The sequence below is a fragment of the Vidua chalybeata genome, chromosome 14 (assembly GCF_026979565.1).
Source record: "Vidua chalybeata isolate OUT-0048 chromosome 14, bVidCha1 merged haplotype, whole genome shotgun sequence".
Lineage (NCBI taxonomy): Eukaryota > Metazoa > Chordata > Aves > Passeriformes > Viduidae > Vidua > Vidua chalybeata.
In genome coordinates this window covers 6,933,152-7,481,471 of record NC_071543.1, presented here as the reverse complement: position 1 = coordinate 7,481,471, position 548,320 = coordinate 6,933,152, and the positions used below count along the sequence as shown (strand labels likewise).

The 548,320-nt window shown below is 42.0% G+C and overlaps 8 protein-coding genes across 22 annotated transcripts; 3 read left to right on the top strand and 5 right to left on the bottom strand.

Moving 5' to 3' along the window:
- Positions 1-22,936: 22,936 nt before the first annotated feature.
- On the bottom strand, positions 22,937-29,221 carry HMGB3 (high mobility group box 3). The gene is made up of 5 exons (XM_053956099.1): positions 29,113-29,221; positions 26,225-26,381; positions 25,594-25,733; positions 24,930-25,104; positions 22,937-24,428 (listed from the first exon to the last, which is right to left on the bottom strand). The coding sequence occupies exons 2-5, from the start codon at positions 26,372-26,374 to the stop codon at positions 24,285-24,287; spliced, it is 609 nt and encodes a 202-aa protein (XP_053812074.1). The 5' UTR covers positions 26,375-26,381; positions 29,113-29,221; the 3' UTR covers positions 22,937-24,284.
- A 36,094-nt stretch (positions 29,222-65,315) lies between these two features.
- Positions 65,316-96,242, top strand: CD99L2 (CD99 molecule like 2). Its single transcript, XM_053955515.1, has 11 exons — positions 65,316-65,406; positions 81,497-81,562; positions 83,575-83,613; positions 85,041-85,136; positions 85,356-85,436; positions 86,364-86,456; positions 88,092-88,154; positions 89,160-89,195; positions 89,271-89,384; positions 91,855-91,920; positions 92,356-96,242. The coding sequence occupies exons 1-11, from the start codon at positions 65,331-65,333 to the stop codon at positions 92,418-92,420; spliced, it is 795 nt and encodes a 264-aa protein (XP_053811490.1). The 5' UTR covers positions 65,316-65,330; the 3' UTR covers positions 92,421-96,242.
- Positions 96,243-96,476: 234 nt separating this feature from the next.
- Positions 96,477-136,849, bottom strand: MTMR1 (myotubularin related protein 1). Of its 3 annotated transcripts, XM_053955513.1 has the most exons (17): positions 136,752-136,849; positions 133,930-134,035; positions 129,129-129,179; positions 127,689-127,764; positions 126,779-126,873; positions 126,465-126,572; positions 125,974-126,075; positions 125,207-125,290; positions 124,459-124,608; positions 123,532-123,720; positions 122,862-123,047; positions 119,628-119,834; positions 118,759-118,851; positions 113,770-113,883; positions 112,186-112,362; positions 99,853-100,053; positions 96,477-97,451 (listed from the first exon to the last, which is right to left on the bottom strand). In XM_053955513.1, the coding sequence occupies exons 4-16, from the start codon at positions 127,732-127,734 to the stop codon at positions 99,889-99,891; spliced, it is 1,716 nt and encodes a 571-aa protein (XP_053811488.1). In that variant the 5' UTR covers positions 127,735-127,764; positions 129,129-129,179; positions 133,930-134,035; positions 136,752-136,849; the 3' UTR covers positions 96,477-97,451; positions 99,853-99,888. The 3 variants fall into 3 exon arrangements, with proteins under 3 accessions (XP_053811488.1, XP_053811487.1, XP_053811489.1); XM_053955512.1 differs by lacking the exon at positions 96,477-97,451 and having other exon boundaries at positions 98,153-100,053; XM_053955514.1 differs by lacking the exons at positions 96,477-97,451; positions 129,129-129,179 and having other exon boundaries at positions 98,153-100,053.
- Positions 136,850-137,161: 312 nt separating this feature from the next.
- Positions 137,162-179,674, bottom strand: MTM1 (myotubularin 1). 7 transcript variants are annotated; one of them, XR_008433463.1, is made up of 17 exons: positions 179,211-179,221; positions 177,565-177,711; positions 169,518-169,589; positions 168,549-168,621; positions 166,998-167,092; positions 165,889-165,999; positions 164,888-164,989; positions 155,308-155,391; positions 154,008-154,157; positions 152,020-152,208; positions 148,762-148,947; positions 147,540-147,746; positions 144,005-144,097; positions 143,055-143,168; positions 142,559-142,735; positions 139,880-140,293; positions 137,342-137,394 (listed from the first exon to the last, which is right to left on the bottom strand). XR_008433463.1 is itself a non-coding variant. In XM_053955911.1 (16 exons), exons 3-16 carry the CDS (start codon positions 169,578-169,580, stop codon positions 137,350-137,352), a joined length of 1,689 nt encoding a protein of 562 aa, XP_053811886.1. In that variant the 5' UTR covers positions 169,581-169,589; positions 177,565-177,711; positions 179,211-179,221; the 3' UTR covers positions 137,162-137,349. The 7 variants fall into 7 exon arrangements, 6 of the variants coding, with proteins under 6 accessions (XP_053811886.1, XP_053811882.1, XP_053811883.1 ...); XM_053955911.1 differs by lacking the exon at positions 139,880-140,293 and having other exon boundaries at positions 137,162-137,394; XM_053955907.1 differs by lacking the exons at positions 137,342-137,394; positions 179,211-179,221 and adding an exon at positions 179,628-179,674.
- Positions 179,675-193,230: 13,556 nt separating this feature from the next.
- On the bottom strand, positions 193,231-444,779 carry MAMLD1 (mastermind like domain containing 1). 4 transcript variants are annotated; one of them, XM_053955906.1, is made up of 6 exons: positions 275,129-275,331; positions 226,866-228,135; positions 226,426-226,619; positions 197,065-197,211; positions 195,723-195,804; positions 193,231-195,438 (listed from the first exon to the last, which is right to left on the bottom strand). In XM_053955906.1, exons 1-6 carry the CDS (start codon positions 275,180-275,182, stop codon positions 194,423-194,425), a joined length of 2,763 nt encoding a protein of 920 aa, XP_053811881.1. In that variant the 5' UTR covers positions 275,183-275,331; the 3' UTR covers positions 193,231-194,422. The 4 variants fall into 4 exon arrangements, 2 of the variants coding, with proteins under 2 accessions (XP_053811881.1, XP_053811880.1); XM_053955905.1 differs by having other exon boundaries at positions 226,426-228,135; XR_008433462.1 differs by lacking the exons at positions 193,231-195,438; positions 195,723-195,804; positions 197,065-197,211; ... (1 more) ...; positions 226,866-228,135; positions 275,129-275,331 and adding exons at positions 305,625-305,799; positions 320,437-320,513; positions 369,167-369,294; positions 443,781-443,884; positions 444,691-444,779.
- Positions 444,684-448,480, top strand: LOC128795272 (protein EOLA1-like). 3 transcript variants are annotated; one of them, XM_053955917.1, is made up of 3 exons: positions 444,684-444,700; positions 445,592-445,875; positions 446,938-448,480. In XM_053955917.1, exons 2-3 carry the CDS (start codon positions 445,623-445,625, stop codon positions 447,153-447,155), a joined length of 471 nt encoding a protein of 156 aa, XP_053811892.1. In that variant the 5' UTR covers positions 444,684-444,700; positions 445,592-445,622; the 3' UTR covers positions 447,156-448,480. The 3 variants fall into 3 exon arrangements, with proteins under 3 accessions (XP_053811892.1, XP_053811891.1, XP_053811890.1); XM_053955916.1 differs by lacking the exon at positions 444,684-444,700 and adding an exon at positions 445,033-445,108; XM_053955915.1 differs by lacking the exon at positions 444,684-444,700 and adding an exon at positions 445,144-445,234.
- Positions 448,481-448,879: 399 nt separating this feature from the next.
- Positions 448,880-458,311, bottom strand: TMEM185A (transmembrane protein 185A). Its single transcript, XM_053955914.1, has 7 exons — positions 458,157-458,311; positions 455,699-455,875; positions 454,724-454,931; positions 451,963-452,046; positions 450,918-451,094; positions 450,457-450,580; positions 448,880-449,956 (listed from the first exon to the last, which is right to left on the bottom strand). Exons 1-7 carry the CDS (start codon positions 458,192-458,194, stop codon positions 449,712-449,714), a joined length of 1,053 nt encoding a protein of 350 aa, XP_053811889.1. The 5' UTR covers positions 458,195-458,311; the 3' UTR covers positions 448,880-449,711.
- Positions 458,312-472,575: 14,264 nt separating this feature from the next.
- Positions 472,576-483,221, top strand: IDS (iduronate 2-sulfatase). Of its 2 annotated transcripts, XM_053956084.1 has the most exons (10): positions 472,576-472,867; positions 473,786-473,888; positions 475,144-475,280; positions 476,671-476,848; positions 477,720-477,808; positions 478,900-479,100; positions 479,701-479,871; positions 480,450-480,576; positions 482,085-482,258; positions 482,604-483,221. In XM_053956084.1, exons 2-10 carry the CDS (start codon positions 473,822-473,824, stop codon positions 483,104-483,106), a joined length of 1,647 nt encoding a protein of 548 aa, XP_053812059.1. In that variant the 5' UTR covers positions 472,576-472,867; positions 473,786-473,821; the 3' UTR covers positions 483,107-483,221. The 2 variants fall into 2 exon arrangements, with proteins under 2 accessions (XP_053812059.1, XP_053812058.1); XM_053956083.1 differs by lacking the exons at positions 472,576-472,867; positions 473,786-473,888 and adding an exon at positions 474,232-474,470.
- Positions 483,222-548,320: the final 65,099 nt, after the last annotated feature.

Below are 548,320 nucleotides of genomic sequence, written 5' to 3'. Positions count from 1 at the left end.
GTTTTATACTTTGTACCGATTGTAACGTGTGCACTGCAGAATCCCCGGCAGTAATGTAAGCTCAGCAGCCCCCTCACTCAGCGGCTTCTCAGCCGCAGGAAAACAGCGCTCAGTCAGGATACCCAGCTCCTGTAGCGGGGATACCCAGCTCCCTCAGTCGGGATACGCAGCTCCTGTAGCCGGGATACCCAGCTCCCTCAGTCAGGATACCCAGCTCCCTCAGTCAGGATACCCAGCTCCCTCAGTCGGGATACGCAGCTCCTGTAGCGGGGATACCCAGCTCCCTCAGTCGGGATACGCAGCTCCTGTAGCCGGGATACCCAGCTCCCTCAGTCGGGATACGCAGCTCCTGTAGCCAGGATACCCAGCTCCCTCAGTCGGGATACCCAGCTCCTGTAGCGGGGATACCCAGCTCCCACAGCCCAGCCCCGTGGCTGGGGCTTCCAGGCACCTTCTGTGCTTTATTCCACACCAACATGAGCAAGAAGACACCAAACCACTTGTGGTCAGGCTGTGGCTGCAATACTGCAACCACATGAGCTCTCAGCTTTGTTTAGAAAACAAAATCAGAAAAGGGAAAATAGAGATACTACAGAACCATAGAATGGTTTGAGTTGGAAAGGACCTTAAAGATCATTCTGTTCCAATTCCCCGTGCCTTGGCAGGGACGCCATCAGGAGCACCAGGGTGCTGAGAGCCCCATCCAGCCTGGCCTGCAACATTTCAAGTGATGGGGCATCCACAGCTGCTCTGGGCAGCCTGTGCCTCATCATCCTCAACAGGCAAAAATTTCTTCCTTATATCTAATCTAAACCCATCCTCTGTCAGTTTAAAGTCATTCCCTCTTGTTCTATCACTTCATGCCCTTGTCTAAAGTCCTTCTCCAGCTCTCTTGCAGTCCCTTTAGGGACTGGAAGGTGCTATAAGGTGTCCCTGAAACTTTTTCTTCTCCATGTTGAACAACCCCAGCTCTCTCAGCCTGTGTTCATAGCAGAAGCACTCAGCATCAGCCATGGGCAGGACAGAGGGCAGGTCCACACTTAGGCTGTCCAGCACCACCTCCTCTGGCTCCTGCCCAAAGCCACCCCTCTGTGTGCAGGTCAAAGTGTCCAAGCAAACATTAAGGTTGTGTCACAACCCATCGTGGGGGTTTTACAACTGCCTGGTCGAGTAAGTCAATAACAAAGCAGAAAGCAAAGCCTTTGATGGCTCATACCCTGCCAGCAGAGTACAAGCAGCAGCAAGGCACTGCAGAGGCCAGCAGCAAACAGGATCTGCCCTGGCCTGGTGGCCCAGGGTCAGAGCCAGCCCCACATCTGCATTCCTAACCTTGCTGAGCCAATCCACCTGAAATGTCTTCTTACCTTTTCCCCATGACTGAAGAGCATTCAATTAAAAAAACAAAACAAAACAAAACAAAACAAAACAAAACAAAACAGGGTTTTAAACAAAATTATCAAAATCCTGCATTCTTGAATTGTTAAAGACAGCATTTTGGATTTGATATGATCTTTTGGCTTCCTTTTGACGCTCTGCACTGAATTCTGCATAGTTTTCAAAATATTTTCTCTGTGTAAACCAAATAATTTTGTTCATGGACTTTCAGCTGCTCTGTTCAGGACATACCTGCAGGCAGGAGTAAGGTCAACTCTCATGGACATATCCTTTCAGCACCTTTCACCTTCACTCTCCTCATCTCTGTCAGTCTTGCACCATTTATAAGATGCTCTCAGGAGTGTTTCAGCTGTGGAGAACGAGGATGTGCCTTCAAAGGACCTGAACTTTACATAAAAATGTCTTGACAAGAGCACCAAAGCTACCCAAAAAAGATTTTGGCCTCACACTTAACAAAACCTTGCTCACAGAACAGCGCGAGGTAAAGAGGGTGTAACATTTCATTAAATGAATGCAACTGGGAAAATATAAAAAGGGCTTTTTATCTGACCACTCTTTTGGGTGTGTAATTTGTACCTGCAAAAAGCAGTCTTTTTCCCCAGCCTGGAGTGACTGCCCTAGACAGGAAGGTCTGCAAAGCTCTACCAGGCATGTGTGCATCTGCATAGCTGCAGCAACTAATCTTCCCTAAGAAACTTAGAAGAAATTATGATAGATGTAGTGAGCAACTGTTTTCATCACTGGAATGATTTAGATGAATGATCTTCAGGCTGTTTCCTCCCACCTTCCTGCTAAATGGACTCTTCACTGGTTCAATTAAGACAAGGCAAGCACTCTAGGAAGCAGTGGCAAGGGAAAAAAAATTAAGGTAGAGATATCAATGAGACCTTTTTAATTACACTTTACCAGAACTGCTGACATAAATCACACTGAAATAAGAGTATCCTCCATGTGTTAGAAGAATTTAGGCTCATTTGATTGTGCAAGGATTATGAACGTGATCGCAGGAGAAGGCATCTGAATTAGGGTCAGAACCCTTCAGTACCTGAACTACACCAGGGAGAGTAGGTACATGCATGCAAACAGGAAGACCAAGTAGAATGTAAACAGTGCAAAATATTCAAGAACCATAAATGCACAGTCCTTGTGCAAAATTGTCACAGCTTTGCCAACAGGGAGGCTGAGAGGGGCAGTGCCTGGCACCCTCCTGCCATGCCCATCACAGCAGCCCGGTGCACAGCATCTCTCATCCCTTGCTGACCATGTCCAGTGGTATAAAACAACCCCGTTTCCCAACCCTACCTATCAGGGCACACAGCTTAGTAAGAGTTAATCCAGGTATACTGTAATAAATGGAAGCTTACATAATTGAAAAATAGCTGAGGCATTAATCTTTCTTCTCACTACCTTGAGTCCCCTTTAAAAAGATTATTTTGTCTTCAGAGACAGCTTTAATGCTACTTAATGAATCGCTTATAAATGAAGAATTTTTTCTCCTCCTATACAGGGACAGGCTGACTACTACCCTGATTGTCACAGAGACAATTAACTTTTGTCAAATATACAAAGATAATAGCTGTTCTCTACAAATACTACTATACTGAATTTGGCATATTTAAGGCAAATTTTTCTTGCTGTTTTGACTAAGCATGCTTAGTGACAGTGACATATTCATTCCCTTTAGCCAGACCTGGGGAACTCCTCATGCTTACCAAAATAATTAGTGGCCCCCTGGGCACATGCTGGAATAGGTAGGTTACACTGGATAAGGATTACCAGGTTGGAAATTTCAGAATTCCAACATGAGCTCATTCAAAGGTGTCTTGGCATCCCACTTCAAAGGAGGGAGGAGACATGAAAAGAAATGAGAGAGATACAAAATCGGAGCCTCAACTTCCCTGCTGCCTGTCTCAGTTGCAGACAGGGTGCAGGCAAGCCATCTTTGATCTGTAACTCCCTCCTTGCACAAGCAGGCACCAGAACCACAGGCACCACCAGGACCACAGGCACCAGCAGGACCATGGGGCAGGTTAGTGGTTTCCTCATTAAAAATAACTCCCAGTGAGCTGCAAGGGCAATTTTATAGTCACTCCTGACACTGAGGAGTAACACTCAGTTGTCTCCCTTGCCCATGTCCCACCAAACACCTGCTCTGTTCCCCAGATCCACACATGCAGGGCAAAGGTGCTGAATGAAGCTGAACCCCTCTTCTCCCACTACACCAGCCTGGCCAAGTACTTGTATTTATTTCTAACAGAAACAGCAGGCAATGAAAGTTGTAGTTTCTCAACACGTGGGCATTTTAACTCAAGCAATGGCCTTTGGGAGACACACTAAGCAGAAGCAGAAATGAGGCTGATAAATCCTTTGCCACATGGACTATTTCCACACTCTATCCCCTGCATGGCTGTTCCTGGTGATGGGCAGAGCAGGTTTCCTCCACCCCTGAACAGAGTGGGTGAGAGTGTAGAGGTCTCTGCTGCCTCCCATATTGGTACCAGCAGCCTACGGGTGTTGAATGCCACAAGGATGCAGTGCTCAGCCAGTGGATAGCTTCAGCACGTGCTTTTCCAGTACAGTCTGTTTTATTTGTTTAAGATTCTGATCTAGAGCCCAGACAATGGAGGTTCATTCCTTGGTGCAGTCTAAGACTCACTGAGCCCATGAACACAGCTAAAATAAGTCATTTAGTCCTGCCATGCATCATGACTATTAGCATAAAAATAAGGGCAAACACCTTCCCCCAACACCCCTTATCTCAATTCTGCCCTTAAATCCAGCACGTGGCCAGGAGGCAGAGTTATTTCCAAACCATTACCTACAGGGGAATCACTATTGCCCACCTGCAGCTCTCTAGGCAAACATACAGCAGTCGTTCCTCTCTCCCAAACTTTTCTCTCGTCCAGTTGGACTGTGCAGCTACGTGCAGAGGCGACACAGCTGTACTGTGCACGGCGTAAGAGAATCCCAGTCCTGGGAAAAACAGCACTGGCTGCTTCAGCAGTAAATAGATGAATGCAGCAGCTTGCCCTGAGCTGCCATCGCAGAGGAGATCAACAAACAAGCAGCTCTATTTATGCTGTCGTGCTTGCCTAGAAACTCCAGACAAACGAACAACCTTGTGTTCAGCCACTTCCCCTCTTTGTCCCCGAGCAGCAGCCTGACGCAGCGCGCACAGCCCGCTGGCCCAGAACAGGCCTTTTTGTTAATCGCTGCGAGAGCCAACACAGCCTTTTCATCCAGCCCAACTGCTTAATGCTGCAATCTAAACAAAAAGGGAAAGAAGGAAAACTCTGTATTCCTTTTGCAACCCTGAATAATAAATGATACCATCAATGTTGCCTTGGGAAGCAACATCAAACCACTTCCTTTGCTCCAAGATGAGATTTAAGAAGAATGATTTTTAGGCTGACTTGCCTTTTCCAATATTCCATTTTTTTCTCCCATCTCAAACTCGAGGATGCAACATGAATGAAATCAGAATTAGCCTCGTTACAAACAAGCAAGGGTGGGGGGGCTGACCTAGATTCACTCTACCTCTCGGAAGGAAGTGATGGCAAAAGTTTAAAACCTGTCATACGGGGCTGCAGCACATTTAGGTCAAAGTTTGTTGCAATCAAATCGTGCTTTCTGAAAAGGCTTTTACTGGTGGGATGATTTATATGGCAGCAGCTGAATTATGCATGGGATTTGTACAGTCTCTGCTGGCAAATAAATATGTGTGAAGAAACTCAGGCTTCTTCCTGCAGCATCATCAGTGCCTCAAACCCAGCTCTGCGTCCCTGGGGACACTCGTGCTGGGTTTTGTGGTAGCTCTCACCACCAACTACATCGGCAGCATCCCATGGCTGGAACCAGTCTTGCTGCACGTCTCAAGATGCTAGGACAGAACATGGGATTTTTCATTGACTTTACTTAATGCTGACCAAAAAAAGCCAAATTAGAGGGCCTGCTCCCAGCAAAGACAGCCTGGTTGCTGTGTAGGCTGCTCAGGGAGGATGTTCAGATGACAATTGAGAGGTAGCATGGAACTCTCCCAGGTAACAATCATGGCTGAAGGAAAGATATGGAAATGGTCCAGCTGGTGGGGTTTGTTGGGGGGAAAAACCCTCAGGGAAGGATTTAATTGATATATTTATTAGCTAACAAAACCTAAAGAATTAAGTGTTTTAGTATCCAAGTAAGAAACTTCTGCAAGTCAATATAAGGCAAAGAGAGGAAAGCTTGTTCATGACAGACCAGTCCCCCCACCCCATTTGTGTTCAAGATCTGCCTTTGACTCAAGCAGAAGAAAGACCACTCATTCTCCTCACACCATCCCCCAAATGTGTGTGCTCAAGTGAGGTTGGGGGAGATTTTTCCCTTCCACAGAAACCTCTTGGGATGGTAGGATAAAAAGACGGAGTAAAAAAGGAGCACTTCATACTTTTTCTCATTGAGATTCCTCATCCAGTCTGTTTTCCTACCATTAGAAACCAAAGCCAAACCCATTCCTGCTCCTTACAGGTCTCCTTCCACCATTCCCTTTCCTTTTGCCCCAACACGCTGTGCACACAAAAATCTTGCTGTTCTCACAGTTTCCCACATCAGCACCTAGAGGGACACTGGCTGAGTTGCTCTCGGTTTTCCTAATGCAGCTCTCGCAGCCTCTCTCATTTCACTTTGTCTCCCCTTACTTCCCCCTCCTCCAGCCTGGGGTTCTTCCCAGTTAGAGATCAGCTGGAGGTATCAGGCCAAACTTTTGGAAACATCAGGGTACTACGCAGTTCACCACCACCTGTATGTGGAGAAGAGACCTAAGTTTATCCTCTGACTGTTCAGGGGCAACAGTGTGAGAGGAAAACTGCTGAGATGCTCTGGGGACTCTCCCCTTCATATTCCCTGCCTCCCCAGCCTCCATGTGCATTCAGATCCACACCCACCTGCAAACATTCTGCCCACACCACATCCAAGCTACTTTTCCAGCTGGGGATGGCACAAGGCATTGCCATTAGCAGTTGCTTTCCAATGCTAAGGCTGAAATTCCCATGGTTGTCCTCTGCCAGGAGAGAAACAACTGTCTTAAGAAAGAAGACAAGGAGCTTTCCCTCTCCTGGAGCAGCCCCTCCTGCAGCCTGGATTGTGACTTGAGCAAACTTCAGGAGCACTTGGCACTAAGCATCTTGCTATGAGGCAGCAGTGTAGGAAGGACAGTGCGACACTTTCTTAATTATGTCCCAAGCAGCACCTCTGCGCCTGCAGTAATGAGGGCTCAGCTACATCCATGGCTGTTAGTGAGATCCTGTTTTACTTCATCCTCATTATAGGAAATAGCCTGCTCAGATCCAGCAGCCGTGGAGATGTTTCCTCTCATGAAGCAGATTGCCTTCCCCTGTCAATTAGGAGCAGAGAGCTCGACAGCCCTGTGCAAATTGCTGGGTGAGAGCATAAATAGGAGGACATGAGAACCGATTACAGCCTTGGTGGCAGGCTTGCTTAAAAACACCTGATGGGAACAGGAAGGTCAAGAGTAATAAAAAGCAGAGAGGTGATGGTGATGGTGGCTTGCACAGCGGTGCTGTGGAGCCAAGGGGGATGTGTGGTACCTACCTGCCCCTGCAGAAGTGCAGCCATCGGCAGTGGCAGTGTGGTGGGAGTTAACAGAGGGGCTGCAGCCAGCTGACTCCACAACCAAAGCTTTTTCTGCAATGGAGATTCCCTTTCCTCAGCCTATCACTTTGGTACATAGCAGCAATGTGCAGCCCGTAGATGGGAAATCCGTGTCCTTTGTGGAAACGGAAATGATTGTCTTCTCTTGCTGTACTCCCACTAAAAGGTCTGATTTCACTGGACAATCCAGCACACCTGCAAGGCTCTGCAGCATTTCCAAGAGGCGAGCAATCAGTTCTCTGGGCTGAGGTTGCACACAAACCTCAACGCAGTGCACAGCACTGGTGCTCACACAGCCCTCAGCAGCTGCTCTTAACTGGGGAAGCCCAGTGTTAACTTCCATCATAAACAGATTCTTGTCCTGCTGGGTGCCCATTCCAGAGAACAGGATGAGAAAGTGTGTGTGGATTTTAACCAGTGGTCTTGAAGATGGTTTGTTCAGCCATACAGACATTGCTGACTCCTCCTGGGCATGCTTCCCAGCCCCGTTGCCCTGCTGGACCCCTGGAGCCTGCCTTTACTCCTTCCTTTGGGCAAGGAGGTGGCAATGTCTCTTCTGCCTACGGGTCAGCTCAGGGTCAGGGACAATTAAGTAAAGGAACAACTTTCCTGCAGCAAATAGCTGAGTGCCCATCTCACAGAAATCACTTTGCTCTGCCCTACAATACATCATTGCTCATGAACTTCCACTGGTCTTCAACCCACCCCCCCATTGCCTGGTCTGATCTTCAGCTGCCCCCATATCTTCAGCCTGCCACTGTAAGGTCCACACCAACACCCAATGCACATGTGAAGTACCACTCATGTTTGCTCTGTCCCACCCATCCCTTCAATAACTGCATCCAGAAACCTCTGGGACTCAGCTCTGCACACTGACACCTGTCAGTGTTTTTGCAGGCTCTGCAGGAGGGCATTGATTCCTGCTCATAGAGCAGTTCTGTCTGAAGGAAAGCTATTGTGTTTGCCTGAGTAGGCTTTGAAAGTGGGCCTCTCTGTGCCCTGCAGATCCATTCTTCACCTTTCCACTCCTGCCATCCCCACAGACGCACTGGGGTTGTTCACCCTCCTCACCCCAGCCCCTTTGCTTTCCTTCTAGACCCTTCAGGCAAAGCTGCCTGTGATTTATTTCCTTGTATTTAATTCTGCTAAGTCATAGGCACCAGAAATCTGCAGCTGGCAACTCCAGGCTGCTTTCCAGCTTCTCCATCCAGACCTGCCAGCAGACGTTTTCAGTTTTGGTTCTCAGATCTCCAAAACAGTGTCTGGTCTCAAAACAGTAGATCCACCAACCCTCCAACTGTGCACGTTCAACTCCACAGCCTTAAAGCTGCTACAAATGAGCTGCAAGTTCCTCCTGCTCCTCGAGAGAAGAGGGTATCACTCCAGTGCATATTTCTTTGGCAGAGAGTGGTATCCTTCAGATCTCCTTAGCGCAGTTTGGTGCCTGGTTTTCTCCTCCTCCCCAGTTATAGGCTCATAAGCAAAGACAGCTCTCTTCAGATCTTAAAGCTCTTCTTTATCAGTAACTCCACTTACCTCTGCAACAAGGTGAAAACAGTGCTTGAATTTCTGCTGCTTTCCTAGAGCATTTAAGTGACACTGGGCTGTAGGAGCACCCATCCTCCTGCTGCCTTTCCCTCAGCTCCTCACTCCTGGTCGTGCTCTGCCCTTCCCTCAGGCATTTCTTAATAAAACCGGGGTCCAGGTTTTATTCACTCATGGGGAAGAAATGAGAGCTTCGGTTTATACCTCATAGGAAATTTATTGAAAGTTGAACGAATAACTTCAGAGAAGAGAAATGGAAAGAAAAAGGAAGGATTTGCATGTCTCAAGTTCACCCCACTTTCCTAAAATCTGATTGAAGAAAGCAAATTTGGAGATGTTAAGTCAGTTATAGGGTTTAAGAGGGTTGTATACAGTTAAAATGAAACCCCCAGTAGATGGGATTACCTCCCCCAGTCAGAGTTTGTCCCTGCTCCCAGGCAGTGTGCACTCCAGCCTGCATGCAGTGTGCACAAAAGAGCCTGAAGGAAAAGGCAAGACTGCTGAAGGAAAGCTGGATGCAAATTAGATCTGTAATACAGAGAGCTTGAAATTAAATATAAATTCGACTATAGAAAAGGTTGCCAGAGATATTTAGGATTTGTATGTGTACATTACATATATATATACATACACACACTCATATATATTTATAAAGACCAACAAATCCTATCTTTGTTCAATGTGGGCAAGATGTTGCTATAGCAATCTTAATTTTACATTCCTTACATTAAAAAGAAGATTGCAAGTTGTTTGGCACTCAGACTGTCTTTTTGTTATAACATGTGCTGCATTTAACCCAGTGGGACTCTCTTCTCTACCTCTTGGAACTATGGAAATAGAAAGAACTACTAACAATAATGTCATCATTACATGGCAGCCTTGGATTCAGTTTCCTTTAAAAAAGGGGGAAAAGAAAAAAAAAGGGGCAGACAGATAAAGAAACAGCCTGTGCATGTTAGCACTGAATTTAGGCTTGGACATGAACATGTCCTTGAGGACAGGCAGAGACCCAGGGAGACACTGGGAGCTGCAGGGGAAACAGGGGAGTCCTGGGTGGGAGCGGGGCAGAAGGAGAGCACCTGCTTCAGATTTCATGTGACACCACCTGTAAATCAGAAGTGACTCCACCAAAGCCAGGAAAGGCACCAAAGGGAGGTAAAAAAAACCAAGTGAGGTACCTGTGCTGCAAACACACTGCCTGTGATGAGATGGGGAGCTTCTCCAAAAGCTGCCGTGGGACAAGGGGCTCTCTGCCCACACTGGGGGTCTCTACCTGTAAGTGGGGAACTAAAAATAAAACTTTAACACCTCTCCCAAACCAGCCTCCCTCTCTGGTAGGAGCCCTGCAGGTTGGAGGGTGGCACAGGGCAGCTGGCAGGAATGGGGCTGCACCCCAGCAGCTGCACACAGCCACATGGCCAGCCTCAAGGCCACCCCCAAAGTCTCTACCCCACAGCAGCTAACTCCTACCTTGGTCCCCTTCTGCAAGGAGCTGGGGGCTGCATGAGGCACTACAGCCTCCAAAATCTGGGGACCCAAGCCCTCCCAGGGAAGAGGACAGACAGCACTTTTTCTCCCTGGATTTGCTGGAGCTTCAGGTGGTGCCAGACATGGGGAGGTGTGAGGTGGGGATCCATGCAGCCCACGTGCACATCCTGTGCTCTGCAGAGACAAGCGCTGACTTCGAACATCCCCATCTGACATCAGCTCCCAGGAGTGTTTGTTTTCTCCAGATTGATGGTGTTTACGACTCCAGGCATCTTCTCAGTCATCTGTGATCTCTGGCCAAGAGTGGGTCTCTTTGGGACGTTGAATGAGAAGTGTTGCTACAGTGCCAAGGAGATGGGACTCCCAACTGCCTGTGGCTGGCAGATCGCTGTGAAGTCATGATTTATCTGGAGTTAGATTAAGTTATGTCTCTCGTTCCTGCCTGCCCTGGCAGTGGCTGCATGCAGGTATGCTGTATTTCTTCCTCTTAAGAGGAGAACGTGGGGCCATTTACCAGCAGCCAGAGGTCAGAGGGTGCCCAAACGTAAACTCCAGGACAAAGCTTGTCTGAGCACATTTGAGGGACAGAGCTGACAAGTGACAAACGGCCAGAGCTGAGTTTGCTCTATTTTGGCATTGCTTGGGGAAATACATGAAGGGAAAACAGGTGAATTATTGTCACCTTCAGACTTAAACAAATGGAGGCTTCAAACAAAATTGCATTGCTTAGACGTTCAGAGGGGGAAATATTTACCTCGCGTGCAGAAATAAATGTTAAAGTTTATGAGTCACATAAAGCCTTTTTATGCTGAAAATCCCTTCTGGATGAGAATGGGGATATTTCTCATTGTGATCTTGATCCATCCAATTTATTTGTGGATCAAAAGGATCAGTGAGGGCCTTATTCTGCAGAAGATCTGGCAATGGGAAAAGTTCTTTCAGTGGGGGCTGGATGCCCACCTGTTTCTCCCCATCCTGACTCACACAGGTACCTTTCCCCACCCCACCTTTGCCCCTGTCAGGAAAAGCTCCAGTTGCCTCTTCACACTGAGGGTTTTTGGCTGCAATAACAGGTCTGCTCTGTCATGTGGTTGCTCCCCAGAGCCAGGGGATGGAGTGAGGCTCCTCCAAAACCCCCTGTTCGCAGGCAAAATCAGGCTTTGGAGGAACACAAGGAGCAGAGCAATTGGAACACAGGAACAGGCAGGCTAGGCAGGAGGAGGGTGCTCTCTCTCTCTGTCACTTCTTGCAGCCCTGAGCACCCACCTTGCTAGGACACAGGATGCCAAACACTGGCATTCAGTCCTCTTCCCTTAGCATGTGAGAGGGAGGTGCATCAATGCATAGAATAATGGATGAGACAAAGAGGGGCAACCCCAGCCCATGGGTGCACTATTCCTGAGCTGCTGGCACCACATTCCAGGGAGACAGACAGCAGCAGATCCTAGGAGAGGCAAAGGCAGAAAAAATTCATTCATATGCAAAGGATTTAGATCTTGGGGAGACTGGCAGTGAGCTCATGCAGCACAGAATGAGCCTGCCCAGAGTTCTCTGCCTTTTGGAAAAAGACATTGCTACTGCAGGAGCCTCAGGCCTTGTGGAAAAACCACCATTTCCTTCATTGGTGATGATTTATTGGGAGAAGCCTCATTTTTCACTGATTGTATTAGAAGCACAGAATGGATTACAGCATGGAGTAACCCTGATAGCTGAGAAATTCAGTGTATGCAAATGTGAGCCTTAAACAGCTCATTCTGTGAAAGATTGCCTCTAGCTGGGTGGGACTTGTTGGAGATGTGGCACCAATGAATAGGCCGGTATTTAAAAGCAGAGGCTCTGCCACAAGGTCTGCTGACATTTACAAATGCAGCTGCTCCCTGTGAGCACAACTTGCATCTCTGCTCTGTAAACCTGCTCCTTTTGCTGCAGAACCCTGTGCCCGGTACACACGCACACGTGCACCAAAAGACTGCTAAAAACAAACACTAAGTCATCTGCAGCGTCCATGAGCTCCCAAGGTCTCCCATGCTGTTCCCTTGTACCTAAACTGCAGCCCAGAAGTGGCCAAGAGGCATCACCAAGGCCCTAGGGCTGTTTCATCCTCTCCCACCTCCTCCAGCCCCTCAAAGCTCAGGCATTAGAGGGGAAGAAGGCAAGAAGTTCAGGTGGGAAGAGGGATGAGGTGAAACTTGTGTTTTGCCTGGACTGATGCTGCCTTTGCCTGGGTCACCTGCTGCATCTTCCCTTGGGTATCCCTTGTGGACCCAGGCTGGACCCACCACCTCCAAGCAGCACAGGGATGGACAAGGATGCACAGGGATGCTGTGCAGTGTGTGGCAGCTGCCTGAAGATGGCAAGCCAGCACTGCAGTTTATAATACATGCAAATAACCCTGCTGGAGGAAGAAGGGGGCTCCCTACAAATAAGAGGGCTATATTTTCTTGGCAGCCCATGTAATGCCAGAACAGAATTTAAATTGCGGTGTTTATCAGACAAGCCTGAGCCTTTTTTTCTTTCCTCTTCTTTGTTAAATGCTGCCCATCTTGCAGAATTTTGAGCAGTACTCCTGGTACTGCATCAGTCCTCAAGCCCAAATGCAAAGTCTGAGGAAGAAATTGCAATGCATCCTTTGGCACCAGGGAGCCATAGAGCTGGTGTGTGCATGCAATAATTTATCCTAAGCCTTCTAGTGGCATTTTATGTCTTTTTGCTGTAGTGCTATTACAGCTTTGATTACTCCATTTTTATGTTTGTCAGCACAGCATATGGGCAAGATAATTTGTATTCAAAGTATTAAACTGGTAATGTAAATTATTAAAGACCCAATTCATAAACGCATTACACACCATATGCAGATTTCTTCCCCTTAACTCCCCCCTTCTCCTCCTCCTCCCCATTTTGCAGACCTGGATTCACACAGCTGGAGCAGGAGCGGGACCACTGCCAGCTCCCACCCCATGGGCACCAGGTTCATCAGGTGCAGTGAGTGTCAAGTGAAGACCCAGCCTCTTCTTTTTCCTGCTGCCCCCTGCACAACTCATTCATCCCCAGGTACCTGTTGCCCATCAGCTTATCTCATTTTGGCACCTCCAAAGACAAGAGAAGAAGCTTTTCCCCATTTTTACTCCAACCCCTATTTGCAGCAGACTACCCTCCAAAATATGTACATCTCCCAGTGCAGCCATTGCAAGGAGGCATTGGAGTGGGCACAGGAGGAGGAGCAGACAATCACTGTGGCACTCCCATCTCATGCCCATCTCCAGTTCCACACGTGCAGGACAATGGCAATTTAGCTCTGGTTTTGTGGCAGGGGCTGCTGCACCTGTGGCAAGCACTCTGCCTCATGGGCAACAGGTCATCTCTGCCCCTGCTCGGCCCCAGCAGGATTCCAGCAGCGGCTCTGAAGGGCTGGGGGCAGTGAAACCCTCCAATCCTGCATGGAAATTGGGCTGTTCAGCTGTAACCCCTCTGATAACAGGCATCTCCTTTCAATAGCTGTTTACCAGACCATACACAGCGCCATTGTGTTGAGCAGATGCCGTCTTCTGTTTTTCTCATTACCAAGATTTACTGTCTTATAAGCTTATTATTGACCCAGGCTTTAGGCTTCCTTCAGGGCTGAGGCCGAGGGAAATGCAAACTCCCAGCACTCCTGTTTGCAGGAGCATTCCCCACTGAACCCAGGGAACTGACACGGGGCTCAGGGCTGCCTCCTCCAAACCCTGGATTCCTCCATCTCACAGCAAAGGCTTTGACAGCCCAGAAAAGTATCAGGGAGCTGCCCTGTCTCTGCCCTGGGAAATGCCAAAGCCCCTGGACAGCCCCTCAGACTTTCTCCTTGGTATAGAGCAGTTCCAATGTTTTGTGCTGCCAGCACTTCTGAAAGTTACATTACAGTGTAGGAAGAATTGGGACTGCGATGCTTAACTGCATTTTGTGTATGTAAAATCAGGCAGGTCTCCTAACCTGGAATCCCCCCTAGCATACAAAAAAACCTTTCTGGCCCTGCTTTTCAGGCAAAATACATGCCTCCTCCCACCCTGGGACAAAAAGGAGTATTTTGAATCCAGCTTTCCAGAGGTTTGGCTTCCAGGGTGCCCAGGGGTGACCACAGCAGTTGCTCTACTTTTCCAGACCTGCATTTCCCCAGCCTAAAGGTGCTGTTGGCACAGACCAAGAGGCAGGATCCCTGGTACACTGGCCCTAGCAAAGAAGCTGTTTTACCTGTGTGCCCACACTCCACACAGTGCTAAGAAATCACCCTTGGCAGAAACTCCCTAAGCTTCTACCCAGAAAAAAACCATACAACTACATTTCAACCCAGTAGGACACAGAAGTACACAAAAAGTAAAAATGCTGCCAGTGACAACTGGGACTCAGCTCTGCTCCCCCAAGCAAAAAAAAACAGTTTTGCCAGAAACAGATGAGAAAACAAGGCAGCACAGCAGGAGCCACTGGCCATTGGTGCTGTACCCAGAGCCTCAGGGGTCAGATTAGTGTGTGTGTAGCTGACAGGTAAAACAAGAACATCCCCCACAAATTATGAATTTTGCAGGGCTTTCACACAACCTGGCCACATATTGCTGAGTCAGAACTTTCAGCGACGCTGCCACACGGCTGCATCCGGCTCCCTCCTCAGCCCTGCTTTAATTCCCTGGGAGATCACGTCCAGCAGCAGTGGCATTGCCAGAAACAGAGCCGGGTGGGAATCACGCTGCTCCCTGAACAAGAAACCTCTCCGTGCTGGCTGGAGCAGTGTGACGCTTCCCACCTGTGGCAGGCACAATGCTGCTCCAGCAGCAGTGGATGTGTGCTGGGAGCACTGCGAGGCTCCAGCTGTGAACAGCTACGTTTGGGTACGTCACAGCTGTGGCCAAAATTGAAGCTGCCAAGGCAGGGCATGCAGGAAAAGGATGGAAACATGAGCAAGGAGCTGGAGATAGAAGAGCAGAAAGGGAGCACATGCGGAGAGGCTGGGAAAGAAATTACTTTTTGGGAAAAAACAAACCAAACCACTATTCTGTTATTTCTGTTCACAACATATTTGCAATTCCTTCTCCAATACTGTTTTAAAAAAAGCAGAAGGATTTTTCAACTCCTACTTCATCATCAAAAGAAGAAGACCCTGATCCATCCACACTCTGATGACCAAGCCATGAACCTTGGGCCTGCAGGGATGAGGGTGAGGGGCTGGGAATGAAAGAGGGATGGAGCAAGTGGAGCTGGCCCCGGGCAGACAGTGCTCCAGAGCAGATGCTGCTGGTGGCAGAGGCAGCCCTGCACTGTAACAATGGGCTCAACTTTGGGAGAACTGGGCTCTGCACATGGGGAGGGTTCAGAAGCCCCAAGCTAGGTTTTCTCCTCCTCCCCCATACATCTGCTTTTCTGGTGGGCTCTGCAGAGCTGCCCCTGCCCAAAACCACAGGGGGCACTGTGCAAGCAAGGGTCTGAGCATCTGCTGTGTATCACCAGCCACGGGGATGCATGAGGTTTCCCCCCAAAACCTCGGAGCAGCGGGCAGAGGTGGGGCATGCAAACAGTGCCATCAGACCAGAGCATGTCCCTCCAGCGTCAGAGGGGGAGCTTGAACGCACGGAGCTCTGCTGGGGAGGGTGGGGTCCTCTGCAAATAACAACAGTGATTGTTATTTTGGAATATATCCACAGAGAGCCACCGTGATCCCAGCGTGCTGCTCATTTTCGGCGCCTATAACCCACATTACAAAGACACAACCCACCCCAGCAGACGAGCTCAACAGCAGGCTTCCAGATGTCCACCCGCTCGCCCATCTCAGACTCCTAATCCCCTACTTTGTCTGAGCTCTAGCTCATTTCTGATGCATTCAGATTATCCAGCGAGCATAACTGCTAGTGAACATCTGAATATTTCCCCCTCCATCTCACATTTCACCTTGGAGGAGAAGCACTCCACAGAGCCCAGGCCCTTCTTTATCAAGCCAATTAGTGCAACACAAAAGCAGTGAATAGGACCAGGCAAAGCTCAATGGCCTGTAAAATCCACAATATTTCAAGATGGGCTTAGGCCAAATATGACTGTTTTTAAAAAAAAAGGGAAAGCCTAGGGTGAGTAAACCAGAGTGCTGGCCTTTCCAACCACATTAAAAAGAAAACCCAGCAAATCAGCGCAATGTACAAGGCAGTGCATGGATCATAACTAAAAGTTTACAAACAGAGCAGCTATAATTCCTTCTATAACATCGGAGGACCCAAGTTTGCAAGGAACAAAAGGAAATGATTAACAGGGGAAATATGCATGGTACAAAAAGACTTTTTAGTCCAAAAAAGGATGTCCATATTTAGAAACACTTGATTCCTGTTGTCAGGGCCCTGCTTTTCCTGAATGTGTTTCTCTCCTGTGAAAGAAAGAAGTCACAAAGAGAGTTTGTGAGCAGCCATGTCACATGCACACAGGGCACTGCTGATTTTTCTCTGGGATTACGGGAAAAATGCAAAGGATTCCAGCACTAGCAAATAAAAAAAATTAAATAATCATGTCCATATTTAGGAGAAGGCTTCTAGCAAACCAGCAGCTCCTCTGGCAGGATCCCCTTTCCCACAATGGGCACCCTGAGCCCTTGTCAGGGTGGGCTGCCCCCACAGAACCTTCCATGGGGGGCTGCTCAAGCACCCATGGCAAGAAAGTGGTTCTTGCTCCGCTGGGGCTACGGGGCCTGAGGCAATCCTGCTCCGGATCACAGGGATCTGCAGCTCTGCTCTGGGAAACCCTCCTGATACAGGGTTCTGCCACCTGCTCTGGCACAGCCCCACCAAGCAAGCATGGCCTGGAAGGGGGAAAAGAGACCCTAGCAGAGCACCTCTGATGGACAGGAACCTTGTGTTTGGCAGGATGAGAATATATATGAAAGTGCTTCCCACCTACACATTCACTAACGCCTTATCTCCCCCTTAGCAGCCTGTTCGTGTCCCTGCCACGAGGTGTGCCCAGCACAGCCTAACATTGACAATAAGCACCTCCACGAGAGACCTGAGCAGAAACAGCAGCAAAGATTTCTGAGCCCAGCCCTTGCCTTTCATCCACAGTCACTGCTGAAGCTCGTGGCTCAGGCCGGCTGTGAAATACAGCACCATATGGTCCCCGGCACGGGCAGAGACCCTGTGGGCTGGATGCCGTCTGCTCCAGACCTGGGGACCCGCATCCCTCAGCTGCCTCCTGCTCCTGTTTCCCACCTCCATCACAACTGTTCTCCCCACATGGGTTGGCTGGGAGAGCACGTCCCAGTCAGCAGTAGCTCCTGCATCTCCGTCACCTCCATCCTCATCCTGTGAGCACAGAAATCTCAGGGGAATGGCAACAGTGGGTGTCTGAGCTGGCACAGAGCAACAGCCCATGACAGTGGAAGGTCTTCCCTAAAGCACCTGACTACTGGGAAAACACAGTCCAGGCTGCTCCCAAAACTTAAATGCAAATCACACCGCCTCAAGTAAGCCTTTGGGTCAGATGTGCTGACCACAGCAGCTGCACTGGACTGAGAGAGCTAGGCAGAGAACAGGAGAGGGTGGGGCACCCACAGCTTCTCATGGGCAACCTGTGCCAGTGCCTCACCACTTCTTCCTAACTTCTAATTGAAACCTACTCTCTTTAGTTTAAAATAATTTCCTCCTTGTCCTATCACTATCTGCTGGTGTAAAATGTCACTCTCCCTCTTTTTCATAGGCCCCCTTTAAGCATGGGTAATGGAAAAGTCAAAGGGCTGAGCTTTACATTCTCCCCAAGCAGAGTGCTAAAAGGAGACAGGCCCATTTGTTCCCTCTTAGCAGCAATGCATAGGGAAGAGTAGAAAACTAAGAAGGCTAAGTCCTTCTATGTTCAAAACCACTGAAAGCCTTTTGGGACTCACCCTCAAGGTTCAAAATATGTGGTCTAGTGGATTTTTTTGCTAGACAGCTCAGGTGGGAATCACCAACAAATGGAACACAAGTGACAGTAAGCAATTAGACAGTCTAATGCTAGCCTTGTCTAGGGGGAGGTGCCCCTGCCTATGGAATTCAAAGATTCTATGATTCTGTTTGGTCAGGTTCTATTCCACTTTCAGACACGTCCTTTGAAGAAAGGGCTCTCTTTAAGAGTTTTACTGACATCTTGATCTTGGAGCTTGACTTGAAAAACCTCCCAGCAGCTTGCAAAAATTAAGTTAATATATGAAGCAACAGGAGACCCAGCATGTTTCCTTCTGCTCTCCCTGCTACTGGGCAGAAATCCTAGCCAGGACCTACAGGTAGTAATGCCTTAAACAACTGCAGAAGCCAAGCCCAAGGAAGACCCCCAGTCTAATGTCTAAAGAGAACAAAACTCTACCAACATATTTTGTAAAAAGTGGGAGACCAAATTGACCCTGTTTATACCTTTCTCAAGCTTCTTTTCAGGGCCATGTATTACTGCTGGCACAGCCAGGTAACACACAGTAAAAGAACAATCACACACTCATTAGCAGCAGAAAAGAGGCATTTATCTCAAGCAATCCCTCAAATCACTTCATCCTACTATGGGTATTAATTTTCTAAACTAAATAAAGCAAATTTTAAGCTTCACAAAGAAGCGGTTAAAAACACTTACAAGGTATAAGCTCTTACAACAACAAAGCCAGACCATGTTTGATTAATATTTTTAAAAAGAGCATTTTACTTACTTTAAATACCTGAGGGAGCTTTACAAGTGGAAGGGCTGGGAAGAAAAAGCAACTCTGTCACTCACAGCATCCTACGTGACCCCCTCCTCACACAGGTTTGGCTACAGTGGTGTGTGACACTAGTGCAGAAGGGCTATTTTGGCTCCCCAGGTGTCCCACAGAGAGCACTGAGCCAGAGGAGGTGGCAGGTAAGGAGGCAGAGCAGCACCACTCTGCACTCACGGGCTCAAAAGTCAACCACAAACACCATCAAAACCCCCAGCCCCACATCAAGGCTGGGCTCCCAGCTGTGGTTTGCCCGGTCTCTGAATTCAGCCAGAGACACGAAGTCAGCTGTGTCAGGGGACACACTTACAGGACAGGCATCCCTTTACCAGAGTACGCGCATTTTCATCTCAACAAAACAAATGTCTGCTTTTACACATCCCAGCCTCCAAGGGTCTTAGCCCCACCAGAACAGCAGTTTGCTCCTCCACACAACGTCCAGGCTCCCCACTCCTGGGGAAGTCACCTGCCACCCCTGCTCTAGCTTACCATGAAGCCCTGGCTCAGCCACTTCACAGGTGTTTCTGTGAGGCCGTGCCACATCCAGGAATAAGAGGAGGAGTTACCACCCAGGATACAGAGCTGTCAGCTCCAGTATGGCTGTGCTGCTTCTCCTGCCTAATTTAGGGATCCAGGTGCAGGAGGGCACTCAGGGAAGAGCTCTTAGCAGCAGACAACTCCAATCAAGAGCATTAGCACATGCAAGGAGATATTCCCCCCCATTCACATATTGCTTTAGCACATAGAGATCAGATCTACTGGAAGGATGAGATGTTTGCAGAGTGCTTTGAACACAGGTTATCAAATGCTGCCCAAGCAGGGGCAGGCACGTACCAGAGCCCAGCCTGCAAAAGGGGATGAAGACACTTCATAGGGCACAAAACCCCCTGTCAGGCATGCTGGTTATTCAGTCCCTTCCCCACTGCAAGCTGACACATTTAGAGAGCAACTGCTTGGTAACAGGGTCCCCAGCACACTTTGTTTGCAGCACTGCTGTGATTTGCAATTCAGTTTATTGCCTTAAAATGTGGTGCAGCCGTAGCCCTAGAAGGAAATAAACATGCCACTTGTCACAGTTCCTCCTGTTATCTTTTAGAGGAAAGTGAGCTTGGGTGAACATTCATAGAGGGGAGTCTGGGGCTTGTCAGAAAGCACTGCCAGAAATGCAGCATCCTGCTCTTGCCCCACTGGGAACATCCTATCTCCTCATCCAAGCTCCCCAAAATCTGCAGCAGGAGACAGCTTACTTGGGAGATGTTCCTCTGCTTGTGGAACAAGAGCCTGAGCAATCAGAGGGAAAACAAACTCAAGGTGGCTGTCAGGACTGTGCTGGAGGCTAGAAGTAAAAAGCCATTCACCTGCTGATCCAGGACCAAGAGAACCTTGCAGCACCTTGCTGCTGCTCCTGCAGGGTTTATTAGGAGTGAGTAAAACTACCTAAAAAAGAGCTGTTCAAAGCGAGAAGGTATGATAGATGCTTTGACTGTGTTTGTATCCTCAGTCCCATCCCCAAAGAAGGCTCTCTCTGTCCTAGGAAGATATGCATTTGTACTAGGATTTTTAATTAATTTTATTATATAAAATTAATACACTCCTTCCCCACAGATGTGTTAGGATCCTGACACAGCAGTAGGAAGCTGCTACATCCTGCAATGTAGTTTTCCTTGTGCCTGCTTGTGAGGAGTGACTGCCACACCCATGGTGGGACTCCCCTGATTCAGCCCCTTCCTCCCAATCTAAGTGCTCAGATTTGGCTCACACCAAGTATTTACCATATCTCAACTGAATTTTGGAATATATAGGCTACAGAGCAGTGGGTCTGTAGCCTCTGACTCTCTGGGTCATGCTAAGACTCCCAGGCTTCTTTTCAGGGGCAGATTCTGCCCTGCACAGAGCAGCTCAGCAGCCCCAGAGGGTTTGATTCCAGAGCAATGTGATGCACTTTGGTAACAACTGTGTTCTCAAGAGTCTGGACAATCCTGAGTGCAAACCAAACAGCACTAACCACGGGAAATGACCTGCATGACATGGGTCAGTGCTGTCTCTGCCCCACATCACCATCAGATGCTTTCTCTTGAGCAAAAGTTCTCAGACCTCTGACACCTGTTTTGGCATCCAGAGAGACCATGCCACACAGTCAAGCCTTCCTCTGCCTGCCCCCAGCAGTAAGTGGGTTTTAACGGCTGCAGAACCAGCACCATCCCTTTTTCTTAGCCGAGCCCTGGTCCCTCACCCCAACTTCAGCAGGGAGAGGGGCATCAACACATCACATTTTGGAAACATAAGCAGTCTCACAGTCAGTTCTGTCAAATTCATGCAAGGAAAGTCTCTTCATCCATCCCCTCCCTTTGCCCAATCTATTTTATCTTTACTCTTCTCTACATATCATGGAGTTATTAAGAGACATATTTACTTTGCCTGGCTTGGGACTAAAGTTGAACTAGAAGTTAGAGTTGTGCTGCACCACAAAGCAGAAATGTCTTCTCTGAAACACCACAAGCATTTCAAAGCAGAGACAAAAAAAGAGCATTTAAAGGGTGTTCTATGAAAATAATGGAGCTGGGTGAAATCAAGCAGTTCCCAGTATTTGAGATGACATGTCAGAACACAAAACAGTGGGGGGGGGGGGGATTTTGTGTTATTTATATGCATTCACACTATGGCATTTATCAACAGCAGAGTATTCAGGGAAGAAACGTCACCACTACATCTGCAATATCCAAATGTGAGTCCCTGGAATCCCACACTAGTGCGGTATTGAACAGCATCCCCAAGGAATGCCATATTTTAGGTGTGTGCAGAGCAGCAATAGTTAGTGCACTGTAAGGTACCTTGATCAAGCTCTGCAACTTAAATGGATTTCCAATACAATGAAAACAAAGAGGTGTCAGCTCTAGTCCTCCTTTGCTGATACTATCAATAGGGGCTCAGCTCACTAGCAGTTAATTCACAGCCAAGCTCGATTTGCACAACAGTGATCTACACCAATTCCCATATGTGGCTAAGGGGAGATTTTGCCAATGAGACAATAGAAACAGCATTAGAGCTCCTGAACTAATGCCATCACTTTTTTTTTTTTCTGCTCCACCACTTCCCCATCTAATTTCCACAGCCTGGGATATCCAGCTGCCTACTCTCTTGCATTAGAAGACAAGCAGAAAGGGTAGCAAATACAGAAGTACCTATTTCTTTTCCAGATGCAGTTTATTGAGGCTTTTAAAATGCAACTGCCCATAAAATAAGGGCAAATACCACTTTTCTGTGCATTAAAGATACTAAAAATGACCATAATTAAGCAACTATGAAAGTATTTCTGAGTGATTCAACGGTCACTTAGCCTTAAAAACGAAAGTTGCTACGTTTTGCTATGTTTCATGAAAGTTTTCTAGCTTGCTCCATTCTGAAAATTTTGCTTTCAGGTTTTAGCCCACCTCAACACTAGACCAGACTGTTTTGCCAAGCTGCTGTTGGTGAGAAGTTGTCACATTGTTGAAAAGACAGAGGAAGCCAGAAGTGCTACCCAATTAGGCAACTAAGTAGTTTTACCCACTTTCTAATGTTACTGCCTGTAAGCCTGGACCCCATTAATCTCAAACTCGGCTCAAAAGCAGAGGGGGCAGCAGCCCATGCCCAGTGTTTGCACCTGCGAGTTACTGTGTCTTCTGAAATCAGCTGGACACAACAGCCCACAGGTTTGAGGCTGTTAATGCAAGTACCCTCACCTCCCCATCTACTCTCCACCAAGCAAGCACCAACCACTAGAGCCAGCACAGGGAAGGAATTCAGGGGTAGTGTGGGGTTCTAGAGTTTCCCCAACTCATGCTGTTCCCATGCTAAGGAAAAACAAGGTGATAGTCACCAGTTAGAGACCCAATTACCTTTCAAGTGCCACAAAAACATCCCCAGCTTGGATTTGGAAAGAAGGCAAGACTTTGACACAACCAGCTGGTGACCACGGGGGAAAGAGACCTGTCACTCCCCCAACCCACCCTCAAAGCCCCCAGTTCCTACTGAAACTTGTGTCATTAGAGAAAGGACAGAGACCAAGTACCTGCGCCACGCTCCTACTTCAGCAGGGAGTTAGACATAGGCGCCTGGCTCCTGCCACGAAACAAGAGGCTAGAAAAAACCACAAGTCTGAAACAGTTTAACACAGGACAAAAAAGGCACATTTTAATATGTACAGCAATGCATTTGGGCTATAAATTTACCCAACACAACTGAAAAAAATCCAAACTATGCTTTTATACTTATTCCATGGTGTCAGCCTCATTCCTAGCCACCTACCTTTCTCTGCATCTCTGAATGCTGCTATATACACACACAAACAAACAATTACGTCATGAATGTTCATTTAGGCTCCCAAGTTCAAGTAATAAAGTTCAAACTTGCATAGCATCTTATGCCACTCAGCCATAAACAGTTACGATTGCATATTAGCTGGAGCAGCCATCTCTTTCAATTCAGCCAGTTTTGGCTGGCCACCATTTTTTTAATTTTTTTTTTTTTTTTTAATCCTTGAGTCAGAATGTTTCCTAAGTCACCAGCCCTGAGGGATGCCACAGACTTCAAAATGAACCTCTTGCTGTTGTTAAGATCCTCTTAAACCAGAAATTTAGAGTGTTGTCAAGAACAGTTTTAAAAATGTAATACTGTTTATTTTGCTTCAAAAACATTTCAGCATTCTAAACATACAAAAAAAACAGAACGTTGCAAATTTGTTTAAGTACAGAGTGTTTTTGAACTTCAGTTGCTGCACTGGCTCTTCACTTAGTTGACGATGAAGAGATGTCTACAGTTTCAGTTTAAAAACTACCGCACTTAACTAAAAAAACCCATACACTTCTCATGCCAGCTGAACCCCCTTCCACAACTAAGAATGGCAGCAGAATGCTATTTCACTATATACAGAAAGACAACTTTAAGCTAAATGGACGCCCACTGTAGTGTAAATAGATCTACCCTCACAGTGCATGCTTTGGGCCATGGCACCTCGGGGAACGTACAGCCTTTCCAAGTAATCACTGCTCCTCTAAGGCATCATCACTCTAAGCATGTACCACAAGAATCTGTCTAGTTTTTACAAACTATAGATATGTACAGTTTATAACCCAGGATTTTCTAGCCAATAACCATATAGTAACACCACCTTACAAATTAAAAAAATGCTTGAAACATTTTTAAATGCTTTGTTACACCAACAGCAAAGTGCACAGAGTTAGGAGAACACTAGAGCGCCTTTTCATTTTAAAAATGTTTGGAAATATGTACAACTTTGATACAGTTTCAGGGTGCTCACTACACCCATGGCCACTTCATGTAAACCAGTTACAATTTCTAGAGCACTTTTAGAAACTACAACGCGATCGGAATCCAATTTTTTTTTTAATTAAGCCTAATAAGGGCAAGAGACACCATCTCAAATAAGAGGTGCTTCATTTATGGTGTTTCCCCTACTCTATGGTATTCACATGGAGACAAGTATTGTACAGTTTTATTCATCATCATCATCTTCATCCTCCTCTTCTTCATCCTCCTCCTCCTCTTCGTCTTCTTCCTCTACCTTTTTCCGAGCAGCTTTGGTTGCTGCTCCCTTTGCGCCATCAAACTTTCCTTTAGACTTGTAGTCTGCAACATCCTGCAAAGTCAAGGGGATGTCTTAATTTGCTCTAAGCAGCAAACACACACAGCATTTGTACAGCAGCGGGCGTTAAGGTAAAGGGACTGGCCTTCCCTGGCTGCACCCCCAAGGGGACACAGCCAGCACGGGAGCACACAGCTGTGCAGACACCTCAGCATGCCCATGAGTCATGGAGGTCTGGAACCCTGCATTCATGGCTATTTCTTTGAGGAGGAGAAGAGAACCCAGCCTCTCAAAGTTTCCTGATAATGGGACAGAGCTCCAGTAACAGCACTGCAGACCCTTTTTGAAGCAACACGAGCAGCCCCTGCTGCACATCACTGGGCAAAGCTCTCCCTCCTTGCTGAAATCTGCCTGTGGATCTCTATCCTGCTCTGCACCAACCTGAGCAAAGCTTGGCTCTAACTATGCTGGGGCCAACTGAGCTGGGCCTATGTTACAAAAGCACATCAACAAAAGAGCTGGTACAGAGGAGGCACGAGTGACAACTCTCCTTACCTTCTCGTACTTCTCCTTCAGTTTAGCTGCCTTATTATTGTAAGGCTGCTTTTCACCATCACTGAGGTTGTTCCACATTTCGCCCAATTTCTTCGCTACATCCCCAATAGATATGCCAGGGTTTGTGGACTTGATCTTGGGACGAAACTCTGAACAGAAGAGGAAGAAGCCAGACCTCGGGAAGAAATACCAGAGGACAGTCAGCATTTGCAGCAGCACACGCAGGGAGCACCCCTTCCTCCCCCACAACACTGACACATGCATGAGCACAAAGAGAAGAAACTTTTTTTTAATTTACAAATTCAAACACAAGCTTAAACGTGTTTTGATTTTACTGAGGCCCAGACCTGCAGCCTCCTTCACTCAATGCTCTTTTTTAATTAAGCATTCTGCATCCCCTCACCCAAGTCCATCTTAGATACGCAAGTCTCACTGTGACTCAGCCACTTGTGTTTTCCATCACTATGAGTTTGAGTACCAAGTATTGACAATTTGTGTCAGCGGCCCACATGCTGCCTAGAAGGTTTATGAGACAGTATCACTACCAGTCCTGCTACACCAACACTGTGTCCCCCATCTACCTCCTTCCTGGAAACCCATGTTACATACAGGGTGTGAAAATGAACCAGAACACTTATGCATTTAATGTCTCAAAGTTACTTACGGTGGTCGTTTTGGAGCATTGGGGTCCTTCTTCTTCTTGCCACCCTTAGCTGGTCCATAGTCCTTCATTTCTCTATCATATCGTACCTTATCAGCCTTTGCCATTTCATCAAATTTAGCCTTTTCCTTGCTTGACATGGTCTAAAAAACCAAAACATGAGACACCAAACTTGTGATTACCCAACTGTTCAATAGCTGGCAAACTTTATGTAAACAAGCCAACACATATCAACTCAATACGAGAGTTTCAGAATTTGTTTGTTTTCTAACTGGACTGTCCTGTACGGGAAATCACAGCCACCACCGATATACTCAGCAACAGAAATGAGACAAGCATAGTCAGAGTCCTCCTTTGGACACACACTTGGAAAGAAGTAGCTGCTGAAGGGCATTACTTGGGAATCAAAAAATGCCAGACTCCAGGAGAAGTGTCTAAATGCACAGATACACAAGGCTAAAACGTTCAGTATTGCTACTGGCTTCAGCAGCACCTGACCAATGGCCAGGTCAGCTTGCCAAGAACAGCACATAGACCAAAACAGCACCGGCTCCCTTCATGTTCAGACACACACACATCATCCTAGCAGATACTATAAGAGGTTATCCCTTCAGGAAGTCACAAATTAAGGTACCTTCCACCTCTCTGAGCACTTCTTGGAAAACTCTGCAAAGTTGACTGGAACCTCTGGGTTCTTTTTCTTATGTTCCTCACGGCACGTCTGCACAAAGAAGGCATAGGCAGACATCTTGCCCTTGGGCTTCTTCGGATCACCTTTAGCCATCTTGACTCTGTAGGGACAGAGGAAAAAATAACAAATGAATGATATATAGATGAATGCACACACATATGGTAGGCATATATTTATATACACATACACCCCCTCATCCTCTTCTGACATGATGTCCCATCAGAAACACACCCCTTTCTTTCCCCCGACACCTCTTACCATCCCCAATACAGAGACTTAAATTATTCTCCCTTGATACTTGGGTTGCAGACAAGCCAAGAGAAACCAGTCACTGGATTTAAGTGTTACATTAATATATATTTACATCATGTCCAAAGACTGGAGACAGACTATTAAATATACATACTTCTGCCTATTAAGCGTTATATATGAACTAATATAAAGTATCTGTTTTAGTTGGCTACCACACTGGGGCTGGAGCGGCATGCACAGTGCCAGGCAGCGACTTATCCCTTCAGGAGCTGGAGTCTATGTCTTAGCAGCTGCTGCCCAGGTAAGCAGGCAGGACAAATTAGTTGCCCCGAAAAAGTGCAATAACCTTTTATATATAAAAAGGGCACAAATACAGGCTGACTTTAACCACAATAAGACCCGTGGAGCTCTGCGAGGTGAGTTGTGCTTGCTCTTGCTCCACCAAGTGACACATGTTTGAGGCATAGTGGTCAGTGCAAAGATGCAATCGGCAAGTTACCGAAACCATGGTGCTAACTTTTGGGCTCCATTTATTTTCCTGCTTCCGTATGAAATTTTCCCCGCTTAATTAAAAAAAAAAAAATCATAAGCCCGCAACAGTATTTTCTATTTACAGCTTCTAAGTCCCTTGAAAATTTAATTTTTATTAGCACAGCGTTAATATTTAATTGTGCCCATTAACCCGCCAGGTGCAGCAAAAGTGGCCGTGAGCCGCCCTGCCCGGTCCGGCCGCTGCCGGGACAGCGCTGCCCCCGCGGGGGCGGAAAACGCGCGGTACCGGGGGTCGGGGCACGGAGCCGGCCCCGCTCCGAAGTTGGGGGCGAGCGGCCCGCGGCGGCCGGTCCGGTCCAGCCCAGCCCGGTCCCGCTCCAGCCCAGCCCGGTCCCGCTCCGCGCCCCTCCCGCATCTGCGCCCCCCCAAGGTCACAGCGGCGGCCGCGCTCCGCGGCGCGGGCACCTGCGGCGGGGCCGGGGCCGGCGGGGGCAGCGGCGGCTCCGCCAGACGCCAATAATTCATCTTCCATTTTGTGAAACGCCTCCTGATGAAAGAAAGTGCCCCTGAAATGCGGCGGGGCGGCGGGCGGGGGGCGCCGGGGGGCCGGGCGGCGGCCGGGGGCGCGGGGCGCCGGGCCGGCCCCGGGCGGCCGGGGCAAGCGGCAGCGGGAGCGGCGGCGGCCGCGCTCCGCGCCCAGGGCCGGCCCCGCTCGCTAAGATGGCTTCTCCCGGCGCCGCCGCCGCCGCGCCGCCGAACAAAGCCGCGTTCCCCCTCCGCCGCGCTCGGCCCCCCGCGCCCGCCGCCCCCGGCAGCCAGCCCCGCCAAAACGCCGCCCCCGCCGCCAAGGGGCTCCCCGCTGGCCCCCCGGCGGGCGGCGGGGGCGTCGGGGCCGGGGCGCGGGCGGGAGCCCCCCCCCCCGGCCCCTGCCTAGCGCAGCGCTCTCTAACAAAGGCTCCCGTGCAGCCATTACCGCCGCCGCTACGCTCCTCCGCGCTGCCAGAAAAAGAGTGCGGGGAGCCCCGGGGCGGGCCCCCAGCGCCCGTCCGAGGACACGGGAAGGTGGGGGGAGAGGAGCCGGGGCGAAAGCGAAAGGTTTGAGCCCCCGACGGGGCACCGGGAAAGAGATTTTCCTCGCCGCGATCCCCCTCCCCATCCCTGTGCCGCTCACACGTCTTTCTTCCCTTCGCCGGGGCTCTCCAGCGCCAGCCATATTAATGCCCACAGCACGGGCGGCGCGGCGCGGGGAAAAGGCGATGCGGGGCCCCGCCGCGGGCGCAGCCCCACCAGAGACACCTTCTCGGGCAGGGGAAGAGCGGCGGAGGCAGAAGCGAAGGGATCGGGGGAGTTTGGAGGTGACGGCGGCGAGAAAAAAACTGCTTGGCCGGGACCGCCGGGCGCAGCGCGCAGGGTTTATCCCTGTCAGATGCTAAAGCGACAGCCATATTAATGCAGAATAAACAGCGGGCACGGCACTGCGCACGGCCGACAACTTTCCCACCGCCACCAGCCCCACCGAGCCCACCCTGGGAAAGGGGTACATAAAAGCCGAGGGCGCCGCGCGTTTTGCCGTGCGACATTAGGAGGCGGCAGAGAAAAATCCCTGCCCATGCGGGGGAGAAGAGGAGTTAGTCCCGGTGTAGTTGCTGCACCAGCCATATTACTCTCGGCGGCACGGGAGCCCAGCGCGGAGCTACGGGGCTGCACCGGGGGCAGGTGGTCCCTCGGCGGCGGGGGGAGCTCCCGGCGGGGCAGGGCAGGACGACGGGGGACAAACGCTGCGCCTCGCCCGCTGCCCACCGCCCCGCCAGCTGCGCACAGCATCTGCCCTGGCACCGCCGATCCCCGCGAGAGGGGCGAAACAAAGTTTTGGGTGAATTTCCTGATTTTTTTCTAATTAAAAAAAAAAAAATCAAAAACTCAGAGGAAGGAAGAAACGGAACGCAACGTTAAAAAAAAAAAAAAAAAAAGCGGAAAAAAAAAAAAAAAAGCATGCCGGGGCAAGCAGGACAGAGGGACGAAGGCGCGGGGGCAGAGCGGGGAGGGGGCAGCCGCCCCCCGAAAAGTTGCGGCGGGGCTGCACGTACCTGTATTGTTCGCGGTAGTGTGGACAGGAGCGGAGCGCAGGGCACGACGCGGGGCTCGGCGCGGCTCAGCCTCGCGTTGGCTGCCTACGAGAGCGGCCTGATTGGCTGCGGGGCTCTGCCGTTTAAAACAACCTCCTCGCCCGCTCATTGGCGCGGCGCCTCATGAATATTAAGCGCGGCCGCGCGGCGGTTGGCCGGCGCGGGTGAGGTCATTCATTCAAAAAGAGCGCCCGCCGGGGGGACCGGGCAGCGCGGCGGGCGCGCGCCCCGCGGAGCCCCCGCCACGTGCGGCGGAGCGGGACCCGCGGGAGCGGGCACCGAGCGGCACCGAGCGGCACCGGCCCCGCCGCAGAGCCGGCCCCGCCGCAGAGCCGGCCCCGCTGCCAGCGCCGCGGGACGAGGGGCAGCCCCGGCAGCGTTCCGGGAGGGGCGGGCGGGACCCCCCGGCCGACAATAGCCCGTTATTGCTGCTTTCTGCCCTAAAACCGTAAGGGGCGGTTCCAGTTGCAGTGCACTGTTTGAGAAGCCGGCTACTACTGCGCGTAGTGGAACCGAGCCCAAAATAAACTCTGCTGACAGTCCCAACACACAAGGGGTGGAGAAGGAACTACAGAGCAAGAAACTGCGTGTTTGTGTGGGGAGGAACAGAGCTTTACCCACTCGTTCATCCATAAAGAATCCATTTGAATTACTAGTTCTTACACACTTCTACAGTTTGTTTGGTATTAACTTTCCAGGATTTGCTTGTTATTAAAGAGGCTGTTTGCATACAAGGAAATCTGTTAAGTGTGTACTGCTGACTGAAACCAGCTCAGTGTGACTCTAGGGCTCCTTTGGCTCTCTGGAAAGAGCTGTTTCCTATAGGGCAGCTGCCAAATGGTTAAACTGGTATTCGTGGCTGACCACAATTGTTGGTTGGCTCGGAAAAAAGAGCTGTTATTTTTAAGGATGGAGCAGTAAGACTCAGAAACCACCCCATACTGTTATGGGTTGTTCATAACTGCCACCCTGTTATGATAGGCAGAAGAAACAGTTGCCCTCTTTAAGGAACAGATAGTGAAAAGAAGCCTCCACCCTGGGTTGAGGCGCTGTCAGGCAGCAGGGTTTACCAGATACCGCCCTGTGGAAGCGCTTGTGGCTATAACAACATATGGTCACAGGTTGCCTTTGCCGGAAGAGATCAAAACAACACGACTGATGAGAACAGAAGAGTGCCAGCCTCCTGCTGACAGATCCATTGGGAAGCATGCAGAATTTCACCCAGGACTTTAGCCAAAGTCCTGCCTGGATTTCTCCCTTAGGGTACGTCTCTAGCAAGCACCCAATCCAATTGTTGGCCCGTGTACATTATATGCTTATAGAAACCTTACAGCCACATCCTTGGGCTTTTCAAAGCACATATGATAAAATCAGTCTTACTAGCCTCTTGCCCTATTTCTACTTTCTCAAACCAAAAGTATAAAACAAGGGGTTCGTTTATAAACATTAATGAGGTTACCTGAGGGACTGTATTCTGTAGCATCATCATAAAATAAGACAAGCAATACTACTGCAGGATAATCTCTTTGTAGCTGACAAACATCCCTTTCACCTATTTTTAGGGATACTTTCAAGTGTTCCAAACTAGTTGAATAATTAAGGCTTTTTTCTTGGCTCTTGAATTGCACAATTTTTTATTCTGGATCGCTTTCTTCCTCAAACCACAATCTCACCCTCAAGAGCACACCAAGCACAGAGCATTACTAAGGGGATGGACAGGCTGTTCAGAGGATGCAGCTGGCTTAGGAGAGACACCTGGCATGGCACTGAACATGCTGTCCCATAGTCATCTCTAGAGCATCCCCCCGAGTTCTCATGAGCCAAAGGAAACATCCCCTAAGACACTTGTTCTAGGAAGGCCAGGAAAGTTTTGACAGCTGGCCAAGGGGCAAAGGAGATATTTTGGTAGCTGAGAGACAGCTGGCTTGGAGGTTTTATCCTAGCACTTGCACCGTGCTTTTGAAAGCAGAGGAGGGCTGAGTAGCAAATGGGTGAACATAACCCCCAGAGGGAAAGCTTCTACTCACCACTGCTGCAATTCTCCTATGGCGCCCTCAGCTCCACACATTGCACCTGGCCCCTGTGTCTGGGACCTTTCCTGCCATGCACCAAGAAAATCACCCAGAAAGCTGGCTGAGCAAATCTAACCCTTCACTGCAACCTCCTCCAGTCCGTACAGTCCCCCTTCCTCATGCAGCTCACTTCTCTCCCAGCCCCGTTTGGAGACAAGGCAGCTCACTAACCCAGAAAAAAGTAAACAAAGCCCAAAATTCCACCTCCTTTTATGCTGGCTTAGCTTTCTGCTGGATTAGTGGACCGAACCAGTGTACCGAGGAGTGAGGTGACTACTGGAGCCAAGGCAAAGAAAGGAGTGTGCAGAAGGATACAGCCAGCAGCAGAGACACTCCCAAGTGTGGGTTTGGTAAATTTTAGGGAGTTTGGGGGTTCTTTTGGTGAGGTTTTTTTTTAATATTATGTATTACTATGTATTTAACGATAGGAAGCATGAGAAAAAAATCACAACTTAAAGAAACTTTAGGATGCCTGGCTTTTGGCACAGCAGGCAGCAGTGTTTGCACTGATGCTAGGAGAGCTCAATACATAGTTCTGCACCTTCCCATTAGAAAGTCCTGACCTGATCCCCACCAGGCAAGATTTATTTTGCAAACACATATTACATTTTTAAGCAGCTGTCAGCCATAGCCTACATCCCACAGCAGGGACTCAGGTCAGTCAGTACCTGAATGTAAGGACTGAGGCCTAAAATGTTGGCCAAGGTCCCCTAGCAAGCAGACAACTCCCAATACTTGCAGTAGCTTGTTGCTGAGAAGATGGATGGCAAAGACCTGTCCCAGGCAGAGTCACCAAACACTGAAGGCCTCTGGCCCATGTACATCATGTTGGTGCTGTCCACGAAACAGCAGAGATACAAGCAGCTGAGTCCATGCTGTTACCTGCCAAGATGAAGCACTATCTTCTCTTCCACTAGAGATGATGGAACAGGGAGGCAGCTGTGAAAAAATCTGCAGTTGCTGAGGCCCCTCCAACAAATAAAAAGACTACATAAACATACTTTAAATTCAGTAAAGTCATCCACAACTGAAATTGCCTTTTTCTGCCCCATGTAACTGCCTGAAGTCTAGAGTAAGTTCACATATTACCCAGCCAACAGCCACATCTCATGTGAACATCAGTGACAGCTTGGTGGGACTGGCCTTCTTACAGCTCTGTCCGTCTTCTGTTGTGCCAGAGGGCAGCAAATTAAGGCCCACTGTGTTCTTAAGCTATTCAGAAATACAAGTGCTAAAAAGGACCAGAGCTATAAGTGAACTTTGTGGAACATTGATCACTACTGATCAGCTCCACAGCTCATCCAGCCATTCTCACAATGTTCCTCCACCATCTCATTCTCATTGGTGAGACCATGAATGCCTTGGAAGGCTCATGGAGGACAACAACTGTATGTTAAAGACCTTTAACAAGCTTCCCAGTGTGAATCCAGGTTGTGCACTGCGCCACACCTGGGATGATTTCAGCCGAAGAGCTGATGTGATGTCTTTACTGGGCTTGTCCAATATTGATCAGAGCATGTTGTGCTTGCTATGTTGGATATCTTCCTCACAGGCAGCATCACCTACTAGTAGCTAGAAAGAGGCTGCTGTGATTTCACACATTGAAATTGTAAAGCATCTTAGTGAATTAGAAGTACACCAGTCACAGAAAAATTATTTGGGCCTGTAATACAATGATATCCCCAAAATGAGCTATTGTGCTGAAAAGCTTCCCAAACATGCACCATAATTTCCAGGAGGAATAAAATTTACCTGGTTCCTGTTTTGGAGGGGCAGCTCAAATACACAGTGCATTGTCAAAGCAGTTCCCTTACTGACGGGTATCTTGGGCTCAGATTTGGCAACATTTCTGGGAATAGCCACATAAGCTCCTCTGGTCTGTAGCATACATGCTTGGATATGTGCTATTTCAGCCCACCAACCTTCATTTTTCAGTGCTGATACCTGAATTTCCACCTTTTTTATCTATCAGCTGATGCAGGTATCAGAAAGCCAAGAAAATTTGCAGAGGCAAATAACTGCAATGAGGCATTGGATACCAATATCAGTCCATTTGCTCTTTGCCTACCTTTGGAATATGTTGAGCCCATGATTGTGATGTTAAATCGGAAGCATCTATGCTGTTGTGCTCCTGACCATAGCACTGGGGAGCTTATTCAAGGCAAGGAGTAGAGGAGCCTTCAAGAAACCTCACAGGAAAGCTGTCTGCAGTCCCCCTGAGATAAGAACTAATTTTCTGAGGTCTTCTAGGCCACAGAATACCATGGGTCACAGAAAATAAACAGAAGTGTCCCAAGAATAAACACGGTTGCTGTTCACAGAGTGAGGAAGTTCTGGAAAACATTTGAGAAAAATATTCAGTTCTCTCAGGTATGCAGCTTGGTTCCCATGAGATGCTGCTTCAAGCAACCTGGACATCCAGCATCAGCACACTAAAGGTGTGTTAGCAGCCCTGGCAGAAACACCACATCAGGGACATCCCCTCTGTCCTGAGGGTGTAGCTACCAGGCAGGTGCCAGCACAAGGCACCCTCCACTAGCCCCACTCACGGCCCTTCGCGGGGCTGGGAGCGCAGCGCACTCGGATGGTCACAGACAGCTGAGCTCCCTCTCAGCAGCCCTGTGAACCTGTCCCAGCCTGGGCACAGCAATCCCAGCACATCATCGGAGTTATCAAACCATCCTGCCCTCAGCCAGTCGTTCCATTATGGTCACTGAGCTGCAGCTCCAGCAGGATAATTGTAACTGCACTTGGCGCTTCCACTTCTATCTTCATTGCATCTCTTCAACACTCGGGCAAAATTCTCTAGTGGAGACTTGACCCGAATGAAAAGGCTGATATAAATACATCCGTAGGGTTCTGCCAGCAATTAGGAGTAAGGATGGGGGGAAATCCCTCCTAGGAATCTAACAAAGCCAGGAAACCTTTTTAAGCAGAACCAGCCTATCAGAGTGACAGAGTTGACATTTAAGGTTGGATGGACAATAGCGACATGAAAAGTGTTAAATGACCTGTTTATCTCACCAGCATATTCATTAGGCTAGTTAGGGGGCTGTTTCAAAAGCCTTCAGTGTGGACCTGGCTTCTCCCACCGCTGACCTTCTGTGCTAACATGCAATGGAGATGAAGAGGCTCAATTAACCCTTCTCTAACTGGTATAGTCAAAAGCTGATTGAAGAGGTTTCATTTGCAAGTCCAAGATTTTTATTTTATTTTTAAACTAAAGTTTAACTTTAGTAAAATGAGAAGGAATCCCTCCACACACAACCCTCCCAGTTTTACAACACTTGGGATTTCCACACGTGGATTTTCTGATGCCCACAGCCTGAGGCTGAATTCCAAGTCCTGTAACTATAATAAAATATTTGTAATTGCTCACTGGGATCTCAGCCAGTTAGAATATTTCCTCTTTAACCTATGAAATGAAAAGAATTATCTTAAATACACGCTGAAAGTAGAAAATAAAATTAGCAATGGTGTTTAAGGAGCTTGGCAGCATGCAAGTTCAGAGACACAGAGGTTAATCTGTTCCCAATTCAACTATGAGAAACCTTATGTTCCAACAATTAAAATATTAGTCTAAATGACCAGGTGACCCCCCAAATTCCCTAATGGGGTGGCACAGTCTGTTATCCCCTGTAGCCATATCCCATTAAGCTGACACCTCTGCAGGAGTAGGATACACTCTCAGTTGCACACACAAAATTAATTATTGTCAAATGCACTTCATGGGGACTGAGGTGAGAAATACAAGTTAAAATAATTGACAGTCATAACTAGGCAGCAGTTCAAAACCTCCTTGCAGTATAAGCACAGGCAAGATAAACAGAAACTCATGGTTACCTTCACAGGTGGCTCCCCCCATGTCTTGTCATATTGTCCACATTCCTCTTGGGACTTTTTCCTTCCTTTCCCCCCCCCCCCCCCTCTCTGCTTTTGCTTCTCTTCACACCTTGGCCCTGCTCCTTCCCAGCACATGCTGCCAGGATGCCCAGGGGGTGGCAGGCAGGCGATTTGCCCCTGCACACCTGCTCCACAAGATTTGCCACTGCAGTACAGCACCTCCTACGCTTCCAGACTGCTGGAAATTGTGTGCCCCCTGCATACTGCCTCCTTACATTCCTGGCTCGTCTCTGCTCCCTCATCTAACACATCCCTCCTGCCACAACACACTTTCTTCAGGCGTCTCCTTCCATGCTCAGCTACCACAGGGCCATCTGCTTTCATGTATTTCCTTTTTAAAGATGCACTGTCACAAACCTTGTAAACTCTAAGCAACCTGGCATGAGAGCAATGAACAACACTCAGCTTCAGAGGGGTCTTTCTGCTTCTGCTTCACATGCACAGAACTACACCAAAAAAAATGTATTTAATGAATGAAAACAAAAAACAAACAAACAAAACAAAAAAAAAAAAAAAAAACAAAAAAAAAAAAAAAAAAAAAAAACAAAAAAACCACACACACACACAAAAAAAAGGCACATTTATTAACCTACCCCACCAAGCCAAAAACTAAAAGTAGAAAGACAGGACAACTGGAAACAAACTCTGCAAGTTTCCCATAGCCTTCAGAGAAGGTGGAATTGAGGCACAATTTTAAAGGAGAAGATTGTAAGTGTTTCCCTTGCACTTTAATTGGCAAGTAATCAAGACCACATTCAATGCAACACAAGTTCTTGCAATCATGCTGTGACAGCAGACCAAGAAACTCTATTAAGAATCCCATGCAATTACAACCCAACAGTAGTCCAGCAAAGGGCTGGATATAAAGGGAGGCATGACCCCACATTAGAAAGAAGTTGGTGATGATACAGCTAAGGTGTAGTTCAGACACCACTGATGTGACACTAAATGAAGCAATCAGAACGTCTGGCACTGGAACAAGTAAGCTGCACTGGATACTTATTTCACAGTCCTGAAATGTTGCTAGAAGGAGAGCTGCTTTCAGATCACTAACTGTTCCCAAAGCCAGGAATACCTGCTCCCACCCCACACCCAGCACCTGCACTCAGCAATATCTGCACTCCAGTGTGCATCCTTTCCTCTTTGGCCATCCTGCCACTGTCCACACTTCCAAACAGGACCATGGCAGCACACAGCACACTGACAACATGATGCACCAAAACCACTCGCATTCAGATGAATGAAAGAGGAGAATGTTCTCCAACAAGCATAATCTTGGTGCTACTCTATCTCACAACACACATCTGAATGAAGCTTTGAGTCTGGCTATGGTTTTCAACTTATCAAGATAGGCTCCTGTCTCCAGTGTCACTGTGAGAACAGGGAGTGACGTACAAAATCCTTGGCTAGAGAGAAGGAAAGATGAGTTCTCTCCACAGGAGCTGTGAACTGAGTGCTTGGTCTCTTCCCCACCCAGTCAGGCTGCCCAGAAATCAGCTGCAGGGCTGCTTTGCACAGTCCAGCTTCTCTAGCTAGCATCTTAAGTAGTCTGAAGGTCCAGGTGTAGGAAAACACAGAGAACACTGGGTGATTCCAGCCGGGTGGGGAAACACACTGCTAGCACAACAGGCCTTTAGGAAGGGTTAAAAATCTAATTCTCAGAAAAGACATTAACAGCACAGATGCTGCAAAGGTGGAGAGGAAAGCAGCTTTTCTTGATCTATCACCTGCACTACACTGCTGGGACTTAAGATCTCCAAAACTGACTGTAAAGCTATGAAAAGAATACATTGCTCATATGCATGTAGATGCAGGAGAAGCAAAGGAAAAAAAATGTGGATTGAAGTTATAAGTGTTTACAGTTTAGGGGAATATTTAATTGTTTGTTAAAAAACTCATTGGGGTGACACTGCACAGGATGAGTCTTGCCTTCAAAGGGTCAAGTTAAAAAAGGAAGGCAAAAAACTGGCTCAGGAAAGTGCTTAAAGCCCCTTAAGCTTTCCCCACTCTTCCCCATGACCTCTCTGTCCCTACACCTTTTTTTTCTCTTCTTATAAATCTGTTCAGAAAATATTGTTTCCTTTTTGGTATCAGTTTTGTGCCATCACTTCACCATAGCAACAGATAGCAAACAGCAGTTCGAACAACTGAAGTTGTTGGCTTACTCAGGTAGGCTCTCCTGCTGCAGCAGCCATGAGTGACTCCCTGCTTTTGGAAAAACAATCAGTTGCATAATTGCAGGTTTATTTCCACTAAAAGAGAACACACACAATTAATTAAATGCCACCAATTAAACTATCAATAAGGCAGGGATATTTTCAGTACTGCCCTTGTACACAGCTACACTGATTTTAGAGTACACCAGCAGCACACCAGGCTGATTTTAGAGTAACTACCTCAAGTTCTGGGGACAGACATGGGCCACAAACCCCCGAGGGCAGCTGGGTCCATCCTGGGCAGTTCCCCTGCACACACCTCTGTGCTGGCACAGGCCAGGCTGCCAGCAAGGCCTGAGGTACCAGACTCTGGGGGTGAGGTTTTGTGAAAGATCAAAAGTCCAGCTGCCTCCCAAGCAGTGCCCAGCGGTGAGAATGGATCTGAGCTAAGACACTGGAGCAAAAACTGAAGCACATGAGGCTCAAACTCGATACTGGACCATGCAGGTGTTTTAGCAGATCAGCAGGAAGATAAAGAGGTCAACAGGATGATGAAGGAGAGGAAGGGAAGTTGGAACTTACATGAATATCTTTACATCACTGAAAAGCACGGGAAAGTCATAAACTGTGACAAGGTACCTAACTCAGGTTGCTACCAACAAGTGCTTACACTGATCCTTGATGATGTTGAAGGAACAATTGTTCTGGGGAGAAATTTAATAATAAAGGGTGTAGATTTCTGCCAAGTGCTCCCGAGTTATTCTTGCTTTACATTCATTGGACATCGTGTTTTGTTAACATATTTGATTCCTGTTTTGCTTAGGAGTGTAGGAACATTACAGTGAATGAATAAAAATATATTTACAGTGAAAATGTTTTTTAAATTGTTTCATTTATGCACATTCCTTTTAGAGACATACATATGTATACAAGATACATTAAGAATCACTTTAAAGGAATATGAACTTCCCCACAAAAATTGTGCTATTTAAATTTTCTTTTAGGTTTGTTAACCCATTTTCGGTTTAAAATACATTGTCTATGAGATTGGGGAGTGTATTGTATATCTATAATTAACTTTTTTATTAACTACAACTTCTCATATCAAGACAAGTGTTTGATAAAATTTCTCCAAATATCTCAGCTGTCTGCTTTTCCCCATCTAAAATTAAATGTTTTTCAAAGAAAAATAGCTTCAATGACAAAACAAAGACAAACATACTGAAAATATTAAAGCAAAATAAAAATAAATCTGCCAAACTTCCTTCCCGGTATCATCAGTGACAACATACTTTCAGGATATCAGCAGCAGCCTAGTGTGGCATTTAAGAATATCCAAATAGCTTAGACCCTGCACAGCCCCTGATGTTCTTTGATTTATAGACTTGATTTTATTGTCCAAATCCTGACCTCTGGTTACAAAACCCCACTGAATTCACTAGAATTTCACAGATGAAGTTCAGGACAGAATTCAGCTTTGAGCTGCTTAATTTTAATTAACCCATAGTATGTTTGTTGTTGGGGGATGTTTTTTTCCCACCACTACACAAACTGGGAAGATAAAAATTTAGTAAGTAAAAATGTTTTCCAGAATCCTACTTTCCTAAGGAAAAAAAAATATATATAATTACATGTAAATGGCAGAGTTGTTTGATCTTACTGTGAACATGGTAACTGTAGTGTCTGGGTTGTCTTGTGATCTTTCTGTCCTTCCATCAGCTAACTTGTTTTCCATGTGGCTGCTTGTGTACTCACAATTGTGTCTGGTTATCATATGCTGAACATGATTGTTTTTCCACTCAGACTTATTCCCAGCATGAAAATTATTTGAAAACAGGCAGAAGGAAGAAACACTGCCATCATTTGAGAAACTCACACAGTAGAGTGCTCAAGGGCTTCCTTTCAGATTTACTTTCCATACCAAGAAAAGGCATTGTTACAGTGACAAGTGTGTTACAACAGGAAAATCATATACATGCAAAATTAAAATCTCAGTCACAGGTGAAGAATCAAGGTAGTAGAGGAGAGCATACACAGAACTTCTCTTTTCTCCCTGCCTCCCAGGAAAATTTGGCAATGCCTTGTGCCTGCAGAGGTGATGCTGTGAGATGTCCAATGCCCACGGCAGGGTAGTGAAGCACCCTCCCAGCACCGTGTCCTTCCTTGGCTCTGCTCAGAGCAGTGACTCCCCAGCCACCAGTCAGCGTCAGTGCCTCCAGTTCCCCCAGCCTGGGTCCTGCTCCTCTCTAGCCAAGCTATCTCCATCTGACCCTCTGCTCCTCTCCCAGCTCCTGGAATTGCTCAGGAGGGGACACTGCGCCCACGGCAGGGGCAGCAAGTGGGACAGGTCACCCCTCCCGCCAAGCCCACAGCCCTTCCAGCCCCAGCTCAAAGCTCTGCCAGCACGGCCAGGCCTGTGGAGCCCATCAAAGGAAGAGGTGACTTTCTGATACCCCGAGCCAGCGTGGCCACCCTGGCAGGATTCTGCAGCACAGCCCGAGTGTCAGTGGGACTCCCACGCTGTGTTAGGGTTTCTTCAGGGGAGCACAGGCTGGCACCTACGCTCAGCCAACGATTTGAATCACCCCTGGTGACAATTTAAGTCACACTCATCAAGCCAGTGCAGATCCAGACAGAAATCAGGTGCGATTTCTCCACGCACGGAGCACTGTATTTCTGAATGGCAGATTATGCTCCTCAAGTTCCTCTACTTTCAGCTACTAAGCATTTCTTCCCTCTTGTAGCAATTCTGGCCAACAACCCCCACTACTACTTACCCTCTTTGAATAATCACACCCTTACAGTACCTCTCACAGCCTAACGTTTTACAATGAAATCTGAGAAGCTCTGAATAATCCTAATAGCAGTTAGGCAGCGGCAGTCACACAATTATGATATAAAAGGTAAGTGTGCTCCCACCAGCTCTCTATTTAAATTTATAGTGATTGGTTCCATACAGTAACATGGTAAATGAAAAACATCCCCCAGCCTTCATTTAAGAGGTTTATAGTAAATAAAAAAATGCTGAGGGTTGTGTGCTGGCATCCAGCCTGGCAGCTCTGTGTGCAGGAAGGGGATTCAGGCTCCTTTTCCTAGGCACACATAAAATGCTGGGTGATACATGCTCTGCTCCACCAGGAGTGTGGCTGCAGCAAAAGCCTGAGGCTGCTGGTCCTAAGGAAACCTTCTCTGCAAGCCTAGGCTGGGAGGGTTAAGGTAGAAATCACCTGTGTTGTCCTGCGACCTGCTTTCCAGAGAGACTCCAGCATCTCTCCAGGGTTTGGTGATTGTACTGTTTCCCGGCTACGAGGCAGAATGGAGTTCCCTCATTAATTCAGTACACACTGCCCTGATCACATTGAACAAGGGCTGGCAACTGTCAGATGTGTCAAGTGCTGACTAAATTTTTTTTTACAAGGAACACAGACCTGGAAGATTTTTAAACCTTCTCCAGAGACTAAAGACTGCTCTGTTGTTCTGAGCTTAGACTGCAGGGAAAACAGGTCTTCACTCACGAGAATTTAATTTCAGTACCTTCACTAGTACCTTTAGAAAATGCAATGGGGGACTGACCCTGACTCTTACACTTAACTTGCACAAGATCCTGTGAAAGTTAATTAGAAGAAAGGTGTAATTCTGCTACATAAAGCCAAGCATCTGGGGGATACTCAACCCTATCTTGCTACAAAGTACATCACTCCTGGGTGAAAACACCAAGGTACCTGCTCCTCTGTGCTCCTTCTGTCTGAGGCCACCCTGGCAGCTTGCAGGTCCCCTCTGCCCCTCAGCACCAGACCCCACACCACAGCTTTAGAGTAAGAACAGCCAATACAGCCACACAGCGAGAAGTGCCCATGGCTGCTCTCCTCAGACCAGCTCCAAGACTGGTCCTGCAGCCCAGTCAACCAGTACAGCAGGCACCAGAGAGGCTTTCATCATCTTTACACTCCCAACATCACCTGTGCATTGATTCTATGGTGCCCAAAACTTCCTTCCTTACCATAAGCCTGCATTGCTTCTCCTGGTGTGAAAGGGCAGATCCTTCAGGCTTTCACGCCTTCATCAAGCTGCTTCTACAACAGTGCTCAACACCCTTGCACTGCTGCAGTGTCCTGACACTGCTTTTCCCTCATGTTCCTCTCCATCCATTTCATCCTTAAAATAAAGAAATGAAAGAAGGCATTTCTGGCTGAGCCTCAACCCTACACAGCCCACACTACCAACAAGCCTTTGCTGTGAGACTCCTCTCCCCCAGAGCTGCCGGACACAGCACACCCCAACCTGCCTCTGTCACCCTGGTTCAGCCTTCCCCACTGCACACCCACACAAGGGATGTTGCCTGCCTCTAATTTGCTGGGATTTCACAGCAAGAAATGAATGCCAATGTTCATGTGAAGGGTGAAAGTCACCAGTCGTGCAACATCCATTGTCAGATTGCAGCTCCTGGCCTAGCTGGTTGTGACTGGCATCTATCTACCTTGCAATCCCTTCACTGTTATATCCCAAGGCTCACCCTATACTTAAGGAAATTCTCCCCTCCCTACAAGAGGACACAAAGCAGAATGGACCAGTTTGTGTTTCTCAAGGCACACTGGGAAGTCAGTGGTGAAGGAAGGGTTGTGCAAAACTGCCTTAGTAAATCCCTCAGGAGGAGAAGTTACGCTGCCCCCTCCCCCAGCTCCGAGGCTTCACACTCCAGCAGCGTGTTCCCAGTCTGCCTTGCACATCTGCTGAACTAGGGTAAAACCAGACACTGCAGAGCTGTGATTGATGTCACCAGGGTAAGGCACTGCTGGAGAGGTCCCTCTCTGCTGCAGGAGAAATACTCCTGCACACTTCTCTCCCTCTGCTCACACATCCTGCCCCTGTGATCACGGCACAGTTAGAGGCGAAGCCTGTTACGAGATTGTCACCTCCTCTCCTCGGACTCTTGCAGTGTCCAGAAGTCCCAAGGCTTGTGGCTACTGTGCCACCCTAAAAATGCAGAGGAAGGGCTTGGGCATCCCTGATAGAGTTCCTTCACACAGTACCCCGCAGTCACCGTGCTTTGGAGCAGCATAGGCAGCTTTACCTTTCACAAGCACTAAGTGAAGAGCTCCAGCAGAGCTGGCAGCCAGCTTAGCTTCAAGAAGAGTTAACTCGGTGGAAGGAGGCAGAGGAATAAAAGGCCTTCCTTTCTCCGTTTGTCAGGCAACAGGTCACACATGCTTGCAGACAGATCCCAAAGCCTGTCTCTACTCTCACATTTCCTCTCTTCCTTTCTCTGACGCTTTCCTGACATATCTTCTTGTGCACTTTGCTCAGCTTTTGAAGTAACACTCCTCCCTGCTTGTTCTCCTTCCCACTCCTTGTCACTGAAGTCCTGCTGCTGTCATCACACTCCCATCAGACTTCTCCTTTCAACTGTGCGTTTCCACGCTGTCTCTCCCAACTGTCACACACGCTTCTGGTTCAAACATCTGTTCCTCCCCCTCCCAGGGAAGTTTCTCCAAAACAAGCTGCTTTCTGTCTGAATGGCAGGGAGGATAGATTTGGTTGTACATGTGGCACCACACGACCATCATGCTGCCAAGTGAAAGGCTCCTCTTCTGTGATTTGGTCACATCAATTTCCAGGGCTACAGGCTTAGGACCTCCTTATTCTGCCGGGAAGAAGAGTGAGAAGCCTGTTTCTTGCACCTTACAGCCTGGTTACTCAGGGCTCAGCCTCTGCTCTGCGGGAAAGCAAAGGAAGGGGATACTTGCTGCCCTGCACAGAGGGAAGGTCTGCATGATCATTCTCGTAACATCTAAAGGGATGCCCCCGCAAGAATGGCTCAGCCCAGTGAAGTACCAAGAGGCCAGCAAGGAACTGGCAAATTACAGGAGCACTGTGGCTACCCAGTGCCCAATAGCTGGTGTTGCCTGGTGATCTCAAAGGTCTTGTGTCCTTGCAGGTGAGTCTCAGGCCAGTTCCAAACTCAAAGTGGGGTTAACCCAGGCAGCATGGCCAGCAAGGTGTTCTGCACAGCCTCCCAGTACCATGGGGCTCAGAGGCAGAGCACATCTCCAGGTCTGTGCAGAGGTCACAGCAGCCCCACTGCCTGCATGCCCAGCTCTGCTGGCAGCCTTGGACTGCCCAGCCTCACTGACACCATCAGGAAAGAGAACAAGTGGTCTCTGGCCTGCTACTTGCTCTGTCCCATGTGCTGGCTGGAGGCAAGGCCCCAAAACAGGTGTCAGAAATTAGAGAAGAAGGTTCAGAGAGGTTTTATCAGCATTGCCAAGTTGTGCCCATTGTGAAGAAACAGAAATGTAGTTTCTATTCTATTCCCTTTTCAGCTGCTTATAAGTTTTTCAAACAGATTCCTATTCAGGGTGAAATGTTCAGTGCTTGGTCCCAGATCAGAGATGATTTCTTTTATTTTTCCCTACAGGAACTGTGAGCAAAATACTAAATTGAGTAGATTTGGAGTTTGGGGAGCATGAGCAATCAGATATTTCCCCCTTGTTCCCTCTGATACCATATGTTCCAGTTGGAAATTTTACACTTGCAGACCGGTAACTCGTAAGTGGTGGAGATGATAGACTTCAAATGTTCTCATTGAGAGGCAGAAAACAAACCCAGATTTAACAAAATAATTGGTTCAATACTGTTAAGATGAGTTTAAAGAATTCTGATAATGTCCCAAGAGAGACAACTACACACATTTTATTTCAATCTCTGTGCTATTATTTTAAGGATAGCTGACAAGAGGTGGTCTTTGTTAAGATGTATCTATTTGCTTTGAAATCCAAAGAAGTTCAGCACTTGCAGGCTGCCAGAAATCACAGACTTATTATTTAAGGAACTTTTGAGCTGTGCTGTCAAACCCATCAGAAGTCTGTACACTGAACAGCTTCCATTCAATGCATTTCTGTGCTCATTTACAAACTCTGCAGTGGAATTGCTTGAAGCTTTATTCTTCTCAACTTGAAACTCACTTAAAACTAAAGCCAGAGAACCCCAGCGTTCTTGTAAAGGCATATTTGGAAACCCAGCCTTACAGAAGGCTATATTGACACCTATATTGTCAGCTAGGTCACTTAAAACATCACAGGCTATATTGACACCTATATTGTCAGCTAGGTCACTTAAAACATCACAGACCAGCTGATTTTTTTACTTCAAAGTGAATCCTGCAAACCCCAGGCAAGCTTTGGATAACCTGTTAATACCCTGCATGTTGGTATAAATGCAGAAGTTGCCAGACAGACAATGAGCTTTAAGTTCTGACAGTTCCTGATCACAAGTGCTCCGTCAGGATCAGATTCATGTATGCACCATACCCAAAGATGGTTATATACATTATCTTTTCCAGGAGCCAGGTTTACTAAGGGAGACAATACCCCTGTTTCCCTCTCCCATTCCCACTGCACAGCACAGATGTCCTTTTGTATGTGACTGGGGAGACACTGAGCAGCTGCCCAGCCCATCCTGCTTCCCCCACTCTATCCGTGGTCCCACTCACAGCCGAGAGAGGCACTAGTGACAGCTCACATGTATTTAACAACTTGGGCAGCAGGTGATTACCAAAACAGCCCAGCACACTGTGGCATAGTAAAACAGCATACAAAAATCACCTTGTTTGTGCAAAGAAGTCTCCTGAGCTGGAACTCGCCACACACCAGGGCTGGCAGACCATCCAGGAGGCAGGTGATGGCTCTCTTCCAATCCCACTGACCAAAGTGACCCAGCAGCCACCTGGAACACAGCAAGAGATGAAATCTCTGGCAAGCAGCTCCCAGCCTGTTCTCTGCCTCCACAGCATCTGGCACAAGCTACTTTCACCTCAAGCTCCTGATCTCTGTGATCTCCCAGATAGTTATGTACCTTAATGATTCATGATTGTTATTTGAGTCCCACCTGCAAGCAGGAGAGCCTCCCCACCGGCCTACAAAGGTTATGGGATAGCTGTGGGCTCACTTCCCCAACCCCTCCTGGGAGCTACTTCCTTACACCAGTCTCACAGCATGGTAATTCTATTAAGTGCTATGGAATTAATAATGATTTATGCCACTTGAAAGGAGAGAATAACCAAGTCCTGTATCCTCACCTCCTGTACTACTGGTACTGCTCTAATCTTCTTCATACTTTGAAGTGCTTTATTCCAGCCGGGTTGTTAGAATTACTTTGTGCCTGTACCCTTAAGCTCTGGTCATTCTTTGCTGTAATTCCTTGCTGTGGCTTCTGGAAAGGTGTTTTTCTGGCTCCACTCCCCACAATAAATGAGTTTGTCACTTGAAATATACTGCCAATGTGTTACATGTCCCACAGTGTTTGTGGTTATATCAGAAGTGTTTGTTTATAGCACCATAATTCAGCAATATCTTGATTACAGGAGAGATGGTGTTGTAACTCACTGTGGCTTGAGAGAATATTATTTTTCTTTTCCCTTAATATAAAATGTTGATTTTCAGTCAATACACTGAAAGAAAAAGGTGCAGTTGTTGCCCTAGTAACCAGCTGCCTTGTAAACCATAAGATGGTAGGAGCACAAGGTGTTAATTGTTCCAAGTGCTGCTTGTGGTCAAGGGTAAAAGCTAGAATGGGAGAGATCCTAAGAAACATCTGGGAAGATAAAGTCAGCTGGTGTGTGATTGGAGAAAGCCTAGCAGGTAGAGCTAAAGTGAGAAGTACCACTGCCACCAGAGGTTACAGGATGAGTGGAATTGTGGCCACATATGAAAGAGTCCCTGAGTGAAGCCTGCAAGAGCACAGCACACCCTGGGAGCTTGATGGGTTTTTACCAGGCACACTGAGGGTTCAGCACTCCATCACCACAGGCAGTAGCCCTTCCTGACAATGCTCATCCCCTTCTCCTGACCAAACCCATCTCCATTTACCCTTCTGCTCTGTGTCCTGGTGTCATGGTATGCTCCGCTCCAAAAGGTTCCTTCCTTCAGCATGAATTTAGGCTTGTCCTTCCCATCACACACCTACCTGGGCTGCAACACACCTTCACTGCCCTGCTGAGCAGGTCCTGCTGCCGGGCTCTTTGCATGGCACAGCTTGGCACAGCACAGTACCAACATCTTCCTGGATGATCCTGCTGTGCTCATCCTGGCTCTGCTGACTGTGGATGGCCAGGAGGGCAGACTGAACTCAAAGCATCTGTGCCTCTGCCCCATGCCCTCTATGAGGCACAGCCCCCCAAATCCAGTGGGTTTCGTGCTGGGGCTGGAAGGCAGAACCAGGAGGACTCTGCAAGGGGCCTCGGAGGGAGAAAGGCTGCAGGAGGGCTTCTTTCCCATGTCTCCTCCCTCAGACGAAAGCAAGCTGGCAAGACAGCAGCCTCATGCTCCACAGCATCTGCCGCCTCTCCCCTCTCTCCCCCTGCCCAGCCCTTGCCACCTGGAGGACAAACAGGAATACTGTTAGGTCTGGGGGAAGGTTTTCTGCTTTGTAGCAATTTACCGTATCTGAATGCCCACTGAACCTGCCAGCACGTGCATTCCCTTAGGAAATAAAGGCAAAGAGCACAGAACGGACAGTATATTTGCAAGATAAGCCCCTCCCAGGGGCAGGGATATGCTAAGCAGGAGCCTCTGCCTCAGCATGGGACATGGATTACATCTACACGACAGTAACATATGGAGAGGAGGGCTCATGTCCTGCAGAGAAGAAGGATGGGACACCAGTATTTTTCCCCCTTAGACTCCATTGTCCAAGGATGTATTCCTGATGTCTCATTAACTTCTGGGGGGCAGCTTTTCCCCCTGTTGTTTTTATTTACTAACTCTTAGTGTTTATACTTTGCAATAAAGACATTGCAGTGAGCCATGCCACAAAGCCCTGAGTGCAATCTAATGACATGTCACACTGGGGATGAAGCCTACATTTAAGCAGAGGCTTATTTTCTTTCTCCTGGTACAGCTGCCCATGACAACGCAGACACCTTTCTCTCAGCACAGCCTGATGTAGACCTCTACTGCTGAGCAGGGCTGGGATTTCTGCCATTCATCCTTTACACTAAGAAAACACAGTGTGAGTGAATAAAGCTGAGAAACCATGAATTTTTCCAAGCAGAGAGTGCCTGGGCAGCACTTCAGATAGCAAAGCTGCATTTTAACTGGGATCTGTGGGAAAGGCTAAAAAATAAAGATGAATGAGTTTTGTCGGGTAATGAGATAATAAAATTGAAGGCTCTGGAGTTTAGCCCAGAAATATAACCCAGTATATGTGGCTGGCTAGCCTGCTCACTCTCCTACTGCTGGCAGCACCATCTTAACCCAGCGAGGACATCCGTCCTTCAGAGTCCAAGCACAGAAATGCATTTGTGTAGCACAGGATCAGTGGCACAGGATCAATCCTGCCCTCTGCCAGACTCCCAGCAGCTGGATTTACTCCCCACAGGTGAGGCAGGGCTGCAGAGAGGTGCTGCAGGATTCAAAGTGGGCTTCCCAAACCCAGAGGGGAGTTGGGCACTGGAACAGGCTCCCCAGGGATATGGTCACAGCACCAAGCCTGACAGAGTTTAAGAAGCATTTGAATAATGCTCTCAGGAACACAGTGTGATTCTGGGGCTGTCCTGTACAGGATCAGTGGCTGGACTTGATAATCCTTGTGGTTCTCTTCCAATGCAAGAGATTCTATGAACTCCCATGCATACCTTGTGCCAGTAAATACTACTGTGGCTCTGTAGAGGGTGGTGTTTCAGGGTAAAAAGGGCAGCAGAGCCAGTCTGAAAGGAAAACTGGGAGTGATTTTGCTTTCTTGAGTGACTGTTTTCCTAGATTCAGTTTCCAAATTGCTGCAGAGCTGGAAAGCAAAGCAAAGGCAAGTTCTCTTTGACTTGGGAAATATTTCAAAAATAAAGCAAACTCATTTTGAAAGGCACTTTGTCAGCTGCCCTATTTTTAGGATTGACTCCTACAGGTCCTTCCTTCAATGATAACAGTTTTGCCTGAGCAATGACTAGGGACTGCAGGATTTAGGCTTTTAATAAAGCAATTGTGTAATTAAAAATAAATGGGTCTCTAGTGTCACTATTTAAAAGAAAAGAAAACTTAGATCAAATAAGGCATTTCTTTCTTTTTGGTTTAGTCTGCTTGGATCATGCAGAGCTTTAATGACGCAGTCACAAATGTTGTATTTAAAAGGCCTCTTAGTTGCTGAGAGGAGCCCCAGGAGAGGGCTATTAACTGGCCAAATTAGGCTATTTATTTTTGTGAGTTTTGCAAGTTTGAAAAAGAGAGGCACATTTTCACTTAGGAGAGTGATATTTCAAATAGGTCACAGGAAACTCTGGCAGGCGGGGAGCAAAGCAGAGCGTCAGTAGGAAAACATTAACCAGAGACATTTTGCAAGTGTAAGTCGACATTTGGGTTCCTAATGGCTTCTGAAGTCCATTCAAAAATCTTTCAGTGAACATAAAATAGGAGCAAGGCACCGCAGCTGTGCAGGAGCCCCAGCCTGATCCTGAATCCCTTAAAAATGGCAGAGTCATGCCTGGGGTGCTGCTGTGAGAGAGGCCAGGGCTGCCAGCACAGCCAGTGGGACATGTTTGGAGGAGATGGACTCTGTCTTTGGTCAGGAGAGAGCTGGGGCTCACAGTCAGTCCCAAAACCCCACTGCACCTTTCCTGCCTTTAGCTGTGATTTTGATTCTTAGGACAAACCATGAACTTCATTTTCCTCTCACATAATCACAGTCTGGAGCAAATCGGGAGTGACTTCAGTAAATCCTGTAAAGCAAGCTGCATGTACAACTTCAGCATCAGGCACAACATATTTTCAATACAGGTTGGAAAAGGTGCCTCCACCTCTGCAGGCACAGCACATGCTCACCAATAGTACACCTTTTTCTCCTTTTCACCTTTGCAAATAGAATCAATTACCTTAAAGCCCACTCAGGAATGATTCAGGTGTAATTACTTTGAAGAACTGATCCACCTCCCATTCCCTTCAGCAGCTGAGGATGAAGTTACCCAGGAGTTAAGAAGCCTCTGGAGCAATGTCAAGCTGTCACTGGGTCCTGTCCTGCTCCAGCAGGGCTGGGGTCCCTTGAGCTGCTGCCACACAAGCAACAAGAGCACCACAGCATCTGGATATAAAAGTTTTGCAGGATCAGGATGAGAAAAGAAATTATATAGTAAGATAATAAAAAGCAGTGCTCCTAGAAAGTGAGGTCTAATGGGTTCCTCTTGGTGGATTATAAATCCAGCAGCCATACATGTCATGAGACAAAACCAAAGTTAAGTAACCACATGCCTATTAGAGCAATATTCCTCAAGTTCTTTCCCTACATAAACTGGGTAATTGAGGACTCAAAGTACTGGCATATCTGAGGCTGTGACTGTCGCATCAGTGCTTCCATCAGTGAATAATAAATCTCTATAAAACCACCTTTCTGTGACTGTGGTGGGACAGGCTCCCAGTCACATTCTCCTCCTCTGTCTGGGTGACCAGGAGGAGCTGCAGCTGCTTTGTGCCCAGCGTTTTCACAGGACTTCAGGTTTTTTATTACTCAGACAAACCACTGGTTCACTGGATCAGAATTACTGGTGTAAAGGGAGCTGAAAGAGAAATTTGGAGCTTCACCAAAAACCTTGTCAGCTGATATACAAAATGTCAGACAGACCTGACCCACAGCTTTATTTTTCTCATAATCATTGTACTCTGTCATACTAACATAAAACAGCCCATCCCACCCTGAACCAACCCAACCAAAACCAGGAGGGGTTTCTGGCATGGCCTTGTTCTGCACTGTAAACAACACTGCACACTCAGCAAGAGGAAACCAGGGGTAGAGTCCCTCCAGCTGTGGCGTAGAAGAAATCCCTGCTTTGACCCACGTGGCACGCGACAGGGTGGGCATATTTTTCAGAGGTGGGGAGGGAATTTATAGGTAGAGGGACAGCACAAACATATTGCTTGTCTGTTTGGCATGAAAGAAGCTATAAATAGTGTAACAATTGTCTCGAGAAACCCAGGACAACCTCTGCCCTCATTAGCAACCACATACTGTCCCTTTGGACTTTACTGATGCCATGCAGGTTGCAGTCACCAGCTCAGCTGGCTCACTTGTCTGTTATTGCCTTTAAAACTGCCCTAGCAAAAGCTTCCTTTTCCAAGGAGAGACAGAGGCTGGTTCTCTGCTTCAGACAAACCTGCTGTAGCTCCAGTGTTGATTATCATCCAGTTGAACAGTAGAGTTCTCCAGCTGGACCCTGTGCCTGCTTCATGGTTGTAATTTTTCCAGACCCCCTCTGTATATTAGCTTAGCCCAGCAATATTTATTTAGCAGATAAAACTTTGATGCTGCTCCTGTAGAAATAGTTTGCAATATATTAACGAGGCCCTAATATTAGTCAAAAGCATTTTTCATGTGCCCCCAAATGTTTGGTATAAAAGAACCAGCAGATGCCAAAGATGACAAGTTAACCAATAGGTAAAACAAAAGGATGAGGGTGATCAGGGGTGCCATAAACCACTCCCTCCCCCAAGTCCTTGCAGCTCACAGCATGCTGTGTATAATCCATGCAAGGTTATTGCTTAAAACAATTCAATATGATCCAAGTCCACCCAGACACAAAGAAAGAATTCATCCTTTTCCCATGGTTCAACAAACCATGCCGTAGTGCCATCCAGGGACAAATAGGTGATTCTTGTTCAATGCATCTGTATTAACTCACGCTGCCTGCCTGGCTGAAGTGGAGCTTTTAGGAAGGCCTGCAAAGATTTGGGTCACTCTTGCTTTCCCTAAACCACCCCATCCCATTGCTCCCTTCCCAGGCACAGCCACGGTGATCAGAGTCCATCACAAAACAGCTCCTCCTGGCCCCATGCTGGGGACAAGGGGGGCCTCTCCAGCAGCAGGGCCACGTACCCCAGGGAAGGGCAAAGACATTCCTCATGGTGATGGGGGACTGGCAGTGCCCACTGCACAAACCTCCCCCTGGCCTGTTTTCTTTCTTTCTCTGTTTCCCCATTCAGGAAAAAGCTTCTGTCACAACAGCTGCTGATTCATTTTCTGACTTGGTGCCGAGCATGCCAGACATAACATTTGTTTGCTGCCAAAGTGGTAAAAACAATGACTTACCAGCTCATTTTTCATCAGTTGATTATGTGGTGGGGGGAGATAGGAGCTTTAATTAAAATTAGATAAGGAGGAGAATAAATCCACTGAGATGCAAAGAGCAATGCTCTGGAAGGCAGGAAAGGGGAGAGCATCTGAGGAGGTGCAGGAATAACCATCATTAAACAAAGGAAAACAAGGGAGCCCATAGTCAGTGGTGAGGGACTCTGTGGTCCCTTGCTGCCCTTCACTAGCTTCTCGTCTCTACACTTTCCACCCTCCTGATGTCAACAGCTTCCCAGACCAGGAACTCTCAGATCCAATACTTTGCCTTCCAGATTGAGAGGAGAGAAGCCACCTAAAGATGGCTCCAGTGAGGGCAGGCAGGTATACTGCTCTTTGATCCTTTCAATTTTTCTTCCCTGATTTGTCTTCTGTGATGGAGGAGTCCCACCATCAACATTTATTTGCTTCTTAATACACTGACTAATAATTTGCTCAGTAGAGAGAATCTACATCCAAGTCACATTTTGGAAGTGTTCAGGGCAGAGTGACTGGACTGAGATTTTGGCTTGCCTCTTATGCACTAGAGCCAAGTCTGGCTCCAGTGAGTGAAAAGTAATGGTCACCAATGTGAGGGTGAGGACCTGCTGTGGATGAACCATCCAAAGCCATTATCCCAACACAACCATTATCATTTCATCTGATGATAAAGAAAAGGCTAAATCATTCAGAGGCTACAAGAGAGATTTTCAAGGGAGATGGGGAACAATCCTTCCACCGGTGGAATGTGGCTGTGTGGTCAGATGCTACAATTCAAACCAAGGACTTATCAAGGACTACTTATCTAATGCCTGCTAACCTCTCCAAACACATGAGGAGGAAAAGCTCACTTTTATACTTTGCAAGCTCTTGCATTCTTTGCTTTAAATAGTTGTTTGCTCTCTTCATCTGAGGGGAATACAAAGAATGGCTATTTGCAAATGCAAAACCCAAGATCAAGGAGTCATTCTTGTTCACCAGAGAAAATAAAAAAGACACTAGAGAAGCTCTTTAGAAGGAAGGAAGGATTTTCAAGAATACCAAATGAGGCACCTAGATACCACCAACAAGCCACAGAAAAAGCTGTACACCTTCTTGGAATATTTTTGGAAAATCACCTCATTATGTCAACTTGTATTCAGAACCTGAAAGGAATATCTTCACCACCATACTTTCACAGAATGGGAAGAGGGGATTTAAGAGGTATCTTATGTTCTCCACTCTTATCTCTGCTACACAACTGAACTATTCTTTCCTTGACTTGATCTACCTCCATCACTTCACAGGTCTTTTATACACTGTCTCCTTGGATGGCATTGCTAAATTACTTCACCATAGCAAAATATAAGTGTTTAAGAAAATCACAAGTTGCTCTCTCAACCAAGCATGTTACAAGAATACCACCAAGAAAGGTTTCTCCCTTCCATGACCTTTTGTTGATTCAGATCCTACAGAAAGCAATGCTGCACTGCAGAGCAATGCTCAAGCTGTGGATTGACATACCTGACCATCCAGAGACACCCTGACCTTCTTGGCTTCAGTTGGACCTGTGGTTTCTCAGCACCTTTGCAAATTAAGTCTAGAAACTAAAACATGAAATTATATTGCTGCATAAGGACCTTCATTTCCAGTCTTTTATCAGCAGGAATGATATTGCCATTCTATGCACTAGACCTGTTTTTGAAATACTATGGTTCATCAGAAGTTTTTATGTTAATACCAAATCAGAAATAATACACATGTGATTCATAATAATCTAACTGAATGGCTGCACTGAATGTATTGTAATAAATTCTGGTTAGGCAACAAACTCATTAAAGAAATAGTGACTACTATTATCCCACAGCATATATTGTTCTACTGGAAAGTTTCCTTGAGTAGTTTCTTTAATTAGCAGTTTGATATTTTGAAATAGTGTGATCTCCACAACACACAATTTGTAACAGACTTGGCTGGCAAAACAAAGGAAAACAAGCAATCTTTTCAGAGTTTGCATCTCTAGGGCATATCTTGTCATTTGCTGCTGTATATATGTGTATAACATGGTGACACTGTTCTTGTGGGATTTTGATTCTTAAAAGTTACTTAGATAAAGAGCTTTTTTATTGGAACATTATATATTGTCTTTCTTTTCCTTTTTTAGAAAATCCACATAAAATATTTGCATAACTTTGGGCTATTCAAATAGAAGACATTGACCCCAGCTGTGTTCTAGTGAATGAATCATTTATGTAGGAGCTCATTGCACAGAACGTATGGTATTTTATCTTTGCTGGGTTTCTGCCAGATACAGTCTGTAACAATTTTTCCCCTTTGCCGCATTTACTGTTTGATATCCTTTAAAATACCAGCTCCAAGTGTGAGAAAGCAAAAGAGATTCTGGCCAGCTCCGGCTGAGAGCTGTTTGTATGGATACCCCCGTGCTGGCACCGAGGTGCCCTTGTTTTTGGAGAACATCCATTCCAGATCTGAGGCTCTCCTTGCACTGACTGCTTTTAATAAACATTGAATCAAAGATAATTTAAACCTGCAGGGAATTGCAAAAGCCCAGGAGCAAGGGAAAACAGGGATCCTCTTCATAAGCATAGGAACTGCCCCAGTGAGAGAGACAAACTTCCACTGCCTTGAACATGCCAAGCTCTGAACCTGCAGGGAAAGCCCGCAGGGAGTAAGGGAGGATGTTTCTACCACAGCTCTGCTTAGTTACAGCTATCCTCCAGGTATCACTTAAGTGGAATTTGGGCAAGACATATTTCTGCCCAGAAGGGCAGGGAAAAAGATTATTTCATTAAGTGGCTGAGGCATTGCATGACCAAAGCCACTATTACAGCAGGTTTGATTTGAAACGGTAAGCAAGAGGTCAGACTCACTCAACACTGATCTCCCAGGGGAGAGGAGATAAGGCAGAGTGCTAAGGTTTCCACGCTCCCACATGAATAGATAAGGTCTGAATGAGCAGCTCATCTGTAGGCTGCTTCCCTAAGTGTTTTTCATAGCTTTCACTGGAAACCCTCATACCTTTCTACACTGAATCACATAATTATGGTTTCCACAAGAAATTCAGAGCAGGATCTCCTCCCACAAAATTTCCTCTTACCTGTACTCCTTTCATCACCAAAGATGACTATTTGTCAGCACTATCTCTACTGCTGAGAGGGTTCACAAGCAGCTCAATTTAGCAGCCAGAGTCAAGAATATTTCCCCATGTGCAAGCTTCTAAAAGGTGTTTGTGTGTGGCATGAGCATCTCCATGAGGAATCACTCATTCAGGACACACTTGCAGTCTCGACGTGTTCTCCCTGCTAAGCAAGGAGCTTCTTTTACAACAGACAACCTCCACCATCAGGAGGTTACCTTCCAGTTTCCCAGAAAAGCCTTGCTGAGATGGAGATATTGCTAGCATGATGCAGCCCCATTAATCTCTGCCATCCCAGTTCCTTCTGCCTGAGCTGTTCCCTGTCACAGGAGGCTACCTCTTCATCACACCCTCCCACGTGCAACAGGAACATAATAGTCTGGTTAAACCTGACCCTGGGTAAACTCCAAATACAGACAAGACAGTGCTCTGAAGGTCACCAGTTAATTCATCTTTCAGCAGCAGATTATTTCTGATGTGAAATGTTTGCTCCTATTCCCTCAAAAAAGCAAGCCAGAGTTTATCACAGCTCTGCAAGTCCTTCCTGAGAGAGTCACCCAAGAACCTGCACTGACACCGGTGCCAGTGTCCCAGAGTTGAAAGTGCTGCTGTAATTACACGTGACTATTGTACAAACTCCAGTTTTGGTTGCTCATAACTTCATCTATAATAATTGTTTAGGCTGAAAATTTCTCCAGCTGGATTCAGCCTCAGGCTAAACTCTCATTTTGGCTGAAATGGCTTGTGTCTCTCCCAAGAATATATTTAAGGAAAAAGACTCTCTTTTGCCCCTGTTAAAAGGGTCTTTTTGTAATTTACTGAAATGTTCTCACAACTCCATGCTTCTAAAAGCAGCACTTTGAAATACTGGCAGACTTGACTGTTGTGAAACACATTTCTTCATATTGTCATGGGGAGAGAAGGATCACAATTTGGCCGTTTTCAGCCTCAGACTTAAATAAACATGTACAGGTATGTATATACATACACACACAGACACACATATATTTAACTCTGACTACCCTCAGTGCTGAGCAAGCTTGGTGCCCCACTGTGCCAGACACACCAGTGAGGGGACACACACAGAATCCAGCAGAGACCAAGGACACTTCTGCAGCCACAGGGCCTATAGATCTCTCACTGCAGATGTGCCCTTTGGTTGCAGGTTCTCTGAGGTACCAGGCCAGAAGAGAGCTGGGGGCAGGTCAAGCTGAACAGGACACAGACACGACATCTCAGTGAACACAGGAGAAGCAGCTACTAAAAAGAGCCCGTGATGAGCCTGGCCACAGAGCAAGGTCTGACCTGTAGGCAGTGAAGATAACCCTGGGTGCACATGGAGCAGCAAAGACAAGTCAAAATGTTCAAAAGCAGTTCAGTAATCAGCTTCTCTCTACTCTGAAAACAGAGGTGTCTCTACAGAGATCTGTTCTACAATGAGACAGAAGTGGAGAAAATGAGTATGTGATCACTCATGATAAAGAGCACAGCACAAGGCAAGGGGGCTGAATGCAACCTGCATGAACCTAAAGTTTTCTTCTTCAGGAAGATCTGAAGTTGAAACCTTATGACAGACTAAAGATGTTGTTCCCACTTCCAGAGGGGGTGCACACCAGTGATTTATGGCCATGCAGAAAACACATCTGGCTGCAGAGGACAAACCCTAGAAAGTCTTGAAAAATCTGAACAGAAAAGTGGAAATTACTTTGTTAAAATTTTACCAATGCAATAGAGTCCAGAGATATCATTAGGAAAAAGAAACCCCAGCATACATCTGCCTCCGAGTGTTGTATGCCGCATCTGAGCTAACCAAGAAAGCAAAATGGCCCCACTCTAACTAAGAAATTAAAACACTTATAGACAGTTCTTACTACTCTGTGAACATGAGTCAGTACAAGTGAAAATGGTGCACAGATGGGCCAGCACAGAAGCAACAGAAGTGCCGTGATATTTACAAGGGGGAAAAAAAAATCTTCCTTTACAAGTGTAAATATACCAGAGAAATCATCCGCTCACAGCACAAACTGGGCTTTGATGTAGCAAACACTCCCACCAGGGACGGCACCGCTCCGCCGGGAGGAAGAGGCATGGTAGACGCTGCATCTGGAAGACAGTAGGCTCAAAGCACTGAGCTTTTCCAAAGAGTCACAACACACAGGAACATGCCAGACACACAGACCATTTCATAGTCTTCATGCAACCAGCAGCAAGGGGCCAAGCACTGTGCCAGGCCATAGAGAGATGCTGAGAAGGAAAGAATTGCGGTGAGTGCTGGGTCTAACAGCTGGAAAGAGCATTGTGCCAGCCCCACCAGCCTGGGCTCTGGTGCACCGCCCACGACACCAGACATGCAACAGCTTAAACACGTGAATCAAAGCTGGTGGTGTTCTGCACAGAGCCAAGAAAGTGGCACCTGAAGCATTCTGTCCAGCTCTGGCATCCTCAGCACACGAAGGACATGGACCTGCTGGAACAGGACCAGAGGAGGGCCATGAAGGTGACCAGAAGGAAAAGGATCCAGGAAGACCTTAAAACACCTTCCAGTACCTAAAGGGGCTACAAGAAAGACGGAGACAAAAATTTTACCAGGGGCTGTTGTGATAGGACAAGGGATAATGCTTTTAACTAAAAGAGTTGATTTTCACTAGATGCAAGGAAAAGCTTTTTTACAATGAGGGTGGAGAAACACTGGCACAGGTTGCCAGAGAGGGGGTAAATGCCCCATCCCTGGAAACACACAAGGTCAGGTCGGACAGGGCTCTGAACAACCTGATGTTTGGCCTGAACTAGATGACCTTTAAAAGGTACCTTCCAACCCAAATCATTCTATGATTTTTGGGGTCCTCAGCCTCTCACAGAGCAGCAATAACACAGGGGGTCTTTTTCTTCAGCCTCTCTCAGGTCTCTCCCTCAGTGCAAATTGCTCTGAGTTCACAGCAAGAGCATGGGGCTGAGCTCTCCAGACTAATCACATTCCTCCCCACACGTCTTCCCCTCACCTGTAAAACAGCAGTAACAATATTTACACTTCTCCAGTTGGCTCAAGATGTGGAATGAAAATTTAATTATCATCAGTGCTATTCACCTGTGAGGAACAGCTCACAGCCTGACCACAGCAGGAATGAGTCGAGCCTGAGGAGCCCAGAGTGGAGCTGCAGGAGACAGCACAAATCTCATCCCAGTGGTAAAAAGGTGTGGCAGGTTTGAATGGGAGAGAAACAGCTTCCCCATCACTTATGAACTTGTTTATAGCAAATTATCACAGAATTTTGTAATGGGTTTCCAGTTTGCAGGTCAGGCAAACTCCTGGCATTCAGCTGCTCTGCCCACTGACGCTGCAGTGACACACATACTTGTGTTCTATGGAAAAACCAGTTTTGAACAATAAATCCAGCTTTCCAAACCTCTCGCCTCCCCCGGGTCCCTCTAACAACTTTTGTGGGTTTGTGCTACATTGTCTCACTCTTGAAGACCTTTTTTTCCCCAGTGTTGTGTGAAAGACCCAAGCACAGCAGGAGAAATTAATTAACGGAACAGACAGCTATTCTGCCATCAAATGAACAAAATTAAATAGTACCAGAGAATTATAGTCACCTCACCCCTAAGTGTTTCACATGACAACAGCAGGGAAAACACAGTCCAGACTGTTGTTTTAATGTTGATAATATTCCAAAATCCACAGCGCTTACCAATTTCTCAGTGGAAATAAAACCTTTGACACCAGTGGGAATTCTGTCTGGGCATGAAAGCTGGTTGTTATATTATGATCCAGCAATAAGAGTCTGTTTTGATTGTCAGATGTTTAGCACCATTCCCTTCTAAGCCTGCCCAGAGCACCTGGACTGACAAGCAGAGGACAAAACTTCAGTGGAATTGCATTAGACGTGAATACATCTGTGCACTCATGTGCTTTCTGCCAAGGTTTGTGCTGGTGAGGAGTTGATTCTGTTCTCCACTACGGGCAGGGTTTATTTATACTTTGCAATCACCTCCCAGCATCTGGAGGGCTGCCTGATGTGTCAGCCTGCTCTGCTGCAGAGGGTTGGCTTTTTGCATCTCAGCTGCTTTGTTATGCTCAGATGCTGACCAGGACTGGGCTGCTAATTTCTCCCAAAATCATGAAGATGTTAAGGAATATAGGGTGAGGGAAGGGAAGAAGGAAAGTGTTATGAAACAGCAACAGTAAGAGGGAAAAGAGTTAAAATGAAGACAGGAAAAAAATTCAAAGGTGCACGAGTGTAAGACAGCATCACTTCAGGCATATGTCAAAATAGTGTCAGATTTTTCTCTGTTCATTAAGTCAACAGTTAAACACCCACCAGCTCTGCTTTTTACTAGCCCTGGAGTTTTGCTGCACCTGGAGAACCTCTCTATGACACCAGCAGTAGAAAAAACTGGTTTTGTCAGCAGACAAGCTCATTCATGAGTAGGTTGAGTAACCCCTTCCACTCGTGTCACCATGAGGGCCACAAACAGAGGTCAGGTCACAGACTCCATGTGGTGAAGACCAGCCCAAGTACAACAGAAGCAGTGGGAAAATGGCCTGAATTTTAACAATTTTTCCTAGTTTTAAATAACATGCAACAGCACGTAACAACACTAAGTATTTGTCCCCAGAGTTTGATAAAAAGAAAAGTATCCCCATAATACTAAATTAAAAGCATCAAATTAATATCTATCCAGCTAAGGTGGTAGAGATCACCAGCCTGTGGTGAGGAATGGTCCCAGCAAGGGAACATCTGTGCATTCTGGGAAAAAATCTCCCCTCTCCAGCACTTGGTGTTCTTAACTCCCTCTCATTTACAGAAGATTCACAGAGAAAGAACATGAGTGCTTTCCAACAGGACTTTGAACCTGTAACAATATTTGATATAAAATTACTGCCCAATTATAAAATTTTGTGGTGTGGCTAAAGAAAACCCAAACAACCCACATGCAATAACTTCAGAAAAAAATGTTAGTTTCCCTTTTTGTACATAACTTTTATTATACTCATTGGAACTTTTCCATTACAGGTAGAAGGATGAGTAAACAAGCAAACCCTTATTTATAAAAGAGGGCTAACATTGTCCAAGAGAGAGTGCATATTAGATTGAGACTATGGTAATTTCCTAGGACTGCATTTAGATGAAAGAGTCTGGGGTTTTTAGTGGTTTTGGCTTCAAAAGCCTTCCCAAGGGACATGTATAATTTAGCTGTGATAAGTCTCCCTTAAGTTTAGGAGCCAAGAAGACAGACTCATCTCTCTTCTGCAAGAGCCAGCATCCAGAATTTGGCAATAAACACACTTTCCTCCCAGGCAGTGTCAGCCCTGAATCGTACCTGCTCTTTGCCATTATACCAGCCCAGGCACATAAATCACCCCTGTTCAGTCTGAGGGAAAAACCCCACACAGACACCTCAACTGCCCTGACACTACCTGTTCTGCACTCCAATTTCCACATTTCTCAGTCTAAATAAGGCTGCTTTATGCACTCTTTTATTACTTCAGGTAATACTGCACACTCTCAGCAACAGGAACAAAGACTTTGGTGAAAGCAAGCTTGTTTGTCTGAAGGTTTTGGGGTTTTTCCTGTTAAAAAAAAAATTCTCCCCATTTGTAACTATGTACATTCCTCAACAGTCCTCACCTCACTCAGCCAAAAATCACATGAGGTCTTTCTGAAAACTAAGTTCAGTGCAATGAAGTTATTAACTGCTGGGAAAGGCAGAAAAAGCTTTTGTACAGCTGTTCATTGATGCACTGAATGTCACCTTACACTCTATAGCCCTTTTGGATTCTGCAGACTTCTGGAATAGGCTAAGAAAAACCAAAAATCTTGGCCAGAGCAGTTACACTGCTTCTTCAGACGTGTTTTTTTTGGGTTCAGGCCTCAGATTCTCCGCCAGCAATTTCTGTCCCTGGTGGAAATAAAAAAAAAACCAAAACAAAATGCCAAAAAAAAACCCACCAAAAAAACCCAAAATAAAACAAAAAACATTAAAAAAACCCCACCCCCCCAAAAAAAAACCCAAAAAAACAAACAAAAAACCACCACAAACCACCACCAAAAGAAAACAAAAACCACTCACAGAACATAGCATGTTTGTCTGCTTTTTAGGAATCCAGAGAACAAATATGAGTTCCTAAGGCATTTGCAAGGGATGTGAATTGACCCCAAAGCCCCAGCATCCTTCCATGGAAGATCACAGTCATTCTGACAAAAGCCAGCAGTGCCTGGCTCTGGACCAGAGAGCTCCCAGACACACAGTGCTGGGAAGTGGGAGAAGAGCAGCCTGGCCATGCCAGCTCCCATTTGGCACCCTGTGAGCCACGTCCCTGTGCACACTCCAGTCGTGCTCCCACAGAAGGAAGGGGACAGCCTGGTCCACCTGATGCTGAAGTCCCCATCACTGATGCTTGAGCCTGTCCACACAACGGCTTTAATGACTCTCAGAAACTTTTCACACAGGGACCACGGCTTGTGCTGCTCACTTCAGTTTCAGACAGGTGCACAAACCCCTTGGTTTAACCAATTGGCTGTCATCCTGCAGTGAATGAGGACAGAATTAATTTTCTCTGTTTAATTTATGTTTCAACATTTTTATTCTAAAACTGTACAGGGATGCTTGGGTACCAGCAGGTGCATTTATTAGTACAAAAACCATACCCAAGCAGTCCTGTTCTCCTTTCCGCTCCTGTAGGAGTACACCACTCCTCACACCCAGTCTGCTGCTTGGCTTCCTTTCCTCTCTCTTTTTTAAATAGCACAGACAGCAGATGAAGAGCCAGGCACTCACCTTGACCCAGACTTGAATCTCCACCAGACTTTCTCAGCAGGAACAACCAGGTTTGAAATGAGAGGAAATGCTTGGCAGGTGCTCCCAGGGGACTGGCCAAAAATAACTGCACTCTCTAGTTACTGTCCATCTGAGTACTACTAACATTTCTCCTTTAAGAGTGCGGCTGAAGCATTTGATTTACACAAGGTGAGGCATTTGTTTGCAGTTGCCCGGCAGACCCAGCACACAACAGGGAACAGTCAAACCCATTTTAATCACCTATGTAAGGTGCCCGTGCTCTCCATACAGACAAGGGATCTTTTAGGGTGTGATTAACGGTAATTAGGAACCTACCTCTCACCTTTCATTATAGCAGTAGTCTAGACAGCTAGTGTTGGCAGAGAACTGACAGACTTAAAATTACCTCGTACAAATATTCCCCAATGCATCGGTTATGCAAGAAAACAGACCGGAGGCTCTCTGGGAAGAGGGTTATACCGACACTTGGCAGGCAGTGAGGAGCAGGTAAGGCTGTTTACAGGGAGCTCTACTCAGCCGTGACTTCCACGAGGCAGCTCCCTGCATCCAGCACAGAACGCCGCAGGTTGAGCGAAGCGGGTCCCGACGCCCCCGAGCCGCTCCTTTCCGCTCAGCTGCTGGCGCTGGAGGAGAAAAGTCTGCTGGATGTCAGGTCTGGCGCAGGACCAGAGCCAGCAGCATGGCCAGCCGCCAGCCCATTGCTCAGGAAAACCTACTGAAAACCCACTCCTTCCTTCGGCACGGGGATGCAGCTGTGGCTGAGGAGCCCGGCAACATCCTCTAGTCCTGTAGCCGCGGGCTGCTGGGTGGTGCACGCTGCCGGCTGCTTGTAGCTCTCATCTCCTACTACTGCTTGCCTTTTTTTTTTTTTTTTTTTTTTTTTTTTTTTTCTTTTTGTTTTTTCTGCTTTTTCTTTTTTTCTTTTTTTTTTTTTTAAGGAGCCACTTGGATCATAACTTTAATCAAGACTTTAGAAAACAAGGCATTTAGAAAATTTGGCCAAATGCATCCCAGCTTCATTAAAGAATTTAGAAGCTGCCCCCAAATTAGCAAAATTTCTACTTGAAAAAGAATTGTTGTATTTGAAAATACTGCCATAAAACAATACCTCAGACGGAAGATAAGACTAAGGTCAAAACATAGTTCAGCCCCTGAAATTACTCGCTTTAAATTGCGTATTTTCATTTTCCATCTCAGATAACTGTGTGGCAAGGCTGTGCATTGCTACATGACAGCTCGTTCTGCTTTTAAAACAGCAGCACTTCAGTCGTAGCTAAATTGATGCCTTTTATGGGTCCATCACTTCCCGAGGGTAATTGATTAGTGCCTGTGAGGGGCTCTGAGATCTAAGAGATTACATGTTCTGAGCCTGGTAAATTATTTTAATAGATTTAGGAAGAAAAAGATTCAGAATTTTCTGTGATCCAGTATTACCTTTCCCAATCAGCATTTCCCCTTCCCATATATTTGCTAAGTTAGAAAACAAGTGTGCTAAGCCCAGGGAGCAAGAAGAGTTGAGCATGACACCTGTTATAATAGAAAGCGAGTATATTTTTCCACTGAGAATTTCTCTGATGACTGTTTATTCCGCTATTTAAAGATTACAGCTTTAATCTAGCTCAAGAGAAGAAAATGGAAAGGTCACAGCTCCGTCGAGCTCGGAGCGATCCGCCGGGCAGACGGCACTGCAGCCCCAAACAACACGCTATGTTCGAGGCTCCAGCCTCGCAACACATCCTCTGTGGTGCAATTTGGAACCATTTAAGCTCAGCTGCCTTAAACACAGCCCGAACCAAGAATAGCCTCGGCTCCCGGGCACAGGTCAGGCGATGCTGAGTCACTTGCTGGCCGGGGCCCAGGCTTTCCAGCTGCCTTGGGCTCGGCCTCCTTAAAGACACAACTTGTGTCTGCCGCACACAGCCCCAGCTCCAGCTGGCCATGACCAGCCAGGGGTGGCACACTTGGACGCCGGGGGTTTAGCCAGATGATTCCACTATAAATTCCTGGTTCGTACCGCCCTGTTTCCCTCCAGCTTCGGAGCGCAGCAGTACTGCTGCCTTCCTGCTCATTCAAAGCTACACTCATACATCTCTTTGTAATTATGAATCAACTCCCAGGCATCGGTGCAACACCCCAGGCTCACACAGAACGGCAAACAATATACTGTCACGGGTTGCATCAGCTGCACGATGCTCTCTCATGCCTTCAGGCTTGCTAAAGCTGATCCAACGCTAATATAATAATAGCCTTTTTACCCACCTCCTCCCCCAACAATTACCGGAGGCTTGGAAAGCCATTGAAATGCAAATAGCACACGGAGAGGTTATTGGGAACCAGGCTGGGAAGACACAAATGCTGTCCTGCTAGTTTCCTTTAGTTTGACACGAACGGGACTGTAGTCCTGAATTCCTCTCTGTAGAAACAGGGAGAGGGGCAATATCATGGATGTACAGACGGCCAAGTGTAGAAGCTGAAGTGCATCTTTTCCAGCACGGCTTCTCTTGTTTGGGACCACTGTTACTGCCCTTAGCTGCTGCAGTAGCAGAGAACTGCGCAGCACAGAAGTGTCTATAGCTCTGATAATACGAGCATGCCCAACTACACAAACTCACAAAAACGCGTGCAGTGTGGGTTTGAAAGATCTTGCCCTCACGGGCAATGTACTGTGGAGCCTGCAGTTTGCTCTGTGGCCACAGATGGAAGTCAGAAATACAGCATCCCTCTCCCTGTTATCCCACCGCATCCTTCAGCCCAGGCGCTTCTACAGAGGACAGGACCCCCTCCCTCCTTCCCACCCCATCACGGTCTGTTTGCCTACTATATTTTCAGGTAATGTTTCCACCAAGAATAAAAAAGGGCTTTCTGGACCCAAGGCAGTCCTGACACTTGTCTGGAGCAGCCGGGAACAGCAGCGTGTACCAGCTGCTGTGATACGACATGGGACTACGATGACCCAGGCTTCTTCAGCCTCTCAGTCCCCAATAAAGCTTCAGGAATACCTCCTAAAAATAGGCTGCATCCTCATCCCCTTTTCTGTAGCAAAACAACCTATAAATATCACAAAGATGTTTACCCTGTTATTAACAAATTCCTACCCCCGTTCAAAAGAGCCATAGAGAAGAGGGTCCAGCACCCGGTGCACAAGGGGTAACTTCTTTGCTTTGGCGAGAAGGCAGCTGAGGCAAAGCTAACGGCAGTGTACAGCTACTCAAGCACGGTTAGTAACACGGCAGAGCCAACAGAGCTGCGGCAGATGGCTAATGGGTCAGTGGGAAGGGCAGACTGAACCCAGGAGAATCTTCTTGCCAAGGCAGTGAGACACACGGCCACTGGTCATCTCTGGGGAGGTAGGGGAGCTTTCAGGCCTGGACGTTTTCAGACGTGGCTGTGGCCGATGTAACCTGGTGTCCCATGGGTCCCGCTCCGATGGGGCCTTTGGGCTGGAGACCTCCAGAGGTCGCTTCCAGCCAACAATTCCATAGCTCCGTAACCTCCACGTTAAATACTTGGCAGTAAAGGGTGAAACTGCAGCAGCTCCTTCCCCTGTACTTCTGTTCTTTCCCTGGAGCAGGGCACAGCGCCCAGGCCGCACCACCGCCCCACGCCAGCACCTCGGCGGCCTCCCAGCGGGAAGGGGCGGCCGTCCCTGCCCGGGGTGCGGGCACACGGGGCTCCCCCAGCGCCGGGGGTGACGGACGGCGGGGGCCCGGCAGCAGCAGTCCCCACCCCTCCCTCGTTCCCTCGTCTCCCCATCGCTGTTTGCCGCCCGCGTCTCCGCGCTCGGGGCAGCAGATGCGGAACTGACGCCGGCAGAAGGATGCCCGCCGGGGCCACGTTTTCGGCGAGAGGAAAAAGCCGGCAGGCTCCGCCGTCCTCCGGGGGCCGCGGGGCTCCTCGCAGACACCCCCTCGGCTGCGCGGGGCCGGGGCGGGGGCGCGGCCCGGCGGGGAGGGCGGGGGGCGGTGGCGCGGAGCGCCCGCCCCTCACGGCCGCGTCCCGCCCCGGCGGAGACGGGAGCCGAGCCCGCGGCAGATGCAGCCGTGCCGCGCCATGGCCGCCCGTCGCCTCCTGGGGCTGCTGCTGGCCTTCGCCGCATTGCTGGGCGCAGGTAGGGCGGCCCGGGCCGGGCCGGGCCCGGCGGGGCGGCGGCGGCCGGAGGGGGCGGCCCGGGGGAAAGGGGCCCCGGGGGGTGCGGTGTGCTGTGCGGTGTGCTGTGCGCATGATCGCGGCGCCGGGCTCGGCCCAGGAACGGCGGACCCCCGCCCCCGGCCGGGCTCCCCCCGCGGGATGCTCCCCGCGAGGGATGCGGGCCTTGCGGCCCCCTCGCCGTGGGAGCTTCTCGGGCTGGATATTCTCCCGGTAGCACGGAGCCTGCCCCGGGGGCGGGGGGGGAGCTCACGGGGCCGGAGAGATGCGCCCCGAGGAGAGGCCGCAGCTGGGAGGGTGCAGCCCCGGGGGATCGCCTCGGGGAGGGGGCTGCACCCTTCGGGCCCCACCCTGCGCAGAGCACCCCGACTCCGCAGCGGATGGCGGGGTGCCAGCCTGTGCATCAGGGCCGGGCCGCAGACGATCCTTGTCCCCCGTCCTTCTCCCGACCCCCACCCCGCCTCCGTCCCCCTGGCCCTGCTCCCCCGCTGGCGATGGGGCCGGTCCCGCAGCGGTACCCACAGGTAGGGCGGCTCGAGCCCGCCTTAGGTGACAGTGCTGGTGACAGGCGCATCTCGGAGCGCAGCGTCTGCCTTCGGGTGACAGTGTTACAGCGATGCTTAAGAAGCGCGATGCTGCAGGTATAAAGCTCTGGAGCAGCCTGGGGCTCAGTTAATCCTAAAGAGAGGTAGCCATGGAGTCTCCGCGAAAGGAGTTTCGGTTTGTCTCTCTGCTGGCTGAGCTGATGGATTAGCAGATTCTCTGTGTGACCCAAATTTGTCGGGCTGCTGGTTGTATTCTCACTCTTTTTTTGTCCCAGTGTTATTTCTGCAGATCAGAACAGTCTAACCCAGAAATTGTTCCCAGATGAGCAGCAACTAGGAAGGAAAAAATAAAATCCTGGTTTTAAGAGGGTGGGGAGGAAGACATTAAGATCAATGCAAAGTTTACCACAACTCTTTATCTTCTTAAAAAAACCTCACAATACTCTTAAAAAACTGTGTGTTTGAATTGCAAAAGAACGTCCTTCTACAGGTTTTAAAGAGAAAACAGACAACAATTACGTCAAAAGCCTCAGGAAAGTTTTTCGAAACAAAATCTGCTATTAACTAGAAGGCACCTGGCAAGCACAGACTGGTTAGAAGTTATCAGCATCAAAGCAGATAGCGAACTGAAACCCAAGCAGCTCTTGCTGTTGGAATTAGGTTTTCCATGAGTCAGCCTGGAATTAGTTTGTTTTCATTTGGTACCTACCTGTTTGTGCACCTGGAATGGTAACAGCGTGGTACAGAGTTGCTTATGCTGGCCAGTTTAGCGGTGCATTTTTAATTGATGGATATCAGTTTGACAGGCAGAGTGAGATGGTGCATAAAATCTTGATTTTAGGTTAAAAAAAACCTGATTACTCAGTACTAAAGCTATTTGCATTTTGTGTTTTTCGCAATGTGGGTAAACAAAAATGCTGTTCTGTTTAATTCTGGAGCTCTTGGGCTGCAGAGTCCAGTTCTTAAATATCCTTGGCTGTGTTTGTATCAAAATGAATTTCACTGAATCATTCATACATCATTCCTGCCAGCGTGAGGCTTCACAGGTAATTGAACAACATTAAGTTTGTCTCCTCTCCGAACTGCTTTAAATTGCCTCTCCGTGGCAATCACTGTGTCAGGGGAAGCAGGCTCTGCTCTTGCCTTCCCTCCCGTGCAGAGCATTGCCGACACGGGACACAGCGAACCGAGGTGCTGGTGTGCGGCACTGCCTTTCCACGTGGCCTCTGGTTCCTCCCCCGGTGTATTCCGGCAGTGGCTGTCCCATGGGTGGGTGCCTGCTCCTCCCCGCCTTCCTCTCCCAAATGTGTTGGAACAGCTTTGCAGCACCCCGAGAGAGCCTTGGGAGCCCTTCCCCACCTGAGCACTGAACTGGCCTTTTGGATACCAGCACAACCTCCCTGCCATCATCCTGTACCCACAGGAAAAGAACAGGTGATGGCAAGGCAGGGCATTCTATGCCATTTCTTCAGCACAGCAGCAATAGAAATCACACTTCTTCATTGCCTCTATTCCCCGTGGATATTTTTTTTTTTTCCTTCTTCTTGTTCTGAAACAGTTGCTCCGGTAGTGCTGAAGGCAGGCTGTGGACAGCCCAGTCTCTTGGAAGCTCAGAGATTTACAAATTAACAAGAACTAAGAATAACAAATAATAAAATCAGTACCTAGCGTGATTCCTGCTATTGTGGTCCAGCTCCACTACTGACACGACTGAAGTGTGTGTTGTCTGTGATTGTCCAGTAAAGCAGGAGCAAACTTCACTTTTTAATTGGAAAAAATGGCTTTGGGTTTTTCTTTGATCAAATTCTAATGCATTTCCCTTCATTCATGGCTGTGTGCTTCAGTGCCCTATCTGGGCTGTCAGATACAGCTGTGCCACATCTGTCTGTGCCTCCAAGCTGCCTCTGCCCACAGCCCATCTGCCTGTGGCTGCAGTGCTGGAAATAGGCATTGCTTGTAGGGCCCCAACCCATTAGCCAGTGCTGCTAAACTCTGCCCTATTCCCAGTGTGCAGGGGGGCAGAAGCATTAAAGTATTTTGAGATGGTGGAGAAAACCAAACACCCTGCAAAGCCTATTGGCTGTAGCCAGAGGCAAGCATTCCATGTGCCAGCACGTTGCATGGTGCTTTAAATTCACAGATCTGTGACTTTTCCAGAATGCAGTTATGTTTCATGTTTATGAGTCATCCAGGGTTAACCACATGCTTGTGGAAAACAGTAAGAGTCGAGTAAGAAACTTAGCACTCTTGTTGTTTTCCCCTCTCCTGTCCTCAGTCTCATAAGCCAGTACAGAAATGCATTGATGCATTTTCTTTGAAAGCTGGCAAATTTGACATCTGAGGGCTTTTTGGAGGGAGCACAAGGTTTCCTCTCGCAGGCCAGGCAGAAGGGGCACGTACAGTTTTTGTGCTTTACGTTTTGTAAGAAAAGGTTGAAGAAAAGCTTCACTCGCAATCGGCTATAAGAGCAGTTGGGCGTGTCCTCCAAAGCTGCCATGCAGCGCTGGCAAGCTGTGTTGTCACCCGTGTTTTCACAGGCAGCATCTCACAGATCACCTCTCCTCTCGAGTGTGACTACCAGCAGCAATTGCAATAATTACTTCAATGTGAAGGCAGTGTTGGACAGTACAATTAGCTCTATGGAACTGGTGCACAGATGGCTGCAGTCACTGCGGGCGGCTCCCCTGCACTGGCTCCACTCCACAGTGCCCAACGGAGAGCACGGAGAAAGCGGAAAGGAGCCATCTCTTTTCCAGATGTTTTTAAGGTGTCTGGACTGTTTTGCACTGGGCAGGTGTAGATGCAGCTGGCAGAAAAGGGGGTGCCAGTGCCAAGTGACCCTGTGTCTCTGTGTCCCATCACTTGCTAGGGTCACTCGCAATGGATGTTCCAGAAGAGCTGCACAGAGGATTTATTTGGAGTAGAAGAGAAAGGCTGGGTTTGGCATTGTTGTCGAAACTAAAGGGGATAGCAGCATTGTATAAAGCTGCTAAAAATCTTTGTTATAATATATTATTGTGTTATTAAAGTTATAATTACCAGGTATCAGTGGCGAGTCAAAGTAATACATTTAAAGAATAATTTTTACTTAGATAATGTCTTTAGTGTGTATGACAAAGCAGGAGACGCCAAATTGGTTTTCTTACAAATTATCTCTGATCTTTGAGCACATATGCATTAATTAAATGTGCCATGTTCAGATATTTATGTACATAGCTGTGGAAATAATTAATTTCCATGGTTCTGCTTGTATTTAGAATTTTTTTCTTCTACCAGCCTAGTGATAAACATGCTTGGAAATGGCTGTTTAACTCTTGAGTTTTTTTCCCCCTCTACAAAAATGTGATTATTTCCTTACATCTGTTGCAAACATTTCAGCCCTTAAAGCACATAAAACAGAAGTGTCTATTGATCTCCTGATTTGACTAGAATAAACTTTTAAAACTACTTTGTTTAAATCCAAATTTATTTTCTTTTGGAAGAATATCCCCTGGAGATTTAAGGCATTAACTTTACAATTAACTGAAGGAAAAACTAGGGTTTTATTAGACATTGCTTCTGAAGCAACTCACTGAAGCCACTCTAATAACAAAACATATGCTTAATAAACTACATAACCCTGATGGCAAAGAGAAAAGCTTTGCAATAATTCCTTTGTAAGTTGATTGATACAATTCACAATCAGTGGAAGTGCTCAAATAGAGGAAAGTGGGAGAAGATGAACGTGGCACATCAAAATGTAGAACATGAAAGGATTTTGAAAGAGAAACTTCAAAGTTGGGGATCCAGATGCTGGAGTAACTAGCTGTGATTTAGGATGTGATCACGGGAACGTGACTGCTGAGGGAACAACGCTTTTGAGAAGAAAACAGAGTCCTGATACAAGCCCAGTAGCCATGGCAAAGAGAGAGGTGAGTGCTGCCTCTGCACTCAGAGGGATTTCAGTGGAGCTGCTCAGGGTCAGCTTTGGGTTTGATCTTCTTCGAGCTCAGCCTGCTGGTGTGATGGAGGTGAAGTTAATGCTAATACATATTTATGAAACTGCCTTGCAGTCACTCCAAAATCCTTTTCCTTTGCTTTTCAACCTTGTCTAGGAAACCCAGAAACTTATTGTGGGAGGAGAACTGGGGCCACAGGCAGAAAGCTGATGCTGAGTGTTAGCTTTGTTTCCCAACCACATGAGCAGTATCTCCAGGGAAGGAGATGGCCAGGTTACTGTAGGGATCTGGTGTGGTCACTATGTACATGTGTAAAAAAATCAAAGCAAGGAAAACCAGAGGCATTGGCAAGATTTTGGAGATGGTGGCTCAGACAGGGAGAAGGGATGCTGAGAACAGCATCATTCTGCTGTTGCAAGGCTCTGCAGGTTGGTACAGGGTTGTCTCAGCAAACAAGGTGCTGAGGAAAGAGAGCTGCTCAGAATTTTGCTTCTCCTTTGAAATGCTCTCTTTTCCCATGCACAAAGAAGTCTGGGTAAAACGAACTTGTCAAAGTTGGAATTATCTTACTGAAAGCCTGCTTCAGAAGGACATGCTCCAGGTTGGGTGTTCAGGGTAACTGCAGCTCTGGCTCTGGGAGAGTAGAAGGCAAAAGCTAAACAAGCAGAAGACATTTCCAGCCCCAGCTGTGGATGTCAAAATAGGTGCTTGTGCTGCAGAACAGATGTTAGATAGCTGATGAGATTTTGAACAGCACATTAGTCTGTGTCCTTAAAACTTTGTCTGCTGACAAAAGTGTCCTTTTAGGAGTAGGAGCTTGGGAAGTATCTCTATCTTAATGTCTCTCTGTGGGGTGAATTTGAGCAGCTTGGTGGGATGTCTCTGTGGTGACCAGACACCTCCATTCAGGTATTCCTGCTAATGCAGGACTTGGGTCATCTTTCCAGACAGTAAAATCTGAGTGAAAATAATGCCAGGCCAATGTAGACTCATTTAGAGTAAAAACCTCCCCAGGTCCCATCCTGCCATCTGGTACACAGCCTTCCTCTTGGAGCTTTGCTTAGTTTCCACTACAGAGCCTGAAGAGGTAGAAAGACTCAGAATTGGTGTAAGTTCACCTAGACCATTTTCTCACCCTGGAAGTTCTTTTGGCCAGAGAATCACAGTTAGGTCAGAAAAGACCTGTGAGGTCATTGAGCTTAACCTGTGACCAAAAACCACCATGTCAACCACACAATGGCACTGAGTGCCACGTCCAGTCTCTTAAACATCTCCGGGGCAGTGCCTCCACCATGTCCTTGGGCAGTCCATTCCAATGTTTCATCACCCTTTCAAGTGAAGAAATTCCTCCTAAAGTGCAATATAAAATCACCATGCAACCTTATGCCAATGCAGTGCTGGGCAGAAGAGGTTGCATCCCCCCAAATTCAAAGCATCCCATCCAGCATGCTGTTTCTAGCTGATGCAAACCTGCTCTGAGCGCCTGCTTTGTGACCCAGCCACAGGCTGGGTTCTGCCCCAGGTGCTTCCACTGGGATGGGTGTTCAGCCTGGCCCTGCTCGCCAGGCCCCAGCTACAGCTGCTGGTGCCAGACCATCCCTTGCACTGTCAAGAGACAGTGAGCCCATGCCATGCAGTTCTGTGTAGTTATTTGAGGAAACTGGAATGTGTTATTTCCAACCACTGCCCCCCTCACCACCCCAGGACAGCACTGAGCTTTGAGCTCATTATGCTTTGAAAAACACCCACAGATCCCAAACGTGTCTTTCACCTCATGCAGAAAATAGAGCTTTTTAAAGTGAGGTTTAACATATATTTGAAAAGATAGTGTATTCCTTCTTTCTTCTGTGTAATGATGGTCTTAACTGAGTGAATTATTTATACTTTCACAGAGAAAATCTCAGAACCACAACAGCTTACAGACAGTTGGGTTTGTAAGTGTTGGTGCTATTTCCTCTCCAAGTAGGGTCAGAGAGAGCAAGAAACCTGTTGCTGGACTTTTCTTTGAACTCACTGAGCACCTAGTTTTATGTTTAAATTATTTCATGCCACAGTAATAGCACAGAGTGCGCTGTTTATACAGCACCTGGTCCCCTGGTGATGGGAATGCAGCATGTGCTGGGTGTGGGAAGTAGCAGAGGCTGGATGCACACCCCAAACTCCCCTTTTCAGAGACTTCTCCAGACTCCTCTGTGAAAACAAGGAGCCAAACTCACCTTATTGAGAACAAGCTGTTGGAAAAGGCTGAGGGATGTGGCACAGCTTCCCTTGCTGTGGACGAGCCAGGAGGGGTGGTCTCACAGCTGCCGGCTGGGTGGTTAAAAATCACCACCAGTTCCTGCACCACCTGCTCAAAATTATCTCCAGCAGATCTCTCTGTTGCTGCTTCCTACTTGGAGGGTGCAGCCTCCTGCTGTCTCTCCGTGCTGGCTCCTTCCCATGGCAGCTCCACGTGGATCAGGGATGCTCCAGGAGCAGCAGAGCCGAATGACCCAGAGCACAGTGGGAGTGTGGGTGGGCGAGGAGGGTGCAGACAGTGAGCAGCACAGGCTGGAGTCTCAGCCTCTCCCCACCCGACCCGAATAGCCCATGTTTGCACGGGGAGGGGCTGTGGGAAGGCGGGGACAGCAGTGGCCAGGGGCAAGCCCTGGAGTGCAGCTGCGGTGACAGGGCAGACAGATGCTCTCAGCCCGAGGAGCAGGCTGAGCCCCCCATGCTCTCCTAGAGCCCTGCTCCATTTGTCAGCATTACCCGAGTCTTCATTCCCACTACTGCTCTGCTTCTGATTTTAAATAGCACAGTATGACAGGAGCATCACATCCCAAGTGATGAACCAGCATTTTTACTGTGGAATTCCCTATTTACCTACTTTTAACTACAGCACCTCCTCTTGTTCTTTATCTGATGAGAGCAATCTTTTTCCACCGGGAATCAGGTGATAAGCATTTAATCTCCTGCTTCAGTTTTCTTTGGGCTCCTGCATCACTGACATTGTCATCAGTTGTTCCTGCACTCAGTTATGAACAAAATGCTTTCATGCCACAATTTGTTGTCTGGTTGAGGAACAGGCATCTTTGGCAATAGAAAAATTCATAGCCATTACTTAATGTGTAAGTAGAAATCATATGGATAATGTGAATGTACGTTGTAATCTTTCTGTGTGGACAGCAGGCAGGAAAACATGGAAGCAGCTGTTGTGGTGTAATCCCAGCTGGCAACTCAGCCCCACACAGCCATTTGCTCACTCCCCCCACGTCGGGATGGGGGAAAGAATTGGAAGGGTAAAAGCAAGAAAACTGAGTGGGTTGGATAAAGGCAGTTTAACAGGTAAAGCAAAAGCCACGTGCCCAAGCAAGGCAAACCAAGGGACTCATTCCCCACTTCCCATGGCAGGCAGTGCTCAGCCATCCCCAGGACAGCAGGGCTCCAGCACCTGTAACAGTGACTTGGGAAGACAAACACCATCCCTCCAAACGTCCCCCCTTCCTGCTTCTCCCCACATTTATATGCTGAGCGTGGTGCCATATTATGGGATATCCCCTGGGTCAGCTGGGGTCAGCTGTCCTGGCTGTGTCCCCTCCCAGCTCCTTGTGGAGCCTCTTGCTGGTGGGTGAGGAGCAGGAAAGGCCTTGGCTCTGTTAGTGCTGCTCATGATAATGAAAACAGCCTTGAATTATCAACACTGTTCTCAGCACAAATCCAAACCAGAGCCCCATACCAGCTTCTGTGAAGAAGATTGACTCTACCCCCACCCAAACCACCACATCCCCCAATTTTCAGCCCTGCAACCACAGTTACAGGAGGAAAAGGAACTTGCTGTGCTTTTGGACCTTCGCTAGGAGTCACAAACCAAGCGAGCTAGGGTCCATGTCTCCCTCTCTCTGCCTGGTAAGGCTGGGTGAGTGCTGGGGGCAGTACACTTGAGAACAGGGAGCGCCAAGTTTGCCCCTAGAGTGGTTTCAGATCAGATCCTGCTCCTGTCCCCACCAGCCTGCCCCTGACAGGGGCTGGCTCTCAGCAGTGCTGCACCAGGCCGTGTCTGTCTGGGGAAACCAGGCTGGTGCCTGCTGGGCAGTGATCATGGCACCCCCACATCTCCCCTTCCCTTGCTGCCAGGGCAGTAATCCAGTTCTCCAGCAGAGGCCTGGACACAGCATCTGGTGGGGACAAACCTGAGCCCAGGGTGACACTGTTATTTTTTTCCATCACTGAAAAGTCATCTTTAACCATTCTCTGTCCTGTGCAGTTGGTTCAGTGGTAATTTCCCCTTGACCTCTTGCAAAGTGGTTGGGCTGGGAATAAAATAATGGTGCTGTCCACATCCTTTACCTTGTTCTTCCTTAAAAAATTCCCAAACAGCAAGAAAGTGGAAAGGAAAACCAGCTCCCTTTCTTATAAGAAACACCTTTAATTTATTGAGGGCTACACCTGGGGCATTTTCCCATGAACCAGGGAGGATCAGAGATTTGCAGAGCTCCTGTAAGGGCTGAGACAGGCTGAACTCTTCCTGCCCTCCTTAGTCCTTGGTTGCAATGTCTTGGTACCCACTCCAGGCACAGAAAGTTGGGCCCCATCCTCATCACAGGTACAGAGCTGGGCTCAGGCATGCCTCAGAAGGGGAGGAACGTTAAATATTTCTGCTCTAAACCTTTCACCCTTTTCCTCCGGGTGCAATTGATCTGGGACTAATTGAAAGCAGGTTTTGGCAGTGCTGTGGCAGAGCCGTCTTTGACACAAACCTCAAAGAACAGCTATTATATTAAAGTTGCTTAGAAAGCATCACCTGCTCCATGCGCTGAGATGGCAGAGAGCCCTGGAAACCTGGAAAGCTTTGAGTGCTTTGTTTCACATGGGGTCAGAGAGAGGATGCTGCTGTGGAGCCAGAGATGGGGCAGACCTGGTCAACAGCTGCCAGCCCAAGGCATTTCATGGGAAACCCCCATACAAAGCCTTTCCTGGCTTTGGTCCTGCTGGCCTTGATGGGGCTTTGCCTTCCCTCAGAGCTGTTCAGGGTTGCTGCTGGCACCTGGAGGTGTTTGTCTGTCTGTGGTAGGGACCCTCAGCTTTTAAGGGTTCCTTGCAGCCTCTGTGGCACCTCCTGGTAAATAGGGTGGGCTCTGTCCAAGCCAGTTACCAGATGCAGCTGTTGGCAAAGACAAGTCAAGGGCACTTCCCTCTGGGGTTTTAAATCTTGCTGTGGAGGAGTGGAAAGGCTGTTCAAGAGGGCAGCAGATGAAAAACTCCTCCATGGTGTGTTTTTTGTCTGGTGTCTGCAGAAGGACCTCCTGGCAGCTCCCAATATGGCCGTGTCAGCACCAACTGAGTGCCCAGCTGCTCCCCCGGGGCTGTGGGACATGGCAGGGCATGCAGGGTGGTGCTTCTTCTTTAGGTGCTTTGGAGGCAAGCTATAGGTATGTCCTTCCACACCAGGTGGGGAGAAGATGCGTTCAGACCTTCATGCTGCCCTCAGCATGGTGCAGGCTGGATGGGCACTGCATCCCTTGAGCATCCAGTGTGTGGCCAAGCAGGTCCCAGTGAGGGCTCACCTTCTGCTCACCAAGATGCCCTTTTGGCCCTGCCCTACATCATGGTGCCAGTGATGTCTGCTGGGAAGGAGCCTGATGCAGGCTGGTTTTGCCGATCACATTTTCCTCACCAGCTCCGTCACTCCTGCTGGGTGTAGAGCTTATTGGATACCACTGCCAAATAATTTATCTTATTCCTAGTAAGCCTTGAAATCGAACTGCAACAGACACCTGCTGCTCATGCGGCTGCCGTGGCGTACAGAACCACGGTGTTATCATGTGGCTTAGAGCCCAAGTGAGGTGTTGCCCTGAGCTGCAGACTTCAGAGCTTGCACTGGGGCTGTGCTCCCTCTCCTGCCCTGTCCCAGGGCACTGGCTGGAGGAAAGGGCAGAGCTGGGGTTGTCGTGGGGCTGAGGTTCCCAGCAGGGCCTGAGGGCAGCGTGGGTGCTGGAGCTGCACCGGTCAGGACAGCAGTGCCCTGGCTGTAGTGGAGGCTTTTAGGCATTTCCCTTAATAGGTTTCAAACACAACTACCATCAGTCCCTCCACAAAGAGAAAGTCTTCATTATGCAAATTCTCATCTTAAAGCTTTATTCATGTGCTTCCTGGCAGGCTTTCCTTTAATCTCAAGAGCGAGGTTGCTTGGAATTACCATACACCCTTGTTAATTGCATTTAAAAAAAAATTCAGCAGAGGTTGTTTTTGCCATAATCAAGAGTGATTTTTGATTAGTACTTCTGAAAATCAAAATGTTTCTCTGAGAACAGAGAGCAAGGACAGCAGCATTCCCTCATCCCCTGCAAGGAGTAGGGATTATCCCAGCTGGGGGAATGTGTCCCACCGCTCTATACTGGTCATGCCCTGGGCTGGATTGCTGTATCCCCAAAATCATCTGTTGGTCTCACTGCTGTGGTGAATGGAAGGAGCTGTTTCTCCCACACTTTGCTTCCCAGCAGAGCCCTTCCACCCCTTGCCCTGGTGGGCTTCTGACAGCTTGTTTGTGCAGGGCAGCCAGTCTTCCCTGGCAGCAGCTGTGGAGATAAATTGGAAGTTCAAAGTCTGCTTGTCAAGGCAGAGCTACCTTGAGAAGGAGGTCTGTGCTGAGGAGGCAGCCTGGCCTCTCTGCAGGGAGCAGTGCAGCTGCACAGAAGCTGCCTTTAGCCACCTGCTCCACTCTGGTAGCACTGCTGCCAGACACTGTCTGTGACACCCCAGCTCCGAGGAGCACTGCTCTCCCTACACACAGGGAACTGTGCTTTGGCCTTAGCAGTCAGCAAGAATTTGGGATTTGCAAATAAGTTTCCCACCCATTTGGCAGTGGCCGGGGCCAGTGCCCAGACAGCAGTGAAGGCATTGGCGGGTGTTAAGCTCTGCTCTGTCCTGACTGGGATCTGCTCTGCTCTGGCCGGTGGTGTTGTGCTGTCGCCTGCACCAGGAGAGGTCCCTGGGGACACTCGGTGCTGCCCTAGGCACCCCAGCTGCTGCAGGGCAGACCCATGCCCATGGAGGAGCAGCCGTTTACTCCCCACAGACTTCTGGGGCTGTGACTCTGCTGAGATGGCAGAAACCCCACTGCGAGGATGCAGCCCAGAGGTCCAGCAACACGGCTCTGCTCCCAAAGCCCTCCTTCCCCAGTGCCCTGCCCAGAGGTCCCAGCACAGCTGTGAGTGCCCAGCCTCAGGCCCACCCACCCGTGTGTGCCAACATCATAACGTGGAGCCAGAGAGATGAGGTTGGTCACTGGGGATACCCTTTTGGCTACCGCAGTGCTTGCTTTCCTGCTTTCCTCCTGCTCCTCTACCCGCTGTGTTGCTCCTAAGGTGGATGCAGTGCCCATCCAGCCTGCACCATAAAAGTCAGGCTGTTGGAATTACTTTCTGCTGCCCTTGTACCTGCTTTGCATTCTCCCGTAATCTCCCGGGCTGTCAATCTCATACCGTCGCAGGCTCTCTACTCCCAGGGAAGCTAAACACATATATATTGCACAAAGGGATCTGTGGGCTGGCACTAAAAATGGAATACACCTCGCTCTGAGTACTGCAGACAGCCTGGCAATATACTGGGTGTGAATTATGATACTGTAATTCAAGCTTTGTCAAACAGAGGGGCTTAATTAGAATATATATATAATTGTAACAACTAAAAAGCTGACGAGTACAATTGTGTGTTTGAGCTGCCTGCTACAGAAAATAATGAGGAGAGAATACATTAAGGCACAAAAACCTTCTACCTTCAAAGAGCAGCTAGCTCTGATTAAAAATACCCCCAGCAAGGTGAGGGGACTCAGCAAGAGGTGGGGGAGTCTGCAGTGCTGGCTCGGCCATAACTCTCACCCCTGTCCTACAGCTTCTGCTGGACACAGCTGCAGCCTTGAGGTTTCCCCTCCATCCTCCAAAGACTCTGGCTTTGGGGGATTCATATTGGGTGCCATGTGATGTCCCAGCTTGGTCTCTGTGGATTGCCAGATTAAATAAAAATATGGAAAACATATTTCATTTGCCTATTCCCCCCTCACCATAGAGCTGCAGTCCCATGGGTGCTCCACTGCCCTTTTCTGGTGGCCCATGGGGCTGGAATTGCTCCCAGTTGCCCCAGGGAATGTGCGTTTTCTCCCAGCACCCAAAGAGCAGAGTTCTTCCAAAGACCCAGTGCATGGGTGGGGAAAAACTTGACCCGAACTAGCCTAGTCATCAGCCCTGACAAGGATTCCATACTGCTCCCCAGCACTGAGCAACCAGCAAAGGGGGGTTTTGTGTATCACTGCTGTTGTGGCCCTGTAACAGGTTTGTAGGTGGGGATGTCCTATGGGGGAGGTGACATGTCAAGGCATGCACAACCCTGACTCTGCTTCATGGGCACAAAACTCTGCTGCAGCTCAGCAGCTCGTGAGTGCTGATGTGTAAGAATGGGCCTCAAGGTCTCACGAAAAGTATAAACCCTTACTGTGAAGATACTCTGTGCTGTGCATGAGTTCCCATCAGTGGGCTTTGGAAGCTCCACTCCTGCAGTGACTGTGGAACAATGTCAGGGCCCCAGGAGCAAAGGGATTGCACAGGACAGTGCAGGGACAGTGCCTCTGAAAAACTGCATGTGCCCGGTAAACAAAAATACCAAGAGATGGTGGGGTTTTCAGTGTCTGGTCACAAAGTATCAGATTTGTTACCACTTAATAACAGAGTAAAAGAATGAGGAGAGCATTCCATTCTTACCTGTTGAAGGGAGCAGGGGAGTTTGTGTGGCTGTGATGGCAGCACTCGGTTATTGATCTATAAAAGGTCTAATACATCTCTGTAACACCCTTTGCATGAAATACAGATGTTGTCAGCTTCAATTAACTGGCAATCTACTATTAATCCTTGCTAATGCCTGGGGGAATCTGGAAAAGGATGTTGGTTTGCCATGGGCAGCGTTGGGAAAGCCCTGGGTAACGGGCTATGCCAAGCACTGCCGCTCCATGGGAAGGTTTTGCTGGGCAATTCAGTGCATCCACAGTTTTCCCATCCCTCACTTGGGCAACATTGCCTCCTCTCCCGCCAGGCGGGGAAAGCCCCCAGGATGCAGCTCCAGCCCAGGACTCTTCAGCAGTTGTTGTTTACCTCAGCCCTATGAGGACAGAGGGCCCTGAGCACCTTTTGTCCCTCCTTGGCCCCCTCTTGTGCCAGCTGGCTCTTTGGAGAGTGGTTTTGGAAGGGGCATCCTCCTCTCATCCTGCGGGGAAAGTTGCCAAGGGAGCTGTCACCAAACGGACACCAAAGGGAGGTTGTAAGTGCTTCTCAGTTGGCAGGTCCAGTGAGCCCCCCAAAACCAGGTGGAGAGAGCCCATTTTTTGGGACGCTGTGTTCCCTGCCAGGCCCACGTCCCCATTGCGGGGACATCTCTGTGCAGCCCCACATTATACCCCCACAGCCCTTCATTCGAACGTGTGAGCTGCACACACCCTGCAACTGTCCACTCCTCCACTCAGTGTTTGGGCTCCTGCACTGAAGGCGAGCGTGGGGAGGATGCACTAACACAGGGCTCAGCGTGCAGCAAGTCAGTGCCTTAATGTTGACTTAATCGTGGAGAGCAGAGGGAGCGAGGGAGAGGGAAGGGAGGGCTCCTGGCATGTTGATGCGAGTTGGTGCTGCCACCACATCCCTCCTGCCAGCTCACATGGTGATGGAACATTTTCCTTGTTCACGTTGGTAACGCTTCTCATCCCACCAAAGATGCAACATGGGCTTCCCCTTCTGGCTATTTTTAAGCATGCTTTTAAATAGAAAGACAAAAATGGTGGAGTCCTGTTAGTTCCTGGAAATCCAGTAAAGACTGGGGAAAGAGCCATTAAGGGAAGGGAAGACTGCACAAAATTGTTAGACTGACAAGGCTGGGGCAGTTGGCCAGGACAATGATGAGTGTGTTGAGTCTCAGCAGAGATGTTGGTGGTTTGGCAGCCCCCTGTGCAAGCCCTGGAGCTGGGCAGGTGCTTTTCAGCACTGTGGATGGTCTTGCACATTTCTGACTTTGCTCCTTCACACTGACAGAACACTTGTTAACCCTACGGCTTCACCTAGGCTGTCAGAGCAGGAGAGCAATGCCTGTCTCACAGTGCCAGTATTTCACCAGCAATAAGGCCCAAGAGGGAAAGATTTTGGGAAGGGAGGAGGGAGTCTGAGGGTGGCAGACACAGCCCTGCTGTGCTGAGCAAGGGGCTGTTCCGCCTGCGTCTCCCTGTGGATTTCACACGGGTTTTCCCTGCATCGCCTGCTGCTGGCCGTTCCTCCAGGCTCGCAGGGAAGTGTTGGCATCATTCAGCTCGATGAGAAGCACAGCGTGGGCTGGGACACTCATTCTTTACACACCCCCTCTAGCAGGGCCTACTGTCGAGCCTTTGCAGGGGGGAGAAGCCCACAGCGACTTGCCAGCCCCTGCCCCTGCACACAGATCACATCCATCGCCCCCAGGGCTGCTGAGTGTACGTTTCACAGACGGCAGATGAGATGGGAGGTGATGTGTGAGTAAGGAACCGGAACTGCAGCTGTTGCAGTACTTAGTGACCACTCTCAGTGAAGTTTCTCACTGAAACGCTGATACCTGCTTTCTGATGGACTGGTGCCTTCCCATTGTTATTGTCCTTGTCAGTAAAGCTTTAAATTTATTCATGAAGCACGCTGGAGCTCAGGTGGCAATAGCTAAATCCATTTAGCAGTAGGAATAAGAGGAAAGCCATTTTAATGTTCTCTTGCAGTGCTGCAGTACTTAGCAAACCCAAAGGATATTAATTACTCAGCATGCTCCGAGATGTAAAAGCATGAATTTATCAAGACAAATACATTCAGAACTAGGGTAAGTCAACAGTAATTAATGCCATGCAAAAAAGAGTCAGAGAAAGGAAGGATTAGCTGGCCCTGTTGCAGGAGAACATGATTTAGCCCTGAGTTATCCCTGGGATATGGGACTGGAGCTGTAGTGAGGCATCTCTAACAAAAAAAATCTGCCTGTGCCTGTCACGTATATCCCTGGGATGGGGATGGGGGTTTCGTCCTGGTTCACGTTTCCAAGACAGAATGATGCAGGCAGCCTCTGAAATGCTAAGTCGTGCTTGGCAGCCAGCAGCAGCTTTTTAATGCAAAGCCTTTGATGTTGGAAGGCTTGAGAAGAAGAGGGGCATAGGGCTTTTTTGTTTGCCACCGAATTTGTCTGCACTGTCCCAATGTTTTCATGGTGTTTAGCAATCATATAATCATGAGCACAGCCAGAGATGAGTGGCAGCTCAAGAGATGAATTGGTAGGTTGTCCTTGACAAATTTAAGCATAACATGTGTCTTTATACCACATCCATTAGGGCAGACAAATGGAAAATACAGAGATGGCTGCTCTGCATTTAACAGTCACGGCATTTGGAGAGGGCTGATGTCTTCCTTATCACCAGTGTTGGGTCAGGCTTGGAAAAAAACAGCAAAAAATGAAAGCAATTGGAGCAAACAAGTCTAGCCATGCCTTATTTAAAGGTGATTTACTCTGTGTGGAGCAAGTATAGCCAGTGCTGATTCTTTGTCTCCAGGTCATGGGGATAACACAGATGACTTCAACCTAGAAGATGCCCTGTTTGACCCCGTCACCAGGCGACGTAAGTCACATTTATGTATTGTTTTGAAGAGGAGAAAACAAATAGGTGTTAATAGATGCAGTTTGTTCTTTGGGATCTGATGCTGGTGGGAGGGTGGTAGAGGATACAACTGCCTTATCCTCTCTGCCTGGGAGACACAAGGTCTGGGTTGCACACGTGGTGCTGGGGACAGTCCTGGAGAAGCTGCCTGCTGACCAGGTGCCCTTTGCTTGCTGGTTCCTGCTGGAACCACAGAGGCACAGCACACCTGTGCTCTGAGGCAGCAGTGAACTTGCCCTTTTGGCTTCCTTGCCTCCCTCAGTAATGCCTACCAGCAGGCCTGGCCCTGTTGGCCTGGCACCAGTGCATCATGCCATCCCTCCCCCAGCTGGGAGAGCAGCTCGCTGAGCCCGGCCAGGCAGGGGCAGCGCCGGGCCCTTCCCTGCTGCTGCTGCAGTGTGCAGTGCCTGGAAAGCACACGGTGCCTGAGGTCACTGCTCTGCCTCACTGCAATTCAGTGTAGCCCATCAGTCAAAGGAAACTCACTTCCTCAGGGGGTGCCCCACTGCTGGCATGCAGTGTTCAGTATTTTGGTGTTTTACACCCCAAGGACAAAACCTGACTGCCAGCATAGCAGCTGAGGGATGGGAGGAGGCTCATCTCCCTCGCTGGGAAATGTCACATGCCTTACCTCAGTGCCAAGGGCTGAGCTCCAGACCATTGTGCACCCACACACATCTCTGGCTCCATTTGCTACCCAGCCACGGAGATGCTGTGGCAGAGCTGCAAATGCCAGCACCCAGGAGCCCTCACTGCCCAGCATTCCCCATGCAGTTCATGGTGGCTGTCCCCAGACTCAGCACCTGGCAGGGCACCAGTGGGAATTGCTCCACGGGTGATGCCAGGCTCTGGGATCAGGCAGAATATACCCACGTGTATGGAAGGGAAAGCTGTAACAGTGCTTGCAACCTCTTGTTCTATAGTCTAACAACAGACAGACACTTGTGCTGTGTTACTTTGGAGTTTAAGTGGAATAGAGGGTGCTCTCTGCAGCTCTCCTCCATCGGATAGGCCGTGGGGTATCAGGACAGGTCACAGGGCTGATGCAGCTCATCTAGGATTTTGCAAAAGCCCTTTAATACAGCATGTGAGGAGACCTGGTTAGAAATTACTAATGGCCACCTCAAGTGGAGGGAAAGTGGTGTTCTCCAAGCTGGAGTTCCTGCAGTGAGGGAAGGGAGAGGCAGCACTGTCCCCATGGCCTCCCCAAGTGCTGCATCCCACTCTGGATTCATGTCAGCCCCAGAAAAAAGCAAACCAAGGGTCTGGAGTTGGGTCACATCAAACCATACCAACATGCTGGAAATGAAGCCCAGTAACACCACTCCAGTCTAATGGATATTAATGGGAATGGAGCAGCCACAGCTCTTGCTCATAATTTATTCATATACTTGGTAATGCCAGCCACTATTAATAGTTAGTGGTTTCCATATTGCTTCCTCCCCCCACCCAGTGGCTGTCTGTAGCTTGTTTTAGCCCAGGAGCAGCCAGGGGAGGCTGGATTTGGGTATCAGGGTATCACTGAAAGCTGACAGGGAACCTCCTGTGCACAGCACAGCATGGGAAGTTGTCATTGGACTGACTGACCAGGCCAGGGACACCAAAACATTGGCAGCTCACTGCTGTTTTCCACTTTGTTTTGTACAGCATCTGCCCTTCCCTGTGTGCTGCTGGATCCTGGAGCCTTAGAGCAGATTGTTGTGGCTCCCTGCTCTCTACCAGCTGGGGTGGGATGCTGGCTTAGCTCAAGACAACAGTGCCCTGTGGAGCACTGGGCTCCGTATTCACCCCTGCGCTGTCCTGATCCCTGTGGCCACACATTGTGTGCAGGGTGTTTATGACCCTGTGCCCTGAGTTTACAAATGCAGGTGTCAGAAAGCTGTGGTGAAATCTTTGCATTCATTCTCAGTCCAGACGTAACATTTCGTGATGCCTATGACTAACACTTTTCCTCCCCATCTGTTTTGTCACAGCCACTCCCAAGAGTCCCAGAAAGCCAGCAGGTGGGACAGGTGAGACCTTCTTGAATGCACATCATCTCAGCTCAGTGTGGGGTGCACTTCCCGTGGGATTGAACTGTGTGAGCCCCCGTGGGCTGCCCGTGTGTGGCTGAGTGCTGCTGCCTCAGCAGCTGCTTTGGGACCCCTTTACTTGCCCATGGGGAAGCTGGAGCTGGTGTGTGCACCTGCACTGTTCCTGTGCAGCCAAAGAAATGCAATATTGATATTTCTGTCTGTGCTGAAGGTGAGTGGCAGTGGAGCATTTACAACCAAGGCACAATTTTGCACACTTTGCAGTATCCTAATGGAGAAGACACAAATCACTGCTCAGCTACACAAGAGCTTTTGTTCCTGTCTGCATGGCACCTACTAGCTTTCCTTCCAGGAGGAAGTCCAGAGGATATTTTCCTTCCTTTTTTTTTTCCCCAAGATATCCCTAGCCTCCACACAAAGTACCATCTTGGTGACACTTTCCCATCCAGGGGAGAATGGGTCTCTTACTGTTGGTGCACATCAAATGTGCTGTCTGGCCAGCTCCCAGCAGTGCCACAGTTGAGGAAGCTGCCTTAAATTCACATGAGTTTCGTTGCCAGCAGCTCCTCTGGCTCAGTTTTGGCCAAAGAGTCCCTGTTAAATATAGCACGGTCACAGGAGCTGAAGGGTTGCTCAGTTCCGCTGGAGGAGCCTGCAATAAATTGCATCAGAGGAGGGCTCAGAAGTAAATCCACTCATTCCTGCATGAGGATCTTGGCACAAACTTGAGTAAATTCAACTGTCTGGCTCCTTGGCCACCATGGTCTTTGGTAGGGACAAGAAAAGCCAAGTGCCAGAGGCACACGCAGGGCTTCAGTGCTTGGATCACAGCCCAAACGAGAGGTCGTTCCAGCCAGTAAACTCCCCCTGGGAAATGGACACATGTGGAGGCTGAGGCTTTGTCTCAGCCAGTTGCTTCTTCCCCAGGGAGTGTTTTTTGGATGAATGATAGCACTGAGAGGCTCCTGCAGTAGATTCCTGTGTCCTGGCACCTGTCTCTGCATGCCCTGCTCAACTCAAGGTCACTCACAGGCAGCTGGACAGGGAGCAGCGTCCCAGCCACTGGCTTGGTTCCACAGCCCCTTCTCATCTCCCCAGCTCTCAGGAGATGCAGCAGGCACCAGCAGGACTCCCCCAGAAGTGAATTACTTTGGGATTGCTGGGGCTCGGCAGCAGCCACAGCTTGGATGGGGAGACTGAAATGGTGGCCAGGCTTTTCTGAAGCTTTTGTGATAGGTCACGATTGAGCAGCAAAGTGGCTGGACGCCCTTTCCAGCTCCAGCCTGATGTGGGAGGCCCTGGCAATGGTGTAGCACCATTGCACAACACCCACAGAATGGGATGTGTGCCAACAGCCTTGTGCTGTCCCCGCAAACGGGAGTGTAACAATTCCTTCTCTCCTGCAGACTTCGATTTGGCTGATTACTTTGACACGCCCGTGGAGACTACCACCAAACCAGCCAAGCCGACTCCCAAGCCCTTCCCCAGGCCAGGGAAACCAGGTAATGCGGAGTCCTGCAGGCTTGAGCACCTCCAGGGCACCCGGAGTGTTCTCTGGGTGCCCCCAGTATCAGCTGGAACTGTGTGAAGACCAGAGCACTGAGCTGGCCCAGTGCAGCCCCAGACTCCCAGCAGGGTGGGGGTTTCCCCACACAGCACTCACCTGAACCCACCTTTCAGAGGGTAACATCATTTTGGTCTTTTTGTTTTCCTCCCTTCAGACAACGGCTTTTGGGATGTCATTCGCACCACCACGACCAAGCAGCCAAAAACTACAAGAGCTCCTCCTAAGCGTAACCCAGGTGAGAGTCATCTCCACAGCCCCTGCTGCTTCACTCCGGCCCTGCCACTGGCACAGGGGGAGGATTTGGGATGAGCCATGATGGTGGCACTGCCCTCATCCTGGTATTTCCAACCTCTGGTCTGTTTGCTCACCTGAGACACCTCGAGAAAAAAAACTGAGTATCAAAAGCCACAGAGAGGATAGGACATCTGAGCATTACCCTGTGTTTCCCAGGGGACCTTGGTGGTTTCTGGCCCACCTTTTGTTCCCCTGCTTGCTGGAAGGCTGTGAGCTGGTTGTGCTCCCTGTTATGGCACAGGCATGTTGGACTGCACTGGCAGACACCCACAGGCTCAGGGCACCCTGTCAGCCGAGCATTTTGCTGCCTGCCCAGGCAGGGCTTTGGTTTGAATCAGAATAAACTCAGGAGTGCACAGGTGGGACGGCTGAGGAGCTCAGTTGGCTCCATACTGGGTTTTTAGCTGCTGTTTGTCAGAGACAATATCCTCTGTCAGCCAGGCAGCTCGGGGGACCAACTGAGCATTCACAGAGGAAAATAGCTCCCAAGGAATCAAGTCACAGGCCATTCCAGCCAGCAGGTGAGCATGGTACAGCCACTTCCCTCCCTTCCAATGGCTGGGCCCTCGGGGCACAGTTTGGCTCTGACTTTTCCTACTGGCCTCATTTATCTAATTGCCTGGCACTTCAGCCAGGGGGACCCTGTTCCTGCAGGAAGGACATGGTATTTCCACCACAGCAGTGTGGGGGCATGGAACAGGATGGGTTTGGAAGATCTGCCATGAGGCCCCATAGCAGAACTGGGAAATGCTTGTGTCTGGAGCTTCATCTCTTTCAACAGTATTTTTCCCTGATTAATTAATTAATTAATTAATTGCAGAGTTCCTCAGCCTGTCACCACATTGCTAACCCTGGTCTTGTTTTCTAGAAAAGGATCCTATGGATTTCGACTTGGCTGACGCCCTTGATGATAAGAACGATAGGAAAGATACTGGGAGGCCGGACGTAAGGCCAGGTGAAGGTAGGCTGACCTCTCCTCTCTGTCCTGTTTGCTACCAGCCCTGCTGTTCCCTGGGGCCTGCAGGAGATCCTTCCCAGCCTGACACCATTCCCCCCAAGAGATGGGATAAAGAGAAACAGGTGCTGCCAGGTCTAATGTCCTGCCCGCTGCCAGCATCCACTGCCCCTGTCCTGCCTGCTCAGAGTGGGGACATTTCTACAGGCAGCTTGACCGTGGGGAGTGAAGGAGCCTCTTCCTTAATGGTCCCTGGAAGAGGGGAGCTCTTCCAAACAACTTGCTCCATGTGTGTGTGCAGGTTTTTTCCCCCCAGGGTCTCTTCTGATGCATTAAGTTGCAGTGGTTGAGTTCCCCCCATCCCCATACCTGACAGCTCTTTAACCGAGGGCATGAGCTGCTGGGAGTCACACTAACTGCCAAGGTGTAAATCTAGAGCAGGCTCAGGTCCTGGCCTAACACACCCTGTGGGCTGGGAGGCTTCTTTTTCCATCTCTGAAGTACTCCAGTGAATGAATCATTTGTCTGTGAGGATTGTTCCCCTGAGCACTTGAGCTGGGAAACAGACTTTGCACGGCTGGTTTATTGATGTTGAGATGGCTGTATACCCTGCTCACACACATAATTAACAGGCAGGTATTTCATTACATTGTATTAACTAGGTGACTTGTCTGCACTTTGGTATTCTGGGCTTGCTGAGTTTTCAGGCTCCTGCAGGAAAGGTTGAGGTGTTGAACTGCTGGAACGTGGCACTGGCCACAAACCAGCACAAGTTTCCCCCAGCATCGCTGCTCCCTGGACTGCCTGGGACCTCTCCAGGCTCTGGCATAGTCAGGGCTTTCATTCTTTTCACACTCATTACTAAGCCCATAAATCTGTTTTTTGGGGTAAGCTGATGAATAAGGCAGTCTCTTCCAGTTAAGGCAAAGGAAATCCTTCCCAATGCAGGGCATCAGAGGAGGAGCCTTTTGCTGTCTCGCCGTTGGGTCTCTGCTCCCATCACTCACCGTGCTGCACCCCAGGGCTCCTTCTGGGACTGGAGCTGAGACGTTCAACAGCACCACTCATTCAGCTGTTCAGACCGTGTTTCTCTGTACTTACCCTGCATTAATTAGACTTGTCCACTACAAGATAACTTTTTCATGTGTACCAAAACGTGCTGGTGCTCCATTTTTCCCCTGGACTGTTCTGTCCCTCTGAGAAGGATAAGGGTCAGCTCCTGCCAGCAGGACCCCAGGCCCAGCTGGTGCAGGCAGGGGCTCACTGATCCACAGCAGCATGGCCACGGCACACACAAACCACTTCTTCCTGCCTCCTCCACTCTCAGCCAAGGCTGACCACCAAAACATTGAATGAAATCTTAAATTATCAGTTATTTGTGATTATCAGTCATCATCACTCCTAAAAATCACTCATTTCAGTTAAAAAAAATAATACAGTAGCATTTAAACTAGTAAATTATTACCTCTTCTATGACATTAAAGTAATTCAGGGTTACCATCTGGTAATTGTGAGAAGCAGTACTACTTTTTGACCAGTCCCAGTTCCCAAGGGGGGATGCAGCAGCCCATGATCCCAACCTCTGGCCCAGCTGTGGCTCCCTCAGGTGCCAACCATTGCTTGTCCCTGTTCCTTTTAAAGGATTTTCAGACGATGACCTGGCCAGCATTGTGGACGGTGGCTACAGCCCAGACAAGAAGAAGGGTAAGTGGTGACCTACATGTGGTTATTTTCTTTAGCAGCTGTGGCTCGGGGTTACCCCCAGCTCCTAGAAGGAGCCCTGTACAGACAGTGCTCACCTCCATGGCGAGGGCAAAGGGGCCTCAGCCTTGGAGCCAAGGGAAAAGTTCTTGTCTTCTGTGGTCACACCTGGTGCCAACCATTGGAGATGCTTGGTTTTGATTCCATGGAGGCTCTGCAGCTCCAGCTGCCACCAGGGCAGATGGGACGTGTGTCTCCCCATCACCTTGAGAGCACCCTGGTGCCATGCATGGCTACATGCCTTCATTTGCTTTTCACCACATGACCACCGATGTCTGGAACAAGGGGGAAATCCAACAACAATCGGATAAGCCATTCACAAGCATCCACAGCATTAAATATTAAAAGCAGTCACATAAAGAGCTGAACACCATGAGCCTAATCAACATTTAATAAATCCCTGTGCCAAGGACAAGATGCATCAGAGGCATTAATACAATGATGACCTGCTTCCATAAATCAGGATGTAAGTGACTCGGCAAGGACTGCAGTTTCCAGTGGGAGCAGCTTCTCCTCCCAGCCCAGTTTCTCCAGGGAAGGTGATGTCAAAATAGACTTCAAGCCGATTGAGGGTTCCCTGACGTGATGGAGCTCAGCCAGTCACCTCCCTGTGGTGGCACCCATGTGCTGTGTAACACTCTGACAGCCCTTCAGGTGTTCCCTTGACACTAAGCAGAGGGGTGAGGCTAATTGTCAGACACAGGCAGAGGTGTCCCATGCAGAGGATCCCACAAACCCCCCCCCATGCACACACAGAGGGAGAGGAGCAGCTTCAAAGCCCTCAGAAGCAAAACCAAGCAGCCCAGTGGAGTCTGGGGCAGCAGAAATGCTGCAGCCCATGGAGGCACCTGCCCACTCCCAGGCCAGGGCTGCCCTGCCACCCCTCTCCTGTGTGTCCCCTCCCTCGCAGCACAGCAGTGGGGCACTGACAGGATTGTGTCTCTGCAGGTGCCAGTGGCAACACCGACAACGACTACAGCGGAGGTGGGTGTCCCGAGGATGGCGAGAGGGGAGGGGTGGTGTGAGTGCCCGTCACAAAGCTCTCTCTGTGCCCCACAGTGGCAGAGACGGGGACGATCGCCGGCATCGCCAGCGGCCTGGCCATGGCGCTCATCGGGGCCGTCTCCAGCTACATCTCCTACCAGCAGAAGAAGTTCTGCTTCAGCATCCAGCGTAAGTCCTTCCCTGAGCACGCCAGGGCACACAGCAAGCACACACCTGTTTCACCCTGAGCCCCACTGCCATTCTCCACCCAGGGCCCCCATCTGGCAGAACAAAGCCCCAGCCACAGATCCTTGAGCTCCCCCATGTCAGACTTTGCACAGACAGGAACCCACCAGCAGCAGCAGCCCCAGGACACACTGCCACCCCCAGGGCTCACACTGCCCCTCACACCCCACACAAACACAGCCCAAGATCAAACCATCAATACCAAACACAGTAAATATGGAAAAAAAAAAAAACAAACCCAAAATAAACAAACCAACCCCCCCCCCCCCCTCCCAAATCTCAGCAAACAGTAAAAACTGACTGGGCTGAAAGGAAGGAAGCAGAGGCAGTGTCTGCATCTGGGGCTTCAGCCCACTGCACCCTCAGCAGGTATGTGACAATCACTGCAGTAAACTGCAAATTAAGCAGCAAAACTTACCATAAAACACCTTTTGCCTGAGCTGCCCCTTAAAGCTGCTTGGTGCAAGCATTTCAGGAGAGTCCTCTCAGCCTCAGCCCACAACACTCACCTGACTGTGGTGGGCTCCTGCAGCTTTTTATGAGAGGGAAGTTACAAGCAGCTGAGTTACAAGCTCTTTCTTTAAATTAATCAGTTGAAATCTCCTGTGAGTCCCATTTGCTCTAGGGAAAGGGTGTTTGGGGTTGGAAATTTCTGTTGGTATCGTGCTATTTTCCCAGTTGTGCCTGAAACAAACAGCATTTTGGTAAATTAGATCAGCAGGAAAAGTCAAAGGAATGTGATGGAATGAAACACTCTTATATATTCCCCCCCACTTGAATGATATTTTGGCAAGAATAAATAATAAAAAAAATGGAGTAAAGGCTTTGATGAGGAGGAAGATGAGAGACACAAAGCCCCAGAAAGGCAGCAGGAAATTAAAGTTAATTATAAAGGAGGATTAATTTAAGCCATCAGACATGGCATGCTGGGCTAATGTCAGGCCTTAGATGCATTGCAGTGCATGACAGAAATCTAAGAGTTGTCAGACGCTGCTTTTTACTGAAAAACATAAATTGCATTTGGTGTTATTCCAGCAAATGTCTGACCACTCACTTGATGCACGGAGGAACAGGCTCACTTCTTTCTCTGTCCTTCAGCTTTGAGTCTCTTCCGAGGAGCATTTGCTGATGATTCCTCTGAAGGATATGCACAGTGCTGCCTAGAGCTCTTCATCCCACTTTCTTTTCTTACACCTCACCTCATACTCGCCAGCCATGCCCTGGGCTGTGGCTCAGCCTCTTGGTGTGCCTGAGCTCTCGCTGTACCTGGACAGGATGGGAGCTGTACCTCTCCTGCCTCCACAGCTGGGCCAGCTGCTGCTTGCACTGTCCCTGCTGGTGTGAGGGCTTTATGGGGGCTTTCTAAGCCAGTTGCAGAACCCTTTTCTCCTGTGTCTTGGAGGCAGCAGCTGCCCCACTGCTGCCTAAGGCTCCCACCACACTTCTGTGGCTTGGCCCTGGCACCGTTCCCTGTGTCCCTCCTCCGCTGGGAGATTACAATGAGCCCTACCCAGACCTGGTGGTGAGGCACAGCCACACCCTGAGCTATATTTAGATGTGCAAACAAGTTAGAGATGCCTAAAAAGTGTGTGCTGCATGGTCTGATTGCTTCAGGCTTCATTTGCAGACCAGCACCTGAATCCCTTTCCCTGGTCCTTCTCCAATGGATGCAACAGTTGGCACAGCACTCCCACCTCTGCCTTTCCCCACAGTTGTCCCTCAGAGGAGCTGCTGAGGATACCTGAGGTCCATGGCACACCCCAGACTGGCTTAATTCACCTCCAGCTCTGAGGTGGACCACCCCTTTCTGGTGCCCACCCTCCTGCAGCCACCTCTGCTCACCAGTGCCCAGCCTTGCTCCATGGCCTCGGCTCCACTTGTTGATAATGTTGGAAACTTCTTTGCATTTAAAGAAGGGACTTATTTGCGATTTGACATCCCACTGGGACCCTGCTTCATCACCACAGCCCTGCTCTGAACTGCTTCTTGAAGCTCTGCATAACTTAAGGTTTTAATGAGGCTGTGGCACATCTCTGTGCTGAGGTGCAGCCCCCACACACAGCAGTCCTGTCCAGGAAGCCTTCCTCCCTTCCCCTCCCGCACTCCTCAGAGCTCAGCGCCTTAGACAGGAATTAGCTGGGCTGTCTCACGTGGTAAAGATGAAGCAGGAGCCTCAGACAAAAGAGCTGCTGCTGGAGCTCCAGGGGCACTTTGCAACGCAGCAAGTCTCAGCGCTGGCTGTAAGTTACCTTACTGGCTGCAAAAGTCTTCTGTGCTGCTGTCACTGCAGAGGTTTCAGAAAGGCGTCTGGGCTGTTACAGCTCCACGCCCATTATCAGAGTTTTTAAGGCATCAAAGCAAATAATTTTACTTTCTACCCTTCCCATCTCACTCTGTTTATTGTACTTCTCAGAGGGACTCAACGCAGAGTACGTGAAAGGAGAAAACATGGAAGCTGTCGTAAGCGAGGAACCCCAGGGTGAGAGCCTTGTATCCCTTACCCCTGCCTGCATCCCTCCACAAAAACAGCTTTACTGAGGGACTTCTTAAAGTCCCCGGTGCTGCACGCAGCTGCTGTGTCCCTTTGATGATGGCACCGCTTAGGTGATGCTACAGCTTTTGTGAAACACCCACCACCGTGCTTTACCCCTTTACTGCACACAAAGGAAAGCCTGGTAAGAGCCCAAGGAGCTCGTGCTGCAAACGATAGCAGTTAACATTTAGCTTTCATGTATCCAGCCTTTGAGAGTCTTGCACAAGAGAAGCGTGATCCTTCTTTCAGTGACAGACAATCAAAGCTGCTGCAAAGGCTTTTCCAGTGTCACATACAATCAGCCAGTGCTGGGCCCCCGTTGCTTGTGCCCTGGTTCCATCGTGTGCTATTGTACTCATGGGTTTTTTTCTTTCTCCCCAGTTAAATACTCTGTCCTGGAAACGCAGTCAGCAGAACCACCAAAACAAGACAGTGCGAAGATATAAAGCGTGACCCAGGGCTAGAAAATAATCAGTCAGCAGCAACAGAGATCTTACATGCTTGTAATTTAGCTTTTAATTTAATTTGACTCCAAAGCTATTTAATGTGTATTTAGGCTTGAACTGGCTTTTTATTGCTCTAGGCTTTAGGGTTAGACTGGTAGCATGTGTTTATTTTTTGTGAAGAGGTTTATGTTTACATCGAAGTAGTAGTGTAGGATTGGTGTGCAGCTGGATGGAAATCCACAGAGGGTACTTCAGCTGTGGTCAGTTTTCAGGAGCTTACAGGTATGAGGACAGTGAAGTGCCTGTAAATAGCAATCCAAAGCCAAACCCTGCAAAGCCCTCTGCAAAGCGCCTCCAGCCACCTTCTGCCTTCAGCTCCAGGCAGTGTCACTTCCAATGGTGGGGACAAAGCTACACATTTCCTGAGGGTGGATTGCAGTCCTTCGTGTAGCTACACCTAAAATGAAGTGCCTGGTCCTCGTGTGGGGCCTTGGGCTGAGCCAGGTGACTCCCTGCTCCCAAGCCAGGAGTTGAGGATGCTTCACCACCACCACCCAGCGCTCGGCTTCGAACCAAAGGACCTGATTTTCACACCAAGTTACTAATACAGTGGATAGTAGTGTGGGCAGTGTTCACTTTTACCAAAAATTTGAATGCTCCACTGTGCTGCACATCAGAATGGAACTGAAATGATACAATTTGTCTTAAGCTGCGCCAGGGGAAGTTTGGGTTAGACATGAGGAAAAAATTCTTCACTGAGTGATTGGGTACTGGAATTGTCTGCCCAGGGAGGTGGTGAAGTCATTGTCTCTGGACTTGTTTAAAAAAGACTGGACATGGCTTAGTTTGATGAGGTTTAGTTGATGAGGAGGTGTTAGGTCATAGGTTGGACTTAATGATCTCAAAGGTATTCTCCAACCTAGTTCATTCTGTGATTCTGTCATTCTGTCTCTGTGACTTGAGATACCTACGCTGTCACCAAAATTAAAGCTGTGTGCATATGGAGGCTTTCAAGGACAGGTACAGATCTCAGTCACACTAGAACAAGTGACTGATTTAACCCAAAAGAACATAAACAAAGACTGTAATGCTCAGTACAACAGAACTCAAGCTTAACAAGACACAGTCCATTCCTTCGTTTATCAGCAACTATCAGGAATGCTCCCAGAGGCAGAAAAAAGATTTAAGCTTCGCTCTTTGTGTCACTGGCTAACCTTTAAAATAGGCAGTACCTCCTGAGAGGACAAATCCTCCATCACTGTCCTGCATGGGGTTCCTGCAGCTGCCTGGAAGCACTGGGCTGTGAGTGGTGCTCAGCAGGACACTGGGCTGCACTGGGACCGTGCACACGCAGCCCCTGCCACGCTGCTGAACTGCTGCCTGCCTACACCTGACCTTCACCATCTTGCAAGAATTTCTGTTTCAATTTCTAATCCGTCCCCAGCAACCTTTTTGACTGCTGCTAAAATACGGATAACTGCCACTTTCCAGTACGTTTTTCCAAATCAATGATTGCTTAAAAAGCATGCTCTCAAGTGAAGGAAATTTCACTTTACATGGTGTAAGAAGTACTCACGATTTATATACAAACCTGATTGTGAGCATTTTGTACGGGTTTGCAAATTCCGTATTTTATGAGCGTGTATTAAGAAAACCAAGCCTTTCAGTAAGATGTACAAATTCACAGCTTTCAGGTAGACATGACTTCCAGAAGGCCTTGCCAGGAGGTGAATCAGCCCAGGAGCATTGCTGTCTAACAGCTCCATTTGGAATGAAATTGCCTAGTAACTTGGTTAAGTATTTTGCAATAGCTGCACAATTCTTTATGCTCTTTTTAACACTTGCATTTTTAAAGCCTTATACTAGCTCTGGCAAAACAGCTACAGTGGTTTATAAGGTGCCTCACAACTATTCAGAATGCTTAGGCTACAACAATACTGCTCTGAACTAGTGCTGCTTTGTTTTATGAATGTCTGGAATAGGAAAGAAATGTTCATTATTGGCTCAGATAATGGAAGCACAGGAAAGAGATGGGATACACTGTTTGCTTACTCCCAGAGAAGGGTTTTCATGGAGGAAGTGTGCTCTGCAGAATTGGCAGCAGGAGCTCAGATGCTGGCTAAGCCACACAGCTGAGTTTGTGTATCTCCAGTCCCAAGCACCAGCACTTGTTTTTTGTTCTTACCCAAACACATTTGAAAGCTGTAGCATGAAATGTGTTTTCTGTAAGTTATTGTAGATGAAGTGTTACAACAGGGCATTGATGATGACTAGAAGCTGTTTTCCCAGCTTAGATCTAGTGCCCATAATTTCTCCTCTCACTTTTCCAATGATGGTGTCAATAGTCAGTGTGGTTTAAAGAGTACAGCACCTACCCCTCCTCTGGGAACTCTTCCACCAGGGCACAGAGGGAGCACAAGTCTAAATCAAAAAGTCAAAATCCTACAGGTCACAGATTTAACAAGGAAAGCCAACAAGCTGTTTCACTGGAAAACCCACCCCAGTTTTTGGGACTCAGAAGCTGCTGCTTTGCTCAAGGCTCTTCTATAATGTTGGTGACTACTTAAAACTTAGTGTAGTGTGTAGGTATGTGGAAATCCATAAATGCACAGTGAAAGAAGTGTTCCAAAGTGAATAGTGACAGAATTCAAGATTTCTTTCTCTAGGGTTTCAAATAGGAAAATACTTGCAAATTCTGCAGTAGAGAAATTAGGCTTGGCCTTCTCTTCAAAACTGAACAAAAGTCAGAGTCTTAGTGATAAATGTCAGCAAAGGCTCAAATGATTTTTTTATTTGCTGTTTGTCCTCTCTTCCATCTGAACTGCCACCAGTCTCTGAAAAACAGTGAGTTTATATCATCTATATTTTAGGCATTATAGCAACAGAGAGGTTTCGTGTGTATTTTCTTAGTAGTGATCCAAGTTCTGGAACAGGTGACCCAGCGCTGACCTCTACTTTCACTTAATTACTATTTATTCACTTTAAATTGGGATATGGATTTTTAAAAAATCCTGCATTTAAGCTCTGTATACATGGCATGAACTTTCTCGTCCTTTATTAAAAAAGGCAATAAACCACTAGGAAATTGGTTTGCTTTTTTTTTTTTAAATGAGTCCAAAACCTATATATACGGATGTCCTGAGAGTTTTTGTACTATGTATGCTGTGAGCTCTTCTCATGACACCTCACTTCTAAAACTATTTTAAATGGCAATAAAACGATTCAGAAAAGGTTTGTCAAAGGTTTGACAGAGAAAAGAGAGAATTGAAAGAATTCAGCTGGCTCTTTTCATGTTTATTCTTTCAATTACTTGCATTTTACTTTGGCAGTACTTCATTTCAGATTCCTCAGCTGAGAATACTCTGACACAAATTTCAGATCTTTTTGGCACTATAAACTCAGTCATTTTCAAGCAATCCCACTAATGAACCCTTACAAGTGCTCCACTGTCATCCTTAACTACTCATTTGTTGTGATAAAAGTGGAATTAGTCCCTAATACTGTTTCAGATTCTGAAAGAGAATGAGTCGGCAGGCTTAGGCTTTAAAAATTGCTTCTCTAACAGATGAGGTTGAGGAACAAATGAAGTTCAGAAACAACAGGGTTGTGAAACTGGAGAACTCCTTCTTTTGAGTGCTTCTAACTAGAAGCAGGACAGATTCCTTGCTGCTGAAGAAGTGACCTGTACCAAATGAAGGTTGAATGTTACGCTGTAACAAAATACATTTTGTTAATGTGCGTGTAAGGGTCACGGGGGGGATGAAAAACAGAATTTAACTACCTTTGGAAAACACAAAATAAACCAAGTTGACTAGAAAGACATTTTAGACTTGATTTTTTTTGTATGGTTTTTTTGTTTGTTTGTTTGTTTGTTGTTTTTTTTTGGTTTTTTTTTTTTACACTGGAAATTAGCTGCGTTTGGCTATATCCTTATGGTACATCATCTCTAACTACACTGAAGACTTCCTTTAAAAAAAAATCGAAACTGTGAGAAAACAAATACCACTATGAAAACTTTAATGCTAAAAATTGAGTATTTGCATGCACACACATTCTCATTCTCTCCTCAGGTCAGCAGCAGCTAAACTTCAGGCAGTGCCCTAGGTTTCCTGCAGTTTTCTTTACATTTTCACACCCAGTAGGATAAATCTCCTGTGCAGTGCAAACTAGCCTTTGTATAATGATGTGACGCTCAGTCTCAAAGTCAAAAAAGGTGGTTTATATTTCAAACTATTTCTGACTCATGTTTCTTAACTCTTTCCTCCCAGCTGCCCAAGATCTGGCAGTTAAAAGCTATCAATACCCTCTTAGTTCAGCAGATACAGTCTGAGCAAATGGACATTCCTTTTTGCTTTTTACCATAAATGTTTCACCTGGGGAATAGTCTGAATTGCCCATTTTACTGTGTCCTCTGTTGTGAGGCTTAGTGCACATGAATGAGAGCTCTTGATTCCTTGTTTTCAGGTTCCAGAGAACCAGCTTTTCTTGGTGTTACTACATAGAGCCCATGAATTAGTACAGCTTCTCCTGGAAAATGAAAGCAATGAAACACTTCTTGTTTAAAGCTCTAACTCCTTGAGAAGGCTGCCTCTGCAGGGAACAGAACCAGGCAGTTAGGAGTATTTACTGGCTTTTAAAGCCTTCCATTTTAATGAAACAACAAAACAATTACTTATCTACAAAGGGGAAAGGAGTGTAAATTCAGCTCTGAAACAGGACTTAAAATGGCATAGTCTCCGATGCTGATGATTCACTTAACTCACTTTACAAGCAAAAATGTGTCAACTGGTTACCAAGGCTTCATCCCCTTCTGGGACATTGGATTCAGGTTGTACCCCCTCTCATATGCCGCTGACAACAGGAAAATCCTGCAAGCCAAATGTAACTGCTTGCTGTCTTTGCACATTCTCTTTATAGCAGTCAAAACCAAAAACCAAAGCAGAAGATCTAGTGTTTGAACCAGAAGTTAATAGCTCTGTCCAAGGTGCAGACAGGGAACAGGATTCTGCTCGTCCCTTGCCTAGTTCAATACTGTGTTATTGGAAAAAAAAAAAGGACAGAATTAGTTGTTAAATCAATAGGAAAAAAATCTGATTATCAGGAAGCAGACTGAGTAAAAAAACAATCATCCCTTCAGTGTGAAGCTATGCTCTAACTAACCCATATGAGCTACATAATACCTCTGAATATTTCTATGCTAAGTATGTACCAATGCATCCATTGTGCTGACACATGGGACAGCAGGACTCTCCCCCAGAGCTCTCCCAGCACATCAGAGACTCACTGAGCTGTGCTGAAACTGGTGGATATGCAGCCAGTCAGCTGAAATAACTGATATTCTTCTAAGCAAAACCAAATTCTCAGAGTTTAGCTTTAAAAATCCAAGCTTTAAAAATCTCAGAATGCCCAAGCTAATCCAGTCATCGCTTTTGCAATAATTACAGAGAAAATGTTGTGATTATTAGCACAAATATAGAGAAAAACTTCAAAAGATTTTCTTTAGCACTGCATTTTGGAGATAATGTGCTTTACTTTAATATACAGTTGAAATGTCAAGGAAATCTGAAGTATGGAAGAGTTTAATTCAACAGCAGCTCAACATATTTTGGCAATGTAAAATGCACTGCTGGCACACTGTTCAGCAGAACCATTTTTACAAGAAAACATCTTTCATCTATTTATAAAAAGCTTGAGGTTGATTAAGAGATGCAACATAGCAAACCTTCCCAAACTGTGTTTGTACAGGTGAATATTTATTATAAAAAGCATTCACTACAGTAAAAAGGACATGTTGAAATACCCTGCACTGCACAGTAAACGTTTAAGACTGGATACAGTACTTCAGCCTCTCCAGCTGAAGTCAGGAAGGTGCTCAGCAGCTCACTTGACTCATTAACCATGTGCTGGGTAGAGTTAATGCAGAGAACGAGACACAGAAAAGGCCGTCGTGCACTGGGAACAAATGTGCAGTAGCAAATGAATACTCACAGTCAGTAAAACCCACAATCACCATATAGAAACAATTGGCTCTTAAAAATGGGGCTTAATTCCCACCAGCAGAACCCAGAGCAATACAAGCATGAGTCAAAAAGCAGAGCTGCAATATTTAAGTTTCCTAAGGAGAAGAATCAGATTTTCATGAAACACAGCAGGAAAACAATCCAGGGAAAATTTGCAGCATGCACCATTTCTAGGCCTTCCAAGAAGGCCAGTGAGTAATCTTCTAAAAGGAGGAATGTTACAGTAATCAAATCTCTCCAATATGAGTATTTCTGGGGGGAGATGCAAGAAAGTTGGGAATGTATATTTAACATGACAACACAGTTAAATTATTACAGAAAAAATGCTAGGAATTTAAAAAACAAAAAGCCAAGAGACTTTATTTCAAGAAAAACAATTAACATCATATTATTCAAGAAACTTTGTCAAACAAAGTCATTGCAAGTTAAGGTCCTCAGAAGGGTTTGGACAGGCAGGACCCATTTTCTGAATGTACAGCTTAAACCCACGGGAGGATGCGTATGTTTAACATCACATACACATGGGTATAAACGCACACAGCTTTGCATTTTGTGTGTACACTTAGAAACAAAACACACTTCACAATGTGGAGCTATACACACTATACAATTTACACAGCTGGGTGTCATTCCAACCCCAAATATTACCATTTGCTAGAAAACAAACTTTTACTTTGTACAAGACCTTGACATGAGCAAGTGTACCCCTTGCTCAGGAGGCTGAAACTGAACAATAAGCTAAACAGTCAAAAGACTTTACTTCAACTTGTACAAAAGGCATTAAAAAACCTAAACTACATGCTTTACCAAATATATTACATCATACAAGTTCAGTGTGGTGTACTTGATAAACCCAGCTCAACTTCATCCACTTTTAATGGCATATTTAGTTCAAAATGTAAAACTGATTACACTGGAAAACATTTATTTTAAAATCAATTTCCAAGTGCATTACCTAAAAAAAATAAATTGCTCTAGCCAAAAAAAAATAGAAATATATATATATATATATATATATATTACTGAGTGAAATAAGGAGCTCCCATTCAGAAAAACATTTTGTGTTCTGTGTAAGCATCATGTGGCATTTCATCTGATTCTCTCAACCAGGCATAGTACTCTAGACAATGTGTGAGGCATTCTTCTGTCTGCTTGGCAGATGGATTCCTTTTTAGAATGGTTAAATTGTTAGTTGCTCAAAACAAAGTTTAACTTCACGATTGATGGCTTAGCTAGAATGTCAAAACACATGTGGGAACTGCCAACAAGAAAATACATCACATCTATTGAAGCTCTTTTTGGCCTCATAGTGATAGTATCAGACACAGAGTAAGGCATGTAGATCATAGCAATCACAAGTCACTCACAGTCCTTTTGAGATGGGAAAAGCATTTCACCCTCCTCTCTGTTACCTGACACTGATTTTTTCACGTGGCTTTCGTTCCACATCACACAGAGGTGTGCACTGGTGTGGCGGAATGGGAAGGAGACGAGCCTCTGTCAGAGGAGGAGGAAATGGAACGTGTGGCAGCTTCCCGCTGCAAATCCTCAACCTTCTTCTGAAGCTCCGTCCGGATGGCCAGCAGTTCTTTAAGATTTTGGTGGATTGGAACCTGCCAGGAAAAGAAACAAAAGGCTTACTTTGACTCTCATAGTGAGTTATCTTTTCCAGCAATGCATCTGCTGCTGCTTTCAATAACAAGGAATTCAACACTTCTGAATTTCAGTATGTCAATATTTAGGGGAAGTGTTTCCTTATTCATTTGAAATGAAACATTGCAGGAAACTGTCCCTTTCTAACAACACAACTGGCAGAGAACTATTAAAAAGTGTTTGCAAATGGTTTTGATGGGATACCAAATATACTCCAATAAATGTACCTGAATCCCTTATCAATACCACTGTCAACTGAACTTAAAATGCCTTTCCTGGGAATGATTTCTCTGGCCTGTTGGGACAGGATTTACTTTATACATAGAGTAGAGTTTAAAAAGCTGGCTCCATATGGAGCATCTTGTTACTCTTCTACCCAGGCATCTTTCCAGGAGTCTGACCCCTTCCAGTGAGAAAAGTGCAGCAACTAAGTGAATGGTGCCGGGACCTCCCAGAGTCTTGCTCCAATAAATCTTTCACAGAAGTGAATTGTACAGGTTTCTGCTTCTGACATACCCAACAAACATCAGAGATGCACCAGAGCCCTTTCATATTCATCTGAAACATTCAAATATATTGTGGCCAAAGGAAGATTCAAGCCATTCTGGATTTTGCAGCTGGATTTGTTATTTCAGACAAGAAGAGAGAACCCTCCCCCTCTTCCAAATTCCACAACAAGGCCAAAAAAGTTTTACTGTAAGTTGCTTTTAATTTATTTTATCCTGCACAAACTCTAATTGTTTATAGCTTTTGGAAAGAGCAAGATGGGAGAAGAATTTAATTGCACTGACGCAAAAATCATGGGGAAATGCAGCACTGGGAGACCTTTGGATTGCTAAATGAGTAATTTATACCCTGGGCTTCTGGAATGCATTCACCCACTATCAGTTCCTACTGCTCCGCAGTGATTGTTAAGGCTGGGATGCGTTCCTGAGCCTGCCATCTGCACGTGGTGCCATGTGAAGGAAATAGCAAAAACCGGAAAGGGTTTTACTTGCTATCAATACGCAACTGAGTCACAACTGACATTTTTGTGAATTCTCATTTTTTAAAGAACATACATACAAGATCCATGCATTTGATACTGATATTTCCAAAACCTAACACAGAAAAATACAATTTAATTTTTAACTCTTGTTCTAACTTAAAACAATGAGATAGTACGAAAGGTCTTTTTAGGTCTACAATTTTTTTGGCCACATAGTTTTTTCTTGTTTGTGGCTTAGCCCATGAACAGAACTTCAGTGTATTGAGAAAGTGCTGCTCCCAGTACCCTGGGAGTCATCAATTCATCCAGCATGTCATCTACAGCAATTTTAAAAGCCTAACTTTTGGAGTCTTCAGCACAACAACTGCTGCACACCACCAGCTCCCAATGACCCTGGAGCCCTGCCCTCACTATGCAATGAATTCCCTCTCTTTTAGTTTTACCCTCCATCCTCCTCAGCAATTGAGGCCACAAATCTACAGATCTCCCTCAATAATCAAACACAAAGCACACCCTCCAGAAAGCCAATCTCATTTTTCTGAGGTAGACTACAGAAAGTAGAACACCTAGAAACATGGCAAAACTGAGCCTGCTGATGGAGATTGTCCAAGATGCTGTAATACACACTGTGGAAGCTTCAAATTTTAGTAAAGTTTGAGATTTCTGGAATTGGCAACCCCTGTATTTATTTTTCCCCCTCAATAAAAGATCCCTTTCTCACAGATCCCTTCTCTACTTTAGATCTCTTTAGGAACACATTTCCCTGAAACATTTAGGACCCTAACAGAATGATTTACCATTGGAATCATCAGTCACACAATGGCTCCCTGGGTCATGGGAGAGCTGTACACCTGATTTCTGCACAGCCTAACCATGACTCAGTAAACCAGGCCAATTTCTCTCAGTCAGATTTCACATGGCATCAGCTGCTGGGTTCCACTGCAGAGCTCAAACACTCTCAGAAAGCAGCTCCACACAAATGGCTTTCAGGGAACCTATTACAAATCCTTCCAGGATACACCACACAAAAGCTGCAGGACTTGGCTCTGTAAAGTGCTTTGAGGAAGAGAAGTGTGGCTGCACCTCTCAGTCCCTCTGCATGCCCAGAGCCTAATTCAACAGGCACCTGCTCCAACTTTGACGCAAGTGCTGTTCTCCCCACAGGTCCATCCTGAAGAGCAGAGCTGCCTTTCAATAAATTAGCTAAATAACAATAATGACATTTAAAAAGCCTGTGTACATTCAAGTCACACACAAAACTCTTCAACATTAATATTGCAAAATTATGCTCTCAAAGAATTAGGAGGTGTCAGAATGAAGATTACTTCTCCAACCTCAATTCAGCCTTCCTGTACATCTGTATAAAATCATTGGTCAAATAAATATTAAAATACTAGCTTCCCCCTTGTATTCCTCATTTACTTGGTGCACAGGCTGATGCAACTTAATTAACGGGAAGTTATTCAATATTTAGTTTTCTTTGCAATGTCTGACCCCATCTTTTATTTATCATTCTGAATTTAAAATGCTAAAGTTTCCTTTTCTGTACTTTCATCTCATGTCAAGAAACAAATTTATTTCTGCAGCACCCTAATGAGGTATGGGAGTATTAACACTCTACTTTTACAAACAAGGATCTAAAGCCAGCACCTCCTAATTTTGTGTACTTTGGATCTCAAATTGATTTAACAGAGAACTTGGGAATTCTGCAGCTGGGGCACATGGGTATCAAGCAGGGCACCCAGGAAATAAGAAGGACACACAGAGGGACCATTCTGTTCCAGGTGAGCTCCCTTACAACAGAGGAATCCTGTGGCAAAGGCAGGGAGAAACTTCATTTCTCTCAGGGGACAACTCCTTCTCTGCCTGCAGCCGTGTCCCCTCCACCTACTTTCCTAGACTTTGTTCCATGGGTTGAATAGAAACAAAAACACCTCCAGCACCCAGAGGATTATTCACTCCTAGTTCCTATTCCCAACTAGCCACAGCTCTCTCATAGACTCCCTATAAAATCCATCTCTCAGTCCTTTGATTTATTCTCAGTTCTTGAAAATTCATTAAGATTATTTCAGCCTGAGACCTCCACATTGGAGGAATTTTGTTCAGGATATGAGCAGGACAGTTTCTGAAATATAATCTTACTAAAACCTCATGTTTTCCCTAGAGATGGAACATTTATAGAAAAACAGCCCCTTGCCCCCACAGAAGTCCCATAAGTTTCCCAATATTTTCATATGTGAAAACATCTTTCTTAGTCACATTCTCATAAGCAACTGAGCCTTCTTGGATTAAGTTTTACAAAACAATTCTGTCAGACACACAAACTTGGGGACTCAAGGCAAACCATTAGAGCCCAGCTAAGCTGTAAGAAAGGCAGAGTAGGGTCTTATAGCAGGGAAAAAAAGGGGTCACCTTCAAAATATTGGCAATCTCTTAGTAAGGGCATGTTACAGTGCATGTAAACACTGCAAGAGAGTTCCACATAAATATCATCATGCCATTTCATCTGGTAGTGTAAACACAAAGGCTTCTCTGATACAATGCCTTTCTCAGGAAAAGATTCTTTTTGACTGCCATTAACACAGCATCAGGTAGATGCACACAATATTAAACAATAAAATTCCAGAAATAGGTTTTACATATTAAACTTCCAATACACACTTTAATTTCATGAAGTAACACACCAAATTCAGTCTAGAAAAATCTCAAGCAGCTCAATTTTCAAGCAGCTGACAATAGCTGATTTTTTTGTAATAAAGGTTCATGTTCAAATTACATTATCACAGGGCAAGGAAAAGGTGGTATAGGCAGCTGAAGTATCACTGAAGTTCCTACAAAAAGACCTGAAAAGCAGCCTGGCATGAGGAGCCATGTTTTCCTCCAGATGTCTTCAGTTCTGTTACTGTAACTGCCCTTTATTGGAAAAAAAAGCAGCAAATTCAAATGTGAAAGAAGGAAAATATAGAGTGAAAAGCGGGGGAAATGCCCAAAACAAAGCCTCAACCTCAAGTTATGTGTTTTGGGGTCTTTTTTTTTTTAACAAAACCATTAAGAGAACCATGGAATTATGCAGCTTTCTGGAAGCCTCCTTCCATCTTAGATGGAGGAGGAAGAACAAAAAGATGAAACATCACAAATTCAATTCTGTCATGAAAAACATTAAAAAGTCAGTTCATTTCTACACTTCCTAAAGACTTATTCCCATGCAGACCTGTTGCTGTCAGTGCATCCTCAAACCATCCTGTACAAATTCTTACAGATAACCATCTCCATTTTTGTCACTTCACCCTGTTCTATTCCATCATGACATTCCTCTCTCAAATAAAACCTTCAGAAGGAAATGGGTCCAACAACCTTCACAATAACACCTGTAATGGCTTGCTGTGAACAAGGCTCTCCTTCACTTTGCCACTGTTTAGAATGAAAGAAGTAGAAGAGTGACAGATTCTGTAAGGAACAAGAAGTTTGAAGAAGATAGTTTATTACAATATCTTGTTACCACCTTAACCCTAGAACTGTGTACTTGCACAGCACAAGTAGCATCTCCAAGGCAAGCTTCTATTACTGTCTTGTTAAGAAATCATGTAATTGGTTTGCCTGAGATGAATTTGTTGGGAAGCTGACAGCAGCTGTACTGTTTTCTACTCTCAATTCTGCCTCTCAAATTAGGAATGGAAGCTCAAAGGATGACTCTGGACCTATCACCCAGCTGCATTCAACTTATTTTTGCTGCTCTAGTCCACAGATTTTCAGCAGAGTATGCATCCTTTCCTTTGTCACACCAGTGTCCCCACAGTGATGCTGCCAGGCAACACTCAGCTTCTACAGCCATCATTTCTGTCCATAACCCAGCTAAAAGCACAGAACTACTTCTGCTGCATGAGAGAAGCCTACACAGATGAAACTCTACCCAGCAGCACATCTACAGTTTGGCTGGGCTGGAAAAATTCCTGGGCCATTGCTCTTCAGGATGTTTTTCATATGCTATTTAAACTATTATCTCAATGTGCTGAAAAACAGTACATTTCATTTCTGTCATTTAACACAACAGTCCAGAAAAAATGAAGTAGAAACATAAAGGTGAATGTACTACATACCTTTTAATGGTTTTGGAAGAGTGAACTTCATAAAAAAAAATCAGCTATGCACTATTTACAAGGAATAGATTTCTCTAGTCACATAAAATTTACTATGAATAGTTAGAAGCTGATCACCCCAAAACAAAATTGGCACTTGCATCTAATATAGCTAACAACAGACCCAAACAGGGACAAGAATAGGGAGTTTGACAGCAGCACTAAGTAGTGGGGAAAAGGGCCTGGATCCTTGGGAAGCCTGACCTCACTCCAGGCATTAACCAAAAAGCTGGCCCAGTAAAAGCTGCAGAAGAATCTACTTGCAAGACTTTTCAGTGTTGGGGCTTTTTTGTTTTGTTCCCCTCCTCCTTTTTCTTTTTGTTTTGTTTTGTGGGTATTTTTTTTAATTGCTACTGTAATATTGACTCAGAAAGTCAGACTACACGTCACTCCCCTACCTCATAACTTAATTTTTCCCACCACTTACCCAAACCCAATGCCCCAAGTCCTTTTACCTGTCCTGAGCAATACCCTCAGCATTAAATAGAAGCTTTATAGACTTCTCCCTATTGTCCACGATTCTGGCATCTTTCTGTTTGGCTTTAAGCTCTAACCAAATTTTGTACCATCATATTCAAATCCCTAGTTTTATTCCATTACCTCTCTTTCACTGAGTTATGTTAAGGAGCTAACTGGTTTTTTTTTGTAAACAGAAAGTAAAAAGAATATTCAACTCACCAGGTAGATTTTATTTAAGGAAGCTCACATTTTTTCCCATTCCCTTCCCATTCCCTTCCCATTCCCTTCCCTTCCCTTCCCTTCCCTTCCCTTCCCTTCCTTCCCTTCCCTTCCCTTCCCTTCCCTTCCCCCTTCCCTTCCCTTCCCTTCCCTTCCCTTCCCTTCCCTTCCCTTCCCTTCCCTATCCAGGATATTGCCAGTTGCCCCATCACCCCAAAGAGTTTGTCCTGTCTGGAACATGCAGTCTCTTTCCCCTGGCAGCCATGACATGATTCTCACACTGCTAATAATAACCTGCAATATCTGAAACCCCATTCCCAACCAGTGAAAAGCAGTAAAATGCTGCCAAAATTGAGTGAGCCAATTGAGTTCTTCACTAAGGAAGAACTGATTGTAGGTTTCTGCAAAGTAACCAGTTAAAATGGGTGGTGGTTGTTTTCTTCCTTTAGCTTCCTTTGCTGCCTATTTCATTCAAAAGCAGGTACTTTTCCTGCACCTTAACGGCAGGGTACCTACTGCCTACATTGAGCAGAAAAATATTTACAACACTGCTAGAAACAGTCTTTATTACTAAAAGAACCATTGATATGAAACCATTTTTTAAACTGAATTATCCACATATATCAAAAGCAGAACCTGGTACAGTATAATGCTGAGCACATGCCACTCCACAGTTATGATGGATTATTCCTGCTAGGGAAGGATTTGAGGAAAAATCAAGTGTTTTTTTTAAACTATGCCCACTAGAGAAATTATAGTTATGCTATACCATATACTTACTACATCCCAATAAAAACCATCTAGACATAAGACACCTTAATTTCCTCAGAAATTCAAGCCTTCCTCTTCACAGAATTACTACAGTTCACTTTCAGTATTGACTTTCAGGTTTTCATTTCCAAGGAATCCTTCAGGATCCTGAAGTGCTTTTGCATAGCAAAATTTGTCAACACAAGGATAGATATAAGAGAAATTATAATACTCACTTAGAGTACCACCAAGTCTTAATTGGACAGATATGTACCGTGTGTTACTCTACTAGCTCAAGGACAGCCATTCACATGAAAATTGCTCAACAGTGAATGCATTTTGTCTTGTTCAGTGAGCACACTTTATCTATTTTAGCAACAGGGAAGAAAAGCTGCAGAAGAAAATGGTTATTTTAAATTCATTGCTCAACTTAAATTGTCAGTTTTCCAAAAACCTACTCTGTGCATTGGAAAGACAACAATATCTTTCACTTGAGCTTTTTTGTTCCTCTCTGTGAAGAACTGGAACTCTGACAGCCTAGTTAACAGGACACATGTAGCAAAAGGCAATCTCAAATGATGAAGACAGCAATTTTCAATAATAGTCAATATTTCCACACTTCTTGCAGAGGTGTGCTCCTGAGAAATCAAGCAAAAAGTCCCGGCCTCCTGGAAAAGCAAGGACAGAAATTATGGATGCTACCAGGTGGGAAGTGGAACAACTGATAGATTTCCAGACTCAGGAAACAGTACATGCTACAAGCTGATGCCATTGCTTGTTAAAACCTACAACCCACTTAGATTTAGACATCTGAGACATGAGAGAAATGGAGTGCTTATCCTTCAAAATGTGTTAGAAACTCCCCAAAATGAAGATAATTTGCACAGTACTAGCTTCTCCCATTCTCTGCACATTCTGATGCTCACTATAGGATACCAATTTTTTTTTCTTGGGTAACTACAGTTTCTTTCAGCATCCAGGATTAGCAGTGAGTTTCTATTTTATTCTATACTGATTGAATACTGAGACTTCTATCTGTAGATGAAAATTATCTGCAGTAAACTAGACTCTGGAAATCTTTACTTGACACTCAACTAGACAGAAACTGCCAAGTACTGGCCAAAACCTGCCTCATCTCACAAGAAACTTTTTGTTAATTGCAGGGATGAAATCTGCTTTGTTAAGGTAACACCCAGCTGTCTAACCCACAAGGCAATTCCTTCTCCTGACATCTCCTACTTCACTCTTTCATTTGAAGAGAGAACTCAGGGCCAGCAATGCCAAGCAGTTCCAGAGCTGTATGATAGCTCTGTCCTGCCACAAAAAGGTAGTAAATCAAATGTGTGGACTTTCAAAAATATCCCAATATCAACTTGCTTGGAAGGGAACATACCAGGCAATGTGACTGAAGGCAGGGATAAGGACATGAGCACTCCATGTGCCAGACAGTAAGTTCTGTGCAGTAAGTTACACATTATCCTGTTACATGCAGGATAAAGCATTTCAGTAATTATGTTTTTCAGCTTATTGTCAGCAATTTTCCCAGTAACACTGAGGATCTTATTTGTTGTTTTCACTATACAATAGACTGTGTTTATTGACACTGAAGCTCAGCTAACATCTGATTGCTCAACTGTTCAAGACATCAAATCCTTCAGCAATAGCATCAAATAAAAGCAGCAATTGTAAGCTATTTATATACTTTACAGCCATTTCTTTATATACTGAACAAACAGCTTTACTTATTCCTACCTTTCCTTTCATGTCTTTAAGTGAGCTGCTAACCAGCCAACAGAATTTCCCTGACTCTTCCACAGAAGTTTTGAGATTGCCTTTATCAGATGATCCCATCAAAGTAGCTGAATTGAATTTCTAGGTGATGGATGGTGCTAGCCTTTTACTCTGGATGACAGTCCACACACATGAAGAAAAGAATGAATTTGAAAAATTACTGGGATCTCTATGGTATTAACATGAGCACTGTGGCCAAATTTACAGAACAGAGCTTGAAGAAAAATTACCAAGCACAGAAAAATGAAAGAAACCCACATATAACCAAAATTAAACTAAGCCCTGTCTTCAAAGGGTTAAAACATGATTTCCAAGAAAGCATAAAAAGAGCTAAACATATTCTAATGGACTTGCAAAGTTTGGTGACTAAAATGCATTATTTTCCTTGCCTCTCACAGCTTGACTTGAAAGGACTGGAACTTTTACTCATGCTCTGCATGTATGAATGATGGGGTATGTTAGTTCAAACACTGCCTCTGCAGAGAACATATTCATTGTTGTGTCCTCCCCACCTTCCAGAGATGCCCAAGGAGATACCCAATGACATCAGGCAGCTAGAACTTCTCCAATCAGTGTCAAGAAGAGGATGAAATGACTACATAGAAAAGGGAAAATATGTATCAACTGAAAAAAATTCAAAAGCATCATATTATCTAATGTATCCCAGACTAGCAGGGTCATCTGTAAGCCCATACCCAGAGATCCCACACCTCTGTATGACAGAATGGAAGAGCTTCTCTTCCACATGCCACATACAAATACACATTTCTCCAACTCAAAGAAAGGGCAAATCTGAAAAAGGTCTTCTCAGTCAATGAACTCAAGTAAGACAGAACTTAAATCTCTCTAATTTTCTTGGGACAAGAAGCCAATAATGATGTAACGCCTCCAAACTCAAACCAAAGAACATTTTATTTCACTTAAGAATTAGAATGACCTTGTTGAAGCACAATTTAGCAACAAGAAATGTCCACATTTAACATAGAATTACCCACAATGTTCACTTCTCAGATTCCTGAGCTTTGAACCCTATGGAAAGAGGCTGTGTGTCCGTAAGTGCACAAGGTCTATTGCAATACAAAATAAACAGGGCCCTTGATGGAAATAAACACAATCAAAACCACCATCTCAGGCTTCTACAAAGCTTAGACAGAACTGAAGTTGTATCATTCTAAGCAATCTTTATAGAATATAAGAATAATGCTAAACTCTGTATGTCCGAGAGCAATGAAGAATATGCTCAAACCATACCACACTGGCAAAGGTTGAGACACAGATATTTGAAGACAAAGTACAATAACACAAAAACAAATAAATAGTTACATCAAGTTAGCATTCAGCAATTTTCATATTTAAAAAAATTACAGGTCATATATGCTCATTTCCAATAGAAAAGGGTATGAAGTGCAATAAAACTTCTCTCGGTCTGTTTGAAAATCAAGCTCACTAATCAAACGGAAATGAGAAAACCTAAAATATTGCCTCCAACCAAAACCTGCCCTTCTGCTCCTGTGAGATTTATCTCCCATAACATCAAGTTGGTTGAAAACAGGTATCAAGGATCCCTTCTGATTATATTCAAATTACTATTATTCATCTTCCCTTAAATTCACCTATTGGACTTTTTCTCCTTTTTTGTGATCTCCTCAAAAACAATAAACATGGTTTAGTTTTCTAAAGATGTTTTTGCAGCTAATAAAACAGCACAAAGTTGCCTTGAACTAATCATCAGATAACTTATTAATGTTAAATATTTAATTTTCTCTTATATTTACTTGAAAATCAAGATAACACATTAAAAGGTATTCAACAAAATCACCTTTTATCAGTAGGCAGGGATGCCCATTATTTTAATAAATGCACTGATTAAGAAATTTTTTCACTGAAGATAAGTGAAGACCTGCTGGGTGTCACAGGGGTCATTGCTTTTTTTTTCTGTCACTGAATGCATCTAAATGTTACCAAATTGGTTAAGAGGGTGTGACACCAGACAATGCAAGCACAGAGGAAAGCAAACTTAGTATACTCTGGCTGGAGAAACTGTTTATTTACTTGCTTGTATGAGTTTGTGCTTTCGTAATTAGACTGACAAATGCAATTCTACAACAAAATATTGTAATCTCTGCTGCTAATTTATCCAAGTAGATGTGAAATACTCCCAAATGTTGGTCATAAAAATAAATTCAGGCCAGAGACAAGAGGAAAGGGATGATGTATCAAGACAAAACTTACATGGCAGAATTAAGAAGTTCAAACACTTTTTTAAGTACTTCAAGAAAAGCAGGTGGCAGGAAAGTTAAGGCAGTTACCAGGACCATCACCTCCTTCAGCTGCTGATGGAGGGAGCTGCTCTCACACAGTGACTGAGTCTCATGTGCTACAGTGACAGAGGAGCATCTCCCAGAGAAGCAGGCAGAGCACTCAGCAGTGAGCAGAGCTTTCACTAAGAGAGGACAGCTCTGGTATTTCCTCATTATGTCATCTCTTTCCCACCCTCCCTCTTTTGGACCACGACTGGCTTTCATGTGGTTCACAGAGCCTGCTTGCTCTCAGGGCCTGGAGATCTTAATCAAATATAAGTCATAAACCAACACTACTGCAGCTAGTGCAAACACTACCCAAATGGTATTCAGCAAACAGGCTGAAGGAAAGATGGTATTTTGCTAAAAAGCAGCTGAAAATTTCACTTGAAAATTATATAACCTAAAATACATAATCTTTCAAAGTTTTAACAAGTAAGAGAAACAAAGCAGCTCAGAGGAAACACCTCAGTGAGAAGAGCAAACAATTCAGACTTTTCCAGGACCTTAAAAGGTATTTCTCAGAAACCTAGACTTCTATCAGTGTAGTGGCCTTGAAACTTACCTTGGAAAACCATCTTTTACAACAGCCTCTGACTTCTGGATGTCTAATAAATCTGAGACTCATACCTAATTCTAACTGCTAGAAGATGAAAGCAGCTTTTGGGCAACCACTTAATACAGGTAATTTATCATAATATGCTTGGAGGTACCTTGGAATGTTACCTTAATAAAGAGATGGTGTAGCACACTCAGATATATTATGGTTGTGACACAATCTGAATGTTTTTTCCTCAGACTTCTAAGCATGAGAACATATGGAGCATTTGTCTGATGAGATTTAGAGATTTATCTGAATAGCAGACATTACTTATAAGAACAAATACTGGATGAATCAAAGAGCATGTATAGGGAGCGTTTAATCTTTAGTGTGCCAGCTTAAAACTACAAAAGTCAATTGAAAACAAGCATCCATGGGATGCTTAGTTTAGAGAGCCTGAAAAATGAGTTTGTATAGTCCAGTTCTTTCAGAAACTGCTGCTGTATTTTATGTCAGTGCTGAGGAAAACATGATTAAAAACAAAGGTACACAAAAGCTAGGAGAAGGTTAAGGCAATAGAAGTATTAAAAAGTGTCACAAAGTATTAGAAAAGTATTATAGAAGTAATCTTCTGACAAAAAAATACTGTTAATCATTACAAGCCAATACAGTGATACTGTAACTCCCTAGTCTGTAGGTGACTGTAGAAAAAGGAAAACATCCTTTTCCAAGTTTGACCACATCCTGCATTATCTTCACGACAAACACCTTTTTCCCTATCAGCTGAAGTATGTGCAACAGAGGAGCACTTTTGTATTAAATGCTGCATTTGACACTAGGAAAAATAATAATTTCTCTTTAGCTCTGTGACCTTCAGTAAAACACTGAAGACATGTGAGAGCTCATACCTGAGGCCGCATCCTGGGGTTCCACCTGATGTAGTAGTTCACCCACAGCTCCAAATGGTTCAGACTGGCCACAGGATACAGGACATGGTTTTCATAGTTTACATAGAAGGGATTTGTGAATTCCTCTAACTGGCTGTTTATATAGGACCACAGAGATACAGTCTTTGTGCTCACCTCCTGATTGAAAAAAGTTAAAATAAAAAATTAATGATGTGGATTGCAAAATTTTAAAATATGATGTTAATATCTACGTATTACTAATTCTGTCAGAATTTTACCTTATCTACTAGAAAATTACATGCAGTCTGAGAACACTTCCAGTAGCTGATCACTGAAAAGCCTTAAAACTTTAGCAAAACATCTGAACACTTATTTTGGTCCAAGGCCAATAGAGAAAGGAAATTTAGACATATTATCTTCAGAGACACTAAAGTCTAGGTGAGCAAAAGCAACCTGTACTGCTCATAATTTACAGCAATATATACAGCTACTTAAAGACATGATTACACACTGACCAACTAAACTAAAAAGATTAGCTTTAACAAGAATATCAGTGAAGAGACAGGGAGTTTGGAAGAGCCAAAACAGTGTCTGTGAAAAAAAATTTTTTAATCTTCCCACTCATACTATTTGCTCCTATCAAATAATTGATATTATGCTTTAAACTGACTACTTGTACCTTTATTTTATACTTCTGAAAGTTGTATTATTCTAAATTTAATCAGCATAATATTGGTTAGATCAAAGATTGGAAATCTGAACTTACATCAGATTAATCTTGCAAATTTAAACTCCTTCAGTGTTGTAAAGCATGTGTTTCTACTACCGCTGTGTCTTAAATTGCATTTCTCTATTGAGAATTGCATCTGACTATTTATTTATGAAAGAAAGCAGTCTGGAAACCCTGCATTTGCTGAGAACATGTTATTCAGCTCCATCTTGTGGTATTTACATGCAACTTTTCCCCTACAGAAGCAGTGGAGACAGATCAAAAAAAAAAAAAAAAAGCAGAACTAAATATAACAAGGAATTGTAACTTGCTCAAAAAAATGACACAGTAAAAACAACAAAGCCACAAGTAAGCAAAAGTGCACTTGGAATAGCAATGAACTTCTATTTTTTTCTTCACAAACACCTATTTCTTTGAAGCCTAACTTCATTCATTTAGATAATTTTAATTTCTGTACTCCTCAACCACAAGTTCCATCCAGTTACGTCCTACAGTAACCTGCCACATCATCCATAAGAGTTCCTTTGGAAATAGTGAAAGAAATGTGAATATAATTTGATAATTACTATTATTTAAAATTTTGTATTTTGGCTAAAAATACGTGCAAGAGGACTTACTAAAACTCTCAACCCCCCTAAACAGATGATAACTAAAGAAACCTAAGTGCCACCTCACTTAATAGCAGGGCATTCAGTATATATTTCTCATACCATGAAATTTAATGTCTGCACTGTTTTTTAAGACTATGTAACAAATGTATTTAAAAACACAGCTCAGACATTCTTAGGTCGTTTTCTAGGCATTTTAATATAAAAATCAGAAAACCAAGAATGCGCATTATTCTAATTATTTACCTCTTTTAATCTCTCTTTTTCACAGTTGCATAAGAAAGTCCCGAAGAGACAACTATAAAGGTGATCCAGAATGGTAATCAAAAATAGCTCATTGAATTCAAAGGCTGCAGGAAACTGGTATTAAAAAAAAAGGGTAAAATTACTTTAAGTGTTATTTTAAGCAGCATAGAAAGGAAGAAAGTCAGACATAAAAAGTAACCAAATTATCCAGGTAAGATTTTTGTCCTATTTAGGGATTATTTGCAGGAAAACTCAGCAAATTTCAGTAACTCCCACTTCAATAATTAATTTCACCTACATACTTCTCTACAAATACTTCTCAGCTATATTTACATTCATTATCCAAGTATACCAGAATACAAACATTAGCTGATGTGAAACTGGTGATATAAAGCAATCCATTTTAAGAAGCTCTAACAGTGTTCCGTTCTACCCCAAGCCCTCTTAAACATATGCTTTATATCTCTTATTACAGAACAAGAAAACATTTTGAGGAAAAAAGAGAAGAAAAAATAAGATAATGGCATTTAGGAGTTTTATTTCCTATTTCAAACATGCAATGAATTGAATAATAAAGACCAACCACTACACATACATTGTACTTAACATTTAATTAAAACTTTTCTTTTGCTTTCTACTCAACTAAGTTACTTTTCTCCATTTCACCCTGAGTTTACCATCAGCTACATACAATAAGCCTTTAATCCCTCTTCTTCTGTATGGGAAAGTAAATCCTCTACATCTGAAATGAAAGAACTCTTATTCCCCTGAGCACCATTAGGTATTTTATTCACAAGCAGAGGTTACCTGATATATTCTAAGACAAACAGTCAGAAATCTGAAAATGTTTCTCCTAATCTGTAGAGCTCTAAAAATTCATAAAGGAAAAAATTACTGCAAAATGCATGGGCTGCTGCCCATTCAGATGGAAAAAGTCCTTCTTCAATCAAATTTTATGGTAGGACTACATGTGGCAACTGCTTGATGTGCCAAAACAACTTTGTGTCCAGTATGACGAGGGCAGCAAATACAGACATGGAATGATAGACATTTAGAAGAATAAAAAATTGAGAAGACTTAAGGAAAACTTAAGAGGTAGCACTTCTCTCATTAACAATAAAGAGCATGTAATAAGAGAATAATGTTCAGGACAAACAAAACAAACTTTGTGCATTCCCTCTAAAAGAGTACATCTTCACAGAAGTCAAAAGGGCAAAGTTTTAGATTAATAAGGCAGAATTTCCTGCTATATGGAGAAATCTTAAGTCAATATTTCAGATGTGCAGAAAGCAGAGGACTGGTTTCTGTTTTGTGCCACTAAAGAACACTGAATACCTTGGCAAGTGACTCAAGAGCTACTTAAAATAAAGATGACTCCTTTAGTTAGGAGGAATAACAGCAACTAGGACTGCAGGTGAACTAGCTGATCCAGAAATTCCTCTTCAGTGTCAGCTGTGATTTATGAAGGGCAAATGTTTATTCATGTTGAAAGTAAAGAGTTGAATAACATACAATGGGCGTGCTTGTATTAAACCCAGAAATATCTAAGTTTTAAACAATGTTTTATAAAAAAGAAGACTGATCTAAGAGAAACATTGAAAAGCATTCTCTTTCCAAGACTTCTCAAGCTAATACATACCACCTTTCGACTGAAAATTTTGAGTAAGGAGATTATCAGCACCATGACACAGAAAATTAATGGGAGCCTTCTTATGACTCTGCTATAGATTGTGCACGGCTCACCAGCACAGTGTGCTCACACTGGGGCTTCTCTTGCAAATCATGGGTTGTTTTCAACCTCCTCACCATTTGTTTTCATAAGGCATAGAGGAAACTAAGATTATCAAAATCTCTTTTTCAGTCATGTTCATAAGTTAACTACTTTTAAACTTCCTTCTCTCTAGGAAATCATGCCAAAATTTAATTACAAAACAATGATGTTAAAAACACAGCTATTACTTTAAGGAAGTATGAACAGAATTTGACAAGCAGGTGTGCTGAACCAAGTCAGGAGAAAATTCACTTGGGTCTTAGATCTCAGCCTGCTGTGTCCAGCTCAAAGCAGCAATCAGATACAGAGAGCAAAAATAATTTGCAAAGCATCAAAATGATATTTTGAAAAAACTTTAAAGACAAAGTGTCTCCTAAAGGGACTCTCTTTAACTGAAAGCATTTAACGAGCCTTGTCACATCAGGGTTCTGTGTTGTGACAGGTCCCTACTAATCAGAATGATGCCGACATAGCCACTATTCCAATCCAGTGAAGCATATTCAAAATTCCATACATCAGTGGTTGCTCTCCAACTAGTTTATTAATAAGTGATAGCACTTTATTGAAACCTAGTCTTTGGATACAAGAGTTGTACTGTTGGAGCTGATGTATCAAGACTGTAGAGCTTCTTTTACTGCTGCTGAAGAATCACTGACCTAAAAATGCCTTTCTCTGTAGTTCCAAGCCTATTAGCGTCTGCATGAAGATTCAGGTGGAAAAATTCCCCAAATGGAAATTTACTTCTTCTCAAATCCACTAATTACGAGAAAACACACGGGTCATTAAAGTCTCCCACTTGTTGCTGCGGAAGTTATTGAGGGTTTTTGTAAAGTTGCATTTAAAAAAAGAAATTATCTTGTTTGAATCTGATGATGACAAGTGGCATTTGATTCAGAGACATGCAAAATACACTTGCTTTTTAATCAATGAGCTCGTTCTGTACTACAGTAACATCGAAACACTTGGCAGAACAACTGTGCAATGGACAATAATGGTTAACTGAACTCTAGACAGAGGAACAGTGCACTGCTGAATCCAGTGAAAAATGCATCTACAGCAACAGCTGACACCCAGTAACAAAACAGGATGAAACTTTCTGCTGACTTTCTGCAGACCTTCCTTCTGTGAGGGTTCAGTGCATGAAAGGTAGGAAGTTAAACGGCAGTGCTACATGCAAATTTTACAGTTCTGTTTCATTTTTAACCAGGCACCAGTATTTCATCAGCTCACATGTGGCCTTTCCAATTTGACATCTGCTACTCAGTATCACCAGAATTTATTTACTAACAGAGGAGGGAAATCACTTCACCATGAGGTTTTTTATTAAAATCTGATGTCAGTGTACATCTCAGGTTCTCCGTTATTTTATTTGTGTGTCATGAAGACCATAAACCCAAGGGAAAATATAAGGCTATCGAGGCCTAAATTTCATTGCCTGAAGCTATCTGGAAATTTGTATCTTAGTGGGAAGTTAGAGATTCTCTCACTGTTTTAAGGTGACTGTTTTACCAATGTAACTCTTAGACCCCAAAAGAGTCTATTTGCTTGCTTCAGCCAATGCCCAAACCAGAGCCCTTACACCCTCCTCCAGTCACTGAGCTTTGGAACATATGATCTACACAGTGATAAAACAGAATCCTGTTTTTTGAAGGTGTGTGTCAAGGTAATCTCAGTCTTCACATCTATTCTCTAAGTGTTCAAGTCAACTGAAAACTTAAAATAAGTGGGCAAGAACTGTTCAAGAATACGTTTTTCTATTTTTTTTTCCTGTGCAACATTAATGATTTTTCAATGTCACTGCTGTTCATGAATTTCAGAACAATTTCTGGATCCAGGTTTTGAACAGATGTGGTACTGGCAAAATGTTTCACAGATTCCCCTCTGCACCCATCCCTTTCTCTTTTTTAAACTAGAGGCAAGTAACTGTTTATAGCAAGAAATAGGAAGCAGCAAGGGAGATCACAAAAACAGAAGAGGCTGCTCTCAATTAAGGATCTCCCCAGAGGACTTTTGTTCCTACCAGGTGTTTAGAACTGTTCCTCTTTGCTATTGTTATTAGCTTTCCTCTGAAAGAGGGAAAGAATTTTTCATTTATTTTCTCCAGCCACACTAAACAGCACATTAATGCTGAAATAGAGATACACAGAAAATCTACAAGACCCCCTGGACAAGGGCCCAGTATAACAGCAGGGAACTTTCAGAACTTTCATCTTTCACCAAAGATGACTGTTTTGAATACAAGTTTTGGAAACTATGAAGAACCTCAGAACAAGAAGAGTAAGGTAAGATATCTGAGAGCGCTAGGTTCATATGGAACCAGACTGTTACCCTCCTCCCTTCAAAACAAATCACATACTATAGAGATTTCAGTATAACAGTTTTTACCATAAAAGCACAGACCCATGTTAGGCTTCAAGGAGTAAAAAAAAGGAAAGAAGAAAAAAAAGAGGGGAAGGTAAAAACCAAAGGAGTCAAGCACCAAGAACTTCTCAATCACTTGGAAATAAAGCCTTCAGGTGGCCAACCCATTTCAATAACCCCATGAAAAAATGGCAATATAAAACCACCAAAAAAAAAGCTTAGGTTTTTGCTCATGGAGGAACAAATAAGGGAAATGAAGACTAAATCCATTTGATAACTTAACATTTCAGTACAAAAATGAGAATCTGAATATTTTGGTATCTTAAGAAACACTAATTTCAGACATCTCCCCTGATCTAGAGGTAAGAGCAGCGATTAAGTAAGAAAACTTATCAGAGAATAGGCTTGTGTGGTATAAATGCTGTCCTGTATACATAAGGATGAAAATGTTCACATTTGAGACATATAAAAGAACTCTCTACTACCCTCAGTTCACAATCAGCCCAGATTTTTGCTGTTCCTTAAGGACAATATAAATCCATACAAACTTTTACTCCACCAGTGAACATGCAACACAAATAATTTATTTCATCAACAACTCTTATTTATGCAAACCCCTTGTAAGCCTATTTTAAACAGAAAAAAATGCTGGTATTTTGGTTTCAAGACAAAATCTCTACTCTAGCTCCTTGTACCTCACTTTGAACAGAAATTTCCCTCTGTGTACATAGTGCAGCCACAGAGCAACCAACGTCAGCTAAATGTGCTACTACTCTGTAAAGGAATGTGTTCTGCACAAATCATGTTTCCAAGATAAAGACTGATACCTCATAGAAATACACTCTTCAGCATCTTACCTGCTTTGTCATTTGCCAAACACAGTCAATGAACTGCAGGAAGATGGGAGATCTGTCGGCATCTGCATGATCATCATCTCCATGTCCCACTCGCTGGAAGTCAGAGCACAAAACACTGATTTCAGTCTTCATCCCAACATTGCAAACTCAGGAACTCTTATATATGTTCTAGCAGTGAACAAGACAAGTGAGTCTTCCATAATGTTAACCTGTATTTTTCAGCTACTAAAATGCATCCCAGTATTAACTTACGGACATGCCTTCAGTGTTGAGCAGAGCTGGAAAGCTCTACCAGTTGCTTCCCCACCTTCTACTGCACAGCCACTGATTTCTACCAGTGGCTGAAGCTGTTAGGAATTTATTAAGACTGAACTGAAAAAATTGTTATTTCATATCCACCTGTCATAACTACATGCCATTTCTACTAAATCATCTTAAGAGTCAGAGCCCACAGAATGTCATAACAATTTATTCTAATTCCCCACTAGCCCATGTGTTAAATAAACACTTCAACCTTAAATCAGAGTAATAACTCCAGCTATTTTACACTTTAGAAACCTTAACTGTTTTCCTTGGTTCTCCATTCATAAGCTCTATAACATAAGTTACAACCCCTCATTCTCATAAAAAAGCCACATGACTTTTTCTCACCATTGCATTCAAACCACTTCATTTTTATTTACTTTATATTATATGTCACATAGAGGTTTCTTGTTAAAATAAATGGGTCACAGTTCTCTGACACACTCAGACCATTAAAAGGACACCAGAGACAATAACTAAGATCTAGCAGAGTACTGTGAAAAAACATGATATTCAAAGCAAAAGCTCTGAAGGTGACAAACTGCACACCAAAATTTCCAGCTTACCATTGCAAAGCGATGTCCAAAACTTATCCATTCTTTCTCTACAAGAACTTCAAAGCCCTTGATGGTTCTGTAATAGCTGTCCAGCATAAGCATGGCCAGTGCAGTGAGCTGTGCAGTTCGATCCCAGCCATCACTGCAGTGCACCACTACAGAGGTTTTACCAGATTCAATTTTATCTGCAATTCTTACTGCTCCAGCAAGAAGCATCTAAACAAAAATGAAGAAACAAGCATATTAAATACTACCAAAACTCTACCAAAAAAAAGAGGTTAAGATTTTATACTCTTTACGTCATTATGTTTTAAAATTTCAGATTAATTACATGATCATCCTGATGACAATGCTTTAAATCAGAGATTCCCAAACAGTGGTTTCCATGTTCCTAGAGGTACAAAGACTGTGTGCACTCTCTTGTCCAGAGATCTTACCAGCTCTCCATTACTAGCAGCACATAACAAATAAACCTGGGAATCCTTTCTCTAAATTAACTGATATTCTGTATTATGATGAAAAGACACAAATACTGTAAACTATTCCAAAGGCTGAAGTTTCGAGGTTTTCAAAAGTTCATTTCACATTAATCAATCACTCTTTCTTGCTCCATTTTCAAGTTCAACTGAAACTACTGAGTTTAGACAAAGGGACAAATCATACAGCTAGTCTGTACCAAAACACAACCCAAACACAGCCAGAAACCCCTGGCTGGGAGCCAGTTCTGATTTGTGGCTGCATGAAGTGTACATTGTATTCGGCTTCTGAGCTGACCATCAATAGCCTGGATTCCGGAGCAATGCAGGAGAGCACAGGACAGAGATGACACAGGACTGAGGTCACCAGTGTGAACTTGTTACTCTTCTCCCCACTCAAAACCCCACCTCTTTTGTTCCCTGATGTCACCCTCTAATTTTTAAAAAACTTAAATAATCTGTCTCCTGTGAAGACTTGTCTCTAACATGACCTATCATGGCACTGAAAAATATGTGGAAAAAAACCCTACGACTAGAAATGGGACCACAGAAGAATTCCTATTCTACATTCCAACATCAGAAAATGGAATCTTGCAAAATATTTGCACTTTTCCCTTCCCAGGCATGCAAAAACATCTTCTGAGAAGTAGGAAAGCCAGCATTTGCTGGAGAAGCTGTGCACAAGACCAGTCTTCAAACCTATTTCAAGAACCCTGTTTTAGAGACAGTTTCGACTGATTCTCCCTTTCATTGAACATATCTTTTATGGTAGAACTGAAGAATCCCAGAGGGGAAATATCAAGCAATGATACAGAAGTGTCTATGAGAGAACAGAGTTTGTGGTATGAACTAGTTAACTGCCAACCATTTCAGTTAGAAAACTCTATTGCATTAATATTAAAACAGTTTGGTCTTCAATAAAAGCAGAAAATGAATCTGTTTAACATACAGGTATGCACTAGCTTGCTTTAAAGAGAATACAGATGTCTCTGAAGGAAAACAGCTGGAAATAAACAACAGAACAGGTACAGGAAATGACCAGGGAACAGGAGACAGAAAACACATTTACTATTAATTCAGCAGATATCTGTGGAGTATGTGAAGCACTTTATTCCACTTCGGACAACAGCCTTTAGAAAACAGCTTCCTCTAGAAATTTATTATTCTTTACAGATTTTTCAAAACTTGGTAACCATCACAGTATTTCAGTTAGGGCTCCTAACGAATAACTGCCTTTGGACTGGTTTATAAAATGAGAACTGAAAAATAGTTAATAGCACAAGTTCTACCCTCAGACAGAAAATACTCCAGGTTTGCAATGAGCACCAAGTGTCTCTACTCATGTTGTTATCACTGTCTTCACACACAGAGAATTACACTGGTGCCTTCACTCCTAGACCATCTCTGAAGCACTGTGGGTGCCAGGGGCTGGAAGGTGAATTTCCAGTAATGCACTGCATTCAACTGGGACACGTCCACACATTTGAGCCCAGAAAACAACAGATGTGTTTAGAGTAAAGCTGTGGATTGTTAGTGCTACTGCAAGCCAAATCAAAAGGCAAAGAACTCTTGGAAGAAATCTCAGAGAGATACTATCAACACTGTTAACACAATAGTGGCAGCCTTTCAGAAATCAGCCTGCAGTTTCTGCCGTCAGTACCATTAAAGTGAAGTAGCATGTAAGGGACCGATCCATGAAGAATGTCACACATGCATCAACTCTTCAAAATAATCTAAATGAAATTTCCAATTGCTATGCTATTGTCACCTATCTGACAGTGGTATCAAAGTTCACTCCCGACACTGCTTAATCCAGGAACCCCACCAGAGTAAGTGGCAATGAAAGGTGACAACAAACACAAAAAACTACGAATGTATAAGGCCAGGCTGATAAGAAAAGCTTTTGAGATGCTTGGATTCCAAAAGCTGTTTCAAATAGCTCAAACTCAAGCTAACAAGAAAATTAAACTGTTCAAAAAATATCATTAAATTTGGCTCTTAATTTCGTGTTTGCTCCCTCTACTGGCTCTGCTGCACTTGTCAGCAGGCACTGCTTAACGGAGTGTCAAACTAATGAATGATCCCAAACATGTTGTGCATGAGTGACAATTGAGCCAGCTGCTAATCAAACAAATTACACTCCATCCATACTATTCATAAACAGGGGATTGAATGTGGTAATGAAATAATCCACTCTACAATAATTTCAAAGGTTAGTGAAACTGACTGTAAAACTGAGTGTGGTAGTGATTTATTTTAATATTATGTTAAATAATAGGGCAGATGATAGCCTGATAGATCACTGGTTACCAACAGCTCATGAAAATGTAGGTGCCCATCACAAGAACTGTAACATTGTACTGAAGGAGGGAAGGATGAGAAGGACTGTGGAATTCACAGTCAAGTTCTTTTGGCAGTGGCTCAAATATACTCTGAAGTTCCCAGTGCATTCTTCCAAACAAGAGGGATAACCCTGGAAGCCCACATTCCTTCTCAAGAAAACAAAACACTGCAGTAAATATGATACTGTATTATCGGGAATTAACTCACTATCTGCCAGTACATAAAACTAGAAACACTAAATTAGTATAGAATGCTTAAAATGCTGCATTCTAAGTGATTATTTTAAAATGATACTTTTTCACAAGATTATTCTGATTAAAGCAACCTGCTTGAGTTTCAGCATTATTTTAGCAATATTTTCAGAAGTGCAAGTTAACACCATGGTTTAAAAAGTAATTGATTTTCCACATCAAAAGCATTTTACCCTTATATATTCCAGCCAGTGTGTGGAGTCCACGTTTGACAGCCACCGAGTCTCATCAATAGTAGGATAAACAATTTCTTTAAGTTTCCGCAGGGATTCTCTCATGACATGTATGTTATGAATCTCCAGAAAGACCAGCTCTGCATTTGGGTAGGCACTTTCACTTTCATATCCTCCACCTTTAGCCTGTCATTCAAAAGGTAAAAACAGATAATGAGTACACGTACAAGACTTCAGTATAAGGTGGAGAGAGTTATTTTTCTCAAGTTACAGCATTTTTTTCCGATAAGTGATTATTTTAGTGCTGATAAAAACATATTTTTGGCTTCTGTTTTTCAAAAAAGACCTGGATTTTTTTATGTGAAAGAAATTCTAATTGTAACAGGCTACATTTGATAATAGATCCATGTGTCTTCCTCTTTTTATTAATGAAAGTTTTGGTCTTCTGTGAGCTTTACTGCATAATTTCTCAGCTATATCTTCATGATGCCTTTGATTCCTGCCAGCCTTTCCAAAATGCTACAAGCAACTTACCTTCCTTCCCCTGTCCTCTTTAGGCACCTTTTCATATCTCTTTTCAACATCAGATTCTCCACATTCTGATATCTGGCTCAAGCTTCAGCCTTGCAATACAGCTGATGAGCCAATGCCAGTTATGATACAAACCTACCTTGTTTGTATCTGCAACACTATTCTGCCTGGCATCAAAGATGATAAGTTTATGTGACTGAGCATTGGCATCCATAATTGTCTGCAAATATTTTTCATCTTCCTTGCAACGCTTATCATTTGGGCCAACTGATGGCTGGCTGCATCGTGTTATTGTTGCTTGACTCTCAGGATGAATCCAGGATAACACCTGGAATAAGAGAAAACTATTTCATTTACTACACTACTATAAAAGCAGCAGGCCAGAGAACAACTAGACAATCACATTGCCTATCTGGCATTATCTCCTGGCAAATCAACAAATGAAAGTTTAAGGACAGGCTGATGCAAAAGCATATTGACAGCACAATAGCACTGACTGCTCATCCCAAATCTGAGCCTGAAACACAGAGTGATTCTAAACATCTTAGCTTTTATTTCTAACAGCAACTAAGCCTGTATTATTCTATTTGGGAAAAAAAGGGCAATGGAGGAATAAAAACTGCTTCCATGTGAAAAAATATGGACCTATACACTCCCTTGCTAAGCATGAAAACCAACACAGTCTAACATATTTAAAGGAGTTCTAATGCTACCTTGTCTATTCTATTCTCAAGCAAAGCATTATGGCTATGACACATTCTACTCCAAATCAGAACACAAGCTAATACATGCCAGAGCATCAGATACCATTGTGGCCTAGAAGTGCTAATCCAACAAAAAACTTACCACATAGCACAATAATTGTGCAATTAAACTCACGCTGGAGTTGCTCCCTTCAGTTCTAAACCCATTGAGTCTAATTCTTCTTTCTTTGCCCCCCACCCCAATTCAAGAAGGAAGCCATCCCACTGTTGTTTAAAAAACAAACCCTAAAAGAACACTATTAATTTCTTAAAAGCTACAAATTTCTAAAACACTTCTATTCTCTTGTACAAATTTCACTTACAGGAACTCTCCCTTTTGCTCTAAATGCTGCCACTTTTGAGAGGTCATCGTCCTTTACACTGGTTGGCACAACAAGAACAGCAGGGTATGTATCACAGAGCTCATAGCTGCTGTTAATTTTGGATATCTTCCAACTCTCATTGGGCAAGCCCTGCATGGAAACAAAACAATTTTGTATCTTTCAAGTTAAACCTTTACATATCTGAGTTTAGGGCAATGAAAAATTTTACATGCTGCATACTTTTAAAAAAAAGGCATGCCCACATTTTTTTAAAATAAGCTATAAACTTAGGTCTTCATACTGAATCATAATGCAACGGAAGTCTTTCCTACTAAACTGATAAGGAAAATAACCATATGGAGAATGTAGATTTAAAATTACATTTTAAAAATGTAATTTTTGAATTACATTTCTCTTTAGTGATGCTTATTCAAATCAAATTTTTTATAAAACCTGTGTTTTGTAGAAAAAGCACTTGAAAAATGTGGATTTCAGAACCATGTTAAGTTAGACCAATTCGCTCAAGTACTCAGCACCTGTATCTCCACCAACTTTAGCAGGTGCTCAACACACTCAAACTCAGGCCACTTACATTTTATTATCTAAACAAGAGATACAGACAGTCAGTCTATGTAGCAAGAGCTGAAAATGATGAGTTTTCTCATTAACATTTGTGACATTTTTTTCCTTGTTTAAATGGCACTGGGGGAGATGGAGAAAAAAGTTCACCAACTATTCTGTAACTTACCTGCCTCTTATATTCTGCCATTGGATCATACACTTTCCAGCCATTAACAGAAAACTTTTCTTTATAGCTGAATGCAAAAAGAGGCTAAAAAAACAAATCATAAATTACTGCCTAACAGTTTGTAAGCACAATAACTACAAAATAGTCAACACTTCAGTATTTCAAATCTAAAGCAGACATAACACCTTCAGTCAGGACTGGAAAACACTGAGCTAGAAAGAAGATAGTTTTTTCCCTTAAGTATGAGTTCCATTACGTATGAGTTTAAAGTTAAAAAAACCAAGATAGGAAACAGAAAATTGAAGTTACTTGCCTCTGATCACATAATACATAAATGGCAATGCCAAGATGAGAAAATTGGTTTCCCACCTCCCACCAGTTCCTTACTCACACAAGCAAATGAAATAGAATTCTGCAGCAACTAATAACAAGACTAATTGTACCTATTTGTTGTATTAGACAGAACTTCTAGATTTAACGATCTACTGCAGAAAATAAGAGACAATACATACATACTCTTAATCAGCAACATTAGGCAAACCTAGATCTAAAGGGTTACATAGAAATTAACTTCACCAATAGCAGGACACAGCAGTGTTTGATGAATTAATGCAAAAAGCACAAAGGGTCAGAGTGGCCTGCCTGCTCTGCAACAGATTTTATGAATCAACACTTCAAAGTTGGTTATACAGCCTTTGTATTTCCTCCCCTACACTTTCCCAAAAGAGGAGTGCCAGTGACAGCCTCCTCTCCATCTCAAGACTTACCAGCCCATTAGAAACAGGAAATGCACGTGTTACAAGGTTTTCAAAGATCTCCAGTCTGTTCTGCTCTTCCTGTTTATAGGCCAGCCGCAAATTTCTCATATCCTGTCAAAAATAAGTTGCAGTTTTACTCTATGATAAATTAAAAAAAAAAAGCAGTTATAAGACATTTGATTGAATGAAGGCATAGCAACACTAAGTCACTGACATCACCTAACCCCCAATAGCACACAGTTCTGTAATCATTCATATGATATAACTAGGACTGTCATTAGAGATGCTTGATATAAAAACTGCCATTTTTCCTTTGAATTCACTCTTCAGACAAAAGGCAGAAGTGTTTAAGACTGCTAGTATGATAGAGGAATTGAAATAAACGAAGCACGATTCAAAGACGGAACTGATCAGGCAGAAAAACAGCACATGGGCTGGCAGATTCTTCTTACAGAAAAATGAAATGAAAATACTATTAACAAATCTCTACCATGCCTTACCTTGCAAACTATTTCTATACCACATGAATTATCTCCATGGCTCTGTACTCCAATTTTTTCAACCCTACTTATAACTCCAAGGGGAACATCAACAACAAAAGGTGGATCCTGAAATTTGTATATAAAACAAATAGATTTTATTACATTAGAAGAAATACAATTTAATATTATTCATGTGTGTTTCATTAGAGCCAACAGTAATTCCTGTTTAGTAAACTGCTGTGAAACATCACACTTCACCGAATTTGTCACTTTCTGAAATCTACGTCAGCAACATTCCTACCTGAGACAATAGGCAGACAGATAGTGCTTACCCTCTCAACACTTTTGATAAACATTCTGAAGTCCGTCACTGTGAGTGTACCACTGACTGCTCCCATAAATGGACAGATATACATAACATCCTTAGCTGGAAAACAGATCAATTAAAGCTTTGTTTTACTATTATAGACATTTGTTGCATAACAATCTATTTTGACTTGAAACTCACAACATTTTGGCAGGTCTGTAAGACTTTGATGCTTGAGCTCTTTAGGGAAGTCTATTCCTGCAGAGTTGTCTTTATCTCAACAATGAAAGCAATCAAATTCCTCAGCCCCACTGCTGCTCAGCAGCTCCTGGCACTTGGGGCAAGGCTGCAGCAAGGGCAAGCAGGTCCCCAGTATCTGTAGGTACCCCAGGTGCAGGCAGCTCTGCTCTCTGCCCTGAGGTGCAGAGCACCCACACTCACCCTAAAGTGGCAATTACTGATCCACATGCACCCAATCTCCAAGTAATTCAGTTCTATGCCCATATCTTTTTTTTCACTGGTATTCTTTCTTAGCCAAATACTGCACTGCTAGCACAGAGCTTGCTGTCACATGCCAGAGTGAAATAAATCCCACTAAGTACTGGAAGCTAAGTTTACCGTAACTTCATCTTTTTTTCTGTAAGAATTTTGAATCAATGACCTATTCTTGGCGCCCCCAAGCAGAAATACAATACATACACCTCTATGGAACAAAAAATCCTTAGGAAAAGAAGTATTATCTGCATGGAGCAAGTCATCCTCTGGATCTAATTTCTCCTTCCTACACTTGGACTTACAAGACAAAGAAAAGAAATCCACATCTAATATTAAGTGGCATTAAATTAAATAACAAAGGTCATAAGGAAGTAATATTCTGTTTTTAAATAAAGCAGCAATTTAATAGTATTCAGTGCAGCACTCAGTGGTACACTTACCGATAACTTTGATTGATTCTCCAGGAAAAAGTGGAGCCTCTTCCATCTGTGCCAGTTTGTTTCCATCCCGCAGTGCCTGGCAAAAATCCAAAATCATGAGTAAATCTCACTCTCCATCTGTACCACATCGATATATTTCGATGCAAAGTGCTTTTATTACCCGATTACTGGAACACAAATATGTCTTTTTTAAAATCACACAACTGTACTAAACAGTACCACAGTAAAAGAAAAAAACCAAAAAAACAACCAAACACAAAACTAAGAATTATAAATTTAACACAGAAATACATGTTAGTAACATATTAGTAAGAAGCATTCATGCAACAATTAGTTTTACATGCTAGCTATATACAGCATACAAAAATATGAACAGTAAGATCAGCCCAAATTAGTAATTAATAATTTGTTAGTTTTGCTGAATGCAGGTATTATTTGGGGTATTTTATCTATTTGAGAACATTTTAAAGCTCTTTTTTTTTTTTAATTCTAACGCTGCTTATTTAATATTTGAGTATTTTAATTTGAGAGAATTATGTGGCAGAAACTTTATTTATTTAACATTTTAACTTTGTGATTTTGATAGCAGAAAGCACCCCACGAAGCTCTATTTCAATCAATACCTTACTAAGAGTGCCACAGGTTATGGAATAGGGTCACTATAGGAATTTTGGATCCAGATGGTCAGATTAAGAATGAAGTAATAACAAAATATAGAAGAACAATTAGCAATTTTAAAGTAAGAGTTAGTTTAATAAATTTTCATTAAGGTAAATGGCTTCATTGCTGAATGATACACGATGGATTCTTAGGGTCCTTTGTTGGCAGTTGAGATTTACAATGTACTGATGATTGTAATAAAGCATAAAACAGTTTGTGGGCCTGTTAAGGACCATGTAAGAAAGTGATCTGTCTCAGGTCAAAATGATGAGATATTAGGGTCTCAATTTTTTACATCCCGAATAAATATAATGGGGAAACTTGTTGCAACAAACAATTAATCCTCCCCTTCTATTGCAGCTCTGATCCACACAGAAATAATTGGCAGGATCTCTCTGCTTCCACACAGACTACCCCAAGCTCTCACTAATAAATAATTTCTAAAAATATTTCATCTGATCTCTGGCTTCCGATTTCCTTGGAAAATTTTGGAATTTTACATTCATCACCCAATCACAAAAAATAATGTGCAGAGAAATGGCCAGTGCTTACAAACTGAGGGTGGATGTGCTCTGTTAGATGGGGCTTATGTTCAGTATTATATTTTAGACTACATGACCTTACAAGAGAACTCTGCCTGGCACATAGCCAATTACACACTAAATGCTTTCTAGGGCTTCTCTTGAGTGAGAAAAGTAAGATTTGTATGCACTGTATGAGTACTACTTTATAGTACCTTGCTACATAGTTAATGAATGAAAGATGAGTAAAACTTGCCACCTGATCAGGTTCTGCTTCAGAATGATAGCCATTGTGTCCATCCTGAATCTCCTGCTTTGCACGAGGCAGCAGTAGGGCAAGAGAGAAGTAACAGCAAAAAAATTGCAAACAGGTGAAAGGACGGAATCTTATATTTTTTTTTTGTTTCCCTTTTTAAAATTTCCTTTAAAAGACAGCATATACTTTAACTCCAGTTTAGCTTTCCAAAGTCTTCTACTCCTGGCACAAACTACTTTCCCCAGAAGGGAATCCAAGCTATTAGCACTATCCCTTGAATGTTACTTGGCACAACACAAAATGAAAAATTTACTCCCTTTTTCACAAAAGTGTCAGTGCTGGTAGATAAGAACATAAAAGTATGTACTGTCTTTTTAAGACAAATAACCTTACAATGAAGAAAATTAATTTCAGTATGCCACATGCTTATCAATAGAAGAAATTGAGTACAACTTGCAATGGCAGCATTATGGAAAACTCATGCAATCTTTCACATAAAAAAAATAGGTTGTCATCAAATAAAAGTATCTAGACACTTTAAAAAAACTTTGCTGTGTAAAACATGTTGTAATTGAACTCTCAATCTTACAGTTTTACATATTTTTCTAGCAACTTCTATTTTGTTGTTTGAAACTTGGCCAGTAACTTTACAGAATCTAAAATTACTACTCATAGCAAAATATGCAAACAATTCACATTTTCATGGTAATTTATTTTTGCATCATTGGCAGCAAATCCTGAACATTAGTTCAATTTCTTTACTAAACATAAGGTCCTTTTGCACACTAGAGAGAAGCACAAATGTCATCGGGTCAGCTGAAGGAATTATTTTAACATGTTCAGCCAAAAATGTTCTTCCGTCTTCTTTCTTTAACAACTGGAGAGAAGTTGTGCTCATGACAATCTATAACTCCCAGTTCAAATGCAAAGAACTTCTCACTTGGTCAGACTGTAAAACCAGCTTCAGTCTAAATTTACAAGTGTTTGTTAGAAGTCAATTTTTCTTTTTACAGTATTTCCACAGAACCCTCAAGAAACAGCTTAGAAGGAAAACTTCAGATATCTTCAGATAATTTGAACTCTACATGAGTTAAAAAAGTTGTAAGTACTTAAAAAGCCTTTTCAAGTTATAAAGTTATAATGTTACTAACATTTAGGTATGGGTAGAATTCTGTCATCTAGGAATTACTTAAATTTCAGATCATAATTATGTTGTTTCTGAAATTAAAGAAAAGTAGGCATTGTGATCTCTGGAAGAAAACCAGCAGGACAATGAGTGAATACACCAAAAAAAAATTAAATATATGAAAGACAAAAGAGGCAGAGCAGACCATTCAAATATCAAAGCCTTTACACAGAACTGGGAACAACTGAACAAAACCAGTTTCTGTAACTCAACTCAAAGCAATTACTTGAAGTGCTATCTATTCAAAAGAAAAACTAAGATCAATTTGTGGATTTGTATGATTGGACTAAACACATCATTTTAAAATAGGTAAACAACAGATGAGAAAAAGAAACCATTCAGACTTCATCTCTTGGTTTCAGACTGAACAAGAGGTCTTTGTTTGAATAAGTGTTGGACGCATTTCATGAACAATGTCAGAACACCATCCAGATCATTTCTCACTCCATAAATGTTACTAAGAGAGAGGGGCAAGAAAACAAGGCATGCCCTTTTTAATCTTCAATGAACAATGGGCAAGTCCTAGACTCAAAATTATCATTAAAAAGATGTAGGTCATTGCACTAGAGCCTAACTTCAAACCTAACTCTCAATCCTATTACAGCTTGGTTAAAACTAATTTAAAACAAGTACCAACCAAGGCAAGCATGAATTTGGAACTTACTTAAATAGGACAGACACAGACATAATGTTTTTACCACTGGTATTCTTTAGCACAGACATGTTAGAGCTGCTAACACAGTACTTTGCAGTCTGAAGCACGTAAACCTGAATTGCAAGCATCCATTCTGTCAAAACTAATGTAACAAAACTGAAGTTAGTATTGCACATTCATAACATAATTTTAAAATATTGCTCTCTTACATACTGACTTTCATTGCTCATGAAAACATTGTAATATATATAAAGCATTTTTGTGGCAAAGAAGCTGTTGCACTGCATAGCAAAATGGTCCGACTGGTTCATAAAACCCATTAATGAGGTAAAGAACGCTTGACACACCAAGATTTCACACGGCACAAGAGACACACAGGTAGGAGGCTGTTCACTGCTAGCCAAAGGTAATCTTACCCGTTTAACTGGCCTCCTGTACACCTGTTAGTTAAAATATAAAATATATCCAATGAAACACATGGATTTGATTTGTTAAAGATACTATAACTTATTTCACCAGATTTTCAAAAGAACTCGACTCCCAAACATTTTAATTATAGATGGATTTTGAAAGAACAAAACAAAACTATGCAGAACTAGTAGCTCTCATTTGCAGAATTGTTTTGGTCTAAAAAAAAATTTCAGCCACTTCATTTTAGTGATGTAACAAATTCCAAGCTCTTTGGAAACATTCATTCCTCATCACCCTTTTATCCCGCTACACTGTGCTATTGTTAAAAGAGAAGAAAGAGCCTGGTAATCCTTCTAGGTAGAAGACAATAAGCCTGCACTAACAACCATGAAGGAGAGGCACCGGACCTTTCAGAAAAAGACAAGTCTTCTCAACTTCTGAAGGTGTTTGTAGTCAGCAATCTGAGCCATTTTCATTTATATGAGCCCCTCATTCAAGAACACTCTGCAGGCAGAGCATGTGTCAGAGAAGACACACAGAGCAGAACTCAACTCAGACTGAGATCACTGCTGCTGTAGGGCTCAGCAAGCAAGAGCTCCCCCAGTGCTCTCCAGTTCTGACCATTCCATTAGCGGCCCCTTTGCTTCCCCTCCTCCCTGGCAAGGTAAATCACATAAGAGTAACATGAGTAATGCTGTTAGATAGAAGAATCAATATATTTACCTGGTTTTCCAAGCATATTAATTTAAACAATAAAAAAGAAAGAATAAAGTAACGAGTTCCTGGTAAATCCAGCACAAACTAACAGAACTGCCCGACCAGCTCCAGAAGAAAACACACCCATCTGGCCCGATCTCAAGGCTCTGAGTTGTAAGACAGTCTCTAAATGCAGCAATTCGAGGTAACCAAAGGTAATAAAGACCCAGGAAATGCATCAAAAGAGAAAGATGTCTCAAAGAAAAACTGAGCTATCATATGGGCATTGCCTTTTCATGTGTGGATTCCACAATAATAATGAACAAACACAACCTGTTAGTGGTACTGAGTAAGAAACTATAAAAAATTCCATCATGTTATATACATGATGGAATTATTTGAAATATGGGATTTCAAATCACAGCAATGCAATGATGCCAAATACAATTTACCCACAAATATTCTTAATTTAAACCATCAGGCTTAAATCCTTTTCTTTCATTTCTCAGAGATAGAGAATGAAGTAGAATTTTAATTAGGCCTTAAAAGATTTATTCCTGTTAGATAATACCTGAGATGAGTTTGGTATAGAGATGGAAGCTATTCAAAATTAAACAGTGCTCTTCATTCCAGAGGAATGCATTTTACTCAGAGATAAACTGAACACCAAGCTTACACACATGGATTTTACTAAAATGAAATCCTTGGCAAATACATCATCAACAGATGAAATGCAAGGTTTCCCACAGTGTTTTACCAAAAATGATGGCCTTGACCTGAAGGAAGCTTTTGCAATTCAGCTGCTGTAGTATGGGAGAGCTACTCTTTACAAACTGCTGACTGTGCCAACAGTGTGAGGCTCTGTTGAGGTTGAACTTTTAAACACACTACAACCAAAAACCTTTTGTGGACTCATGTCAGACTCAGGCTGAATCTTACCTGCTGTCACTCAATGTAAAATATGCTGTTTCCAGACAACATACTTTGTAATCACAGAACATATGTGAATTAAAATCTAGTTAAAAGAAAACAAGAAAAAGAGATAAAAACCTTCCTGTGGCCACTCTCTATGAAGACAATAAAATTGTTACTAATCTAGGAAGAAAAAGGGATCTAGACAGCAGCAAGTTGGGCTTCTTAAAGGGAATTGAAACATGGGTAACTTTTGTCACGTTGTGAGAGGAGAAAAACTGCCCATGCTCCATTCTTGACAGCTGAGCTGAGTGACTGCATGAAGGGAACAGCCAGTCAGTGTGAAAGAACAGGGGCACAAAAGCACAGTGGAACTCAGAGAAACCATACTGTGCAGTCATTACCTTAGTGACAAAAATGTTGCTGGGAGGGAATGAAAAAGGTGACTTGTTTGTCTGATGTTAAATTCTGTGTCTCTGGAGAAACCCCATAAAAAATTATACTCAGTTATGTTCCCAGCACAGTAGCAAAGACATTCATTTATTTTTTTGTGGAATCTGAGGAGTTCAATTCTGTACTCTGAATAACACACACTAGAAACCATTTCAACCTGTAACTATAATCTACTTTCCTAATTATTTTATATAGTAATCAAAAGAAAAGACAACTCACTTTTGATGTTTTATTCAAAACATTGACTTTTAAAATTTCCATTCACTTTTCTGTTAATTTTTATTCTGTAGACTTCAATGGCACAATTATAAATATGGAGGAAAACAGGAAGCAAATTCAAGAGACTTCTATGCATAACGAGATGTTTCTAGTTCTGAAACACTCAGTGATCGCTCAAGTACTTACCATCAGCTAACCAAGATAGAAAGGACCTTCCCCATCTTCTACTCTTGTATCTTAAAACAAATCAATGCATTCCTCAAGTCACTTACCCTGTAGTCTCTGGACACACCCTCTGAAGGGACAGACCCTGAAATCTGACTCGAAATGGTTGCAGCTATCAGCTGTTTACACCATTCCACGTGGGATCCAGTCGGGCTACAAAACCAGAAATTTCAAATTATTTATCAGTAATTCAAAATGTGTATTTTGAACAGCACAGATCCAGAAAGCAACAATGTAAATGATCACTAACATAATAAAATTTAGTTTACTTTGTGGGCAGAACGCAACCGTTTTATTGATCGAATTACATAAAAGAATTTTACTAGATCATGTCAGAGACACAGAGCTGTCAGGAGGTTAAAAGTGAGGTTAGGGTCCTAAGAACCTAGAAAATGTTCTGTTCCTTCTCCAGTGCAATTTTTACCATTCACATGCTTTTTACTTAAAGCCATCCATGGAATGAGTTTGGCCAAGTAATAGGGAACTCCCTATACTGTCCTTATTAATATGTCCTAATCGTTCTGTAAATCCTTAGAATTGAGTTACTTCATGCTAGTATTAAAAAATTCAAACTATGCTAATATTGTATTCTATATTAAATGTTGAAAATACATGTTTTCTAAAGGGCAACTTCTAGTTAGCTGCAGTTTTTTCCAATTCATGAAATAACCCTGGAAAATCTTCAGGCTGGACTTTCACATGCCACAGCACTGAAATGTACAGCACAGGGTGTTTACAAGAACCCCAAAGCACCTGAAACACACTAAAGCCCAGGTGATGCAATTTCAGAATAGTCCTCTGAACCAGTGCTGCTCACAATTAATGCAGTACAGGGAGGGAGAAGCAATGACAGTCTTAAATGCACTCAACACTCTGCTTCAACACACACTGGTTGGTATCCAAGGAAAAACTGGGAATGCCAGAGGGAACTGTTCCCCGAGTGTTACCGCAGCCTCAGGTGGTATCTTAGATAACTGCCTCTTTCCTTCAAATTCAGCTGTGCTTATCTTGAATGCTTATTCAGACTGAATGCTTATTCAGAAGTCAAATACAGAAAGAATTTTTTTTTTTGTTTTAGTTAATTCATAAAGTAGATTTGGATTCTATGAATGCTCCATGACATTGAAGTGAATATACTTACATATACCCAGCAGGTGCACCACACCTCGGACATTAAGAGGGTGGGATAACAGCCTTGGATGATCAATTCCTACTCAAAAAGAGGTCTTTCCTCACATTAACTCTGCCACTATAGCTAGGTGTAAGGCACAGATCCATGCAACAATGTCACAAGTGAAATGGAAGATCTTTCAAATTTTTTCTGATAAATTTTAATAGCTTTCTCCTCACCTGTACATTCTGCACAAGACTAGATCTCACAATCTTGTTTTGCAAGTAAAACACATCTGTGATAGTCTTGCTTGAACAACAAAGACAACTCCCAGGTTAGTGCTGAACTTCAATGCAGATTTACTTAGAGAACTCCTCACTTAAGTTCTGCAAAAGAGCCCAACACCTAAATCCTACAGAAACCCTTTTCTTACCTCATTTATTTCTCCTTCTCTCACATCTCTTTAATTTCCAGTGTAGCTCTTTAGGGCTTGCCTAAGTTTGTTTTCAAATAAGCACTCACTTGTTAATTAAGAAGGGGATTTATTTTTCTATGGCTTATCTTCACAAGGAATCACTACATCAACAGAGCTAATAACAGCAGGAAAACGAATATGAATGCAGGACCATCCCCTGAGAGCAGTACAGGGGATGTGTCAGTGTTCCACAGAACACTGATCACACCAAAGTGCCTTCTCCCATGCACCAGTGGGACACACAGCAATACTGACTGCCTTTGCATTCCATCTCATCTGCAGTCATGCACATTAGACTGGCCTGGTACAACCATACTGGCAAATAAGTGAACTCTATGACAAATGGACATATAACTGGCCCAGGAAAGAGCAAGATCAGAAGAAGGGAAGATGAAAATTAGGATAAGAAAGTGTATTAATAAGGAATACAAAGGTGTACGTTTTTATGACAGAAAATGGACATTTGAATTCCATCCTCACTAGAACGATGTAAACCCCCAGGTTTCTACTAAGAGAAAAAAGAGAGAATACAGAGACTGGAACCTAGCACTGCTTTTAAATATTCTTTTTTATTTAGTTTTCATCAGGGTGAGATTTCCATTCACTTCTACTCCATGTTAAAGGATTTTTAAGCTCAGTTCTGAGGCCCACCTTCGGCTGGAAACTTCTGAGTGAAGTTGCCAGAGGAGATGTGGTCCCACTTGGCACCGCTCTGGTGAGACGCTGCGGACCCACCGCACACACTTAGAGACACAACCAGGGACACAGCGCACACACAGACAGCATTCCGGCACTCACCGCACAGCGAGGGGGCACAGCGGTGCCTGGGGACAGTCCCCCCTCTGCAGATTAAATACGAGCACGGGAAAAAAAAAAAAAAAAAAACAACCCCAAACCAATCGGCAAGAGACTCAAAACCCGCGGAGCTCAGCTCGCGGTCTCAGCTCAGGTTTGCAGGACGCTGCCCCAACCCCCGGGCCAAAGCCCCGCGGCCGCCTCAGCCCCGGCCAAGCGGGCGGCGGCACTGCCGGCACACGGCAAGCGCAGTAGGAAACTTTGACAACAGCCGGTTCCCGCCGCGGACCATCCGCCGCTGCACAGCAGCCGCCTTCAGATGCAGCTTCTCGGGCCGGAGGGGTGTGGGGAGGCCGCCCTGAGGCCGGGGGACCGCGCTCGGCCGAGGGGCGCCCGCCGCCTCCCCCGGCCGGCCCCACAGGCCGCGGGGCCCCCTCTCCCAGCGCCCGCTCCGCCCGGAGCCGTCCCCGGCCGCCGGCCCCGCTCACCTGTCCAGGGTCTCGGTGCTGGGCTGCCGCGACCCCGCGCCCGCCGCCGCGCCGCCCCCCGCCCGCACGGCTCGCCGGCTCACGCCGCCGCCCTCCACCGCCGGCCCTGCCGCCGCCGCCGCTCGCTCCATGGTTCCGGCCGCGCCGCCGGGATGGCGGGCGGTCTCCCGCCTCTCCGCGGCGCCCCGGCCCGGCCGCCACAGCCCAGCCCGCTGGGGCCCCGGCCGCGCCGAGGGCTGTCACCTGGCGGCGGCGCCTTCCCAGCGGCCTCCGCGCCGCGAGGGTGGGCGGGCGGCAGGGCCAGGCCGGGCCCAGGGAGGGCCGGGCCCAGGGAGGGCAGCTCCCGCCCGCCGCCCATTCCCGCCCCAGCACGGAGACGCGCCAGCAAAAGGGCTGTTGGAGGCAGAGAGTTCAGCACTGACATCTTTATTTTCCCCTCCCCGCACATACACGGCAGACAGATGATGTTCACTGCTCCCCTACCCAAGGCCTGATACGTAGGGCCCGGCTCCAGAGCAGTCCCGCGGCATCCAAGGAGAGCGGCCGACATGGTTAGTGAGGAAGCGGCAGTACTGAGGAGATCCTGCGCTGTTACAGATCATGTTTTCTCATGCATGACAGAATGCTCGCTGCGACACAACACCTGAACTCAAGGCAGAGGTTAACAATACATCAAAAGGAGGTAGCACACAAGTCATGTCTTAGGTACAGCCATAACTGATGCTGGGGGGAAGGGTAAGGCATGAGCAAATAAAGAAGGCATTCAACAAAAATCTTTCTATATAAGTAACAGAAGCCCAGCACAAAACTTAGCTTATTCTTCTCATGTCCGTGGAAGGAAGAATACAAAAACCTAAACTAGCATTCCAAGACTGACATTTCTTACGGGATACAGGGCATTCATTGCTGATGATGCTGACACCCCAGCTCTGCTTTTTCACCCCTCCTAGAAAAGGCACTCAGCGCCTGCAAGTCTCGTCTTCACGATCTCAGAAGCTTCCCCAGGTGTGCTCCTGGCAGGGAAGAGTGTGCACAGAGGACAAGAGATCTGTGCAGAACAACAGCCCAGAGCATCCAGTTAAAGGGGAAGGAGAGAGATGTTCTGCTAGCATTGATAAATTTGTATGCCTACATTCACAAGTAGTATTTTCCAGAAAATACTGGATTAAAATCACCTTTATGTTGGTCTCATAACAAAAAACAACTCAAACATGTATCTTATCTGCTGACTTGAATAATTCCAAGCCCGCATAGAGCCATGTTAGAGAGCTTCAAAGACAAATTCAGCTGAAGAGTAATATGAACAAAGTAATATGTAATGAAGTAAGTGCAAAACGATCCTTTCCATTATACTTTCCCAAATGTAACCGGTTATCATGTAGTGTTTACACAGTAAAAACTATTAAATTTTCAAAACTTTCACACAGCTCAGAGATGTCACCAATATGTTAAACTCAAATACAGACATTTTAAATATTCTAATAAAAATAGCTCTTTTTTCTTTAAATAAACCACAAGTAAGTAGAAGGCAAATATACCAGAGTATGCATAGCTTTCAAAACGTAAAATACATCATGAACAACTGAGTATCCTTCTTCATTTATCTGATGTAATGAATCTTAACAAGTCAAGATTGGGGGACAACATTGTTATTTTGGATACACATACTGGAGGAGCATAGATGGGAGAATGTAATTTAGAGGACAAAAGTCATATAATTCTGCATATTTAGAACACACATGCTGTATGCTCTGAACTTCCCTGAAAACATAGTACAACTCAGTGCATATACTGAATTAAATCCAGAGGCGGTATATTTTTATTCCTTTGAAAAAAATACTGTTTTAAATATTCAATGTCCTCTAAATTTTGACTTATTTTATGCAACTATACCTTTAAATTTAGTTTTCATATACAAAATATTTACACTTTATAAACTTGCAGAATTTCTAATAAACTATATTATATACACTTACACAAAACTTAATTTATATATAATCCTATTATATCTTGCAGATCAAAACTCACGACATGTACAATAATTTACAATGACAGAAACCTCAAGCATCAAAATATCTCCTTTAAAATAACAATATTAAGTCCTTTACAGATTCTGACGTGTAGTATTTCCTGGATTGCTTGAATATCATTAAACTTCTGAGAATATGCAAAATTTTAATTAAATATCAAGAGCAAAGTTTGTTCTGTCATAAGAAATGCTTGCAACTATTTAAAAATTACCCGAAAGGAACAAATTAAAGATTCATAAAAAGCCTCTGAAAGGCAGGCTTGAAACTAGAACTCACTTGAATGTTCAATATAAGTGCACACACTATATGCAAATCTTGGATACTGAAGCCCCTTAAATACTTTAGAATAAATTTGCTGAACAGGAGTTAAATTAAACAGTGAAGTATAAATGTACAAGTTTTCAAAATTATTTATAACTGAGAATTTTTGTCTACTTTGGTATAAAAGCTCCTTTGAACAGGCACATTTATGTTTAGAAGACAAACAAAAGCTTTAATACTATGGCTATTGCTGGATATTTAAGAAATGTCTCTGTGGTTCTGTTTTTCATTTTATAAACCTTCTTTTGGAAACATTTAATTCTGTAATAATCCAAGATAGTGATAATTTGTACTGTATTTTAGTGCTGAACTAGCTAGCCCAAACAGAACTTCTCAGAAACCAGTACAACTTTCATTTGTTTTTAAAAAAACTAAAATCAATTTACAATAAAAAAGTTTCTTTTATTTTGATACCTACTGAGCTATTTGAATTTTTTATTTAGAAGCATATCAGTGAAACGCCTTCCATATTTCTGTTTATTTAAAAAAAGGAAAATTTGGAATTTTTGGGTAATCAGAAAGTTTCAACACTTCTCTCTGACATCTTGCAATAGAATTTATTTTTCTCTCCTGAACTCCATGAATGTATTCCTAATAGGAATACAGACATACCTAATTCTATAGAACATCAGTATTCCTATTGCCATTATTATGTTTATTCATGACACGTAAGACTGAGCACAAATTTCCTTAAAGAAACATGACCTAAAATGTAATAAATTAAAGCATTCTTATGAAAATAATAAATCAATTTCATTTCAATTGTACCAGACCTACCAAAATAGCTCTTAAAGCCCTCCATAGCTATGAGTTGATTAATAATGTTCCCAGTCCACAGGTTCTGAAAGGCACGTAATCGACGAGTTGGGTTTGTTTGTTTTGAAGTCCTCCTCAAATGAAGACAGTCTAAAATAATTTGTGTTAGGACAGTCTAGTGTAAGGCATTAGAATATTCCTCTTTATGCTATAGATTATGTTAAGCACCACTTGCTATTACAGTATAGAAAGAAGCCAGCATTTTCTTCAAAAATGTGTTTGTACTTGGGACACCATTTGTGAGGGAGATGTTGATGAGGCTGATGAATTGGATATCTTAGAATTATTTGTGATCTGAAGCTCTTCAAGTCTCCTGATATAATCATCACGCAACGCAAGGAGCTCCATGTAACGCTGCTCCACGGGGTTTGGCTGCTAGGAAGAGATCCATGTTAGTCTTAGCACTTCACTCCAACTACTTGTACACAGGCTGCTCGAGTATCCAGCGCTTCCTGGCAGGTGTAGCAAGTCAGAGCTAAACAGAAATACTCATTGCTGTAACCTGAGAGCCCTCTGCCTTCCAGCTGTCTCCCCCAAAGTCCATCTTTGCACAAAATTGTTTGTCCTAACTCAGTAAAATCAGCCACCACTTCCTGGAACATATAGAATTTATTTTCTTGTTAGTTAATATTGTAAGATAGTTACTTGTATACCTTGACCAAAGCTTTTTTCTTGACTTACTAAAAGGTTTTAGAGTCCAGGAGCCAAATGTCTCAGTATTTTCCCTAAAACACAGTGTTTAGCCAGAGGATTTTAGCTGCACTGATCAGATTAAGATCCATGTTTTCAGCTTAAATAATTTCTCTCACTAATTAAATTTACTTGAGTTTTCAATAGTAAATTTGCAACTTAGTGTAAATAAACAAGTAAAATAAAAAAATTTATTAGTGAATTCTCTAAGTAAACTTGCATGTGTTTAAAATCAACTGCTCTGGCTTTCAGGAGATTACTCAGAAAGAGCCTTTTAACTGTTTCCACTTTGAGCTTAACTTCCTTTTCAGACTAATGAAACAAATGGAAAAGAACTATTACAGATGTCCAAAGCAGAGAGCCTAAAGTTACCTTCAGCTGAATATACCTGTCTAGAAGTTGTTGCTGTTTCACAGTTAACTGCCTGTAATTCAAAGCTATCAGCAGTGGAGTTTCAGCAGCAAATGGTTGAACACCTCACCAGTTCAAAACCAATTGAACCAGCAGTCTGACATGCACCACTCACTATGCACCCATCTGAAGGTCATGATGAATGCTGAGGCAACTGTGGAAGTTGGATCAATGCTGAATGTAGGTACCAAGATGACTGGCGATGTAGGATTATAGTTTTGCTAGCAGAACATAATTCTAAGGAATGGCACTAAGAAAGGTCATCCAAAAAATGGTTCAGCCCACATGTTCATTATTCAGTTGCTTAATTGAAGATGAAATGGTTTCACGATAAATTTCACATGCAGAAAAAAAAGCTGCATTTTGTGTAAAAAATGGTGAAAATTAGGGACCATTAGTAGCATACTGCTGTAGGAATACTGTCACTCGGGTTTGCATTTCTAAGGAGAAACTTCTGCCAAAAAGCTTTCCTGAATAATGGCAAACTGCATTTTTAAGTAGATCTACAGCTAATTTGCATGTCTTATAATCTTTCACTTTCTAAACTAAATCTTTACATTCACCTTTTACAAATCACTCTTATCTTTCACAACAAGCAAAAGCTTTAAGACCACAACTTTTAATTCCAATAGGCAATGTACTTGTGAAAAGCCATAGCAAACTGCCAGGCTTTCCTGAAGCCTCTGAAGTGCTGTAAATAATACAGGATATCAGCTGTGGAAAAGGAAGTGTATTGCTTGAAAACTACTGACTCATTCCAAGGGCTGGACTGTGAAGACTACTTCTGTCAAACAAATTGCTCCTCTATCTTCTCCTACTCACATCTCCACAAGCTGTTAAAAAGGACAAAAAAGGCTCTATACAAAATCTTTATGTGCCACATGGCTGAGATTTCCAGCAGGACTGTAACAAACACTGAGTGTCCATCCATATGGATTAAAACCACAGAAGTGAGCTATGTGTCATTTGATAAAAGCTTTTCTGGACTTCTAATCTGATCTACTTGTACAATTTTCAATAACAGCTTTCATCCACAGAGTAAACAATGCTGGGTCATCAGTGTTACATAAAAAAATTAAATCTTATCATCAATATATAGAGGTTTGAAAGAGAAAGGCTCAATGACTCAATAGGTCATTTAATTTGTAAATTGTTTCATACCCTCTCTCAGCAAAAGGAGAAAGAACAAGCAAATGCAACTGTGCTTGTGTTGCTAATACCCCAACTCTTCAGGGATCAGCAAGCCCCATTTCTAAGCATTGTCATTCAGGATTTAGTAGCATCAAATGCCCTTAGACATGTGTCTGAGAAAAAGGGCTAAAAAGAACTCAAGGTTGACTTGCTACTAAACAGGGAAGTAAGTTCAATGAGCTAAGAGAGAGCTAAATAATTACTTACACTTTTTTCCTCCATCTTTACAAATATAACATTATAAACCTGAACAGATTACAGGTACTGCTCTACAAGTCAGATATGACACAAAATCCTTATTCCTAATGTCTAACAGCATCTTCTGTATGTTAGAGAGAATTCACTTACTTGTTGCCGAATCCTGGGGTTCCACCTGATGTAGTAATTAACCCAGAGCTCCAAATGCCGCATGCTGGCTACTGGATAGAGTGCTCGATTTAGCTCTTTACTATAAAAAGGATTGGTGTATTTAGATTTTTCACTGTTTATCAAAGACCATAAGGATAAAGTTTTCTCTGTCACTTTCTAAAATGAAATCAAAATAAGAACAGTAAATATTTACATAAAATCAAGAAATCCATCATAGAAATCCATCATTGTTACATTCTAAAATTAGTACACTTTTGGTTTACTTAGAAGCATAATACATTACTGTATTAGAAAAATTCCAAACCCAGTGCTTGACAAGTATTTTAGTGACTGCATGGCACTATTCTGTAAGAAGAAAGCCAGTTCAAAAATCACTGTCTGCAAGGACTATAACCAAGTACAATACAACAAAAAAATTCACAATCACCTAGAGTAAAGACAGCAATGCAATGATACAATCAGTGGTTTGACTAACCTCTTTTTCTCTGAGGAACTCGCTGTTATACAAGAAAGTGCCAAACCGGCAGCTGTACAAGTGATCCAGGATTGTAATCAGGAACTGCTCATTGAACTCAAAGGCCGTAGGAAACTAAAACCAGGAAAGACAAACTTGTTGTTTACATGGAAAATGCAGAGGAATATGCACATGCCCTGGTTAAAAGGCTGAAGGTAACGTTTAGAAGTGTGGATACCTCTACAAATAATTAAGGTAATACTTTCATGTACTTTATAGCAGACTAAGTGTTCCAATGACACAAGGTGTTCAACTTTCTCAAACAAGCCACTGAAAAATCTCTTCTCAAAATGTTCTACCTATCTTTAATTTATAAGAAGAATAAAGTACAGAATGGTTACACATACACTTTTACTATCAAGACAGAATAAGAACTCTTCAGTGCACTCTTACAGTGCAGCACCATACAGGAAAATAAGGTCCTGATCCTTAGCCCTAAGTGGACTAAGTTCACTGCTTTGTTTCATTACTTACTGACATTACAATGTTTAAATCACAGCACTCAAAGCTCCCTAGCTTCCTTTTTAAGCATAGATAAAACAACACGTGTCCTTGCAGTTCAAGGGACAGCTTCACAAAATGGTCAAACAAAACAACAGGCCCCATTAAGACAGCTGGGTGCAATTCCTGTAAAAGCTTTCTGCCGGGTATGAAACATCCCTCAGAATGTGTGTGAGAATCCTGTATCCAGGAACACCAGCCATGCCTGCACAGCCAGTGCCATGTTCAGCAACATAACCACAGCCTGTATATCACTTTCACAAAGGTAAATGCATGCTTTTTTACTACAGTTCAGAGAAGAGAGGTATGCTGTCCTCTTCAAAAACTTTTTTCAAAAAAAAATAAAGATGTAGGGTTTTAGTTCAGTAATCTCTTCACACTGTTACCTTCTGAAGAACAACACCACATACCTGTTTAGACATCTGCCACACACAGTCAATAAACTGGAGAAAGATGGGAGATCTGTCTGTATCAGCATGATTTTTATCACCATGGCCTATTCTCTGAAATGAAGCAAAGCAGCCTCCTGTTAACTGAAACACGCTATTTTATGGCAACAGACATGGCTTCTTATTTTGTACTAGAGCAATAATCCTTTTGCAATAAAGCAATCCACTGTTATAATTTCAAAAGTAGTTACTGCACCAAGGTGGAGAGATTCAGATACAGAAATACTGCAAAACTGTTCCAAAGATATCTCAAAAAAACTCCAAACTGATAACTGGTGCTGTTATAAAAACCTGCTGATTTTTAGACAAGAAGAACTGTTGAAGCATCCATTACTTAAATAATCAAGACATATTCTGAACTACATTTACATGGTAAGTCTGTCAAAAGCCAAGTTGCATACTTTGTCTTCTTTTTTATTTTAAACCACTGCAGGACCTAAATCATCAAATTATTCACACATAATCTTCTCTTTCTCCTCCGTAATTGAACCTTAACATTCACCCTGAGATAGTAGGCAAACATGAACAAGATCAAAAAAATGTTCATGTTCTTGATATAAAATTAACAGATCGTTAAAGTTTGGGTGAGCCCCGTATTCTGAAGTGCCCAAAGTAACAATCAAAGGAATTTGCCCCACTGACAAAAAGTAGATTTGGTAAAAGCTGTTTTACTTCCTTTTTGCATTTGATAGCTGAGAACAGGCAAGAGATTCAGGGAAAAAGAGTTTCTTTTCATTCCATAATTCTGTTTGAATGTACTTGCTGGAGGAGACAAAAGAAAAGCAGGTATGTTGACCTAAGATGTTGTCTGGCTGTAAGATAGCAAGCTTAATGCCTCAAGGACATGAAAAATCGTAACAGCAGTACACTACTCTGTACAGTGGCTTGCAAGATAGTTTAAAATAATAGAATTGAATGGGAGGAAATAGAGGGCAATGAGGAATTGCAGCTGAACTCAGTCAACAGTAACAAATGACTAGAAAAGGGCTATAAAGAAGAAAACCAAATCGGCTTCCTTGGTCTTCAGTTTTCACGGTTTTAAATTCTTGTTATCTATTAAGAGTCATATATGTGTTTAGTAAGGAGTGAAAGTCTGTCCACTTCCACTATAGTTAGCAGTTTCACAATGCCTATTTTCTATCTATAATTATGTCTCATATTTGAATGCATAATTAGAATTAAATTCCACATAAGCAAATTTATCTGGAGAGTGCATAAAATTCAGCACACATAGAAAAGTAGGGTAGGGAATTCCTTTACCATAAGGAAACTTATTGCTCACCTCATTTGATATAAAATATGGAAAGGAACTATTAATAGTCTACTGTTTGTTTATTTGATATTAAATAATCCAAATTGCAACCCTGGTATCATAAAAACATGAGTTGCACCAACCCAGACAATGTAAGTAATGCTCTACTCTTCTACTCTCTACTAAAGGGAAAATTAAACAACAACAGTTTCAGAGATGGGATTCAGGAACTGCTCTAACTGCACTAAGTGTCTAGTTCTCACTATTCAAAGTCACAATTCTGTCACATAATTACCAAGCTAAAAAGGAGTACAAATTATCATAATATTTTCTTCTTGAATTATGATTTTTTAATCACAGAATACTTAAGGTTGGAAAAGACCTTTGAGATCATGGGGTACAACTGTTAATGCAGAATTGACAAGTCCACCACTAACCCATGTCCCCAAGCAACACATCACATGTCTTTTACATCTCCCCAGGGATGGTGACTCCACCACTTCTACAGAACACTCTAGAAAAGACTGACCTTCACTATAAGCTAAATAACCTATCAAATAAAATTTTACAGTACTCTCAGATTACAGCAGATGGCTAAAGAGTGGCTTCAACCATTTCCAAAGATTGCTACTTGACTGAGCAAGTTGGGAAAATAGCAGTTTAAGCAAAAGCAACTACTTAAATCACTCTTATTGCTGCTACATTGTCAGATACGAACCAATGAACTGAGTGAATCATTTGGAGGGGATGCCAAGTCCTGCCTCACTATTTGGAAAAAAAACATCTGTTGAGGCAGAACAAAATCCTTTGATTATCCAACTAAAATGAATGGTTTAACAAAAAGAAACATAGATTATTTGAATTTATTAATAATTATGAAGAACACACAGATCTCTCTTTTTAAGCTCTGTGGTAAGCCATAACACATGTGTTTGACTACAAGTGCCCTAGTTTTACCATCTAATTTTATCTTCATCCTGACTCTGAACTTTTTGAAGTACAAAATAAAACATGAGAATAAAACGTCAAGCCACTGGCTTCACATTTTCCTGTGGCTGTACCAAGACAGAATACTTAAAGGTTTATAAAATACATCACTGCTAAAAGACCACAAGTAAGTACACAAAAAACCAGACTACATCAGCTATCACTCCCAACACCCAAAATACAAACCTCCAAAGCCTCAAAGCACCTTTTGAATGTCAGATCAAAAACTGCCACAGCCTACAAGTACATGGCGATTTATGCTGAGTAGCTATACATGGATTTCCAAATGACTACAACACACTTATATATTTGCAAATGTAAAATGGGCATGAAACACACAGGTAGGTATATTTTCCCATGTCTTGATTTTTTCCAGATTGCTTATTTTCTGAATTTTAGCAATATTAATATCTTTAGAATATTGCACTAATATACATACAAGTAACTTCTACTGAAGTTGTAGGAACTTCTTACTGTGAATTACAGGTTCAGCTCCAACAAGCAACACTGTTGTAATGTTTATAGTAAGTAACAGCACTGTCACCATGGCAACCTAGTCTGCTCCTCCAGGTTCCTCATATAGATTTCCTGGTTAAATGGTTAGCTGCCACATTTAGAAAAAGTTCCACTAAGACTTTGAAAAGTTTTCTAACACAAAAAGGATGAACAGGGTCCCTTCCATCTCAGAATATTCTGTGAATTTTCCGTGAAAATGATTCACATACCTGTGAAATATTAAGGACTTCCTATGCAAGCAACTACTTGAACCTTCTGAGTTTCTAACCTTCTGCCCAGAAAACAACTGAACAGAAGTTGAGCCAGCATTACCAATGACAGCCTCTTGGGAGCTATTCTGAGAAGTTTAGAATACTTGGGAATCAGCATGCAAAATCTCTCTTAGAAGACACTGGCCAGACTCATTCATCTGCTCCTTGTGACAGATGAATGACTCGGTATTTTCTTTGCTCAGTAACCACAGTGACCCTAGCAATTCCATGCTTTTAAAAGGATGCAAAGGACAACATATGAGTTCTCAGAAAAAGAAGAGCAAGAAAAAGGAATAGAAAAAAAGAACAATATCAAACAGGTCCAAACTCTAAAGTTCTGCTCAGTTTACCTGGAAATGTTTTAAACCTAAATTCAAAAATAATGAAAGGAATTATCAAACCTGACGCAAAGGGAGCAGTTTAGCACTGGAAGCTTTCTTTTCAGAAAGGTAATACTGCACAGTCTTTGCAATTATCTTCTAGTTCTTACCGATGCAAACTTGTGTCCAAAGCTTATCCACTCTTTCTGCACCAGAACTTCAAAGCCTTCGATGGTTCTGTAGTAGCTGTCCAGCATGAGCATGGCCAGGGAGGTGAGCTGAGCCGTGCGGTCCCAGCCGTCGCTGCAGTGAACCAGCACTGAGCTCCGGCCTGAGGACACCTTTTCTGCCACCTGAATGGCTCCTGTCAGAACGAGCTGGCCAGGAGCAACACACACCAAACAAACAACACAGCTTATTTCTGCTCAAATTATAACACTAAGTTGATTTCTTTGTATCTCAAATAATGTTGTTTCCATTAAAATACCTGAAAAGAGCAGTGTAGTTAATTGGAAAAGAATTTTCTAGGAGATCAAGTGAATTTCTTGCATAAAAATAGAGAAACAGATTGGTTCCCTAATCCCTTAGTAAGATCAAATTCATCTTACTGCAAATTCTTAAAAAATGGGGCAGAAAACAGTAACCTTGATAAGCCAAAGAACATAAGCTTCTTTTTCAAAGAAAGAGGAGATTTACCATAGGATATACTCTCTAAAAATTCAGTGTTATTTCATTTGACTCCTTTCTTTGAACTAAATGTCTGAATTATCTCAGTTGTTAGAAAAAGGAGCTTACGCCCTTCTAACATACTTATTTTCCAAATATTAAATTAAGATGAAAATTTTATTAAGTAGGATTCATTACATAACACTCTAATTACTTTTGCACAGCTGTACTTGAGGCAAAAGATCCAAAGGTCAACTAGTAACAACACTAGTGAATTACCAGCTTAACTATTTTATTTGTGCTACCAGATGAAAATTACAAAATTGACAAATAAATTTACGAGGTTTATTTACAAAACCATAATTCACAAAATAAAGTCACATACAGACAGCTGAAGTATTTACTAACATCTGCAGGCCTGTATTGCAAGAAACCAAAATAAATCAGTTATCATGCATGTAAAACTAATCAGACTAAGAATGCATTCTTCTACTGAAGACTCTTGAGGCATGCAACAAACATGCAATTTCACCTACTGTTGCTTAGTTATGAGTCTCATAACATACTCTAAGATTAGTTGGCAAATAAAGCCAACACTCAGGGATGTTGTTTTTGTAATCCAAGTAGTTTGATGTGTTCTAGGACTATTTCAAAGCTTAGCAAAGAAAGCAAGTATGATATGAGAGATTTGGACAAACATCTTTCAAACAATCAAGGAGAAGTTACCTTTATATGCTCTAACCAATGGGTTGATTCCAGACTTGACAACCAGTGTGATTCTTCCACATTAGGAAAAACAATGTCCTTCAGCTTCTTCAAAGATTCCCGCATGACATGAATATTATGAATGTCCAAGAAGAAAAGTTCTGCATTGGGATATGCATCTTCACCTTCATATCCTCCCCCAGTTGCCTACAAACAAGAGATCTGAAATTAACTTTAATCATATATACACTCTTTTCAACAGAGCAAGAAAGGAATGAATGCCATTTGACATGGAAATCTACAAAAATGATAAAATGTTTGGCCAAGTAAATTTAAAAGTTCAGTTAAGAATAAGATACCTTTAATTTAAAAATTATGTTCAAGAATCTTAGATTCTGTCTTTAAGAAGTAAATTAGCAACAACATTAAAGCTTACTTCAACTTTTCTGAATCTAAATTTTAGTGCTGAAGACTAAACACATACTTAGACTGTTAAGATATTAAAGAGCCACGTAAGTAAAAATTCTGTTCTGCTGCTACTCTTTCAAAACATTTTACCATCACCACTACAGAGGATGTGCCTGGTCACAAAAGGAAGCAGAAAACCCACACATATTTTAGGGTACAAAGCCACCAATTAGATTTTCTAAAGATAAACATGAAATTGTTTGGGTTGGAAAAGACCTTTAAGATCATTGAGTCCAACCATTAAACCAGCAGTGCCAAGCCCACCACTAAACCACACCCCCAAGTGCCACATCTTTTAAATACTTCCAGGGACAGTGATTCAACCACTTCCCTGGACAGCCTTTCCACAAATAAAATTTTCCTGATATCCAATTTAAACCTCTCCTGGTGCATCTTGAGGCCATTTCCTCTTGCTACTCTGCAGAAGGGACCAACCCCCACCTGGCTACAACCTCTTTCAGGCAGTTGTATCAAGTGATAAGGTCCCCCCTGAGCCTCCTTTTCTCCAGACTAAACATCACCAGCTCCCTCAAGCTCAGAGTGCTGCAAAATTGCCACATTTCCTGAAGACAGCAAAAACATGCCATAAATTTGGATAAATAAATTTTGCCTTTATATGCCATTGCAGCCACCAGCTATACATCAGACAAGAGCCTAAAGCACTGTGTAGCCTTTCCCCATGAGTGCCACAGCTGTACAGCAGCACAGTATCTCTATTCTGTGCTCTCTATCTCTTTTCTCAGATGTGAGGTTATTATCAGAGCTGTCAGGCTCTGCAGTGAAAGAAGCAATGAGTGTATTTTTCTCTTTCTTTTGATTGTTATGAAGTCTTCGTGAGGAATGACTGTAATTTCAGCATCAGGGCTGCTGCAGCTCCTTACTGTCTTGACCTATGTACAAGGAACACACAGTGCATGAGCAGCACAGCCCAAGATTTTGCTTAAACAAATCTTCACAGATGTTCACAAAGTATTTTCAGTGCTGATCAACACTGATTTGCACTTTTTATGTCATTCTTCCTCAGACCCAGAAATGTACGCAACTGTGTCTACTGCACTGATTGAGCATTTCATATTTAGATATATGAAGAGTCAATTAAAACATGTACATATCAAGTTTGTCTATAAGACATTACCTTAAATTTTTATGCAGTTCTTGGACAAACTCAATTTTTTACCCCATTTCTTTCAAAGATGTAACTGACAATCTTGCCACAAAGCAAACAGAAAGATGACATGTTTTGTTCACCCATAAAAATTTAGTGTGCAGAGGATAATGGGATTTCTACAGTCAAATGCAAACAATTGAGGCAGACCCTCAAAATACATACCATCAGGTTAAAACACCCCCTAGGACAGAGTCTCTGAAAGAACGTGTGCTATAAGAATGTGTGCTATACACACAAACAGTAACAAAGCTTAACAAACTACATTCTGTATCATAGAGAAGGCTGTACAGGTAGAAATACCTAACTTGCACAGAGCAAACTGCCAGTATTATTGTCCCCCTTGAATTATTATTGTTATTCTAGAAAGCAACTTAACATTTGTTACACATAAACTTCTTAGATGCAACCAAGTTTTGCCATTTCATATTCCATTCAGCACAAACACTAAAGAGGACTCATTTCACTAAACTGGTGTTTGTTTTGTTCCACAAAACTATTTAGAAGCTAGAATTCCTTCTCTCCAGATAAGCACACTTATCATTTCACTCAGGTCTCAAACCCTCCTGAGCTCAGCTCTCATGCTCTTTGCTGTGCAGACACACACCTTCACTAAAAAGTACTGAAGAGCACCTCCCCTTCATGTATGTTTCAAGTTCCATGACTAAGGGACTATCCCCAGGCGTGGCACATTATGACAAAAGCATTAAACTTGTATCCTTCACCACCACTCCCTAACATGGTTTTTGCATATAAAGATGGAGCACATCCATGTCTACTGTGTTCCACGCTAAAAACAACACTGACACAGTATACTGGCATTATCTGAGCTTGCCTAAATAATCTAATCCTCAAGAGAGCTGAAGGGGAAGCAGAGGAGAAAGTAATCCACAGGCATACCTTTTCTTCCTGAAAGGTTAGAGGAGATGATTTTTCAAGATCTGCTCCAGCCTGGGCTGGTGTACATGATTCTGATCCCATTTAGGTTTCGATCGCGATAACAAAGAAACAGTCACTTTACCCAATGAAAACACTGTTTTTGTACTTGCCAGCTGCAAGCATCTGGGGAAGAACAACGGGTACCACGGTATCCAAGATCATACCTGTGCAGCTGTTTAGACTGCCAGCACTCAAATTAACTTATTTATCACTTTATTTGCTGGATGCCAGGATAGGTCTGAAGTAGTCCATGTAATGGTTAGGAAGACCCAAACAAAGGATGCCTGTTAGTGGGCTGGGCTTTATGCACACATCCTTTCTAGGACAGAATTTTCCTGGAGCATCTGGAGGTTGCCCAGAGGTGGCCTGTCATTCCAACAGGGGCCATGCTCTACAGACCAGCCTACAGCTACCTCCAAGGGCAGAGTGGAGTCATGCCCAACTTCAGTCCCATGCTAAGATCTGTGCTTGGCTGAGAACAGACACGGTAAAGCGTGTCTGGAAATCCACATACGGTCCTGAAACTCTGCTTAGGGACCTACTTTAGAAACTCATGTCCTTTCATGGCCTTGAGGCTCAGTAGTTGATTTTGTAAATTTATTTATATTAAGATTACTACTATTCTCCAAAACCTCCTCACAGAAAACTTCAAAGTAAGTCTCCTCTTCATTCTCTTCAAAACTAAGACATTAGAAGCATCTGTTTACCTTGTTTGCAACTGCATTGACATTGGGCCTTGCATCATAGATAGTCAGTTTGGAGATCTGCCCATTGGCCTCCCTGATGACATCAAGGTATCTTTCATCATCTTTATTCCGCTTGCCACTCATTCCAACCAGGGGCTGACTGCAGCGCATGATTACGGCTTGGGTCTCCGGATGAATCCATGACAGAACCTGGTCACATGGCAAACACACAGCAGAGGAAAATCATAACTTAAAGCTATATTCTTTAAAACACACAGTATGAAAATTAACACCTTCCTTCTTATATCTTCAAAATATAATGCCTTGACATCTCAATTGCTTATAGTCTCATAAGATTTAATAATAATCTTCAAAAGAGCTGTCTTACATATTTAATGCTTACTGAAATCATACTTACCTATATAATCCAATGTATTTTAATATTTTCCTACAAGTCTCAGGTTACATAAATATCCTGAAAAGTAAAGTAGTAACAAACATGGCAATCTCTGCTGAAACTAAAAAACAACTCAGGAGAATGAACTGATGGTGACTAAGACGCTCCAATTCTACAAGAACAACTTTTCCTTTTTTTTTTTAGATAAGGAAGGGAACTTTCCTGCAGTATCTTGAATGTTTTCTCTTCTCTTTAAAGCACATTTTGTTCCTCAGCCGTCTTTACAAAGGGAAGGCACTGAAGCGAAGCACGTGCTGTCTTTGTTGTTCTGAGCCAGAGAGGACTTGCCACAAAAGGCAGTGAGCTGCCCAGGGAACAGATGCAGTGCCAGAGATCAAAGATAAGCAAGAAACCCAAGAAGCAGGCAAAAAATGCAATTTCATTGTTGAAAAATATGAAGGAACACTATTCGCGCCCACTCTATAGGTTGTGGGTTACAGAGTAAAAGAAGATCAGAGTTAAAACAAAAAATCTCCCAAAATCCAATCCTCAGAAAATTTCCGTTCCTGAGGTGTGGATCAGAAACAAGATCTGCCAAGGGGGAAGGGAGGCAGGGGGGTGAGGATGAGTGGCTATTTCTTGACAAGAATGAAATTGCCATTTAAAATTATTATTTTAATAACGTTACTATTAACAAGGAAATTACTCTCACTGTGCAGGCATACCAAAAGGCCTGTCATGAATTTTGAAGTAACAGGGATGACACCGTTAGGTTATTAGAACTATATGCACAGGCTATACATTACACATATGTATTCTATACACATTATATATTACACTATATATTATATGCGTGTGCATATATAGTAAATTTATAATTATAGACCTAGTCTGTCAGTAAATACCATATCTAATAAATATCTGTCATACTGAGCTGTGCATCTGTTTGAAACTGAGATTCAAGGCAGCCTTCCAATACTGTCTAAGAATCCAGCACATCTTCCATGTTTGCCAAAGGGAAATACCAGTTAAAGAAAGTATTGGGATAGAAATTAGTATCTTCTATAATGCTGTATAAAGCTGATACATAAAAATTCTCTTACCTCACAGAATTTTCATTACAGAAACTCAAGAAGTCAAATTGATTTCTCTTATTCTACAGATTAAAAAGCCTAAGAATTCACTGAAGAGACTATGCATGAGGTCTTATTTTAGGACTGACCAGTGGAACTATGTTTAAATGCCATGTCGTTTGCTTGCAGGACAACATCTGTGATTACTTTTACGGGCAGTCAGCAATAGTAACCAGTGCATATGGCGTAAGGCTCATTCCTCATCAAGGGAAACTGCACTGCTGGCCACTGTTACTGGGCAAGTCGAGTTAAAACCAATGACACTGTCATGGGTGATTGTTATGGTGGAAAAACAGAAGTGTGGTTTGTAATCAAGACATCAGTTTCAGGCAGTGAAAACCAACAGCCAATCAAAACTATTTTGCCACAATCATTTCCAAAAAAAAGCATCCTCTGCATTGTGTTCAGCAAGAAGTTGTCTGGATGCAACTTAAGAAACTAGCTACACTATCAGGCAAGTTCCATCACCTAATACTCACCGGGATTCTATTTCGGGACCTAAAGGCAGCAACTTTCTTGAGATCATCATCTGTTGCATTGTACGGCACGACCAAGAGCGATGGGTACGTGTCACACAGCCCGTAATGCTCGTTAATGAAAGTCACTCGCCACCGTTCGTTAGGCAGCCCCTAAAAAATAACTTGAAGTTATTCAATGTATTTTTGGCTGAACAAGTAATAATTCTGCTTCTGAGTTTTACATGACATTATGGCCTCATGGCAACAATTTAACTAAGTACCATTTCAAAGCAATAGAAGTAAAAAAGATTACAAGACCACACAAACCAGCTCATTGTAGATGGATTCACAGCCTTAAACAGCTGCGGAGCCATCTCATACCCTCATGCACACAATTCTAGCCTTATAGTAAGTTTCAAGGCAATGACTGAAACTAGAAGATGTATTCCTAACTGAGGGTTTGTGGAAAGAAAATTACCTTCTCTCCTTCCCTAAAGCTCTGCTTTTCCACCTTCCCTGATGAAGAGAGACTGTGAAGGAGAAAGTCTCACTATAACCTTTCTTCGCTGTAGCCTGGTACTACCATCGGGTCAAAAGTAAGATTCAGTGTAACTTTCTTATAGAAAAAGAACATCTCCTAGTTGCACTCTGACCAGTAAGGCATTTCCAGGAGAAATACTGGTAAGCCCTCCACACATGCACAGTGGGGTTTGTGTGGGTGTTTGTATTTTACCTTTTTTGGGCCTTAGGCTTCTAAACCATGAACCAAAAAAACTACAGCTGGTAAAAAAAAATTAAGGAAGTTCTTATTGTTCGCTATTTAATTTTTTTAATGTCATACTTTAATTACCTAACAGACATTTTAAAATGAAATATCCTTGTTCATTGATTTTTTCCAAGATCACATAAAGAGCAAGGAAGAATACTGATAGATGTGCATAATCTCTGTTTCTAAAGCAATGCTGTTTCTAAAACAAGCTGCTTTTTTTTTCCCCCACTTCAGTTTGGGAAGAAGGACAAATCCAATCTATGTTTAGGACACTACAATTACATATTTGGCACATTCTCCCCACCTGTGCTCACTTAGCAGTGGCACATTGTAAGAGGCATCAATAACTTCCTTCAAAGAGCAAAGATTACCTTCCTGTGACATTCTACGTTTTTTTAAAGGCTGAAGTGTTTTATTTCTTTTCTTTACTTTTCTTCAAGTTGCAATTCCATCCTCTCCCAACAGCTGATAAGAGAAATGTACAAACAGTAATTCCTCTATGCAAGTTGGGAGATGTGAAAGCCCCAGGCAATGGCAACTGTAATAACTCACCTGTCTCCTGTATTCCGACATTGGGTTGTACACCATCCATCCATTCTCAGAAAACTTTTCTTCATTTACAAAGGCAAAAAAAAGCTGTAAGATAGAAAGAAGCTTATTATACCAAACTCTGACTGCAAATGGCAAATATGGCTCATCATGAGTTATACCCTAATGCTCACTCCAAAATAGGGCTGACTTCTCCATGGCAGCCCCACTCGCTCCATTTGTACCTGGTATGTGAAAGACTATGAAGCAAAGAGCAACAAGTAACAAAACATACAGATCTGGTAATGAAAATAATGAAAATATGACAACAGTTACCAGGTAACAAAAAGAACAGAAATTATAAAGATTAACTGGTTGGCTTTTTTCTTTTTTAGCGTCAGGAGATTGAAATGTTTTAGAATGGTTTATTTCCCATATTTCACATTATCACTAAATAAACTACTGCCTTCTCACCAAATTTCTCCAATAGGCACAGCGTCAATTACAACATACAACATTAGATGCTAAATTCAAAGTGGAAAAAGGTTTTAATTGCTTTAATTGTCATTAGGAAGCAGCTGCCTTTCTGCATCCACTTCCCGATACTTACTAAGAGATATCCCAATTACTGTAAAACTCCATCGAAGTGAAAAAGTTGCCATTGAAAATGAAATCGTTAGCTGCTTCCACTATTTACTTTTTACTTGCTTTGTTGCTTGCTCTCACAGTTCATTTATACAGCAGAGCAGCCTTACTGAGCATTCCAGCAAGTTCCTCATACCTTTTATCTTCCTTCTCCTTCCAACAAATTTCAAGTGGGCTGTATTACCTAACTAAGCCCCTTCTCCTCCCTTGGTTTGTTTCTATAGTTTAGGATGAAAGCAAAAGTAATGTTTATGTTAAAAATCTTCCTCATTGAGAAAATTGATTTTGGTGGCCTAAAAACTCCTCAGATACCAAAAGGAGCATGAAACAAAGTTGTTTCAAATAAAAAAAAAAAAAAAAAAAGAGAAAACACAAAAGAGAATGTGTTGTCTTGACCTAACTGAGCAACAGCATACAGAACAGAAACACTCCAGAGCCCATCATAGCTCATCTGTAACAAAACAGCTGAAAGTCCCCTAGCTATTAAAAAACCTTAAAAGGAGAAACTGAATGCTAAACTGAACATCCCACACATGCAGAAAACCCAGTAAGCAAGGAAAAAACTTGTGTCTAAGGTGCCGTGATTCCACCTACAAAAGTCCAGAGAAAAGGCAATTCTTCAAACCTGCACCACCCCCAGGCCTGTGGAGGAGGCTTTGAATCTTAGCAAGGCTCTGGGCAATTCTGCTCAGCCCAATAAGTTACACTGCTTTAAACACTGAACAGCTCGTATCAAAACACAAAACTGAATCCCCTCAGAAGAAGTTTTTTCCTCACATATTTCAAGCAAACGAATATTTTAAAAGGATGTTACTGCTTACTCAAGATGCTTTATGTCACTAGTTTTACAAACTAGAATTTTAAATTAAATCATTATTTTAGAGCAAGTGCACTCATTGGCATGTTTGCAGAAGTAAACAGTGCATTCCCTGGTTTTATTTTCTAAATGCCTTTACCATTTTTAAAGAGGCAGACCTGCAGCGCAAGTAAACATTACAAATTCTTTTTACTAAGTAAACTGCCATCAAGTGGTACAGAGTTAAAAGATGAAGAGGTGACATCTACTCTATCAGAAAAAAAACCCCATTCCATTAAAAGTAGATGCAAGTATCAAAAGTTATTTTAAAACCTGAAAAAGATTGTTTAATTGCAAACAAGGAATACAGCAAAATGGCAATATCACTATCTGAAGAAGTAGATGCAACTGATTTGCTGAACTATTAATAAACAGCTACACACAAGAACCATCCCCTCCTCCCAAAGGAATTTGCTATATCCCAAAGAGCAACTATGCTAAGAATCCACCAAGAACCCAAAGGAGAATCTTAGAACAGTATGAAATAGAAATACTGGAATCCTAACAGGTCATTTAAAAGATGTCTTGAAGGCAGGAATAGGTCTTTTATTTAAGTTCCTACTTACTGCAAGTTTCCTCATCAGAAAGTAAAAATTACCCATCTGAAGCCCTGGTAAGTAAAATGAGTTTATTACAGTGCACTGTGATAGCTGGTACATGGAAAAGGTCTTTGCTGACAAAAATAAAGTGTTGTTCTGAACTAAAATAAATGGCAGTTATGCTGCTCATGTCACCCACAAAAAATCCACAAGACAGAGGGAAAAGTGCATTTTGTTTTCATCTTTTAAAAGCCAGGGTTAAACTTATTATGCATGAGGGGATGGATTGAATCCTTTCTGAAAGAACAATGTCCTACTATGTACAGCATGATTCATTTAAAACGCTTGGCTACAGCAGCTTTACCACATCTGCTACCAAAGCTTACAGTCATACAGTCCTTAACTATTTAAGTGGACAATTATGCTTCATCAGTTTTGTTGATATTTCAGGGAGCAAAAATTCTTCCTATATTGCTCAATAGAAAGAAATTCATTAGTAGAATAGATCAACTAGCAAAAACCTGAAGTCTTAACAAATCACAAAACACTACAATGCAAAGGCATATAGAGCAAAATTTGGACTCAGATTTTTATGTGAACAATCCACAGAAAACTCCTGCGTTATACTACACGAGAACAGTATTTAAAAATTATCAATCTCTAAAATCCTGAAGACTAAAAATTATTTTTCTTCTGCAAGCATTGACTAAATTATAGCAAAAGGTTTACATACACACACATTTGGATGTGCACAATCATGCACAGACTGCACAGTTAATCTGGTGACTACTGAAATTCTTGCTGTACCAAAAGATTGAAGATCTGGATTCCATTCCCACCACCCCAATAGCTTTTCAGATAAGACTTGAAACACTCTGTGAAGACAGCCTGAGTTTAAATCCAGCCTAACTGCTGAAGTTTGAAATACAGTAACATCCCCACCCTACCTTAGGCCCACTTCTCCCAACAAAATACACAATTATTGCTGTGTTATGCTGTCATTAAAACAGAGTAGGAGATACACAAATGCAACCCTCTAAATACAGTTATACTCAATTCATATAGGTCTATTTAATTTCTAACTACAGTTTACCTTACTTGACTGTAACAAGCAACCCACATTTATAACCATTTTTTTAGAATCATAAACTTAACATAAGATATATGCTTAGATACAGTTGCCTTTTCTGACCTGTGTCAGTACAAGCCTTATTTATTTAGCACGTTTGGACATTACTTATTTTTGTTTGAAATAAAATGTGATAATGAGCATTATGAAGTAATTTCTACTGGATAACATTTTTTTGTTGAATTGGGTATTTTATTATTCTAATGCAACCAAACTGATAAATCACATTAGAGTGAACAGGTAAAGGTGATAAATACATATTTAGATCCCAGAAGGGTTTGCTATAGTTCAGGTTAGCTTCATATCTACATTAATGACCCATATTTCTACTTTTGTCCTGAATAATCCAAGATTACAGATTGAATGAGGTAGGTTTGCATATTTATGTCTCGATTAACTCAATACTGCTGAAGCTTTCACCTCATAGTGCACAAAATCGGAATGCAATTCTATAGTGCAGCAGGCAAATGGAACAGAAACAAACAGGAAGGAGAAATTATGCCATTCACAATATAATGTGCATAGGTTCTCTTTATCACCTGATGTAAGATTTGAGAGGTGCTATCTTAGTAAAATTACATGGCTTAGCTTTTTGTGGCTACAAGTTCCTTCACATTAGAGCCCCTGATAGACACACATTTGCATGTGGGGAGGGAAGCAGGGAGGTCTCAGCACTGAGTACAGAGCAGCTGGGTGGGTATTTATAGCCTTCAGATGCAGAGGGCAGAGCAAGGTCGGAGACGAGCGACAGGAGCAGCGCTCGGGATCGCCTGGCCCTGCAAGGCAGAAAAGCCCTGCCAGCCTCTCTCAGTGCACCATTATTCATACAGGAAAGCCTTTCAAATACCATAGCAATAAAAGGTTGGCCAGTTCTATGCTTTCTTCACACATCTTCCCTTCAAATCTATGGTACATCCCTCCTAGATCCTCCTTCTCCCCAAACAATACTTTAGGTACTCAGACTCTCCACCCTGATCTCCAGCCATTTTTTCTTCCCTCCACACACACAAAATTCCATTCCTTTCTCTCATTGTTAATCCTGCCTCTCCAACAAAAAGCTCTTCTCCACATCTCCTGCGGCACACAGTCTATCTTCCCAGGAATTAAATCAACTGCAGCTTCATCAGATATGTCCAGATTTGAGTGGAAATTAAAAAAAATATAAAACCTACATATAAGAGATATTCAGGTTCAGAAGAATATTGCAGTAAAATAAAAGTGTGTTTGACTGTGGATTTTTTGAGATCAAGATTAGGTTTTTCAAAATCAAGAACATATAATCAAAAAGCAGAACTATGGTTTTGCACAGGTGCACCTGAGACAACTCTGCAGTAATTTGGTTGGATACTAAGGACAAGCAGCAGCACAAGTTTGAGGCATACTACCTGCTCAACACATCAGTGTTTCAGGCAGCAAGCCTGAGCTGGCACCCCTCCTCTCAGCACTGAGACTGGCTTGCTGAAAGCTACTTAAATAAAACACAGATTTCCCTCAAGTTATACTGATTATTTATCTCACATCTTGAGTTCAAGGTAGGATAATTGGCAGTCACTTCCAATGCACTAATTATGTCTGTTCTAAGTTTGATGGAGATTAATACTACATGTCTGATGGAAGCCAATCAACTCTGATTAGTCTATTAACTAATTAAAAATAAGTTTCAAATTCTTTTCAGCTACCATGGGAAACAGAAGAAATCAAAGAAAACATTAAACAAGTAAGGAATCATGAAAGCATAGTAAATCACCACTCAAAACACTTTTTGGGTGCAAAGTTTTTGACTTCTTAGTACCTATAGTTGGCAAAACCAAGCAAGACTCACCATGAATCAGCAGAGGTTTTTTCCAAAACCAAATTAAAGCCCCTGCACAAAATGGAAGTAGGGATTGCACTGCAGATCCACAGTCTAAAAGCAGATGACTACTGCTTCACTTGAACCAGAAGGCTAGTACACTTCAAAAAAAAAAATTCTTTCAAATCATCACATTTTTGGTAAGCTTCTTTTTATGCTTCACTGTGCAAATAATAGTTTACTTCCTTGCAGGTGTTAACCAACAATTTCAATAGTCTCTATTTTCAAACCGCCTACAGACAGAGTGCTTGTCTTTAACATTCAATTTCTCATTCCCATTTAGTTCACAAAAATAATATGTAATATGCTGGTTGCTCAAAACACAACATAGCTCTCTGAGGTAAAAAAGAAAGCATCTGCAATCTGACAATTACAGTTTAGCAAGCAGTCTATTTAGCAGTATAAATGCAATGTAAATAAATATCAGTATAAATACAATAGCTACATATTTACTCTTCATGGAATCACAGCACATGAATACATAATGTAGACACAATCTGTGAAATATTTGACCAATCTATGCATTACAAAAGAAGAAAGCAGCAAAACTAGAATAAGAAGGTACCACACACCTGTGAAGAAAATAAGTTGCATTTTCTAACTCACTGATACATGCTTTTTACATATAATAAATTACTAAGTTTTTACTCACTGTAAAGGCTGACAGTTTCTCAGTGTATTTAAAAATAAATATATCATTATCCTTGCCATTATTAATGGCATTTAGTATGCCATTACTACAACCTAGCCAGTTACATCTTACCTGCTGATCTAAAAACTTAAGGTCAGACACTGTAGTGTTGGTATAACTTTGTGAACACGGTCACCTCACACCACTGCTGCCCTGGCTCTGACGTGTCACGGGGAATAAAGCATCAAGCCAAGGGGTTCTTTGCAAATTCAGGTGCTCTGTCAGACAGGCCCCTTTGCCAGCCTTGCTCCATCTGAAGTCATCTCTGCAGATCCAGCAGCAACACAGGTGTGAGCCGACCCTCAGACATTTGAAATGGCCAGGATAAGCAGTGACATCAGGAGCAGTTCCTGTCAGCCAGCACAGCCACCAGAGTCTCATCAAAATGGGCATTCCCACAGACCTACTGGGGTTAGGAACAAATACACACTGGGCAGATACCATGGTGCTGAACAATCATATAAAAATGATGATGTGTACCTTCATGGTAAAATCAGGAAGTGAAGCAGCTGCTACGTAGAAACTAAACTACAGAGACCAAATATAACTCATCTTTTGTGGTGTACTAAAACATCTCATTTGGGGAGGGTTCAGCTATTTTGGTTTTATTTTTTCAAACGTTAAAAAAAAAAAGCAAACACTTTCAGCAACAATTTTCTTTCAATTAGCACAAGTTTGCAAATACAACAGAGGATTAGCAAGAGTAGCTACTTGCTCCCCATCAACTATGCTGTCAGTCAGATGAGCTATCAGATTTTACTTTATGTTACTGATTCAAGGATATCTGAACCCAACCTATGCTCAAACTGGAGACACAAAAGAATTAGTTTCTGCAAGTAAGCACCAAGGACAATGCTGAGGCACATAGGAATAGCTGTGAACAGGCCTGTGATTTATTATAGGCTCTCAAACACTGCTCTTGGGATGGTGATGGAGCCAAATCTTGAAAACAGTAAGTACACTCCACTCAGAACATCTTTGGGTTTTATTTACCATCCATTTGTATGAGAATGGAACAGCATAAAGAAAACAGAAGCAAGGCATCTCTACCAGTTCCTGTTCAGGATCAGCTCTTAGGACATAGTTCTACTACAGCTGAAAATCAATCACATCAAAATCTGATATAAAATATAAAAATACAGATAAATATCAGGACAGTAAAGCATTAGAACTTTATTGTCTCGATGGTATCTTCTTTCTACTGCAAAGCTGTATAAGCATCAGTGCTACTGAACCAGCTAAACATCAAGGATGCAGTTCACAAGATGGTCAAAGCTAAATTAACATTTAACATTTAATCATTGCTAAAAACAAGACATCCCCCTCTTTTCTCTCCTGCCTTCTACCTGCTCCACTCACATATCCACTGGTTCTGATGAATACCGATTTCAAACCAGGTCTCCCCAAATTATTCAAAGCAGCACAGGACTAATCAGAATATTTTGTGCTGGATAAGTGAGTGATGCTGGCTTAGTGATTATACAAATACCAGTTTGGTATTAGAAGAATAATCAACCACACAACTGAAAGGTGGAGAGGAGATCAAAGAACAAGAGCTCAGCATTTGAGTATCAGAGGGCTTCCATCTCCACTCAGCTGCCATGGGGAACTACGTTCTTTGCAGAACATCTCCCTGAGTGAGCTGGCTACACAGCCAGAGTGTTAGAGAGCGCTCCAAAGGGAAGGTAGGCATGCACAGTCCCAACGCACTGCCACATTCACACAGTAAAACCTTGATCTAAACCAGCCACTGAAAGCAGTGCCATCATCCCTCCTCATTCACATCCACCCAGAGATGCTTTGACCCCACTCTCACTTTGGACTAACAAGACAGGAAATAACTCAAGAGTAAAGCTTTTATTTCTATCTCCTTGTTAATTTTAGTTCCTTTGATTTCCCTATCTGGTTCATCATGCAGCCTCAAACTCATGCAGCAAAAATCAAGACAGGAATGGAAAACTAGGCAGAAACACTCACCTTTGGCAGGATCAGTTTAAACTGCTTGTCAAAATACAATGAAAGCACACCAAAAAAATCACACACTTGCTTAGCTCATATTAAAGTTAAGGGCTCATCCACACTGTGACATTAGAAAATACAGACAGCTGCAACTTCAGATGGAATACAGGCTCGCTTTATTTCCCTCCAAAATAATCCTGATTTCTAACAGGCACACCCTGCTTCAGACATAGTTATGAGACAAAGTACAGCCACTCTCCCAGCACATTATCACTATCTCCCCAACTTCTGTGCTTCACTGAATCTAAGGGCCAAATTACTACTGCCTCAACCAAGACTTTTGTTATTAAGCTTTACTTCTGTGGGAAAGTGGCCTTCACACGGGCCATACAGTGATGAGCTTTATTAGGTTCAACAGGTCCAGCAAATAAAGCAGGAAGTGGACAACTCCACATATTACTCACTGCCATCACTAGACAGCATCTCTGGGTCTTTTTGGATGACGAACCTAATACAAGTCCACATCTCATCACCAATGTATTCATGCCCCATAGTTGGATTATCCCACAAGACACTCTAAATCAGTTACAACTTGATTTGCCCATATTCACTACATACAATCCTCAAAAAAAAAAAAAAATTCTTCATCATGATAATGTGGATGAGATTGCATGGGCATGACACAATCTACAATACCGCAAATATTCAACTACACACTTGACTGTGCCCTGGACACCCTCTTGCAACAGAAGCCCATGATGCCTAGAAGACACTTTTGACCTGAACCTCTCCATAACATGGTATTTCTACATACAGGTTCTTCTTTTCCATCATATTTTCATGGTTGACATATCCTGTCATCCTTTCAATCATTCTCTATTTTAAAATGGATAAAATGACAACAGAAGAATTAGATATATTCACTTCTTTAACAACTATCTTATTTGTGATTACAACTCCTCACACCTACCCAAATATAAAAATCTGTTTCATTTCTGAAGGCCTATTCGTTAACAATACAAAATATTCTAAGCAAAAGCATTTATTTTCTCTTATGCTTTCACTCCACAGTTTGTATATAGAATGAAAATTTCTGCAGAAAAGTTTTAAAGAACTAAATGTTTATAAAGTCCACTCCATTGACTGACACATACATTCCTGGAAAGAAGCAAGATTCTTGCTGCAGCCTTGTATACTCAACAATTATTTGAATAAAGTTCTTAAAAATGAGAGCAGAAGCTCCCAATACTTTGTGAACAGTGCTCTTATACAATTATCTCAAAGCACACCAATAAAGTGTAAATTGAATATTACAATGGAGAAAATAAAGCATTTACTAAAGAGATGTCAAATGACTCACAATAAGGACAGTGCACAGATTTCAAAAAAATGGAAGATAGTGATTAGCTTGCATCATTGCTGCTCAATCCCTTCCATAAGGCACTTTTTAACCTGAAATAAAATCTTTGAAAATTCATAAATTAATTCCTGTTATATTTTTCATTTGTTTCATCAATAAAACAAGTGTTGTCTTACCATATCTCCTCCTCCTGAAGTAAAACTCTTGGTGATTTATACTTATCATTGCCTTGGAGACTGCTCGATTAATGAATGTTTTCAAGAAATCAAGTAAGGTATGTATTCCCTATATTCCCAAATTAGGGAGGATAACTTGCAGTTTCTTAGCAATGAAATCTATGGAGCAGAGGTGCTCAGTAGTGTATCTGGAGTACATCCATAATTTTACAAAATATATAGATTTAAGTGTTGTAAATATATAAAATAAAAGCTGCTGTTTAGTTTATGCTGACACCAGATTCTGTGGTTATACTTTTTAAGCAGCCATGATGTAGCCATTACTAGGTCAAATAGGTAGTTAATTGGCAAGAGCTCTGCATTAATACAACTCAGCAATAAAAATGATGTAACTTACCAAGTTATGTGACTGGGGAAAAGCATATTTTGTGAGGACTTCAAATATATCTCTTCTACTGTGCCCTTCTTGTTTTAATGCAAACCGTAAATTCCTCATATCCTAAAACAAAGCCATTATCTGTTAGGTGAACCAAAGCTGTAAGATGCTTCTCTCTGTACAAGTGCTATATTATACACTAAACATGACTTAGAATCTGCTGGTAACACACCTCAAACCCTTGTAATGTTCAGTTTTGTTTCTTATCCCATAAAATAGAATAGAATGTAAGAATTGTACAAATACAGCAGTACCACTCTGCGTGCTGCAAACGGTTCTTTGGCCTGAAGCCATCAGAAATGGCTCTATTTGATTCGCTAAAAAGTCTCACAAGCTATTCAAAGTTTGCAGGATGGGAATTACTCTGTGTTTAAAAGAAAGATTTGCTAATAATCTGTGTAGAATACATTGTTCCTATGTTCTCATCACTGGTGTCAAAAATAAGCAATCTGTGCATTAACTGCTAAGAATCAAATGGGCACATACTCAATGAATCTAGCAAAGGACCCTGAGTTATCCACTGGGAACTCCCCTATGACCATGGTTTTCCATGGTGACAATTTTTTGTAAGACTATAGGTATTTTTTAGATAAACTTTTCACTGGCTTTATAGTTTACAAAGACCCTGTTTGTAGGTTCTTCAAAGATATCAGAATTATTAAAAATATTCCTTTTAGAACAGATGAAATAACAAAGTGGTGCAGGAATAATGCCCTAAAATACAACCGATGTGCAAAACCTTGTCAATTAGTGATTTGGAAAGCAAGACCAATCCCTCTCCTTGCATGCAGGGAGGACAGTTAAAACAGCCCTTTATAGAAAAAGTATTTCCCTGTCCAGTTTCAAAAAAACTCTTTTTAAATTCATCCATAAGCATGTACTTTTCCCTTCCTATAAATAGGTAATCAGTGAGAAAAAAAACTCTAGATTTCATTTCCTACTGAATTATTAGAAAGTCTTACTTTACAGGTTATATCTAATCCATAAGAGTTCTCCCCTCTGCTTGAAGCTCCTCCCATTTTTTCAATCCTTGAAATTACACCCAATGGAACATTCAATATCACAACTGGATCCTGCAAGAAAAGTTTGAGTAAGGAAAAGATTAATGTGAAAAGAATACAAATGTTCTTATACATTCCAGAGTAGAAAGCAGACATGAAATACATACAGGAAATAAAAGCATGTTTCTGCCTTTGAGTCTCCTCTCCCAGCATGTTATGAAGTCTGTACAGTCACTCTACAGCCTTGAGCATCATCCAGTATAACATGCTACAAAAATATTTCATGCCTTGTTCAGTATGCAGAGAAAATTAAGAGATGCCTTCTGGTACATACTGGTTGCCCCTGCTTGCTAACACTGCTTTATTGATATACAGCATAAAGCAGAACTAAATAAAAAGACATTACTAGTACAGTTAGCTACAGCCAGAAAGGCCTTCGTTCAATAGTCCCAAATCCTTATTTAAAAAAAAAAAAAAAAAAACCTATTATGAAAGAGATCACAAGCACATTTTACTCTCTTCCATGTCACTGCTTATCAAACACATTACCACTCCCCTCACCCATATAAGGTTCTACTGATCAAAGTATTTTTCTTTTCTAACAGCAAGGACAATCAAAGTCTTGGTTTACTGACAGCCATTTTAAGAACTATTGCACATCATTAGTTACTGCCCTTGATCTATCACAGATTAAAGGGAACAGCTGTCAAAAAAGCTCTGACTGACAAAAGATAAAGGTATCAGTTCAGTGTAAGTGATTAAACTGTAATTTCACCAGGCAAAAATCACACTTTTACAACACAATTAATTTTAAAGAACTTATATTTTAATACAGATATCTCAGTGGCACAATGGCAATTACTATTTAGTCATTACAGAATTAAGATATGGTTATTACAAACATTACAGACCATTTCAAGCAAAAAGCCTCCCATGCAATCCCACAATCATATGTGTGCCGAAACAAAAACAAATGAACTGGTCACAAAATAAATCAAAGGCAGTGGGGGTGAATGGAAGGGAGTTTAAAGCCAACTCATCCCATGAAGTAATTGTGGCATATTACTCACATTTTCCACACTTCTTAGGTACAGCCTGTAGTTTGTGATGTACACTCTTCCTTTAACGGGGCCATTAAATGGACACATATAAATAACATCTTTGTCTGTAAGAAATGTGGTACTTTAAAGATTGTGAAAAGATAAAATGAGAGCTGAGGACAGTATTACTTAAGTAGCAGCAAAATAAAACAAGAGCTGTACTCAGAGGTGAATTCATTTAGAAAGTAATACATCTAAGTTCTATCTACTTGAATTATAAAGAAAATGTGAAAGACTCGTATACTAAACTTGTCCAAATTAACTGCACAGATTTCAGTAGCCTTCCCTAGTTATATTTGTGTTTTCTTTCACAGCACTACACAGGAGAGGGGAGGACATAGAACAGGGACTACTGTTATTACTGTATCACAGTCTATTCACCATCCCACAACAAATACATTGTTGATACTATTACACCATTGTGTAAACAATTCTCTACTGAAGTAATAATTCAAGTTGAAGAGTGTTTATGGAACTCACCATGCTGCAGAGAAACATTATATTTCAATTTGAGGCAATCAAGCGGAGTAGGGCCATCAGTAGTGTTTCAGAAAGGACAGTAACAGAACAAATACTAACACATACCACTCAAAAATCTTTAAGTGAAGCAATGCAAGCAGAATCACAGAATTGTTAAGACTGAAAAAGATATCTCAAGATTATTGAGTTGAACCATGACATTAAAGACTTCCATTTATTTCTTCCTGTCCACTAATTTCTTTAGCCCAATCTACTTCTCTGTCTTCCACAAAAAGTGCCCTATTCCAGTGCAGTGCCCCAAAGCAGAGACAATTTCCATAAGGATCACATCACACATCCATCTTAGTCCCATACCCTCTCCCTCACACCTTCTTCATTAAAAACAAAACTACTTCCTCTGAATCATCACTTTGTTTTCAACTAAGCCAATCTTGTTTACAAATCACCCAACAAATCTGGGCATAGAGGAGGGAAGTAAAAGACAGACTCCAACACAGACTTCCATTTCAGGAAGAGCCTCCATCAAGAAAGAAAACTACACAGTACATTAATCTCCCTCAGGCTACAGCATTTGTGTATGTAAAAGTCAAAAAGAGAAGCCCTGTTTGTGCCCTCTTGTGTCAAGGAAGCATAAGATGGTACTTTGGGAATTCACATTTAGGCTTAAATTCCACACCACTCTACAAGGTATCAATGCATAGTGGGTGGAACAGAATTCTCTTGAAGAAAGCTTGGAGGAGCTCTCATCACTCACTCAACATGTGCTGTTTAATCTGTAGGTACAATTAGGATGCAACTTGCAACTTCTTTCTATGGGAAGATCTGGCATGTGTAGAAACCAAGATACCCAAGATTTTAAACACTTGAAAGTTATTTGTGATAAGTGATAAAAGGAATCTTTCACAATTACTTTGAAAAACTTATGACATTTCAGCATGACTTACCTTTGCCCCAGCCCAAACTACAAAACAATTCAGTAAGATACAAGTGTCTGCCAGACTGCTGAACATCACTGCATCAGGCACCTATTGAGCTTCATACCTGTAACCCTGGTCTCCCCTGGCAGACGAGGTATTTCTTCATTTTGTTCCCAATTAGTTCCATCTTTTAGAGTCTAAAGAAGAGAAGCACAACACAGTTTATTTACAATTTCAAGTTCTAGATTAAAAATAAAAACAACCAAACTTAAAGGTAATTCCTGCATGGGAAAGAACAGCAGGAAGCAAAACAGGAACACACATCACTATCTTACAATGCAGCTATGAAACGTTTAAAGGTTGAACAGATCTGAAACATAAGCAGGTTTTAATCTTTCTCCTAAAAGAATAGTCAGTTATTTGTATTAAATTGGAATTAAACCTCTGTACTCAAAGTTCTCTGGAAGTTGTGTACATTTATTTTTCCAAGTATGTTGGGCTTGGAAGAACAAATCAACTGCAATTACTTAAGCAATGTACTCACAACTATCACACACAATCTACTGTTTGCATGCACCCCGGTTACATTTTCTTCACACTGCACAGCAGTGTGAAGACTGTGTGTGATGACTGCACAGCAGTCATTTCTAATGCTGCACAGCATTAGAAAGCAGAGGGACATGGCATTTAGATTGTTTCAATATATTTTTCATTCTAGATGAACATCTTAAAAAAGAGCCAGACAAATATAGCAAGGTATAACTTAGCAACTGCAATACAGAATCAAAGGAAACAAAGTGCCAAAAATTTTCAAGAATGTCACAGAATATTTTAAGGTAGAAAGCAAGGGTAAGAGTAAGTTAGAATTGATTTTAAGGAACCTCTCATTAGCTATGATACTGAATACTTTGCCCATCCACTCCAAAAGATATTTAAATCATCTCAGTTAATTGCATTAGAATTTTAGCAATAGAAGTAAGTATATACATTCAAGAAGCCATTTAAATACTTATTTTTCTAACCAAATATGTAAGACAATGCTCTCTGGGAATTCTGATGTAGAAAACCAGAACATGAAAATAGTTACACTTACCTGTTTACTTGAGGAGTTCTCCAAGGAGTTTGAATTATATTTAGGTGTTGATGATGAGGCCATGCCGGGTATCTGACAAGTAAACACAAATTGAAGACTTAAACTACCTCATGAACTACAAGACTATTTCCAGGAGAGATTTTAGACTTTTGAGGTCCACAGGTAGACATCAACAACTTAAAAGAATGTTTTGCAAGGTACTAGTAATTCAAAAGATTACACAATCCCTCGTAATTGAAGGTTACTATTCAAAAACATCCAAATCTTACAATAAATTCATTACTAGCTTTGCAATTGGGTCTTATTATAAGGAATATTCTGACTCAAGCTCTCTAATGGAATTCAGATGTTGGAATAAAAGTATTGGTTCAGTAAACAGACATTAGAGTGCTTGTTTTAAGTCACCGTATACACATATTATGAAATGCTACCTACTTGGAGTGTTATTGCACAGTTCTTGAAGTCACAAGCATGTCAATACACTCAAGTTTAAAAAACACAAGAAAAAGAAGGGCTTCCACAGTACTTCTCTGTTTAAAAGCAATCCCCCATTTCCTAACTGAAGCGTTAGTACACCAAAAGAATGAGTGTCCAGCCTTCTGCTCTGAATAACCTTCACGTATTTAAAGGAAAAGGATGTTCTTTATTTTTTAAATGGTAGTCATTACAGACAGAATCTTGTGTGACAGAGGATTCATCATCCTAATTTCCCAACACTGCACAAAGGGTAAAACTAACACTGGGGAAACACCTCCCTTTCACTACTCACACACCTTTCATCAACTGATCTGACATCACACAGCAGTCTTGAAAAGATTCTGTTTGTTTGTTTGGGGGGGAGGAAAGATGATTACAGACTACACAGTCTTTGTTTCTATTGCACAAATTTGTAGTCTTTAAAAAACACTGTCTCTCCCCTCTCAACACTGGAAAGTTTGGCCAGATCTCTGCACCATGAAAGGCAGCCCATGCTCCTGTGTCACAGGAGGGTTGACAGTGAGTGACACTGCAACAGTCCTGTGACAGCAATACATTAAACTGCAAGAGGTAAAATGCTCTGACATTACTTTAACATTACATGAATGTGTCTGTACAGGAATAAAATGGAAAACCACATTCTGAAGTTCTATAGGGTTGTTACCCAAATCCTTTATCTTTCATTAAGAACACAGGAAACTTGACATTGTGTTTAAAACTGCAATATTCAGTGATACAGTTTATCAGTAAAAAAAAAAAAAAAAAAAAAAAAAAAAAAAAAATCACATCCCTCCACAAAAAAAAAAAAAAACGCAAAAAAAAAAAACAAAACAAAACAACAAAAAACCCCCACAACCAAAAAAACACAACCAAAAAAAATTAAAAAGGAACACACATTCAGTTGAAGAAATGAAGGCAAAAAAAAAGCTTTGAATGCCACAGAGCCTATGTGACCCTGCACATAGAGATTACTGCCTCCCTTCTGGGTGTCCAGCTATCTTAACTTCCTCCAAACACTGCAACTGGGGCCCTGAACTACTTTTAGTGCAATGCCAGCAATTTCAATGAAAAGCTATTTAGCAATCAAAATTTCAAAATTAAATCATTATCCTTTCAAACTACCTTAACACAGAAATACTGTTGCAACACTGGAGTCTAATATTTTGACCACAGAATATTAAAAGAAGATATTTTCACAGCTTTTCCTTCCTTGCAATAAAGGTAGATTCACTTTTGCTATATTGCCATGCCAACTTGTCAACATCCAATACGTGCTCAGGTAAGATTCTTCAATTTATAAAAGTTTAAGATTTTTATAAAGGTAAAAGGCATATTTACTCAGAATATTTTTTTAACATTTATCTATATGAAGTGTCCTTTTTGCATATTTTAAAGGAGAAATGCCAGGTGAGACAAAGGCACAGCAGCCCCAGTTTTTCAATGTCAGCAGAGACTAAGTAACAGTAGCTTTCAACTGGAGCTCACATAAATTTAAATTAAGGCTGCACCAACCACAAGAGACAAGTGAGCGCAAACAAGCCCTAGAAAAGTGACTTTTAAAGGATGTGACAACCCTGAATAGATCTGCACTGCAAAATGGAAATTCTGACTGCAGCAGGTACCAGCACACCCGAGCCGACTGTTGATCTTGCAACCACAGCTACTCCAGCAGCGAAGCCACAGGGAGAGCTCAGCAGAGGCCACAGGAGCCCAGCCAGGAGCCTGGACACTCACCTCAAAGCCAGCCCACTGCCAAAGCTCAGGAAAACAAAAGCTTCTTTGGACACTCCTTCCGCCTTCCAATCGCAGTGTACTCCTGCTGCTCACACAGGGAACAACACCAAGTGTTTCAAAAGGCTTCTGTTTGCCCCTTTGCTTTCTGTATTATTTCTTTCCCTTACTGCACATTCACTAACTTTGGACTGAACTGTAGCATTACATGAGGTGAGTTAAGATTCTGAAATAATCCAGAACACTGACTATAATTCACACTGAGATGTGGAAAAGTTAAAAGAAACAGGCAGAGATCCTGTCAGGTTCTCAGAAAAAAAATTACCTTTGAGGAACTTGACAATACAGCAGGACAGAGCTTCCTTTCCCCCCACGATGCCACCCCACCAGGCCACTTCAAACAAACAAGATGTGTGTGGTCTTGTAGCAGATGTTTATGTTCCTGTGTATGCAAATTTACTTTGTGCAAGATTCCCCCAACTCTCCCTGAGACTCATTTCTTTAAACATACTTTACAGTGAAAATAAATTCATTATCTGACTTCAATTTCTATAGAAAACTTCACTCTAGAATTACAACCAACTACACTGTTTCATTTCCAACACTTCTGTGATTCAAATTAGACTTATTCAGAGCTAATCAAGTTGAATAAATATGTAATGAAGATAAGGTGTTATCTGTGACAGTATTTTTTAAATCCATCAAACATTTTCACTAAAATTAATGTGAGTTAATTTCATCAGTATGCAAGTGGAAGAATACTTCTAATGCTAAAAAATTTTGCTTTGAAATCTAGTCATACCTAAAAATCCCATATACTAATAAGCATATTTATAACCACTCACATTTCCATAAGTAAACTAAGTCCTAGTAATTAATTACAGAGCACTCATTAGACAGCATTTAGAAGAGCGTCCACTTTTGGACCCCAGTACAAGACAGGCATTGATAAATTGCAACAAGTTCAGCGGAGGCTCTCCAAGAGGAGAACACGGAGCACCTGCCCTCCTACAGTGAAGGCTGAAGGAGCTGGGAATTGTTCAGCCTGAAGAAGAGCCAGTTTCAGTAGGACCTCACAGCTGCTCACTGCTGTCTTTGAGGTAGTTGCTGAGAAGGCAGAGCCAGGGTCACCAAAGTGGTGAGTGACAAGATGCAACAGAAATCAAAACAAACTAGATTCCAGCTTGATTTCTGGGAAAAAAAGAACAATAAAGCCCTTCATTTGCACTATAAGGCAGTCAGGCTGTGAAAACAGGCCCCAAGGAAGTTGCAGACTTCATGCTCAGAGGTTTCTAAAACCCAGCTGGATAGAGCTGTGAGCAACTGGTTCTGATCCTGCTTTGAGCGAGAGGTTGAACTGGAGGCCTCCTGAAATTCCTACCAACCTGGATTATGTGTCTGTGACCTTCAGACAACAGACAGGATTCATTAAAAGTATCCATCAAACACGGACACACCCTTAAGGAAGTGGAATTCTCGATATCAAGAGAAAACAGGTTTTCAAAAACCTGTTTTTAAAACAAACATGAAATACATCCTTTTAAAAATATTATTTCTTAATCTAATTGTAGAAGCAGCTTCTGGCAGCCACCCAAAGTAATACTGCCATGAACAATTAAAAAAAAACATACTCCACCACAGTCTTAAAATAGCTACAACTTTTTCATTATCATGGAGCAGCAGCAGTCCTTCCACACAGGGAGAAATCTTTCAAGTAGTTTTCCACTGCAAGCACATTTTATTCCCCAGTATCACTCATGTGTACTTCTAGACGTGCACAAAAATTGATAACCATACAAAGCTCACACTTGTGAGCAGATGAACAGAATTACTCTGCAAATTTAAAACACATCAGACAACTTTGTTTGTGATATTCTGCAGTTAGCCATAGTTGAACATTCATTCCTGAATCTAGAATAGCAAGGAGACAAAGCAATTTTACTGGATTTAACTTGAGCTCATAAACAAAGCTTTGTTAAAGTTATCAGAACTTAATATAGTAACACTATCAAGAAATGGAGGCTCCAGTGATCTTACAATAACAAACTACTTGGAATCTGTGTTTTCATTAAGCATGGTATTTATATTTGTATTTCCTAGGATTCATGGGAATGGAGACACACAGCAATGTTTGAAAGGTATGCTGGTAGAGTTTTCCTTGCTATAGTAATAACATACAGAGCCAGTATGAATATACTGCCCTGTATTTCCCATACAAAATTAAAAACACAAAATACAAAGTCCTAAAGCCAAAGGCATGTCTGTCAGGACCACAACTGCACAGATGAGATAATACATAATATGTAAGATTTCAGAAATAACATACAGAATAGGAATTTCTAAGACAGTATCGAAGTTAAGCTAGGACAACCATGAAGGAAAAAGGCAAAAAAAAAAAAAGTATTTCACTCTAAGTATTAAGCAGAAAAGAACATAAATCCTTTACAAAATATATATGGAAAAGCAGCAGTCCTGAAGTGTCAAGCCAACAGCAGCATCTAAGTTATCAAAGTCACCAAAGTAAGCACCAGCATCTTAACACTAGTAAACACGTATTTAATCTAATGAAGTCAAGAGTAGACATTCATCCTACAAAAGCTAAACAAAATTTTAGGATAAGACATAAGGACATACAGGGGTACAAAATAAGACACAAGAATGATCTAAGGCAGTGAAGGCAATTTTCCAGATATCAGCTGTCCCTAACCAAACAGCACCAACCAAACAAAATGAAACACAGTTAAGACAACAGCGCCACAACCAACTAACCAAGTCCACAGAAATAAATACATCTCTTTCAAACTCACTTAACCAGCTGTATTTTAGCACAAAGGAACTATACTCAGAAGCAAAGATAAGGTAGCAGAAATCTCCAAAGTTACAATGCTACCCAAAAAAAAAAAAGTAGCATAAAGCAGAGCATTCAAATTTCAAAGAAGTTAAAATAAACAAACAATTAAAACCCCACAGAAAACCCACACCAGAGAAATACTTGCTGATAAATATTTCCAAAGGATAGAAACCCAACAACAATTTCTTGCAATAATGAAAGATACCAATGCAGGGGGGATTTAGAAGCAAAACTACTTGGGCTGGAAGGGACCTCTCTAAGTCATCTGGTCCAACCCTCCTGCAATGAGCAGGGGTATCTTTAAATAGATCAGGCCACTCAGAGCCCTGTCCAACCTCACCTCAAATGTTTCCAGGGAGGAGGCATCCTCTCTGAGCAACCTGTGACAGTGTTGCACCACCCTCATGAAAAGCTTTTTCCTTTAACTAGTCTAAATTGACCCTCTTTTACATGAAATCATCACCCTTGTCCTATCAAAATAGGCCCTGATAAAAAGCTTGTGCCCATCTTTAAGTTAGACTCCCTTTAGGTACTGGAAAGTGCTATAAGGTCTGCCTGGAGCCTTCTCCAGGCTGAACATCCCTGACTCTCAGCCTCTCCTCACAGGAGAGATAATTCCAGTCCAACATCATTAACCATAATGATGTTGTTTGTGCTCTCTTATCTCAATTGGTAGATCACAGAATCTCCTATTTCTGCTTTACTATCACCACTACAGGGTCTAAAATCCTTCCAAGCATAACCTCTTAGTAATGGAAGTCACAGCCCTCACCTTTCCTCAAGTGGATCCTCATGATTCTTCTGATCCGAGACTGGATTATGCCACTAGTGGGTCTTTTCCCTTAATGTCTAAATAACAGTCCCTATTCACATCTACTTACTAAATTTGCATTTTCCAGGGAAGCCATATGAGCTTTCAAGTCTCTCGGAAAGCCTTATCAAATCAAGTTGTAACCAGAACACACAAAGCAACCCAGCAGTGCAAGCCTCAATGGAATACTGTCCATGCAGAATCCATCTGCCCTTCTGCACCAAGGTTTCCAAGTCAGTTAAATCAAATTCATCAATAATCACTATATAAAAAAGTCTGTATCCTACAAAAACAGTGTCACAAAACCTCTCTCAATCTGAAGCTGTTTGTTCAGCACCAATTCTACAACAGGCTTCCCATCCCTAAGAAAAATGCACTCCAGAATTGTTGCCAATTCTCTGCTAGACTGTACAGCAGCTGCACAACTCAACACAGACTGCTGAATTTGTTTGTGAACAGCCAGAAACACTCCCTCTCCTAGAAAAAGCATTCTCTTGTTCCCTAATGAGCCCTGCATTTGACAGGTCAAGTCATTGTCCTCAAAGGACTCAACACAAACAAACACAAACAAACAGAATTCACAACAGTCAAGTGACTACTAATTCACCAAACCAATTACAAGTGTGTCAGCTGTCTGCCCACTCAGATTTTACAGGCTCACTATAGTAGGGAGTTTTCAAGCTATTAGAAAGAAGACCTTACACTAACAAAAACTGGTATCTTGACAATGGAAATCTACAAATGGCAGCAAAAGAAAAAATTCAGCAGAAAGTTTGGCAGAAAACTTCTTAGTGCCACCAGATCCTACACACTTCTATGTATAAGTTCTTAAAAAGAAAAACCTCTTGTAGCCTGTACATGGAAGGCAGATATTGAATAAAGAATAGCTGGAGGAAGTGAAAAAAATTCTCAATTCTGTCTTGATTGATATTTGATATCTGCATTTGAAGTTTTCTGTTTTACTGTCTTAATGTGGAATTTAACTCTTACCTTATTTTCAAAGTAAATCACAACTTTCAACAAGACCTAACATAAAGGTCTGTAATGTTACTTTTTCTAATTATCAACCAATTTCTGTCCACTTGTACTCACTTGTATTTGCTCTATGTGTACCACCTTTCCCTTGTCATGATTATCTTTTTTCCTGGACTGCTTCTCAATATTCAGTCTGGTATCAGAGTTCCAAAGTGGAACTTCAGTCCCATGAGTGGATCATGGAAGGAAGCAGTGGTTTTCTCTCTAACAGCTAAATCTATCTAGATTAGGTGGCATGACAGAAGTGAGTAGGTTTTTTAAAGGAACCATTTGTCAGATTACCTCTAGAATCAACATTACATCTGTAGGAAAACTATGCCTGAAGGCTGATCCGTGGCTTTCTAAACCCACCCAGTCTATTTTCACTACTTCACATCCCTGCAGGAATGCATACCTCCCACACTGTCAAAAGCTGATGCAGCTGACAGGAAAGCCTATGGGACAGCAAACACATCTTCCCAGCTTTCTATTAAGAAAGCCTTTAGTTGCTCCCTGCTCATTCTTCTTTAAAGACATCCCCTTAGGCCACTCTAGTTGTGTTGCTAAAGATTTAAGCTTCCACTGGAGAAATGGAAATTGCATCTGTTATGCAATGATATACTGTATTAAAAAATGACACTGTAACACTTAAAACTACATCCCCCTACTCAGACTTTCCTCCCAACTTTCCTTTAAGAACATGTACAACCCATCAAGACTCATCCTCTGACATCTGCTGTTTAGTTCCATTTTCCACTACATGAACAGACATAATGCAAAAGAGAAAGTACCATTCTGAGCTGGTCTGTACTTTAAAAAGTAAACTATGATTTCATAGACTATGACAAAGTCATTTACAAATCATTGCTTGCTTCCATCCCTAAGAAAGGAGACATTGGGACTACCCTGCCTAAGTCATTCACAGGGCAGCACCACACTTCTGGCAGTGTTCTTTTGCAAGGAACAGGCAGGGTGTCTTTGCTGGGCATAGAAACTTGGATACTTTCCACACTGGAGGGTCCAGTCACATCCCAGTCTCTGCTGTACAGCCTTTCCACTCATTACACGCAATAATGTTGCACATGAGTTACTTAGATATGGTTGGGGAAAACCACATTCTATCTTACACAAAAGTGTACTCCAGTCTACTAAAAGGCACTTACTTTTGTTCTCTCTTGCTCAGAAGTCTCCAGATTCAGCCAGTCATTTCAGTTGTATACTACAGATGCCCACTTCAGTGTCAGACGACAGGAAACTTGTGTTCATTCCTTTAACTTTACAACATTTGACTTTTGTGCTGTAGCTGGCCCCTAACAGGGATAGAACAGGTAGGAAGACATTGTTAGCACTGCCAGAAAATTTCAATTGACATTACTTTTGAACGCTTCAGAAAGGAAGCAAAATCCCAGAACAGTCGCCATTAAAAACATCCTGGAGAAAGGAAACAAACAGTACTAGTTCTTTTTATGTTTTACCTTTTGTCAGGAGGTTTGGCACCAAGTAGGTGGAATTGAGAACTTTCTCTTCTAAAATTCTAAGAACTGTTGCTAAGTTGGTTTCTTTTCCCAAACACACTCAGGGATGACTTTCATATGAAAAGCTCTGTAACTTGGCAAAGTCAGAAGCAACATACCATGAAACAAAAAACTTATTTCTATCCGATTCAGGTTCTTAGAGAAACTAGTATTTTGTGTCCTTTGAAACAACTCACGCAGTATCTACAGTTTTACAGTTACTTCTCATTAAATTCAGTCGTGCACTCTAAATTAACTATTGGTAATTAACTCTGTAACTCTACATACAGAAATACAATAGCACAGGGTTTGATCAACCTTGATGATGCTACATGCTCATGTCTTCGGTGAGAGTGTTTTCTGCAAGGTTCCTTCTGACCAAGCACAGAATGATAAACAGTGCAAAAAGGGAGAATCCTACATTTTATTGAAAACAGCTCTATAGTTCATCTCCTGGGACACTTGCCACACAACAACGTCACAAACAGAGCCAGAAATTCCGTGTGTTAAGACTCTGTTAATAACTATACAGCCTAACCTTTTTAACCACCTAAATACAAATCAACTTTACAAAGAAAACTGTAGCAAGGAAGAGGTTCCGGTTTTACATAGTACTATTCCTGTACCATCAGATACCTGGGCCTTTGAATATGACCACTAGCAAGCAATGGGCAAAATTCCTGCCCCAGAAAAGAAGTTGCGCCATTGAGCCAAGCTACTTTTTAAACATCCAGTTTTTGTTAGTGCCTATTGTGGCAAGCCAATCCACAGACCCACGACAAAACAGTCTCACAATTTTAACACTGAGTTTGCCTATGGTGCTTTTGTAGTACTAAGAAAAATAGGGGTTTCTGTGAAAAAAATCTAATACCCTTCTTATGCTCTTAAAACACGCACATCTGAAAAAAGTCCACCCCAACAAAACACTATCCAACAACCACACAAAGTCGAAAACACGCCTTTTGACTGCCACAACACAAAAACCAGCAAGAAGGAGATCTCTTATCTTCAAGAACAATTTCCTGCTTTAAATCAACTAAAAAGTTGATTTAAACACTACAGCGGCTTTAAGGTCTGAAAGCGAGTCAAGAGCACTCGGGATATTTTCACATCACGAAGAGCACTGAACAGGAAAGATAAAAATTACACTTCAGAGGTGTCTTTGCTCAGCCACACTTCAGCAAGATCTCGCTCCCAGATGGATGCTGCGCATCGGGGTGGGAATCAGGAGAAGCCGCAGCCGAGCGGCCACATACAGCCCGGGCAACCGAGCCCCGCCAGCCGCTGGGCCCCACCGACACTCCCCAGACCCACGGACACTGCCGGGGCCTCGCACGGACACTCCCGAGCCCCAATGACACTCCCCGGTCCCACACCGCCACTCACCGACACTCCCCGGCCCCACACCGGCACTCACCGACACTCCCCGGCCCCACACCGGCACTCACCGACACTCCCCGGCCCCAATGACACTCCCCGGCCCCACACCGGCACTCACCGAGACTCCCCGGCCCCACACCGGCACTCACCGACACTCCCCGGCCCCACACCGGCACTCACCGACACTCCCCGGCCCCACACCGGCACTTCCCGGCCCCACACCGGCACTCACCGAGACTCCCCGGCCCCAATGACACTCCCCGGCCCCACACCGCCACTCACCGACACTCCCCGGCCCCAATGACACTCCCCGGCCCCACACCGCCACTCACCGACACTTCCCGTGCCGCCGCCGCCGCCGCCACGGGCCCGAACGCGGCGCTCACGTGACGGGCCCGCGCCCCTCCCACACCGCGGGGGCTGCCGGGAGCTGCGGTCGAGGGGCGGGGCTGACAGCAGCTGGGCGTGGCTCCGGGGAGGGGCGGGTCCGGGACAGATCTGGGGCGGGGCTTCGCCGAGGGGCGGGGCGAGAGCGGCCCCCTCAGGCCGTGAGGGCGGGCGGGGCTCAATGGCGCCCTGAGGCGCTCGGGCCTGAGGCAGCGGCTGTAGCCGCCGCCGTCCCCGCCCCGCAGAGCTGTCCCGAAAGAAACACCCGGGGAACAGGGAGGAGGGGAACGGGACGTGCGGCCAGTGTGAAGTGGATCAAGCTGATGGAGTAATGAGACACCCCAGGCCTTCTGGATACCCACTGGACACCAATGAACACTATAATAAAAGGAGTAAACTATAAAAATGAACACTGTACTAAAAGAAGTAAAAGAATTGGTGATGCAAATGGCAGGTGTATCGTTCATGTAAAATTAAAACGAAATAAAAATTGTCCATAAAATGGCTTCTTGGCCCTGTACAGGGAGCAGCTGTGTGTGTCTGGAGGACAAGGTGGAGATAGGGGCACTCTCAGGGTTTGATCATCTCTGCTCTCAGGGAAAGGGGATTTGTGATATTGTCAAGCCTTTTTGATGTCAAAAAGCATATTTTTGAGCTACAAAACAGCAGTGTCCCGCTTCTCCAGTGGTGTGACCGATGCTAACTTGATCCCCCATCAGTGGAAGGACATTCTTCCCTGCTTGCAGGGCTGGATACCACAGAAGAGCTGATCAAAAAAAACAAAAACAAAAACAAAAACAAAACCATGACACAAAAAATAACTTGGGTTCCTTTGTGAGCAGTTAAGAGCTCCACACTCAGTTTAAGCAGATCTCACAGGGCCAGCACTGGCCCTGGCTCCTCTGGGGGAAGACCATCCCCTGCCAGTCCATGAGCATTGTACCAACAACTACATCAAAGATACCATATCACCTCTGCTTTTCCGTATCTTCTTGGAAAAGTCTTCGTCCAGTTTAATTTTGGCAGTTATTTCTTCTCTATGAAGAAATAGTGACACCATCTGAAGAGCTGACTCTGACCTAAAGGCTCTTTGAAGTGAACCATACATTTGTGCAAGGCAAGAAGTACTTTCAGAAGAAGCCACAAGACAGTAATTTTAACAATAATTTTATGCATTACTTTTAGATGTCACCTTTACTATCAGTAATTTACATCTGGAATTCCAAAAACTTTAGAAAATCAAAACCAGAAAAACACAAGAGAACTGGGCTGGTGCCTCTTATGACAGAAGAAAAATATTTCTGGAGTGAAAAGTATTTTCCTACAATAAGCATGGAACTGTGTGTTTTATATTAATAAGCAGCAAGAGTAAGCAGTGAGCAAAAGGAGGTGAAATGTTCACCTCCCTCACACAAGCAGTCTTGTCTGTTTTCTTCTGGTATGATATGTCTTTGCCTCTGACATTATCCTCTTAGCTAAAAAATCCACTGATGCAGTTTTGAAGCCTTGCTTTGATGTATTCCACTGTGGTGTATATATATATATATACATATATGTACGTATTTATGTATATGCAGGTCTACATACATTTGTGTGTGTACACACAGAGGATCCTTTACTTGATCATTCTTTCAAGGTTTCATTCAAATCACGTTTTAACGTTTTTTCTTTGTCATCATGAGAACTAGAACTCATTTCTGACACTTCATGACTCAGACCACCAAAAGTGCTCTCCCTAAATGTTCTCATAAATTTATTTCCATCAGTTTTGTCCTAGATTTTTTCCAGCCTGGCTTATGCCCTTTGCATTTCTTTCAGAAGACAAAATCTCAAACAGCCTCTTGCTCATATGACCTTTAATGATCACAACTATTATTCCACCTGAATCTGTCAAGTGAAATACTCACCCTTGTTCAGTGACTGACCTGTCCCTTTTTTTCCTCCTACATTTCCAAAACACCTACTGGCACATTTTTGAGGGACTGTTTTTTACATGCCTTCTGGTTTCCAGTCAGTATTAACCAGGCCTTTCTCCTTGGGTCTCTGCTCTAGCCACTCCACACTTTATCCCCAAATAATGTGTACTATGACCACAGCTCAAATGACATTTTCCACTCTTTTTTTTTCCCCAGCTATGCCTCCTCAGTGCAGATTGACTTGCTTTCCTAAAAAAATTTAGCTTGTATCTCTAGTGCCTTCCTATGACTCTTCTGTGTGATTTCATCTTCCACTGCACTCACAACCGTCCTGTGAATCCCACACATGCATGGTCAGGCACCCAAAGGTGACATGAACTGGAAGAAATGTGCTTAGTCCCCTGACTGATGAGTCACCCAATAGCTCCTTGGATCTGCAAGAGCATAAATTATTAACATTATTAACATTTTGTTAATTAACATAATGTGGGACATGAGTGGGGTGTGGGGATGTTTAGGCTCTCTCTATTTCTGAGCCTGGTCCTCGTACTGTTGTACTGCAGGATATGGTGCCTCCCTTGTAATCAGCCCAGACGGCACACAAATACTCCACCCTCCAATCCCTGGACCATCTGGATAAAAACTGGTTAATTGACAATGCTAATGTCATTTTAAGCTCAGTACAGTTAAAATAGTGTCAAGCCTTCTCCCACAAGTACTCTCTACTTTATCTATTAGGCTATTATCTGCCTGTATGTAATCATCTTTGACTCAGACCTTTCCCTAGCCCTTTATGGTCAGACTATGTCTAAATCTGTCCATATAGCTAAAACTCCCATCGTCTCAAATCTCAATTACTGCAACATCCTTTCCTTTGGCCTTGAAAAATATAGCCTTGTCTTGCTTATATTTATTGAGAACACTACTAGAGTGACCATTTTTCTAGTCTGTCATTCTCACCGTGTCATTCTCACTCTTTTCATCCCTGTGCTGGCTCAGCCTACTCCATCATGTGGATCCTCACCTACCTGTCTTTGCTTTGGAAGGCCTTGGCAGCCTGTCTACTTGCCATTTCCATTCCCTGCTCAATATCTAACTGCAGCTCCAATCAGCTCACGATGCCAGTTTTCACAGCCCACTTGTAATACATTTAAACATGTTCTTTTGTGCATTCTTTTCACTGCCTTTTATTTCCAAGGAGCCTATAAACGGCCCAAAAGTTACTGGCAATTTTCCTTGAAACCTCTCCTTAAAACTTTTCCTTCCTGTAGTCTCTACAACAGAGGATCACAGTTCATTATGCTGCCTCTCCTGCCTGTATTTGTCAGTTCTTTAATTTCATAATTTGTAAAGTATAAAAAGTATTGACCCTGATACACACCAGGCTCTTGTAGCACTATGGTAATGCAAATAATAAATACACATGTAGAACTGAGATGCCAGGGGGAACTAAGGTATTATGAGATTGATGATATCAAAGTGCAGTTTGAGAGCACAACAATACCTGATAATATTATTAACTCATTTTCCTCCTATTCTGGAGAAAAAATTAAGTAGAGGTGAGGAGTCTGCATCTTTAAATCAAGCCCATAGGTCAAGTTAAAGATGATTTATGTCCATTTAGCACACAATAATTTTCTCTTGCTGTTTTCAGTTGCTGTCATGACAGATAAAATGGAAATGACAATGCAGTGTTAAACATCAAAAATCCAGAGACGTGTCCGTATGTTCACATGTGTACATTTTTTTTCCTTTTACAAGTTCGATATTAGAAAAGATATGGTATATCAGTGATTCTTTTGCTTTTCTAGCACAGTGCTACTTACACCCTTTGTTTCCTGTCATTGTCCTTTGTTTGCTAACTTGATGTTTATTTTTGTCTCTGCTAAATAAAGACCTCCAGATTTAATTCTTTTAAGCTGTACTTTAAGACCTCTTTAACCTATTTCTGCCTAGCTTTCCCCTCAATTAGCCTAATTGTTTCTTTATCAAGTAACATGTCACCAAATAAAACATATATAGCACCCTAAAAAAAATCTGCCCCTTTCTGCTTGACTCACAATAGCAATAAGGTGAGTTATATAAGAGGTTTCTTGTATTTCTGGATCCTGCAACTCCCAAGGGCTGGAAATAGTAATTGTATTTTGGGAAGCGCTTTCAGAAACACTGACTGAATGCTTGTTATTGTGATTTCAGGCAGCTGATAGCTCGCTTTTGGATACCTGGGCTTGCATACACAGCACTGCTGTCACCAAAGCCTGGCACTTGGCAACTGATGCATACAATATATACCTGTCTCGGTGTATGCACATAAATACACACATCTGCTGTCACCACTAGGTACACACTGATTCCTTGTCTTCAAAGACAAGGAAAATTAGTATCAGGTATTTGTTGATCCTATATTCATGTAGGAACCCCCCTTCCCCCCTTATCTTCTCTATGCAAATATTAGAAGCAGTTAGTATGTTTTATTTGAGAAATAGCTGCATTTCACAGAAAGGCAAACTCATTCTCACATGTGTCATACCTAATTTGCATAGTACATAAAGGTTTTAAGAGAACTGGAGTATTTGGATTAGAAGAACCAAACAAATGGAAGTTAGTAATATCCACTGAATTACCTCATCTGTTAGTGGAATTAATTCTAGTATAACAATGCTACAAATTAAGAGAAAAAGAAGAAAATCTTCTTAAAGCAAATAGCACACAAAAGCATAAGCTTCCAGTACACTTTCTGTTGCAAAATGCAATAGAAAATTATCTGTTAAATGTATAAATATAGCTTGCAAAAGAGAAGGACCCTTTAGACTAATACCTGTTAAGTGCTTTGCTTTTGCTCTGTGCTCTGAAGTTCTATGAAGGGCTGAGGTTTCATTCACATCCTGAAAGAACTCCAGTGACACAACTCAGGCAGCTAAGACTGCAGGAGTGAAGAGGTTGAAGTTAAAACACCTTGTAAAAGCAAAAGCATCTTGGCATCTTGGCATCAAATAGTTTTATCAGCGAAAACTGTTCAAGATGGACCCCCAAACACCCTCCTCCTATTGTCAAGGTCCACACATGCGAAACTTTAACCACAGTAGTGTCTGAAGCACTTACAATTCAGCATGTAAGAATTATTTTAAGCATCCTTTTTAGTATGTGAATGAGCACGACAGAGACAGGCTGTCACAGCAGAGTTAATACATGCTCCATTCAGAAATACTCTTTGTTTTATAGCTCAAGAGTCACAGCAGTTGATAGGGCAGGACAGGAAGCCAGCATTTCCTACTCACAGTAGAATATCTGTGAATTTTGAAAACACAGCACAGCCCCTTTTAGCTGTCATCCCACAACAAAGAGGAGGTAGCTTCAAAATTCAGACAAGCTCCAGACAGCAGATTGCAGTTGCTGAATGGCAAAGAGTCTCAAAGTCACAGACCAGCTAGAGAGCTTGCAGAAAGACCAGCATTTTGAAAGCCTTTTCTCTTTCAAATACTGCATTTAGATCAGATCATATTTTTGTTTGATTTCCATGATAGTATTTGCTGTCATATTGTGAACAGCAGTGAGTGCTTGTGCACCATAGGCAACCAATGAGTGGGCAAGCTGTTTCAGGCACCACCGCTCACCAGAGCTTTACTGATTTCTGTTTCTCTAAAGCCCAGTTGATCCAATAATTTGGAAGAAATTCTTCACTATCAGGTGTTAGTGATGGCCTTCTTGTTGGATTCAAGCCTCTGTCAGCAGAGGCTGCCAGTGCATAGCTCAAGGAACTGAAAGGAGCTTTGAGTTCTCCAAAGTTCATGCTTTATTGATTCTGATTTAATTCAAATTTTCCTTTACCATGTTTTGTAGGCAAAATTGATCCAATCTTGTTATTCTGGGGTGTTAATCGCTATAATGAAAAAGAAAACACACCACCATAGTCAGTTTGCCTAAATATGTCATGATGGGAAGAAGAGAAACTGGGTTTCAAATGCAGTCTTCTTTCCCATTGTTAGAGAAAATTGCCATTTACAGGCAGGATTAAAACCAACTGGCATTCATGGTGTTAGCAGGAACCTTCACTGCAGCTATCAATGAAGACCTTTCAATGAAGTCCTGTGGGACCAAGGATCATTCCTGTGGGACTGAAAGAGCCATACTGCTGTGGATCATTTGGCCTGGCACATCTTTACACTCTGGTGAATAGGAGAAAATAACTTTATTATGAAGCAGAATTTCTTTGGTTGCTCTAATGAGTGAAACAAACCCTCTCTCAGCTCTGCAAAATCACTGAGACAAGGTGGGGTCTCAGCAGCCCTGAATATCACATCAGGTGCTGATATAGGTTCTTCAGACAATTAGCAAATCTTCAAGCAGCCACCTGAAAGAAATAATGGCTTTTATTGGAGCTAATGTAGTCATTTCTTCCATGAAGCTTCTTGTGAATAATTCCTGCTGGAAAAATTGTACACAATTTCTTTTCATTTATATTTTAATGCAATTTATTATACAACAGTGACCCTCATTCAGGATTCAGAAGATCAGAGCACTTACAGTAATCTTCGCAGCACTTTTTATCTCCAGCTACAGCTTACATTCACAGCATGAAAAGAATAAGAAGTTAATGTACCAAATCAGAAGGTCTCTATGTAGCAGTGTTAATCTCAGTGTTGAGCTATTATTTATTAGTAGACTTATGGTAGCATATAGAGACTAGGGCCTCTCTGTTTGAGCACTGCATAAAATACACAAAAATACATAAAAGAATATATTTGCTCTCTAGGATAGCTCAGAGTTTAAGTTTGAGGATGGTTTCAGGATGTGGACAAGAGGTACTACAGCTGTAAATACTGCCACAGCCAGAGGCAAAACTTCTCATGCTTATTGTGGATGCTGACAAGAGGAATAAAATTACAAATTGACAGACAATTAAAATGGAAACATCATTCTGGGATCAGACTTCTAAGTGCAGGAAGATGAAAAGAGTCTCCCTGTCTGATTTCATGCCAGGACAAGCATGGATGCAGATGGTGTCTCACTACATCTTGGGTACATTAACCATCCATTAGAAGCTCAAGAGGTGTCAGGTTTGAGTGTCTGAACCAGCCAGTCATGAAGATGTCTGCAAGCTGAAGCAGGGGGTAGAACGGTAAAGCAGTTTCATATCCCTGTGAATTAGAGTTCTGGAAAAGCATGTTCTTGTGGTGGTAGATCTACACAAGGCTTAGCATGTTAGCTTTTGGCATAGCAGCTAGAAGTGGGGGCATCTTTTCTGGCTTGTACACTGGTAACCATTCCAGGATACAATGACCTTTTTTGCTACCTCTAGTAAATAAGGTTTGTCTCCTCTCTGTTGAATGCTGTATCCCTGTCACAGCTCACTTCCAGCCAGGTCCCTCTGAGAATGAGTCTGATGCAATCAATTCTTGTGTGTCTAAGCACACTCCCACTCATCTTCCACCCCCAAATAGATGACTTTGCACTGTTGGTTAATTGTACCAAATTCAAAATACACTAGGTCTAGTGTAGTTAAACAGCTACCCCTCAAACTATCTGTGGATGAGGGACTATCTGAATTTTATGGGTAGGTAAGCTGAGGCACAGGCACCAGCAGCCCCTTATTTATAGTGACAAGCTCACCATGGCTAGAAAGCCTCCCCAAAGGAAGGAAAGGGCTCTACAGAGCAGCAGAGGAGTATTCCACGGCAATCAGCTGTGCAAACCCACCTCCCACACTCCCGGCTCCGCACTAACAAAGACACACTATTACATTTCTGCAGGCTCCACTCTGAGGGCAGGCTCCAGGGGAGGTGACTGTGCCACAGGATTTGGCGAAAGGTTGTCCCTATTCAGAGGGGTCACTTCAGGCTGCAAGTGAAGCTCTAGCCATGCTGTCTCCAGCACAATTATGCACCCTCTTTCCCTCCCTCCCTTCCTCAGTCCTTCCTTCATTTCAGGTTTGCCCCAGGTGATGTTACAGGCCCAGCAGTCCCACTCTGGCCACAGCCAGCTGGGCACTGGAGGGGGATGCTGCTCCCTGTCAGCCAGAGCAGCAGCCATCTTCCAGCTCGTGCTGAAGGAGGTTTGTGCATCACACTGCACCTTGTGCATCACCACTGTGCTGCACAGAGGCTAAAGCCAGGCTGCTTCCCATCCAAACGTGTCCATCCTCCCCACTGCAAACAGGAACCTCCTGCTTCCTCTGAAGGTGGATCAAAACTTGCCCCTTTTCTCCTGCTGTCTCTCCACAGGTCTTTCCCCTGCCATCTCTCTGGGTACTTGCTGCATTAGTGTTAGCAGTGTACCACAGATCATAGGCCAAAAACCTTAGCCGAGTAAATAACTGCAGGTTTGAAGCAGGAGTAGGACTCTACCTGCCCTTCAAGATGCACAGGTGGCACTTTTGAAGAGTTTGTTGGCAGGAATATTGGCCAAGAAGAGTGACTTGCTCATGTTTTCTGTGTGAGCCCAAGCCCTATGGCAGAGCCAGGTGTGCCACATCACAGAGGTGGGAACAAAGTATTGAGTAAAGCAAAGAACTTGCACAGAGGAGAGGTGGAATCCATGGCTGCTGCCTACCTGCCAGGCTGCATGATATCCCTGCCAGAATTAGCCAACTGCCTAAGGTTGGAAAATTAAGACACCAAGGGGTCTGACTCACAGCCCTCTTTTGCCCACAACAATCCATACAGAAACAACCAGCTTATCCTCCCAGATCTGCACAGCTACTGGTGATAACACACAACCTACTGCCCATGAGATGTGGCTGCTAGTCCTGCTTAACTACACTTGACAAATCCTACTGGTGTCTGTCTGCCTCATTAGGCACCTAAATATCTTTGGGATTCGAGTCTTGAGCCTTTTGTGCCTCATGGTCCCCCACTGCTAATGGACATCATCAACTATCCTGAAAGAGCACAGGAAAACATATATATTTTATTAAGGATTGTAAGGCTCAAACAGGGGGTTAATGGGAACTGCTTAGGCAAATAGTGCAGTCAGCTAATAGGTGAGAGAGAATAGTAATTTATGGACTGAGAAGAGGAAAGGAACAAGGGGCTGTCAGGTAATTCTCTTTTCCTGGCTGCCATTCAAAGCCAGCAGGGTTGACAAGGAGCAGTCTGTAAACTTGAAACAAAACATGTTTTTGCAGCTGGATAGTCAAGCACAACTCTATCAGCAAAACAAAAAAGAGTTTTCACAACTTTGTAGCTTTGGGCTGGTTTCCCCTCAGGGAGTGAAAATCGGCCAGTCTCACTACCCCTGCCACTGCCCTGGGTCTTGTCTGTCCCAGTCATCCATCAAACACAGCACAGCTCCAGGACAGGGAACCCAGCAGGGTCAGCACACGTGTCTTTTCACTCCTTGAAAAGGGATTAAGGCAACATCAGAACAATTTAAACGTCCTTTTTAAAATACAAATGCAACTTTAAGCTTAAAAGGGCATTTCTTTTTTCTTTTCCAGCCAAATTGGTTAAAGACATAAAATTGAAGCATCAAAAATCTTGATAAGGAGAAAAACAATGTGATGCACAAACCTCAGGAGCTTCTCAGTGGTTTTTGGCTTTGACACACATTGAGACTGGCAGCAGGGTTCAGCCATGGGCCCTTTGGGCTGTGGGGACAAATCACTGCTGTGGCAGTGGGTTGTTTTAATCAGCATGTAAGATGTTGTGAGAAATGATACTTACTTTCAAAAAATTTAGAAGGTTTATTATAGCCTTATCAAAAAATACAACAGAAGACTGAATAGAGAAGATAGTACAGCGGCAGGAGCAAAGGATTCTACCACCATATGCTCATCAACACAAGGGATGTTCCGCCCTTTAAACCTTTAGCCCCTCCCAGAGTCTTGTCAATCAATTTCATCTTTGCTGTCCAGTGGTGGAAATCACTTTCTTACATGTTGATTGGAGGTCAGGTGCTGCCACAGCAACAAGTGACCCTCTCAAATACACCGACTACCCAGGCCATCTGTGATAACAATGCAAGGGGGGGGGGAACATAACTATACATCCACAAAACTTCTCTTAACATATACATAATATTTTCCCTTTAATTGTGAGATGCAACTATTGCATTACTCATCTATAACACAACCATGGCTGTGACTAACTACAGCTCCAGTGTTTCAGCCTGACTGCCTTAATAACCTGCTTGTCCCTGGTTTCATGCAGGATACAGGAGGCCTCTTGCCCAGGCAGAGTCTTAAGTTCTCAGGAACTCCTGCATCTGCCGACCGATACTTCTGTTTTAGCTTGCCCAGGAGAGAACCTTATTGGTATTTAAAACATCTCACTTTTTTCTAGGCTTTTTAGTTATTTTTTAAAAATTTGCTATCTATCTATCTATCTATCTATCTATCTATCTATCTATCATCTATCTATCTATCTATCTCTATACCTGTATCGATATAGCTCTATACATCTATATCTATATCTATCTATACCAGGGAATAAAATGAGACGGGCATTAATCTGCAGTTTAGCACCAAAACCTGAGCTCAGCCTGAATAATTGCCTGGGCTGATGTGCCAGTGTCCCTCCAGGAGCATGTGCCACCTGCCTGTCAGTGCAGACGGCAGCAGAGAGGCAGAGCTGGTGCAGTGGCCACTTGCCTCATGCCTCCCCATGTCCTTGCCGCCCTGTAGGGAGCAAGTCCTCCCTTGGGGCCACCCTGCCCATGTGTGGCGCCTCTCCCACCATGAGGGTCATCCAGGCAGGACCATGAGACAAGTGTCAGCTTCTTGCCAGGTGCTTGCTCTGCTCCCAGAGAGGTGTAAATCAGGGGTTACCCTGCGGCAGGCAGTGGAATAGCTCCTGATTTACAACATCCTACACAAGAGGAGAGCTTGACCTTACACTTCAACATCAGTGCAGCTTCCTTTGTTGAAAGCTTAAGACAGACATGTAATCAATCCTGGAGAGCCACTGAGCAGCAGGGCTCAGGTTCTGCATAAGTCAGGGCTATGTTTCCCAGGGAAATTGTCTGATCCAGGCTCCCATGACATCTATTCCTAGGCACTCCCTGCCTACTGTCGAATAGAAGAGAATATGTTTTTCTGTTTTTCCTTTGTTATAAATGGGATGCTTTAGATTAATACAAACCACAAAGAGAATTTTTCCATAGTAAGTCTGGCTTACCTATGCTACTAATCTTTCAGTGAGAGAGGCTTTCAGTGAGCTCAGGTCTTTGGAAATTCTGGACTTTATAGGCATTTGATGTTATTTTAGAATCCAAGAGGAAAAGCTTACTGCCTTGCCTCTGTTTTTTCATGGCCATAATTATGAGGGCAGTCTGGTGACGTAACTTGTATGGAAAATAAATGATGGCATTCAACAGTGAATGCTGTCAGACACTTCGTTCCTTGTAACTATTTTAGAAATCCAAATTCAGTTTGCACTGCCAGAGCACCACATGCTGCTCTTATTTATGTTTGTATAAAACCTGTACTGTACCACTGCCTTTAGGAGATCTGTTGTGTGTTTACACTGCATGGTGGCAGAATTTGGCTCACAGTCTACGTCCATGTACATCTTGTGGGGTGATCTGCTGGTCCAGCAAATACAGCAGGAGAACTGTGCAGATATGTTTAGTCCTACAGCTCACTAGCTGTAACTATTTGCCTTAATGATCAGACTGTGAGAGTGAAAGCAGGATGACACTTTGAACATTTTCACACTTTAAACAGAGAGAAGAAAAGGCAAGGCAAAGGACAGACAAAGTTAGTTTTTCTTTCAGAAAAAACAGACAATTAATTGTCATTAACTGTTACAGCCTGACACCAACCAGGACTGTAGTGCTGGTACTCCAGCTGCTGGAATGTTTGCCTGTGGTCATCATGCCTTTGCCCTGCACTTCCCTGTGCCTGTGCTCCAGCCCAAGCTGCCAGCAGATCCAGGGAGAGGCAGCAGCCTTGTGCTTGGGCCGCAACCCAAGCAGGGCATTGGTCATTGTGGTTATGTGCCAACTCCCCAAAAGACATGTTTACTAAAGAGTAGTTACAAATGCAACCAGCAAGACAATAATAATTATACTTAGTCTGGTTCTTCTTCCAACAACACCTCTGTGGCAAGGAAGGATCATCATTCCCTCTTGAGGCATGAAGAATGGGATACAGAGAATGAAAAACTCTACCAGCTGAAAAGGTAGACAAAAAAACCAGAGTAAAAACAAGTGTGTACATAACAGAGGTACAAGATAAACTGTTTTCCAAAAATTCTGTTGGAAACAGTTGGCTTTTGAAGACATCCTCCCCACAGTGTTTGTAACCCAAATCATGCAGAACTGAAAAGATGACAAACAAAATGAAGAAAGAGGACATTTTTGCTGTTTTTATTAATATCCCAAAGAGGAGCATGCGGGCAGTAGCCTTCTCTGCCATCAGTGGCTGCTGCGCTGCCGGCCTGGAGGGCTTGAGTGCCTCTGGATTCCAGACCTGTGTCAGACCTGCTACTCCCTGAAGCTCCCTGTGCCCTGGCTGGATACAGCTCATGACAGAAAAGCTGCTGAAATGGTGCCAGTTTTCACAGCCAAACAAACTCACCTTTGTCCTCACCACAGACTCACTCATGGGCATTTCTCCCCTCTCTGCTGTCCAGAGGCAAGTCAGCATTTCTGCCTTACTCAGACACTCAGCATATTTTTGGCAATAGTTTGATTTCCTTTGCTGGAAAAACTGACTTTTTTTCTTTGTCACTCTGGTTTCATACAAATACACATCAAACTTGAGATAAAGCTGGTTAGGGGTCATTCCCCTCAAAACCTCTGCCTCCGCAGGATCTGCCTTTGCCATCAGGAAGCCACAAGGATCTCTGACAGGCCTGGAGTGGTTGTACCCAGGGAGGTCTCCTGCCCACCTGTGCAGCAACAGCAGAGCATGTGCCTGGCTGCTTTCAGCCCTGACTGTCCCCTCTCATTTTTGACTTCAGGAGCTGTTTTCTGCCCTTCGGCTCTGGAGAACAGACTCCTAGAAGCACCCACTCCAGGATGGGAACGTCCTTGTCAAACCCCTCCCTCCAGCAAGGAATCCCCCCAGATTTCCTCAGGTTTCAGTGCCCACAGTGTGCCTTGGACAAAGGGCATCAACAACACATCTCCACCAGAAAGCTGGGGCTGTGTGTGGCTCAGTTAAATGGAGGCAATTTTAGCTCCAGATTCTACTTGTGCATTTATTTAACATTGCTAAAGATTTCCTGTTCTTTCCTACCCCTCCTCTCAGCCTGGCCTCCCCCAGGACAGGCACCAGCTCTCCCGTAAGACAATTTCTATGTCAAAGGAGTGACATTCTGTACCCACCACTTTACTTGCAGATGTCACAGAATGAGCAAGGTCCCCTTCTTACTGCCTCACATTTGGCATTTACACACAAGAATTGTCACCTAAATAAACATGGTGCTGTGTAAAAAAAAAACCCAACAGAGATTAATTTCACATTCACCTATAAATTATACTTGAAAAGGACAGTGGGCCTCAGCAATCCCACCTTAAAATAAAATTAAAGCCTGCTTAAACTCTCTGTCTGGCCCACTGCTCCTACCAACAGCACACATGCATTTGTACATGTTATTAGATTGACGTTGTAGCATCCTGGACAAATCAAATTAATTCAAATATCTGCGGGTACAAAACACTGTAGCTGAAAAATGAGCACATGAAGATATGCAATTTTCCCCTGGCAGTTTATTATGGTATGAAGAAAAAAACATTCTGTGCTTGAAGCTGACGTTATATTACAAATGTATTGCGAAGTATGACGTGACTATTAAAATATGATTACACAAAGTATGAACATTTTAAGAAGTTTACAGTACAGCGAATCTTTTATAAACAGACTCTTAAATATACAGAGGACAATAGTAGCTGACAGAGAAACATCAAAAATTAACTATTAATGTTTGTAGACTTTTCCCCTGAAAAAAGTCTTACATTAAAACAGAAATTATGAAAAGCCTTAAAACCAGGAACAAATCACCTGTACACTACAAATATACATGGTAGAGGTGCACAAACCAGAGCTACCTTTTTGCTGAAGGGTTCAATGGCTGGAAACTGGGCAGTGCCTGCCCAGCACCTTCTGTCCAGTGTGGCCACCATGGGCCACACCACGCCGAGCCTGCGACCCCAGGCACACACCCATCAGCACTGGAAGGTCACGAGCACACACACCCTGCAGGACAGCGCTGGCACAGCGACCTACTGGAGTGTATCAAGCTGAGAACATGCCCAGGATCTGGCAAATGGATCTCTGCAAGCAGATCCCTGAATGCACTGGGTGCCTGGATGGGACCTGTGTACCAGGTTTGGTCTGCAAGACTAAGTGACGAGGGAATCAGCAGCTCCTTTTTTTTTTTTTTTTTTTTCTTTTTTTTTTTCCCTTTAATGCAACTTTTCAATATTTCCTCCGGTTATGGGAGAATAGATGCCACATTTGATTTCTGCTTAGTCTGGTTGCAATGACACCCCTAGATCATGTGTTAAGTTATGTCAAAAACATAAGTATTTTATGCTGTAATACACAGTATTACTGAAACTAACAATATTATTTGCATATTTATAACAAGGTATAATGAAATCCCTATAATAAAACCAAAAGTTATGCTATAGATTTATTTACAAAGAGTCCAGCAAAGAAGTATAAATACTTCTACATTTAAGGTTTAGGAAAACATAATTTACAAAATATTCAAATATATACAGTCATCTGAAAAATTGCCAATATTAAACTTTGATGCAGGCAAAGAATTGGCTGAGTCTATTCCCTCTGTATTGAACGAGGCAGTGGCTTTCACAGGTTGTCTGTTCTGTTCAAAGCCATACGTGTGTTATTTACAATGAGGCTGCTTCTCTCCGAGCTAAACGTGTCCAGAGCTTTGAGCATGCTGTCCCAAAATGTCATCTATCATTGTCAGATTGTTCAACCACTCTTCGTCGTTGCTGCTGCTGTTCTTCATGAGGGAGTCGAGGAAGTCAGTGTCGCTGCAGTTGGCAGGCATGATGGAATTGCTGTGCTGGGACACAAAGTCATACTGGGACAGCTCGGCGGCGGCGCTCATCCTGCTGAAGGTGTCGGGCTGGCCAGTGGAAGGGTAGCTTGGTGGGCCGAGGCCCGGGGCAGGATTGAGGTGGTTAAAACTGGACACTCCTTGGGGCAACGATTTCATAACATTCATAGTTGGCAACGGTCCCCTGGTTAAATTGTGTCTCAAGTTCTGATTACTCACTGAGCTCAAGCCCTGGCCAGACTGTCCCATGCTCAGTTTCTGCATCTGCCTGACCTGGATGCCAGGAGCGATCTGGTTCGGTGGCACCACAGCCTGCTGGGAGAATGCCTGACCTGGTGTGCTCGGCCTCACGCTCTGCTTGGAGAACACCGCGTTCCCGGAAAACTGCTGCATGCTGGTATCCATTTGGCTTTGATTTGGCATTCTTGGCACAGTAGTCGGCGTCCACATCTGGGCAGATGAGTTGGGGTAGACGTTGGGGATTCTTGGCACGCTCGGCTGCCTCAAGTGCTGCTGTGTTGCAGAGTGATTTGCTAAGGAGCCAGAACTGAAGCCTCCCATTGGCATTCCCGGCCTCACAGTGGAGTGGCTGTGAACAGTTTGACACCCCGAGTTCATGCCTAGTGAGTTCTGGCTTGGCCGCAGTGGGATGTTAAAGTCAGAATTAGGTGGAAAAATCCCTTGCTGCTTGCCAGGGTTGTGTGGAATCATCACCATCGTCCCGCTGCTCTGGCTAGCGGAGGCTGAGGCCATGCCAGAGCCCAAGGTGCTCTGGAGCATGGCTGGGTTTGATGGCAGCATGCGGTGGTTGGGCGGAGGAGCAGGAATCACCTGGTTGCAGTCAGCAGGAATGGGCTGCTGCACGGCTGTGGACAAAGAGACATGTTAGCTGGTGAGCACAGATTCACCCTGTGGCTAAACCTTTAAAAACTGCTGCTCTTTCTTTCATGTCATGGGGCTTTCTCCTTTATGTTCTTTGTTAACAGAGTTATATGGAGCCATAAGGACACAGGAATCTCACAATATGTGATAAAATGCAAAATGCTTGTAATTCAAGGCAGAGAATCATTAAGTGTCTCTATTTTACCAGACACCAGGCCCTGGCACCTCAAGGATTTTCAGACCATTTTCAGGCCATTTCCTTCCTTACCTTGAAACTGGTTTATCTGCTGAGCCGAAAACAAGCTCCTCTGTTCAGATGTTACTCCTAGCATGTTTTGTCTCTGCTTTTCCTGGAAAACAAGGGGAGTAATAGTGAAGTTGCAGTCTCTTGACAACCAAAAGAGCAGCAGACACTTGAAATGTAGCCACTATCGTAACAACCTCTTCCCATACACCCTCTACCCCCCTCCTCTGATGAGACTCAGCCCAGAGAGCTCATTTCAGACTGAATTTTAATTTCTCACATTCCCCTTCTTGCAAAGGTGTCCTGATGCCAGCCCAGCACTGGGAACTGTGACCGTCAGCAGATGTTATGCAGGCAGCCCAAGTGGAGCGGACAAACATGGAGATTCCTGTGTTCACCAGCTTATGAGTCAAGTGTGCTGCCACTGGAAGCTCTGCCCATGTGCACCATCCCCTTGTGTGCTGGCTGTCACTTCTATCCAGAACACGGGAGCCAGGGACCCACAGCAGGTGCTCCCTGAGCAGGCATTGCTGGGCTAGTCCAGGTGACCTGATTCGAGTCTCCCACCATTTAGCCCCAGAACCCAGCACTGCACTCACATCCCTGCAGTGGGCAGCAGCTGTGACCTGGGGAGCTCTCTGGGGATGGTGGAGCTCCTCCTGTGTTAAAGCAGCCCAGAAAAAGTTGAAGCCAATTGATGTCAGGGAGGCAGAGCTGGGTTTGAAAGGTAATTTGATCAAGGAGCAGCACAGGACTTCACTGAGGGTTTTATTTCCCATCCACAGAAATGAGACTCCTTGACCCAAATCCAGTAGCACATTCAGTCAGTCAGAGGCACGTGGTCAGAGCTGCTTTACCCAATTCATTTGTGGGATTTCTGCATCCCAGCTTCCTCACACAGCCTGTTGCAAACCTCCTACAGGGGCTTCTGTTGCTAGAGAGACCAGGCAAGTCCCGGACAAACTGGAGCCTAACATCTGCTCTGCTAAATCCCCAGGGAACCAGAGAGAAAGGCAAGCATGGAGAACATCCCTCTGGGGCTGATTCACTTTCCAAGCCTCTCTTCTCTGCATCTTCCCTCCCACCTCTGTGGCTGACCAAAAATGACATCAGAGATATGGAGGTGACCAAATCCTTCCCTTGCGTATGAGGGGGCAGATCTGCATTCAACTCTGGTAGAGCAGTACTTGGCCTTGGCCTCTCTTGGCTTCATGCTAGACTCACCACAGCCTTAGTCTGACTCAGCCTAGCAATTCCAGGGTCACTCTTAGTGTTTGCTGACTGATGATTTCCTCATTCCAGTTAGTCCTGTCCTTCCCAGTAAGGTGGAGAGCACAGCAACCCACAGAGGCATTCGGCATCGTACCTGCATCAGCTGCCGTTTCATTATCTGCTGCTTCAGTAAATGGTTCCTCATCGTGTACCCATTGACCGTGGCTGGTGCCGGCACGGAGCCGCCGCCTGGGATGGAGCCTGGCTCCTGCAATCTGGCAACAATTCCAGGGTTTTGATCCTGCCAAGAAAGAGGAAAAAAAGAAAATTAATCTCATCAGGGAGGTAACAACAGAAGCCCTTATCCTCTCTGCTGATGCCTTCTCTCCAGTTTTTAGCTGTCCCAAGGCCAAAACACCTCATGGACTCACGTGGCGCTGTGTGTTACAGTGAGGACAGTGAGAGGTGGGGGAGTGCTCTGATTTCTAAGGATCAGCACAAGAAGATGTGAGAGAAGCTAAAGATTAAACCAAAATTCCTCGTGTGTTGCCCAAGGCCATGGGGACCCATTCACTACCACTGCTGCAGTCACAGGGCTGCCTGGCTGGCAGAATGGGTGGGAGTAAAGCATCACATTTCTCACAACTTCTCCAACTGTTATACTGAAAGACAGAAGGAAAGGAAAGTTGCATTAGGGTAGGATTTGGCATGTGAATGTGGAGGAAAAACCTACCAGGAAAAGAATGAACTAAAGGCAGAGGAATGGAAAAGGTGCCATCAGACCCAGGACCCAGAGAGATAAGGAAGATGTGGGCCTGGGATTAAAGTGGTTCTTTGTGGGTTTCAAGATGGGATGAACAAGAAGAGGCCACTGTGAAAGGAGAAAAGAACATACAAAAATGCAGGGCCAGGTCATGCCTAGGCACAAATCAGCAATAAATGCAGCGAGCCCTGCTCCTGCCTGGCACAAACCACTCTCTTTCTAAGTCCTCAGTGAAAGATCCAAATTGACTTTGACAGCTGAGCTCTTGCCTCCAAAGAAAGAGTACGATGGGGAGGAGAGAAAAAATAATTCACCAGAACACGGTGAAGACAAAACCCAAAATGGAAAAAGAATTTAAAAAATACGGAATTCTAAACATCTTAGGAGCTGGCAGGTATTCAGGGAAACACAAGAGAAAAATGAGGGAAAAAGTCAAGGCCTCGCTGAGTACAAGGTCCTGTGAGTGCTGTACCCAGGAACAGCAGCACCAGCGTATTCCCCGTTCTCTGTTTTCACATCCACCTTCTACATTATTTATGATGTATTGTTATTATTGGAAGGGAGAAGTATGTATATTATATCCAGCATCCTTAGCTGGGCCATGCTTCCTTTGTTTTCAGAGTGGAAGCCTACATCCTTTGTTTGTGAATCAATGTTATCAGGAGATAAGCAAGAAGAAAATGGTTGTTGCCTTCTGACATATGACAATTAGAAGCATGCTCAGATGGAGAAAACAGGATACAAGCCATGTTTCAGAGGGGCCAGAAGGAAGCCTTGAAAGGCATTTGTCACCAGGAAAGCTCCTTGAGCCTGGGGCACCTTTCCACAGAGGCTTCACCATGAGGAATCATCCAACTCCTTCCAACACATCCTTTCTAAGAGGGATTACCAAGAAGGCCACTGAAATTACTCATTTTTATGGTGCCTCCTTTTGTTGTAGCACTTTGGTCTATTATGCAAAAGCACAATTGATGAAATGTAAATGCCTGCTAGATAATTTACTAAAAGACACAAACCTGCAGCTCATCACTGCTCTCATTATCATTCCTATTCATGGGCAGTCTCGTAAGACTAGATTTTATTACTAGTGCTTTGCTTACAATTCTGCTGGACATCTCTCCTCCTCCCCCTTCCCTCCTACCCATTTTACTCCCTCTCTCCCACGGAAAAAGAGGAGGGGAGGAAAAAGTAAATATGATTTACTACAGATGTAAATATGAAAGTTCATTTTAAGCTGGCAGTCTGCTTTCATGTCAGACAGGATTCTGCAACCACAGTTAAGCTTTGAATAATGCAGATTGCCTCTGGGGGAATATTTGAAAGTGGAGAGATTCAGTTTGTGTACTCTGCACATGAAAGACGCTGAAATGTTCATACCACCAAAATCCCTGCCATCTATCCAATTTCCTCCAAACTTGTCTTGTGGCATGCAGAGGGTCTGTGCTTACTGAAGCAAAGGAGTTGTAGTGCAAGGACAATCATTCTGATGTCTTGCTCTGGGCTATTGCATTAACAAGTCATAATATAAAAGTCTCTTTTCCTAATCATGTCCACCTCATTCTAATTTCTCCTAAACATCATCAAGAAAATAATGTTGATGTTTCCATATTATTAATGGTAAAGAAGTGTAAATCACATTACTAATTGCAGCTCTTGTGCTGTGGCAGTACAACTGCTTAATTATATGGGATTTTCTGCAGGCACCCTATAGCAATAATGACAATCAGCAAAGTTCATTTGCAAATACATCGAATAGGTTGCTGAGTTTTTCAGAGCAAAGTTGTATAACACTTAATTAGCCAGTAAAGAAACAATCTAGAGATATGCAGTTTGCTTTTGGGGAAATTAGGACAAAATAGCTGAGAAGCCAGAGCGAATTCAAAATCCTGACTTCTACAAGTTCACATTTAGGTTAAGACAAAAAAGAAAAACAGAAAGGAAAAGGAAAAAGTTCTCTCTTTTCACCACTAGTGGGAACTACTGTATTCCTGTACAATAAAAAATAACCACTCGCACGTCATGACTAAGAATAGCAATGGTGTAGTCTAAAGGACACTGCAATCTGTACCAAAGGTTAATGAACTTTAAACATTTTTCCTTTTCATCACTTCCCAAGAAAAATCACTTTCCTTCCCCTAGTAAAACCAAGCCAAAGCAGCCATAATCTTGTCTGTAGTTTGGATTTATCCCATTATAAATCCAGGAAGACAGCAAAGAGAGGAAGATTCTGGTGCCAAAGCTGGGAATGTTGCAAGTGGATGTTCCCACCCAAGGGTCCATGTGGCTGAGCTGCACTGTCACACTGGACGGTGCAGAGAGCTATGAGAGGTTCTGACTCTTTGACTTAAAAAAAAAACAAAACAAAAAAACCCCAAACATTTGCATGTGGGTATCAGGGCTTTTTCTCCATTCTCCCCTCCCAAAACTCACATTAAAATGGGTAGAATCCCTAACTAAATGGCACACCACACAGACCTGGAACTGGAGAATGAGTTTGAGAACATGTGTTCCTGTTGCCAGGCAAAGTGCCACAGCAGGTCCAGAGCTCCTGCAGCAGTCCCGGGCTCCCTAATGGGGCAATTCCTGCTCAGAAAGGCTTTGGGGAAAACTACACAGCTCTGACTTAGCATCTCATGCACTAGTGCCAAGAGCAGGGAGAAAAGAGTCAGTCTCCAGGCTTGCAGGAATGTGTAATGCTTCTGTTCAGGCCAGCTCAGGACTGACTGCCGCTGTGAAGGCCACGGCACAGCCCAGTGAAACCACTGCCCGCAGCCGCCCCACTGGGCACGATGGGCAAATCCGCGGTCACCGCACCCCGCTGCAGCCAGCGTGAGCCTGCTCCAACAACCACTCAGGCAACTGCTGGATGGAAAGGGTGCACACAGTGCCACTGAGCCCTACTATGTACATTCATTAATTGACATCCTTCCAAAAATCCACTGACAAGCTCGAGCCCCATCATCTGACTATGTAGAAAATGCACAGCTGCAGCAAATAAGTGTGGAGATGAATCGTTCTGTGTGAACACGGTTGATAAACTTCAGCCCTCAATACTTAGTGATACATCCAGTAATCACTTTGTGGCTTCACTTAAAGCAAGAATGAGTAAATTTATGGCCCCTAATTCCTCTGAATCCTTATTAACAAACAGTCCAAAAAGAATTTAAAAGCAAGACTTTCTGAGAAGCTGAACCAGAGCTGTAATCACTCTTTAGTAAGTATGTAAAAAACCCTCTAATCTTTAATAAAGAGCATTCATTGTTTTTAGGACTATGTGAAAATACTAAACTCATTTATCATTATTAAACTTTCCCATCTGCTCTTAACGCTGTAACTCCAAAGAATATAACAAAGAAATTGTACATGTTAAACTGTATTGACTTAAGCCCAGAGCTGTTGGAGATGTACAATTTTTTTCAGTCAGGGCAGGAAGGGGACTGCAGGCTGCCAGACAGTCTCATTTGTCCAATGCTGAAAAGACAGTTATCTGCACCAAAATGGCTCTTGGAAAGGCACACTTGCTTTATAAGAAATAAGCTGCCAGGTAAGATCATTCAGCATTATGTTAAAGGCTCAGACAATAAAACTAAGTCATGAATTTGAATAGTTAACAGATGGACTAATTAGAGACTGAAATTTTCTTGGTTCTAATAGATAACCAGGTCACAGCAAGGTTACTGAGAGAGAGGCAAGCAGCACTGCAAATTTCAGTAGATATTTGCAGAGTTGGGGAAGAGCTGTACTTCCTAACTGAAAGCATTAGCAGTAGTGGAGGAACAGAAAAAGGGCTAATTTAAAATACCTCTAGTACCTGAATTTAAAAGTTTATTCCATTTCAAAAGATGCTGCTGATTTGAGAAATATTCCCTCTACTTCCAATGGGGCATCCAGCTGAATCCAGCAACTTCAGAGCTTAAACCAGAAGGGCTGTTGAGATGAGCCACAGCATAAAAACAAAAGACCAAAGGAAATGAGGCACCCAGGGTGGATGTTTGCTCCAAGTACATGGACGGGACAAACTGCTTTTTCCACCAGGTTTGGGTTTTTTTTTGGCAACCAAAGGTAACTTAGTTTGAAGTGTTTACCATGATATCACATGGTAAATAAGAAACACAAGAAACAACCAGAAAATCATGGCTACAGGACTTGAGCAGAGCCACTCCTGACCTGCTCTAAGGCCCTGGCTCCTGGGCTGGGGACTTGTGGGCAATCTGTGCTCATGGCAGGGACAGCTATTCCCTGGGGGTGAGGTAAAGTTTCACAAACCAAGTTTTGTTCTGTATTTTAAGAACATCTGTTACATACAGGGAGTTCTGTACTCTGCTGAGAAAATGCAAATACTAGTTTCAAACAAATGCCCCTGCATTTCCCTGCACTCCCACCTGCCCCCTGATGCATCCTCTTTCCTCCAGGAGCTGTGCTGCATCTCTTTGGTGGGGACTTCAAGCTTGGGCAGCACTTCATTCTGAAGCCCAGGACTGAGACCCCAGGAACAACCACACCACAAATACTACATACTAAGCAATTAAAACACCAACAGTATTAAAGCTGTCTCACCCAAATTCATGGTTTTAAGTTTCACGTCTTAGAATGACAGAGAAGCCACATGTAGACTCCTGGTGTGTAGTGACTTTGTGCATACCCACAGGAAACCTTGATGCAACCTTTACAAAGAAGGCTCCTGGCCTCCACAGCTGTTAATGCACTTAGATACTAAGATAGTGACCTATGCATACAAATAAAGCAAACAAAATCCAGGGTTAGTTTGTCAAAAAGATCATGTCAGCCCCCTCTAGAGTGTGATGTCTTTGGGATGCCACTGTCATTTGCTTCATGCAGAACTCTGGGGTTACCTGTGCTTCTTGCCTCTGCTTCTTGCCCTTAACAAAACTCTCCATCTGCTCTTTGAAAGTTTTCTGTCTTTTTTTCTCCTCTATTCTGTTCACAATTCAGAGATGCTCTTCAAGATAAAACAGCCTTTCAGTTCAGAAATGCTCCAAAGCTTTCTGTTTGTTTGTGTGTTTGCTTTAGCACAATGTATGAACATTGATAAAACAAACTGTGCAGTTCAGTAGATCTGGGTTTTTTTTACCCATCTTTCAACCATTTACTTGATACACAAGCATATGAAATACTGCCAGACTCAAGTTTCTAAGCTTATCTTGGGGGCTGTCAATCAGGAAAAGGCTTTGTTTGAAGACTGTAAGTGATCCGTGGGTATATGATTTGGTTAAAAAAAATCTTCCAAGATTTTTGTTCTTTTCATACAGCATGATCATGTACAGTTTCCTTGAAAGGTAGTCCTCCTTCCTTGCTAGGAGCAGTGACAAGATCACCACACGTGGCTAGCAATTTTATCAGGATCTTCTTCATGCCTTCAAGCAAAGCAGATGAAACACTGATTTCCCCGTAGTTGTTCTTACACTTCATGCTGTTCAAAACAAAACAAAATTCCTTCAAAGTATCCAAAGTGCTTTTAAAATGAACCCACAATTCTAATACAATGGAAACTGACTCCACTTCCCCTCTTAAAAAAAAAAAAATGAATTAGATAAAGCTTTTGTGCAAAAACTTTACCAGTAGTGTCAGAGCTGGTTTCATCCATCAAAACATGTCCTTAAAGAGCAACAGCAACTAGAGCAACAGAAAGACGGAAAAATCCAGAGTGAATTATTGCAATGGGGATTTTTCTCTTAGACAAAAATGCATCCTTTAGCAGGCATGTGGAAATCAAGCTGTGATGCTGTTACCAGCACCAATTTAGTTATAAGGAACAGCTTTGGGAGCAGCCAAGAGCTTGAGGAATGGAAGAGCTGGTGTGTAAGAGACAGATACAACCTTCCAGGGACTGCAGTGCTTGTAAAGAGGTGTGATCAAGATTCCAGCAACAGCAGCTCCCTTGAAAATAGTTCCTTTGGCCCAGATAAACTCCCAGGCCATGGGTGAAGGTAGCCTGGAGAACTGCTTTGATCCACGACCCCAAATGCAAGACAAACCTTTCAGGAAGACTCTCTGCCAGGTCCCTGAAGGCAGTGGGACCGAGGTGCCTGCAGTGTTCACACACTTTTCTTCCACCTGAGAGCAGCACTCTGGGGTCAGATCATCCAACACCACCATTCTTTAACAGAAACTGTGCCTGTTACTGTTTTTCTGTGTATGCACCCAAAGATGCAGGGATGGGTGGTTTGTACCTCTTTGTATAACATATAGTCATGATCCAAAATTGAATTCTCTGCACAGAACATATATTTATATTGGGTTGTACAGCTGCTGTGAGTCTCCAACCCTTGACACCACTCTCTTGTTCCCACGGAGGGCAGCTTGCCTATAAATTGAATGAGATAATCTAAAACTCTATTTATCTTACCTAATTTCAGCTGGTAGTCCTGCCTGTCTCTACAAGGTTGCGCTAGCTGTGATGACAAACTACAATATCTTGTATCTTATAAAGTGGTTTGACTCGAGCAATCCTTGTGTTATGTCAAGTCATGCTCTCAGAGGTGTCAATGAGATTCCAAAGGAGTCAAGTTAGCTCAACACCCAGCAGAAGCTGTTACAGGGGAGTGCAATGACTGGCTGGTAAATTTATGTATTAGGGAGAGCAGAAGAGATCTGATAAAATAAATACTGATGATTTCACACTAGCAAAATGAAAGTCAGAAAATCTTGAGCTAACGGGATAAATCAGTTCTCTACCTGCCCATTTCTGAAAAGCTCTGTGAACTGCAGTGACGTGTAGATCACTGAGATTTTGAGAATCCCCTGCTTTCTCCAAGTTAACATTTCCATTATTTTCTTTTTTTCCTTGTCATGCAAAGGATCAATTTGCAGAGGCAGATGCCCAAGTCTTCTTCACTTTCAATAGTAGTTGGCTGCCTAACAACTTCTGAGAAGCCCTTTGCATGAAGACCTCCCCACATGCAAAACCCAGCATAATTACTCCTGATTTCTCATGTAAGTGCACAAACAAAACATGCTCTGGCACAAAGATCACATCACTTTTTCAGTATTAAACTTCTCACAACCCTTACTCTTTCCTAACAGATGAAACTAGTCCAACACCTAAAAAGGGTTTCATCAGATCCTCTGCCCAATCAGGTATCAAAAATCACCACCGTAACTTACAAAACAAAATGCAGTGATCAAAAATATACTAAAATAATGGATACAAAGAAGGCTGTGACTAGGTACTCCTCATGATCAAATTTTTAAAACCAAGATATTGACACGTTAAAAATGAAAAATATGTTAAGGTGACCTTGAGTATGGGGAACAAGGAGCAATTCCATTATGTTTTTAATGGAAATTATTATTAAAACACCTGAAGCTGAACTGTTGCAACCAAGTCAACTCAGTATCCCCTTAAAAAATCCCTTTTCTCCTTTTCCATTCAGATTGTATTTACAAACTGTTAGATGTCTCATTTTTTTCTTGTGTCATTTCATTATTACAGAGTTGAGACTAGCCATCTGCAGCTTCATTTCCTAAAGCTCGGATTTGTCCTTGGAGCAAGGTCATCCAGAACAAGAACATAAAATTCTGCTTTCCTCAACTGACAGTTTTTTATATCTTCCTGTAAATACTCCCTACCAATTTTAAATAATATTACCACTTTATACTCCCCCTCATACACACTGAAAGGCTGATATACACACATATTAATAAGGATCTTGTCATTTAACCACTGCATGTCAAATTAGAAGCAATTAATGGTGTTTATTTGCTGATAACACAGGCATTTCGAGCTCCAGCTCAAGAATTCCCGGTAGCTCCATGTGACTTGCAGGATATTAGCTATGGGTCAGAAGTTGGGATCCCCCCATTCACCATTATCATATGCTTGGAGCAACACTGTTTTCTATCAAGCATAAAAAAAAAATGCAGTCAATGCACAAAAATTACCAGCTGCTATAACACCATATGATAGGTGAGTGATAATAAAACATCACTAGGTGTATGTGGGTTCATTAATCGAAATCAACAGACCGGTAAAGAAAGATTTTCAGGCGCATTGAACAATGTTCCAAGCTAAAAACAAAGAAAACTGAACATGGAATTTCTACACAGATCAGATATGACTTGCCATAAATTCTGGAGCATCTTCTCTGAAGCAGATTGCTGTTCTGGATTACAGCAAAAACCAAACCAAGAAAACAAAACAAAACAAAACAAAAAGACAGGGTAAATTAAATTGAGAATCTTCAAAAGAACTACCAAAAAGAAACAAGGAATAACTGAGAATAATCAGCATTAGCTCTGGGGGTCAGTCTCATCCCTGATCTCTGCCTGCAGATGCTGGCAACAGCAGACTGAAGGTCCTGGCTCTAATCTCCAACACAAGGTGCCTATCTTTTGGCACTGGAAAATTCATTACTGAGTGGATGTGGTGGATTCTGAGATACACTGTGCTGTACGCAGCCATCTGCCTCACAAAGAACCACGTGAGAGCTTTTACCTGGGTGTCTCTAATGGCCTCAGCAGTCCTAGTCATGGAGACATGAAGGAACTGGAGGACTGTTTGCAAACACCCCTGGCTCTTTGCTGTGCATGCAAGACTCTGAGGAGTACAGCCACAAAAGCAAGTGTCCCTTTGGACACACAGTGCAGGGTGAGCTCTGAGACAGTAAGCATGTGATTTGTCAGAAGTAGAAGTGGAAGCTGGGATCACTACAGGTGAATTCCCAAGCCTCTAAAGGAGATGATCTTGAACTATGAGTTCGTTTCGTTACTGAGTCACAGGACAAAAGCCATTTGTATGGACTTGGGCTTACTCGATTAGGTCCAGTTTCCAGTTCTGTCATACAGAGATTCTTCATGTGACTATGGGCAAACAACTTCATTGCTCCCTGTCTCAGTTTCCCTCCAAAAGGAATTAAAGATCCTCCCAGAAAGAATGAGGGATATCTCCTGAGGCAATGTGAGGGTTTACATCTGAAACGTGCCTCTCCCTTGCCCTGGGGTCATGACCCCACAGACCTGGCAGAGCTGCTTTCCTTGTTGCTCACCAGTGAGAGGTGGAAGGGCTTTTCCTGCTTCACTCCACATACAAGTCATTGTCATGTTCTCCTCTCTGCACCTCTCCTCCAGGTCTGGCCACAGCTGGTTGCATCTCAGAACAACACTAATGGAGGTGTAATGGTCCCCCAGGGCCTCTAACCCGGCTGCACAGCCCAGTGGAGTGCAGCATGTCCCAGCCACATGCCCCATGATCTAGTGACTTGCCCCTTTAGTCCTCAAAAAACTCTGCTTGCAACAGCTTTGGACATCACAGCACCTGGAGAATCCCTCAGTGCCCAGCTGGAAGCTGTGTGAAGAGAGCTTGGTGCTGGGACAAGTCAGCCCTATGTTTTGTCTTTACAAAAATAAGAAACTGGCTGAGGTAGTTTCCTGTGAAAATCTTGGGATCCTCCTGCAAGTCCTACTTGATATTTTATTATGACAACTTCTACTGCAGGGAGAATGGTCCAGTTTCACTCCGCATCCTCTCACACATCCCTGTCTTCGCCCTGTTCCATCCGCATTATATGTCCTTCTCTGTCATTTGCATTGCAGATGTTTTTCATTCAAAATTTATCCATGATGAGAAAACCTTCCAAGTGCCTTCAAATACCATCTTCTCATGTCAGTCAACATTTCCCTGAAATCTGTGGGATTCTGGTGTCTCTGTCACTTAAGATAATAGGAGTCTAGGAAACACGTGCCTTTGAACATTTGGCCAGCCACACTTTTGCTGTAAGGAAGGAGGGACGGGTACAAAAGAGGCTCGAAGGCTGGAGCTCGGCCACGCTCCCGGCGAGGCAGAGATGTTGCAGAGCACTGCACGTGTCGCTTCTGCGGAGACACCGAGTGTCAACAGTTAACTTCCCTTTGTTCCCATCCAAATGATTAAGCTTAGAAGCTTGCCTGGTGACATCACCAGAGTTTAAACATGCTGGATATGGTCCAGGGAGCCAAAGTTATTGCTGACCCCATGGTTACTGATCCACTCTGCAAGTAGCTGATGTCTGCTCTCACTTTATGAATTATTTAATGGGTTAAAGATTGGTCAGATCTTCTTTATGCAAATACAGCTATACATTGGGCAGGGGGACGTAAACGTGCATTAACAAGGTTAAAGTCATATACTGTAACTACACTGTTTTCAGCTTGCAGCTTTATTGACTTAATCATGCCAGCACCGCAGCCAACAAATCATTAAATCCATTCCATTCTTCTGCTGGTTACCAACCACAAATACAGAGGCAGGCAAACACGGAGCAAATCTGGGAGGGGGTGGGGAGGGCAGTGGGGTGCGGGGCCGAGGAGAACAGTGGGATCACTATGGAGGGACGCTGGCCTGTCACCGCCAGCACAAAGACGCCAAATCTGTCTTTATGGACTAAGTGGTTTCATGGTTTAAAGTGACACACTCATTTGTTCCTGTTTTGCAATGATTATAGAAAAGAAGAAGGGGGGAGTGGGGAGAGGCAATAAAAAGCAAGCTGAGCTTCTTCACACCATAACGGGGGGGTGTGTGTGTGTGTCTGTGTCCATGTGTCTTGTGCATCCTCACAGAGCCACAGACCTCAGCTGCAAACATCCCCCAGGCCAGGGCAGAGGAGATTTGGTGCTTGTGGCACCCGAGGGGTCTCAGGCTCTGTGCTGCACTCACTGCTAAGCTGCCGCCAAATGCAGGCATGATTTAGAGTTCAGCATAAAAGCAAGGAGACATGGAGCATTAAATCAGTCCTTCCACTGCCCTCCAGGAGCAGCTCTGACCAAAGAGAGCCATGGGAGAAGTCTCTGCTCTCAGACTGAACTAACAACTTCACTTTCAGAAAAAGGCTTTCATCTTTGGCCTGGCACTTAACTGTAGCTTTTCAGATCCCTGTTCAGGACCCTCAGAAGCTCCCTGATCGTCAGTAGTGTGCAGAACACAGGTGGTCCACCATAGTCAGCAGATTACTAAAATACTGTTTCTAGGTGGTTAGTTGAAGACATCCAGCTTTGGAAATGGAGCTGTCAGTCTATCAGGTTTGAACGTCTAAGATCTTTATTTGTCACTGCTGTTGCTCCTGTTCATTTTTTGATGGAAATCATCTTTTCTATCACCAATGGCTTGGTGCCTGTGCTAGCAGAGCATCCTGTCAGGACACAGGCATATGTGTTACAAGGAGGCTACAGAGTAAGAATTCAGCATGAGCTCTTGGAAACCTTCAGACATCAGGATGTTTTGCTTCTTTTACTGATGCCTATTTGCCAGCTTTCCTCCAGTGCAAGAACATGAAATAAGATCTCCCTGTTTGGGGAAGACTCAGCTACACCAGGAGAGATTTCTAACATTTAACATTTCTATTTGTTATGAAAAGAAGAAATGGCCCACAAGCTCCCTTTGCTTCGCCTTCTGGGTACAAGCAGCTCAGAGCTCCCTGTGAGAATAACCCAGATTTTAGCATGCTCCCAGTGCAGGGGCTTGGCAGATACATTTGCACCTTGTCCTGACATACACCACTCCAGACCTTTTTGAACACCATCATTATTCGGTTTATAGTTGCTTTCTTTAGACCCAAACAACTCTTCTTACAGTTTGAGTTCCAACCTTGCCTTTTTTTGTTTACTAGTCTCCAGATCCCTATCACCCAGAGACGGCTCCTGGCTCCAAATACTGCAAATAAACATATCATTACTTGGTGCAAGAGTCAGCCAGAATTCCAGCCTCCAAGAAAGAGCCTGTCCCCCTGCTGCTCACCCTCAATGTGGAGGCAGTGGAACACACCATCAAAGGTGCTTCTTTCCAGCCACCACACTGGAATAACAGACAGAAATGAAAATGATTTTTGAAAGTCAGAAAGTAAAAAGTCAGCTATTTAAGGTACCTGCGTGACTTTCAACTTAATTTACTTTTATGTATTGAATCACCACAGCTGCTGTTGCCTCCACAGAGTGGAAATAAAGGCACCTCCAGCAGGCAAGGGCCAAGCCTCCATGTGTTTTCCAGGCTTCCCTCACTGCAGCCTGTCCATCACACCTTGGAGGTGCACCTAATGGTGAGCTGAAATTATTCTCTAAGTATCTTCTCCTCCACTGGCCACAGGAGAGGTCTAAATGATGGGAGCAGAAAGATGTATCCCAGCCAGCCACAGAGGAAGACTGACAACAGTGAGCTCTAAATCCACAGCTCACGAGGCCCAAACCAGCTCTTAACCACACAACTGTTCTGCCTTTCTTCTGGGGTTCAGCAGCCCCAGCTCCAGAGCTTGATCTCTACAGAACCACCTCTGCTGCACTCAGCCAGCACTGCCTCCCTCCACTGAATCCCAGCTCCACAGCTCCCTGCCAGCCTGACCCACCTCCCATTCTTGAATGTGCTTGAAGGCCCCAGCTGGCCATTTGGGGGCTGCTGTGATGGACTCAGCCTGGAGAGCACCTTATCAGTGCTTATCGGGAGAACACGGGAATGCGGAGGAGGCTCCCAGCTGCGGGCATTAGCGACAAGCCGCTTCAAAGGGAAGTGACAGCTGTGCTGATGTTTCAGGACCGACACACCCAGCCAGGAGTAACACACCAGTTGGGCTATTTATAATCCCTGATTCTCGAGTCTTAAAATAGCACTGCTTTTATTTTTACATTTTTAGGCACACTGGTATGTTCAAGCAACTCCATTCGCAGGCTCCACATCAAACACATCACAGTCAGTCTCGGAAATGACACTTGGGACTCTATGCCTCTCCTCGAAAAGCAGAGGTGAATTTCCCTCTCCCCATCACCCCTATCTCCTTGGCAATTGTGACTAGGCCTATTTCCATGTATTTGCATACAGACTGCCTCTTCCAAAAGCACAAAGGAGGGGCCATGCAGGATGTCTCTGCAGACACCCAAGGAAAGCAAACAGCAGAGGTGTTCCAGGCTGCAGTACATGGCCACACGTCTGCTGCTCTCATCAACAGGCACCACAAAGCTTCTGAAGGAGTCAATGGGTCCTATAAGAAAGCTATACTGTTTGTGCTTTTCCTAAAAAACAAAGGTCAATATACAGAACTAGTCAAACAAACCAGGGCTGCAGGTCTGAAAGGAGTACTCCCTCCAGCTGCAGCACAGCCCCAGCTATTTGTTCTCTGCTCCCTGGTGCCACAATGTACCTTGGCTGGCATTTCTTAATGACTGGAGCATCCATGTGCTCTTTGTAGAACAATTATAAAATATTCAGGGCAGGAGAAAAAAATTCCTTGCACAACCAAGGCTCCTACAGCAGACTGCATAGGTGTCAAATGGTAAATCGTTAGGTGTTTTAATTGCAGAGTTATTTATACCCTGGAACTTGTTATTAACATAGGAAAAATAGAACCTATTGTTACCCATAATTAAAGGGATTATTATGGGACTGCAAAAGCATGGATAGCCCCAGCCAGACCATCTCTTTTGTCAGTGGTGACTGTCATGGGGAGGAACATTAAACAGAGGCCCAGTCTTCAGCCAAGAAGTTCAGAGGGGTGGTCCCAACATGTGAAGCCCAGTTTCTTTACTCAGTCTCAACCCATCACCCCTCTGCTGCCTCTGGCCACAGGCCTGGCATTAAGCAGGGGAGCTCTGAGGAGAGGGTACTGCAGGAGTCCAAACCCATCCTTCCCTATCAGCAATGCTTTTCTGACCAAGAGGTGCACAGATAAGACACATCCTGGATTTGGCCTGGAGTTGCATAACTATCCTGTTAAAATTCAGGATTAACAGGTTATATTTTCATTTGCGAGATCATTATCTGCCCCAAGAAAGGTTTCCAATTTCACCAGCACTAATCAGGAGCCACAATGGATTTCCGGTCTCAGCAATGAGGCTCGAGAGCCTTTGTACCTTGTGGAGCCAGTTTCAATTCAAATCTAACTGGAAGAGCTATCATAGCTGCATGTTGAACAGATTAGGGGGGAGAAAAAGTCACTGCTACTTACTACTGTAACTTATTTCTAAATCCATTTCTTACAGACACAAACCAGACTGAAGCATCTTGTAGCTACACTCCCTTTCCAGAAATGACACTCTCAGTCTCCCTGGTGGCACTGAGCAATGACCCCCATTACAGTTCTGTGCCTTAAAAGAAATGTGTCAAAACTCTGCACTGGTGCCCACCTCAAGTTCTGGTTTAGGCTGCTAAGGATATCATAAAAAATAAGCAGCAAACAGGTCCAGAATAAAGAGATTAGTGTGCCACAACAGCCTGTGCCCCCAACAACAAAGAGCTGCGTGCCCTGCACTGGGCTGTGGGCTCAGCAGCATTTCCCACTGGAATGCTTTCACCCAGACAGGGCATCCCAGCACAGGGGGTGCACTGGCATAGGACAGTCAAGTACTACTGGTGCCATATTTATACCTGGGAGGCCAAACAGTCTCACAGGAGGTACTATCTTTGTGGACAGAGAGGTGAAAGGCTTACTGACAACTGGCTCTACCAGATAAGTAAATTAGGCCTGGGTTACAGTCTTCATGTTCTCTCACTGCCTCCACTCCCTGGACTGCATGAGTCAGTAGAACTGGAGGGAAAATATTAAAAAAAATTTACAAGTTCAGGAATTAAAGAGACATCTCCGAAACTTGCCTGTGGCACTCAATACCAGCTGAAAAATTGGGTTAGCTTGACATTGCTGCTGGAGGTGAACTGAGCTGGGAAGGCTGGCTGAGTAGCAGGCGAGCAGAGCCCCTCTCTGCAGAACAGGTGAGCACAGTGCTGCCCACAGCCTCATTGCTCCAGCATGGAAATACCTTTTAAATTTTTAAATCCGGGAGTGAGAGCAATTAAGAAAACAAACTTTGTTTCCTGAACAAACATGAGGTTCAGACAGTTTGGGATTATGAGATACATGCAAATCTGCAAGTCCAGCCTGAGCAGTTTTTGAGGGCTGGAGAGCTCTGTGAGTTCTCCAAGGTTCAAGAGCTTTGCCTGAATAGTCCTGGCAGGACCATTTCACTGTTGAGGCTCTTCTACCATCACCAAACCAGCCCCAGCTGACAGTCACACTGCCTGGCAGGAGTCTGGGAGAGTTCTGTGAAGGGAGCAACAGCAAACCCCAGATGTCTTGTAAATCCTGCTGCAGGAAGTGCCACATCACAGGGGGCTCGTTGGAAGACTCTCCGGGTTTGTCTGCTCAGACGGGATGCCAGGTCCTGCTGGGGATGACATCCTGCTGCCTCTCCTGATACGATGCTACCCAAGCCACCTGCCTGGTGCTGCCCTGTCTTGTCCTAGCAGCTTTCAGAATCAGGGCACCAACTAACCCAGGAAAAAAACAACAAACCACCAGGTTACACCTATTTTTTCCTTAATACTTTACTTTCTGCTCCCATTTGCTGCTGGGCTTGAGGAAAGAGTATAAAGACTGGTAAAAATGAGTCCACAAACCTCTGATACTCTACCCCAAGTTGGGGAGGCTTCCAGGGGCTGGAGCAGGGGCTGCCTCCGGAGTCAGCTGGGAGGAGGGAGAGGAGGCAGGGGAGGGAGAAGGGGAAAAAATGAACAGCTGCAAAGCAATTAAGCCTGCCTCCCTGCCGTACTGTCCAAAGCAGGAGGCAATCTAATTCAGCCTGGTGCCTCTCTTCCTTCAGCCGTCTGGTGCCTGCCTGGGATTCAGGAAAGGGGCTGTCTGACTGCCCACTTTGTCTGACGAGCCAAAGGGGCCCTTCCCAGCCACAATTTCCAGAGGAAAGAGATCTTGGCTGGTGGTGTCTCTTCTCTTCTGAGAAAAAACATGAACCGAATGTAGTGGCAGCAGCTTTATAACCCTCTCCTGCCCTTCCTCAGCAAACAACCAAAGTGGAGCTGGAGCAAGAAAATGACCCCGCCGGCTCCCCGGCTCAGCACTTGTCTCCCAGCACAATGAATCAATTGGCGTCCCATCATTATTGTGGTAACTGTATCTTTCACAAGCAAGATTTTATATAGAGATAGAATAGGATGTTTTCAGCTCATTTCCTTCCTGTCATTCCAATCACGAACTACTGTTAAAAATACAATGCATTTAAAGGCTGCAACATTTGAAAGCCTGTGTTCCAGTTTCCCAGCTGAACGGCTGGGCTTTTTTTTTTCGTGCCCAGTAAAGGTGTGGAGAAACAGTGATGGAGGGGAGCTTGTGGTGCAGCTGGGTTAGAAACTCACATGTACCGAAGGTCATCTCATTTTCATGTTCCTAATATCAGGGATTACTTTAATTCCTTATTCTGGCCAACTGTTTTGGTTTATAATCCACAGCACAGGACTCCTTCCAGCCTGTCTAAGGTGGTACTTGTTCTGCTATTTCTTCAGAAACTGACAAAAAATGTTTTATTTGGAAAATGTTAGTGAGGCAGGGCAATAAAAGCCTTTTAGTAACCAGTCAGAGGAGCAAATAGGGACTGTTAGGAGAACAGAGTACAATTCAACTCTACTTTCAGTTATGTTTGACAGTAATCTAGGCAGCAAGTACATACCTTTCCCCTGTCTTGATCAAGACAGAAATATGCAAAATGTGTATTTTAAATGCAGCTAGACAGCATTTAATCTTATGAAATTTCTCAATACTATTATCGTAAGTCGAAAAAATAAGAAATCATAGCAAAAGCAAGATTTTAGCCCACCATTCTGATAAATGCTTTATAAAGGATGAAGTTTGAGGATTATTATTTAGCTGCTCATAAGCTAAAGCACAGTAACTTCATATATTGTATCAACCTAGAATAGAGCAACACATTGAAAACAGGAGGTCCTTGCTAACCTTGTAACACATAAGGTCCCTCATGAAGGCCACAATTCTTTCTAAAAATATAATTCCTAGACATATAGATATATGCCACCCATCTAGGAAAAAGCTCAGACTCTGGACTGGGCACAAAATAGATCGGTATATATCCCCCCTCAATGCCATTTTTTTTTTCTTATGAAGAAGTTCTTATTAAGTAGTAATATTTAATTATCTTAAAAAAAAGTAAAATGCAACATAAATAAATGTTGGGGATTTTAGTCCAAGTCCTAAACCATGAGGAAACACTGATATGTCTACCTTTTTCAGTTAAACATTTACTCACATTTCAGGACCATCACACAGTCTGTGGTGATGTTATCAGCATTTCTCTGTTCTTCTGACCTTAAGTGCTCTTAAACTATTATATACATAATATTCTCTGATAATAGAATGCTATTCACATTTCAGTAACAATAATTCACTTTAATGAGATAAGAACTCACACGTCAAATGACTCTACCTCTATTTGAGAGATATTAGCACACTTTGGGGAACTGTAGAATCACAAATAATGACATCAAGAGTCTGACACTATTCCTGGAGAGCTTGTACTCCCAGTTACATCAACAGGAATTTGAGATCTGTAAGAATTGCAAAAGCAGATGTTAATCTGCAGCAAACACCACAGGTATGGGCAGTCTGCATTTTTGCCTTAAGCAAACAAGAAAAACAAGACTATTAATGAGAGAAAACAGCACCAGTTTCTAACTGCATGTATAAATAGGCATTAACACCAACTATATTCCTGAAGTGACTCATTACAGTGTAAAGAAAACTTTTACAAGAAACTTAATGTTGTTTACAAATTTCCCGTTTACATTTTGTTTTAATTCTTGCTTTCTCACTTGTATCATGTGCCGCAACCTTAGCAAAGATCTTCAAGGGACGGAAACTCGATGCTTAAACTAAAACCGGAATCATCAAGATTTACTCCTTCAGTGAACTGGTTCTCCACTTTTCCTGTAGCCAAGTAACTAAAGCAATGTAAACACCGACCTTCTTATCAAGCCAAGCCGAGGTTGCCCGGCCGGGCTTGTGCTGGCCCAGGGGATGGTCGCTGCCCTGGCAGGGCTGGCCCCGGGCTGGGCCACTCGGCGGCCGCTCTGCCTTCGGCACTGCGCTAGCGCCGAGCCAAGGACGAAACATACAGCAGGAATAGCCTAATTCCAGCTCTAAATGAGCTCAGCAGGGAATCTAAACAGTCAAGTCAATTGCTAGAATCTGCACTTTTCAACCTCGTTCTGCTCCTTTGATCAGACTGAATTTTGAGCTACGGCGATTAATGGACTAATAAAGGAAGTCACAGGGCATCTCTGGGGAAGGGAGGGAAAGGAGAAAAAAGTATCTCGTACTCATCATGCAGCTATGCTGCTGAACACAATTCCATGTAGAAAACTAAAATGCCACTGCAGAAAGTGTGCTGACTGAGCGGGAAAGGAGGAGAAAAAGGGGGTTGTATGAAACAAGAAAATAACGCTGATGTGATTGCTCATTCATTGCTTAAACACAGCCTTCGGAGCAACGGGGAGAGAAAACAGACTGCCCGAGCACGAGCGTCCTGTAAACCACCCTTCAACCCAGTGCTGCAACTGTTTATTCTTAATGCCACAGAGTAAAGGAAATATTAAACATTTTTATTATGCAAAGAGAAGCTTTCAAAAGCCCTAAGTAATTAAGCACTAAGAGAAATTGATTTGTTTATGACTGGGAAACATACTACTGATATTCCAGAGTAGTATGTCCTCATCTCGCTGGAAAGGGAAGAAACACATTAACATTAGAAGTCTGCTAATCACAAAAGAGAGGGGGAAAGTGTTTTGCCAAGATTTTTTTCCCATTTGCTTTTTTTATTGTTGTGCCTGAGAGGATGGGGCAGCTTCTCTTCCTACAAGGGGCAAATTTTCCTTCTGCAATTGACGAACAAGAGGACTTCAAATAACCCCTGGACTGATTAAAACATTAATTTATCTGAAGCTTGGCAAGTTTGTAAAATGCTGGTACTAACCCCTAGAGAGAAAAAAACCCAGTACCAACAACAACAACAACAACAACAACACCAGAAAAGCCAAAAATAATTCAAATGTAAACTTGAGCTGAGGCAGGAACAAGTGCATCAAAGCTTCCAACTCCCTCTCTTTTTTTGCTGCAGCACTAATATAGCATTGCCAACGACTGCTGGGCCCCTTGCTGCATCCTTCTGCTCCACCTTTGGTCTTTCTTGAGCATACAAAGCCTAGATACATACATGATTCACTCTGCTCTCAGAAATAATCCTGCAGTCATCCTGGAATGACTTCCCACTGCGTAAATTTAGGCATGTATGTTTGAATCTTTACAAGATCAAGCTGTTCATGTAATGTCTTAGGCCAGGATATCACACTATTTTGGCTACATTAAAAGGGCTTACCCTCCTTGTGGGTCTCTCATCAATTCTGTAGTAGGGAAAATAGCTCAGCACAGCTTGTGCATAACCTGCATTCACATCTGTATCTGCCTGACAGTGATCCAAGGAATTGCATTTTCATTAATTCAATGACAAATGTTAAATAATTCTGTTGGTTATACAGAGAATATTATTTATACTGAAGTAATGCATTTACTACCTTCGTCCTTTAACATTCCTATATTCCAAGGGTTAAATTGTAATACAGGATTACTTCTTGTTAATGGTAGTTAATGGTAGCTTTTCAGAATTAGGTACTGATAGTGATGATATTTGCCTTTATATGTGCTCTAAAAAAATTAACTTTAAAACATGTAATAGAGTGATTAGCCTTCAAAGCCCTAAGAAGAGCTCCTGCATTCTGATTGCGAATTTCTATCAATTATTAGTGCTGGCTGCTTGAAATATCCAAAGTGCTCGAGACGGAAATATTACACAGCCAACAGGGCAGACTGATAGGCTTCCTAAATGTACAGTTTTTGAAAACAGCTCATAATAGTGTTTGGCTTTCAAACCTTAATGTTAACAGCTTTGATGGGACTGCTTCTAATTCGTATTTAAGACCCATTACCTCTACCTCTAAGCAATCTTCATGAAACTTCATTTGTTCTGGGGGGATATTTGCCATCCAGCGCAGCTCTGTAATGGCCGTTAATTCACACCATTTTGCTTGCTCCTGTATTAATCAGCAAACTGTGAATCATCCCAGTGTTTCCAGACTCACAGATGTATGAGAGAATCACCGAGGCCAGTTCAGTTTCTCTCCCCATTCAGTCCCACAGACAATATCAGTTCCTGTTTACAGACACGGCTTTGTTTTCCCCCACCCACACACTGAAATTTCTCCAAAATGCCCAAAGGAAAAAAAACCAACAAAAAAACCCCACCGAGTTCATTTTACCAGGAAAGTTATTTCTAGGTATTGCATCTGAATCAAAACACGTTTGTACTTTGAGCTGGTGTGCAGTGTTCGCTGCAGCCGGGCAGGAACGACAGAGGAGCAGAAGAGGAAGGCAAAGGGGCAGCTCCCGTCACCCCGCCCTGCCGGAGCCAGGCACGGCATTAACAGCATCCCAGGGACTCTCCTACACACTTGTCTGCCTTCATCCTATTTGTTAAACTGGACTTTGGTTCTGCACGTATTTTTGCCTTGTGAAGTACTGATATAATTTTAGACTATAACAAGATAATACCAGGTAGAAAGCACCCCAAAAATCAAGGGTAGATACCATGCTCTAACAGTGTCACTGTGGAAAATATTACAATTATTTATTAATTTAGGCATCAAATTTGAGGAAATAAGTAGGGCATGGTTTTAGGGAAGTGAGAACATTTTCCAAAAGCCAGGCTGCTTTTAGTTCAACACAAGCTCCCCAAACTGTAATTTAGTAAGAAAGAGACAGAAAATACAGACAACGTACAACCCTACCTTCCAAAAACATGGGGAAAATGGAATGAAGATGTTCTGATATTAATGGGGATTTACAGCACAGTTGAAATGAGCTGGGTGTACAACAGGGTCATGGAAACCATTTCCTCCTTGCTATTCCTCAGCACGCTGGGCCATGAACACACCTTTGCAATGTAAGAATTATGGGTGTGCTGATTTGTAAGTGAGGATGTACCTTACCCATCACTAACCACTCTACAAGTTGTTATTTTTAAGAATGATACACAGAAGGAAGTTATGGCATTCATCCTGAAGCCAAGCAGTGAGAAGTGCTTGGTCAAGCACTTAGTGAGAAGTTTGTCAAGTCCTTCCCTAGATTCCCAGGATGTTTAAAACATCATTGTATCTAAGAGCACAGTTGAAAAAATATGTATGTTCAAAACCTTTTGCTCAACTGCTTTTAATTAAAGATTTCTGCATATGGATTTTTTCTAATCTGTGATAATAAAGAAAGTAAAATGGGTTATGTGGGAGGAGAAAAACAGGCAAAATCTGCAGATGGGGCCTGATTCAGCTGATGTTTAGCCCAGAACACTTGTGAACTGCTACCAAGCTGTCTGGAAAACCTGAGAGGAACAGTCCACCCTGGCTGGCAGGGTCAGAGGGATTTGGGTACAACAGGTGAATCAGACATTTTTCAGCATGATAGTACCACTTTCCCTACACCTTTGGGAGATGAGGTCGTCTCCCATCCTGCACTGCAGAGCAGAAGGAAGCAATTGTCTCTTGCTTAGAGCTGAAAACCACAGAAGTGAAGGGTTTTCAGGGCTCGCACAGAATCCTGGTGCCATGGCTCCCCCTCCTCTGCTCACCCACGGCTCTGTGGCTGTGCCTGGACTGGGGCAGGGACACAGCCCTGAGAGAGAGCCCTGCCACACATCATGGACACAGAGCATGGACAGACAGCCTGGACAGACAGCATGGACACACAGCACGAACACAGCCTGGACACAGAGCATGGACAGACAGCATGGACACAGAGCATGGACACAGAGCATGGACACACAGGCTGGACACACAGCCCTGTCACACAGCATGGACACACAGCCCTGTCACACAGCCCGGACACACAGCCCTGTCACACAGCCCTGTCACACAGCCCGGACACAGAGCATGGACACACAGCCCTGTCACACAGCATGGACACACAGCCCTGCCACACAGCCCGGACACACAGCATGGACACACAGCCCTGTCACACAGCATGGACACACAGCCCTGTCACACAGCCCTGTCACACAGCATGGACACACAGCCCTGTCACACAGCCCGGACACAGAGCATGGACACACAGCCCTGTCACACAGCATGGACACACAGCCCTGCCACACAGCCCGGACACACAGCATGGACACACAGCCCTGTCACACAGCATGGACACACAGCCCTGTCACACAGCCCTGCCACACAGCATGGACACACAGCCCTGTCACACAGCCCTGTCACACAGCATGGACACACAGCCCTGCCACACAGCCCTGTCACACAGCATGGACACACAGCCCTGTCACACAGCCCGGACACAGAGCATGGACACACAGCCCTGCCACACAGCATGGACACACAGCCCTGTCACACAGCCCTGCCACACAGCATGGACACACAGCCCTGTCACACAGCCCGGACACAGAGCATGGACACACAGCCCTGCCACACAGCATGGACACACAGCCCTGTCACACAGCCCGGACACAGAGCATAGACACACAGCCCTGTCACACAGCCCGGACACACAGCCCCATCCTGAAGCACCTGAACATTGCAAGCAGCCTGCCAGGCTGAAATGCAGCACCTTGCCCTAAATTTCTCTGGGGTAACTCCCATTTCCCTATAGTATTCACAGCACATGAGCACTACTTTCTCCACCCTGGACAGCCCTCCCTCAGCCCTGCAGGCATTGCTTCACTGTCCTGCACATAACGAAGAGAAAGACTTCCCTGAACACCTCCAACACCCCTCACTGGTGTTCACAGTACCTCCTGAGCCTCCTTTTTCTTTCCAATTGGATTTTAATTTGTCCAGTGTGCGATTCCCATAGAGTTGTCTGTGTCCTAAATGCTCAATTGCTGGCTGAACATTTTCCATTTTATTAAACAGGTCATAACCAAGGGAAAGACCCGTCTGGATGAGGAAAGTGCTGCAGCTTTGGTGTAGTGTCCACATTAATTTCAGATCCAAAAGGTGGGTGATGGTGAGAGTGGGGGGGGATGCTCCCCACATGGTCTTTAGAAGGATTTGGTCTATTTACAAGCTTCTTCTCTGCAGATTGCTTCCCCTAATGATGTGCTGTGTGGTGTCCAAAAGTGCTATCAGCACAACAGAGAGCTAAACTGGAAGGAATTATGAGTGCATTAGGCAGAGCTGTTGGAAACATCAGCGCCTGCAAACATCTTAAAATACAAGCCAAAGAAGTGGGAAGGTTAAGACTTGGCCGCAAGGGCTCCACTACAACAGGGGAATGCTTTGAAATACCCAAAATGGAACACAAGAAGACAACACATGCAATTTATAAAAACACTGTGAAAGAGCAATGGGCTCAGAAGATCAGATGTGAATAAGGTTTTTGTATCTTGATTACTGCACTTCTGAAAATGCTGTATTATTGTTGACATGTTGAGGCCAAACATCCCATTTTGTTCCACAAGTTTATTTCTTACTTTCCAAAACTTATCTGACATTATTTATTCACAGGGGAGGGAAGGAAGAAGAAGGCAGTTGATAACTTCAGTCAAGCTCCTCTCAGACTCTTGAGAAGAGAACAGAGAATCTCCAAGTTTGAAGAAAATATCAACTCACTGGCAAATGTACATATAAACATAAATTCAGAAATGACCATTCAAGAAGATATTTTAACATCTGTGGAGATGTCAAACTCCAGGTTCAGCCTTATTGCTCTCTGTAATCCAGATTCATCACCAGCTTCCTTTATTCCCCTATTCAAAGGCACTTAATTAGCTGAAGGGCTTGTTGCTTTGCTTTCAAAAGCTCTCCATCCCTCAAAGGCTTTGCTTTGGTATTGTGCTGCCACTGTCCTTTGAAATCAAATCTGGTTTTCTCTTCACAGCATTGGAAAAAGAAAAAAAAGGTAGATTTTAAAAACTTGGTTCCCAAGGAGAAGAGAAGAGAAGAGAAGAGAAGAGAAGAGAAGAGAAGAGAAGAGAGAAGAGAAGAGAAGAGAAGAGAAGAGAAGAGAAGAGAAGAGAAGAGAAGAGAAGAGACGAGACCAGCAGAACTTCATTCAAAGTGGCTTTAAAAGTAAGTCTGACCCTGAAGAAAAAGGGTAGGGGATTGAAGATGTAGATAAAATCTGGCCAGGACTTTTGGTTTTATTAATAAAGCATGATACTGTAATTGCTTTATGCATTAGGAAGATGCCTTGTGACATCTTGGAAATCCCAAATAAAACATCATTTTCCTTGTACTTGCAAGAAGACTGTATGTACTCAGATGATGCAGGTTGTGTTCTCTGCTTTTCCAAACTCTTTATCAACCCGCATCTGAGCTTATAAAGTGCTGCTGAGTCAGAACAATCTCACCTAACAGTCACAGTGCACTGACTTTTCACAGGCAGAAATAACTTCCCATAATATATGGCACCCAGAAATCAGGCCATGGTATTACCATTTCTTCATATTAATAAAAGCTGTATTCTGTATTCCATTATAGTTATTTAACCTTTGACATCTAACCTCTGGGTCAGTTTGCTCTTCGTAACAGCACATTTCTTCTTCAGTTTTGTTCCTATATTTAGAAAACTTATGCTCTGAAAGAAGATTTTTTTAACTTTTTAAAAAAAGTATATTTAATCTAGCTCAGAAGTTTTGGTGTTTCTCTGCAACCTATAGTTTATTCTTCCAACTCAGATACTGTATTGCTGCTTTTACCACAGTCAAAGAAATACTCTGCTTTTCAAAGGATATTTTAGTCCTCAGCATGTTCTTCACTATCCCATATGTAGTCCATATGTAGTAAAAATACAGCCACTTTTACTGCAAATAATATTAGTTTTCTCTCTGTCTCTTCCCTTGTCATTTTTTCTCTATCAGTATTTTTGGCAATGGAGATGAAACAAATATACCCTTCACTGACAATCCAGTGTACAACTCTCTGGATGTCAGCAGGAATGCAGAGAGCTCTAAGAATAGCACATTTGGTTCCTACGGTGCAAGTGGAGCTCAGAGACACAGTGTGTCCCTCCCAGACAATGGCTGTTTATCACCTACATCCCCCCAACAAAACAACCTTTTCAGCTGTGTTTTGGTTCTCAGCATTTCACACACAGAGCAGTCAGTGGGCAACCCTGCCCTCCTCCCTGAGACTCCCAAGTTTTAACTCAGATCAGCTTGGGTTTGGAAAAGAAATAGCCACCAAAGGGTTTATTGTATTCCAGCCTGACTTCCACTGTGAATATCACCGGCTGGTTTTCCTACCTTCAGGGAGGAGGGGATCCCTCCTTCCCCTGCACAGAGCCCTGTGTCTGCTCTTGCACTGGAGGGACTGACAGAACAGCTTTTCTGCAAGTGGGGCATTGTATCAGCATTGCTGAAGGCAGAATTGGGCCCAGGGTATTGGACATTCCAGAACAGGAAATCTGCAAGTACAAACTCTATTTAGACATGAAAATCAGAGAGATGCCCAACTAGGCAACCTGCCTGGGCAAATGCAGCTTTTTGTGCGCCCAGAAACAGACGATAGAGTCAAGTGGTGAAGCCTTACCCCTGAAAACAGCATGTGATAGTTCTGGAGACTACCCTTGACTCTGGCATTTACTACCATCTTTCTATTAGGATTTACGAGTCCAGACCTTTGAGTATAACTTCACTCACCAGTATCAGCCCTACAGGAATAAAATGAAAACCTGCCCTCAGCCGGAGAGCAGCATTAGTGCCACCAGGCTTTGTGCTACCACACAATGCAAACTGTCAGTGCCTCAATCAATACCCGTCCATGCTCAACAATAAAGACATAGTGTTTCAGATGGGGGGAGATGAGCCTTATCAGATTCAGCAGTTGTCCAGGCAAGACAGGATCTGGGACACATATAGATTACACTTAAAAGATACATCACCACAAAAATGGTAGAGCTGTGAGGCACCAGAAGTAACCCTGCTTTTGGAATGTGGAGTGTTTGCCTTAATACACAGTGAAACAACAGCAAAACTCTGGGTCTACGACTGCTGCTCTGTTCCCCATGTTGCTGTGCCTGCTACAAGGATCAAATTTCATGGTTTATTGTTCTCCCTCCAACTGGCCACCATCCACATTCTTCTTCTGTACAAAGCTGCACCTCTTGCTCCAAAGAAGAAAGAACTGTGCCTTCTTTTTATAAATTTTAGTCACATTTGCAAACACACACACACATAAAGGAGATGACTTTTAAGCACTAAACAACATTTCAGGGAATGCTGTTATTTTTCCCTGAGCAAATTTCTGTGAATGAGGCTAAAAAAGGGCCATTTTCCACCAGAAATTTATTAATTTTTGAGATGCAGAAGTTGTCTCCCCCATCTTCTGAATCTTTAACATTGTTTGTTTTAATGAAACAACTGCTCTAAGTTTGAAAAGTCCTATTTATCACCTGCCTTAGGAGGGAATTGGCACTGAAATTTTGCAAAGCTCAAATTCAGCTCTGGATACACTGCTGGAAATCAAAACCACAGTCACTGGGGCTATTTCACTCTAATGGAGTAAAATTGGTACAAAGCAGGTGGGGTCCACAATTCAGTACTATCTCTCAATGTAAATAAGAAATCTATTGCAGACGAATAACAGATCTCCATGCTAGATTCCATGAAACACAGTATCTCAGACTCAAGGATTCCTACACAGAATAATTTTCCTATGTAATCTTCCTTTTAATTCAGCACTCGGGATCCATTGTCTTCTATGAGATTTGCAGTAAAGTTATCAAAACCTTACAAAATGCTCCACTCCTGAACATCCACCATCTTTCTTCAGCAGCTCAACAGACTGTAAAACTGGAGCACTGTCATCTGGTGTGTAATTATTGGTCTAAGTCTTCCCTGTAAAATGAGGGAGGCACCAAAAGTTACCTAACTAGTCTGAAAATGTAAAATGCTCATCACCTGTAATCATTGTCTTAACTGTCCTTGATCTTTACTGATAGCAGCAAGATTAAAATAACTCTCTTTCTGACAGTGAGAATCAGCTGAAAATGCAGCACAGGCAGCACACCAGGAAAGTTGCTCGAAGAAGGAATATTTCGGCCAATTAGAGAGACTGACTTCAGGAATTATTATTTTTATGTCAAATCAGTGATGCAAGGGGTTCAGAGGTATAAGCCTAAAATGCAAAGCAGGGAAAACTGGGGCATAGAAACCTCAGGAATCCAACAAGGACATTTCTACTTCACAGACTCAGTGGTGAAGCCAAAAAAAAAAAAACAAAAAACCCTCAAAGCTTATGGACGTATGATCAAAAGTGATCATGTCACAGTGGTTAACAACTTATTAGTCCTCATGCAAGATACAGGAAAACACCATAAATGTCTTCTTCACCCACACCTGCCTCCAGAGTAAAACATCTGGTGGGCAGTAATTCGTAGAACTGCTCCCTTTCAATCATATGTCTATCTGCAGGCCTGGATCCCAAGCCAGCAAGACTCTCTACTCTCTGTTTAACCTGGGTCCCACCGAACACAAGCAGGGTCCTCATGTGCTTGAAGCAACAAACTGCTCTAGGTCTTTGTTGAATAAGGGGCCTTTCACTAGTAACCCTTTAAAGAGCACTAGATGTGCCCCCCTGTTACCTGTTCTACACCTGCATAAGCAAATTCAGTGAGTCACCAGTCCTTCCCATCCTGTTTTAGGCTGCTGCATGCAGTAAGGGAGAATGGAGGGAGCACGAGTTGGAAAAGAGTGAGCTGATCCTGAAGAGGCACAGTGGCAATTGACTTATCACTCAGAAGCTGATATTTAGTAACTATGCCACATTTCTCATTGCTATCACAGGACATAATGATATTTAGTTACACCAGCGTTACACCAAGACTGATGAAATCCTCCTCCTTAAGAACCAGTCACTTTGCAGGGAAGAAGGGCAAAGAAGACCTGGCTCTGGAGTGCATTTCACACTTCAGCTCTCACAGCAGATCCCAGCAGAATTTCAGTGATCAGTCTCTGCTTTGCTGGGAGAGAAGTGTCTCAGTCCTTCCCAAGCTGCTGATGGAGTGACTGTGTGCACAGCTAAGCAGCTTGGAGGAGTCTGCTTACAAAGTGCTGGTTCAGCCTAACAAAGCCCTTGGATTGGTGGTGAGGTTTGGTGTTTCCAACTATTCTCCCAATCAGAAAGATGTTTATTCCTCACAGCCAGGCTGCTCTCAGACCCAGTCCCCAAGCCCTTCCCTGCTCCCAGGACCCTGTTCACAGTACACCTCTCTGATCTGGGGTGGTAGCAGATTCACATCTCCCCTGAGTCTCAGGGAGGAGGTCGCTGGACAGAAACCAGGGCTGTGCCTCACTTTTGGCAGCTGCATTTTTGCATTTACCAGCTCGATTGGTATCACAGATCACCATGGGTGGGGAATGGCCCTCATCCAAAGCAGGGAATGGCTTCTGGCAAATGCTAGTAACAGGTATTTCAAGTCTGCCTCTTTGCTATTCAGGAGCTATACTGTTTGACCTGCTATCCATGAAGGACACATTTTAACTTCACTTCTCACCCCACCTGATCTTTTCTAGCCTCAGAAGCATAACACAGAGATGAATTTGTTGAAGGGCACTAAGATAAAAAGAAGATATTCCCTCTGAAAGGATAACATGAAACATGCAACGAGAATATCTCTGGAGATTATAGTATAAGCTAAAAGAGACTATCACCTATACAAATAAAAAAACTATTTTAAAATAGCACAAAATTCTCCACCAGGCTAAAACAGACAATGCATAGTGGAATTATGGTACATTTTTAGTTGAATAAATAAATAAATTTACTATGGTAACACCAGAGGTTGTTATTGCCTTGTCCATGTATACACTGTGCACACCTCAGAAATTACGTGATGCTGCATTTGAAACACAATTGGAAAAGCAAAGATAAGAAAATGAATGACTCAGTATTTTCACATAAGCTATGTAAGACAGAAGAGAGGTTCTCACCTGTCTGCTTTGAGATGGCAGAGTGGCAGCCTGCATCTGTCTCTGCATCCGATGTGGCTGCATGAGCTGTCGGAACTGCTGCTGGAGAAACTGGCTGTTGTTGGTCTGCTGGGACTGCTGCGTGGCTGGAGACTGCTGCTGCTGCTGCTGCTGCTGCTGGAGATAGTGAATGAGGGACTGCTGTCCTTGTCCTGCTGTCAGAGGGGACATTTTTTGAGTAGCTGACTCTGAGGCAAAGTGAGACAGTGGTTTGGTGTTGTTGAAAGAAAACTGGTCTTGGCTAACAGGGCTCTCATTCACCAGACCTGGCTGTAAGCTACTGGATGGCTGTTGCATAATTATGTTCATATTTTTGGTCTGGTTTGTAGTCATTGATTTAAAAAGCGAGTTCTGCATACTTGTGGGATTGCTGGTGGGAGTGATGTTAGAGATTAATGTACCTTGAGGACTGAAGGGCTGCTGATGCAGAGCTGGGCTTGACAGCTTTTCTGGCCTGTATGGTGGAGAAGGTCCAGTATTTGTGGAGGCCATGCTGGCAACCAAGTTGTTCTGTGGGCTTTTAATGCTGCTGGCTGGCAAGCTGGCTGCTGTCAGAGCAGGCAGCATGGAGCTCTGAGGGCTGAAGGGCTGCTGGCTCAGAGCTGGACTGGAGAGCTTCTCAGAGCCATAAGGGGGAGAGGGGCCATTGGATGGGGTGCTGCTGGAAGTCATGCTTGAAAGCAGAGTGTTTTGAGGACTCTGAATGTTGTTTCCCGGTAAATTATTAGCAGGCAAACCAGACACCATAACATTTTGAGGACTAAAAGGTTGATGGTGTGGGGATGATCCTGCCCTGTAAGGTGGAGAGAGACCAGGAGGAGACATAGTTGGCCAGCTGGGAGCCTGTACTTGTTGCTTGGTACCAGACACCTGCTTGCTGGCTGCCAGCTGCTTTAGCTGCTGAGCATGCCAGTTGGAGCCAGGCATGTTGGGCAAGGGTACTGGGAGCATCGGTGGTGGCTGGTTTTTGTTCTGAGCTGCTGTAGAGATGGGTGATGCAGCAGGTTTGTTTGAGGGAGGAACTTGGAAGTTAGCTCCAGCAGATGATGGTCTCATCTGAGGGGATCCTCCACTGGCTGGATTGCAGCCTGGAGAAAAATCTTTGTTAGCAACATGGTTCTCCAAGTGGGAAGTCTGTGGGGAGGACTTTGGAGTGGTACTTATGTTTGGTTGGGAATGACTCAGACCAAGTGGATCTTCAGCCTTGCTGCACAAAATCTTCTCCAGGTCCAGGTCATTGGGAGAAGGATCAGGCATTTTGGTCAGCTCTTCCAATAGATCTTGCAGCTCCTGGTCCACAGACTGTAAGCTGTTTCCTTTCTCATCATAGTGGACAATGTTGTTGGCTTGCCCTCCTATTGACCCCTTCTGGTTCATTTCTGTGTTGGCTGGCACTGAGAACGGGGAGCCAATGCCACCACCATTCATGTGATTGTTTTCGAGGAGCACCGGGTGCCCTGCGACTCCCAGGGAAGAAGTGCTGTGACCGCTGGAGAACGGAGAACTTTGCATCTCTGGGCACGCCATGCTGGGGTTGGCACCTTGGCCCATGGCAAGGTTTACATCGTCAAGACAAAGTCTTTTACTGTCATTTGGGAAAGTGACATCAGGCACACCACTGGAGGCAGGAGAGCTATCATCTTCCAGTTTCCTTTTAATGGATCCCTGTAACTGTGAAAATATAAAAGGAAGAATAAAGGAACCATTATTGATGATATTCTGACATGCGCTGAAGCTCCACACTACAACACTGGGTTGGAGATAAAGAAAATGAAACAATACAGTTAAAAAGCCAATCATGTAAGACAAATTCAATCAGGATTTAAATGTGTGCAACTTCACCAAAATCAAAAGAGTTATAGTCAGAGAAAGGCTAAATCTCATGAATTGGCTTTAAAACAGATGTTAAAGCTACAAAATACTGTCTGTCATGTGACTATAATAGAAGTTTTTTAAATAGTTTCTGGTTGCATTTCAATTAAGACATTATACTCCCTGCATAACAAACATGCCAACATTTTTATGGTAACATTTTTTAGATCTAAATGGCAAATCTGAATGAAACTCTGGACTGAATTTAGTGACCTTCTGCCAGTGACTCGAATTAAATTCAGACCTGAGACAATTAAATTGTTTTACATTCTTTATAGGCCAAACATCTGAAATAACTAACATACTTTCTAAACAAACCAAAACAAACCAAATTCTCAGCTATCTATCTAAACAGACTTTCAAACTTCCTATCACAGATGTTTTAAATTCCAGAAAGAGTAAGTAACAGCTAAACTTCTTAATTTTTGTTTATTCTTCTATGTCTAAGGCATTGTGAGCTTCATTCTTTTGAAGGATTGCCACTCATTCATAAAAATGGACATGTTTTCAAAATACAATTATATAAATATCTTGACCTACAAGAAATGATGGAGCTGTAAATTCACAAATCTTAGGGAAAAGAAACTTGCCTTCTACATATCAAGAAAGTGAAACTGGAAACAATGCTTCTCATACTATTTCAGCATATGGCAATCTCTTCCACATAAAATAATCTATGGCTTTCAATTTTAACAAGCATGATCTGTATGGCACAGGATTAATCAGACCTTAACATTGCTGCTTCAAGTTAAGGGAAATAACCATTACGACCTTGTTTATCAATAGAGGGAAACAGTATATAGAAAAGTAGCTGATCAGCAATGGGAAAGTGAAAGAACACTGGTTCCTCTAAGCCAGCTCCCAGTAAAGCATCTCCCAACTCTGGGCTACAAGTCCAAGTGCTTCCTGTTATGTAGTGCCATAAAAAAAATCCCATCTAATAAAAGCTCATATCAACAGAAAAGTCCCCCCGCCAACCCCAGCATAACCAGATCCACTCTAGGGCTATGCTGCATATGGCCAACTTCTAAATATTACACTGATTTTTAAACACATTGCAGTTATGTGTTATGTGGGCACAGGGTGGGTACACCATGTGCAGCTCCTTCTGCACTGTGCAAACAGCTGATGCCCACCTCTACATTCAGCCTGTCTTCAGGCAATCACCCACAAACGTCTATGGCTCTGACCTGGGAACATGGCAGGGCTGCCCGGTGGCTCACTCAGCTGGTCTCACACCTCTCATCACTTATTTCCAAATTAGTGGGCAGAGGGACAATGGCAGATTTGTGCCTACAGTTGCTGAGGGTGCAGATGCAGTTTGGGATTAGAATCAGACATTGCCATGCTGGTATCCAGTTTACAGAGACATTTGGAAGAGAGGATACAAGCTGGTTGTCCACGATCATCATAGCAGGTCTGCAGATTACAGTGAGCTGCTGAACAGCTTTTAGGAGGTGTTAATCAACCCTCCATCACCAGACACAGCAGCTTTGGCACTGTGGCAAAGAGACCTTTGGGTATTTTCCCTTTACTCCCCAAGAGTTGTCCCTTACAGAGTTATAGTGCTTGTCTCTGGTGCATTGCTTTAACATGGGCTGCACTCAAAAATGACAGGAGGGGAGAACTGAGGAGAGCTGCTTCCAGTGCACATTGTCTGGTTACCTGAGAGCCTCTTTGGGCAGCAGTGTCTGTGCTGGGCCAGGATTGCTGCTCTGTGAGAGACTGTCCCAGTGTCACAACCAGACACTGCTGCACCATCAGACATTTGCTTAGCTTTAGGAAATGGAACCAGGCCTAAATCTTCTCCCAAATGTTAGTCTAATGACGGATGAAATTGTTTTCCTTCATTTTCTCTGCTAAAATTAAGCCAGAGCTGCATGTTTCAACAGATGTTGCCCTGTGTAGGCTGAAACATGTTGGTAGAGCCTATCTACATATATTTAAAACTCAGACATGTATAGAGAGTATTTACAGGGGCTTCACACATCCAAAACAAACAGAATGTGCTCCCAAGCTGCACCCTGGGAACCTTCAGGCAGGAAGTGGTGGGGGATCTCCCACCCTTGGCCAGCTGACATGCTGGCATGCATGTCCTTGCCAGCTCTTCCTCTGCCATAGGACATTCCTATGCTCTGAGTTACTGGGGAAAAATGTGGGCTTTCTAAACACTCTGAAAAACAGTTTTTTAACTGTTGCACTGGGGAATAAGTGTGATGGGAAAACAAAACTTCATTTCCCCTAGACTGTTACTAGATATAAACAGATAAAATAAGGCCATAGCTTTCTGATGGCACAGGTATTCCAAAACTGGGACAGGACTTTTAAATAGGATGCTGTTGTTTAGCCCTCCCGAGAAGATTTGCTGTAAGAGAGGCAGTGAAATTAGCTGGGTGCCATGTTCTCTTGAAAAGCAAGATTCCTGTTTCCCAGGTGAGTATCGCACAGGTACCATAAAATCCAGAAGACCAATTTCTCCCAGTGCAGGCAGGTATAACTCCACAGAATTTAGTAACATTGCTTTTGCTTAAGATATATTTGACTACAGCCCCAAACTTGAGAGAGAAAGATACGCTCCTTAAAGTAACTAAACAAATCACAGAATAATTCTGGTTAAAAGGGGCACTTGGGTGCCATCATCCTTCTGCTTCAAGCACATCACCAATGTAAAAAATAGACGATAGTCACCAGGCACTTAAGTAAGAAGTTTCCATTATAAACAGAAATCCCTCTTTGCTCTGGCTGAGAGGTTGTTTTCAGTGCTCCCCACTGACACCTCAGTGGTTGTTTCTCCCGCACGGCACGCTCTGGGCTGGTGCTGCCTGTGAGGAGCCCCAGCTCCCAGTGACTGCTCTCCATGCACATGCTGCTGCGGAAGCCCTGACCAGTGCACGGGACAGGAGCACAGTTTCATGTTACTGGGACCCTGCCTGGCTCAGACACACCAACCACAGTGGTGGCAGGACAGCACCAACAAGGCACTACAACTTTTAGGATGGGGAGATCCTGGCCTCACTAATTCAAGAAGCTGTTTGTTGCAGAACATTCTTTCATCTGGTTCCAGATTCCCCAGGAAGAACCTGATTTATTCCAACTCTTTCTCCTCCTCTTTTTGTACACAATTTGACAAAATCAACAGAACTGAGAAGGACACTAAAGCACGTTCTTCCCCTTTCTCTGCTGATTAGTATATTTGGCAGCTCTGTTTCAAACTGAATACCTGAGAAGTGAATGAAAATATTTTAGAAATGCATCACACACACATACACACACACACACATACACACACACACACACTCCTAAGCTGGCTGGCGGCTGCCTATGGCTCAGTATGGGAAAGCTTCATTCAGATGTGCAAGCAAGGACGAAGCAGACAAGCAACAAAGGGGCTCTTGTGACATTGTCAAAATGCATTAAAATGCACTGGCATGCACAGGCTAACTTCTGTTTGGGAATACCTGGGAAACAAAGGCAGCTCTCCAATTCAGGGCATATCCGATCATGAGCTCTCCATTATCTCAGGTTTGCTTTTAGCAGTGATCCCAGCACTGCTGTCCTCTCCAAACCAGCAGACTGTCTTTCTGGGAAAGACCCGAGTCATGCAGGAGCAATGCTGCTGGCTCGACATGGCAGCACAACCAGAATAAATAATAACTGTTTACGCTGCTCTGTCCACAGAAGCTGCACAGCTGTGGTTACAAACAGCTAATTTGTCACACGCTCCCTCCCTGCACCAAACTGATTCCCTCCAAGTGGGCAGAGCGCTCCACAGGCTTCTCTTGTGCAAGGAGAGAACGGCAGCCTTGGCAGGAGAAGGCAGTCCTTGGCTGTGCCCTCCTCGAGCTGCTGGGGCTGCCGTGAGGGTGACCTTGGGCATCAGGCACCTTCCAAACTTAGGAGGTGGTGCTGGCCTTGAGGAACTTACTGCTACTCAATGAAGGGACAGAGGGAGGCAGGAAGTGGCAAAAACTGAAGCAGAGTGACCAAATTGTTAATAAATACATACTGTGATGGTTCCATTGGATTTTAAGAACCAACCACATATCGGTATCTCTGGACTGGCTCCCTGTTTTGCCAACACTCACAGCCTTTCTTCTCTTGTAACATGTCAGTTGTCCTCAGCTGCTACTCCAGCTCTCCCTGTGAGCCAGACTGCCCCATGGCCCCCCTGTTAATCCTCCACCTGGAACTCATGCCTTCCTTCACCTGCAAGTGGGAACCTGGGAAGGAGCACCTGCATCCTACACTGGAAAGCCTTGTTTCTCCAGCCTCACAATTGAATACTCCACTAAAAACAAGCCACCTCTAACCAGGTATTTCTATTTAGGCCAACATACTGAAGAAATGGGAGGGGAAAAGCATTAGGCAAGGTATTTCAGTGCCTCTTCCTGTGCCTGCCGCCTGTCAGAGAGTCAAGCCTTGATTTACAACAACCGCAGGGTGCTGATTATTGATCTGCACCATCCCACCCCACGCACTGCCACGGACAGATCCAACCTACAGCAGTGATTCCCACACCTACACAGCCTCTTCGAGGGAGCACTGAGACCAGTGGGATGCTGCCATCCACACCCTCCCTTGGCAGCTGCCCCTGTGTCCAGCAGTATGGCCGGAGACTCTCCTAATTTAATAAACTGATGTTCGTGGATCCATGACTGGGATATAGAGAATTGGACTCAGATAACCTTCTTTCACTAAGAGTCTCAAGACCCTTGTAACCTTGGGAAATTCCATGTGTTAGTTTTTCTGTTTGTTTCACTGAGGAAAAGAAATTATTGTAAAAGGAGCTGGGGCAGGTGGGGAAGACATCAGTCTCACCACAGATCCTGGGATTTGCTAATGTGGTGGCAGCTTTGCACAAAGCCTTTCAGAACAAGACACCTGGGGAATCCAGGTCACTGACAGGCTGCTAAGATCTGGCATATCTGAATTATTTTGACAGATAGAGCATATTTAATTCTTGGTGGAAGGACTGAGCAAGGCAGAAGCCTGAGATAAACAGAAGTATTTTTCCCCCCAGTATTTTCTGAAGGCATACTGCAAACTGTTCCCTCTGCAAAGTATAAAACCTGAGTCTAAGGTTTGCTTAGCTGGACTGACCAGAGAATCTTATCAGTCTCTGTCTCTTTCAAACACTAGACACTGCCAAAACTGGAAGTATGTATTTGCCAGAGGCAAACTGTTTGCAGCATTCAGCGATCAAGACTTCAGCCTCTGTGGCTTCAACAAGCTTCAGCGAGACCTATCTGCCCATCAGCCCAAAATGTTTCTATTTGTTCTGACAAAAACAGTCATGCAATGAGAAAATGGAGCTGGCAATTTTCCATATAAAACAAGAAAACGTCACAATTTTTTTCTCCTGTGCCTTAAATTCACAGTTTGGAAAGTTTTGTGCTCTCTATTGCTCATTTATCCACACTCTAGACAGATTTTACTGTCTTGCTAATATTTAGGGACAGTTGGTGAAAAAGAAGTGAGAATGTGCCTGTGTGTTTAAAGGCTGGAAAGTGGATCTGATATGTAATGTTACCTTTTAAATAGCAGCAGTTACTTGCAGACCCTCTGTGTTGGGTAGTAGGCCTTGCACATGAACAGCAAATCCCAAATGCTCCTGGGCAACAATCCCACTCCAGTACAGCAGGACCTGGCACTGCAGTAAGTGCATTTAGCACATCTGTAGGTTTCTGTGCATGCTGGCTGCAGTTTGGTAAAAGACACTCACATTATATACCTGAATCCAAGAAAAACTGCCTCCTGCTGACCAGTGAGCAGCCAAAGCAGTACCTGACTACAAGAAACATAAACTACATTTTATCAAAGTCATATCTCAGGCTACAAGGAGAACTCAAGGAGGCTCAAGCAATTAAAATGACCACTCACTTTTTCCAGACTAAAATTAAAAATAAGCTAAAATCCCATTATTCCTACTACTTTGGGCTGTTTGACCCCTCTGATTTCAAGCAATTTGAGCATGGATGGACATTAAGTTGTCATTTTACAGTGTCAGGAATGAGATCACAATGCAGTTCCAACATACCAGAGGCATGCACCAATGTGCTTAAAAATTGCAATTCCCCAATTCTTCAGGTAAGGAGTACCAGAGTAAAGTCCACTTTGGGGTCTGTTGGGTACTTGTAGGCTGCAAAGGTGGCAGATCCTTTCGTAATGAGGTGTGGAGGTAGAGAAAAGATTATGAATAGGGAAAATTCACAGGGTGAATTTCCTTCTATTCATCATGCTCATAGATATAGGCAACTGGAAGTGAGGATGTAGGAAGAGGAACTGGGGATGTAAGCAGTCACTTCAACCATGAAAGGATGTTGGTTATTAGCCAGCTTGTATGCATTATGTGGATTGTTTTTACCTGACACTACAGCTTCTCCCAACTCCCATCTTTAAAACAAATGTAGTAACAACAGGTACTGGAAGTTGCTACTTAGGTGTGCACATGTAAATCACCTCCTAAACACTGCTGCTACATGTGGAGAGTTTGATCTCTCAGCACACGAGCATCAGTTGACTTGATGGGCAATCCTTGACTTGTGTGCTGATCCTTTGCCCCATTTCTTGCACCTCTCATGGAGATCTTCCCCAGTTATTCCCTCAGTAAATCAGGGACCACATGCTGTGTTAAAAGAGAAAGAAAAGAACAAGGTGTGTGCTGTCCCTTAATAAATCTGACACTCCTGTTGTGAGTGCAAAGCTGCAGGAAGCGGGGGCTGTGCTCACACACCCGCTGAGTGTGCACTGTCAGAGACCACAAAACACAGAACTCTGCCCTTTAGCTGGTAAGCACAGAAATCCCAAACATCAAACATCATGACTAGACAAAACCAGAATTATGTGATCTTACAATACACTTAAGCCGTGGAAACTAACAGGAAATTCAACCTGGACTACCATGAGCCTAAGCTATTAGCGTTCTTTTTTTCTAAATTTTAACAAAAAAATTAAGGGGAAGAAAATACTACAAATATGATTTTCCCATTCACCGATTTATGTGAATGCAATTACACTTATAATGATAGAAAGATGTGTGATCTGTGTCTTGCTTTCAAAGGGAACAACTTACAGCCTACAGAGCAGCAAGTTTGTGAACAAGATTTTTCCAACTACCCCTGTGAAAAATCACAGGAAACATCACTGATGTCTGAATAAAGGTAACAATGTAGGATGAGTTCCAAGGAGAAAAAAGATGTAGCCAAGAATATACTTATTTTGCTATGCTACACAAGCAAGATGCATGCAAGAGGCCAAATACCATTCACTGTAAAGAAATGAAAAAAATAAAAACAATCAGCAGCTTTGATACTTTTCAGGTCAGACAGAATTACCAGACTCATTTGCTAGGCACCAACAGAGATCTGCCCTATCAAAACAAATGTTCAGAGCCTTCCCATCTTGTCTTTCCTTAGCAATTAATCTGCTTTCGGTATTAATGTCACTGTTAAAATGGAATTTTTTCCAGGAGAAAAATTGCCGTTGACAAATGGATCTGGAAGAACAGGACTACTGCCTGCTCCTGCGTTGTGCTGCTAGCAGGAGATCTCTGTACAGATGCCGTGTAATTAGTCATCTGAAGACTTAAAGCAATCACGTCACGCACATTGTTTGGCTTTAACTTCCACGTTCCATTTAATGACAAGTGTTATTAACTAGACATCTGAAGACAGAACAAGTTCTTTGCCTCTTGGTTTCAAGCTGTAGTACAAGAGCATTTCTTTCATATCTGGCTGTAAATCAAGATCAATCTTAGACTCAATGCCTTTCCATCAGTATTACCTCATCTTAGCTCAGTTTTAATACCAGCAGTATTGTTTTATATCTTTTTTATAGTCCATTAATTTCAAAGTCCTATGGAATACTTTGCAGTAATTTTGTAGACTACATTAATTTCTCACAGCAATGTCTAGGCTGGAGAATTGTAGATCCTCTCCACTGAGCAAGAAGTGATATTTTTGCTACTTAGGTCTCCCAGGATTCATAAGATACTTTTTTCTCTTCTTTTTCAGCCCCTAATACTGGCACAGTTATGCAATGACCACAAGTAGAAGAAACAGGATGTACATGTTCCTAAATTATGAGGTAGGTTTTCCATTTACTAGATAACCAGATAAAACCCAGTCTGACACTTCTTTTCTACTATATATTGTATTATATTTTTAATATCTCAGAAGACTTAGTCCTGTGGTTTTACCAAATTACAGTTGCCATTCTGTCAAAAGGTATAGTTGGGGAATTAATAGCCTGGAGGCAGAGCCTCCAATTAGGTCAAACCTAGGGACAAAAAGCTTTCAAATTCACAGAACAGTACAAAACAATGGGATTTCTGTTTGAAAAAAGGGCATTTTTATTCCAACAGCTGAAGTACTCCCACTTACTCCTCCAAAGAATAACAGCTCCAGCCTCCTGTGTGTAGCTGCCTTGAACACTGAGACCAGCACCCTCACATCTGCCAGCCCAGTGCCCTTCTGCTGACTGCCTGCACTGGAAAATGATCTGTTACTGAATCTAGAGTTCTCCTCTAGGCTTGGGCAGGACTAAACGTTTAAAAATTCAGTTTGAGACTTCTCCTAAGTGGTACCAAAAACTGGAGCACAACTCTTAAGAAGGAGGGAACAAGTGGGCAAGGAAAGAAACATCCTGAACAGCTCCTCTCCTGCTCCTTTGATGTTCTCTCTCTTTCAGAAAATGAAACAATAAACAGGATATTGATTAATACAGATCCAAAAAAACAGGCCTCACTTAGAGAAAAAAGATAATCAATTTAGTCCCACAGAAAGTGGGTGTACAGAGAAGTCTGTAACAGCCAGAAGCAGAAATCTTTTGTAAGGCATGAGGAATGAATATTTAATTTGTTTTTGACTACTTCATGTTATCCCACCACTTTCATCTTTACCAGCCCAGCACCTCTGCTATGCTCAGTGTGCATCAGCTGGAATATGAAAACGATTCATTGGAAAAATGCTGTGTGTACACACCTTTCCTCCTGCAGCAGGGAGATGACCAACTCAGCATATAGCTTTTGCTCCTGTAGTACCTGCTATTTGAACATGGCTCTTGAACTTACCCAGGGATCTTTAAAGGGATTCTGCATGTCAGTGGTACTGTGAACCCTAAACCAAACACAGATTCCAGTCCTGAAGCCTTTGTTCTGTTTAAAGCTGCTGAAATCTTGGCCTCAATTAAATAAATCAGTTGGACTCAATGATCTTAGGTCTTTCTCAACCTTTCTATGAATATTTTGGGATGCTGACTTCATCAGGGATGACATTTCACTCTTTGCTCCTTCATCCTAACTAAAGGAGTGAATTAAAAATACACAGGAGTTGGAGAAATTCTCTCTGCCAGAATATGCAATGCCAAAGTTACTTGGGTTTTAACCAGAGAACCTCTTGACTTGCTCTAGATACCAGCTTCCCTCTGTCCTAGAAGCAATGTTAATCACACATTCATCACTGCAAATTGACAACATAAATGCTGACTTATGCAAACAATGTTAGAGAAAATGGTGTTCTTGCTGCAGAAGTGAATTACACAGCCTTTTAAGCTTTCTACACTTCTCAGTTTTATGTAAACTCTAATTTCTAAGCTTTTGTTCTGCCTTGAAAGGTCACACAGTTGAAAGCCACGAAGCATAGCATGTGTTCCTACTGATATTAAAATACTGTTTACCAAATCATGCATATAAATGTAAAGAAGAAACTGTTTGCAACCTACTGCGTTAATAAGAGATGATTTGTAAGACAACACAATTCCAAGTATCAACATGTGGAATGTAAAGATCTGATCTCAATCACACAACGTGGGTTTTTTTTTTTGGCTGTTTTTTGAAGCAAAGTCTCTGCACTGCAATCACACTAACTTCTGATGACACTGTATTTGACTGATTAAACTCTTAATCGTGCCAATGCTTAACTTCAGGAATACAAGTGGCCTTTTCAGATTTGAGCATATGATTGCAAATTTGCAAGATCAGGGCTTCATTTGCATATTCAAATTGAAAAACTGCATCCTCCCTTTGTCTGTGTAAGGCCAACTATAGCGCTGCAAATGCTAAACAACCACCGTAGAGTTGGACAGTATTTTTAGCATCTCTGTGGTGCACTCCTATCTTTAGCTGCTGTGTTCACAAACAATCCCACAGGACATTGCATAGCTAACATAGCTCAGGCTCTTCACCACATTCCAACTTTTCTCCCAAAACATGGTGAAAGCAGAGTATAAAACAGACCAGTTCAGGACCTGCTACAGTTTCCTAAGATGCATTGTCTTGAGCACAGCAGAAATATTTTCAAGCACAAGAACAATAAAACCTCAGCACATTCTCCTCTGGAGTGGTGATGGAGCTTGCTGTGACTTCCTCGAGGGAAAATACAGCTCTACACTCCGAGTTTGCTCTGTGCAGATAAATCAAGTAGGACAGCGAAGGATTTCTGCATGTTGTTTCCTAGCAGGATGTGCCCATGAGTTCATGGCAAACTTCTGGTCAAAGCTTAACCCTGCAAGAGAAGTTAATAATTGAACTTGCCAAATCATCACAATTTCTAAATCCAACTGCGCCTTGTTTTTACAAAGGGGCATATTAAACCAGTGAGCCATTTTATTAGACTCATGCTCATGTAACAAAAACATGTGTTAGCTCTTGAGTGCCAACTACCATCCTGGAGGGTTACCAATCCCTGATACAGACTTTGTAGCCAGACTGCAGTTATCTGTCATAACAGAGGAGGTAGTTTGGAATACACAGGATAAAGCATGCTGCTCCACTTGGGAATACTTTACATGGATCTGGTCTCTTTGTAAAACCCTAGGGAGATGAACTGCAGTGGGGAAAAAAGAGCTTGAAACTTACTGCTGACTGTAGTGGAACTATCTAACAGAAGTCTCCTGGATGGCTGGAGCTCCCTCCTTCAGGAGGAGTTCCTCCTTCCCTTTAGGAACTTTTGCAATGGGTGCAGCATCAACATGCAGCTGCAGCAGTTGGGTCAACTCTGAGTGCATAGGAAATGCTTTTAGAGTCATCTGCATATGGCATTTCAAAACTACAGCGATACCACAAAGAGAGAACAGACTCATCGGGGGAATGGCAGTATTAATCAGATCATCGACCTTTGAAGCTTTGAATATGAAATGCTTTGCACACTGAGCTGGAGCTGCACATGGAGACAATAGCCTCCAATATCTTGATTTACAGAGGAAGTACTGATGGAATTCCATATATCCTGTTAATGGTGAGAGGAAGGGAATTATGAAAAGGAACTACTTTTTTCATTAAGTGTCTTAGCTAAGCCTTGTAGATGAGCCTAGACACTTGGCTGCAATTTAATTTCAAGGGGACAAGATAACCTGAAAACTCTCAGAAAACCCTAGACCTTGTGAGTGCTTTACAAATAGACTCCTCATTTCCCCATTTCACTTATCTTCTCTCCCAGTACTATGTCTGATCAATCATTCTCATATTAGAACTCTTTAAATGCTAATGGACTTTCAAACAGACTGTGTTCATTTGCTTCCCCAACCCCACTACAGGTGTAGCTGTATGTCTGGGAGGTGAGAACTGAGGAAATAGTACCAAGGCTAAGAGAGTGTCCCTTGGCTCTGCAGCAGCACCAGAGCAAGCAGAAATGCACAGGAGGCAGTGGCCAGGCAGCAACATGTACCGTGCACTATGGCTGCAATACACCATGTCTACAATATACACGTGCTTTTTTTTTGTTCTGGTTAGAGTTATTTTTTCCTTTTAAGCCTAGCAGAAGTTCAAAGTATCACAGTTTCTTGTCTGATGTGTTGACATTACACAACATGAGCATCAGGTTAAAGAGAAAACCAAAAAACCCTGCAGGTACTTTAATTTTTTTCTGAGCCCCTTCCTAAAAGACAAATTTTCAAATGAGTAGAGGCTTTCCCTCCACCCACAGAGAAAGGCTGACATCCTGGGTTATAGTCCTTACCCTAGTAACAGCTCCTTAACTGAGAAATGTGGGTTGCAAGACTTGGCCTTTACTAAGAAACAATGATATTACAGGAAAACTCACTGTATGCTTTTGAACATCAACACTTAATTACCCTTCTATTTTCTAATACAGACACGATGTCTGGAGTTGAACAAACACATTCTTCAAAGGTCAGAACACTTAAACTGTGTGTACCTAGTTTAGGATGACAAACCTGTTGCTTGCCTTTTAGCTATGGTATTTCAGTTTGCCCACAAAAATTACACTACTTCCCCTAAAAGCTAGTGAAGAACAAGCTCAGGAACAGTGTCTGAAAGTGAAGGCAAAACTCTTTTCAACACCAGTCTATCACAACTGCCACTGAATCCTGTGACTTACTGAGAATTCTGCCTTTCCTCTGAAAAGGGCTTGAGCCACCAGCAGACACAGGCACAGGGATGTCCTGTCCACTTTGAGGAGAGGGGCTGGCTTGGCTGGCTGGCAGCCAACAGAGAGCTGCTGCCCAGGCCAGCACACACAACCATTCACCAAACTGTGCAAACCGGAATGAACAACTGTGAATTCTCCCAAACCACACAGCTGGAGGGCAGGTAGCTCTTCATTTTTTTCTGAAAGAAAGGGAGGAACTTCCTCTTTCAGCTGTCGTTACATGGGTTGGTGAGGGTATAACTGCTGCAACCATCAGGAAATGACTGTCCAGATGGCACCATGGAGCATTCCTGGGGAACTGCAAGGACCTTGCAAACTGGGAACTAAACTTTGGATTTCCTGGAAGTGTTCTCATCTGTCACTAAACACTGTGTTGTGCCCACCTTCAAGTTTCAGGGCACTCAAAGAATTGAAGGGGCACCAGTTTAACCCTAATCCAGAGAGGGGAGGTTCACTTAATTTCAACAGAGCTGTTTGAGATTACTTCATCACTTAAGACCATATTCTTTCCCAGGGGCTCAGAGATCCAGAAGACAAGGCCACACTGAGCTAGCTCTGGGATTAATTAGCATGGGTGGACACTGTTTTAATGCAACCCACCTGGCTGGGACATGCTGGGACCTCAGCAGGATATTGCTTGTGCTGTGCTCAGGTAGTCTCAGCAATCTTAACTGGAATTGTCCTGAGAGAAAGTCCCCTTTAAGGACATCTCAGGCACAGTAAGATGACTGTCCTCTATAAGAAATAGCCTCTCAGGTGGAAGTAGCTGAACCGCAGCTGAGAAGCACTGACTGACTGCAAACGCAATGGAGATGGAATAGGTGAGCCACTCCAAAGTGGCTGAGGGTAACCATTTTATCTCACATTGGCACAGAGGCTGTCAGGTACTGCTCTGTAGAAGGAAATGAAACTTCTTCAAATGCACTAACTTGAGTACTTCCAAGTGCTTACCATGGCTGCAACCCCTCACCTCCATCTGTACCTATTCAAAGCTCTGCCAGGCCCCCAGCATTTCCTGCATACGTCATGACCATCAATTCACCAGCCATTTCACCAGCCTCCCATTCCCAAGTTCCTGTAAGAGGGCCTACTTCTCTGCTGAAGCAAATTTCCAGCAGTGTCCCTCCTAGTGCCCACCAGCACCACTGGTTCCTCATCATCCCTGTGAGGCAAGAGATCTCCAGTTCTTCAAAACTAACTTACTTTCTACTGAACTGAAGAGACTGCAAAGAAATTGTACCTGGTTTCCTGTGCTTCACTCACTACATTTACCAGACATGATGTAGGAAATGGGCAGGAAACGCCAACCTTATGTATGGCAGCAATTCTTCCCCCTCCCTCCATGACATGTTTGAGCACTCCAAAACCTGACCTTGCACTTTTTAGTGCAGCCTTTCTTACACAAACATTTGAGTCAGATCTGGAGCCAAAACCAAATAGAAAGCCAAACACATTGCCAAACACATTAATTTTTTTTTATTGAAAAAGGCTGACATCCTGTTTTATACCTATTTGTACTCAAATTTAAAATGTACTGTGTATTTTTAACTGCATGAATTTGGTAATATCAACAAAAATTTCAAAAACTCAACCTATTTTATACTCCTTCCGATACTGATGTAAAAACTGTTAAAGAACTGGTATTTGAGCTCCATACAGACATCAGAGGTGCTGATGAACAAGAAAGGTGTACTATGATTAAGCACATTTGTTAGGAGGTTTCAGCTGTTATATTTCTCCCTTTTACAGTCATCTTCACTTTGCTTCTATTTCAAAATCTAATCAGTAAACCAAGACAGAATTAGTCCTTCACCTTGTTTCTTTGCACAATTGTTTGGACAATGTATTTAAAATAGCACTGTTCTAACCTGGCAGCATTTTATATTTACTTTATCCTGGCATAAATGACAGCCTAAAGAATAAGGAATTGTAATCAGATACAGCATGTCTTTCCCTAGTAAAACTACCTCTTTTTTCCTCTTGAGCACCTAAAGTTGAAATACAATTTCCCTCTTTTGTATCCCCATTCATTATATGAACAGGCACAGATAAATGTCAAGTGTATCTTTAAAGGAAAAATGCACCACAATTTATCTGTTCTCCAATGCAAAAAACCCCTCCTTTTGTTTGAATTTGAAGTACTTTTTCTTTGTATACAACAAGACACCAAAAATAACACATGGGAGAAATGGGGTGACATTGGGGCAGACTGCTGATTTACGGAAGTTTCTGCTCCAGCTGCGCCCTGTGTGTTGCCTTACGCGGCGTTTCCTGGTTTCTGTGAGACAAATCTGCTCTGTAACAAGACAGACAGTAAGTCAGAAGTGTCAATATGAGCAACTCCCTGAAAACAAACTTTGCTCATTTACAATACAGCGTTTCTAGTGTGGGACATGGAACTGCACTGTGGGGAAGGAGCTCGCCTGGCTCCTGGGAGCAAGCTGCGCCCACGGCAAAGCATGAGGCCCCACTCCTCAACTCTGCCAAGAAAAAGGCATTCCTGGGAAAAACAGCGAGCTGGCCCGAAGCTGGGCCACCAGGTTTCCTCACCCAGAACTTGTGCAAGACGAGATTCTGCTTGTCACTAAGTGCCCCCACTCCCAGGGCTCAGGGTGTTGGGGTGCCTCTCGGGATGGGGCCAAAATAGGATGGCACCTTGGGCAGCTCTTGCACAGCAGCTCTGAAAACCACGGGCTCTTCAGGACTGCCCATTTCATGATGCCAAAGTGAAGCTGTTATGGGATTCCTAGATGGCTCTCACGTTGCCATGGTCCGGATCTCTCACTAACCCACATTAGTTTTGGGTTTTCTGAAAGAGGCCAAACGTCTTTTCCCCTTAAAATGTGTAGAAGCTCATGGATTGAATGGGAAGGCAGGAGAATTAACCTCAAATACATTGCCACTATTTTCTAATGATTTGTGCCTAACTCTAAGAACAATCCAAGAACCAGGAGGAACTTCTATTACCCCTTAAAAACATGTGTATCTCCATATAAGAAAACAGTGGCAGCCTTCACCAGCACATAGTAAGCTCCTGGCTTCTAAAGCACATGGCTGTCAAACAACTAAACACTTTTAATAGAAACCTGATCCATTAACAAGCTGAACCATCAAGCAGTCACACAAGAAAAGCAAACAACTCCAGGAAGAGTTGCTGTCTTTCCATGCTGAACAAAAAAACTATTTACAGTAAGCAAAATAATGTCGCTTCTAATAAAGCTTTTTCTCCCTCTCCAATGCATCTACACACAACTGTCCCTTCATTCCTGATGCAAATTTGAAGAAGCAAACCTTGCCCTTGTCTGTGCTCACCTGTTCCTGGAGGTTCCTTTGTGCTGATGTCCTCCCAGCACCCATTTTGCCCCATTTCAGTGCCAGCTGAAGATTTCAGCTGAAGATTGGGTCCAGGCTCTCCACTGCCCCATGCATCAAACACATTTCTGTTTGGGTATCTGTTTGGGTATTGGTCATCCGTAATATTTTTTAAAATAAAAAGCAGAACTTGGGCTTTTCCTCTCTGAAATCTGTCTTTAGGATATTCCATACTCAGAACAATCTGTATTCAGTTTTATAACTGGACCTGAGCTGGTGAAAGAACTGGAAACTTTGCTGCTGATTTCAGTGGGCATTTCTCTGTGTAGCCACTCACAGTTTGCTCTTTTTAGGATGAAATGATCTCCACATCTTTTACAGCAACACCAGCACTCACCCTCACTTTCCGCATACCTGTGCATCTAGACATGAATAGAGATTTTATTGTTTCTGCACTCTCCATATTTGACTTCTTTCAAACCCCACGTGCAATACAAATAACTGCACTACAAGGAAGAGAAAGTACATGTTTAACACAAACATTTATAATTCCAAAGCCTTGGACAACAATTGAGATAAACCCAGCATCAATGGCAGTACAACAGTACAAGCTGCGCTGTGTGATTCACGGGGGTCCTCAAGGTGCAATTTGCATTTAATGCTTCTGCCATTAGCTCAGGCTTTAGGTGAAACAAAACACCCCACCTCATTAGGCAGGTGGAATAAAATGAAGGTGAGGTTTACAACACTCCTACTTGGTGTGGGAAGAACCACACTCACTTGACAGGCAAGGTAATGCTATGTCCTTTGATGAAGATCTAATTTCTGTAATTTTTATTTCTGAAAAAGGATTGACCTCCTCCCCCTCACCGTTTTAAGTATGCTCCCAAAGGCATTCCTAACAACAGCAAATCTGTGTGCAATGCTCTCCTCAAATCTTCTGCCTTTCACATATAGGCCAGCTGCTCTCCAGACACAGCACTGGGCTACAGAATCGGGCTGCTCTGATTTATAACCGAGGTGTTTAAAATAAGGCAATCTAATTATCGACGTGATAGCCCACAATGTCTGCAGTCAGCAAAGTTTAAAAAATGCAAAATATTGACAGGATCAGACAAATACATAATGAGGGAGTTATTAAAATGCAAATTGCCTGCCTTCTGGTACTCCTGAGGTGCATGGCACAGGACCCCAGAGCCTGCATCCCTCTAGCTCTGCGCTGGAGGAAGAAAAGAAACAGAGCTGGGGAAAACAAATGGGTAGAGCTATCATAGGCCAGCTGGATGGGACCCCACACCATGGGGGTGCCCCAAAGAAAGACAATGACTACATGGGAATGGGAGGCATTGCAAAAACAGGCAGCCCTGCACACATTTTCCAGACTTTTCCAGGATTTCAGACAGGTCCTGGAGCAGAGGGAAGCACAACAACTGTTAAGTGCTACGCCTATACATCTATTTTGGGGAAACATCCAGAAATGAAACTTTTTGCAAGTTGGTGAAACTTGATATCAAAATGCATGAAAGGAACCACATTACGACTTATTAAAAAAAAAAAAAAAGTCCAAAGAAAGGATGTAATAGAAATCCTCTGTCCAACCTGCTCTAGGATGCTAACACCTGGCTTTATAGGTTGATATGTTCAGAAGAAAAAGTTCACTGCCCTGATCCAGTTTGAGAAGTCATAACTGGAAGATGAAACAGGGTATTGTTACAAGGCATAGAATTCCTTCCCATCTCATCTCTGTACCCCACTTTTTCTTCTCATTTAAATAGCCTTCTAATCCTGTGGACTGTCTGGTATACACTTATTATTTTACCTTGCAGACACATTCCTTTAAGTCTGAGGGCTGTGTATGTGTCTAGATGTCTATAATAGAACAAGTAAAATAATACCATTCCCAGCTGGGCTGGATGATCTAAGCCCCCACCAGGAGAAAACTTTGATGCATAATATAATTTCATGCAATGCATTTCAGTCATGTTAATATTACTGTAACAACTTCTAAAAATGACTCCAATATAGACAGTGATACCTAATTAACAGGCAAATTCTAAAGGGGAAGTTAAATGCTAATTTTACACTGGCATTTAGCCTAAGAACTTCATTATGCCATCTTCTATTTTAAACTGTAGCCATCCCACCTTGTGCTGTGCTGCCGCCTGTTCTCAGGCAGTATTGCGTGGAGCACAAGAATTTCTTGCAAGACAGACAAGGTCACAATGGTTGGGGCTGGGTCCCTGCCTGAAACCAGGAGAAAAGCTGGTCCCTGCCCCCGGGAACCTTCAGGGATTCTGAAACTAAGCTTTAGCATGCTTCCATGCTTCCCCTTGGAAGGGGAATTTTGCACAGGGCACTAAAGTGATGGTTGGGACAGATGGATGTAGCTGCTCCGGGCTCCTGAAAAGGCATCAAAAGGAAAAGGACACTGCAGCAATACAATCCCCACTGAATATTGGCCCTTTGCAGTACCTGGTTAGAGCAGCCATGGGCAGTGTGGGGTCAGGCAGCCAAAGGTTGCTGAGCCTTCCACACCACTGGTGAGCAGCACTGATACCAGCCAATTCTCCATCTCATCTTTCAGAAAAATAAAATCCTAAATAGATGGTGCTTAAAACACACTGGCAATGGCAAAGGTGCAGAAAAATACTGAAAAATACTACAAAATAGTTGAACTTACAGCCAGGGCTGTGGTAAAGCTGTGTCAGATTTGCATAGAAATTAGATGCCTCGTTAGCTGCAGATAGATGCACAACTGCCCAAATTTAAACTTCCTCCTTCCCCCAGCTCACCACAGTCATTACAAATCATGCGGCTGAATGAAAGCTGAAAAAGCACCAAGAACTTGGCAGTTTTGCTGCAGTGACTCCCATAATAAATGAGGGACAAGGGGTGGCAGCACTGATAATAACAAAAACACATTTTGTGCAAAGCAACCGACTATTGTTCATATGTAAAATAGATCATGTTGCTAAGAGGGAACAAACTGTCCTGCGCTTTATAGATAGCCATTTTATTACAGATTCCCCCTGACTGTGACTCAAAACTCACACAATCCACACACCCTTTTCTTTTTAATAAATGCACAAGATACATAACATGGCTGGATGATGTTATGCTGCTCTAGACAGCGGTTTCAAATGCAGAGTTGGAGGTATATTTCTAATGTGCAGTATCACATATAAATTATTAACAAAAGTTAAGGAATGAAAGCAGAGCAAAGCATCATCTGCCCAGCAAAAGTCAGTTCCTGAAACATGCCAAGCAGCATCCCCCTGTACTCAAATCAAATGGGCTGGAGGCAGCACAGTACCCAGGAGCCTTGCTCCCCACGGCATCTCTTCCTTGCCTCCTCATCTTTCTCCCTGAAGCAATTCAAAAATCCTGACAGCTTCTTGGGAAGCCAATTTTTCTCTCTCCCTCCCTCTGAAGTGACAGTGGCTAGGTGGGGTTTAGTTTTGTGAGCACTAGGCCTTTTTCCTAAAGCTAAAAATGTTTGTGTAGATGTGAACAGCCTTGACCACGTGCAGGAAAATCTAGTGCATTGCTTATCAGTCAATTTGGCTTCACACCAAGAGTAACACACTGCTATAAAGGGCCAACACAGTGTGAAAAAGGAGCTGTTCTACTAGAATACACTCCGTTAATTCTGGTTGAACTGACATTCTCCTAGGACAAGAGCTCAAAACACATTTAGACTGTTGTACTAAGCGTGGCAGGGAATGGAGCAGCAGACTGGTTTCTCTGATGTCACTAAACAACAGGCAGACACCTCCCCACTTTCCACCCCCCCCCCCAAAAAAAAAAAAATCAATCTCTTGAGAAAGCAAATGTGGGACAAACTCTCACAGCACCATCTTCCACCAAAATAATATACCAGGTTTTGAACAAAAATCCCCGCCACCCCAGCAGGGAAAAAAACCCTGAAAAGTCAAAAATTCCAGCCTTGCTAGACTTACTGTAATTGTCCTTTATAAGAAGAGCCCTCTAGTTATGTGAAATGACATTGCCTCAGCGACCCAGGCTCCCCACGCTCCACACAGGAAGGAAGCAGACACACATCTCTTTAAGAGCCGTTTCCTCTCTGCTCTATTAATTTCAGAGATTAAGCAAGCCACTCCTCTGTGGCATAACAGAGCAAGATAGAGCCATTGTGTTCTAGGAGAGTCCAGCTCACTGGCTTCCTACCTTTCAGTGGGGGGGATGCATTAGCACTTTATTCTCAGATGAAACACCAGAAAACTTCCAGCAGCCCCAAAACCCCCCTTATTCTTAAATTACAGGTTCAGCACAGAAGAGGCCACCAGCACCATTCCTCTCCCCCCCACTGATGAGGGTTTCAGTGTCTCACTGACACAGTTCAGGATGCAAAAAAACCAAACTGGTTGCATTCAAGAAGGAATTTTCTTTTCAAGGGCCCTGAAACAACAGGATTTATTTAATCAGGATTATTTTGCCTGGACACACACATCCCACCGCCTGTCCCTCCCTGCCATGTTGAACCTGAAGCACTAAATTTACCATAATTTTTTTCCTCTTCTTTTCTTCCTTTAAAATTTATACACCCTTTTTACTCTTCTGCTTGCACAAAGTCCCTTCAGCTTGTACCAGATGCCTGATGACGTCTTTAATAACAGGGAGGCCATTGCCTCTGCATTTCAAAGACTATCACCACATCTCGTGTTAGAGCCTGGGATTACATGGGCAACCAAAGCAACCACCAGCTGACCAGAGCCTCAGCTGTTCCTAAAGTTTTCTGATGGAAGAAGAGAGAAGCAAGAGAAGATTCAGCCAATGAAGGGTAATTTGGGATCCCCACTCCAAGCCTGGGCTTCCACATTTCCTCCTAAACTGCACTTAGATGCTTTATCCTCAGCTTTCCAGGTTTCTTTCCAGACTGTTAAGCAAGCGAGGCTGGGAACACAGGACACTTTTGGAGTCAGTGGCCATAGGAAATACCACTTTGTGGGGGCGCACAAAGCTGCAGAATCCTTGAGACACGTTCAAATTTCTTACAGCGTCAACATGGCCCTTACTAAACAGAAATGCCATCAGCAGCAAACAGATACCTTCAGGGGGAGGGGGGCAAAGATAACACACGCTCAGGGCTTTTGAGCAGCAGCAGAAGGAGCGATCTGCTGGCTGAAGCAGGAGCGTGTGAGCCAGAATACTGTTTGTACTGTACCTTCCTTTGCAACACAGTCAGGAACACAAAACTCATCCAGATAAAACAATCTGCCTATTCAGCAGCTTTCTTTTCATGAGCTGCTTCATCTTTGCAGGCTGCCCCCCCCCCATTCCCCCTCCCCGCTTCCCAGTCACCAACTGAAAAGTTCAGAAAGAAAAGAAAAGGAGAAAGGAGTTGTTCAGACAAAGGGCCGATTCTCTGCGAGGGGAGGGCACACACACAGAAAACACGGTCACGGTGTTCTGGGCACAGTGCTGGCACGTTGCTCTGCCAGTAGTTGTAGGAGTCTGCTCCCCAGGCTCTGCTTCAGGTTTTGGGACCATGCATTTCAAAAAAGGAGGGAGCTGTAGCTCCAGCACCTCCAGCAGCAGCCTCCTGGATGTGTTCCTGGCCAACACTGCAGCTGGGTATTTGCACCTCTGCACCTTCTCCCAGCAGCTACACGGGGCAGGTCCCTTGCAAGATTTTGCCTGTCTGTTCTCAATAGAAATCTTAACCCCATCCAGAGGTTTTTCCTCTGGGACAGTCTCTTGCAAAAACTAGTTTGGGTGTTTGGGTTTTTTTTTTCCCACTGTTAAACACAGACACTTTTCTGGTGTATGAATGTAAATCACCAGTTCATATTGCAGAGGTGACTCAACAGCTATTTAGATGCCAACATGTAGTTACTTCTGGATGGAGCAGGATGTGATTCAGCAACTACAGGCAAGTAGCAGTGTATTAATTTCATCCTCAAGGCTCCTTTTTTTCCTTAAATTAAAAAAAAAATCAGTTTATTCATTTTTGCTTTGTTGGTTTTTTCTTATTGCAGTCATTACTGGTCTAATATAACTCTTCTCTAGTATTCAGAAAACCTGTGAGGAATTGTAGTATTGCCACACATCAGTAAGGCTAAAAATCCTCTGCTTAGCATCACATTTGGCTTAGCCTCTGGAAAGCTTTCTTCTACATTTTATCAAAATTTCACCCAAAATGCAGCCCCCACTACAAATGTTTGACACTAACAGCTGGAAGCAGCTCCTCTGTTGCTCTGTCCTCTTAGGACAGTGCTGGAGCAGGACACATCAGGTGATGGTCCCTGCTCCCTGGGCAGTTTGGAGGATCACAGTCACCTTCCACCCACATCCAAGCTGCTGGGAACAGCAGAGATGAGGTAATTGCGAAACACAGGTGAGATGTTTATTTTTCACTCTGTTCTTTAGGAGGTACAGGAATGGCTGCACTGAACATATCAACCTATAAAGCTGAGCAGGAGAAGCCCTGGTTAGCAGTGATGATGCAGGACGTGCACAAGGATGCAGGGACAGGCTCAGTGCTTGGAAGTATTCCTTAGCGTTTTCTCCTGAGCAGTTCTGAGCGCCTTCATCAAAAGCAGAAGTGTTTACTTTTATATAGTACTTTGCATCAAGGCTGGCAGGGGGGGAGCAAACTACCTGAGTCCTGGAAGATCTAAAAGGCAGGATTTGTTAGTTTTAATACTAAAAAATTAAAAAATCTACCCTGATAATAAACTCAGGAGCTTTGAGTCACTGAAGAAAGAGACAGGGATTTTTAAAAAAATTGTAATTTTGGAGTTTAGAAGCCCAAAGTGAGTGATAATATTAAAATCATCAGTCACAGCAACCTTGTTTCCAACATACAAACCTTTGCTCACATCTTCTATACAGACAACTCCTGTTCACTTATTGCCTTTATGCCCAACCTGACTAAGGAAACAAACATGCTCTTTGCCACCCACTTTGTGTCTGGCTGTACTTCCCTGTACCACTTCCAGGGATTAAGGGGAATTTGGTGACGGGGTAGGTCTGGACCAGGACTTTGCATTAGCATGCTTATTGACAGGTGTTTTGGTCCCCAAATCTGGAAATCAGCTCCCCATCTACTTAAAGCCTACTGCTAAACAAATCTGCACTGGGTTAGTTAAAACCATGAACTTAAGTGTTTGTATAAGAACCCTTTTTCTGAAGTGCAATAATGGCCTATTAGTTTTCATTTAAATTGGCTCCTAATGGAGGTAAATAAAATGAAAAGGATTGTTTTCACCCTGCCTGCCTAAATCCCAGCACACACCAGCTGATGAGCAGTGTTACTACCTTGCTCAGACAAGACCCGAGTCCTCCTGATTTAAATTCTGCCCTTAACAGTTCACCTTTCCGATGTGTTAAATCTCAGCCCTGCCATGCAATAGTTACCTTAATATAGGCTAAAGCAAAACATAGTAGAAATAAACACAAACAGGGCTCAGCACTCTACAGGCACTTTGAGGAAAAATGGGGGAAAAAAAATTTAAATTAACCATAGGGCATAATTGCTTCAAAATTTGGTTGTTCAGAAAAAATCACCAGTGTTTCTTTGCACAAGGAAATATGCTTCTAATCTTTGCCAGACACAACACCAGGAGCAAGGAATTAAGCAACGAGCTAAAAATGGTTCAACTCTAAAAGCAGATTGTAAAGCGAAGGGGAAAACTCCCAGGGAAAGCCGAGAATAAGGTTTCTTAATCTTACACTGAAGGGTCATAAATGTGCAAGCTCAATACCTCACAACCCTTTTTAAGTAAATAAAGGTTTAAAATGTTCTTTCTTTAGTGAGACTGAATTCCTTTCCAATGTGACCTCAACATGCCATTCCTCTGTCTTTATCTGCCGACACAGCAGAGCTGTTGACCTTTCACCAATGACCTGAGCAATCAATAAACAGCCCACAAACTATCTCCACAGAAATTCTCCACCAACGAGTTCCTCCCTGGCTCTCTGCCGTTCCTGAACTTTTCCTCAGGCCCTCGGCTGTGCGTCACTGTGACTTAACAAACAACACGAGGCTCAGAAATACATTTTCTTGGGCATTTCCTATCCAAACATATTAAACCTGTAAGTGCTTTTGCTGTTGTTTGCAGTGCCACAAGCTGCTTTCATGTTACTGTAGGATCTACAAGATCTCTGCCTCATGCTAAGCACTTTGTGTTGACTTCCAAGGACAGAATCCTAACTCAAAATAACACAAATATGCTCAAACTGTTGGAGAGTAAGAGAAAAAAATCAAGAAAATAAAAAATAAAAAATTAAAGACTTGCCCGAAGAACAACTGACAGAATTTCATGTTAAAGAACATCATTAAAGAAAAAATGAACACAGTCAGTTACAGATGCCTGGAATAAGAAGAGAAATTAAGGCAGGTCAGAAAATACTAGTGGTTACTATGGGTGTCTCTCAGATGAGTTCCAAAGCTATAAATTCTGTTGTACTGTCACATTACATGAAAAAGGATTGAATGCAACTTTTCTGTCAATATGATTTATGAAATCCTGACTCAAACAGAGCCATATTTTAAAGGTGTTACAAAATGGGGAACCAGTCAAGTGGTGCAATATGTGTTACTGGGGTAAAGAAGAGAGAACAACCATTCCCTGCAGAGCTTACAGCAAACACACCAGAGCATTGACCAAGATCTGAGAAGCCAAAAGAATGAAAACTATCAGATATCAGCCATAAGCAGAAATGAAACTAATTAGCCCATAGAGTCTTCATCAAACTGAGTGAATACAAAGGTAAAGCAGACCTGCAAGTACTGAAAAGGGACTTAGATTATTAAAACTGAAAGAATAACAGTTTGAAGAGCTTATTCCCATGACAACTAAAATGCTCAACAGAGATGGAGTTTCTCTACATCTCTACATATACATACACTCATATATATAAACTTTTTAATCTATATATATTTATATATATACAAAATCTAAGGAAGATCTTGCAATGGCTCTTAAAACATTAATAATATTAGCTGATCCAAGATGCCTGAAGTTTCAAAACCCAATAAACCTGCTAAAATTTGCTTGAACTTCTACTTGCTCATATGCTCCACATACACCAGAAGACTGATTTATTGATTGTCTCCACACCATTAAAAAAAAATTGGCAGCATGATTACAACTGTTTTCTGAATTGTTCTCTTACATTAATAATGTAAATCAGTACTAAGTGAAGCATAACATGGTATTCTTTTATATAGATTTTTTTTCAGTCTCTCTAACTTGAAAGTATGTTCACTGGGCATTGTTACAACCCACAAATGACAAAGATTAGGTCTTTAAAGGGCAGTGGCACCAAAATTTTAATAAAAGTGATGAAGTGATTAACCTGCTTATTGCAGAAGTGTTTGCATTATTGTCTGCACTGCAGAGAGCTGCAATGTGTGCAGCAGCTCTGGGTTATTTATTTATCCTTAATATAAACAAGCCAGAGTGGCTCAAATGGCAGTATTCAACAGATTGCATTGATGGATCAATACAATGTTCCACTGAAATTAAACTTCAAGCAGACAAGAGCTATCAAAGCCTTTAAATAAAAAAGACAAAAAACCAAAAAAATACCCCCCCCCAAAAAAAAAAAAAAACCAAAAAAAACAAAAACAAAAAAACCCACAAAAATCCCCCCCAAAAAAACCCAAAACAACAACAAAAAAACCCCAAAAACCCAAAAAAAACCCCAAAACAAAAAAACCCCACTTGGCCTTCTTGTAATTTCTAAGTCCAGATCTTACAGCCTGATCCCTCTAGCAGGATTTCATGGGTAGGAGCCCCTGCATTTCACCTGGGCTGTTTCATGCCTGGCCAGGGTGCCTGTGAGAGCTGCTGAGGCTCTGAGAGATGCACAGGAGCCACCTGCACTAAGCCCCAGGCATTTCTGAGGCATCTGCAAATAACTTGGTGAAGGAAAAGAATTACACTTTGCAGATTTCTACACAGATTTCTACTTCTCAGTGTGAGAGTGGGAGTCAAACATCCTGTTTGGGATAGCTTAAATAAACTGGCACAGATTTCCAGCTGGACATCTCTCTTGCATGGTCTGTGAGTGCAGGATGCTGGGTCAGGAAGGAAGTGGTGTGACTGCTGGACAAGGTATACAGAAAACCAGGAGCCCTTGGCTATCAGCCCTGGTGCTCACCTGACTCACTGTGACTGCATCACCCCACAGTGCTGCACAGCCACACTGCTCTGACAAAGGGGCGAACTGGAAATAATATGGTGGAAGAAAATGCAAGCCCACTTTCCTTTTTTTTTTGCCTCTCAGGATGTACAGAAAAGCCCTTGAGATCTCAGCACTCTTCAGGTCAAAGCTATGTGGGAATACTTGAGCTGTGCTGGGTTTTTTGCTTTAGCTTTTTGTTCTTTTAGTTTTCTTCCTTTTCTTTTTTTTTTTTTTTTCCCTTTTAATCTAGATGGAATTAATTGAAAGTGCTGCTTAAGAAGAAAATAAGAATGTAAAACTGGAGAAGCACGTTAAGTAGGTGTATTAATAAACAGGCTTCTAATTTCTTATCTTTGATGGTATTTAGTACTATTTTAAATATTTTCAAAAGAATCACAAACATACAGAAGGTCATATACAAAATCCCTGATTAAGCAATTTAATGCTAAATTAAAGCTGAAAATAGGTAAGCCCAACTCTTGGGATCTTGGGTATTTTCAAAGACTAAAAAAGAATCAACACTACCCAAAAATACCGTGTGTTTTTCAGATTTTTAAATATTTATTTCCCAAATTAAATAGAGCAGGATTAGCTGGTTCTTACAGCTTAGCAGGAAACAATTTAATTTCCAAGCCAATTGTATATTGACAGTTAGCAACAATGGGTTTGCTTTATAAAAAGAGAATGGGAAAATAGTTGTGCATTTCTGAAACATTTCCAGAGAATTTCCTTTGAGAACACACTGAGTGAAAAGTATACAAACAGGCATTGAACACGAATGTAATTTAATAAATATCCACTCAGCTATATGGTGTGATAAATAGGTAATAAGAACATAATACAGGCATTTACCTTTCAGCTTCTAAAGGAGCTGGAAGCTAAAACAATAATACTTTCATTAGACTCTCCTGCCTGGCATCACGAGCCAATTTCCACCTATTAATATGGATTTCTATTACCTGCCTTGTGAACACTGTTAACCCATTTATCAAGCAAGAAGCCATATTTTGTCACTTATTACAAGCAGAAGGGGAGCAGAAGGATTGCTAAACCATGTCACATTAGAGCATCAGATTAAATCATTTGACCTAGAAGATATTCCACTTACATTTAAAAAGGAAAATAAAAAAAAAACCCACTGCAGCCCTGCTCATCTTACATTCAGTAAGACCTCTTGCAGGACCAAATTTTTCCTTGTGGTGTCAGGAGAAAAAAAAAAAAAAAGGAAAAAAAAATCAGTCTGCAGACTAATTGTAAACTGGGTGTACGTGTAATTAAACATGCCTCATTGGTTCTCTTGATCTGTCAATAGTGGGTAGGAGGAGGTTGATTTAAGTTAAACGATTCAAGCCTTATGAACATTTGTCCCTTTTTGTGTCCTCAAAGCAAAGCATCACTGAACAGAACCACAGCCAAATATGAGGAGCTTGGAATTAAATATTTATTATTCAGATTACAGGGATGCCCAGAACACGCCGGGCAGTTTTCTAAGTGCAGAAGGAGGTGCCGGGACAGGTCCCTTTCTCAGCTCCTGATTCCTGTGCTCTTGCTACCAAGAGCACATGTCCCCCTCACCCTGAGGAGTCCCTCTCCTGCTCCCCTCCTCCACAGCTGTGGAGATGAATGGAGGGATGACAGTGCTATCGCAGAGATGACAGGCACACAGCTATTAATCACATGTTTGGTGCTAAACACACTAAATTCCCACTTTCCCAGAGTGCTGAGGTCTCCTTGTCCTCACACGCGGTTCTCAGCTGCAGTGAGCAGTGCTCAGCAGCTAATGGGTCCAAATGAGCATTTAGCTTTAGCCCCCTCCTATGTCCCTGCTCCACCACTCACCTCTCGCTAGGGTATCACGACTATGAATTTGTCTTGCTACTCACTCTGGAGCAGATTATAAAACATGTGTACTTCCATGCCTGTGATAAAAGCTCCACAATATGCACCTCAGCCACTTTCTCTGGAGCAATGACCCAGGAGCAGTACTTGTGTTCCTCCCACTCTACGCAGCTCAGCTACAGATGCCAAAAATACTTAAGACCTCAATCCACAAGGGATATATACAGGATCCAGTAAAACCGCAGAATGTGAGCAAAGTTTCTGAAGTTATAATACCTCAAATTTTCTGCTCTGTGTTCACTGGAGTCATTGAAGATATTGAAATTCAACTGGGATGTCTCAGCTTTCCTTGCCTCATTCCCTACTGCTGAAAGACCACAAACTTGGTCACTTGACTTCAACCACTTGGTGCTTAGTTACCCCTCTCACCTGGCTATTCTTGTTTCAATTCAATTTTGTCAAGCCACTGAATTCTCCCTCTGTGTATCTTTTTGTAAGACTTCCATACAACTTCCACTCCTGGCACAACAGAAAGCTCTCTCTCTCACTCCAGCATCACGCATTCCAGTGGGGCCAAGGGACCTCCCAAAACTCCCACTGAGAAAAGAACATTTCTCTTTTCCTTCCCTGAAACCTTGCAGTGATCCTTAAGTTAGTGAGTTACTCAGAAATCATTGAGCAATCAGGCTGCTCATTATACTCCTCAATGAAATTATTACCATGAGTAATTCTTAGTGCAGTACTACAGGTTAGCCAATCTTACATCCTCTTCAAAAGACTCAAAGAAGTTCTGCACCTTTGTGAAACAAATTTTTAATTCCTCTCGTACTCTCGGGTAGTAGCTTTATCCCATATTTTATTGTTTCTCACACTGCAAGTTGACGCATACCCATTTATTTCTCAGTGGTCCTTTAATACTTTTCTGTTCATGCTGCAGCTCAGCATAAGGATGAGGGTATCTCCATAAGCCATGTGCTCAGGAGGCTCTATCAATATGCATGCATGGTACAAGGCAGAAACATATTTCTGCTGAAGAAGAATCAGAAGTTGGGGTCAGACATTTCATACTTTAGCCAGATTTTGATAAGACATATTAGGAATTCATAGGGCTTTTATCATTTTCAACAGCAAGAGGATTAGACCCTACACTGACAAGAGCAAGAACATCAGTTGTTAGAAGAAGTATGTGCCACACTGAAATACAGTAAAGTACCTGAAAGACAAAATGTATTGTCTGACAAAAACGCTCTAAGCACTTTCAAATTCAACCCAGTGATGACTTGATGAGTCAGTGCTTCATTTGTCTGGCAGAGTAAAAATTACAATGACTTCTTGTTCCAACACTCAAAAATGCAACAGACGTGCAAAGGGAAGCCAGGATTTAAACCATGGCCTCACACAACAGCAAGGATTGAAACTATGCATAATATACTGATGCTTAGGCCATAGGGAAGAAAGGAACAGTAAGAATCTTTATTTGCATTCTAAGATTTTATGCAGCAAACTTTAAATATTGACAAAAATACCAAAACTTTTTTTTAACTCATGTTCAGGAAAAGGTAAAGATAATTATTCAAAAAGCCCCAATCTCCTTCCAGTCTGAAGAAAGATCCCAAAACCAAAAAGAATCTCAGTTTCATCCTTCTTTTCCTTAAAATATTCAGAGTGCTGCAAATATGTTACAAACGAAATTATTTTTTGTACAGAACTTTTAAAACCCTTGACTTTTAATAAGGTCGTGCATCATTTGATTTTAATTACAGATTTTTTTTATCCCTTAAATTTGACTAAAAATGATGTGATTTACAAAGCAAACAAGCCAGTTAAACAAAGCTAATTAAATTCACTAGAGACAGCCTTGCTTTTCCCCTCAGTGAGTGTTTATTTCAGCTCCCAGTGCTCTGATAGCTCCTGACAGCTTGCTGGGACACAAGAAAGAAGTAGGTCAGGGTAAGCTGGAATCAGCAACAGAGGATCCCATTAGACAGGCTTGTAGGGTAATGCGGAGATCGAGGAAGTGTGTGATGTAGTGACAGTGTTAGAGACACATAACAAACAGCCTGAGGACAGCCTCCAGCAGAACCGGTACATTTATCTTCTCTGTGTTATAATGACCCCGCACACGGCTTATCCAGTCTGTGGTTTCTCGTACAAGAGGTGCTGTATAAACCCAAGGACAAAGCTGCACGCTCGGCCAGGCGGTGCCGAGGCAGCGGCTCCGCTCCCCGGGCAGGGCTGGGCAGGGGCTGGGAATGCAACAGGGAGCTCACTGCGCACAGAGATCAAAGGAGAAGGCTGCTAAAACATACTGATGATGGTGGTTGCAGTGTCTACACTGGATCTGAAAATACAAAGCACCCCAAAGGGGCAAGAAAGGCCACTGTGGTAGCCAGGGAGTGCAGCAAAACCGTGTGATGCGGCACAGAGGATGCCTGCTCCCCACTGAGCTGTTCTCTGGGGGCTCCTGGGGAACCAGCACCCTGGTCCTTTTATGGCACTGGATGGGGCAGGAGGGCTTGGGTCTGTCTCCTCATACCACAACACCTCTGCCTTTGGGAGCAGGGACTGGCAGGGAGGAGAGGCTGAGAAAGCTGTGGCTTCTGCTGGTTTTCCCAGATGGGTTCCTGTGAGATGAAGAAACATCAGCGGAACCAAGGAGGAGAATATAATCAAAAAGACCAAAGTAATCCTTGTAAAATATAAAATACTCTATGCACCACTGTTTTAGATGATTTAAAGTAACGTGTATTTTTACCACATGTGTATATACCCAAATACTTGCTAATGCAACTCCTCCTTCCTGAGGAAAAGTATAAAAGTATTTTGTTTAAATGCCTGAGCACAAGAGCGGAAAACACACCACCGTAAACTCTCCAGTTTTAATATTAAGTCAGAGGCAAATGGAAAAGCAGAGTGATAACTCCCCTTGTTTTTGTGACTACTGCTCACACCATTAAAAGTTCAAAGTGTCCCCACCATCTCTGGTAGTGCTGTACATACACCAAACATTTAAATTATGAGAGTCCCATTTCTCAGGCTCATGCACAGCCAGAGAGATTCTCCCCAAACCCAAACTGTGTGGCTCACATTAAAAGGAGAGAACAAGCGTGTGCTGTCTCAGAAAATAGGTACTTTTGACAGGAACAATTTGAATCGCTATGGGCATAAACAAACACAAATGGAGAATGTTGTTTTGTTTTGTTCAGAGCTCAATACATTCACTCTGCTCAGAGATGTCTCCAGCATCCACTTTACTTGAAGTGCCTGACTTGGTTTGCAGCAGCAATGGGAGGTCATCCTAATAGAACAGGAGTTTCATTTTTCTCACCCCGACTTCATTTCCCCCTTTACTCAGTAAGAGTGCATCATGCTCAGCGTTTATCCCCTCTGTTTCTCATTACAAGCTTTCTGCAGCACAATCCCCATCCGGTGGCAGCCGTGCTTCCTGTTCTTCAGGGGGTCACGCTGTGTGGTCACTCGCACCCACCCATTTTACAACACCACACATCCCTTTCCTGTGATTTTTCCTGATAGTTCCACTGACTTCACAGAGGTTTGGACTGATTGACACCTATTTGCTCCACCCCTGAGCATGGAGGTAAAATCTCCGCCTAGTTCAATGTCCTACAGAAAAACATGCATGCCCTAACAAAAATATGCATTAGGATAAAAGCATTAAAATAAAGGAAGACAAAGAGAATCATCAGAGCAGCATTGCCTACAAGGAAGGAAGGAAGCTTTTAATAGCACTAAAATATAAAATTGATTTGTACACATATTTGATAAAAATCAATACAATTAGCAAGTAACTGAATACTAGAAAGGGAAATTGATTGCTCGAGGGCCCAGAGGACTCAGGGCAATCAGTCCATTCTTCTAGCTCCTCCACTCTTAATAAAAATTTACTTTTTCATAATCCTGCCTGAACTCTTTGCCCATTAATAATGCCACTAAATAGCTCTTCTTTTAGCACTATTATTGCAGACCTGCTTGAATTACATTTGGAGGCAGTTTCAAGTGGCATGTCCTGGCCATTTTGCTATCTGCAGCACAAACCTCCGAGCAAGAGCATAAAAGAATAAGGGCTAATGAATGGCAGCACAGGCACACTTGAGAAGAGCTTATAAATTTAAGTACCAAAGTTTAAATAAACGGATTACCATAGAATTGATTTGCTACATCAATTTGGTCAGCTTTTGCTGATACATCATTCCTGCCTCACAAGAGAAGAGCCACTGGTTTGAAATAACTAATTAAGCATTTTGAACCATGGCCTTACAAGGGGAGTGGGGCTGCACTGCTTTGCTCTCCTGCCTCCCTTCTCTCAGGCAGTGACTCCTCACTGCAGCATTAAAATCATTACTCCACGTGGAACAGGAGGCTCAATTTATAGTCAAATCTAGACAAAATGAAGTGGCTTTTATGGCCACCATCTCCGAGTGGATTTCAGTTTCAGGCAAGGGCATATTCTCTTTCTACTTTAAGATAGGATTGGAGGAACTAAAAGGCAATTGCTTTTCCCCACACAGGAGGAGGGAGGCTCCCAGGGGAGCCTCCCAGGTGACAGTTTCCATTACAGTTAACCAGCTGCACAACCAGATTGAGGATGCACAGAACTCATATGCATCTATCAAGGAGGCTTCTCTTTCAAAAGATCAGATGCCTTCTCAGACAAGAACTTTCTCAGACGTTAAGCTTTGTCCACTGACTCCTCTTAACAGGAAGCTCTTTAAGCCAAAAATTACCTTTGGGCCCTCAACAGATTCCCTGCCAGTCTCCAGTTCAGGGTGACATGGCCTTTGCTGCAAACCAGGGCCCTGATGTGGCAATAAACTTCAGTGTATACTCAAATAGAGCTCTATGAGTAGCCATATCCAAACCAAAGGTAAACAAATATTTTTTCAAGATTAATGAGATCCCTTGCATGCTTAAAATTCAACAATGTGATTTAAGCACTTTCTAATGCAGTAAGCCATTGAATTGATTAAAATAGTATATGCATCTCATCATATTCACTTCAGCAGAGACTCTTATTCCAGAAATCTCAACATACACTTCTCAATGGTCCAACCAGACCAATGACTAAACTGGGCCATTATATAAGCCTAAGGAAAGATCCACAGGTGCTTTGCAACTCAAGTGGCAACCTGTGGGAATGCCTCTATAAGGGAGGAGGAAGGAGAACAGGCTGGCAGGGCACAAGCCTAAGTGATCCCTCACTGAGTTTTTATGATGTTCTTGCTCTGAAGTCTGTCCTGCTGCTTCTTCTTACCAAGAAGAGACATTAGTCTGGACTCAGAAACAGAAATCTGAAATTACACAGTTTCAGTGCTGACCTTCTTTGTAACCATGACCAAACTACTTTAATCTCCTTGCTTCCATTTCCCTGCCTTTATTAATAAAGCCAAGGGAGTAAAACTTACTTCACCTAACTCATACATCTTTTTTGAAGATGAAATGCTTGTTCTGTGTAAAGTACTTGGAAGATGAAAGACATCAAGTAAATATTAATCATAGTCACCACACCTACCAACAGGATCTTCAGTACACTGATTTGGATCTGTGCTTGAAGAGGCTTTCTTTGTGCAATTCAGGAACTATGCTTTCTTGGAGTAGTAGAGCTGAATTAAAGCTAATCAGGAATTCCCATGTTAATCGGCCTTCTAGCATTCACAAGATCATAAGAAGGATGATGCTTCCATTTCAAAAGAAGCACAGTGCCACAAAATAAATTACATCAAACTGGCTGAAGCCCATTTACAGCATGGTCATGGAGGAAACTATTGGAGTTCATCCACCGACATTCATCTCAGGGCATACACACTTGTAAATCAGCTCCTATTCAGTAATGAAATGTCGAGTGACTCATTCTTTCTACATTTGAAAAAGCTCTCAGAGAGAACCAAAGAGTCTTTTACTTTCATGTCTGCTTTTATAAACACTGAATTACATCTCTTTACTTCAGGGAAGCTACAATGCTTCAGAACCAGCTGTAAAAGAGAACATTACCGTCTTTGGTTAACAGAATCCAAGGCCACCTTAAGATCCCAAATTGCTGTTGAAGGAGATTTGAAAAGATGTTTAATTAGCAGCTCAGATGATCTTCTGACCTAGCTTCCCAGTGCACAGCAAGGTGCACTGGTCTCATGCAGATGTGGTGCACTGGTCTCATGCAGACATGCCCCCGAGGCTGTCCCAGGGAAGGCTGGCCCAGGGAAAGCCAGCCTGGGGCAGGCTGGCAATGCTGCTCTGGGCACTTCTGCTGTTCCATGTGTGTCAAGGACCAGATTGTTTACTTAACGTCTTAAGCAACTTCCACAGCTCAAACTCAGCTCACACAGCCATTGCTGTCCTGCTGGCAGTGAACTGCAGTTTGGCCAGGTGAAAGCTGCCCTCACTGTTTCCGCCTTAACCAGCGAATTCACAGAATAAGGACAGCAGGGCAGTCATACCTTGACTTTTGCCTCAGTGTTAGCCCCACCTCACATCCAAGGGGCACATCCTGCAGCTGCACAGGGAACAGCAGCTGTCTTTCAGCCAGCTGTACGATACCTGGGCTGCCCCAGCCCTATGCTCACCCAAAGAAAAATCCTTCTGACAAAATAAACCCAACCAAGCCATGACTGTGATCATGGGGAGTGCTGCTCCCTGCCACAGCTCCACCTGCCTCTGGAGAGGCGACACCAGGTGAGATCCCAGGAGCAGAGCAACCACAACAAAGGTATGAAAGGAAGAGTAGGGAAAAACAAGGGTTGCAAACTTAGACAACAGAAATAAATAAAAGCAGTGCTTGGAAATCAGTGTCCAAGGAGCACAGAGCAAATCTGCACACAGGAAGCACTTACTGCTTGAATGGAAGTTGTAGGAGATGCTGGACCTTGTGGATCAGGCATGTGAGAGATTCCAGCCTTACTGGGGCAGTTCTGGACCTGCTGTGCCTCCATCATCTCCCAGACACCTGCCCAGTTTCCTTAGCTCTCCTGTCTCCTTGGCTTTGCCCTCCCTTTGGTCCCAGCCCATCCCAGCTCTCTCTTCCCTACCATTGCCTCCTTGTACTTGGGACCTCTTCACCTCAAGGTCTCTGGTTCTCCATGTGTGGCCTGCAGCAGCCCCAGCCCGCGCAGCCGGGCCGGCCGGTGCCGCAGAGCGGCTCCGCTGGTGCTGGCAGTGCCGGTCCGTCTCCTCGCCGGGATCCAGCAGGATGAATGCACAAACAAACAAGCTACACTACCAACACAGCTATGCTCCAAAAGGAAATGACCACTGGATGTTATTGCATAACCCTTCTGAATAATGAACATGTATTTCTTGAAAATACACGCCACCTAATTCCCTCGGCATTGCAAACATGTACCACAGGATGGTAATTTAAGTTAATCAAGCCCTAAGCTCCATGCAAAGTTTAACAGTTTGCTTCGCTACAGTTTGAGAAGCAGATGGCAAAGCACTCAGTGGCACATTTTCTGCCATTCTTGTACAAAGGGCTGTACCTGTTTCTGTTCCAGGCATGAACACCAACAAATGGATATTTGCTGGACTAGCCGGCCACTGAATACCCTGAAATAACATACACATAGATGCTCCACAGGGAGATCTTGTGGGCAGCCAGAATTGGTCATTTCCTGGCTAGTTTGCCATTACTGCCATTCTTAGATATGATAAAATTAAAGCTACAGGCTAGCATAAGGCTCTTCGTAACTAATCCAGGTCTTATCTGCAGAAGTACCCACATCCACAGTCAGTTCCATGCAGACAAGTAGTACGGGTTTTCTTACTCAACAACACTTGACACTTGCTATAGCTCACTGTATTTCTATGTACACTGTCTTCCAAATGACTCTGCCTGGCATGTGGGCACCAGAAACCAGTCTGAGGGTGTCATTTGGATTTCAAACCACCTCTGTGGACAGTCACCGAAATGCTCTTTTTCTGGCTAGTTTGTGGGATGCTGGGCTGAGGGAGAGAAGAACTGACAAGGGGAAAATAGAAATTTGTAGGTAATGTGTAAGGCCAAAATGATTTTAAAGAAAGGGCAATTCAGATAGCCTAAGTCAAGCTTTTTCTAGGTATCTAGAGAGAATGGGAAGCGAGGTGGTGAGTAATGAACAGTTTATTCTGAGACATTCAACATCTTCATAATTTATAAACAGCAGAAAAAACCATGCTTCTCTTTCAAAACAGGGAGCTCAGCCCCCAGCATGCAACTAATGGTGGTGTGTACAGGGGATGGACTTACACTAATTGACTGGGCCATGGCCACTGCTGCCCCAAGCATTTCTGGAACTAGCATTTCTACAGCAGCACCGAACAGAAACGCTTCACGTTTATTAACTTGTTTGGTTTTGATTGTTGGATTGGTTCCCCATTCCCAAGGCTCTCAGATTTATTCTTTTAGCTTAACACTACAAAGTAATCAAATCACTCCGTTACAGCTGACAGACTGTGGGAGCCCTGACGGGGAGGGGAGAGCGCCGTCAGAAGAAACAGCTACATTTTCTCTTACATCCTTCGCACTTGCCCTAAACTTCAGATTTGACTCATCTACATTTCTGGAATTCAAGAATATTGAACTTTAACTGACATGGGAAGTTATTTGAAGATGCAGGACTTTCACTTGAAATTAAGTCTGATCTACCTCCTGGGATCAGGGACCAAGATTCACGTCTCGTAAGTACTGAAAAGCCCAAATGCACTCTCATTCTGCTTCAAGTCAAACACAAGTGTTGCTACAACCAAGAAAACATCTTTCCAATGCTATGTAAATTCAAACCAACAAATTCATACCTGAGAAGAGGAGCTGAGATGGAAGATTCAAATACGCCTTTGTGCCCTTCCATCAAATGTGTAGAATAGGTAAGAACAAGAAGACAAAAGAGATGGCTCAGAGAGTCAAGATTAATATGGAAATGGAGAAAAAGGGTTTGCCTTGGGCTGGACTTTGTCTGTCTCTCTTCAGTACAATTTATTTTCAGCTTTACGCTATGCAGTATTAGAAAATGCTTAGCACACAACTCTTGATGTGAAAGACAAAGAAAATTTTTCTGATTTAGATGAATTCCAATGTCCTTGTCTAATGTTACCCAATGCAAAATTAGAAAGAAATTACTGCTTGCTTGGTCATGTGTTTTTAAAAATAATTTGAATGACCCACTGCTGAAAGTATGGACAGGGTCCTCTGTTATTAAAATCCAAACAAAGTCTGTACTCAAACTGACAGGGTAAAGCTTGAAGAAAATCCCCCAATAGGTTTCTTTAATCGAGAAAAACAAACAAAAAACCCATGAAGCCTGTGAACAAACAGTCTTACAGGCTTTGGACTTAATATACCAACAATGTCAGGCATTTCAATGCAGTAGCATCAAAAGTAGATATTTACTGTTTGGTAGTGAGTAACCCTCTGAAAAGGGAGGAACAAAAATTCCTTTTTAATGAGTCACCATTTGACAGTCAGAGATCAAAACTTTTTGCCTGTATTTCTGACTAGAAGATTGAATAAACTTGAGTTTTTCTCTGTGTGAATTTATTTAAATCAACACAATTAATTAAGAAAATAAGTATGGTAACAGAAAAAGTGAGGTCCTTAAAAGTACTTGACCATCAGCAAGATACCTGAAGTATCAAATACATTCAGAAATTATTTCCTTATATAAACTTGGACTTGTGAAAATCCTAGTAAGATTTTAAATAACTAGTCCAAGCAAAGTGAAATTATACTCAGTATCCACCCTGATAACCAAATAAAATGAATGATACATAATTATTCTTAAAACAATGTGAATGTTTACATACTAACACTTGGGGACAAAGCTACTGGTGTGTTTGGAACTGTTACAAATGTCTTTGTAAAATACTGATTTTTTTACGATTGCTGAAAACTTAAACCCATTAAGATCCACGACAGAGAATGAAACATTAAAATACATGCCTGAGGGTATATGCCATTTTTGTCTTTAAATATTTTCTTTACCCCTACATGAAATCCTGAAGTTTCAGCAAAAGGAAAGATACCATAATGTCATATCGGGGGAAAAATTAAAAAAAAAAATCCACCTAAATTAGCATTACACCTAAGCAAAGAAATAAAACTGTTGTTCACAGTGAGGGGGTTTTCCAGGAGGATATACCTGCCTTTATTTTGAATATAATTTCCAACTATTTGAAAGGACTCTAAAGACCTCATCTGGTGACAAACACTGATGATTTATGAACTATTTAACTCGTTAAGGAAACTTAGTGTGAAAGCAAAGGTAAAACACCATCATTTCCATTTTACAAGGGACAAGTAAGAACCTAGGAACTATTTACTCCTAAAATTGCCTCCAGCAATACATACATACAGATATTCAAGCCTTTTGAAAAAAAAATGTTGACAATTTTGAAATTAGAGTAAGTATTACTCAGCCTTGGCTTGTTATATGAAAACTCATATCCACAAAAAATCCCACTTGCTCCACAGAGCTATCAAACTACCCTGTGGAACTTCTGGCCAGCGAGAGCATCTCCAAACCTGACTGTCAGCTCATGGAACCACCCCGTCCTCACATCAGTCGATCTTAATTCATGTTTGATTTACTTGCAGATTGGAAGTAATTAGAGTAAATAATTACAGTAACTGGTTACAGTTTGGAAATTGAGAGAACTGAAGAAAGAATTCAGAGAAATAATCTGATCTACTACTGTAAAGAGAATCAATCATCACTTTCCTCCCATTAGTCTTTTTGGCAATCCTGTGTCACTATTGTCACAAGCCTGGATAATGATGCCACATTAATTCTCCTTTTGAGAAAGGAAATACAAGCTGTGACTCTGTAACTGTGTCCTACCTGACCTTGGGGAATCTTTAAGGGAAGTTTCCCATCAAATACATCTACAGTTTTTACTGAAGGAGAATTACTGAGTTGGGCCCATGCTTTGTAACTCAAATGCATGACACAAAAATATACAACCAATCTTCTGTTTCCGTTTGAAATAAACTATTAGTACGTAACTATGATTTTTCAAGTCCAACCTTACATGAGAAATTACATTTTCAAAGTAATTTTAACAAGCCTGGCTCAGAGTTGATGAACACGGTGCTGGATAACAAAACGGCTACTGCACATTTCTGATTTAACACCAACAACATTTAGCTACATTTTAGCTACATTTACCTGAACTGGAGATAGCCTGCATTTCCCAAACCTAACCTTTCCAAAACAAAAAAAACCAATAACTGACACCTTTGTTGTAAATAGTACACAATTGGAAAAGAAGAAAGTCATCTCGTGTTTTGTAACAGGAGCAGACTCACTCTCTTCCTTTAAGACAGCAGGCTGCTCTCAGTGTGAACTGTGGCACTGCTGATGTCACTGAGAGCAGGGACAAGAGGACATACGGCCTTTTGTACTGTTCCCATGATGCCGCATGTTAAAAAAAATCAAAAATCAAAAATCATTATCCAGGGCTGGAATAAGCCCAAGCCATCAAAAATGTCTGTTTACTGCAATTTGGCAGACCTTTTGAGAAAAAAACAACAAACTACACTTAGATATGCAATCCTAAACCAAAATGTCAGATGGGAATCAAGTAGAAAACATGCCATTACTTTGAGAAAACCATTAATTATTTGGGGGAAACTTTTGCTGAGATGCTTATTTGAGTGTTTCTCTGTTAGTAGATATCACTTCTATTACTGTGGCTATAACTAACGAGTTAACAACACTATTTACACTAGTACTGTTGTATCATTAGAAACAACAAGATTATGTACTTTAATTCTAATGCCAGCACAATTATTTTAACACCAAGTGTGTCAGATCTGACTCTGTACCCCCTAAATTAATTTCAGAGTAGTGGCTAAATAAAATGACATACTTCTTTGTGCTTTTGTTACAACACGCTCATGTGCAGCAAACTGTGAAGAAAATGTAGTAATTAGAGGTTAAATTAATCCCTGACAGACAGGCAGCTTAGTAAAGCTGGGCCCTCTTCAGAAAACAGAGCATAAAGCCTGCCAGTCTTTCAGAATTAGGCACAAAGAACAGGGAAGATTGGCAAGTCCCTCACTGCTGTGATCCAACCAAAGGGATGGAATGCTGAGAAGTCGGTGTAAGTCTTGGAGCAGCCAATACTACCAGGCGGATCTTGTGACAAATGTGATTTAGAGCTCCAAGGGATTGTTGCTGCAGCCGCTCCAACTGCCTGATCAGGATCAACCACTTGAAATTACAGACAGTCTTTTGCCCAGCAGAACAGGCTTCTAACCACTGTGTAATCCACCTCGAGACATTAATAAAAGCTAACAATGACATTGTATTTCACAACATAACTAGAAAGTTACCTCGCTGCTTCAGATTTTAATGCAGGTAATGGGTTTCATTGCCCTCAACAGAGTAAATGTGCTGGGTTACACTGAAAGCAATAAATAGGTAGGTCAGGGGTAGGTCTAACTCCCAAATCTACTAGGAGTTTTGAGGTACTGAATTCTAAAGAAACTTACACAGAAAAGAAAAACCATGCAAGAAGAAAGAGGCAGCCAGGTCATGACGATGATACCCAGGTAAGTATTTCTTTTCTATGTGTGTCAGCAGAGGTAAATGTTTTTTCCAATCTCTCTAGCTGTGGCACATGAAAGTAGCCAGGTTCTAAATCCATGCAAACACAACCTGTTATCAACAGGGGGGTAAACAGAAGGGCACCTGTTCTGTGCTGTGTGAGAAGCTCCTGTACTGGCAAATCCTGGTGCAGGAATCGCAGAGGCACCACTGCCTCCATTCCCACAAGATACTTTCCCTCCAAAGGTGGAAGACACAAGGGACAGGCTTCTCCCTGACTAATGCTGCTGCCACTCCAGAGATTGCCTGACGTGGGGTGACACACCCCCACAGGTAACACCTGGCCCTGCAGAGGGTACCTCGATCCTGCCTGCACCAGGCTGAGTACCCAGCTGTCCCTGACCAAATGGGAAGGCATTACAGGCACCTGCAGTGCAATCACCAAGAAAATAAAAATAACCCCAAAACCAAATGGGAAAAAAGCAAAATGCCTGTATTACAATTAAAGTAAAAGTCAAGCAGGGGGCCAGCAGAGACTGCAGATCTATGTGGAAGTGCTTTAACACCACCAGCATTTCTGTACTACCCAGACCATCAATTATTAACAAATTAGGACATGCCTGATGGGGTACTTATGTAACACTCCTTTATCAATAAAACTGCCAAGTCCCTTCAGGGAAAAGCACTGTGGATCTCAACAAGTCACAATATGACACCTTCCTCTGAACAGGACACTCCGGTGAATTCTGGTCTGCCCCTCCTCAGTCTGGCCACCCATTCCCGAAGAGGAATTCTGGGCATCCTGGCAGCCCCTGCCAGAGGCCCAGGGTGCACCCCAGCCTCCTGTGAGCAGCAGCCCTTTAATCAGGTCAGCGCTTATCAATGGCTCATTGTAGCAAGGAGGCAGCTCCGAGCAAAGGGCCATATGAAATCCTGCATCCCGCTGCATCTCCCACGCCTGGGCCTCACCGACTCCACTGGCCCCACGGATACAGCCTCCAGCCACACACTCCCTGGGCAGTCTAGCTGGCTACTGGGTAGGGAGGGGAGGAAGGAAACCCACAGCTCTTTCCTCTGCTCTTCCCTTTGGGCACAACAGGTTCTCCACAGGAGCCAGGTAAAATTCATCCATCAGAGATAGTACACTGAGCCCTGCTTTGCTTCCATTTAGCTTCCCCCATCAGGCTAGGATGAGCAGGGTGGAGGCACAAAACAATTCCCTGTCTGTACTGAAGGGCCTGATCCTTGAGCCCATAACTCCTGGATCAAATCTGAGCCTCATCCACTACAAAATTAAAAAGGACTGCTAGGCTGGGCCCTGGAAGGAGAAAGCTGGGTGTATTCTCCTACCACCCAACCCAATGAACACCTTGCAGTTAACCCAGGGCGCACACCAAGGGTAACAGCTCTGAAAGACCTACTACAGCTTGGCAAGTAAATGCTGCACAAAATAGGTATTTTCTTTTTAAAGGAAAGCAATGACTTAGTAATACTTGTCCCTCTATTTAATAAAATGAAATGGAGCCCAGTGAGAAGAGCTCCCAAGAGGAATAAGTACTCCTTCCAACTCATTTGCATTTGCAAGTTATCCCACTCTGACTGCACTGCTCTCTGGTAGTGTAACTGGTGACTTCTAAAACCATGAAGTCACATCCTAAGGGCCACAAGCCCTGCTTACACTGTGACCCTGAGATATATTTTCATTGTGAACTGAGCTAACATACTAGTCCATAGCAACTGCAATGAGAAATATCTACCGGAAGACAAGGACGTAAAGTGAAACCTCTAAATGACAGACTTCAATTTTCTGTGGAAAGCACTAGCTGTGATAATGCAGAACAAGGGAAGGAGACCATGATACAAGCACAGACTGTTTTGCAAAGTTTCCCTTCAGCTGCTGGCAGTCCTGAAATGGGTTACAGAAAGTTAAAATTGTGGTACTCATCACCGCCTGTAATTTTTAAAAATTAAACAGCATTTTTCTATTTCTGTTTTCACTTAAAACAATATTCCAGTATCTTCCAAAAGCCAGTCCAATCCTGAAGCAACCCTAATGAGGGCAGTACTATACACCCAACCAGTTTCATAATGTATTTTTTCAGCTATTGCCTTTTCAAGGGTACCCCTTTTATGGGTGCACAACACAAAACTTACTACAAGCATACAGTGGTATTGTGCACATTTGGCATTTTACAGCTGTGCTCTGAATTTCCCCTTCAAAATTACTGGCAAGGAAGGAAGTTCTGTGTAATTTTAGCACTCAACATCTGAAAAAATTAGAAATGTCCCAACTGTTTGATATGTATAAAAGAACAGTTGAAAAACTTACAGTTGACTGGTGCTACCTAGGTTACCCATCAATGGCATTGAGACTGGTATATTATTAAGAGAGGTGTATGATGGGAATTGGTTTATTGTGCTGATCCATAGTAACCAACTCCTGTTCGTCCATCATTTATCTCTCTCACCAGCGACATATGGGTTTGTCTATTCACACTCTCAGCATTCTCTCTGCTCCAACAAACAGTCAGCCTTTTCTGCTGGGATAAGGAGATTTTTTAGTTACATCCATTATGTGCGTATCAACATTTATGGCAGGAAGATAATTGCCAAAGAGCTCAGGGGGATAAAAGATCCCTCTTTATAACACAAACCCCCTTAAAAAATCAATATTGATACAAAACAGTTCAACACAAAGCCTTGGTGTGTCTTTGCTTCCTTCAGCTCAAAATGCTGGTTTTGGGTTTTTTTTTAAACATTGCAAGTCAAACTGGAACATCAGGTAGAAAGCCTTCTTAGTGAGTTACATCACTGCTCTTCCCACAGAGGATAATATAGCAGTGTACAATATTAATTGTTCCTCAAAGAAGTTTGCAGCAAATGTGTCAGATATAAAGAGGACTCCTTGGAGAGGTGCCAGCACCATTTAAACTGATTTAGCTATCTTTATTTGGAGACCATACCAATTACTAATGAATCGTAACTTATAGTCACCTTTGCCTAAACGCTGAAAAACGCTGACACAGCCAGCACCAGGGAACAATGAAAACCTGGGAATTCTGCCCCTCTCCCTATTTCAGGAGCTCAACCTTCTACTACTCCATCCCCCAGTTTGGATAAACCCATTTGTCACAGCTTCTACAAGACTTACTTCACTTTTCCATGGCTATGTACCCATAAAAGTTATTTTAAGGCGACTTTTATCAGAGTAGCAAGTAACATAGAACATTGTTTGATTAAATTACAGGGAACCAGTGAGTTGCACTGTACTTAACCTACAGGACGACTCAGGAATTTTTCTTACTGTTATTCTTGCCCTTGTGTTTCCTTCTGCCTCCCTAACTTTTGTCTCTCTCTCATGAAGCCCATTATTGGGTCAATTCTTGTCCTACAGTCACACCCAGGCAGGTTAGTGACCTCTTTAGTCAGGGCAAGAGTATCACCCTGACACCTGGGATCATGAACTCTTCCAGTAAATCTTCCTGCATATTCAGAAACCATCTAGCACAATAGCTTCCTAATCCCGTTTTAAATCTCCAAATGCTACCACACTGTAACATTTACAACGGGGTCAGTAAAAAACAAAACCAAAACCACTGTATTTATTAAACACTCCTACCTGTGTTAAGAGGAAATAATACAAAAGAATTTTAAAAATATAACTGCTTCCTTTACTTACTAATTCCTCTCCAAACCCTCTAACAACTACCTTAGCGTTAAAAAAATCCAAGACACTTTACAGTTCAAAATACTTAGTTACAAGGGACCAAAAGCAAAGCCCTGTCAATATGTGCTTTTTTGATTTTGAAGTATTACTTAAAAGGAATAAAAATAGAGTTGAAAAACCACATGTAAAAAAGAGAAGAAAACCCTCTGAAAATAAAAAGCTGGATTGAATTTGAGCTGCTCAATTGTGAACATTGAGCAGCTTTTCACTCACTCGAGGGCTGTTAACTGCATGTTACCTGCCTTACAGTACAGACTATTTGTTTTTTATCCCTGAGCAACAGACTATTTCCTGGTTGAGTTTAAAAACTCTGTGACGTTCCAATATCAACCCACACATGTGTGTCACTGTCAACGTCAGTCGCAGGAAAACATTAGAAGTCACCCCTTGCTAATGCTTTCCTAACATGGAATTTCCTTGTACCTCGCCCCCCAGCCCACCTCCTCCTTCAGCTGAGAGCATCCTTCCCAAAGTGCATTTTTTTTTCTCCCTTCTAAACATATGGCAGGGAGAGAGGACTGAAAATGGGCAGTGCCAGCACTAGATCGCTGCTTTTTTAGGTGCTCGCGTGTAACTTACTCAAACTGCTCTCGCTGCCTCGCACCCGGCGAGCGCGGCCGCGGGGAAAAGCCCCCCCCCCTTCCCGTGCGCGGGGGCTTCCCCCCTGTCCCCGGGCCGAGGGCTCCCCCCGGGCACTACCAGTGCCTTCTGCCGCCGCTGTTCTCCCGGCACGCAGCTCCGCCCCGGGAACGGAGGGCACGTCCCGGGCAGCCCGTTTAGGGGGCGGCGGGGCCCCGCTGACCCGGGGATGCCGGTGCGCCAGGGGGAGCCCGGGGCGGGGGAGGCAGCGCCCAGCTGCCGGGACCGGCGGGTTCAAGGCCGTTCCGGCTCCCTGGCTCCCGCAGGCACCATATGGTCCATCTTGCACATCAGCAGCTTTATTTCCCCATCGACTCGGCCCAGAGGGGGAGCTCCGGGAGCAGCAGCCGCCCCGTGCCCCGTAGCCCCCCGGGGCACCGGCATTAGGCATTACCCGGGGATTACGGGGCTAAGCAGGGAAAGACTCGCGTTATATAACCGGGGGAGCGTTCCGCCCTCACGGCGCTCCCACAGCCCGCCCTCCGCCCCAGCCGGGGCGGCTGCACGGCGGCATGGAGGGGGGGAGCCCGGCGCCTCCGCCCCCGGTCCGCGGAAGGGGCCAGACGCAGTTAATCCCCCCGCTGGCGGGGCGGGGGAGGCACCGCGGGGTGCCCCCGCTGCCCGAGGAGGCGGCGGCAGAGGAAGGCTCTTCCAGGAGGTTCCTCGCAAGCGGCCGGCGCTCGCAGCGTTCAGCGGCTTCCGACGGGACGAGGCGAGACGGCCGCGCGTCCCCCGCACGCCGCAGCGGGGACCTGCCCGATCGCGCCAGGCCGCGGCTCCGCGGCGCCTCCCGCCCCGCTGCCCGGCCCCGGGCTCCGCCGCCCCCCCGCCGGGAGCACCGTGGAAAACAAAAGCGGCCTTTTAATTTATTGTTCCGGGGGGAGGCCGGAGGGGGGGGGGGGGGCGGTGTGAAAGGAAATCAAAGCCCGTTTTCTTCCCAGAAACGGCCGTTCTCCCCGGGATCCCTCCGAGTCACCCTGGTGACAACTCCCCTCCAGCCAAAGACGAACAAAAGCCGCGGTGCCCCCGGCACCGGCGCTCCTCCGGGCCGAGCAACAGGCCGAGAGAGGCGGCGGAGGAGGGACCGGGAGGAGGGACCGGCTATTGACTGGGGAGAAGGGCAGCCCCTGCCTTGGGGGGAAACGTGGGACCGAGCCAGCGAGCGCCGTGTTTACCCTGCCATTGCTCTGAACCCCGATCTCAACCACAGCATCAGAAACCAAAACAGTTTAAAGCGTGAGTCAGCACGCGTTTTGTTCACGCGTTCTGTTGCGAACACACGGACGGTCCGGCAGCGAGCGGCGAAGGCGCCGCGCCGGCAGCAGCGCCCGCACTCGGGGCTGTTCCCGCACACGCGCTCCCGCAGCTCGGCTCAGCGCCGCGCTCCACGCTCCCGTCAGAAACAACCCAGGGCTCCTTCGGGGCTCGGACGAGCCTTTTGTTCACAATCCTGCCTATTGAACGTGCGCTTCAGGTTCCCAAAATAACCCGGCACGCGGCTGCCAACGCAAATACCAGGAATTATTTAAAAAATAATACTAGAGGGACCACCGCTAGCCCCTCCACGCGTGACACCCTCCCGGCGGAGTCTCCGGGCGATGACGGGTTTATCCACCCCTGCCTGTCTGATCCAAGTTTAGCTGGAAATCCCCGGACGATGGCTGAGCCGGCCCGGCCGCACTGACACGAGAACCCGCGGGCTGGCGGTGCCGGGCGCACCGGCGGGTCCCCGCTCCCGCTCGCCCCCGACAGCATCCACCGCCTCTTCCCGCAGCCCAGCGCGTCACCATCCGAGCAATGACACGGAAACCCACGGAGCGTCCCCCGCTGCCGCGCACTGGCTGCCCCGCCGCCGTGCCCGGGACGGCACCGCACCGCAAATCACCTTCTTCACCACCATCTTAAAGCCCACGGACCCCCTCCCTCCTGCCCTCCTCTCCGTGGTCCGACTTGAGATCTGACCAGAATGGAGGGCGAAATTCCCCCCTCAGGTTTCTGTCCCCTTCCCTCCGGCGGCCCCGGCACACGGGACCCGCGGGCAGAGCGAGCCCAAGGCGGGCACTTTCTTAAACCACCCCTGCAAACTTTCCAGCCTGGCTGCGACCGTGCCGAGCCCGGTGAGCAACTATTCCGAGGCTGTTTAAGTCCTTTTAAACCAGCTCCTACTTTCCCAGCCCATATCGATTTCAAATGCTACTTACTGGAATATGTGGCTCCATCCGTGGTGCTTCTACCCGCTGGGAAACCAGCAGCATCTTGGACTGGGGATCAACCGGCTTTTAGATCCACTTTGGCTGTATTGAGCAAACCCAGCGCCGCAGAGGACTCGCAGCCTGTTTTCTCCTTTTAGGTTCCAGACAAGTTCATCCTGGCGTTGCAGTTTGCTAATGATTCACTGTCTGTCTCGATCTGCTCACTACATTTCCATCAACCCACAGCTTCCTCACTTAGAAGGTGGAGTTTGTGGGGTTTAAGTTACTGATAGGCATATCTAAGTGCTGTGTCACTCAAAGAGGAGGAGACACACACACACTCACACACACAGCCCGCACACTCACACACACGAACGGCGCCAGGCTTAAAGGGGAAGTAACGCTTTCTTCTCTACAGAAATTGAACACCTCACAGATCCAAGGATTTAATTTTTTTTTTCTCCGTGCATGAAGGCGAAAATTAACCAGCCTATGGTCAAAATTATACACACAAAAAGCTGCTTAGAATGTTTAGCACCTTCCTTGTAGAGTTTCAAATTTATTTAGTACAAAGTCAGATAGGTCAGAAAGCTACTGGCAATTAATAATTTTTTTTCCCCTTCCAAATCAAAGTGCTCAAATCACTGAAAAGAGAGCCCAAAGCATGAAGTGTAAGGGTTTGAGTTACTCTTACAAAGGGTAGTTTCCTGTCCCTTTATGACATACGATATTCAGCACTTCTCACACAAAAGGGTTAAACTCATTTCGCCCAGGTGAACCCAGGTTAGCAAGAGGGAAACAGCAGAGTTCTTTCATTTTCATCTTTTGTGCTATGTACATGTCTTTTTGAAGATAGACACAGTTCCAAATAGAGAGCTCCCATAAAGCCACACTCTTCTCATATGACTATAAATGTGCTTGCTACAAGCTGCAACCTCTGAATACTAATTTTGATAGACCATCAACTGAAAGCTGAGAACCTATTCAGACCTCCTCTTGGACTGTGCAGAAAGAACTGGGAAGATCAAGCTGCAGGCAGCTAGGGGAGCACACTGGGTCCACAAATAATTGCTGGTATAATTTTGTTTTATTACCTTGCTAAATCACTACAATTGTCACTCCTACCCTGATAAATTGGAGATGCTAGAAACCCTGTCCCAGTACATTGACTCAATGGATGAGGTGTGGAAGACTTACTAGCATTTGTAATAAAATGTCTAGTTTCTAAGATCATTCCTGAAATAGTGATATGAGTAAATTATGCTCTGTAAAATTAGGAAGAAAGTTATTTGAATACAACCCCTTTACTGTAACCAAATACATGAAAGTGGAGCCAGAATCTGGCCTTGCTTTCCTTAAAGTTTACCAGGCAGCAATCACCTTCAACTTGCAGTGAACTTAGACCTCCAAACCCACTTTGTACCCTGAGCTAATAAATATTGGCAGTAACAGTTCATCAACAGAGAAACATTGTTTTTTAGCTTTGTTGAAGCCTTTGGCTTGCCTGTGACAGCTAACAATGGGCCCGCTTCCCTGATTCCCTGAGCAGTATTTGTGGTATTTCAGTTTGCATTGTTTGGAAACTTACTGGTTTGCTTTCCTAGTGGTTTTGCCTTTTATATTATTTAAAATTACTTTGATCTATTTTGTCAATTAAAAAAAATAAACACAAAAATAGTAAACTTTTGTGGGTGCAAACACCCTGAATTCTACAGCCTCTGAGGGCCAGATCTCAAAAGGTTTCAGTGACTAAGAGGAGGTGTATTGACATCTGATGTTTGGGTTTGCTGGGCTGCCCAGACCGAATCTACTACCCTGCCTGAGGTGCTGAGGCCCAAAAACAGCATTAGGGCATCAGCATGGGATCTAAAAGAGCCAATATGCTGAGCAGGAGCCACCTAAAATGAGCAGGCTCAGCGAAGATACACATTCATCATGCTTAAATTAAGCTCCACCTGGAAGGAGGTGCCACTGTCTACCCAGTGTGCAATGTCAGAAACCCTCCCCTGAAGATACATGTGTGTAAGGGCTCCCATCTTTCTCCCTGGAGATTTTTGAACTAAAATACATACATATGGAACATGTAGGGCACCCAGGGATTCACACATGCTGTAGCTGGACCTACTGACAACGCCATGATCAGATGATGAACAGTGGGTCCATGTCAGTTTTTTTACATCAGTTATTGTCAAGAAGTTTTGTCATTTATGACTCTTGCCAAACATTTGAAGTTCCTGACAGATGACAATACTTCCTAAGAACTGTCATTTCCTTTGTTCACTTCATAAAACTAGACCAAAGGCCTCCCCCAAAATGAAGATGATGTGGGTAGGGTATATTGGAGTCCTGTCCCTGCTCTGCAGCAGGAATGATGCTGCCGCCTTTAGTTGCCAAGGGCACCTGCTTGCCAGGTAGTGGTTTGTGTTGTCCTCCGTAAGATGGGGTGTGCTCTCAGAGGGAAATCAAATCAAGACACTTTTAGCAGTTAGTCCATGACAGAATTGTGGCAACATTTTCCTTCTGAGCCTGCTGGCTTAAGGCGTGTAGGCTTCAGCAGCTCAGCAGCTCAGTGCCAAGTGTGCCCATGCTGCCAGACCTGGTGCACTGGGCTGATTGACCTGTATGGTATATGCTGGGGTGCTCAACAGTGGCAAGGACAGCTTTGTGTGTGCTCAAAAGTCTCATTTCAGGCAGTAGAAGCATTTAACAAACCCCTTGCAAAGACCACTCATTTTCAGTGATAGGTAATGGCTAAGCAGGGGATTTCAGGGCTCCAATTTTGATCTTTGGTGATTTAATTATGAGCCCTTTCTTTAGGCATATTTACTCTAGTTGACCTGGGGGAATCCTTGGCTGCTCTGGAATCAATAATAAAACTTTCACTGGCTTCTTCAGGGCACTATTTCATTTCTCAGGTTAGGCTCACCCTAAGCATGTTGCAGGCTACCTTATTGCTATGCTTCTGTCCTACTTTGAAAAAGTGACTTGTAGGATTCTGCAGAAAAGATGTGATTCTAATGGCATCAAGGCTGTTATGGCCATGAGGCTTGACAAAACATATTCTAGTACCTCAAATGCTTCTCCCAATGCTGGGCATCAAACCTGGGCCTGACTCGCTGTGATTAATTGCATTCTTTATCAATTTTACAGTAGTTTGCCACATTTCATTTAGCGTCTTTAATAGCCATAGAAAATATAGTTGGTTTTGTTCCTTTGTAAAACTAGTATCATTTCTTTCCACATAGAGATGTCTTATTCAAAAGCCAGAGTCAAGAGAGCTGAGAAATTATAACTTTATCTGAAAAATAACAAAAGGATGAGAAGAGTGCCTTGAACCAAAACAAGAACCCAAAAAACATAACAGACCAAAAATATCCCAAACAAGACCAATGTTTTTCTTTTACTCACTGTTCTGAAAAAGCAGTATCTTTCTACCTAAGGAGAACAGGAAAGGTGCAATATGCTAAATAACTGCCCAAAGTTGTGTTCACCAAACAAAAGGATTGTGCACTCAGACACAGCCTTGATGGGCTGTGTCAGCAACAGGCACTGCCAATGTAAGATGGCCAAGGGCTAGAGAAAAGGTCTGCATCCTCCAGGCTGGTGTGAACTAAAGATGCTACAACTGAGCATCCAGGTAACCATGATGCTGGGGCTCTGTTCTCTCAGGAGAACTGTGCCAGACTTCCAGCTGGCCTCTGGTGTTCCTGACATCAGAAAGGACAACAAGAAGTCTGAGCAGACAAAGGCTGCCCCACAGCACGTCTTGTACACTGAAGGGACTGAGCAGCAGAAGAATTTACCACAGATTCACTGATTCACTGATTTACCACAGATTCACTGAAGGATTCACAAGTTTGTCAGAAACAGATGGATGGCAAGCTTGTGATGCTTTCTACTTACACATTTGCCTGAAATCAGGTGAAATCAATGGCTTGGGCTGGATGAACCTTCAGTTGGACTAATCACTACTGCATTTCTTATGCTAGATCAGATCAGCAATCCAGGTAATTTGGTATCTTGTCTCTGACCACAGGCAATAGCTTCTGATGTCACAGAAGACAGAAAAGAAACTTCTACTGAACAGTTGCAGGACAAATTGCAGATAATGGTGCAAGCCTCTTAGCAAGTTTCTTTTTAAGCAAATCCAGTCTGTAATTGGCTGATGCTCAGAATCAGGAAGGCTCATGTCCTTTGGGTACTTCCCCATAGTACAGTGTAATAAACTAGGGATGAAATTGCTAATGCATGCAAAATTTCAATTCATTTCTGAAAGTCACAATACTATCAGCATCAGCAACAATGTGTTGGGTAAAACAGCATCTCAGGTCATTTCTGAATGTGTTTAATTGCATGTCCTTTTTCATAGAATCAAACCATTCTTTGATGCTATGGTTTGGGTTGGAAGACATCTTAAAGACCATTTACCTCCAGTCCTCTGCCATGGGCAGGGACACCTTCCACCAGACCAGGTGGCTCAGAACCCCATCCAAGCCCACTGTGAACACTTCCAGGGATGGGGTATCCACAGCTTCTCTGAGCAATCTGTGCCAGGGCCTCAACACTCAAAGTAAAGAAATCCTTCCTAATATTTAATCTACATCTACCATCTTTCAGTTTCTCTCTTTTCAGTCCTATCAATATATGATTTTTTTCCTACTAGAAGTATATAGAAAATACCTAAAAATAGATAAAATGCATCAATAAACAATTTAAATTTTCTCAGTAATGCCCGCTGCACTGAGTAATTCTCTAAGTCATATATAAAAATATATGTATATGTGTATAATTGGTAATGTAGCAGTTCAATTCTTTTAAAGAAATATTACTTTTAGGAAAATAAGCTTAAAAAAAAAAGCTTTTGATTGTATGCAGTTAATTAAAGGTTTTCAGCATGATCTTCACTGGACATGAACGAAGAACATGTATGATCAACTTTTTATAAGTCTTTCAACTTCCATAAGGCATTATTTACATGAGTTCCCATGGAAGAATCTATAGGTAAAAATCATCAAAGGATGGATGCCCATACTAACATTTCAGTGGGTACATTAATTACTTTAGAAAATTATATAAATTAAAGTGAATTACAATTTTGTCTTTTATACAGAAAAATAGACACCAATCTAATCTCTGTTAGAAGTTAAGAGATGACAACTCTGTGAGTAACTTCATATTTTCAGAAAAGTACATCACATAAAGTGTCTGTCTTCTACTAAAGTATCACTTAAAATCAAGTTGTTTATGTCTGCTTAGTGGCTAAATGCTTGTTTTAAATTGATATCTTTTGAACTTAATTTTTAAGCTCAGAAATCAATTATTTGCATAGCTCAGAGATCCACTTAGGCACATGCTAACATTATGTATGAGTGTCTCAGAATGGAAGGGATTACCCAAGTGCTGAGGGAAGCACGCAGATGATCAGTGTGGTGAAATGCTGACAGGTTGCTCAGAGGGTTGGGGGATGTCCCATCTCTGGAGACTTTCAAGGTCAGGTCAGACAGGGCTCTGAGCAACCTGATACAGTTGGAAAATGTCCCTGCTCAGTGCAGGGGGTCTGGACCAGATGATCTTTAAAGGTCCCCTCTGACCAAACCATTCTGTGATTCCATGAGCCACTTTTGTAGAAGATGTACGGACATTTCAATTCTGACCATCTTGCAGCTAATAAGATTTTTCATTAAAACCACAGAAGCTGATACAAATGAACACAATATCACATTTAATAGCTCTATTGTCAGCAACAATACATTGAAATGTTTGATAATGCATGACATTTCTCCAATTCTGACTTGTGCATAAAACATTTTCCCTCTTGAATTGTGATGTGTGCTCTCAGCAGGGCTGCTGCTGGCTCTGCCCAGTGAGCACAAACCCTGTGCTGGACTGCAGGTGTGTTGGATGGCAGGTCTGAGGCTGCTGCACATTCCACCTGCAGCCTCTGTCACATCTAAGAATAAAGTGACTGTCATTTGCTGAAGTGAGAGGTACCTGCAAACACTCAGGCATTGTTTAAACAAGCCTCTGTCTCTCCCCAGGAGATGCCTTTTCTCCAAGCATTATATTCAGCAGCCTTGTCACATTTATCAATTGCTCCAGCAGCCAAATGGGCACAGAGCCAGGTCCCAGCACATGGGGGGTATTGGATCAGGAGCAAACAGTGACAGGCATCACTTGCCAAATTTCCAGGTTAACAGTAGGTCTAGGCAATAGGACACACTTATTTGACTCCTGTACCCCACTGCAAGTAAGACACCACTCAGAATATGTAATAACACAAACAAAGCTTAGCGATAATTCTAGCCTTGCTGTTTCTCACTGCTGGATCACACCGTTCATATACAAGTGCAATGATCAGGGACATACAAACCTGCCTCGGTTCCTCTTGAAGTCAACAAAAAGGCAGAATCTGACCCATACCTGCTACAAGATATTCCAAAGTCCTTTAAATATTGAAGCATAAGAAAATGCTTCTACATTCACATAATTTTGCTTTCCTCAGGAAACACACCATATTCCCTTAATTTTCCCTTTCATTTCTAAAGCTGTCCTCTCTTTGCTAAAGCTATTTTTTAAAACATTCTCTATTTCATGACTGTCAAAGTATTCTTTCCATGCCAGATACATGGCAAAGTTACATATTCTTCAACTCAAAACAATTTACATGAATATTCATAAACTACCTGATGGCAGAATTGGCCCTGAGATTTAAACCCGTAAAACTCACAGAAACAAATGTTACCCTCTTTCCTTTGTCAGAGATCCCTTGGATCATGCTTAGAAATTATACTTTTATACAGTTGCCAAGAAAATGCAAAACCAGTGCATGAAACATTGTATGTTCTGTTTATTAAAGAAGAGTGTCTGTGATGATACAGATATTCAGCCAGACTAGGATGCTGCCAATGTCAGTTTGTGATTTACTAGAAATTATTGATTTCAATTCTTGGTTTCCCAGGGCTACTGAGCATATCCTGTCATATAAATATGCATCCGTTTGCTAGAGGCTGCAGCCTTCTGTAGAAATGAGTAGTGTCTCAACTAGTGTCAGATTTCTTGAACCAAAAAAATAAAGCTTTACTTCCCTTCAGTAAAGGAATGAATAAAAACTATTAAGATACATTTCTGTGTCAAATACAGTATCAACAAAACTATGACATCCATCCAGAATTGTACATTTTGTAATTCAAATAAATATGGTGGCATGGTCCAGAGAAATTGTGCTACCACCCTTCCTGTTCCCCAAAGGAAAGTACAAGACCAGTAACATCAGACTTCTCATACAACTCAAGAAACAGCCTGAACTTAACTACTTTTAGGTACATACTTACAAGTCAGTTATACATCATGCAGGTGCAAAAGGATGATGAGTATAGTTACTCTTTGTTCATTAGGGCCAAGAGTGATAGCTGAAGCGCCAGCACTTGTAAAAGGCAGAAAGGAGAATACCACTAGGAGCTCTTGGGAGCTCCAGCATGTGAGTCCTCTCAAACTGTCCCTCTCCCAGGACCCTCTGTTCTGCCCATCTTCTGCTCCTGGTCACCCAATGCATTCCTGCACAGTGTTTCTTTCATTTAGCCCTGCTACTCCTTAAGACCTTCTCTTGGTCCTTGTGCTGTGTTCACATCTCTAATTCCAGCTACCCACTCTGCTGTCTTCCCTTTCCCAAGGGAACTACTCCAGGGTGGAGACAGGTCTCTCATCTACCGCTGGAGCTGCCAGCATGTGCCACAGGGTACAAGGGCGTTTTTAGAATTTGGTGAAAGATGCTGACAATTCTGCTGCACGCAGAATGTGGTCCATACCAATCTCAGTGTTCAGAGAAGGGGTATGGTTCTATATTTTTCTCAAAAAAACCTCCCAGTTTTACCATCACTTTTCTCAAATCAATTGCATGCCCTAATGAATTCTATGTTTACAAAAATACAAAATATTCAAGGCTGACAGTGGTGGCAGAAATGACAGAATAAACAGGATAGCATTTTATTTTGTATTCTCGCTTGTTTATGTGCAGTGCAGAATAGATTAAGTTTGGGAACAAGAGAACAGGGCACAGCCTCACAGGACCAGCCAGTGTAATCTTTGCAAGTAAAGATTATAAGACAAGAATCAGCTTCGCTCCCTCCCTGCTGCTGTGGCTGGTGCAGCTGGGATAGGGAAGGCACTTCCCTTCAGAGAGGTGATGGTGATCATTCCTGCTTCTGCCTTCCAACTATACCCACCACTGTTTGGAGCAGCATCACCTGCAGTTTGCACATTACATTGAGGGAAGTTGGGTTTTGCCATAGCAGGATGGAAAAGGTGGGAAGCAGCTTCCAGCCGTGGGGAATGTTGCCTGGCTGATGCCTGTTTCCCACAAACACAACAGCCCCACAGAACAATGATCACCACACTGTGAAGGAAGGAACCCTCTCGTTTGGGGACAATTTTCAACTGGCTTGGAAATGAACCCCGGAATTCCTTCTGAGCACTCTGGCTCTTCCTAAAGTATTTGAAAACAACTTATTGCCAGATTATGGTGAGATCATCTTGCTCTTGCAGGAAAAAGAAAGGAGAGAGAAAAAGGAAGCACTGCAGCTTCCCAAGCCACTTTAGTACTAACAGCAGTATGATCCCTAATCAATGCAGAGGGGCTGACAGCAACAATAAGTGTTAACTGCTGAGCTGAAGGGGCTGTTTAACCTGGCTAGGAAAAGTTATTTCTGCCACAACTATTTGAAAAAAAACATTGGCAATTAAATTAATTCAAGCACATCCTCTCTTTTCATGGGAAAAATGTGAAAAAAAATCCAGGCAGAGAATAAATGGCACCTAGATTAATGAGAAACTGATCAAGAGAAAAATAATGGTTTTCTAAAGTATATTCATATTACATTCTGTGGTAGCACCATATGCTAGTTTCCTAGATGCTGGTAATCCTGATGTATTTTTATCTTGGCTAGTACCAAGGAGGGAGCGGTACAAGGCCAAGTTCTTCCCACATATCCATGTTGAAAGCAGTTTACCTTCACTCTGCGTTGTGAATGTGAACCAAGACAGCCATGCAACTGCTTCAGAGCATGCCTTTATTTTCTGGCTGTATCTGACTGGCTTTTAAAAATCATCCTAATGCATCTCTTGACTCTTTCATGAAGCCTCTTTTTCAATGATAGAGCCCAGAAATGTTGGACTTAGAAATCACAAGCCTCAACTGCTTCCATTTAAGGGTCAGATTCACTAATTAGATGCAGCAGGAGACTATAAATTGTTCACGTTCCAGACAGAGGAGAACAACAAAAAGCCATTCTGTGTTAGTGGGGATGTATTAACATATATGTAGGACTTCATTCTTCTCTAACTTGAACAAATATTCTTTAATCAGTCCTTAGAAATCACTTCTGAAGGTGGTGGCATTCTTCCATTACTAGACAGGGACAAACGGCTCTGACTGTACTAGAAAAAAGAACCACCACTAATTAACATTGTTTAATTGGATACATTTGAAATATCTATACCACAGGTGACCCTAACTCCAGCCTGCTGCTGAATTACCATACTAGCAGCCATGCTGCTCTGCTCCAGCTGCACCTCTAGACACTTAACCACAGACCTCGATGCAATTTCTGGTGCAGTGATTCTGAGGCTTTTGGGGAGTCAGCGGTCCAAGGACGAAAGTGATCACACATTCAAAATTCACATTATTTTGAACATTTTTGATAGATGCTGGTACAAGCATGTATCATAGTTTCCACAGGGGCCATGGGAAAGGGAAAGGGCTTTTGAGACAGCAGGATTGAAGTCAATGGCAATGAAATGCAGCACAGAGCTCGGAGCAGTTTTCTCAGGTGGGGCTCACCTGATAGAGAGCAGCCTAAAGAGGTGGGGCAAGAGGCAATTGCAACTTTGGGTGTAATGCCTAGGAGGAAAGCAGGCCATGATATGTCCTGGGAAAGCATGGGAGCCAAACAGCAATTCATCCACAAAAAAAAAAAAAAAAAAAAAAAAAAAAAAAAATTGTACATTTGTCTCAGTCAGGGACTTCAGACTTCAGGAGGAAAATCCAAGTGTCCCTGACCGTCTAGTTAGCAATTCATGCTATGCTCATCAGCACGGTATGTGACTCCCTGTGACCACACTGCCTTTTGGTAACTTTTAGCCACTCTAAAGATAGGTGTGGTAGCACCTCGGAGTCACTCTGGAAACCAGGAATACACGTTTGGGAGGCATCTTTTATAATTGGCATGGCTGAGCTGCAGCTCTGCCTCAGGCAGAAGGTAGACTCTGTCTCGCTGGGGGTGGTGAAATGAAATCTCTTAGCACAGAAAGAACACAGAGCAGCTCAGAAGCCTGGAAGAAGGGGCTGGCACCTGGGGTTGCACAGAACCTCCTTGCAAAGCAACTGGAAGGAATTTTTTTCCCCAAGTGAGGGAACTGTGCGGAGGATGTTGTTTCCGAAGTCACCAGTGAAGTAGGGAAATTGAAATACTGAGCTACAGGAATCTTTCTGCATTTTGGCAAGATTTGAATCCACAGCTGTTTATAAGAAAGTAATCAGTGGCCTGTCAAGCACTTTGAAGATGTTCTGAGTGCTAGAAAATTGTGATAAACTTATCTTTCTGTGCCTCTGTGTCTTGTGAGCGATTATTCAATCAGTGGGGTTGTTGACTGGAAGACTCAGCCAAACAGTGATTGGGTTTCTAAACTATTCAATTACCTCTAATGAAGAAGGATCAGAGAAACAACCCTTAAACACCTTAAACAGAGCAGCAATATTAACACACAAAATAACTCTCAGGAGAAACCTCCAGACACTTGCCAAGGTTGGCTTTGGAGCCAACTGTGATACAAATGCATAAAATATTAGTTCCTTAATGGTTGTGAAGTGTTGCTCTTTAAAGGTTACTGTCTTCCTGTCCAGACAAGGCTGCAGTGGAATGATGAATGAAGTGATCCATAAATCTGAGGTTTTCAAGCACCTGCAACTCCCATTGGGGTCAACAGGAATTTTGGATTACTGGGATTTAGCCAGTAAAACCTGATTCTGCATGAGATTAAGAATCCCCAGGGCTATTGGCCTCATCAGCCACAGTGTTTACCTGATGAAGTACTTGGAATGACGGCTCCAAAAATGCTGATTATTTGGACGCATGTTTGTGATGGGAGACTTGATCTCTAAAGCACAGGGACCAGGTCTGTGCCAGAGAGGCTGCCTGGAAGTGAAATTGGGAAGAAATCTCTCTGTGGCTGGCAGAGAAGCATAGTGATCCCTGCAAAAAGTGCAAGACAGGATTCTACTTCTGAGGCAATTTCTCTCTCTTCTCCATTACAAGTCTCACCATATACAAAGAGCTGACTTGTTATTGGAGGTCAAAGGAATGAATGAGCTCAAAAGAATGTGACGAGGAGAGAATGCTACAATTCCACTGGGAAGAGCTGCTTCTTTTTCTTTAACTTTTCCATTCAGTTAATATTTGACTGTGGCCTTGGAGCACAGTATCATCGGAATGCCTCTGCCCTGCTGCAGCACTGGACAGTCGGCTGGAGCATAAACACTGCACCTGCCTGTAGCTGTCTAGAAGCGCTGTGTGTGTCTGCATTTTTGAAAGTGTCTCACGGTTTTGTTTCCTGTGAATGTGCATTCAGCCCTGCACACTCGTGAAATGCTTAGCTGGGCTTGGGAGCGTGTACATAGTGGGCCACAGTGGGGGGATGGGGCAGGGGAAGAAAGAGGGGCTGTAAGGCAGCTTGAGAACTGATACCATGCTAGTGTGAAACTTCTTTGTGAAGGGAACAACACTGCCAGGTTTTGGCTTAAAGATTCTCAAACACTCCAGCAGCTTTAGAAACTTGAACGTGTCCTAGGCTCAGCTGTGTGCAGACACAATGCTGGAGAGGAGCCCCCATTTAAAATGGTGCCAAGGCTCCAACAGCTTCTGAAATTCCAGGATCAGGCCCTAAAAATAACAACACGTTTGACCCAACATAGCCAGCAGAGCAGAGGAGATGACAGGCTGCACAGCATAGTTCTAAGCCAGCTTTCCTAAACTGCAAACCCATTAAATATTTAGGTGGCCATATGCAAATCATTTAAATTCTGTTTCTCAGAAGCACACCATGGTGTACAGATGTGCTTTGTGCTGAGATCCTCATCCTAGGCTTTCAGCAACTGTTTATTTTAAACCGGTAAAGGACTTAAGTAATGGCTAATTGTGAGCTACCTTTTTTTTTTAAGGGTATTTATTTATGAGGGGAGGAGGGGGAGGAAGCAGAAACGCAAAGACCTGAGTTTCTGTCAGAGCAAACTCACATAGAAGAAAACACACTTTTATGACTGTACCAAAACCCCAGGATTACTCAGATATTTTCAACCCCCTCCATGGGTACCAATTTGCTAATTCAACAAATAAACAGCCCTTTATGTAGGAGCTGTCTCGTGGGCACTGTGAACGCTTTAGAGACTAGGGCCCCAGATCTTCTTTTCTTAATGTCACTGTGAATTTGCTTGTGGAAGTGTATGACACCGCACGGAGCCCAGCAGCTGAGCTCATGCTTCAGGCATTCTCCCAGGACCGAGGGGGAGGGGGCTCTCTGCCAGCCCTCGGCCGCCTCTCCCCTCGCATTTACACACACACAAATCATGTTATCATAGTGAAAATATGTAAGAATTCCAGGAAGCAGAGGAAGTTTGTATGTTGACCTTAATTTATTTTTTTCCAGAGGAAGATCACACTGAATGTAAAAAGGACGGTGGACGCTAGCTAAATTCATTTGCAGATATTTTAATTTTCATTGCAACTCTTTCTTTTGCCATATTTTGTCTTTTAGGATTAATGCTGTTTGTATTTTATCCCATGTGGCTACTTTGACTTAAGAGAACTGAAATCACTTGGTGAGAAGTCTATGAGACCTATTTGTATTAAAAAAAAAAAAAAATTGTAAAGGAGGTCCCAGGGCATTCTGGTTCCTATTTTCCATTACAGTACAGTAGAATTGGGTGAGACTGTTTCTGGAGGGAAGGGAAGGAAAGGGTGGATTAAAGAGTGGGCTAACACATTAGGCTTTGGCACATGGAGGCCTGGGTTTTATTTTGTTTTACAGTTCTGGGCTGGAACTCTTAAAATGCTGATCAGTTTGGCCCCAAACTCAATTGCACTTCTAAAAACACACTTAACTTTAAACCTGCAAATGCCTTTGGAAGACTGTGGGACCTTAGAAGCTGCTATTCTGGGAAGTGCAATTACCTGCACTGGCTGGTGCACAGCACCTTGCAACATCCAACCATTCCCAGCAGCTCATCCCTGATTCCTTGCCTCTCTCCCTGCCATCAGCTCATCCCAGCCTCCCTGCTCCTTTCATTAGTACTCACACCTGTGAGGCTTTGCACACATTCCAACACAGCCACTCCACCACCCCTAGCACACTGATGCAGAGCCAGGGAAATAGTACCTGAGTCCTTAAACACTCATCTCTCTCCTTGTACTGTGGACAATGTGGTCACACACTGACTTGTAAAACGGCAAGTAAAGATACCCCATTCCTCTTAACAACAAGGAGCCCAAGCATGGAACATATTTCTGTTTAATTGCAGGGGTCAGTTGTCCCTCATCCTGGCAGCCTCCATGAGGAACACCAGCCATGCCTGGTGGAGCACTGGCTGTGCCCTGTGCCCCCAGCACACCTGAGCCTGGTGGTTATTCCTGAGGAACCTCACGCCCTGTTGTGTGTTAGGGCTCTTCAGGTTTTGTAAAATATTCTTTGGCCAGCATATTTAACTTGTAATATGACTGGGCATTAATCCTGGACACATATTGAAGAGTTTGGTTTGAGAATTTATCAGATTGCTCAGAATTTCTTTGCAAACTATTTCATTCCTTATGTTTCTCTGTTGCAAACTTAAGCTCGAAGCCTGATTCAATTTTAAATGAGCAAGCCTGTTCTTCTAGCTAGCAGGCAGCCTGTGATGTATGTTTGGGCCAGGCATCCCCACCCAACAGCTCTGCTCAAACAAGTAGGGCCATCACAGCAAAATCTCCTGAACAGCTCGGTGTCGGCAGCCTCCCTGAAATCAAGGGATATGTCACTGAAGCTGTCAGTGTAGGACTTGTCCCACAGAATTTATTGCTCTATTCAAGTTTTCCTTTATTCTTTTCTACATGTTTTCTGAATGAACTTTTTTCTCTCTCCCTCTGATTGCCCCCCATTTTATTCTCTTACACATATTTCAAATACACACCTGCCTTCCCTGCCTCAGCTCTGGAGGGCTCAGGCAGAAGGTGGCAGGAAAAGCAGCATTTGAATTATATTTTGGTTTTCAGACTATTCAGACATAGATGTAGGCAATGCAAGCCTGCTACTTTGCATGTTGTGGCACTGAGGCTTTTTTCTTTTTTAAGCATACAACCCCCTACCAGCTGCAGTCTAGATTTACACCACAGGGTAGAATACAGTAGAACCAGATTGGAGATTAATCAAAGCAAATTCTGACCCGCTGTTACATGTGTCTCAAAGATTTAAAAAGTAAAAATAAAAAATGAGGAGGCTTTGCTTTGGTAATAAACATTAAAACAAAAAGGCACAACTTTCCCAAATATGCTGCGAAGAGAAGACAGATGCCTTTCTAAGGCTTCTTGGTGTCTCTAGCCGTTGTTGTGGATTCGTGGCTGTACGCTGCCAGCACGGGGAGCTGCCCCAGCAGGGTCCAGCATTCCTGGCTCCAGCACATGCTGTAAACATCCAGCGCCTTCTGGGGTGTCCGAGGCAGACTACAGAGCCCAGCTCACCTGCCTCCTGGTCACTGGGAAAACTCATGATCCAGAGCTTTTGGTGTAAGTTAACCACACTGCCCAGGAGAGAGCCAAAAAAAACCCCTGGGATCTTTTCTACACAGAAATCCCTTCTAGTCACTTGTTTGTGACTCTAAATTGTATAGCTTGTGAATTATAAAAACAGACGGTCACATACAGTGATGAATTATCAGTTATCCTGAAATGTGACATATTCTTCAGCTTTTAGGGGTATTTTTATTCTGTAGGGATTACAATCAGGTGCAAGTTTGTAGTTAGCAATCACTAGAGTAGCACTGCTAGTCTTCATTAAGAACATCTACTTAAACTTTTGGGCTACCATCCTCAAGTTGCATAAACTAACATAGCTCCATTTAAGTTAATGTAGCTCTACTTAGCTGCAACTTCTGGGGAGCCAGCTTTTGCTTTCTTGGGAAAAGAAAAAAAAACAAAAACCCAAATAATTACTAGGGTGAATATTTTTTATTTTTAAAAAATACATTCACAGGTGGCACAGGTAAATCACTGTGTTTAGATAGAAGAATTGAGAAGATACCAGGACTTGTGAAAACCATCTGTATCTAGAAGAAGGAAATACTCCCATCCTTACTGGCCTGTATGAGATATTTTAAAGACATCACAAATGCTTTTAAGTATCTTTCTCAGCAAATACATGGCTGAATTGGCCCATGTGTGCAATCAGGGCAGGGTTATACACTAAGGCCCCGATTCAGCTAAGTGCTGGAGCACACCTTCAGCTTTTAGTGCATGAGTGGCTTCATTGAAGTCCTTAGTAATTACATGTTTTGCTGAATCAGGACCTGAATTTATTTGGGGCAGGAGGACCTTAATATCTTCCAAAGAATTATACTTATTACAGGGGACAGTCTATAAATTAGTGTTTAAGTTAAAATCAATTTCTAGATAATACATATCCCTAAAAGACAGATTGTTAGTTTGTATGAGCTTTGTAACAAAACTTTAATTAAACCCTTTTTAAATAAAACCTGTCGTACATTATACTGCTAATTGACTTGACCTGGTACAAAGAGGACTCTGCCAGCTAGAGGAGACTAAAGGAGATTATTCTGTCTGGTGCTGCAGTGATTGTGTGTTAATAAAATTTATTTCTGCAGTCTTGCCCAACTCCCTATTGTGTATTCAAGAAATGTGTGGGCTTGAAGCCAGTCATCACAAAGCAAAAAGTAATAAAACCTCAAAAGCTGACTTTTTCTACCTCATTCTGCTGCTTTGCTGTAGCACAAAGTACATGGTACAGTCTGCTGCATGCACATCTCAGAGTTCTCTTTTTAAATTATTTAAATTTATTTTTTCAATTATGTTAAACTCTGCACCTTATTAATGCGAATACAGTAACAAGCAAAGGACAATTAAAGGATTCAAAAAAGCTCAGTGATGAAATAGTCTGGGTGTGGCAATCATATTTTATTGCCACTACACTGATTACGTACAATATAACACATCTAGCAATTAGAGAAACATGTTAATCCTCCTGGCCCAGACCTATTTCACACAGAATTAATTTCAGGGGGCCAAATTCTTCATTTACCCTCATGTAAGTAAATCTGAAATAGCTTCTTGCCAATCAGTAGAATCATTTGGATTGACATTCATGTAAATGACAGCAAAATACGACCCGCTGACTTCACAGAGTTATTCCTGATAGATGCTGGGTGCAATCACAAAAAAGTAATCACAAGAACTTATGCAAGAAATACATGGAATAAACAGGAGGACTTGAAAGTTTTAATACGTGCTCAAAATTATGAATTAATTGGCACAAGAAACTTGTTGGAATAATTCACACGACTAGAATATTAATATATCTAGTGGAGCTTGTTCAGGGAGAAGGACAAAATGCTGTCCACAGACACATTCATCCCACAGTGCAAAACATGGGAAGATATAACCAGCTGAAAATCTCTAGCTAATAATAACAGAGGGAGTGAACACAGGTGCTATCACAGTAGAGGGGGGTGTACAGAGTAAAGCCACAAAGAACAGATGGACAGAACTCCTTTTGGAGGGCAAGAAGATGAATCATACACACATCCAGGCCACTGGGCTTGGAGACAATGGAGGCACAGGCAGGAGGCTGATGGAGATGCCTGCTGGGACACTGGGATCACAGGACAAACTCCACGCTGCCAATGTCTTGTGGGACACAAGGCTGGAGAAGCAACTGAAGGGAACATTCTTTACTCTTCATTTTAAGAGTCAGGAGAAATAGGTTTAAAAATAAGCAAACAGAATGCAATTTGGTGACAGTTATCATGGAATGAGAAAACCCACTGCTCCTGGAAGGGAACATGAATAGCAAATAGAAGCAATAAATTCGAAAAAAAGACAGATTAAATAAACTCAGAGAATTTTAAGTATTATCTCATGGGGAATGCACTCAGAGTAGCTGACACTTCCTTAAAATAGTTCTATTAACAGCATGAGTGCAAATTATCCCAAAGCAGCAAAACTATTTGAAGTGTTTTAAAAAACCACCTTAGCTAAATCATGGACTCCTCCTCTCTGACCTCAAACATGAGGAAGGCATAGAAAGGTAAACCTAGGTCAGATTATTGAAGACCAGGAGGAAAGAAAAGAGAAAGTGTAGGGCCCAAATCACAAAGATCAAATGAAAACACATTGATGCAGAAAGGACAAGAAGAAAACGGGATGTAATCATACTTCATAAAGAGAGGAAGATGAGGAAAATGTGTTGGCCTTCTATTGAACAAGGTAGGGAAAGTTATTGACAGGTGATGCTTGAAGAGGCTGAGGGCTTGAAGGTTTTTTCCTGCAATCTTTACCAAGAAGATCAAATGAGGTTAGGTGGGAAATAGCAATAGTGACAGAGGTAAAAACACAAGTGGAATCAGGAAAAAAACAGATTAAATAGTGCTTAGATAAATAAGATCTTTCAAATTGGCTGGGCCAGATACAATTCATCCTAAAGTACTCTACTGAACTACCTGAAGCAATCTCAGGGCCATGAGTGGTATTCTTGGAGATCTTAGGGGATATGGGTGAATATCCACAAGACAGAAAAACAGCAGATAGTGTGTTGCCTTACAGAGAGGGAAAAGATTGTAATGGGGAATTAAAGAGCAGTGAGTGAAGGTCAGTTTTTGGAAAAATATGGAAACGATCATATTATTTGTAACTGCTCAGGAAATAACAAGGAGATGAGTAACAGCTAGCATGGCTTTGTCAAGAACACAGATTTGTTAAACCAATTTAATTTCCTTCAGTGGGAATGGAGGAGAAGCAACAGATAAATCTCAACTTTATTAAAGCCCTCCAGGATCAGCCTCCTCATGGTCATAAGTGAGCTAGGAAAAATACAGTCTCCCTCTACCTACAAAATTCTCTCTCAAACTGGAAGTATGTTAAATACATTTCTGTAGGTATCTGCCCTGGATTTGCTCCTATGAAATACTTCTACTCCAGTCTTTTATGCTAGATCAGAATGACTTAGTTTCTGCATACAGTAAAAGTGAGAAGGGCTGCACAGGTGATACCAGGCCATTCTGAGGATGTTTGCTTGGAATACAATGTGATTTTTCACAGCTGGGGCAGTGTAGGCAGTTTGTGGCAAGTCCTTTCAGTTTTAAATAAGATACCAAACAGAAAAGATCTAGCAGAGAGCACTGAGAATAGCCAGAGGCCTAGCAAACACAAGCTACAAGGAGAACTGGAAGAAATGCTCTCATATAGTCTGTATGTAACATGCACTTAAAAGAGGAAAGGAGTAAGTAGTCTTCCTTATCCAGTGTGGATAGGGTAAGAAATATTGGGTTAAACAGGGGCCCAGGAAATTTAGGTTAAACATTAGGAAACACTGGGTAATAATATGGCTAGTTAAGCACTGGGAAAGATCGCCTGGGGAGGTCGCAGAGCCGCCCTCCTTGGAAGGTTTCAAGAGTATGCAAGATGTACACTTAACAGAAGTTATGCTTTTAAAGTTGCGGCAGATTTAGATGACCTCTAAAAACCCACTTCCCTTATGGCTACCATTCCCCCATTTGAAAGGATAATTCCCTCTAGGGAAATGGCAGCCGTGCCTGGATGCTGGAATGGCACATCACAGCAACCCCAGCCTGCTCTGGCGTCAGCGGCTCAGCAGGTGCGTCAGCCGGTGCCTCAGCTCCAGCAGAGAGGTGATCCCTCCTGCAGGCACCTCTGTACCTGAACCAACTTCTCAGCTCCTTATTGAACCAGGAGCTCAGCTGGCAGCCTTTCCCCTGCCAAGGTGCAAACACAACTGCCCAAGATTTCACCATCCACTGTTCACACCTGTGGCAGCACTCAGCCGGGAATCGCTGCTGAAGGACACAGAGGGACTTCACTCAATGCTCCATGTTTCCAGAGAAAACTGAACTGCTGGGCAAAAACATAACCTGCACTCCGTGCTCTAGCTAAGAATTCATTTCAGAGGGAAACAAAGTACTGAATACTGAAGTCCAAGTTAGAGTCTCATGCAGCAGATCAGGTCCTACCCACTGCACCTCCTGCACAACAACCTGTGGGTAACACACATGCAGACAGGAGACATCGGATCATTGGCCACTAGCCAAGAATTTATCCCTGCAACAAACGTGTTGCAACCAAGACCTAGCCATGTGTAGAATGCTGAAGTAGTTGTAATTGCTGAAGCTTTCCACTAAAATGGTAACTAGAATATCTATCACTAAGCTCACAGTCACAAAGATATTAATGTTCCTAGCACCCCCAGCAGTCCCAGACATGTCACTCTATCTCTGCCCACTGAAGCCACAGTGCTATAAGAAAGTCACAGCAGTGCTGTAAGAAAGTCACAGCTCCCAGAAAATGAGTAAGTTAGTTTATCTGGACTTACACAGCATGAGATGACATCACTAAAATGATAATAAAATTGGGGAAATCAGAAGAAGATAGAGCTTGTCTGCTGGTTGAAAAGGCAAAGTGTACTAGAATTCTTGCATTCCCCTCCTGTACAAACACTGATCTCTATCTTAGGGTGTCAGTTGTAAAGGAGGTGTGATCTGTTACACAACATATTTCATTCAGTTAACAACACTTAGTTACATGCTAATAAAGCATGTATTAAGAATACATCAAACTAATAATTTAATCACAATTTCTTCTCCCATTCTCCTTAGCCTGGACTGGATTTGAGGCATAAAGAGGATCCATTAACTATTTTGTGTTTCAGTAGGTTTTTCTGGCATAGTGGGCCAGTTTCTTAAATTTGTAGGAGGAAGGAGATAAAGCCACACAACACATGCATACTCACACACACACACAAACACAGAGCAGGGAATGAGGAGATGATGTAGCCACTGGCAGGATGTGTCTGCTCTCGATTTCATAGTGCCACCGAGCCCTTCCCTGGGTTACACAGTGTTTTTTTTTTCCATGTTATTTTGTGTCTCAATGCGAGCACTGATTGTAGTGATTGATTGACTGAGCTGGTGCTGCAGGATTCAAAACAACAACCCTGGTGGCAGCAACGCAGGGGAATGCAGAGAACATTGGGTTAATCCAAGGAGAGAAGAAACAACGCTGGTGATCTGCCAGCTCTGAGCATCCTACAATAAATTAGAAATAGCTATATTCATTGTTTTAAAATGAAAGATGCAAGCAGAACCTGGCAGAAGCATTTTAAACACTCTCTGCTGGGCTTGAGCCTGTGGGCACTCACAGAAGAAGCCCTTTTTCCTTCACATTGAGCTCTTCCTCACACATCTCATCCCACCAGCCTCAGACACGGGCTCACAAAAGCCACTCCCTCCCTCCCACTGGGGCACAGGGGCTTTCTCCCTGCCTGTCCCTGATGTCACCATTTACTGTTGTTCACCTGCACTGAAATGGAAGAGGTGCTCCTCACACAGCAGCTTCTTCTGTGGCAGCAGTGTCCCTTTCCCTGGGGTCTCCCCACTCCTCGCTGAGGATCAATGAAATCCTCTCAGCCTTCACACCTGCACCTCCTACCAGGGTAAAGGAGGTGGAGATTCTTTTCCAGAAGCAATGTTTCTCATTGGGAAAAACCCCTAGAGAATTCAAAGACGATCCTTGAGCTTTTTGCTTTTGTTACTTTTCCCCACCATCCCTTTATCTCCTGTGATCTCCTGTTCCTTCTCACTCCACTGCTGCTGTCTCTTAATTAAACATTTTGACACTGACCCTATTTTCATTTTATCTAACTCCCCTCTCACTCCCTTCAATAGAGGCCCACTGACGTGGTCCCCACTATGTTTCTCCTCCCACTCAGCTTCCACTCAGCTTATAGTAGCAGCTACTTGTTTGTTTTCCTGATAGGAATTCAGCCTTCCCCTGGCTGCATTATGAAGATAAGCTGCTCCTGGTGACAAAGGAATCACTAATGGACGTGCCTGCTTTCCCATCCCAGGGACAGAGGCTGCTGCTGGCAGGAACTTTTCCCCTAGCACAAGTAGTTTTCCAGCATGCCCTGTAAAATAGACCACATTTATGATTGCTGGCATACTCACAGGGTTACCAGGCAGCTTTTTTCAGGACAGACTTTACAACTTGCATATAGATGGACCCAGACATGGCTCTGGTTAGAGACAATGGGAGATTTACTATTGCATGTATTTGCACCATGATTTGGTGGCTTTGTATAAACAAAATAGAAACAGAACATAATTATTTGTTTGCCAACCCACTGAATGTAGGGAAGAAGCACAAAGTTTTATTCATCTGCAAGCTCAGCAGATGTCAGTGTATGAATGGCCTGATTTCAGTCTCGTTTTTGGACTAATGAAGATTTAATATAGCTAACAGAATCATGAGGTAATTCTGGGTTTGAACAAAAAGTGATTCCATATCATCCCATAACTTGTCATGATAAAACATTAACTAACCCCATGAATTTTGTTGGTGGTGTTTTGTTAGAACAGCTTCTGAGGGGAGTGATAGTTCAGTCATTATTTGAATGTCTGCTATAGTGGAGTTTATCACCACTGAAAGCCCAGAATAATGGCCTGTGTTATTCTTTTGCATCTTTTTCTATACAGCTTTTGAGGGAGCTGTAATTGAAGAGAAATGAAAGGGCAGCCAACCAAGAGACAATACTGCAAGGATCAGTACTGGAATGTGAGACAACATACTTTAAAAGCTGAAACTTTAAAACTCCTGCTACGTGTGTACTTTTGAAAAGGATAACATCAATAGCAAAAAAAAAAAAAGAAACCCCAGCTATTTTATCCTGATTAAGAAATAACCAAACTACTTTTTAATTTTTTTTTTTGTTTGTTTATAATCTGGTGGCCTCCTATGAGGGTATGAAAAAAAGGATTAATGCCTTCACTGGGTACCTATTTTTTACTGCTGTTCTCTTTAGAAAATGTGATTAACTAAAAAGGTGAAAAAGAGACACATGGAATAAAGATATGAGAATACCAAGGCAGGGTGTTACGAAGCAGGGACCCTACAGCAATTTCCACAAAGCTTGCAAAATATGAACTGCTACTTAGCATCAAGTCCTGTGTCAGCTGGGTCTCCAGTGATGTCAGTGTTATACCCCCTGCTGAAAGCATTCCTGGTGCTTACAGAGAGCTGAAACACCATAGACAGCATTTTCCATACTTAAGTTTCAAACTCCAGTACTTAGAGGATAGCAAGAGGATCACCACTGCGCACTGACTGATGCACCAAGCTTAAATTTTCCTCCTGTTTCTACAGATATGAGGAGTAGAAGCTCTTTAGCAACCTGGTGTAAAGCTACTGAAGCCATTTAAAAGCCACTGAAGTCAGTGAGAATCTTTACATCTGTCTCTTGTACTCTTGGATTCACCAAATACTTATGTGTGTACTTAATGTTCACATGAACAATCCCATTGGAGAAATTGTTTGTCTTAAGCAGAGCCAAGTTTAAGATGGCTTTAGCTAAATGTGGCCAGGGCAAGCCCAGACATAAGCCTTTCCCTTCTCCAGACAATTCAGCAATACTGTCAATTTCTGAAATTACCTGTGCATCTGAAGATATCTGGATGATGTTTGTGCTCAAGACTTAAAATGATACAGTAAAGGACTGAGCTTGTTCAAAATAAGCTGGATCCCAAACATAGGAGTCACTGGATCATAAACATAAGAATACTGAGGCTATTTCAGGCTGCAATAAGCAATATTTCCTCCAGTGTACACCCCAAAAAGATTAAGTTTATGTTGCTTTTAATGATGAAGAATTTAACAAAGCGTAATTTGGAACTAGTTTTCAGTACTCCTGCCAAACTCTGAGTAAAACATCATTTACCTCCTAAGTGAACATTTTTTTCTGGCAGTTTTGTATGAATTAAACATTTTGGTCATTTAAAGGAAAAATGTTAAAAATCTGGAGTGTTCTTAAAATAGCAGATCAGTATACTTGAAATATCTTTTCTGATTTTAGGGAACTCCCCCGTGCATGTAACATGCTATGAAAACTATTTTGCACAAATTTCAGAGCAAGCTTATGAAAATAGTATAATGAGGCAAAGTGCTCAGCAATGCCAGAGCATGGGGACCACAATGCTGTAGTAGATGATATCAGGATGATGGCAAAATAATGTCACTGCAATCACTGGAGACTACATTACTATGTCAAGATGATGGCAAAATGAATTTGACGCAAGTCTATTGAAACTCTGCTAAAATATCCAGATGATTGCAACATATCAGGCAAATGCCCCAGAGGCAGTGACTGATAAATTTGTGTTAAAGTATTTAAAATACACCATTCTAATCTATGTTACCCCGGCAAGATCCTGGTCTGCTAATGCTTTAGGCTGACACCACCAACACTGGCCAAGGCTCTCAAAAGGAAGCTTTGCCTTTTGGTGGAAAGTTCTGATGATCCCAGGCCATTCCAGGATACAGAGTTCCTTCAGCCTTCTGTGCATGCACAGCTATTAGTTTGAGATTGCCATAGCTGAAAAAACAAGTCCACCTCAAATGTGGCCTCATCTGAGGTGAGCAGTTCTAGGAGTTTAGGCTGTGGAGAGACAAACTGTGCCCTGATGCTCTAGATGTGAAATATCAGGTGATAACTAAGAATCACAGCCAAAACAAGGAGAAAGCTTTCCCTTTGTGGAGAATGGTAAACATGTCACAGGTAACAGAGAGCTAAGGTAGCTTTAGCATCTTCTCCCCATATAAAGTAATGAGTTAATCAGCAAGGGATGCTGTCTTAGATGAACTAATCCTTTACCCAAAGGGGCTATTTTTTTTTTGCAGCAGTAAGAGACTGTTCCTGAGAGTCACAGCAGAGTTCATGGACATTGAAAAAAGTTAGCTGTGGAGAGCTTGATGGAAGCAGCGCAGATTACACTGGAGTTTAGCTGAGCAAATGACACTGAAGAACTGTATCAATAACAAGTAACGATGTCTTCTCCTTTTATGCAAGAAAATCTTGCAGAACATCAGCCAGCATTGCTCCCTGCTCTGCTAGGGCTGACAGTCCCTTAGTTTTAAGAGCAGCATGCTCAGCAGGAATGGTACGTACTGACTGCAGGACTGAGCCCTCGGAAGATTGTTACAGCAATTAGTGCAGAAGCAGCAACATTCCTGCTATCAGAACAAGAAGCTGCAAGAGCTATTTCAACAGAAATAGTCAAAGCTGCTCTAATTATATGTTCTTTGCATAGGCTGGCAAGTACGATGATTTTAGAAACTGGGTTATTCAAGCTTCTGAGGTTACAAATGCTGCTGTGCCAGCTCCACCCACTAAGTAAAAGGTTGCATGCTGCAGTCAGCTCTGGCTGCTTCAGTGCAGCCACAGCCATGGGCAGCTTAGAAGGGGAAATAAGGCTGTTCAAAGGACAGCCAGGTGTGTTTAGGAGGTGGCCTTGCTGGACTTTCGGTTCTACCACAAGTATACTTCAACAGTGGTGAAAAGTGTTTTCTGCCATTTTCTAGTGAGAGGCCTTTACTGCTTGCTTTCTAATCTTGCTGCTCTGACCCACTTGTTCCTCACCTCCAGCTGACAATGCTGGGCTGGCCACCACATTCAGCTGTGCCCTGGATCTTGGGCTCATCATGTCTACTGTGAACAGATGGAGCCTGGGGTTCCTGCAAATCCCATCTGCTCCTGCAGCAGCCAGTATTAGTAGTCTTTAAGAAGAAGCCTAGGTCCCTCCAGAAATCCCAGTCATCTTTCTTGCTCTGCACTGTCACTTACTGGGGCAGATGGACCAGCGAGAGATGGCAGAAGTGTCAGCAGCACCCCCAGAACTGGGGGCACCTCATCTTTCCAAAGAAATATGAGAGGGTCTTTCAGGCCTTGCTCTGCAAATGTGGACTTGTGGCCACCTCTGCCAGAAAGCTGCCTCACCACAGTGCAAATTCAGCTGCAGCAGCCTGTACATTATGGGTTAAATGTGCAAAGGAGGCTGATGAAAATACAGGGTTTTGCACAACACAGTTCACAGCCTTAGTTGACCCTGTATACTTTTTTGGCTCAGATTTAAACACCCAATCCTAATTTACAGAATTTTAATTGTTCCTGGGCTAAGTTATGTGAAGACCTACATTCAGGCACATCTCTCCATGCAGCTACACTCACAAAAGAAACCACATCCAGGAATTCTGTCGCTCCTGAAACTCCAAGAACAGGGAGAACAAGTACCCTGTGGGAGATGAGACTCAGCTGGAACCCAGCCTGCTTCAGCTCAGCTTTTCTGCTCAGAAAAGAGGTGAGAGATGAAGGGAGAGAAGGGGAACACAGACAGCAGGAGTCCCTTTGCATGCAGCTCTTCAGGTGAGAGGTTTGCCCATGTTTATGCCACAGGCTCAGGCTCGGGCTCGGCTGGAAGATACAGGAGCACATTCCCATTTCAGATTCCTGCCTCAGCTGTCTTGCTAGCTCCTGTCAAGGGAGACCCAGCCACCCACCACCATCCCTCCCGATTTCCCAGGAAGGAGCCTGGCTGCCTGGGCACCAGGGAACTTGATTTGCACGCCCAGGATCTTGGACCCACAGGGAACTCTCCCAAACCATTTGGTCTAGATGCAGCCCCATACAGGTGAATTATAAACCCCAGATTAGAATGCCTGGTCCTGTAAAAGTGGCACAAAGGAACAGATATGGCTTTATGTGAACAGAAGAAAGCCCTCCCTCGCTACAGGGATAAAGCCAAGTGGAAGTGATTTCTGTGCCTTTCCAATCTCATTAGGGATTTTAACTGGGAACAAAAGGGTATTTGGTCTTTGCTCCAGTGATCTTCCACTTCGTGTAAACTCCATTCCAGTGGTGGAGAATGGAGTGATCCCGTGATCATTTTTTAAGTCATCCAGAGTCTGTCAGTATAGATTGATCAGCATGTAAGAGGCTATAGTTGCATCTTTGACATCTTCCCCATTCTCTAATGCTGAGCACAATTGTGCTTTTACATCTTTTACATTAGAATCTGGTAGAAATACAGATTGTTTTGTTTCCTATCAAGACAAAATTCTGCTTTCAATAGCACTAGCTGAATACAGAATAATGCCATTAAATTCAGTGTTGATGGCTATTAAATTATTTGGCCCTCAAACATGCTAGTCAGTGGTTGAAATACAGGCATCTCTCCTGGAGTCACCATGACAGTAGCAGCAAGCAACCGGAATGTGAACACTGTTCTTTCAGCATGAAACTAGCTGTTGTAGCTCAATTATTTCCTTTATTTTTCTACTGTCACTAATATAAATCAATACTTTTCCATCTGCTGCCATTTCTAGACTTGAACCATGTATTGCCTTCTGAACCATTATGCAACCTCTTGACAGAAACCCATTATAAACCTTTCAATTTATTCTGCAGCACAGCCCTGCTAGTGATATTTACATCTATAACATACGCATCTCATACTCTTTTCTTTCTTGAAGCCTCTTTTATTGCACCACATTTTCACACTGTACTCACTTCAGCCTCTGGCCAAGGCAAACACAGACAAAAGTATACTTCTTAAACGTATTTCCGTTTCAACTGCAGACTTCAGTATTTCCAGTGAGAGGATCATAAAGAGCTGTCAACAGAAAAGGGAGTTGATTTCAATTTTTAGTGCCTTCACAGTACAGGAGGCTTGTTAAAGATCACAGCACTGTAATGGATGTTGAGCTGTTCCACTCAGTGTATAAAGCTGCCCCTTAGATGTGCAAGACACAGGCACCCACCCCAGCTGCTGTGCCCATCAGACACCCTCTCTTTTCCAACAAACACATCCATACATTAGTTTCACTGCATAGAAGCAGCAGCCTGTCAGGACCTCTGTCTTTGGTGGCAGGACACGACAGGCTTCACTGCTGATCTAACAGGACCGTACTTGTTCAAAGTCACACCTGCCTTCCTGACAGACCTACTCACAGTTTCTGCTGGTCTTGAAGTAAGGCAGGTGGTAACTACAGAAGCAAGACTCTGCTCAAAGTAGAGCATGAAGTAATTTCCCTATTCATATATATATATATATATATATATATATATATATATATATATATATATATATTCCCTCCAGGCCAACTGCTATCTTGCCTGCTTAGCCCACAGCCCAGTCTTCAACAGCAACACACAAGAATGAGAACATTCCTTGCTGGACCAGGCACTGGCTAGTTGGGTGTACCATCAGATCAACAGTCAATCCACAGCAATTTTGGAAATGTTTTTAACAAGGTTACCTGGGAAGGAGCTTAAAATTATGAAAAACAAGTAAGTGGAACCCCCCATACCACCTTGGTGAAACCCCCAAACGGGCTGCACATTGGCAGTAGGCAAGGCTCCAAGAGTACAGGGACTGTCAGGCACAGTTGTTACCTTGCAGGAAGATGGGAGCTGCCACTGTGGATCACACCTGCTGTCCCTGGTACCATGGACCAGAGGAAGTGTACCTGTAATGGCTGATTATAGAAAAGCCTGCCCTGGAGGGAAATATTTCCTTAAGTCTCATCAGTCAGTACTTACATATGCTGTGAATCATAAACATTTAAATCTCTTAAGATTTTTATCCTAGTTAACATCAGTGTAGATAAGCTCACGACCTGTTTCTGAACATTTAATTGTTCTTTCTTGAATACTAGTAAGGTCTCCATGTTTTATTTCTCACAGAGGCAGAAAAACAATACTTTGTTTGTGAGTATGAAGTCTGAGTAACTTTACTCACTGGTGATGTCTTGTGCAAGCAAGACCCAGCTTTGCAGGCAGGCTGCTAAACAGGAACATCATGCAAGAAAATTAGGAAAAAAATCCATATCTTGAAAGAAAATTATCTTTCCATGTCTGGCATGGCTTTTGGCTTTGTTATTATGAAAGATGTCTTGAGAATTCCCTGATGCACCTTTTGTATTAGATTCATTGTTTTACATAACACTATTCTGTCAGACCTAATTTGCCCATTTCCTGAAGTGTTCTAAAAATCAGTTTTCCTCAGATATTGCCATGTGTTCTTAATGAGAGGAAGCTTCATTTTCAAACAAAGTACAGCCCCACTTACTGTGTTCACTGCTGCTCAGTGGTTTAGCCACAGCTACACCCTTAGCTAACTTGTCAGTGTTAGTCAGGTCCTAGCCAAGAACAGCCTTCCCTCCTGTGTGCTCTGCAGCATTGCTCCAGTTGTGATCACTGAATGGCTTAAGAACTTGCTCTGGCACATTTGACCAGTTTATAAGAGGGAAGCTGAATTCACCACTTATTACTGTGTTACTTAGGGGTTTGGGGGTTTTTTGCCTCTTTGATCTCCCTCAATGTTTTAGTCACAACATTTTCTTAGGCCAAATAAATAAATATGACTTTATTTATGTAACAGTATTCTCACTGACTTAGGATTTTTCTGCCTTGTGTTTGCAGCATAGTTCAGTTCACACAAAAATCTAACCTGTACACAAACCCCTGGCTATGGCACTGGTTGCTCTGCTGATGAGCTAGTCTGCTCTTCATATGCACTTTATATACCTTGGCACCATGGCGTGGCATTTGGCCATATTTCAGTGCTGTGTTCACAAAGGAAACAGGACTGTACATAACATGATAGCAGAGCTACCCAAAGAATATTAGGGCTGAGGTATCTGGTTGCAAGCAGGAGCATGACTAAGAAATGAAATAATAATTTTGGTGTATATGTGACTGGGCTGATAATCACACAGAACTACTGAGAGCATCCTGCGTCTACCAAAAAGGTGAAATGCTGGTTCTACTGAAGTAAAACTTCAGAAGTTTCCAAACACCACAGTAAAATCAGCCACAGCTGACTGCTCATGCACTTAATAGGTAGTGTGCCTTCTGTCCTGAAAAACCTGCCTCTTGAGTATTTATAAAGCATTACATGGTGCCAGAAGATATCTTAAGCCAAAGATGGAGCACTTGCTTCCCCCAAGTATACTGGCTTTATGAGGGAAGTGTGCAGAAAAATCATATCAGCTTAGCAACATTTTGAAATACTCTTCTCTGCCATGGGGGCTGCTGGGGAATTAGCTGAACGGCAAGTGATGACACTGCTTGGGGCACGGAGTGCTCAGCAACTCCCTAAGTACATGGTGGGAAGGGAGAAAAATAATTTAACACAGCATTAAGTGCTAAATAAAAACCTTACAGTGATTGGGAAGATCAGTCAGATTAACTTGCACTGTCCCAAAGCAGAAGGATCAACTTCAGAATCAGTGGGATATGCTAGGGTATGCCATCCATACATAAGCACCACAGAAGTACACACAAAGAAGGCAATCACATACACACTAATTTCAAAAATTTAAATCCTCTAATGCCAAAATACAGTGCCAGAGTGGTAAACATATAAAATGAGGTTTTCAGTCACAATCTGGTTTCTTTGTCCCTTTACTCTAGGAAATAGGGGCTATAGCAGCTGGTGTAATCCAATAGGCAGCAGGTTTACCTAGTTCTGCTTTGGGTAGAGCTGAAACGTTTGGCTTCCCCTCCTTCCTTAAGTTTTACTCGTCATATTTGCCTAGCCAAATGCGCCCCACTCGCTCGTGTTGACAGTGACCCCGCAGAGACTCCCAGCTTGGCTGGAGCAGCGATGAACTTTCTGCTTCTCCTCACTGGGTGTGCCCTGTCCTGCTGGGGATAAAGCGGCGCATTCAGCTGGTGCTCACCACAAGGAATAAATAAAGCCAGGAAGGAACTGGAGGCTGGCGGGAGAGCCGTCGGTAGCGGTGACGTCCGCGGTGTTTGGCCCCGCTCGGGGCTGGCCCCGCGCCCGCCGCTCCCCGCGCGTTGTTAGCGCATCAGCCGCGGACGGTCCCATCGCCGCCCCTGCCCGGTGAACACGGCGGCGGCCCCTCGCCGCCCCTGCCCGGTGAACACGGCGGCGGCCCGGCCGGCCGCGGTAACTGCTGGTGGAGCCTCGTGGGAAGAGGGCCCCCAGCTCCCCCCTGCCTGGGTGCCGCTGTGGTGCCACATCGCTGCTGTGCCACCACATAATCCAGATCTGTGGAACCCACAGTAGGAGAGCCCAGAGGATTTTTTTTAATTTTTTTTTTTTTTTTTAATTTTTATTTTTAGGAGGAAAAAACACAGAAGAGAGTTTCCCAGAGCCAGGCCAGCAAGCCAGCACCACACTCCTAAATTAGCACCACTGGAGCAGAGCAATTCCCAGCATCAGCTGGGAAAGGGCAGGAGCAAGTGAGCGAAGCAGGCACAGGGGAAGGTTTAATAGAGAGCCTATCTAAATAAGTACCATGTGCTACTGCCAGGAGCCCCAGCTGTCAGCACCACCTTTCACCTGAGCCCGCCGCCTCCCGAGCCAGCTGGAGGAGGATGTGTGTAGGCAGTTTCTGGTGACATTCAGGGAGCCGAGGACCACGAGCTGCTGCCTCCCACGAAGTGCTCAGTGCCCGGGTGGAACAAAGGATGGGGCTGAAGGAGAAGGGTGCTGGTAACAGGGATCTGCGGTGGCTTTCATGTACACTGCTTCACCTCTGAGCCACCTGAGGTGTCACCTGAGGTAAGGGACAGTGAACACCGAGCTCAGCTTACTGGCCACAGATGCTTTTGATAGCTCAAGGCTGCCCATGCTCGGCCCAGCTGTGCCCTTTACAGGCCCAGCCAGAGGTTCCTCACATTGCTGGGGCACAGCCCAGCAGTGAAGGCACAGAGCAGACAGCCACGAAACCACCCTGGTGAGGCACGTCTATCTCATTTCTTTGAAGCTGGACAGATTTCAGAATGACTCAATAAAAGTTACAATTAACAGTATTGAAAAAGATACTTTAAGGAAGGCAATTTGAGATAATTCAGCCTAAGACCATACACTAGCCTTCTGTGGAAAAAAAAATGAAATCACTATGGAGGAAAATGAATATATTTAAAACACCGCAGAAGTGTTTTGCCACTGAAATTGAGGAAGGAATTGATCACTAATACCTGGATCCAAGACCTGATTTCCTATTTGAAAATTCTAGATTTCATTATGTCCTTAAACAAGTGCCTGATTCAGTATTCTAGTTTGCATTCCAAAAAAACCCGCAAAACAAGATATTGTATGAAACAACTTATGTTTATATGTTCTTCCATGCCTTAAAAAAATTTGGCACACAGTTTTCTATGAGATTGTTCAAAGCAGTGTTTTATATAATCACTGTATTTCAAAGGCATATTAAACTGAAAACTTGATAAGAAAATGAGAAGTGGAATGTTTAACTTCAAAGAGAAATAAAACCTCGCTTCCTACTTCTGCCCCACTGTTCTAGGTTGAAATGTGAAGCTTCATACACAATGCTGTGATTTATCACTAGTCAGCATGTAGAAGCTAGCTTCTACTTTAATAAAGACTGCCCAGCCTGTGGAATTTTGTGATGCCAAACTGTGAATATATTTTACTAATAAGTTACATCCTCTCAAGAAAAAGACCTTCAAGATGAAGGTAAGGACCAGGCATTAAGAAATAGCAGGTTAAAACAGCCCAAGGCTTACATCAAACTTCCATTTTTTTTGTTAATTTCTTAAAATGCTAAGCCAAAGAATAGAAGTACAACTCCAAGGCTAGAGCAAAGGCATCAGTAGGGGAAACCATATCAGTAATCAACAATATAGAAACTATTCTATGGGGTTAAATTAGTATTTTCAGGAATCAACATCCTATCCACTCCTCTGTTTCAAGTTAAACCACAAACAACCAAAACCAAAAAACCCTCACCAAAAAACCCTTATATCAGAAAAATAACCTTTTTTGTCCCTGCTACCTGAGGCCCACCAAGGACCAGAGGGAAGCAGGATGATGCTCAGAGAACTCAGAGAGCTCAGCTAAACCAGACAGGGCTCACCAGGGTCTGTTACCCACCCAGTGGGAATCCCATGGAGGAGTGAGTGGGAGCAGGAGCCCAGCTGGGATCTGGATTTCCTGACTGCTTCAGTGCACACCGCCTTTTATCCAGGGCTTGTGGCAACTCCACAATTAAGAGCTTAATGCACGTAAGATATACTTTGCAAGCAAAACATTATTCATTAACAAATCTGATTAAACTGCTAATGCAGTAAGCGCTAGCACAAGTTCAGAAAGACAAATAGTCTCAGTGGTGCAGTGTTTGTGAGGAACATTACCTGTAAATGGATTTTAACTATTTAAATTGGCTTCTGTTCAGGAACTATGAAAAGACACAATGTAGCACAGAACGCTTCATTTAGTTTACTGGGCTTAATGTGAGGATGAAAAATTCCTAAAAATTAAGGTTTCTGACTTCAGAACAATAATATGTGTAATTCTGCAAGGATATCTGTGTCATAATCTTGGACTAAAACAAAACAAATAAAAATAATAAATAAATTCCCCCAGCAGCACTTCACTGATTATTAAAGATTTGTTGGTAAATGGTTTCTTACTGTGTGTAGAACATTTTAAACCCATTCCATATAGACTAAATCATGTTCATTTCTGGATTCCACAAATGTACACTGTGCTTTGCTGCTGTACTAGTAAAACTGTTCAGCTTTCATCCCTTTATAAGCCTTGTGATATTTCAGATCATGGAGACAGGTTGTTACAGGAGAATTTTAGCTTTTATCTTTTTAGTAAAGGTATATTTTCATCATTTTGGCAGAACTAAAAAAAGTTCCCACTGGCCACAACAGACATTTGATGGCTTTCCCTCCTTTCACACACCAACTTGTCCCAATTTTTTTCAGAAGCCTGATATCAAATCCTGTAAGCAAGTAACTCAGACTGATACATGCAAATAAACTGTAATAGCTACTCCTGCTTGACTGTGGCCCTGCTAAATACAGGTCCATTGTGAGGCCTTTAGAAGAATTATTCCATTGCAGGCAGACACCAAGCCCTTATCTGCAACTGCTGCCAGCGGCTGGGCAGGGTGTGGCAGCCCGAGGTGTGGGATGTCTCGGAAGGATTCCCGGCGCTGTATTTTACTGCCTTCCTTTGATCCCTCTCTTGGAGGTGATAGGTGCACAGCTTTGACCTACTGAACTGAGCTATGCTAATATGGCCAGAACACCACAGTAATTATTTAATCGTATGACCGAGAGTTCCAATTGCTTCTTTACAATACCAGCCTACCAAAATGCATATTTCTGTGTAACCTGAAAAATGAATCGTTAAAAAAACTCTAGGTGGTGGTATTTTTTTTTATTTTTGCTTTTCCCATTGATCTTTTATTTCATTCTCTAAAACTCAAGATAAGCCTCAACTCAAAAGATCTGAGACCAATAGGAGTTTTGACTAAATCAGAGCTCTAAGATTTGGCCCACAGTTTCTAGAACTACTCCTGCAGCCTGAGAAACACTGCTAGTCGAATCTCCCAGTGATAACAAGCTGTGTACACACACTGTTTACAGTGGCCTAATATAAACTTTACATTATAAACTCAGCACCTTTTCCTCTTATAGCAGCCTGTTTCATATGTTCAAATCTTGTTTGATGGCAGTCACAAAACCAAGCAGTTTGCAATTTCTGAAACATCCAGGGAGATAGAAATCAAATGGTGCTCAAGCTAGTTAATTAAAACATTTCAGAATCTTTCACCTGTGAAGTCAAGCTGTTTTTGTTAAGAGAAGAATTGAGAGACTAACAGAGCAGGTGCTGCTGCAAGCACAGATTGCCAGAGAAAATCACTTTATAGAAGCCCATCAGAAGTAGTCTGACTACAGGATCTAATAGAGAGGGCAGTGTATGCTCATTGCTTCTCATTACCTGATTGTGAAATCTTTAGTTTAGGAGAGCTCTTATTGAAGTCAATAGGGATTTTCCCAGAGTCAGACTGCAGGACTGGGACCACACTGTGCCATTATGGTAGATATCACAAAGACCAGGCTGCCTATATTAGAGTTTTCAATGGCAGCATCTGATCTGAAACCAAATGAATTTAATAGAACACTTTCCATTGATTTCCTTGCAGATCAGACCAGGGGAAGAGTCACCTAATGGCTGAAATAGTAGAATGAAGCATCCTTGAAGTTGTTTAACAGGTTGTGAATATATATATATATATATTCTCTCCCTCAAGGAAAAAAAAAAAGACCAGTTATTAAGGACTATGAAATGATAGCACAGAAAGGAAAAACACCTAAACTGCAATCAGCTGGAATGATGTGCATCCTGCTTGTTATTTCAGGGCATCACTTATTGATTTTTAATGGAAAAGAATGTTAAAAGGTCAGAAGCAAACATCTGCACACCACTGCACATCGAGCAGTACCAATGAAGTCAATGATGCTTGATCCATTTGTGCAGAAAGACTAAGGCCAATGCTTACAACACCAATTGTCCAAGACTTGTCCTGCTGGGAGGTCTCTTGAGCCCTGGCTCTGGAGGACCCCCTTGAAATCATTGCCAGTGTATGCAAGTAAGAGTATTTGCCTCAGTCAGCAATTTGCAGGACACAAGCCTTACTCTGTGTGATCCTTGGGGCAGAGGGGGTAATGTATCTGCATTTATATGGATGCCCCAGTTCTACTTAGGATTGCAGCTAACAGCATAAAAGCACACAGCTTCTTTCCAGGAAAAGTAAGAGAAGGGAAACTAGAGGATATTTTAGAGGACTTGTCTGAAAACATTGACTTCAGGAAGAAACCTTCCCAAAACCCTGTCTTCCTACTAGGTTTTTAACATACAATCCCATCTTCCTACTCACCCCAATAAAAGTTGTAACCAAGATAAGGCATTTTTACTGGGTTGAATCTTGATTTTCCCAGTGAACTAATCCCCTTCTGGAAGTTCATCTTTGCTAGGACAGATGTGTTATCTGTGTTTGTGTTAGCAGTTACCTTTGTGTTGTCCCAGAAGACAAGAACATGGACTTTACAGAAAAGAGAGGGATATTCAGAAAGAGCAAGTGGCAGAAAGGTGGATGTGCAGTAATGAAGCTTCTTTTTCCAACTTACCTCTCTGTTCCCTCCCATGAGTGAGCCAAACCAGTAAAGCATTCTCTTAGTCTCAACTGTACTGCTTGGTATACATGTGTGAATCAAAGCAGATAAACTATAGTTCACAAGAGCTGCCTTCTAACATATAGGAGTTTTTTCTTAAAAATATCATGAAAAGATGATTCTATTGTAATACATATTCTATGTTTGCAATTGCACTATTGTTTGATATGTGTTAACTTCCCAGGGTTCCTAGCATGCATTACTGTCAGTAACCAGCCCCCTCAAATGAGCATACCAGTCAAGATGAGATTGTACAGATGAACTTCTTTATTTTTCAGAGGCAATTTGTCCTTCTGGTGCCCCCTCCCCCTCTTAGGTGTTCTTTCAGAGAAGTAAATAGCCTTTTAAGCAGTTGCTTCCTTTCCATCCCTGTTCTTTTCTAATAGGTGACGGCTCAGTTCTAAAAGACTTGAGAAGGGTACTGAACTGGAGTCAAACTTGAGATTCCCCATGCATCTACTTCTTCACTTGCCAGCTACTGTACCACTGAATCATCTTCCAGGCTAAATTCATTACATGGAAGTCCTTTTATGAAAAGTGGTATGTATTATTATGGTATCAATGTCTGATACCATTTTAAGACAAATCTTAGTGCAAGATTTTCTCTTCACTCCTGAAGTGAAGAGGGAATGAGTAAATATAACTACTACTCTTCTAGCTGCATTTTCCTCAGGAAGCAAACCTAGACTTCCTACACCAAAATCCCTAAGCATCACTATCTCATGTGAGAGGACCAAAGCTATGGTGGATGATAAGCCATAGCAGATTGAAGCCTCTGAGCACATATAATTGGGACAAAGAGCCATACGAGTCAGGATTACACATGCGTGCATAATTATATGTTACCCAGCAATTATATGGAGAAAGCACTGCCCATCTAGATCTGCAACAGCTACTGTGCACACACACAAAGCATCTACATGCTGCCTTACTGAGGAACAGGAATGAAACAACTTCAAAAAAAAAAATCACCAAAGAAGACAAAAAAAGCATATGTTAAGGTATGATTGACAGCTGCCATAATGGACTGTCATGTCAAAAGAACTGCCTTGCTAATTCTCTTACATAATGAGCTAGATGCTAGGCTCTCCTTGCAAGTTTGATTGTGCACCCTTCCATCAATCTTACCGACATCTTGGCATCTAAAATACAGCAAAACCACTTAACAAGGGCTCTTTAAACAGGAAAGAGGAGGGATGTCTCTGTGTATTAAATGTGATGTGGAGGTTGCTATGGTAAATTTGAACATGAGAACATTGCAGTGCAAAATTCCATACTGGTGGCAAGAGCTGAGGCTAGCCATGCCTTCAGGTTCTTTAGGAATACTTGGATTGCATTATTCGATCAGTGGAAAAAATATGGTTTTGGTGCCACTTTCATGGTAAGGATAAAGAAAACTGCCTTTGTCTAATTCTTTTCTTTGTGTGTGTCTGTAGATCCCCAGAGTATTGATGAGGAATATCCAAAATTGGTTGTAGTATGTTCTCTCTGCAGCTTTCAAATATGGGGCTCCATCCCCCAGACTCCCTCAGTAACTAGGACTGGAAATATATATGCATTTCTCCCTGTTTTTTTTTTTTTTTTTTCACTTCGTCTGGTTGTCACAGTTACATAATGCTGCCAGTTGTAATCGCAGCTCAGTGGTGTTGTTAGGCAACTCCGTTAGCTTTAGTTATTGAATTGAAAATTGCCATATAGGTGTCGACTATCTGCCCTGCAGTTCTGGTGATTATAGCTTTAACTATTGGCACTTCCCTCATTACCAGTTCTCCAAGTTCCCATTTTGCTTGCCAGATTTATAATCCACAGAGCCCCTTGAGCTGTGAACTGCTCCCACCCAAGCTATTGGAGATTAATTGCCAGCTCTGCTCCAGGGCCCTGTAGCAGAGGGGGTCTGAGCTGCTCATCAGAGTGAAGTTTAGTGTATAAACATTTACTGGGATTTACTGTTCTCAGGGTTATTTCATGTTTCCTTTTTAGAAGAAATTCCATAAAAAACCTACTGATTTCCCAACTCCATCATGACATTTCTTAGAACATTTTTGCTGTTTCTACTCATTTATTATTGCAAATGTACCAAAATAAGTAACACACTACAAGCTCAGTAATATCTCCACCGTGGCCCACAGCACACAGGAGCTGCCACTACCATTATGCCTACTTTATCCGGTGCCTTTGGAGTTATTTATTATTGTTTATGCTTGTTCCATTTCTCTGTTTCTTCCTATTTTTCTTGATCACATTTTAAAGTTTTAATCATCAGTTTAGCCTATATTCCCTTTTTCCTTTTGGTCAAGAAACAATCCTCTCCATAAAATAGCATTTTTTGCATGCACGATTCCATTGTTCTCCCTCTGCAAAAATCAAACTGTCTGGCAGACAAGTCCTGGGCTGACTGAGCACAAATGCTGATCTGACTGTTCAGTATGATCCTCACAACTGGAGTTATTTTCAACGCCCTCAAACTTCCCTCTTTCCAGCACTTGGCTAGTTTCAACTTTCAGGGGTTTTGTGCAATTGCTAACAACATTAGAGCCATCTCTGTGCTTTTGTTTAAACACATTTAACAGGATTCTTGACTTTCTTTAACTCAAAAATACTCTCCTAAGGCACCTCCCTCTCATGGCTCCAGAAATCAACCCCATTCTTTGTACAGCATCTCTGACAACAATAGCACCAATTCTGTCTCACCCAGCCAACTTCCAGAGTTTCACAGTCAAAAATACCAGCCACAAAGAAACAAATTTCATACCTGAAATATAATTTCTCAAGCTCTGTCAGTACAACACTTGTTCAGCTGGGATTTCTTACTCATCTCATGCTCCCATCTCTCCTCATTGTAGTTCCAGGCTCCTCCAGTGCTCTGGATTGCTTTCAGCCCCCCAGTGCTCCTTCTTATTCAGCCTTTCCTCTCACCTCTTTCCCAGCAGCACCCAGGAAGCCTCAAAAGCTTTGTGTCCTTGCAGGACCCTCCCTTATTTGCCACAGCTGTTGCCAAATTACTGTTTTAACTGTTCAATTATTAGAATTGCACCAAGGTATTTAAAAGCTTGTGGCTGTACCTTTTAAATTCATGGGGTTAGAGGTGACTTTCTGAAAGCATGAACAGATATGGGGAAGTTACCAAGTCCATTTTATTAACTTTAAATTTCATTGCTGTCCCTTATTTCTTTAACACTTCTGATAAACTTTCCCCCAGTATTTCTGTGTGTATTTTTCAAAGCTGTATGGCTGTTTTGGCCACATATTTGTTCAATTTGCTTATGAACACTTGCTTATGAATGCTTGGTAACAAATTCATCCTCTGGGTTCCTGAATCCCACTCCCATATACAACAAGTCTTGCCCATTCTGCACATCTCAGTTTAATGTGAGTGAGATATTTGCATAGGCACTGGGAGTGAAATTCGGGGTGGCAAGAATATTTATGTGATGAAAGCACATGTTACAGACTCTGTTCAGCTCTTGATTTCTAGCTCTCACAGGCCTTCTTGGTGATCTCAGATACTGCTTTACTCCTTTATGACTCAAGTTCTTACCTGTAAAATAGTGAGGATAATCTGTTTGGAATGAGTGGTGCTTGTGAGGTTGTAGGGAAAAAGCTACTAGACAGGAAAGTAAATAGAAAGATAAAATGATCTTTTGCACTCATCTGTTGGAGTAAGTTTTTTTTTTTTCCACCTAGCCCTCTTCAGAGTACTTGAAAGTGAAAAAAAGAATTGTGTTTCTCAGTGGGCTAGATAGTCTCAGCAAGAGCATTTCTCCATTTTTAAAAAGTATCTCTCATTTCAGTAGTCATTCAGGGAATCTGTTTTGTTTGGGGTTTTTTTCCTCCACTTGTGTATCTGTTCTACTTCTAGCTTTGTTATCTTGAGTTCAAAAACATTTCCACTCTTACTATTCAGATGGTTTTATGTTCAAAACTCCAGACATCAGCAGTATATGACTTGTAACACGACATTTAATATTTTTTCAAGTGTACGTTTCTCTATAGGGCTTTTGAAATTGCTTTTAGTAAGGGCAATCTTTTAAGAGAAGAAAAAAAAATCATGGATGTCTTGCTTTGCATTACCATGTAAAATCACCTTTCTCCTTTTTGCAGTTTTGTGGTTTCTTCTATGACAGTACAGATTAATGGATGCATTTTTTGTTTCTCAGAAAGATCTAATCATAGCATGGAAAGAGAAGAGAAGCCAGTGAGAAGCCTCTGATCAGCTAACTCTCCCTAGATCAAATGCTCTCTGTTTGGGAACACCTGCCTTAAAACATACCACCTGTTCATAAAAAAATATCAATAATAAAGTGCTCATATGTCAGATACTGCAAGGAATGTTTAAAAGCTTATAATAATCATTCCTTGTAAAGTAACTAGATTATAAATTTAAGCTGAAAATATTGAAGAGCCAAAGCAAGTACATCTGCCTCTGTGCTTGGTATGACAGGATGGTACATGTAGAGCCATGAGCACATTATAACATTTGATATTTTTAATCAAATCCTATTTTAAGATGTGATGTGTGTTACTCCACTAAAGGTCATTTTAGTTACAGTAGCATTAAGGGTTTTCAATAAAACATTTTAAATGCCAGTTATATAACTGCTTTTAAAACATTTAACAGCCACATTGGTTACATGACCTGAGACAAAGGATATTTTCTCAGCACTTTGATATATTGTGGCTAGATTATCCTTATGGGAATGTTCAGTTCCATAATGGCCCCAGGTCATCCTGTAATATGTAGTATAGGATTTTTTTCACCAAAACAATAATTGCTAATGAAGCCAATGGTGATGGAAGTTCAATGACATGGCAGAGGATGAAGACTGCAGTCAATAATAGCAGCAGACACTGGTCAGTACAAGAAGTTCATCAGCACTCTTCAAGGACAAAGAGATGTAGCAATAAGGAATGAACACACACAGATCTGGGTCTTAACACTGCATGGACATTACAGAAAAATAACTCAAGGAAAGAGAAATTCTTTCCTCCTCTGCATTTCCAAGAGTTTTTGCACCATTAAAATATGCTAGAATATGAGATATGTAAGACAGGATGTGTACGATATAGTTTCAGGACTGCATAGCCAGGTGTACCTGGGCACATACAGAGATATACTACTCCATACCTCTCCTGTGAGGTGAACGAGCTCCACGTGATGTACAGGAGACTCATGCCAGATCTTATCATTAGGGTAGACAGCTACTTCCTGTTAGGTTCTCTGCAGAAAGGTATCAGTGGAGCAGCATTTTCAGCTGTGGCATCTCCCCTGCCAACTCCCAGATGCTGGATCTCGCTCCCAGACCCAGCAACTTTTTGACTCACAATCCACGTGGCAGATCATCAGCCAGTCAACAGGACACATTCCTCTCTATTTCTTTAATTTTTTTTTCCTTACTTATCTCTTTGGGTTTTGGGCTCTTGTGGTTAGAGCAACCTATCCACCTATTCCTATGCAATCCTGGACTGTGGAGCATGGATGGGGTTGGCAGAGGGTCCTGGCCATGCCTGTAGACTTCTGCTCCCTCAAAGCAAAGCAAGTGGATTTCTTTTTTTAATAAAAAGAAAATATTTGTTGCAAAAAATGAAATAAAAATATTATATTGTTATTTTCTTCTGCTCTTAGCAGGAGTTATTTGATTACCTTCTGAGGACCTGTCCAGCATGAATTATTCTAAGAAAATGTGTATATTTGTTGAAAAGCAATATAAGAAAAACCAACAGTGGCAATCATTTTTCACTGCTCTTAGGCATCATGTCTTTCTCAGTGACTTCAGGTCATAATGAAATTAAGAAGTTTCTGTGTTTCAGAATAATATCTTTCACAGCCAATTTTATCACAAGCCAATGAAATAAATGTTTCCAAAGTGAACAGCTGGCATCTCTTTTCATAAAAGATTCCCTTTTAGAACACTATTTCCAAACAATATTACAGTGGCTCCATTCACATGGCTATAGTTAAGACTGTGTCAATACTTCTCTTATAAACCTTGTTTTTCAAGGGTTTTTAACTTTACAGCTGAGCCATAATTAGCTGGGATTTGAGTTAAGACACAAGAGTTTAGTCTGCCTGTGACAGCATTTTTGCTAATATTAATAAAATCAGTTTAAAATCATAGAAGACTAAAACACAGTAATTTATATGCATAAAAAGGATTCTTGAACATTCAATGGCTTTGATTTTTAAAAAGGGATTTTGACAAGTGATTAAAATATACTGTGATCTCCATATATTTTGTCTTTTTAAAAGAAAAAGAGCGAAAAAAACCATTTTAGAAACTCATTTTGACAAACATGGAAATTCAAAATCGAAGTAGATGGTCACTCCTTAATTTATGTTGTTATGAAGAATGGGTACAATAGTCTTATTAAAAGGCACAGAATCAAGCTTGTGTTCTGTGGCTTTACTCAGTTCTTGCTGGCATGTAAGCAGAGATTTTAATATCTGATATCATTTTGTTAGAGTATTTTATGACAATACCAATTTGCATCCTGCCTGTTGTTTTATGGGCACTTCAGTCTCAGCCAACAGCCCACCTTTCTGCACCCCCTGTTTCCAAAGCTGCTCTTCATCACAGTGCAAAATGAACACCTCCTGTTTCTCATTCCAGTCATCCTCAGCTGGGCTCCTCTGCCAGCCCAAGTCACCCTTTCAGCACGAGCCCACCCTGGTTTCTGTTGCTGGGCTCTCTTGGCTGCATCAGGATTGCATGGCAAGGAGAGCCAGATTTGGTTCACGCCCTGCATATCTTAATGGCAGCATCTGCTGGCTGTCTCCAGAGAGGGAACAGTGAGGAATGTGGAGTGACACACAGGGTGGGTACAGCCAAGGATCTCACTCACAGACATTCAGAGTGACCTGTGCATTAATACAACCACATGACCCTTTCTTCCCTGTCTTGGCACTGTCCATGTTTTCCTCCTTCTTCCCTTACCAGGCAGTTCTTCATACACCCCGAATTTGGTCACATAATCTTGGCTGAGCTAGGAGACTTTTTTCCTGAACAGAAGGACAATTGGGGTGATTTGGAAATACACCTATTTTAGCCTAGTATGTTATCTCCAGTGATGCTGAACAGAGCAAAAGGGATAGACTTTCACCTCAGCGTTCCAACACTGTGGAAACAAACACAAACCTTTAACGTTAGAGTGCAAACAGCAGCCACAGAGCTCTCCTTGTTACCACTGCTGACTGATCTGTTTGGGAATTGCAGGCTAGGATGACTGTATCCCTCTCAGGCCAGAGTTAACTGTATTTCATAGTCAGAAGCCTTCCTGAACTCTGTGGCCATCACCCTCCACAAAGCATGAAGTTAAAATTGCTTCTTTGAATTCAAATGGAATCAATACTTCCCAGGAGACAGATGGGCTTTTTTTTTCTACACTGAGAAAAGAATCAGTGTCTGGAATCCTGGTTTAAAGTTTTCATCCAGCTACAGGACACCACCACGAAAAACCAGCAGAGACTGGGCATCTGCTTTTTGGCCTTGATCAGCCCTGAATCATAGAATTTGCTATTTTATATAAAGAGAGCTTGCTGTTGCTCTTGCATGCAGCTTTTTATACTATACAGTCTGGCTCAGGCAAGAAGGCCATGCTTATTCTTTTCTGGAGCTTTTTAATTTTTACGTGTAGCTGAATCCTCTAGGTCAATTGTATCTGCAGGGGTGGGAGAGGAATTTAATTGCTTTTACTTCCTACCTTCATCTCAGGGTGACCAGTCCATTAATAATGCACAGGAAGCAACTAGGAAATGCATGGTAGATTAGGGATTAATTGATATTTGGAAAGATTTCAATCCACATTTGAAGGAAAAGGTTATGCACTGTAGTCCAGCTCTAGTTACTATGTGCATTTGATTATTACTTCTTACAGCCCTGCTTCTTCTGGTTTTAGATGTTTTCCCCTTCTTTGGCCAACAAGGCTTTTACAAAAATTTCCTTGCTAGAGGTATTTTCTGTGTTTCTGATACACACCACCCAATATCAAATAAATACATATATTCCTCTGTATTTTCCACTAACTATGAGCTTTTTCTGCACTGACACCACCCACAGTTCCGTTATGAACAATTTGACTTTCCAAAATGTTATTGATTTCTCTGCTTGGAAGGTACAAGATTAATAGCTTTAGAGGCAAAAGTCCTTCAATCCATTCACTGAATAGGTGCTGCAAGCTTGCTTCAATGCCTGCAGATGTGCTTCAGCACATCACTTTTAGTTAGAAACATGAGAGAGACACTTCTCAAATCAACAAGGCACTAAAATACAGGAAACAGATGGGCAATTCCAGTGATGTCAGGGCAGGAAGGTATGATTTAGTTGGTTTGAACAGGACGAGCCTGACAACTCGGCTTGTTTTGCCATAGAAATGATAATGACTTCAGTAACTTCTTTAGCCATTTCAGAGGCTCCAGAACAGCTAATACTGATAAAACCAGTAACTACTGGCAGCAGAACTTGACTCTAGCTGTCATGAATAAGGGATGAGTGCAAAGAATAAAAGACCCCATAGTAAAAGATGTATTAGATTTTTTTTAAGACCTTGAGAAATTCACCATCTTTTCTCAATGCTAGTTACATTAAAAATAGACTAAAATAAGGAATGTAACATAAATGTCCAGTTACAAGCACTTTGATAATGTTAGGTGAATTGGGCAAAGACCTTTTGAGGACCCCTGATGTTACAGCAGCTTTTATGACGGTATTTGAATTTGAGAGTAATGGATTCTCCTAAGCAGCTAAAGCCAGACTATTTGGAAAAGGTTCAGGGCTGCTAAATGCACACTGCAGAGAATGTAAAATTTGAGTGGCCATCTCAATTTAGGACTAAAATGTCAAAGGAGAGGTAGAGCTGTGTTTCATATGTGGTGCCATGAAGAATTTGGAATGCTAATCATGGAAACACTTAAATACTTTTGTAATAAACTGCCCCTTTGGGAGCAGAGCTAGACTAGTTACAAATGTCTGTCAAGATCCAGTAAGTGAGTAAAGAAACAGTGATGATGACTGTCCTTTGCAGTAATCGGTTGGGATTGGAGAAGTTCATCTCCTGAGCTAGTAAAGGTCACATCATAAGTGACTTTCACAGTCTACCAGTGAGTGTTTTGCACTGCCAATGCAGTTCTGGTTTAATTCCCTCTTTGACAGACCAAGAGAAAGGGAAAGTCGTTGAAATATAAGAAGTACCTCAAGAAGATGCCCTGAAGGAATCTTTGCTCACCTCACCACATCGCATGGTCATAACAGCTCTGAAAATGCCACCTTTTTGCCGTTGCATGAAATCTTATTCAAATACCCTCGTTCTAATGAGTATGAACAGTAAACAGCATATCCTATATTACAGTATTAAATTTAAAAATATGCTTTTTACAGCTATTGTTAAGAGCAGTTTTCAAATCCCTTTAGTATTTTTCATCTATAGAGGTATTTGGAGTATTTTGCTAATTCTGGCTTTATTAATGTATTTGGTGAAGGTTATGTGAGTTTTGTCTCTTAATCTAGGAGACTTTGCAAGCACTATTTGCAAGCACTGATTTATCTGCTTTGATTCATTAAATAAATGAAGAAAGAATTGTAAACTGTAGTGGTGCCACAATGGAGTAGTTACGCTTTATTTTAATTAAAATCAGGATCTCAAAAATATTTTATTCAGCAGCTATCTACCTTGCTGTTCTTGGCCTAGTTTCTTCAAGTACCTAGAGATTCTGCTGAAGTCTTCGTTTGCTCAATCTGACAAATCCAGAGCTGCATTCTGTGTACAGCTCAGACTGCAGGCACATTTTCAGCCAAAAGAATCTGAATTCTCTGGTCACAAGCATTTGTGTAAAGCCAATGTTGCTTTTAGACAAATCTGCTCTACTTTCCACAGCTTCCAGGCTTTGCACCTTGCTGTGGTTGCAAACTTCCCCTGTAACATTTGAGGAAAGAAGACTCTTCCATTTCTATTTTACTTTCCACCCTCCATAATCCTTTCCACCCTTTATTTTCCACCCTCTTTCCACTCTCCACAATCTCTACAGGAGCCCAGAGACTGTCACGGGCAAACCACTGGCTCCAGCGAGTTTTCTGACCAAGAATCACAAAAAAATAATAAAACTTGTGCAATCATCACAGCATAAAGCAATACAAGTTCTTTCAAAGGAAGAACTTCCTAACAAGCAAAACATAAAAGGAAGCAAAACATAAAAAGAGTTTTCTTACCTTTGGTGAAACTCCCAGCTATGTAGTTTATGGCTGGGCCTCTGTTTTTAGTCATGCCCAACATATCCTGAGTTCTGCTGAAAAAAGTGATTGTAATTACCAATCAAATAAATATGAGTTTCCATCACAGCTTATTTTTCATGTTAGTTGGCAATGATCTCATCCCTCTCAAAACTAGTTACATATTGCCTTGGAGACCACAGGTTACCTGAATGTTGCTAGGATGCACCATTTGCCTGATTCTCTCTCCTTTTCCTCAGCCACATTGCCCACTCTCTGTGCTGTTAATCCATTTGGATATTGCCATTCTGTACCCCTGTGCTGGGAAGTTCCTAAGTGGCCAGGTTGCTTACCTTCCTTTTCACTGCACTGTGCTTATATTGAAACACTGAACAGATAATATTTGCATGTGCATTTATTCCCTACATGGGCTGTGTCGGCCTTTTGTGGGAAATGTTGCAAACAGACCACAAATTAAGTTCATGTGAAACTGAAAAAAGCAGGTGGACAGTGTTATATATGGATAAATTGAGAGGGGATGTGCAAGACAGAACAATCTACTATCTAAACTTCTATACAATCAGTGCAGTTTATCTGATTGACCTGTATTACCACTGGCAGCAAAAAGCTCAAGTTGGGAAGCCCTTGTTGGTACTGGGAAATGGAGTGGAGAAACCTGAATGAACTGAGCTGAAAAAAATAAGTAGCCCAACTACTTTTTCCTTCCTAATCATCATGTTTTAATACAACAGAATAAAGTGGCATATAAAAGGGTAATGTGCATTTTCTTCAAGGACTTGTTGAAACCCATAATACAGTAGCTTTGTAATTTACTGGTAATATGTACACAATATAAAGGATCAGGAGCAGAGTACTATCACTGTATTTAGAGATAATGCTGCTTTTCTTTCATAGGCTTGATATAAACTTTGATTACATAGCATTCCTTTAATTTGCTGCTATTCAAGAAAACCCTTAGAGCACTGCAGCATGCAATGCCTCTCTTTTACATTTGCATTTTTTAATTTGCATTTTTTAATTTCCCAGACTGCAGCTCCACACCTACACAGGCTTCCCCTGTGGGAAGGAATAGAATATATTTCAGTATGAATGATACTGTTTTTCTTCTCAAATAGCTGTAATTATTAATTCCAGAGATTTACAAAAAAATCACTTTGCTACTGTTTCACTTAAGTGTGTAGGGTTTTTTTCCTAACTAACATCAGATGCCAATCTATTGCTCCACTGGTACCCATTTTAAATAGGGCAGCCAAGCAAAAAGTTCAGACTGCTCAAATGACTGGCTGCTGCTCTCAGCAGCCTGCTCGTGCATTCCTTGCATACCCCAAAATGACACTGAGTGCAAGAGGAGTTTGGTGCTTTTAAAGGAAGAGCCATTATGTCCAAAATATGTTAAGCCCCCTGTGGCACATTAAAGGCAAGAATCTAGACCAGGTTACTCAGCACCACAGACTATTTACTAACCAGCAGGGACCAGTTTAGTCAATACCTTTAAACATGTACTAAACCCTACATTGTAGGAGCTGGGGTACGTGCCTGTGGCCTGGGTGATCCACATTTTAAACCCCACTGTTACTCTCCTGGATGGGGACCTCAACCCAGATCTCTTCCATCTCTTAAAAGTGTCAGGCTCTTCCAAAACATTCAGAAAAGGCTATGACAGGAATATCCTACAAAACAATGGTTGTATCACTCACATGGCAAGTGACAAAGTTGGAACATCTCATCAAGTAATTCAACCACTAGTATTTCACTGCATAAAACACAAATTGTAGCAGTGACACTGGAAGAGGCTAAGAGAGCCCACAGCACTCAAAAATCCTGGTGGGCAGAGCCCTTCTGAGAACTAAATTTAATTCTATATGCCAGATTTAGCAGACATTTAGCTTTCCATTTCCCAGAAGATGTCCAGTTAGCAGAAAAAAAAAATAATTATTTCTTCCTCACTCTGTTTGTAGAGAAGTGTTAGCTTCCTTTGTGTACCAGCCTTCAAGAGAAATTTCAGAATCCCAGATGACACCTATGCACTCAGAAGCCAGAGAGCTGTCCTTCCCTGGGAAATCTGCTCCTGTCTCACCCACTAGTTTCCCTTTCAACAATGCTGGCTCCTGGGACTGTCACTTTAAACTTCCCCACCCGGTCCAGCTTTGCAGGCAGAATCGGTGCCTAAGTTGGATTTCTGTATCTCACACAAACTCTTGCCCCTTAAAAGCCTGGGATGCTAAATTTGAGGCATGACATAAAGAGAGAAGGCAACAAGCAAAATTAGACCTGGAAAAAAGATGGCAGCAGCAGGGCAATGGTTCTGCCCAGGAATTTGGCAAAGTACTAATGCCTGTCTGTTGGAGAGTATGTATTTCCAGAACAACTCCATCCACAGGCTGAGGCAACAAAATTAATTATTTTACTTTATCCAAGACCTTGAAAAAGAAAATTTACAAACACATTGTGTCTTCCCAAGACTGAATGTTTGCTCACATAATAAGTTGGGGGAAAAAATAAGCTTGGAAGACTTTATATAACAGTACCATCTCACGACACCTGCCGTAATAATATTTTATTTGTCAGTCTTTTCTTATCCCATGTCTCTTGAAGCTTGGCTAGGTTACTCCATCAAAGGGCAGGAGTAATAGCATCACTTCAGATAAAAGAAAAAGAGGGAAGTGTGCTGTACACAATTTGCCCATCACATCAGCTCACAGTTACATTAACCAAACAGGAACCACTCTATGAAGAGTTTACAGACATGGCAATCCATGTCAGCTGCAGCTTCTTCTCAGGTATGGGAAAAAATGCTCCACTCTTATGTGGTACCTCTAATTCAAAATGCTGTACACAGATTAATTTATGGAATGTTCTTTATGCACATCAATACACTGAGTCAGAGAAAGATTAAATAAATGACAAAGCCTGAAATTTAACAGACACAGGAAGTAGCAGAGCCATAAGCAACACTGAACTCCTGGATTTCAGAAAAAAAAACCAAAAACCCTACTCTAATGCAACTATATCATTTACCTTTCTTAAAGTATATGTTTCAGACAGCAAATTCTGCTGTACACAGCACTGAGCACATCATCAGCTCTTTGCATGTACTGAACTGAATAAATATTATCTATAATTCCAGTACCATGTTCTAAACCACGAAATCTATTGCAATTTGAAACCTTTGTATTTAACTGATTTTGGTAAAGATAATTCTGAAAGCTGCGCTATCTTGTTACGATTAATTAATATGTAATAATAATGATAATCATGACCAATAATGCTGCTTTTATAAGGATTTAATCCTACATATCATTTTACGAAAGCACTTTTATAATAATGACTGTTTATTCTTACAGTGCGTTTTTCATGTTAGCAACTTCAAGTACCATGATGATTAATAAAGCTAAAGAAATAAAGATATATAAAAAATAACAAGCTTATGAGATGGCTAATATGCTCAGCTTATTTAATAAACTTTACCAAATATAAAACTGTAAAGGACATTCTCTTGGGAGAGGGGAAAAAAACCCCCAAACATAAAGCCCCTTAAGGCTATGTCAGCAGGATTGAATTGACCTGTGTATCACTGTCATTTCCATTGTCACTCTAGAAAACAAAATAACATAATACATAGCATTTAGTGCATTATGGGCTAGGCTGTCAGCTGGTGTAAAGAGGTGCACTGGTATTAATCTAAAGGAGCTGTGCATCTGGTCCAGCATTTTCAACAGCCTGCATAAGCATAAGAAAATACCTAATATGTCTTGTCCATGATGACTTCAACACCCAGCAGAGGAAGGACACGTACTGTCAATGCTCACATCCTCTGGTGACAGTGGATATACTCAGTTACTTAGCTAAGTATTGGGACTGGGCATACTGAGATCTTTCAGGGGCTTTTTGGCTGCAATAGAAGTGTCTCTTGCTTTCCTTCTCTTGTGTTTCCACTCCTGCAGCTACGCCAAAGGCTTTGCTATGACCCAAGTTAGATTTTCATAGATATTCATATCAGGCCAATAGAAAAATTCACCTGGTCCAAAAAATCCTCCATAAGGAGTCCTTTTAGCCTACAAAACATTGCATAGGCAGCATTTTGCCAAATTAGCTTAGAAAGGAAATCACCTGATTTATAGCACAATTTATAGCAGCAAAAGAAATCTTCTGCAGGATGATTTATATAATTAGAGAAGTCTGGTTAGCAGTACAGGCTGTTTTTATACACAGTACTCAATCCTTATCAAGAAGCTTTTACTGGTTTGACTTTCCTGGCAAAGTCTTGGAAGTATAGACCAATTTTAAGAGATCTATTCATCAGCAAAGGTCTCTCCTGGAAGGTGAAATTTCTTGGATTGAGTAACTTTCTACTTTAAAGAATCTCCTGAATTTGTTCCTACCTGGCACAGATTGCTCCACTAGCAATGTGAAACCAGGAAAAAATGGGTTATGGATGCACAAGAGAGGAGAGAAGTCCCATTGAGGAGGTACACTGAGACATGAGATGCAAATGGAAATCATCAACAGTGATTTTGCTCATGGGCTCCAGCAATGTCCACATGTTGGAGCCAGGGAAGTGGAGAAGGGAGTATCAACCTCAGGTGTGAGACAGGGTACAGGAGCAAGTCTTCAGAAGAAAAGCTGAAGACACCATTGCAGGCAAATTCTGCACTTCTTCCTCTTCATAATCATATTTGCTCAGGCAGTGTAAGAAATGATTGCACAGAGAAAGATACAAGAGAACAAAAAGAGATGTCAGGTAAACAGAAGCCCTCTGATAAAAGAGAAGCCCAGCTCATGGTCAGAGAAACTACATGATGGTAAGAAATAGCTGGCGTGTTTTGAATACACACTATATAAACACTGTCTGAAGTTCATGGAAGTACTGAATGGAACCAACTATCTCTTTGTTAAGGGGATGAACAAAATTTCATTCCAAATAACTATCAAGAGTAGCCTCCAGCCACAGAAAGCAAATCTGAACAGGAAGAGATCTTAGCAGATCCAATACCAGCTTTCTACACTACCGGTCGATCCTTCTCCAAACTAATTTGTGAACAAAGAGAATAAAGGGCACATCATATTTTCTAACTGAAGAGTAAATCATTTTGAATGAGAATACAAAGTCATAAAACATATTCAGGCTATTAGCTACATAAGAACTGAGGAGAAGATAAGAGTGCTGCACACTGCATTCCTAGTGTTACATATGATAAGTAGAGACAATAGAAATCAGTGGGAAAAATTGGCGTGCAGTGATTTCCTTCTCTGGGCCTCCTGCAATTTGCAGAACTCTGCAGAATTTCTTGGGCTGCTTGGTCAGCTTTCCCTTTTGCTGAAATATACTTGGATTTCAATGCTAACTACCACTGCTACAAAAGGAGGGTAGTTATAAAAGGTTGATTTGCAAAAATATTTATAAATTCTGCAGCTTTCTATTTTTAGGTGTTCAATTTAAGGCTTCTGGTGGCTGCAGACATCTGTCTTGTCAGAGATTTCTCTGTGGTGCTAACAGAAGTGAAGACTTAGATTCATCATGAAATGGGAACTAAGACTTTGATTCTACAGAAAATAGAACCCAGAGGAGAATCATAAACACACACATACATTTTCTTTGCATATAAATGTTTCTATTATTCTGATGCCAAGATGATTTTTTGCCTTTTCTTTTATATACCTTTATATAACTTTTATGTATCCTCAGTATTCTTAGCATGCATACTTGTAATTCCTTAAGTCTGATAACTTAGCATAGCCCTAGTATTCTGTTAGGCCAGGAGACCAAACATCCTAACTCGTAGTAGGAGGCCAGAAAACCCTACACTATCTTGGGAAACCAAGGTCATCTCTAGAACATAGCCTGTAAACTGGAAATTTGGCCCATTCAGGGGGGAATTCCATGGATGGGGGAATATCACACCATTCATCCAGGCCTCCCATTGAGGCACCCTTGTTAGATCTGCTAATTTGTAAGGTCTATAAATTGTATAGGTGACTTATTGTGTGTGTATATTGCGGTTCATCCCACCTTGGCAAAGTGGTGCACCATAAAGATCTTTATTAAAATACTGAAGTAAAAACCCTTTATCCCTTAACTGCACTGGCTCTTAATTTTCTAAGACCTGGATAAAGCATCAGTTCCCAGGATTGTTCAGCAATTGAAATAAATAGGGATTTTGTTAGGGATTTCCAGTGGGATCAAGATGGAGCCTGGCTGTAGTCAGTAACAACTTTCAGGACAACAGCAAGCCTAGAACTATAGAATCTTTTGTTATGGAAAAGACCTCTAATATCACCAAGTCTAACAGTTAACCCAACACTGACAAGTCTACTACTCAACCATGACCCTAAGTGCCATCTACACATCTTCTAAATGCCTTCAGGGACAGTAACTCAACCACTTTTCTGGGCAGCCTGTTCCAGTGCTTGACAACCCTTTCAGTGAAGGAATTTTTCCTAATCTCAAATCTAAAGCTCCTCTGGCATAACTTGAGGCAAATTCCTCTTGTCCTATTGCTTATTACTTGAGAGAAGAGACTGACCCCCACCTGACTACAACCTCTTTTCAGGCAGTCGTACAGAGTGATAAGGTTCCCCCTGAGCCTCCTTTTCTCCAGGCTAAACAGCTCTCTCACCTGCTTCTCATCACACCTGTGCTCCAGACTCTTCCTTAGCTCTGCTCCCTTCTCTGGACACACTTCAGCCCCTCAATGTCTTTCTAGTCATGAGGGACCCGAAACTGAACACAGGATTTGAGATGTGGCCCGACCAGTTCCCAGTACAAGGGGACGGTCACTGCCTTGGCCCTTCCTCCCACCCAGCTTGATGCCATCCACATCTGAGGATGCCCTCAGTCCCCTTGTTCAGATCATTAATCAAGATGTGATGAGAGAACTGGCCCCAGTACTGAGCCATGGTGCACACCACTGGTGACAGCCCCAGCTGGCTGTAACTCCATTCCCCACCATGCTCTGGGCCTGGCCATCCAGACAGTTTTTACCCAGTGAACAGTGCACCATCCAAGGCACGAGCATCCAGTTTCTCCAGGGAAATGCTGTGGGAAACGGTGTCAAAGCATTGGCCTGTCTAATTTTCTCCCTGCATAATCTCATGACATTTCTGTAGTCTTCCTGAGGAGGAGGAGACCCTCCTCCTTCTGTGTGCCCCTTCTTCCAAAAGTCATAAACTCTCCTTTTGTTCCTGAGTTACAGCCAAATCTCCCTGTGCAGCTGCCTAATCTTTTGATACATGGGGACAGCCTGCTCCTGTGCTTTTACACTTTCCTTCTTAAAATGTGTCCAGCTCTCCTGGACTCCCCCTCAGGACTGCCTCCCAAGGGACTCTGTCAAACAGTCTCCTAAACAGGACAAAGTCTACCCTCTGCATGTCTGTTTGTTGGACTCAGTTCAGCCTGATGTGAGCTCCTAAGGTTTGTGTTCCCTTTCATTCCTAAGGTTTGTGTTTCCCTTCCAGTCTGTGTTTCAGCTACACACAGCTTAATATCTCTGCTTAACCATGTACTCTTGGTTAATGGTTCCCTATGCAGTCTGTCAATGCTCTCCTCAGTAATTTTGTATTTCTGTATAATTTGGAATGTCATCTGAAATAAAATTAAAGTTATCAGAAGCCCATTTGCTCAGTGTTTGTGGTAGGAGACCAAAGTCCAAGACTTGAAAGGGAAACTTTTCCCTTGAAGGATTATCCCATTTTCACGAAGGCTGGAGAGTGTATCATGCACAGAGAAGAGATCATGCAAAATTTCTCCTGGAGTCTCATCAACACCATATTTGAACAACAGAAATGCAAAAGAGAGAGGAAAAACCTGCACGCACGTCCGTGGGATGATCAGCATGGACCATGTGATAGGCATGTGGTGTTGTTAGTTATGAAAATTCTACTAGCTAGGAGAAGGCTTTAGTACGGCAGAGTCTAAAAATGTGATTATTCAGGCTATAAAGAATAAGAGGTGCTGGAATGTTCTGCAGTACATGGAAGGAATATTAAAGCAGAGCAACTAGGGAAAATTTTTGGAAAAATCACCCTGCTTAAGGGACTAAACTCAGGTGTGTTTCACAAGGCAAGCAGTGTGCTTCTGCCATCAGCAAGGTACAGGGCATGGAAGGCAAAATTAAGCTCAAGAATGAGTTGGTAAAAACTGGGAGAACACCTTCTTGTCTCAGATCCAATCATGTGGTTTCTGACACGGTTGGTTTTGATCAATTTGATTTGCATGCTGTAGCTTCTACTACAAAATCCAGCACAGGATATAAAATACTTTGTTTGTTCTTAAGATTTCCATTTTTCCTTTCCTATAAGGTTCAAAAGAATCGTTTGCTTGTGCTATTTTGCTCATACCATACTTGAAAGCAGAAAAATGTGAACTGTTTGTTTATCCTCAGGGCAGGTGCTCTGTAGATTATCACAGTCAAGCTTTGTTGTTCTGCACTACAAAGCCTTCAACCTTGACCTGAGAGGTTGTTTTTTCCCATTTCCCCTCCCTCTGAGAAAAGGAAAATTAAAGTGAAGATGGAGAAATCACTCTGTATTCTAAGCTAGTGCTCTGTCTTGCTTTAGTAAAGCCTTTGTTGTACATAAACATGTACAAGTTTTCGAGTTATCTGTACCTGGTGTTAGTCAACAATGAAGCTGGTCCAGGGCTGGTATCACTGTCTTAGTGTGGGTACAAAGTCAGAAGTGCAGACTCTTGTGGGGAATTCAGCCGTGTTAATTGTATGACTTGGCAATACTCAGGGGAAACCTTCCAGGTGACATGTAAGGAAATAACACACATATATCTTACTTCAATATGAAGGAAATCAGAGTGCTCATCTCCCTGCAGTCTGTTGACAACTTTACCCTTACACTGAATGATGACACACAGGTGGAATTATCTTGTTCCATGAAGGATCTTTCAGAAAAACATATATAACAACAAAAGTCTGCAAAGGTTTTTTCCTCCCAGACAAATATTGGATAAATCCTAAATTCTGGAGTTATTTCAAAAGAGTAAATCTGTAAAAAATACAAAATGTTTTCAATTTATTGGTGTATAGGGAAAAGCAATACAGTAAATTACTGCTCCAATCCCATCCCCCGGTATGATCTGTGAGACAAGATAAAAAAGCAGACTGCAGCTCAAAACAGGAGGTGCAAAGGTGACTTTTGAAATCCCCCAATCCCAACCTAATTGCTAGACAGTCCCAAAGCATAAGTTAGAGCAGCTTCCAGCATCAGCATCTAAACATGCTTTTTGTTCTAGTACAAAGCCCATCAGGCACCGGGCACCAATACCACAGGAGTATTCTCTGGGAAAAGAATTAATAGGTTCCAGAGCCATTTGCTTCATCAGCCTGGAGAAAGCCCTATTTAACTCTTTGCATAACTACAGTATTGACAGTTTTGACCATATCTTCTGAGAATATACCACAGTGGCTGCTATTCATAATTTAACAACGTTTCTACAGTATCTTGTTGAAATATCCTCCTGATAATCCATGAGTGACTCTTTCATTATCTGAGCCTGTGAATGTTTCTGTGTTTTTGTTCTTCTGCAGAAATTTAAAGGCTTTAAACAACCATTAATCTCAGGTCTATAGACCTCAAACTATATCTAATAATCTTAGAAATATTTTCTCAGGCCCAGAGAGACACAGATTTGAAACTTCTGACCAGACTGGTTAAATGGCTAAAGCATGAATATATCCCAGATGTTACCAGGGATGTTTGTCTTGATTAGTTATTAAACTTTGATATGCATAGATACTTGGCATCAAATGACGTTTTCTTAAAATTCCTACCAGTGGAAATTTGACAGTTATGAAATCCCCTTTTTCCTATGAATGCTGAAATGTGACAATTATCAGTACATAGGGCCACTGGGTTTACACAGGACATTCACATATGAACAAGTGAAATAACTATTTACTATGAGAGACAGAAATTTTTCCCTTATTTCCTGCAGTGACAGAAGGGCAGATGGGACAAATGGGTTGGATTCTGATCACGAGGTCAGAGCTTGCAGGAATGAGTACATGGGTATAAAAATTACATAGGTCCAAAAGCAATCTGAAATAGATCTTTTTCTAAAATAAGAATTTTGTTGACTCTTGTATTTTAAAATTAGTCAAAAGATAGTTGGAAACTCTGTTAGTACAAAATGTAGAAGTTAAATTGTTTCATGCTTCTAGGTTCATTTGATAAAAGGAACTTTCCTAGTTGTGATAAGAACCCCTAAACCAACCCTATCTCTATTTATCCTTTGGCTATTCCATCTCCTTCTCCAGGAGGACCAATTCTCCAACACCACATAATCAGGTGGCTGGCAGCTGGGGCACCTCTGTGCTGAACCATTAGATGTGAAAAAAAAAAGAAACTGTCAAGGAAATCTCCATCAGCTATGCCCTGTATCTTAAAACTAGAAGCCCCAAAGTTCTTGCAGGTTTACAGGCCTCCAAAACAATCAGCTCTGCCAATTGTGAAACACCCTAGAGCATGTATTGGAAATAATCACTGTCTTTTAAGGTGACAGATGAAAATCTCTAGTAACAAAGTTCTTCTTTCCTTAACCAATCTGTAAGCAATTCCACTAACTCTTGCAGTGAAGGATTTGGGTGTTCTTCTGAATAGCTTCCAGGAAGCCCCACCAGCCTGCTTCAGATTGATTCTGATCTTGCACCAGCAAAAAAATAAATGTCAGTATACTGTATCAGAGGTACTTTGGTGCACATCCAATATTAGGCTCCAGCTGCAGACCTGTGTATTTTTATGCTAACAAGTCCTAAGTTGGGCATGCAGAAGAGCTGTGCTGGAGGGGCCGAGGAAACACTCCTATTTGGGTACAGTAACTCAGCCACACAATCCAGTTCCTACTGGCTATTCTGACTGATTTATGCCTCCGATGTTTGTCTCAATGCTGTCAGCATGCCAAGGAAGCATTGGGAACACAAAATCAAGGCAAATATCATGTCTCACTAAGCCATTCATGAATGACTGTAGATACCTGCCTCCAAAAAATTTGAAAGCTCTTTAGCTAGAAGTGCCTCTTTGTGTGGTTATGTGGAGTCCTCTGTGTTTAACTGAGGGAAAGGAGCTTTGCTGTAAACAGAGTATGAGACCACACCCAGACACTACTTGAGAGAAGAGTTCCAATTGCATTTAGTACTCTGCAGAAAACACCTTGAAAAATCCTCAGTAGTTGCAGTGGCCACAGGTTCAGCCATGTGCGCACTGTCCTCACCCCAAACAAAAAACATGGCTCATGCCTGTGGTACTGACCCAGCAACAAACTGCTCAAAGAATGGAAGAATAAATCTGGTGGAAATTATTCTTCAGTATAATTTCAGTTGAAAAAAAATATTTCTCAAATTGGGCAAACAGTAACTCACTATCAGGACTTGAAGACAACACGATTAATTCTGTCTTTCTGAGTTTTCAAACAACTGCTCCAGGAAGTACAAATGACTTTTTTATTTGTAATGGACTAACTCTGAAACCTAATGATGGCAGTTAAAAAAGGAAAGTTTAGTAATTCATTACCTGATAGCACTAGCAAAATATTTAGCCCAATATATCTACCCATAAGCCCCATACAATCTCCCTCCGCATGTGAAATCCATGTGTCCTCAATTTGTTCTCCACTGACTTTGTACATGACATTTTGCATGACACAATTAGGCAATTTCAACCTAAAAAAACAGTTAGATTTGCCATACAACACTGCAGATGGAAAATGGAGACAATGGACAAGACATTATGAGATACACTGAATATCATAGTAGAAGAAAACCCATGGTGTGGCCCCTGTTCTGACTACATTATTCATTTTCATATTTAATTAATAAAAAACTTTGTTTAATTTCCACAAGGTTTTCAGCCTCTTGCAATAAAATACAGCCCTGGAATCTTGACATCCTCTTGAAAAATTCTGGTTGAGCTGGGTATTTAAGAGTAAAAATATTAAAGAAAAAGCCCAAAGCCCTGATCACACAAGAGCTTTAATGCTTAAGCTGTTGTAAACAATTTTGGACAACAGTTTTCAAGAAGAAAGCGCCTGTCTTGTCTACCAACATCTTTTGAAAAGCACCAGGTTTTGACCAATATGTAAGACTAATGTAAATCAGAAGCAATCTTCTTGAAGTTAATAGAGATCAGATTCCAGGCTTATAAGCTTTTGCACACTGAATTTATCTGTCATGCCTGTGAGGTTACAGCACAGACCTAAAAGAAGGTATGGTGTAAGATCAATGTTAAGGAAAGAGTTTCATTTAAAAGACCATCTTTTCCCATCAGACATGATAGGAGATTTATTATTCCAATATTATTGTTGAAACTAGAAGAGAGAAAAAAAATAAACAGGAACATATATTTTCATTTTATGACTGTGAACAACATTTCATCCTGTAAACGTATCTTGGTCTATAACATTTACCCACTAAAAAATAATTTCAATACAGTCCTTATTGCTAGCTCGGCAGAGCCTCTCCAGAACATTGTGTTAATGATTAATATGAAGTCAGTGGAATTCCACAGTTGCTGAGAGTCTTGTGCCCAAGAATGAACTGCATTGCTAAATCAGCAAAGACAGTTGTCAAGGTAACCTCTATGTAATCTATTTAACTGGCTCCCAAAACACCAATCAAGGTCAGATAACGCACTCAAGCACCATATGAACACACTCATACGGCATAAAGCTTTGTATCAAGACAGCAGGGAGGAAAAAACCTCATTAGGAAGCAGGGGAAAAAAATTTCAGTTTTGAGAAGTGTTAATTGGGATTGCAGTTAGCTTTGTGGGGAACGCATGCTGCTCATCTGAATATGTTTTATCTATAGTAGAAGTAATTTCACTCCAGTTCAGTTTGAATGGTAATATCCTTCTACTAGTGTTAAAAAAAAAAAAAAGACAAAAACAACCCACCCAAAAAGTAAAACCAGCCACATATAAATTATTAATTTCATTTATTGTTTTATTAATGCATGTCTGGCATCTACACCCTGATACAGAGTTCTCATTTTGTTCTCTCTGCAATAGATTATTGTGTAACTTAACAACAAATAAAATGCCATCAGCATCTCAGGGCTAGGGAAACAGCTCCCTGCACGACACAATTCCACAGGTCCTGCTCCCCTGAGGCCTCTCTCCTCCCGTGAAAACTTTCCAGTCAATTCTGCAAAGGAGAAGGATCTGTTTGCATTACAATCTGATGGGTACCCTGAATTTTCAGTTGTATTTACTTGCTGTGAATTCAGATTTCTCTAGCCATAACAAGGGCTGGCAAGAGTCACTGGGGTTTGAACTGATTTTTATTCCAACAATTGCTGTGCATACAAATCAACATCCTTTGCTTGATATTTACTGCTTTGCTCAACATTTACTGCTTTGCTCATCCTGGAAGCAAAGGACAATAAGCATTATGAGAATTAAACAGGTTGTCTATTTTCCTTGAAGCCTCCATACCCTTGCCTTCTGCTGGGAAGCTACAGTATACCACAGCTTCTTACAGGCTCTACTCCTCAATGAATCTCAACAAATATCCCTATGGTGCTTACAGTAACAGTACATACCAGGAGAGCTATTTCCTTCCTTCAGTTATACACTGTCAGTACCACAGAGTGTGCTAATTCAGGACCCTGCTCCTGTTCCACAAAGATGCCAAAAGGCCTTGCTGTGAAAATGAAGAGCTAAAATTAACAGCTCCAAAACTGCAGAAAGCAATCACAGTAAAGGCTATATAACATCTGTGTGCTTAGACAATATCTCTGGCCAATGCCATTCATACAAAATAAAAATTCTTCTTTAAGGGTAAAAGACTGCATACAACATACGTGTACATCATACATCTCAGATGTGATCCTGAGAATCAAGAGTCACCAGCAACTCTGCATAAGTTCTAGACATTTAGCATTTGTCAGGGTTTCCTCCTTTGTAACAGTGCGTGAGATCTGTATGCCTGTTGGGATCAGTGCAGGATCCAAGGGCAATAAAATCATGTACTAGATTAGGAAACAAGGAAGACAACTGCACATTCTAGTCATCCCCAGTGTGGGAGGGTGTGACAGTGCTACAAGCTGCTGCTTATCATGTTGCTGCTGAAGGCAACCATGTAGGCAGAACTCACAGCCTTCTCAGAAGTACCCCAGGACTGCTCCGGATCCACTAGGCTGGGAATAACAAAGCTGCTAAGCTGCCTCCAGCTTCCTTGAGAAAGTCAGGTGTCAGGAGAAGACAAACTACGTTGCCTGTCACAGCATCTCACTGTACAGATGTAGGGCAGATGTGCACTCACATGGTGCACCCACACATGCCACACATCATGGTTGGGTTGCAACACATGCTCTGAGTTTCCACCTCAGGGAAACAAGACTAAAGGCTGAGAAAGACCTAAATGTTGCCTGGTGTGGAGTCAGGATAGATGAAACATGAACAATTTCATATGAACATCTTAAGAATCCAAATATTATTGATGACATTTTATGTTAAAATAACCATCACCATAAAACCTGAACACATTTCCAATACTCAGGAATTCACCACGGACCTATTAGATACAAAATCTGTGGGCTTCATTTTGAGATGAAGAAGCTAATGAGGATGTGGACTAAGTGACTTGCTCACTGTCAACAGGATGCATGTGGCAGAGTCACAGGTGGATGCCAAGAAACCCCCAAACCCCAGCCCAGATGAAGCACTGTGGGCTCTGTCTTTAAAAAACCGACTTGAGAGCTCTGAGCACCCACAAAATCTGTTGAATTCAGATTTCATCCAGAGGTGAGAGCATTTGGTACTTGTCAGGTGTGTTAGCATAAAAGGAAGGAGCTTGTGTATCTTTTCAAGCTCTAGAGACTGTGGCTGCTTTCAACAAGAAATTAGTAGATTGTCTCTGGGTTTTGACATGTTAGACACAGAGACATTGACAGCTAATGAAGCTTTGAGACAATTACAGTGACTCTCCCATGATGAAGAGAAATCCACCCCTGCATTGCTGGGCACCAGTGTAATGGAAGCTGGACTATTCATAGCATATCCCCTTTTGTGCCACTACAAACACTGATCTGACAATGCAGATAAAGAGGAAAGAGGATGAAAACTGAATGCTCATTCCTTAGACAGACAATGCCAGAGATGCTGTATACAGTCAATCAATGTAAGAGTGTTTCTTGTCCGGGCAAATACATGATAAGCCAAGTTTCAGACTAACATGACTGTAAATATAAATATTTGTTGCCATGCCTAAAGTAATTTGATACTTCAGCTCTCAGAAAGTGGTTCTGGATTCACATCGACTTCAGCTCTTACATGCCTTTGAATGTGGATCTAGGTTACTTTTGAGTTAATTTTGTAACATGAACAGAACTCATTTAATTTCAATCAATACCACTGTACCTTTTGTGTGTCAGCTATGTGTTTTCTTTATTATAATCACAATTAGAATTGTAAACATGGACTGTACCAAAACCATTCTTCTTTGCATCCATAAAATTGCTCTTATATTTCCAGGAAGTTTAATGTAGGCATGGGCAGCAGGTAACAAGACTTTCTCTGTGAGGGTGTAGCACAGCCAGTGTAGGCAATGCTGACAGGACATACCATGCACTTCCTACCCAGAGATAGGATAATATAGTTCTTGTGGACAGCCAAATATAAATATGCATATGGAATATAAAGCAGGATAGTTCTACTATCCAGCCACAGAGGTAATTTTAAAAGCCATGAGTAAATGTATATAAAACCATCACATTTACTGCACCATCTCTATTTTGCAAATTGGTACAGTAAAGTCATGGTTAGAATCATTTCAGTCAGCACTCCCTTTATGGAAGTAATTTCTGGAGGTCACAGCCTGAAAGCATGTTTATATCTGATGAAAAACATCATGCTTGGAGATTTCTGAGACTTAAAAAAACATCATCAAAACCTATCTTGAACAATACTATTTGTTGATTTTATTAAATAAACGAAGTTTTTAAAAGGGGTTTCTTATTTTTTTTTCTATTATCTTTGAAATACTAAATTTAAAGACTTAATTTGCTTATTCCTAATCCCAACATATAAATGAAAAGCTCTGAAGCAGTTAAAAAAAATTGCAGGTGTGGTTTTCATGCATCTCCCACCCACCCATACACTTCAAATGTACTGCTAGAGCTGTGCTTAAAACCCTTGAAAGCTGGAGGGGAAGTGATCCCTACAGACCCAGCCCCATGCATGGCATCAGGATCAGCACTCACATCTCCAAAGGAACATGAGCTAATCCACACAGTAAGACAGGATTTACAAGACAGACTGTAATAGCTCCTAAGATAGCTGTTACCGCCTCTGTGTTGTTAATGTGTTTGCAAGATTAGTATTAATTACCCAATAAGGAATTTATCTGTTTTGAGAGCTTCTAATAAGTCTGTACTTAATATTAAGCAAATCCCATGCAAATGAAATAACATATGATATAAGCAAGAAAGTATTTAATTATTTGTATGTATATTAAGGGTTTATAATAAATAAATCTGTCTTTGCAGGATCTATTGTAGGAATATATTTATGTATCTATGAATAGTGATTGTATAAAAGGATATATTCAATACTGATATTCAAGGTTAAATAAGCAATGGAAAGGTGATATGAACTTATGATTGTCAATGCACTCAGATTCCTTTGACTGTAGCTGTTTATCCTTTGTACAAAGAACGGTGAGTACCTGTCTGCCCATCCACCTCTCCCTTCCTCCAACTTTATCATTCCTGGCTTAGGATCGTGTTCTGAACCTTCTTAAGCATCCTGCTTAATATGAGAATTGCAGCATTTTTCTTATGTAAACAAGAGAGAAAAAATAACTGATAGAAGGAGTATCATTTCACTGCAGCCCACCAAGCAATCCTGACTGCTACCAGATGGGACCCCAGCTAGAGACTCTGACCCCCGAGTCAGGCACTTGATAACAAACTGCAGGAAAGACGCTGCTTCTCCTCCTACTGTTCATCCTGTTTCCCAGCTCCTGTCTGGCAGGGGAGGCGGTGTGGGAGCAGGGGATGCCCGGCTTGGCTCGGCCCGAGCCGGGCGCGGTCCTGGTCGTGGCGCGGGTGCGGAGCGCTGCCAGCCAGCGCTGCTGCCTGTGACTAATCAGCCCCCACAAGGCTCACGCTCGTTTATTCCACTTGGATTCTTCCGCTCCGTATCAAACCACAACAGCCAGTGATACTAATTCATCTTCATTTTCTCAAGTAAAGAAACCAACATGGCAACTCGGGCAAATGTTTATATAAAAATGTGCTTTTTATCTCTTGATACCTCTGTGACTGAATTTTTGTTCAAGAATAACAGATGGCTTAACTGTACCAGGTAAAGACTTTGCATGAGTAGGTGACAAAAAAAAAAGGGTTGTACAGTGGGTTTTTTATAACATAAATCTCCCCCAAACCCACTCCTGTAAACAGTAATAAGAACATGTAGGGCTTTTTAATTGAACATCAAACTCAGAAGTCCCATTACATTCACAGTACAGTGTTCAGTTAATACATCCTTTGGGGTTTTTTTTTCCCTTTGTCCCACCCACAGAGATGTTACAAATTGGATTTAAATTAAATTTCATTCTAAACACATATATTCAATCATAACAAAACAGTGACAAATTAGCTTATTCCATTTAAACTCATTGTATGCTGAGGCTGAGTGCCTCCTGCTCCAACCCAGGGCCTATTTCCCAAAGGTTGGGTATTTAAAGAACTGACGCACAAATGTGTGTGCAGCTGTTAGCAGGGGAATTGGTTTGATTATTACATGAAATACCAGGTTGAACTGCAGTGTGTTTTAAAGTGTGAATATGGAAAAGAGTTGTTTTTATTATTGCATGAGTAAAGGGGTACAAAGGGATGGGCACAGAGTACTGCAGAGGTAGGTGCAGCCGTTCTAGAAATGCCTACATTTACTTTTCCCTATTTCTTAAATATAATCTGATACAAAAAGAAACCTGACTGGCAACTTCCCTTTGTTTGAAACACTGTTCCTCATTAGCTACCTTTCCTGTATAGGAATAACATATAAAGAGATTTTCTTGTTTAGTTGTGGGTTTTTCCCATCACGGCTGGGCCCTTGCTAGTTTTAGTATTTAAAGGAAGGCAGAATGGGTCAGGTGTGGAGAGAAAAGAACAAATTTGATATCACTCCGGAGAGAACTTGGATAGATTCCAAATCAATCTGTCTCAGGGGGTGGAGGGAAGGGCAGAAAATCAACAGGCATGAAAAAAAATCCTGAGTGTTACCATGGCTGAACATCAACTGTGGTTAGATCAAACACTTGTGAAACAGAGGATATTGAAACCGTTATTTGTAAAGAAAAAAGCCATCATTTCAAAATTATGGTGGAATGTGTTTAGAAAATAAACATTCTCAATTTACCCAAAAATTTGTTAGGCGTAAACAAACACTGCTTTTATCAGATTTATGCAGTCTGTATGCACTGAAGATGTTTTGGAGATAATTCAGGACTCATTGTTAGAAATTTCTGTAACAGGTAGGACTTCACTGTCCCTACATGGGGATGTGCTTTAGCTATCTATTGTCCTAGGGTAGTTAGTCACAACTGCTAACAAACAGGAAAAAAAGAAACAATTAAAATTCTAATTGGTTTGAAACTTTAAATCCCATCCCAGCATGCACTCTCATTCCTTTACATATTACCTAAATCCTAGCAAACCTTCTTACCTTCTCTCTGTGGGCCAGCCATGCACAGATTTGCTGCTTCCAAAATTCAAACTCCAAGTTTAACTCTGGATTTAATCCTGCCAGATACCCAGAAGCTATGACCTTCCCTGAACATGCTAACATCCTCACAAGAAGGGCCCAGTACCTAATGGAATTGGCTCTAAAGGAACATTTCACAGAACTGCTTAGGGTGGAAAAACCTCTAATATGAGGAAGTCCAACCATTAACCCAGCACTAGCAAATCACCACAACACCACGTCCCCAAGTGCCACATCTAAACATCTTTTAAATACCTTCAAACACTTCTTTGGGGAGCCTGTTCCATTGTGTGACAACCCTTTCAGTGAAGGAATTTTTCCTAATATCCAACCTAAATCCCCTCTGACACAACTTAAGGCCTCTGGTCCTATTGTCACTTGGAGAAGAGCCCGACCCCCAGGTCACTACATCCTCCTTTCAGGCAGTGTAGGGAGCAATGAGGTCCTTCCGCAGCCTCCTTTTCTCCAGGATAAACACCCCCAGCTCCCTCAGCTGCTCCTCATCAGCCTTTTGCTCCAGACCCTTCCCCAGCTCCATTCCCTTCTCTGGACAAGCTCCAGCCCCTTCTTGTCCTGAGGGGCCCAGAACTGAGCACAGGATTCAAGGTGTGGCCCAGCACGGGTGGGTGGTCACTGCCCTGCTCCTGCTGCCACACTATTGCTGGAACAGGCCAGGTGCCATTGGCCTTCCTGGCCACCTGTGCACATCTGGCTCCTGTTCAGCTGCTCTCTACCAGCACCCCCAAGTCCTTTCCCTCTGGGCACCTTCCAGCCCCTCTGCCCCGACCCTGGAGCACTGCAGGGGGTTGTTGCATGTTTGAAAAATAAATAATCATAAATCAGGACACGATTTATGGTAGCTGTCACATGAATTTCTCCAATTTCATGCCAATGGTGTGAATACTGTGAGGTTCTTCTGTACCTTCACACCTGTACCCAAATCACTGCCCAGGTGTAACAACTCCTGGCACTAGTAGTTTTTCCTTTGCCACAAGAAGGAGAGCTACAGAAGTGCTGATTACACCATCAATAATTTTTTACAGCTACAGGATCTCAAAACACGTTCCCATTTTGCACAAGGTGTACTGAGCAGTGTTTGAGGTTGTACCATCTGCCCAAACAATACTTCCACATTATTGCACCCTATAAATCAAATACAACTGTAGGAAAGCAGGTGGTCATAAACTAACAGAAAAATCAGACCTATAGGGCATATATATTAGACTAGATCCACTCATCATGTTGCCCAGTGGTTGAATGCAGACAACAGGCCAATTTATTTAGTTTATCTGTGGCTGGCAGGGGTGCTGGGAGAGTGTGCACATGTTCTGGATAACAAGACTTGCATGTTCTGACTGGTCTGACAGGGAAATACCTTCCCTCTGTCCTCACTGCTACTTGCCTGCTGGGGTCCCCAGAAAAAAACCATCCAATGCAAGGATACTCTGGAGGAGGAACACTTAGCAAAGAGTGAAGTGGGGCACCTGGGGTAGATAACGATGCTTAGGTAGACGAGCAACTGCAGCCGGAGATAAGAAGGGATGTCTCAAAGAGGTAAAGGAATTGATGTGGGTGGGAATTGCAAGTGGGGCATAAGGGACTTGAGTGGAGTGGAAAAGTTGATTGTAGCATTGATAAGCTGGAATCTTCAGGAGCCTGTCCACTGTTTGACACCAGGTTTGCTGAAGAAATATTAGCCTCAGTGAGAACTCTGCCTGAGCAAGAATCTCAAGCTGAGAACTGTAGTAAACAGTCTGGTTTTTTTAGTTGCTTGGGGGTATTTTTGGGTTTTTTGTTTGTTTGTTTGTTTTTAATAATCGAAGACCTTGAGCACCACCAGCATGATAAGGACAAGAGACAATGGCACATCCCCTGGAATAGGAAATGGTGCCCATAGCACAGGATTATGCTGAGCACCAGGGCACAGTCCCACGGCAAGCAGAGCAGGGCAGTGACTGTAGTGAGTCTTGGTGACAGCTCAGAGAGCCACAAGTGGATAGTAGGCTACACATCAACTTCAAGGTCAATTGAAATCCAAGTGACATTCCAAGACGGGGCTGGAGCCATGCACACCTACACTGCAGGGACTGAAGCCCCAGAGAGGAGCTGCAGAGGGGTTCCTGGGCCATGGACAGGCTGCCAGGGGCTGGGCAGAGCCACTGGATTGTCAGGGCAGGCAGGGACCTGATAACCATCGAGGGGTATCTGTCAAATCTACCAGCACACACAGGGACAGCTCAGTGCAGCAGCAATGCCAACAGCATGTCATATCCTAACGCTGAAATAAGGACAAAGCTTAATAGGCACAAGTGACCCTCATTCCAAACCACTGGAACTGCTCCGGTGAGTGCAGGTTACACCAGTCAGAGCCAGTGAGATCCAGCCTCTCTTGATTCTGAGGTCAGTCCAGGCACATTTTAATTAAAGGACAGAAAAGGAAGCAGAATGGTATGAGTTAAAACCTACTGCCAGCAAAAGCCTCATCTTTTAAATATTTTTTAAGACTACTTAAGTATTCCTGCCCCAAGGAAGCAAACGAGATTATTCACATAAGTAAAAACTACTTACACAAGCTACGGTTTGCAAGACACTTTACCAATTACAGAGATAGATTTCTGCAACAAAGTATTACAAAATATGCAAAGACCACTTTTTTCTACTCTCAAAATGATAAAAACCACTGACTATCCAAAACTGCAAATTGGAGGGAAGAAAGGAAAAACTGCAACAATAACCCCTCTGCCAATGGTGTTGTTTAAAAATTAGTTTCCTTCTAAAAACCCTATATATCCTCTTTACTTTCAGTTATTAGAGTATGATTTCAAATAAAAAGGAGCACTTGAAATAAGCACCAGAAGATGCTTGGACACAGAAATGTGTCTGATCATAAAACTGCTTCCAATGTTAATGATAAAACTGTTCCTGTTTGTCATGGCCACAAAAAACACCCTGTTTTTTGAAAGGATGAGGTCCTTTATGATGCTGATAAAGTACTCCTCTCGCAGAAACATAGGGTACCATCAATCAATAACATTTGTCTCTGGCTTCTTTCGTTGACATCCCAATATTGCAACAGCAAATCATAATCCTAGCAAAGTGAACAGGCTCTGGGGAAAAGCAGCTATAAATTGGGCCTGCTTGGATCAAATGAACTCTATCATGAAGGTCTGTTAAGCATTCAGTGTTTTACTTTCTAGCAGAACATTCAAATAGAAAAGAAATAGGTGAATTGAAAGTAAGAAGCAGAGTTAGAAACCAGACAGCCAAAGTAATTTGGTTCTTCAGTTAATTAGCAGCAGATCACCCTGATAATCACTGTTGTGCGTGTTTTTCTTTAGCAGTTCCTGATTTCAGTTTACCTCAATATTTTCATGTTTTTTCCTCCTCAGACTGGGAGATTTCCTTAGGTGCAAAGCTCAGGCTGGAGCTGAGCAGATATCACTCCGTTGCTTTAAGGAGCACGAAGGGCCTGTGGACGTCAGGAGGCTGCTGCAGATTATAAACAGCCTGTTATGTAAAACAGCTGAGCTGCACGGGTTTAAAGTGAGTTCATCAGGGTTTAGCTCAGGGTGACCACGCACCAGCCTAAATGAAACCCAGAGTTTTCCCTGGCATAGAAAAAGGCAGGCAAAGAGAATCTTGCACCAAAATATGCACGTTCAACTGATGCAACTTTGTCACAAAGATAAGTCTGAGCTCTTTTTGTTGACCCTTTAGTATATAAAGCTCCAATTTTCATAAACAGATTTAATGGTGTCTTGTTATCATAAGAAATTATCATTACAATTATTCCCCTTCAGTACCCTGGAGCATGCTGTGTAGTGCAGTGTCAAAGTTCAGTTTTGATCTGGGTCACACATGCATCAGGCCACGAGAAGGAACAAGCTCAGGTACATTAGTATTGAGCTGTTACTTCCACCTAAGACAAGTGCACAAGCAATCTGTCAATACATGGCAGGCAGTGAGACCTCGAGCCAGGGGCGGAGCTCACCTCAGAGCAGATTTTACTGAGGTTCACTGATGCCAACACTGTGCAAGAGGTCCAGCTGAACTCCAGGATACAATCTAGACCTTGACTGTAGGTAAAATGCAATGATGTAAAGGGAAAAAGTAATTAAAAAGAGCCAGTGCAGCCACACTGACATGCTGCATAGACACTTTGAGAGTGATGTCTCTCCACGGTTCTAGAGTACAAAATTCTGCTGCCTGTGTACTCTAACAGATCCATGCTTGATTTCCATGTGGATTTTGGTGCACACAGGTAGTATATTCAAAATCCAATTTCAATCACAATTATTATTGTCAATTATTATTGTCAATTCCAAGTAAAGTAAAAAGTACTCCTGGGGATTGTGGAGATGTATTTCTGACATGAGGAGCAGGATCTAAAGGCAGATAGCTTACCTTCTGACTCAAGTCTTGACACTATTTATAATTGCTTTCCCAACTGCACAGGTGTCAAAAAAAAAAGCAAACTGTACTGTGCAGAAAAAGTAACTTTGACAGGTCTAATTTACTGAGACTGATTCATGTGACAGCATAAACAAATCATTCTTTTCAAAGTCTATACTGAAAATGGAGTAAATTGATTGTGGAGTCAAGTGCACTAGTAATTTCAGGGAGTATTGTGATTTCATTTGTAAAACTATTGCAAAGAGGAGAAAAACCTGTCTTTCAGAGCTGGCTTCAATTTTTGCACTAGTCAGAGCAGTAGAAGAATATGCTGGTTAAGAGCATACTGCTACTAACAGCACTTTTCCTGTGCAATCCTGCTACTGTGTATGCAGGGAAGTAACATGAGAAATCCCCTGAGAGCTTTTGTACAAATATACAGTGGAGATCAACAAGAAATCCTCAGAGTGAACAAAACATTCTGTATGTGTTTTCTTACTGCTTCTGTAGGGGCAGAATGTCGTGACTGATTAGAACACCAGCGTAACATGCATTTTCTTACTGGAATTGGTTTTTATGCTTAGGAGTAGTTAGAGAAACAACATTATAAGAATGATGTTTTTTAACATGGGTTCAAATTATATAATCTCTGAAGTCATTGTTTTCTTGCTCTGCAGGGGAGAGGGCACGTTCCTGAGAGTATTCGCTAACTGACAGCACCCGAGCTTCTTATCTGGGAATGAAAACGAGGGAGACGTAAACTTTGTGAAGATAAGCAATAGCAAAACTCGTGTGTAATGTATCCAGCGAAGCTAAGGATCCTCCAGGCAGAGAAAGTGAAGCCAATAAGTTATGCTAGACAGGCACTTACAGAGGGCTTCTGGGGTCACGTTTACTAATCTCTCTCTCTCACTCTGTCAGAGTGCAATGAAGGACCACAAAGCATGCAAACTACAAGGCAGATAAATAGTGAATTATTCAAAACGACACCTTCATGCTTTCTATAAAAATAACAGTTAAAAAAAGTTAAATCAAGAATGCATTTAACCAAAGAAAACTTTTTAATAGCCCAGATCCTCAGTATGCCAAGATCACAACAACTGGAATGTGTCTTGCAAGAACAATTTTGTCCATTTTGCAACTAATGGATTTAATAACATGCCCCCGTTTTCTCCAATCCCTTGACTTGGTACAGCCCTTTGGCTTAAGTTCCAGATGATCCCCTCTCCTTCCTTCCTTCCTTTTTTTTTTAATATTTTCCCTTCCATATACAAAAGGTACAAAATCTATTGTTTGTATTTCCAGGGGAAAACCAATTCTGTCTCAAGAATATTCACCTTTGTGTTCATCTTAAAGCTTCATAAGGTCAACACAAAATAGGGAAACAGAGCATTAAATTTCTAAAATCAATAGCATGTACATAAATTGACATTCATTACTTTACAGCGATTTCCAGTTTCTCCTTGATTGATTAAAGCCAGGGGTTGAAAGTAAGTGCTTTTCCCCTGCCTGGAGAAATTCCCAATTGTCCATGCTGTGAACCTTCCATTATGAGACATGAGACAGCGGTAGCAGTACATGGTTCATTTCACACCGCCACAAAATAGACTTGTCATTCCACAATCGAAAGTAAGGAACCTGATGGAAGAGCAATGTGTCAAAAACTTGTCAAAAGCGGCCCGTGCTTAATGACAACTGAGAACAAGGAAACCATATCCTAAGGTTTTCACTGGCCAGATATCACACATGGGGAGCAGAGCAGAAAAATTATCCTGTTAATTTGTTATAAGTTTAAATGTGATATTGAATGGCAAATAATATTTTTCAAACGAATTAATTTTGATTCCACATTAATTTAGGAAGATAAATATTTACAATACAATTATATTAGTTAATTTACAAAAGCAGACGGGCAAAACCATTTAAATAAGGGCTGCCTAAATTAATGCAGAAAAAAGAGATATTTTCTCCACTCTAAAAATGCCGGAAAGCTAATGCTGCATTAAATGTCCTCTTATTAAGGGTTCTCTCTACTAACATGATAAGTATAACAAATTGATATTTTGTATGAATTATGTTAGACCCTGAGAAATGATAATGTCAAATTCTGCGGCACAGTGGAGCTGAACCAATTAGATGGGTAGATAATTTGGCCCTTCATACTAATAACACATCGTTACTTAGAATATCTTCAAAGAAAAACATGTATCTGGGGAATACTTTGCAACTAGGTGATGCTTTTTAAATGTTTATACAATGGGGATGGGGATCTGGTTTCTTAAACCTCAAATACTAAGAAGACAATTCCATAAAGTGGGGATTATAAGTATATAGAGATGACAATATTGCTGGGTTTATTAACAGTTACAGAGCACATGCATGTGCATATGGTGTGTATGTCTAAAATATTTTTTCATGGATGGGCTGATAAATGAATGATGGGCAAAGCTTCAGAGTCACAAGGATTCATGAGGATTTACAAGTTTGGCTGCTTATATCTGAAGTCCTTCAACTAAAAAAGGCTAAAAATGCCACTTTAAAAGGACCTAATGTTAGATTTACAGTACATCTTGGTCTAGCGCAGACCAAGAAAAATTTTGGAGGACTGTCTTTCCTCACAGTGTGTTTTTGCATTTATTCTCCTCTCTGAGCATGTGGAAAACTTTCCAGAAGTTTATATTAGACCCTCAAAAAGGCTTAAGTTCACTTCCTCAAAGCAAAGTTTAGAGGAAATGATACACATGCCAAATCACTTGACCCTGCAGGAACCTGCACAGGCTGCAAGTCAGGCTGCCTTGAGAGACCTCCTCGTGTCACAAATGCCAGAACAGTTTTGTTCAGTGGGGATCCAGGGAGGTTTCCACCTGCGTCCAATTTGGTCATGAACTTCTGAGTGGCTGCAATTTCCCTGAATTACACATGTTACAAGAGCTGTAATGGGATCTAACAGCAAATTCTTCCAGGCAACTCAAGAGAGACTCAAAGGCAGACATTCACTGAGCCATAGGGCATCACAGACATGTAGAGAAGCACCACTGCTGGGGACACAGGGCAGAATTCTCAGTACCCTGAGGATTATTTTGTCCATGCACTTCATGATCCTTCAGTGGCAAAGGAAGGATTAATGGATGAGTACAGTAGATAAAGAACGTCTTGGAGGTCCCTTCACTCCTAGGACTCCCAGGCTATTTGCTTGCCAGTGCAGTCTCATTACCTTCATTTGTCTCCCACGGAGCTTGCCATGGAGTCAGGTTTCCACTGGCCATTTACAACCTGTGGACTTTGCCACACTCTTCTGGAGCTCAGAAGGTGAAATCAATGTTATTCCTGGTGACTCAGTTACTGTTTCTGTGTGGGGGGTGTTCATGAAAGCCTTCAGGAGAGTTTCCTGTGTTCATGGGGAAGTAGAGAGTTCATGTGGAAGGAACATCTTTGGCAGGAAAGGCAGTATATTGTCAATTCTGAAACCAGCCACATCTAAACTTTCAAAAGGGGAAGGATGAATAAGGTTTATATATATACAACTCCTAGTCCACAACAGTTCTTTAGGGGGAAAAAATTAAATAAAATCAATGTTAACATAACAGGTAACCTGAAACTGCTCTCTGAAATTATTTTCTAAGGAATAATTATCATTTCAAGGTGAACTCAATCCAAAACCCAAGGCCAAATGAGGTCTTGGACTAAATCAGGCAAGCACACCATGCTTTGTTGCACTCTCTCCTGGCTTTCCTTCTGGGAAAGATTCTTCCACCTCCCATCTGAGTTAGTTACTATTAGCCTTTCTTAGCAGATCCACTGTGAATACACCACAAGATGGTTGCTGTAGCAGAGCACCATGGAATTTGAAAGGAAAACCCAAGCACAAAGAAAAAACATAAAAAATGTAATGTGGGACTTTAGGAAAGCAGCTGTTTAATTCTGGGCCTTTTCTGCAAACAGAAAATCTCAGAAACACCAAGACTCACAAGAAAATTTGAACTTTGAGGCATAATTATAATTTAATTTTAGTAGTATTAGCAAATACCTTGACTCCTCTACTCCACACTGAAGGAACTGTGGCTGTGGAGTGAAATGTGAGTGTGTGTGTGCCTGGCAGAGGGGAGGGCAGCACTGATATTCCCTCTCAGTCTCACTGTTCCTGTTCTCAGAGCCATCTCTGTCTATTCTCCTCCTGCTACAGACACTAAACAGCATATTTGGTAAAAAAAAAAAATCCTTCCATATTTAAAGGACAATAGGACAATTCGCTAATTGACTAAACTGATTATTTTAAGGGCATTTACAAAACCATTCAAAAACCATTCACCCCATCAAGAAAGAAAATTCCAATTGGTGTCGGGAGCTGTCCTGAGGGATATACCACTCTAAGCCTCTCAGCATTGCACTGCCAGTGTCTTTGTTCTTGACCTGACCTAAAAAAGTGCTCTCTTTATGAGTCACAGAGGATTTATTTTCTGCCTTAGCTTAGCCTCAGCTTCTTTTAGGTAGAAAATGACAGTTTTGCTCCATTGTGGCAAATGACCTGCACTTTTTATGATGTAGATGATTGTCCAACAGGATCTATGCTGAAGCCACCAGTGTAATTGAATTTAGGAGCACAACTGCCTGGAAATGTTTACTAGAAACACCACTCTTGAGGATGGCAGTAGGTTTTGGAATTTTATCCTATTTTCGTAGAGATGTTTAAGCCTAAAAGTGCAATTTATCAGAATGTTTTACAAGATACTCTTTTATTGTCCAATTAAATATTTAAAGTGTGAATTAGATCTGTAGTTCACACAAGTCCCTAAGAAATGTACAGGTTTATTTTAATTTGCACCAACTGAGGGTCTGGTTGTATGAAAACTCTCTCCTTTCCCCAGTTTTATATATTAATTTGTCTCTTGAATCAGCTCAGAACAAAACCCTACAGTCTATATGCTCCGTTCTGTAACTTGTCAGAGATTTTTGTGCATCTGCAGGGAAACCTTTTATAATCTAGGCATTAAAGCTTACTGATATGTGCTTTATGAAGAAAATTCTGAAAATATGTTTCAGGATAGTGTTTATTTGGATTTAAAATAAAACTTGTGCAGAGAGAAGTTATAAACACTATCTACTCCTACAAATTTGAATCAGTTACTTAAGATTTGTCTCTCCCAGATTACCTAAGGGGTAATTTCCTTAAAATGATTCCTCTTTGAAACCTGAGTCTGGGTTCTAGTCCTGCTTTAAGACACGGGAGCTTGGTCAGAGACAGCTCCTTTCAGCAGCTCAGGGGAGGGATGGCCACACGTACAGAGGGCCTGAGCACAGCCCTGCAGTGACACCGGTGTCACTTCACATGGAACACACTTACTGCAGGTGTGAGCACTCTGCTCCAGAGAGACAAAGTCCTTAAGCTGGTCCTAATAACAGACTGGAATTTTCCAAAGCAGAAATATAGCTCAAATTCTTGCACTGGATCAAGACAGGCTGCTGGTCCCTGGGCCAGAACTCTTCATGAAAGTCTCATGGGTCTGAGGCAGTTTATATCACTGAGGAGCTGGGCCTATGTTTTTTCAGGCTTATTGAAGACTGCACTCATCCTTCCATTTGCTGAGTATTTTTATTAATATTTTTTTACTTAATTCCTGCTCTGTAAGTTTTAATTTCCAGATCTCAGGTCTTTGTAATCAAATCAAAACTTCATTATCTAAGTAGTATTGGTAATGCTCAAAATCTGTAACCCTAATCCCACAGTGTTGTAGTAGGTGATTTTAATTATTTTTCCTTTAAAATTCTGATCACATTCAAGAGCTACTAGTGAAAAAAAAAATCTGAAAATAAGACAAAACCATCTCAGAATAATCAAAAGCTAGAAGAATAGAAAATTGAAGTATATTATTTTGAAATCCTCATGAATTTTATGCCAAATTTCAACCTGAGGTGGCTGAGCAATTAATTTTCTAGGTATGCTAATTATTTACATATTTTCCCATAAATAAAAGAGTTTAGACTTCTATCAAGGTTTTACAGCACTGTATTCTGTACATTATGTAAACAATGCAGTGCTAATACTACTTCCCTCTCTTTCAACCTTCCCATTGGTTTTACATCCTGACATTTAAAAAAACGTAAATGTTAAAGGTTACCTACTTCTATAAGGAAGTAATTTACTCTACCATTCAGGGTAAAGACACACCATTACCATCTGAAATATTAAATCACTACCAATTCATACTGTGTGGGAGTTTTGTAGAGCAAATGGATTTCTCACTGATTGCCACTGTTACTTTCAAAAAAAAAGTGCATGTGATGAGTGGAGAACCAGCTTGGGGATCCTGCAGTGCAGTGAGAGGGCTGGCACTTCAGTCCTGCAGATGCACAGTTGTTGTCTGCCACACATGTCCACCAAAAGGGAGAAGATAAAGTTTAGCATGGTGAGACTGGAGCTGTGCACATTGTCCACCCACGTTCCTGGCTAACAGCCCAGCTGTGTCCCACCTTCCCTGTCCTTCAGGATAACTGAGAGCAGGATGTCAGTGCTGCTGGACAGGCTGTGGGTAGTACATGCTGCCCTCTCTGGATCCAACCCATCCTGACAGACCCATGGAGCTTTGTTCTGTGTGGGGAACTGAGCCTGACTGGGCTGCTGCCCTTGGGTGTGCTCTGGAGCTTTGCCTAAATCCACACTTCAGCACAGGCTTGTGCATAAACAACACTGATGATGAACAAGCTGGGACTTGAGAATCAGCTCAGATCTACATTTAAGCAGTGCTGTGGATGCCACATACTCAGCTTGAGCATTCCCTTTCACCTTGTCTGGAGCAAGGGGTGTACACAGCTGCACAAGGGAGTCCAAGGGCTCCAGAACCCACTGAAGTCAACAGAGGCTTTGGATTTTAAGTTGTTTCTGTTCCATAACTGCTGGAGTTTTTGAGATATGCAAACCAGAGAAGCCCACAGACTTTCCATAAACAGTATGAGAAAGCTACAATACTTCTCTAACCACATCTTACACATTCTGTGTATTACTGCAGGACACAGAGTCCCACTGGATGTTTTTTATTTCTAAGAGTATTTCCATAGACTTCCCTGACTTAAGAAGCCTGTATGCCCAGATGCAAAGGCAAACATTGCTCTTTGTGTGTAATGTTTGCTGAACTGGGCTCTAACCAGCTGTCTGCCTCCTTTTTTGTTCCGTTTTGTTCCCTTACAAGTGTACACAGTATCAGATGTCATTTAGTTTTTGTACATATCTACCAAAAACACATAAAATCTCTTACTTGATTAGCTTTGCTTAATATGACATATACCAAAGCCCTACAAAGTCAGCTGTTTGTTAGATTTATCGTCCCTTCAAAAAAAGTTCATCAATACCCGTGAGAGGTTACTTTCATGTGTATTTGTGCATTGAGAAACTGCTGTCTGATAACTTAAGCATAAAGTAAATCTTCCTTAGCTAGCAACATCACAAACAATTTCCAACAAAAGCTTCTAGGAAATATTCAATTCACTGTACAAAGATTCATTTTTATCTCTGTATTATACCACTGATGTGCCAAATGGGAGCAGAATTGTCTGCACTGATAGAACAATATGCTCTCCCCTCCTATGGTAGGCATTTGCTTTATTTTTCTTTCCTGCACTCTGGGCAGATAAAGGCCATGATATTAAACTGTTCTGCCATCTCGTCATACTTTGTTGGTTACTGTTTAAAATATAGCAGATGTAGCTTCAAAGTGATATGAGAATGCAGTCTAGTACCTAAGCACAATACACATCCCTTACTGAAGGCTATTTATTGAGGAGAAAACATTCCACACATTTGTGTGTTATACAGAAGATGCTTTAATAAGGTTATTGTATTTGCCTGTCATATTGTACTAGCTTTGTACTGGAAATAGTCTTATTAAAGAGAAAGACTGTCTTTTCTATGACCAGGGTCTTTGATATTTAGAGAAAGATAAAACAAAAAGAACAAACTGCTCGAGCATTTCTCTGACATTCTGACACACTATTTCCTAAGCTGATGCTCTTGAGGTGAAAGCTAAGAAAAGCAGAGAATGAAATGCTTTGCCTTTTCTACTCCCTAGCCAGTAATAAGCCCTTTCATAATCAGCAATAGTCAAAGATATTCCACTCCATCAAAACCAAACACAAGTCATCCCCTGTGGAGCCAACAAGAATTTTCAATTTTCCACCCTTTTAGTACAGGTGCTTTTTATGAGCAACTTCGAAGAAGACTACTCAGTGCTCAGCCATCTAGTCATATCCAAACCCCCAGATACTTTGTCTCAAAGGCTATTAGAGAATAGTTTTAAGGCAAATGAAAAAAAAACCAAACTAGGTGCAGCATTCTTTATTGTGACCTCTACTGTAACATGCTGCTCTCTCACTAATTCAGGTACATCCCCTCCTGAATTCTGAAGTGAGTTTCATCCAAATCCTTCATTTTCCAGGATGGTGGCCACCAAGGGAATGAAGCAGAAAAAATGTGAGGATCTTCAAGGCACCATTATCAGGCTCCATTTTTGTTCATACACATGCACATACCACCACAGGAAAAGAGATTTTTACTAGGAAATACATTCTTTCTTATACTCAAAATGAAGTCTTTTGCAAAAAGTGGTTGTAGGTGTTCCACCTTGGATTAATGTTCCATTTCCTCCAATATATCTCTGCATTCACTGTTTTTATCTGTCCCCAGTTAATCCCTCTTTCACAGTTTTCTCCTCATTTTCTCTTTTACCACCTTTCTCATTTTTAAAACATTTTTTACTATTGATTTTCAACCCTAATTACAACCACAACTGTGCATTTTATTTTCTCTCACACAGCAGGTGAAATTTCATCACTGACTACAGTGAACTTGCACTGATGACAAACAAAATGGACTACAACTGGCAGCAGCTCATTTATCAGCTGCTGCCATCAACCCATTTGAAATAAATATAAATGCCTGAGTGCAAAACAAGTGAAAAGTTCATAGAGCAGGTGGATAATAACTTCCATCCTGAGCTTCAACCATCTTTCTGCATCTCATTTTCTGTCAGCCAAGAGAAAACACTATGGTATCTCTCATATTTCTGACCAATCATTAGGATTTGAAAGCAAGCACCTGACAGCACCTTTTCTCATGCTTATACTTTTGTCACCTTTCACCTGTGGAGTTGGTTCTAACTTCTGCTTCAAGTTGCCCTTTCTGACGAACTTTGCTTCCAAATAATTCCTTATGTTTTTATAGTTTGTTTTTGTATGTGGGTTGATTTTTGTGCTTGGTTTGTTGTTTGTTTGGGGTTTTTTTAAGTATAGAAAAGGTAACAAGAATGATGGCAACAATACTGCATAAAGGGATAGAATAACCTTTTACACAGAGAGGATTAGGATTTTTCAGAATGGAAGAGTGATAACAATCAATGGATAAGGTGGAAGGCTATAAAACAAAGAACTCAATTATGAAAAATTTTTTTCCTCACATCCCAAGCATTTTTTGGTGTACCCATGAAGTAGCAAGATTAAAACAAGGAACAAAAAGAAGTATTTTTCCACCCAGTACAGAACTGAATTGCAGAGGCTCACTTTCACAGATTGTTGCAGATGCAATATGTAGAGTGACAAAGTCACAGAGTAACTCCAGTGGCTGCTCTAAGCACAATGGTTCAAATCCTACTCTGCTCATGAGAAATGCAAACTGGTGTTTGCAGGTCTGTCTCTCTCTGTCCTCATTCTTACCCTTCCTTAACTATCAGGTACTAACTACTATTCAAGTAAGAATATAAGATTTAGTGTGGCCTGGGTATCTTCTTGTGTTAACAATAAAGCTGCAATGTAAATCTTTTGATTTGACATTGTTTACTGGAGAGTGGGAGGAAGATGTTTTCCCACATTCAGCACTGGCCTTACACGATCCAGATCCACCCCCACTGCTGTACCTGGAGTCACTTGCACATGAATCTGCCTTATGAATCATGCCTAAAAAGCATACACCACTTGCTTTGCACTGAAGCGTACAGATAAAAAATGTCTTTGGGGGATGGAGTTTTTCATTTCTTCTTCTTCTTTTTTCTTTTTTTTCCCCCAAGTCTGTGAGTGGATGCTTCAGTTGCTTGCAGAGATCAGACACACAGCAGAAGTGTTTCCTCTCTTAATGGTCTGCTATCTTTAGAATATGACTAAGTTTCTAATTTTTTTCCCCACCCACTTGCATAGCTCAATACAGCTGAGCAATACTGTAGACATAGCAATGAAGATAAACGACGTACTGAAAATATTTTTTACTTTAAAACTGACAGAAATTACATACAAATGTCTGATCCCAAAGCCAGTATCACAGATCTATTTGCCTTGCCTGCTGAAACCAAACTTCAAGTAACTAAAAAGCATTAATTCCCTTTCTTGAAAACATTTACAATGAGATTTCATGTACACCATGTCAATAAACATAATGTAGTAACAAATTGCACTGTTGTCCAGAATAAACTAATCTATATGCTGCACTGAATGTCTCTGTCAGGCACAGAGACGTGCCCATTCTTTTCAGTAACATTCAGGTTGTTTCAAATTGTGATCCAGTCAAGCCTCATTTCAGCAGCTGTCTCTTGAAACTTCAAATACAGAAACCTTCTTCTAGAGACTCCAGTGTACAAAGAAATTAAATTTAATCATGCTTAAGATACAATGCTTACTCTTTGAGGAGTCTTTTTCTCATACAGAAATAAGTTTAAGTTGAACGCTTATTACTCTGGATTCAACATTTTATAAGCACTGCAAAGTACACTTACAGACATGATGGAAAGATTCTGGAAAGCTGTAAAAGAGTACATGTTATCTCAGATCAGCTCAGCAGAAATATATCCTATTGGCTTAATATGTATACACATATGCACAGAAAAGAGCAGCTTCACAAAACATACATTTTAAGCTGCTCTGCAAGTAACTGTCTATTTAATAATAAGATAGGTTATGCAGTACCCTTATTTTATGATCAACATTTATCCTATGTTTTGCACTGCACACTTGTAGATACATGCTTGAATTAGTGTGAGACAAATGGCATAATTCCAGATCCACTAAACCTTGGAGACCTATATTGTCATGCACACACAGCATGCACTTTACTACTACCTAGGAAGCTGTATCTCTTCACCTCCTCCTCTTTTTCAAAAGAAGCCACTTCTGAATAAATGGGATAAATAGCCCCCAGGCAGATACTTAGAAATCACAGCTAAAACAGGCCCTGGTTTATCTGTAGGCAGCCTCAGCGAAGTGGGTGCAGGGAAAACCTGATCTCACACAGTGCAAGGCAGCTGAACAGAGCTGAACAGAGTGGGCAGAGCTGCCCACTGTGGTGCTCCTGCTAGGGAGAGACTCCCTCTTCCCACAGGTTTATGAGGCAAGGGTGAGAGAGACTTTCTAAACTGATCAATATCAGGCAATATCTAAAACAATCACATCCCTCAGAGATGCTCTGCAGTAACTTGGGAAGCTCCAGGAGCAGCATATTCTGCACAAACTCCATCTTGCCAGGCTTCACTCCAGCCTGGGGATTTTGGGGTTTGTTTTGCATTTTGCTTTTTTCTGGTTGTTTTTGTTGTGTTGGGGTTTTTTTTTTGTTTGTTTGTTTGTTTTTTTTAATGTGCTTATTCCACTTCTGATCTGGAGAGCAAAGTCTCCCCACAGTACAGTCCTACAACATGGGACACTGCCGCTTCTGTGTCCAGCAAATGAGGCCAACTACTCCTTCATCAGGGGAAATTTCTGTACTGTGCTCACTCTAGATCCATGTAGGAACTGCTCTGGAAAAGCAATACATCCCCTTTATCAGTTAAAGGCATGCTGCAGATATCCCCATAGCAGCAGCAGCCCCACTGCAGCGACAGAGCATCCTGTTCACTGTGCCCTCACAAAGAAGAGACAGAACATTTTCTCCAGTCATGCTAAAATCACTTTCAGGCTGCAGTACATTTGACAAGAGTACTTGTGAGGAGCTTAATGGCTGATATATAGGAGTAGCAGCATCCTTAAAAAGAGCTGCAATGGTCAAATGTGAAACCTTCAGGAGCCTCAAGCCACTGACTACTGCATACAGCACAACCCTTCCTCGTACTGCTGGATCTGGGAAGGGGCAGGTACTGCCAGGTATGACAGGAGAACTCTGTGCTGCAGGAAGAACTCACTGCTCCCATGTTAGGGCTACTACACCTAAGCTGACCAAAGAACTCAGCCCTGGACAAAAGAAATATTGAAAAAGTGTAAAGTTTTCAAACATTATCTTTAAAGCTCACTATGATCCTGACATTTACCTCATAAACATTGTAGCATGTGTTTCAATATTAAATTTGCTTGGTAAGATGAAGAAAGAGAACAAAAAAGAGGAATGCTAAATAAATTGATCTCTAGGAGCTGAGCACTGAATAACAGTGTGTTGTCAATTAAGTGGCAGTTTTACAATTAAATTATTTGATTTTCATAAATCTGTTGCAGCATGTCAGAGGAGACTAGGAAGAGAAAGTTTGGGGGTGGGAAGTCACAGAAGGAGGCACAAAATTTTCCCCTGCAGAAGCCTAACATTCATTTTACAATTGATTCATTGAACAGAAGCATCTTGCCACAGCAGCCACCCACCTAACGATGACAGAGCACAGCGAGTGCAGTGATGATGGCACAGCACAGTCAGGCAAGATACCTCACATTAGCCATGGGTGGCTAATGCCACTACCCCAACACCCATACTCTGAGCTTTGCCCACCCTCTTGCTGGGTAAAAACAAGTTACTTCAAACCTCAAGGCAAGGAATACAAGAAATGAATATGCATTCAAACAGGAGGTCTGTGTTCCCTTATGGAGTCCCTTAGGAATATGCTTCCTGACACACTGCAAGGTGTGTTATGCAAAGAGAAAACACTGACATTTCATATAAAATAGTCAATCAAGACTGTATCATAAATATATAATTTCATTTTCTAAAAAAAAACTCTAAAATGACTGACATTATTCCCAGGAATTAATCTTGATGAAATTATTCAGCTTTCTTGTCACTCGTGAAGGATGCAAGTGGTTAGGTTTATTTAGGACAGAGATGGACGTGTCAAGCCGTGGCACAGGGTGAGCTGGAGGGAAACATTAATGCACTAACTCTAACCTGTTTTTATATCATGACTCTCTCTCCTCAGTCCCCTCCCCCAAGTATGTAAATTGGCAGTAAATGACTGGCATTCACAAACGTGCCTCCAAGCAGGTTAGGGATAATTAGTAAAGCATGTAGACACCCTGTCCTAAGAGCCAATTGTGACAAATCCACAAAATAATGAATCTCTATTAATAGTTAATGATGTATGTCAAGAAGAGCCCAGACTTTGGGCTCTTCCCCTTTAAGCCTGTGTGTTATCCCCTTGTGTTTCAGCTGGTCCAGCTGAATGCCTCCCTCCCCGTGTGCCGGCCTGCTTTGAATCCCAGCCAAGATGAAGTAATTGAAAACTGCCAGCCCAAATACTTCAGAAGTCTATCGTGGAACAAGATTCAACAAGCCTCTTCTCAATTTGTAAATATGTTGGAATATAAGTAGTAAAAAGGCTCTGATGTCAAACAAGTTTAAGCATTAGCCGTGTTCCTTTATGAGTGCTACAGCAGTGCTTAATGCTTCATACATTAAACCCTATTAACACTGCAAAGTTATTTCATCCCTATGTTCCTCACACTGTTTTGCTCATAGATTTTTTGACGTATTTTTTTTAAATCATTCAGACCATTCAGTTACTGCAGTGATGCATATGTATTGATAGTTTTAAAGTCACATTTAGAGGTCTAGGTTCGCAAAACATCATATTGGTATGATCTTGCTTGACACAAATGAAAATTAGTTTTAGAAAGAACTTGTGTTTTGTATATTTTGTCTTTAACATGGTAAGTTACATATTTTGGGTATATACATATTCATGACCCACTTTGGGGTTGTTTGAACATACTAAAATACCAAAGTAAAATGTAAACAAAACATAAACCTTTGCCATGTGAAGAGCGACCAAGAGTAACAGTGATAATTGAGACGACATTACAATTTTATGATGAATGTTTTTAAGTCCTCCTGGCTGTTTGCAACTTACTGGCTCTTGATCCCCAACCATTACTGACAGGCCATGTGCTGTTAATTGGACTGAAAAAAGGACTTGCTCCAAAATTCATCACTCTTAATAGCTTAGCCTCTTTGTTGTCTTCACAATTAATCTTCTTATTACCAGAAAAGCCAAAAGAGCTAACTCTACACACAGTGGGTCATCAAATTTGAACCAAAAAATTTTAACCCAAACTTCTGGGATGTGTTGATCCAGATCAGTGTCAGCTTATGTCCCTCCCTAATTATTTAGAAGAATAGCTGGTAGAGTATTTGTAATACTTGATTCCTTGTGGCATATACAGGAATCATGGGTTTTAATTTGATCTCACAGAAAAGGCAGAGTTTTGAAAGAGAATTCAGAATTACAGATTTACTGTAATCAGCGAAAGAACAGTGCAGCCAGCAGTGATAAAGAAGAACTTTCAAATTATCTGATTTTAACATGACAGGGTCCCTCTGAGAAGCTTTTACATCCTCTGTTTAAAAAGAATAAGGAGCCTATAAAACCTAAGCAAATGTTTCTGACTACAGCCCCTACCTTTGTGAGACAAGGTTAGTGAATCCCCATCCTTTATTTGCCTTTCTTTGTTGTCTCTTCAGAGACACATCACTGCAAGTCATCGAACCCTACAGAACCATCAGAGGTAAAGAGCAGCTGAGGGTTTGAAAAGTGCCAGAGCATTAATTAGCTCAGAATTCCTCAATTTCTACTGATACAATGAAACTTACTCAATCACAGAATTATGTGGCAAGCCTAATAGCAGCTTTATAGTTAAAGCACAGGAGTGGGAGGCAAGAAGTGCAGGTTCTATTCTTACTGCCAGCACCTGTGTGCAACCTTCAATAAAACATTCGTTTTCATTGCTCATTTTCTCTGTATGCAAAGTGGGAATAATTGTGCTCACAGGACTCTTCTTAAGCTAACTTCATCTCAATCTGAGAAGCACTTTGGGATCTTCAGGTTAGAGAAACCACTGAACTGTAAAATATAATTTAAAATATGTATTTTACTGGATGCGCTTAAAATAAGTATTCCCTGTGCCAGTGTAAAGAGGAATTTTGAGTGTGGGATACCAAGTCTAGATAATTTAACTGTTACCTTGAAATGTAAAAACGTTGTTTACAAAGGATTTTTCAATTCAGCAGATGACTGTAAAGCGGCACTTCAAAAAGCTTTGCCCAGAATATCTATTATTAGTAAACAACTGTGCCTTACAGGATTATTTGCAAGACTCTGCATTAGGTACACTTGAGGTAGGCTTCTGAAAATAGAGCTTCAAAGGTGTTAAAAGATAATACGTGTGCACGTGGATAAACTTCTACATTTTTTACAAACTTGTATTTCTGTTCAAACAGAAACAAAGTAATTTCAAAAATGACATTCAATATCTGACGCATGTTTATGCTCAGTAAAGGTGCCACACTGCAGAAGAACAAAGCATGGAGCTGGCCTGGCTTTGGCTGTTTCCTGTTTAGTCAGAAAAAATAACAACAATCCTCACTTGCAACAGCATCTTCCTTATCTCATGACTTTTATTAGAGAACTCTCCTGAAGGTTTTCCTCTACGGATAATCTCCTTAAAGGGAGACTGAGCCATGCCAGGGAGTACAACAGGAAAGATATGGCAGCCCTATTTCGATGAACTAAAACCACTGCCTCACAGTTTATCTTTACTACTTTTGCAGGAATGTGATTGTCTGTTACTAGTGCTTGGCACCAAAGGACATCTACTGCCACCAAAATTGCTAGTAATAGATAGAGACACAAATCTACTACGTCAAGGTAAATGTAAGTTTTAAGCAAAGGAAAACAAGTTACATTTTTATCCATAACTACACTTTCCAAGTCTTGCTATATAAAAGCTCTCACACTGCATTTCCACCTGAAATTTCCAGTGTGTTTTAGGATTTCCCTTATTTCTTTTCTTTTTAAGTCAAGGGAGAGACAAATCACTACACAGGACAGACCTGCAGCACTGTTGCAGTGTCAAGAGGTATGGTGACCCACTGTCAGGACTTTCTCCATTTTTGCAGTGCAAAAGTTCCAAATCCCTCTGCCAGCAAACATTAAGAAAGCAGCTGAATCTTTGCCTTTGCAAAAGGAGAATAGCAAAATTACCCAAAGACAGGGTAACAGCTATGCCTCTACTTTACACATAAGCTGACTATGCAGGGACAGCTACCAGCATTCTCCTGTAAGAAACCTCTAGAATAAGCTGTTATTTTCAGCCCAAGAATAGGACACAATTTCCAAGGCTACTTATCTTCTGCAAGTTAGTCTCAGCTCTTCCCAGCACCCTAGAAATCCCTGGCTGTGGAGCCTTTCTCTGCCTTCTCTTCTGCAAAAGCTCCCAGTCCATAACCCCCTCACCCTACCAGGCAGGCAACCTGTTCAGTCTGTCAGCTGGGACTAGACCATAGCTGATTCCCAGCACCTCTGCCATTTTACAGCCTTGGCCAGCTGCTCTTGCAGGGCTTTAAAGACCAGAAAAATGCCATCCTGCTCGCCATATAAAAAGAGGATATGCCCTCACTGTAGGGGAATTACCAGCTTTGCTGTGCTTGGCAGAGCACACAACCCAAACCCCTGTAAAGCATTTGCTTTACACAAAAGCAAGCTGAGACTAGAGAAGTGGAAGCTGTCAGATATGCCTGAATCAGGCACACAGCATTACCTTTATGCAATGTGACTTTGTCTCATACTGAAATAGGGCACAGCTGAATTTGTAAATAGCCTAGTACTCACTCCTCTGTCCTTGTGAAAATTAAACAGGGACCTTTAGAACAACAATTCCGGTGTCCTCTGCTATCTCTTCTGGAGATTCCACGTGGAGCCACCTTGTCAGGTGACTCAGATCTTCCAACTCCCATGCCATGAAACATATCGGAGATGAAGGCAGCTTGTAGCCGGTGGTGAGATATGGTGACATTGAAATATGGAAGCATCTATAGGAAAGATTTTTGTAGATACTGCTGTTACAATTCTATGCATGATTTGGTGGTGATTTAAAAATTAAACTACATGGTGAAGTTTATTTGCATTATTATCTTATAGAAAACTTTCCTTTGAAGTGGAATATTACATTAATCATTTTGGGTTCAACTGTAAAAGAATCTAATCTGGGCATCTGCAGTCCTGACTATTAGCTGCTTTTATGATCTTGTGGATGTTGAGTTGAGCAATAATAAAAAAGTGTTACAGTATAAATATGTATGTATTTCCTGGAAAATGGATACAGTCACCAGTCCTCTTTGTGTTACTGCCCATGAGCCAGCCATGTTCAAGGTCCCACTTGTACTTACACAGCAGAACTTGCATGTCTCTAGCAGCTGCTCAATGAGAGTGGTTTTGTTGCGAAAATGTAGCCCAAGCTTTCCTGCTAAATGTCATTTATTTTATTTTTATTTGATTTTCCCATGTCACTCATGTCCTTGTTTTGCCACCTGCTCTATCTCAGTCAGCAAATAATTTATGAAACTCTGTAAGAAGGATGGAGACAATCTTCCTGTTACTGTTCTGTACAACATGAAGACAAAGCGATCCTGGGTACAGGAACGCAGCCACAGTATGGTTTCAAACTAGATCTGGAAAAAAATTGGAATTATTTGGTAATGCTGAGATTTCTAGGTAGTTTAAAATGTGTCCATTTGTTTTTGCAGTGCAAATAGACACCGCCAAGAACAAATGGTTCCTTGAAGTTAATGAAACAGGGGATCAGAAAGCTGCTGCTCCTGTTTAAGTCATTTGGAATTTTGCCACTGGTACAACAGGGCTGAGATTTCATGCTGGGATGTAAACGTGAATGACTAACTCCATGCCAGAGGGGAAGCCACACATCCTTTTCTGTTTTGGTAGGCTCAATTGCAAAAATAGGTAAAAGCAAGACCATGCAAAAGTCACTCTGCCTCAAAGGTGAGATTTCCCAAGGAAAAAAAATGGTCCTGACTCTCCATTAGCAGTGATGTGTCATGACTGATTTTGGTGCAGATGCAAAAGAGGGCAAAGAAATGGATCTAATACATTTTTCAAAAAAACAGGCCTTCCAGGCTTCCACTCAGATATCGTGAGATGCCAAGTTTCTGCTGACCACGCTTAATAAACATGTTCTCCTTGCATTTGTCTGTGCCAAACCATGAACACTTTAAGTAGCTCTAAACTTTGTCTTGATAATTATTTTTCTTTTTCTCATTCATACTCTGACTTATGTATGATTTATAATGATTCTACTGGGAAAGTTTCACATGCAAGTAAGCTTTCCCTTGTGAGAGTTTGTACATTACCATTTGGAGGCATCTTTTTACTTTTACTATAGTAATATTTCCTACATTGATTTTAAACTTCATCATACTGGAAATTGTCTAGGTAATAATTTTAAAGATGTTAAAGAGCTGCTGGTATTTCATGCAAAAGCCTGACAAACATTCCATTAAAAATTGTACTGGTGATAATTCAATCAAAGGCACACGTTTCTAATCCCCCTCTTTTACTGCAGACTTGGTCACCTGAAGTTACACACTTAATTTCTAAATACATGATTGGCCCCAGCTCCTCTTGTTTGTGTTTTCCCCAGAGGAAGATGCTGAGTCAGACAGAGACAAAGAAAAGAAACTTCTAACACAACTAGTCATTCATCGTGTTCAACCCAAGATAAAGAGGGCTGGGTTGCAACTGTCTTTGAAGCTTTTTTTTTTTAATCAGAATCCTGTAAAAAACTCATATTGAGACTTCACACAAATGGAAAAGAAATAGCAGTTTTATTGGTACCAATGCAAGATCATCAGCCCCAGCACATGTTATGCAATGAGCAAAAATGAGATGGCAAGAAATGAGGAGAATAATTCTCACTCCACTGAAGACCCTTTTTCAGACATTTTCTATTCATAGTTACCCTTATTATTTGTTTTTAGTCACTATTCACACACTGGGGATAAGGCATTCAACTTTTTATCTCTATATATTTTTACCTACCTATTACTTTTATAGGTATAACAAATTAGCTGCGTTTTCATTCCGTTCTTTTGCTAGCATGTTGAATTTAAGCAGACAGTATTCAGATTACATGGATTAATTAGATGTTTTATTAAAAAAAAACCCAGGAAAATTAGTTGCAGAGTATAATATAAAACACAGCAGGCTTTGACTTTCTGCCTGGAAGCTGTTTAAAAAAATAATAATAATTAAGAAGGAAATGAAGAGAACACTGTATTCTGTGCATAAATAAGAAATATTAAAAGCAAATATTTGCTTTTAGATTATGATGAACTCAGATTTGCACCAAAAAATGGACTTGAGATGTTAATTTAGCTAAATATGAGCTCTAATCAGTCATTCCTCTTGCATCATCTTCCATGGCTATGCATAATTATAGTAGAGGTGCTCATACTGTAACACAACCTTTCACTGTAAGCTACAGCCTGAGGATGTTTTCTCCCCTTATCCTTGAATCCCCTTTGCACAGCCCTAAGCCCCATCACACATTTAGAAGGAACAGTTCAAAAACTAGATGGAGTATAATAAATTAATCTGGACTTAGTGGGTGGATAAAAGGTCCAGCAGGGGTTTGTTACAGACCCTGGGGACAAGAAGAGAGAGGAAAATGGAATACTGCACAATGACATTAGTAAGGCAAACAGAGATAATACTCTGTGTGCATGTGTCTGTGTGTGTCTGCAGAGTGCTGGGGGAAGGGTGGCATCAGTATTCTCAGCCTTGAATCATCTTAATGTAATAACAATTGAGTACTGCCAGCCTGCTTCCAGAGAGCCAAGGAAGGAGTGTTTCTATATCCGCCCTTAAATTGTCACACACCACCAAATCACAGCCACAAGAACTCTACAATAAAAAGCAAACAGCGTTAGCAAGCCTCCATTCTGAACACTCCTGGGAATTGGAAACCTTTGTTCTCTGACCAGATCTACCCAGAGAGGGAAAGCGTGCACAGCCTACATCAACTTACTATGGTACAACTTTTTAATAGGAGATGCAAGAATGAATTCTTGTGCTTTTGAACAACAGGTAAACACAAGTGTTAGATACCATAACCAGGTTTGTCCTGATACATACTCTTACATATAGTACTAGTGCCACATCAGTGTTTTGAGCCAAGGTGGCAGCTGCACTGTGTTGGCCAGTGCTGCCACCTTTCCAAATAAAGATTAAACAACAAAAATGCCTCTGTCCTACCCATAACTTGTGAAATGGGCCCTCCTTTTCACACAGACTTGGACTTCCTAATGCTATGAACCATCTTCAGGAAGAACAAGGTAAAAGTGTGTAATTTCATAAAGGAAACATTTCAGAATGCAGAGGCACAGAGCAAAACAGAGTGCAAGGAAAGAAGGAGGGGGCTCAAATGGATTGAGGATTGCATTGTCAGAAGCCTACAAACCAACAGGTTTGGAAAAGTAATTTCTGATGATCCATTTCAAATTTCTACCTAAAATACGAAAGGTATGAAAGAATTCCCATCTTGAATATATATTCATCACAACTCAACATGCAATATGCACTTTGAAATTGAAATGAAACAAAACTAATGTAATTGCAAAACATGCCTAAATAGCAGCTGTTCTTCATCCCCTTTTCCACACCTACTGTAAGCAAGGGCTTGCCATAGTTCATGCAACTTGGGTCATTACACATTATAGCAGAGACTATAGATGCCAGTGCTTCCCATTTTACTCTTCCAGCAGAATTCTGGATGACATCTTTAGGCATACACAAGGAGCGGGAGATAGATATTGTACCTTCTGCTCTACTGATACCTGAGAAAACAAGTTGGAAGTGCCTTCTACCACTGCTTGCACCACTGACCAGATCCTCCTCCCAGCTCTCCTAGAGCTGTTGAGGAAAAGCAGGGACTTGAAGGAGGTCCTCCTGCACGTCACTCATACTCTCCCCATATCTACTCTTTTCTAGAACAATTCTCCCAACACAGCAGACTTATGCTTTTTAAACAGGAGTTTCCAATTTTGAGCCTAGCTTTAGTTTAAAAACATCATTTTTTTTCCTACATTCTCTCAAAAACTGCATCTGCAATGGAATCTTTAAAGTGCAAGAATTATGTGTGGTTACTGGCTTAATCTCTGCTGGATTCCCAATGGTTTATTTTTATCTCATGATCTCAGAACAATTTGGGATGTTGCACAACAACCAACAGCTCTGACGCAAAGAAATGGTAGCAATGCAGTTTTTCATGTTAAAAATCTGGATATGATGCTGGATTTGTAACATTTGACTGGCTGAAGATTGTGAAAGGAAACAGCTGAAGTAAAGGATATTACCCAGAAAAGTACCCAGAAGAGCTAAAAGTTAAAATAAGGCCAAGGTTATCAGGTCTTTAGCAACACCTTACATATAATAAAAAATATGAAGATATGTAATTATCTGTAATTAACTGGACAGTGGAGAACATTTCCAGAATATGCAGAGAGTTCATTTTGAAGTCATAGCAACTTTCTTCATCTGCTGGGGCTGCATCTGTCTGTTGCCAGAACATACTCAATGCTGAGTATCTCTATTCCTGCATAACTCTTATTCACAAAACACAAAAAGAACACAAACAATATTCTTCCTTTAATCTGTTTGTATGTTTTAGATAAAGCTATTCTGATAGTTTAAGACTATTTGTTCAGATTGCACAAGTGCCAGAGTTATTTAAATCCTGGGAAGAGGTACTACAATAGATAGAAATGATGTATGAATAGTACATAAATGATGATAATGGCAGGGCTGATTTAATAAATGGAAACTTTAAGCTGAAAGCATGAATGAGAAGGCCTTGGATCTCCAGCTCCACTGATGTGGAACGTGGGGTCACAAAAAACTGAGGGCAAATGCTGCACATTGCCCTGCCCATATTTATCCCATGCTCTGAAAACTGGACACTATTGGATAAGCTACTAGAGCTGCCACCTTGCAGATGATACTTGAAACTGACAATCTAATAATCTGCAGCACTTTTTGTAAAGAATAAGGAATTAGCTGTAGTGAACTGGCCTCATTTCAGCCTGCATAATTACACCCTGTACACCTATGATTCCTTTGCCTTTTCTTAGGGGAAAAAAAGAATGCGTTCTTCCCTCGCTGTAAGCCTTTTGCCTAGGAAATCTCAGCTATAGCTGTAATCATCTTGTGCTTAACTTGATACCAAACTGTTAAATTTGCAATGTACTTTGAGATCATTTATTCTATATCTTAAGATTATTTTTGCAGATGTCTCAAAGGAGTACACATTCCACCCTGCATGTTCCAATAATGAGGCATGAAGAGTAAACTGAGAGTTTGGTTTCTGATTCCTCCCCCTTTTTTGCCCTGCCCATTTATATGCTTTGAAAACTGAAGTCATAACACTGTCAGAACTTTTTTTTAGTGGTTTAATAAACATGACATGCTTGCACTTGCTTTGCATTTTAATAGCAATGCAGTGGCAATAAGACACTTCAACAAATATAATGCATGCAATTACATAGGGTTTTAAGGGCTAACTTTTTGTCAGGCATATATATACACACATATTTTTAAAATCTTTTGTTCAAAATCTAAAAATCCTCTCTCATTTTTCACTTTCTCATTATGGGTACCTGATTGCCTTTCAGGTGGGATTTGAAGGGCACACACCACTTGGAGTTCTTAAGAGCCAGATCTTTGTGACTGTATCGCTATAGTTAGCTTCAGTGGAAACTTTTCAATGGTACCAGAAAAGTACCTATGGAAGTGGTCACATGGTTGATCTGGCAGTTTTTAATCTTTCTTTTTCTTCCTTGAGGACAGTTGCAACATAAGGAATCTGCTCCCTAATCTGCATATGTATATACAGTTCTACTTGATTGTATTTGTATTCTTCCTCTTCTGCCTTCTTTTAAATACTTCAGTGCTCTCCTATATTTCAGTATACACAGCAAAAATGTAGCTTGACTGTGTCCAGGGTATGCTGCTGCCCTGGTGTGGTGTGTTTCAGTGTGGTGTGTCTGGTGCTTGTGACCAGCAGACAGACATGACAGAACACTCAGGAGCAACCACCGAGAGCATCAGTGCTAAGAGCAACAATGGCCAAGCATTGCTAACACAAGAAGTTTGATTCAGGATTTTCAAGTCCCAAAGTATTGTGATGGCCTGTCCAGGGTTTTGGTTTGACCCATTTTAAATATCTTGTGTCTATTATGCAAGTAGACCTTCATTAACCTGCCCTGAAGTTCCTAAAAATTAAATTAAATCTCACTAGAAAAGATTCAAGTAGTAAAGTGGTAGTTTTAGTTCTAAGGGATATAACTTCTACTGTGTTATGCTTCTGATTTTGGACCATCACCTCTCTCTCCTGCCAGGCTCAGGGTGTCATTTCACTCATTTTCATTCAGAGGTAAATTGGATGACCGGGAATGAAATTAATTCCAGAGTCTGTCTCAAAGTGCATTAAAATAAACAAAAGGACTTATATTAACTTTTGTAGAATACCTACAATGTTTAGCAGAGCACTACAGTTAAGCCAAAATATGCATATAGTTTTAAAGGAAAAGCTTTAATATTCCATGCTATATTGACAATATTTGATCTATGTTTATGCTAAGCAGCATAACTTTCTTTTATGTTTCAGATGTCCACATTCATAAATTTACAGTACAACACTGTATTTTGCTTTTGCATTAGGTTCAGCTAGACTGTTATCCTGACAAACATTTTCAAAGATTTTTTACTTACTAACTCAAGAGACTACAATCAGAATTTTTCTGCTACATACCTTCACTGGTCTAGGGATTATAGGCTTGAGCAACTTACATTGTATAATAAGCTGCCAAATGAGATGAGGTAAAACAGTAACTCCACAAAAGGATCTAATTCCGTGTACTTACTGTGTGCTAGCATTAGTCAGTGATTAGGTTATTAAATCCTCTCTAATTATTATTTGAAGCTTTTCATAAATAGCTTTTTGCAAAATGGATCTTATCTAAAAATTTAATTTATTGGATGTTTACAGGCTTAAAAAAAGTGATTTTATGATATAAACCCAGAATTACTTCCTTTTTAAATAAACTAAATTGGTGCTGTAATTGAGATGAGCATGCTATTTTTTTCACACAATAATCTGATATGGGACTTTCTTCTCTCAAGAGACTTGCTTGATCTGCTCTTTATAGACATTCAGTCTCTGTAAATATGCTTTTGGTTTCTTTATCAGTAATAGTATTAGACCTGAATGCTTCAGTATACAGTATAATGGGATATTAAAGGGCTTTCTGTATATGTTTTAGACAAGCTAGTCTAATAGAAAGCTAGTCTAATAGATAGAAAATCACATTGCTTTCTTTCCCTTTTTTTTCCTCTCTGTCATTGTTTGCCTTTTCTTCCTGCTCGTACTTTGCTACTGAACCATCTGACTATCTGTGTTGCCATGGGAAGGACTGCAATGCCATATATCCAGAGAAAATAAGTTCCTATGTTATTTTTTTTTCCATTTTATTCTTGAACAATCATTAGCACAGGTTAGCTGCTTTCATAAGGGTATTATGGCACTAGAGGAGGATTGTAAAATATTAATTTCTGGAAAAGATACAGCAAAAACATTCTACTTGTTTCACAGAAAGGCACCAACCTACACAGGCAAAAATCCATGCTTCCCAACTTGTAGATACCTGACTGTTTGAGAAGTGAGCCAAATTATGGGCAGTCATCCATCTAGTCTTATGGTAGCTAATGTGAATTCCAGAAATGCTACAAAATTGAGTTAAAAACACGCTGAATCAAAAAAAAAAAAAAAAAAAAAAAAAGTAGTGCTGGATGCCTCAGAGGATTTGTGATGTAATTCAGAGGTTTTCATTTTCAAATCACTGGTAAAACACCCCACAGGCTAAAAGTTGCCACCTTCTAAAATCTTTGAAGTGTAGCCCATCCAGAGGGAGCCCTGTGGCCTCAAACTCAGTTGCCAGTGCCAGCTCTCCTAACTAGTCAAAAGAGCTCCCTTATGCAGGCAGGCTCTCACTCAGTGGACTTGAAAGGCAAAGGTCAGAACACCTTCCAAAGCAGGTCCTCCAAGTACCACTGTAAATAACATACCTGGGTTTGTTCAACAGAAAACTCTTTGAGCCACAAACTAAATGTCTTTGGACAATGGGTTCCTCAAGTCAAATCTACTGAAGGAAAAGGGAATGTACCACCTGGGCATGGCAGAGGCAGAATCACACACTGTAATGGGATCCAACTTCCTCATGTAAAGCCAGACCAAGTGCCTTTACATGTCAGAGTAGGGGCCTGCAAGGGCCACTCTGCATCACCAGGCCATATCCCCACATTACCTGCTTTTCCCATCCCGGATCAAGACTGAGGGCTCGCACTTATTCCCTCTGGATAAGTTCCAAAACTCCAAACAGGCAAAATGAAGACCCTCACTGGTACTTGGCAATGAACACAACCTGGCCCTACTTCTGTCACTGTATTAATCATCAGTGCTGACATGAGGAACAGCTCATTTTGACCAGTAAACAACAGAAATGTGATTCAGAAGATACAGAGAAAGCCGAGCATAGACTCACTGTCCTGTCTGCAGCCACATGCTAATCTCACATTTGGCTGATGGCTGTGTGCTGAGCTGCTCTGTTCAATATTTTGCATGTTGATTGGCTTGTTATTCACTTCTGCCTCTGCTGGAAGCCAGACTAACCTGTGGGGGAAGCGTGGAAAACAATTACAATATATTGAAATGGTCATACAAGTGCAGTACACTGCAACACTTTACATAATTTATTAGGTGTTACTACACGCACTGGCACTCGCATGACAGAGATCTTAACAAGACCAACAAACAGGACAACCCTGCATTTCTGTAAGAACATTTGAGATGAAAATTTAACATTAAACCGAAGCTGCATTTATTGCAGTGCAAACACTGCAATCAAGTGGTCTGCCTTGACTTGCGATGTGTTATGTTAACACGCTATGTTTGCCAGAGAACAACAGAAATGTTCATTACAGCAGCAATTAATTGCCTGCTATTTTTGAAAATTAACAGTTAATATATTTTTCCAAACCAATCCGATTCAGTGCTACTCTGAATTTTCATGCATCATTTCTTTATTTTTGTCCCTATTGTGCACACAAGGTCAATTAACTGGTAAATATAATTATTTTACAAACATAGCAAGCAGCAGCTATTATAAATAACAACTTATTTGCATATTTCATTGTTTCTGAAGAAAACAGTGATGTTACAGGTCGAAAATCTTTGCAACTCTAATATAGTGAGATACTGTTTTTAAGTAAATCTTCTGTTTCCGTAGGTATTCTAGTCAACGTGCTATTTCTTAGATTAAAATCAGCAAGTAGAAGCTGGGTTGCAGATTTCAGAACTTGTCTCATTTGCATCTTCAAAATGGAATGGAACTGAAAGCTTTCAAGTTTTATTGTTCAACGCCACAATTCTGTTGCTCTTTGTAAATTAAACAGAAAGAGATGTATGTGAATATATCACACATTTCAGGGTAAATGAGTTTTTCAAATTGTAAATGAATATCATTGTTTCTAGATACTTTCACGGCACTTCTGAAGTTGAAGCTGTGAGCTGAATTCTGACTGTATTTTATGAAAGATTTGGGAAAACATGACTCACAAGATTTTAATACTGGTAGACAAAGACCCCTTTCTGACTCTATTTTTGATTTCCAGGGTCCCTTTAAATAAAGAAGATATTCAAGACTGAGGGACAATGGAGAACAGCTGCAAGGATGATGTCTTTTAAAAGGAGAAATCAAAGGCCAGCACTCCTCATGTGCACTATAAATGGCAATTTCTTTGGCTGAATATCGAAGGACTGGCTGGTACTCAAATGCTGCACTGAAGCTGTGTGGCTAGGGAGGTTTTCCTAGACATATTTCTTGATGACAACTGCACGCTGTTGGATTTGTTTCAATGACTGTGAATCTGTGAGCCATGCATATTGTGTTCCATTTGCCACTTCACAAGAAAAAAATATTTAGTGAGCTTATGGCAAGCAGGACACCTCATTTGTGCTGATTGGGGTAGATAGGGTGATTTGTAGATTCACGCATGCTGAGCTTCAGGCACTTTGAAAAAATTACATTGGGCAAATTTGAGATTTATGCCCCAGCCTCAGTGCAATTCATGTGTTGGGTGCTCCTACTGAGACCCACCAATGGGAGCTGACAGCTGCATACAGTGCAGTGGAAACATTTTAGAGCTTGCTGTAAAGAAAATAGAGCAGTCTTCGCCTAGCAGGGAGAAAAATCGATGAGTCGGCACTTGGCAGTGGTGACCAGCAGGAGGATGCTTCTGATGAATGCTGAGTCATTGATTTCCCTCCCTGATCAGCAGCAGCTGCTCCATTCACACTGCAGAGCCTTCCTGCCACGACCACACGTGTCAGCAGGCTTTGTTGTCATTAAAGCAAGAGGTATTAGCTGACAAGACACCCAATTATGTATTTTTGGTTTCAATAGCACTACCTTACAATTTCTAAGTAGCTTCTCAGCTAGGGCACCTAAAAAGACATTCATATCAAGGCAGGAGATCCAATAGCACAGGCAGCTCACAGGTACAGGCAGTATTTGCACAACAGATGTGTGAATGTCACCCAAGCCTTTGGTTTCTTTTCTCACCAGGAGGCATAAATTTCACAAACTCAGAGCACAGTCAAGCCAAGAGGTTAAGACATCATCTGAGAAGGTAGACTGCAAGTCAGCACAAAGCATACATGTTTAAAGGCTGACATAGGTGTAAATATGCAGAGGGACTGGGCTCTGCTCATGTGCCATGCCTTCCATGTGTATGGTATAACACGGTACGGCTGAAGACCAAAGCATAATTAAAGTTTGCAATTTTATGACAGTAAAAAAGCAACAGGTAAAACAGGTGAGACTGCAGTGAATGACTACAATGAAAGTATAGTCAGAGCAGGTTATTACAAATCTCAGCATTTGATGAGGATGTATGTATTTCTTAACATGTTCTATCATTTGTTATATTGTTTACATTGCCATAATTGTTACTTAAGAAGTTAATGTGTTTGTATATCTGTTTGAATTGATCTCTAAGGAAGCAGTTTACATAAGGAGAAAAAAGAAGAGAAGGGGCTGTCATGAGATAGATGCTGTTTCTCAGGATTAAAATCGACTGAAATAGACTATTTATAGTTAGGCACTTCACTGCTAGTAGCAATGCTGAGTCTCTACATTTCAGGTTCCATTCATCGCAGAATATGCACGACTTTGCCTCAAAAACACTCACAGAAAAAGTCATAGGTCAGGCTTCTGTGCTTGAACTGGTATTTTACAAAAGCTCACGTGGCCAGCCACAAACCCATTCTCCCTCAACTCTACGGGTGTTTGTCCTCTGAGGAAGAGCCTCTTAACCACAGTGACAAGCCTGGATTCAGGAGAGCCCATCACTGGCAAACTGTAGTTTCCCAGCTAATTCAGCTGCAGATTGAAAATTGATCTTTTATAGTTTGCTCCCTGCGTTCATAAGGCGCAAGTCTACTTAAATTCTTTTGCTTTTTCAAGTGACCTCATCTCCTGGCTTCAGTGAGTTAGAGCTGCAGTGAAATCAGTGGTTTTAGTTTAGATAGATTTTGGAAAGTGTACATCAATTACAACATCCACTCAGGTTGGAGTGTTTTTTGCGTTTATGAACTCTAAAATTTAAGATAAGCATCACTGCCAGCACCTTTCCTTTGCCTTATCTCCCTGCATTTCTGAAAGCCTGCCTTCACTCTGCTGTGCCTGGGGCAGCTGAGCAGGCTCCTCCTCATACCAGTGGTTGCATTAGTGCAGAAGCTTTCAAGGATAACTGCTGCTCCTTGGGGAGCCCCAGAATAGGAGCAGGCAAGAGTGCTCTTATTCTTTTATTCTTTCACACATCTGGGGTCTGAAGTGTCTTAGGCTATGCTAAAAATCTGCTAACTTAAGAAACAAGTCTTTGAAATCAGATTGTCAGCTATATTGCAGGTAATGAGCTGTGCAACTTCTGAAATATCATACACGTATCACTTTCTTTAAAATTGTTGACCATGGGTATGAAAAAGACAAAACAGAAATAGCAAATTAATTCAAAAGTATAATATGACCCTGTCTCATGTCTGAATTTCTTTGGTATGATCCACATGGACAGAAATTACTAGCACATTAGCAGTTGCCACTGACACAAGTAGCAGCATTCTTGTAGTTCTCCATTTAATTTGCCAATGATTTTAGTAAAATACTAATTTTGCAATCTGAAGGCCAGGTTCTGGTACTGACTGATGACCAGGTGACAAGTAATAGAAGAGGAATCAAATGAAAAATAAAGAGCACAACAGATACTAAATAATTTCATTATTGACTGAAAATTAAAAAACACACTATTCAGGACAGAATTCAGAGAGAATAGGATACTTGGTGTGTAAAATGTTTTTAACTCCTATAACCCTGATCAGAAGGGGATATGCTACCCATAAATAATGAATTTCCAATACATATTATGCATATTGGGACACATAGTCCAAGTTTTGGATAACAAGAAGTTTCATTAAATAGATGTTCCAATGAACAAGATACTGCAATGTTTAGATCATATCTGACTAACACAATTAAAGATTTAGACATAATTAATATAGATCCAAACGTTTACCTAATTAAAATGAACAGGGTAGAAAGAATTGATTATACATTTCCTTATGAATGAAAATAAACATACAAATTAGTGTTCTTCTAAAGATAATGTATAACTCTAAGGCTTTGATGATAGGAATCTCACATTATTTTTAATGTAAGATTGCTAGCGATCAGAAAAAATGTATGTTATTACAATTAGTCAGTCAGATTGTCCAAATCAGCAGAGTTGATGGAACAATGACAATTTAGCATATCTGAGAATCTGCTTGTTATCTTCAACCAATGAGGAACACAGAATCAACATTTGTAAAGAGGAACGCTTCCTTAGAGACACTATGAAAAAAAAACTTTTTCAGATGAAAAATGAAAATCAATGATAACACTGCAAAGGCTGTCACCATCACCACTACTCAAACAGCCTCAGTATACGTAAAATAAGAAAATTTATCTGAAAATAAATTCAAAAAAGGCTTCCCATGATGATGTGAAATTCTGAGAAGGGGTTTAAAATTTTTCTTGAGCTCTGAAATCATATAAGATCCTTGAAAAAAGACTTTATCTAGATGGGGTAACATTTGGAGTCATTATAATGTGTGTATCCCTTTCTGTTACATTCCTGAAAATATAATCAGAGTATTCAAGAACAGCCCCAAATAGGCTGCCTTTTGGACACAGAAGACAACCTTAAAATATATTCCAAAAACTCTCAAATGTTCAGAGAAACAGCTGTTCAGTCTTATGTCATATCACTACACCATTCTTGTTGCAAAAGATAGAGACCTTGCATAATCAACATATTTTCCTGGCATGGTCTCCTATCACTCCTGTTCTCACTCTCTAATGTAGCTGCTGCATTAGCAGCACTTCTGTTTGACCACATATGCTGAAGATTATTTTCTAGAATTGACTTCCACAGTTGAAGCTTCATGAATACTGCTGGTCAGAGCTGTCAGGAGCCTTCTTCACAGAAGACATAATTTTACTTCTAAAGACATCTGGTCAATATTTGTTAAAGCTTATAGATTAGTTTAATGATGTGGGACTAGTAACTTTGCTGATATAAAACTGATATAATTGTAATATACTCAGCAGAGATATGCTGAATTAACATCAGTACAAAATATGTCCCTAAAAGCTACAAAATAGGAAGACATTAAGCAAGTATGCATCTTTTCAAAACTGATTTAAATGTAAAATCTTCACTTCCCTAGATGTAACTTGGGAATATTCTAGGCCTTAAGCAAAGCTATTTGAAGGTAATGTCCTAGTGCAGATAAGAACTGAATTTGGCTCAATGTGTGTTCACTGGATATGCTCCACCCTGTAGAAACACCTCTCCTGGACCAGTACGGCAAAAATGTAGGACAGAAAGCAAAGAGTACAAGTTCATTTTTGTTCACTTTTTAAAGCCTTCTTTGCAAGCATCTTTTTTCTCTCTGTGTATGTGCATGTGTCTACCCCTCCCCTTTCATTTCTTTTCTCTGTAGGGCATCGAAAGTGCTTTTCAGGTGGGAGGGCAGCAGTGTAAAATTGACTGCCATTCTAGTCAATTTGCTTCAGCAGCCATTCCATGTGTAAAGCACTTTATACAGAAGGAAGCTTTTTAGACATGAAGACCAAGAAATCTATTCTTTTACATCCACAAAGTCCCTGTGAAATCAGAGGTTTCAAGAACTCATGCGAGGATAGAATTTGGCACGAAACCCACTGAAAAAAAAAGCCCGTTAAGATCTTGCAATCTGTTTCCCCTTGTTTTTCTTATTAGCAGAAGAAAAATAATTTGTTCTAGAGATGAAAGTCCTTACCCAGGAACTTCAAGCAGACTGTACACAGTACCAGTGGAGCACTTATCACTGACTTCTACTGTCTGAAACCAAATTTTAGTTTTATTTTAAAATCAAATAGTGCCTAGAGAAATACAATTATCTGTCTACATCCAGCTCGCGTGTCTCATGCTTGGTTGAGTTGGTATCATCCAGTAATAAGTACCATCCATTTCAGTCTTCCGGTGTTTACTGTTTTTCTATGACCTTACATAACTTTTACTTAACTCAGTATTTAAGCTGTAAAGGCTGTAACCACCTTTAACCACTTTCACTTAATATGTTGAGGGCTGGTATTGAGGACAAACACGATTGCTTTTGTTGCTGTTGATCTGGAAGGAAGGTCATTCTCACTGAAAACATGCGGTTGCTACTTGACATAGGAAAACCCAGCAGCCTTCCACATGGCCAGGACAACATCAGACCGGTCAGATATTTAGTGTAACAAACAAGTCTTTTAAAGACAAACAGTCTCACTGATTCTTTCTCACAAAAGCTTCAAGGCCATAATTTAAGAAAAATCCAAAACAACAACTAATTGCCAAGTCCATCATGTAATCTCAATTAGGGAAAGTCTGCTACTAGTAACCCAGAAATATGGCCAAAGAAACAGTGGGCCAACCTGCATTTTAAAAATATGGATCTGGCCTCAGGAGACTCTTAGAGAGTGATTTAAACCAGTCAGGCCCAGCTGAGAAACAACTCTCCTGGAGAGATTGCTAAAGCCTCTCGTTACAGGTCAGAGAATGCTATGAAACAGGAAGGAACTTCAAGAAGAAATGTGGAGGCTACCCCAAGATGTCCTGAACTATATCCTTCTCATTCCAGACAGGCACTTTTTCTAACCTCAGCTTAACGAAAAAAGGTAACGGCTCTAATTTGTGTTTATTGTCAAAAAAAGCTTTTGCCTAAAGCAACATTTTGTTCTGTGCTTGAATCACTCGCTCTGTCCTGTATGCAAGGTCATTCCCTTTGGCTTTGCACCAGCTTTCTTCTGTATTTGAAGACTGCTATCATGTTTCTACTCAGTCTAACCTCTTAAACTAAACCTCTAGTCTAAACAACCCTCTTTTCTCATAGGTTGCTATAGTTCTCTGTTCTGGTGCACACAAGAATTAAACCTTAACTTAGCTTAGAACTTTTCACAGCAGTAAAAGAGAAGAAATACTTCATTTTGCAGACTGTGCTCCTGTTTCTAGAACTCAAAATTTTTCCCCTCCACTTCTTTTTACACTAGCAGGGCATTCTCCATTCATGTTCAAGCTGTAGACAGCTACAACCCTTAATTCCTTTCCTTTATGACTGTAAATTGGTTGGTTGTTTCTCACTGAGTTGATTCTATGAATGATTCTTCTTGTCTAAGTACATAAACTGGACTTATTTTTAATTGCATCCTGGTTTTTTTTTTTCATACCATCTTTCTAATTTGTAAAGATCCCTTGAAATTCTAATCATGTTCTCCTTTATACCTGGAGTCTTCAAAGCCTCAAATCTGCAAATTTAATATGAACATTCCTTATCCAATCAATGAAGTCACTAATGAATATTTAACAGTATCTGGTTCAGGACAAATGCATGTGAAACCACATTTGATATATACTTTTCTATTTCCAGCAAATCATTGTTAACTATTCTTTGACTTTGTTTTCCCAGCTCATTTTGCTAATACTCCATAGTAGGTCTTCCTATTGACCTTGTTTTTCCAGCTTAAGACAATGTTATGTGAAACAAGAACACTTTTAAGCATCTCTAAGATCCATAGCTTCAAGAGATATGGGATAAAAACGCAGTTCCTAGGCTTTTAGTAGCTTTGCACCTGCAAAGAGCCCTTCCTGAGCAGTTATACACCCAGGGGGTGTTACCCCTTCACTAGCCCAAACTTTCTCCCACTGTAAAGAAATCATGTCCAAGGGAAAAAAAGCCCATTGAACTGATACAGAAATTCATGGAGTTTGGAGTGATATGAAGTATGGAGATCAAGTTATAAAGGTATGCTGTCTCTGAGCATTCCTTCACACCCTGGAAAAACGTTATAACTAAAGATCCCTGTTCCCACCTTCTAATTGTGGAGGGATTCTGCAAGTACATGCAACAAAAGCTATTACCTCCCAACCACTTCACCCAATCTCGCCTGTTCCATCAGTTTTACCTCCTTCACCTCTACCACTGCTGGAGAAAGGGAGTATCCAGACCCAGACTTGTGTCCTAGCTTGGCCCAGCTGGGTGATCAAAGGAAGGAATGTTGGCCTGAATTTCCTCAGTTACGTGCATTACATTAGGCCCTTATCATTACTTTGATGTCAGTTTTTGTGGTTTAATTATATACTAAGAAGTATTCTTAGGTAAGCCAGGAAGAGCTGTCCTTATGACTCAACCAGCTACTTTTTGGCCAGCTGACTGTACATTTAATTAACATCCTGGGCATCAGTTCTGCAGTCCTACCCCAGGCAAATCTCCCATCAAAGTGAATAGGAGTTACCATCTGTGCAGAGCTGAGCAGAGAGTCAACAGAACAGCTCTACAAGTTTGGGCAAACAGTCAATCTTTATGAATTTTTCAGTAAAGCTGTTAAAATTGTTTTTAGATTAAAATATTCCTTTTAGTTTGAAGAGATTTGTTTTTTCCTTAACTAGTGTGTTTGAGTCATTTGTAAGCCAGATATTGGTGAAAACATTAAGAGAGGTCTTTTGTACTCAGTCTTCTAATTTGTATTCCTTCCGTTCCTTCCGTGGTGTGGGGACATTTGAGCATGGTGCATTTCATAGAAGCAGCATATATGTACCACATCAAGTGCACACCAGAAAAGTTACTCCTTTGACATAGATAATTATGCATTTAAAACTCCAGGTTGAAAGATACACTCTGGTCAATGCCCAGAGGAAGCAAACATGAAGGTGTTTAATGTTTGGTAGTAGGCTAACATTTCACCCATTGAGCTTCATGGTCAATCTGCTCTCAATTTCACAAAAAATAAGTCAATTCTCAATACTTCCGAAGCACTGTCCCAAAATTTCAAATTCTGCTACTGGATAACCTTAATCAAAAATACGTACTATAAAATCAAGTAAGTGATGGGTTACAACCATTTGGATCTTTCACAACACTGACTCTAAGAGACAGTATAAGAACACAAATCCATGATGGTATTAAAGACTTTGGAAAAAGCTCAGTGGGATTGAGAAGAGCTGAATCCCATGCTAACCTCTACCCTTCCCAATTCAATCTGATTTTGCTGTTACCAAGGACACAGCTTCCACAGTGGTGCTGGGTCCCTTGTTAACTCTGCTCACCTCAACACAACCTCATCCCTCAAAGATTTATAGACTTCCCATACCAGTCACAGCTCTGCCTCACTTCTGAGTTGTCTTGGAGACAAGAAGGTGCCTCACTGGCTGAGGGACAGAGGAGCAGCACAGCTCGCCTCAAGCACCAAGTCACTGCTCTGGAGCTGCAGCAGAAGGGCTGGAGCAGCAGACAGTACTAATGCTTGAGGGGGACAGAAATGGGTCAAAGCACAGGATATAACACTTCTACTGCAGCATCAGGACAGTCCAACAATGCAGTGTATTCAGCATGTCTAATGCACATGTTGTATGGGGATTGTCTGATGTGCTTCTTTTAAAAAGCAGGTGAAATCCAAGCACACACCCTGCCAAACTCAGAAATGTAATTTGGATTGAAAGAATTTTTCATGCTTTGCCTCAGAAGGCAATAACCTTAATTTGGTCCCCAACCACAGTGGCCACAAGAAGTAGCAGCAAACTGCATCTGTGATTCAGGAAAGAGTAAAAACTGTAAGAAAATCAGTGATGGACCAAAAATATCTGCACTAGAAACATACATACATTGTATCTCACATGTCTCACAGAAAGGCTGTTCTTTGGCAGAAATAGCAGACACTGGTTTGTTTTGTGGAACAGGAGACAGAAGAGATTTCTTTTTTCATACTGAAATGATCAAAGAATAAATTTAGGTTTTCGTTTTCTCTATATTGTGTTTAATTGGGGCAGGGGAAAATGAGGAGGTGGAGGGGGGGCAGGGGGAGGAGAATTTAAGAATCTGGTTGTCCTTAAAGAAGGCTTTCAGCAGTGAACTGTGCTGGGTAGAAATCTATCTTGCACTTGTCACATCTATATTAAATTATCTACTTTTTTCATTTTACAAGGGAAGACGTGAGCAGAACATTACTCAGCTGTCAGGGCACAGGGATGTGCTGCTGAGTAAAGTGAATATATTCTACAATGCTGCAAATCCAGCACAAAGGTACCAGAGGAGGGATTTGTGTCAGTTTTTCCTCCTGTGTTCCTGGAAGGCAGTTTTCAGTAGGCTTTGTTTTGACTGCTTTTTGCTATGATGATATTTAAATGTGATCAATGGCCCTTTCTTCTGTAAAAATAATGTCTCCTGACTACAGAGTTACAGATAAGGACTAGAAAAATATTTTTAGCTTTCATCAAATACAAACTGACCAATGTAAAGCTACTGTGATGACTTATACAGATCCTTGCCTAAATACCAAAGGGTAGTAAAGACCAATCCTTGCAACTCAGTTTTTACTATGTTTTGCATGTATTTTGATATATCAGAAAATTATTAGGTTATAAGAGCATTAAGACACATATTAAGAACATTATAGATATTATATTCATGCTTCCCTAGATTATATATATGATAGAACAGAAAGAAGACCACAGAATATCCTGATAATTCCCCACTTTTATCTTGAAATCAGACCTCATGGGTCTTAGATTTTGCTGTAATCAATTTTCCCACTTACAGGAATAAACATGTAAAAGAGAGACTTCTATTCCTTGCAAAGACAATTTTAAGACCACAGAGTGGTAAGACCTCCATGGTTCAAAAAATGCCAGACAGCTAAACCTGAGTGACTGAACTGTGACCATAGAGGGTAGACAGGGAATATGCTCGGGGACAGTTAGAAGTGACATTATAGAAAAATAAACGCTGAAAACTGAGATAGTTCCTGTGCCTATCACTTCCTTCCAATACATTTGCATGTCAGTAGTGCTTTTTATTACATTTCCCTGACTGTCAAGGTAGTACTGTACTTCTGGGTATGGCAAGAAGTTGAATGATAGCTCTTATGTGAGAAAGTTACGTAAAATAAAAATAGAAAGTCATATTACAGTGTGTTATCAACTTTTCAATGTATGCATGTACTCAGTATTCTGCAGAGTAACCTCCCTTTATGTTTACTACTAGCTGAGAATATCAGAATATAATACTAAGCAGTTAGTGCTGTCCACATTTAAAGCCTAATATATCATACAGTTCATCAGACAGAAAAATTGCAGAAGACAAACAAAAGAAAAGAAGAAAAAGCAAATTTACTCCACTAAATAAACAAGCAACCACAAAGGTAAAAGATCAAATACCAACCCTGAGACATTTTCCACAAAAATACAAACACCCCAACTCTTAACTCTGTTCCTAACTCCTACCCTGGTGAGTCACTGTGCATGAAGAGCTGGACATTATTTGTTTGCCAAGAACATGTTTAATCTAGAATCTGCAGGCTGACACTAGAGATGCAAGAGATGCATACAATGCACTTCCCCAGCTCATTTTCAATAGGGGAAAACACCAAATCAGCTGCCAAAACAAGTGCAAATCTTCAGTGTCATCAGAAAGCGCTGAACTTAGACTATGCCGTCTGTCTCGTCTGCTCAGCTTCGTTTTCCCTCTCACAGATTCCTTTCAGCAGTTGCACTTCATGTGGCATTGGGTTACACAGAAGCCTGCTCAGCTCGTTTGATCTTGTTTGTTTACCTTAGCCATGTTATAAACACTAAATCTATTTTCCAGCTTATGACAAGTGTGTCCATTATTCTTTCTTTCCAGCAGCCTAAGCATCCTTAATGCTGGCCTCAGAAATGCTGCTGTTTTCTAGTTTCCATTTTCTCCTTTGACAGAAACAGCTACAGAGGTTTATGTGCAATTTGACTTCTAAAGTTCACCAAGCTTTTGCAATTTCTTACTAGCATACTGAATATGGAGACAAATATAATTTTTAGCTTTTTTTTTTTTCCAACTACTTTTGTGGAATGAAAAGGCAAATTGACAGTTTGAGCCCAGCGATGTAATTTATCTCAGCTCGGGCTAAGTTGTGGCAAAATACCTTGAGAAAGGGAAGTAGGAGGCAACACATCTCTTCCTCAACCAGAGGTTTTTGCTAGGAAAAAACAAACTTCCATCTTTGAAATTAACTGTAAGTCAGGAGGGTCCAGGCTGATACCCACTCCCTTGAGCTTTTTAATCTGAGGATGCTGCTGAGCCACCCCATGAATGAGTTTCTGGAATGATAGTAACAGTGCATCCCTAGACCACCTCCAGTTTCCACTTGTGCCAGTGGCATATCTCATGGATCTCTGCCTTTCAACATTTCTCATTTAGCTGTATTCCAAAACTGAGGACCAGTATTTTCTCTTAAAACAAAGACAGGACTTACCAGAACACTGTTTGATGAAAAGAACATTCTTCTGTACAGCTGAACATCCTGCACTACTAATAAATTTATAATGAGAATAAAAAGTGTTCAGCTCAGTGGGAAAAAGACACTTCTTATAAATATAGATACATATTTTAGAAAGATCATTTATAAGCCAAACCTAATACCTCTTTGTGTCACAGTTGAGCCAACATGCTATACAGAGTAACACCACACCACTTCAGAAGGCTGCAAGCATCTGCCCTTCTTGTTCTTCAGCCCAACCTTTTATACCCTCATGGTTCATGCAGTGCACCTGTGTGCCCTCTGCTCCCTTTGTGGTTGCTCAGTGCCCCTGGGCACTCCATGGCTCATTGCTGTCAGTGCTGCTCACCTGCTTCTCACAGCTGGACCCACTGGGGATGAGGCTGGGCCAGCCCCACTCCCAATCACCACAAACTGTGTGCCTACATCTTTGCACCTTCTGTAGTAGAATATTGGAGACAATGAAGAGGATGTAATTAGTCCTCATGCCATATGAGGAACCTCCTACTTACGCTCACTGTGAAACTGCTAATAACCAGCATTCTAAGGAAAGCAGAATCTTTATCTGCTTTGGAGTATATTTCTATGTATTTAGGGTATTTCAAAAGCATTTCAAAGTCACGCAGCAAGATCTCATTCCAACACTGACTTCTATGGCAGCAAGAACTGGACTCTAAGATACTGCCCAGTTTGCAGAAGCAGAAAACTTTTTCAAAACCTGTTCTCTGAAACATGTGAGTTCAGGTCTTTCTAGTCCTTTACACCACAGCTTTGCAGAGCCACTGGAAAGCAAGAATGCTATGGATCTTCTTCATTATTAGCCTTTTGCCCAAGATGCTTTCCTTACCGTTTGATTTTTCTTCCTTTCCATGCTTTTCTTTAGCTTAAGAGGTTCTGTATCAGCTGCTAGAATATGGATGCCCAGGAGCCACTGTGGCATTAGGAAGTGTTGTGCTAAAGCTCTGCAGGCTCATGTGACAATAATTCCCCCTCTGCCATGCACAGACACTGTGTATGGTGGATCTGTCTTGACATCCACCCTAAAATTTCCCAGAGCTTCCCTTCAAGACCTCAAGGGAGATATCTCTACAGTTCATGTGCCTTATCACTATTATTTTCAAGCAATGTGGTATGTGGAAGTAAATGCCCTGTCCTCACACAAGGGAGACAGGCAGTAAAACCAGAGTGCCACTGTATGAATTAAGAGAAAGATGAAAAACATTGAGATAATGTTGTTAACCACATCACTTGACAAAACATAGTATTGTCGCTAAAAAAAGCCCTCACCTAGCACCCAATACCTACTGTTTTTATCTCAGTAAACAAAATTCACACATGTAGTTATTAAAATTAAATTATTAATAAAAATGAGATTACATGATACAGCTGAACTACAAATGACAGGACTTTATTCTGTTCTACTGACTTTTTTGCTTGTGGTTTTATATCCCACTGTTATTTTTTATGTCACTTCAGTTGTTTTGGAAAAAGACTGTATTTTTACTCATTTAAATGTCATATATACATACTTATTTACCCAGTAAATAATAGGAAGAGTTTCTGATAATTTGGGAAATCTCGTAACATACTGTTTATGAACTCTACTTGAAGTTGAGGAGGGACCAAGAAAAACACTGAAAAGGACAGTTTTCCTATGAGGAGAAAAGTGGTTTTTAATCCGTAAAACTCCTGACATTGAAAGATGCTGACTGGAAAGGTCAGAGTGTTTGAAGGGCAGGGCCTTAGTTAAAGAGGTACTTAAAGAGAAGGAACTCACAAATCCTGGCAGGACAGATACCCAAATCCTAAAGAATAACTGTAAGCACTTAGGACAGCCACAGAAAAATGTCAGGGGAGAGGTGAGTGTTCTATATGGATATGGCAATTTTTCATGCTGAAGCAAAGAGGATTTACTCTTAAAATCTCTCTGCACGATGTGATGACTTCCTTGTCTGTGTTTGTATGGCTGAAACTGATGCATCAGACAAAGAAAGGAGAAAGAGAGGATGAACCTCAGCAGGTTAAAACTGCTCCTGGAACTTCAGGCAAGGGGGACTGAAAGATCCTCCTTTTAATCAGTGATGTCAGATGGAATATCTCTGCCAGAGAGGATGGCAAAGGTGGTGCCTGGAGCATAGTAAGTGGTCCTGGGGAAGTTTGGAGTGATATAGATTCAGACACAATCCACTGAATGCTGAATTTCAGGAATGTTACCAGAACTGTGCAACAATCCTCGCAAGTAGTGCTGCTTGTGAATGTACACATAAAACTACTGTCCAGACATGGAGCAACACCTTGAAATAGCTGCTTGGTGTCTCCAGAAAGAACTGATTAACTTGAGCAGCTCCATCTTCCTGCAATTACAAAACATTAATGAAATTCAAACCCCACAGAAATGCATGGATCCGAATGTTCAAGAATACTTAGGAAGCGGACAATTACTTGGCCATTTTCTAGAAAGTTTGAATTGTAATCTAAATTAATGGAGTGCACTATGAGTCACACAATTATTTCACAATATATAATCATCAGGCATCCATCCCATTTGTTTAACAAATTTCATAAATTTCCTAGTGAAAGAAAAAACCCTAATCTAACATCAAAAATCCATTGCACTTCCCAGTATTACTGCACAGGTCCTCTACCTGCATAACACTGTTTGTATTTCTCATGGGCCAGCCGCCACATCAGGAGGCTGCAGCCAAAAGAACAGCTGTTATGGATACTCACTGCCACGTCCTACAATTACAAACTTCACCAAATTCAGCCCCAAAGCTTCTTAAACAGAGCTACATTTGGTAGTGCTTGTGCACAGCACGGCTGGTATCGAGACGTTTGATATTGAAACCTCACATATGCCTTTCGTTCTAAAATAATTAGTGATTGTAATTTTGTCCCAGGCTGTGTACTGTCTGCTCAGACACCACACAGAACCCATGGCTGTGCCATCTGCAAATACATTTGAACGAGGAAGTTTTGAGCACCTGCCAGAAAGCAGAATATCAGCAGAAAAATACATTTACTCAAAGAGAATGAAAATTTGCATGGCAGCAAAAAGAAACCAAACATTGCCATCACCATTATGCTGCTGAAGTGCTATTGTAAATGTGCATTGATTGTTTGCTCACCGACAGCAAACAAGAAATGGGCTGCTTGTGTGGGAGCCGGATACAGTCTCTTCAAAAAGAAAAGGATCTTCTAAAATATCAAGTCAAACTGCTAGGAGATAGATCTGTCCATTTTTATTTTTTAAGTAACAAGAATAAGTGGGTTTGGTAATTACAAAACCCCAAACAAATCAAACAAACAACAAAACAAACAAACAAAACACAACAAACAAAACACCAAAATACCAAACAAACAAACAAAAAAAAACACCAAAAAACCAACCAACCAACCAAAAAACCCCAAAAAACCAACCAACCAAAAAAACCCAAAACAAACAGACAAAAAAAACATAACAAAAACCCAAACCAGGCTTTTCCCTGGAAGTTCCTGAGACAAACTGTATTGCCTTTAGAGCTTAATTTTTTTTATTACCATCTATAATTGTTTCCCAGGGTGTAATCACTCATATGTAGCTAGAACAGTACTGAATGGAGAATGTCTCCTATATGGGCTTTACTTATTTTTTCTAGAGAAGGGAGACAGAGGCCTGAAGCCATGATTTTGTCTTCATTCTATGTGCAACATATCTCAAGGACAGAGCACTGGACTGTAAACAAAAGGGACAGCTGTAAGGTCATGAACATTCCTGGAAGCCTATTATACACAAATACAATGTGGAAAGAATATGGAAATCAGACTGAGCTTTAGCAATATTCATTTTATGCAGAGTTTTACATGTTTCTAAGAACCCAAGCTATTTCAAATTCTATTAGATCTTTTGTGTTGTATCATTTAATGTATTACAAAGCAGCTTTAGCTAACAGCAGAGGTGGGGGAGAAGTACAAATCTCACAGCAGAGCATAAAATAACCTTATTGAGTCAAAATGTTGTCTTTTTTGGAACAAAAAGTAACCCTTTATAAAAATGGGAGTTTCAGTGCTAACTACACTACATGGAGACAACTGAGGAAGTATAAACAGGAAAGAGATAAGAAATGTTACCTATGTGTTCTGAAGGTTATATTATTCCTACCATCTTCCATTCTACTAGTAGGCTGATCATTTTACACTTGTCCTTTATATAAATAAATAAATAAATAAGAAAAAGGCCCTAATATTAGCAGCTTCATGACTCCAGGAAAGGACAGAATTCGGGTTTTGTTTTGTTTTGGGTTTTTGGTTTTTTTTTCTCCTGTGCAGGGTAATATTTTCAAGACATGTTTTTCCCTGCATATTGTGCTTACACAGACTTTTTGGTGGTGCTCCAATAGAAAAATGTCTGCATGTGCAGTTCTAAAAAGCTTTTCAGCAATGTAAATTATTAAAGACACAGGGACTCAAAACCATACAAATGCAGTGAAAAGCAAAATCCCTGCTGGCTGCTGTACATGACTGAGTTATGCATTGCTTTCTCCTTATCTTCATTAAAGGTTGCACAGGAAAATCATTCTCTGTGGTCCCTCTTCTGTGTCAAATGCTTAGCCATATTCTATGTCCAAAGCACTCCTCAAGTTAGTATGTGGACTAGAGTAAAGTTAACTGGATACTTCTAAATTCTTCAGCTTTGTATTATCACATGTGGCTCTTGGCACTGCAATTGCAAGAACAATTACCCATTAATTCTTACCCATTATTTTACTGGATAGTATGTGCCAAGAATGACACAATGTCAAGTTTAAAAAATATATAAAATCTCTCACCTGCTCTTAATAACTCCCCCTTCCTACCTAATCCTTTTTTTTTTTTTGCCTGAAAGAAGAGATAGACCTCACAGTGAGCCCTCAAGGTCAACAATCTTGAATTCCACTGGAGCAACAAGAGCAGCAAATTCCACAATTAAGAACTAATATAGGAATGTCAGAGACCCATGTGATTTCAGTGGTTGTAGTTGAGGTTCAACTCCATGCATGAAAGCCCTGCTTGTTAAAAATCAACACAGCAAATTACCCCTACAAACAAACTGGAGGCCAACGCCTCTTACAGATGGCAGAATCATACCCTTGAATATTGAGCTAATATTTATTTATTGCTGCAGCATCAAGTTTGTGTGACAAGCATATGCCAAAGTGCCAAGAACCTCCAAAGACAGCACCTCTTCTGTTCCTCCCCAACTAACAATTGGCAGAAGGAATACAATATTGTTTCTGTAAGAGCTGAACAGTGAGAAGTGACCTGCATAGTCTTCGACAGACGGAAAATCACAAGCAGAAAATTCATTTCTCACTGAAATGCATTTCTCACCACTTTTTTTCCCTTTGATACCATTATAATAAAATATTTTCTATTCTAAGGAGGTCTCCTGAATCCACACATCACAGGCAGAGGCTAAGTATTTTATTGGCACTTTCTCCTTTAGCAGCTACTCAATCCAATGAATCTGTCTATTCTACCTGCTCTGCACTACTCCCAGTAAAATGTGATCAGTAGATAAATGGGAGAGCAAGAGGGAGGAAACAGCATAGATGGTCTCAGTGCCAGCAGCTATCAACTAGGCAGGTTTGTGTGCCATTAGGAGAAAGAGATACAAAGTGCTCTTTCTGTATGCTCTTCTTTGTATTAAAGCAAAAGCTCCAGGGAGTAGCTTAAAATCAAAGGCTGACAGGGCACAGTGAATCTGAACAGTTATAAGACAGCTGGGGAAGGAGAGGCACACAGGTGCAGAGTGGAAGGAGGAGAGGAAGGAGGAGATGTGGATACAGAAATAAAGTTGAGCAGTAAAGTATAAATCCACCTCACCCCTTCATCTTGTTCCAGCAGATTCTGGCAAACAGCTAAGTTTAGTTATTTTTGAGTTTTTCTGAACTCTGTTGAGATGCAAAAGTGCTTTCAGCATGTCAGAGACATGTGTTTTCCCCTTTTATATTTTTCAATTGTTCAAATACATTTAATGAAGCCAACATAACCAAGAATTTGAAACTCCCTGCTAATATACCAAAGTGCTGAGGCAATCTGAGTGGATCTATTTGCAAAATAGTTCCTGTTTTATTTGCTTTCTGTGTTAAGAGTCCAGTGCCACAGAGGACTTGGCAAGCCTATACTGTTCAGTGTTTATCATGAGGAACTGGCTTTTTATTTCTTCCCAGGACACAATGTTGATACAGAGTGAATTCAGTACTGAAACAATGCCTCAGGATGACATTAACAGACACCGCTGTGGCATATGAAATCTTTCAATATTTATTCTGTTCATATTCCCAGCAGTAACACTGTAGTTAATAAATGCACCTGAAGTCTCCACTAGAATATTTCATTTCCCATTCTAAGCTGTTTTAAAGTGCTCCTGTGCACTTTGCAGTAGTTGCTCTCTTTTGTCACAAACATGATTTCTTCTTAAGAGTAGAAGAGTCTGATCCCTGTAGATCCTAGAATTACCATATCCTACATATAAATCAAAGTTTGTGAATCTACTTAAGATTATAAGATTAAAGTAACCTAAAAGTTTAAATTATAAATAAATGTGTATTTATTTTTAAAAAGAGCTGGAACATGTTGGCAGTCTTAGAATTCACACTATTTTCTTGTTGGGTCAATAGAAAAGGATTTTCTCAGCTGATATTTGAAACAGACTGCTGCTAAATCCTATGCAAAGTCTGGAATGCATCATGCCTACATGTGCCTACATTTTTTTATATCACCAAGATAGCTAATTACACAGCATCGCCTATTTATTTATAACTGTATGACTTTGGTGCTCTGATGCCTATGAGATTCCAAAAATCAAGTACAGCTTCAACACAGGTATCTGCTTGTGGATATAAGTACCTGAACAGCAGGGAACTGGACCATCTCAGCTCATTTCAGGAGCTCATTCAAAAGCAGTGTGACCAGCAGGTCCAGGGAGCTGCTGCTCCCCTTCTCTTCTGCCCTTCTGAGACCCTGCCAGGAGTTCTGCATCCAGCTCTGGGACCTCCAGCGTAAGAGAGACATTGGAGTGAGTCTAGAGGAGGCCCCAAAGATGCTCCAAGGGCTGGAGCTCCTCTGCCAGGGACACAAGCTAAGAGAGCTGGAGGTGTTCAGCCTGGAGAAGAGAAGGCTCCTGGCAGACCTCAGTGCCTAAAGGGGCTACAAGAGAGCTGGGGAGGGACTTTCTCAGGGGTATGGAGTGATAGGACAAGGAGGAATGTCTTCAAACTGCAAGAAGGTAGGTTTAGATTAGATATTAGGGAGAAATTCTTCCCTGTGAGGGTGGTGGGGACCTGGTACAGGTTGTCCAGGGAAGCTGTGGATGCCTCATCGCTGCAAGCATTCAAGGCCAGGTTGGATGGGGCTCTGAGCAATCTGGTCTAGGGGAAGGTGCTCCTGTCCATGGCAAAAGGTTCAGAACAAGAGGTCCCTTCCAACCCAAACTATTCTGTGATTCTGTGATGATTCAATGATTTCATGCATGGAATATGGCAGGTCTTACTTTGCATCATACTCCAGGTTATGAGAAAAGTTAAAAGCGCAGACTAAAATCCTCTCCTGTTTTAACTATCATACCTCCACTTGCTTCTGTGAAGCAATGCTAAGTGCTGAAGAACTGGACACATTTTAAAATTCCTAACGAAAATTCACTTCAGGTTTCACCATTGGGATCACTGAATGCTGCATCAGTGTGTGGGCTGTATGTGAACAAGGGTTTTCTTTAATATATGTTGAAAATGGAAACTATCATTAGCGATGATGTTCTGACTGTGAGGCATTTTTTCAGTGACAACTTTTACAGAGAAGTGAAGAGAGCTGGCCTAACACTGAATTCAGGGTTTTTTTTAAGCACATGTCCCATACAGAAATCCAGTGACTGTTACCCAGTGTCCTACCTGCACCTCAAAGAAACATATCCACAAGAGGAGTTCACCTCATGTTTTCTTAGTGCACCTCCTGGAAAAGCACTTAGGGACTTAAGCACACTTATATGTGGTTATTTGTATTTGTATAACATTTACAGGTAAATGTGTGCGGATCACTTCACCCTGACTAAACTAAAATCATCCTTTAAACCGAGCAAAACAAAGGTTTCAGAATAAAATTCCCCTGGGGCTTTAGGAACTGAGGAATACTACAAATTTCAATTACTACTTGGTAAAAGTAAAAAGGAGATGCTTCCTCTAAAAGCAGTTCCTATCTTAAAAAAAAATTGTCATAATCTTTAAAATATATGTACTTACAAATTTAAAAGACCATTTAGTAAGAACTTCATGTGCTCAAATTCTTAATTTACACTGTAAATGAATAAAAAAGGGATATATTGTGAATTTAAGTCAGGACAAAAATCATGTAAACATGAAAGAGCAATTTGAAGAACAGACAACTGTCTGAAAAATTTCTGGCAGTTCTTAGTAATCATATATTATCATACTTCTTCCATTTGTTTTACATCACTGTGAATTTGAGTAGACTCAATATCCCATTTTTACAGACCCTTCATATGGCCAAGCAAAAGACAAAATGTTATTAAGAACGGGTTCAAAACCACCGCAAGATCAAACAGCAACTACAAAACAACTTACATTATTACACTAAACCTCAAAAAACTTAGGCCCTGCTTAGATTTATTGGAAAGATACAGAATAATGTGAAAATATTAAAAAACCTATTCTGACACACGTCTTTAAAAAAAGTTCTGTGGTAAAGGCTGCCTGTTGTAGCAGTTCTTTTAACTGTTCCTATTTAGACCTTTATTACAGGGGCACAGCAAAATGCCAGCTAATGAATGAGAATCCACTTTATTTTCACCAGTTCCCCCATGCTCAATCCTATATAGCTGAAATGTGTTTTCCCAGCCAGGATTTGACTTTCACATAAAAATACCAACTCTGCTATATTCTGGTCATATACTGATCCTGGTCTTTTTACATCTTCTCTTTAACTAGGTACACAAGCTATTGTTTTAATTGAACAAATAAAACTGTTAACTGTAGGCTGCTGTACTCGTTAACCTGTGATCTAAATGCAGGTTTCTTTAGCCAAGTTTCTATATCTATCAACAGGCATGAAATGCATGCAGACTTCACATGTGACTTTCCACTCACTTTCAATTTAATAAAAATAGAATCCCTAAGTGTTTGAATGTACAGTTCCCACTTTGTTTCTAAATTTGGGCCATTACTTTAAATTGTTGTTTGAAGCATCTCTCCCTAAAGGAGATCAGAAGGAAAAAGGACAATGTCTAACTGTAAAGTCGTGATTGTGGGGGAGTTTTCTTTTACTCAGTGCTCTGCAAAAAGCTGTTTTGTGGCATTGCAGAATGCCATGATTTGTTGCATCTTACTGCAAGGTGAAAGGAAACCTCATCATCTGATCACCACTGTATCTTTACAAGCCCTGAAGATAAAGTATGGAAAATCTATATCTGCAATGTTATGTCTGTTGCTGCTGTGCTCTTTATTAATCAATCAATGTCTCTCAACAAAGCTCTTTCAGCCTCCTCCTGTAGCAGTTAGACCTATAATCAGCTAGACGAAAACAGTTCAGAGATGCACCCTTTGTGCTTCTATGTAATTTACATACACTAAAAAAATCCCTCAGCGTGCTATTCATAACATATTATGTAGTATAGAGCACACCACATTATGTGCTATATAACAGCCATTACTTAAATTGGCTAAAACGTTTTTTTGCATTCTGGAGTAAATTTCACTATTAACACCAAATGGATTAGATCATTGTTTCCCTATTTCCTCCGTAAGTAAAACACAATTGTTAAATAAGGCCCTGACCTTCCTGTGCATGTAAGGTAGGATGAAAGTACTGTTACAGAAATGACTGTTGTAACAATTTGTAAACATTTGCACCTGATATACAGACACCTTCTGGCTAACTTTTAATAATGAAAGGGAAATTTCTGTATTTTCTGAAACTGAACCACAGTCATCAGTGGAGCAAAAAGCATCCCATGCTGCATCAATAGGAGCTTCAGCTGCTGCCATTACTGTGCCATTTCAGACACTGCTGTCCTACAGCACAGATCGATTCACTTGCCTTTGCTTCACCATGGTTCTCTAGGGGCCTTCTCACCTGAGTTTAGCCTGGTCATTTTCACCCCCTACTGTTTTAATAAAAAGTCAGATTTGGAAGAGTTAGCACCGCAGCTAGTGTCTGCACACCGGATTTTACTTTGCTTTTTTTTTTTTGTAGGTGAGTAGTCCAGAAGGGAAGGAGCCTTCATTTCACCAGCTTGCCCACCTCGTGCAGCCCCTGCACAGGAGGGTCAGCAGATTTGCAGTGATCAGAGCTCTGGGTCAGCTGCACAGAGGCTTGCAAAGGAAGTCATCTGTTAAGTACTCAAGGAAAGATTTATTTAGAAAGCTTCTGTAGGAGGCCAGTGATGTGGATACAAAGGGTGACAAGTCCCAGGTGCTCTACTTGTTTTCAGGGCAGGAGCAAGGCTTACAGTGAGCTGGGTTGCTCTGGAAAAGAGGTAGGTAGATGCTTGGTTGTAGGTATGTTGTCTGACTTTTACAGAAATGTTGGGAAGCAATGAAGTTTTACTTTTAGTTAAAAACACATATAACACTTCTATAAGCTTTTCTGAAGATGTCAGCACTGTAAGAGATTATTTCTGTCCCACTAAAATCAAACATCTGGCTGTTAGAGAAGATGAGAGTACCTCCAATAAAAAAGAGGATGTTAAAGCATTACAAGAAATGTACATCTTATACAAACCAAACTATAATATGCTGTGGTCACAACGAGCAGTATGAGCTCTTCAAACAGCTGTTTAGGTATTTTGATGAAAAAAATAACACACAAGACTTTCCTAAAATTTAAATCCCCTCCTTGTATAAATATCTTTATTTTCAACTCCTTGAAATAAGTTGTGATGAAATAGAAAGAAAAAAAGCTAGAACAGTACAGAAGTTAAGATCAGAGAAAGTTTCTTCCTCTGTATTTTCATATCCCACTTCCCTTAACAGTACCTGAAAATGTGAATTTGGCTGGTTCCTTTGAGAAATTCATGGTGGAACATACTCTTACCAAGGGTCTGAAATCTTAGAAACCATCACTGGCTACAAGTGGAATAATACACATTCAGTTTGATTTTTTCAGCATGACGCTAAGACCATTAACTATCTGAGTTCAAATCCACACATGCCATGAACAGATAGTAAAAGTGTGAATAACCAAGCTGAAATCTAATTCTCCAGACACCAAACTTCCCTGCATCATTTATTAGCAGATACAAAGCCAACAAAACATTTCACCCTCCAATTCAAGGTTCCAAATGCTATCTATCATCATTTTGATCTTCAGTGATAAGAGACTACTGGAGACCACAGAACATTGCACCTAAGAACAAATTCAGAATGTGGGCAAACTGGGACAACATTCTCTCTAGAATCTTGCTAAGCTTCCCTTCATTACTGTAAGGTCTTAACCTCAGTGTTGATCTGAATAGACCAGAATTTTGTGGAAGTCTGAATCCAGTTCTCTACTTCCTAGTTGAGGTCTGTATTTACTGATGCAAATACAGCACCTGAGTTTTGATTCAACATAATCTATATATCCATGTCACCTTCACAATACAGCACGGGCTGCATGGGGAGGTGTGGCAGTAAGAATGTCCCTGAGGGTGAGCTATATTGGATGTAACATGCTCCAGAGAGCTGTATCCACTAGCATGGCATCAAACACACAACAGGATTAGCAAATCTCATTGGACAAGTCTGGAAACCACAACAGATGCTGGCAATCACAGAGACAGAGCTAAGTGCATCCTCACCCTCAGTACTGTTATGTTGAATTCTGACAGGGACTGACCTTTCAGTCAGAAGATCTTTTCTGTTTGTCTGCTATCAGATAAATACGTCTTAACATGAACAATATTTTAACAAAAATATCTAGCTGTGTCAGTTCTCTATATGAGCAAAAAGCCTTCCACCAAAATAAGGCGACAGAATTAGAAGACTACAATCTCTCTCAGTTATGTGATTACCAAAACTGAGAGAGACTCTACAGCAGAATGTGCTGCAGGCCTCAGAAGTCTGCAATCACTCAAAAGTTAACTGGGAACTTTAAATTAAATTTTTTCTATAATCTTCTTTTGTCAAGTATCGGTACACTTTGCAGTTAATACAGGAATCAGGTTGATTTGACAATTTACCTGAACAAGGCACCACAAATGTGCCTCTTTACAGCTTTTATACTTCTGCAGGTGTTTTTATGATGTCTACAGCTGGAGAGGGAGCTGACTGACTTGTTGGCTTCTAACAACTGACTAACCTAGTTAGCATTCTCCTTCAGGCTTGATGTTTTTAAGAGAAGCTAACATTCTTCCTTTTCCAGTCTTCTCTAACTCCCTGTTCTTTTGTCACCCCCTCCCCAACCCTCACCTTTTCTCTTCCTCTCAGAAGGAATTGCTAACAGAATTTATATTCAGCATTTTGTCACATGGCAGACATCTATTTTTCACTTGTCAGAATGGCCAAAATTAAAGTAAAAGCATGTTAGTATCTAATCAACTAATGCAGATTCTGAGTGAAATTGTAGTCAAAAAAGGGTTCAAAAAATACTTGAAAATTACTGAAGTAAGAATACTCAGGCTTGCATAACAAGGGACGAAATTTCTGCATATCCATTAAGGATTTTTTTTTAATAAACTCAGAAAAGGCAGAGGATGGGGCACAGCTAAAAGCAGACTGGAAAAATCAATAGCCATAAACAGCAGATCCTTTTTAAACAAATCTATCTGTAAAAAGAAAACTGAAAGTGAAAAATTCTTTATCCTCCAATAAACAGCTAAAAATTTACATGTGAGGCCAGTTTGAATAGGACCTACCATGTTGAATGTATTCTGGGTTATATTTTGCCCTAGATGAATCAATTAGAGGCAGCCATTCCCCAAGGTGAAAATATACATTAAGAGGAAAAGACATCAAGCTAAACAACCTTTCATTTATTTAACTAGTAGTAATAATAGCAGTAGTGGTGTTTTCCCTTGCTTGCAATGAATGTAGGTGGATTTTATCTCCAATGAAACATCAGAATGCGATGTAAGAGTTGTAAGGAACCAGGTAACACTCGTTCCTGTTTGATAACACAGAGCTCACTTTTATTGATTCTCCCACATAAGTGACCTGTATGGAACATAACATGCTGGTTGGATTATACTCCACAATGCTTGAGAGAGAGTGAGCCCAGTAAGCAAAAGGTTCCCAGCTGCATAAACAATCATACCCTGCTTACTGCCTGATATAAGAGTGAAACAGCTGTATTAGCCTTGGCAGAGAATTATTTCAGACACAACTGCACTTGATTTATGTAGGAGATCCATGAACATAAAGCCAGACTTGAATTTCTAGGAGCTGATATGGTCAGACTCACTTTATCTACTGCTGTGTACAACCAAGGTAAAGCAGCAGCAGCAGCCAGGACTGGACTGGGACTGGACACCTTTGCCCATGGTATAGTAAAGTCATTTAAGAGAGGATGATTATTTTTCCCTTTTTCCCAAAGGCATGGGGTGCAGTAACATCTTTTCTCAGTGATGAAGAGATCAGAAGGGGCTTTGATATTTGAAGATACAAATCACAGTTGTATCAGTTTTAGTTAGACTGCATTATATTTGGGTGGATGAGTTCTGACAAACTACAGCCCTTTAAGGACCCTGTCCTCTCTATATTCCACCACACCAGCTCCTTGCAGCTCCACCCCTGCCATTCTCCTTTCTGTCCCCACAACTCTACAGTCATCTCGAGATGGCACAGCACTCTTAACTTCAGAAATGGCCAATAAAACCATGAAGCAAAACTTTCTAGCCTGTCTAGCCACCCACTTCAAGTTTATGAAAGCAGGTTCTCAGAGTTGACAGTTCTTTTTGATATTAACAGTGCCCCCAGGAGCACATGGACACATGTGACTACATTCTGAGAACTTTTCTTATCTAACAAGGTAACACTTTCCTAAGGAAGAAAAGTAGTGGTATTTACTCTCTTATAAGGCTATATACTAAAGCTAAAATGACATAGAGTAGTAATTTTAATTTTAGTAACCTCTGTAAAGGCTATAAAAGCAACAGAGCCAGGCATCTTTTCAAATTTTAAATTTTAAATAAACTATAAAGAGAAGTGTTTTAAAGGTCAAAGATTGTAGCAAAACAAAGGAGTTCAACTTCCAAAGCACGTTGCCTAAATGCACAAAACTTATTTATATGTCTAAAACAAAACTGGGTTAACGGGGTGGGGAATTTAAGAAAGGAGGGTTAATTTCTGTATTCCAGTAATTAACTACAAAAAACCACCACAGAGTGAGTGAAGTATTTGGAAGTATTAGCTGCTCCCAGAGAAAATACACTGAACTCAGTGGCTCAGTAAACCTGTCCCACAAGGCAACTTCTTTGTTCCCTCACGCAAAGCACATTTAAGCATGTTTTTACGCAGGATTCAGGATTTGGTTCCGGTATATTAAAAGTGGTAAAATATGTGTACCCTGTTGAATGCCATCCTGAACTCAGGACTTCTATTCCCAGGTAAATTCCCAGTTTCCATGTCATCTCAGGCTGGTCACCCAATCTTGCAGTCTTTCAGTCTACCAGCCTGCAGTATGGGTATAATGGTATTTGTCTGTGTGAATAAGATATTTTAAGACTGAGCATTTATAGCATGGTTTAAGAGTCTCAGATGAAAAGTATTACATAAATCCAAAGGATTTAATGCTTAGGAAGATGAAACATTAAAAATTCTTTTCAGTTATTTTAAACTATTGACAAGAAGAGTTTTTAAAACCCATTTTGTTAAATTTGAACATATATTTATGAAAAAAGGCTTTTGGGGTAAAGTTTCTAATTCTTTTTTGATTACCCATTTTTAACAAGTTTGCTTCATTTGCAGGAATGGGAGAGCAATTGAAATGAAACTGTAAACGAACAAAAGTCAGAATATATTGTAGATGTGTACAAAACCAGTTTACAAGCTGCAAAAGCTTCCATTCAAAAAGGAAGGCAACCTGCCACACACTGCAGAAGCAATCCATTTTGATAAAATGCATGTCTTTGTGAATCATAAGCAGACTTTCCACAAAACTGTCTCTCTTTTTCTCTTGATTCCCTGCAGACGTGTGCAATTTTCACTGCCTGTCAGTTTATCAAAAAGACCAGAGCATCAAATTTCAGCTCTGGATTGTCAGGTCTGATCCCTATTTCCTTTCAAATTCCAAAATACTGACACATTGATTGGAGTTCATAGTGTCAGACAACAGCACTTAAGAGACATTTTTGCTAAAATATAGCTTCTGATCTATCTTTTATGTTGGGTTGGAGTTTTTTTTTGTTGTTGTTGTTGTTTGTTGTTTTTTTGGTTTTTTTTTTTTTTTGGGGGGGGGGGTTGTGGTTTTTTTTTTTTTGTTCCTTTTCCTCAAGAGTATTGATCTGGGACTCATTTATATATGATTTTCACCAAGTAGAAAGCAATTCACTCAAACAAAACAGTTCTTTTGTATAACCTTTTAAATGGGGGCCCATCAGAGGGGATTGATCTAGCTTATTTAGTTTGCCAGGACATCCCCCTCACACTTCCAGGAATTGCCTGGATTTTTAAATTCCCAAATGCAAGCCAGAAAGATCTATAACAAGTGCTCACAGCTACAGAGAGTGCTCGGTGTATTGCAAAGTTCTTGCGTTTTAACAACATGTAAAAGTTGTGACCCCTAGCAACAAACATTTTCATGTGCACACACACAGAGAAAAACCACTGAATATTATCTGTAAGGCATCTTTAGCAAATTCATTATCAGAGCAGATTTTCTCCATCAGATGGTATCTAGGAATAATGTCTCAACACAGTGTATTGATTCTTACACGGGGTCCTCTCTTAAGTGTGGATCTCTGAGGTACTCCAAGAGTCATCCTGTCTCCTCAACTGCCCTTTCCCACTGGAGACTGTGAGACTGCTGGACACTGCCCACACCTGTAATTCTGAGGCAGCAGCAGCACTGGGGTACTGCAGTAGCTCTACAAATTGTGTAACAATGGATTTGAAGCACTCTAATTCACGTGTACGCTGTAATTTAATGTAAATGGTTAATTTGATTCTCCCTCAAGTGTGGAAGTCAGAGAATGCTGCAGTGTTTCTCCAATTACACTAAGTAAGCTCACCTTTTTTCCAAAAGTTCACAGTGAGGGGGAGTTTACTTCCTCCCTCCCCCCCCACCAGTGTATTTAGCGATTTGAGCAGACTGTGTGTATTTGGTTGCGATGCAGACTGAAAGGTTTGTTTCTGTCTTCCCCTTCATAGAACACACTTTCCCTTGTTCTTAAATTTTTCATATTTAAACCAAGAACCCTTTGAGGGCAATCCTTCTATATAAATACACATGTGTGTTTTTTAAAAGTGTGTGTATATGTATACATACACAAATATTTTGATCCAATAATCATCTTTTTCTGGGATGGCCATAGAGGAAGCAGAAAATGAAATACCTGTTCCACCATACTCTCAACTAAGCCTCTCCTTTCAGGGACAAAAATTGTCAGGGCTAACTGTGTTGTTAAACTCTGGTCACACGTGGGAGAAAGATGGACAGGGTAACACTGCTTGTATTCACTGGGTGGAAATTTGCAGAAGCTTCTCAATAACGTTTGAAAGGAATGAAGAGTAAGAGTAAATGGGAAATTTTACAGAGTTTGAATTGGGATTAGAGGCTCAATGAATAAGTAATCCTTACAACTTCCAAAGATGAAATAAAATCTAAAATAATATAAAATAGATCTACTAAATTATTTATGTTAAAGCAAAAATTTGCTTATCTAAAATTCTTTGCAAGATATCTACCCCCTTCAAGAATGGTATATGAAAAGTTACATGGATTTTATCACATTCATTCTTAAACCTTTTCATATCTGAGCCATGATACAAAAAGCTTTTGCATCCTTATAATTAATTTTCTAATCATGTTAATTTCAGAGAGCTTCAAAACATATATGTTATTTAAAAAAAAATACTAGGGAGACATTCAGGGTGGGGGAGGAGAAAACAATACAACATTATATCTGTTCTAACTGGTAAAATCCTAAATTTCCAAAAGCAGAAATGCTTTTGTCAAGCACCTGAACGTAGAATGGAGAAGGATACTCCATAGGCAGCTCAGACACATCAGGCAGCCAAGGGAAAAGATGTATAATTAACTGAAGAGGAGCCTAAGAAGTTGTGCTGGCAGCACACGGAGTTGGTGGGAGCGGGCCCCGCGCGGGCGCACTGCAGCGCGAGCACAGATTTCCTTCTGCGGGAACTGACCTACATTCATTGCACGAGCTGGAGCTCCTCTCAGCAAAAGGGATCTCTGTTCTAAGGCTTCCAGATAGCACTGGTTATATCCAGACAAGCCATGTACAGAACAATGAAACCACAAAAAGCACTTATCTAATTACAAGGATACATTAAACATTTCTTGTTAATACACTGTATTTGTTTATTGTGTACTCATTATAGCACACACATATACAGCTGCATATACTAGCTAAAAGAGCTGGTTTTCATTTTTAGGCATAAAGGAAATTGTAAAACCTATAATGGCTAGAAGAAATCCTATCCTTTTTTTTTTTTTTTTTTTGCTATGCTCTTTGTTTTACAGGATCTAAAATACTTTGCTTCTATGTGAATATGGAATCGAAGAATAAATAGATGAGTGACAATAAAGAATATGTGCTGTGATGTTCTCCCTTTATTACAGAACCCTGTCTTTATGCAAGTAAATGAGTACTTTACCAAAAAGGTAAAAATGCCTTTGGCTAAATGAGGGATTGGTTATGAAGTTTTCAGCATTATTACTTTTGATCCATTAGCACCTGAAGGCCAAGCTAAGATCAGTGTAGAAGTCTTGTTGACAAATCATTTACAATTTAGTTAATTAATACCTAAAGAAAACCAAGGCACTGAGAAGTTGAGCGACTTGCTAAGGGTCATAAAGTAGTTCAACAGCAGAGGCAATAAAAGAGTCCTAGATGACTTTCAGCCCACTTCCCTTCCCACTGTGCCTTTCACCCTGCAACACACAAGGCCTGGTTTTCTCCATGTGATACTTACTCTGTCAGATAAAAGTATAAACTGGTAAAAACAACATGGAATTCTTTCTACTGGAATTGGTATTTCATTTCTGAGAGGATTCCATAATTTATCTTTCATAGAGTGAAAAGGAATTCCTTGCTACTCAACCCACAAAACAAGAACAAAAGCAAATTAAAAACAAAAAACCAAAACCAAACATTTCCAAAGATCTAAAATACTTTCAATGCCTTTTAAAAAGAAATTGAGCAGAAAGCTACCCTTCACAGTTTCTTAATTCTTCATGTCAGTTCTTCTACAATCAGAACCTCATTACTGCTAAGTTTTGAGGGAAGCAGGTATGGGAAAGCTATGAAAACTCTCAAACTATGAATGCCTTCAAACGCAGAAGACTCTTCTGTCAGCATGGATACACATATGTGGGTTGGGATGCGAGATCTTTGCAAAGGCATAAAGCAACTGAGTGTAAACTGGTCAAGAAGTCAGATACTTTTATTTTTAGGGAGATGAATCAACATATGACTCAAATATTGTGCAGAAACAAAACACACAAGTGAAACATGCCCTCAACTCCCCTGGAATCACCATGGTGAGACAGAGCTCTTTCTTTCTTCATCAGCTGTCATGATTTGCTGTTTATGTGCAAGCCTTCTCTGCCATCTATGAAGCACTTACACAGTGAAGTGTTGGACTCAGTATCCACAGGCAGACCCCCTTTTCTTCCCTGTCTGTCCTCCAGTGCAGAGACAATTTTTCACATCTATTTCTAGTCAGGTCATGGTAAGGCTGACCCAGCTTCAATCAGACTCAGGTTTTGCCTATACAACTCTAAGAAGTGCAAGACCAAATCCACCTGCAACACAGGTTTCCCTACAAAGCAAGCCATGCTCAGAGCAGAGCAGGCAGCAGTGCTGTCAGCTGCCCATGGAACCTCACAATCAGCTGGCAGTGATGCCTCACTGGAATGGCCAGTGATCTGGGGAAGTGGGCACAGTGCCACACCAACAGATGGGCAGGGGTCTTAGGCAGCCAAGAGACTGTGTATGTGTGTCAAGTGAGGGTACTTAGGGCAGGATTCCCATGGCTATCCAGCCTAAGCTTGCACTTTGACAATGGAACGCTCCATTGCTAATCCAGCTCAGGGCTGGATTAAGTAGGAAGGAAAAAGAACAGCTTCTATCACCACTTGGGACTGAGGACGGCTGGGTGGCTGGAACAGAGAAAACCCTATTGCTGCATTTTCTTTTGTCTTTGGCTACTACACTCACATGGGAAACTATGTTCTGAGCGGATACAATATGAAAACCAGGAGCTACTGTCTTCAACTGAGAAAGAGTTTTACTTCCTCTTTTTAATATACATACATATAAGGAATATTCCTCTTGCCAACTCCCTTATTCATCGGAGCAAGAATGTGAAGTGCCAGTAATCGTTTTTCTTTTTCTGCTGTACTTTGGTTATGCAATATTGGGAATAACTGCTACGCAAAACATACTCCACACATTCCACTTACATTCCACTTACTCAATTTTTCCAGTCCCTGCATGGAATTAATGTGAGGTATGCAAGGCAGAGGTGTGGAGCAAAATCTCCATTGATGTCAAAACCTAAACTGAGTTAGAAGTGAACATTTTGGGTCCAATTTAAGCTCAAAGTAAATCACAAAACAATCAACAGGATCACAGAGGGTTAAGTAAGGGCTGGATGTGTAGCTTTAGTAACTACAGTACAGAAGTGATTACCTACATTTAATTTGATGATAATGCATGCATAAGCCTTCTGAAAATAATATTGTAAACAACCAAATATTCCATAATCAGGACTAGTTACACTTAGATGACAACATTTAGTACTTCTAGGTCATTCAGGATCATGGACTTTAAATAATTTCCATTACACTTCTAAGAGGCCAGAGGTATTATCACCATACCACATGTAAGAACTGACACCACAAACAGCTTTAAGGAGTTGCTTACTTTGGATGAAACAAGTGGCAATGGTGATGGATTTACAAGGAAGTTTCTGGTTCCTAATTTTGTGGCCAAACCACTAGATTTTAGCAAAGGTTTCAGGGCCAGAAGAAATTATTTTTGTTAGGACTGCTAGGATTGTAGCTAATATAATGTATGCTATAAAGAAAAAGCAGTCATTCTGAAAGTTAAAAAACAACAGGATTTGATTCACAACGGCATTTGCAGGAATGCTGCACAGCGGAATAGGAAGCAGAAGAGAAAGGGACTGCACATCATTTGCAGACCTTTGCAGTCCTTTGGGCTCATTGAATGCATAGAGCCTTGCAACTAAGGTCATTGTGAATAGGTTCGAGTTTGAATTCAAGTATTTAAAATGCCTTTAATACTGATAATCTTCAAAAGACAAAGTTATGTTTTTTTATTATTCTGATCAATAAGGGTTAGAAAAAAATTACATTCATGTTCTCACCAGTATGTAAATCACATTTGTCTGAAGAGTTCCCAGGACTTTTCTGAATTTAGTTGCATGCCCTTAAAAAAGCAGCATACATTTAATGAATGAATGAATGATGTTATACTATATGATATGATTATAAAAAATTGTCCTAAATTTGATATGCTGACCTTTCGCTTACCTCTCCTTCAGTCAGAAAAAACAGAAAGAAAGAAACTTGGTTTTAATGAAAAAGGTGCAGTGTAGGAATCCTCAGATCTATTTAGAAACTCAACAATCAGGCTGTATTTAAGCTGCAATCTTTTTTTGTGAATGATACTGATAGTTCAGTACAGCTACAACTAGACTTTTGTACCTTGGCTCTCATATTCCAATATTTACATCATGGTGATTAGTTACAATTTTCAATGGTATACCAAGGGAATATTTTCTATTTTTATTGCAGCTGAATTTTTTTCATCAGTTCCAGTTGTTCTGCAAAACCACGAAAAATATCATGCAGGAGAAGTACCAGAATGCCAACATTTAACAGAAGAACAACCCCATCCTCTTTAAACATGGGCTCATGAGCTGGGGAATACAGAATGCCTTTGGATTTGCCTGTCTCTAAGTGGTTCTGTGAAGAGAACATAACAACATAAGCTTTGTGAAGCTCCCAAAAATGAGAAAAGCATGTTGTGCTGTATCTCATTTCTATGTAAAATTAATGAAAATAAAGCAATGCACTTCCCATGCATAATGAATAACCATGCCAAACTGTATCAACTTTTTCAGACTTTCCCTCTAGAGGGCTTTTAAATGAGGTCAACAGCAAACATATCTTTACATTTGATCTGAGTGGGAGCAGCACACAGTAACAGTGCTTGGCCATGCAAAGTGCAGTAACAAGCTCTTCTAATTCTGGTCATGTAAAATAGAATACAAAATACTACCCTTGTATTTGTACCAGATATGGATTTCACAGATTCAGTTATGGAGAGAAGACAGGACTGTGAGTAGAGCTACACAGTCCCATTAACAATGCTGAAAAGATCAATGCTAACTAAGCACAAGAATGACAACCCCATATGTCAGATTCAGTAGGACCAACAGCACGTGCCTGCTGAGGGGGAATATTATTCCTTAGAGGAGTTTCAAAGAATCAGGCAAAATGCTCCCGTTGTACCTCAGAAACTGATAATTATGATCCTATCTTAACAGAAAGCAGCACCAGTATGGTCATGATAAGGAAAAGGCAGCACTAATTAAGTAAAACTACCACAAAAGCTCACATTCAGTTTTCCTGGTTGGAAGCTGATCAGATCAGCACAGCTCAATTCAATATTGTACATTTTCTTCCCGGTCCATGCAAAGACACTATTGCTTGTCTATGATAGACCACATTTTGGAAGTACAGTAATATACAGCAAATGTGTTGCATAACTCATACTCTTTCATTCTGTGCTTAAAATAAATCAACTACTTTTTTATTGCTTTTATAAATGTGCTTTTATTATAGAAGAGAAAAATTCCATTAAAGAAATTATTGTTAGTGTTCTGGAGATCTCTCTTAACCCTGGCATCTCCTGCTTGATTTCTCACTAACTCTGTTAATCCCTTTTTTATGCCCAGCAGCCTCACACTGGTATGTCCCAGGGAAGTGACAGGCATAGGAGTATTGGGGATCCTTCCCAGACACTCCTAGGATCTGTCTCGTCTGCACTGCCTTTCCTAGGCTGTTTCACAACCTCCTTCACAACCTAACCACAGTTAGGACTTAACTGTGGCATCTGTGCTCCTGAGAGGCTGCAATGTAGTGGCCATGGATAAAGCAGCACCCCAGCAGCTGCAGGCTTGTCGTGCACGGGTAAGTTTAGAACATGTCACAGTTCCCATCCCCAAAGCAAGATCAAATTGGAGCAGGCAAGGCTGGAGTCCCTAGGCCGAGCAGCTCCCTCTCCTGGAAGGATGCTCTTCTTGGCCAAGAAGTGAGATCTTACCCAGCCACTTGGGAGAGGGCAATTCGTGTGAGAGAGTTGTACATAAGAGTCTGTTGCAGGTGTTTCATTAACATAACTAACCTAATTAAGAACCAGTGGGGCTAGAATTTGAAGATAACATCCTTGCCTAAAATTTTGAATATTAAGGGTTAATTTTTTATTTGGGTTTTTTTTTTTTTTGGGTTTTTTTTTGTGGTTTTTTTTTGTTTTTGTTTTTGTTTTTGTTTTTTGAGAGAGGGGGTTTTGTTTTTATTTTTTAACAACTTGTATTACTATTATTTTAATTATCATTAAATAGATTTTCAGCAAAACTTACAATATCGGATTTCCATTGAAAACACACTGTTCTAGGAACTATACAATATACTCCAAGTCTGTTGTCCTGGAGATCTTGTAGTCTGTAGACCGTTTTGTTCTGCTTTTTAGATGGAGGACATAATCACTGACAGAGTGGTGTCATAGGCAGTCTCACAGAAAATGTCAAGAATCAAATCCACATCTCCATAGTGTTACTCTAATATTTTAAAAGCAAGTCAATTACTTTTATAGATATATTAAAGCATTTTTTGTTATAATTTGAAATATTTCCCTTTTCCAGATCTCTGCCGCTAAAACTTTCTAACTCTGGAGTGGGAATGCTTTCATTTAACTGGCAATTATCCATGATTTTTCATTAATGAGTACATTTTGTGAAGTTCAAAGCAAAAAGGCTACACTTCATGAATTCATTCTTTCTTGCAGAGGCATTGTTAGAGTGTTTCTCTGCAGCCCCTTTTGCACCACTCACAGGACAAATCAAACCAGGCATCAGGATTACAGAGCTAGGCCACCAAAACTTTAAAGACATCTTGATTACAAACGCAGATATTGTTGTTTGCTTCTCAACAGAAGCACCCATAAACCATAAATCACTTCACAGTTGCCTCTTAGCAAATCTCCACTTAAAATGGTAATAAAAAGCAAGAGGCACCATTTCCCCCCTTCCCCCCTGAAATGCTGAACCCTGGGATGGGAGCCTCACAGATCTTGTCAAACTTTTTTTTTTTTTTTTTTTTTTTTTTTTTTTTTTTCATTTGCTCACATAATTTAAGACTTGTTGGGGGAAAATGCCTTATTATGTTTGGAATATGGGGTCTTCCTAAAATTATGAGAAAAAACCTAGTCAGTACAAACATAAAAGAAAGCTTCTTCCTTTAACTCAGCCCTTGTCACACTTCATCTATTCAACCAGACAATTCACAGCCACGATAATGGGAACATAACACTTTTATGTTGATCTTCAAACTGATTATTCAAAATGGGTGTTTCAACTTCCACCTCTTATTGAATAGAGAACTTGGAATGTATTTGTTTCTGGTGTACAACTTGTTAAATACATTTATTTGTATAGTAAATTCTAATGCACTCAGGCCTGCCATTAAAAGCAAAGAGAATCCTCAGAACAATTACAGCTCAGGAATGCGAACTGCAAAGCCATACCCACCCTGCTCTGATATTCTTCTCAGCTGTACGTCAGCATTTCTCCCCAGGATGAGTCAATGCAGTTGATTTTGCCATTTTCTTTATACATGTTATTTTAAAAAAAAGTCACTTAGTTGCACTAAACTGGCCGAAAGGGATTTGGAAGAAAAAAGACATCCTAAAGTTCCTGGAGAAGACGCTGCAACTATTCAAATTGTTCACAATCTCAGCAGTCTGGATGGAATTTAGGGAATTTGGGTTAAGCCCCCAAAGTGAGCAGAACCTACTGGGAAGGTGGAATGGCTAGGCTAAGTGATCACTAATTTGGGCTCTCTAAGGTAATTTACATTGTAGTAATTAAAGTTTAGGTTCCCTTGCTGTTCTATTTACGAACTCCATTAACCTATGACCTTTCTCTGAAGTTTACACCCAACTGTTTTAATTTTTTTTCCTGAAAAAAGAAAAAAACTGCAAAAGAAAAGCAGTTCCTATGGAAGTTATTTCTCATAATAATTAATTGTATTTAGAGCCCGAGAGGTAGATATACACTTTAAGACAATCCAGCTGCAATGTTGTGCTGTGTAATTATACTACAGATCCATCTTTTTGATCCTTCAGATGAACCATTGCTAATATTCTTGGTTTTGTTTGCCTTGATTTTGCTTTAAGTGCAGTCTGCCATATGCTTTTCATTTAGTTGAACTTAAAATGATGGGTAAAATTCTGCTGCAAATTACAGAGACTCAAACAAAGAACATGCTTTGACCCTACATTCTTATTTGCCAGTTGTTAACTCAAATTTAATGACATTTTAATAAGCAAGGGTAATAACTTTTATGCTATGCATAAACACATTACATGGCAAGAAATTAAAAAAAAAAAATAGTCTGTAGCTCTGTATTGCAGCTGAAACAATATGGTATCTGCTTCTCTGAACAGGTATGACTACATATCCTCACATGTTCCAGTCAGGGAGTCACAAACCAGCTCATTCTAATCCACAGCTGAAAGGCTCTGAAATACATGTCAGTTTCTTGCTATGTTTTAATATTTGTCTCACACTCTTCCAGCATGTTATGATTTGGAGAGTGCTGCTTCTCGATGATAGACCTTGAAAGCCGAGGGCAATTGCTCCCATCCAGAGGCTCATCCTGTGCAATACAATGGCTAAAGAACATGGAGTAGAACAAGGAGCCTACTTAGTGTGGGGGAAAATCCTCTCCCAAGGGAAGGGAGTTCATCTGAGACCTTCTGCTTTGGGGGGCTGAAAATGGGCAACATGGATGGAAATTTGTGGAGAAAGGGGCACGTGCTGGGCTACATAAAGAGCGTGCTGCTTCTCCCAAGAGGGGGAAAGACTGCACCGAGAGAATTAATGAGTGTGTTGGGCACCAGCGAATAAAATAGCATCATAAACATCAGTAAACAACAAAGCTCCAGAGTTGGTCTCAATCTGTAGAAGACCAGGCCTCAGGACTCTACTGCCCTTCTACTGGACCAGCCCTTGAGAGGCAGCTGCGTCAGGCATTGACACAGCTTTATCTACAGATTAATACATTTATATGTAGCTAATATGAGGAGCAGAGATATGTGCACATTCACAGAGACACTGCTTTTCTGCTGTGGGAGGTATGAAGGAATATCTTGTGCTTGGCTCCAGAGTTATATTCATATAGATATCGCATAGATTTTTTTTCCAGAAATAACTTATGACAAGTTCTCTATATAAAATAAAGTTTTAATGAAAAAATGGATTTCCCAATACCACAAGCTAACTATCCTTCAAGTTCACATTTTTCCTGAGAACCCAGGTATGTTTTTTTCAATTTACATCACTAAAAATACACAGCATGTTCATTTGTATCATTGATACAAAGACATGACCATCTGCCATCCTCAAGACACCTACAAGAAATTGGTGTTTTTCTAACTAATCTTGGATATGATATAGTCATATCACTTTTAATGTCTCTGGGAAGAGACATCAAGAGCTTAGACACCAGAATTTGAAACAAAAAAGTAGTCTGCACTTATTCCTTTAATAAATTAGAAATTTTGTCTCTTCCAAACTGCAAGTAAATTCTGAGTTAGTGCAATAGATTATGTTAATCAGATCATCAAGTTGTCATGCTGTTAGTCCTGTTCTACCAGCAAAACATTAAAGGATGTAATGCTATTCATAAAGAGAGATACATTTTCAACCAAAAACATGAGTTAATTGAATTCCACCAAAATTACTGTCCCTAGTCAATCTGAATAGTTTCTTATCCATATTTGCTCACCAATATGTAAATAGGGTGAGTGATATCTGAGAGCATCATATTTATATGCTGATTAAATAGTGATCATTCCCAATAATTTCCCAGGATGTAGATGCCACTGCTTGGGATTGGTTTAAGATTATTATCTGTGAAAGTGCAAGAGTTTGTTTAATTAAAGTTAGTTCAAATTATGATTAAAGCACTTCCATTTTGACTAATGTGTATGTATCATAACCCATGATATATGTGGTCTTCTATCTGTTGTTCTAATCTATTAAAGGGTTTGTATTCACAGAGGACAGATACTGTGAATGTTTTGCAGGAAAGATTGAGACAAAATGCACATCCTGAAGTAAGAAGCCAAAGGGATCTTATGTGAAATCCAAAGAGGAAAACATATAACACATGTTCAGAGGTATGGGGAAGAAATGTATTTGTGATAAACTCAATCTACATCAAACAAGCTATATCTTAGGTTAACCTTTTCTCTTGACAAAAGCAAAGGCATTGCTGATAACAGAACAAAAACTGTCTCCAAATAGGATTTGAAACAATACAGAAACTTCCAGTTTTCAAATAACTCTTGCTAATTTACTCACATAAAGATGACAAAATTCATTGGCCAAGAACACTGGACATTCATTGGACACTCCTGTATAACTTTTAAATTCCTGTGTAACTTCCAAACTTGCATATTAGTCTTAGACACATTCCAGAAAAACCCAGAACGATATAACACATAATTTCTAGTTTTCCAGGGTTCTGTTAAAACTAACAAACTAATTGAATTTTTTGCATAAGTTTATTTTTAAAAATTATATTTTTCATACTTCACATGAATAGAAATTACATTTTTAGTGTTGTGCAAGGATTTAACTTTTGATTAGAAAACAGAAGTTGCAAATCCATTAGGTAAATAATCTGTAATCTGTAAATTACTGAACTAGCTTAGTTACCTCTTTATCAAACAACTTCTACACTGGCAATAATTTTGACATTTCACCTGAGAAGAAAAAGAAAACACCAGGGTTTTTTTTGGTTTATTTTTTCACTTTGATCAAAAGCCCACAGAACTTCATTTCCTGGCCCAGGAAAAGATAACATACCAGTAGTCTCCAGCAGTGACAGTACCTATGTCCAGTGTTGGCAGAGCTGAGCCTGTGCCTACTGTGTCCCCTCTTCCCCTCACCTAGGAGCACTATAATAGCTATGTATGTGCAGTACATATATATTGTATATACCTACAACTAGTTCACATGCATTATCACCAAAAAAATACAGCAAAAATTCTTCTGAAAAAGTTTTCTTAAAAGCATTTCAATTGTGTCCCCTCTTCACAAACTGTTATGCCATTTTTCTTTTTATTAATATAATGAAAATCCTCACACTTTTGGGGTTGCAGTTTACAAGGAGCCAAACTTTCAGCAAGAGCAGTGTAAGCTATGTCCCAGTGCTGGCTGAGGCTACAGAAACATTTACTATGTAGATTCTGGAGTATTTTAAAATAATTCCACAATCTGAATCCATTCTTAAAGATGTTTCCAAAATGTGTATAAATCACATCAGTCTCCTTGGGCAGCAGAAAACCTATCTTTTTTCTCTGCTTGGTTTCAGACTGTGCATACTGTATGGTATCATTATTAGATATCAAGAACAAGTGTGATTTTCTTCCTTGGTGTGAAAAGAACATACAATCACTTAGTTTCCAAACCTACAATATAGGCTAGAGCAGGCACCTTTGTGTTAGCGTAGCTTCAAATCTATAATTTTCATTCATTCCCTGCTGGCATTGTTACTTCTTATCTCCTCTCTGCTCCCCCAGAGAGGGTACTAGAAAAATAAATAAATAAGTGGACAGATGAATGGAGCATTCCTCACTTTAAAAAGATACTATCTAAACCCCTAAGCTAAACCTAGTCCCCAGTATTTCAGAAACCACCTGCTAATATCCACTAGAATGTGTTTTTTCACCATACTCAAATCAACAAAGCTTTGTAGTAACTATATCCCTGATCAAGGTTTTAGTGATGACCATTCTGTCAAACATACTACAGAGAGCACAGAAGAGTTACTATTTTCTCTGTTTTTTCATTTACAGTCTTGCTAGTTGCAAGAAAAATTTATGTAAAATGCCACCCTAAATTCATCTCTAGATTTAGCACCACGTTTTTAGCAGAGCTACAGATTGACTCAGAATACTTTAAGGACAAATCTTGTCATAAATATCATATATGAAAACTTCTCCCCCCTCGTTTATCTGCTCTCCTGAGAGAGTAGTTATGATATTTTTATATTCAATGTGAAAACTTTTAACTGATGTCAATCAGTGTGGTTGTTGACATCAGAACAGTTAACGAATCAGTGGGTAGTTACTAATAACATGTACATCTGAACTAGTAGCTGAATCTAAAAGCACACTGCTAATCCCACTGGTTCCAGGATGTTTCCTACCTGCCTGAGCCCCACGTGCAGTGTTCACTGCAGGCTGCTGTGTGTGGCATCTGACCCTTTCCACTGCAGACCAATCCAGACACTGAGGGATAATGAAACAACAGAACTACAAAATGACTCATTCTGCATTCAAACACAGTCCAAGAGATGAGAGCTGGCACAATCTCCTCCTATAATTTTACCAGTTTACCCTTAAAAATGTCTCAAAATCACTTGATGCAGTAAGATCTTGAAATCTGAAGACCAAGTGCCCCATTTCTCTATAGCTAATTAGTCCACACATCCTGCAAAGCAAAAATATAATTGTCTCTGTGTGTAAAGCTATCTGGGGGGAGCCAATGTATTTGAATGCTAATATAAGGGACTGTTCTTAAAGATAGACCCGTCCATTATAAATGGGATATCAGAAAGGTGCCAATTATGAAGAAGGGGTGTACTGCATTATAAACCAACTGCCTTGTGCAACTAACTAATTGCTCTACATGCTGTACAATCCAAAAATATAATTGACCCTGTCTGTAAAGCTATCTCTGGGAACAATAAATCATTAGCATGCCAAAAACAAGTCCCAGTTACAAAGCAGAGAGTATGACCACTGTGACCACCTGCCTCCTAGATAAGTGAGCTACACTTTTTTTTTTTTTTGGGGGGGGGGGGGGGGGCGGAGATAAAAAGACACACACCCCCCCCCCCCCCCCCCCAGTCCTCTCTTTCTTACTGCTGTCCAAAATACAAACAGGGCTTATGGGATTTTATGTACAGGGCATTTGCAGTACGCTGCAGTAGAGGAGTATCTTTCAAAGGAGTCTTCTGTTCAGACTGAAATCCTGATGGGAAGGATCCCTGTCAATGGGAGTACTGTATCTTTGAATACTGTTTTGGGTTGGCAGAGATTATCTCCTAGGGATGTTCCTTATTTCCACCTAGACAATGGGTTCCACTCAAATACGTGCAGAAAGTCCTTTACTCAGGCAACAGACTTAACCTTTTCCATTATTAAGCAATAAACATCAGTGAATTAGAGACATAGGGGAATGGCTCTCTGTGTACTTGGAGTAACAACAATGGGACAGATGCTGCAGCTTATATGATCCCAACCCAATGTGATTAATCAGCTGTGCCAGAAAAATACCCAAGATTTTGATAATACGCTCTTGTGTTCAGAATGCACAAAATGGTTCAAAACCACCTGCATCTTTCATGTATAAAGCACTTATGTATATCCATGATCCAGAAATACTGATGTTTACATTAACTATCTTTGTCCAAATTTCTTATGCATTGAGATATTCATGAGAAGAAGTTTCTTATTCACAACTTTATTATCCTTAATGAAAGCTGCAGAAAAGTTTCCATTAGATTGTACAGCTTTAAGCAGCTCCTGACAAATGCTTCTGTTTATTTTCCTGGTACCATTTTTCTGGTGGTAAAATAATCCAAATGTGTCTTTATAAGTGGACACTGTGAAGAGTCACTAAAAGACACTTGAATTATAAACTGAAATTAACTGGATCATGTTTTTGTAGATTCTGATGGGATCTGGTAAGAACATGAGTTTTCTCCTGCATACATCTTGTATTGGAGCAGGTAAGTGGAACAGAGTTTATGAATTGTGCACCATTACTTCTGTGCTTTCAAGGATTTCCCAACACGCACTGCTCATGTGAAATAAATTCTACAGTCTGCATTCGGGAATTTTGACTCCCTGGCTTTGATCCACAGGCTTCAATTTGTCTTGGGAACATGCCAGAAAATCCCTGGTGAAAAGTACACAAATAAACTTCTTGTAAAAGGGTTTACATGTGTATACAGAGGTGAGTTCCTATCAGTAAATATTATCTCACTAAACCCAAGCATCTGTCCTGCTGTGGAGCGTAAGTTGTTTTGCTGCCTCATATTGCCTGGCCATATTTATTTGCTGTTTGCAACTAAATGTTTTTTACAGACCTGTATTCCAGTTTTAATACATTTTAACTATTTCTTCTAAATTGTCTATAATGACACTGTAGAATGTCTATAATTTACTCATTCTTTAGTAGGCCTTCACTTTAAACATAGAACAGGTTAATTTCATTTCACAGTGTTTCAGAAGAGGCATGTACCTCTGAGCTGTTCTTGGAATGTTTTGTTTACTTGAATTTTCTGCCTAACTAAATGGAAACTGATAGACTGAGTCAGCAGGAAAAACAAACAAAAAAAAAAAAAGTAAAAAGAGAAGAGAAATGCAGTCAACAAAGATTTTCTTCCAAGAATGTTCACAATCTAAAATATTCCAAAGTAATGATTAGCAAACAAAGGCTACCAATCTGGACAGTGTAGCTTTATTTTCTGTCACTATCCCCACTCTCTTCAACATGCTTACATATACTTGCTTGGGTTACTCACATCAGGAGAACAGCATGAAGTCTGCCCTCAAATTGTATTACAATAATTAATTATATTGCAATAACTAAATACTCAACCTGATTTACTAGGATAATTTTCTAGCTTTCCCACACCATACTTTACTAATACACAAAATTGTAACATTTATTTATTAATAAAAATAGATTCTATTAACACAGCAATGTGTATTAATAAAATTAAGCAGAGTTTTACAAATTAGAAGTTTTGCTGAACTTTGTGGTAATTTCTTTTTTCTAAATACACGTTTTCAAGTCTGTTGAGAGGCACTGGAATATAATGGTTTCCTACTGTGTATTTTTTTGAAATGCAATTCCCCATCATTTTTATTCATAACTTTACCAAGCATCCAACTGCAGCAGTAAAGGCAAGCTCATTTGTACAACCACATCTGACCCAGAGTGCAAGCCCTGAGAGCAGGGACTGTGAGCTTCTCCCCCTGAAAACTCAGCAGCTGCAGTGACATAAACAACACTCCCCCTTATGTGGATATTAAGGCACATGACTTTCCTTTTTTTTCTAGTTTCTGTTCTTTTCTAGAAATGTCTTGCCAAAGTCCTGAGGAAAGCCCAGCCTCTTCTGCAGCAGCCCAGGAGAGGCTCCTGGTGATGTAAGAATTATTCATCTGAAAACCCCGCGATCCCTCGCTTGCAGGGGCTGCTTTCTGCCGAGAGCGCTGAACGGAGGAAGTGGCTGGAGCGAATACGGAGAACTCGCTGCTCTTATGCAATAACACATTTTCTGTTTCCTCTAATTGCAATCCTATCTGTATCTGACACAGCCTCACTGTCAATATTTGGTGGTGTCATCAGTTTCAGCTTCCAGAGCTCATAAACATTATCAGAGTTCACATCTCTCATAGACATCATGTTCACAAAAATTATTTGCTCTGATATAAAACTCATCTTAAAATTCATGCTTCCTAACAAGCACTAAAGCCACCTCTAAAATTTAATTTATCAGACTCTAAAATACAACTACTATTTTATAGGCATATTTAAAAAAAGTCGGCAGGAACTGTAATATTTTTAATTAAGTTTCAAACTGAAAAAAGCAAATGTTTATAGTAAGCAATTCCAACTTCAGGCTGAAAAGCTGGTGTGCTCACATTGGTCATAACACATCTATGAGTATTACAGTGCATTCTCAAATTACCTTGAGTAATTCCAAAGAAACTAGCACAGTTTGCAAGACATAAAACATCTGAGCAATTAAAAAAGAACCAAACCAAGAACAAAAGAATAATAGCTGACAAAAAAAAATTCCTTTTTTTCCATGCCTTTAACTCACTGCCCCACTGAGAAAGCACTATTTGACTTCTAACATGCAATTAAAATAATGTTAAAATTCTCTTCAGTGTTACTGCAGCATCTGCTTCATTGATTGGTGTCAGCTGAGGTAAAATTTTAGTCTTTCTTTTGTAGGATTCTGCAGTGACTAGCAGATGCTTAGCTATTGTCTCAAACAAGCAGAATCTAAGCAGTGAAGACAACCATATCACAAACAACTGTTAGAATAATCACATAATATGAGTATTCAATGCACTGCCTTCTGCATTTCTTAGATCTCACAAACTATAAGGAAGACAAGCATTTTGTGATGTAATCCTCCTCCTTCACTTTTACATGGGGAATGTAATCTGTTAGAACTGTAATGATTTAATGCAAATACATCCATCAAACCACACGTGGAAATAGGCTCCCCAAATTTATAGACATTTATTTTATCAAGTATCCTAAGTTTCAAAGCTTAAAAGGACAATTATTTGAGGGTCACACAATGTGCACCCTAACAGTTGTACACAGGCTGCCTGGCAATGAAATGCAGGGAAAGTGTGAATTTCTTGTTAGAAAGTCTTTTTGTTAGTGAGATTCAGTTTGTCACCACTGTTTTGAGGTTATGTAACAGAATAAAAGTCAAAATGTTGGAAAAGGCGGTCACAACTCTCAGCTCTCTTTGGCTGAGACAAAGAAATAGCCCAACATGCTGACTTCAGAGGCATCCAGAACTAGGCAAGAACTGTCCCTTCTCCCTGCAACTCTGCCCAGGCACCTTAGTCCTGGTCCCCAGTATCCCCATGCTTCAGCTACCAAACCTCTCCTGTCAGAACCTGTCAGTTATGGAAAACTGGGCCAGACTCCAGCTTGGGTTTGTAATTTGGATAACAAATGTCTTCTTGGAATCAAATTGAGAGGACCAAGCTCATTAAACCTGTCCTAGACAGCTTCTGAAGCAAGGTCACCAGAGGTGGAATGTTATGAGTTAATATACATATTCCAAAACTTGACTTCTTCCTTCCTTTCTTTTTGTTTTGCTTCTCTCTTTTAAGAGTTACTTATGCTCATTTATCAAAATGTTTGGTAGCGAAACAGGAAAATAAAATAATAAACAATAAATAAAAATAAAGTATTTCTTTTCTTCAAGTTTTAACAGAAATGAAGCCTAATAATGGTACCTTGAATTTATTCTCTTCTTCATAGGATATGAAATATAAAGAAAGAAAAGACAGGAACTGTCATATCTCCTCAATGCAGATCTAAAGAAGATGCAAAGAAAACTTGAACAAATAGCTTTATGATAGCTGATTCAAAAATGATAATATGTAGGTTACCTTTTTGTTAGAGGAAACACTACATATTCTGGATTAACTTGAAAGCATGTGAAATGATGTTGCTGAACTTGTTTCAAGAGTTTCACCAGACCTTCATTGTAATGTTCTGAGATCAGCACTATTTTTCTGATTGGCAAGACCTGCATGTTGATCAGAGACCCGCAGAAAGCACCTGTGCATGTCCAGCTGCTGTGAATGCATCCTGCTGCAGCCAGGCTTTTGTTATTTATGGCCTGGTGGATATGCAGTCACCATACTGCTAAATGTCATCCTGATTCAGGCAGTCCTACTGCAAGGAGATGAACTTTGTTAGTGGTCAGGCTGTCATAGGCATTGTAATAAAGTCCTTCTTTGGCATCCGTCAGGTATTGAAGTTGAAGCCTCTCTCCCCCAAAGCTTTACTCCAATCACTGAATCAGGGTTTTAACTAAAATCTTATAAAATTAGAACTGCCATCACAGTGATCTCACTGTTGCAGTATCTATATATCTATACATTTATATAGCTATAAAATCCTTTCCCTGGCTCCTTTGCATTACTCTGCAGTATTACTATTCAAGGCTTCCTAGTGGGAGCTGCTGCTGAATTGTGTGGTGACAGGGTTTGCTTTCATAATCAATTATGAATTCCACTGAAAAAGGCAATCCAATTATTCCCTAGCTCCCAACTATGCCAAGCACAAGAGCTTATGAGGCCACACATTCAGTCAGACAAGATCCAGCTTAAAACTGACTTACCAAAGAAAATAGTTAGCCCTCATTTGGGTGACCCCATGGCCACATGCCAATGGAAATGGAAAGAATCTTCCTCCAAGAACAAGAAATTACACTGTCTCAATATCATCATTCCAATTCACCTATGGATTTTCCATTTTCACTTCTCAGAACACAGCCCCCATTTTTACATAGATTGTACTGCCTGTTCCTATGCATCCAGCTTTATGAGTCTGCATTTGTCTGTACTAAATGAATAGGTAGATTTGTTTGCACAGTCTGAGGTCACAGAGTAACACATACTACTCTTCATGGGTGCCCTGACCAGGTCATGACCTGCCACCCAAACAATTTTTACATCATCCTTAGGTAGCCATGATGATTTTTTATCTATCATTCACGTGCAGAAATGCAGAGGGTCAGACCTCCTACTATCCCCACACAAACATAGCAAAAAACCTCTCCCATTTACATGATGATTCCCTATTAACAACTGCTTTTTGATAACTGTCAGTTAACCAGCACTTAATCCACTTAAGATGGGCTTTGCTGATATTGTAGTGTTAATTTTTATCAGAACGTCACACAATAGTAAGTCAGATGCTGTACAAAAGCCTAAGTCTATTACATCTACATACATAATAAAGACCACCCTATTATCACCGTAATTTTACAACTTGAGCTTCCAAAGCTGCTGGATTATTTTCCATTTTTTAACATTCCATGTCTAGGTTTTCAACCTTGAACAGTAAGTGAAAAGATGGAAATTAAATAATTTACCAGTTTGAGATTCTAACCAGTAAATTGCTGTGAATTTGTAACCGCACTATCATTTTCATTGTACTACATTGGCCATTTAGGTGAATGATAACCCAGGAGACAGCACCATGCAGGGCTAGCAAACAAGTAAATCATTTAGATTGCACACTGCTTTCAACTGAAAAAGGGGCAGTAAATCTGTCCTGCCATTGCCTTCTCTTTTGTTGAATTTTCAGGATGGTGCAGTCTTTTCATTGAAACAAATAAAAAAAAAAATTCTAGAGATTTAATTTATTGTCTGGGTTTTGCGCATAATGACTGAGGCTGACCAATGCAAGGCAGTGCCCTAGAAGAATAGGCTTGGCCATTTAAGATCGTGCCAGATTTAACACGCAGCTGGCTTTCAGCAGCCGAGAAGAAAATTCTGGTTACACATGGCACCATCTAATGGCTTCGGCTTTAACTGCAAGAACTCAACCAGTGTAAAGTGCTGGCCATACAAATTGCCCTTCTATCATTATTTTGCTCACCCATCTCACTATGTAGCAAAGCAAAAAAATAGGAAATAAGGTAAGTTTAAAATATAAATCTGGGCTGACAACTTACATAGCAGTAACAACTACAACCTCTTTTTAAACCATGACTGAACACTTCAGTCAAGTGTTTTAACAGAAACAAAATTTATGTATACAAATAACACAGTGTTGTCTATACACAGAAATAACAAAACACTGTATTTTCATAGACCCTAAAATGGTTTGGGTTGGAAGGGACCTCAAAGATCATCTAGCTCCAATCCCACTTCCATGGGCAGGGAACGTTTTTCAACGTTCAAAGCTCCCTTCAGCCTGGCCTTGAACATTTTCAGGGATGGTGCATCCACAGCTTCTCTGGGCAACCTGTGCCACGGCCTTGCAATCCTCACAGGGAAGAATTTCTACCTAACATCTAATTCAAAGCTACTGTCTGTTAGTTTGAAGCCATTCCCCCTTGTCCTGTCACTACAGGCACAAAGTCCCTCTCCATCTTTCTTGTGGGCTCCTTTCAGGCACTGCAAGGCCACAATTCAGTCACCCCAAAGCCTTGTCCTTGTCCAGCTGAATGGTCCCAATTCTCTCAGCCTTTCCTCACAGCCAAGATGCTCCATACCTCTATCACCCTGGTAACCTCCTCTGGATTTGCTTCAACACGTTTCTGTGTGGGGGACCCCCAGATTTTTAACTTACTTTTGGATCATTTCTGCTAAGAAAAGGTATGCCTAGATTTTAGGTTATTGGTAGAATTTCACATTTCTTTGAAATTATGCTAAGAACCACATAACTTTGTACAATACTATTTATTGTACTTTTTTGTTTGTCAGCAAGTTCAAGGTAAGAGGTAATCAGGACACTTGGGTTGCATTCCCATCTGCTGGTGACTTCCTATGTTATACTGAGCAGATCAGTATGGCTGCATGAAAATTGTTTTTGTTGCAAGTATGGAAATGCTAATATTAAAATTCCTTCTAAGCATGTCAATTATTGAAGACTATTAGAACAAGAACTAAAAACATGCATTGTCATGAGACAAAAAAATATTGTTATAGCAACTGCCTTGTAGGAGATATATGGCCATCTATGCTCAGAATATCCACAACATAGGCAGAAATCTTCATTTGAATATTAAGTGTTATTTAAGACCATGATTGACATTTAGATGTTAATAAAAACCAAGTGGTACTTGAAAGTGAAAGGCTCCATAACTTTACCATTCCATCAATTCCACTCAAAACCATTAAAACGTAGTTTAAACCTAAGAAAAGGGTGATTGAGCAGAGGAACAGGTTTCCTGGAGAGGCTCTCAGAGGTACTGAAAAGTGAACACAGTTTAGCCCTGGACATCCTGCTCTAGCTGCCCTTGCTCTGAGCAGGGTTGGACTGGCTGTTCTCCAGAGGTGCCTGCCCATTTCGGCCATCTGTGGGGCTGTGATTTTCTAAAACTTCTGTTGCTGCTTCAGAAATAAAACCCAAAACCTCATGCAGAATTAAATTGTGTTCATCTCCAAATCTTGTGATTATCCTTCAAGTCTTCTAAGATTTAGAAAAGCTCCCTCTCTTATAAATATTTAAAATAATATCTCAGGCTAGCCAGGGAGTGTACTACTGGAGAGATTTAATACTGGATCTGGAACTAACTCAATGGCTCCAGAGACAAATGAAACATAATGAAAATGTTACAAATCACTGAAGTGGAATTCGGTCACAGTGGGGATATTCCATAAAATACAGATTTTTTTCATTTAAAAAAATAACCCTTTGAATAAACCAGAAGAAATTTAAAGGCAGATCTATAATGTAATTCAGCTGTTCTCACATATTGAAAATATATTTACAAAAGTTCTAAGAATTGAAATAACAATTTTTGAAAAGGGTGAATAGAAGTACAAAATCTGGTGATAGGGAAATAGAGTTAACACACATACCCCAGACCTCCTCTCTTTTAGTCTTTAAGAGACACAGTCAGAAGATCTCCTTACAGACTTTCCCATGTTCAACATATGCCCAGCTAACCAGCTGTTCTTGTGACCACTGCTGCCTTGGAGCCTGTTCATACCACTACTGCAAAAGCCTCTGCTGGCTCAGCTGTAATTTGGTTGTCCCCTTTTAGGGTTACAGGGAGAAGCTGTGGAAGTGCAGCTGAGTCTGACTCATGTTCCAGGCAGCAGGATGTGTATGGATACACACACTTCAGCAAAGCCTAAAGCACCATGACACTGCATTTCTACGAGATCCCTCAGGTTAAACTGGATCCCAAATACAGCCTTGAGGTCTGTGCTTCAAGGATGCACTAACACCCTGCTCCAGCTCACAGCAAACTGAGATATGAATAGGGAACTGCTGCTTCAAATGCTTTGAACAATTAAAATCATGGTCACTTGGACAGGAGTGCAGCGTATGCCACAACCAGCACAGATAAAAGAGAAGACAGTCTGAAATACACTGTTATTAGCTGTAAGAGTAAATACATTATTCAAACATAAAACATTTTTAAAGAGCAAAAATAAAAAAATTATTTTGTGTACTAGAAGCACCTGCCTGTGGAAAAAAACCCAAACATAAAATAATTACATACTCAGTCACACAATCATATATTATAATTTTGTATTTATGTAATATATTTAGAGGTCTGTTCCAACTACAGATTCTTGCAATTGGAATACAAAAGCCCTCTGGCAAAATTTAAATATAAAACTGTAGACATAGTTCTTGTTTACAGGAATAGTTGTAGAAGCAAGAAAGAGAAACAACAGCCTGAGGCATTGACAACAAATTCTTTCCATCTGGAAAGGCCATGCACATAAGGTAAGCTGCTTTACAAGGTAAGCAGAGGAATAGATTTACCACTGGTTGTACAAACACACAACAAAAGATCACCATAGGATATACATGGGGAAATAAGTAATAAGTGCATAAATGTCTAAGTGTATTTTTTGTATGAGAAGAAATCAGACCATTTGGCAATGGCTAGCATTAAAACCAGGGGAAAAGATTCACCATCTTTCTACACTGAAGAGAAAACAGAACACAGATCCAGACCCAGTGGACTGCCTCCTGTTCACTGGAAATATTTGTAGAGTTGTATCCCTTACACTGACTTTAAAATGTGACTTCAGTGAAATTCTTCCTCTTCCTTTAATACATCATTCAAGCTTGGTAGCAGAGAACAGACATTTCAACAAATAGCACACTTCCCTGTCTGCATAAATTCAGCTCATCTGGCTGGACAATCTTCATCCAGGAGTTGAAAAAACTGGTTTTGTAAATATTCTGCACTCCACTATCAGTCAGAATCTCCACTTTCCCCAGTTCTCTAAAATCATGCCACATCCTATTTAAGTGTTAAGTAGAAAGACAGAAAAATGCAAATCGCTGTTCACATTGAATGACAGTTTAGAGGGCTTGTGTAGCACAATTCAAAAACTCTACATTATTTTACTGCTTGCATGTCTATCCTCTGCTACTGACTGCTCCAACTACAGTGCCACACACTCCTTCTCAGAAAACAACTAAGTCATAATTTGTAACTTGAACATTTTTTTTCTTAGCAGAGTACTTCCACAAATTTCCTCCCAAATAGTTCCTCTAATAAAGAATCTATTTATCTTTTAATGTCCAGCCCTTTGTATTTTATACATACAAATATTACATTATATTCTGTGGTTTTAAAATTAATCATTTGGATACATCAACAAGGAAAAATACAATTTTCTCTTTTGTACAAAAAGAAGCCTTTCTGAAGAATGCCTGTGCAGATCTGATAATGCTCCTAGAACAGAAAATACATCACAGCTACCCAGCAAGAACAAGTTTCTCAGCAGCCACTACCTGTTGTTTCTCCTCTTGCTGTATTTTGCTCAACAGTAATGCCTCGCTGACACTGTTCACTTTCCCTAAATTGCTATCTGTGTTACCAGAACTGGCTTCCCTTTTTTCTGTATGTGCTCCCTCCCCACAAAGCTCTCCCAGTCACCACCTGGTCCCATGAAAATGATGTTATATCGGTAATTCTGTCCTCTACATTCAGTACATTCTCCAGTTTACATTTGCCTATGCTGTTTATCAGACCAAACATCTTGTAATATAAAATGTAATATAAAATGTAACTCAAAGGACTTTCATATGTGATTCTCTGTATTTTCTTGCTGTGATGACTTACCCTGGAACTGCCAAACTAAAGACCAGTTCAGAGTATGTATTCACTACTGACTGAAAACCTTTTCTCTGGATTTTCTTTCTAAGAAACAAAGAACCAGAATAGCATTGAGAATCTGACACTATGCTGCAACAAACATGACTGTGTCAGTTGGCATGAAATGTAGATGAATGGTTTGAAATTGATGTTGAGCTGGGTGTGTATTATACACCAGCTTTAAGCTATATGAACCAATCAAGTAATAATTTTCAGTTATATTTACAGTAGAACTGAGTTTTAGTTCAAGTGCTTCAGATGGCCAGAGGCCCATACACATGCCGAACTGCTACTTTTTTGCTCCAGCTGGATGGCCTTGCAGGGCACTGAGCAGACACTGTCAGTGGCAGCACAGCCATGCTGTACAGTAAGCTTCACAGCACAAGCACTATTTCTTTAGCCTATCTATTTTGACTTATACTGGGCTAATTTAGCTGGATTTATCATTAATTAATACTACAATGAATACAGCAAATTAAAACAAAATTCAATTGACTACAAACAAAATATAAAACAAGGCACTGAGTATATTCACTGCTAACCAACTTCAGGTGCTGAAGATTCATTCCCAGTGTCTATTTTTCAGGCAGTTGAAATAACATTGAAGGAAGTGATTAGATGTAATGAAATAGTTTCAGAGTAGTTTTACATTGTATATCTAGAAAGAACATACCAAGTTTTGTCTTAAAGTCTCAGTAATGAAACAAAAATCTTGGGAGAAGGATTGTCATATATTTGTAAAGAAATAATCTGCCACTGTAAGATGAAAAAAGGCATTTTATAAGAGGAAAGGAAAGCAGCATAAATGCTGAGACCATACTTCTAGATCTTTTTTCAGTAGTGTCCCATGGTATACAAGATATTCTTAACCAAAGAGTGGCTACATTTTAATTTAATTTCTATAGTTCTTAGCAGAATTCTCAAGACAGTGGAATAATCAGAACACAGAAGGGTGAGCAGTCCAGAGCCTCTCCGAATGAGATCCCTCACCCTGCATTTTAATCACTGGGAATGTATGAAGAGGCAATACTATATGAAATACATATATAAAATAACTTGGATACATTACAGTGGTGTCTGCTTAAGATGATTCCACACTTCTTTACCTCCAAATCTCCCTACTAACTCTATTCTGGTGTTATCAGCAAAGCTGTAAGGGGCAAATAAAGCAGGGGGAGAGAAGCATAAAAAAGGCCATACCATTAACTCAGATATAATGAATCGTCACTTATGGCACTTTAAACCATTCCTAAAATTCATGGAAACTGCTTATGTGAAGTTTCTCTCCCACACAGTCTTCTCTGAATTACTCTTTAGTGGGATTTCTTCTGTGATCAGCAGCTCTAATAATCAGGCACTACAGACAGGTTCTGCTCTACTGGTGCTGGGGTGGTCACAGTGATACCTGACAGACTGTACAGATGAGAGGATGTGCAATACTGGAAAGGGGTAGGAGACTATTAGTCTCTTTTCCATAACCTTCCTATCCTTTTGCTCCCAATGGGATGATTTTACAGTGGCATAATGCAGGGTTTGTACACCCCATTATACGAGTCTGGAAGGAGCTCATGGGCTGTTGAGTACCTAACCAGCCTCTCCCAGAGGCAAACAAGAGACTTCAAAGAAGGAACAAAAAAGAAAGAGCTCTGCTTAATTAGTGCTCAGCTAAGAGGAGCAGTCTTGAGGGAAGATACAAGGAGAACTGATTCCTTTCAGAATCCCTTGTTAGAGAGGAAGACCTGGCAAAAGCTGTTCCCTTCTTTGGCTGTCAATGCTCAAGTTCAGCTTCCCTGAGCCAGGGCACCACAGACACTTCCATGAGTCAGCAGTTCAGAGAAAAGAACAAAGAATCTGCTGTCAAAACACCCTAGAAACAAACAAAAATGGAACACTTCTGTATGTCCAGGTCTAATTTTACATACACCAAAAGAAACAGAGGTTGCCCTATCTTAAGAGGTTTACATCCATTCAGTCTTTTGGGTGTCCCACAGCTGCATGGAGCAGCAGAATGAAGCTGCAAAAGGCTTTTAAACATTAATTTTGTATATTTTCATGCCTTATATTATAGAAGACATTAAAAGATTTGATTTTGTAATAACAGGTGGTTTTAGGTCTTTTTCTGTCTTACTTTTCACCAAAGAAATGTCAGTAACTAAATCTGGTCTTCAGTGCCTTGCCCATGAGAGTGGACAGTACCTGAAGAGAGAACAATGTTCTAAGACAAACATATGTTCATAAGGAGCTCATAAATGATACTAAATATAGGAAAAAATGAATCCTGAATTTCTCTTACAGAATTCCTACTTCTCAGAATTGTGAACCATATACATATCTCATCTGACTCTTGGCAGGTTATCAATATATGATTCAAAACAATAAATTAAAAAAAATAGGAAAATTAAAAGGATAACCAAGAAAAGTTTCAATGGATTTTTATACTTGTGCCTTGTCTTTAGCAGAAATAGATTATGAGAAAACACTGTTCCAGAAGAATTTTTTTCTAAAAGATTTCACTATGAAACCAGTTAGATATTTTCTCTTAGCTGTTTTATGTATGCATGTGTATACATGAATATATTTAAATAAAACCGTTTGTCCTTTTCCTTGGTATGATTAATTTTAAATGTTCTTTATCAATTCAATTTTTCTCTCTCCAACTGCACCTTGGATCAAAGTTGGGATAACTAGGTACACAGGTATTAACAGAATATACCATTTGAGTGTAGAGACTTCCAACATGAATATTTTCTCAGAAACATTTTAATTTCTTGCTTGCATCTTGCTGTGTTGGAAACAAAGTAGATTGATTTCTCATAGTACCCAAGAGAATTCAAAGCATTGACAGCTGAGGAAAGGGACACAGAAGCTTTGGAGACATTAAAATAACAGAGACAAGAGTTTAAAAAGAGCATTTATACAAACTGCTTCACATCCTATATTATGAAACCTACTCACGTCTAGAGGATACCACTTTGTTTTCAAAGACCAAATGAAGTGCACAGTCAGATTTATTATATGCTTCAAAAAAAGAGAGATATGTTCTCTGAATAAGGAATCCATGCTCTAATGCACAGCAAAACCAATGTACAATTTTCCTCTTTCACATTCTTCATACTGAGTATCATAGAGGTGCACAAGCATTTCCATGCAGGTTAATTCATAGACAGGGAAATAAAACTCATGTTGATAACAGAAATTTGTAAAAGCTCAGGTTCTCAGAACAGAGGTTTAAAAAGCAAACAGAATTAAGAGTGGCTGTTCACCACAAGGTAACTGAGGGAAAAAACGTTAAGGATGGATAAACTCTGGTGAGAGTGTCTGTTTATTCCTTATCTTAAGACTAACCAAGCAGGACATAATCAAAATATTAAAATGAAGAACATGATATAAAATTAATTCTTAAAATGGAGAGATTAACTGCTGTCTCTCCTTGTATTCACTATAAGCTCTTGACAATCAAGCGCCTTCTGTAAAAATACCTAACACTTAGGTTTTAAAACACAATGAATAAAATCTAATTCAGAAGCACTTGATTTCTGCATTTAAAAAAACAGAAAGCAGAAAAGCATCATGAACTAAAGACGAAAAAAAAAAACCAGCATGAGGAAAATACTTCTAAAAGGGAAGAAATTATCATCTTTTCATTTAATGCAGATCCAAACTCAGCATTAAGATTGCCATTAGAATATTGCCTAAAAGGAAAGGGAAAAGGCAACCTATATTAGCTTCAGCTGTTTCAAAAGAAGGGCTATCTCTATCATTAAGATGTTAACTAGTATCTATTTAGTATTAACTTCTCACCTTAATCATTCCTTTTATTAAATATGTATTAGAGTAAAAGTAGTGATGGTATAAAAAGTAAGGATGTTCATTCCACATCTTATCCTGAAACAGTCATGTGAATAAGTACATGCAATGTAAAGCTCATGTCTCTGAATTAAGAATGTGCTCCTTTTGCCACCTAAACAAAATGAATACAATATCCATAAGGTTATTACAAGACATTTCATTAAACACTAGTGCTGTGCTTTCCTTTTTTCTATTAAGTCACTTTTTGTTGATATCGAGCTAATAAACTAAGGACCTTTACTTTATTGAAAAAAAAAATCCTTCAGGATCCCTTGCAGAGTTTGTAAAACTAGGAATATTAAATGCAGCACCTCAGAAACGTGGCAAGTCTTATTATTATAATTCACTTATCTAAAATCTCAGCACACTTTCAATTTGATACAGACTGGTTCTCAAACTTCTCTTCCACCAAATCACTGTCACACTGGTACTGACATTTTAATCAGAAGCTGATCATCTTCAGGCTTCTCCTCAGTGGCATCACCATAAGCACAGGCCTGTGCACATCCCACTTCCCATCCTGCACTATCTGTACTATCAGTGTAAGGCAAACTTTAGAAATTTGGAAATTTAGCTTTTCTAATCAGCTGATAAACCATTACCAGTTTTTCTTTTACATAAAAATATATTTAAATTTATTCAGAACACCTGAATGAATTCAAAGGTTCAAAGGTTCAGACATGCTGGAACCACATGCCTAAGCATCATGAATAATTATTAAAATGCAACTATAAATAAAACTCTTTATTGGAAAACATCCTTATCATGCAGTTCATTTGATGCCATGGCCTACTTAAAAATAACAAAAGTCCAGTAACTCTTACAGAAGAATCCACTAGAGACACTGCCAATTCACAGCTTTCAACCCCAAATCCTGCCTTTGAAAATCTGGGACAATGATTACTGCAGGAGGCCCTTAAAAAGAAGAAATGCAGTCTCTAGTTCCAGAGGTAGAATCTTCAGCCATAGCACAGTTCAACAAGTGTCCCCTCATACAAATAACTGCTGCCTAGGGAAACTCAATCTTCCAGGTATTGAGTTCAAAATACTCAGAATATTTCGTTTGAGAGCTCACCAGGTGATATTTCACTAAAAGTTACAGAGAACAAAGGGAACAAAAGGTATCCTTGGCCTCCTGTTGCTGCATAAATGTAATCTTACATTACTAAGTGCAACCCAGTAACAAACTGGCATCCCCACAACATTTTTTTTCAGAGGAAATTAATATTCAGCTGATTCTTTTGGTTGCTTTCTTCACACAATGTGTATTTCTTCAGGCTTCTCTGGGTTGAAGTTCAATTAGCTCCCCTCCAAATCGCATTAAAAGTCATAGAACTGTTAATTTTTTAGGTTGGTTACCATGAAAACATGTGAACAACATTTTACTGGGGATATTTTAACACTTATTCTCTCATTTCTCTTACTACTAATCTATGACTATGGAAAGGAGAGGGTGTTAGAGGTGGGTTTATGTTATTATACATGTAGGTTTTGGGAACAGGTCTGTAGAATTCTGTGTGATTGCCCAGAGAAAAAGAAGCGAGCCACTCCAAAACAATTTTCCTGACTCTTTCAAAGGAACAGCAGCACCAGTGGCAGGTGACAGCAGTAAGGGTACAAGGGCAGTAATAAATTCTCAGTATCTACAGGAATTGACTCCTGTGCAATGCTTCAAACCATGCCTACATGATGTATGAGCTGATTGGGATGAAAGAAATATGAAGATTCCAGGCATTTCTATCTACTCACAAAATCCTAACTTTACTCCCATGCATGCCACTTCCACAGAGACAATAATCACATAAATCCTTCATTACCAACCAGTCGGGGAAAGCCCTATGGGATTCCTCACCCCTGTATAGCAGCACAGGTATCTGTCACCACTTTCCTCCACATATTCCTTTTTGCTTTTACTCCATTGCAAATCTTAATGCAATGTCTTCAACAGACTTCTCAGATTCTAGCAACCATGCTCCATATGCTTTACAATATTCAACAGCCTATTGTGACTTCACTTCCCTATTACCCTACATTTACTGAAAAGTCCAGAAAATTAATTGAAATACAACTTTCCAAGTGACAAAAATTAGGAAGGCAACCAGGGAACTCATTCTGTGCCACTGCAATTGCTCCTGGAGCTGGGTGAACACAAAACAAAAATGGGCTGTAGAGGGACATGATATATAATGTAACAACTGAAGGAGCAGTCCAAAGTGTGCAAGATGACAGGTTTCCTCCTCTAGGAAAGTACATGGCTTGAAGGCATGCACATTGGCCCTGACATCTGAGCACAAATAACTTTGTGTGCCTCAATTTCCACTGCTGCAAAACTAACAGCATTTAAGTGCTGGTTTTGGTTGGGATTGTTAAAATGCTATTGTTCCACAATATGGTTTAGTGGGCACGGTGGTACTGGGTTGAACACCAGACTTGATTATCTTGGAGGTTTTTTCTAACCTTAGTGATTCTATGATTCTATGGAGTAAATTTTCTTTATAGAAAACCACTATATATGTGGTTTGGATTTGTCTGAGAACAGTGTTGATAATTCAGGGCTGTTTTTTGTTATCATGAGCAGCACTAACACAGAGTCAAGGTCCTTTCTGCTCCTCACCCACCAGCAAGAAGCTCCACAGGGAGCTGGGAGGAGACACAGCTAGGACAGCTGACCCCAGCTGACCCAGGGGATATCCCATAATATGGCACCACGCTCAGCATATAAATGTGGGGAGAAGCAGGAAGGGGGGACGTTTGGAGGGATGGTGTTTGTCTTCCCAAGTCACTGTTACAGGTGCTGGAGCCCTGCTGTCCTGGGGATGGCTGAGCACTGCCTGCCATGGGAAGTGGGGAATGAGTCCCTTGGTTTGCCTTGCTTGGGCACGTGGCTTTTGCTTTACCTGTTAAACTGCCTTTATCCAACCCACTCAGTTTTCTCACTTTTATCCTTTTGATTCTCTCCTCCAGTGAGTGGCCCTGTGGGGCTGAGTTGCAAGCTGGGTTTAAACCATGGCAACTTATAAACTTACCTAGCAGAGGGCCCTGAGAATTTGGTGGTGATATTATAAGACAACACTGGTAGAGACATAAGATGCGTCATTTACTATTACTGTACATTTACTGTTACTATTTACTTAAGACATGTGACACAGATCAATAAGCAAAGATGTGAAATGTTACTGCAATACTTTCTCATTATTTACTAGAAGACATCCCTCCTTCACATTCAAAGTAATCCATATTTCTCAAGGATAACAGTAATTCTTAATTACAAAATGATGATTTAGGCAGTGCACCTGCCTTTTAAGCATAAAATATATTCTTTACAAAGTATGTGCCTCTTTTGTGATTTCAAAGAACACCGCAAATATAGAAGAGTGTGAAGATCAGCAGCCAGCAAACAGTCTAAAAGCTTTCTGATGATGAATAACCCCCTTTGAAGTGGTCTACTTCAATATTGTTATTTCTGGAATTTCAAGCATGAACTCTATGAGCAGCCAGACTACACATTTCTATTCAGTGGCAATAAAAGTCAGCTAATTTGGTACCAACTACAACAGGAAATTATCATTTATGTACGGTTTTTATCTCATAGTTAAGGACAAATCTGCCAAATTCCACAAGATATTTCCTTATTAAAGGGAAGTTTAGAAATGGAGGAGCCACAGTGTTAGAGTGCAGATCTCTAATTTTTTTCCATTGAAATGAAAATGTCACCCTTGGAAAACATGTTTCAGTACTGAATATATTCCTTAGCTTTTTTTGCATTTGATCTTAATTAAAAGGATGTCATATTATAGTAAATGCAGTTTTGACAGTGGGTTCACTTATTCATTGTACTAAGTCAGAAAAAAGTCTTGTATTAAAACAGCTTAAAATTTTCAAAGAATCATCTGAAAAGGTGATTAATTTACATGTTAGCTTAAGGAAAAAGTCCTGTCACATTAATTTTCTTTTTTTTTCCTTAAAAAGTAGTCAAAACATATTTGCACATTGCAACAGCATTGAGTACCCCCCTGAAAAATGACAGTGCATAAATTACAAAGCAGGCTTTAGCACAAGTTAGAATAACATTTTCTTAATCCCTAAAGCAGAGCAGCGATAAATGCATCTTTAATATGTTCAAAAGCTGTTACTTTTTCCTTTTTTTTTTTAGCCAAACTGCAGTGCTATGAGCTTAAACCTCTCTCATGGCATTGCTCCAGGCAGTGGATCTCTGAGCATACACGCTTTCATCCTGTGAATATAGGTGAGAGAATAAACCAACGCCTCTTTGCCTGTCTTCAGCATAAAGGCATTCGTAGCTAGACAAGAACCTGTGAGATATCAATCATGCTAATGAAACCTGACTGCTCTAAAAGGGACTGGCTGAGAGCTTGGCTTTCGTTTGATAAATAAACATCTGAAGTTGTTATCTGCTGCAAATGCTTTCACTTGGGGTCCAACAGTAACTTTCTTGTTGTAACACTAATATTTAAAGTAACACCAGAATGCACTGTATGTTAACTGACTCGTAGTATTTGTCTGTCATAACTATATTAATATTAATTTCAGAAACTTCGAGGCATCGAAAATATAAGCTTCTATAAATTTGACAGAAAAATATAGAAATTTTATTCAATTCCTGAATAAAATTTCCCAATAGTTGTTTCAATTTTCTACCACAGAGTCAAACTAGAAACATATTATCATCAATAAGAAATCTTACATCTCTTCATATAATGTGTACCTATCTTTTGGTGAAAATGTGGTTAGATTACAAAACAGTAAAATAACAAAGTGATATTAGTGAGAAAAATACTAATTCACTATATCCCTTGTACCTACTCAATATGCTGTATTTATATGGCAGTCAGCTCCCAAATAGATGGCACCAGAAGATAAAAATAGTTGCTTGTCACAGCATGCAAAGAAAAGGGAATTTTCTTTATCTACACACACAGTTCTTTGAAGTTGTCCTGATCCCGAGGTATCTCTCAATTAAATATCACTATTTCCCCTCTCTTCCCACCAAAAAAAAAACGATTGCAAACCCTTTTATTATGCCTAGAGGGATGGATGAAAAATTATAAACATTGCCAAGCGTGTAACTAGGAAAACTTCCTAGAAGTGGAAGATCTTGTGTTTAGATCTTGGCAGCTGCTGTGTAACCAAAAGCTTTTACAAAAGCTGAAGTAATTTAAGTCTTTTCAGAGAGGCTCACTGATTCTGGTAGTTATTTTCCTGCAGACACCATAAGTTGATCAGCTTTTCACACAGCATTCACTGGGCTGTCATCCAGACTGAGTGCTCTGTCTGTCCCCTCAACAGGACCAATCCACAAAAGGACAAGATTTTAGAAACAATGCAGAATACATCCTTTAGCAAGCATGAAATGTAGCTAAGAACTGAAACTCTGGCTATTTGTTTGCTAATTTAAGTCCTGTTAACCAAAGACATCAGTAAGGTCTAGAAAGGTACCTTCCGTGGCTGACAAGGATACTCAGTACATCTTTACTCATATTTCTAAGGGAAGCCAAAGGCATTGCACACACTAAGATTTATTTTTAACTGTCTTTTGCTTAGAAAGTTGAGCTTTCATCTAAACTCCTCACTTTCTCAGTTTTGAGATCCTTGAGATCCAGCCTTGAGATCCAAGATGGTGCCCTCACGATTATGCCTCAGGTCATACAACAATGGCTGGGAAAAGTCCTCAACACTCATGAGAGCATCAGCATATGCAGACAGCAAGAGCAAAGTTGCACGGTAGAATGGGATTTTGACATTTTCTGGTTTTAACCTATAAATCAAAAGAACTACAGAATATGGAAGTCATCTGCACCTGGGCACCCGGACAGAAGTTGAACAGCACACCTTTATACACAGTCTGTGAAGAATTGCTAAAGCATCAAGAAGACTCAAGTTTTTGTTTAAAAGCCAAAAAGCAAATACAAAAAAGTTTGAGCACAATCAAGCAACAAGTGCTTTTTTAAAAAAGAGAATATGAATTCTTTCCTCAACAAAGTATTATAACTTTGTATTTATAAATCATATAGCCAATTGGTCGGATGTCTTCTGAGATTCATATTGAGTCACATACCAACATAAAATCAAATGAAGTTTAAAAAAAAAATCTATTTTTTACATATAATATGAAATGCATAACAACTCCCAAAGAGAATACCACAATATAAGCAGAACACCCATATAACTTCTTTTTCTTCCCATGTGCACAGAGACCTATGATTAAAGTCTGAGCTCCCATGGTTTTCATACATACAAATATGCGTTACACAAACTGTCTCAGCAGGCATTCATTATAAAGTCACAGCAAAGAAAAAGTAAATGAATTAGAAGGAAGAATGAGATTTTTCACCAGTTCTGCTGAAAGGCAACAACAACAACTTAGAGAAAAGAGGAATTATTGCATATCCCCTTTTTACTCATCATTTGGGATCAGTTTACTGTTATAAGTAGCTAAAACAGTAATTCAGCTAAAAATCATTTCCAGAAGCTATAAGCTTCAAAAATTCCTTATCATTCAAAGAGTAACTAAGCAATTATATAAGATTAACTAGACCTGAGTAAATTATTAATTTAAGCCAAAAATAACAACCTGCCCTTTAATATTTTGGGGATAAATTATATCTGTTCAATTACTCAGATGCGCAGTCACTGAAAGCAAGAGTTACTCCAGGAGATGTGGTCTAGTTCTTTACAGTATTTTTGTTCCATGGTGGATGTCAATTAACCCATCCGTTTCAGATATATTCAAATAATACAGATTAAGATTCAGATTATTTATTAAATAATAAAGATTAAGATTCATCCATTTCAGATATATTAAATAATACAGATTAAGATTCAAAGTAGTCTAAAATTAAAGACATTACAGTGATTTCCTATGTTTAGGACTGTATATCACACTATAGTATCCAAGGCAAACCCTTCTGTAAGTCAATGTCATTTCTCTATACCTGATGGAAGAACTTATTTTTAAGAATGCAAATGCTGGTTACATATTTAGATTAATGAAGCATGTGATGTAGGTCAAGGACGAACTGGAGAGAAATTTTTTTAGTAGTTTTAATGCTATCTGCAGCAGTTTTCACACATTCTTAAATTAGTCTGCAGGCATTTTGAAGGTTAAAGAACAGTGAACTTTGAGAACATAATCATGAAGTTCAATGTGAAGAACAACTTAAATCATATGCTGGAAGGGTGGCATTTCAATTTTGCCAGAGGCAAGGTAAAAAGCTTAAAAACAACTGTGTTAAATGGAAACTTGCTACATAAAAATTCAGGTAAGAAAGAAATAGTAAGACTAAAGCTGGAAATGACACATTTCTCATATTTCTTTCCTGCAGTGGTTCTCCTGCTCAAGCTTTACAACCTACGGAGTCAAAGACAAAGGGTGCAGTGACTGCAGAAATTAAAAAAGTATTTATCAACAAGGAAAACAACTGTAAATCATGGAGTGGCATTTTGAAAGAATATCTCTGGGAGATAAATGCTTCTCAGCACATCAGGAATGTCATCTCCACTTATTATTACACACTGGTTAAATTATTTAATAAGATATTCCACTTCCATCTTAACATTATTAGAAGTTCATAGTTTTTACCAAGACAAATACTCCCACAGAAACACAGCAGCTGGAACTACACTGCTGGGTCCTTTAGCCAAATTAAGAAACTCCAGCTCCTAAGTTTTAGACTGGTATATGGCCAGGCTTCAGCTCAGCTTATATTACGTGTACAGCCAGTGTGATACCATAGGTGCCTACACTAAAGTATGAAATCTAAACATGGGCACTAAATCAAGCATTTAAATAACATGACTAGCAGTTTTAGGGTAACCTTTTTAACAGATGCAGAGAGTTCGAAAATATCTAGCATTTCTCTTTCCCCTCTAGCCCTTTCTTCCTTGTACTGCTTGAAATTTTACCAGTCTGCTGCTAACAGGATTTGCACAGCCACTGTTGTACCTAAGGTCTAAGGCAAAAAAACTCTCGCCCATCGGAACTGTGGGCTTCTGCTGACTATTTTTGATGGTTTAAATTTTCTGTTGAATATTAAACCCAAGTCTTCCTCTTATTAAAAATATTACTGCAGAATTATCTCCCATTTTTAGCAATTTAAATGCAGAATTATTTCCTATCATCAGCTACTACTGATCTGTCTTGCTAAATGCACTCCTTACCTTCCTTTGTTCTGGAATAACCATGCTACAATTGTGGAACACCTTGAGTTGCAAAGAACCTTTGGAGGTCATTAAGTCTGAACACCTGCTCCAAACAGAGCTAGGCTGGCTTGATCAGGGCCTATCCTGCTTTGAGTAACTCTAAGAGCAGAAAATCTATAACCTCCCCAGACAACCTGTGCTGCAGTTTAATAAGAACCTTCCTTGCTGCTAATTGTCACAAATTCTTATCAAAATAAGGAATCTGAAAATGTTGTTTTGATCAAGCATAGCAAAAACTTCTGAATTATTTTGCTCAGTTAGGAGAAAAATGCTTCAAAGTATTTAAGTCCCTTAGAAAGTACTAATAAAACCCACTTTTACCACTTAGGAGCGAAACTGGAAGAGAAAGGGATGCAGCATCAGCAAATTATCCATTGAGTCCAGGTTGCTTTATTCACTGTGGAAGTATTGATTTCACTGCCATATTTGAAGAGTGTTTTACTATATATAGTTTTACAAATATGGAGTCTAAGTACCATCAAGTGCCTTGTATAGATTCCCACCAAAATATGAGCCCTGTCGACGCTCTGTAGGTTTTGCAAGGTAACAAACATCACATCCATTCATCTCCCCTCAGACCACCTGCTGGTCACTTCGACATTCCAAATTTCCTGTGAGCCATTTGTAGCGGTCAAAGGCAGCTGCGTTACGCCAGAAGCACTGTATTCTAACACTAAGGAAAGTCTCTCCCCAGACACTGTGACTGGTATATAAATGTTGGACTAAAAGTGCCTTATTAGTCAGTTACAAGCACTTGTGTACTTGCAACCCAGTAGCTACTTCAGATAATTTATTAAGAGAATACGAAATAGATTCTGTCCTTCCTTTCACAGAAACATCTAAACTTCTAATTATGCATTTTAATGCTAAGAGTTACCAGCTCATGATCTGCAAATCACAATGACAGAGATGCTTGAAAATTATTTAAAGTACATTTTACAAGATAGCCTACTTTGATTTGTGAGATAGGTAACTTAAAAAGTGTTTTCTGTGTTTCCAAAGGATGTAAAAGAAGATGATTTTCATTCTTTGAAGCTGTCACAAAGAACATACAGGAAATGCCAGCAATATACTATAATTAAACAAATATGAGCAAGTAAATCTCAATAGTGACTTGTGTAAGACCAACAGTATTTCCTTGTTGCTGCTATTACACCTTCTAGCAAGGTCACCATTCATCAACTGAAGGTCTCTACAATAAGAACCTCAGCCAACAGATTATTAAAATACTGTACTTCCTTTTCATACAGTATAAGGATAATGAGAGCAGTATCAGTCACTTTTTCCTTTCCACCCTTACAGACACAAACAGCACTGGAAGCACCAGTCAGATTTAGACCACATGTTGATGCCACAACTGCCACCAACAAATACTTCCTTATAAAATTCTTATAAAATAACTTGCTGCTATGAGCAGCTCCAGATCTTCAACTGTGGGCCATATGTGCAGGATGTGTTAATACAAAGGAAACTTCCACTTAGTCTGTTGAACCAGCAAGATTTGATTACTATTACAGCTGGATCTTTATGTGCTAATTAGTTTCACAAATTCAACACTGGCACATTACAGAAGATTCCTACATAAAGCAAACAACAAAAGTCACAGAACAATTATGCTTGTTGGGGCTTTTTACTGCTGGACTCATCAGAATCTCTTTTTATTGTTTTTTTATAAGTCTATTGTCTTTGAACAGATTCTTTTGGTAAGAAATCCCAAGAATTTGTTAAAGTTTAATAATCTGACACGCTATTTCATGTTACAGGTGCTACACACAACTATTGGTATATGGCAACACACATCACTGCTTAACGGGTTGTTTACAACAGGCCAGAGCATTGACAGTGTCTCAAGAGTGTGTCACTTGAGGAGCCAGATGAGACAGACTCTGTGTCTGATCAGGAGCCCTCATGCAGGTGTACCACTCTCACATCTCAGTTCCAAAGACAGGACAAGAATAAGGAACAAGCACAGAACACAAAAGCATAGCTTTGCTTCCTTGGAAAGGCATGTAACAAGCAAATCCTGCTTAAAATCCCCAAAACCTTATGTGGCTGAGGCACTGCATTAGGAAGATGCACTCTAAAACGTTCTTTTCCCAAGCCCCATGCATTTGCACCTCCCTTGGGATAAAAGGCAGATCATCCAGTCTTCCAGTGCTCTCCCTTTCTATCTGTATATTAGGATATATATTACATCTGTATATATCTGTATATTAGGACAGACCATCTCACACCTAATTGGAGTGTTGAAAATGTGTTCGTTAATGCTTTTATGACAGTTTCATAATTATGTTACAAAGGATATTCAAGGACTGTGAAAGATAACATCATTTTTTAGTTAAATCTAATTTCTGTTATCTCCTTCCTTGTGGTTAGTCACCACATTCTAGCCCCAAAACTGTTCTGCTGAACCCTGCTATCTACCTTTTTGTTCTATTTCAAAATAATCCACTTCAGTTCAGGTCTAGACTGCCATCATCAGCATTGCTACATACCCCTTTGTGCAGCTACAGCAATGATTTATTATTCAATGACAAAAATGTAGCACAAGTGCTGGTGTTAGGATTCTTCATATATATCATGAGTTCAATAAAATAATCTGAAGATCTTTTTGTTTCTCTGATGTACAAAGACATTCTCTACAGATAACACAGGAGGTCACATAGTAGTAAGTATGAATCTCAGCAGGGAACTAGTATGCTTTATTTCAAACCTGTCAACATTTTTCATGTATCTCCAAAAAAAATTATTCATTGCACTTTCCTCCCACAAATTCTCCAAATCAAATGTGCTTAATACAGAAAATACATTCTAAAGGCCTTGAATGGAAAAAAAAAAAAGCACGTATTAATAAGGTCAGAAAAGCATGTTAAGTTTTCTCACATCTCACTACTTCTTTCACTTTTAATAACATAGGGTGCTTAGCTAAGGACAACATTCCAATGGAGGTACATAAATATTTGCATACAAATATTTGTATTTGTGACAAAAACATTCTCCCAGTAATTCTGAAAAAAAAAAAAAAAAGCAAATTCAGGGCTCATTATTAACAAGCTGAAGATTACTAATTAATGATTTTACTTACAAAGAGTAATGTTTAAAAGCAAACAGCTACATTCATAATTAACAGGCATAAAAAGTATATGGATGAATCAATCATTTGTTGCTCTTACATATTGGCTAAAAATTGATGTGTTGCGAAATTACAGTTTGGAGTAGGGAAGCATCTACTCTGTGAAAAAACCTCAGTATTCATCAGCTATTTGTTTATTCTCTTGTTTCTGAAGCTGCAGAGAAAACTGCTACCTGTCTGTGGTAACTAGCCATTAAAAACAAAAGGAAAACCCAAATTAGCTAAAGTAACTGCTATCTTACTAAAATGGAAGCAGGCAATAACAAATTAAATAAACCAGAACTGCAGCAACAAGTTCCTTCAGATGTCCAGTTTCTTTAGGCAGAACACACAGTGTATGGATGATGATGTTTCTGGTAGCTTGTGATGTACTGTACAAGCATTTTAAACAGTGATACAATATGCCATAGACAATAAATTAGTAAATAGTGTAGTGGCTTCACAGTCCTGCTCTTTCTTATCAACATGATTTCATAGTTCCTGAGGTTAAAAACTGTCATGACTTCAGATTTTAAGCACTCAGCACAGAAATAATTTATATGTGGGAATCTAAAGTTGCAAGACTTCATTACACTGCACTTGCCCTGTGCCATTTTCACAGGCAGTAACAACACTGGAGGCTCTACCGTCTTCAGCACTGCCAAAATTGATACGTCAGACTTCAAGAAAGTTTAAATATTTATATCCAGAACTGTTATTTTCAGGCTTTGCACAGATTTAACAGCATTTCGTTTTAACTCTAGTAATTTCTGTGCTCACTTTAAATTTGTACATCAGATGTTTAAATGGCACAGAGGATTATTATGACATATTTACTTATATAGATCCATCCCTCATGTATGCTCATGTTAACAAGAAAGTAAAGACACTTCCAGAGGAGGTAACACCTTCTGACCAGACTCATGGCAGGAGACTTGTTGATTCTGAGTTCTGTGTATGACCAACTTACTAATTTCACAAACTTATATCTGCATTCTCATCAATGAACATATAAATTAAAAATGTTCAATTTTTCATAGGCTAAACTTATGTAATCATGTTTTAAAATGTCAGCCTTTCTTCAAACATTTGCAAGTCAAAGTACTTTAGAACACTATACTATCAATTGTTTGTTGTTATACAGAGGCAAAACTACAGAACTGTTAGCAAACCCCCCCAAAGTGATAACAACACAAACAAAAACATCACAGTCACAGAGTGGCTGGGGTTGGAAGGGGGTCCAACCTCTCTGCTAAAGCAGGGTCACCCAGAGCAGGTTGAGCAGGGTCACATCCAGACAGGTTTTGAGTATCTCTAGAGAATGAAACTCCACAACCTCTCTGGGCAGTCTGTTCCAGTGCTCAGCCACCCTCACAGTGCAGCACAATAGCAAAGAACACAATTCATACAGAATTGAAAAGGGAACACGTGCAGATTACTCACAAAATTTAAATCTGAGTATAAATATGAACTTAGTCCTACAAAATACCAAAGCTAATAAACTAAGGTTTAAAAAAACCTCAGACTCACAAGAAATATGAACTTTAAGAAACTACTGAATAATGTAACAACGTGAAAAAATAAAAGTGGTAAAATAAAGGAAGCAGAGATACTGAACTTATTAGCACTGCAGCATTTGAGTTTACATTTTATAATTACAAACTAACTTCACAGGGCACTACCAACCCTACATTTCCGGACATGCTCAAGTTGGCACCAAAGCTTGAATTCTCTATTAGAAAAGACTACTTCGGTGATCCCATTCCAGATTTATCACTCTGGCCACACTGTCCAGACTCCCTCTTTCTTTGCAAATAGCCTGTAGGACTGGGCAGTGGATATTATGTTGCCTTTCAACTAAGCTTCTACCCTCAATAAAACACTGAAGATTCACAACACCTCTTTATCCAGAACATTCTGCTACTGTTTCGCTGTCAGATATGCCAGAGACATAAGGTTCCTTCCCCAACAAAACTAACTTTTCTCTTTTTCCCTTGTGATGAAATGGCTACTGGCCTCTACTCCAAAGAGTGAAGAATATCCTTTCTTCACTCTGAGTATGAAGGTAACACATTCACTGAATGATCACACAGTGTAGTAGTCCCATGACATTATGTGTTTTTTCAGGCCATTAGAATAAATTCTTTTTCCTTGATCTTAGCATGCTTGAGGAGCAGGACTTCCAGATACCACAGGTGTTTGAACTTCTGGGGTAATGAAACAATGCAGGAGCTGCAGAAGAGTTTTAGTGCTGGTACTATGGCAGGACTAGAACAGGAGCTGGGAGTAGGAAAATAAATTACATCTAAATGAAGCACATACTAACATGAAACTTAGTACAGACAGTTCTTGGTTACCCAAATATACAGCCTATTGCAATGCACAAGGTGTAGTGTTTTCCCTCCCTTTAATGCAAGGAAACTCAGTTATCAACATGAGATATTTTCAGGTTGATTTTTCAAGTAAATTACAGCGCGGGCTACTAAAATAACTTGTTGTCCCCGTTCTAAAGGTGGCTGTTTCTGCCCCAGAACGGGAGCAGCGCTGTCTCCGGGGAGCGGCCCAGGGCAGGAGCCGAGCCTGGCCCGGCCCTGGCGGGACCAGCCCCGCCGCAGCCGGGACCTTTCCCTGGCTCCGGGCGCCACCCAGGGACAGCGGCACGGCGAGCCACCAAAACCCCGGGCACAGCTCGTCCGACACAAGAAAGCAAGAAAATATGTTAAACTTCGAAGAGGGGAAAAAAAAAATTCATTTAAGAGTTGTATGTCGAGCTCTCGTTTTGTGATGCAAGGTATTTTATAGAGTTTACCTACAACTAGGGGATATAAACCCTCAATTCAAAACTATGTTTGGATTTTGGACAAAATCAACCTATATATTATTTTCAATGTATTTCTGCTTGTTGATGTATTAGAAATGAGATTCATCTGACATGTTTATTAGTGATTAAAACACAATATGGAGTACCCCAGTGTACATTTAGATTAATGCTGTAGGAATAACTGATAGCAGACTGCTTTCTCTTTGCAAGTGTACCTAAAGAAAGGGAGCCCTTCATATAAGTAGGTACATGTGATGAATATAGACTGCATTTGCTAATGGGGACAATAAGGAAGTGGAAATCCAAACACCTGACAACTAAGAAGGCAATTAAGTCTGATATATGTATATAAAAAACATCCTGAAAACAAAGAAATAAAAGAATACAGAGAAAATATGAGATAGTTTACTTCAAAATATGATATAAAATTCAACATATATAAAACAAATAATCACAAACAGATAGAATGGTTATTACTGCAGTGAAACTCACAAAACTCATTCAGTAATAGACATAAGAGCTTATTAGGAAGAGCAAGTCAGAAGGTAACTATTTTTAAATCTTATGTAGAATGCAAAAAAACAGTTTTAATCATCACAAGTCAAACTAATCAGTCGTATATTTGACTTTTATACATTTTTCTTATCATCACAGTCATAAACATGCACAGCAACTGAGATTATCTGTATGCTTGTGTTTTGTAAGATTCCCCTTTATTGCAAATATTTTTAGACAGCAAGAACAGAAAAACAACCTGTATCAGCTAGAAGCAACATCTTCACTGAATTCTTTAATAATTTTCTTCCCAGTAATATAACAAATCATTTATTGGTACCTGCTCTAAGACAGACTATACAGACACTAATATTCCACATCAACCAAACAAAAATTATCTCAGAAGCCCTCAAACCACCAGTGAAAAAAACCTTCCCACCAAAAAGACAAGAAGAAGCAGAACTAAACTGACCCCTGATGAGGAAGCACTTCTGTCAGGGAAGATCGCTCAGAGAAGATAATTCAGAGGAAAACTGCATTTTCCATTTCAATTAGTGTTTTATCAATAGTCAAAAAGTAATGTTTTAGTCATAAAAGAACACATAGGAAAATGCAATTGCTTCTGCACACAAATTCTTTTTCTTACAGATCTTGTCAGGAGTATCTTTTGTGGTTAATTCAAAATGGTGAGGCAATTCATTTTCTCTTCTTTAAGTGTCTCCTGATTAGATGAAACGAAAAGGTACTTAGACAAACACAGTAGAATTTGTGGAAGAACTCCCAAGAATTTTAACTGTCATATAAAGTAGATTTTACAAAGGAAACAAAGGAAGTCATTAATAGTTTAGTAGTGCAAACATTCTATTACTTATCTATTAGAAATAGCTCTTTATGATTTTTTAAAACTTGCAGTAACACCTTGCATCTGAAAACAGATTAAACCCCCAAATAATTATAAACCTAGACAGACAGCATCAATTAGAGAATTAAAGATACCTACTCCCTTTATAGCAGGAGTGCAAATTAATTTAAAAAAAGTTTTCAGCATTTCAGAGGGCATGAACCCTGGTTGAAGGCTTATGGCCATAAAAAGGTGTTGATCAGTCTTATCTTTTAAAATGTTTTATGCAGCCACATACAGCAGAGTTGCCTGTGGATTGGACATAATAATCAGCAGGGGAAGGAGAGCTCATTACTACAAGCTCTCCTTCCCCTGCAGATTACCTCAGCATGAAGCCACGTATCTCAATCAAAAAAGATTGCTATGGAGAGCTACACAAGATGTTTCTAAATCAGCTAGCTTCAGGCTCAGCCTATAGCTGCAACCTTCTTTTAACCTTCAGAAAAGCAGAAGAACCAGGATGGTCTCTAAACATTAGCCATCTATAAGTTTAGAAATAAATCACTTAGCAGATGAAAGTCACCAGCAGACCTGGCTGTCTCATGCTCACACAACTGATGGCCAGTGCAAACAGATGGAAAATTCAGCAGCAAGATCTAATGGAAAAGGGACAAGGCAGGACATTGCACGTGTGGGGGACAGTAGGGGTCTAGGGGTGTCTAGCACATTGTAGAGTACTGAAAAGAATACTTAATGCTTTGGCCTGTTGTATATACTGTTGTATATAATATACTGTAATATTTAAAATATTTCTCAGACACAAAGAAAACTTTGCTCTAAGTCACCAACAATCTATGACTATTATAATGCCCATATTTTTGACAAGGCTAGTGATGTCACTGATGTGTTACAAACCAGAAATATGCTCTGCTTGCAGAGTGCGGGGGACAAGGTGTGTGTAAATAAATAAGAGAAAACACAGTGTTGCAACAAATCTGGTAATAAAGAGAATCATCTAAAGAAACTGGAGATATGTCTGCTGAACCAAGCTTAAGACAGTCATAATTTCTCATAATAACAAAGAAATACAAAACAGCATGGCAAAATATAAGTATTATTTTAACTAGAATGTTAGAAGCAGAGACTGACCAAAATTAAGGCAAAGGGGGCAAAATGTAGAAAGCTGGTAGAAGTCCTTATGATGGAATTACTGCCAAAAGAATACAGCTGCAGCATCACATTTCACATTGTTTGATGTTCTAAACTGCAGTGTGTGTTCAAATGTCAACACAGTACAGATTCTCATGCATGTCAACTATTAAAATAGTGACCATTCAATTCAAATAATTGTATTGAATTGTATTTCATGCGTTATTAACAGCTGAAATTTCAGTTTTGACCCCCAGCTTCCTGGAACATACTGCACCACATCAGTCCCCACTTTGGAAATGAACTGTAGCTGATCAAGTCCCTTGACCTGATTTTGACACAAGATATCCCAGCCCGTACTGCTGTGTTCTGAACCCTGTAAAATCAGCTACTAAGTGACTGTGACAAGGAACACAGCAATGCTTGCCTATCTAGATGAGATCAGACCTGAGTCCTTGTAAATGATGTACCATGCATTGTTTTAGCTCCACAGAAAACAGTAAGACATTCTGTAATGGGAGTTATGTAGTTTTTGTTCTATCAAAATTAAATTTAGGGACACCCTAAGAAAAGCTAATATAGAGGCATTGACATGAAGTAGAGGTTATGGAAGCACAGACACATGCGGCAGAATTTCCTGTTGGTGGGATTGTATGTGAGGTACTGCACCAAGAGGAGATAATCTGGGATTGGTGTTAGTATGTGAAAGCCACAGTGACCAGAAAACAATAAAGTGCATCTAAGATGCCAAGAATAAGCTGATCATCTGCTAAGATCAGAATGAATTTTCTTTTTCATATTCACTTTGTACATTATCTTTGAATGTACACTTTCAATCATTATCTTCAATCCTGAGAAAACCTACTAAGAGTCCCTTTACCACTCTTCACACAAAAGGCTGAACAATACACAAGGACTGCTAATTACAGAGCCTTATTGACATGCTGCTAGAAATTGTTAAGACTTCTGGTGAGTGTTCCAATATATAGGACAAGGTTTCTACAAACCAAGTAACACTGTTTTGTGAGAGGAGATTTTCAACATATTAATTCACCTTTGGTAGCAGCACACATATCCTCTGCTATTTATATTTTATTTAAAGCTGTTATACTTGAGATTTTAAGTACCCTGGAGATTTTTCCTTAGATTGAGGAAAAAAAAATCTATTTTATTTATGTGATGAAACACATGATACAAAATCATGCCATAAGGTCCATGAACAAAAACAAAGCTGCTTACATAACATGAAAACACTCTGAAATAACTCCCACATAAAATACAATTATACAGTGGAAAAATACCAAAAGCAAATACCAAAACCCCCATGAAAGCTCATTACTCACTTGCAACTTTAAAGAGATTCAACAGGTTTCTGTACTAACTGTGCACATCTAGTAAGATGGAAAGAGCTTAAAGCAAAAAAACATTTAAAGTAATAACCCTCTAAAAACTACAATGAACTTAAGTTCACATCATCTATTAATTTCTCTTCTTATTAGGATCTTATATAGAGAACAGGAATGCATCCATCTGGAACATTTCAAACAAGATACTGGAAATATCCACAGGGAAAACAGGATAATGAAGCAGAAATTGCAGAAAGTGGTAATAAGTAAAACTAAGTCTCAACAGTTAAATTCTATCAGCCATAAAATACTTCAAAATACACAATATTCACTGAAGGTATATTTAAAGTATATGCCAAAACTGGCTCATAAGAGTTATGTGAAGGGCTTATCATTAGAAAATAATCACTTAACCCTGCAGTTACAGAATACTAAAGTTACTTGTAAGGTTTTACCAATAAATATCCATTATTCACAAAGTCAGAGACCTGAACAAAAAAACCCATCATTAGTCTTACCTTTTGCTATATAAAGTTCCTCTGCCCTTCTAAGCATAGGATCCGCCCATCTCTCTCTCAGTGTAATTCCAGCAGATCACTTTACTCTTTCCACTTGTGAGTTCCTGGAATTGTTAAAGTAACTTTGAGATTTCTCATGGTTAAGAAATGTGGTTCAACAGAGAAAAAGACAAAAGAAAGGTCATCATTACTTTTCTCCTTTACAAATACTACCATTTTTTCTTTTCCTTCTCTAACACTTTTCTTTTTCCACCTGACTGTCTCTCCTAACTCACTCCTTTTGGTCAACATTCTCTCCTCCCCTTCTTTCTCTCAAATGCTGCGTGCATGGCAAAGCTCCCCAAATACTCGTATTTACCGTCCTCAGCTGAAAGCTATGGCTTTACAGGAGAGATAAATCTCCTGTGATTTTTATTTGGACAGAAACACATCTGCAATTTTTTATCTTCTATCTGTATCTATCTATCTTCTATTTTTATCTATCTATCTGTACCTGCAGAAATTCAGGCAGGACTCAACAACTTGCTGCACCAGTAGCCATTTTTAGTATCACTGTCTGCCTTAATGAGGTCACTTTGATTTGTATACCTTGGAAATTACCATGTACAAACACGTATTTACTGACATAAAATATACACGTATTCACTGACATAAAATATAGGCTGCCCGTTAAAACCGAACATAGCATAACTATACATCTATTCTAACCCTCTCCTTTTCCAAATTGTCTTTTCCTGTAAGGTCTCTGAATTTTACTGTGCTTACTAGGCCCCCACACGTTGCTCCCTGTTGCCAGGGTTCACAGTGGGACCAGCACACACAAAACGTATTGTCAAACAGTAACTGCGTTGTTCAAAACGCCTGTATTAAAAGGGCAAAGTCTTGATGCAAAACACGCCATTTAACGCACCAGGATACGGGTAAGACTGTCCTCAGAGAGTAGGGCTGCATGAGAGCACTTTGTGAAATTCAGTCCCAAGCAAACTAGTGGCCAGAGAAAGCAAGGAGGTGTGAGCCACTGCATTTTCATGTGCTGAAGTATTTCGGTTGTGAGCAGAGGCGCGAGGGGCCCGCACCGCGCGGCTGCAGAGCCGGACAGGTACCCGCGGTGCCGCGGACACGGCGCTCCCGGGCTACGAGGCACCAAGCGCATCGCCCGAGCCTGGCAGCGCCGCACCGGACACCCCCCGGGCAGGGCACACGCAGCTCCCGCCTCCCCTCAGCACCCACCGCCGGGCCCTCGCCACTCCGGATCGCCGAGGACCAGGCCATAACCCCATCCCTCCTCCCGGGACAGCCGAGAAGCCGCCGGAACGGCGCTCCTTTCAGTACGGCCGGCCCCGCGCCCCCGGACGCAGGGCCGCCGCCTTTCGGCCCGCCCCGCCCCGCTCCGCTCCCGGCACCCACCGTGCGGGCGGGCCGGCGGAGCGGAGGGCGCGGAGCCGGTGGCGCAGGTAGGCGGCGGCCCCGGGGCCTCCATGGCCGCGCGGCGGCGGAGCGCGCCCCGCGGGAGCCACCGCAGGGGGACCGGGCCGGGCGGGGCCGGGCCGGGCCGCGGGGGAAGCGCCTGCGGCCGTGAGGTGACGGCCGGGACCGGGACCGGGGCCGTGCCCGGCCGCGGGGGCGGCTGTTCGGGCGGCGCGGCCCGAGCCCGGAGCGCGGCGCGGGCAGAGCGGGGCCCGCGGGGGCGGACCCGCCCCGGGGAGGCCGCGCAGCTCTCTCCGCGCAGCTCCGCGGCTCCAGAGCCGTGAGCGTGTTACGGGCATCGGCCGCTTCTGTAGACTCATCCCCGGGCGTCTGTGTGTTTACAGGAAATAAACGGCCTCTAATGCGAGAAGCACGATGAAATTCGGTTGCCTTTCCTTCCGACAGCCCTACGCAGGGTTGCTTCTAAACCAAGTCAAAACGCTAGAGACTCGCTGGCGTCCTTTGCTAGCAGGGTACAAGAACTGCACCATTGCTATTCATATAGCTGTTAAGGACTGGGAAGATGAAACATGGAGAGAAATTCTTCTGAATAGGCTCGGCATGACTCCGAAACAACTGCAAGATTTGTTGGATGAAGGGGAAAAATTTGGCAGAGGAGTTATTGCAGGTAAGCGTCCTTGGGTTATATTTTCTAAGCAAACTTTCAATCCCTTAACAGTCACTCAAATACACATCTACTTTATGTGTTTGTGGTCACTGTGATATTTCTTTAACTCTTTGAAGGAGTGGAGCATAAGTTGAGATTGAGGGGGTTTATATCAATTCCTGTATGTTTCAGCATAATACATGTCAATTTCACGCTTTTTGCATTTTGAGCTTAGGAACTGTTGCTGAAACCATTTTGCAGTACTCATGGTCAAGCAAATTCATGATGTTGCAGCACTGTGTATGCCATTTTAAAGTATACATAAATAATTACATAAATAAATCCTATTTCAGTTTTACAAGCCCCCTCTGTCACTTTTTTGTATTTGGGTAGTGAAGAAGTTTGTTTCTGTAACACAGTGAAGAGGCAATGATATTTCACTGCATAACTTGCAGATGTTGTGCACTGTACACTTAAAAAGTTTAGTGCTCATTTTGTACTATTTTGTTGTATTTTTTTACACCATCTTTCATTGTCATTTGAATACTTTTAGCTATTCCTGCAAAAAAAAATCTATCACATACACTGAACTTTGTGGTTCTGCAGTGCTGAAAACTGTAGGTCTACATAATATGTAGATTTGCAGCCTTAACATAAATTGTATGCTTAATTGTGTAGGTAGGAATTTCAAAATAGTTTAATGATTTAAAAACGTTAGTAGCATAGTGGCTTGAGAGGAGCAGAGAGAGTTTTATGCTTTACTGAAGCTGGTCCAAGTCCAAATGTAGCTCAGGAGTTTTGGTAGCAGCTGTGCCTTAGATGCAGGCTGCTTTTCACAGAATTCGGCAGCAGTGGGTAGTGGTGATTTTAACTGTGCCCTCCTCCTTTTCTTCACCTACCTGAGTTGAGTCACATGGACTTTTGCAGCAAACAACACAGGTGGGAGGTGTACCTCTCTCTAACTCTGCCTTTTTGGTAACAAACTGGCTGTTCTCTGTGTCCTCAGGGAGGGCTACTTGTGGAAAACCTTCCTCTAGCAGATCAAACTGGCAATTAATTTTGTATTTTAATTGTCATATACAGGATTAATTGATGTTGGAGAGACATCACTATATCCAGAAAACCTGCCTCCTGAAGAGATTCTGGAGCTGGAAAACAAAGCTGTCCTCAGTAATCTAGAACAGAAATACTTGACTGTTGTTTCAAATCCCAGATGGCTCCTGGAACCAATTCCTGCCAGAGGGAGAACTGGGGTATGGCAGGTGGACATCCCTGAAGAACTGATCCCTTCAGAATTTTAGGTGTTGCCCTTTACTATTATTTTTCGTGCCTAAATGCAGACTTGTATTTAAGATGCTGAGTTGTGAATTACATCAGCATCTTGTTTAGGATTCTATTCCAAAACTATTTGAAATGGCAAATTTGAAGAACTGCTTTTTTGAGACAAAACAAACAAGATGTGTCTTTATGGCATTAAATTGTTTTTCTAGATTTTTCCTGTATAAACAACTAAGTAAGTGCCATTTTTAAATGTACAGTTATGTATTGTGTGCCAATTTAAATGTAAATTAAAATTATTTTTTGATAGCTGCATCTCTGATTATAGGAAAATGGTGCTTAAAAGCAGGTTGCCACAATTTATAGGACATCTGTCCCAGACCACTCCTTGTCCTGCCTTAAGGATAGATTCTTTTCATTCACATTTCAGGCACACAAGATGTGCATATGATGAATACAGCTCTGTGACCTGACAGACATTGCAGAAAGTCCATTTTGAGAAGGTGCTTGTACAAAATGAAATTGAGCAAGTATTACATTTTTTCCTCTCTTATTTAAGATGAAAAATACTAGTTATCTTTCAAAATATAATACCGAATTCAAAACAAGTGTGAAAAATTACAAATAATAGCCACTAAGCTTTGGCACTCTCAAGAGTTTTTCAAAATTCACACCCTACATTACAGTGAAAATCCTTTTGCTTTTCTGGAGCAAGGCCACACCTAGGCATGGCTCTAAGAACAAGACAAGTGGCAGAGCCTTTGTATTCAGACACTTCACTGGAGGACTTAGGAACCTGTTCCCTTGGACTACAGCACTTCTGTCAGAGCTGTGGCCCAGGGCCAATGCCTGCAGCTCCACTGTCTGAACCACACAGTGGAACTGAGCCATGACCTGGACACAGAGCGAGCAGCACAGCTGCAGGGGTGGGAAGTGACTGCAGGGCAGGGCTGGGTCAAGTTCCCTGAGCAGTTCCCTGGCCCCAGCCAGGCCCTGCTGTGCCTTGGCTGAAGGGAAGGTGCAGAGGCTGGAGCTCCTCCGTGTCTGAGCAGCAGCAGATAGAGCTGTACGGGCACCACTGCCTCAAGGACCTGCCTTAGCACTGTGCTAGGCAGCTGAGGCCGTCCCCAGTGCAGAGCTGTGCCTGTTGTCCCTTGCCCCTGCTGTGCGTGGACTGCTCACCTCCTGGGACCTGGTTTCTCGTTCAAGCTTGGTGTCTGGTTTTCTTTTCCATGGTGGTGTGCAGGCAAATGGATGTCCGGTAACAATGCCGCTGATGTTTGATTTGTTGAATCAGTAATAAAGTATACATAAATAATATATAAAATAAAACTGCAACAAAATTTAACTTTGGGATGGGACAGTTCTGGGATGGGTTTCAGGCAGTAGCTGGTCCACAGGCAAGAAAGAGGAGCTTTGGAGCATCAGAAATGGAAGTACTGCATCCAAGTTTTTCAGGCGTACACCTTGAACACATGCAGAAATTTCCACAGACTCCCTGCTCTTCCTGCCATGCTAACACTAAAGAAATGAGACCCAAGGTATCTAACCTATCTAAACTGTGCGTTACCTGAACACAGAGAGCAGCTGCAAGGGTTTGGGAATATGAGACATCTGGTTTTATAAACTACAGGACTACACATTTCGTAGACTCCATTTCTCCAAAGCATCTGTAAGTCCAAGGCACACTGTCAAAGCAGGTCTTTCTTCGAAGAGACAAGAAAATGCTATGCCAACACCAACAAGATCCTATCTTGAAAAGTTTAATCATTTACACTGACCAACAGAAAGCTGGTAACAGAGACCAAGCTATGATATTTTTACCAGCTAACCAACAGCTGTGAAGCCTACCACAAACGTTTCTGGCATAGACCACCCAATGTGAGAAACAGGTTATTAAACAGCCAGTCTAATGGGAGAATGGTACATGCTGCTCGAGAAGAATCAAAATATGAAACTGGAAAAGCAACAAAACCAACATGTAATTCCCAAGCCAGCACAAAAGTTGAAATACTTACATGAATATTTACACAGCTAACTCAAATGCGTCATGTAAGTCACCATACATTCTACTTCCCCTCCCAAAAAAAGCTTTCCAGTGTTGCCTCACAAGTGCAACACTTGTGCCTCTGTGATGATTGCAGCTGAACAGAGGAAGAAGTAAAGAGGTACTATGCTAAGGCATCCCAAAGCATTTAAAAGAGACACAAAAACAAGTGTATATTTAGGACCTAAAAGACACCTGGAATAGCATAGGCATTTCATACAGGGTTTTTAAAAAAATACTTTTAGATAATACTTATACTGTACACAACAGGACTTTTAAACAATATATTACACTGCTAAAAATGTTCATATAAATACTATACAGGCAAGCGTGCAACCAACCTGTTGGGAAGGTTCACATATTAGACAACCACATTTCTGGAAAAGCACTCAGATTATCTTCAAGATTTCTGATTTGTGTAATCCAAGCCACTGATTCAGCAATATCTATTTTAAAGGAATTGGGACAAGGCATGAGATGAAATACATCTGTCTGCTGATGACCACTTCAAGTTTAATATGCTACTGTCATCTTAATCTGGCATATCAATGTTTAACTTGGGAGGTGGAATCACGTATTTTCCAGGACTCTGTGTAATGACCACTCCAGTCTTTTTTCGAAACATTGGTGCAATTTTTGGCGGTTCAGGCAGTGGTGTTTCTTCTGCCTCCTCATTATCTTCATGATGAAGATCGTAAGAGATATTTCCATATTCTCGCAGGAATGGGAAAATTTCAAGCAGGAACTGGCAAAAGTCTTTGCGAATTCCAAACCACCCTAAAAGAAACAAAATCATTTTACATTATTAACAGAATCAATGCTTAATTAAGTAGACAGACTATTTAAGGTCTCTTGATTGTTTGCATATAAATAAGATTTGTTAATGCTGCTTCTCAGTATTCCTTACACCTACCGTAACATTACAATTCAGGTTATATACACACAGACAGTCTGGACAAGCATTTGCACAGTTCCATGTCTGCACATGCAGGCCTGTGTGTATATATATCTGCATGAATTACAGCTACACCACCCCAGCAAGAATCCGTTCATGTCACACATTACACAGTGTTGGGTCACATCAGTACAGAGAAGGAACACAAAAGACTTTGCACCTCAACCAAAGTAAACGGTGCCACAGGGGAGGACACTGTAAGCACTGAAACCTTATTACAACTGCCTGAAAATAGTAGTAATAGAAAAGCCCTTTCTGAAAATACAAATCTTAATAAAATACATTGATTTTTAATCTGTTTCCAGGATTCTGAAATACTTACAGTGATTGCCTCCTTTTTGTCCAAATGTTGTTGCCATTAATGTTATCAGTGAAAGCCAGAGAGGAACAAATATGGGTATGAATGAAAAAGAATTATGCCCATCCAGTCTGTGTACTAGCAAGATCTAAATGGAAAAAAAAATTATACAATGTCAGTTTAATTGCAATACTAACTTTCAAACTGCTTAAAGCATAGGCTGATCTGAAATCATTAACTTCACACATCTGTGAGGAAAAAGTGGCCTTCACAGAAGCATGTAGTTACACTTCCAATGTGATGCAGATTTTACTCAAGAAACTTGAAAGGAACATAGAATTCTCATTTGTGTTTCATCTTTGCTGTTAATATTTTAGTCCAAAAACAAAGAGCAGCATTCTCATTTCAGTAGGTTCAAAAATCATCATTCATTACTTACTGAAAAAAAGAACAAGACACATCAAACTCATTATGGCTTTTTCTACCTCAAACGTGAGCAGTGGAACTACAATTGTCATCCAGCTGACAGCCATGGTTATATGGGTCCTCCTCTGCTCAGCGATCACGTCCATGGAGCGCAGGAACAGCACAGACCACACGATGTAATAGAGCACGACGAGGCACAGGAAGGACATCAAGATCCACAGTGGAACACAGACAACCTGAAAGAAAGACACATTTGATTTGTTTCAGTTGTGGGGTTTTTTTTAAATAAAGCAAGTCTACATATTAAGCCTAAACAAGAAAACTAAGTCTTTAACTAATGTCTAACAGAAGGGCATCAAACTCATGTCTGTTGTTTCGAACCATAATCAGTTCAGAGGTTCCTCAGCTTTCTAAACCCCATCAAGTTGAAACAATTTAAAATTAAGGTAACGTAGTTCAACTTAGGTAAGGCTTCTGTGACTTTGTGTGGGCTCAAACTGTACTTGAAACTGAATTTTAGCAAGTATTTTCACACTGGATACCTTACTTTAAGGAGTTTCAATCCTTTCTCAAGTTTTTTGACAATAGAAAGGACAGAAAGACTGTCAGTTTTATGGTAGTTTACAAAAACCCAGACACAGAAACAGCCCTTTTGTATTCTAAAGGCACTTGGGACAGGACATCTCAGCAGTTTTGACAGTGACTACTTGCACAGTAAGTGGATTTACATTCATGGTAACACAACAAATAGAAGTAGTTATTTACCAGACTGTATTTACCAATACATTCTCTAACTCACCAATCATTTTCATGGCTTGTTTAGTGTTCCCATTGGGAACTGTGAGTGAGGGTTTCTCTTTCAACTGCTGCTCAGAGATGAACTGCAGTTGATGACATATTCCTCTCCCTCAGAGGATGATGGACCCAAGGAACAGCCTCTGATTCCCATGACCACTGAATGAGATGCCAGACCTTCAGTGAAGGATTGCTAAGTGAGCAGAAATGGGATCATGGAGTGACCGTGTATTAACTGCTCCCTAGAATAAGTATCTTTATGAAATTCAACATTTAAACAAAGATAAGAAGAAAACACTGGTTACATACAAGCCATGGCCATCTGATGATGTCATCTAGTCTGAGTGCAATAAATATGAACTGTAGAATATTGACTGAACACAAGATTTCCAGCTAGAAAAAGAAAAAAACATTAGTTAACTCTTAGTATGATAAACTTACTTTCAGGATAACTAATGAATCTGTCAAAGCACTCCTCTGACCCCATTCTTATCACTGAAATATGAAAATTCATTTTCATTTGCATTTTTTATTACTAAACATCCCTAAATTTGTGTGGGTATGATCCCAACCAAAATGTAGAGTCTGCTGTTTTCAAGATCTTCCTGGTATTTAAAAAAAAAAAGGGCACTTAAGAGTGATTAGAGAAATAAGAAAAGCCAAACTAATCAGAAAGAAAAAAGCAAAGCATCAGGAAACAGCTGTACTTTTCATACAAGAAATACTGCTAGAATTAAATTAAGTAGTAAAAAGACCTTCAATTTAAAATTAACAAAATTAATCTTTTGGAATATTTCATAGTTTCACTAATGGGCAAAACTACCAACAGTCCAAATTAAAAGTCTAATTAAAATTAAAAGCTCTATCTAGGAAAGAAAAGAAATACATGGAGAATTGGGACATCCAAATTCAAATAATTTACTGTATAATTGAGAGATATTTTAAATGACACTGAAGACATAGGTTTTGTGGCAACAGAGAAAAGCAATACTTCTCATTAAAATGTTAGTGAAAGGTTTTCATGAGTTCTGCTTGCCACTATGAGAAACAGCCCTTCATTATACTTTGTTTTTTTTAAAAAAAGTCTTGTGTCTAGCTTGAATAAAATGAGACAATGAAACACCATCACATTTGGCAATATTCTATTTCCAAAGGTTATGGGCAGCCCTACAACTGGTAGGATTTTCAGAGACCACAGAATTATTATCTGAAAAGTCTAACTGAAGCTTTTGAATGCAAGCTAGAAACATTACTCATTTTTACAAAAAATATGCAGTTATGTAAGGCCTCTTTTAAATGTAATATTTATCTGAAGGCAGACACTACATACTACTTTTCACTAACACGATTGTGTAGACTATCATCTGGATAAATGCCTTTGAAAGTTACAGGTCAGGGAGACAAAACTCCAACAGGCAGCAGCCACTTGCCAGCTTTAGGGACCACACCAAAGTTTCCACTGTTCAACTATAAATTACTTTTAAAAAAAGTAGATTAAGTATAATTTTGTACCACTGGCTTTCTTAAAAGAATAAACCACCGACCCCGCCCCACCCCAAACTCAAGCATAAGACCAAGCAACCAGAAAGCTGCAAGAGCAAAGAGAGAGAGAAAAATATAAAAATAATAGGGTCAATTGCTGTAAATAGTTTATAGAATCAAGTTAACACATGAGATTTATATGGCAAGTGCACACATATTTGCAGTGGCTCACAACTTAATGAATTCAACATGCTTTAAATAAATAGTGCTTTACTGACTATAAAATAGTATAACACATAAAAGGAAGCCTTTTCTGAGCCCACCATGACACAGAGACAAAAACCCCAGCATGTACTTACTGATCACCTAGTCAGCTACAGAACAGGAATGAGCAGATAATGTATTTCAGATTAAATACTTATGAAAATAATAATAGATTAACAACTGCTTTGATTACTCATGTCAAAAACTGATGTCCTGGATTAAAGGCAGACCCCTCATGTTTCTAGCAAATGAAAGGGAAATATGAAATCTTAACAGAATGAAAAGAAGAGAAAGTAGAACAGCACTAGGTGAAGATGACTAAGAGTAAAAAACAAAATAATAAAAATGGATTGAGACAGCTGTTGCCTTTTATGGATTCCACTTTCTTCTGCCAGCACTTAGCAGCTGTGCAGTCATCTGTAAATCAATGGGCAATCAAGCATCATCCAGTAGATGACAAGCACTTCCACACAAATTTTACTTTTGGCGATGCTTAACTGATAATAAAACCCTGCAAAATAAATTTCTATTGGCAAATGTTTCAAAATGAACTTAGGATATCAGTTTACCAGCCATCATAACACTCACTTACCAAAAATGTTTCTCTCTAGTGAAAAACTCATCTTATGCTAATGTTAGAGAAATAGCCCCTTGAAATTAAAATACCTGAAAAAGCTGAGCCTCATCTAAAAACCAGATTTTTAATTGTCATGGGGTAGTTTGAGGACATAGCAAAATGAAAAACTCCTTTAAAAAATTCAGTATGAATTCTAAATTTATTGCAAAATGTCATAATTGTGGGAGCACCTTGAGAATCCTTCCAAGGTTCTTCCAAAACCAAAGGGAATTAGAGATAAGATAGAGGCAGAAAATAAAACCCTAATGTTACTGCCTATCGTTCACATTCCCAAATTAAAGATTAAACACACAGATTGTGATATTAAGATTTTCAGCCCTGATTATGTAGAGCTCTGGAAACTCAATTCTGCCTAGAGACAGTGCTTGCAATCAGTGCTTGGAATTTTTTCTGTTGTTTCCATGTAAGTGTCTGGTATTGATCTATACTGCAGAGTTCCTGGCGAGTTATTTTAACACAAAATAATAAAAAAGCAGGTTCAAAACCTGCTGCCATTTGGTAGTTGAAAAAAACTAGAAGATACTAGAAGAAGTTATTCCTGACCCTGAGTTCACTCCCATTTACAGATGAGTGCAATTAACTGGACTGATGTAGTTTTCTGTATTGTGCTCTCCTAAGAGACAGCGGCCCCAGAGCTGATCCCAAGCCCTGCACTGCCATGCAGTGGCACGTGAAGGGAAGCCTCACCTCCAGAGACCTGTCGTGTCGGAATCCCCACACACAAGCTGCAACTGAGACTGGAGACACAAAGAACAGTGGCATGAAGACCAGAAGCCAGAAATGGGTTCCTCTTTCAATCCTGTCACACACCAGGACTTCAAACATCAGCAGTAGGAGGTGGATGCCTACTGCAATTAACATAGCTTTGAACTCCACACAGGTTTCTCCTTCTGCTCTGAAAGAGGATAAAGAAGAATTTACTTGCCTGTAAGAAAGCATATTACCCTGCAAACATCCCAGAACATTTGCTTGAGCTTCAGATATTAACACTTGTTTTTAATAAACATACACATTATACTCATTAAACTCCACTGCTGATGACCTAATAGGATTTCTTTCCCATAAAGCTGCACGTTTGAAGAATTTTACTCAAAGGGTGCAGTGGGATATTTACAATTTGAAAAGTTTTTAAGGATTAAAAAATCTCTGGGCAGATAAAACAAGATTTATTTGCTAGTATATCAACAGTCAGCTATCATGCAGGCTGTTAGAAAATAAGCTAAATTTAAAATGATCTGTTTGATTTCTGCATCAGCATTCATTGAATCAACATCTTTTCCCCAGATTTCTTTATTTATCCAAGTCAGAGTACTGCAACACATATTTTCTGTTACTAAAATGCCAGCACACACAGAGCTTCTCCCTACACCACGAGACCCATTACAAGAAGGGGCAAACAAGACCTGAACCACACAAAAAGTGGCTGTATCAGGAGATCTGTGCACCAAGATTTTTCATTTAATATTCACCACAGACAGAAAAGACATTTATTGCACTTCATTTAAGGTCATTTTTCTTTTGGCCTAGGATCTTCAAATTCAGGTTCTACTCAAATTTCCAAAAAACTCAACACAGATGTATTTAAAGATGTGAAAGTTATTTTGTCCTAGACTGACAAGACACGACATTCTCTGTTTTGCCAAACAAACAGCATCAGCTTACCGATACTGTGGGTTTCGGGCCCATACTCCTGTTCCCACTGAGGCACCAACAATCACCATTAACTTCCACAGCCATATTGGAGCAAACACAGCCCAGTAACTCCACTGAATTTTGTCATCCAGACGTAGAGAGAGCAACACGGAGAAGAGCAGCAGGCAGGCATAAATAAGGAACTTGCTATTGAACAAACAAAGAAAACAACCCAGTCAGGAATCAAGGCAAGCAACTTCACATTAACTTTGTAGAGGAAACAAAATCACAGCTGAAATTTCACTGGGATGCTTCTAATAGCAAATGTGTCAAGCTTCTTTGCAAAGAATCAAATATTTCATCATAGATACAGCATATGTCATCTCTTTCACTTATAAAACCATTGCTTCAAGGAAACACAGCAAAAGCATTTTTGCATAACAATCTCAGTGAATGGAGTGAGTAAATAGTTCCCTTCCACAAGGATCCAGCCAGGAGCTCTATTTATTAGAGGCTCACAAGTATACCAGCTGTACATGTTTTTAAAAAATGTGTTCTGTCATACACATCAAATGAAGTAGCTTTTGATATTCAAAATTGAGTTACATAATTTATGACATTTTATCCACACCAAGTTATTATGAATTGTAATAGGGCCAACTTCAGATAATTTTTTTTTCTTAATATTGTGTTAAACAACTAGTATTATAGAAAAGAAAAACCCAACAGGTTAAATGTTTAGCAAAGTTACCTATTATACACTGAAGTTTCTCTCTGGAATATTGAGTGTGATGCTTACAAATTTAAAATAGCTACACTGATACAGCTTCTAACATAGTCAATTTATGAATGAATAAACATATCCGAATACTTGAGCAGTGGCACAGCAACTGCTTGCACCACCAAAAATCAGACAAAATAATTACGCAGTAGGCAATTTCCTCAAAAGACAGGAAGGGAAAAGTCTCCCACCCATCCACCAGAAGCTCCCAGACTGCTTTATAAAACACATAATTAGGTTTCAACACTGTTTCAGTGTTGCATTTTATGCATTTTAAAACACGGATAGCCTAGGGAACAGATTAATGCAGCAGCAGTGAGGAATACTACAATTTCTCCAACAGCATAACTGAAACTACCTACCTTCACTCACATCAAATAACAAAGCATTCATCAGGTCAGGACTGCTATGTTTGATATCAAGCTGTTTTGTCTCTACTCAGAACAAGTGTCTCATCTGCACCTTAATAATGAAGAGCAGATTTATTGTGTCAGCATCTCCCTGCGTGCTTCATGAAACTACCTCGGGATAGGATGATATAAACCGGTCACACCTCATAGCAACAAAGAGATGTCTCAGCTCCTCGGCTAGTCATCCTTTTTTGACATTCAATATTTGTGTACCTTATACGTTCCCTGGCTCCTCAATAAACACAGCAGTGAAATATCCCTGCTCCCCGGGTGTTCCAGGCACATCAAAACATAAAGACACCTGCAAAAGTGCAACACTTGGCTTGCTCATTCATCACTCGGCACCCAAACAAGCTGCAAGCATCGCTCCGCAGAAACAAAACTTTATAAGCTTCTAAGACTTCTGCTTTTACTTTTCCATTACTCCGACCACACATATTTCAATTGTTTATTTCAGCCTCTGTAACAATGCATTTCCTGGAGCTTTGGTTACCCCTTTGTTTGTCTAAACAACTGACTGAACACGGCTCGCTCTAACTGGCATCATGTAAGGACTCTTTCACGTGCAAGGCTCTTCCAGGACTCAGCTTTTCAAGCCACCTTGCACAACTTCCTTGCCGGCCCTTAGTCTGCGGTCTTAAAATATCTGGTAAAACCTGGTAAAATTTAACTCATTCTCTCAGTTTCTTTAAAAGTTACATGTCCGTACTTGCTTGGAGAGGCAGCAGAAGCCCGGGCTGTAGTGACGACCGCATTGTTAATTGCAAGGGAGGCCGAAGGAAGGGCTCGCCTCCCCGGAGCTCCCCGCGCAGCCCAGGCTTGCTCTCACCTGCGGACACGGAGCCGCCGCCGCACGGTCAGAGCCTGCGCTGGGGCGTGCGGAGCCAAAGCACCGCGGTGAAACATTCAAACACCAGAAAGAGCCTGGGAGTCATCTGAGAAAGTTACACAACAACAAAGCAGATGACTGGGAGCGCGGCTGGAAAGCAGATGTGGAGCGTTCGCCTTCCCAGCCCGGAGCGCGAACCAGCCGCGGGGAGCGCGCACCGACACGCGGGGCGCTGGGACGGCTGGGTTCGATGATCTCAGAGGTCTTTTCCAGCCTGGTTGATTCAGTGATTCTGGGCAGGAAAACCGTCCGGGAACGGCGTGTTCCAAACGCCGCCCGAGCTCGCGGTGCGGAAGGGCCACCCGAGGCCGCTCCGCTCCAAAGCTGAGGGGTCCCGCACCCAGCGCTGCTCCCGGCCGGGCCCCCGGGCTAACCCTGCCGGGCCGGCGCTGCCCGTGCCACACTCACCTGGGGTTGAAGTCCTGGAAGAAGCCGCGCAGGTTCATCGCGGCCCCTCTACCAGGCGCTCATGGCGCGGCCCCGCCACCGCTCCAGGGCCTGGCCTGCCCGGGCCTCGCCGCCGCCCCGCGCATGCGCGCGGCCTCTGCCGGGAACCGGGCCGGCCCAGCACTGCCGGGCTTCGCGAGCGGGCGCTGCGCATGCGCGCCGGGCAGGGCGCCGGCTCTGCCAGAGCAGAGGGGCAGAGCCGGGAGGGGCGGGTCCGGGGCGGGGCTAAGACAGTGGGCGGAGTTGTGGGCGGAGCCAAGGCGGGAGGGGCGGGGCGGTCCCTCCCCGGCGCTTCGGCGTCTCGGAAGAATTTTTTTTCCTCATTTCTGGCCCAAACCGGGTTCCTGCCGGTGCGAAGCCAGTCATGTGGGTCCTGGTGCTACATGGCCTCGTAAAAGTCCTTCTGCAGTTCTCTCGGAGCTCCTTAGGTACTGGAAGGTGCTCTAAGGTCTCCCTGGAGCCTCTCCTCCCCAGGCTGAGCAGGATTTGGGTGACAGTTTGAGAATCTCTGGGCAACTCTGGGACATTTCAGTGTCTCGGACAATTAAATCCTCGGGCATTTAGGGACATTCAGACAAAAAGTTTGTCATAATCCAGTATTCACTGAGATATGTTCCAAGAACAAATTTGAAAAAACCCAAACTATGTATGTACCTTCCTGGAGACAAAATACTTTTCTAGCCAAGCTAGAAAAGGCATAAAAAGAATCAAGGTGGACTTAAGTGAAACAAATTGGGGTCAGAAAGGAGAGCACTGGGCTTTCTGTTGTTTGGGGGTTTTTTGTTTGTCCATTTGTTTAAGTGAAAGTAATTAGCTGTTGGAACAAATGACCCTGAGAAACAGGAGATTTTTCATTTTTAAGTAAAGTCCGTATGGCTCTCTGGGAGATAGATGCTAATCTAACTCACGCTGATCAGTTTGACTGTAACAAGACTTATGAAATTCCATAGCAGATCAGGATAGTTTACACGACAACTCCATGCCAGGGCAGATTATCTGGTGGCAGTTTTTTGAAGTGAAAATCCCCAGAGCTCCCCCCTCATGGTTATATTGCAAGTGAAATGCTAATAAAAACAAACAAACCAAAACAAAACAAAAAACCACAATCATATCTTAAGCTTTCGCTTTTGCAGAAAGATTAAATTAAGTAAATAATCTAAATCTTCCACCACCTGCTAGCAGGACTGGTAATTTATACCAAAGAAGTTAGGTGTGCATGCAGGGTGATTTGTTGAATACCACAGCTGCTTGTAGCCCATGACAGTACTGCTACAGATCAAAGATTTATCTGGAGATACTCACTGGCAGATTGTAGTCACCTGTAACTCCACTGGCAAGAGCACAAACAGCTGACAGACATCCACACCAGGAGCTTTGTACACAATATGTTCAACTGATAAAGCCAGGGCATGTCAGAGGTTACAAGAAAGCAAGGACATGCAACACAAGGAATGGCAGTGGGGAGGTGTGAGGAACCTGGGGAGGAATCAGGATAAGAGAGAAGCAAGAACACATAATGGAAGAATGGGAAGGAAAGGATGAAGGCTAGACACTCTTCACAAAGATGGAAAGGGCCATGATAGGATCTGTGCCAGGGCAGTACAAAAGCTTGTAAGGAACCAAAGAATTAACAGGCTTAAACATTTGGAAAAAAGAACCTTGGTCTCTATTATGCTTTTGAAAAAGTTGAGCTTCATCGGTTTGGAAGAGAGAACAATTATGTGTAATGTATTTGTCCAAGATAAAATACATCTACTGCAATGCATAAAGAAGCTACTAGACAAGGCCTGTAAGCATAATCTGCAACCAGATGCAGTCATAAAACAAGTCAAAATATTAATAACAAGGAATTAGCTTGAGAACTTTTAATAATTCAGAAGGCTAATAAAGCAGCTTGGCATTTCTGAGAATATTCATGAAGTTCTGTAGAAGTAAATCAAGAAAGATTTATTCTGCATACAATGTTTGGCTGACTGCCCAGGCAGCAAAACAGTTCCTATGAGGTATGAAGAACTAGGAAAGAAATCCCTAGTTACAAAAATGAAAGCTTAGGGAACATACTTTAGTATTGGTACCTCAGGAGAGCTAGAGGTAAATTCTTTGGTTTGAAGTCAAATAATTGTGAATTTTAGGAGCTTTCTTAGATTTTTTTTTTTGTGGTCTCAGATTTCCTGATTACTACAGATACTACATATGTGAGGGTGATGTTAAGGAGAGCTGGAGAGCAAAGAAAACCCAAGCTCTTGTCTAAACTTAACGACTTAAAAGATTTATCTTAAGTTTACATTTTATAGTAATGTAAGTGTAGGAGGAGTAATATGGGCAGCAGATAAAAGAATCAGCAAATCTTCTGCTTTCTGTTAAGTCTTTGTGTCTACAGCTGATCGAGACATGAATGCTGGGAATTGAAGTGAATCCCCTGAGACAGTTTATGTTGGAGACCAAACACAAATTTTGGTTTCACTCCATTTATCTATTTTCTCAAATTAGCTCAAGAAGAGATATATAGAGTCTCTTTTATAGTCATGGCCATTACTGCTTTTATAAGCCATCTACTTGTAGTCTTATTCTGTTTAGAAAGTATAATGTAGGAGTATCCCTATCCTTGACAGGCCAAAGTTAAATGCAGGAAATAAAACCTGAATCAGCCTTCTAATTTGAAAAGCTTGCTTTGCTGTTGACTGTCAGCCTTGACTCCTTTCTAACATACCATATAATTCACATGTCCTATTTGCTTTATAGACTTCTCCAAGTGCCACTGTTAGGTGACTACTGCAGCACTGAAGGGAGGACAGCAGTTCAGCAATAACTGACTGATGTGGCTGACAGCAGTCATGAACTGTTTCTAGAATAATCTTTCGTGGTCTGTGACAGAACATCAAATTGTTTACAAAAACAAATCTACAGGTTTAAAAATCCCCATTTGAATTTCAGTTGATTTTGTTGTAGGCCTTGCTGTTAATATTTATTCACAAAATAAACAGAGTTTGACCGATAATTGACAAAGAAGAGCTTGTTCAATCTATTACAATGTATTTATACCAGCCAGTAATGTTGCACAATTAAGAAGAGTAACGATCTAATAAGTACTACCTGTTACCTTCATTGACATTACACCAAGCTGCTTGGTTCTGAAATGAGGGCCTTCAGTTTCAATGAAAATTTCAGTAATTCCTGCAATAATATTGTTTTGTGTCCTACTTGGGAAGTTAGAATTATTTAAAGCCTTTACCCTTGAACTTTTTGCTTCTGTCTGTTGGATGTTGTGCCTCTAAATTACTGTCCTCCAGCCTGAAACCTATTTGTAGAGTTGTAGCAGTTCAGCAAGTTGCTGTTTATATTAATGCCAACTACGATTGGGATGTGAAGCAAGTTACAATACTTAATCACTATGAATTTCATAGGCTGTTCTGCCAGTTGGATGTCAGAAAATACATTATTGTGCAGCTCTTTGGCCTAAGCAGGATTTGACACAATGATTTGACATCACCTGCAAAAGATGTGTCTGTTTATAGTCTATGTTTCTGTCTTAAACTGTTCAGTTGGTTTTATTCATTACTTGTTTTCCTGTTGAAAGGAAGGTCATTTAAGCAAGTTGTGTTCCATGCCTCTTTTCTTGTGCAGTCTGTGTGGTTTTTCGGCCTCACCACAGCTTCCAAGTTATTCATTTTTTATGTTGCTCTACCCCTGAGCTTTCTTGCACAACTTTTTCTTCCACTGTGCTTAGTAGCTGCTTAAGATAAAGCATGAAAAGAAGGCATTGGATCTTTGTTCTATAAATAAATCCTATCAATTTCCTAATAACAGTGATTTATCAGAGCAAATTCTTTTCTTCAAGGCCTTCTTAATTACTTTTTAATTTTTTTCTTCTTAGCTCCTTCCTTCTTCATTTCCTTTAAAACTTTGATGGAGGATCAGATCATGCATATTGTCCTGGCAAAATTAATATATTGTTCTATTCTTAAAACCCATCCAGCACAAAACAAGGCTTATTTGCAGTTGTTTACTTTCAACCTGATTGAGCTACTTGTTTCAGATGAACACTAAGCTTCTATATTACTCCTTTTTTTGAGTAAAGGCACCCAGAAATTTTACCTAAAGCATTAATTAGATTAAGAACTTTAGTACTGACACAGGTCAGGTGTTCCAAGAATCTCAAGGATCTGTGTGTCTGGATAACACACACTTTAAATGCAATTTTTGTCCCTGACTCATCTGGGCTTCTCTCAGAAGTCAAGTGAGATAGAACAAGATAAATGCTTAAATATCTCCAGATTAAGCAAGATGTTTTGGATGTTGAACACAAGAGGTGAGTTCCACTCAGGGTACCTGCAGCAGTGTAATCATTTGCAGCAGGGTTGCACATGAGTTACAACACTGGCACCCTGATGTACTAACACTGTGCAACACATACTTTAGCCAGAGATACTAGACAAGGATAAATCAGACTTCATCTTATCAGAAATCGGATATATCATAGCTCCTTTTGCAATGCATTCAGGGAAAAGCAGGATTGGGTTAAATATCAATATTTTTGTGGCATATTTACATGGCTTTTACACAGATAAAACACTTAACCAGCTACTTGTTGCATTTTATTCTGTGACAAGGACTTACTTACATCTCACCACATTGAAAAGACACACAAAGATATCCAAAAATAATACAGCTCACTTAAGTCTCTGATGTTTCAGCCATGAAGTAAGAGATTAATTGTTAGCGAAATTGGGTGGGAGACAGGAAATGAAAGTGAACAACACCAAAGGAGATTAGATTTTTTTTTTACCTTTGCTTCAGGTCTGAGGCCTAGCAAGATGACATTTAGGAATCATCTAGGAGCTATCCAATTTAAACATAAGTGAATATCAGAAAGCTTCAGCTCAGTGGTCCAAAGAGGAGTGTTGGATTACCACCTCTCATAAAGGATGACTTCAGTAAGAGGACAGCATGAGGTGATTAATCTTCCCTGGGCTTTCAGCTTTACAAAAGTCTACCAGCCATTTGGTTTTTAACTTGTACTGTAGTGAACATGTGTATATTTTACAAGGAAAAAAAAAGCAGCCTAAAAAAGTAAGTATTTTAAAGTATAAAAGTATAAGTATTCTCACACAGCCAAGCTGTGCAAAACAACTTTCAACAACAAGATCACATGCTGCTTTCCCCCATATATTCCTGCAGTAAGTTGGAGTTGTCTAGTGAAGCATCATCTTGGGTATGGTTTTGCTGCTGAAGGTGAAAGGTGTTCTGTGAAGGAGTCAAGGAATTTCAGGAGGAGAGAGAATGATCTTCCCTAAGGCAATCAAATTTTACTTGTGTCTATGTGAGTACAAGCCAGGCTTCACTGGTCCTTTTTTCCCCTTTGCATTTCTTACCCACAGGGTGTTTGTGCTGGAGATCCTGGGACCTGCTTCACTCACACCTGCAGTTGTGATGAGTACCTATGCTCATTCAAACCCGTATTACAGGATTATGTAACAGCAGTAAGTTTGGAAAATCAAGTTCTAGATGGACAAAATAAGTGGGACAAAATCTGTTTGTCTCCCATTTCTCTCTCTGCTGTAATTCGATCCTTTTATCAAAGGGATGAAATACTCTTAGTGAAGAGATGTGCTCCATTGAAACAGCATGATAGCTTAGTCTCCAATTACCTCCCCACTCCCTGGCCTGCCTCCAAAGGCAGACGGGAGCATTGCCCGAGAGGCAGCACTGCAGAAGGGATAACCAGATCACAACTGCTCACTTCTTAGCAGCTTGGTTCTGTGCCTCTCTTGCAATTGCTGGGAGCAGCACGAAATTTTGCTCAGCTGAGTCTGGAATTTCTGCTGAGCATGTGAAAATTGGTTTCTATTTATTTATTTTTAAAAGAAGGTTCATAAGATTATCACCTTCATGGAAGCTGACAGCAAGATCCATACTTATTTTTGGTTGCTAATGCTTGTAAAGTTAAAATTTATATTTGGTTTGACATTTTAAGATGTGCAGGGGCTTTGTCTTTATTTTACTCCTCTGGTTTTCCTTTTAGTTTCTTGTGGATATTTGCAGTTTTCCTACTCTGCTGCTCCCTGCTATCACTATGACTACCTCTTCTCTGCAAATCTGTTGTCCAAAACTTATTGCCACTATGGCAGTCATATGTACTATCTCATGGTACATATGAAAGTCCTTTGCATAAAAAGTGATCAGAGATTCATTTGAACTAGCACATTCTAGAACACATTTATTCCTTTGTGGTTTTTACCTGAACATTTTGAACCGTAGAAGCCTATTGACAAATTACAGGGAAAATAGTGTTTGGAAAGGACGTACTAGTTTGAACTGTTCATCAAACAACTCCTGCAAAACACCTTTGAGTCTCACTGATTGAAGGGAAAATGATGGTATCCAGAAGAGACAAGTTACTTTGCTGAAGTGTCATGCTTAAAAGAGTAAGTTCAACATGGGGCCTTTTGGATCCAGTACACTACACTTATTATGGTAGGAGATCAAGGATGCAGGCTAGACAGAAATAATCTCTGACTTTTTCCTGCTTTTGCACTTATAAAACAATAAAATGTAGAATAATTATTTTAGTAACCAGATACAAGCTATTCCATCCTGTAGTTGTACACAGAGTAGTACCAATTCCTGAATACATTGTGGATTATATCTTGGTATGTTACATATTGATTTGGGAAAATTACTGTGGTGCTTCTCAAGAACCAAAAGAACACAGCCTCCTGTGGGGCTGGCTGTGTACTGGGGTCATCTCTAGTGTGTTGATGGGATGCTCTTGGAGGTGTTGGCCATTTTCAGCACATGAAGCAGTGTTGCTCATGAGTAGCTGTAGATCACTTTGTATCTTCTTACAAATCAGTGTTTGGAACACACTAATATAGTAACAGAACCAATGTCCTAGTGTGTACACGGTAAACTCAGAGCAGTGCAGGAAATGTCTACAGTGGTTGTGAGAAAAATATTTTTGTACTTCTGAATCTTTTGCCTCACAGTTCTGTTCCCTAAGGTGAACTGTGAAGAAAGAAGGTAGTAGAGAAAGGAAGAATCTTATCTCACTAAAAAGACACTGTTACACACTACTACAATTGTTAGTTCTATGTCTCTTGTTCTTACTACCCTTGATTTAGTCAAGCATAATACAATGTGTCATTAAAAGAATCCTCATTAGCAAGTCCTTGCTAATTTCTAAAAGGCTTTACCCTAACCTTGAGCAATTTTTTTTCTACCTTGCTCTGCTTAGTTACAGATCCCTGTTTATCATCCCCTGTGCTTCCACCTTCATGACACTTGCTTTGCATCCCACAGTTTGCACATATGAGAAGGCAGAATGAGAGGAATCACTCCTCTCATGCTTTGTAAGTAGAATTACACTCAGAAAACATCACCTGAGTCAGAGCAAAGTAGTCATGTACTTTGGTGTCCTTGTCAAATTACTAATTGCAAGGTTTTAAAGTTTGAAATTGAGAGTTGCTTAACAGAAGAAGGTGACCTCCCTGTTAGCAATACCTGAATACTGATGAACTTACTCACTTCCCCTCTAAGGCAGCTGTAGAAAGGGGAAGAGAGGGTGTACAGGAAAAAAGAGGGAATAGATTTCACTATTAAAAATAAATGGGGGATGGGTTATTTTGGGGTTTTAAACAACTGCAATGTTGTTACTATGCAGACGATGCCATTCAAAAATACCCTCTAAAATCTGCAGCAACTATTAATCCTGAATAATAAACAAAACTGAATTTGTAGATGTTTAAATAATAGACCAACCGTTGCCAGCTATCCACATTAAAGAATTCAGCACCCTTACATGACATCTTGTTTACACAGGCTTTCCTGTTTGGGGGCCTTATCTTATTATTGTATTCACCATGTAAATTGAGAAATTGTCTGTGTCTTGCTTATGTGCATGGAAGTTATTTCTGCACTGTGCTTGCCTGCCCTCACTAAGCACTTGGGACAGTGTATTCCTTTGAGCAGTAGTTGTAGGCACATTTCCTGCATTGGGAGTAGGGAGGGTCAGGAAGAACTCCAGTTCCTCAATCCACCCAGCTGTTCTCTGGCCAACACATCAGAGCTGGAGCTGCCAGTGTCTAATTTGCCATGTTTATAGGCCCAAACAGGAAATGTGAGAAACCAGGATTGAGGTGTGCCTTTAATCAACGGCTTCTGGTGGTGATAACAGCATCTGCCTTACCTGCTGTCCAGCACTCAGAAGCCTAAATAGTATTTTAGAAACAGCTCTGATGTCCTTGGGAAAACTGGTGTGAGATCACTGACCCGGGCATGGGGAGAGAGGGAGCATGCTGCAGGTGAACAGATCTGCATGACTCACTTCAGCTGTAGAGAAATGACTGTATATGAAATGAAGGCTTATAATGAGTATATTTGCATTAGGAATGTTAATAATTAAAGTCTCCAATGTATTTTCTAGAGCATAGCTCTGCAATTCAGGCTGCAAGGATGGACTACAATGATACCATCTTATCATAAGAATGTTAACAAACTGAAAGTCTATGCAGATGCCTCTCATACAATGTTTGTACCTTACCCTTGAGTGCTAATGTTCACAGATGGCTTAGAAAGTATGATTGGTTTGATTCTGAAAGTACAGCTATGGAATTCTTCAAAGATAAAAATGCTGTTTAGAGATATATCAATGTTATTTCTCAAGGGCTCATGTTTGCTATTAGTATTTCACTTCATCCCAGTATGTGCCAGAGGAGGATACAGATATTAGTGCAGGTGTTAATACTTTTAACAGATCTCTCTCTCATTTTCTTCATGGCAGCTTGTACAGAAATAAATTTCATCGGTCCGTAAAAGGAAAACAGTCCTTTTTTCATAATAACCAATTTAGGGATAAATAGATTTGCCAGCCAGAAGCTTCCTGTAGTGATTAGTCACTTTCTATAATGCATGAGAATTAAATTATAATTGCTTTGTGATTACTTATATTGATTCATTGAAAACTGCTTTGCTCTTTTGGCATTTGAGTAAACTGGCCACAGTGCCCAACCATTTGTGAAAACCTGGTTTCTTAGAATTACTGAGTGATGCATAAACATTCCTTAGACTTGCTTTTGTGCCAAATGCCACTGCTGGTGAAATCACTGGGGAACGTGTGCCAGGGCAGGTTTCATTGGTGAAGAGTCAAGATGTCCTTACCAGGAAGAGCTCAACGCCAGGGCTATTATGTATTGCCTGATCATATTCACAGTCTCAAAACATTCTTCCTTGTCAGAGGAAACCTTATTGGAGAGTGTACCCAGGCATGGAAACGATATTTTGTAAGATCTGCTATGGGTCTAATAGTACAGCCATTTCTTACAGAGTCCTATGAATAGGATTTTTTCCCACTAAAAATACTGCTGTGCTGAATTTTTACCATGGCTTAATGTGTGTCATAGAAAATAGTTGATTTTAAGATACTTAGCTGTTATGTTCGTGGCCTCACCTATATTACTAATACTTGTGCAAGCAGTGTGGTAGACCCCTGAAACCTTTGGTATATGTCTTGGCATATTACTAAGTTTAAAATTGATTTGATCCCCAGTGGTGGTGGTAGGTGGAGAAGGCTGACATTCACCCTGGGACTTCCAGCAGAGTGACTAAGGAGTGCTGTACAAGGTATTGCCACTTCAGCCAAGGTTTAGGTTTAACCTTTCCTGTGACACTCCCGACTCACCACACTGAATCCAGCAGTGGTTTAGTCCAGGAGCTGAACAACAGGCTGCTCAAAGGCCCATACATCCGGGGTGGAGGGAACATCTGAGCTGTGAGACCAGTTTGTCCAAGGTCTGTGATTTCAGTGTCTGCAATTATTCACTGGCAGCATCCCAACTTGCTTTTTAGCACCAGAACTTGTGTGCTGGTTGAAAAAGACTTTTTCTCTGTAATTTGTTCTTCTATTGGACTGAACTTAATAAGATTGCTATATACTCATGTTAGGCAAACCAGGAAATTCATATCAAGTACCACTTAGTGTATTTGCATTTGAAAGAGGCAAGCATTATGGTAATTAAATGCATGTGCAATAGTGAAAAAAATCCTTGGCTTTTTGCATAAAAAGTCTACAAATAAAGAGAAGTGTCACTTGGGGATGCAATGTTCAATACATTTCCAGCAGCTGATCCATGTTAGGAGAGTTGCTGATACCTGTGAGATATACTGCTTATACACAACATTAATTCCAAAATATGCAAACATCAAATATACTGAATAATATTCATGAGTTGATTGCATGTCATGTGCTCAGTGGTAGCTGAAGTTGTAGTAATTGATTCAAGCTTTTCCAGCGTGTGCAGGAAGGAAGTGTAAGATTCACATCCAAATAAATTTCACTGTAATAGTTTAGAGGAAGTACACGTGCTTGAATATGTATGCACACACTGTGTAATACACAATGTATTGCACTTTTGAGTCACACATCTGTCGCCTTCTGATGAGAAGGCGGGCGACCTGGTTTCGAGACACAGCACGGCAACCCGGCCTCCCCCAGGTCACTCGGGCCACAGACGTGCACAGACACCAATGTGGTGGATGGTCAAATGGCGTTTATTATCTTATCTCATGGGGTTAAATAGTCAAGGGGGCTTCACTACGTCAGAAGGGGATGGTGGGTCTGGCTAGGGTTAGTAAGGAGTGGAAAACTACTGAGTTTAGGAGGGGCTGCATGCTTTGGGGGTAATTGATTAACTATAGCAGGAAGAAGGGGGGAAGGGTCTAGCTTTCCGTCACATCCCGAGATCTTCCGTTCGCCTGTCCCTATCTACCACATCTCCCCCCCCCCTTTTTTACTAATGAATGAGGTAGTTATAAACATAGGCACTAAGGTGAGGTATAAAGTTGTAATGTGATAAGGGAAAAGGGTTTTTTGGTAAACCTGAGTAATCTTCGCAAGGGAAGTTTAGAGAACCTCTGCGACTGGCAGTGTCCTCGGTTTCTGGTTCACAGCATTTGTTGCCGGCCTATGAACAGGATGTTGGTCCGTTCTAGGCGAGCTTGAACAAATGAGACCAGCCTGTTTAGCAGGCAAGGTCCGAATGTGAAGGTTAAAAGCAGTATCGCTAGCGGACCTATTAGGGTGGAAATTAGAGTGGTGAGCCATGGTGATTGATTGAACCAGGACTCGAACCAGCTCTGTTGGGTTTCCCTCTCTTTCTTTCTTTGAGCCAGTCTATCTCGGAGTTCCGCCATGGAGTCTTTAACGACTCCTGTGTGGTCCGCGTAGAAGCAGCATTCCTCCTTCAAGGCAGCACACAGACCTCCTTGCTGCATGAACAAGAGGTCCAGTCCCCGCCTGTTCTGTAAGACCACTTCCGAAAGTGAGGAAACTGATTTCTCTAGAAAGGAGATGGATTTCTCGATCCTCTGCAGGTCCTCATCGATGGTCATCTGCAGCTGAGCAAGCCCTTGGTGTCGGGTCGCGAGGGCCGAGACACCTGTGGCTGTGCCAGCTGCTCCCAGGCCGAGCAGCATTGCGATAGTCACTCCCGTTATTATTTCTCTTTTGTGGAGTCGGCCGGGCTCCTCGAAGATGTGGTACACCTCCTCGTCTGAGTGGTACAGGACCCTAGGAACAATTAGAACTTGGACACAGAAATCGGTAGCGTCATTGAATTTGGCAAGGAACACGCAAGGACTTACCCCAGATTTCTGACAAGCCCACATCCCAGATGCGGATGGGACCGCCCACTTGTTGACCTTTCTGTTGGGCTTGACGACTTCGGTGCAGAGGTTGCCTTTCTGCTTCGCCAAGGCTGCATTGCCAAAGCATTTGCCCCGGCCTGTGACTTGACTCAGGGTGATTCCCCTACGGGGAGTGTCCCATCTGCACTGGTGAGGGGCTTCGGCTGTGGAGTAACTGAAGGGGGTGTCTAGAGCGACTCCTTCGTAGAAAGGAGGTTTAACATCGTAACAAAGCCAGCAGGAATTGGTTAGGTTTGGGTTGGATTCGTTCAAGGATAGAAAGGTAGCCTCTAGCATGCGGAAGATTGGGTCTGAGTCCGACTCGGCTAAGCGGCCTATTTGGAAGGCGTCTGCATGGCCGGTCGGGATATTGGTGGCCTTTGTGGGTAGTGGTTTGGGATGGGTGACGTTTTCCCCTTCTAGCACGTCCTTAATAACCATATTGGGTCCTACCGGTCGGGGTGCCGGTGGTTGGAGCCTGATAATTCGCACGTTCACCCACTCTTTTGGTGCCTTGAGGACTACCGTCCATGTTCTGCCTGTGGCCCAACTAGGGTGTTCTGGCTGCAGGACCGTCATGTTATAGTCCGTGCACTTCCGATATTTGGGTTTTGTATGATAGTTGTCATAGACCCCTCCCTTGAAGGCGGGCTTTTTACAGCCAGTAGGTGCCCAGCTGAACTGCAAGAATCTATCGGGCTCTTGTGGTTCCCACCCTTCTCCCGATGGTCTGGCATCTGTGACAATGGTTTCACAGCCCCAGTGCCCGCAATATCCCCACCCCGGGTAGTTACAGTACTTCTTCCCAGGGTTGGAGGCTGGACACCAGTAGGACAGGTACATGTACATGATGTGCGGGTGATGGGGTCGTAGTTTTGGTCGTCCTGGAAACAGGTCGGTGATATGGAACACGAAGGATGGGGTGCCTGCCGTGGTGATTTCTTTGAACACCTTGTCACTTGAAAGATGCTGCATGACCCACCTGAATGGCTGATGGGGGTGATAGTCTGGGTTGGCTCGCCCCTCGGCGATGAGCCCTAATAGCAAGATCACACAATGCCACCATTGCTGTCTGGGTCTCACCGGTGTAGGACTCTTGGGTGCTGTCTGGCGTTTTGGTGGTTCGTCACTTTCTTCTGGAACTGGGATGTACGCGTTACGGGCATGTCATGTAAACAGAAACTCTCAGTTCTCGTTAGTCCCCTGGGTTGTGGCTGTATTGAAAAGAAGCAGTCCTTGATGTCCAGCACTGCGCATGGTTGCCCTTTGGGGTTTACCAGATTATATATCCTTTGCTGATTTCCCTCTGGTCTGGTGATCCTCACTGGGAAGGCTTTTACTGTCCCTGAGGGAGCCCACTTTGTACAAGCTATCTTTATTCTAGCCCAGTCGGTAAACTGGGCTGGTTCGCGTTGTGATTGCCTTTCGATGTGGCTTAAGGCTTTATTCGGTTTTGTTTCGAGCCGCGTCAGCTCCGCTTTTTCCGTTTCTGAGTCCCCGTCAGCGTCCGTCAGCTCTCCCGAGCTGTCGGAACCGGTGGAGCTCGACTCAGAGCCGGAAGTCGAGTGCCAGCGCGTTTCCGGGTCCCGGTGCCTTTTCGTGCAGCTCCGGCCCCGTCCCTCCCCCTCCCTTCGGGGGTGGTGCCGTTCCCGCCCCCTGGGCTTGCCCTGCCGCCCGCAGGGGGAGGTCTCTCCCTTAGATGGTAGCGGCATTGAGCACGGCTCCTGATTGGGCACGCGCTCTCCGCCGCCCCCCTCCTCCTCCTTTCCTCGCGGTTGCGCACTAGCGAGAATCTGGGTATTCGGGGTCTCCCCGCAGGGCGCATGCGCGCCCCGCCCATCCTCTGGGTCGCCGGCGCCATGTTCGGCGGGGTATGGCGGCGGTGGCGCCGCTCGTCCCTCCGCGTCTCTGGCTTCTCTTGCCAATTCCTCCCAAAAGGACTGCGCGCGCTGCTGCGCCCCCGGCGCCGAGTCGCCGATTCGTGGTGAAGGGACGGGCGGGGGGTCCGCGAGTTTTTCGGGAAGTCCCGTGGGGGGGGTTGGGCTTGGGCTCGGGGAGGGGGGGGACGCGCCCAGTCCCCCCGGGTCCCCGCTCCCGGGTACCTCGCTATCGGGGGCGGTTTGCGTTGCCGCTCCTACCCCCAGTTTGGGTGTAGCTAATAAACATGCGCTTGCCGCGCTCCATGTTTCTTGTTCCTCTAACGCCTCGCGCAGAGCCCGCTCGACCTTACCCCAAGCCTTGAGGCTTTTCCCGCTGCCTGAGGTTTTTGTTTCCTCGGCTAATGCGGCCGTACATCTCCCCCACACCTTCGGGTGTAATATATCCACGGGATGTTCAATCGTCCCCAGCTCGAGGAGTCTCGCAATAGCGAGGTAAAAATCCTTGAGCTTACACTTAATTCCCCACTGCTTATAAATCGAACTTATGACCTTCGCGATGGCCTCCATGTGGATCGCTGGTCCGGGGACATCTCCCCCGCCTAGAATCGGCTTGGCCGTTCTGGCCGCTGTCTCTTGTCCAGGAGATTCCCGCTACCCGAGGGTTTCTCTTCTCCCTTTCCACTCCCGGATTTCGGCACCATATGTCGCCTTCTGATGAGAAGGCGGGCGACCTGGTTTCGAGACACAGCACGGCAACCCGGCCTCCCCCAGGTCACTCGGGCCACAGACGTGCACAGACACCAATGTGGTGGATGGTCAAATGGCGTTTATTATCTTATCTCATGGGGTTAAATAGTCAAGGGGGCTTCACTACGTCAGAAGGGGATGGTGGGTCTGGCTAGGGTTAGTAAGGAGTGGAAAACTACTGAGTTTAGGAGGGGCTGCATGCTTTGGGGGTAATTGATTAACTATAGCAGGAAGAAGGGGGGAAGGGTCTAGCTTTCCGTCACATCCCGAGATCTTCCGTTCACCTGTCCCTATCTACCACACACATCTCACTGAACAATAGCATTGTGACAGACCATTGTAGCCATCATTCCTGGTCATCTTATGGTGAGTGCATACACAGCATATTTGAGGCCTCAGGCATTCATCTTTACAGAGCAGAAAAGCAGATTATTTTCAATCCCATTCTTTGAGATGAAAAAGTAACAAAAGAGAGCATTTTTGTCTCAGGACTTTTACTTTGGATAAGAAAGAACAACCAATACAGTCCTGAGGCACTGAAAGAATCAAATTATAGATTTCCATTAAAGATGCATTAGTTTTCTGTAAATGGGGCTTTTTTCTCAAGTTGTTTTTGGGCTTTTTTAGTAGTCTGGTCCCAAAGACAGTGATACTTACCAGTACAATTTACTGTTAAACTTTCATTTGTATTCAAAGGTGCACCTATCACTTGCTAAAACAGAAAAATGCACCTACTGTCAGATGTTTCATTATCATAGTGGTTCCCACATCCAAGTGAGTTCATGTTAACTATTTTCAATATTGGTATACTTGTCATCAGTTTATCTGTCTGTTAAATGTATAAGACAACATAGTTACAGTCTTTTAATTCTTTTAAAATCATCCTGTGTGCTGCTTTATTATGCAACTTTGATAATCTTACGGTTCCTAATTGGGAAGCGTTTTGTGTAGTTAACAGTGAGTTTATTTTGTACAGGAATATCGGCAATTAATCTATTCTCTCTACTGCAGTTAAAGATAGCAACCATGAAAAATTGCTGAGCTTTTAATAAAACTAGTTCTTAATGAAACAGTAAGTGTCATGGGGAGCTTTTTAGTTTATGTAACTTTTTGTACATTGGCGACTCCCTGGCTCCGCAGAGTGCGTGTCCGCACAACCGGAAACACTGTTTCTTTAAAGAGCAAACAGAGTGTTAACTGATTCACAAATAGCTCTGAAGTACTCAGACAGCTTCCGCAATACTAAACCTTGATTTCCTCATTCCCCAATGTTCTTTTCACCAGAAAGAACGTCGAGAATGCCACTGACATTCCCTTTCCATGGGAGCTGCGGTGGGTGCTGAAGAACGCCGGCAGGAACCGCAGCAACAACGCTGCGCCCAGAGCAGTGCGTGCGCTGGATCCCACTGCCGGCCGGGCCCAGCCCCGCACCGCTCCGAGCCCCGCACCGCTCCGGCCGCGCCCCGGGCCGCACCGCTCCGAGCCCCGCACCGCTCCGGCCGGGCCCCGGGCCGGCACCGCTCCGAGCACCGTACCGCTCCGAGCCCCACACCGCTCCGGCCGGGCCCCGGGCCGGCACCGCTCCGAGCACCGTACCGCTCCGAGCCCCGCACCGCTCCGGCCGGGGCCCGGGCCGGCACCGCTCCCGCCGGGCCGGGCCGAGCTCCGCACCGCTCCGAGCCCCGCACCGCGGGGCCGCTCGCTCGTGGGGCCGTGGCGCCCCCGCGCGGGGAAGGGGAAGAGGACGGGGAAGGGGAAGCGCCGCTCCCGGCGGGGTTCAGGCTCCGGCGATGGTTCAAGACACCACCCCCGGGCCGCCTCTGCCCGGCCCCGCCGCCTCGCAGAGACATGGCGGCGGCGCGGCTGTGCCTCTGCCTGATCCTGTTCCTGTGCCTGCTGCGGCTGCCCCGGGATGCCTTCGCGGCCGGCCCGGCGGCGGCGGGGCCCGGAGCTGGGCGCGGGCCCGGGGGTTCGTTCTGGCGGCGGGGCCTGGGCTGGGGGGAGCGGCCGGCGGGAGCCCGGGGCCGAGGGGCTCGCTGTGTCCCGCTGGGTTCAGTGTGTCCCGCGGGCCCGGTGTGTCCCTAGGGGCTCGCTGTGTCCCTGGGGAGGTTGCTGCTTCAGCTGCCAGCGCCGAGCGGGTCCTGCGCACGTCAAGCCCCCAGCCCGCCACCTTGTGAGGGCGTTTTAAAAAGACGTGTCATCGATTGAAGAAAAATGGTTTTATCTGTTGGGAACAGAATTACACAGAACTACAGTGTTGTTTACCTGTGGTTTAACACCCTTCTCAAAGCTTGCAGGCTGTAGAATTCGGTAGTAGGTAGACTTATAAAATACCTCTTTATTTTGCACCACCCTATTTTAGCCAGCTGCAATGTGTTGCTGTCCGTAGCACCTGGAGAAAATACCATGCGTGCAAGCAATGAAATAGGAAGGGAATGAAAGCTACTATATTTCTGTCTAGGCCAAATAAGAATTTCTGTCTTTGAAGAATTAATTGCATTGTTTGCATTCTCTTGCAAAGATATTCTTGCTCATTTTATTAATTTTATTTTTGTCCTCAAATGTGTTTAAGGATTAAAAACTTTAAATCAGCATAAAGTAACTGCTCAGGTTAATTTATTTCTAATTCTGTTTCTTCATAGATGGCATGAATGTCTTGTTTATAATTGTGGATGATCTGCGTCCTGTGTTAGGCTGCTACGGAGATAAGCTTGTGAAATCTCCCAACATTGATCAACTTGCTTCCCAAAGTATGGTGTTCAGCAATGCATATGCCCAGGTGAGATAAATGACTTAAACATGTTTTCTCTATGCAAAATAATTACTGGTTTTATCACAGTAGGTGTTAGGCAGGCCACTAGAAACAGCAAGTATATATTAACTTGAAGTCTTTTCAATAGAAAATAAATGACTGGGCTGAACTGTAGTGTTTGAACCTATCTTTACTAAGGTGAGAAAAATGAAAACAGGGCATTTAAATTATGGTATTTATGTAGCCCTTGGAGGAGTAGATTGCCACTCAAGTGTTTTCACTGTTTGCAGCCAAGTGCTGCTTAAAAATACTATTTTACTAAATTAAAATTTTCTTTTTCTACTGCTTACAAAAGATTATGTTTTACTTTTTAATCTTTTGAGGAAATCAGTTCTATAGACTGCTATAAAGGAGCAGTTTGTGTGGTAAGCATCACTCTAAAATAGAGGACTGAAAACATCACTAATTGCTCTTCACTTGAATACTCTGTATAGGATGTCTACATTCCCAAGTTCCTCTCTGCTGAGAAATTAGAAGTTTGGGTCTAATTCCAACCCAAAGCAGTAACTCTTGGGTTTTGTCAGTTTTTTGAGGCAGAATTGGTCAGACCTTTGGACCATAACCCACATCTCCTGTTTTTATCCTTTCTTTATTCTTAAGTCCAGATCAACTACACCTTTGGCTCTTATCAGCACAGTCGACCTGCCACTGCTGCTTAATTCTGTGTAATGTGAGCAACCAGATTTCAAAAGCAATGCCTTTATGGAACTTGGCTTGCTTTTTTTAAAAGCTTGCAGTTTGGAATTGATGCGCTTAATAAGGAAACTGTTCATTCCTGCCTGAGGTGATGTGAAACTCATTCTCTGTGATTCCCAAGTTTTCAGATGGTTGTGGTGCAGCTATCGATGCCTGGAGAGGCTGCCTAGAACAGAGGCTAGACAGTGTTGAAGGAATAAAGTAGGTATTTATTAAAAAGGCCTTCAAAGGATACACCTTGGGCAGTACAAGAGCCCAGCTGAGGCTACACCCAAGATAGATGATGGGTCACAAGTTTTCACACTTTTATAAGTTTTGGTCCATTTCCATATTGGGGTTAATTGTCCAATTACAGCTTCAGGTTACGAAGTCCCATCCTCCCAGTTTGTTCTCCTCAATTCACTGCTGTTTATACTTTTTGGGCCTGGCGCTGCAATGGTGTCCTTGGTTCTGGGGCTGGAAAAAGATTGTTTTGTCTAACTAAACTGTGAAGAGAACTTGCTAACTCTTTATATGAAGTTCAGAGTTATATATTAATGCAGTACAGAATCTGGAAAATATGAAAGCTAAAGCTTAAGGCATATCACTATGCCCAAGGTAGTTCACACGTGTGTTCTGGTTTTTGTTCCAAATGTCTCTCCTTGGCTGCCTTTCTCCTCAGCAAGCTGTGTGTGCTCCCAGCAGAGTGTCATTTCTCACTGGCCGCAGGCCTGACACTACCCGGCTCTATGATTTCTACTCCTACTGGAGAGTTCATGCAGGAAACTATTCCACCATGCCCCAGTATTTCAAGGAAAACGGCTACGTGACCCTATCTGTGGGGAAAGTTTTTCATCCTGGTATGGTTTGAATTGTCATTTGCTTAACACAGAAATGCTTGATGTATATAGTCTCACAAACTTAAATTAGTATTGATGTGTGATTCTCGTCTATATTAAGAACCTAAATCATAATCATAAGCCAGATTTTACAGTGGTTGTCATTAAGTCTTAAGGCATTAGAGATGAATGTATTAGATGACTTTTTCTAATGGATGTTTTCACATCTTATCTGGGAATTGTGGGAATAAATGTCGAACATTCTAAAAATACATCTGTACGGCAGGTATCTGCTGAAAATGAAATTACTTGTTGGCTTATTTCTGCCTGTACATGCTTCGTGTTTCCTAATAGGCTGTGAGTCTGGATCAGGATATGTAGAATGTATGACTAATGCTTCAAGTTCAGTAGGAAATTAGTTCACTAGTTAAAAAGCAGTAATACTACTGAGGTGAAAAATATTGTAATACTGATCCTCTTTTTGGCAGTTCCTTATCCTAGAACTAAGCTTGTGTGAATAGTTTCAGTATGTGTTTCAGTTTACAGTAAAGCTAATCAAGGATACACATGAAGACTGTTATTAGTCCTGGGTAGTTTTTTTTTTTTTTGTTTGTTTTTTGGGTTTCTTTTGGTGTTGCCTGAAGTAAGGTTCTTCAACAGGCTTGTGTCTCCCTCACTAGTACAAGGTGTATTTCAGAGAAGAATATCTGTCTTAAACTTTTTTGACTTTTATTTCTTATCTTTTCCTCAGTTGTCAAAGATTCATTTGAAATGTTTCTTCATTTAACGTATTTTAAAAAAAAACCCAATTGAAGACAAGTTAAACTTCTGTCTGAGCTCTTCCTTGTTCAGTGAATTATTTGAACATTTTTAATATCTTTATCAATTCCAGGGGTTTCATCCAATTACAGTGATGACTATCCCTACAGTTGGTCCATTCCACCTTTTCATCCTTCAGCTGAAAAGCACGAGAATGATAAGGTAAGTGTGACTTGTGGCATTCTAACAGAGAAGGGTGTTCAAGATATAAACAAGTTCTTTGTATCAAGGATAGGCTGTGCCCTCTGGGTTTTGAGGCTGCACCCTTGTGCAGGAAACAAGTAACCATTTCAATGCTTTGTTTCTGTGCTTTCCAAAAGAAGGCCTAGATTAACAGATGTGTGTTTTGTTAATCAACGTCTTGCAGATGGTTTAAGTATTTCTAAATTGGTATTTGGAAACTTCAGTTACTGAGATATAAGCAAGAATTATCCTTATTTATGTCTAGGTTATGAATTCCTTTACCTGAAAAGTGTGGTTGTCAACTTGCACCTGCAACTGATCTGGCTTTGCTTTAATTAGTGACAAAACATTGTCAGCAGTGATAAAGAGCTCAGGACTCAGTGAGCAGGGGCCATAATTAATATAATGTTTAAATAATGTGAATCTTTATAATCTGATCCAGTTTTCTAGAACGTTTGTTACTCTTAAGTGTGACGCAAACATTGCATTAGCATCATGTGTGGGAATCTGTACACAGCCCAGCAGGAGCTGCAGTCTTGAGGGTACAGACAGCCTTGGCAGTGCTTTGGTCTTGGGTTTACTGCTGGAAGAAGACTGGTTTTAACAACAGCAGCATTTACATCCATGACATAAAGAGAAGTAGGTTAATTTAGCAACCCTCCCAAACACCCTGCTGGGGCCACCTTTCCCTGGTCACTGTTTAGTCTAATTTATCTCTCTTCACTGCTTACACATCAGCCACTGCTGGCATTTACTCAGAAGCTAAGTCAGTAGTTTCCAGGCAGCTTTCTATGAACTCTTGGGGTCAAAAGGAACTAAAATGTATGTATATATAGGAGAACCAAATGCTGCTGCATCTCCATTAGATCAGAGATTCTATTCATCATAGAAGCTGTGGGCTTTTGACCCATGTGACTACATTTAATTTTCTACCCAGGTTTAGAGAGGATTCCTGCATTTTCATAGGCATGGAAATTGGTAGAAACAAATTGGTTTTAAAGTTACAGAACAGGGGATTTTGTCATTGTATTTAACAGAGGTTACTGAACTATTTTTTTTTTTCCATGAAGACTTGTAGGGGAAAAGATGGAAAACTTCATGCAAACTTGGTGTGCCCAGTGAACGTGACAGAAATGCCTGAGGGGACTCTGCCTGATATTCAGAGCACTGAGGAGGCCATATACTTACTGAATGTCATGAAAACCACCAGGCAAAAGTTCTTCCTGGCTGTTGGTTACCACAAGCCACATATCCCACTGAGGTACCCACAGGTGAGGAGACTGGAACCTGCAGGAAAGGTTACTTAGACAAATGTTGCTTTTGTTTTAAAAAGCTGTTCCCACAAATGCTGTATTGCTGTTTCTGGAAAGAGAGTTGGAAAGCAGCCTTGATTTGGTGTAACTTCAGGAGTCACCTATGATGTATTTCAGAGCATTTAATGAGAATGAATTGTGACTCCTCAGCCAGAAGCCAGGCTTCTGCCACCATGATGGTGACTGCTATTGCATGGAGATGGGCTTCAGCTTGATGGAGTATGACATAATGAGGCCTTAAAGATCTTGTATTTCATTCTCTGTTTGACTTGGTGGCAAAACTCCTACTGCTTTCAAAGTGGTGTTGGACCTTTTATTAGTGTTGTTTTGAAATACAGGAGGCTGGGTTTAGGTATTTACTAACTCAGTATTTTTCAGGAATTGGTTGGGGATGTCTAGTATTGCTCTTTCACACTCTGGCAGAAGGGGAATACATGAAGCCTTGTAAACTGTAATGTTAAAGAGTTCTGCAAGGGAAAGTGGTTGCTGTTTAAACACAAAATTAACAGGGTATGTTGGAGGTGAGGACAGTCTTTATACGTGTTTTGTGTTGTAAAGGAATTTCTCAAGTTGTACCCCTTGGAAAATATCACATTGGCCCCAGATCCCTGGGTGCCTAAGAAGCTACCTTCTGTGGCATACAACCCCTGGATGGATATCAGACAGAGGGATGATGTGGAAGCACTAAATGTTAGTTTTCCTTATGGACCACTTCCAGATGATTTCCAGGTAAGCTGTCAAGTTTGTCTGAAGTCAAACTGCCTTCACTTGTTCAAATGCAAGGGAGGAGTCAGCTGCTCTTGGATGCTCCCAGTTATTCAGCAACTGACCATTTGCAATTATGAATTCCCTGCCTTGTATGCTGTCACCTCTAGCTCTGTAGGCAAACCTTCACTGTCACTGCAGTTCAGGTTGCATGTGAGGGAATGTATGTAGCAGCTACCAATGCTGTGTTTGTGTTCATTATCTGAGTCTGTTTATCTGTTTTAAGCCAGCACACAGTGTAACTTCTTTAGCAAGATTTTCCTTGACTCTCCAGTGCTTATGCCAAAATTAAGTGCACTGGCTAGACCAAGAGATGCAGAATGGGTTGCTTTGCAGTGTTTTTGCTTGAAAGCACTTCTGGGAGGGGGAATTTTCTAGCTGCCCCCTCCCAGTTTACCTTTTCTGGGACATTAATTGGGCTACAGACAATTAAAGCTTTACAAGCAGAGTCCTTTAGTTCTTTTACACAGCCACCGCCTGGTTCTGCTGGATGTGGCTGGGGAAAAACTTTTTTTTTTTCTCCCGTTCCCTTAACTTGGCAGCGGCAGATTCGTCAGAGTTACTATGCAGCAGTTTCTTACCTGGATGTACAAATTGGCCTGCTTCTGAGTGCTTTGGATGATGCAGGACTCTCAAATAACACAATAGTAGTTTTTACTGCTGATCATGGTAAGCATTTAAATCTTCCTCGAGCTTACTGTTAAGAACGTCATTGTGCAGCTCAGTGCTGGCATATTAATTCAGTGTGTGTTTCTATAGTGTCAGGCAGAGCTGTCATACCTTGTTCCTCTGGCTTGTCTGAGCCAGATTGAGGGGACTGGCACTGGCTTCTGTGGCTGCACAGTTCTGTCCCCACAGGCACTTTTAATCAGGTTGAGGATTTGCTGGTGAGGGATGAGGCTGCCTGCCAGGACACAGGGCTGAGCCTGCTGTATTCCCACCCCCTACCCAAGGAGTGACTGTTGCTGGGAACTGTGCTCTGAGAGGACAGCCACCACTTCTCCCCCCTTACCATTTGTAGAAAGCCATCTGGTACAGTGGGTAACAGGCTTTCTCATTAACTGCTCAAGTGTGTTTTCTTACACTTGTCATTGCTGCTTGCAGATCATCTAAACTGATAGGGATATGGTTCCCTCTCATGACTAAGATTCTGCACACTCTGGATCCTGGTGGTAAAAAACTTAATTTGAGCTGTGGGACAAATACCTCATTTGTATACCTCATATACAAGCATTTAATGCTTGCTTCAATACTCTAATATTCATTAAAATACCCTGTCTTGATCCACTTGATTGTGGGATTGCTTAGCTGATTTAAACCAGTTAGGGTGTGAATTAACTACATAAATTTAAAGTCACATATATAGTAAATTTGGGTTGACTTCTGTGAGCATGTGTATATAAAAAGCTCTTACAAGTTGCAAAGCAATGGGATTAATACTTTTGGTACTAAAGTGACTCTAGATGTTCCTTCTGACTTGTTTGTAAACTGATTTTTTTCTTTTCTGTGCTTTGGATAACTGTAAACAGTTGGTGTTTCCAATACTATGGCTGGCAAACTAATCAAGAAAAAACATGTGTTAACATAGCTATCACAGAGTTCCTTTGTCTTCCCCCAAAGTGAAGTTGGCAGTGTATCTGCCTGGAAGGAAGTCATGTTGGCATCTCTTTCAAGAGGATGAGTAGAGCTGAAAAGTTTTATCTCTATTGCTTCCTCAGGGGTGTAGCATCCTGATAGGGCAGTCTGGCTTAGAGAGCAGCCTTGGCTCCAAGGGATGTTCAGCTACAGTGTTAACAGGAGCATTGGAGAGCTGGCAGCTGCCCAAAACTTAAATGAATGCTTTGTGGAATTGATCTTGAGACTCTTGCAGACACTGTGACACACCCCAATTCCTCTTTTCTGCTGCTTTAATGGTAATTTGAGAATCTAGACATAAGGAAAGGTGTAATTATTTTCTTTATGAAAGAGTATTAAGTTGCAAGATTTAGGTGGCTGTTGAAATAGTTTTCACATTAGAGAAAAGCCTTGTTACATCTAAATACAGATTATTTACCTTTTAATATAACCTTTATAATAGACTAGTGGCCTCAACAGTCAGATTCAATTTATAATGAAGAAGAAATCACTACTAGATTACAAACCAGTGTCTGCTCTGAATTGTCTTCTTTGTCACCTAGGATGGTCCCTGGGAGAACATGGTGAATGGGCAAAATACAGCAATTTTGATGTTGCTACCCGAGTGCCGCTGATGTTTTATGTCCCAGGAATGACAACTTGCCCTGTCAGTCAAGGAGCAAGAGTCTTCCCCTACCTTGACCCTTTTAGCCATATTGGAGGCTCAGTACCTCAAGGTACTTACTTTTTGTTTGCAGTGGGTAGATAGAGGTGGTTATGTGTCTCCAGGCACCTTGAGAATTTACTTTGTCTTTCTGAAGAGCACTTTTTCAAACTAATGGTTATGATTATCTCTAAGGCTATTGGAGAAACAAATGCAGAAGTTTTCTTGTTAAAAGTACATCATAAGTGCATTGACTGGCATCTTCACAGCTAACTGCCACTCCTTAATTGCCTTGATTTCGGTACCCCCAAAATTCCTGTACAGAGTGCTTTGAATAAAACACCAGCTGAATTATTAGAAAAAGTTGTTGTCCAACCACCCTGTTCCATAACTTATATTTTGATATTATTTCTTCTAGGACAAAGTAAAAAAGTGGTGGAGCTGGTATCTCTGTTTCCAACGCTTGCAGAGCTGGCTGGCCTGCAGGTCCCTCCTGCGTGCCCAGAGATGTCGTTTGGTGTTGTGCTGTGCACTGAGGGGAGAAGCATTGTCCACTATTTTAATATCTCTGAAGGAAAGGTGGAAGAAGGCAAGGAAGGGTGTGATGACACTGACAGGTGTTTTAATGAAGAACCTGTTGCTTTCAGCCAATATCCCCGGCCTGCAGACACTCCCCAGTGGAACTCTGACAAACCAAAGCTGAAAGACATCAGGATCATGGGCTATTCCATGCGTACCATTGACTACAGGTACACGGTGTGGGTGCAGTTTGATCCCAACAACTTCAGTGCTAACTTCGAGGATGTCCATGCAGGAGAGTTGTACATGATGGAGAATGACCCAAACCAGGATTATAACATCTATGACAATACTTCACATGGTTGGTTTTTCAAAAATCTTCTTGGCTTTCTAAAGCACTAGGGTTCAGAAACTTCTTTGTGCCTGTTCTTGCAACTGAATTAATGCTTCCTTCTTTTGTATAGAATCTTTCTGTTGTACAGAAGACATTTGGATTGAATAAAAATCCTGCTTGTATCAAAACAAGCTATTGCCTTTGTCTTGTTATGGCCCTTAGTGCACTGAAGTAGCCAGAGGGGACTTCTGTGGCTGTTTTCAAACACAAGCTTGTAAGGCTTCTGAAAAGGCCACACAGAGCACCAGGCCCATACTGTGAAACATCTCAGTGGTCTTCTGTAGCAAGTGAAGAATTAAATTTCATTATCTGTGCTGAAACTGTTGGTGTGAAAGGTGGAAAACCAGAAATTTACATGTTTGAGTGGCCTTGTGGAGAATGTAAATTGTGCCACAGGGCCTGTCCCCTTTACCCAGGAGACTTGGGGCTGGAGTGGTGAAGCAGACAGTTGGTAGTGGGAAGGGTTGAGGTGTTTGCTCTCATTAGCCTTACCTCTTACTATTGCCCAGGGAGAAACTTCATATGTTTTATCCAAAATTTAATTATTTTAAACACAAGCTTTAATTTGGAATTCATGCTTCTTATGATACAGCAGAAGAATCTGAATTTTTAATTAGTTAATGTGCGTGAAATGAGTGCTTTCATCACCGAAACACTAAATAAGACTGGGGGGTTAAGGTAACACCAATATTCTCTTTTGTGGATTTTCCTGAGGACTGGTTTAATGAGTCTCCACAGGTGAGAGGAGATGGAAACCTTTAGCTTTTAGAGCTGGCTGGTTGCAGAATTGCTCAGTGCACTTGAGGGTTGTCACATCCAGTGACAGAGACCTGCATGTTTGCCTTCCTAGGTGCTAATGGGCTTGGCATTCCGTTTTGGACTAGGAGAGCTAAAAGCCTCCCATTTAAATTTTTAGTATGGCATTTAGCAACACAGGATGTGGAGCATTAGTTGTCCTAAGCTATGCTGTAGGTAATGTCCAGATGGCCAGATGCATTAAGGTAAATATGTTTGGGAGCTTGTATCTGAGAAAAATGGTTTTGCTGAGTATTTTATGTAAGTGCTGTCTGTACTTTGTGCTCACAGCCACGAGGTACACGGTGCTTTAGTATGAAGGCAGTAATTTGTGTTGTTTTCTATCAGCCTGCTGGATTTCTGCAGTTCTGTCTTAGTAATCAAGAGTCTTAGAATTTGTACCTTAAAAAACAAGAGCTTGATCAGATGATGTTAACTCCTGCTACCTTCCTTAATGAACTGCTCTAATTCCTACAAAAAGCCAGCCATTACTCGTCTTCCTCAGCTAAATTGACTTTAATATCCTGGAGAAGCCATAAATATAACTTTATTTCATTAAAATCCATGTGACAGTCTTATTCCTAATTAATGTAGGGATACCCACCATGCATCTGATTCTCTGTTAGAAGACAGTGGTTATTTAGGGCCTTAAACTCAATTATAAGAATGTATTTCTTACGAACTTGTCATTTGTTTTACTCAGCCTGAGATCCTGTGTGTTCTACAGCATTATTATTCCAGGTAAAAATGTATTTTTCCCTCATTTATGCATATATACTTAGATCCTCAGCTGGTGTGAAGTACTTCAGTTGTATGTAGCAGATTCAATGTAGCTATACCAATTTCACACTGCTGAAGGTGTGTTTTACTGAGAGCAGAGCCAGGCAGAGATTTGAAGTCTGCAGCTAGAGCTAATTATATCTCTGACACACTTTCCTTCAAAGGAAAATCAAATATTGGGGAAGTTATTTTGGGGAATGTATTGAAGCGTTAAGGATTAATCTAAATCTCTGGTATGCTGGGTCAGTAATACAATGTGCATTTAAAATTGTTCTGGCAAATGGGTATTATCTGAGACTTGGCTACGTGAGCTTTGTGTTTTGTTCTCCTGCTAAGACATCTGCAAAAAACAAAAACAAAAAAAAAAAAAAACCCAACCAACCAAACAAAAAAAACCCCACAGTTTTTGGGGGATGTAAAATTATAGTATGTAGATAAATTATTTAGGATTCTTTTGCATGGAAACATTTCTGTGCATACCCTGTCCTAAGCCTTCCATCACTTCAGGCAATTTAATTTTTCTAGTGGAGATAAGAGTCCTGGTGCTAGGTGATGAGTATTTTTTTCCTCAAGTCATTCTCTTTATATTGAAAGGGAAAAGCTGCCCTTGACCTTTCTTAATCAAAATCCAGTAATCTTTTGGGGAGACATGAAACAGAATTGTCTCTGACAGCCAGTGAATCAAGATGTATCTGCAAGCTCAGGGCAAGGACGTTCCTGAGGAATCGCAGAAGTCCCTGAGCAGGATTCTACAGTGCACCTGGAGAGCTGGGCCCTTCTGCCTGCTGCTGAGGTGGGGCAGAGTGTTCCTGGGGATGAAAGGCACAGCAGTAAAAAAACCTCTGCTCTTGCAAGTGCCATGTTTGTTTTGTTATGGAACTGGGTGAGTGAAGGGAAAATGCAGCAATGATAAACAGAGAATGCCCATTTTTTCAAGCAAACCAAAACACTGTTTCTGCTGGAGAACCTGAGCTATGGGTCTTGCTGGTCTGAGCAACCTCCACTGAAGAACAAAAGAGCTTAACAGGAGCAATAAAAGTAAAGTGCTGTTGTGAGCAGCGCTGTCTCTAGAGGGAAGAGTTTGCAAGCCAAGCATCCGGAAATAAATGAGATGCCAGAGTTGACCCTATTTCTCAGGATGGCACCAGAACAGCTGGAAGAGCAGCAGGATGCTGCCTCAGCAGGAATTGTTACCTGTGGTACATTCATGGAGAGCCTCCACTGGGGACTGCAGAGTAGCCGCTGTAAGCACTTGGCACAAAGCAGAGTCAATAAACAGACCGCTGTTAATAAGCTAATGTACAACAGTGATTAAGCAATGGAATCAAGATTTTGGTCCCTAAACAGCTGTACATCAGTCAGTCATAACTCATGATGTTTTATCGAGTGTATAGATGCACAAAACCCTAAAATCAAACTTTCTGAAGGAAGGTGAAATATACACTATGTACAAAGCAGAAGCAATGGGAATCTTAAAAAAAAACAGAGGCGCCTGTGTTTGGGTATTCTTTGTAGCACTACAGGAATGTTTATGGCATGCTGTTTGCAAAGCAAAGATTTGGGTCTAATTTCAGGCATGCTGTGCACACTGGAGTAGATGGAAATGCTACAGCTCCACACTGTGCTGTGCAACAGATTGGAATCCCCCCTTTGGCCTGTGCTTGCTGCGGGAAATGGGGTACGTTTTGGATTAATGTGAGAGTTGCAAGTGTGTTTGTGTGCTGAGGCAGGCAAAGGCAGCTGAGAGTCCCAGCTATTGGTCAGAAGTTACCTGATTAATCACCATTGCATGTTAATTATGTATTAGTGACTTGCTGCTGTGCTGTCTTGGTCAAGTGGAGTCCCCTGCTGGAACAAGTGTTCACAGCATGAAGGATAGGATGTGGATGTGATGGTTCTATATCAGGGATGTTTCTTAATTCCTTGTGCTAATGTGTATTTTCTCTGATAGTCAGCAATATCACCAGTGGCAAAAGGACCATAATGTCATGGTTGGCACCCAGAGTTGCAGGGCACTGTGCACAGCTTACGTTTCATATACTTGGGAAGTGCCTGGTAGTTGCAGTTGAGTTCCTTTGTTGAATGTGTAATTCCTTTTTTTTTTTTTTTTTTTCCCCTCCAGTGGTTACTTAGCATTCAAATGTGAAACGCTACATAAAGAATGAAATTGCCCTCCTGGTAACTAGGTTTTCCAGCACTTTACAGTTTTCTAGGCTATAGAACTTCTTGCTTTTCACATCAGAAACTCCCAACCAAGTTGACTCCGTGTCAAAACTTTTTATGTCTCTGTGTTTGACTTCCTAGCTAATGAAAATTATCTTCAGATCTGCATGGGTGGATCTTGACTCCAATGTTCTTCTCTGCCTAAATGTACAGGTCTCCTTTTAAAGTCTGTGGGAGCTCTGCTTATGAAAGAAGATAGGCTACCAATGTCAAGATCTACCATATGAAGCAGCAAAAAGAGCTTTTTGTCCTCTATCTGTAAAACTTGTCTCAGTGCTGTGTAGCAGAAGAACATTTCTATCCAGCAGTGTGTGAAGGCACCAACTATAATGGAGCTTTGACTAAGCAAGAGGAAATGGCAAAGTCTGAAATGTTTCTGTAGGTGCAGTTGGACAGGGAGTGGGATAATAGAATGAAGTAGCAGAGAAAGAAACAGTAAGATGCAATGAACATGAACTTACATCATGAGGTAAGTAATGATCTGGAAGATTAGGATCCAGCAAGAAATCAGAACAGAAATCTAAAGAGAACAAGATTGGGAGGGGAAATATTTATAACTCTGGTTTTAGTTTCTGCAGACATTTAGAGGAACTCAGATCTTCCTCTTTCTGCTCTAATTTTCTCCTGTGTTGTAAGTTTAAAATCTATGAGCTTTATAAATGTTGCGTTTGTGCAAGTTCTTTGAATTTATCTCTGAAGCAGTTTTGAAAATCTGCTTTAGTATCTTGTGACTTTTGTCCCAAGTACATTCGATCTGGCATTATCCATGCATTCAAAACACTTGCCCTTTTCTTTTGGTCCCAGTGCCAGAGTAGAATTGAAGTCTGTAATTTTTAGTATGTATATATATTTCTACACTTGTGTTGGAGATTCCCTGTGTGCTGTGTGACTGAGGAGCAGTTGCCTGTAGGTTAACAAACTCATAGTGGTTTGTGCTCCATGGCCACCCTGCACTGCAAGTCTGGCAGGCCTTGGGGTTGGATTCTGCTGAGGCTGCTGGCTAAGGTGGGGACAGATGGCATAGGGTGGTCATACTGAAGTGCAGTGCAAGTGTGGCTGCACATCTCATGAACAAACTCCTGCTTGTGCATCTTCTGTAGACATTGTAAGAGCTGCCTGAATATTATCTGACTGCGGCCTTTTTTATTTTTTTTTTTGGTCAGGGAAGTGTTGATTTGATTAAATCAAACTGTCTTATGTAGAGATATTGCTTTGGTGACAGCTATATTGAAAAGTTTTGCTTTGATAAGATCAAGGACCTTTGGTTCAATTTTTATTATAATGCATAATTTTGACATAATTTAAAAGGGTATTATAACAAATGCGAATGCAATTACTTTGTAAGAATAATAAAGTCAAAACAAAAAAATTTCATCTCTGAAGGAGAGTGTTCATCTGCATCAAAATGAAGCCACTCACTTCACAAGTGTCAATTCAAGTTTCTGAACCAGATTTTTTTTGTAATTTTTGTCTTGTGGGAAAACTTTGAAGTTTTGGCAGCAAGAAAGTGATGGAAAATCCCAATTCATGTATCTCCTTATGGCATTAAAATGCCAATTCTAATCTGGCTTGACAAATAATTATTCACATTAGCAGAGAGTTGAGGGCTGGAATTGGGTTTAGGCCATTTCTGTTTGCAGTGCTCTAGGAAGAGCGGGCCAGGAGTTGGAGTGGATGGTCCTTGTGGTCCCTTCCAGCTCAGGCATTGTATGTTTCTTGTTCTTCTCTGAGGAATGAAGCAGCAGCTTTTTGTTCCAATTGCCATCTCACTGCCACCAAGCTCTCTTGCAGTGCCTCACAGCTCACCCCCTGCTGCTGTCAGATACTTCTTCTGCTTCTAGGAAAGCCAGGCTACACAGCCTCTGCACAGCCAAAAAATGCTTCCCCTGGCAAGAGATCTGTGGTGACTTTTAAGCAGGCTGCTTTTTTTTTTTTTTTTTTTTTTTTTTTTTTTTTTTTTTTTTTTCTCCCCAACAAATTGCCTAATAAGAGGGCAAATATTAATCACATGTCTGGAAAAAGTTTGTTTTGATCTCTGTGTCTGCTATTCCAGCTTTAAAGAACAGAGCCTTTTCTGAAACATTTTCCTGGTAATAGAATTAGGACATAATTCCTAGAAGACAAATCTTGGCAGATATGAAGTGTATAATACCTGTCCTTGACTGAACCTACAGCCTAGCCTAATACTTCCCACATTTTCCTGGTTTCAAAGTGAGTTTGATCTTGTGCTGAAGGAAATGATTCTCTTTACTTGAGCCCTCTTGAATATTTCACAGTAAGAAGGATGTGATCCATTACTTCAGGAGCCCTCATTACATGCAGCTGTGGGATACTCATCTTTTTCTTTTATCTGCTCTGCTGGAAAACTTGGATACCTTGTTTTACTAAACAAAATCAAGATCGTGGATGTTAAAAATAGATTGACTTACTGAACTTGATGGAATAATAATTTTCTTGTCACCAGCTTTATCTTTTCTTTGCTGAAATAAGATTAGCAGAGATTAAAGCTATTTATTTTGGAGGTATAGCATTCTGGTCAGGGAAGCTGTGATGAGTTTTTCTTTAAAAGGATATTCATATTTTATGAATTTGCAAATTCTTATTTCTTTTGAGGGTTGTTTGTTTTTGTAACTGCTACTCTTGCCTGCAACTTCTCTTTTCCAAGAAAATACTTAGTGGAAACATGCAAATATCTTCTGTATTTGTTCCATTTTGCTCAGTTAAAGCAACAATGTTCTTTCTGATATAAAGCCATGCAAAATGAGATGTGAATTTTTCACTGCCTTAATAAGGGATGGCTTGTCTAAGGATTCCTCTAAAATTCACTTTGTGAAAGAAATAAGCACCAACCTTCATTCACCTTTATCGAATACAGTGAGGGCCTGACGTGGTAAAGCATTAAGCCATGCACTTCAGTACATTCCTAGTCAGTAAAACACTGGCGTGTGTTAGCTGAGTTTGTGTTAAAATGCTCTGATGAGTCTGGGCCAGAAGTCTGTGGCACAACCATGCCAGTGCTAATGCCAGCAAGGAACCAGTGGCTGAAGAGGCCTGCCTGAGTGGGGGACTCAGTGTTAATCAGCAGGGTTTCATTTCTGCTAGAAAAAAACTATCTTGGTGCTCTGTGTTTTAAGGTCAGTTGTTCACTTTTGAGGAATATGTTGGGTAAATGTGGCAAGGTTTTGGGAGCACAGGAAGGAATTTCTGTGCCAGTTAGGCTTCATAAGGCTCCCATATCTCTCTTGCACCTCTCCCTTCAAACTTTCTCATAGTTTTTAGTTTAAAAGAAGAGCCAGGTCTGGATTTCTCAAAATTTCCTGTATCCTTGCTTACAGATCAGTAGTACTTCACTTTTCCTGAGAGGTTTAAATGAGTCACAAGACATTAAAGGTAAAAACTAGGAAATGCAAACACACAACGTTCTACACAAAGTCTCACCCACAAACGTGGTGCAAACCTTCCCTCTGCTTACAGAGTGCCCGGCTCTGCTGTGCATCACCTCCAGACCACTGCTGGGAGGAGGCAGGATGCCTCTGCCTTTGCCCTGCTTTGTTAGAGTTTGAAGGAGTTCTTCGATGCCATCCGCAGTGTGGGAGCGGCTCTGCTCTGTAATTCCAGAGCTTCTCGACTAGAGGTCACTAACACATCAAAGAACAGGAGCCTGAAAACCAGAAACTCTGGGATGTGAGCTGCCACTAAACATTTCATGTTGCATTTGAAATAAAGACTTGTGATTTGGTTAATCAGCAGCAGCTATAAATCATACAGCTATGGGATAAGAGCGGTGGAGTGCTTCTATTCTCTATTTTTTAAATTCTTTTTTTTTTGGTATTAGAAGTATGTTGTAAGTAGTCCTTCCAAATTTTAAACAATAAGAAAAAAATATCACCCTTTTAATATCACTTGGTCCTATGTAGTAAGTTGGACATTTTGACTTGATATGTAGTTTAGAAAATAAATCTGATTTTCAGAAATTTTTATTGCTAATTTTTTATGTAGTCACTTTAGCTACATTGGCATTTTCTCCTGACAGGGCTAGCTAATTAGCTTGGAAGAGAAAACCAGTGTCTGAAGCAGAGGTGGTAAATTATAGATAGGCTTAGAGTCCTATTTGTTGTGTCTTTCCAACTTCGAATGTAGAATAGATCAGTCACTATTTAATAAAGTACAGGTTTAGGAATGCATAAAGGTAAAAGATTTGTTTGTTTCAGTTTCCTTAAAAAATAACCTTTATTGTTCTGTAATAATTTAATTCTGTTTTTTTTTTCCCTGCTGAACTGTTTGTACTCAGTGGTAGAGAAATTGGTCATCTGGACAATTAAAAGCAATTTATGGAGTATCTCTTTCTCATCCAGACAGATTTCTTTAAAGGATGCCTTGAGCTGTGCTGCCATTTTAATAGCAAGCTGGTCAAATGCATACTCTGAATTATTTCTTCGTAAAAGGAGGCACAAAGGATTCTGTTTGTATTCTTTGAGTGTGTCCTATCCTGAAAATACTAATTTCCTTTATCATGACTAGTGCCATGAGTGGTTTTGCTGAGCCATTTAGTTCAGCTGTGTTCATAATTGTGATTAGTGCATTTGTCTCCAGCTAAAATGCTGATTCCTGTTTGCATACTGCACCCCTAGGAGATGTGCTCTAAGTCTTTATGAAGGAGACATCTCTGTTTACTGCGGTTTTGTCTCAGTTGTTTTTTTTCCCTGCAGACAGAAACCTAGACCAAGGCATTTCGATAGTCTTGTTACTCAAGTCCTATTTCCTCCTCTCACACCACTTTTACACTTGCATGATACATTATGATTTATGCTACAGTTAGTAAGAGTGGAACGAAATGTAGTATTCCACAAAAGTACTATCTGTACAGATAATCTCATAGGGAACCTGTTGAATAGTGAGAATATAAAGTAATGTTTGCATTAAAAAATTCCTAGTGTATCTTGAACTGAAAATTTAAAGGAATAAAACCAGGTGAGTGGGGCTGCTGTTGTGAACTGAAAACACAGGTACCTCTTGGGTTGGAGCAGCAAAATATATTAGTCTAACAGTGGCTGGTTTTAAGAAATGATTCTGCCTTGGAAATGTTACATGAAGGACATGAAGATAAGTTTGAGGGATGGTATTTAGCTTTCTAGGGATATTATTAATAATAGATACATTTAGAATGGGGATCAGGCTGTAAAGATGTGTCCTTTTCTTAATTTCTCTTCTCAGGCAATCTTTGGGCTGCACAGCACCTTCACTGCTGTGACCAGCTTGCACTTCCACGATCTCTATGTTCTGGTCCCACTCTAACCCTGACCCACTTGGTGCAATACCAGCACTTCCCTATTTAGCACCAGCAAAGCAAAAAGATCTTCACAGTGAGCAGTCACTGACTGGGGGCTGACTGGTTTAAGTGCTTTTAAAAGCCCAGGGCAGCCATCTCTTCAGGTCTGGCATCTCTGTTTCTTGAACTTGCACATTGGCAGAGTGCTCCCTGCAGCCTGCAGGCTCCAGAGTGAATGGTGAGAGGCCATCATCATCTGCTACACCCTGTCGTTCCATGGGGTTTAAAATGGAACCCTGAGCTTGAGGGGTACAATCCAGGACTCTCACATGTTTGGTCATTGAATGAGTTGGGGAAATGAAATATAATGGGAACTCTGCTTTTGTTAGCCTCTTCATAAAGTAAATCAAGTTCTCAGCTTGTGTGACTGCATGAAAGACGCTGGGATTGCAGATTTGCATTGTTTCACTCAAATGACAGAGGTGGATTTCTAGTTTAAGTGGTGCTCTGATTTGGACTTTTTCCTAGAAAGTGTTCAGTGTTTCAAATCTCCTGTTTGCAGTGCCAGACACCGTACACACCATCAGAGGAGGTTTGAGCTGTGGCTGAGCCAGCTGCCAACAGCAGGGACAGCCCCACCTCCGAGCTGCTGTTCACAGCTGGCTGGATCTGCCCTTTTTTGGTTCATGTCTGATTGCCTGGAAACCTGTTCAGCTTGATAACCCACCAAGAAACACTTCTTTCTTCCCCTTCCTCCTGTTGGTTTAGCTCACCAGTAAGTTGGAGTAGGACCAGAGCTGGAGCAGGAAGGAGTGAGTGGCCTAAGACACATCTCCTGCCTTGCAGGCTTGGCACCTATGTGAAAAAGATGGATCAGAGCAATGCAATTGCCTTCCTTTTCCCAGTAATGTGTCTGAACTTTTCCAGTGGCTTTGCGAGGAGTGTGGTGGCTCTATGGAGGCAGCAATGCAATTGGGATGTGCATTAGTATTTTGTTGCCAGGGTGAAGGTGGTAGCCTGGCCAGATTTCAGAAGGGGATGAGCACCAGGTGGGCACTGGATGAGCTATTCATACGGTGATACTATCACTTTCCAAAGTGGGCAGCATCAAGATCCAAACCCAGCCTTTTTTGTCAGGTATAAAAGACCATTTAAACGCTGCCGCTTTTGTCAAGTATAAAAGACCATTTAAGCACTGCATTACTGGTGGCTTGGACAACAACTGAAAAAAATTAATAATATTCCCATTGGGATGTTGCTTTGTCCGCTGTTGTTCTGAAGATTAGTTTTTGTACAGTATGGTTTTTACCATTATGGATCTATAGTCTAATCAGAAAATGATAAAGTTGTATAATAGCAGACAATTAAGCCAATGTTTGGTTTAGGGTGAATGAGTTGTTCCAGCTCCAGGTGGAATCTGTAGGTTGGAACTTGGCAGATTTCTTCTCCTTCTCTCTGAAACTCTACAATCTGCTCTTACAATCCACTGTCTTGGACTTACAAAGAAGGTCCTTTAGCTCTGTGGTAGTACACTGTTTCAGAAAGCCCAGCTTTAGTCCTATAATTGTCTTATCTCCATAGACTCATTTCGTTATTGTTTACAGCTTTTGAAAATGGGCTTATTGCCAATGTGAAAGCAAAGAGCAAAACTCTCTCTGTGACAATTTTCATACATCTGGTATAATGATAAATATTTTATATTATTAATAATAAATAGAAGTTTTAGAGAATTGGTTCCCTATTATGGGCAATGGTAGGACAGCTGTCTAGCTTGTAGTTTTATATTTTGTCCTAGAGGCAATTTTGTGCTTATGGCATATTGACTTCAGTAGGGAATTCTGCTTAAAACCTGATCACTCTATTTCCATGAAAGCAGGTGTAGGCATTTGTGTTTCCACTGCCAGATCCCTGGGTGCCTCTTCTTAGAGGAAGAAATCAGTGGGATTTCCACGTGTGTCCTGCATGTGAAAGGTGAACTTTCTAGGAACAGTTACAATGATCCACAATGTGAGAGAGCTGGAAAGTTACCTGCCCTCCCCTTAAGAATTCTTTTAATCTCTTCAGAATACCTTGTGTCTTTGGCATTAGGAACAGGATCACAACTTGGATCAATGTTAATGAAATTGCAGAACAACTCAAAAGTTTATCCAGAAAAGAAGCCACATCATGCTGATACCGTGGAAGTACAAAGACCTCTTTTTTTGATTTCCTGATGTGTGCTGGCAGACATGTCTAACCCCACCAGTGGTCCTTGTGTTTTAGTGGGACTAGCTGTGGGGAAAGGATTACTGTCTCTATCTGAAGGATCCCCTGATTCATCAGTGGTGGTCCCAGCCCCAGAGAACAGCCACTGACAGTGAGAAAGGCTGATTGTATTTAGCAGAGCTCTCCAGGTCTTGTGAGCTGAGCTAAGGTCTGCCTGGCAGGTGAATCAGAAACTTGAAAGCAGTAAGGATCTGGAAGAGTTGCTGGCTTCCCCTAACAAGACCCTGACCGGTAAGTTTTGGTTTAATACTTCCAACATTAATAGCAAAAATGCTGCAATTTACAGACTAGTTCTTGGACACAAACCAGATACCAGGGATCCAGTAAAGAAAGTCTTAATGCCCAAGGCTATTGGGCCATTTTTTCACTCTTTCAAATAACCTTACCTCTCATAAATCTGTTGCTCATTTAAAGCAAACTTTCTGCTTGCATCAGAAATTACTTCCAGCATTGGATATGAAGCATTCTGCAATATGTTTTAAAGTGAGGGCTGGATTCACTGCTTAAATAAAGCAAGCCAGTTTGCTTCAAACGATCATTTATTGCTACCTTCATGCTGTATATTTATTGTGAGGATATTGTCACATTTCTTTCAGTTTTGAAAATGTAAGTTGGATTTTCTCTTTCAGGTTGCCATCTGGTGTATTGCGAACAGTCTCAGAGAGTAAGAGGCCATCTGTTAATACTTTTTCAGGAAGCTTTTTATAGAGCAGTGAAGTGGCAAATCTCAAAAACACGTTGTAATGACTTACAAGATCTCGGGTATGTGTACAAGTAAAGGCTGATATTTTATTCCTATCAACAATATAGCTATCAAGCTGGGGAGGAAAGGAAGAGAAGAAAGAGAACTTGCACACAAATGCACATGCATTTTAATGGCTCTATTGCATATATTACTTTTTCTATTTTTACATAAAATGTAAAGTGAGTTTCTGAAGCTCTGATTCAATTTATGCTCATGTACTTTAGCAAGACTGATTGCCTCTTTGAGAAGCTGTTTCCTTCTTTAACCATTAACAGAGATCAAATTACCCCGGATTTTGCCCAATAATACTAAGAATGTAGCTTGTGTTCCCATAGCATGTGACTTTACATCTCTAGTGCTCGGTGCTCCCAAGATGCTGATATGTCTATTGCAAGATTCTGCCACATAGGAAAGCCTCCAGTTTCAGATCTGCCAACAACCTCTGGCCAATATTTGGTGCATTTCTAAGGCAAAAGGTTATTTCCACATTCAGCTCTGCAAGTAGAGAGATTTTCAACCCAGATTTGATATGCCCACTCAGTCACTAATGGCAGCAGTGGAGGACATGCCTGACAGAAGGGTTGCCTGCATATTCTGGCTCTTGTAGGAGTACAAGGCTGGCTTTATTGAGAGCCTCCCTGTGGGCTGTATATGTTGAGCAACTTTTTTCCACTCGCAAGGACTTCCTCCATTATTTTGTAGCACAGCAGAAGCAAATAGAGCTACATCATGTACTAGCCTGTGCAGAGCTGAGGTTTATCTCAACTCTGCTCTGGCCTGTCAGAGAGGAGACATTGTTGCTTTCAGGATCAGAGGCTTTGGAAGCACTCAGAGAAGCATCAAATGACTGATTGCTTTGTGGGCCTGACATGCAGAGAAAGAAAGGCAAGTGCTGATTATCTGGGCAGGTGAGTTGGAGCTTTGCTACCACAGAGATAAGGTGGTTTTTGGGTGCTCAGATGAATCCTTCCTGAATGTTGTGTTTGACTTCCAGCTCTGCATCATCTGAAGTGTCCCAGTCAAGCACATTTTTCTGTATTTTAATACTATATTAATTTTCTGTGCCTTGAGTTCTGCAGTAACAAGATTCTGTAGTGATGTTCTTGGGCATCCCTCTGTGGAACAAGTCCTGCTTCAATTAAGTGTAATAGTAAGATCTTTTTCTCTTCAGTGGTTCCAGATTTGATAGTGAGACATCAAAAGTATCATCCAGGTGTCACTGATAATAAATGTCAGTTCTGCTGCATGTCAAGGTCATAAAACCTCTAGTAAGGGCTGTTCAGGCTGGCATTGTGCTTAAATACTGTCATCATTTAAACAAAACTAGGCAGCGCTAAAAGCAAAGGCAGCATGAATATCACCATAAAATTAAGCCCACTAGCCAGTGGTGAGAGAATCTGAAGCCTGTATGTTGGAAGAGTTCTAAAAGCAATGCAGATTGGTTTTTTCAGTGCTAAAACCCCTCAGAAATAGAGAAATAAGCAATCCCAGCTGTGTTCAATATAATGTGAGTCAATTGTGCATAATGGTATTGAGCAGTAGTCAGAGTATCTTCTAAAAGTTTTATTTATAAAAAAGAACTTTTCTTCCAAATTATTTTTAGAAACATTCTTTTATTGAATGAAGAGAAACTATCTTTGTCTTTTTCCTATATTTTTAGTGTAAAAGAAAGATAAAGAATGCACAGTAAAAATTGGGGGAGGGCTTTTTTGTTGTCCAAAGAGATCCAGTATCAGCCACAATTTTTAGTTAAGAAGCATGCTTCCCCCCTCCCATCGAATACTCATACTATGTGGTTGAATGATTATTAACCCCAGGCAACAGGCAGTCACAATTTTTAACCATATTATCTGAGAATGCTATTAGAAAGGCTTGAATCCAGGGAAGTATTCACAGGAATTAGTTCTGTTGTCTTTATTCTTTGATCTCAAAACAAGCCTAGGTGGTCTTGACTGGCAGCTGCCCTGGGCTTTAGCATCTTTCTTTCTTTGTTAAACAAGAGAAGCTGCCAAGAGGTCTCCTGAGATGTCAGGAAGTTAAGTGCTGGTGTGAAGATGTGCCCTGTGTCCTTCATCCATTCCATGTCTGTTAAGCCAGGTCAGCATAGAGACAAAAAAGCTCATGGCTGAAAATAGTTCCCCAGAGGTGGAGGCTTATACAAGTCCCCTAAAAATTACCTGCCGACAGCTCAGCACTGAGAATTATGGCTTACTGGGTCACTGTGGAACAGGTTACTACACTCTCTGCAGATGAGTGGATTGCATTAACAGTGCATCCCTGATGAATTTTGAAGTGCCCTAGCATATGGGGTACTGCATTTTGCCATCAGAACTGAGATGCCACGTAAACATCTGTGTGCTACACCTGAGTTGTACTGGTATAATCTGGAGCCCAGGCCTAGGAAGTGTCAAGAACAGAACTTCCCTGTGTTGTGGTTTCTTTTGTGTTGCTGTGCATTGCATCTACGAACTGGTGTTGTGTGGATTTACTGGGGTAATGAAATATGAAAGATTGACTCTAGTCCTGTTCAGGGTTAAGAGTCTGTAAATCTACTGTGCTTTCAGAGACCAGGAATAATTTAAACACTGCTCACATTCCTGCCTCCACAGTAGGGGTGGGTATTTTGTTTTGAGGATTTTTTTCCTTATCTCAACTCCTGTACCATTTGGCTATCTGAAGCTTTTGCATGCTTCACAAACACCATCTGTTACAACCCAAGACACAAACACTGCAAGTGATTAGTAATATAAGGCAGTGTTGCAGCTGTATGTGGTGTGGAAACCTGATAGAACCAGAACTTTCTTTGTAAGCCTGACATGCTGAATAGTGTGTTTGTGATTTGTCTAAGCTTTTGCATTTGTCAAATATAGATTAACTTTCTGCTGCTGTGGAGACATGACAGAATAAAAAAATTAAGACAAACCATTACCCCCCACCCAAAAAACCCCAACCAACAACAACAACAACAACAAAACAAAAAAAACCACCAAAAAACCCACCCCAAAAAACCCTCCCCCCAAAAACCAAAAAACAAACAAACAAAAAAAAAAAACCAAAAAAAAAAAACCCAAAAAAACCCCAAAACCCCAAAGAACAACAACCCAAAACAAAACAAGAAGCCCAAATAAAACCAAAACAAAGCCACAAGCATTCAGTTTAGGAAATAATCTTGGAGTAGTTACAACATCTAGGATACAGGGAGTCCCTAGCAGGGAAATGTTTCCAACTGCCACATGATAATACTGTATTAAATGAAGCTTTTCTGGAATAGACTATATATTCCATGCCCTTTTAAAGTCATAAAACATTTAAAATATACATATATATTAGGGACTATTCAGCTGTTCTGGCCATGGGCAGATTGCAATAAATGCCAATACACTCCTTCTTGGCTTGTCATTCAATACATGTTCATGGCACAGACTGGTTCTCCTCAAGCTCCAGTTTGGTTTTTCTCTTTGTTTTATCCTCCAACCTTGATTGCAGTAACAGATGAAGAACTGCTTATGCTTGGGGGTACCAAATTAGAGAGGAACACCCTGTGTGCTCATGGGTGTACATGAGAATGAACAGGAAAGGAAAGCAAGGTTTAAATTTGACTGCTTGCAGGATAATTGTGTTACTGTGTAATAATTGAGGGCATGGTCCAGCTACAGAGACAGAAACTCTGAATTGGTGAGATGAGGCCCTTTTTAATGTTGAATAAAAGAAACTGTTCAAATCAGTAATGGTAACTGTTGTGTTATTGCTAATCTTCCTCTCCATCACTAAGATATGCATGTGTCTGTGCCATCTCCAGGCATTTGGAAATATGAGGACAAAGTTAGAATCACTTTTACATTTCCTCTCTCTGCACTCAGATCCTTATCCTGTTCTCATATCACGTAGTGCTTGTTTTGAAAACAAAAAGGAGTTTTAATTCTAAAAAACTCTTTCATTTTTGTTAGACTAATAGGTCAAATTTGGAAGAAGGTAGGTCTATGGTTTTTGCTTATGCAAACTGTTTTCTCTGTATAAAAAGTGCACTATTGTCTTGAAGTTGTATTTTCAAAAAAATACCTTGTCCTTGAAGAGAGGGCAAGAAGTAAGGCCCTTAAACTGAAGCTAAAACTTCCAGCTGGATATTAAGGGAAAAAACCAAACCCTCACTGATGGAAAGGACAGCAAAAAGGGGCGAGACTCTCAGGGAAATTGTGATGTCTGCATCACTGGAGACCTTTAAGAGCAAATACCATATTTACAGTTCATCTCACCGTGAATAGAAAGATGAACTAAATGGCCTTCTGGGGTGTCTTCCAGTACTATGATTTTGAAAGCTTGTGACCCAGGAGGCCTTTCCCAGTGCTGTGGTGTCTGTAAGGAAGGTCAGAATAATCGGCAGAGAGCAAGCCTTGAATGTGGAGTCGCCCGGCTCCAGGGTGCAATCCTGAGCAGACTCCTGGGGGCTTTAGCATGTGCAGCAAAAGCTTAATGTCCCCCAGTGGACCCTGGATACAGGGCTGGCTGAGCAGGGAGGTACTTTGTTTAGCTAGTGGGAAAAGCTCAAGAATGAGCAAATCTTAATTTCGTTTCTCTGGAGTTGTGGCAGCAAGAAAGCAGCAGTGTCAGAGCAGTGTGTACAGTGAAGTCTTGCCTGCATTATGTTGTGCCTTGCTAAAATACAGTAGGTGATACCCTGATGGAGGAAACCAAACTTATTGTACTTTTCCCTGTTCATGGCTGCAATCTGGAGTGTAGTCTTGGTATGGTGATTGGCTTGTGAAAAGACAAACCCACCTTTTCTTCTTTCCTGAGTAAGTCTTCAGTTCCACTGAGTGTGCTGTGGCTGGCTGGACGTTTGCAGTTCCCCACCCTGAGGTCATCATGCTGGAGGAAGGCAATGAGACTTTCCCACCTTCTGAGCCAGGCATGTCCTTGGAAAAGGAAAGGTGCTGCCTTGCCACACGAAGTGCTGATGCCAGTGCTGTGGCCTGCCTTTTATCATGGGCTGGATTGCATTGCAGGGAGCTGGCATTTTCATAATAGAAACTCTAGATAGTCTATTCTGGTGGTTTGATAGCTGGTATTTAAATAACTGCAGCATATTCCAGAGCACTGAGCAGGCACGTGTTTATGCCCTGCCAGTTGCCCTTTGCTGTTTATTATGAAGTGTAAGACAGCAGGATTGTGAGTGGCTGTGATTTAAATGACCAAATTTACTCTAGATTAAATGTTAGCCTTTCATGTTTGATTTCTCATTAACTGAGAATTTACAAAGTCAAGTACACAGTCCTATTCTTATTTGTAAACTTGCAGCTTTCTATCTTAATGCCTACTAATAAGTTCTCCCCTCTGGTTGTTTAATGTATCACTTGTAATTCAGTTTTGACAAATCTCTCAGCAGTTCAGAAAACTCTTTGTTATAAGGAAATAAATATCCTGCTGACTCAATGGGAAAGAAATGCTTTTTGTCCTTTGAAAAATGTTGCAGCCCTGTAGATTGGTCAGTGTTACTTATCTGAATAGTGCTATTGTAGAGAGGAAAATGATTCTTTATGGGCCAAAGAGCATTCGAGGGTACTGGAGTATGTAGGGCAAGGTTATCAAGGCTTTGCTTTGGTAATGTCTATTTTTGCTCTGAAAGATCATCTTACATGTGATATTTGTCTCTGTTAAATACATTGCCTTTATTGTTGTAGTAGCTTTTCTTTTTTAATTACAAAATGCTGACAAGATGTTTTGCAGTGACATATTATAACTACATTAACCAGGTGCATTAGGATCTGTGTGTATGGCAATTGATGCTTTCTCTTTGTCACTTACATAATGAACCTTCTGCCTGCACAGAATAAAATATTTATCTGGAATGCAGGCTAAAGCAAATGCTGGAGACTGGAGGAGGAAAAAACAGGCTGCCTGCAGTGAATAATTGTTATAATCTCATTGTCCTTTGCAAAGTTGTTAATTAAGGCCTTTACTAAGCAGACTGTGCTTGCAGGAGTCCCACAGAAGTCAAGTTGTTGTGCTCTTGTGCATCTGTTAGCTCACAGTGGTTTGAATGTGCTTAATGCAAGGCTCCCCAAGTTTCATCCTAGAGAGGCTATGTGTTGGGGGGGTGTCTTATAACATTCTCCCCTCTCTCTCCTCTTCACTTCTTTCTTCAAAATAAGAAAGAAAATAACACTTGAAGGAGGATGGTAAACTAATGTGTAGAGCTTGGGCATCTCCATCATCAATATTGGCATGTAAGCCTGCTAGGCATGTGGGGTTGTTAGTTTATTTGCAGGTGCTCTCTGGAGTTTTCTCTGCAAGGAGCAACTGGTATAAATTGTGTGTACTTTGCCTACTCCAGTTCCAAATTCTTTTTGTTATTTAGTATTTCTATTTCTATAGCAACTAGAAAATCCACTTAGGGATTTTGACCATTCCTGGTAGGCAGCAGTGTAAATAGCATAAAGAAACAACATTTTAGGTGAAGAGAGCTGAGCAAAAAATGATCTATTGTTGTCATATTTTCTGTAGGTAATTTTTGAAAACCAGAATGAATTAATTTTTAGGTTGTTTCCTGTGTGAGGGGAAAACATGGAAGGAAGAAAAGAAAGAAAAAAAGGTCTGATTTTAAAAAGCAGCAAATGGAGAAGTTTGGTGCCAAGGGCTGATTGGAGGCAAGAACTGACATCTTGAGAGCAGATGAGAGGAAATGGGATGTGTCAGTAAATTATGAACAGCCTTAAAACTCAAGGAGAGCAATTCATAAATAATAGAGAAGGGAGAGCCGAAGGAGGAAGGGAAAAACCAGCAAGATTTGAACTCAAAAAAAGGTATTTGCAACAAGATTTGGGAGGGAATTGTATTGGGGAACAATCATTTTAGGAAGGCCAGAGAGAAGAACGTTGATGTGACAGGATTGACTGATTCCTGTGAGAAAAAACAGGGGGAAAACCCTCAGCATTATGCAGACTGAATCAGCAAAAGAAGACTGAATAGGGGTGAAACAACAGGTGGAGAAGCAAGCAGAATCACGGTGGAGATTTCTGAGCAGGGACAAACTTAATGTGGTAATGCTGAGTGTAAGGAGACACAGAGGAAAATAGGAAATGAGGTGAGGATGAGAACAATTCCTGAAGAACTAAAAGCTGGCAGAAAGAAAGTAATTTCTATGTCTCACGGGAAAAGAAAAGGAGGAAGGGAGAAGGAAGAGTAAGATATTAAAATGTCTAAAAGTCTGGTGTCCTTTCTTTTTCTTGGTAGATCATTGGCAAAATCCTGTATGGATAAAGAATAAATTGTGGAGGTGGATTTATTTTTATCAGGAAAGCAGACTTTGTTAGAGACATGCCAGAGAAACTGATGGATAATTCTGGTCTCCACGATTCTTCTGGAACTGCTTTCTTTTCTGAACTGAGCTAATGCGGTGTAAATGGAAGTGATTTGGGGTAGAAGCTTGGAAAATGAGCTCTGGTTAAGTGAGAAAGAGTGAGAGAGATCTTATAAATGGAAAGGAAGGCAGTGAGGAGGAGGCTGAAAGCAAACAAAAGTTTTTCCTGTGTACTGGACATGTGAAGCAATTGAATTGTGAAAAAGCTGACAGTCATGAAGTGGGATAGAGGTAGAGAAAGCAGATAGTGCTAATAAAGGCATTGTAGTAGAAGGGCTCTGCAGCAGGGGGGTCAGGCCAGACCTGCAGGTGTGAGACCAAAGAGATGGGTGACAATGAGCACAGATAGCTCATTGGCACAGAAGTTGTCCTTGAATTAAGCTGAAGGAAAGCCAAGAGTCAGCGACAGAGGAAGGTGCATGACAAAGCTGGATTTAAGGTAGCCGCAGGACTCCTTGTTTACTAAAATTAAGTATCTCTTTGCTGCTTAATTAATCAATTGTTTTAAGTTTGAGCACATATTTCATAGTTTTTGGCAGTATCTGTAAAAGTGGGATTTAAAAAAATCAACAAATATGTATAATTGAAAATGAGCTCTCAGTTACTAACCTAGACAGCTGTTTGGTGTTTGTTTGGTGAATACAGGGATAAACCTGGAGTCATGTTGTCCATTGCTGGTGAAGTAACCCCAGTGGAGAGAAGGTGGTTGGAGCAGCCCTTCCAGTGAATCTGCAGGGCCCCTCCAGACCCTGCCCAGCTGCTGAGCAGGACCAGAGTGGCACCAGTGAGGGGGGAGTTGCTGCTGCCCAGCCTGCTGACCCAGCCTTGCTGATACAGCAAGTTGGATTTTTTCCCTCATTTCTCCTGTCTTTCTGAAGGAAATGAGTGCTTGGAAACCGAGCTTCCACCGGCAGAGGTTGCTGCTGTTCTCTTCACCTCCTCCTCTTCTCAAGCTGGTAACCTGTCATGTCAAGCGTTTAGCTGAAAGCAGTGGGAATTGTGAAGGTTTAATGTTTCCCAGACTGTAGTCTGCCACATTAACAAATCTTTCACTTTTCAGAAGATGATAGTGTCAATCACCGTGACAGCCTGAAAGACACCATTCATTGTTAATTAATTATTAGCTGTCAACTCGAAGACTTTGTTGAACTAAGAACATTCAGGCAGATTGTGGATTTCCTCTTTTTTAAACTTTATGTTTAAAGGACACTAAATACCCTTAATTATCAAAGTACATTGAAATCCTTTCAAACCTCTTTCTTCTGCAGGTGACTGCTTCAGGTACAATATTAATTATAAATAGAATGAAGATTTTGTAGCTTCTTATTGCTGATTTATGTTTTCATAGTGGGTGAACTAAAAATAATTAAGTTGCCTTTTTTTTTGCTTTGGTAACAGCCTGTGATCTCTGGGCTGCCTCTGAGTTTTGGTTCGGAAACAAACAAAAGAAAAGGAACTGTTTTCTTGAGAGGGTCTGAGGGCTGTATGACCTACAGTGGAGACCATGACTTTGTGCCTGATTCCACCACAGAAATCCTTGGATTTGAGTTGCTATATTTCTTTCACTCTTTGGACCAAGAAATTGCGGCTAGCTTTCTCACTGCACAGGTGGGAATGAGCTCTAATGGCTTTTTCCTATGCAGTGATCTGATTTCCCAGCAGTTCTGAGCATGCCCAGCCATCCCTGCAGAGCTGTCTGCTACAGGAGCCTTGCAGTGAGATGTGAGGATGCTCACACGGGCACTGCTCTGGCTGAGGGCCGTGGGAGTGCCCAGCCAGTGCTTCCAGAATGTGCCTGCAAGTTTGAAAACACTCGCCAAGGCTCTCTCCATTTGGGCCTGCCAAATGCAGAAGGATACAATAATACTTACCTACCTTACAGGAGTGCTCTGAGGCTTAATTAATGCATAGGGTAAAATGCTTTGAGATCCTCAGGTCATAATGATACTTAGCACTTTATATCTTCAAAGCCCCATACCCAATGTGAAGGAGCTAATCCCAAACTAATTAGGCAAAAGGCACTATAAAAGTGCCAAGTGTTGTTATTTGCCTTAAAGTATTATTATTTAATCACAAATTGCCTCAAAGTGAAGTGTGACTGTATGAGATTAGAGACATAGTAATTAAGGCCCTGATTTAATATTTTAAATTTATTCAGCATACTTCAATGCAGCTCTTGATTTTTTTTTCATTCTTTCCCAAACACCCAGCTCACATTTTAATTTTTATAAACACTGCATCCTCACCACTTAATAGGCTTTCCCTCTTCTCTCAGTTGTGTGCCCCTAGGATGTTGCAGTGCTGAGGGAAGATAGTTTGGTGAACAAGGATTTGGCCAAGCTGGAACACAGCAGACTGAGTGTGTGAGGGTATGAATTAAATATGACAAGAAGGAAATGTGTAAATAAAGTCTTTCTTGCATGCGTAGTAGATATATTTATGTATGTGCTGTGTAAGTTCTACAATGCAAAAACAGCTCTGAAAGCATCTGTCACCCCACATTACTTATTCTACGTTTGAGATACAGGCTGCAGCAGCCCTTCTGAAATACAGCACTTCCCTGCATGTCAGGGAGCAGCTGTAGTTAGACTGATTTGGGAAGTAATGGTTTTGGGTAGAGAGTCTGGTGAAATTCACCCCTTGGTACAGAAGCTCAGGCACCACTTCCCTCATAGATAAACCTATTTAAACCTATTTAAATGATCCTTGCGTACAGGATTAGATTTCATCCACAGCATTATGGTGAGTTTAGGGAAACTCTCTTAGTGGGTAATGACTATATTTACTCTTCTGTTTAAGGCAATAGATCTGTTTTTCAGATGCAACGGACTTGAAGTTCATAGGTACATGTGGTACATGGTGGAAATAATCCTGCCTTCTAGAGCTGTGAGATTACAATTAACCTTGTTCAGCTGTGAGGCTGAACAAGGAAGTTTATGGGATAGAAAGGCTTCATAGTGACAAGGGAGCAGTGTGGACACTTGGTACAGAGTGAGCCTTGTGATGGCACGCAGCCATTACAGTAACAGATTGAAAACTCAGTAGCAGCCACATAGACTCACTCTACAATCACCACACTGGAGAGAAGACAAGTCTGTAGCAAGAGAGATGGGGGGAGGCAGGAGTCCCACAGCTCTGGATTGCAGTATCACTGTGCTTTCTGAGGAACCTCACTGCAACAGGTGGAATTGCTTCCAAAACAAAGCAATGCTCAAATGACAGCAGCACCACTGATAGCATTTGAATCCTTTGCATTTATAAGTTATAATTGTTTAGCACTTATCCAATATCAAAGGAAGCTTTTGGAAGTTTGGGGTTCTTTTGTAGAGCAATGGTTTCTCATAACAATAGTAAAAGCTTATAAAGGCAATTTTCTTAGAGCTCTGAAAACTCATTGTCTCTGCTCTCTTGCCTTCTCCCCAGAAACTTTCCCTTGCAACTTAAAGAACTTTTTTGTCTTGGAAATTTGTGAAGCCTACTTTTGGAGGAAAGCAGTTCTGTTCCCAACTGATCTTGGAAGAGCTTGGAGACCAGGAAGTGTTGACACTGATCTGCATGAAATCAGTCAGAGAATTGCTTAGGTAGCAGTTGGTGAGGCTGGCCTGAGCTGGGGAAAAAGTTGCAGGATATTTGTGGCTCTGTTACTCTGAGATGTGCAAACTTAAATTCAGTTTTGAAACGGACAAATTTTGAGGAGGCTCCTGACACAGCCACATTCAAAGCTCAAACTTCTGTTCCTTGTGCTGTTTACCTTGCATGCTGCAGGAGCTGAGGGAGATTCAGCCAGGGGCATGCAAACCCTGTTTGGATGTTCTGTGAAACTGCACTAGCTTCCCTGCTTTTCCACCAGCTGAAGAAACAGTGCTGTACACTGGGACTGAGCTGCAGCACACAACTCTTTGAAGACTCGGAGCTTGAGAGGGTTTCTTTCTCAGCACGAAGGACCAGAAGGTTTCTGTTTATTCTTAGCTTGCTTTCACTGAAGTGTTCAGCTGTCTTTTGCAGTTCAGGTGCATTGCTTTTTCAATGAAAGCCAAATAACCTTTGCCTCCTCCTGGAAGAAAAGCAAAAATCCTCCATCCTAACAGAAAACATCAACATAGCAATGATCTTTAAAATGAATAACTGAACCAGGAACTTGTGCTTAAATAAACAAATGTGGTTTTGTCATAATCTTATTGCCAGCATGTATTTTGATTGAACTTCATGGTAGAGAGGATCTTTGTAAAGCAGGGACATTTGAGTGCTCTAGGTAGGCTGCTTCATTCTGGAGAACTGAAGCTCTCATTGAAGAGTCTGACAGTAAGTTCTTTCTTGAAGCTTACTCTTGATGCTAAGGGAGTAAAAGGTGAAGAGATGAAACAATGAGACCTGCTGTACTTGGGAGCGTCTTTTGGTTAAACTTCAACAGCTCCTTTTGTGTTAGAAGTAAAGGCACCTGTGTGAATTGTGAGACAGAGAGCTCAGACTGGTGAAAGTCAGAACGACTCTGCTACAAGAATGCCAGCTTTGACCAGCTCAGCACCTGATCCATCTGCCCTTACAATGACAAAACCTGCTGAGGGATCCAAAACCTGCTCCTGCCACACCCAAACATAGGCTGGGGTGAGAGACATTAATGTCTTCCCACTTCTCACACACCTTGGGGAAAGATGAGGTGTAATGAAGCGCTGACCTAAAAGACAAGAGCCCCCGAGGAGATAGGTGCTATCAAAATGTCATCTAGATAAATAAGGACCTGAACTCCTAGTATCTTAAGTAGCTGGGCTATTGATTAAAGAATCATGATAAATGAGTATAGGGCTGTGAATTAGATCAATACCATCAACCTTAAAAGTCAATCTCCTGTACCAGCTTGAGGAGAGACTAAAAAAATGCACTCAGGAGAACCACAAATCCTTGGGCTGATGGTGGCCTTGAGGCTTTGAGTTTTTCTCTACCATTTCTTTTCTTTCTTTGTTTCTCTGAATAGACTTTAGGCAGCTGGTAGAAGTGAGGTTTATGCCTGGTAAATATTTCATAGTTCACAAAACTAGGTAAGACTACCAAAATCCAGGCCTTGCAGTAGCTAAGAATGTCTGTAGGAAACTGTTAGGGTACTGTAGAAGAGAAATATTTCTGTGGCAATTGTGCTAGAAGTACAGGGTCAAATCCCCAGATATGCTGGACAGACATTGACCCTCTTGGGATGAGTTCACACCCACAAAGAAGGAAACTGTAAAGTTTCTTGTTTTGTTGAAAAAGGGACCATGTGCTTGGGATATTCTGCAAAAAAATAAGTCTTTCTACAGGGATAGGAAATAAATTACTAGATTTTGAAAAATTAAGTACTCTTGCACTGTGTAATTCTCTGCTTAAGGCTTGGGAGTGGGGAGTTGGCCATTTTAGCACAGCAGGTTCTGAAGCAGACTAAAAGTGATGGTGCTATGCTGAATCAGAACTTGTGCCTTGCAGTAGGGCTCTGCATGTACCAGGGCTTCATTAAAGGCCACTTTCTAGGGCCATATTGGCCTTTTTGTGTAAGCTTCAGCAAAGTCACATAAACTTTCCCCCTCTCTGTTTTTTGCATCTACAAAATAGAAATGTGTAATCCTTATTGGATGCTGATATGTTTCACTTGTATCACTTATTTTTGTTATTCTTGCAGAAGAATTGCTTCAGGGTTTCTTAAAGTACCTTCCTTTGTTTGCCTACATCTCTGCAAAATGAAGTTGTAGCAACCACAGTTCAACATCAAGGGCTGTTAGTTGTAAAGACTGGTAAGGATGTTTGTAGGAAGTATTTCCTTTGTTTTCTTTTGGAGGGAGAAGTCCTAAGATACCCAGTCCTTGTTCTTGACTTTTAAAGTCTTTCATTCTTCAGTTATGGTTCATTTCAGAGGTTATAGGTATGGTATTTATATCTCACTGTGAGGGAGAGACTTTCATCAGTGTTTCTGCACTCAGACAGGAGTCAGCACAGACATTACCTGCAAAGGTGTGCTTTCTTGATGCTGCTTTTGGAAAGTGTCCTACAAATCAGAGTCTGTGAACAACCTATTTCTGACTGTATATAACAATTGTAATAAGAATTTGTTTTATGATGTTATTAAGAGGCTTTCCCAATACATGAGAGCTCTATCTCTGCTGGTAATCTGTATGTGTGTTGATTTTGATAGAGCACTCTCTTGTCATCTGACTTCTTAGGATGAAATTAACCCCCTGTGCAGATATCTGGCACTTGTGCATCACTTGACTTGCCTTTTGACATGTTAATTGTGATTGAAATGATACCTAATACTTCTACTGGTTTACTTCAGAGAATTGAATTTCCTGCAAGCTAGGTAGCAACTCTCATACAGAAATCATCTCCTTCCTAGAAGCATCCTCATCTTCACCTTCAGAGTGCTGCTCCTCCCACCTGAAATAAGGAGACAAACTCTCAAAAAACTGTTGAAGAGTAGAGGTCAGGGGGATTGCCTGGGAGCAGGTTGTCATTTGTGATCTTTTATAGAGGGCAAGAACCTCAGCAAGTGTTAATGTGTAGGAAAGAGAACTCCATCTGAAAGTAGGTGTCTACTCTAGGGAGTTTCAGTCCCCTTTTCAGTGGGGGAATGAGTCTTTCAAAAGGATTAGTGATGCAGTAGGCCATCAAATTGCTTTTAATCTTTACATGATTCTTCTTCATGCAGAAATTTGTATTAATTCAGGAAAAGTTAAGGGAGTATTTTCTGTTGTTGTTGGGAATATGTTTTCCAAATCATGATTCTATAAAACTAAAAAAAAAATTTAAAATGGACTCAATTAGAAATGCTAAATGAGGACCATAATGAGATATCCAAAGTATTGCCAAGTGAATTTAATCACTTTCTGATCCTAACAGCCACACAATTCAAGTCTTTCTTAGCATAATTAAGCAAGTGACAATGAGGATGCTATTCCAAGACATGGTAATGAGATGCTGTGGGGCCTGAATTCAGCTGGAGGGGATTTCCTATTAAATATTTATTGTATGTGCAGCTTCTTCAGTAGCTAGAAATATAGAAGAGGGAATTTAGCCAAATTGAACCTCTTTTCTGAAATTAATATGTGAAAAACTGAAGAACTGCCACCACTTGGTTTTGGACTATTATTTTTGGCCTGCAGGCTGAATTCAGCATCAATAAATATCATTGTTTGTGTAGGAGGAAAATAAATACGAGGAAGCTAGAATGTAGGAAAATGGAAAGGGTTTGAGGAAGATATAGGAATGTGACAAACCAATTAGGGACAGTACGAATGATAAAATTCAACAGGAATTAACTAACGATGGGCTGTAGAATGCTGAAAGACTAGAAGGTTTAAGGGAAAAAAACCCCAAGATGTAGAAAGGAAATGGATAACAGAAATGAAGGTATGAGCCAGTGGACTAAAACATTATAAGACTTTTAAGCATAGGGAACATTTAATTTTGGATCCAGGGACAAGTAAAATATGCTTTCATCACATTGCTTTTTGAGAGTTAGATGTTGTGGAAGTCATGGCCAACATATATTTGACTGAAACTGCAGGAAAAACACTCTGTTGAGGCCCCAGGGATTTATATCACATTTGCACATATAAGCCCAAGAAGAATGCTATTTAGGCTCCAAAACTGAGCTGGGATCTTCTTGGTTATTGATTTTCTCCAAAAAATCCCGCTTGCTTTAAATCTCTTCAGATGTCCTGATAATCTTCCATACTGTCTTATGACACTTATGATAAAGGGAAAAATGAAGTGAGAGCCGAATTTATTCTTTATTAAACTGGGAGCACCCAAAATAAATTTGGGAGGTGTTGAGAGTGGCTTTTTTTGTTTTGTTTTGTTTTGGTTTGGTTTTTTTTGTTTAAACCCAACTAATGCATAAGGAAATGTATTGTTAAATGCCTTCCTGTTCCAGGCTGGAATGTGCAGGGGCAACAGGTGCTGGGGGTGCAGAGCAGTGCAGGTGCAGGGCCTGGGGACACGGAGGTGGCTGCAGCCTGCTCTGAGCAGAGCCCACCAAGCCCCACTGCTGGGGGAGCCACTGACCCTGCTCCCCTGCCTTGCCCGTGGGAGCTGCCTGACTTTTAGGGACTGCAGCTCTTCCTGGCCTTTGGCAGAGTGCACTGCAAGTTCTTTGCACCTTTATTTTCTCCATGGCTTTGAGAAACAGATGGATAGCTGAGAAATGAATGAGATCTGGGAAAGGAGTAAAGCCTTATTAGCTCCCATGCAGAAACTGTAGCCTTCCTTCCCCTCTTTGCTTCCTCACACACCTATTCAGTTCTTGGGGTTTGCTGAACTTCTTTCCATGTGTGTTGGAGTGATGTCTGTGGAGTATATTGGAATTCCCAGGAGAAACTGCTATGTAAATAATAATAATTCCTGTCATACTTGCTAAATGGCACTCATAATTTTCAAAAAGTTTTTGGCAATAGGATCAAATTAACTTGATGAGAAAGCTCTTTTTTTCTTGTAAAGTACTAGGAAAGCTGTGAGACAGGAGGTGCAATTAATTATCTCACTTGGATTAAAAGCTCTTTTATTTGATATTTGATCTCGTATTACTTGATTTCCTACAAAATTGCTGGTAACGTGCAGTCTCAATAGCTCATTAGCACTCTGGTAAGGTGGTCAGGTTTGTGTATAATAAAGCAGTTGCTGGCTAGCAGTGAATGACTTCAGCCATAATTAATTAATTAAATGTGTGTAAAACATGGTTCATTAGCAAGGTGTGTGACAATCTCATGGTGTCCAATGCTGTCCCTCTAATTGTGTATTGGGCATGATGCTACTGCAGCACCGCTTCATTAGTTTCCAGCTTCTGCTACTGTTATTTAGGTAAAAGACCTCTGATTTCCAGGGCTTGTTCCAATGACCTGGTGCTGTTGGCAGGAACAGTTTACGGTAACCAATCGAACAGCATTTCTTCCTCTTTTCACTTAAAACCCACACAATTAGAAATTATTGCTATAGCTTAGCAGCAGTAGCAGAACAATTGCTAGGGAAGCTGGAAATCTCAGTTCAACTGTAGTTCAGGCAATAACTATTCTTTATACTCAATTATGCACTGTAACCCATTAGGGAAGTCTGTGGTTTCCTGATGCAGTTTTTTTTCCCCTTCTGTGTTACAGCAAGGTTGCAACTGGCTGCAAGTATATTAGAAATTGGTATGGTTGTTCAATTATTCTGCAGGTTATCTGACAGAACAAAGCCAGGAGGTTTAGACCTTTAACCCAGATTGTTAAGTGTGGAAGAATACTAATCTGCAGAACTGGGCTGTAAAGCCATTAGAAAGTCTTTCTCCAGACCTACTATATCCAGAAATAAGTTACTACTTGGACTTCTGGGCCCTGATCATGATTGTCTGCTCACAAAAGAAAAGTTTGAGGAGAGGTTTACTTGCACCACTTGAAACCTCTTCCATTCAATCTCTGTGAAAATCTGATTGATTGGTTCTATCAACATCTTGCTTTGCTTTCACAAGCAAGGCAAAAACATTTCTGAGTTTTTGAGACAATCTGTGGGTGTGATAATAACAAAATCAGTTAAGGGAGATATGATAATCCCCATTGTAGTGAGTAAAGGCATTAAGAATGTTGATCTTCCTTGGTTTTAGTTAGGTTCAATTATATTGAGCATGAGGTTCTTGTTCTGATACTTGTGCATTTGTTCTTGTGGAAGTGTTTCTCTGTCCCATGTTGTTTTGTGGTTAGGAAAGCAGGTGGGTTTGTGGTGTTTATGTTATGGTTTTTTGCTGCTTTGTTTCTGAATGAATTCCCAGTGAGCTTTGGCACTCTGTGATATTGATGCACAAAGCTTGCAGTAATGATGTTGATGGCTCTGGCTGTTGTTCAGAAATATGGTTTTACAGGATTACTGTCATATTTGACTGGTATTTAATTAACTTTCTGTTCCTGATGTTTGCCATAGTCAGAACATGCACAGGTAGTTTCCTTCTTCAGTGGCTGCATTGGAGGTCATTAATGAGTTTATGAGGAAACTAGGAAAGGATAATGTGTGTGTCCTGGTGCCTTTTATGCAACCATTTCCACACCTGAGGCATGGCTAATTTCAAAACTGTGTTCATTCTGGAGTTAGTGTGTTAAGGTCTCTCTCAAAACACCCTTTCTAGATTTCTCCTGTCCAGAGAAAGTCCCCTGCTTCCTCTGGAAGAAGGACTGGCTTATTCAATTGTACAGATTGTTGTGGTGTGACTTTGACTCAAGCTTTTGGATTGGGTTGTCTGAACATTGTGCTTCATCCAAAACATTACTGAAACACTGCAATACACACAGAGATTTTATCCTTTTACTTAAAATATATCTAACTATCAAGGACAAAGAGAAATAAAGTAACCAACTGCATGGGAAATATCACTGAGAAGAGCACCTCCAGTTTCGGGAGTTGTCTACTTGCTCCCATTCCATTTCAGTGCCATAAGTATGGACATGAGCAGGGAGTTACAGGCCAGATATGAATATGCAAAGCTGCTCTTCCATCCCTTTATTTGAGCATCCCTCACATGCCAGTTATGTGCTGCCAATGCCTTGAAAGCCATTAGCCCTCATTGCAGTGTTTTTAAGTCTTATCTTTCAAAGTTCCCCTATAATACGTTTCTTTCCAGAGGCAGGGAGTGAAACTTGGGTTTTTTTGAGTGTCGATTTCTGAGGCTTTTCATGGGTTTGTAGTTTTTGGTATTTGGAATTTTTTTGTTGTTGTTTTGGTTTTGGGTTTTTTTTATGCAGAAGGTTTTTTTTTTTTTTAATAAGGATATATTATTATTTTCTCCTCCTTGAGTCTTCTTTCCCTCCATTATTACAATTTTCAAAAATGTAGATATTTCCTAAATGTTCCTAATATAGAAGAGACTGTTCCACAGCTCTGCCTTTAATGGAGTGAGCAGATTGCAGTAAGAACGCGGTGCTGCTCAGTAAATTTAATGACTCTATGAAGATAAATGTTTCCCTTCCAAAGCCCCTTCTTGTCAGAATACATTTAATACCACCATTCCTTTGAGAACTAAATTCCTGTAGCACTTTGCAGCATATTAGCATGTTTTTCTCACCACATGAAATTGCACTTCAAGCAAGAAATAATAATGTTTCTGCATCCCCTTGTACATTTTTATTACTGCCAATGAATAGAAGTAAATTAACTATTATGGCTAACATTATTCACAGGGACAAATTCCTAACTAATTTTACAGAGAATAATAAATAACTGAATAAATAAGATGCCTTTAATTTCACATCTGAATTATCAAAGATTTCTCTAAATAGGAGGAATAGGGGCCAGTTGATTTTACAAACAAAATGCAGCTCTATAAGAGAAGCTCTAGATGTGTGTCCACTCATCTTTATTTCCTTTTATCCTCCCAAAAGTATAACAAATATCCTTACTATTACATGTGATTCCTATGAAAACAGGTTTCTCCTGTCTAATTATTTGTTTCTATCTTTGTTTATCCAGATACTAATCTGGGAGATGAGCCACATTTCATTGTTGATTGCTTGGATGCTGCTCTGATTGATGGCAATTATCGTATGGTTTGCTTCATCTGCAGACCTCAGAGTGCTTTTTAACGACAGACTCATTGTAGCCTTTTACAATGAAGGAAACTGAGGCTCAGAGTGATTGGGGTCTTGTAGTAGTTACTCAACACATCCAAGTCAAAGCCCCAGTGGATCACAATGTCTTAGGCCATCCAAAGATTCCCTTGTCACTTGACCAAAGAATTGGTCCAAGAAAAAAGCCTATTAAAAAAAAAATTATATTGGTATCCAGTTCATTAGGGATTGCTCTTCATTAAAGCATTTTAAAGCGTACTTAAAAATTATTATCAAAATATACATATACTTCTGTATTATTCACCAACTTCAATTAAAATAGAGTCCATATTTCTGAATATGGAAACACTGGAATATTTGCCCATGAATTTCTGAACTGCGAAGAAAAAAAAAAGCCATGAATAAGTTTCTGCTTATTCAAAATCTGATGGCAACAAAATATTTAATTGAACAAAAATGGTATTTAACCAGGACGTTCTACAGTTCTTCTTGATAATTTAAAAATTATATTTCAAGTTCATGTACTTTATCATTATGTCTGCTTTTCTGTCTGTGTTTAGGCATGTGCACACACACACACACATCTGCTTTGGCTTCCTTCTGAACTGGTGCTGCACTGTTCTTTTCCAATAATACGTGGGGATCCAGGTGCCAGTGGTGAGAACATCCCTTCTTAACCATATTTGCCACCTAATTCCCTTCACTAACCCACAAGGGTCTGCCTTAAGCCTCCAAACTGAGGAAATTGAATTTCCAGTTCTGTATATTGAGGTGAAAAGGGCCAGGTTTAGTATGAATCTGTTCTGATAGTGCTGCCCCTGTCTGTTGGAGGTGGAGGAGAAGGAAGGGTGTACCCACATCCCATAATGCAGCATCTGGCTCTGTGTTTCAGGGACCTGTGTGTGTAACAAGAGTTGCTGTTCTTAGGCCATTGCTCATTCCTCGTGGAGGGCTGTGGGAAGGGTTGAGTCTGCGTGGTTTAACATACTCTATTCCTCTGTTATAAATTTATACCTCCATTCCTGTAAAGGTGAGCATGAGGATGTGTGGGTGCTGTTGTTATAACTAGAGCTATTGAAAGACAATCTGTGAAAAGTGTTTTTTACTGGGTGGAAAATTGCATCAAAGGTTTGGTGAAAAATACCTGTTCTCCCTGAAAAATTCAAATTCTTTCTTGGAAGCTGCACACACATACCTCTCCCAACCCCCAGCATGGAGCAATTTTTATCACAATGAATTATTTTATTTGGCTTATCTTTATTTTGTTACAGAAAAGAATTTCCCTCCCTAACTGGTTTATTTCAATCCGAAGAATATTCAGAATACCACAGGGAGAATCACACAACAGCTTGGGTTGGAAGGGACCTTTAAAGGCCACCTAGTCCATCACCTTCATGTAGATCATGTTGCTGAGATCCCTGTCCCACCTGACCTTCAGTGTTCCCACGGATGGGGCATCCAGCACCTCTCTTGGCAGCCTGTGCCTGTTTGTGTGGCACTAACGTGCCAGTGCTGAGCACTTGGAGTCCCTCAGTCCCAGAGCTTTGTTTCTTCCCCTCCTCTGTTCCCCTACAATAACTGTTGTAAATTAAGCAGTTACTTCTCTTCCTACAGTTTCAAAGCACCAAAGATGCCTGTGAGCCCTTTACCTTTGATGCTAGTTTCCTGTCAGAACGTGTGTTTTGGCATTGCAACATCCTGAAAAAGTTTAATCTGAAGCAGAAGAACTGTAAAATGAAGAGAGCAATTATACACAGCCCAGAGCCCCAAGCAGCTGAAATGACAACAAAGTTTCATCTGTTTATTAGGTTAGCTCTGTTTAGGATAAAATGCTATTAGCAATTTATGAAGAGGAGAGTATGACTTTGAAATTGAATATCTGTCAATTAAATCTGGAAATCTTAATATGAAATGCTTTTAAAAGTCAAATAACATCTATTAAAACTCCAGATTTAGTAAATGAGAACAGGCTGTACTCCGGGTATACACAGAAGTAAAACTTGTGTATGACAACAGAATCTTACCTGGGAGTGGGAGGGGATCTCCTTGTAGACAGAGAGGAAAAACGAGGAATTAAAACAGCCTTCTACTCTTCAAAGAGAATTACTATGTAAAGATGGCTACAGTTGTCAAGGCAACTTTGCTTTTGTGAGTGCTCCAAATATGGGCTCTGAAATCCCTTCCTTCCCTGCACTGCTCCCCCTCTTCCCTCATCCCAAAAAAGACCCCAGACCCAATCCAAAACCAAAGAGCAACCCACACAGATTTATCTAGATAATCTCTATTTTTCCACAGAAAAACCTTGGATAAAAATCTGTGAAAATTGACATTCTTTCCAAGACGAAATAATGAAAAATCAGCCAATATTTGGAATTGGTATTTCTGTCTGTAACTTGTTCTTGGTAGTTAGTGATTAAGGTCTAGTGTTTAACAGGGTGAATTGGGGATCCTGCTTGGAGTATGTGGAGAAGAAAAATAGACATTGATAATCTTTAATGTAGAAGCAACTTCTGAGCTCTTTAGTTTCAATAGTATCCTTTTGTTCTGTGTTTGCACACCACTCAGCTCTTGTACAGTCTTAGTCCACTCACTGGGATAAGTCACTAAAAACCTCTTTCTTTAGGCTTGAAGGTAAGTGTGGAGAAGAGCACAAATCCTTTAGCTGACTCTGTTGAAGAGGGTGGCAGGGCAGCCTGGGTGAGTGGGATTTGCGGTTCCCTTTGCTGCAGAGTGCCTGCCTGACTTGTCCTGCTGGGTGGCCTTTTCTGTTATATTGCATTTTCACCTGCAGATTGAACACTGAGAGTGACAGCCCGCTGCTGCTGTGTTTACTGACACACAGATCTTGCAGCTCTGCCCTCACAGGACCCTTTGCTTTCCAGAGCAGAAACCATCTTTTGGTGTGTGTAAATGTCTGCATGTTTACAATGTCTGCAGCAAGGGCACAGGGTTTGTGATCAGCACCTAAAGTTCAACAGCAGTAATATCAGTATTTTCTGTCTCCATGCCTGTGGGCCAGGCATGAATGCTTTAAATGGTTTGTATACCACAATATAATCTTCACTGAAGCTGCCTCAGATTTTCTTATTTGGTCACAATAACACTGACAATAATCCTTGTTTATACTGATAATGCAAAAAGGACAATCTTGTACTTAAAGCCCAAAGTTCAGCCTTTCTGACCCATAGTACAGGAATATGAATAATTCCTTTTTCACTGCATCTTGCAGTACTTAAAATGAAAGCTCTGCAGGGCAGATGCTGTATCTTAGTGTGTGTCTATGTGGTACCTAGGATATGCTCTGATCTCAGCTGAGCCATCAAAGTGATGCTTTATCACCTGTAATGTCAAAGAACAGATGTAGCTCAGTTTTTTCTGAGCTGTAAGAAGGGTTTATATCCTTCCTGTGGTGCCACACTTGAAAATCAATATGGAAAAGCTGTTGGTTTTGAGCAAGTAAATAATGTACAAAATTTGTTACAATCCTTATGTTAAATGACGGTTTCTATGGTTTCATGTATCTTTGTGGTGGTAGTGCATGACAGTATAAAACTTTTCTGAACAAGCTCCTTACATTTTTACATTGGTCCCAGGAATTTCTTTGCCATGATACTGGTCACTGGTTGAACTTAATTTCCAGAGACTACACTTGGCAGAGACCATTACCCATCCTTTTTTTCCTGTTCCTTCTGTGAAGTATTTTGTAGAGTACCTTGTATAATCTTCTGTGGATCCAAAGCAGGACTATAACACAGGCTGGTGAATGCCTGTCACAGGGATGTGATTCTGATTTCAAGATCATATTAAACAGTCCACTGTTGGATGGTTAAAAAAATACAGATAAAAAAAAAAAAAGGCATCTATGTGAAGCTGTGCTTGGGCAAATAAGAAAAAATAAAAAGGCAGTTGTGATGCAAAATATTACAATGCATTGTATTAGGGAGTTCCAGGATCTTTATTTACATTGACAGAGTGAAGTAAATTATAAATTTTCTTTGATAGAAACATTGATAGGTGTAAGACTACACAGACATGGGAAAATAAATTTTTGCCTTAGGAGGGATGTATTCTTTCTAAAAATTCTCTTCACTGTCTCAGACCTGGTTTGCAGACAATGTTTCTGGGACAGAAGGTGTGATATCTTTGCTTCTGAATTAGTTTAGATTACTTTTAAAATCTATAGAAACTATGTGTTTTCTAGGCTCTGATTTACCTGAGTCCTTTTGATGTGCACTTTAGGGCAAGAAGAAAATGTAAAAAGATCTTTCTCTCTTGGGGCTATAAAGTCATACTGGACAAATAGCATGAATGCAGAAGTCCCCACTGGCAATCCAAGTTTGGTTCCTCCCCTACCTGTTGGGACCATATAATCCTCAGGACCCAGTTGCCCAGGGGTTGGACTGGAGTTGATAAAAAGCTGTTTCTGAGACATTCTTGCTTCTCAGCATTTCCAGTCTTTTGAAAGCCCAGACTTGAGTGTGAGGCTGAGCTGCTTTAGCTGAGTCTCTCTTCCCAGGGAGCTGTTACTGCTCAAAGGTGTTAGCGGTACCCAACTGCCAAAGGACAAATAGAGTTGTGGCAAGGGGGGAAAAAATTCCCAAACTTGTGCCTGAAGTTCTTGACAAGTTACCCGCTGCAAAGTCACTTTTCTTTTCATGCTAATATGACTCTCCTGTGTGTATGTTGGTTTTATTTTTTGGTGGAACACATAAAGCACTGGTGCTTGTCTCCAGCCCTGCAGGTTTGAATGTGCCTGTGATAAATAGGTAAGAAAAAGTGTTATAGTATGAAAAGCGTAGCTCAACAAAAAGTTAAGCTACATTGGCATTTGCTACTATGTAAACACCAGTTGTTAGGAAATGATAAACATTATTGATATCCCAAATGTATGTATTAGTGGGAACGATGTTAGGTAAAATGTTAACATCTGTCAAGACAATATAAACAATTATAAGTAACTTTCTTTTAATGATGCAATTAAACCATAACAAAAGGTGCACTGTAAATTAACATGACACCACACCAGGTTTATGTATTTTAGGGGATAAATTCCAGTCTGTCTACGAAAATAAACAAAGTTTCCAGAAAATCCCTTCAGAAAAAAAAAAAAAAAACCCACCTCTGCTAAAGCTTTACAAAATAAAGTCTGGGAACTGAGATTGTTATTAAATCTGACCTTGATCAGATTTTTATTATGTCAGAAAAAATGGTTCTTGAGAGACAGAGTTGTCATGGGATTAGAGTACATCTACAGCAAGATGTTTCCATGGCAACAAATCAAACACCATTTCCTAAGTCTGCAGTCGTCTGCCTCAAACCCATGAACTTAGCATTGAATAATTATAGAGAAACGCTGTAATGTTGTGTAAAGAGAGGGGGGAAAATAAATCAATCTGGAGGCAGTGATTTATTTTAAAATGCCAATTAACCCCATAAGTGTGATTGTTTGGAGCTTCTGTTGGTGGCGACAGGTCCCACATAGGTATTTGGTTTTACAAATTGAAAGCATAATTTTTTTGTCACACATAACCTTAAAAAAAGTGAAAGACGAATCATAATTCTACCAGAATTAATGAAGTCTGAAAGTTATGTATAAAAGCTGTAATAGAAATTCAGAGTTGTGTCAGAGACTCAAGGCAGCTGCAGCACATGATACTCTACCTGAATTCTCCTCATGTTTGAAGGATCTGAAAACATACTTGATATGGGTACGTGTTTAGTCTCCTACAACCAATGAGCTATCTAAATTCATAGGCTCCAATGTCACACAGCTGTAATCTTGGTGGAAAGTTAAACCAGTGAACACATCACCACTTAGAACTCGGGGAGTGAGTTAAGGCTATTTAGTTTATCAGTCTTTTACCCATTCTGCCATAATTGTATTACAAATGTGTTGTTCTCCTCCAGAAGCTGCACCTTCTGAATTTATCTGCTCTGTGGTGACATCTGCCTCTGACTCTCTGTCTTCCTCCTCTTCCATCCCCCAAAATGGAATGTGGTCTTCCTCCCCAGTAACTGGGAGGTTTCACAAGTACCTCTGAGACATTTTGTACCACCAGTTTAGAAGACAAGTTGTGTTTTGGCATTGCACCTGATGAATGACCTTTAATTAAAGGACACAGGATCACTATGGAGGCCATTCCTCGAGCACTGAGTGCAAATAGCCCATGCCTGCTTCCTACATCTTCCAACAGGCACCAACAGGTGCCTGTTACTTCACAATGTGGAGGCTGAAAGAGAGTGTTGGGAGAAGCTTTGGAAACCATCAGTTTGAGACTCAGTAGTGACACTTTGTTCATGCTGTTGTAATTGCTCACACAGCTGCCTATTTTCATCTTCAATAAGGTCTCTCTAACAGAAACATTTTAGGAGGGCCATTGCTGTGCATTTATTCCAGCTACTAATAATTTGATTAGTAACAGTTGGTGTCTCACGATTAGGTTGCAGAAAGCCAGCAAAGAGAGAAATGTGCTAATGGTGGATTGTAGACTGCAGCAGCAGATCTGCTGTCACAAGCTAACAGTAAACTGGCCTCTGACTGCAATATAAATTCTGATGAAAAGTGTGGATTTCATTTTGCAGTGTGAATGGTCTTAGGAGAAACTGGTGTAGCCTTGAATCTGATCACAGCTGCCGCTTTCTCCTTTCTACTGGTTGATAGGTTCATTCAACTGACCCTGTTTCAGCTACCCTTGCTGCTGGTGTGGCCCAAGGAAATTTGTTTCCTGATGTGGTGATGAATCAATGTTCTGCTCCAGATCAGGTCATTTGATACCTGTGGGCTGTGGGTGAGTATCAGTCAGATTTTCTCAAGAAATGCTGTGGGAAAAAATGCTAGAATCAGGATTTATACAGTATTACTTTGCCTACCTCAGGAGGCTAACTTCACACTGTAAACCAGAAGCTGTATCTTATTTTAATTCAAAAGATCTGTGGGGGCATTTGTGTAATTTTAAAATCAGTGAGTCAGAATAAGGTAAATGCTGCAGCTGAAATTTTCATGTAGATTGAAATGATGGGAATCTTTCACTTCTTATGTGTGCACAATTTACAGCCATTATAAGTGTATTAGTGTAGTAGAAAATGGGAAAATTGTTTGTTCCCTAAAGGTGTAAGGAAAATGATACTCTTCTTGTTCACAATAGGGAATTATTAATGAAGATGGATAAGTGATCCCTCTCTGAAATATATGCTGTTTTTAACATAGCTAAAAATATTGGTAATATTCTGAATTTTTAATGGAACACACTTATAAATAATTGTATTTTCTTTTCCTCTTTAATTTTTTACAGTAATAAGGCCATTGATGAAGGAAGTAACCAAAAATCATTACCATGGCATCAGAGATTTCAGTGAATTTCTCTTCCCAGCAGCCTATGAGGCAGAATGAAGTCTTTCTGGTTTTTACAATTTGAGAAGACAGCCTCTGAGAAGAGATGTATATTTTTTTCTTACAACTTCCTTAATACTTCCACAAATTCTAGGTGATGCATAGCTGCACCACTGACTACATGAAAACTCTGGAGTCTAAGACCTTCCCAGCTATACTTAGCAGATAATGGGTTTTAAGCAGCCTTTTGCAAGGCTGTGGTTACATTTCTCACTGCTGGCCCAAACTTCTCAACGAGGCCCACGCTCTCGGGCAGTGACGATCCAGTGTTTGGAGGCTGCTGTGCCACCTGCAGATGGACACCACGGGGAGTGGGCAGCCCTTTGCTAGAAGGAATTAGCTGCCAGCTGAGGTCATTGATCACCAGGCTTCATCCCCTCCTGATGAAGCAAAGTTACCGGAATGTGAGGAAGATGAGACTGTCACCAGAAGCAGTGTGTTGCTGCAGGTATGGCAGAAGAGCCAGGTGAGGGAAGGCTGCTGCGGGACATGCGTCCAACTTGGCAAAGCCCAGTGGGGCTGCTCTGTGCAGGTCACCTCTGAGTCATTTGCCTCCAGAAATGAAGAGGTGCCTCAGTTTGTGCACCACTCAGGTCCTTCATGGTGGTCTAACTCTTAAATTAAAATATACAAAATGTGAAAGCTACCAAAGGCTTATGAAAATGGGCCTGTGGGCCCATTTGTGGGTGAAGCGTGGCCCATTAAATGATATCAAAGTCCTCTAGGAGAACACGAAAGATCAGAGCCATGTCCTGTTTGCTGCAATGGGCCCTTGGCCAGGTAATAATTAGCCTTGACTCCATGATTCACAGAAGGCTGATCAATCTCTTTATTATATTATAACACTATTTAAAAACCCATTGCTTTTATAGACAGTTACGATATGCCTGGACCTAATTGGTCCTCCAATCCAAACACCATCACCATTGGCTAATTAAGAAACCACCCTTTGGTAAACAAATCTCCATAACACATTCCACGTGTTCACACTAACAGGTGCAGCAAGCTAAGAATTATTTCTCATTCTTTTCTCTGATCTTCTCTCAGCCTTTCCCAGAAAGCCCTGGGAAAGTTGTGTGTTGCTCTCTGTGGCCAGAGAGCTGCTGCCACAATGTCCCTTTTCTGGTTTGACTCATATACACCTGCATCATGTATAACTTTCTGGAAATGTCACCCTGTTATCTTTTGCCCACTAGTTGTCAAGTTATGTTTAAGATTTGAGACATGTTTCCAAATGCCTTTCTTTCCTGTCTTTATTTCAACAGTAGGAATGTGTAGGGATGTCAATCCCACAAACAGCTAGATGGATGTGCCATCCTAGTGGATCTTTACAGCAGAGATGAGTTATATGAACCAGCATAGATTAAAAAGAAGTAACCAGAGATGGGATGTTTTTGACATGCTCAGGTCAAACTGCATGTTTATTGCTTTTCGTTTACAAGATGGTTGAGATACACAATCACTATTAGTTGTTATGTTGTGGAAATATCCAAATGTTACTTATTTTTTTCCCATTATCCTCACACTGAATTCGGCACTTTTGCCAGGAGACTACTCTGTCCTCAATGGATGAAGGATGGGAGGAAGCACAAAACCATCCATAACCATGACTCACCTGGTCTAAGGGAGGAGACTGCACTGCACAGGTCCTGAGACCTTTGGGCAGTGAGTTTCTGGCTGGATGTGGCTGCTGATGTTGGGTGGCTGTGGTGTGTTGAGCCAATGAAGAAGTTCTGGACAGTGTGGGCTTGTGGTTTGTCCTGTGGAGCCAGGTCAGTGACTCACTATGCAGTGAGTCAGAAGACCTGTTTTGGAGTATGATTTCAGAACAGCTACCCAGTTTTCAGGGTTTTCCACTGAGGTCCATGTACCTTCTCCCTGCAGGCTCAGAAATGCTCCAACTCTCATTCTTCATAATTGTTGGAGATGCCAGATGCCTGCAGGAGGGCCCATAATTATGGGATGAGGACTTCTTGCTGTCAGTGATGGTGCTTCTTGGTCAAATGAGAACATTCTTGGGCAAATGATGTGAGGTCAGAAGTCTGAAAAAATTAATCTGAATGAATCAGACCACACTGAGTCCACGTATTTATGTGTAACATTCCTGGAATGTCTTTCTCTATAATTAAATCTTAGACTTACAGGTTGTGTATCCCATGTAAACACTGAGCTACAGATGAATGCCAGAGCAACCAAACACAAAGTGCAAGAAAGGAGCATAATCAGAGTGATTTTCCCTCTCTAAATAGAAGCTCAGGAGAAAACTTTAGTGTGAGGAGAGACTGAAAAGTCTGGGCCAGTTGAAGAGACTGAGGGGAAACCTTGTCATGGTCTCATAAGGGGATGTAGCCACTGATATCTCTGGTGCCCAGTGACAGGACCTGAGGGAATGGCATGAAGATGTGTCAAGGAAGGTTGGAGTTGGATATTAGGAAAAGATTCTTCACCCACAGTGTGGCTGGGCACTGGAATAGGCTTCCCAGGAAAGTGGCCACAGCACCAGCCTGAAAGAGTTCAAGAAGCATTTGGAAAATGCACATGGTGAAATACTTGGGGCTGTGCTGTACAGAACCAGGAGTCAGATCAGAGACTGATCCCTGTCAGTCTCTTCCAACTCGGGATGTTCTGTGATTCCACAACTATTAACTGAGCTGATCAAGAAAGGAAATATAACAGGGACTGTATCAAAATAGGGACTACCCAGACAGATGCAGGCGCTGGTTACTCCTGTTTGTCCTTTCTCCAGAAGGCACCGACAGGGAAAGATGCCTCAGTTAGGATGAGCTGAGGCACCCCGGGGTTCCAGGCACAGACCCGCCGCTCGCTGCTGCCATTCCTCTCCTCGGTTCCGTTCCTCTCTCGGTTCCGTTCCTCTCTCGGTTCCGTTCCTCTCCTCGGTTCCGTTCCTCTCTCGGTTCCGTTCCTCTCTCGGTTCCGTTCCTCTCCTCGGTTCCGTTCCTCTCCTCGGTGCCGTTCCTCTCTCGGTTCCGTTCCTCTCTCGGTTCCGTTCCTCTCCTCGGTGCCGTTCCTCTCCTCGGTTCCGTTCCTCTCTCGGTTCCGTTCCTCTCCTCGGTGCCGTTCCTCTCTCGGTTCCGTTCCTCTCTCGGTGCCGTTCCTCTCTCGGTTCCGTTCCTCTCTCGGTTCCGTTCCTCTCTCGGTTCCGTTCCTCTCTCGGTGCCGTTCCTCTCTCGGTTCCGTTCCTCTCTCGGTGCCGTTCCTCTCCTCGGTGCCGTTCCTCTCTCGGTTCCGTTCCTCTCTCGGTGCCGTTCCTCTCTCGGTGCCGTTCCTCTCTCGGTTCCGTTCCTCTCCTCGGTGCCGTTCCTCTCTCGGTTCCGTTCCTCTCTCGGGCCGGCGCTGAGGCTCGGGCCGCGCCTGCAGCGCGCAGCGCTGGCAGCAGGTGGCGCTGTCCCCCGCCGGTGCCGCCGCGGTGCCGCCGCGGGCTGGGGGCGCCGGGAGCCGCGGGGCGATGCCGGGAGCGGCCGGGAACCGCCGGGAGCCGCGGGGCGATCCCGGTTCCTTGTTCAGCTTTGAACACAGATTTTCAGCTGCGGCCATAGACCACTCCGTGAGATCCTGCTGCAAACGCCAGCTCTCGTGACAGTGGGTTTTCTGTTGAGGGTGACATTTAACAATTAATATAAAGGACTTAAAATAAACAGTGCGTTATTTGTATTCTTGCTTTGTATCTTTGATGTCTCTCCCATTTTATCACCTCCGTTAGGACCCGAGCGCCTGCCGAGGCTGCCGGAACCCACGGCTGCCCCGGAGGGAGGGACACACCCGGGCTGGGGGAAAGGTGTGACCTGGAGATCCAGGCGAGTGCCCAGAGGGGCTGCAGCCCCCGTTGTGAGACACGGCATCGATACAAACTTTCCTAAGAGGTCAGTGGCCCAAAGCGAGCGCTCACAGCCTTTGGCTGGCTAGCGGATGGCTCGACTTGCTTGACGTGGCTTTTTGGCCATGAAGCCTTGTGCACGACCATCAAGGACCTTTCTCCTGTGCCCCTGGGCCCAGCAGGAGCAAATGTGCAGAGTGCAGTACAGTTATCTTTTACCTCTCATCAATTTACCTCTCTATCCTCTGCACATATTGACTTGCTCTAAGGGAAGGAGCGGTAAAATATTGGCCAGGGGTTAGTTCCTGAGAGAACGTTATGTTGTTACTCTGTCTTTAGACGAAGACTGAAGACAGTAATCAAAAAGGCTATTTTTAACCATGGGTTGATTTATTTGTTTTTCTTGTACAGCTATTGCACCTGGAGCCACTGATGATGGCTTGATTAATTTTCAGTGATATTTTTTTTTCTCCATCTTCCTCCACGCGACTCTTTTGAGTGGCATGAAGTTACATTGCAGCAGCACAATCTCTGGGCTCTGCCCCGCTGGCCTAAGTAAAGGCAGCTTTGGGCTGGCGAGGTCAAGGATCCTGGAGCCGTGTCTGAGTTGGCCAAGTGGGTAGTACACGTGGAGGTAAGTCAGCTGAGAGGGTTCTGTTCCCCTGTAGCCATGAGTAGATACAAGTGTGGCTTAACTCACTTCAAGCCAGGTACCCTATGCAGGGTGAGCAAAGAAGTGCAGGATAGACAGTGGCCGCCACTGGCTGCAAAGCTCTCCCAAGCGAGTGGATGAATTAGTGTGATTATTATCCAGCCTCTGGTGGATAATGTGCTTCCATCATTGTTGTGCTGCTGGCTGTACCACAGCTTGTTTAAAGTCAGCTTGGGTGTCCATGCAATACGGTTATATTGACTTTGTAGTCCTACACTGAAGAAAAAAGATTGATCTGGAGATTTTAAATTTTTTTTTTTTGTCTGTGAGCATTGAACAAATGCTGAGGATTCTCCTTTTCTTTGGGCTTGTTACTTGCAGTGGGGGAGAGAGGGTGAAATGGAGTTTCCCTGCCATATCCTGGGGCTGAATCTACCAGATCTGGACCCAGCAATACCTGTCTTGACTCTTGTACTCCAGCACTTAGTGCTATGGAAATTCAAGGCTACACAGTTATTGGAGCATTGTGGGAATATAAGGAACCAAGATTTTCAAAAGTGTCTGTGGATTTTGAAATCACAGACTTCAGGGATCTATCCTGAGAAAACCTAAGGAAACCTGCTGGCAAACCTGCATTAAAGCAACTACTTCTGCAAACCCCGTGCTGCCAGTGTGTCTGCCCTATCCAGAAGCCTTTTCAAAATACTCTGCCTCCTAGGATTTTCTAAATATCTTCCCCATTGCAATTCACACCTTATTTCTTTCCCCTCTCTGTGACTCAGTAACAGTCACCTCCCTTTTTTATTTTTCCTAGTTAAAGGTCAGCCTGAGCTGTGTATTACAGATGAAAGGGTGCAGCCCAAAGCCAGCCTAGAGGCCCAATTTGTGTTGTGGATCTCTCCTGAGGGCACCTCTGTTTGCAAGTGTGTGCCTTGCAACTTCTGAGAAGCCTACAGAGATTGCTGTTGTTTAGGATAAGTTCTGTCCTATTTATTATTCAGGTAATAAATTTTTTTTCATATTTTCTTCAGAGAATCCAGTCACTTTCAGGCTGTAGTTTTGAGCCTACTTTTGTGCCAAGTGTCAGGAATGACTTTTTGTCCTCAGTGCTGAGGAGACATTTCCCACCAATGCTGGTGAAAGCATTGCTTCCCTCCAAGGATATAGAGGAGAAGAGGGCAGAAAGTGAACTAAATTCTGTTCTCACACTTGAAGATAAAAAGATGTCAGATTTTGTCCATCCACACATGTTCCTTAATATCTAATCTTGAGGTATCTTTTCTAATGTACTTGAACAAATAGTAGATAGATGTGGTGGGAGGGAGTTCTAGGGCAGCTGCAGTAATCCCTAGGTGTAAATACAACTGAAGAGAAATAAAAAAAAGACAATGTCCCAGTGAAGGCAGCCCTCAAAGTGACAGAACCTCTGCAGGACCTTCTAAAAGGAAAAGACATGTCCACTATGTCATTTTTCTCTGTAGCTCATGCTTTCACCTAGGCTGCCAGGTGGATGTTTACTTCCAAAGCAGAAGTCGCCTTCCCCCAGCCTGGATCCCACTGCCTGTGGACAGAGTGGCTGCTGGCACTCTGAAACACCTGGCTCCCCCCATGCCCCATGATTAATGCTCAGAGCTGTCTGTGGCTCTGTGGATGAAATCTGCAGCAATGCCATGTGTGTCTGTATTTTAGTTTCCAGACAAGCTATGCAGATACACGTGGTAGAAACTTTATATATACCTTTGAGATGCACACGTATAAAGGGAATACACCAAAATCTTGTAACCTTGTATCAGTTGTAAATAAGGAATGGTATGTCATGTATTTTTTATTCTTTTGAGGGGATTTTATCTATAGGTTGAGAATGTTAAGGGAGTTTACCTCACTGCAGGTGTACCTAGCACTTTTATTGTGATGGAGCATAGACTGCACCATGATTTCTGAAGAGGCTGCTCTTTAAAGAGAGATACAAAACAACAAGGGCATTCATATAATAGATCATCATTTAAGGTAACATATTCTGCCTGACATGTAGTGTTTTGCACATTTTGAATTGTCTCCTGCCAAAATATTCAGGCCTGCAGCGGGAACCCCTGTTGGGAACACAGGACAGATGGATCTGAATCCAGTCATGAAACTCCCTGGGGCCAGCAGTGTGATGTTAATGATCACACCACAGTAAGTTGTAAAACATACCTTTGTGCAGCTCAGTGTAAACAGCAACTCCAGTATTATGATGTAAATGAGAAACCAGCAAGAGATGATGTGTGAATGGAAACACAGCAAGGTGCTCTGAGGGAGCAGGAAGCACAGTGCAAGGGGAAATTCTGCACATTTCAAGTGGAGGTGAAATTAAACCCACTTCATTGTAGAGATAAACTTTAAATACTGCTTGGGCTGATTCAGAAGAGAGGGAACTCACCAAGCTGTATCTAACTCCACCCAATGGTCTGGCAGGGCAGTGGTTGGGTTACAATTAGGCTTGGGTGCCTGGGCTTACTAGTCAAGAGCTGGAAGATGGCACCTGGGTCCAAAGGGAAGATAAAAATCCCCAATAAGCCTTTTTCTGATATATCCTGTGGTCGACCTTTCTGCTCAAATCAGGCCTGGCTTTGAAGTTAGGCAGTGTTGCTCAGGACTTAGTCTGATTTTCAGTTGTCTTCAAGGATGGAGATACCTCTCTTGGAGGGCTTGTTCTAGTGTTTGGGCAACCTTATGGTGAAAACATTTGCTGTAGAATCACATAATTCTGAAATGACACCATGGTTGGAGGGCATGAAAGATGAGAACAATAGGCAGAAATTAAAGGGACTTGATGCGGTGCCCAAAGGTGCAGAATGTGCAGCTGGGTCCTCAGCTTAATTGCAGAAATCCCTGGTGCCCCTCTGGAACCTCTCCCCTTTGTGGGTAGTGGCAGCTTGACTTTGAGACATGATTTGCATTGGGTCCTGGCAGAACAGAAGGTGCAGTCAGAGAGCCTGGTGTCGCCAAGGTAATTTAAAAATGTGCTGGGCAGCAGGAGCGGTGCTGTGTCTGCTGCTGGCGGCATTGTAACAGTGATGTGCCTCTTTGTCCCAGAGTTCCCTGTCCTCTTCCTCTCATCTCTAGCAGAGGAGTGAAGGGCTTGCTGGGAAGCTGAGCTTGAAGCTAGAGGAGGTCATACTTAACTAACCTCCTGGAGTTCTTTGAAGATATTACTGCCAGGCTAGATAAGGGGAATTCAGCAGTGTGCTTAGAGTTTCAAAGAGCATTTCACAAAGTTCCACATCAGAGATTAATAGCTAAGGCAAAAGGTAAAGGAAGAGGAGGTAATAGAGGCTGTTGGATCAAAACCAGCTCGAGGGCAGGTATGAGACAATAAGCACAGATGAAAACTTTTCAAGCTGGCAGAAGGCTGTTCTTGGGACTGTTTCAGGATCTCTGTGATGCATAATCCTGACAGCACAAAGGTGCCCCACCATGATCATGTCTCTAAGGCAGCCCAGATTTGGCACTACCAGCAGCAAAACATCCTAGCAAGACCCCCTTCTGACTTCCCAGCCCGACCAGCCCGGAGTCCTTTCATGTCTCTGCTAGGTGGGAGCAGTTGTCAGCAAGGTCAGGAGTCACGGGTGCCTCTGGGGCTGTGGCAAGGGGCTGCCAGCCTTGCTGTGCTGCCACGTGTTTCAGAGCAGCCTGTGTTTGCTGGACCTTGCAAAGAGCGAGCCTGCTCCTCAGGAGCACTGTGTGCATGTGCACTGCTGGTGTCTCAGGAGCTACTCTGGCTTTGCAGTGGGCTGAGGAAGGAGATAATTTGGTGTAAGATCTGCCCATGACTGGGCACAGCCTAAGCAGATTCACCAGAGCCACAATATCTTCAATTACTCTGCTAACAAATTAAAATGGAGTTCAATGTGGAGAAATGTAGAGTAATTAACCTTGAAGTGGGGGAATCAGTCTGGGGAATATGCCTTAACAGAGTGAGCATTCAGCAGAGGGATGAAGAGAAGGATTTGATGTGTTGGGGGGTTAGATTCCTTTGGTAAAATCCTTGGAACTCTCTGCCTAGATCGCATCTGTGGCAAAAGGGCAAGAAAGAGACAAGGCTGCATTAATGGAGGGACAGGGAAAAAAAAAAAAACAAAAAAACAGAAGAGGCAATATGTCTGTGGCAGGCAAAGGCTTTGGATCCCACCTGGAATATTGTCAGCAGTGCTGGTCACTGTACCAGTGTGTTGTAGCATAAGGCAACAAAGAGCAGCCCTGCAGAACCTGTGCACAAAGGTGAGAGTGCTGGGTTTTCCTCTGCAGGCTTCTTCCCACCCCATATATTCATCATCTAAAGAGGAAATCTGAGAAGCACAAAGGGTTTCCCTTTAACTCTAACAGAGGCTGGGAGTTTTGAAGTCAATTATATTTTTGTACAATTATATTTTTTATACAATTATATGTTGTATATATTATATATTATATACCATATTATATTTCTGTCTACCTTTCTCTTGCTAGCTTCTGTCCATTTCTTCTTTTCTTTTTTTTTTTTTTTCTCTTTTCATCCTTCTTTCTCTCCTCTCCCCAGCTGGGATTTGATTTATTGTTCCCTAATACATTGTTTTTCTTCCACCCCTGCCTGGGAATAGAGGCTATTCAGTCAACTTGCTTCTGGGTCCTGAAGGAGCCACATCTCCAGTGGAGGGGTTGTTACTTACAGGCTGGGCAGCAGGATGAATAATACTTTTTTTCCACATAGATTTGTATGAAAAGAAATCTAAGTTGTTGCTGTAGAAGAGGAAAAGCTCAGCAATCAAACTGAAGGGAGGGCATGGAATATTACACAAACTGACCATTGAAACCCTCAGATGTGGCTTTCCTTCCACACTCAAAGGAGTTCACAATGTAACAGCTGTTTCAAATCATAAAAATTCAGTACTAAAATCCTCCTTTTTTTTCCTCTGGTATATATTCAGAGCAAGTTCAGCAAGTTGCTCTGAATTTACCCAGCTATAGAAGACAGCTGATTTCATTTGAGCCGTACAAGAGGCAATCTTATTTTGCTTTCCCTTGGATTATGGTAAGCATGTCAACCAATGCCCAGGGCCAGTCCATACAACACAGCTGTGCCAGGTAAGAAATGCACTTGTCAAACTGTCAAAAGGCTCATTTCTTCTGCCCCACTCTTAACCAGCCCTGACCACTGAAGGAAGGCTAAGCATTTTAGGCTTGTATGTACATTAAGCTGGAAGTTATAAGTCACAATACTGACAACACCCTCAATGACAGCAATTAGTATTTCTCAAAAATAGTGCTTTTTTCTTCTTCATTGACTGATACATCAATGAACAGACTGATGCACAAAATTATAAAATAGGCCTCTAAGAAGAAAAGGAAAATCTATTATTCTTGCTTTTTAAATGCCCTGAAGCAGGACTGGCTACTGCTGTAAAATCAGTGGAGTTATCCTTGCTCTTTAAAATTGCAAAACCAACCTTCTATCCCTTTATGTTCAGATCTACAGAGTAACTTGCCAAAATAATCTCTTGGCACCACTGAGGTGAGGATCCACATTGCTGCTCATGTAACTTCCCTGCTCATTGAACCATTAATTCCACAAAGATTTTGACTGGGAACTTGTTTTTTTAACTATTTTACCTGCTTTTTAAAATACTTGCTAACTTGAAGGAAATGAAGATGCTATAATGTGCCATGACAATGGTGGTTGTGGAGAGTGTAAAGAAACATTTAAATAGAAATTACAGCTAGAAATGAAGGCATGTAAGGAAAAGTCAAATTATAGAATTTACCTTCCAATTCTTAAGGGCAAGGAGATTTGTTTGGCCCTCTTCTTGGTTGTAGCTGGTCAAGGGAAAGAAATGCCGAGTCTCATATGATCTTAATTATACACTGTGGGTGCCAGCAGCTTTCAGGGTATGTGTGGATTCTTGACTGAGGCTCAGTGTGTGAACTCTGTCACTAGAGGAGTATGTCACACACAGAGCTGGGATAGGAGCCATCATTCACAATTCAAACAAACCCCAAGCCCTTCAGAGATTGAACAGGAATATTCAGTTAACCATAAAAACTGTCACGATTCTCCATATCCCCATGCCCCTTGGGAACAGAAATACTTCAGGCTGCAAAGTCAGGCCCTTCTTGTGAGGCTTTTTGACTGGACTGGAACCATCAGCTATTCAAACCATTGTACAAAATCTTTCGCAACTCCCAGCAGTTTTTTCTAGTCAAGGAGCACTGTAATTCTAGGCTACAGACGCAAGTCCACACCCTCCCTCCAAAACATCTCCCTTGATTTCTTGGGTGTCTTGGCAGAGGGAGACTTTGGACACAACAGTCTGGAGGTTCTTGCCTTGCCAAGGGCTGAAGACAACGGCAGAGAAAGGGGCAAGTGCTCAGCACAGGATGCTGATTTTTACTGCTGTAGCAAAAGTGCCTGGTCCCTGTCAAGGTTCAACAAGAAAATCTGCTTGAAAGAGATGATGTTGGGAAGATTTAATTTCTGTAAATATCTAGTCTTCGTGTGTTGACTGAAGGACTGCAAAACTTTACCTGCCTGGGTGTAAGCCCCTCAGTGGGTTTGGCAACAACCTTTGAGCCTGAGAGATGGTGCAGCTGCCTCTATCCTCCCTCCTGAGCCTCCTGTGCTGCAGTGGGATGGCAGGCAGGCTGCACCCTCACCCAGGGGACACACCTGAGCTTGGTTGTGAGGAGCAGGAAAGTGTCCTTCATGTTGCCTCTGGAAGTGAAGTTAGTCTGCTTCATGTTCCTACGTGAGCTGTGTCTGGGAGGAGGAGGCCATGTACAGTTGTTCTTGTGCTCCCCTGGGACTGCATCCTTAGCAGAAAGCTGGGGGATGTTCCTGTGGCCAGCCCTGCAACCACAAAATTACTGCTGGCATGGTCAGCAGTAAAGGCTTTGCTGCTGTTCAGAAATAAACTAAACGTCCAGACCAGAGTGAAAATCAGTTCTACACATGGTTGTTCACATTGTGGGCTCTTTGTACTGTCTTCAGGGGAAGAAAGTCTGCCGTGGAAATCCATCCTGTCCTAGCAATTTAGAAGAATTAGAGGGAACATACTGACTTACCTCAAAGAACAAATGCAAACATTTGGAGATAGTCTTTTTTTCCCATTAACCTTAGGAAGTACCAGCAAAGATTTTCATGTTTGTAAATTGCCATTTTCTTAGAGCAAAGCCTTATGGAAAAGTCAAGCTTTTTTTAAATGAAAGATGTGATGGAAACTGTTACATCTCTGGTCCTCACTATTGCTAGAAAACAGAGGTAGCAACAGAAGAGGAAAGTAAGCACTAAAGGTCAGGTATGAGCCACAGGAAAAATGATGTGGCCTCATCAGTTTTTTTTTTTTTTTTTTGGCTTCCTGAGGTCCCTCCCTACCCTTCCAGGCAAGAGAGTTCTTTCTTCATTGGCTCCTGTGTGGATCTGTCCTCTGATGGCTGAACAATCTCTGCTCAGCAGTAATCAAACATGAGAATGATGACTGTGCAGATCACATCTGGCCAGCCACTGTCATCTTTGTCTGTCCTGCTTGCCCTAACTCTTGACTTGGAGGGAGAGAGTCTGGCATTTCAGTTTATGAAATGCCAGCTGGGATCAAATTAATAACATTGATTTAATCTTGTGTCTCCAAAGTGTTGGAATTTTTCCTTTCCATTTTTTTTTTCTCTAGCTCTATTCTTTGGGAAGTGGAAGAGTGAAACAAAGGCACTGAGTGCTGCCAGTGGTCCTCAGGCACAGGAGCTGGAGCCAGAGCTGCAAAGCCCTCCATGAGTTTGAATAGCTTTACTCTTGCAGGACTATATCAGCTTTAGATGTAGGAACTTGATTTTCACTTTGGGTTGGTTTGGTTCACTGTTTGTGATCCCTAACAGGACAGAATGCCCTTGCTTGGTGGGACCTGCAGCCAGATGCCCAGCTGGTGTAGGTGACCTCAAACCTTAGATACTCAAGCCAGGTTACAGTTGCTGACATTTTGCTCTATATGTTTTTAGACAGATTATAGTGCACAGACTGTTAAAGGCAGTCACTGGTGACTTTTTTATGGGCAGAACAAGCAGCAGTACAGGAGGTTCTTTGTGCAGCCCCTTGAACCTGTGGAGCAGGCAGCAAAGCTGGGAAGAGGGGGCTGCACCTCTTGCTGCTCTGCTCCCTGCTTCTCAGGGCAGTATGGACATGTAAATCCTGCTGTGCAGCAGTTGTAGTTTATCATGTGGAATGGTTATGGATGCTAAAGTCATGCCAAGATCTTCCTATGGACCCGTTTGTTCATGAAATATCAGAGGGCAGCGGAGGACAATTCCTAGTGAGGCAACTAGAGTAAAATATAAATGGAAAGATGCAAACTTGATAATCCAAATGAGTTTACTTTATATACAACAGATGTTGTTTGACCCAGGAGAAAGAATAATATTATAGAATCTGAGGGGAAAAAATAAAGTCATCTAAAAATAAAACACAAATAGCAGCTGCTCGAATTGTATTTCTAATATATCAGTGTTTACAGCTCTCTCTTTCCTCCAGTTGACCCAGGAATCTTGTAGAAATGGCTGGTAAGGAAGAGCTGAGGAGGAATGTGAGCAGAGGTGATGGAGAGGCAGAGTTTATACTGATTAGTGTGTGTGTCCTGGGCAGGAGCAGTCTGAGTGAGGGGATGTGGATGGTGCCACTGCCCAGCCCCTGAGGGGCTCAGGGTCAGAGGCTCTTGCTGTGGTGTGTGACACTTCTGCACTTGGGAATATCACTGGAATAGTGTACAATAAAAATACTAAAACAAATAAAGTAATTCAAAATTATGTTGCTGCTGAATTCCCACTTGGAGTGAGGTTTCTGGGTTGCATTAAATTGGTGTCTTGTGTGTACCTATGCCAGATGAGTTGAATTTGTGTAAGGGTGGTGGGTGAGGTTGCTGGGATGTAAATGCAAGGCAAGTTTCTCACTCTGTAGGCTCAGTCAGTGGGAAAAATGCTACCTAGAAAAAAGGAAAAAAAGATCTTGATTTTGCAGTTCTGCAGCCAGTGGTTTTAGACTGGCAAGCTCGGGCTGTTCAGCCAAGACTGCGTGCCCAGGTCTGATTTGCAGCAAGTGGTAAACACCTCTTCTTTAACAAGTGGTCTCTGACAGGGGCTTGAGTTGAACACAAAAAAAATCAGGCATTCCTTCATTGTTTGTGAACAGTTGGGCTGGAACTGGCACAGTGGGACTGTGAGAAACACTGCCTGTGCTTTCCTTTGTGTGTGAGGAGCTGTGCCTCGGGCTGTGTGGCGCTGGGAGCCCGGGCAGGCACGGTGCAGCTCCCAGTGTCCTGTCCGCAGTGCGCGCTAGAGCAAATAACACATTTTTATTTTTATACAAATGTACATAACTTCATCCATTTCTTGTGGCTGCTCTGACAGGAAAAGGAAATTTATGACGCACATCACCCATTTGTTTGGCACAGGCAGTGTTTATTGCTGAGGGAGGCATTCTCATGGAATTGATTGCACAATTTCCTCTTGGTGTACTGTTTTCAAGTAATATCCCAAGACCTCGGTGTACTAAGATACAGAGGCACTTCTTTAAGACCCACAGAATACTACAGCAGAGGAAAAAAAGAAGCCATGTAGTGGAAAATAAAATGGAAAAATACAATTCTAATTACACTGTAAATCTGTGGCTCTCTCCACTCCGTTGGGAGTGTCTGTGAAAACACCCATTCCCAATAGGTTAAATTTCTAGGTTTCTCTACAGAACTAAGAACAGCTTTGGATTTTATCACTGTTCCATTTTCACAGGTATGAAAGGTGGGGGTTTTGTCCAGGGTTAGTTGTGGCTCATGCTTCAGGCATTCTGGGATTATGGACATGGGTGGGGCTCTTTAGAAAAAGAGAAAGGTACATGCTTAGTGTGATGGCTTGCTGAAAGGCTGGGGTTATTGCCTGTCCCTACAGGCAAAAAGGGGTTGAAACAATTAATGTCACAAAAGGCAGGATGAGACGTGTTGTTGTCTTGATTCAAAGAACTGTGTGACAATATATATTTTAAACACTGTGAGTGCTACACAGTATAGAAGAAGAGAGAGAAACGTCTGTCCTGGAAGAGGACTCTTGGCTTTGTTTCTTTTTTTTACATATTTAATTTTATTGTTTTTTAAAAAAATATTTAATCTGCCCATGCACAAGCATTTGTACCAAATCTTTGGTATAAGAGTTGTCTCATTTGCATGTGGAAAAGCATTGAGTTGGATGCTTGCACACAAAAATGTGCCAGGTGATGACAGCGGTTACAAGCAATCATGAACTGAAGATTGCAACCAGAAAATTTAGAGCTCTTTTGTTCAAAGATGACTCAAAGTGCAGGGACAGAAGAATGGTGGTAACATTGGTTATGGACAATAGATTCTGCTTCCTTCCACTCTGTAGGGAATGTCAGTGACAGCTCCACACATGTCTGCATGCTGAAGGTACACATCTGCTTCTGAAAGAGGTGGCTGATGAATACCTTTTCTTTCCTGGTTGCTTGGTGAATGGTTCCTCACCTGCTTCACTATTCTATTTTTTTGAAGGGGAGTTTGACAGCCAGCACTGCTTTAATTTTATAATTTCACTTCTCTGGTGTCTCCCTTAGTTTCTGTTAACTTCACAAATTTTCTTTCAGACTCCAGATGAAAGCAATCTCCTCCTAAGCTTCTGTTTTCACACTTCTGAAGGCAGCTTCCTCATCTCAGCCTCCTGGTGCTCCTCCTCAGGGCTCGAAGCTGGGGAGCAGCTTGGGGCACAAGCTGCCTATTCCACAGCTCTCGGGTGTGCAGCTGTGTCATGGGTTGCAGTGGGGTTTTGTTAGCACAGAGGAGGATGGCTCACTGGTAATGGCCTTTTGTATGTGCTGACCTCTGAACCAGAAACGATTCAAACCTCAGAGGAGACTGGTTATAAATCAAATCAGGGACCAACTGTGACTCAACCTTCAGATCCACAGCTGAGGTTGTGTCCATGGCTGAATAAAAGAGGAAAATATATTTATTTACAGCTGTATCTCCCTCTGTGAGAGGACAAGGCACCATGGATAAACATATTTATATTTGTTAGATATGCAAATTGTGGTTCCTTTGAAAACCTCACAGTTTATCATAAAGCCCCAGAAAGCACAGGGCTGTTTACTGACACTGCAGAACTTCCCAGGACTGTGCCGTGGACATCTCTGCTTGGAGTGTTTGACACAGGCATGTCCACAGGGGACTGTGCCCAGGCACTGCCATCTGCACATGAAAGACTAAAGGTGGCTCCCAGCAGTCCTCTGCAGGACATAATTTTCTCTCTCAATTAAGTTACACTTTCTAGATGCTGCACTTCAGAAACCTACACTCTTCTCAAGCCCAGCTCTACAGTCAGTCAGTGGCGAACAGAACATACAAACTTTCTATTGCTAATATATTTCACAGTGCTGTGTGATATTAGCAAACTCCAAATAGCTGTCAGGACCTCAAGGTATTCTGGAACATCCTTTGATGTAACAAAGTAATGCATTTTCCATATTATTCCTTTGAACGCATTATATATGCAAAGTCTAGCACTTCTTATGGGAGAGGTGGAATTATCATGCAACAAAATATTTTTTTCTCTAGTTCTTTCATGGCACATAACATATAAAGTTTCTTCTTAAAATCCAGGCTAGGAACTCAAACTTAATTTATTCAGTATTGAAAACATTACAGGGCATAAATCAGTTCAATTTTTAAAGTTCCTGTATGATATTTTCAGAGCAGCCAAATTCCTTCATTTGCCTGGACTCCTTCCAAAATTCTGCCAACGCTCATGGAAATCTAAATAACTTTGGAGAAAAAGCAGGTTTTCTGTGGAGGCTCAGATTACCCTGTCACCCTTCCTCCACTGCAGACAGGCCTCTGATAAACATGGAGAATAGGGACAGGGAAATTACTTCATTACTTCATGTCCTTTTCAATTACAAACATCAAGGAGTCTGAGGCTCCTGCCAGCTCATGCCCCAGACCCTTGCAAATTTGTGGCTTTCAAAAGCCAACAGTTGCATTTCCTTTGCCAGCAGGGATAAGCGATAGGAAGCGAGCAGGGGAGCGCTCTTGAATTTTATTTCTGAGTGTTATTTAAAAAGTTTCAAATCTCAACTCTGTTTATTTAAAGTAGGACTCCAGCTGAAATGTAAGGCTGTGAACCAGAGAAGTGATCAAAACAGGGCTGCACCTTCTTTTCTTTTCTGAGAATTAATCACTCAGTGGTGGTGTGTTACTGTAATTGTTCTATGATCACTTAACCTGGACACAGTACTTCCAGGGAGCTTTGGAATATTCTCCTGCTGGCATCTTCAGATCTACTATTTGTACCGTTCACCTATTTTCATAGCACATGAGGTTAATGCATTGTTTTTCTACCATCTTTGCTTTGTGTTTTGATTTACACCTAAAGAAACAGGTGTATTTTCTTTGATGCAATTTTTCCATTATTGATGAACTAATGTTACAAAGCCAAGGCTGTTTAAGATCTTAGAAACACTGTTATTGCTACCAAAAAAAAAAAACCAAAAAAAACCAAACCCCCCCCCCCCCAAAAAACCCACCAACCAAAAAAACCAAACCAAACCTAACCTAACCAAACCAAACCAAACCAAAAACACAAGCCAACCCCCACCCCAAACAACCAAACAAAAAAAGTGGAAAACCCAGCTTCAGAACATTGTGTTGCAGAGGTGGGGGAAATATTGCAGGACAGGATCTAATTTTCCTACTTCAAGCATAAATCTTACAGGCTCAGCTTCCGCTCAGTTTTGAGGTCTGTGCTAAAAGTCACTGAAGTAGAAGTCTGTGTTTGGATTAACCACAGGTGTCTGTGTATAGCTCTGGGAGGATTTTCTGTGGTTATTCTGCTCCTCTGGTTTTTTACAGCCAGATTCTGCCTTGTGGGCTCAGGTTACTTGGTACCTCAATTGGCCAGATGTCTGCACTGCAGTGGCCCATGGCCCTTGTGATCATTGCTGTGATCAGGAGAGAGGAAAGGGAGAAAGGACCAGTAAAAAGGTTGTGAGGTTCCTTGGCGCCTCGCATTTTGGGTTTTGCTTTGGTAGGAATTCAAAAATCCAGATATTGTTGTGAAATGAACCTGAAGTGGGTATGGGTAGAGCAAACAGCTGATGACATGGAAACCAAGAGACTATCCATGAATTCTCTAAAGCCTTCCCCAGGTTTTACTTGTTTCTTACTTGTTCATTACTTGAATACTTCTGTTGAAGTCAGTGGGAATTCTTTGAAATGAAATTGAAGCATGGGGAGTTTTTAGTTGGAAGGCTTGCAGCATCTTTTTCATGCTATCAAAGCCTCATCCCTTGGCTACAGCTCTCCTGGATTCAGACTGTGTGTGGGTACATCTGTGTGTGTGTGTGTACGTTTGCTTCTTGAGATTCTCTGCTACCTCTTGGGCCATAAATATTGTGTGAACCACAACGGAGGCCTGTCTACTGCTGGTATCAGCCCAACTGTGGAAGTACATAAAACAAAAAAAGTACTAAGGAAAAGTTCACCACACTTGGAAAGTCCCAGCTGGCCAAGCCTGGGATTTGGGAGCTGCCTGGAATGAATGATCTGTACCTGGAATAATTTTGTCTACTCACTGACTCTCGAAGTTATGATGCCAATTTTTTTTTTTTTTTGCATAGTGCTAAGGTCGCAGTGATATAGATATTTTTTAAGTAATGGAAATTTTGGGTGCACTATAAGCAATTTTTCCCTTTAAGAAGGAAAACTACAGATAGACTCTCATTCTATTTGCTGATATATAATAAGGAAAGCTGCATCACCCCAAGAATGCATATTTATGTGACAAATCACAAGAAGGGGAGAAAGACAGTGTCTGCTAAATTTAGCCTGTACAAATCCAGTACATTCCAAATCCATGGAGTGAAATATTGTTTGCAGTGAAATATGATTGAAACATTTCTGGAAATATAACTCTGCTGGCTAGTTCACCACCTGGACTCAGTTTTCATATTGTAGGAGAGTAATTAAATTTTTATTATTTTTAAATTACAGCTCCCCCCCCTTCCAAAATATCAGTTCTCTTGTCTTCCCACTGAAGCAAGCACTGTTAAGCTGCTATAACTTTTAGAGCATGAAAGCAAATGTTGTAAAGAGGTCACTGTAAAGGTCACGCAGCAGGTTTGATGTGTCAGTGGATAAATGATGGGATCACATCTGGAACAGTTTGGTGAATAAATAAAATGTGAAAGCTCATATATCACTGCCCACCTTCCAATCTGTAAGGGAAAGAGAAAATAAATTCTCTAATAACCTTGTAAAGCACATAAAAGATATTGAATAAACTCTTGAAATTTTGTGACTAAAACTGTCTGTATTAAATAATGATTTTAAGAGTGGCAAAAAGCTTGAAATACAGTATGAGTCTTCCTTGTAAAATGTTGTTTTATTTTATGGTTTATTTATTAGACTATACTTGGATAGCTTAGAAAAATATAATTTTGAGTTTAACTATGTGTTATTGAAACACTCTTCCTTTAGATATGTCCCCCAGAGGTATTTTATATTTACACTTAGGGAAAAGAATTTTCAATTTTTATTATGCAGTGCTGCATTATTGCTCATACTGCCACTATATTCTGCCTTCTGCAAGTTACATTAATATATGCATATTTTACTGCCATTACCTTCAAAAGGCCTTAGAAAACCCATAGGTCCAAAATAATTTCTCTAAGTTGGTCATTACTGACTACCGAATTAAGATACAACAGGCTGTATATTGTTTTACTGGGCCATTAATAATAAGTCCCTGTGAGCTGTAAGACAGTAAGCTAGAAACTGAGTAATTCTGGGCACCAAAGGAATGTACAGTATTAATAAAAGGCTCATAGAAACCTGTTCTGGAGTGTGAATGCCTTTGGTGTCGAATGTGGGAAGCAGGCAGGGGGTGGGTTTTGATCTCCAGACTCCTGCAGGGAGCTCCCTGGGGCGAGTGGCAGTGGGGCTGCGTGGGCAGGAATCACACTCGTGAGGGATCAGTCCATGCAGGGGTGTGTGTGATGAGCAGGCACTGCCAGCAGCCTCTCAGAGCTCTGCTGCCCCTGTTCCTCCCTTGGACAGACCGTGGCAGTGCCCCAGCTGTGCCCCGAGGCACACAGAGAGCCACCCTCTGCTGCAGTCACTGCGGTATCTGGGCAGGCTCTGGGTACACCCAGACACAGGCTGTGCTGTAGGAAAAGCAGACAAATTAGTCATGGCACTGGCACTGTTTTGCTGGGAAGGAAGAGCTGAAGCCAGTGCCCATTGCAGCCATGGAGAAAATGCCTCATCTACTTCAGCCAGAGTCATCTGGGAGCAGCAGGGTGAATGCTTGTTTTTGGAAGGTATGGGTGTAGGGAACTCTGGGGTGGATGTGGACTAGGGGGGTTCTTGGGTAGTTCTTGCAGAAACCTGAAATGTCACCACCAATGCTTGTTTGACTCCAACTTTTCACACGTGCAGTTCAAGGCATTTAGCATCTGGGATGATGCAGGAAGATCTAAAAATAAATGTGGGCAAAGTCTAAGCTGGTTATATCCACAAATAGAGCTTTTATTCTGAAAGACCATGTTACCTCTAACCTTTAAACTAAACTTGGAAATCACAGATCACCTTGTAACATTGCTGGACCTCTGTGAATTTGATGCCGGGAAGCAAATCCATGACTTACAAGAAAACTTTATTTTCCCAAATACAATCTTGTTGCAGATAAATTAATCCTGCAATTTCTCCAATTCATTTATTGAGCTCCCCCTTCATGTGGGTTTGGTTTCTTGTCCCTGTCAGCTGTTCTAAATATCGTATTCCTTTGATGAGCCGAAACCTCTTCAAATTCCCAGCTGATACTTTATAGCCAACTTAGCTCCATTAAATTTTTGGCAAATGTATGGTCATGTGTTTTTTGAAGACAGCCATATTTAATACAATTCTGTGCAGATTTTTTTCCTCAGAGGAAAGGCAATTTAACTCATAGAAAGAATTTTATACTTTAGCACTGGTTTCTGACTCGCTGAGCAGACCAGCAAGTGTGTCAGTCTTGCCAGAGGAACCTGGAGCTTTGGGGTTTTCTCTTTCATTTTCCTGTGCAGGATTCCAGTTACTCTAAGGATGAACAGAACCATGTGAAATTCTCCACAGAGAGTGACAGAGTTGGGGCAGAATGTGACGCCTGTTCTAAGGCAACAGAGGTTGTAAAGGGAACAATTTCTTTAGCAGGCACATGATGAGATGCTTTGTTGAGACAGTCTTGGCCAGTAGAAGTGATCCATGAGTTTCTTTGCAGAAATTAAACTTACTTCTTAGTCAACTTTATTCAGCTTACTTTTTTCTTTTTGCAAGCTGAATTGTATTCATCTAGAAATTCATCTGGGAATCTGCACCCAGGATGGCTGTAGGGGACAGCCCATGAAGAAAGGGACATGACAGACATTGCCTGCGTGATGACAGAGAAAGCATCTCAGCATGAGTGCCTATCAGAAGCTCATTATCTGTTACCAGCTGATGATTTTATCTGCCTCAGAGGTGCAACCTCTACTTTCAGCAGTGAAAAGCTTTGTGGTTCTGGACCTAATCAGGGCTTCAACCCTCAGCTGAGAGCCAAGGCTACACATCTTGCATCCAAGTCCCCCAGGCAAACCCTTTAAGGCTTCACTCTGCCTCATCTCACAGCTGTGGGGGAGGCAGGACCCCACCTTAAGTCATGTGGTTCAAAGTCCATGAACCAACTATTGCAAGCCTACGCTGAACTGTTATGCACACAGCCTTGTTGGTAGCAAATGGTGAAGCTGGGAAGAAAAGCCAGGAGCCCTCATTTCATGGCTGGATTTCTGACTCTGTCATTCTAGCCCAGCACAGAACAGTGTCTCTGAGATTTCAGTAGTGGCTAAGGACAGAAATATCGCAGTTCATCTGGCCCTAATCCCACAGTTCTTTGCCCCACTCATACCCTCACTGTATTTTTGGAGCCAGTTATTAGTTTGCTGTGGGATGTCTTCAATTTCCGTGTACTTTTCTGAGAAGTTTTAATCTTGAGGGAATGTCTGGGTTTAGAGACATGCTCAGCAGAAAAACTGTGCTGTGAAGAATGTGGTTTTAATCAGAGTGAAGCAATGCTTCTGCTAATTAAGTTGTGTAGTGTGTGTGATACAGGAGATCTTGTTCAGTTTTCTCTTCCATACTATGTGGACTTTCGTATTTTCTATCCCCTGCCAGAAGCCATCAAATCTTTTTGAAATTCAGTTGAAATTCAGCTGTCCTTGCAAACAAGAAGTTAACAGATGATATTCTAGGATGAAGGAAGATCATGAGATTGAGGAAGAAAATATGAATTTTTCACATTCATTGGAAAGTCATGAGATTGAGGAAGAAAATATAAATCTTTCAGAATTATAAAGATCTGGCAAATACTCATAAAATTTGAGCTGGTGCCATGCTGTTAGAAGATCCAATAATTTTCATTTTGAAAGATTTCAGCACATTTACAAACTGTGGTCAGCTAAACATGCTGCTAAATCAATACCTGAAACACTTTTTAGCTTTTTCAGCTTAGTTCTTGCATCTGGCTTTTCTGGGGGAGGGTGCAGGTCTTCGAAAATTTACTCTAACATAACATATATGAGGTGAGATGTGATGCATGGCTGAGGGGAGGATCAGCCCAATAATCCATGGTAGGGCTACATTATGGTTCTACAGTCCCCCATCCATCTTTGTCAGGTCAGTGTGCTTTAAATGGGAAGTGGTAGCCACTGGAACATGTAAGATTAATAGGTGATGTGTGTGTTAATTACAGGATCATAGATGCTGGGTTTGGAATGGCCTTTATAGACTGTTGAGTCAAATCCCTGGGATCTCTTGTGGTTTACCCCAGGTATTTTTCCTCTGAGAGTTCTCGCCGGCGTCAGCTGGGATGTGTCTGTTGATAATGCTTGTGCTGCTTCTCTCTTCAGACTGCTACACTGTTGAATTACTGTTCCTGTTGGAAAGTTTTGTCTTGTTATCTAATCTAAACTTGCCCTTCTTTAATTTAAAGCCATTACCTCCTGTAGTACATTGCACTTGGCCAACCTTAAATAAGTCTTTCTTCTCCTTTGCATTATTTCCTCTCAAGCATTAATTACCTCCAACACTTCTCTTTATTTCTTTAAGCTATTTAGGTTAACTTCCCTTAACCTTTCTTCGAACCCTCCTCTCAAAGGTTATGTTAGCTGACATATTGTCTTGAAAATGTTAACTGTTGCTAAAAGGAGTTCTTACAGAGCACACTCCTGCCGAGTGTGCAGCTGGATAAATACATGGTGACCTTTTTTCTAGGACGTCTCGTGGCCATAGCATGGCCATGTAGATGATTCTTAACCACTGATTTCCCAGCAATGTACTTGGTGTTCTCTGTTCTGTTTGTAAATAAATCGGGGGCTGCTTAAGAGTAAAGGAGCTGACCTGAGAAGTATCCAATATGATTGCTCAAAACCTAACATGAAAAACTGAGAGAGGCTGGATGGGCTGGCAGTAAAATCTGAATTGTGACCTTCTAGAGGACAGGCTCTGTTCAGTAATGCCTCAAGATTACTGAGGGAGTAATCATGGAACAGCACAGAGAGTTTAGTGCTGTACACCTCTGTTAGGGGCTCGGAGAGACTTTCAGCCTTGTTGGCTCTCAGACCTGAGTGCTGGAACCTGTCTGGGGTCAGGACACTTCAAAGGCACTGTGGTGGAAACTCAGTTGCATAAGTGAGGTTTGCAACTGATGTGGACCCTATAACATAACTGCTTATAGTGAAGCTGCCCAGAAACCCCTTCCCCTCTGTCCTGCCCTTGGTAGGGTTATTCCTACCAAGAAATGCCTTCTTCCAGAAATTCACAGAGGAAAGTGTCTGTGCTCTCCTGGGCACATGGGTTAATTTTGCAGCTTCTAATGCAGGGTACTTGTGGAAGAACTGGTTGGAATCTGGTCCTTTATCAAGAATCATTATGGCAGGAGTAAAAAGTCTTGCTCTGCTAGTCTGAGCAAGGGACATGCATATGAGGAGAAATTATGTTATCCCTTTAACAATCCATCCATTAAACTCCACACGGGAACATCTGTTTCCTTCATATTCCTCACAGAGGATGGGGGTTTTGCTCTCAAAGACAAGGAGCTTTACTATCACATTGTATATTTTATTCTGTTCCACTCTTTTGCATTTTTCCAGAGTATATTTGAGGTGTTATTTGAAACCTGTCAGAAAAAGGCTCATCTCTTACAGCATCGGCTTCTTGTGTCGCCTTTGAGACCCTCCAGTGTTGCTTGTTCCATCAGGGAATTAAAACATTCAGATTGATGCAAGCAAGATGAGAACAGGCTGAGATTCTGGCAGAGTGGCTTTTGTTAACAGTTGTTCCCAGGCCAACAAAATTTGAGGACCCCTGAGTTTGGGGCAGAGTAGAATCTGTGAGAAGCCACCTCGATGTCACACATGCATCCCGTTTGCTGGCTGACAAAAGCTGCATATCCAGCATGCTTTGCTTCTTCCATGTCTGACAACAAGCTCCTTGGGATCTTGTTTTAGAAGCATATGAACACTGGTAAAACTGAGGTTTACTGAATTCTTGCCCAGAGCTTTTCTGACTCATCATATGGTATATCCACATGTAACTAATTTTTCCAGCAAATCTTTACTCCAGACCTCAAAGAGGATGCAGGAATGAATGAAGAATTGCTGTTTCTTTTATAAAAGTTTATGTGGAAACAGATTCTTCCCTATTTCTGTGGTCCTGATTGCATTTTCAAGCCTGGTGCTGCTCTTTGTGCTGTTTTAAATCCTGTACTTGAAAGAGTTCCAGAATAAAGGGAAATCCTTATAGTAGTTGTGCAGCTGAATTGAGCAGGTGACAGGTAATAATTTGGTGTAAAAAGGCAAATGAAGGTGTATTTATGAATATGCCATTTTCTCAGGAAAGTGAGAAAAGAAGCCCTTCTTTATTTTTTTTTAATTGACTTATGTGCCACATTATAAAAGAAAAACAACAAAAAAAAAAGCTAATTCTGATCTCCAGATCACTTTGCATCAAATGTTTTACCCTTGCAAGAGCTTTTTCTGATTTTTCTGGTAGAAGCCAACTGGCATAACCTTCCAGTCAGAGATGAAGCATGGAGGAGCTCTATGATGGCTCAGGGTTTGGCTGGCTTAGTGATGCTGTTGTCAGCTACCAGTTGTGAGCCTTGATCTCCTTTTGCTCCAGTGTTTCCTCCTTCCAAGGTGTGTTATTTTCTGCCATCATGAATTGGTGATCCCTGCTGTGGTAGTACAATTTCTGTAAGGAACTCCCTAAAGGGAAAATTCAATACCACTTTTGAATCCTAAAGCTGAAAATATCTGACGTATCAGTGCTGCTTCACCACTGAACACTTCCTTATGCAGAAATAGCAAAATGGGGCCAGGACACCAGGGCATGTAATGGTGAGGAATCCTGGAAAATCCTTTATTTCACCAAGATTTTCAAAAGTTTGGGGAGTAAATTTTTTGCATCACAGGTTAAGAAGGCTGGTCTCCCTCCCTACATAGGAAATTCTAGAATTTTGTGCAGAATCAGCATTTCTAGAACGTATGGAGTGTTTGTGATGAGTGCTCCAGTGTGTCTGGGCACCTGAGCCTCCTCAGTGAGTACAAAGGGAGAAAAAGGGGAGTACAGCTCAATCTCCTGCTCACTGGATTTCTCTTTGCAAAGAGGGAATGATGGAAATGTGGTGTTACTGCTCATGTTGGATGCCTGCACCACAGTAGCACAGTTTGGTAAAGGAGCCTCCTTTTGAAGCTCCCAGAACTCCTGATTTTGCAAACCTCCTGATGTCTGCCAACACACATGCACTTCTAGTCCTGTCCCACAGAAGCCAGAAATCACTGAATCGTGCAGAGACATCTCTAGAGGATCATCTTTGGCATATAAATGTTCATACAGAGTGTGAGAATGGGAAAAACAAATGTGGCACCCTCTTGAACGGGTTGATTTATGATAGAAGAGGAGTTGGGAAGTACAAAGCTGCCTTCTGGGAGCAGCTAATTTCATGTTTTAGTTGCTTGTAAATAAGTGTGTTTCAGATAAATGCACCCATCTAGCTGACTGCACGTTTCATTACTGGGAGGATTAAGCCAGTTTAAAAGATTTAAGAGACTGCTGTGCCAAGTTCATGTTTTTTAAGAGTGAGGACTGCCAAGCCCTGTGGGTGTAAGAGCTACTTTGGAAGCACTTTTATGAACTATTCCTGATGCATATCTTCAAAATATTTAAAGCAACACCTGTCATAGGCCGTTCTCTCTTTATCCTCTCTTCATGCCAAGTAATGGTGCCACGTGGTTTCTACAACTGACATAACTCTTGGAATACAGCATCCTGCAGCTCCGTGTGCAGTATATGTTGGCAGGACTTCTCTTTTTCCTTTTTTTCCTCTCCAGGATTTCTACATATTGGGTATGAGTGCTAATAAACTGCTTGGGAGCCACTATTATTATGTTAATCTGGATTTGGCATTGAAAGGATATTAAAGCTATTCCATTATCAGCCTTGTGAATATAAAATACCATGGACTTTTAAATATTTACATTATTGCAAGGTTCAGGCCCAAAGGTATGAGGGGGCTGTATTCAGACCTCCCACAATGGAGTCTTGGGTGTAAAGAGGGATTTAGCCTCCTGACTATGCAGGATTATCACATCCTGTCTCCCTATATAATGAATGAAGAATAAGGGATTTTGTTGGCTAAATTATGTGTTTATAGCAAATGATAATTTTTTCCACTAGTTTTAGAGGGAAGTGGTGTCTGAACAATAGGTTAAGTCCTTCTCATTATTCTAGATGCAGCCACCTGAAAATCATCTCCCTTGGCATCCTTGAGTTCAGGTCTGTACCACAGTCAGGCTGTGCAGAGTTTCAGTTTGGGGTCCCCTGAGCCCAGACTTCAGGTTGCTTTACCTGTTTTTCTCAAAGAGCACTCAAAAAAGAGGAAAGCTTTTCTGGGACAGTTGTTCATACCAACACCATCATGTTCTTTTAGGGTATGTCTAGGCATTTTACCCAAGAATTATTTTTGTTGCTCTCTGTACCTGGTGATGTAGGTTGGGGGTTGCTGCCACAGCACGATGTCGCTTTTCTGTGCTGTGCAGAACCTCAGAACACACTGCAGGCCATGTGAGCGGTAATATGTAAATCATCATTAGCATATGTTTATTGTTTCTTTTCAGAAAATCAGATTTAACTAATCAGCCTAAGTGAAACATATGCTGAAATTAATTAAAGTTTGTTTTAAAATAATTTGCATGCTTATTGCTTTTAACTGATTGTAATTGGGGCTTTTGAATACTTTTTA

Bases quoted from the DNA above. Each gene is read 5' to 3' on its own strand.
- HMGB3 (XM_053956099.1), bottom strand. From the start codon at position 26,374: ATGGCTAAAGGTGATCCGAAGAAGCCCAAGGGCAAGATGTCTGCCTAT. The intron at 25,734-26,224 runs GTACCTTAATTT...TTGGTTTTTTAG, and splicing joins AGTGCTCAGAGAGGTGGAAG to ACCATGTCAAGCAAGGAAAA. The intron at 24,429-24,929 runs GTAAGGAGAGTT...TTGACTTTGCAG, and splicing joins TGAAGGAGAAGTACGAGAAG to GATGTTGCAGACTACAAGTC.
- CD99L2 (XM_053955515.1), top strand. From the start codon at position 65,331: ATGCAGCCGTGCCGCGCCATGGCCGCCCGTCGCCTCCTGGGGCTGCTG. The intron at 85,437-86,363 runs GTGAGAGTCATC...CTTGTTTTCTAG, and splicing joins TCCTCCTAAGCGTAACCCAG to AAAAGGATCCTATGGATTTC. The intron at 91,921-92,355 runs GTGAGAGCCTTG...CTTTCTCCCCAG, and splicing joins CGTAAGCGAGGAACCCCAGG to TTAAATACTCTGTCCTGGAA.
- MTMR1 (XM_053955513.1), bottom strand. From the start codon at position 127,734: ATGGAAGAGGCTCCACTTTTTCCTGGAGAATCAATCAAAGTTATCG. The intron at 126,573-126,778 runs GTAAGCACTATC...TACAAATTTCAG, and splicing joins TTATCAAAAGTGTTGAGAGG to GATCCACCTTTTGTTGTTGA. The intron at 124,609-125,206 runs GTAAGTTACAGA...GTTTCCATGCAG, and splicing joins TGGCAGAATATAAGAGGCAG to GGCTTGCCCAATGAGAGTTG.
- MTM1 (XM_053955907.1), bottom strand. From the start codon at position 169,580: ATGGCCTCATCATCAACACCTAAATATAATTCAAACTCCTTGGAGAAC. The intron at 144,098-147,539 runs GTAAGAACTAGA...GCTTCATTTCAG, and splicing joins TTGGACACAAGTTTGCATCG to AGAATAGGCCATGGTGATAA. The intron at 140,294-142,558 runs GTAAGTGAATTC...ATCTCTTCCTAG, and splicing joins ACCCCAGGATTCGGCAACAA to CAGCCAAACCCCGTGGAGCA.
- MAMLD1 (XM_053955905.1), bottom strand. From the start codon at position 275,182: ATGCTGCTGGTTTCCCAGCGGGTAGAAGCACCACGGATGGAGCCACAT. The intron at 228,136-275,128 runs GTAAGTAGCATT...ATATTTTCACAG, and splicing joins GGATGGAGCCACATATTCCA to TTACAGGGATCCATTAAAAG. The intron at 195,805-197,064 runs GTACGATGCCGA...CTTGTTTTCCAG, and splicing joins TGAAACGGCAGCTGATGCAG to GAAAAGCAGAGACAAAACAT.
- LOC128795272 (XM_053955917.1), top strand. From the start codon at position 445,623: ATGAAATTCGGTTGCCTTTCCTTCCGACAGCCCTACGCAGGGTTGCTT. The intron at 445,876-446,937 runs GTAAGCGTCCTT...TGTCATATACAG, and splicing joins TGGCAGAGGAGTTATTGCAG to GATTAATTGATGTTGGAGAG.
- TMEM185A (XM_053955914.1), bottom strand. From the start codon at position 458,194: ATGAACCTGCGCGGCTTCTTCCAGGACTTCAACCCCAG. The intron at 454,932-455,698 runs GTAAGCTGATGC...ATCCTCTTTCAG, and splicing joins GCCCGAAACCCACAGTATCG to AGCAGAAGGAGAAACCTGTG. The intron at 449,957-450,456 runs GTAAGTATTTCA...TGTTTCTTTTAG, and splicing joins ACAAAAAGGAGGCAATCACT to GGTGGTTTGGAATTCGCAAA.
- IDS (XM_053956083.1), top strand. From the start codon at position 474,350: ATGGCGGCGGCGCGGCTGTGCCTCTGCCTGATCCTGTTCCTGTGCCTG. The intron at 477,809-478,899 runs GTAAGTGTGACT...TTTTCCATGAAG, and splicing joins AAAAGCACGAGAATGATAAG to ACTTGTAGGGGAAAAGATGG. The intron at 479,101-479,700 runs GTGAGGAGACTG...TGTGTTGTAAAG, and splicing joins TCCCACTGAGGTACCCACAG to GAATTTCTCAAGTTGTACCC.